The 576716-nt window shown below is 35.6% G+C and overlaps 3 protein-coding genes and 2 pseudogenes across 5 annotated transcripts; 3 read left to right on the top strand and 2 right to left on the bottom strand.

Moving 5' to 3' along the window:
* The first annotated feature begins 38239 nt into the window (after window positions 1–38239).
* Window positions 38240–62060, top strand: LOC149802538 (uncharacterized; annotated as a pseudogene).
* Window positions 62060–62612, bottom strand: LOC149802537 (uncharacterized; annotated as a pseudogene).
* A 69790-nt stretch (window positions 62613–132402) lies between these two features.
* LOC149802536 (cGMP-dependent protein kinase 1-like) lies at window positions 132403–380599 on the top strand. Of its 2 annotated transcripts, XR_016420045.1 has the most exons (19): window positions 132403–133128; window positions 176403–177071; window positions 221758–221924; window positions 232341–232454; window positions 239023–239128; window positions 252482–252545; window positions 262746–262823; window positions 265395–265489; window positions 267445–267513; window positions 282745–282822; window positions 285146–285284; window positions 315047–315186; window positions 318550–318781; window positions 321189–321352; window positions 348580–348765; window positions 350022–350088; window positions 361800–361939; window positions 366744–378824; window positions 379029–380599. XR_016420045.1 is itself a non-coding variant. In XM_089951780.1 (18 exons), the coding sequence occupies exons 2-17, from the start codon at window positions 176533–176535 to the stop codon at window positions 361893–361895; spliced, it is 2334 nt and encodes a 777-aa protein (XP_089807906.1). In that variant the 5' UTR covers window positions 132403–133128; window positions 176403–176532; the 3' UTR covers window positions 361896–361939; window positions 366744–380599. The 2 variants fall into 2 exon arrangements, 1 of the variants encoding a protein (XP_089807906.1); XM_089951780.1 differs by having other exon boundaries at window positions 366744–380599.
* Window positions 380600–397442: 16843 nt separating this feature from the next.
* LOC149802535 (chromosome transmission fidelity protein 18 homolog) lies at window positions 397443–519375 on the top strand. 2 transcript variants are annotated; one of them, XM_089951778.1, is made up of 24 exons: window positions 397443–397599; window positions 415222–415509; window positions 421517–421702; window positions 422252–422376; window positions 425562–425645; window positions 427344–427396; window positions 428112–428280; window positions 431035–431205; window positions 431554–431651; window positions 444718–444841; window positions 447444–447562; window positions 449759–449852; window positions 456860–456958; window positions 460149–460276; window positions 471273–471344; window positions 480793–480904; window positions 483406–483576; window positions 493680–493829; window positions 500824–500954; window positions 502652–502736; window positions 509733–509788; window positions 512628–512730; window positions 517535–517601; window positions 518195–519375. In XM_089951778.1, exons 1-24 carry the CDS (start codon window positions 397539–397541, stop codon window positions 518299–518301), a joined length of 2853 nt encoding a protein of 950 aa, XP_089807904.1. In that variant the 5' UTR covers window positions 397443–397538; the 3' UTR covers window positions 518302–519375. The 2 variants fall into 2 exon arrangements, with proteins under 2 accessions (XP_089807904.1, XP_089807903.1); XM_089951777.1 differs by having other exon boundaries at window positions 422249–422376.
* Window positions 519376–520410: 1035 nt separating this feature from the next.
* LOC149802534 (protein pelota-like) lies at window positions 520411–574717 on the bottom strand. Its single transcript, XM_089951779.1, has 12 exons — window positions 574552–574717; window positions 569257–569349; window positions 564232–564382; window positions 561224–561314; window positions 556622–556785; window positions 552154–552214; window positions 544523–544563; window positions 533602–533722; window positions 528830–528950; window positions 526014–526085; window positions 524944–525050; window positions 520411–520676 (listed from the first exon to the last, which is right to left on the bottom strand). Exons 1-12 carry the CDS (start codon window positions 574590–574592, stop codon window positions 520597–520599), a joined length of 1143 nt encoding a protein of 380 aa, XP_089807905.1. The 5' UTR covers window positions 574593–574717; the 3' UTR covers window positions 520411–520596.
* Between the last annotated feature and the right edge of the window lie 1999 nt (window positions 574718–576716).

Raw genomic sequence — 576716 nt, 5'->3', positions numbered from 1 at the left:
GATTTTGGGAGAAGGTACTTTGTGAGCAGCAGCCACTGCCACTAAATTGGAAGGTCCTGCCACTGGGGAAGTTCTTTTGGGGGTCATCAACGGAGAAGTTCTTGGTGTGATCAACGTCTCCAAGTACTCTTCAGTTCTGGGTGTCATTAACGGAGAAGTGGACAAACGTGAAGCTGCCGGAGAGGCAGTCACCGCCGTGGCAGGTCGTGGTTTGCGAGTGTAAGGTTGCGTCCTGGCCGAAGTGCCTCTCTTGCGACTAGTTTTCTGTGGACTTTTCTTTTTCTGGGGGCTTCTTTTCTTTTTCCGGGGTGGTGGTGTCTGGTCAGAGGAGGGTCCTGCCACTGGAGAAGTTCTCCTTGGGGACCTGGTCTTTTTCTTCTTGGGGCTTCGTTGGACTTTTGTCTTGGGTATAACTTTGGGGGCATTAGGATCCCATCTTAAGAGTGAGCGAATGATGACCCCTCCTAGAGTACCGCTCCCTCCAGGTTTCAAAATGATTTGTTTTTTGGTTTGAGTGTCGATGCGGGGATCGACCAGTTGGACCAAAGCTACTTTGTTTCGATCGAAAAAGCCTTTGGTTTGATGAGGAATCTGAATGATTCCTTGGAGTAATTGACGTGCCGTCACCGTGAACCATCGTAAGACTTCTTTGAGACTAGCTTCTAAGACACGAGCTCGTGTTTGTGGATCTTTTTCTCGACTGATGCCATACAAGGCACGAATCAATTTGACGGGAAGATGCGACTGAAGGGACGTCATGTTCGCACTGAGAGTGAGACAGACGAAAAAGGGTCTGAGGTTTTTATAGATTTTTTTATGGGGAGTGAAATGAAGTCGAGGACGGAGACGTGTACAGGACAGGCCCTCCGTCTTGGCACCAGTGGTGAAACAAGTGGGTACGAAATCGCAAATCCTCGGGGGTCGTAGGTTTCAAATCGACGAGTAAATGGGCGTGTGGAGCTTGAGTGGCATCGTCGTACGCCTGAGTCAGCCAAGGCGTTCCTAACTGTTTGGCTAAGACTTGCACTTGCGATTTATCTCGAGGGCTTTTAAACAAGACCACGTAATGCGCATTGAGACTGATGGTGCGATGGGCTTTACTTTGTTGAAACAAATTTTGGGTGATGTAAACGACACTGGCATTACGGTGATGCCCTTTGCGCGTGAACCACAGTTTAATTTCTTCTTCGTCTTCTCCTAACATGTCGTCGAAAATGACCAAATGGGTTAGACGGGAGTCAGAGACGATGCCATCGTCTTCTTTAGGAATGCCTTCCACAAACACGATGGAATCGCCTTGACTTTCTCGCAAGAGGCTGTACGCCGATTGCCACTCTTTGTAACACCACACGATTCGTTGAGGGGGTCGATCGATCAAATGATGTTTATGTTCGATCAAACGTTTGACGAATTCGGTTTTGCCTGAACCGCTAGGTCCAGCAATGAGCATGTTAAAGGGATGGCGAAGATACAAAGCCTCCCAACTGGCACGATCTAAGTGTTCGTCGATGACTTTGACAGTAGAGGAAGAGGGAGCAGAGACAGCAGAGGTAGCCATGGTGTGAGAAATGTCACTTGTGACACGAAAAACAAACAAGACAAGAGTTTATATACTTTTTCAGAACACGTTTATTGAATGTTTCAAACATGAATACGAAAGACAAAAATACATAAAAGCCAAAGGCTTAAGTACAAGAATAAAAGGCACATGATAACCATGAACGTGGAATAAACACAAGTGTCTGTACAACATGTTTTGGGTAAAGTTCTAACCAGTTCTATAGTAGGGGGTAAGGTCACACAAGTGTCCTCCCGAAAGGGTCTTTCAGGCCTGTCCACGACAGTCCTGTCCTGGGTGACGGGTTCTTCTGGCACCGTCACTAACACAGGTTGAAAAGTACCTTTCTTCCTTGAATAACTCTCGTGCATACTGGGCCACCTCTTGTGTCCAAGCCTCAAAACCCTGGTCTCGGTGATGTCCAACATTTGACTCCTAACCAATCTGGTTTCTTCTTCGTCAACGACATGGTAAGTTACTTCAATGAACAATGAACTATCGATCTTGCCTAGGGTTCCTTTTTATATACAGACCAATACCGACGTGACCGTACGGTAAGGTGAAGTGATTGGGAAGTCGCACTCGCTTCTGGTATACAATTTGATAGACTTTTTCCAAGGGTCGACTGACGATGTGGTGAGTGGGTAAACGTACAATCTTGTTCGGTTGATAGGTGGTCACTTTAAAGTTTCCATCCTCTCCGGATTGCAAGGCTTCTTTCAATACCCCAAAGTTGACCACTCGACTGGTACGATGATTCAGAGTCAGTCCTTTCACTTTGCACGTCGTGTGCACTTCTCCTTGTTTGTCCCGGTATTCGTAGCCGTAATTTTTGGGACCACCACTGACGAAACTTAGAATCTTGTCGTCGGGATGCTCGTCTGTCCAGGCTCCTAAACGGTCTCCTTCGATGTCAGGGTGCTGTTGAATCGGGTGATGGATGTAAATGCAACTGTCCGTGTCAAAGTACAGGACGCGTTCTTCTAACAGTTCTAAAGCTTCGTACAATTTTAAGCGAACATGGGCTGTCACGTAAGCCGCAATGATGACGTTTCCAAAAGGGTCGTCTTGTACAAAGTCCAGATCTTCTTCGTAATTGACCAAGATCAAATCCTCTCGAACGACGTCCACGTGTTTCATGTATTTGGTTTTGTCGTGAATCATCTGGAAGTAGCGGGAAGGTTCTGTCAAATATTCCGTCTTGGGTAAACACGGTCGTTGTGCCATTTTACCCCACAAGCAATTTAACATCACTTTGGCAAACGATCGCCTGCCTTCGTTTTTTTTCGATGTGGTCTAAAGAGATGCCTTCTTGTGCATAGTATTTCTCTTTGAATTGTATTTGGTCTTCGGGAGTGTGACACCAGGAAGGATAGCCGCTGGCTTCTTGTTTCAGTTTCAAAAAGGCATCCACGTAGTCGGCGAAAATGCCTTTCTGAGTAGGGTCACCCTTGTGGTACTGTTGTGTCTTGGGAAAGTGGCAAATTTTGTACACTTCTAACAGTTGGTATCCCATGTCCAGAGCTTTGAACAATTCCACGCTGACCCAGGTTCCCGTCAAGGCACGTTCTTCCTGGCTGTGATGGCAAGGTTGGTCCTGGTTGCACGTTTCGGCACAAGTACGGCACAAGGGAAACATCAGTTTGCCTTGACAATGGTGAGGTAAGACGGGATGGTATAGGTTCGTGGGAGGCAAAACTTTACACTTGATCAAGCCTTCGTATTGTCGAATGTTTTTCAGGTCGATGTGTTCCGTGAACAATTGCGGGTGCCCTACAGGAAAGCGACAATATTTGCACACGTAGGGATACATCGAACACACGTCCAAGTATTTGATTTCTTCTCCTTTCTCTTCGTCGGCTTGGTACAGCAAACAGGTGGCATTGGTCCTTCCTCCGTACAAACTATCCCTCTTGTTTAGGGGGTCCATGAACTGGTAACTTTCCACGAGGCGTTTAAACTCGGGATCGGTTTTCAAACGGTGATCGTACTCGTGTTCCCACATTTCCACCACTTGGTATCCTTGCTGTTCTAACTTTAGGCGTCGCTGACAAGTGTCCTGGTACAAGTCTTCCATGGTTCGTTGCAAAAACTGATTTTTAGTGTCACGGTCAGGGTAACAGACCGGACATCCGTGAAATAAGCAACCGTTAAACTCGTACACGATCTTGGGGTTTTCTAAGTCCCAGCCATCGACCGAATACGTTCCGATGGTCTTTTCGCCTCCTCCGTTGCGGGCATGCTGAATCCATTTGTCTTCCTTGTCGCACAAGTAATGTAACCAACGTAGGGCTTTGACTGAGTATTGACGCTTGACATAGTGGGTCGTTTGAGGGCTGATGACAGCCACGGTGTTTTCAGGCATGAATCGTTGGCGGTACACTAAGGAACACGCTTTGGCAATGGTGCAAGCTTCTTTCAAAGGATCGACCCCTCCGTGTTCCATGAACAGTTCTCGAAATTTTCCACAGCAACGTCGTAAAATGTCCACGTCGGAACGACAATACTTTAACATTTCTTCCTGAAAGTCGAAGGGGTCAGAGGCATGAGCCTGGTACCAAGCGTAGAAAGCTTCTCGTTGTTCGGTACGCATGTTGTCGGGGTCGTAATAGTGAGCCTCAGGTAAATGGGGTAGAATGGCATGTTGATTGGCTTCCGTATTGAAAAAGTGTGGAAAGTACCCTTTAGCCATTTCTGTCATTCCAAACGTTTTAGGCATTCGACTCAAAGGCATGGCCAAGTAACTCATCGAATCTTTAAACTGTACTTGTCCCACTTGCATGAAAATGATTTTGGCTCCGTTCAAAGTGACTTTAGGACGTTCGGTGCCTTGTTCCGTATAGTATCTGAGAAGAAACTGTCCATCGTATCCGGAGAAATTGTGAGCCATCACCGTGGCATGACGATGACAATCTCCGTAACGTTCGATGTCCTCTTGGTTCCACGTCTTGTCGATGGGGTCTAAGACCCATCGGGCAAAATCGGCTAACGTGTTTGGTCCCCGAAAGATTTTTTCACGCCCTCCAGGAATCTTGCTGCAGTGAGGGCAATGACTGAAGATAGGTTCTTGAATGCACTTCTCGCACGCTCGATGAGCCACGCAGAAATTAGGAATGTGAATGCCGGTCTCTTGCATGCATTCGAAATCGAAAAAGATGAAATTATCTTTCTTCTTGTGACCGTCCTCTTTCTCTGGTGGGGGTTGGTATTTTTGCACGTAGCATTGGTGTTCCAAGTCCACGATGCGGTGACAAATGTGACATTTTTTTTTCCTGAACATACGTGTGCCTTGGTACTATTGGTACGTATGCCTTGTCCACACGTAGGGCACAATCTCAGGAGTTGACAAGCACATTTCTGCTGTGAACCTTGCGTCTTCAGATGTTGTTGGTAACAGGTAGGACTGACAAACGTGCGCAAACAAGTCGAACAAGGCACTGGTCCTTCGCTCAGACAGGGTGGAGAGGCCAAACATCCTGGGCATTTCATTCCACAATGCTTGTGTTGCTCTCGATTGTTATAACCATAGTCACATTTCTCACAATAATAACCGTATCCCAGGAATCCAGTGATACTGGTAATGGTATCGAAATGGTCATCGTGATGATAGACATGAATGTATTTTCCGTCCTTAAAATCTTGGCCTCGAAACAACAGAGTTCCACGCATTTCTTGAGGGTGCACTTTCAAGATGTAGCGTGGAGCTAGGGCATCTTGCAATTTTTGCATCTCAGGAATGCCACAGGGTGTGTCTTTGGACAGTCCGGCTTGTTGTAACAGGAGTTCTGCTTCATTTCGTTGTTTGGCTTGGTCGGATTGTTGAATAGTTTTCCAGGTTCGTTTCCATTCTACCGTGTCATTCTTGTTGGCATAGGTTCGTCCCACCACGATGGCACGGGCTAAACACATCTGGTCTTGAGGGTTGTTAATTCGGTCGAGACTCTTTCTGGTGTTGCGAAGGTCGTCCACCAATAACATCTCTTTGCATCCAGTTCCTTGAGGAGGAGAGACGTGGGCCATTTTCAGTGTGGCTTTACCATCGGTGATGTCAAACTGGTCATTAGATTGTTGCACCTGTTGTATCTTGTCCATGACTTTGGAAGGGGTCAGTTCTGCGGGTCTGCTAAACTCGATCCAAACAGGGGATTTCAAACCGTCGTGATCTATGGATAGTGTCAAGCGATCGTCTTCTTTGGCTTGACATTGTCGCTTGAGTGCGGTGAGCAAAGAATCCCACATCTCGGTGATAAACCCTTCTGCTTTCTCCAAGGGTACGTCGGCCTTGAAATCTTTAAACTTCACTGTGTAGGTGTAAGCCGTGGTTCTAAATTTTCTAGAGGAGCGCTTTTCCGTCTCTCGAATGGAATAGTACTTTTCAGGGTTGACTAAGGGTGGTGAACTTGGTTTAGAAGGTTCGGATTCTGGTTCACTCATGTCCTCTTCAAAATCACTGGCATGAATTTGTGCCAAGATTTCAGCCCTGGTACGAGGCGATAGATCACGTTTCTGCCTCTTACTTTCTTCTTCTTCTTCTTTCTTCTCGAATGAATGCGATCGTTTCATCTTGAGTGCAAAACGTCAAATGACTCAAGTTTAAACACCATAGACTAATTTATAGTCTTGGCAAACCAGCGTATATAAAAAGGGTGTGTGTCTTGTCCTTTCACTATTCATTTCACTCTCAAGCCGAGCACAACGATGGAAGAGATTACCCAGATGGAACGTTTCGTCAGAGCTTTGCGAGGGGTCATTAGAAAATTCTCTTCAGACCAGCCGACGGACTACTCTCCTTCCTTTCCAGATAAAAGTCAAGATACTTGCTATATCTGTCAGAAGAAAGGGCATTGGTCTTCAGAGTGTCCAGACCGTCAAAAAAGAAAAAAACAGGGGCTAAAAAAGACAAAAGTCAAGATACCTGTTATTATTGTCAAGAAAAAGGACATTGGTCTCCAGATTGCCCAAGAAAGAAACAAGAGGAGTCAGAAGAAAAGAAGGATTCTTCAGAAGAAGAGAGGGATTCTTCGGAAGAAGAGAGGGATTCTTCGAAAGAAGAGAGGGATTCTTCAGAGGAAGAAGAGGAAGAAAGAAGACAATTCTATTTAAAAGAGGCAAAGAAACAGGAGAAGAAAAGAAGAAGGGAAGAAAATGAGGAAAAAACGGTGAAGAAATTCAAAAAACAGAGAGACTAAATAAGGAGAAAGAAGAAGTGTACGAACTTTTTAAAGTGTTCTGTGGTGAATTGTGAATTGGATTGTAAAAAATGGATAAAAGAATACATGAATGATACAAGGTAAGTGTCTTTGAGTTTTGATTTTAAAATAAGAAGCTAAACTCAAGCACTCATACACAGACACGTACTATAAGGGTAAAATGGGTGGCGTTTATTTTTGAGTTATTGGCAAATTGAAATTGTATTTCTTTTCGAGAAATGTGGGTGGCCCTGAAAAGGGCCTTTTTTTCTTTATGGTGTAGGAGTGAGTTTATCCAAACAACTTTAACTGCCTTAAGCCTTTGCCACGGCCAAGGCCTACTTCTGATGATTGGGTTGAAATCACTAAGGGTGGTAGGACAGGCTTAGTCACAGGGTTGGCGTGTTTAGCTCGGGAAGGTCGTATTCTCTTCGGTCGTGATAAAGAAGTCTGATACATTTGTTTCAGACTTCTTAACTCCGCTAAAATGTCCAACAGTACCGTAGCCGTTTGATTTTCACCCTCTTGTTTCTTTGCTACTACTTCTTCTTGCTGTTGTTGCTGTTGTTTTTTTTCTTACCTCTTCTTGTTGCTGTTGCTGTTGCTGTAGGAGAAAAGCTTGTTCCGCTTCCTTTTGTCGTTGCATAAATTTCTCCAATTCTTCTTTCTGTCTCTGTCTAAAATTCTCCACTTGCGGTAATGAAGAAGGTAACGAAGGTTCCGGAACAAATTCTTGCGAGGTAAGAAAATCCACAAAATCCCAATGTACCTCTTCTGAAAGTAAGTCCGGGTTCCCTTGGGCAGTCTCCCCTGCTGGTGCACCCCAATGGATCGTTTTCTGAGTTTCCGTCATGTTGAATCACTGTCGCATAGATTGACTGCACACAAGCGCTAACGAATCTATATAGACCACGTGACGTCACAGACTGCTCTCTTCGGATTGGATGCGAGCTGACTGGATTTTGTAACGCGTGTTCGGATTGGTGAATGAATTCAATCCGTTTCAATCCTTCCTGTACCTATAAATAAGCGCAGTTCACTGCATTGATTCACCTATTCTCGTCGCTTCAAGATGTGGACCACAGTTGAGTCATCCACCCTTGTGTCTTCCATGATGTTTAGGACGGACATGCTCATGTATGTCAGGTCCAAGTGGACTGTTGTTGATAGGACAGATACTAGTCAATGGATGAGGAGAGTTTACATAGAAAGACAAGGATGTCTCAAGAGGGTACTTGTGTATGGACCGGCAGTTAGAAGGAGTTTAAGAAGAAGAAGAAGAAGATGTGACAGATGCCATCTATGTTAATATTAATATTAACATAAACCCAAAGGCCCTTTTCAGGGCCAGCCATATTTCTCGAAAAGAGATAGCCTTTCCATTGCCTACCCTTTTTTTAAAAAAATTTTAAAAAAAAAAAAAATCCCATGTTCAATTTCCCTTGACGCTATAAAGTCCCACCCTGTTTAAATTCCTTTGACGCTAAACCGTCCCACGATTTTTCTCCATGTTAATTTCCCTTGACGCTAATCTGACCCACGATTTTTCTCCATGTTAAATTTCCCTTGACGCTAATCTGACCCAGGGGTCTCTGTAATGCTAATTCCCATTGACGCTAATCTATCCCCATTTACTACTTCTATGATCGAATCGACTACATTCAGGAAATATAAATGTACTGTTTTTGTTTCTTTTTCTTTTGTAGTGCTTCTATTCCCACTCCTTCGTTTCCGCTTCAACACTGTAAAAACTGTGATAGGTGTTGAATCTGATCACGATTTCTACAACAGAGTTGTCTGTTTAACAGGTACACCAGTTCCTAGCACGAACTGCTTGACATGTTTTCATCATGTCGACCAGCTAACCTGTGTCGCTGATTTAAACTGCGCGTCGAACGCTAAAAATAATATCTGCATCGCAGGTTAAAGTGAAAGAACTGATTTGAGTGCGTTTGGAACAGAGAATCAGCTTTCAAGGAAAACAATCCTAAACACTTCAAGATCAGTGGACTATAGATTATTATGTAGTATTAGTTCTTGGATTGTATCTCTAGAACACTTCAAAGTTTTAAAAAGTGTGCCCATTACTAATTTTGTTTAATTTATGTTTCTCTTTTCAATAATCTGATTCTAATTTGTTTGTGAGACCTTCTCCGGCTTTTCTCTATAAATATGAAGCTCTTAAGAAATGATTTTTAAACTGAATAGTCTTAATTTCAAAAGTATTAAAAAAAACTTCGACAAACATAACATTTTTGCTAAGATGCAATTGGAAGGATTTATGCAATAATTGTGTATTTCAGGAAGCTATGTCAGATTTTCTCTAAATAGTCGTCAAGGACGAAACACTCTAATGTCGCAATTACACTGACTTTCTGCCAATGTTTATTTTATGTGATAACTCTGTATATTATTGTATATTGACACCATCCAAACTTTATATCAATGGTTTTTATTAAATGGGATCATATTAATTTAGCTCCAGCATCTCCAATCTTCATTTATATTAATCTCGATTGATCAGTTTGATTGATGATTTTAAATTCTATATATAATAAACATGTTTGTCAACAAAATGCATACACTCTGGAATTTGTAGAAGATCCACATATTGTTGTATTACAGAGTTCCATACAGAAACTAGACCATCTAAGACCATACTGCTATAGGGCTTTTCTTTGCTGAAACTATTCTAATGATCTGGAATTTGGAAAAGTCCTGGTTTATTGAGGGCTCTAGTATAAAGCTTACAAATGCCTTTGATACCCAAACACTTCTTATATAGGAAGATTTATCTCATGTTAAGAATGAATATAACAGTATTATCTCCATGCCACCCATTTGTTACTTCCTTATTGCGAAAGAAATCTAAATAACGCACGTTTGAGATTTGTGTCTGCACTTGGTCACTGCAAACATGAAAGGTAAATAGGTTTCGTCAGTTATTTTGCTCAGTGTATTGACTAAGTATTTCGGCTGGCACCGTATCAATGAAATTTTTGCATTTTGTTTCACTTACTGATTTCTATGTACCCTTAATTAAAAAAATAAAAATATTCTGGAGCACAATAATAGTTTGCTTTGACTGATAAAATCGCTCGTTGTGCTCGAAATTGTTCGCATTGACGCTAGCGCCATATTTCTAGCGGTGCCTTCGATAGGCTTAACCGTTGTTTTTAGGACGACCAATTTTAATTCGTGACAAAGATTGCTTATAAGTAACACGTTTTGGACAATTATTATATAAATTATTTGACATAGGATACCGGGGACTCAATGATACCTATCTCTTAAGATTATAAAGAATAATTCATGTTATTTATAATGATAAAACATGGAATTATAAATTATGCATTTGTTAAATCTGAACTATTGAAAATAACATTAACTCATTAGCCTACTATAACAATAATTACTAAAATATGAGTATATCTTATTTTAAACGTTATTATTATTATTATTATTATTAGATCGAATAAGTGTTGATAGATATGGTTAATCCCGAAGCCTTAATTCATAGAGATCAGATCGATTTAATATAACATATTTTTTAAAAGAACATTATTATGTGACATGGAAAAGTATTGGGCGTTATTAAAATCATGCTATTAGCGCTAAATGTACTAAACTCTGTAAAGAAGATAACTAAAATCCAGTATTTATTTATTTATTTATTTATTTATATATCTATTTATTTATCTATTTATTTATTTATTTATTGCGGGGCGGGTACTGAGAATGATGATTCAATTGCAGCTTACATACCAGTTATTGAGTGCAATGGTGATTTTCCACTCAGACTGAGAAATAGTCCTACCAACCTTTAAATGGCGTTGAAAAAGTACAATAGAAGAATATAACAAGTTAATGGTAGACAGGTGCATCTAACCTTTGTTTAGGTTAGTAAAGATATTCCAGCATAGGCTTACGAAATGTGCAGGATGAGAATTTTATTACGTTTAGGATGGATTCGAGGTGGAAAACTTTCAAAAGAAAAATTCGTTTGATTTTTTTAATTAGCTTGATGTTTGTTGTATGACAGGCTTTTCTGAAATGTGGCCAGAAACTGTTAATATTAACGCTCATAAAAACTTTGATATGGTAAGAACAAATCAGATAAGCTAGAAGAAATTCAGGTGGGATTTTGTTGTTTGTTCGTGAATTTCTCTTCAAGCATTTTTATATATTCAGAGAAACGGTTATTTTAAAAAATTTGCATGGCTAGTTATATCATCTAAGTGAAGCATGCCTTGATGGAACTTAATATTTGGACTTACCTGCAGGTCAACTGAAACGCATCTGTTCAATTTGGAATAAAATATTTTTGCAGTTGCAGAAAATGATATAATCATGTAATTTTAATGATTCTACTTAGCGGACCGTATCAAATATGTTACAGTTATAAAAATTCCTCGAGAATTTAATTCTATGCAAGACGAAGACGTGCTTGCTGGGGCTAGTCAAGACGTAATGAAGATCAATCAGTACCTATAAATCATTTATATGTATGTCAGATGAATGAGTTAATGATCGATCACATAAAAGTTTAGGACATGTACATGGTATTTGAGACTCAATAATAAATTATGTTTAACTGACACATGTGAGTTTTAAAAAATCCCAAACATATATAGTCTTTTGAGGTAAACATTTGAATAGGACATATGCACATGCCCGATGTATTTTATCTTGTTTATATGGATACATAGAACTGAAATTCGGAAGTAATACTAGAGGTAGATTGATAGATCAAAAGAAAGGATCATCTTTCAATCAAATTGCAAAGATTTGTTATATTTGGATGAGATTTTAAATGATACTAATTGTAACAAACTTAATAAATGCGTTGAAAACAATTATTAGTATTTATCATGATTCAGCAATGAAAACAGGTAATAAAAGGCAAACATCAGCCATGACGTTTCCAAGAAAACGTTCTATCGGTCCTAGTTTGGCAGAAATTGTACAGCCGTTAAAGGCATAGCTATGACATTTCCAAGAAAACATTCTATCGGTCTTAGTTTGAAAGAGATTGTACAGCCGCTAAAGGTATAGCTTTAAAATATCTGAGACAGTTCATAATGCAAGGCACAAAGTATTCGCTTGAAAATTATAAATTATATAGAAATATGTTGAAATTTCTTACAAGAAGCAAGAGAAAGAACTATAAGTAGAACAAAAGAATAGTCTTTTATCTTCATTATACTCTAAAACAATTTTTATACTTTTTTTGGCTTTTAAAGAGTCTCGTTATTTATGCGCATGTCAGGATCACACGTGCAGCTTGGCATGAATATTTGTCAGAATTATTAATTTTTCCTATTCTTTTTACCAGTTGTAAGAATATGAAAATATTCAAATAGATAATAAAACTTTAGATAGAACAATTTCTGAAGAGAAGTTGCATCATGTACTAGGTAAAATCAAGTAAGCAAAGATGGGGGAGTATGTGCTTTATCCAGCGATTTCTTTACGTGTACAGGCAATTTAATTGCACCAGTCTTAATATTATTATTAAATAAACTAATCGATACTGGATATTATCCAGAAAACTGGTCAACAGGTATCCTTACACCAATAATGAAGAAAGGCGATGTAAATGAATCTTTAAATTAAAAAGTTATAGTATATTACCTGTACAAAGGCAAGTCTTCACATTGATTCTAATTAATAGGATAAACAAGTGAGTGGAAGAAATGAATCACTTGTTGAAAACCATGCTAGTAGTGAAGGGGGGCACCCTACGGACAATGGGAATTAGCATTACAGGGACCCCTGGGTCACTCTACGGACAAGGGAAATTTAACATGGAGAAAAATCGTGGGTCACTCTACGGACAAGGGGAATTTAACATGGGAATAAATCGTGGGTCACTCTACGGACAAGGGGAATTTAACATGGCAATAAATCGTGGGTCACTCTACGGACAAGGGGAATTTAACATGGGATTTTTTTTTTTAAAAAATTTTTTTTAAAAAAAGGGGTAGGCAATTCAAAGACTATCTCTTTTCGAGAAATATGGCTGGCCCTGAAAAGGGCCTTTGGGTTTTATGTTAATGTATTCATTAACATAAATGGCACCGCATTGGTCTTCTTCTTGTTCTTAGGCTACGTCTCACTGTTGGTCCGTACATCAGCACTCTTTTCAGGCATCCTTGTCTTTCGACGTAGATCCTACGTATCCACAGGCTGGTGTTGGTCCTGTGGACAACGGTCCACTTCGATCGGACATACATGAGCAAGTCTGTCCGAAACATCATGGAAGACACAAGGGTGGATGACTCAACTGTAGTCCACATCTTGAAGCGACGAGAACAGGTGAATCAATGCAGTCAACGGCGCTTATTTATAGGCGGAGGAAGGATTGAAACGGATTGAGTTCATTTACCAATCCTAACACGCGTTACAGAATTCAGTCAGCTCGCATCCAATCCGAAGAGACCAGTCTGTGACGTCACGTAGTCTATTTAGATTCGCTAGCGCTTGTGTGCAGTCAATCTATGCGACAGTGATTCAACATGACGGAAACTCAGAAAACGATCCATTGGGGTGCACCAGCAGGGGAGACTGCCCAAGGGAACTCGGACTTACTTTCAGAAGAGGTGAATTGGGATTTTGTGGATTTTCTTTCCTCGCAAGAATTTGTTCCGGAACCTTCGTTACCTTCTTCATTACCGCAAGTGGAGAATTTTAGACAGAGACAGAAAGAAGAATTGGAGAAATTTATACAACGACAAAAGGAAGCGGAACAGGCTTTTCTCCTACAGCAACAGCAACAAGAAGAAGAGGTAAGAAAAAAACAACAGCAACAACAGCAAGAAGAAGTAGCAGCAAAGAAACAAGAGGGTGAAAATCAAACGGCTACGGTACTGTTGGACATTTTAGCGGAGTTAAGAAGTCTGAAACAAATGTATCAGACTTCTTTATCACGACCGAAGAGAATACGACCTTCCCGAGCCAAACATGTCAACCCTGTGACTAAGCCTACCTTACCACCCTTAGTGATTTCAACCCAATCATTATCATCATCAACATTACGCAGTCCAGAAGTAGGCCTTGGCCGTGGCAAAGGCTTAAGGCAGTTAAAATTGATTGCTTAAACTCACCCCTGCACCATGAAGAAAAAAGGCCCTTTTCAGGGCCACCCACATTTCTCGAAAAGAAATACAATTTCAATTTGCCAATAACTCAAAAAAACTCACCCATGTTACCCTTTTAGTACGTGTCTGTGTATGAGTGCGTGAGTGTAGCTTCTTATTTTAAAATCACAACTCAAAGACACTTACCTTATATCATTCATTTATTCTTTTCTCCATTTTTTACAATCCAATTCACAATTTATAACACAACACTTTAATGAAAAGTTCATTAATTTCTTCTTTTCTCCTTGTTTAGTCTCTCTGTTTTTTGAATTTCTTCACCGTCACACTCTTTTCCTCTTCTTCTTCTTCCTCCTCGCTTTCTTCCCTTCTTCTTTTTTTCTCCTGTTTCTTCACCTGTCTTCTTTCTTCCTCAGAAGAATCCCTCTCTTCCTCTGAAGAATTCCTCTTTTCTTCTGACTCCTCTTGTTTCTTTTTTGGGCAATCTGGAGACCAATGTCCTTTTTCTTTACAATAATAACAGGTATCTTGACTTTTGTCTTTTTTATCCCCTGTTTTTTTTCTTTTTTGACGGTCTGGACACTCTGAAGACCAATGCCCTTTCTTCTGACAGATATAGCAAGTATCTTGACTTTTATCTCTAAAGGAAGGAGAGTAGTCCGTAGGCTGGTCTGAAGAGAATTTTCTAATGACCCCTCGCAAAGCTCTGACGAAACGTTCCATCTGGTCAGTCTCTTCCATCGTTGTGCTTGGTTTGAGAGTGAAATGAATAGTGAAAGGACAAGACACACACCCTTTTATATACGCTGGTTTGCTATGACTATAAAGTAGTTTATGGTGTTTGAACTTGAGTCATTTGACTTTTTGCTTTCAAGATGAAACGATCCCATTCATTCGAGAAGAAAGAAGAAGAAGAAAGTAAGAGGCAGAAACGTGATCTATCGCCTCGTACCAGGGCTGAAATCTTGGCACAAATTCATGCCAGTGATTTTGAAGAGGACATGAGTGAACCAGAATCAGAACCCTCTAAACCAAGTTCACCACCCTTAGTCAACCCTGAAAAGTACTATTCCATTCGAGAGACGGAAAAGCGCTCCTCTAGAAAATTTAGAACCACGGCTTACAAATACACGGTGAAGTTTAAAGATTTCAAGGCTGAAGTGCCGTTAGAGAAAGCAGAAGGGTTCATCACCGAGGTGTGGGATTCTTTGCTCACTTCACTCAAGCAGCAATGTCAACCCAAAGAAGACGATCGCTTGAGACTTTCCATACAACACGACGGTTTGAAATCCCCTGTTTGGATCGAGTTTAGCACCCCTGCAGAATTGACTGCTTCCAAAGTCATGGACAAGATTCAACACGTACAACAATCTAACGATCAGTTTGACATCACCGATGGTAAAGCCACACTGGACATGACCCACGTCTCTCCTCCTCAAGGGACAGGACGCAAAAAGATGTTATTGGTGGACGACCTTCGCAACACCAAAACGAGTCTCGTCCGAATTCACAACCCTCATGACCAGATGTGTTTAGCCCGTGCCATCGTGGTGGGACGAACCTATGCCAACAAGAACGACACGGTAGAATGGAAAAGAACCTGGGACACTATTCAACGTTCCGACCGAGCCAAACAACGAAACGAAGCAGAACTCCTGTTACAACAAGCCGGACTGCCCAAAGACACACCCTGTGGCATTCCTGAGATGCAAAAATTGCAAGATGCCCTAGCTCCACGCTACACCTTGAAAGTGCAACCTCAAGAAGTGCGCGGACCTCTGTTGTTTCGAGGCCAAGACTTTAAGGACGGAAAATACATTCACCTTTATCATCACGATGACCATTTCGATACCATTACCAGTATCACTGGATTCCTGAGATATGTTTATTATTGTGAGAAATGTGACCATGGTTATAATAATCGAGAGCAACACAAACATTGTGGATGGAAATGCTCAGGATGTTTGGCCTCTCCACCCTGTCTGAGCGAAGAACCAGTGCCTTGTTCCACTTGTCTGCGCACGTTTGTCAGCCCTAAATGTTACCAACAACATTTGAAGACGCAAGGTTCACAGCAGAAATGTGCTTGTCAACTGCTGAGATTGTGCTCTACGTGTGAACAAGTCATACGTACCAATAATACCAAGGCACACGTATGTTCAGGAAAGAAAAAATGTCACATTTGTCACCACATCGTGGACTTGGAACACCAATGTTACGTGCAAAAATACCAACCCCCACCAGAGAAAGAGGACGGTCACAAGAAGAAAGGCAATTTCATCTTTTTCGATTTCGAATGCATGCAAGAGACTGGCATTCACATTCCTAATTTCTGCGTGTCTCATCGAGCGTGCGAGAAGTGCATTCAAGAACCTATCTTCAGTCATTGCCCTCACTGCAGCAAGATTCCTGGAGGGCGTGAAAAAATCTTTCGGGGACCAAACACGTTAGCCGATTTTGCCCAATGGGTCTTAGACCCCGTCGACAAGACGTGGAGCCAAGAGGACATCGAACGTTACGGAGATTGTCATCGTCATGCCACGGTGATGGCTCACAATTTCTCCGGATACGATGGACAGTTTCTTTTGAGGTACTATACGGAACAAGGCACCGAACGTCCTAAAGTGACTTTGAACGGGGCCAAAATCATTTTCATGCAAGTGGGACAAGTACAGTTTAAAGATTCGATGAGCTATTTGGCCATGCCTTTGAGTCGAATGCCTAAAACGTTTGGAATGACAGAAATGGCTAAAGGGTACTTTCCACACTTTTTCAATACGGAAGCCAATCAACATGCCGTTCTACCCCATTTACCTGAGGCTCACTATTACGACCCCGACAACATGCGTACCGAACAACGAGAAGCTTTCTACGCTTGGTACCAGGCTCACGCCTCGGACCCTTTCGACTTTCAGGAAGAAATGCTGAAGTATTGTCGTTCCGACGTGGACATTTTACGGCGTTGCTGTGGAAAATTTCGAGAACTGTTCATGGAACACGGAGGGGTCGATCCTTTGAAAGAAGCTTGCACCATTGCCAAAGCGTGTTCCTTAGTGTATCGACAACGATTCATGCCTGAAAAGACCGTGGCTGTCATCAGTCCTCAAACGACCCACTTTGTCAAACGTCAATACTCGGTCAAAGCCCTACGTTGGTTACATTACTTGTGCGACAAGGAAGACAAGTGGATTCAGCATGCCCGCAACGGAGGGGGTGAAAAGACCATCGGAACGTATTCGGTCGATGGCTGGGACTTAGAAAACCCCAAGATCGTGTACGAGTTTAACGGTTGCTTATTTCACGGATGTCCCGTCTGTTACCCTGACCGTGGCACTAAAAATCAGTTTTTGCAACGAACCATGGAAGACTTGTACCAGGACACTTGTCAGCGACGCCTAAAGTTAGAACAGCAAGGATACCAAGTGGTGGAAATGTGGGAACACGAGTACGATCACCGTATGAAAACCGATCCCAAGTTTAAACGTGCCGTGGAAAGTTACCAGTTCGTGGACCCGCTGAATCCGAGGGATAGTTTGTACGGAGGAAGGACCAATGCCACCTGTTTGCTGTACCAAGCCGACGAAGAGAAAGGAGAAGAAATCAAATACTTGGACGTGTGTTCGCTGTATCCCTACGTGTGCAAATATTGTCGCTTTCCGTAGGGCACCCGCAATTGCTGACGGAACACATCGACCTGAAAAACATTCGACAATACGAAGGCTTGATCAAGTGCAAAGTTTTGCCTCCCACGAACCTATACCATCCCGTCTTACCTCACCATTGTCAAGGCAAACTGATGTTTCCCTTGTGCCGTACTTGTGCCGAAACGTGCAACCAAGACCAGCCTTGTCAGCACAGCCAGGAAGAACGGGCCTTGACGGGAACCTGGGTCAGCGTGGAATTGTTCAAAGCTCTGGACATGGGATACCAACTGTTAGAAGTGTACGAAATTTGCCACTTTCCCAAGACACAACAGTATCGCAAGGGTGACCCTACTCAGAAAGGCATTTTCGCCGACTACGTGGATGCCTTTTGAAACTGAAGCAAGAAGCTAGCGGCTATCCTTCCTGGTGTCACACTCCCCAAGACCAAATAAAATTCAAAGAGAAATATTACGAACAAGAAGGCATCACTTTAGACCACATCGAGAAAAACGAAGGCAGGCGATCGTTTGCCAAAGTGATGTTAAATTGCTTGTGGGGTAAAATGGCACAACGGCCGTGTTTACCCAAGACGGAATATTTGACAGAACCTTCCCGCTACTTCCAGATGATTCACGACAAAACCAAATACATGAAACACGTGGACGTCGTTCGAGAGAATTTGATCTTGGTCAATTACGAAGAAGATCTGGACTTTGTACAAGACGACCCTTTTGGAAATGTCATCATTGCGGCTTACGTGACAGCCCATGCTCGCTTAAAATTGTACGAAGCTTTAGAACTGTTAGAAGAACGCGTCCTGTACTTTGACACGGACAGTTGCATCTACATCCATCACCCGATTCAACATCACCCTAGCATCGAAGGAGACCGTTTAGGAGCCTGGACAGACGAGCATCCCGACGACAAGATTCTAAGTTTTGTCAGTGGCGGTCCCAAAAATTACGGCTACGAATACCGTGACAAACAAGGAGAAGTGCACACGACGTGCAAAGTGAAAGGACTGACTCTGAATTATCGTACCAGTCGAGTGGTCAACTTTGGGGTAATGAAAGAAGCCTTGCAATCGGGAGAGGATGGAAACTTTAAAGTGACCACCTATCAACCTAACAAGATTGTACGTTTACCCACTCACCACATCGTCAGTCGACCCTTGGAAAAAGTCTATCAAATTGTATACCAGAAGCGAGTTCGACTTCCCAATCATTTCACCTTACCGTATGGACACGTTGGTATAAAACATTGGTTGTAAGAGGATAGCCACCACCCACCAGAAAGATGACTTCGCCACAGCAAGAATCGAGTGAGAAACCCGATGAGAACTCCAAGTTCAAACCCTACCATTTTCCAGTCTTCTTACCTGACTATTGTGATTGTGCCCGTCGATTGGACACGTTTCAGAAATGGCCTACGGATAGGGAAGGATTACCTTCTTCGCATGTTTTAGCTAGAACAGGATTTGTCTACTTGGGACCTGAGTCAGGATTGGGATACGAGGTACAGTGTTTCGCTTGCGGACTGAAGTTACGAATGGATCTATGTATCTATAAAGATTCAGCTATTCTGGAGCATACTCGATGGTCTCCGAATTGCCCTTACCTTTCTATGGCCTTTCCATCCATCACACTACGGTACAATGTTGACGGTACCTTAGAGACGGTACCTTCCAGAACAGGACATAAAAAACGTAAAAAAGGAAAGATGTACAAGTTGGAGACTGCATTGAGACTAGTATAAAAAAGGGCTATGGTCAAGATCGATAGTTCATTGTGACTACCAAGACCGAGCGAACAAGATGAATACTTTGAAAAAGACATCGTTCCAGTTTGGGGATTGTAAAAAAGTTGTATCTTCCTCTAGTGTGACTAATACTGGATGGATAAGACCCATGCATTGCGACGGAAAATGTCCGGAAGGAAACTGCGATTGTCCATGTGGTTACCATTGTAATTGCGTAACGGAGTTTGCAGACGAGTGCGATTGTGAGCCTTGCGATGGGACCGATGCTGCACGTTGTGACCTGAGTGATGCCGTAAAGCATCATGGGAACTTTGTTTTCACTGCCCCTGTCATGGAAAGTGATGCTGTGCGTGTCAAACCTGAGGGATGCGAAAGCGATGCCGCTCGTCCTCTTAGACATTTTACCGGGTTTAAAGGGGAATGTTCACCTTCACGTCTACCCCCCTACGGATGTCATCCAGCCCTGAGCAAACTCCTGTTCATGTCACCCAACCCTTATCGAAACGAACCTGTGAAAGACGAATATTCGTTTCCTGTGCGTTTGTCGGAATACTGCGACTTTGAAAATCGTCTTCAATCGTTCAAAGGAAAATGGCCAAAGTATCTGGGAGGACCGACCCCCGAAGAATTAGCCAGAGCCGGATTTTTCTACTTGGGCGAAGGAGATAAAGTCAAGTGCTTCAGTTGCGGTGTGTCACTTCACCACTGGGAACCGCAAGATTCGGCCTACGTTGAACATGCTCGATGGTCACCGAATTGTCATTACTTACCCTTAGTGGGACCGAGACATTGAAGAAACTTTTTACCATAATCATCTGTTCATGGATACTTTACAAGAGAACATTCGTGCTTTGCCTGTGGAGTTGAGAGAACGCATTTATCGAGAACTGGTCAAAATACAAGTGAAACGTAAAGAACAATTGCATCCGATACGTCACCGGTGTTTGAACCACTGGTACCTTCAGGCTATACAAGGACTGATTCAATTGAAAGTGTTCCATTGGACAGACATTGATCAACGACCTCCTGGTTATAAAAAGGAATGGTTTGGTATTGACGATTCTATCTACTACATTGTAAACGTACTGCATCGAATTCCAGAGGAAGAGTTAACGAATTACCAACATCTTTCACGCAATGTCAACTTGGTGAAAGAGGAAACTTCTGAACGAATTGTAATGTGTAGATTAGTGACTCAACGATTTAAATTCGACACTGAAGTGAAACCATGTTTGTGCAAAGAGTACATTTCTTGTGTCAGACCAAAGAGGATTTAGTATGACCTATTCATGGATACTTTACAAGAGAACATTCGTGCTTTGCCTGTGGAGTTGAGAGAAAGGATTTACCGAGAGCTGGTCAAAATACAAGTGAAACGTAAAGAACAATTGCATCCGATACGTCACCAGATCTTTAACCACTGGTACTTGAATGGTATAAAAGAACTGATTCGTCAGAAATTCTTTCAATGGTCAGACATTGTTCAAAACTTTGAGGTCGCTAATGATCGACATGTTCATGATTATGGTTACTTCGAGATTCACCTAGTGCAATGCATTGAGGAAGACAAGTTAAAGGATTACCAACATATTTTACGTGGAATCTACTTAGAGGAAGAGGAAACACCTAAACGAACTCTGACGTTTCGGTTACAGTATGCAAGATTTAGATTCCCTACTGGAGAACGAAGATCTCTGGCTAGAAAGTACGTCTATTGCATCCGAAAAAAAGAGAATATAAAAAGAGGCTGCCATGCCACGGTTTATGTCACATGTCATCCAACAGATTCCGTGGAAGGAACTCAATGACCATATTCAAACCGTGGATCATTACCATCAATTATTACAAGAACTTTATCCATTCAATTTTGGACGACAAGTGGTGTGTGTCTTAGTGACTTGTTTTCTGGGATTTCGTTTACCAGCCGATTCTTTGTGGACTCTTTACGATCAGTACTTACCACCTCCATGGCCTTAAATGGTCACGAAAAACTCCTTTTGTTCAAAGCCTTGCGTTTTCATCTGGATACTTCTCGACCTCAACAGGAAAAAAAGATTCGTCAACTTTTAGCGACCCAAGACGTGTATGACGATGTGTGTGTAGCTTGTGACTTACACCCTCATTGGACAGATGTTCGTGATTGGAAAAAGGGGGGTTTTGAGGTTTGGACCCAAGAAGTGGCTCAGTATGCACAAGAGTTGTTCAAGGAAAAAAGTTACTTTTCAACCCGTGTTAGTGACGGTGCCAGAAGAACCCGTCACCGAGAACAACCACTCGCTTCAGGACAGAACTGTCATGGACATGCCTGAAAGGTCATTCCGGGAGGACACTTGTGTGACAATACCTCATGTAGAAACTGTAAGAACATTACACACTGTCCCTAGGACATCTTGGTTAACCAAAACATGTTGTACAGACACTTGTTTATATTTCACTTTGATCGCTTTGCTGTGTTTTATATTCCTGTACATCACTATTTGGGTTGTATTTATTTTTGTCTTTCGTATTCATGTTTGAAAAAAAAAAACATTCAATAAACGTGTTCTGAAAAAGTATATAAACTCTTGTCTTGTTTGTTTTTCGTGTCACAAGTGACATTTCTCATACCATGGCTACCTCTGCTGTCTCTGCTCCCTCTTCCTCCACTGTCAAAGTCATCGACGAACACTTAGATCGTGCCAGTTGGGAGGCTTTGTATCTTCGCCATCCCTTTAACATGCTCATTGCTGGACCTAGCGGTTCTGGCAAAACCGAATTCGTCAAACGTTTGATCGAACATAAACATCATTTGATCGATCGACCCCCTCAACGGATCGTGTGGTGTTACAAAGAGTGGCAATCGGCGTACAACCTCTTGCGAGAAAGTCAAGGCGATTCCATCGTGTTTGTGGAAGGCATTCCTAAAGAAGACGATGGCATCGTCTCTGACTCCCGTCTAACCCATTTGGTCATTTTCGACGACATGTTAGGAGAAGACGAAGAAGAAATTAAATTGTGGTTCACGCGCAAAGGGCATCACCGTAATGCCAGTGTCGTTTACATCACCCAAAATTTGTTTCAACAAAGTAAAGCCCATCGCACCATCAGTCTCAATGCGCATTACGTGGTCTTGTTTAAAAGCCCTCGAGATAAATCGCAAGTGCAAGTCTTAGCCAAACAGTTAGGAACGCCTTGGCTGACTCAGGCGTACGACGATGCCACTCAAACTCCACACGCCTATTTACTCGTCGATTTGAAACCTACGACCCCCGAGGATTTGCGATTTCGTACCCACTTGTTTCACCACTGGTGCCAAGACGGAGGGCCTGTCCTGTACACGTCTCCGTCCTCGACTTCATTTCACTCCTCCCATGAAAAAAATCTATAAAAACCTCAGACCCTTTTTCGTCTGTCTCACACAGTGTGAACATGACGTCCCTTCAGTCGCATCTTCCCGTCAAATTGATTCGTGCCTTGTATGGCATCAGCCGAGAAAAAGATCCACAAACACGAGCTCGTGTCTTAGAAGCTAGTCTCAAAGAAGTCTTACGATGGTTCACGGTGACGGCACGTCAATTACTCCAAGGAATCATTCAGATTCCTCATCAAACCCAACGCTTTTTCGATAGAAACAAAGTCGCTTTGGTCCAACTGGCAATCCCCGCATCGACACTCAAACCAAAAAACAAATCATTTTGAAACCTGGAGGGAGCGGTACTCTAGGAGGGGTCATCATTCGCTCACTCTTAAGATGGGATCCTAATGCCCCCAAAGTTATCCCCAAGACAAAAGTTCAACGAAGCCCCAAGAAGAAAAAGAAAAAGACCAAGTCCCCAAGAAGAACTTCTCCAGTGGCAGGACCCTCCTCTTACCAGACACCACCACCATCACCCCGGAAAAAGAAAAGAAGCCCCCAGAAAAAGAAACAGAGAAAAAGTCCCCAGAAAAAGAAAAGTCCACAGAAGAAGAAGAAAACTAGTCGCAAGAGAGGCACTTCGGCCAGGACGCAACCTTACACTCGCAAGCCACGACCTGCCACAGCGTCTCCGGCAGCCTCACGTTTGTCCACTTCTCCGTTGATGTCACCAGGAACTGAAGAGTACTTGGAGACGTTGATTACACCAAGAACTTCTCCGTTGATGACCCCCAAAAGAACTTCCCCAGTGGCAGGACCTTCCAATTTAGCGGCAGTGGCTGCTGCTCACAAAGTACCTTCTCCCAAAATCAAAGTCCAAGAAAGATCGGGCATGTTACAAAGTTTACTGGATTTGTCCAAACAAGAACTGGCTCGATTTAGTCCGTTACGTACCCCTGCACGACGTGTCATGCCTGTCCTCAAACTGATAAAACGTAAAGACAATCAGTGGCGACGCGTTCCAGTATAAAAAGACCTGTGACCAAGTCGGGGTATCAGTGAACTTGTAAAAGATGTCACCTCCAAAAAGCCACAAAAGAAAGAGACAAAGGCAGACGCGTCATCCGACAAAGCGCTTAGCCAAGCATCGACGTTACCCTAAAAAAAGACACAGTCGTTCCAAGAAAAAGAGGCGCCAACAAAGGGGAGGATTCCTTGGCGATTTTCGGAAAAACATTGTTACCTTTATGACAAAGCGATAGTCCCAAAAAAAAGATAAAAGGGTGTGCGTTAAGTCATCGACGTTAGTGTCTGTTCGGTGAATGTCCCGGAACCCACAAGCAAAAAAATGTCACCCTCCAGAAAACCCCAAGGAAAAAAAAGGAAAGGACTGCCACCACGTTTAGCCAAACATGGGGACATGTTATCTGTCCTGTCCAAAGCTTCTCCACCCCTACGAAAAAAACTCATTCAAACAGCCTCCAAAGAGGTCATCGATACCGTGTGCGAATGTTGTTTGAACGTTTTGAAAGGCACGATCCCTTTGTCCAAACACCAGAAACAATGCTTAGGCAAACATCGTCACGTTCTTCGGAAAATGGTTCAAAAGAAAATTCCCATTCGTCAAAAAAAGAAGATGTTGGTCCAACGTGGAGGCATTTTACCTCTCTTGTTAGGCCCCATACTGAAAGGAGTCTTGGGAACCATGTTGGGAGGACTGATGGGAGCAAGATAAAAAGGCTTCGAAAGTCCCAAGATCTCAGAATTGACCCCTGACAACCCCATGGAAGGACGAAAACTAGCTTTAGTGCCTTACAAACGATGGATGGAATACCATCGGTGGCAAGAACAACGCACCCCGCATTTACCTCCCAATCCCAATTTGAGCGAGATGTCCCAGTTACAACACGAATTGCAGTCCTTGATGGATCGTCAAGATTTGTCCGAAACAGAAAAATCGCAAAAGTATGGTCAACTCTTGCAAAGACTGCAACTCTTTCACCAGAAAGCTTTAGACGAAACAGCTTTACCCACTCTAAAAGATTTTAAGACCTTGATGAAAAGTCCAGCACCATCATTACCACCACCACCACCACCACTACTGTCATCCCCAACCGTCACCAGAGATGCTACCCCACAAAGACCTGAGGAAGAAGAGACGCGCGAAGTGTTTCAAACACCGTCAGCAGCTCCCATTTCGAGTAAGATTGCAGGATCCTTGTTGACCCCCTCCCCCACACCCCAACGAGAAGAAATGAAAGCTTGGGTTAAAAAGATGATGTCCACGCCTTCTTCGACAGAAGTGAAAAAGAAAGAAGGGAAACCAGAAGTGAAAAAAGAAAAGAAAACCAAAGCCATTCCATTGCCACCTCCACCACTACCTTCGACTTCTACTCCCGTAGCCCATCGGACACGTAAATCCGTTTCCAAACCACCCTTTCGACCCACCCAAAGTAGCATCACCGAAGAGTGGGTGACTTATTAACACACCAACACAAAATAAAAAATGGAAAAAGTCTTAGCCAGCATTTACTACGATCCCTCGCATCCTGCAGGTTACGCAGGAGTTCAAAAATTGTATCGTGCTGCCAAAACGCGACTGAAAAGTCTCCGTTTACCTCAAGTGCAACGATGGTTACAAGAACAAGCTACCTACACTTTGCACAAACCCATTCGACGCAAGTTTGCCAGAAGTCGCACCCGAGTGGAAGGCATCGATCATCAATGGCAAGCCGATTTAGCCGATGTCTCTCATTTGGCCAGCTACAATCGTGGTTACAAATATTTGTTTTGTGTCATCGACGTCTTTTCCAAATTTGCCTGGGTCGTGCCCTTGACTTCCAAATCCAGCAGCGAGTTAGTGCGAGCCCTGCAACGGGTGTTGAAACAAAGCGGTCGTCGCCCTCTTCGATGGCAAACGGACAAAGGCACCGAATTTCTGAACCAAGCTTTCCAAAAAGAATTAAAGAAACGTGACATTCATTTTTTTACCACCGAGAATCCCGAAACCAAAGCCAGCATCGTGGAACGTTTTCAACGCACTTTGAAAGAACGCATGTGGAAATATTTTACGCATCACCACACTCTGAAGTACATCGACATCTTACCGCACCTGGTGCAAGCGTACAACCAATCTTACCATCGAAGCATCGGACGTGCCCCGCAAGACGTGACTCCCGACAACGAAGTGCTGGTGTTTGAGCGCCTGTTCGGTACGTCCCCGACGAGGGCTGTCCCCAAGAAAAGTGGAGAGTTGACCGTAGGAGATTGGGTGCGCATTGGCAAAACCAAACGCACTTTCGACAAAGGTTACTTACCTAACTGGACGACCGAATTGTTTCGCGTCACTGGACGAGTACATGGCCGTCATCCTGCCGTCTATAAATTGGAAGACATGAACGGAGAAGTACTCAAAGGAACGTTTTATTTGCCCGAGTTACAACGTGTCACCAAAAAAGAAGACGACGTGTACGACATCGAAAGCATTCTCGAACGCAGAACCCGTAAAGTGGGCAAACGACGTGTCAAAGAAGTCAAAGTACGTTGGAAAGGATATCCACCCAGTTTCGATTCTTGGATCGACGCTTCGCAAGTCATCGACTATAAAAAGAAGAAGTGACCATCATGCCCTTTCACACAGCAACAGACGCAGCTACGTCGACCAGTCCTTCTTCCCCTAGTTCTTCTGTGCAAGATTTACAAAAACAACCCTTGTGGGTGTGGTGTGGAGAACGTGTGCCTAAAACGCAAATCGTCTTTTTCTGCCAAATCTTCGTGGTGTATTGTGTCATCGGGGCAGCCATCGCCAATTTGAGTTTGCAACAAGGAGACAAACAATTGTGGACCATTTTATTGAGCAGTTGCATCGGTTACCTGCTTCCCAATCCCTCCCTGAAATTCTCCTCGAACGGGAACGTTGTGTCCAGTGCCAGTGCCAGTCACCACTCCAACATCCACAACCAAAACCCCATTTTGGGCGGAGACACGCCTCTGACATCCACTAACCCTTCGGACAGCCACAGAACTCTGGAATTATGAGTCACCAAAACCAATTTTACTTAACCTTACCCAGTGACAGTTCCATGGAGGTGTTTCCCAACAACACGTTGTGCTGTTACACGGCCAAATTACCTCAGGCCATCCCCTTAGATCACGAAGCCCATTGGGAAGTGGCTTTGGTAGAAATGATTCACCCAACCCAAGTCCTCAATGTCATTGACGATCAATGTAAATTTACGGTGGAAGTTTATGACGAACCATTGCAAAAGTGGATGAATGAGAATAACAAATATCCCCATAAAACAAAAAACAAAGTCAATCCAAATTGGATGGACTATGAGTTGTTCATTCCCTCAGGCTATTATTTTAGTGGTCAACATTTGGTCAGCGCCATAGTCTCCAAGTTTAATGGCGTGTTTGGGGAAGCTTTTAAGACTTTCAAGTCCAAAGCTGTCACCCTGGAATACCACAAAACAGCTCGTCGCTTCCTGATGAAATTTCCTGATGAAAAAATCATAGGTTTCTATTTTAATGATGAATTGTTTGACATGTTGGGTGGTGACGTAAAGATGAGGAAGAAAATAGAACTAACACTAAAACAAAAAACTGTCATTTACGACAACGATACTTTTGTCAAGTATTTTCGTACCCCGGTAGAACTGAACCAAGGACTGAATTTGATCTTTGTGTATTCCGATGTGGTGGAATACAACGTGGTGGGACACACCTCCGTGCCGTTACTGCGTGTCATTCCTTTCAAAGTGGATTCTGCCACAATCGCTGACGAGGAAGGTGGAAACACTTACCACGTCCACCGCGAATTTGTCCATCCTCACTATTTGCCCGTCAGCAAGTCGTATTTGGACACGGTCAACATTACTATAAAAGGAGATTTGGGACAAGATATTCCATTCACCAAAGGAAAAGTCACGGTGAAACTCCATTTTCGAAAACGGTTCTCTCACGAATCGTAAGTAAGTCAGTCATGTATCCAGTGTACCGAGGGGTTGCTCGACAGCGAGGACACGGTTTAGGAGACATGTTAAAATCGGCCTTTCGTTCGGTGGCTCCAGTCTTGAAACCGATGGTGACACGAGGATTGCACGCCTTGAAAGATGCGGCACTGACACAAGGCAAAGAATTTCTCCAAAATGTCATCATCGACAAACAAAACCCTAAAGAAGCCTTCATGAGGGCTGGCAAAAATGTCTTGCTGCAAACGGGCAAAGACATTTTAGGCCGACGAGACACACCTATAAATGCCCTGCACGCTACCGAGTCAGGCATTCAGCAAGGACAAGGCAGAAAGAGACGACGAAGAAGAAAACACCCTTTCACCAGACTTCAAGCGAGAAAGGCCAAAAAAAGAAGAACCGTTCGAGACTTAGACGTTTTCGATTATTGAGACACAGCAACAACAAAAAATGATGCACCGAGAGTCTTGCGCCTGTTCCAAGACGGAACTGGATCTGTTTGCCATGCCCCCCACCATGATGACGATGCAAGAATCCCAATGGGTGGAATTTCATCCCGTCTCCTCATTGACAGCCTCAGCTCCCATCGAGTTTGAAATCAAAGGACAGCCCGAAGATTACATCGATCTGAATAGCAGTTACTTGTACTTGAAAGTCCAAGTTCTAGATAAGGAGGATGGTCAAGTAGAAGACACTGAGATTATAGCTCCCGTCAACAATTTCATGCATTCCTTGTTCAGCTCAGTGGACTTGTACTTGAACAACAAACTGGTCAGCAGCAGCATGGATACTTACCCTTACCGTGCCTACCTGGAAAATCTCTTGACATACGGACCTGATGCCAAGACAAGTCATCTCAATGCCTGTGTGCTGTGGGTAGATGACGAAGCGGACAAGTTTAAGATAGCTGACGCAGGTGACAATGACGGCTTTGTGGCAAGACGAAACAGAATCACAGGCAAAAAGAGTTTAGAACTGATGGATCGTTTGCATTTGGACATGTGGTTGCAAGAGAAATATTTGCTGAACGGGGTCAATGTGCGCCTAAGACTGAATCGCAGCAGTGCCGCTTTCCATTTGTTGGCTAATGAAGCTGCTACTAAGGATGGCAATCCTAAAAGCACAATCCTACAAGCCAGACTCTACGTACGGCGCGTGGAAGTGTTACCTAAAGTGGGAAATGACATCAGTCAGACGTTGAGCAGAACGACTGCCAAGTATCCCATACGACGTGTGGAAGTGAAAACGTTCACCATTTCAGCTGGACTGCAATCCATAACCGAAGATCATCTGTTCCAAGGACAGTTACCGAAACGTTTAATCCTTGGTATGGTCGAGAATAGAGCCTTCAACGGAACCTTCGATCAAAATCCTTTCAACTTTCAACACTTTTTAGTGAAGAAAGTCGAAGTCAGTCGCGATGGCAAGACCTTGTGTACCCGACCTTTCGAACCTGACTTTAATCCAACAAAGATGAATTACTTGAGATCGTACTTGTCCCTGTACGAAGCCACCGGTCAGTTAGGAACCAACACCAGTCACGGCATTGAGTATGACGATTATGCAGGAGGCTATGCTTTGTGGGCTTTCGATTTCACTCCAGACCAAGGCAGCGACGAGGGACATTTCCACCCTATAAAATCTGGCCAGATTCGTGTGGAACTTCAGTTTGCAAAGCAACTGGACCATACAGTGAACGTCATCCTGTATGCAGAATTCGATAATACCATAGAAATCAACAGTTTGAGAGAAGTCATTCTAGATTATTAGAAAGCCATGGAAGACTGTTATCCCTCTTTACCTAGTGGAGAAACTTTGGAGATGGAATGTAAGGAGACCGTGGAAGGAGAAGAATCTCAAGACAAAGACGAAGAAGTTTTGATGAAGTCGAGATGGCCAGAACAAGAAGCCCATTTAGTCTCCTGTTTTGCCAAACACTTGGTGGACAAAATGACGGAATTGATCAAGAAAAATTGCTATGGATGTCAAAACGATCATCCCAGTCAAATTCAACACGATAAATGCCTGATGTTGAGTCAAGAAGAAAAATTGGACGAGTATCTGGACGAAGCTTGGAGTCTCATCTCGAACAAAGACGTGTTGCACCAGTGGTATAAAGACTTGCGTGAACATTCTTGTCCACCATTAACCACTCAAGAGATCCATCGTATCGAAGCTCTCCTGAATCAGAGTGAGGAAACAGAACGAATAACCGTTTATTCGTCAGACATTTTCAAGCAAAAAGTCAGGATCGAATTGACGACTTATTATTACCTGTAAAGAAAACAAACACAAAACAATGGATACCTGGGAACTTTATTACCTTTTGAACCACAGTTCTTATACAGCTTCTTGGAATCCCGTCGTCTGTGCTAAAGATGAACTCCCTCATCGCAAACCTAAAGACCATCAAGCTTACGTGATCAACACGGACGACAGTCATCTCCCAGGAACCCACTGGGTAGCCGTCTACTTTCCTCAAGAAGGATGTGTGGAATATTTTGATTCGTACGGATTGCCCCCTTTGGAAGACGATATCATCGACTTTATGAGAAGAAATGCTCAAACCACCCGATTCAATAACGTGAAATTACAAGGCACAGATTCCTTGGTGTGTGGACAGTACTGTGTGTATTTTCTGCATCATCGCAGCCTGGGCTATTCCTTAGAACATTTAGTGACTCATTTTGATCCTCGTTCTTCTGCTAGAAACGATGTGAAAGTAGATCGATGGTTTTGTGACCATTATGCTTATCTTTTGTCTCAAGCTAGGAAACGTAGTGTCCATCAATGGCCTAATGATTTCCAACAGTGGAAATCACAATTTCATTCACAACGTTGTCAGCCTTGTTTAAAGTAGATTGTATTTGAAGAAAAGAATGTTAGTGATTTGAAAAAAAATGTTTGATGTTATTATGTTGAATTATTGTTAAAAATGTTGTTGTTTAGTGTTAAGTGATTTTTTGAATAAAAAATGTTGTGTTTTGAAAAAAAATGCCTTTGTGGTTTGTTTAGCTATAAGAATGTTGGATTGATGCTCTTTCATTTCTTACTATCCCTCTCATGAACGTTGCGGCTCGAAAACCGTGTGGGGGATGTTTTCCTTCACGTCCGCGCTTTCACTTTAAGAACCGGGGTTGTTTCCAGTCTAGCCATCCATTGTCGACTCATCCTCCTAAGAAGATGTGCTCCAAACTAGCTAAGCTCAACGAAGCCTACGTGAATTTGCATAGGGTCAGACACAGTCTGATACCGAAGCCAGAAGAAATAGAGAATGTGAGAATGTTAAAAATCACTGAAGACCTGATAGAAGAGCTCTTCAGAGAAGAAATGAACAGGGAGAAAGAAGAATGGACAGAGAAGTACAGACTTCAAAAACAGCAGCAACAGCAGCAACAACAACAGCAACAGCAGCAACCTGAAGCTGACAGAGGCTTTGTCGATTGTCGTATCGACACCAAAGAATTCTTCTTCTCTTTCCGAAGAAGCAGACCTATCGCCAGAAAGTCTATCCTCAGAGGACATCGCATTCTTAGAAACTAAAAAGAATGCCATAACAAAACAAAAAACAGCCCTTTTCAGGGCTACCCAATACTCTAGAAAAGAAATAACGATCGATTTGCCAATGTGTAAAGGTAGAGTAGTGTGAAAATAAACACTAACTCTTTATAAAAATTTTGAGGGTATGTGTTAGTGTGATTGTGTTTATAAGTGATAAAGTAGGTTGGTGTGGATAGTAGATTAAAATGATGTTTGTTTTTTGGGCTGTTTGGGGTTAGATTGGATTGTTTTGTGTATGTGGATAGTCTATTGAAGTGATTTATAAAAAAATTTATAATAGTGATGGGTAGCATAAAAAAGTGAGCGAGTGTTTCTTTTAGGTCCGCGCGTTGTTGTTGTTTTTTAGGTCATGATCTAGGTAAGATAAATTTTATGTTTTTAGGGGGATGTTTTCCTTCACGTACGCGCTTTCAGTATAAATTGAAACTCGTTGGGCAGTCCAGCTACCCTTGTTGATTGATCAACACAGCCAGAAGAATGACTAGCAGAATAGTGAAACTGTTAGAACTCCAGATGCACCTGGAATATGCCAGGCGGATAGTAAACGAACTATCAGCGGAGGCTATAGTAGAAGAAGCAAGAATAAAGAAGGAAGAAGAGGAGAGAAGACAGAGGGAAGAAGAGGAAAAGAAAAGAGAAGAGAGGATGTCATTTAATATTCCTGAAACAGAGGATTGGGGTGCTGAAGCGAACCATCCTCCCTCTGCGCTCCCCAAAAGAAAGGTGAAAGAAGACTGGGGAAGAAGATGCGTGTGCGGCGCAAGGCCAGGAAGGTGCAACCATTAGATAGGTGCATCTGGAGTTTAAAAAAAACAGCCCTTTTCAGGGCTACCCAATACTCTAGAAAAGAAATAACTATTAATTTGCCAATGTGCGTAGGTAGAGTAGTGTGAAAATAAACACTAACTCTTTATTAATAGTATAAGTGTATGTGTTTGTGTGTTAGTAAGAGCTCAGGTAAGTTTGTGTGAATAGTAGATTATGGGTTTCTTAGCAAATGTGGAGAGTATAGTTAGGGTTATATTATATGAAATGAGAAAGTAGGGGGATGTTTTCCTTCACGTCCGCGCGTTGTTGGGTCATGATCTAGGTAAGATCCATTTTATGTTTTTAGGGGGATGTTTTCCTTCACGTTCGCGCTTTTCGTATAAGAACCCACAGTATTAGTTGTTCAAACCATTCTGCAAAGAATAAAAAGAAGATGGCATCAAACCACCTTAACAAAATGGAAAAATTGCAAAACGTGATGGACAATTTAGGAATGTTTGAGCAAATGTTGGTTAACCTAAACGAGGATCACTACTCATATAGTCCCCATAGAGTGAAGATGGAGATAAACAATTTACGAAAAATGAAGGTAATCATTAGTGATCTGTTGAAAGAAATAAAGGAGGAAAAGGAGGATGAAGAGGAAAGGATAAGGATGAGAGAATGGAATGAAAAAATTGAAAAAGAAGAGGAAAATGAGAAGAGGAAGAAAGAAGAGGAGGAAGAGAAGAAAGAAGAGAAGGAGAAAAAAAAGAAGAGAAAGAGTGTTGGAGATAAAATAAGAAGTTGGTGGAGGAAAAGGAGAAATTAGAAGAAGAAAACCCAAAGGCCCTTTTCAGGGCCAGCCATATTTCTCGAAAAGAGATAGTCTTTGAATTGCCTACCCCTTTTTTTAAAAAAAATTTTTTAAAAAAAAAAATCCCATGTTAAATTCCCCTTGTCCGTAGAGTGACCCACGATTTATTGCCATGTTAAATTCCCCTTGTCCGTAGAGTGACCCACGATTTATTCCCATGTTAAATTCCCCTTGTCCGTAGAGTGACCCACGATTTTTCTCCATGTTAAATTTCCCTTGTCCGTAGAGTGACCCAGGGGTCCCTGTAATGCTAATTCCCATTGTCCGTAGGGTGCCCCCCTTCACTACTCATGCTGGTTTTATAATCAGTTATTTAACAGTAGAAACTATGTCTACATTATCTACTTTAATCGGTAAATGTATCAAAAACATACGGGTGGATTTCATGCAGTATTTATATTTTGTAAGAAAGTCTTCGTATGGTGGAGAGGAATTAACTTTACCGTCTGCAATGTGGTGGAAATAGTAGTGGACGAATGTTTAGAATCATAAAAAACATGTGTTAAATCCACACCAGTTGTCACCTATGCGTGTGATTGAACTGTGGTTGTACGCAAAAGTAGTGTTTTTAGCATTTTTTGTTTTCCATACTCTTGAACGACCAGTAACCCATCGTAGCAGAAGGAAACGTTAGGGTTTTCTATAAAAACATTATAATTACTTTCTGTTGTTTGCATACTATTTAACTGTCATTACTGACACTGCTTCTAAGTTGCATAAGATTCTGAATAGACTGTGTCAAAAGATTCTCAATAGACTGTACCAAAAGATTCTTAACAGACTGTTCCAAACAGATTATCAATAGACTGTACCAAAAACATTCTCAATAGACTGTACCAACAGATTCTTAACAGACTGTTCCAAACAGATTGTCAACAGACTGTACCTAAAAGATTCTCAATAGACTGTACTAAAAAGATTCTCGATAGATTGTAATAAAAAGATTCTCAATAGACTGTTCCAAAATATTCTTAACAGACTCTTCCAAAAGGATTCTTAATAGACTGTACCAAAAGGATTCTCAAAAGACTGTACCAAAAAGATCCTCAATAAACTGTTCCAAAAGATTCTCAACAGACTGTACCAAAAAGATTATCAATAGACTGTACCAAAAAGATTCTCAATAGACAGTACCAAAACATTCTCAAGACTGTACCAAAAAGATTCTCAATAGACTGTACCAAAAAGATTCCCAATATACTGTACCAAAACCAATCTCAATAGACTGTACCAAATACATCCTCAATATACTGTACCAAAATATTCTCAATAGATAGTACCAAATAGATTCTCAATAGACTGCAATAAAAAGTTCTCAATAGACTGTTCCAAAACGAATCTCAATAGACTGTACCAAAACATTCTCAAGACTGTACCAAAAAGATTCTCAATAGACTGTACCAAAAAGATTCTCAATAGACTGTACCAAATGATTCTTAGCAGACTGTACCAAAAAGATTTTCTGTAGACTAAAATAAAAAGATTCTCAATAGACTGTTCCACAAGATTCTTAACAGACTGTTCCAAACAGATTATCAATAGACTGTACCAAAAACATTCTCAATAGACTCTGCCAAAAAGATGCGCAATAGACTGTACCAAAAGATTCTTAATAGATTGTTTCAAAAAGATTCTCAATAGACTGTACCAAAAAGATTCTCAATAGGCTGTACCAAAAGGATTCTCTATAGACCGCAATAAAATGATTCTCAATAGACTGTTCCAAAAGAGTCTTAACAGATTGTTCCAAAAAGACTCTCAATAAACTGTACCAAAATGATTCTCAATAGACTGTACCAAAAAGATTCTCTATAGACTGCAACAAAAAGATTCTTAATAGACTGTTCCAAAAGATTCTTAACAGATTGTTCCAAAAAGACTCTCAATGGTACCAAAAAGATCCTCAATAGACTGTACCAAAAGATTATCAAGACTGTACCAAAAAGATTCTAAATAGACTGTTCCAAAAGGATTCTAAATAGACTGTTCCAAAAAGATCCTCCATAGACTGTAAAAAAAGGATTCTCAATAGACCGTACCAAAAGATTCTCAATAGACTGTACCTAAAAGATTCTCAATAGACTGTACCAAAAACATTTTCTATAGTCTGCAATAAAAAGATTCTCAATATACTGTACCAAAAGATTCTTAACAAACTGTACCAAAACGATTCTCAATAGATTGAAATAAAAGGAATTTTCCCAGACTGTACCAAAAGATTCTCAATACTGTACCTAAAAGATTCTAAATAGAATATACCAAAAGATTCTTAACAGACTGTCCTAAAAAGATTCTCTATAGACTGCAATGAAAAGATTTTCAATAGACTGTTCCAAACGATTCTTAACAGATTGTATCAAAAAGATTCTCAATAGACTGTACCAAAAACATTCTCAATAGACTATACCAAAAACGTTCTCAATAGACTGTACCAGAAAGATTATCTACAGACTGCAATAAAAAGATTCTCAATATACTGTACCAAAGGGATTGTCAATAGACTGTACCAAAAGATTCTTAACAGACTGTGTACCAAAAGGATTCTCTATAGACTGCAATAAAAATATTCTAAATAGACTGTTCCAAAAGATTCTTAATAGACTGTTCCAAACAGATCCTCAATAGACTGTACGAAAACATTCTCAATAGACTGTACCAAAATATTCTCAAGACGGTACCCAAACGATTTTCAATAGACTGTCCCAAAAAGATTCTCAATGGACTGTACCAAAATATTCTTAACAGACTGAACCAAAAAGGTTTTCTGTAAACTGCAATAAAAAGATTCTCAATAGACTGTTCCAAACGATTCTTAACAGACTGTTCCAAAAAGATTCTCAATAGACTATACCAAAAACAAAATTCAATAGACTGTACCAAAAACATTCTCAACAGACTGTAACAAAAATATTTTCAATAGATTGCAATAAAAGGATTTTCAACAAATTGTTCCAAATAGAATCTTAATAGACTGTACCAAAAACATTCTCAATAGACTGTACCAAAAACATTCGCAATAGACTGTACCAAAAAGATTCTCAATAGATTGTACCAAAAATTCTCACGACTGTACCAAAAGATTCTCAATAGACTGTACCAAAAGATTCTCAATAGACTGTACTAAAAGATTCTTAACAGACTGTACCAAGAGGTTTTTCTGTAGACTAAAATAAAAAGATTCTCAATAGACTGTTCCACAAGATTCTAAACAGACTGTTCCAAAAAGATTATCAATAGACTGTAGCAGAACATTCCCAATAGACTGTACGAAAAAGATTCTATATAGACTGCAAAAAAAGATTCTCAATAGACTGTTCCAAATGATTCTTAACAGTCTGTTCCAAAATGATTCTCAATAGACTGTACCAAAAAGATTCTCATAGACTGTACCAAGAGATTCTTAACAGACTGTCCCAAAAAGATTCTCAGTAGACTGTACCAAAACGATTCTGAATAGACTGTACAAAAAAGGTTCTCAAAAGGCTGTACCAAAAACATGTTTAATATAGTGTACCAAAAAGATTCTCAATAGACTGTACCAAGACAATTCTGAATAGACTGTACAAAAAGATTCTCAAAAGACTGTACCAGAAAGATTCTCAATAGACTGTACCATAAGATTTTCAAGACTGCACCAATCCTGTTTACAGTGAAAATTAAAAGTGATTATGCAAAAGCAAACACAATTGATTGTATTCAATTGTGGGACTATCTCAAAAGTTGTCACAAGTGTTATTATTAACCCTAAGGGGCCAAGATTGAATTCTTTTACAAATATCTACAATGCATATTTGGTTCAAAATTGCATGGCACATATGTCAATAAGTGTCTATACAATCATTGAAGGTTATGCATACTTTCAAAGCAAAGACTTCCAAAGTGATAAAATCCATGTAACAGCATTACTTCGCATGTTTTATTTAAAGGTATCTCCATTTTAACAATGAATCGTATGTTTGGGTTGTCACAATGACAGCGATATTCAAAAAAATGGTTTGTCTTTTTGCACATGCATTCTACGTATATCTAAGTCTGCTGCAAATGCATTCGTATCCAAATGAGTTAGGAAAGAATTAGTATGCAAAATATAAGACACAAATTTATTTTGAAATGTTGGCTTAGATCCCTCGAATAAACAGAATATAGATTTCCTGAACAATTTTGCAGTCTATAGTTAAGATCCAGATAAAATTGTGATTGCTAGGCTAGCAATGCTAGAAAGTTGTTAATTTTTTTAAGGTATATATGGGTTTGGCAATTTTTTGTATGAGAATGGAACTCACTTGTCAAACTATATGGAAACGTACTTTTCGTATATAATTACTATGCGCAGAGAGGGTAATTTGCACATCAGAGGAAACACAGGACGATGTGAAAATACTTTTTTCATAAATAAAGATTGTGTCAAATTTGTAAAGTTAATATTGAAAATAAATTTCACCACATAACTGCTTGGCTGATGTTAAAAGAATTAAACAGTATATATCTTAATTCTTTTACAAAAACACAACATTAGAAAAAGATTGACGATTGTTAGTAGATAAATTCTGACAATAATGTATCTCTCTTTATTATAAAATCTTAATGGTTAGAAAAACTCTTCTATCTTTAACTCCGGTTACACAAACTTGAGATATCTTAATACATGTATCACATAAGTTCTGTTTTGCTGCTTGTAGGTTTAGAGTTTTTTAAAATTTGTATAGAGAATTAATTTCGTGTGCGCCATATTGGATTACAACTCGGTGTGTATAGCAACAATACTACTACGTTTTTTTCACGTTGTAAGTTTGGATCAGCAACAATGGTAAACTTTTGTGCCGTGTTTGGGTGTGGAAATCGTGCTGACCATGAGAAGACATGCCAAACGTTAGACTTCCCACCGTACGGCAGAAACATGGCGAACAGACACGACAGTTGTTGGAGGAAAGACAGCGCACGTGGCTTTCAAATATTGGACGTTTGCACATAAGATCAGCAATTTCCTGTCCGCACGTATATGTTTTGTGAGTGGTAACTTCAAATAAACGTTGGAAACTTATTATTCATATAGTAATATATAAAAATTGCGGTTCAACTATCACCACCCACCCAACCCTAAACCCCTTCGATTTGCTTTGTTCTCTTAATCAAATTGATAGGAAATTGAAACTAGCATAATTACTAGATTATGGCTAAAAATTCTCATATCTCAGTCTTGGCTGTTGAATATATGTTTACAAAATATATCACTCTTCTTTGGTAGAATATGTATGTATATATGTATATGTAGGTATACAGCCTTGCATGTAATTAATTGTGTGTGCATTTGTATTTTTATTGTCTATAGTTTGTAAATGACAAGCCACTGTTTCTCAAAACGTAAATGCAAACCGTCACTAAATCAAATTTGTCCATGACTGCCAGCAGCATCTTGATAAATTTTAATGATGAATGTTAACCATTTGTGTCATATTACAAATGGGATGTGATTATAGAATAAAGTCAATGAGATTGCAATGTGTTATTTTCTACTGACATACAACAGAGTATTGGATCTGATCAACAAACGGAAGAGACTTGATGCTACTGAAACTCTTGTATCACTCAAGGACATGTTGGCTGATGACCAAACAATTGAGACAGAAGAATCTGCGGATCACAGCACAAGAGAGACCCAAAGCGATATAAAGGGTCACAATATGGAGGCAATTCAACAAGAGTTGAGAAGATTGACTGTGAAAAACATGGAACTGAAGTCAGAAATAGCCGGCCTTAGGATAACTGCAGAGAGGATGACAAAGGAGGGAGAGTATGAAAAAGTCAACTATCTGACTGGTCGTCCCACACACCTGTTAATGCATGTATTTTCGTTTATTTCTTCATACATGACAAAGACTCATTTATCATCCTTGACAAAGTTTCAACAACTGATGCTAACGTTAATGAAACTAAGACCCTTTAAATTTCTTGGTATAATATTCCAGTGTCTACAGCCAATAGTGTTGAGAATATTTTTTAATATCATTCTATCTCTCAGTCTCGTATATCAATCTCTCTCTTTCTCATAAATGCAATGATCGAAACAAATCGCTATCAAGCACACAAGCATGTACCATTAGAAATATATCATTATATCTCTCTGTCTCCTATATCATTCTCTCTCTCTCACACATAAATGCAATGATCGTAACAAATTGCTATCAAACACACAAGCATGTACCATTATTAATATATCATTCTATCCCTCTGTCTCGTATATAATTATCTCACTCTCATAAATGAAATGCTCGTAACAAATCGTTATCAAACACACAAGCATGTATCATTAGAAATATATAAATCCTTCTCTCTGTCTCGTATAACATTCTCTCTCTCTCTCTCTCATAAATGCAATAATCGTAAAACAATAAGGAAAGATCAGAACACGAGACTTGTTTGCATTATGGTTCTTGTATAGATACATTACAATAAATATCATATACCTATGCATGTACCGTTAGAAACCTCTCTCTCTCTCTCGTATATCATGATTTCTCTCATCAATCTGGAAATGGTGATCTATTCCATAAACAACACTTCCGAATCATTTAAGTTTGATTTCCCTGCTCTTGCTACAGGAATTCGTGTATTCAGAGCAATACCATTTTCCTTTTGGCTTTGATGCAATACCCACACATTCAAAATAAAACCACTGAAAATTGGCAATGTTGGTCAACACAGGCAACGATTTGTCCATATTCCGCCTTCTGGCAGTAGCACAATATATGATCTGATGGCAGGTCAACTGCGTTGTTTGGTACTGGTGTTGAAACTTTGCTATTCTGCAGTGGCAAGGTAAGTAGGCTCTGACGGCTTGTCTATTGTATTGTTGGTCCAGATGTTGCCCCTTTGCTATTTTGTAGCGGCAGGCGTGTGCAATATCTGGCCAATAATTCTGTAGGAACTAACTCTGAGCAAATGCAATGCTTTTGGAAGTGTATCTTCCAAAAACGCATGACATTTCTCAATCATCTCAATATGAATTGATTTTCTTGTCTAGACTATAAAGTCTGCATGATTCGTATCACATAAAAATAATATAGCAATGAACCTGGTAAAAATATTCATGTCCTCTGTAACGAGTTAGCCCACTGTTGCAATATCTCATAAGACATAATTTATCAAGGTCAGTTTTACTCAGGTTGAAGTCTCTCAATGTATACCTACACTTTATCTCCATGATCCAATTCTGCATCAGTCGCGTGATGTGATGCCTTTAGGAGATGCGCCAATCTCTGGGTGAGTCATCTGAAGGACAAGACAAGAAGAGTGAAGTTTGTATGACTATTCATCATAGCTTTTGGCTCATTTGTTAACCCCCAACTGGTTTGAATGGATTTACATTTTCTCAAGTCAGGATAATATACGTCTTTTTCATCAGGTAAGCTGCTGGCTGTGTTGAGTTTGTATGACAAACTGCCTTGAATTTTGAAGCAGTTATTCTACCAAATTCTGTGTTTCTGCCAGAGTCGACTTATAAATTGCCCTCGCGTTGCCTGCTCCAATGCTTCTACCTGGGCTCTGGGAACCTCAGTTTTTAATAAATTGCACTGTTTCATAATTTCACATAAAGGAAGCTGATAGAGTTCTTCGTCAAATATATCTGTCAGCAGTTTGGGATAGACATGTGTGCCTCTTTTGGTATAAAGTTGTCACTAAGGGATTGAACTATACTCCTAATGACTGGCTTCACCTGTCCCTTGTTGCTCTCATGCAAGATGTTTATCAACTCTGTCTCTCTGAAAGGGGGTACTTCCTTACCTTATCGTACTCGGGAAGGAATTGTTCGTGTTCCAGTGTCTATTGCCTAATCCAGATGTTTCCTCTTCTGTGCTGACGAGAAGTCGATCTCTGCAACATTTCTGTAATTTATTTCTTTTAGCGGTGTAGGGAATAACCAGTAGGCTGGAGCATATGTTACAGTTTTATGTTCAGGCAGTTTCAGTGTTGCTTCTACCGCAAACATAAGCGATGGCACATAAGAGCACACTTCATCCCAACCTGCCATACAGTCACAGTGTGCAGTGTAGATGGTCCCAATCTTCTCTGCAATAATCCACGGTTGGGTTAATTTTGCTTTATTTTTTTGAGTGGAGTTGATTTTTCACATTCAACATGAATTCAAAATTAAGTGGGATATTTGCTTGCATGGAATAAATAAAGGATACTTTTCATACAGTGGGTGAAAAGAATGTGTTCTCGCAAGTGGCAAATCCACAAGTGAAAATACTAGTTTTTTTAATCCACAAGGTTTTTAACTGAAATCTGAAATTCTGGAGTGTATTTTAAATATGTATGCAACTGGTTACATCTGAATCCATGTTTCTGATAAATCAGCATGACAAATGGCACATAGACTACATATTTAACTGATTCATTTATTTTTGTAGGTGATGTTATTATCTGCATTAATGACAAATGGCACATAGACTACATATTTAATTGATTCATTTATTTTGTAGGTGATGTTATTATCTGCATTAATGACAAATGGCACATAGACTACATATTTAATTGATTCATTTATTTTGTAGGTGATGTTATTATCTGCATTAATGACAAATGGCACATAGACTACATATTTAATTGATTCATTTATTTTGTAGGTGATGTTATTATCTGCATTAATGACAAATGGCACATAGACTACATATTTAACTGATTCATTTATTTTGTAGGTGATGTTATTATCTGCATTAATGACAAATGGCACATAGACTACATATTTAATTGATTCATTTATTTTTGTAGGTGATGTTATTATCTGCATTAATGACAAATGGCACATAGACTACATATTTAATTGATTCATTTATTTTGTAGGTGATGTTATTATCTGCATTAATGACAAATGGCACATAGACTACATATTTAACTGATTCATTTATTTTGTAGGTGATGTTATTATCTGCATTAATGACAAATGGCACATAGACTACATATTTAATTGATTCATTTATTTTGTAGGTGATGTTATTATCTGCATTAATGACAAATGGCACATAGACTACATATTTAATTGATTCATTTATTTTGTAGGTGATGTTATTATCTGCATTAATGACAAATGGCACATAGACTACATATTTAACTGATTCATTTATTTTGTAGGTGAATGTTATTATCTGCATTATCTGTTATTCTCATGTACATGCCCGTGAGTTTCTTTATATACTGAAATGTCAACATGCGAGGACGTGGGGGGGGGGGGAGCAGAGAGAAAGAAAGTTGACGGATAGTGAAAAGATCAGACAGAAGGAGTGGTGGAAAAGAGAGAGAGAGAGAGAGAGAGAGAGAGATGACGATGATAATGATGATGTATATTAAATTTTCCCGAACAATATGATATCTATTTTTGCACGCACACATCCACTTCTTTAACACACCAAGAAGTAAACTGATTGTATACATCAAGATGTTTCCATACTTTAATTTCCTCTAAGGTATTGGACCCCATAGCATTTATCAGATGATTTACTGTATATGAGTACTGAATGCGTGAGAATAAGACCTGCTCCGTACTCCACTATGACTTTGGTATTTGATAGGGTTTCTAAATCATCTATCAGTCTGCATTTACTTATATATCTCTGCTTAGATGTACTGCCTAACGTGCCGATATATCTTTGATTTTCTTTGATTTTCACTGTCTTCGAGATTGTTGTATACTCCACATCCGCATAACAACTACAAGTGTGTCCAAATCCGTTTGTAATCCAATATGGCGGCGCGCTAATGCATGCATATGAAATTCTGACTCCACTAAATACGGAATATATATATATATATATATATATATATATATATATATATATATATACAGCGAAACAATAGAAGAATACAATGCTATCTCTGTTCATTACAATAAACGTTCAGCATCGGCATCAATATAATCAATATATACAGGAAATTATTTTAATGACTAGCGCTTATAAGCGCAAGAAGAACACTGGGGTCATTTTAGTGAGATTTAAAAACTACAGAGTATCAACAAACTCGGTTCTTTAAATTGTTAAAGTAAACTGTACGCTGTGAGTTTCTAATTAGTTCAGACATAGTTCATTTTCGGACAACAGTAAAACAACAAATTTCATATGATACACAAGCTTTGATCTACGTAGTGTATTGTTTGAACTGAAGAACGCAGTGTTGGTGAAATCGAAAGAACTGGATGGAGGCGCTTTTTAAAGCATACGACTGAAAGCTCAAATAAAACATCTGCCAGGCCATTTTAGTGTAAACTTCAATAATATATTGAGAGTGATTATCATTAAACACATCTGCTGGTTACAAGCAGATAGAAGAGAAAGAGAAAACTTTATGTTAACTTTTTTAGGAACTTAAACTAATTTTTAAATTCCACAAAGGGAGATAACCTCGAGTGTTGTGATGTGAACATTTATATACCTTATTTGTTTAAAACCCTTATGGGGTTTTTAGTTTTTATTTCCGGTATGAAACACTGTGGCGGACTATTTATATGGATTCAAGCACATCTATCCCTCTATCCATCAATTTATTCGTTTTTCTTTCTTTTCCCAGAAACTGTTTTGATTTATGCTGCAACGTAAACATGCCCGATTCTTGCTTCTCCAAAACGTTGATATTTTGTCCTAATCGAAAACACGCCCATTTCTATAAAGGAGACGAGAGCTTACATTGGACAGACGAATATACGGCTGTTTACACTCATCACTGGATGACGCTTTGTAATCGGCTGGCAATCTTGACTCAGAACTTCAATGAAAGTACTGTTTACTTTCAACTGTCGAAACTGTATATCAACACCGGATAATTTAGACACTACTGAGAAGGAAATAAAAGAGTTTGGAGATTGTGTGTTGATATAATTTGATTTCATATATTGGTCAAATAAAAAGCTGATAAGCAGCCATTCAAAATCAAATCTAATTGTTAGCATGTTCTTGTACAGCGGGGCCTTCCAAATAGAATTTCGGATGTTAGAAACAAAAATCTAATTGACGTTTTTAGTCAGATTGCATTCAGAGCTTTTAGCATTGTAGAATGTATCTAGATACAACTCTTTAATAATAAAAAGATACACAAGGGACATGTTACGTCGTCATGTACCGAGATCAATATATTTCATTAGCATAGATAAAACAGAATCATCTGAAATATCATCAGCCTTTATCAAAACTAATTAACCTAGATATATCCTTGCAAGTCGTACGTGGAAGTCATACGTGGACTGAAATAGTTACGTAAAGGCGGGGGATTTTGGGAACAAAATGTAAATCGACTAATTGATTTCGAATAATTAGAAACCATCGTATTTTCTCTCTAAATTTCACAAACTTGTTGTTGAAATGTGGAATTTAGGAAGGAAATTTCCGCCAAGTAAGCTTATTGTTGAAGAGAGAATGAACGCATTGCCGAACGTTAATATGTTTTCATGTAAACTCTCTGGATTATTTGCAGTTTTCCTATGTTAAAGGGACAAACTATTTTATGGTAAAGTTGTTTAAATCTAAACCTCTTAAAGTCTATATTCCGGTTAGAGCAGATAACATATATTCGTAACATGTATATCGCAGATTGGCTGCTTATCGAAAGACCAACTAATGATCACACAATTATTATATTCGAATATAGCATCATTGTATTGGACTAATGCGATATTTTCAATGATTTTTTTAAATATCATGCAGCTATTCAAGTAAAACAACAATTTGCCTACGGCTAGTATTGTCCAGTGCAAGTATGGGTATGTAGGAAGTATAGAATTAAACTAGAAAAGGATTCGATTTATTAGAAAGAAAACAAATTCTTCAATATAGGACCCTTGGCATATGATCGATAATACCATGCCCTCCTTTTTCTGTTACTGTTTTTGTTTTCATTAGTACAGTTATTCGAGTGATTCTAAGATCTTTTTAAGATCCAGTATGAGCCACTGGAGACATTTGGCTACGTGTGTTATAAGCCGGGAGTAACACGTCAGCACATATAAACTAATCGAGGCTAAGCAATAATAATATTTCGATTATAGAAATTTATCAGTAAAATACTTTTATTTGTATTTTGTTTGTTAATATCTGGTAAATGAAAAACATCTGCATTATTTGTATTTTAAAAATTTCAAATTGAAAAATGTCTAAATGCAATTTTAGTTCATTAGCTACGATCAAAATAAATAATTTATTCAGTAGTTCAATCCAAATAAATAATGTATTCAGTAGGTCACATAGGTTGCAACTGTTTGTTTATATCCAAAGTTATCTTTTAAACCAATGGTCTCAAACTAAAACCAGCCGCATGACGACGATTCGCAGCACACCTACATATGTCATTATTAAGCAAACATCTAGTAAAATATAAAACATTTAAACATATCCATTATACGTGATTATAGTGATTATACGCTTTACTTATATTTTACTGTAAAGTTTACACGAATTTAAAATTAACAATAATCAGTACTTGGAAATATACGTGTTCAATGTAAGTCATTTTTGACCAATCAGCTGGCAACATTTTGCCTCAACCGGCACATCAATGTTTGTTTTGATATCCTGACATAACGCTAATCTCAGTGTTGTTGCCAACTGATCAACAGTGAGATTTGACCTTAAGATTGTCTTGTTTATTTTCATGGAGAAAAGTGGTACTAAGTCTAGCAACTCTTCTGTTATGTTTACATTGACATCCACACATCTTATACACACTGCATTGTATCAGAAACATCTGTACTCTCATCAAGCGCTTCAAATTCGTGTGACTTATGAATCAAAAGTTTATTCACATTACTCGCTAGCTCAGTAATTCTGTTTGCAACAGTAGTAGCGGACAAGTTTATGCCTTGAAATGGGTTCTTTTTATCAGGACATAAAATTTCATTCGCTTTAACAAGATAATCTTTAACAAAAAGACATTCTGTAAAATGCTTTGATGATTTAGCAATCATTTCACTTATTAGGAAACTTGTCTTTATTGCATCGTCACTTTACATGTTAATGTTCGAAAAGAAATTTCCTCTCTCTTTCTCCAGTGATAACATCATACGTCTCACGGTGCATCGTTACGTAATGGCGACGAATATCATACTCTTTTAGCACAGCTATTGTTTGAAGACAAATTAAACATTGAACTTTACCTTTGGCCTCTGTGACAAAGTACATATTCTTTCACAAAGTACATAAACTCTTTTTTCTTCCAGGAGCTTTCTTTTCTTAGACGTTGAAGCCATTTTCGAAGGGCATAATAATAAAATATTGATCATTACATCCTCACACTAAACATCTTTGTTAAAAGTGACATCTGGGAAAGAAAAATAACTTATAATTATGTACCTTCAGGATGTTCGGTCAGCATCAAGTAACTGTTACAATATAAAGTTGCATCATCAAAATGTGGTGTATTTATAGCTATTGATGCAAGAGTTCGATACTATATGTTGTGATTCTTCTTAATGCCTTCTCATTCGTCCGTTATTGTCTCTTATTACAATTTGTGACGCCAATAACTTTGCCAGCCGCAGGATAAAGCTTGGCGTTCCGCATGCAGCCCACGGGCCGCGTGTTTGAGACTTCTGTTTTAAACAATGCAAAAATGGTGTTTTCTCGTATCCGATTTGGGAATCAGTTTTCAAACTGCCTCGTATCCCATTCTTAAATAAAGAAGAAAAAAAATAATGACAATGTTATTGAGTAAGGAACGATAGAGCTCTGTTTATGGCATCATGCTATTTCTCTTTATGACATCATGCTATTTCTGTTTATGACATCATGCTATTTATGTTTATGACATCATGCTATTTCTGTTTATGACATGCTAATCATCTTTTTTTAAAAACCCACTCGTGTTAGAAAGAAATATCTCTCACAAGTCTATACCACCTATACTTAATCTTATGGGATAAAGAAAAATTCGTATCGTTACTCGTAAGAAAATATAGTTTCTTGTTACCATACGATCCAATGCATACCGTATCAACTCAGGGCAATATACCATGTCTTAAATGTGTTATTTGAGGTTTCTCAGCATCAAGTTTATATATTTATTGGAATGTCTTTTCATATTCTATTGGAAAATGAAACCTAATACAGGACATCCAGGTAAGGCCAGACAAAACTCCCTATATCCATAAAATAAGAGATAGCTGATGATTATTTTTACAGTAATTTGTAAAAGAGATTGCTATTTTTACCCATCCCGTCCTTTCCAGTTCTTGATGATTAATGGTTTTGAGTTTCTGCTTAATAGTATGCATATAATAGTTTACAAGGACGCAATAACTATATATATATATGTACTCATGAACCCGCACATGCTTATGAGAATAAACTACGCAAAGGAATTGAATTATACATTACCTCTGAAAATGCGGATTGCTCTACGTGCTTAATGTAATGACTTGTACAAGGGATATCTGCATAATGCGTAAATATGATAGCATGTTGATATACATATTCCTGTCTATGGCATATAAATCACTTTACTTTGCTCCTTGTTCATCAAAATTACACTGAAGATTATTGCATAAATTCCTCGAGAAATGCTTAATGGCAATTTCACTGATAACGTACATTGACATTTGTAGACGCGATCATTCAGCAGGGTGATCCTGTTTAGTATGGTTTTTGTAGCGAGCTATAATGTAACGGGGAACGCGCCTACTGTTGGGAAGAAGTTGTACTACAAATAAAAACAGGCGACAATGTTGTTATTCATAAGAACGCTTGGGAAAACACCGGCAGGAAAAATACGACATACAAATCCAATAAGTTGGCGTTAACTAAGTAACTTCGTATATAACTTATGCATGGTATGTAGTGTCTTATATTTCAATTCGCACATAATACCTATTTTTGCCATTAAAATATCTTCCTTCATACATGCAACTGATAGCAGTAATAGGCTGTCAAGTCAGATTTGTTTCAATTACATTTTGCGTTATGATAAAATATAATTTTGAAGAAATGTCATTTGTACAAGTCAAAATTTTTAAAAAAGCAGTGTAATTATGGTCAATATTAACCATTTATTGATGTACATTGAACATTAGTCAAATAAAAATGAAAAATGAAGATATTGTATACATTATATTTTGTCCAGATAGGTTTTACCTTATTACAAGGCTGTAAAGGCAGATCACTGATACAAAATCAGGATGTTTGAAGCGAAATTTCACATTGGTCTCTGAGCGAAGAGGTATAGGTAAGTTCCATTGTATACATACATACATACATACATACATACATAGACACACAAGAATTCGCGCTTCGAATCTCGGTGCAGGCTATTCTAGCAATAGAGAGCAATAGACAGGAATGAATCCGTGCCATATCTTTCTCTTAGTACTCTAGATAGATCCAGAATACTATAATGGAGTACAATTTATTCGGAGTTTGTTTTCTTCTTTTAGCAAGGGTTGGTAGATATGTTGCTGCCATACCATACAAGACTTTCTAAACTTCTAAAGGCATGGTTCGAAGTCGCTTCCAATTAAGACACCATTAGAGTTATTGCCCTCCTCGTAGATGAAACGACAATTTCATTACTGTACTTTATAAGCTCAAGCGCATTTTGCTTCTTATAAATATGCCCTGATAACGGATGGTTTTTCTATTTAAAAAGAACAAAAGAAGGAAATAAAACAAATGCTCAATTTAGAGTTAGACAGCTATATTTTGTGTCCGTCAATAAAGAAAGCGGTAGCAAACAAAACCCAAACTCCCCATTCAGCTAGCAGTAGTCTATCATATAGATGTAGTACAGCCCGAATCATGTGTTTCGGGGTAAGAGTGATTTGTAGAAAATTTAAACTGGATTTATTGGAAGGTATGCTATGTCTAATGCCTCCAGCAAAGAGAGACACATGTTTGAAAGATGTAAAATTATTACGGTCAACCGTCTGGGTCTATTTTCCAAGTCAGATGGTAAATCAAAATGCGCTGTGGACTAAATTCCACTTTATATAGTCAATACATCCAATTCTGATCAGCTCAGGTTATTGCCTCAAATGCCTAATATAATTACAATTCACTGGTACGGATAGAGATGTGCCTGTCTGTAATAGTTCATCTGACAGTATTTGGCTTGCGAACGAAATTTGGCTATCGTATAGATGCAGTTGAAATAACAGAGTTAGTCGATGACCAGCAACATTGGTCACGCACTATACACGGCTTTCTATTTAATTTATGGAAAGAAAAAGATAACGTGACTATCTTCCGCACTCGATGAAAAAGTATATTTAAAGTTTTCAACAGCAAACAGCGATGAAGAAATGACAGCTCATCATTCCCTAACAGGAACAAGAGCTTCAAATCATTTTGTGGGGGAAAATGTTATGTATGACAGCAAAATTATCAATTTTACAATTATGAGTTGATAAATTATGTTAATAGTAATTGCTATTTATGATTAATAAATACAAGAATATAAATGTAATGAAGACGAACACTGTTTCAGCGGTTTGAAACGCATTATTTACATCAAAAGAGATCCCATCAGATCATTGTAAGGATTATTAATTACATCAAAAGAGATTATTGTAGGAAGAATGCATGTTTTCGTGGAAAGCTTATACTTAGGAAATTGTATTAAAATGTATCGTTAGCTATTACACAGTAAAATACCTTGCTGAATATGCGTCTGCGAGTTCCGAACGTACCACAATGAAATATTAATATAAATAGCATCGAGTGTTCAATTTTTGAATCTACGTCTGCATATTAAAATCACTCCATAAGCTTCGTTCTCTTAACATTGGATAACAAAGTCCATAAAAGTTGCCTCACACAAGATATTGTACATGGGAATTAAGTTCTACTCTGAGAAAACGAAGCAACATAATCAAGCTGTGTCTTCTTTTACCTTTTCCAGATGTTTGATTCGCGTTGTTCCATTGACTCAATACAAGATAGACGGTATCTTTAATCTCTTTTTACACTCTAGTCCTAACCATAGATGGACAGGATTATGTAAATAAAAGAGATCAAAGCCACCGACTATTCAGGATATGAGAGAGAGAGAACAAAAACAATGCAACAAGAACAACAGGAACAGCAATAATAATAATGGAATAATTTTCTCCTCTGCAATTTTGAGTACTTGAGCGCCGAGGCTCTTACTAATCTCAGTCATTTTTCTTATGTCAATGTCACATGATAATATTTGATCAATGAATTGTGTATATCAATACCATACTTATCGCCATGAATTCAGGCCACTGTATTACCCTTATCCATATGTGTTGGTCTTGTTCATTGTAACAATGCTAATAACAATATTAATAATAATAACAGTAATAATAATAACTTTGATGGGAACAATAACTTTGATGGAAACAATAACTTTGATGGCAATAATAACTTTGATGGCAACAATAACTTTGATGGCAACAAGAACTGTAAGACTAATAGTTTATTAATGATATGCATTTCATTTCCTATTTCAAATTTAAGCAAACAAAAATTTGTCTTTTCATGCGTTATTTGCAAGAAACACGATTTACTGATTTTTTTTTATATAGAAGTCTTCATTTATGAAAAGGTAAAATTATAAATCCATACTTCTGTATCTATGCCATGCGAAACTGATTTATAAGTAATAAAGGATGATGAAGTACACATTGATTGTCTACCAATTCCCTTTGACGCTTTATCTACTTTTAATAAAAATGGCTGTATACATCTCAGTTTCGAATTGCTTTAGGAAAAGTTCAGAAAATTTGCAGAGTTCACTGGTTGCGTTTGAAACTTATACATAATATATTTTAATAAACACAAAATAATATTATATTTTTTAAAATTTGGCTTAGCTCTAGAATTATATTGAAATTTCAGTATCGTACTTGTTGCAATTCTTACAGTTTATTTTACTACAGGCATACAGACGGTTTAAGAGTTTCTTGATCTCCCTAGGACATTGTCAATAATTTCATTTTTGTTTTCAGGAGGGATTTGCTACACATATTGGATTTAAAATCTAATTCAGAAATTTTTTTATTATATATTTTATTTACTTTAATTACAAATAAAAAAAATTATTCATCTTTTTAATTCGTCATAATTATCACTGTACTTTGCCGACGATCTGGAAGTACATGAATTATTTGTCACTTAAAGTATCATCAAGTATTATGTCTCCCCTTCTTTGTTTTAGAAGCACTAAGATATGTATATATATCTTCAAAACAGTAAATATTTTAATAATTGTATTTCGTTTCGCTTACTACTCAACGTGTTTAACCAATCTCCAGACATTCTGGCTTTTAGTGCTTTGTGACAAAACAAATCTCTGCTACACCAAAATTAATGCATTATCGTTCACAGTAATATCTTATGATGAGTGATAATTTCCAGTAATTTCTAATTTTACCACACGTCTGCACAAATAACACATTGGTGTGCACATCGAATCTCCTTGCCGATAAACTCATTGTCAGTAGGGTAGCTATTGAGTCATTCTGTATAATACATGCTCCTGGGCCTTATAAAACGATTATAGCCATGTAACTATTGATTCACCAAAATTAAAATAACCAAGTACTCTAAGAATCATGGCCTTAGAATCAGTACTGAAAGCTTTTACGAAATCAGTAGATAATATTAGTCGGAGTATAATTAACGTTGTTGTATTGAGAAGAGCACAAATATGCCTATGCTTTTTCCGACATTTCTACCTGATATAAGACCTTCTGGATCAAGATGATGGAGATGAAAAACAATTTGTCTCAATATTTTATCAAAGAAGTAAGGATTCGGTCTTCCAAAACTGGTAAAGCGATATTTACCATTCAAATAAATTTGAACTGGAAAAGATAGAAATCATGTGGATTGATTTATCATATTTATCGAGGATGTTATTCGATAAATTCAGTAGCTCAGCTCACACACACGCTGAAAGTAGAAGTAGGCAGAACAGGTTCGAAATAAATAATAGTTACTGTGACTTATGCCGGAAAAATAATATTTCGTTTTAGTTTGTCCAGCCTGATCATTTAAGAAAGAAACACTGTAATGAAGTTTGGTTTCTATATCCGTCAATATATTTTTTTCTTCTCCCGCATAAGTTATAACAATATATTAATTAATCAGAAATCTTTCTTATTATATCAATTCAGTATTTCCCCTATGGCAATATATGATAACTCATACGAATGGTGAATTATACACCTAGTGGAAGTGGTACAATTCTACAGTCTTAAACTAATAAGAAGAAAAGGCGAAAACCACTAAGTTTAGTAAAAATTAATGAATAATGTATTTCCCAAGTATACAAAAAAGAAAATATTAAATTAACTTACAGTACCGTTAATTATATCACAAGTCCGAAGTTATAGAGCGTTCCGAATGAATTCCAGTGACGTTCTGAATGAGTTCCAAGCTTTCATTTTCTGATATACCAAGAGCATAGAATGTGTCGATGTGCTAACTGTCTTGATGTATCAGAATGATATGGTCTAGAATGTATTTAAATGAATTTACAATAATCCAAAAATAGTGACTTGGTACAAAAGAATCAACAAGTACTTTGTAATTTCAGTGAATAAAATTTAAATAAATAAATTATCTCAAATAATAACTGACACAACTAAAATACTGATTCCACTACAGATGTTAAGATTGGAATGAATAATTCTAATGTAAACAACTTTATTTAAAACCAAGACACAATATGAGGAACAGAATGAGGGTCAAAAGTTCATTTCCAGAACATTCAAAGTTGAAAACAAGATCAGGTCATTTACTTCAATTTTAGTAAAGAACATGACAAACATTACTTAGACGAGGGATTCCCAATGGGGTTACCAAACAATGTCAATTTGTTGACGTTTCAAATCAAACGGGAACGTTTTTAGTCACACGGTCGCCATATTTGCACTGGCTAGTCCATCAAGCATCAGATGTTATGTAGTTCACCGTCTTTGATAGTCCAATAACTCCATACATTTTGGAGTTACACGACTTTGAGTTTCACACTACTTGGTCTCCTTGGGAAATGTGGACGCATGCGTGACGAAAAACATTGCGCAGCGGCAGTCTTAATGGACCTGTCCATGCCATCATATTGCCCGCCACAGATGCTTTTAACTTGAAAGAGGGATGATTATTAAGCAAGGGAAATGCCTGTAATCTAGTTTTGAACCTACCTGTTAAATCGAAAATAAGAAAACCTCATAAGCTTTCACAGGGACCCGTTCAAAATAATAAAGGGAATTCTCAGGGATCCGTTCTTGGACTTTTGTTATTTAATATCTTCATAAGTGATATACTTCAGTTCGTAAGACAGGCAACACTATAAGACAGTACAGATGATCGACTACAGGTATTAAAGCACAATGGTAGATATTTGACTTTAAATGGAGCATTAGTTATATTTCGTTCTTTCATTCGTACTAACTTTAAATACTGTCCTGTTGCAAGGCATTCTGGTAACAAGCAGACTACTCCTAGAAAAAGTATAGTTTTGAAATCTACGTTTCATCTACGAGGACGGAAATAACTCCTATGATGTCTGGCTTGCAAGTAAGGAATTTCCTACGATCCATTTATAGCGACTTCTTACCCTGGGTTTAGAAGTTTCAAAAACCATGTATGGCACGAGGCCAACATATCTCTCAACCTTTTTTTTTAAAGTAAGAACTTTTATTACTGAAATTTAAAACCCAAGCCACACACAGGTGGATTATTAGCATATCACAGTTAGTACAATTTTATAAAGTGACATCAAAAACATATGGTGAAACACGTGACCTAACTGGTCAAGGTTTACAATCAGGGGATGATGATAAAATTTTCGGAGAAAATGAGAGAATATTTAGAGACATTAATTGTATCATTATGGTGATGTTTAAAGTAACATAAAATTACGTGATTTAATTAATTTGGTATTATTATTATTATTATTATGTTCTTTAGCTCACTGTTACCGTAATTTCATATCTGTTTCAGTGTTCAATACATGCATTACCATCCGTCTTATGTAATGTTCTTATGATACTACTGCGAGAAGAATTTTGATTCCAGCTTATAGATTCGTGACACTTTATGTGTCTTCTCCCAAAGATGCTTTTATGCAAACATGTTATCAATGTCATGCGTAAGAATATGAATGGCCAAAGAGTTGAATCTTACTTCATACCTTAGCAAATTAAAAGAATGCGAATCCCTCCGCAGAAATGACACAAATTTGGATTCTACGATTCATACTGTATATTATTAATACGAATATTTCCTTGACATTGTTATCTTATCGTATTATCTACTGCCCTCTCCTTCAAATATTGTTGCAAGCATTAGTGAAATTAATGAAAGTACAAAATAGTCTCAGGTCGCAAGTTTTTTAAATGTCAGTACGAGAATGAAGACACAATATATGATCTGTTGTTGATCAGCCTGGCCTGACTCCATATAGCTTTCCTTTACAAAAAATACCCTCGTGAAAATGTTAAAACGTATGAAACTTTCTTCAAATGCATACCTAAACAGAAGCTTATAACCCATTTCCCGTTATTTTTTGGTTTAATTATTAATTCATATCAAGCAACCCGAATCAGACCAGCGTCAAATATTATATTATATTAAAACCAAGACACATGGAAGGACACAAGCATTTCAGACCAGTATCAAATATTATATTGTATTAAAACCATGACACATGGAAGGGAACAAGGATTTCAGACCAGAGTCAAATATTATATTATAGTAAAACCATGACACATGGAAGGGCACAAGCATTTCAGATGTACATTTGAGTTGTGTTACTCTTAAGAGTCAATTATACTATATAGAATCAGATAATTACATCTGAATTATCGCAAAAAACGTTTGCAATATCTCCATCCCCGAATTGTGTAATGAATGTGTAAGGAATAGATGATCCTATGGATGTATGCTATTACTTGCGTGGTATTGTGGCATAATTTGATTGGCCGCTGGTATACCTGGCTGGGGTTATAGATGTTTCCAGAGTAGTAATTAGTTTCTTGTTTCTTTTTTGCATTTTAGTCAGTATAGCTGTGAATGATCCATATTTTTATCAGTTCCAGTACGCTTCTTCAATATTCAGTCTTTTTGAAATTCTTATTCTTTTCGTTGAAATGCAACAAACGGACAGTAACAATTTGACGTTATGCTAAAACGAATTCTGATGAATTTAACTGATATCGGGTGTCAAACGTACGGAAAGATTAAATATAAAAGCGTTTTGGCTCTTATTATTGTCATTTAAATCCTAAATTCTTTTTACCTTGCTATTTTTGATGCAGAAGAATAATTTCAACAAATCTGGCTGGAAAATGTTGGACGAAATATTTAATGTCTGATCCCCTCTCTAGCCACTAGACATATGCTTGTATATAAAATTTACCGGTTCACACTAGTCATTGGATGATCAAACAGGGGTAATACTGCAATTGATATCGAGTAATTAATTATTATTCTTAATACTAGGCATGATTAAAGCGTGCCTCATAATAAACCAACCATAAACATTCTTCAAATCCTCCCCACCGTAATCCAGCAAATCAACCATATCGAACAGTTTATGGTTGAATAACAAATTTAAGTCATTATGGCCTGACATAGCAAAACAAAAATCAGTTTAGTGTTTTAGTCCTATACAACGGCTTCTTCAGCGCAGAATAAATACAAGATTTAGAAATAAATATCTATGTTGAGAACTTGATTTTTGTCTGCAAATCATTAAACAAATCTCTTTGATGTTAGACCCAACTTTGCTACATTACCAAATTAAACAGTCTTGTTATTCAAATGTCACGTGCCTACATGTGCATGAATGATATAATGGTACAGAGTTTATCTGTCTGGACGAGTTTATTCCGACAGAAATTGCTTTGCTTATGACATATGGATGCCATAAGGATCCTTCTTATTGATAATTTCATTGTTATCTTATATTTTTTCAATATAAGAAGTGACAGTCAATCACTTGCTAACAATAACAAAAACTTGAGATTTTGTACGGCAAAATGTTCTGCAACTAGCAAAACTATTGTCGAGTTCCTATTTTTATGCACTTGTTATGTGTAGCTAAAATTATTACCAGTTGAGTTATAAAATATTTTCCTTGCACTCCTGTAAATTTGATAGTGTTTTTGCCAAGCTCTGGCATGACTGTGCGCTGTGTTTTTTCACTTATACAGTAAATGTTATGGCTGTTGGGCAGTTCTTGAATCTTATATATATTGATATGCGTGGATATTTTTACCGTGATGATTGCTGTTTCGGTTAAGTAGTCGGGCAAGATTCTTTATCCATACGTAGTGCGATATCGATTCCATTTCTTCTTTTCACTCAGCAACAACGAACAAATCTGAGTTTGTCCAGTTGTACATGAAGAGATAGTGCCAAGGGATAGATATCTTTTTTGTAAGTGAACACATTAACAACGATATTTTGGTTAAGTGTTTCAGATTTCTTCAGTGTGGCATTAGTAACCTGAACAGGAAATTCAGTATCATGGAAAATTAGTTCACCCAGAAGTTGTTAGTATTTTCATGGCATATTTGGTGATCACTAGATATGTTGCTGGCAAAAATTGCCCAATCAAAACATCTGTTGTTAAAGTTTTCACATTTATAACCGAACTTGGCTAGACCTAGTCTGGTGTTGTTATTTAACTGGATCCACGAAACAAGTGATATTGTGACAGATGGGCCTCGATCAGAGAACATCTTTAGAGAGTCCACCCCAATCCTGCATCTTTCAGAAACATGTCAGCCACAACAAGCGCAAATGAGTCAGGCAAATGTCGCACCTACCCAATAATGTTAAACCTCTAGTGAATTTCATCCACATTTTGTGTTTAATGAGAGCGTCTAAAATTTTACTTATCTATTTACGCTGTCTCTTTTTTTCATTCACAGTGTAGTGCCCTTAGAAAACACATTGAGTTCGGATGCCATTTCTATACTTATGGACCCAATGCATTTCCTCAATTAGCCTGCTCTTGAACCTATTCCTCAATGACCTCATCCAAAACGTCACTCGGTTCAGACGAGTTATTATGTTTCTTTTGAGGGTGTACTGTTTCATGCACAATAATCCGCAGATTCATTTTAGTTTTATTTCACTCAGACATATGATCAAGTTTGTTTAGTTCGTTTTCAAAGATGGCTGCCGAATTCACAAACTTATCAATGTACTATGAATTTGTTTCGGAAAATGTGTACATCTGTTGTGCTTTTTTAATTAAATCGTATGATGCATTCAAACGATACGGCGATCTCAGTTTATTTGTCACGCATTTGACATTCTAATTACTTGATAGGTTAACGCCATTATTACAGACTTCAATTAATTCCTTTAGCATGTTTGGGGAGTCAATAACTTGGTCACCACTCAACATTTACATATTATGAACGGTAACAAATATTTCTTCAATACTATACTTTTCTTTATGTCAATTACAGAATCCATGTGTAGAATTGTTCTGGACAACATTAAAAGTGATCAACATGCAGTCACATATATGTCATGGGAGAAGAGTCGACGATGGGTGCTGGTGGCCCCAAGAGGCTCGTTGGTGCATAAAGTCCACATTCATACTACTACTTTTACGTGTATAGAAGTATTATCTTGCTTCATGTATATTTTGTGTTATTCATCAGACTTCATTTGTGTAATTTGTTATCTTATGTATGTTAGATTGATAGTTAAAAGGAAGCTTTAGTGTATAAATCTTTCTTTCTTTTATGAGGGGAAGTCTTATGTATATTTAATTTGCACGTTTTGCTAGGTTTTTTAAATTCATTATATGCTATGGATAATTGTAGTTTACACTTGGCCTTGTCCAAAATCAAGCTAAAGCCACTGATGCTGTTTTAGTTTGTAAACAAATGATACAAAAGCTAATGTTTGTATAAGAGTTGGGTTAGATATTAGGACTACTATCAATAGCAGTAAACATTTATTTAGGTCGAGGTATAGGACATTGGTATTTCCCATAAAAATACCTAGCCTAACTGATGTTTACGAAATCCTTATTATAATTTTAGTAACAAATTTTATCATGCAAACATCTCAGAGTGTTCTAGAATGGACAATTCCTTTAAGTCATAAAATGTCTAGAAAATACTAATTGTGACTTAGGTCAGGTATAGGGATTTTTAATCTTCTTTAACTCAGTCTTTTCTTGTGGCTATAGATATGAAAGGTTTATTGTCCAGATTCCTTAACATGACCGAATTTTGAACAAATGTCATTAAATTTAGGTTTTACGTCATAATTTGAATGGTCACTGAGCAGGATAGGAACAACTAAATTGACTAAATGATTGACAAGGGTATCTCTATCAGCATACTCTTAAACATTTTTACATAGTTGGTGACGGAGTTAGTTCGGTTTCCACCTCCCAGAAGTTTGGATATAATTTAAATCACTTTCATTTTAACTCTGTAAGGATTATAATAGTTATCATGAACTGGATTTTGAAGTACTGGCAAGAAAGACAGAAGAACTTTATCACCAGATTGCAAAGTTCGTACCTTTATTGTTTTGTCATGACTTAAATTGAGTTTTGAATGAGTAGACAAGAGATTATACTTTTCTACCTCACAATCAGAACATAATCAAAAGGATTAATATCCTAATCCTCTGTTAAAAGAAGTACATTCTTTAACAAATTTAATAGTCCATGGGCAATATGTCAAAAATGTAGTTCTAAGGAACCAAGACAAGCAATTTGCACAAATAAAACATGAATTACAATAATTGGAAACATCATTTTTAATTTCCGGCCAATAAAAATGACGTCAGATCTTGTGGTACGTCTTGCTGAATCCGAAATGACGAGCTAATTAAGTTTCGTAGGCTAAACTAAGAATATCCCGTCTATGCTACTTAGGATAAACAATTTGATAGTTAACTGACCATTCCTCACCAGCGTGTACCTCAGGTGGTCTACATAAGAACCCCATTGTTCCGAAATTATCAGGTTGGTACCTCTGCAGAATCAACTTCGCTAATAGCCTTCTGAAACAGGCGATATATGAATAGTTTTCCTGTTCGATGACAATGATTTGTTTGTCATCCTGATTAGAAATGAGAGAATGAGTGCTTAAAAGAGGACCACTTTGATAAATACCATTTAATCGATCAGTACTAGGAACAAAAGTGACCTCACTTAATTAAAAGCCTGACCAGCAAATGTGTCAGTTAAAGGAATAATATCCTGATCAGAATCATTCTCAGGAGCTATATTTGCCATAGCTCTATTAACTGCACAAGCAATAGGATCAGTTTATTTATCCAAACAATTCTCGTCTGTTACACGTAGATTAGCCAAAACCTAATCTCCAGACTAGTCATTACCTAGCAATAAATGAACACCCTCAAAAGGGCAAAGAAATCACACCGCCGATCGTCACTGGCCCTGAAACTAAGTATGGTGTTAAGTTAACATTATGGAGTGGAATCTGAATAAGGTCGCACTCTACTCCCAAACAAGAACACTAACGGAAGACTTCTCAAACAAAGGTAGAGAACCTGATAATAAAGGACTCTGAGAAGCTCCTGTGTCTCCTCATATTTAATAAGAATAGTATTGACCGAATCACCAAAAAGCGATATAGAACATATCGACAGGAATGGTTATAAGTATCCATAATAAAATCATACTTTGTTTCGTTTGATCCAACAATTGTATTTTTTCCCTAGTACATGACCGTTACCTTCACCTCCGAGAAACAAGAACAGCTCTGTCTTTTTATCACTACCAATTATCATTCCACGCGTATGTGGCCTATGAGAATACGACAACTGCTAGAATACTGTAAGCCGACGTCACTAACTTCTAGAGGTAACAATCTCATCTCAGGCCAATAGTTATAATCTTATCAAAGAGAGACATTCGGAGTAATGTGACATCATTTGGGTACATAAATGTAACTTTGATGTGCAGGCTTCAATGACAAAAGGTGTGAAAGAGACAAAATAGCATATTATTCTGAAGTATGCAAAATCTCCGCTTGCACGAATAGCAATAGCACAAAGCTTATGATATTGTAAGCATTATTACAGCAACAATTTGGCAACATTTTGGAGAGTATTGCCATTATAGGCAGCAAATAAGGTTTGTATCTATGCAATAGCCACGTTCAATAAGGGTTGTTATCTCCCCTGATTTATTACCTCCCCTTGCCTGCTCTTCATAAATAAAGATAAAATTGACCTGTTCACAAAATTTTGGGGAGCAAAAATGGCAGACGCAAAACCTGATGTATCTGAGAGAAAAATCTATACAGTTCGTAGTTCTTACAGACAGTATTGATGTGTATGCAACAATTACAGAGGGAAATGTGTTAACAATAAAATAATTGCATTACATTGGTTTCCAAATGATAAAACGCTGAAAACCGCATGGTTGAAACGCATTCGGATTGTGAGTCCCAAATTTGTGTTCTCAGAAAAGAACGATCATTTGTGTTCAACCCACTTTAAGGATGGAATGTACGAAAGAAAATCGGCGCAGAACAACTTGCCTTCGCTTTTTATTCTGCAAGATGGCAGATTGAAGCAATTTGAAACAGCTTGGGTAAGAAAATTAAACTCAAAATATTTTCATGGCTTGCCCACAAAATTTCCCGGGTGTTATGTGTTTAATTTGTATTGTTTGTTGGCTTTTATCCATGATTATATGTTATTCTATGCTTATTTTAGAACTGTTATGACCATTTGGGATTTAATTGACAATACTGTAAGTTCTTTTTTATATTTTCACTTTGTATTCTAGGGAAATAAATTGTTTGTTGAAGTTTACAAAACTTGTTGGTTTTCGCTTATTTATTATAAGACCATAGAGTCGTAACACCGGGTACTTTATTTAAACTGTTGGAAGTTAGAAAACTTAACATAAAAGTATTGCTAATAAAAATAAAAAAACGTTATAAGATTATTTGCAAATAAAAATAATGCATGTGTCAACCATATTTTTTTTTCTTTGCTATTGGGCCTGGGACTTTTCGGCAAATTAATCCTGTATACCTTCTTGATGGAAACAATTTTACATACCAAAAAGATAACATCTTTGAGCAATTTTTTAATAGAACAATTTTTCTTCTTTCAGATCTATGAGCAACAACAGCAAGTCGAAATTCAACCAGAAGTGGAAGAATCAACATCAGATGAAGAGGAGAATTTTAACACACCATTTTCATCAAGGTGCAACAGTGAAAGTCTGTCTTTTATGTTTAATGACTACGAGGGACGTATTGATGATAGTACAATAAGTTCACGTTTTAATAAAGAAACACAAACTGTAAATATTGGAGTAAGTTGTATGACACAAACTGAAATGACTTTTAAAATACAAAAACCTAAAATATCAAGGACAATCCGTACACAAACTGACATCTTGGTGACCACAAACGAAGTTGGCGTGCAAGTTATTAGGCCAGATTTGACCATTGAAGATATTAAAAGCAATGAAATGTGTATGTTTTATACAGGGCTACCAAATGTAGACACATTCAATCTATTATTCAACGAATTATATGATGCTGAGGTAAGAACTCACCGTAGTGGCAATGGCGAAAATCAAGGACGGCCAAGATCATTAAGATTAGTTGATGAATTTTTTCTTGTGTTGATTTGACTAAGACTTGGATTACTGCTGGAAGATTTAGCCAGAAGATTTCGTGTGTCCAAATCTACTGCCAACAACATTACAAGTCGATGGATTTCTTATCTTTCTATAAAACTATCAAGCCTAACACATTGGCCAACGCAGTCTACAGTATTGTCAACAATGCCAGGGAAATTCAGATGTAAAGATCCTAACTGCAGACTTATTATTGATGGTACAGAATTTTATACCGAAACGCCACAGTCATTAGGTCATAAATCGTTAATGTGTTCACATTGCAAGTCGCATATGACATGGAAGGCATTGCTGGGAATCAGTCCATCAGGAATGATAACATTTGTGTCCGACTTATGGTCAGGAAGCATCAATGATAAACAATTAGTTACTAAATCAGGACTTCTCGACTTGTGCCAGTTTTGTGATGCTATTATGGCTGATAATGGCTTTCTGATATCTGACCTTACAAGTCCAAGGGGCATTCATCTTATAATTCCACCATTAAAAAATAAAATATTTAACCGCCGTCAAGTTGAGGAAACAAGGAGAATTGCCAGTCTCAGGATTGATGTGGAAAGGGCAATAGAAAGAGTAAAAAACTTTCGTATTCTTCAAGGAATTATGCCAATTACTCTTTCAAAACAAGCTTTAAAAATTTTAAAAATATGTGTTGGACTGTCAAATCTTCTACCACCACTAGTCCATGATGGTGATGAGAACTGAACTTTAGACAGGCATGCCCAAGCTTCTTAATCAATTTTCTTCTTAGAATCGTTTGGCAACGATGGAATTACTTTGGCCTTCACATAGCAATGCGAGCACTCCTGCGAAATTTTGTGATATGCAACTGAGTGCATATGTCTGTCTTCTTAAAACAACTTTAGCCTTCAACTGCTTCTTGGCATTCATTATTTTACAATCAACTGTTCTTGAACTGTTCAATACAAGATAATTGCACAAATCTTCTGTTCTGAACAATGGCAAATGAGTCAAATCACTATCCCATAAGCCGTTTAAAGTCCATGGTTCCGGAATCTTTTCTCCGAGAGGCGTACAAAATATTTCTGCATGACGTTTCTTGTCATTCTTATTGTCGTCTATGTGTATTTCATGTAGCGTACGCGTGCCTAAATTGACAAGTCCTTGAGCACGCTTGACCAATTCAGATTTATTCCCTGACACGTGTGCACCTCTATCTCTTAAATAAACCTTCAATTCACGAACTGATAGCTTGTCAAAAGAGCACGGGTCAGCGATACCTTTGTTAGACGTCATTTCATCTGATGTTTTGCTCACCGGAAGTATATTTAACAAATAGCGATAACTCGCGCAAGGGAGTTAACAACCCTTCTTAAACGGGACTATAGAGGGACTACGGTAATGGAACGGTTTTAGAAAGAGATATTTTGCTTTATTAAATCCGGGACAAATAAATAAAAAAAATAATGATATTCATACATATTGTCATTTTAATCACAATGATTGCATCTTCTTTACTCAAACGTTATATTATTCTAACAACTAGTTTCAACGGTGAGTATCTGATTAAAGTTCAAAACATAAAGTTTACCATTTATCAGTGGTAAATACAGATTCCTAAATAACAGTAATCAGTATTTTTCCAGGTAATCTTTTAAACATAGGTGAAATGTTAATTTGGGGGATAGAGTTACCGATGATTGCCTGTCATGAATGTAAAGCTTTTTAAAGTTTCTGTAATCATGTGTTTTGTTCCTTTCGGGCTATTGGTAAATTTTTAATACAGGAGGTCTGGTCTCCCAACAGTTATCAGAGCATTCTTTATGATATTCATCCATTTATAAACATTAGCGTTAGCATTTGACTCGTAAAACAGCGTTTACCTTTGACAAAAGAAGTCCCAAATCTAATCATTCAGGTCTCCTAACTAGTTATGAATCAAGAATGTAGGTGGGAATACTTTTCCTCAGCTTTCGATTTGTCTTAAAGATTCTATAAGCAAAATTTTAATAAAAATCCGATGCTTTCTAAACCCCTAACATCATACCCATATAGTTTAAAAGGGTAATATAGTATCATCGAAAAGATGTAATTGCAGGTCTATGGGAAAATTGAAGTCTCTGATCCATCGGTAAAGCAGATACATGGCTTTTGTAGCTTGATCAACATTGATCAGCAACTAAGCTGTTCCAGTCTGCAGTCACCATCTCACAGCTTTGTCCACAACGTGTTATTTATAAGCCATCTGTATTACCTCGTAAAACTGGTCCTGGAGACATTGTTGTTGTTGTTGTAGGGTTTAACGCCATTTTTTCAGCACACGATAGGCTATACATGGCGGCCAGTATTAATTATGGAGGAAGAACCCCGGTAATCCCCAGAAAGAGCCACCAACCCTCGAGAAGCTACTGGCAAGCTTTCTCACATACCCACATTGGCCGAATCCCAGACTCGAACCCACGCAGACAGAGGTGAGATGGCAGTGATCCGTAACCGAGAGCGCTTTAGACCACTCGGCCACTCGGGACCCTGTCCTGGAGACAAGGCTTAAGCCTATCGTAAGTACCACGAGAAAGATGGCGCTACCGTCAAGTAGCGAACAGTTCAGAACAAACCTATCGATTTTATTGGTCGAATTGATACTTAGCTAACAAGGAAGAGGGGGGGTATGATTTTTGTATCCATTTTTATTTGAACAAGGGGTGAGGGTAGTTTTGTACATCTTAGATTACATAGTGGGTGCTTCAAACTGTTCAGGACCAACATTCAAACGAAAGCACCTTAATCGTTAAGAGGCGGATTAAGCGTCTTTAAAGCCCCGTGCACCAACCAGCATTTGGTCAGGAAACTTTGACAGTCCATTAGAAGCAAATTATGAGTACCATCTCACCTTAAATCTCTAGAACCACGTAACCTACGGAGCAGGTTATAATTAGAAAATTATACTTATTATTCAGAGTAAGTTTCATAGAGTATTTCATTATAGTCGGGTGGAAAATAAATGAAATTATATTTCTTTTCAAGGTACAAAAATTGATGTAGACATTCTTTTCATAAATAATATTTTATAGTTTCAGTTGGTATCGCCAAATTGGGATATAAACTGCATATCTCTTGAGCTTTTAGTATCTACATATTTAACTTTTTGAGTCACTCCGGTTGAGTGAGCACGGATATCATCAGTGGAAGAATAAAAACGGTAACATTTACACTTTACACAAATTCAGATATTCCCATATTTACTGCAACAATAGAGAGGTATTGAATGAACATACATACATACATACATACATACATACTTTCTGTAAATTTTATTCATGACCGAAAATTGTATTGATTATATGTTGTAAAGATATCAGATACCTAATTTTTGTACTCAGGTATAAAATTCTATTTTAAAATATTACGAGTGTAAATTGCGTATGATCTATAAGTAGATATGTATTCTCAGGTTTCTAATGAAGACACCTGTTGACAACTTTGGGGTCATTTCTAATTGGCAGGAGCGTTAATGTCAAGTTGGTTCTTAGAAGATGCATTAGAGACTACAGGCACATCAACATATTCAATACTGGAATTTATTTGAAACACAACTGAATTCAACTGGGACCTCATAGATTGGACTATTCGGGATTTAATTCCCAACACTGTACGTTCTTTGTAACTTTCACTTTGTATATCAGAGAAGCAAATCATTTGTTGAATTTTACAAGTCTCGATGGTTTTCGATCTTTTCTGATGTTTGGTTTAATATAAATAATATTATCATACAGGTCAGAGAATTTTTAATTCGAACTCTACAGAGATTCTAACCCAGGTTCTCGGGTAAACGGCACCCATCGTCTTGCCTGCATACACGAGCCCATATTCCCTCACGACTAAGCACACATCATCAAAAACGATGAAACTCAATCGTTGTTATATGCAGGCAAGGCGATGAGTGCCATTTACCCGCGGATCTGGTTTCGAATCTCTATAGAGTACGAATAAAAAAAAATCTCTAACCTGTATGATAGTATTTTTGTATTATTTCTGCCTACTATTATCAAGCATTCTTATATATAATCCAGGGATAGCACTTTCCGTTCTGTTTGGTGTATATTTATAATTCTCTCTCTCTCTCTCTCTCTCTCTCTCTCTCTCTATAGAGAGAGAGAGAGAGAGACGGAGACAGACAGAGACAGAGAGAGAGAGAGAGAGAGAGAAGAAGAAGAAAAAGAAGAAGAAGCAAGGTGTAGCTATTGACTGATAAATTACAAAAACTTCCAGTCCTGATACTTTTTAATTTGATGAAACTAAACATGTGTTACATTTATAATAAGCGAATCGCTTTCGTACAAGATGAGGCACAAACAAAAGGCGTCTGTTGTGAGCGGCTTAAACATTAAAACGTGTTAATAATAGAACCCTACAACTCGAATAAACTACTTAAAAGTCCTCTTGCATATTTATAATATGTGCTGTTCAAATATAATGCAACATTCATTTAGCCTTCTTGTACATTTCTAATACGTGATGTTCAAATATAATGCAACATTCATTTAGCCTGCTCTGTTTCAAATGTTCGGAACCATGCTTATTCTTTTCCTTGAAAGCTGATTCCTGTTACAAATACACTAAAAGCGCTTGATCTACTTTACTTTGGGGTGCAGAGATTATTTTTAGCGTTCCACTCGCAGTTTAAATCAGCGGCGCAGGTTGTCGTGTCGGCGTGATCAAAACACGTCAAGCAGTTCGTGCTAGGAGCTGGTGTACCTGTTGAACAAACAACTCTGTTGTAGAAATCGTGATCAGATTCAACACCCACCACAGTCTTTTTAGTCAGGGAGCGAAGGAGTGGAAATAGAAGCACTGTAAATGTACAGAGAAAAAATATTAATGTTTCTAATACCATATGTGTAAACGTAATATCACCTGCCTGTTTATTTGAATATCATAGCCATGGTATGAAGAGAGAGCTTGCTATACGAAAGGTGGATTTGGTCAAACTTTAGATTTTTGGCAATTATATGTTAGACCTGACACAATAACCTTAATGCGACCTCTTTTTTTAAGTACCTCGGTATGAAAATTTAGTTCTACACAGTGCCGGATTACCAAATAGGTAGAGTAAGCACCGGCCTAGGGGCCCCGCGACAACGAATTAAAATAATATTGATAAAACGTATTAGGAGACAATTTGCGAGGGAAGCCCCAATATTTCGACTGCCTAAGGACCTAAGAGCATCCACAGGGTTTAATCCGGCACTGGTTCTACGTGATAACCAAGCGTGCACTAATATCATTGTGAGAAATGAACCTTGAAGCTCAATTCTGACATCAGTGGCAGAAAACAGAGATGTTAGTTCCTACTTTCTGCTTAAGCTTTCCCACTTCTCTTCTGTTTATGCCAGTGTGAGGTTTTGGCCCTCCCTTCTGAGAATTCGAGGTACAAGTGTGCTTTTACATTTATATGAAGTGTATGTAATACCTCGTTCCCAGTAGGATATGTGGTCTTCCGATTTGCCCTAATAGGCTTTAGTAGTTTGCATTAGGCAAGGCACTGTAGACTAGGTACCGAGACAATATGTAACTTTCGAGTGATAAAGTCAGTCATGATTAAGATTTATGGGTACTGAAATCTTTGTCGAAACAGAATTGTATTCTCTTAGTAAAATAGTACTGTGGTCATAACGGCAAGTATATACATATGTGTGCTATGACGAAATGCCATGAATCCAAAGGATGTATTAAATAAACACGTGACAATAATTTCAACTTTTCTGATTAGTTACAGTTAGGTTCTCGGCGTTTGATCAATAACACGAGTGACATGAGTAACAGTTTACCTATTCGTATGCATGCGAAATACTGCAGGTACTCTTTTATCGATCATTTCTGAGAACGAAATACAAACTAAAATTCAACGTCAAAAAGCTAAGAAACCCGCAAAGTGTACTGATTCATAAGTTAAAAGAAGAAACAGAGTGTTACTGAATTAACCCCATATCATATACACTTAAATTCTCGGTTACATGGATGTTCCGCAAGAATCATATGGAAGTATGGAGTTTGAGCTTCAGGGTGAGTTTCGCGTTTGACATGGTTTGAGAATATGGAACAAGGAAAATATTGACACAGATGTTGTAAAGGAATCGTAATAATATTAGGGCTTTGAGCTTCATCCCTTGTTTCGAGAATGCCTGACATCTAAAAGAGCAAATAGCTCAATGTACTTTTATATCAAGAATTCTGAAGGTGGCAGCTAATGTAATACCTGCATAAAGCTACACAGGTGTATATGTATCAAATGAAGTTTAGAATAATAATTGATTTAAAGATGCTAACATATTATTATTCACTGTATCACTGGACTCTTCCATATAATGTTAGATTATATATTATACTATAGTACAAGTCACACAGGTCATGTATGCATTCGTCGCCGATTATTTCAATAATTGGTGTCATTTTATAGAATTTGATTCTACGTACCTTTAAGTGACAAGTTTTCTCTTCATCTGGATAATAATACATCCACATTTCTTTGAAAGGTCATTATTTACACGCCCCGAAACGTGCTTACCGCAAAATAAATGTTAAAGTACGTTGGACCTAATGAACCTAAAGGCGTGATCCAGTACAATCCGGATTGAATGTCGCGAGCTGTGATGTCACAATGAAAACTACGCATATTGATAAACAAATTCGTACTACCCTTGATTGTGACGATTCCACTCGACTCGCTCTTTTTTTTTACTCAAGTCTAGTACATGGCCGGCATTGTAAAAGTTCAAAGCGATAGACAATTAAGATGCAGAACATTCAATAATCAGGATTTAATAGACTTTGGTTAAAGATAATTAGTGTTAAATTTTAAACGAATAATTTATATTTAATTCAAAATGGGTAAATGCTCATACATGACCCATGTGACTTGTACTATAGCATAAGCTCATGAAATGACAGAAGCTATAGTCAATTGGAATTTGGAATGTATATCAAGAATTCTGAAGGGGGCGGGTAATGTAATACCTGCAAAAGCTACACAAATGAAGTTTAGAATAATATTTTTATTCATTGTATCACTAGACTCTTCCATATAATTTTAGATTAAATAATATACTAGCATGAGTTCATGAAAGTTCAAAAGGTGGTTACAAAGACTTTGTAATAGAAACTTTTTTCTGAAATACGATGCAATAATTTTCAATTATTTTGCAATCAGTTGGCGACAACTACAGAAACGTAATTACTTTCTGCTATTGCTGCATCCCTTTGGCGATACTCATGGACAAAGCAGTTAATACTACATTGACAACCTTGCAGTTGATTCCCACCGAATGTGATTAAAGGGTGTTTTAATACTGCGCATAAAAGATTGAGAAAGGGACCCAGAAACGTGTTACAATTCATCGGGAAAAATGCCCCAAATCTAAGTGAATATAGTTGACTTGCCAAATATAGTTTATTGCTATTGTATTACATCTGGTCGTTCGTTGTTTGGGCAATCAATTATGTATTTATTTGATTAACCACAAATTGAAAGAAATTAATAACACACTTTTTAGTTTTTCTCTCTGATAACCATTCGTTTTGCTTCGTTTGCGAAGTACACATGATAAACAGTTTTCATGACAATTTAATTAGCGAGCCATTACCAGGACAAGATAAATGCAAACATTGATGCTCGCACAATTTAATCAATTGATTTCATTTCATAGTCACCTGGTACTTCGAAAGACAATTCCTCCATTCCCTTAATTTTTCCTTTCTACAGTTTCTTACCAGCCGGATCATGTAGGTTATTAAGATCTAGGTACGTAGTAAATGACCTTGACTTTAACCTTTCATAATCTCCATAAATGTTTATCCCTCAGATTTTTAAGCTACATATTTTTTAACTGTTTCAGCTCTTCTTTTGACTGTGTCATGAATCGAAGTTATTTGCAAGTTTTTACTTTTTATTTCTCTTCCTTTTTCCTTAAAACTAGCAACTTTAGCTTATGTCTTCCGATAACTCTTGTATCTAAACAACGTAAAATTTATAACTGAAATAAATTGCCTCCATGATTTGAATTTGTCATGACTCATATTTACCTGCTTGACACAAAACAAGTTACAAGCAAGCCTATGATGTATACAACTGGTCTCAGTACTGCCTACAGTCTAACCTATGCAGTGGAAATTTGTCCCGTCTCATGAAAAATTATTTATCCTAATGACGTATACAGCTGTCTCACTCTTTTCCCACTGCCCATGTTGGTGACAAAGAATTGTTCCATGTGCTTCCATTTTCAAACATTCATCGTTCTCAGCTATGACAGTTATAAATCTCGTTCGTAGTTGAATGACAATGACAAGAAAACGAGAACATTAATTTAGAGTTTAGTTTTTATATTGCTCAACAAGGAGGGTGTGTTTTGTCGACAAATCAGACAAAATAATAACCCAATACCACGATAACATTAAAATCCTCTGTAACTTTACTACCTGATATCTTTAAGTTTAGTCTAACGCAAATTAATTTTTCAATCGGAAACTATTTGGAAGATCTCGAATATAAATAACACTTATGTATATATGATTTGCATTGTTTGTTAGGTTTTTAAATTTTTTATAACATTGTTTGTAGGACTTGACCTTGTCCAAAATCTAGATCATTTTCTACTTGATCTGAATCATTGACTTCTTTTAACTCTGTAAACAACTAATACATAGCTAAAACAATCTCTATTTGTATGGGATAACTATTACGATTGTGACTTTTGCATGAGCCAAGGACATTGTGTTTACTATATTCTTTATTATAATTTCGTCTTCTAGTACATATTGGGATCCTTCAGGTGATATATGTTTAGAAATGCTAATTGTGACCTGCGGTCAAGGAGAGAATTATACAATCTTGTTTTTCCAGAAAATATTCATTCGTGCTTTAATATCTTAGCAGAAACAATTGTATTATTGTTGTGTCCTGTACTTCATTTGGGCTGGAATTTATTTATTCAATTTATTAATTAACTGAAAACACAAAGTGTTCTTCAAAACTAGCATTTTTGGAAATGGAAACTTGAATTTATACTGAATTTTCATACATGGATATATCTTGGATTGTATTGCGATCCAACAAAAAAAAAAGGTTGGCACATCACCGTTACACGGGCCACCACAGGCAAATCAACAGTTCCAGCGCTGGATTTAATTTGGATTTCTACTAAAGACTATTCAGAACTTTGATCATTAGGACTTGTGTCTGTAATGCTAATTATAATTCGCAATACGATTAAATATCCTTGTTACATTTTCACTTTATATTTTAGGGAAATATATTATTTGTTGCATTTATGAAACTTCTTGCGTCTCACTCTTTTCTATTACTTGTTTTAACACCATACAGTCGTTATACAATTCATCAGTAATATCTCACGTGACTATTCGCACAGCAATAGAGTGTCTATTATTGATAAGTCGGTTAATATTTTGTTGCGGTTATGCCATGTAGTCTATTTTTTATTCTTATTATATTTTTAAGATATAACTTTAGTGATAAGCGAAATCTATATAGACTTAATCTTGATAAACTCATCCATGTTCTCCTACGGTACGTCAGACGTTTTCATACCGTACGCGATTTCAAATCCCTCATAAAATGTCATAAAGTCCTTTCTGGAAGTATTAAAGTTTCACAAACAACGGGTCTGATGTTATACCTGAAGTATATATACATCACTGAAGTTAAATAGCAAGTGATTATTTTGCAAATTAAAAGAAAACGTACAAATTAGGAGTAGGAAACTGCCGCCATTTCCGCCTGAACCGGAGTTGGTCACTAACGCTTCTGCAATGAACAGTAGAGTAGCCGTCAAGCAGCTAACAATGACAGCGACAGCCATTAGAGAGAGTCCCTGATACTTCATAATAAACTGATCTGCTGTGGGTGAAAAAGAAAAAAGAAACAAAATAAAAATATAAAGTATAGTGAAACAGACGGAGAGAGACAGAATACAAGTTTGAATTTTTAAAGGAATTCTTTAAATGCTGGGGTATTTCTGTTTAAGAGTAGATTGATTGAGAGTCGATTCATTTCACGCAGATAATATTATTTGAACAGAATGTATTTCAGCTATGGCATACATCTTTGAAGATTTTCTAGACAAATTTTAATATTTAATACTGAATATCACTGATGGCTACAGCAGGATCTATTGTGATTTACGGGTCATAATTTCCATTACATTCCACGTTAAACATTGAATGCTACATTTTAAAATGGATCCTACCCTTATTTATTACCTACCTGAAAGAAGCTTATGGCGCAATGTGAAAACATAAACATCGTACTTTGTCTATGAAGTTTCGCAAAGAAACATACAAATGATAACAAGAAGGTTTGCAGAAGAGAATCGGACTATGTTGTTCCGTACATTAAAAGGCTCTTTTCCCTGGATTATTAGTCAGTAACATTGAATAATTATTTTCGAATTACAGCTACGATTTTTATTATTCATGTTTTAAACCGTACATAAGTATCAAGTGATTCCTATAAAAAAATATTTTTAACACTGGACAGCTTCTGTTACGTGTCATCTACAACTGTTTCAGCTATAAATGTTACCTTGAACAACAAGTCCTGATATTGCTACTACTACTACTACTACTATTACTACTGCTACTACTACTACTACAACTTTCACCAGTAACGATAATCCTGATGATGATAACCACCACCACCACCACAACAATATCGGTAATAATTTGTGATAATTTTAAATGTGATTAAAAAAAAGTCAATACTCACACAGGAATTGTGACTGAGAATTTCCACAAAGTGAATGTATGCTTAATCTTTGTTATACAGAAACATCCAGATAACAGCAAATTTATATAAGAGCGCGATGTGCCATTTGATTGGACTTTAGTTACTTCCGTCGTCATCTATTGGTCTAAGACGAACAGAAACAGCCATAAAGTTCGACACTAGTTCCTCTTGGACAAATATTAAATTCCCATTTATGAGCCATAAATTCTATATCAGACAATTCTTCCCTATTCAACAAATATTAAATCACTGTTTATAAGGTGAAGTTCATACGGTGGAGTTAAAACCTGTCAAACTGATCTGATTGATCAAGGTTAAACGCGTTCACTAGAATGCATACATTACAGATATATATATATATATATATATATATATATATATATATATATATATATATATATATATATATATATATATATATATATATATATATATGGCTCGAATGGAACATGTTGCATTTATATATGTTAAAAATTACTTTTGTATTGTACTACTTACATTCGTGTACGGGGATGACTGTGAATGGTCCTATTTGTGCTCAGTACATATTGATTTCTTCAATTAGCAATAGACAGACAGACAGACAGAGAGAACCTCTTAAGTTTGCTTTGCCTCATTGTAAATTTTCCATTTAATTTCAACATACATTCCATAAAATATATCAATTGTATCATTAAAATCTGGCATTTCCTTTGCCTCCCATGGTTCATTATGTCTAATATTAAGTCCAGACAGTTATGTTTGCAATATGATATATTAACGTGTTATTTTATTAAATATATGTTAGAAGTACAGTTCGGATGTTCTCTAGGACATAACGCTATTGTATTTTGTTTTAGTAACCCCATATGCGATCATGGATGTAGAATACGCTATATGCGCTCTCGGCATGTCGTTGGAGATGACGAATGATGACTCGGTGGTTATCCAACAGAACTCGTTCAAATCGTGATATCGGATCCTCTGTAGCAATTACTTCGGTAATAATAGACTGTGCTGCTATGCTGTAAAACATCAAACGTCATAACACCATTTTCCTATATCATATGATATGTGGCTGATTCCAAGCGTAATTTTGTGTCCAAACCAATTAAAGAAACACCATTTTGGCATTATTTCGAAGGCTTTTGTAAATATAAACAATCCGTTGCAAGCGACGTGCCATATTGAACAATTACTAACTTGTGAAGTAGATTATACAGTTTATAATTACTAATCTCACATTATGTTCTCATTAGCTATCCTTTCAAGTAATGTGATCTTGAGAAAGTTAATTATTTGGCATTGATTTTCGTAGATGGGAAGAAAAAAAATCTTGAACTGATGCAGATGAACTTTCCCCTGTGCGATACAAAATGAAACAAAAGTTATAAATATCGTACTCATAAATTGATCTACTCAACAAGTTGTTATATGACAAAAAGCACAGTTTAGTTTAAATGATAACGTAGAACACTTGATTTATATACAACGAATCCTCAATTTACTCAACGGTTGAATGTGGACCATAATACGATCCTTCGCTTATAATGACTATATAATAAAAACAGTGCTAGGTTCCAAGGTGGGTGGGGGATCATTCATGGAGAGTTGCTCCCAAAGGGTCCGAAAGGGTACTCTTTCATATACTGAAGGATGCATTTCTTAATAATAGACCGAGTAATTTAATACTCAATCTCCACTTTGCTTAAAAGGATTTTGGCTGCTATGTTTTTGCTGAGTTCTGCGTTCGGTCGTGAAATGTATGTGTTGGCGGGCTTGTAGTCTATTTCTGTAAGATACGCTACACTTTAATATAAATTGTTACTCAATTTCGGTTCGTTATTGACACTAATCAATGCCTGATTTCTCCATCGTTTCAGAAATGATTGATTGTGTGATGACAGTTACTCAAACAAGTTTATTACAATCAGTAATCAAGAAATTTTCTTAAAAATGTGTACCATTTGTCTTTAAATGTAGTAGTGACACAGAATATCGAATAGAAATAGGGCATTTAAGTTTAGTCACCGAAAATTTCAATCATGTTGAAAACTAATTATAATTTACTGTCGGAAGCCAGATTGAATCTTTGGATTTGATTTTCATGCATTATTGACGGCACCGTTTAATTATTTATATAAATGTATGTTAACGTATATGGTCAAAAGTCTTCACACATTATTAAGATCTAATCATTTTGCTGGGGAGAGGGGTGGGGACAAGCAGAAGAAAAAAAATAACCCTAATTATGGAGATATATCTCTGAAAATCATACATAAATGCATATAAACTTCCTAAAGTGGAAAAAAAAATCATTCCAAATGATATATCACCACCCTGGCAATAAAATGCTCTCTCTCTCTCTCTCTCTCTCTCTCTCTCTCTCTCTATATATATATATATATATATATATATATATATATATATATATATATATATATATATATAGAACAATTTTCTTATTTCATTTTTTATTCTTTCTATAATTGTCGCCATCTATCATGACGTGGAACAAGGTTAGTGATAGGATACACTTTTCAAGAAAGGTGATATTTGCTTCATGAGATATTTGGTAAATTTAGATGAGAGATATTAATAATGCTTTCTATTCCATTTTGCTCGTCCAATCCGAGAAATCTGTACCATGTTTTACAGACAGTATGTTTCATGCGAACTGTGATAGGGTCTGTTCAGACAGTCAGACAGTCTTCCATTTGTGCTTCTTAAACTTTCAATAAATCTTTGATTAAATATGTATTTATTCGTCACTGAATAGTGCTAGTTTTTCGGGAAGGCTGCGGAGGAGACGATGTGTGGAAACCTCTATTTGCCCACAAGACCTGAAAATATACTTAAGTATAATTTCAATAGCTCAAGCTCGGAGAATGGTTGCCCTCGATAATTTGACCGCCTTTCGATCATGTGTGACTGTCTGGTCTACCTGCTAACCTCCAGGAATTTGAACATAACATTTTTAGTAGCATGTGAATTTAGCGATTTATTATCCAACAGAGGAAGCGCTCCAGACGAAGATGTGTAATCACTGTCTATAGTGGGAGTGGTTACAGTATGCCTTCTGCAAAAAGAAATTAAAATGTTCCATAAACATGCCTAATCTGTATCACATGCCAGTCCGACCTTGTCTGACCTATTATACCAAAGTTCCTTAATCAATGATTATCCAGTCCCAGACATGGTCCAATTACAAACATTATAATAAGTTTCAAGTTAGAATAAGTCGAAATGATTGCTTGACAAATGTATGATGTGTGGGGAGGAAGAGTCTGTGAGCATTGAGGACTCACGGTACTAATTCAATTCCAATAGTAAACATATGGAAACACTATCATATTCAACTTATTATTGCGTACTCCTAAGTCAAGCCTGTAAAAATACTAAAATTGCGTCAGTAGAATTTTGTCTATACTTTTTTTCAAATTACATATAGGATAAGCTCTCAAAAGATATTTTTACTTAACTTTTAATTTTCATTATTAACCAATTATGGACCACCAAACCCGTAAATACTCTATTATTTGTTCACCCATTTCTAGACTGGTTCACGGTTTTTCCGTATAATTAGTACCGTGTGTCCTATAACAAGATTTACATTTTTTAGAAAAAGTTGTATTTTACTCATTGATATTGGAGCATAATTGTAAGAAAGAATTGGCCATGCTTGTGCATGGATAATAGTGCAATAGCATTTTATGCGATACCTATGTCTATAGCTAAATTGCATCCGCATCACATGTTGCTGTGTTGTATTGTACTTATTAATGGCTTATTCTTGCTATTAAAATAATTGTTTTCTGCCTTTGTATCTTCATGTCATCTCGCTATGGCATGCATGCTACACAAAAGAAACACAAGCATGCTGACATCAACAAGTATGACATCACAGGGTATCAAATTACGTGACACATTGTATTTTCATCTCTCACTGGCTATAAGACAAGTTTTAAATGTTTTAAATTTCAAAATTGCATTTCTTTTCTTGCTGACTCTCACAGAAATAAGATGCAGTGCATCCCTATTCATATCAATCAAACAAAACAAATAAGTGTGCCACATGGCAGGTCAAAATAATAAGATGCCATTGCCCTTTTGTGACTAAAACAAATACACACACCCATGAAGCATCAAGAGATGCTGAGATTCCAAACTTGTTTAAACTATCATCACATGTGATTCATCACCCCCAAATCTTAATAAAAAGGTATAAAAGCCAAAGAAAAGTTCCATAAGCTTTATTGTACTGAAGAATTAAATAACATAAGGACAACAAGAGACAAATTTGAAAAGGCTATCCAAAGTTCCTATAATGCTGACATTGATGTTGAAGACAGAAAGCCAATGTACAAACTGCTGCGGCTCAAGCTAAGAAGTAAGCTGGAAGTGGAGAAATATGTGGAAAACTTTGCGATGCCAAGACAAGTCCGTGTTTCTATGCAATATTCAGACACTGATAAAACTTATCACTTCATAAACTGCTTATTAAATTTAAGTAATAGAATTGAACTGCACATTAAAGTTGTCTAATACATAAATCTATACCTACATTTACCCAAAACTCATAAAAAGTTAAGAAAAAGTCTCAAAATCATTAATGTGGCTACTTTCCACTATAAACAGTGTTAAATTAGTTACTTTTTAATATAAAGCTGAATAAAATGCATAAATTATTGAAAAAAAGAGAAACAAAGCAAACGTTGCAATCACCTAATTACAGTCAAAGGGGAGGGAATACACCTTGATTTGGCAAACCAAGTTGCAAGCTCTAATTTACAGCTAAATGATTCCTTACTATTACTTGATAGTAAGTGCAGAACAATGTTGGCTTTATAAATAGCTTTTGTTTCAAATATGAAACCATATTTCTGACATGAAGCTTGTTTTCATCTATTCACAGCAAAAGATCTGGTGAACAAAACACATATCGCTTAGTGCACACAGAAAAAATGCTGAGATTTTGAATAATGTGTTCCGAGAGCACCAGTTCAAACACCCTGACTATAAAGGTTTTCTAACATGGGACTTGGTACATGAACAGAAAAGAGGTCTGGTGCGGTGGGAGAGAGCAATATGTTCACCATGCAGTTATACATCAAGAATATTTCAAATGTATGAAGAAAAGCCGAAGAGAGGTTGGGGAAGAAAAACTGCCTGTGTAAATAATGCAATACAGATAGGACTTTTGCAGACTTCTATTGGGAATGAAGGGTTGAAAACTATTCTTTTAAGTGAAAATGTCCCTCCCTGCTCCCTCAACAAAAGGGATGCAGAAAAGTTCCAATACTATTTGCCAAAAAATTGAATGTACCAATATGAGAAACATGATGAACATAGAAAAGGTGTCAAGGAGTTTATATCTATGATAGGAAATAAGACAGATATAATTGATTTTCAGTGTGACTCGACATATAATAATGCAATTTACGGTTGAGACAGTTTTGTGCACAGTCATAGATTTTTACAATGTTCTCTGGTTTGATCTACTGAATGTGTATCTAAAGTTAAATGATCAGTATTGATACATAAGTGATTGTGACATAAGTGGCGTACATTTAAAATCTCTCCCCCCCCCCCTTTTGGGGAATTGTTGCATGTGTTAAATGGTATTTAACCATATAGGCCAATCTGTGGGCAGCATCATATGAAATTCTGCCATCAAGCCATACTATGCTCTTTTCCTCATGGTCTGAGTTGTCTACTGCCACTGTCCAGTGTATAAAACCATTCCCATCTGTCCTTTGTATAGATTTTTTCTCCAAAATCACATGCAAACCATGAAACAAGACTCCATTATGATCATCATATGCAAAAACCACCATAATGATACTCTGGATGCACATGGTAACCATGGAAACAACAAGCTCCTATTATGGTATAGGTCCATATAGGACTCACGGTACTAATTCAACTCCAATAGTAAACATGTGGAAACACTATTATATTCAAAATTCAATAACTTAAAATGTATGGGTGCTGATGGTGAGACCTATAATTTTCCATGTACAACTAACCTTGGTGCAAGCTTATGTGTGGAGAACACCATATGAGCCGCGGAATTTTGTTTATCTACTTGTGCATAAAACACATGTTATTGATTCTGCACCAAATGAATCAGGTGCTACTTTCGTTATTGAGTACTCCTAAGTCAAGCCTGTAAAAATACTAAAATTGCATCAGTAGAATTTTGTCTATATTTTTTTTAAATTACATATAGGATAAGCTCTCAAAAGATATTTTTAATAAAATTTTAATTTTCATTATTAACCAATTATGGACCACCAAACCCGTAAATACTCTATTATTTGTTCACCCATAAATAGACTGGTTTACAGTTATTCCGTATAATTAGTACCATGTGTCCTTAAATAACATTAACATCTGGTGTGCTAAATCTTTTGGAACCAATGTTTAATATTACGGCAGAAAGAGGATTCCATACTGTAGATGAACACCAATGAAGGTGTGAGATTAATATTCCGCCATTTTTAAGGCGGATGGACTCGGTTTTCTTTCCGTAGAGGTTAATGAAATAATGAATATAGCATCGGTCTGCATTCATGTTTAATATGAAAGTGGAAATCATGTCACTTAATCTCGCGCGTATTGCAGGACACATTTTGAAAGTAACTCGGCATCTCACGAACTTTCTGCCACCCTTATTGCCTCCAGAATAGTACAAATAATCTCTATTAAGTTTTTGATGATTGTGGTGACAACTTAAATAGAAACAAGAATACAGTTTGTATTTGAAACATTTTTATATTGATACTGTTTTCAGTAAAATATTATTTTGCAATCCAGACAATGTAATGTGTTAAAAAATTTCAATTAAAGTTCATATATAGATGCATTTACAACCTTTGACCATACGAAAATTAGCAATAAACGTTTTCATATCAGTTCTAGTGGCAATGAGTAATGCATATATATTATGGTGTTTGTAACCAGTAGCCTGTACGTTTGAGTTGTGTTAAGTCATACCTAACATGCTTGACTTGAAATTAATAGAGTAAAGTTTATTGAATATAAAATGCTTTTCGCAATACTCTCTGGGTTTTGCACTTTATTGCCTTCCCAAAATTCGAAGCTGTTTGTTTAACGTCATGAAGATTATACCGTTGGATTGTTTCTTGGTTCTTAGCTCTATCTGTTTAATCACATCTGGTTCAATTTTGTCACTTTCTATATAATTTGCAACAGTTTTTACCATTTCATCACATTCAGTATCAACTTCGTCTGATACAGCATTACAATGTTTGCCCAGAATTTTAGTAAATCATATTCAAGGGATGAACCTATATGTATAAGTTTGAATTTTGACACACATTATATAACACTTAATTTGCATACATTTTAAATATTCTCAACTGTTTGTTTAATATTTTCCCCCAGCAGTCCAAAATGTCACTTGTCATGAGATGTGTAAATTATATTCATCAAGGTTAGTATCAAATAAGAACCCAGAAGATGGAAGCCATTCCTGCAAATTGTTATATAAATTATGGAGAAAATGAATGTCAACAAATATATCCAGATGATCTAACTCTAGGGTCATATTGTGCTATCATCCATGTTTCTAGGGTCATATTGTGTTATCATCCATGTTTCTAGGGTCATATTGTGTTATCATTCCTGTTTCTAGGGTCATATTGTGTTATCATCCATGTTTCTAGGGTCATATTGTGCTATCATCCATGTTTCTAGGGTCATATTGTGCTATCATCCATGTTTCTAGGGTCATATTGTGCTATCATGCATGTTTCTAGGGTCATATTGTGCTATCATCCATGTTTCTAGGGTCATATTGTGTTATCATCCATGTTTCTAGGGTCATATTGTGCTATCATCCATGTTTCTAGGGTCATATTGTGTTATCATCCATGTTTCTAGGGTCATATTGTGCTATCATCCATGTTTCTAGGGTCATATTGTGCTATCATACATGTTTCTTCATATTGTGTTATCATCCCTGTTTCTAGGGTCATATTGTACTATCATCCCTGTTTCTAGGGTGATATTGTGTTATCATCCCTGTTTCTAGGGTCATATTGTGCTATCATCCATGTTTCTAGGGTCATATTGTGTTATCATCCATGTTTCTAGGGTCATATTGTGCTATCATCCATGTTTCTAGGGTCATATTGTGCTATCATGCATGTTTCTAGGGTCATATTGTGCTATCATGCATGTTTCTAGGGTCATATTGTGCTATCATCCATGTTTCTAGGGTCATATTGTGTTATCATCCATGTTTCTAGGGTCATATTGTGCTATCATCCATGTTTCTAGGGTCATATTGTGTTATCATCCATGTTTCTAGGGTCATATTGTGCTATCATCCATGTTTCTAGGGTCATATTGTGCTATCATACATGTTTCTTCATATTGTGTTATCATCCCTGTTTCTAGGGTCATATTGTACTATCATCCCTGTTTCTAGGGTGATATTGTGTTATCATCCCTGTTTCTAGGGTCATATTGTGCTATCATCCCTGTTTCTAGGGTGATATTGTGTTATCATCCATGTTTCTAGGGTCATATTGTGCTATCATCCATGTTTCTAGGGTCATATTGTGCTATCATCCATGTTTCTAGGGTCATATTGTGTTATCATCCATGTTTCTTCATATTGTGCTATCATCCATGTTTCTAGGGTCATATTGTGCTATCATCCATGTTTCTAGGGTCATATTGTGATATCATCCATGTTTCTAGGGTCATATTGTGTTATCATCCATGTTTCTAGGGTATATTATGCTATCATCCATGTTTCTAGGGTCATGTTGTGTTATCATCCCTGTTTCTAGGGTCATATTGTGTTATCATTCCTGTTTCTAGGTTCATATTGTGCTATCATCCATGTTTCTAGGGTCATATTGTGCTATCATCCATGTTTCTAGGGTGATATTGTGTTATCATCCATGTTTCTAGGGTCATATTATGCTATCATCCATGTTTCTAGGGTCATATTGTGCTATCATCCATGTTTCTTTGGTCATATTATGCTATCATCCATGTTTCTAGGGTCATATTGTGCTATCATCCATGTTTCTAGGGTCATATTGTGTTATCATCCCTGTTTCTAGGGTCATATTGTGTTATCATCCCTGTTTCTAGGGTGATATTGTGTTATTATCCATGTTTCTAGGGTCATATTGTGCTATCATCCATGTTTCAGCATTTATTTTGCCATCATGATTCTTTTTAATGGTTTGATCAGGAAGAGAGCTTGGCTGACACATTTGATTTACGTGGAACTATCCAAGTGTTTATTTTTGATGTACATGATTCCTGTCTAAGACCCTTTTTCGTTTAAAACCTCGTCACAGACCTCCTAAAGGATTAAACTTTCTCTCTCCTCTTGTCCCAGTACCATAAATATGTATTTAAGAAGTTTTCAATTCAAAGATACATTGTTGTAAATATCAAAATTGTGCAGATATATTTCATTATTCTATAGTTTCAGTTTTTAAGATGAAAAGGATGCTGGGGAGGACTTCATAAGAAGCCAACTACCAACATTAATATTATATGTATATATGTATATAGCATGGGGAAAATTAATACTTGTACACGTTAATTTCTTGTTTAAATATGATATTCGAAACTGAGACATGAGTTTATGATGAATACTTGCATTCCTAAACACAGGGGAGGAGGAGGATGTCATCTTGCATTCCTAAACACAGGGGAGGAGGAGGATGTCATCTTGCATTCCTAAACACAGGGGAGGAGGAGGATGTCATCTTGCATTCCTAAACACAGGGGAGGAGGAGGATGTCATCTTGCATTCCTAAACACAGGGGAGGAGGAGGATGTCATCTTGCAAACACCAAAGCAACTTACTGTCATATGAATGAATTACCCAAGTTTGTCATGTTCTCTATAGTATGTTCACACGGAATGAAATGTATCATTTAACTGATTATTTGAAATAAAAATCAGCCTGAAATCATTGGCATCAAAGACTACTATAAACTTATATTTTTTCGTTGATACAGTCACTCTTGCACATACACAAATAAGGGGACTATTCCTTGAAACTTTGATGTCAATGACCTGCACTTTAGCGACAATTGCATACATGTTGTGTTTTTTTTAAATTGTTTCTTTCATCACTAATGGGCCAAACGATGTTTTATTTCTCTACTAAATGGTCATAAATCTCATGGAAATTAGTTTCTGGTAATTTGTTTAAGTCTACAGTCCATCCAGCCTTTTCGGAAAGACACAAAAGATCGTGAAATGCTTGATCATTTGGCAACCGTATGTTATCGTCATACCTAGAGCATAGTCTTCATAATAAAGATAATAATACTCTGTCTGTTTGAAACGAAAATATTTTGTGGAGGAGAGCAGCAGTAAAATTGCAAACTTTTATCACTTACATGACTTATAAAAATAATTGTCTAGGACGATATTTTTGAAAAACTTATTGTCGTAGACCTCCAACCAGAGAATAAAAAGATTATTTACAGTTGCATATAATGCAGATATGATATTACCTAAAACAAATGTATCAAGTGTATGTTTAACGTAATAACTATTCGCCAAGAATCTTGTATTTTTCCAAACGAAATAGCTACAATCGTTTCTTGGGAAGTCGAGAATTTTTACTAAATTGTCCCACCAAGTAACTATCTGAAGAATTATTCATAATAAACTGTTGAATCGTCCATGAATTATATATTTTAATGATATGAACCTTGTCAAATATAATTTCAGAAAAGTATCACAAGGTGTGTAAATGGATTTTTGTTGTTATGCAGATAAGAGCAAATGTGATTTTCAATTTCCATTATCACCGATTATGTATAATATCTGCTTATCTATCAATCAGCGCCTTTGACTGTCCTGCTTGTATTTTCTTTCCATAAATCTCCAGGATTTACAAAAACATAATAGCAATATTTGTCAACACATGAAAAATTTCATAATTTATTTTAAGTATTAAACAAATTTTGTTCTTTTATGAAATCGAATGAAAGATATTTAAAGTCGACAGAAAGGTGCTTTAAATCAAATGAAAGGTGATTAAAGTCGACAGAAAGGTGCTTTAAGTCAAATGAAAGGTGATTAAAGTCGACAGAGATGTGCTTTAAGTCAAATGAAAGGTGCTTTAAGTCAAAAGAAAGGTGATTAAAGTCGACAGAGAGGTGCTTTAAGTCAAAAGAAACGTGCTTTAAGTCAAATGAAAGGTTATTAAAGGCGACAGAAAGATGATTTAAGTCAATGAAAGGTGATTAAAGTCGACAAAAAGGTGTTTAAGTCATACGAAAGGTGATTAAAGTCGGCAGAAAGATGCTGTAATTGAAATCAAAGGTACTTGAAGTCAAACGAAAGGTGATTAAAGTCGACAGACATGCGCTTTAAGTCAATGAAAGGTGATTAAAGTCGACAGAAAGGTGATTTAAGTCATATGAAAGGTGATTAAAGTCGACAGAAGGGTAATTTAGGTCAAATGAAAGGTGATTAAAGTCGACAGAAAGGTGATTAAAGTCGACAGAAAGGTGCTTTAAGTCAACTGAAGGGTGATTAAAGTCGACGGAAAGGTGATTTAAGTCAAATGAAAGGTGCTTTCAGTCGACGGAAAGGTGATTAATGTCGACAGAAAGGTGCTTTAAGTCAAATGAAAGGTGATTAAAGTCGACAGAAAGGTGATTTAAGTCATATAAAAGGTGATTAAAGTCGACAGAAAGGTAATTTAAGTCAAATGAAAGGTGCATTAAGTCGACAGAAAGGTGATTTAAGTCATATGAAAGGTGATTAAAGTCGACAGAAAGGTAATTTAGGTCAAATGAAAGATGATTAAAGTCGACAGAATGGTGCTTTAAGTCAAATGAAAGGTGCTTTAAGTCGACGGAAAGGTGGTTAAAGTCGACAGAAAGGTGCTTTAAGTCAAAGAAAGGTGATTAAAGTCGACAGAAAGGTGATTTAAGTCATATGAAAGGTGATTAAAGTCGACAGAAAGGTAATTTAAGTCAAATGAAAGATGAGTAAAGTCGACAGAAATGTGCTTTAAGTCAAATGAAAGGTGCTTTAAGTCAAAAGAAAGGTGATTAAAGTCGACAGAAAGGTGCTTTAAGTCAAAAGAAATGTGCTTTAAGTCAAATGAAAGGTTATTAAAGGCGACAGAAAGATGGTTTAAGTCAATGAAAGGTGATTAAAGTCGACAAAAAGGTGTTTAAGTCATACTAAAGGTGATTAAAGTCGACAGAAAGATGCTGTAAGTGAAATCAAAGGTACTTGAAGTCAAACGAAAGGTGATTAAAGTCGACAGACATGCGCTTTAAGTCAATGAAAGGTGATTAAAGTCGACAGAAAGGTGATTTAAGTCAATGAAAGGTGATTAAAGTCGACAGAAAAGTGCTTTAAGTCAAATGAAAGGTGATTAAAGTCGACAGAAAGGTAATTTAAGTCAAACGAAAGGTGCATTAAGTCGACAGAAAGGTGATTAAAGTCGACAGAAAGGTGCTTTAAGTCAATGAAAGGTGATTAAAGTCGACAGAAAGGTGTTTAAGTCAATGAAAGGTGGTTAAAGTCGACAGAAAGGTGCTTTAAGTCAAATGAAAGATGATTAAAGTCAAACCAAAGTTGATTCAAGTCGGGTGAAAGGTGCTTTGAGTTAAATGAAAGATGATTAGTGTCGAATGGAAGGTGATACATGTCGAATAATAGGTACTTTAAGTCAAGTGAAAAATGATTCAAGCCGAGTGAAGGAAAATGTTTTCGTGTCGAATTGAAACGCGATTAATAAACTAAAAGTTAATAAACAATTGTCGTTATTTCATATGCATTTAGTTGGATACATAATTATGTGAAAAGTTTATATATAATCAACTTTTCTGAGCATCGTTTTTAGGGAATCCATATTGATTTATATTCTTGACAGTCGTCTTTATTTTTTGCTAAGGGCTTATTTAAATGGATAGTGCAAACAAAACCAAGAAGCTTTTAATTTTGTAAGTAATAATGAAAACTGCTATTGCATACACCAACTTTAAAGAAAGGCACAGCACGCAACTGTAATTCAAGTTGTTTAAACGATTATTTAGTTGTATGTTTCATTTCTGATGACTTAAGTTGCATCAATTCTTGCATAATACAAGTGTCTCACTTGTAACTCATGTCACATAAGTCTCACATGGGATCAATAATGAGCAACCCAATATACTTGTTAAAATGGCATTTCTGTAACAACAAATGCAAACGTTACATACGGCAATGTTTGGTGTGACTTCCCTTAGAAAACGTTACCCTACAATAGACAACTGTACTTCAAAATGAAACAAACATTTTTTTTAAAAAATGTTTTGTGATCAAGGAGAAATGTGTCCAGGAATATATGGTAGTATGATGGGAAATAATGGTATAACTCAAAACGAATTGCTAGTGATAACTCGATGCTGTTGTTAATATGAGGGAGAGAGACAGAGTTAAACTGACCCCTGATACAATGCATCAATGAATAACGTACCTGTAACAAAAACAGTGCATTGGTATCCACTCGGAATAATATTGGTTTTTCCTGTACTGGTTAATTTAATGAAACAAAAGCAACTCCAAATGTGACCTAAATCTCTTCAGGTATAATCCAAGACCGATGGGTCAAATAACACTGACAATAATCCTGAAGCACACTTTCAAAATTTACCTGACACCATGACCGTAACCTTAAACAAGGTCAGTCACAACGACCTACTTAAACGGATTTTTAAATCTTTATAATTGTTTGAAGATTTTATAATTACATCAATTTCCATTGATGATTTGTGCTATTTTTCAATATATCAATATTCATTGTGATTCTTTACCTACATGACATTCTATTCTCTTTAATGCAGCTACTTTCTTTTACTGATAAATGAGAATCGACCTGGTACACTTGCGTCTTCACAGCATTCAACGTAGCGAGTATTTACTGCGTGGTGATCGGGTTTTATTCATATAATCAACAACGTGTTCAATATTCAGCAAAATGTCGAAATACTGTTCTGAATAAATTCTAATTTCTATTACGGCCAAAGGATTAATATGCATCTTATGCTTTTTTATGAATTTTTAATTCGTACGCTGCGGAGATTCGAAACCAGGTACGCGGATAAACGGCACCCATCGCCTTGCCTTGGGTTGAATCTCCATAGAGAACGAATTAAAAATTCTCTAACCTGTATGATAGTATTATTTGTATTAAATATTAATTATGCCTGCTATTATCAAGCATTTTCCTACAGAATCCAGGGATAGCACTTTCAGTTTTGTCTGGTGTATATTTTTAATTCTCTATAATTAATCATATATACCTTGATTTCTTTCATAGGAATCCAGAATGACTGTGTAGATAGATGAGAATTAATTACTAGGTCGTCATGCGAGTGTGTCTGCTACACACGAGTGCATATGACACCGATTAAGTAACATCATTTTTTGGTGTTGTGTGCTTAGACGTGAGGTAATATAGGTCCATGTGTGCAGGCAAGGCGATGTGTACCGTTTACCCGGGGACCTGGTTTCAAATCTCCGTAGAGTACGAATGTAAAATTTTTCTAACCGGTATGAAATCATTTTTTGTATTAAATATTAATTCTGCCTACTACTATCAAGCATTTTCCTATATAATCCAGGGATAGCACTTTCCGTTCTGTCTGGTGTATATTTATAATTCTCTATGTATGTATGTATGTATGTATGTATGTATGTATGTATGTATGTATGTATGTATGTATGTATGTATGTATGTATAAATGAAAATTGAAGCATGAATTAAAAAAGAATAAATTCAGCAAAGAATTACACGCTTACATCAATGAATATACTGTTTGCAATTTGAGACGATGCGTTTGTGCCCTCCCGAGCCCTCGCTTACCATCAGATGATTCTCTCTGAATTTTCTCTGGTTCCGGGTCTCTCGAATTTCTAGACCCCTGTCCCTTGGAGAATTTATGACGGGAGAGCACTTCATACTCACCCGGAATGAAGAAGTTCTTGTTTCGGTAGGAAAAAAAACGTATTGCCTAAAACATCGTTGTATGATACTTAAACCATGAAATTGTTTCTGGGGATCACACACCCTCGTTTAGCATAGCCAATTAGGATTACTTTCTCTAACCGCAACGTTTTTAACAATCTCAATGAAGTCAGAATAATTCTCTTTAGACCGCTTTTATTAATAATCATTTTGTAAAATATCATTTTTTAACACCTGTTTCAAATGGGCCTATATTTCCAAACATTTGGGTTCTGGTTTGTCTTATGTTAGTCATTCTCTCTACATGACCTTACGTTAAAATATGTCTAACTGTAATCGAACAAATATTAATTAAAATTCAATTATGCCTCCCAAACAAGAGAGGTTAACCATTACAAACTGTCAAGTTACTGGTAGCCGGCCCATGCGTCAGTTTAATGATCACATGTCATGCTAAACACGTCAATATAACTGCGTATAATATCTACCAACTTTTGCAGCTTTACACAGTATTACCAGTGAGGAAAACCGGGAAAACTCTTTCTCTTTAAATATTCAACCTTTTGCAAAGTATGAGACTGCAGAGCGCCACCTTATTCCTTAGCTTCAAAATATAAGGGGATTCTTGCTATTATTAATATTACTCTTTCTCGATCTGTATAATGACCGATTCATAGTGATATGAATGCATTACAAGATGCATTTTCTTCCAAAGTTTGGTAACTCATTGTTTACTTGTTTTGGATATCAATTTTCTTCTTTTCCTTTTTCAATATTTATCATTAATTATCATTACAATTAATTGTGCTGTTAATTGTTCTTCTGCCGCTTGTCATCTTTGAGCAATTTGTTCCACAGTATTTATATGGTGAATAGCTTATCTAATGTTGTGAAAACTTGTAGCCCGACCCCTCTTGTGTGCTTAAGCAAATACAATATTTTTAAAGCTTACTAATAATAAATCCTATTTTTAACAAACATACAAAACAGTACCATCTAACTTAACGTCTTTCTCATCTTATGCGCAGCCTATACAACTTATTTACAGCTCCTATTTTGGAGGACATGATCGTACCCCATTATTGCCCTTAAAACGGACCACTTAAGACATTGCTGGCGTTCCACAGAGCTTTTTATTTTATACTATCAAATTTTCCTGCTTGAAAAGTTTAGTTGATGTTTTAGTCAAAACGAAATTAAATAGGATATGCATACTTTACGTTCATTACAGTCAGCAATATGAGATATAGACGCTGTGTTCACGAAGGTCAGCAATATGAGATATAGACGCTGTGTTCACGAAGGTCTGCAGTTTGGAGATATAGTCTTTGTGTTGATTACCGTCTGCATTAGGAAATATTGACTTGATGTTGATGATTGTCTCTATGAGGAGATGTAGATTTTGTGTCCATTGACGTATGCTTTAGGAGATATTCGCTTCGTTGCACTTTTCAGTACGTTTATCTTCATAACTTATATGTAAGTAAATGTAACATTACGTTATTCTTTTAAGTAATTTTATTTTTGTGTTGTAAAATCCTGCTGTTGTTTTCGTTAAAATGTCTGATAATTGTTTTGATTTTTACCATACTAAATTTGGTTGTAAAATGGATACTGCGTTTTCATCTCTTTAATGCAGTTATTTTTCTTTGCAACTACTCTTTATAATCGAAATTAACGAAGACAATTGTGCTTCAATTAAAACCATTGATATTGTTTAATTACAACAATTTGTAATCACACTTTCAACTGAACAATGTGGTAACACAGGGGAAATTATCTAGTTTGGACGAGTAGCAGCGAGAAATAGTGTTCTCTCCCTTATACAAGTTTCCATGCTTATAGGACGCAGTACTACTGATATTGAAAAAGTGTAACTATCGTAGAAAATTTGCACACAATTGACTTCTGCTCTTTCCCTTTTCCAGTCGTTGTGTTTCTTTACTGGCATATGTTTTTCATTTGTAAGATGTTCATAGGTGATGACTTATTGTGTACGTAAACATATGGATACTGATGCCGTCCTTTTTCATTTATAATACATCATGAGCGCATTGGGAAATAAAAAAATATGTATTACCATCTCGTTTATGGGGCTATGAACACCAAGATCATACTTGTAAATGTCAAAATCTCTACCATTACTGTGTGTAGTATGTTACTTCACAACAAATTCTGCATTGAAGATGCACTGAGAACACCCCGAGCACACTTGTATACTTAAAATTGTACGATCTTCTTCAATGAACTATAAATATTCACCATGATAAATATTTATATCGACTGAGCACAGAAGGAAAGCATTTAAGAAGGGAAAGCTAACTGGAGCGAAAACCAAATATCGTCGCTTTGTATATTAATAAGAAGTAACTGGTCCAGTGTTATTAAGTATTACGGCTTATTTCAAATCGAGTAGTTTGCTTCATGAGTCTGGGTTTCCGAGAAATATATTTTAGATAAAAATGGAACACCACCCCAGTATTTAAAGAAAACAAAGAAATACCATCACCGCGATGAAGAAATAGCCTATCAAAACAATAATAGATAGAAACATTAAAGCCAAGCAAATGCGACACGGGATCCAGTGCAGATGAATTATGTAGGAAGGAATTAAATTAATAGCTAACATACAAGAAGCCCGATACACGATCCGTAAAAAACGGAGTTCGATTTAGAAGCAAAGAAAAAGATCTGCAGTAGAAAATCTGGACTTTCCCAGGCGTACGTCTGATATAAGTATCTTCAGGAATATAATCCTGCAACATTTTGCAGCAAAAGTTGTAGACAGCATGGATATATATATATATATATATATATATATATATATATATATATATATATATATATATATATATATATATATATATACACATTCATACCATTTCCGCGAAATTAACTCCAGGTATTTTCGTTATGATTCTTTCGCACTCTATATATGCATGTATGCGTCAGCCCTATTATTGTTTTGTTTGAAGACGGATAAATGTGGGTTTTATACATAATTATGTTTTTATTGGTGGATGAATTATTCATGTATTATTTTCGATTTATTTCACTGAAAACTATTCTGCGTAACTGCTGGATGAACACATGTAACAATTTTTACTATTGTTTGAATTTGTTTCGTGTTGAAATTATAGTAAAAAGAAAAGACACATGCTCAAGATTATGTACAAATGGCGCAAGGGTGAAAGTGGCCAAGTGCTGTAAAGCATTCGACTTTATAGTTCACGGAAATTTCTTCTGTTTGTGTCGGTTCGAGCCTCAGGCTCGGCCAGCGTGGGTATGTGAGAAAGCATGCCAGTAACTTCCCGCGGTTTGTTGATTCTTCCCTGGATTTGTGCGGGGTATTCCCCCACCAGATATACTGGTCGCCGTATATTGCCTATCATGTGGTAAAAATAGCGATGAACCCAAAAGAACAACAACAATTTATAAATAAATAGCCTTTAATTGTATGACATAACACAATTGATATTGTCCTCAGTATTGCTTCTTGAATAGTCTGTGAGTGTATTGAATTTTTATCTTATTGGTGGATGAATTATTGATGTATTATTTTCGAATTATTTGACTGAAAACTATTCTGCATAACTGCAGGATTTACACATGTAACAATTTTTAATAGTGTTTGAATTTGTTTCGTGTTGAAATTATAGTAAAAAGAAAAGACACATGCTCAGGATTATATATAAATGGCGCAAGGGTGTAGGTGGCCAAGTGCTCCAAAGCATTCGACTTTATAGTTCACGGAAATCTCTCCTCTGTTTGTGTGGGTTCGAGGCTCAGGCTCGACCAGCGTGGGTATGTGAGAAAGCATGCCAGTTACTTCCCGCAGGTTGTTGATTCTTCCCTGGATTTGTGCGGTGTATTCCTCCACCAGATATACTGCACCGTATATTGCCTATCATCTGTTAAAAATAGCGATGAACCCAAAAGAACAACAACAATTTATAAATAAATAGCCTTTAATTGTATGACATAACACAATTGATATTGTCCTCAGTATTGCTTCTTGAATAGTCTGTGAATTTTTATCTTCTTGGACAGGAATCATTACCTTCAACCTTAAAACATGTACAGCTTTGTGAATTTTCTATTACTGGCCATGTAGGTTGTCTATACTTTTTTTAAAAACACTTTCATCTTTTCCATTTATGGTCAGAAAGCGAAAATGGCTTCATAGTTACATAAACGGTTGCTTATTGCAAAAGGTAACATAGCAAAGATGAGGAGTATGTCTTAACGACTCAAATTATTTAGACGAAAAATAAATAGTAACTTTAAGGCTGTTTTATTTCGAGGACTGGAGGATCAAATGCGCCTAAAGTTTGAGGATATTATGACTTAATTGACCCTTTCGATTAAATGTATATATAGTAAGCATGATTCTACCTTTAATCACATGTAATTTACTTATGACTATAAGATTCAAATTTTAACATATATTAATATATGCTCATGCTCAGGAAGCACCGAGTAATACTATCGACGCAAAACATTTGGGGCAATATGTCATTACAGGAACACTGAAAGCTTTTCGAACATTTAGGGGTGTATTTAGACGTTGTGACCAGATGACTTCATGACCTCCTTGACTGCAGCAAGCAAAGAAAGCAAAGAAAATAGAAAGCAGCTACTGACCAAAGTTTTCTACATCGGACCAAATCTACCATATTGATAAATTAACCGGATTATGGATTGCGCAACGAAAACATGGCGATGAATGTAATGAAAAACTAGAAACATCATTGTATGACACTGTACAAGACTTATGTAAGCCACTGACTTTAAATGAGTCACCGGTGAGAGAAGACAGCGAAACTTCCAGCAAATACATCAAAGACATTTAAAAAGGCCAGCGAGGAGAGTGAAGACTCACAGTGTTAGCAATCACCGGCAAGGACAAATGAATTAGCAAGATACCCTTATGTTTTTAGAGGAAAATCACGACGTTTTCTTTGACGATTTCAACAGTAAAAGCCTATGGAAAAATTATATGAAAGCTCTCATTGGAAAAGGGATAACAGAACCAAAATGAGCTCAGAGTAAAATGGTTTATTGACGCTCTGTTACCAAAACACCATGGAGAAAATAGATGAGTATTTTTATTAAGAATACAATTCGTGTGTTGATAGAAACTTAAATAGCATTTGGACGCAATCGATGCAAAAGCGCATGACTTGAAAAACGTGAACTTTGCAACAGAACATGTCACTGTGAATATTGTAAATCACACTTGTTCGCGCTACGTGTTGGTCCGGGTGGTCGGCAATGTCTTAAATGTGGTACTATAGTTAAGTCACGTAATCAGCTTCGCTGACCAAGCGGACCTGTCGCCGAGTATTATTGCAGGCGGCGGCTACGATTTGCTAATGCGCTATGAGACAACTTCCCCAGATGAACTACTGCTGGTTCCAACGGCAGCGCCAGCTTTGAATCAACTCAACCAATCCCTTCAAGAAAATGGAAGAAGGACACAGAGATTTACAAGAAAGGCATGTATACTTGCGCTATTAGAACTTTCACCGGATGAGCCACATCCGACTGTGAGACCGCTTTGTGCATCTGTAGAACAGCTTCCTATTAGGATTCCTTCACGGCCTGGCAGGTCCAAATCGCAAATGTGGTTACTGATGAGGACAATTCTGCCACGATATGAAAAGCTGTCAGGCTGCCGTGCAAGCTGGAAATGTTCATGTTCCAGAATTTATATTACACAGGCGTTGTGGTGATTTACGAGATTATTGGCAATTATTTCAATATGAGCCATAGACAGGCATGAGATATGTAAAGCATCTCTCAGACAAGTTCTGGGAATTATATCAACATTACAGCACTCGGACACCTTCGGCTTCAAGGTGAATATTGTTCTCTGTACGTACTTCAGTATGCCGCTTCCACGGAAAGTAATGTGTTTAAAATCTCACGCATGTGGTTTTGGAGTGATGCCTTTATAATCTTGAACTGTTAAGACACGTAGGCCATCAATTATGAAATCCACAAAGCTTTTTCAACGATTCTCCAGAACGTTGAAAATACACCAGCGCAGGTTTCGGATCGACTCTTACCAGATGTACGGAAGTTCGTCTTCATAATTCAAGCTTTATTTCAGCACCGTAGTGTAATCCACTCAGAGCAGAAATAAATTTGAAGAAATGATGACAATCGTTGCTTTGCATGGGCAGTCTTTTCCGAACTACATCCTACGAGCAATCATATATATATACGCTTCTACAAAACAAGCAGTAAATGTTTGACAACAGAGATATCACTGTTAATTTGTTCACATCGAAACAGCGGCCTTTGGCTCATTCGAATATCTAATAATACGCGCTCAGATAAAAGTTGACTTATTATTAGCAGTATGGACGGCCAAGTAATGCGGTATAATTATGTGAAGATAAAAGCAAGCATAAAACGATAAAATATCCATGTCAGTAATGCATGCGTTTATTTTGCACCCAGAAACTGTTTGGCCACCATGACATTTACTGCGGTGGTGTCAGCGTGAAACCGCAGTGTACGATCTAATCAGAAAATGACAATAATTTTTTCAAAAACTGACCGCGGTGCAACGACAAATGAAATTCCAATATGCTATTTACGCGGATATTGAATGTCTGAATGTTTCAATAAATGACCAAGAAGATATGCGGTTTCTGGGACAATGTTGTACCCTGGCATGAACTCATTTAATTGAGGTGTTTGTTAATTGAGGTGTTTGTTAAATTGCTTGAAGCTTCAGCGAAGTGAACTTGACAACAATTGTCCTCGCTCGCAAATATGATAATGACCCATGACAACATTCGCGAGTCTTTCCCAGCGATTCACTATTATATCTATGAAAGTTGTTTGCTCCACCAATGGAAGTGAACCTTCTCAAGTGCATGATCACTGCCATTTCACTGACGCGTACAAACTAGCCGCACACAGTGTATTCGATCTACAACTACGAATATACCCTGGCTAAACAAGAATTCCGATTTCCACCAACGACTACACACATGTGACCAACGTACGGACCGCGTTTGGATGTCAAAATCCCGGTGACTACCTCGATCTGTATATGCGACGGACTTGCTGCTACTCACGAACGATTTTAAGATTTGTCTTGATACCACCATTCGTGTGTATCAACACAACCACGCGCACTACTTGTCACCAGGATTATCTTGCTGTTCACTTCTGTCCAAACCCGCATCGAGTTGAACTGTTGACTGACAATGAACAATGTTTTGTAATCGATCTTGGTTTCCTCTGCGAGATTTCTACGACACTTCACCGTTTTGATCGCATGAAAAGTATGTGTCTTTACACGAACAACCTGCATGAAATGGAGATGACGCAACCGATGCCCGTAAATGAGTTTCAGTGCATCGATTCCGCGGATGGAAACATGCACAAACAAATTCGCGAGTATGAGTAAAAACGACCTCAGATTCTTCTTCCAACTCGACTTGAAATACTCAAACGAGCTTCACCACGCCCACAATGACTATCCACTAGCCCATAAGGATTTTCGTATCAAAGCAAAGTGATTGTCACCGTACAAGTGTACACTCGTGGAAGATTCCGGGCATAAGTTCACGGAATTCAGCAAGCTGAATCTGGGCTGCAAGAAACTTACATTTTTATATAATGCATCTGCGGTGTGCCACGAATCCATCGGTTTCAGCTATTTTAACAACATGCATGGGTGTCTCTTTCGTTTGAAAGAGATATGGATCTGCTATCTGCCGACACAAACTAATGAATTTGAAAATGACTTCTTTAAGCTAATGAATAATGCAATGTTCTTGAAAATACATTCAATGATGGACTCGTTGATTTACACAACAAGAAATCCAGGCTTAAGTTGACGAAACCTACTTAAGCTGGTTCAACCGTGTTGGATCTGTACAAGTTGTACATCCGCATTACGTTGAAAACACAAAGATGCTATACACAGATAAAGATTCATTGCTTATAAACATCACCACCAACGATGTCTATGCGGATATGGATGCAACCTGAATCGCGTGCGTGTTGGACACAAGCGAGTACCCAATGAACCGTCCGCTATGTAGCAATGTCGACAAGAAGTTATTTGTCAAGGACAAGTGTGCGAGCGAGTCCAATGAACTATACGTGGAACTGCGATCCAGAATATGCTTGGACCGCAGAACGGTCTCGCCGGCAAGAATATTAAGAAGGCAGTAACGTCATGAACAGTAGTATATGATGACCAGTTGCTCGTTCCTGCTTTTTTATCAATGTGCTTTACCTCAAAGTGACGCGCTAGCGACCAAAAGCAGATATATGAGAGCAGTGGACTTTGTCCAAATAGTGCAATCCAAGCCTTCAGTCTTCCTTTGACACTCCATCTGGCAATTCTTTTTCCGAGTGTAGGACTAATCGGTTACCAGTGATGGATGAGAACGGCCTATACCTTTTTGCGTGCATAGATATCACTTGATGTTTTATACGCGAAATCATGTCAGTAACATGCAGCACAGACGTGTTTTGGAGGTTCTTCTCATGCCTTCCGTCGCTTATCGCTTATTGGAGTTCAGTCGTACACCAATCCGTGTTTCGTGCCCGTAATAATTATGGCTGAGCGTCGGAGGAATCTATGTATTTTTTGACAAGGACATTTATTCCATAGTATCCATGATTGCTTTTAAAATATCCAGCAGCGATATCACCGCCGAGATTATTTTAGATTCTGTGTGCGAGTCAGGTTTGCGCCCACCAGTGGAATTCGGTGTTTCCACAAGTCTAGACTTCTTTGCTCCACGTCACGAAACCCGTTCAACCGATTACGGCTCTATAATTGTTAGAACCCGAATTAGATTTGAGGCATATGTTTTTATGCAGAAGCACACACAATGATCATAAGTGAAAACTCTGAAATTTTTTTTCGTCATTTACTGATGTTCGTCGGTGAAGCATCAAGCACCCCAAAACGGCGACATGTTTCCGAATTCTGATCATCGGCCCTGTCGTACTCGGGAATGACCCTCAAGTGTGAAGCAATTTAACGGCTAAGTTAAACATATACAGTGACGAAACCTGCAGCGATGCCATAGCAGAAGTTGTTGACCGACACCGAAAGCTGCCCACGAACAATGGAACTTGATTTGCGAGGTACCTTAGAACGAGTCAGAGATTTGTTGCATTCAAGGCAATCCGCGTCTGAGGTCCACATAGCATTCTTTGAACAAACGATCGTACCTCTGATTAAACTAAGAAAAGTAATTGCAGTTGCGACTGCAGATTCACGCCACAATAAAGATGATGGAAACAAATAGGATGCTATCCTGAATGTCAAGACGGCCATATGGGCCTAGGATGTCAAGAAAGCTGCGAAAAAACAATAGAGGCATTGAACTCCTACCAGAAAAAATTAACGAAGGCCTAAATAAAACCATATCCAACATTATAACTGGTGCTGAAGGAGATGAAGAGGCAACTGTGAATTTTCTAGAAGAACCACCACCAGGGTACAAATAATAGTTCCCAACAGAACCTCGTGAGTTTACACGCCAGATGATCTTTAAATATCCCTTAAAGTTTGTCCTAGTAAAGCTTACCTGCGAAGAATTGGAAAAAGGTATGTTGAAGCACGAATATCCCTGTGGGATGCGCACGAATTACGACCACAAGAAATAGTCTAAATGGGCTTTCGGAAGTCTGTTGGATTTTCTTTTCTCTTTTTGGGGTGGGGGTGATCTATGTTTCCGGAGTTTATAAAGATTGTCAACATAAACAGAAAATTAGATGCAAAAGCGACTAATCCATACTATGCTGGAAAGTAATACTCGAGGCCATATTTCACGAGGATGATGAAGTCATCTGAAAAGAATATTATTCTCCTCCAGTATATCTAGGTCCCGGAAAGGATCCATAGGAACCACCAAAACGTGGAAAAGGTCTTAGTGCAACATCTGGTAGAACATTTGGTTAAGGAAGCAACAGGTCATTGAAGCCGTGAGCAGGTTGGAAACACTCGCTGGTTCGGTTAGCGCCGGCAGCAACCCGCCTTTTTCTTTTCGAAAACGGAAACAACCCTGAAAAGCAGTTGAATGTCCAACTGGAGAATCTGACATTAAATTGTTAAACAATAAGACCCAACCGACGATTTCGTTGTTGGCCAGCAAAGATTATACAAATTTCAAACATGTGCAAGTGCCCACACTGAGATCTGTCATCTTGAATGAATATCCGAAGTACATGGTTGACGTCAGATTGCTGTCGCTTAGAACGATTCTCGGTTGGCCTAAATATATTTCCAAGATTTTTGAAATGGTATACAATATCGAACCAGATTTGTGTGAGGATTAGCTCGACTGGATTGGATTTGTCGACAGTGGTATCATTTCGTTGTTAAATATTGTGCAATATCTCGTCGATGGAAAAAAAAATTAAGCATGTGTGGACAACTCAAAAGCTGCTACTAGAAATCTTGTACTAGCAAGATACATCGATGATTATGCTAAATAGGATGACCCAACTATGATATCTGTCACACGAAGTATAACCTTCATCGATATACACAGGCTGTTTTTACGTACCAAAACCTGCCGGCATGTCTGCTAGACCTGGTGGTGGCTATGAACATCATTGTTTCAACGATCGATTTCGGCAATGTCAATATGTTTTGTGTTCGATTAATCTGGATTATATATTTGGATGTTACAGATAGGTCCACAACGTTTCCTCAGAGCTAAACACAGTCTTGTTGCATCGTAATGGCAACAACAACGATGGAATTTCGCATGGCGATCGTGTTGCTGGTTGTAAAATTGAGTTGACAAAATCACTAATGTGGACACCTGTGCTAACCACATCACTGACCACAGAATCGCGTTTGTTATCGTTCATATAGTCTGGAGGCATGTCAACGCTGTCGTTTCTCGGGCTCACTACAGTTTCGATTCGAATCACCATTCAGGTGCAGTTTGCATGGCAAGGAATCTGTGCACATGGAGTTTCAAAATATAAATGGACTGGAAGAAGTGCAAGCACGTTGGGTAATTATATTTGACCAGTTAAGATTGTAAGCAGTTTCTCTGTAGTTGAATAGCCATCCTAAACCCGGTAAATGAATTTTGTTTGACTTCGAAGACAATTAAGTCGCACGTGCATATCACAATCCCTGGTCGCATATGGATCAGCATCTAAACATCGAATAAAGGTCAACAGACTTCCCACAAAAGCTTCACAACATTGTATCCTACTTATTAGTTTCAACGAGACACCCGGAGCTGTTCAAGCAGTCCGTAGTCGACATGCAGTTTATTGCACGATTACACTCGCCTGGTGTCAGTTGCAAATGTAATGCTCTAATCCTGTTCAGTAAAACGAACTTGTTAGATAGCACAGGTGGCCGAATGAAGGTCAATAACGCGCCTGTGCAAAATCCGTAGTGGGTTTCTCAACCTTGTAGCTGTTGTAATTGAACAGCACTTTTAAAATAATATCATGTATCACGTTAAGGTTGGTCTTGGACAGCTTGCGAAAATTAAAAGTTCGTTAAAACAAAACATTATTGAGGGGTCGCATTATGGATTATTCAGGGGAAGTAAACTTGAAATGTCCTCTTGTAGCTTACACAAACTCAACATAAGTACGAAAGCCAAGCAAAAGAACACTTTGGTAAGATTAAAGTTATCGAAGATATAGGTGGCAAAAATGGCAAAGAGCGGTTGAATATTTCCATTTCTCTAGGCTATTCCAAAGATGTTGATGGCTTTAGTTCGAACAGTTGCAAAAAAGTAGCTTGGTTGGGGGTGTAGGATAAACTTTGGGGATCGTTTTGAAAAAGGCGGTATGAGGCCACATGGCGTCACGAGGCTGCATAAGAAATAAATAAGGTCTTCGCTTATCCGCACGTATGAACCAAAGCTCCCGAGCAGAAAAGATCTTTACTTGTGGCTCAACCGTTTCCGCTGTATCTTTATGCGGGATGAACTTGCAGCAATGTTTCCCTAGACTTGGGAAACGGGCATCGTTAACCTGGATTCAACCTAGAATTCATCGGATCACATACAAATCAATGCCTTGTCATCTTTTATATTTTGTCTTGTACGGGATTAAAACGACATTGTAGTTGCTGATTACTTACATAGACGTTACTGGGTTGCCAATGCTGTACGACTACCCAAGTTTTATTCAACGCTTCCTTTCCAAATTGGAACAGATGGCTTAATATATGTACATCTTGTCGTTAAAACACTACATACACTCGAGGAAAGCAAAGCTAGTTTACCGACTTTGCGTGGTCGTGTTGATTTTGTCTTGTTACTTAAAAACTACTCTTTAAAGTGTTTACGAAATGCCTGTTGACATTTACGGATGCTCCAGCGGAGCAACCCGAAGGGCGCCGACGTCGATTTAACTAGGTTTCCAACCAAAGCTGATTTGATAGAGTTGATAACTTGGTTGTTGTTGGCGCCAACCCAATGAGTATGTGATTTTTCAAGATATAAATGGAAAATGACAAACATCCGACATGGAAAACAAGGACGCTTTTTGGAAGCTGCAAGGCGCCATGGCAAAACCCTGGCAAGCATTATTAATAATTGGGGAATCTGAGACGGTTGCGTGTCAACTGTTTTTATCAAAGACTACATGGATGTTGCCAATACTGAGAAAAAGCTATAGGTGGATGCGAATACTGCCAATGTGTCCTTACCACCACGCATAGTAACTTTATGGAGACTAATTAAAGGAATATTAATCAGTGAAATAAAGGAACAAAATGACCTCTTAACTTTAGCAACTGTTCGACATGTCTTCGGTAATTTTGAAAATGGTTTTGAAAGACCTAAACCTCACATCTTAAACGTGTGCAAGTCCGTATCATACGTATCTATCTTAACCGGAACTAATGGTGAGTAGGGTAGGATGATGAAAGGCAAGTGGTTTGCTGTATCAACATCATTAATCGTACGTGATGATATTCAGTTCGAAGGACTTAGCTCCTCTCCGGAAAGTTACTTAACCGTTTGGGGCCTAGAGTGGTTGAGTTGTCTAAAGCGCTTACCGTTTCGGATCATTGCCATCTTACCTCTGTCTGCGTGGGTTCGAGTCTAGCTGCCATGCATAGCCTATCTTGTGCTGACAAATGGCGTTAAACCCTACAACAACAACAACAACAACTTCACCGTTTTTTGGCGTTGTGCTTCCGATTTATAATTACATATAAGTAATGAGTTAAGAACAGCAACGCAATAACGAAGTTGCAGATTTTGCAGACGAGTTGATTAGTCAGCTGATAGGGGATTCCAACATCGATGGCAATTTTGTGGGGCTTGTCGATCAATATCTGCTTGAGAACAGGACCTTCATATGCGCTCAGTTATAAGATTGCCAGGGGCTAAATAAAAATCGAATGTTGGAACCACCCTGGTGTACCAATACCAACCTGAAGCCAGTTTGGCATCATAGGTTGCAGAATAGGTCAGGTCACATAATACACCATGAGGCGTAAACTGGGCCAGAGACTGTTTCTACAACGACGAAGTGGAATTCACCAACATACCTAACTCAGTATAAATACAAGCTAAGAAAAATGATTGGTTGGAAGTGCGTGTGCCTGTGTGTGTTGCTGCCAAACAAGGCCTGCCTATATGTTTAATCTCCACGATAAGATTAATAATAAAATAACTATGATGGACCATCAAAGCTACCGACGTGAGAAAAATAATTGAAGCGGAACATGACTGCGAGATGAAATCACCGGAAAACTCTTATTCGCAAATACGTGTGTGTGTGTGTGTGTGTGTGTGTGTTATCGTGGATTCTAATTTAGACTCGCCGCGTTAACAACTGTAAGACTTGGTGTTGTTGGACAGCTATCACAAGTACACCAATCGAGTTGCGGTTGAGCCATATCGATTTTAACCGGTGTGACTGGCGGCACCCCAAAAATTTCATTACGGTTACATAACTGAATACTTGTATATTCGGAAATTCACACAGCCGCACAAAGTAGTCTCAGCACATGTGCCATGCTGTACTCGGTAACCATTGGAGACAAAATGAATACCGTGGCGGAGTTTGAACCAGTGCTGGTCGAAATTTGAAAACCATACACGACGCCTAGCACAAATACGAAGCCGGGGCGCTTGCGCCTCACATCATGTAACTGAAGAGGTTTCGGGTAGGGAAAACAGTCATTGGTCAGTCGGTCTCAAAGTCCCGTTAACGCACTACTACCTGTCATGAATCTGAATCATTTCTTAGTCTGGTAACAGGTTAATACATCATTATTAACATGTAGCTCATTTCCATCTTTATATGTAATATTTCTCCTCAACGTACTTCAACAAACCCTTTTTTTCTTTGTTATTTCACGTAAAAGTCATCTCGTTGCTGTTTCTTAGGCCTTATTGCCTTTACCAGCACAAATCATATCGTCCATGGCTGATGTACACCCATGCAACGTGGCTTACTTACATTTAACGTTGTATATTGAAACACGAGTCAAATAAACATTCGTCAATGCCATTGCCCAAAGATTTTGCGTTAATGTCAAAATCATTTAAAACCAATGCACTATCCCACTTCGTTTGCCAATAAAAGTTACCTTTATTTCTAACGGCAGGCTAATGGTGATATTACAGGGTCAGTTTGGTTGACAAAATATGTACTATAAATGTGCTTCTCAAGCCCTGATAATCTTGCAGTGCACTGTGAAAATCATTTGCATAACAATAGGGAATAGATGGCATAAGTGCAAAACGCATTTTCTAGTAATTTCTTTATTATTCGTTAAATTTCCATTATTCGTCTTTTTAAAGAAATATGAAAGCAAACGACGTTTAAAAAAACGTATTTACAACATACCAATATGAGAATGTTTTGTCACGTGACCAGTCAGTACAAAACACGATATTTTTAAAATATTTACAAAAAGAATATACAAGTGCAACAAGAATATGTGTTTTCTTTATTACTTGATCAATTGGAATATATTTTTGTTAAGAAAGACAAGATAAAATTACACTGAAGTAAACTGGGCATAATTGTTCAAAATATGTTTGCCATACGACTTGAAACTGTTAAAAGCGGCAGTTCGATGACTTCCACAACAGACGATTAAAAAATCCCACATAAGTTCCTTATAACTTGATTTTAACACGAGTCCATCTTGGAGTAATAACGCTGTCCATCACATGGTTACTGGGTTGTTATCAATTTCCTTTCTACTGAATGAGTTCTCGACCTTTCCTCCCCTTTTCTTTTCGTTAGGTTTGGGATGTTTTCAAAGACGTAGATGGAATTACTACAGTTATTATTATTATTATTATTATTATATCCCCTCTTTAATGGCAACGTGAATCCTAGAGATATTATCCTATTGTGAAAATACATGCTGTAAATACATTAGTCGATGTGTTTTGTCATTATCTTTCATTTAATAAAAGAGTTATTGAACTTTATAAAGAAAATACGAATTCTTTTAGCACATATTTCTTGTTTTCGCAAGTCACTTGACATACGGCAGTACTTTAGTACTACCGGTTCGTTTTTACACTCTCATTTTATCCATTTATTAAACTCTGCTCACTTTTTGGTATGTTGTGCATACACTGGGAAATTGCATTTACAACCTTGTCGTGTCTTTCAATCATCTGCCGCTCAGTGAATCTTTGGTAACATATTCAGTCAAAAATCACTTGGAGCTAGATGATGAAGTCTGTCATACCGCCTGATTTATGCGAGGCACGTTGACATGTAGCTGATGTACATATGCGCAGACGGAGGGTCCGTTTGTGTTCCACAAATTTTGGCAACACTTCGATGATATAAAAATGTCCAGACACGTCCAAAATCGATCACATCTAACACAACGACCGGGTCAATTGCATGGAAAAGAGTGTATAAATATTCATGACGATCCGCGTAGCAAGAGCGATATGTGGTCTCTGCTGGTTTTCTCCAATTCAAACGTATTATTTTACCTTGAATTTGGTTCCAAAAGGAATTTCATGTTTCATCATCTGTGACACGTTTCGCTTAAATGTCTCTCGTAAATTGTTATATTTGGCGAGTAGCTGTTTTGCATGTCGGTAGTCATAAAATGCTACTCATCTTGCATAAACCTTTCTGAGCTTCAAATGAGTCTTGAATATATTAATAACAGCTGACTAATTTATGTCCCCGATAACAAACATATCTTCAGCTATATATCTTCACAGAAGTCACTTTTCGCTCACCAAATGCAGACAACAGTCTTCAGAATATGAATCATCTTCTACGGATTCGCAAAAATCTTTAAAGCAATAAAACCACCTCAGAATTGTAGGATATGACTGAGAACAGAATCCACAAACTTTATCTCAGTCGGTTTTAATACCATTCGAAGAGTACCGTAAGTGTGCCTGGATTTGACAACGTGCACTTTGCACGGTAGCAGAAGTGTTCTCCTTGTCTGGACATTTTTAGTCCTGTTGTTTAGCTGTATTACATCACATGCATAGATCTGCACGTGTAGCTGCATATCATTTTATTGAACATTATTTTGCCTATCTATCTGCATTAAATATATTGACAAGTTCAAAGAAACAAAAACATAATGAAATATTCTTTACTGTTTCAAAAACTCCCAATAAAATACTCACTGTTTATATGATGGCTTTAAAAAGTATTCTCTAGGTGAACAGTTAAATTCATATTCTCGAAAAGTTTGACTTTTTCGGTACCTCAGCTGAGTTTATCAAGTACACAAATATTTAGTGTTACGTATTTGATTAATGCATGTGAAATAAACTGATCTTATCTCTTACTGGGGCATATGGTTACCATTCAACATGAGATTGTTCGATAAACAAAAACTCACATTGACACCTTTAGCTACTGGCTGCTTATATACTTATCGAGATAAATGCAAGAGTCAATATTGATTTCAAACATCGGCATTGCTTTGAAACCTACAAGCGATACAATGTTTTCTTGACATGATTGCTATGCTCCTTTTTCGATGCATAAATAATGAACGTCGACTGGTAAACAGTCTTAAATCTATATGTTCGTTTCAAATTACACAGCGAAACTTCCCCTAACCATGAGAAAAACGTATGCAGCACTTCCGTCATTCTCACATAAATTATCTTCATTTTTAAATATTCTCAGCTAAGTTTTAAACTTTATGAATACCAAAGATGGGGCCCCGGATTGCCGAATGGTCTAAGGTCCCGGGTTTCCGAGTGGTCTAAATCATTAGCCTTTACCACCCCGGATTGCCGATTGGTCTAAAGAGTTAGACTTTACCACCCCGGATTGCCGAGTGGTTATAAGAGTTACCCTTTACCAGTTACTGCCATCTCTGACCACGTGGTTTCCAGTCTCGGGATCGACCAATGTAGGTATGTCAGAAAACCTGCCGTTAGCTTCCCATGGGTCGGTGGTTCTTACGGGGTTTTCCACGACTTTCCCCCACAGGTTATTCTTGCCGCCATGTGTAGCCTGTCGTGCTGAATAATGGCGTTAAACCCACTGCATGAATTCTAAAGACAGGATTATGATTTCAGGTGGGCAGCATCTGTATAGGTTAGAAGTTCCGACTCGCTCATTGTCGTATTTCCATCGATGTAATCTTGTTACATCCGATTAGCATCCGTTTGTGCCTGAGGTAGAAGGTTTAAGCCGACAGCAGCACGACAATGAATCTAGCTATCAAAACAGTCAAGCACATATATAATTAACCTCCACAATCAAGAAGAAAATAAGCTAGATAAGTGAATCCTTATAGACCCCAATCGTGCCTTATAGGCCATTAGATAACATGTTCTTACCAATTGTACGATACGCTGAGCGTTTAGCGACGCGTCAACACAATAGTGGATATGTTTTACATGATGCGATCTTTAGACTCAGGTGTTGGTGTAATGTACTTCTTGAGCTGGAAGAAATTGGGGAACAAGAAAGACACTCACATTAATTGAGCTATGATGAACGTGATGGAACCGAGATCGTACCAAGGACCGTACAGGTACAAAGCTCGCCTGCTACCACTGTGTCAAATAACTTAAACTAAATATCAGTATGCTCTCTCTCTCTCTCTCTCTCTCTGATTATATTTGACTCTATTTCACTTTCGCATTAAAACGGATATGTGTAATCCACCCAACACGAGTCTAAAAGCTTAAAGGCTTATTGTCTTTTACACCGTGCCATGGTTTATGAATATGTAGTTATTTCCATTAATCACACGCAGTGACTTCAAGCAAGATGAATATTGAAGGCGATATTAAAAGAGTGTTAGATTTTTAGAGCTTTGTTGATGAATCGATAAATGTTTCTAGTCCAGGATCATAAGTCCCATGGAGACAACCTACATTCAATAAATTCCATTTATTCTCAAAACCAAATATGTACTTATTTGTCTCTCTGCCTGAGGCATCACTGGCGTGTTATTGACGGAATCGCCGCTATTTGTATGGTTGGGTTATAAAGAATCTTACCTGACACTATCTTGACAGGTAATGAAAAATCTCACTTATTGTAGGGGACGTTTCAAAACCTTTCTTCAACGTTCTTCCACTGCAGATTTGCGTACATGTACTTCTTTTAATATACGGAACAATATCTAACAGACAATTCTGACAATTTATTTTCACTTGATTTCGCCTAATTGTTTTATTTTTTTCTAATTCATATAGCCAGCTGTAAATGGGCCCTGGTGTCTCCGCTGGAAATTAACTTACGTTAGGTGGATTGTCACGGTAGAGTTTTATGCTCTTTGCGACTACTGTGGAATTTGTCCGGTCATAACGTTCCACCTGAAATCTTTGATGTTTATGGAAGAGTGAGATGTATAAATAAAACCATGGGGTTTGACCCTGGTTTTTGCTTTGGGGGGGGGGGGATATTTTTAGTTTGCCTCCTTGGGGAATTTTGGCAGATTCTTTTTACCTTTGCCACTTCTGCTACTCAGCTTTTGCTCCACATATAGCCATATTGTGCTTATGTGCCGTTACTATACATATATATCTGCTCAACACAAATGATGGATCGCCATCACCGCCCATCTATCAGTCGCATGTTAACAGAACTGTAATACATAATGGCCTGTTGACTTTTGTTATCCATGGCTAGGTACAAAAAGTGTTACGTAATTGGAGCAACACAAATTGCTATGCCACTGAGTAAGCGAAACTCTCTCTGATTTGGCGATCTACCAGTTCAAGTCGGTTCAAATTTTAATCTTCAGCCCGAATAGAAAGTTCAGAAATACTTGGATGGCAACCTTAGTATTTACATGTTGACAACCCTAAAAATCGGAAAACACCCCCACCCCCAAACAACCCTAAACAAGTATCAATTAGGGATGTGTACAGGTTGTATCCTTTCCTTTCAAGGACTTGACTCTTAGTAACAAGCAATATGCTGAAGAATCCATAGCGAAATATTTATTAATTTTCTATGGCAATAGTTATGATTTTTTTCATAAAAATCTACTTAGCTTTACTTATTTGATATAATTTCTTAGTTTTATATCAACTGACTGACAACAATCAAAATCATAAAAAAAAACTTATTCATTATTTCTACTAAATATAAACAAGTCTTTCTTACATTAAACGATGTTTAAAGGTGAGAATTATTGATCACTCTGCGCTGGTATCGAATATTATTTTAAATTACTTCAAGAGATTTCAAAAAAGGCAAAATCAACAGAGTAAATAAGAAATTGGGGGATAAAATATGCATTTTCTTAGAGGCGAAATAAAGAAGTTTTCATTTTAAAATAATAGAGAGAAAGACATTAGAGACATAAAAAGAAAAACATCCCACTCATTGTATACGTTGTTTTTGTAAGATGCGCAATTAACTGTTTCTTCTTTGTCACACATACGATTTTAAGATCAATGTTTGAGATTAATTTGGCATTTGTTTGTTTCTCTCAGCCTGGCGGACAGCTTCACGTGTTCGGAATATGGATCACAAGAGAGGAGAAGTTCATGAAGTCGACAGGAAGTTACTTATTGTCCAATGTTAATGTTTGAAAGGAAAATTAACTGAATGAGATAAAAATCATTTTATTAATTGTGTTAGGTTCATTTAAAGTGTGTGCTTATCTTTTGTCCATGATTAAAGGTAGTACTTTAAGTCAATGGTCATTTGTAAACATTTTCAGATAACTAACTTTTGTCCATGATTTTAAGTTGCAAATAAAATGTTAACATAGAGTCTTGAGTTCAGAATATCCTAGAAACAATTAGATGGAATTTTCTAATTAGACTTGACTTACAGCTATGGAATTCCACAACATTCAGTTGTGTTTTAGATCAAGTGAAGTATGCATAAATAGAGGTTTTCTATTTAAACAAAAGTATTAATTCATGTTATGAGCTCAGTCTGTGGATCATTTTCAGTTGTGTTCATATGTAATTTGAGAAAAATCATTTATTAAAATTATTCATTGGAATCACAAAATGCTCACTGACTTCGGGACTGACACATTATTTCGAAATATTTTTGTGAATTCATTCAAATACATTCTGGACTGCACCATTGGTACATCAGGACATTCAATACTATTCTAATTCGTAATACTGTAAGCGTTTATTAAATACATTTTATAACTTAGAAAATAAACGACTTGTTGATTTAACATACATTGTTGGGTTCACTTTCTTTATGTTTCTTTTTTTAAGTCCCAGAGTCGTTAAAATGTGAAACGTGTACCGTTAGCACTTTGTAAGGGATTATTTATCGACACTTTTCAGCAATCCTTGTGTCATTTGATTTATTTATTTTATAATTGTATCATCACATAATTATCATATGATTAATTTTATTTCCGCTGTAAATTTTATTCGCAATATTCGCGAGGAATCCTGGAGAAATAGTTTGCTGCGTGAGTAATCTTACTGACCATTTTGTCGTGGAAATAAGTTTAGACCAGGATAAAATAATTTCATTTACAATGGAAATTGTTTCTTTCCTTTACATATAAATTCATTATCGTGGAGTTTCTTTGACCCACTTCACAAATGAGTATCTGTTTCATCTAAACAAATTGTAATATGTAAAGAGCCCATTGAGGGGAAAGACGTCACGCGCTCACCATTATATCCTACACCATCGTTGTCACTCAGAGATTGCCCCTCTCGAACAGCTCCTCTACCAAATGACAATGCAATAAACCTAATTGATAAAACATTACGAGATTTCATGTGATTTAATTAGATAGATTGAACACTACAAAAAGATTAGAAAGAATTGCACATAAGGTTGTTTTTTAAGATAGTAGAGGCAATGATAGAAACAGTTTCGGCAGGTATGAATGTTTGTTTGGCTTGGCTGAGTTTAGCTAAAATGGTTACAAGCATTGCCATTCCTTATGATTTTGTTTGTGTATGGACACCACTTTAGGCATATCACGCAAAGTATTTTGTTCGTGTATGAACACCAATTTAGGCATATCACGCAAAGTTGTGAATGAAAAATTGATCTGCAGCAAAGAATTAAAATATAATGAAATAGTCGCCTCTGCTAATATAAAGTTAAACAGTATTGATGATTGCGGACATAAAGCTATACATGACAAATAATTATTATCAAGTTATTATCAAGTACAAAAGATGCAAAGAAAGCTAAAACTTCAATGAGTATAAAGCAAAGAAACGTTTGAGACTGCTACCCCGTTAAATATAGACAAAGAGAATTGAAACAACCTGTAGCGGTGCCGGTGGGTGTTGTTGATTGGCGGGTTGTACCTTCTCACAAGGTGTCCGCTTTATTCGGTTCTCGTTATCTATGAGATGATCGCCCTCGGTGCTTTTGCCCTGAATCGAGTAAATATTAATATGAAGTGTGAAACTTATAGATGGAATAAAAAAAGATCTGAGCAGATATATAGAACAGAATGATAAGAGCCCCCGTACATGAAAAAAAAAAACAACCATTTAATCAATTACATAAACAACTGTGATAATACATTACATTAGGGAGATACACTTCTTTTTAAATAAATCTTTCACCGATTTTCAAACAAATATATTTATTTTAAAAAAGCAGATTTGTTTTAAATTATAGAACTGGCATCAACGAATTACATGAGATTGACGCAATTACCTTGTGCTTTCAAGCTTTGTTCACTTCTACCGCCAAATTGTGTCGGTCTACTTTCCAGACATCCAGACCCTTTGATAAATGTTTTACGAGAGAAATTCTTCAAAATTCAATCTCGGAGTTCCTTAAATTTTCATTCTTGCAGGAAAGATGCAGACTGACTAGATTTTTTCGATGAGGGCAATTTAACCCCAAGAAATTTCGTGTGGAAACCACGCCCCTTATTTAGCGTAACCATTCTGGACAAAATATATTTACCGCCTTTTATAAATAGACGCCAAAATTCTGGTCAGCCTGACTTCTATATTTCCAAACAAATGATCCTAGAAAATTTCCACTTCTGACACTTTGATACAAAGATTGAAGTTAACCTTTTCCTAACAATCTGTCTGGCTGTTAAATAAACGAAGGCTTAAAAAAGAATCACTTCCTCTCCCGACCCAGTCGTTAAAAATCAATGCAGTATAGCGATTTAACAAGCACCTGTCCCCATAAATCTATTTCATTGTTCTCTGGCACAAATGAATATGCTCTTCATAGATCGACATAAATTTGCATCCTTACACAAACCTTTTGCGGGAGATGTAAAATGTAAAGAGAAAGAGCTTCATTTGAAACTTGCAAGACAGGATACCCGCTGAAAAGAAAACTTTAAGAAAGGTGTGTTTAAATGATCCCAATCGAGATGGGTATGCGTACACTTTATGGAAGATAAGCAACATCATATGGAACAGATATATTACAATCGACAGACTCCCTCACACAGAAATAGGCTGTTCCCAAATAAATGGATGAAAGAAATGATGTTATCGAATATTTTAATTTTGCTGCGTATTTTTTAAATTTTTTGGATGAACTCAGAAACAATATATTCTATTAAAACAACGACAAAAATGAAATATCGGACTGTTTTAAACTCTGCTGGTACTTACAACCACGAAATGTACATGAATATATATATATATATATATATATATATATATATATATATATATATATATATATATATATATATATATATATATATATATATATATATATATATATATATATATATAACAATTCCTGCAAATAGTGACAAAAGTATAGATTTATAGTATATTTGAAAGACAACTTAAACGTTAAAATGACTCCAGGCAATAATTTCACAATATATATATATATATATATATATATAACCACATGCTAAATTGCTCTGATTCAATAGAGGGAGACTAGTACAATTATTTATTTTAATCTGATGCATTTGTGTAGATTGCTGAAAATAAACAATTTATGCACTTTCTTCGGTCAAATTAATACCACCAAAAGTTACTCTAATGACTATTATTCATGTTTTATTGAGTCTTTGCCTGTTAGAATTTTATATAGCGGAGACTTTGTCTTATAAAAATTAATTAACACTACAATCATTTAGAAAAGAATGAACATCGGCATACATCGTGGATGTAGACAAGTTATAGACGGCATTCCCGTAATATATGCTATTCAAGTAAAGTCAAGAACAAAATGACGACAAAGATATCCCAGAGACACTAATTAAGTGAAATTTCCACTAGATTTGCCGTTCGGTTTACCTTTATGTTTTGGGGAGGGGACAGAACCAGCTACAGCATCAATAGGTTTACAAAAAGATATATGCAGTTAATACTTAAACAAACAAAAGGAATATTGTGGTAAGTGTTAATTGACACAAAAAGAAACCAAAACAAACGAAATAAAAGAGACATTTAAAACTGGATTGAACATGAACACCAATATTCAAAGCATCGTATCGGGTGATCAAATGAATGAAATACGAGAGCAAATTGATTATAGGACAGAGACATTTAGCACACACACACAAAATAAACCTGGAGGTGTATGGCTATATAATTTTCTAATCCATCCGACTCCGAATCATCTAGATGATTTTAATTTAGGGGTGAGATTAATTCATGTAATTTAGGTTTGAAATCAAATGTTTTTTAGGTGCAAAATTAATTGTTGTACTTTTGGTGTGAACTTAATTGATGTAATCTAGGTGTGAAATTAATTTATGTAATTTAGGTGTGAAATTATATGTTTTAATTTTGGCTTAAAATTAAATTCAGTAGTTACAATGCCTCTGGAGATCTTATTCTTCAAACATTAATGAAAGGATTGTTTGACGATCTTTAGCCTGAAATACACACAGAAATTAGCTGTATTTTATAGATCCCCATATGCTCCATCGCGTTTTGCCTAATAGAGAAAAATATAGTAGATACTGCAAAGCTCTATGCCATTCAAATCAGGTCACAAATCTTGTGCACAAATTTTATCAGTTTCTATACTGAATGTTTTAGATTTTGGGGAGTTAGTAATTCAGTTCTCTATAGTATCAGAAGCAGACAACGATGTGCTGCTGTATAATTAGACTTACAAAATAAAAATCGCAAGCTAAGCTTTATTTACAGTGTCATAGAAATGCTTGCATAGTATTTTAAAGAGGAACAACCATCGTTAATTGGATACGGACGCAAAGAAAGTCCAAATACATCAGAATGTACAAAATTTGTCAGTAGCAACATAATTTGCTACTCTTAAATAATAACGGAAGTGCTATGCAAATGCTTCTCCCTTCGCAAAGCAAACATATTACTAATCATCACTTGCTAGAAAATACGGTGGCAGCATCGGGAGTAATTTTTGGAGAACAGTAACTAAAACTAAATCTTGCGTGTAAGTTCACATCATTTGATCTTAATGGAAATGATGAAGAGAGAAAGAGACATAACAAATACAGAGAATTACAAAGAAAAACGGATGTGTTCAATAAAAACTGAGCACAGATATTGAGTTACTTGAATAAAAGATTTAGAAAACGGGTTGGATTGCACAGACTTAAACAGCCTGGATGTTGCCTTGCTTCTCTGTGCATCTACTTGACACGACATAGCTGCTCACTCCCAAGACCTGGAAAATCCTAGACAACGTAAACTGCATTGTTTATACCAAACTTCTACTACGATGACACATTCATTGCAAATGCGATAGATGTGTCTTTATTGCTTAAACGTGTTTTTATAAAGAAAGACTCCTGTGTTTCTTTTCAATAAATTCAGTGGATGCAATCGTTATTCAATCAAACAAACACTAAAAATGTCGACGTAGATTAAATAAACAACCCCTCACATGAATGAAAATAGACCGCAATGAGTTAATCAATTCATCATATCAATGTATCACATTAAATCTGAACAAAATTTAACGAAACTAATTTTAAATTGAATCTAGGATATATTGATTATACCAGGTAGTTCCTTTGTTTAGCTTAATATACAGGTGCATGGCGATAGTGTAGTAAACAATTCAGGTAAAATTCATGTCAGTGAGATGACCACATTCTGTGGAAGAGACGATATTTTCACGCTGAGTGAATACATCCTTGGAATGAATACAAAAATGCATAATTACCTGATTCAATTAAAAATATAAGGTTGAACAAGGTTGAGTGGGTGACAAATTTAGGCTGTTACCATCGAGAGAGGGCAAATAACAGCAAATACTCTGTTCAGTTTGCTGTGTGCGGAATAAGTTCATAAATATATTTTGATTTTGTATCCAAAAGTCTCGGGAGGTCGTAACCAAAACTGCGAGCCTGAAAACGTTTGTTAGGTTTATAATTGTGCAATCGATAAATTAAAGGTGCAGAACTTGAACTGCTTTCTTTTAAAACTACATCCCTTGAAAGCCAATACAAGTTTTAAAAAATCTCAGATTTAATTCTTCTTGAATGAGTTTAACAAATTGTTTGATACCGTGTAAGAAACTGGAGAGTGTAGAACGGTTTTCATATGTATATCTGAAACCTTATCCTTCTGAAGACACAAAGTATTTATTTGATAGCATCGAAACTGAAACAAATTAGCAAGGTCAGTGTTAAAATTGGCTGCACTGGCAGTCCTTACGTCTGGCATGTTTAGGAAGTCGCACGATACAGTATTGCATGAACGAGAACATAAAATAACTAATATTCAGTAAAGAACCCACCAGCAAATCAACTGTAAAAAAAATAGAACCTTAGAATATGTATATTTATTTTGTGTCTTAGGCGCACATAAAATTCAAAACAGCCGCCTAAAATGAAACATGTTTAAAATTCGAAGACATTTGATGAACGAAATGCCTGATTTGCAACATTGTTTCACAATGAATAAGCAGCATATCTTTTATCTACGGACAAATGTACGTGAAGGACCCCCCCCCCCCGCACACCCGCCAACGGAATAATATGTGAAATGCTTAACTGTAAAAAAGACCGTTTACTCAGCATCTGTATGGGACTGAATACAGCTTGTTCGTTTTTATCGCTATCGTCTTGTGAACATTTACAAAAGCCATATCTGACAATAGAAAGCGGTTTTTCAAGCATGACCAGTAATCCTGATGATAAATTAGATAAGTGGTTAGCTTTGCTGGTTGATGTGTATCAATGAAGTTATTTACGAATAATATGTGTTGGAATTTGCAGCTCTGTGATTCAAGCCTTTAAAGAAAACACACGTGCTGGGGTTGTCTTTTATATCGTCGAGAAAAACCGGTGTAAACTAAAACAAAGCTGTTATTCAAGATGATGTAAAATTAGAAATTGTCGATTCTTTAAAATATGACAAAGAAACAAACTTTTAATGAGAATCTAATTTTCTTTTCAATACAAGGTGCAAACGTGTACAATACAGATGCATACGTGGTGGATACAAGGTGCATACGTGTTCAAGGTGCATACGTGTCCGTAAGATAATGGGTTCGCTATGGTAACCATACATATTCTATTTTATTTCCCTCTGTCTGAGTATTTCAATAGGCATGATATAGTTTGCTTCCTAATCAAGTAATTCACACACACCTTTTCGGATATATTAAATTCCTTTTTCAAATCATAATATCCTATATTTCCGTCAAACTTTGTGTATTCAAAGACTGAATACGCCTAAAAGTGTATTTATTATTGTTACGACTCTACGGTCTTAAACTATTAACAGAAAAAAGGAAAACCAATATGTTTAGTACAATTAACAAGTAGTTTATTTTTCCTCTAAAGAATAAAGTGAAAATTTAAGAGGATCTTACAGTTTTGTGATTTAAATCATAAATAATTCTAAGTGTTACATCTCAAGTTCAATGTATTAGTATTCCAAATGAAGACCAAGAGTAAATGAGCTGATGTACTATAGTCGATAATATACGTTTATGTACGAATATGTTGGATTTACGACAGTGTCATAGTCCAGAATGTCTTTGAGTGAATTCACAATAATTCCAGGGTGATGTTTTAGTCCAAATTGTCAATTATGACTTTGTAATTCAGATGAATAATTTAAAGAAATGACTCCTTTCAAATTATATCTGAACACATCAGTAAATGATTCCACAGACTTAACTTAAAACTTACCTCATCCTATGTATATTAATTTCACTTGACCCTAAGACACAATGAAATGTCCACGATTTATTTTTTATAAATGGAAAATCGCATCACATTGTGAATAAGTTCGCTTTTAGAACATTCAAAGATCGTAAATAATGCTGGGCCTTGAAGTCAGATCGAAGTAAACATCTTCAAAATGCGAATTTCAGGAAAACTAGACCTCTACTATCAACCACGAGCAAAGGTCAAGCACACAATATAAATTAAATATACATCAAACCTCCCCTTATAAAGAAACATATACATTTATACAAACAAAGCATTCTTGTACGTATTAGTCAAATATACATATGATACTATAATATTTAAAATTACAATGAAAGATTCTTATGAATGACACAAGACATATAAACAAGAAATCAATCAGATTATGTTTTCCCTTGATGTTCTTAATGGCAGTTTTATATTTCGGCAGCATCAAGCCTTAGTTCAACAGTTTCTGTTTGGTTTTTATTTTGTTAATGAAAGTAACGGGGTTGTGATTGCTGAATACAATAATCGGGGAAGGCTCTGCTCTAATATTCACTATATAGTGTTGCAAATGTTATGTATATTTAATTTAATTTATATCTGATTTAATTGTTTGTAAGTTTTAAAATCAAATCTTTTTATTTTTTAAATTTCATTATATGTCAAAATAATGTAGTTCTGTTTACTAGGAACTCGATACTTTTTCCAGAAAATAGTTTGATCTGGACTGTTAATTTTTGTAAACATATAAAGCTGACATAGTTCCCGACCCTTATTCACAATTAGTAACAGTCACATCAACAAGAATTTTTTTTAATTTATTTTTATTGTTGGAATAATACGGTTGAGAGTGAGGCTTTGTTCCATGCATGACCCCGGATTTGTAAACAGATTTAGGGAAGTAAACAACTTTTTATTTTATTCTTCGAGTAAAATGATTGGTTCTTGTCAGGGCCATGCTGAGATTACGTGATGTAAACATGATCACGTGACCCTTATCCGGGCATCTGTTTTGCGCAATATTCAAGTTTTAAACCGTCGATTAGAGAAATAATATCAGTCGGGCTTCTAAACACCTAGACGTAAAGGTGCTTCTTTTGCTGTGTCATTTTGGGAATTGCATTTGAATGTTTATTCGAATTATTTGGATTCTAAAAGGATTATGTCGTTTCTCTGGAAATATGTTAAGTGCTCATATAGAATTCTTGAACAAAGACATTTCTTAAAAATTTTATTTGGTTTTCCAAAACCGGAGGACTATTTCTTGTGTTTCTACAAGAAACTGTAGACAACAACATTGAACAGTTCTTATTTTTCATTCTTTAGAGTATTTTTCCAGGGAAATAAATAATTTGTTAAATATTTCAAAGCTTGTTATTTTCACTCTTTCTTGTGTTACTGTTTATTCGAGCCTTAACACGTAACATAAGACAAAGTCAATATCAAAGCCAAACATTCCTTCTCGATTGTAGGATAATTTATCTGGTGCTTGCTTAGATTTGTTTTTGGAAAATAGTACACTTCTGATTGACACTGTGTTTATCTGCTTCAATTCAATAGACATTTTAAATCGACTGAAACTGGAACTGAATGGAATGGTGCACTTTCAATAATGGTCTTTAATTTATCAAAAGCCTCTTGACATTTGTCAGACCAATGAAACTTGTATTTTTATTACTCAAAATTGTTTTTAATGGCTCAGCAATTATGGCGAAATTTGAGCAAAACTTCTGATAATAACCAGCTATCTCCAAAACTCGGATTAGTTGCTTTTTATTAACATTCATTGAGAACTCAGAGATTACCTTGACCATAACTTTTACAGGTTCAACTTGACCTTGTCCCACAATGTGTCCTAAAATATAACACAAGCACGGCAAAACTCACTTTCACTTAAATTAATTTTCAAATTTGCATGACTGACTCTGGTCAGGAATTTTTGTACGGTTTCCAAATTATATATCCTTGTATTGTTGTCGACGGCGTTATCGGTGTTTGTGTTACAGTTATCTCTACCAGATGTTATTATGTTCATTAAATGCTGCATTGTTGCTGGAGGATTATTTGTATCAGACGATATCGCATTATATTGTTAAAGTAAATCTGGATTTGCAATGACAAAACCAACTCTGTCCTTACTCGTGAATAAGGCCAAGTGCACAATATAAATTAGGTATGCGTACTATTATTCGTGTTTTTAATTATTTAAATACTTTATTAGAAAGTATATTTTGTTTTAACCAATTTATACATGAGCTCCTTCTGAATTGTTGATATCTACCCATGTGCAAGACTGAATATTAAATCCTGTTAAAATCCATTTTGTCCTTTTTCTGAGTTTCTCTCCAAATTTGGAGTGTAATATATCAAGTAAACGTTCAATGACGTTGTCCATTTCAAATATGATCAATACAAATAGAAACCTTTTTCCGTAGCACGAAAAGCCCTATCCTCAACTTTGTCACCTTCCTGGGTAAGCCGCTTAATACGTATGATCATTAAATCTACTTGAGCTTTCAAATAGTCAAGCTGTTGCTTTCTGGAAAGACGATATCCTGAAATATCAATGTCATTGAAAAATCCATCCAAATCTTTATTGATGCCACCACAAGATCTATAATCGCTTAAATTTATGTTACACACATTTCTTAGTCTTTAGTGCTGATTCTGTTTAAACTTTGCTTATAGCACACGTCACACAGGTTATGTATGCATTCAACATGGCCTATGTCAGTAATGGGTATGCTTTTTTAGAATTTGATTATACAAGGTCATTATTTAGACGCCCCGAAAAGTACATAAGGCAAAACCAATGTTAAAGTACGTAGACTAAATTCATCTAAATGTGTGATCCAGTACAATCTGGATTAAATATCGCGTGCTGTAACGTCACAATGAAAGCTACGTATAGTGATAAACAAATTCGTACTACCCTATATTGTGTTCTTTCTTGACCCAAGTTTACTAAATGGCCCCCATTGTAAAAGACCGTAGAGACTGATAATTTTCGTCTAGAAGTTGCTTGATGACAGTTAAGGTGTAGAGAATTCAATAATGAGGATTGAATAGACTTTGGTTAAAGAATATTGGTATTACATTTTAAAAGAACAGTTTATATTTAATTTAAAATGACTAAATGCACATACACGACCCATGTGACTTATAATTTAGTCATAAGCACACATTTTTTCTCGTTTGCACACGTATGAATGATGTTATAATTTTTTCTCTCTTTGTTTCATTTCGATTAATTTATTATAAGGTCTTCATTTTGATTTAGTTAAATGAAAATATTTAATAGTTATTTCGTATTTTATTAAATATAAATATGTCAGTATATAGTAAACGATTTTGTAATTTGTTAAACTAAGGATATTTCGATACATCAAAATAATTTTCCATATGCATATGTTCTTGAAATCTAACCTTTAACCTTTAATACAAAGTGCCCACTTCGTTGTTCGTAAATTTGGCCCTGAGTACATTAATATCGGAACTGTACTACTTACTGACCAGGGTCAAGTTTGGTTCTAATTACAAATCTTTATCTATTGTCGTGACATTGTGCTCCATAAATTATGAGAATCAGTTATTTTCAATTTTAGGTTGCGGTCGCTTCATGCTTTCCCAAGGTAATCTTAGCTCATATTTATCTGTTTTATCTTTACTTCTTGATTTATTTATCGCTTAGTTATTATACCATTTTGTCACACATGAACACCGCACAATACCAGTTGTTCCCAAAGTCTTTCTGACTTCTTAAGTTCTTTCATGCGTTCAAGTATAGTAACACGTTTTTGCATTGTATATCCACAATTTTCAACTTTTTCCAAATCGTGGATGTGATATTTTAGTTTTGATTGCAATGTGTATTGCTACTTTTTGTGGTGACATACTTCACACATCAATGTTGTTCTCGCTTAATTGGAGAAATGAAATCTCTCTCGCACTAACTGAATCGCATGCCATTCACTTTGAAATTAAACGTTATACGTCTATACCACAAATATGGACCAGTGGGCTGGGTGTTCGATGTTCTGTCCAGATAACCACGGGACAGTTGTTCTGGTGTACTTCCAGACAAACAAAACTAAAGTTATTTCGTGTGCTGATGTGCCACGGAACATTAGTATATCATTAATTCAATCACATGAATTGAATTATAGTATACAGTTCAGTCAACTGTACTGCCTCTCTGTCTCTGTCTCTCTCTCTCTCTCTCTCTCTCTCTCTCTCTGCCAAACTATCATCTGTCAAAAATGTAAAATGATAATGACATTTATTTTAAGATAAAGCTGATAAGAGAACAGCAAGAGTTAGTTGAAAAGAGTTGCTGGACATCTTTACTGTAACTGTGAAATGGATTTTTAAAAAACACTTGCTGAAAAACATACATACATACATACATACATACATACATACATACATACATACATACATCACAAAATACCACGTAATTGCTCAGTGTGAGAAAAGGAAAGAAGATTCAAACTAATAATATGGATATGTAAGAGAGAGAGAGAGACAGATACCAAAGGAATCACATCCTGTATTTAGATAGGAATTTCGATAAAAAATTTATAATTAAAATAACAGATTACACTGGACAACAAATTTTTACAAAAGTCATGTTACTGAAATAAAATTAGTCAATTCTTATCAATTTTTATGTGCTGAACACGAATATGACAGTCAAATTGCAAAATTGGCTCTAGTTTTTTTGTAATCTGCAAGAAATTAATGTTTACATAACGAAATGCATTCCAATAGTAAAAGGTCAACTGTAATAGCCTACCTATAAAAAATCAAGTCATTGACTACATCTTAGATTTCTTTCGCCTGTCTCTTGTACAGCTGTTCGGGAGCATCTCTGAGGAGTGTCCAGCAGTAGTCAGCCAGCATTGTAGTGGACCATTTTCCCTGGTATCTTTGTTCCATTGTTGCGATATCTTGATGAAAACGTTCGCCGTGTTCATCACTAACAATACCACAGTTGCTAGGAAAGAAATCCAAATGGGAATGAAGGAAGTGAATCTTTAGAGACATATTGCAGCCAAGTTTATTATACTTCATCAACATGTCTTCTACTAGTTCCTTATAGTTTTCTGCCCTAACATTTCCGAGGAAGTTTGTAGAAATTAGGCGAAAAGCATTCCATGCTTGTTTCACGTCACCTTCCAGCAAGTTGTTGAACCGGTCATCTTTGAAAAGCTCTCGAATCTGAGGACCCACAAAAACTCCCTCTTTAATCTTTGCTTCGCTGAGTCGAGGGAATTTTTCATGCAGGTATCGGAATGCTGGCAAAGTCCGGTCAATGGCTTTCACGAAGTTCTTCATCAAACCTAGTTTGATGTGAAGGGGTGGTAGCAAGATTTTCTGAGCCTCAACCAGAGCTGGGTGTTGGATATTCTTCTCTCCAATGGCTACATTCTGCCTGTGAGTCCATTCCTTCCTCATGTAGTGCATTTCCCTTGCTCGGCTATCCCACTCGCATAAGAAACACATGTATTTTGTATATCCTTGCTGCAGTCCCATTAAAAGGGCAACTACCTTCAAATCACCACAGAGGTGCCAGCTGTACTTGTTTTACTCAATGGAATTCAGTAGCTGCCTTAAGTTATCGTATGTCTCTTTCATGTGGACAGCATACGCTACTGGAATAGATGGAAGAATGTTTCCATTGTGCAAAAGCACAGCCTTGAGACTCAGTTTCTAAGAGTCCACAAATAGTCTCCATTCTTGTGGGTCATGAGTGATTTTTAAAGCATTCATGAGGCCCTCAATATCGGAACAGAATATCAGATTACTTTCCTTTCTGAAGAAAGGCTCCAATTGCTGGTGGCGCTTTCGATATGCAGTAATTGTGACATCTTCTTCTAGAAGATTCCATTGTTGGAGTCTTGATCCTAGCAATTCTGCCTTGTTCTTTGATAAGTCCAAATCACGAATCAGGTCATTTAGTTCTTCCTGTGTTATTCTGTGTGGGGTTGATGATGCACCACAGTGAAAATCTGGATCACTGCATGCTGATGGACCAGGAGAAGAACAGGTCGACTCACCTTTGTCTTCGTCAGATGAATCAAGAGAATATTCTGCTGGAGGTTCTGGAATAGGAAGTCCCTCACCATGTGGAACTGGTCTCAATGCAGACGGAATGTTTGGGTAGACTATTCTCGACTTCTTTCGCTTCGTTATTCCGCCGGAAAGAGGAGGAACCAAGCAGAAGTAACAGTCATTTAGGTGGTTGCTTGGCTCTCTCCACAGCATTGGGACTGCAAACGGCATTGATGACCTTTTGCAATTCAACCACTGTGAAAGCTGTGTTGTACATGTAGCACAGCATATATGCGGAGCCCAAGGCTTGTCTTGGTCACCAACCTTGCATCCGAAGTAAAGATGATATGCCTTCTTCACTTGAGAATTGATACTTTTCTTCTGGTTGGCAAATGTCACTTCCCCACAAATATAGCAAAAATTGTCCGCGGTATTAACACACTTTCGAGGCATTACTGTTCTTTATTGTACGTAAATGGATAAAATAATAAGTTTTATGTAACAGTAGCTTGAACTGTCTCGCACAACGTCTAAAATATTTTAAATGCTGAACCTATCTGATTGGGCTTTATATAGTACACTGCTTACGTCAGCTTCAGCAGCCGCCTGGCATTAGTATAATAGGCCTACACATGTATAGTACACTGCTGACGTCAACTTACTTCAGCAGCCGCATGGCATTAGTATTGCATTGCATCAGAAAATGATGCAATCAACTGTGGATGATGTGAGCATGATGGTATTATGCAATGTTACATCATTATTCCGGATGTTGCTGCAGTCCTACTGGAGAAATTTACACAGTGAAACATAGAAAATGAGGTATATGAATATCTTCAAAACGAGAGCCAATACAAATTTTTCACGGTTATATTCGTGTTCGGCACACCAAAATACTACAGATTAGGGCCTTTTCAAGTCAGTAATGATTTCACTGTTGACCAGTGTTATATAACGAAAACAATGATGGCCTGTGGCCAAGTAATAACAATCAAAAATAACAAATACAGGCCACCATTAAAATCAATAAAACCATAATAAAAAAATTGAAATTCAAAATTATATGACTATTTTGAGTCAACCACGAACTCCTTTGATATCTCTAAAAATGAATTAATTCTAACTTAATTAACTATACTTCTTTATTCAAATGAAACTCGTGCCCGGTGTGGAAGGGAGGAGGGGATAAGAGGGGGAATGGGAGGGGGAGCTTTGGTTTGCTACCCATTAGGGGTGTGCCATTGTCAGTGCACGGGCCAGAGCCCTCACCCCATCCCTCAGCTCGAAGCCCACGTTAACCACTTTGAGCACAACAAAAACATTCAAATAGCTCTGTAATATATCAAAATTTAAATGTACTGAATAAAGATAAGGTGTGCTTGGGGAGATTGAACGATGGAATGGGAGGCGGGGTGGGAGGGGAGCTTCGGTTTGCTAACCATTAGGGGTGTGTCACCGCCAGTGTGCGGGCTGGAGCCCCCGCCTCACCCCTCAACCCGGATCTACATGAAACTTTTCTAAGCACGGAAATATAAATTTTTTATCATTTGTAAAAACAAGTAATGTTTAATTTAAACTTTGGAATTTTTAATAATTATAAGAAATTAATCTATGGGACAGGGAATCTACGCGGAGGAAAGTACGAGGCAATAACATAATGGGGCTGTGCCACGTGGCGCTACGCGAAGTGGACAGGCCCATGAAATAGTCCTGGAAAAACACCTCATGTAGAACACTAGCAAACAATACACAAGCACAGGGAAATAGGATATTGAAATCTAGCACATTTCTATATCCCTTATATCAACCATACAGCTTCCTTACTGTATAGTTCCCTTTTAAACCATTTTTGACATTTGTTTAGTTATTAGTTTAAATAATAAAGAGGAGGCCAAACTCGAGTCGGGAGAAATACAATTAAATAAAGAAAGTGTGGACCTACACTCGAGTACAGCCTACCTCATTCAAAAATCCAATTAATGCGATGAACGACACAAACAGTCACGCATATAAAACAATAGTTTTTTTATAACTCATATAGAACACCGTTTATTCGCCAAAATTCAAAATGTTATAATTAAAATTAAATATCTAAATCATATAAAGATTATCCAATGGATGAGGGATATCCATATAGAAATATTTACAAAGACAACTGGGATAATTGACATTTCTTGCTGTCCCTACACAAAAACTATATAGCACACACACAAAATAGCATATATACACATAGCAAACGCGAGACTTAGGAGACATCTGGCAAAGTTCACAAAAAAACTAAGGGGAGGGAATTGGAGAAAGGTAAAAGAAACCTGGCTCGGATGAACAAATCTATAGATAACACTAGGGATAATTATAAATACCCCATCAAAAATTTAATTTAAATAAATTTTTGATCAAATTCTTTTATAAAAATAAACAAACAACACACTTTTGGGGGAACACTTACACATAAAACACTCTGTCTGGTGCCCCAAAAAGAAAAAAAGAGTAAAACTTATGAAATTCTAAGGAAAGACAATGCTTCGTAAATGTCAGTAAGTTGTTTGCTCAATTATTGCACAATATTACGGCATTGTAATTGTAATTATTTGTAGTATGTATAATTAATTACTTACCTTTGTAGTGTTTAGTTTACATGCTTATTTGAGAAATGAGTTTGAGTATTATGTAAAGAATTATGTAGATTGTTAGCTTGTGGTCAGAAATAATTTGTCATTCGCTGATAGATTACTTCATAGTAAACTAATGCACTTATTCATGTGATATGTTAGAATTTACACATATTTGAATTGTGAATTTGGACAATGATTGAAGCGTGTAAGATTAGTTAATATGGATGTATGGATATATCAGAGCATGGATATTTTGAATATTTGTGTACTTTGCATGAGTTTTAATGTAAAGAAATGCGTCTGATTGTTGTGATATTGTTTAGTATAATGGGATTAGGCATATGTACGGCTGTAACGCAATTTATTGATGTAAGTATGAGAGGTAATTGATACCGTGCTTTTATAACGACGTTGTTTTACCATACAAGAACGTATGAGTATTTCGATGTGAATGAATGCTTGACCGAAGAAATTTAATAGCCATTATCTGATGATAGGCTGGGTATAGTGTGAGATGAGAGGGCTAAGGAAAATATTGTGCCGTCCTTGTGTTTTCACAGGAAGTTTTTTGGGTGACAGAACTTCCGGTTCATTTGAGTCCCTAGTCTCCAAGAGGGGAGACAGAAGTAAGACTAGCAAAGCAGTCAGAGTCGACAAGTCTAGTCAGTATAGAGTCGAGGAGGAGGAGGAATTAGGAGGAAGTCGGGAGTAAGAGGAGAAGGAATTGGGGGAATAGGAGAGAAGAATACACAGATGAGTAAAATACAAGGACAGGTGGAAAGCTATCTCATACTACTAATCAAATGATGCAATAGGCTATCACAAGGTCGAGCGGAAGGAGAGTACTTGGGAAATTTTAATCATTTGATTATTCAATTGTCATTAAATTGTTATTCGTTGAATTTAACTTTTTGTATATTCAATAATTTAACCGTCGGCATTGCTGACCGGGGGCTCGGAGCTTTACATCTATCTTACACTAATTTAACTTCCAACCAAAATCGAGCCTGGGTGGGACTTCTATAATATTTAAATACAATATTGGAAGCACCCCACCCACACCGACCACAGTGATGGCATATCAAGGACACACGGTACTAATGGTATGGAAAAATGGGAACCAGCCCCTGGAAATGGGTGAACATAAAATAGAGTATATATGGGTTAGGCTGACCAGGATTGGTTAATAATGTAAGTTATGTTGTAGGAAAAAGAATCTTTTGAGAGCTTATCCTAGTTGTAAGTATAAAAAGAGACATTTTTGTTTCGATGGAATTACTGTTATTTAACAGTCTTGAGTTTGGACCACTCATTACTAAAATTAGCGCCTGACTTTTTGGTGCGGAATTGAAAGCACATGTTTCAAACACATGCCGGTCCAGAAAATGCCACGGCTCATATCATTTCCTCTACACAGAAGCTGACATCCAGGTTTCATCTGTACTGATAAATATAGGTTTGATCATGAGCACTCAAAAATTTTAAGTTACTGATTTTTTAATATCATTGTGTTTGCATAGGTTTACTATGGGAACTGAATTAGTACCGTGAGTCCTCAACCTGTCATGCCAGTCCTGTACACCATGAACTTGATTTTGGACAAAGTTATTAAGAAAAGCCAAATTAAACACACACACACACACACACACATACATACATACCTGGATGGACAGATACAAATTAACTTGGAGATTGTATCAGAACTTGATTTCAATAATATCGCAAAATAATTTTTCATGTGTAATTTCAAGTTCTTTCAACTCAAATGATTGGTTAACTCTTGATCCCTTTTCTACTTTAACATTTCCATTACAAAACAAGATACAAACATAGGTAAATATGACCAATTAATACCATACAAATTCGTAATAATTATGAATTTCAATATAACCTTTTGGCTGTCATGGCTTTTGCTATCTGAGACCCTAAGAGGCGTTGATATACACCCTTACCTTTGCCAATGTGAAACAAAACGGTTTCTCTGTCGCCATGAAATTTTCACCCTTACCTTTGCTAATGTAGGGCAAAACGGTTTCTCTGTCGCCACGAATGATTCGTAGTGAGATAACTCAAACACTGTCAATGAAAAGTGGAACAAAAATCGATTAAATATTTTCATAAATACTTTGATGAAATATAACTTTGCATTTCATTGACAATATAATTACAGATGTTCCAGTGGCAATTTTGTGAGTTTCGGAGACACATTTGGTTTGGATACTGGATTCATATGTGCATATCGCAAAACTCTGTAATAAATACCAAGGAATCGTCTGAATTCACTCTATGACAACGAAAACATCATTATCATCCAGGGAATAATCAGCTAAAATGGTCGAATTTCAGAAATTGAATCTTACATACTAGTATATCTATATTATAGTAGATGATCATCATCCATGAAGACCCCCCCCCCCCAAAAAAAAAAAATAAATATCTCCTCTCTCTCTCTCTCTCTCTCTGATAAGGTTACACAAGAGAGACTTACCCATTCGTCACGTTACAAGTTACAATGTCTAATTAACATGCGGTATTATGAAAATACTAATCCCTTAAAACTGACCTATCTCTTAATCTGAACAAATTTTCAGGATTAGATGTGGCTAGACTATTATCTAGGTAAATATTCTACAAGCTTACGATATGATAACAATCTGCGAGAAATCCCTACTTTTAAGCACTGGTAATGATAGCCCCTTTCTCCATCAGATAAACATATCATAAGACCTATGACATGCATATTGACTATTCTGTTGGATTCAAAAATGATTTGGCCAAAGGTGAAAAACCATTACAGATTAAGTACCATTTTTATTGAGAAGTCAGAACCTTTGTTGTCCAGTCACAAGTCTGTAGAAGCAACGAGATACAATATTAGTGTGTTTCCAAAAATTGTTTTCTTATGTCAACTTTTGATCGTTGCATTGATAAAGGAAAAGTTTAAATGGTGCTAATAAAGTGTTTATTATGTAATCAATGCATCTAGGGATTGGCTGGCCACAGACAATTGTTCTCAAGTGTTGGGCTGGTATCGACAAGTTTAATTAAAAAAGAGCCGTATTCGATTATCGGTATTCGATGAGTTGCAATCAAACGTCTAAACCTGATGTTGAGTCACCAATGTGAGAAAAAGACAGAATTATTTTTCTTGTCAATTAAATCTTCTAAGTCGAATGACATGAGTGTTTTGCAAACCGAATTTTGTCTGTTCTTTCCAGACGAAAAAGGACAGAGACTGGCAGGTAACCAGATCTAAAGATTTTTATTTTCTTATTATCCGAGGTCACCATATACCCACCGCTCTCACCTTAAAAGCTATAAAATTTCCAAGACTGATGCCATTATTGCAATATTATGTCGCCATTGTTTGGAATCAGCTAACGCATGCGCAGCAAGGTGTTTGTCACCACTGAACAAGAGGCCTTGGTTGACAACACGCGTCGAACTTAAAACCAGTAATGCTAATTAGATAGGGGATCCAATGCACTCGATAGCTCATTTCAAGACCAAATTTCCTTTAACAAAAGTCAGTCTGATGTGGCATCCGTGGATATCAAAATATAAATAAATAAATACAACATGCTGTTGCACATTGATCATAAATAGAACCCAGTGGAATGGATGTACAGGCATTGCATAAATTATAATCGAAATGGACTCGCCATAAGGTAGTTCAGAAATTGGCCATGGTCGGTTGATAAATAATCACAAAAACCCCAAATATGTGTCGTCACCTAGAATCGAAACTGGAATACTAATATGGAATACTAATAATGTAATGGTGTAGATCAGGTATGTGGACTCTGTTTGACACAAACTCTCATATGAAGAAGCGGCACCAATTTAAGATATATCTTTTTAATTATTTGTCCTTATATTTACATTTGTAACTTTATAATATACATGGAAACACTGTCAATCACAAGGTCTATTCAAAATGTGGTCATTTGTTTCATCGTTCTATTTTTAATGCTCAAATATAATCATTTGTTCCTGAAACAGCGTTGACAGTGCATCGTGATTTTTGGTATTAAAACATTTTCTTCAAAACGAAAGAAAGAAAGAAGTAGTTATGGTAGCTCAGTTTTTAGCGTGCCATACTCGTGACCAAAATGAGTACGATTTCAATTCTATAGTCGGATGAGCCCAGATCAATCCGGATCTGCTACTTCGGCGTTTTCTCGGGCAAAGCAGTTTACTCCAATTGCCTCAACACCAAATAACATGCATGCGTTGCTGTGCAGTAAATCACCAAAAAAACACCAACTAACATTCATGTGTTTCTGTGCAGTAAATCACCAAAAAACACCAAATAACATTCATATGATGCTGTGCAATAAATCACCAAACAACACCAAATAACAGCCATGTGTTTCTGTGCAATAAATCACCAAACAACACCAAATAGCATTCGTGTGTTTCTGTGCGGTAAATCAGCAAACAACACCAAATAGCACTCATGTGTTGCTGTGCAGTAAATCACCAAACAACACCAAATAACATTCATGTGTTGCTGTGCAGGGAATCACCAAACAACATCAAACCAAAACATATAACAAGACAGACAACGTATTGTCAATTACTAGCTGCACGTTATGAGGAATTTCCTGGCAGATAATGGTAGCAAATATACATTGTAGACATGCATTCTGAAGGATATTATTTTCTCATAATGGCAAGAATTACTGTGCATGTTCAGCTGCCTCTATGACAAGTATAATCGCAAATAATAGAAACCAAGTAAGACATTCGAATTGAAATGGAGGTAAATCCTTTGAAACAATTGCAGAATGAAAGATTTCGTAGAGTTTATTCAACAATCGTGTCAATAAGCTCGTACTATACTTGATGCATCTAAAATGTACAGCCCACCTAGTACTGTACTTTTTACATCTAAAATGTACAGCCCAGCTAGTACTGTACTTGATACATCTAAAATGTACAGCCCAGCTAGTACTGTACTTGATGCATCTAAAATGTACGGCCCATCTAGTACTGTACTTGATACATCTAAAATGTACAGCCCAGCTAGTACTGTACTTGATGCATCTAAACTGTACAGCCCAGATAGTACGGTACTTGATACATCTAAAATGTACAGCCCAGCTAGTACTGTACTTGATACATCTAAAATGTACAGCCCATATCGTTAAACAGAACAGAAGTCCATAACGTGGACGCAACAGAAGAGCTGTTTGATTCTTGTTTAAATCACTTTCAATGCTATTTTGGCTCTAACATATCGAGGAAACGGGAGCTAAGTGATTTTTCCAGGGACATGCTGAGTTATTATAAAATCGGATAACCTTGGATTACAAGCCCGATGCTCTACCAACATGGCTCCGTTAAAACGTCATTGTTAGTTCTTCTATCTTAGAAGTATCAGAACGCCTCCAGGAATAAAGATAAATTACGCGCTTGTCGAAGAAGATGGAGTGATGATCATAAACGATATTGAAAGTAATTCTAAATTATCATTCATGAGTAATTGCAGTCCATTTCCTTTAAGTTAAACTACGCATTTCGTGTTATTTTCAGTACGTCAGCGAATTCTTTGAGCAAAATTTGCTCTGGTCCAGCTTAGTTTTGAATGTTTACTGAACCAACATTTTTCAAAATGCAATTTAAAATCTGTTTTTGTCTGTTTACATGTTCAAAAGAATATAGCGCCTTAAATGTGAAAACATACCTTAGAGCTGAAGAAAAATAGTATCCTTGTTCTATACTATATAACTTTCTTGGAAATCATAATACCAAATTTAAAGCAGTATGCATGAAGGATTTTAATTTTTCGTACTACTGAAGATCGCCTCTTTTGTCAGTTAGGACTATTTGTTTCTATGTGTATTTTCAAAACTCACATGACAACATCTTTAGTGAGATTGTGGTTTTGACTGTTTTTACAAAATTTTATTTTGACTAGTTGACTCTTTCTTCATGCCAGTACTGCGAGGCAAACAACAATGTATCTAAAATAATGAAAATAAAATTCACAATTAAATTAAATACACAGGAAGAAGAATAAAGAGCACTACGATAAATAGGAGAAGAAAAAGGAAAAGAAGAAGACTTAATAGGGGGAAATAAAGATGAAAAATAAATAAAGCGCTCTGTAAGGGAACAAAAAAGAATCAACGAAAATCTCTGTGTTTCCTATATATAAATTTGGCTTCGCATTCGAACGAATTCGATATTAATGACAGAATAATAAGTAAAACCGATTAAAAGTTTGGCGGTGGTGGTAGGAAGAACAGTCCTAATAGAAAGAAATAAAATTCTGTATTTTGGTAGCTGAGAAAACAATAAAAGCGTTAACTTTCAAAGTGAAATACACTTGAACAAAAGAGGATTGTTTATTTGTTTGACCCTCGATATATCTTCCTCATACTAATGCAGTTGGATCTCATATTGGTTAAGACAGTATTAAATTTTCTATAGGATTGGGTGTTTTTGAAATACATCCATGGGCACAATTGGTGGCTGTCAAAAAGAAGGGAATGCCAACTTCTATAAGCACTCGAAATGAAAGATAAAGTCAATTGTTCTAGTCCCGATGCCGTATCAGTTATATAATGTCTGACCCTTTGAAACCATTGCAAACTTCATCTACCTCAGAAGGAATTTCTAACAAATGAGGCGAGGTCATACATTTCACACAATTCGCAGTTCTATCCAATGATTTTGAAATAGATCCTAGTTCTGCTGAAAGGCTTCTTTTTGTGTGTTCATCTCGAAGAGAGAAGTCTGTTTCAACTGACTAGTGCAACAAAAGTAATAACAGTTTCTAGAAAAAAGTGTGTTGATGTACATTTTACAGATTTCTCAGAGTTCATGGAGAGTTAGATAACTTGTGGCTTTAAAGTGCTATTCTTCATCTGTCACTGCCCGCCCTGGGGTCAGCGAGAGAGTAAGAGTAAATTTATTTAAATTTTGATGTCCTCACTGGACTGTCAGTTTTACTTGTATTAAGGTTAGATAGAATCCTTAAATTTACTTTTTATGATGAGCTGATAAATGACTCTCATATATTAGATCATGCTGCAAGATGAAGCAGCACATATAAAGTGAAAGTTCCCTTAATGTCTTGGCATTGACAACCTTCATTAGCTTGTGCCAAAAATCCCTAACATAAGCCAGCTTTGCTTTTGTATTAAGGAGTCCAAGCTTCGAAGATAGTAGAAGGGGAAGGAACAAGCTTAGCTTCCTGTTTTAAAATATGCTTTATACCCACTATACGTCCAAATTCGTGGTCTTTACGAACGCGCTTATAAACTCATTCTCTTTCATCCTGGAGTTTTTTCTTTGCCTTAGCAAACCTCTTCTCATTCCATTAAGATTTTTAAAAAAAAATTACTAATTCTTTTAAGTAATGGATTAAATAATTTCGCATAGCTCTTGTCAGCTTAAATGTAATATAAACAACTGTTCTGTAGAACAATTTCAGCTGAAGTTGTTCCAAGAGTCCCGGATTCAACAATCATTGATATTTCTGGTTGATCAACATTCAGTCTCTGAAGTGGCTCCAGAAGTAAGCTGTTGAGTTCAGTATATTCCCGCATCGTTGTTCGCTCCGGACCCTCCTAGCCAACCTGGAACATAACTCGCTTTTGTAGTATGGGCCTTGTTCACATGGTCACTCTTATATGGCCAGATGGAGTCTTTTTGCCAGTTCATTTCAGCTGCTGTTTTTCAGTTGAATTGTCTTTATAAAACATTATATATGAACTCTTCTCAGCAAAATCTTTCTGCAGTTCAAATATGACAGAGGGCCCCGGAGGACCGAGTGGTCTAAAGCGCTGGCCTTTATCAATCACTGCCATAACACCTTTTTGTCGCGTGGGTTTGAGTTTCGGGTGCGACAAATGTGGGTGAGTGAGAAAGCTTGCCAGTAGCTTCGGGTGGATCGGTGGCTCTTACCGGGCTTTTCTCCACCATTTATACTGACCGCCATGTATCGTGTGCTGAATATGGCCTTAAACCTACAGCAACAACAACAACAGATTATTTATTCTTATTTGTTGACCGTACCCCTATCATGCTTTCGGCTGATGTAGTAATTGTTTAAATTTGGTTTAAATTTGTACATTAAATGCTAATCTCTTTGATGAACATAAGTAGGAGCGTAACTATTTCCATACAAGAACGGATTTGCATTTTGTTTCCACGCCAATCACACGTCAGTTTCTAAAATAGCATCAAAAACCTCCCTCACGCTTTGTAGGAGCTAAATCAAGGACAACTTGGAAAAGCGGATACGTCAGGGTTGTAATAATCACTTTCCGTTTTAACAGCTGCTTATCACATTGCTTCACTATTCTGACCTCTATCTGATTAACTTTATAATAAGATATTACCGGCACCTATACATGTTTGTGTTCTGCAGGGATTCCCACCAGAAACATTTTTCTCACCTATCAAAATAAGCGTGAGATATCCTGTTATTTAGGGTTATTGTTAAAAACGATATGTTCGAAATGACGCTGTAATTTGGTGGTAAATCGGAAGGCCAACGGAACAAGACTCACCTTCGCTGTCTGTCAGATCTCCCTTATTCCAAAGAGATCTTGACTTTAATCTTATTATGTGAAAATGTGAAAGCTCTGGAAAGAGGGTAATAAGTCATTCTTTGCATTGTGGTACTTCTTTCTTCGATTACATCAGCTTGAATAAAGGGCTTTATCCACATGTATGCATATGTACTGCTGTCCTTAAGCATATTACAGTGTTTCATATTTGTGTACCAGCGTGATCAAAATCAGATCTCCACTGTCCTAGGTTAAGATTTGACAGCGACCGCTTAAGGGTCATGCTCCTGTGACATTTGAATTTGTCAGTGGAAATGCAGCTTTCAAAAATCTTTAAGTGAATCAAATCGTTCGGAACACATTGATCCACTTCAGCCACACTGCTTTGTCTCCCAAACGCACAGATATGTCTTCATCTGATTGGCTGAAAAAAATAGCGATTATGATAATAGCATGGGCCACCAAAACATGACCCCCTAAGCGATCACTATCAGTGCTTCACCTAGGACAGTGGACACCTGATTTTAATCAGATTGATTTCCGTACAAGAAAAAAATATGCAGAATCCATTAGAACCCCTAATTCATATACACAAAATATAACTTGGTACAAGCATTTTCAGATTCATTTGGTTTGACAGATTCTTGCGAACATGTAAAAAATAAACCTGCCTCTTAAAATTTATTTCTGTGATAACCAATTTAATTTTCAAACAAATACCTGAGGTAATCTGTCTAGACTATTAAATCACAGGTATGATCAATCCGACTTCTAATAAAACAAAGTCGATAGAAATAGGTACTGGAAAGTGAAAAGAAACATTATAGACATTGAACTATGGACACATGGATACATTGATAGACAGATCGACAGGTAGATCTACCAGTCAGAATTTTCTGGTTACAGAATTTTTTATGTTTTTTTTTTTTCATTTTTTATTTTGGTGTGAAATCTAATAATGAATAAGATTTGAATACAAGCTGGTGGAACATTAATCCGGAACATAGTTGTTCGGAACACAGCCTGCTTTAACTGACTGGAGTGTTCCAATATGAGATGTGACAGTTTGATACGGCCCCTCACCTAGCATGACAGGCAGCAAAGCTAGCGGCTTACGATGTGAACCAATTGGTATTGCATTCATCTCGGCAAATCAGTGCTGGCGATTTATGATTCCAAATAATTTCTCGCATGGAAAGCATATTCGTGGATAAAGCTTGTGTTGAGATTGTTGACATTGGAATACGGTATCATACAATTTTAGTAGAACTAAAGCAGCGTCTCTAAGCTGACGTGTATCACGACTAGGATTTAAACTGCGAAAGGATTTTGGTCGTTGTAAATTTGTCTCAAGTAATAAAGGTAAGGTTTTATTACCTTAAATTACTAGTCTACAAGTACCATCACAAAATCAAGCGAACGGGTTTTATTTATAAAGGTGAAATTGTGACCCGCAAGGTCGATTGGGCCAATCATTCAGACTGTTATCTATATTATTTGAACAGGGGGATTTTGGTAATAAGTCAGAATGAGTTTGATAAAGGGGCATACGGTGTCACATATCAGTCTATTTATATCTGTTTTATTAATCATATCTTTAGACTAATGAAGTTAAATTCTAGTGCATACATAAAGATGATTTATACAAAAGCTGATAGTTTAAAGCGAATGGTTGGGGTGGGGATCTTAAATGTGTTTATCGATATTTACAGTGTATGCCATGCTTTTTAAGTGCAGATAAATGTATAGGTATTAAATAGGGTATCATATATATATATATATATATATATATATATATATATATATATATATATATATATATATATATATATAAGGAGGGACCTGTTTCAGATGTTTCGAAATGAAATTCCATCTGACGCGGGGGGTGGGGTGGATGACGACTAACCTGCTGATATATTATTACACAGACTTACAATAGATAAACAGTCTAACAGAGCAATAGGAAGGCAAGTTTTAAACTGCTTCCATGTTTCAACCATAAGCAAACAGCTTGATGACCGAACGGCTGTGTGCTATATAAGAACTTTATGTAAATGGAGGTTTTCTCTTAGATGACCAACTTGGTTTTGTTCTTAATATATCTTAATATATGGCTTTTATAAAATTCGGCTCCAGTCTGTTGAGTCTACTCTAGCGCCATCGATAAACCCGGACGCAACCGAGTTTTTACTTGTTCAGCGACTTGCTTGAAGAAGAAACCGTTGGTCACATGGTCATTCCGAGAAACTTTTTTAATCCATTACACGCTGTCCCTCCTTGTGCTCATTACTGGACACATTGCCTGCCTGTTGTTCGATATAGTCGAGTTTAGGCATTTACAGTGAATTAAATCCGTCATCCCATATTCTCTCTCGTTCCCACCTTCCCCTCTCTCTATCATTAGCGAGTTTTCGAGTGTACACAGTTTATCTTATGTTTGTATCTTGTGAAGAAACCACAGGCATTCCCACTGCAATGTATATATGCTTATCTAGAGTGGCACTCGACATGGTCCGGATATCTACGGTGAGGCAATATTAACCAATCCAATTGCATGCTACAAGTTTATCTCGTACAATATCGATGATTGATGCTATCTTTTAAACACCGGTTTGTTGCTGTTAAGTATGCTCTCTCTCTCTCTCTCTCTCTCTCTCGTGGATGCTAAGGCTAATAGGAAGATTTCTATCTCGCGATCTGATTACAACGTTGTCTCTCCTTGTGACACTCATTAACAATAAAAATTCCGTTCTTGCAACCATCCTCCTGTCCGTCGGTCCATCCAACCATCTATCAGAGCACTAAATTTTTTCACCAGCAGTTTCTGATTTCGTGCTATGTTCAGTAATGTCAAAAAATAAAAGTGGCTGGAAAAGCTGGTTGGTCAGTCCATATATATTCAATTTATGCAGAGCATGTGCATACCTACCTACCTCCCTACTTAACTACCTACATACAGATATACATGCATACATACATACGTATGCACGTACATATATATATTTATACAAACATATATGCATGTATATGCATACATACATACATACATACATACATACGTGTTAGAAGTAAACTATTTTTAAAGCCCTAATACTGGCCTGGAATTCGTTATTTAACGATGCAGTTTATGTTCTTGCCTTTTTTTCTTGAAACAGAAAGCTATATACGTAAAGGCATCTTGCAATCTTGCATATAAAATCCGTTCCAGGCTCACATTTTACTCAGTTTTTCGACTTTCGGGCATTTTGAGATTATTTACTGGTCTCGATTAAAATATTACATTTTAAAAGTTCAGAATTTTTTATAGAACATTTTGGAGTGTTTCAAATCTTAGGGATATCGCGATACCCGTCATCAGTTGGTTCGTGCGTCCGTTTGTCTGTTACCCTTATCTCCGCACAAACTACATAGTTACTATTAGAAGATGATGTTATCACAAAAGAAGTAGAGTCTGAAAGAAAACAGCACTGTTTTCAGAGTATAAAATACATAACTAAAAGAGAGTGGATGGCTAACGATCTTATTTATTTTGTTGAAACTTGTAAGCAATGAACTATTGTCTTTCTTCTTAATATTTCGACTTGCTTTCTTAACCCAATGTCCTCAATGTCTCGTAAATTTCTTTTACTGAAATCTTCAGACAAAAAGGGACACTATTTTAAACATCAGCTCGTTTTGTCGTCTCTCCTGTTCAGGTCTATTTAAAACTTGAAAGTCAAATCGATCTGAATTGATAGTTCAGGTTATATGTTGCAGCCAGTTTAATAAAGATACTATACATTTCAAATACAATTGCATACAGCAGGCAACTCCTATATAATTTATAACTCCGCAAAAAGTCTAACTATATTAAAGACACGGAATGCATTCCAGTATTAGAGCATAAGTAAATAGATTATTCGAATAAAAATGAATTTTATACTGCATACATGTTTTTAATCATACGTATACTCCAATAATGCCTGTTCTGATCCCATGTTGGTATACTTGATATCAACGATGAATAACGGACCTAAAACCATGAATTGTTTTTTGAATATAGCATTATTCTTAATATTAGGCCTACTTACAGAATACTCCGTTACTTAGTCTGACTGTCCTTTTTAGTCCGACCGTCCTTTTCAATCCGGCTGCCCTTTTTAGTCCGACTGTCCTTTTTAGTCTGCTTGTCCTTTTTAGTCCGACTGTCCTTTTCAGACCGGCTGTCCTTTTTAGTCCGACTCTCCATTTCAGTCTGGCTGTCCTTTTCAGTTCGGCTGTCCTTTTTAGTCCGACTGTCTTTAGTCCGACTGTCCTTTTCAGTTCGGCTGTCCTTTTTGTCCGAATGTCCTTTTTTGTTCGACTGTCCTTTTCAGTCCGGCTGTCCTTTTTTGTTCGACTGTCCATTTTAGAAATGCTTCATCAGTGGTAAAGTATGTAACATTGGAGTGTGTGAAATGGAAATTAATAAGTTACTTTTAATATGCTGTATTTTTAAGTCAGAATTGTTCTTCCATACACTAAACGAAATTTCAAGTAAATATGGAATCGTGATAGAATGGAAGTAAAAATATGAAATAGTAATGAATGACAATTATTGGATGTACTCCATAATGCATTGTATTCCATTATGGCAGCCGAGATAAGTATCCTGTAGACCAAAATGAGTAACCTGGGAAAATAGTATATCTGTGTCATCCAAGGGGGCGGGTGATACCTTGGGAAATATGCCCGTATTCTTTTATGCCTCAATTTTATTGTTCTGCAAAGTAAAGATTTTTTTTTTTAAATGTAGATGTAAAATTAAATGTGGAATATATACTTTTTTAAAGAATCACACGTACCTATTGAAATAAAGCATACCAAGGACGTTTGAAAATATTTCAACTGGTTATTAGTAACTTAATAGACCTGTGTAAATTTTAGCGTATTCTTTTACCTATGTTATTGGCCAGATGTATGCTAGATTCTCTATATTGCACAGTATCCTGTTCGTACGAGTGCTTTATAAACCTGGTTGATTTACAGTTGACGGAAAATTCAAAATGGCTGCGCGCGTTCCACCAGCCCGGGGTGATTTTGTAACCAACTCTTTTCTGACAGCGATGAATAATATAATACATGTGCAAATTGCCCAAGGGTATGGAATGAAAACATGTTTCCACTGAGCTTACTTATAACGTCTATACTAGTACATCACTGAGTTACTGTCAACATCTTCATTTTTTAAATATAACACAAACACCACGTGAATGTACATACATTCTATGACTAGGAAATATTCAATAAATAATCACTTGAACTATTCACACAAATCTAAAAGGAGCTGTTGAAGTAAATTTTGAAGAAGAAAAGAAAACTTTAAACATTATATAATTTTTATTGATGAGTCATTTTAAATATATTTTCATTTTGAACGTAGAAAACTATTTGAAGTATTGAGTCATGTGTCAATTATTAATGACTTCCGTTTCCGACTAGTTTTAAGGCGAATATTGTGTTCAATGACTACTAAACTATATTGAATTGCATAGGCATTTATTTTAGTATTTACGCAAGAAGAAAGAAAAAACATGTTGTTTTGGGTTTAACGCCATTTTTGAGCGCATGATTGACTATACATGGCGGCCAATATAGCTGGTAAGGGAGAACTAGGAAAAACCACAGAGAGAACCACTAACCCACGGGAAGCTACTGACAAGCTTTCTCACAATCCCGAGGTTCGAACCCACGGGTATAGAAAGTGAGATGGCGAACGCTTTAGACCATTCTGCTACTTAATGCCCGTCAAAAATGAAGTACATCGCGCTAAAAATGGTACAGTACATTCTTCCAGATGAAACGTTTTTATGAAGTAAAACATTTTAATTGGGACCGCTCCGGTGGCTTAGTGGTTAAAGCGTCCGTCTCGGATTCGGACTTACAAAAATGGTACTAACAGTTGCCTCGCTAGGTGCTCAGCATAAAGAGGTTGGTGTTAGGACTGGTCGGCCTGGTGTCGGGATAATATGACTGGGTGGGACATTATGCTACATGTCTGCGGCATGATGCCCCAGTGCTAGACATCACTATAAACTGCCACACAGCAGACATCGTAGCGATATGACGAAATTGAAAAGCTAAGACAGGAAAGCTAAGAAACGTTATTATTAAAAAGTAAAATGAATGGAATCTTATACTACATCGGGGTACCGCGAGAAGTTCTGTACCGCGATATACCGCGATATTTCCGAACGTACAGCGATATGTATCATGGAATACTCAGTTATACTGGGGACAAACAATTCTATGTTGAGGGACTGGGACCTGGCACAGTTTTGTTTATTTTCCGTCTGTCAATAGCTGGAGAAATATCTTTTACTGATTCAAAGGAAAATGATACCATATTATTTTCATTATACCATTTTTGAAATAGAATTAAATATCTTGAGATAAAAGAAAAGAAAACATTACAGATTAAAAGTAAATCACAGCTTCCCCCCCACACACACACACAAATTAAAATGGTTACACCTTATACAAAATGAATTTGCTATGTGTATGTTAATTTTTGTAGAAGTTGTAATCTGAAAATTCTACTAAAGTGGGATGATTAAGGTCACACTATAGCTAATACTATGAAAGACGTCGTGGTGACCTTAGAGAGCCTATTGATAGAAAAAGAAGTTTTTATACTGAAGCCTACAATTTACTAGCTACACAATTGATATGATAGACAAGGAAGCTTTTAGTCGGATGCCAACACCCGGGAAATATAGTTGTCAGGGTGGACAAGTACAAATACTACACACTGACTCAACAAAGGATAATATATGTTAGATAAAGTTCAGACAAAATACAACTGTGCTCCTGAAAATTGTAGGATGCTTCGCAGTCTCACAGAGGGAATCATGTGTTTAACACATTAGTAAAAAAACTTTTTAAAAAAACAAGTGACAGAAGTTTTCTGAGTTTTTATTTTAATCTGATTTTTTTTTCTCCAGACGTTGAACTTGGTCCGAATGTCTGTCACAAAATTCCATTTTGCGACCGCGTTGGCATAGGTGACAGTAATATTCACCATAAATTTATGACTGATATAGCTGTTTTGTAAAAAGAAAAGATAAGTTTTTAATTATTTTGTCACGAATAATAAAAACACCCTGTTCATGTCATTCAAATCTTGAAATTTGAGGTTATGGTAGCAAACATTAATCTGAGTTTCTTTTATGCGAGAACATCATAAAATAATAGCAAGTGTTTCAACTGGTCTTTTGGTATATTTGATTCTGAAGTAAACTAAGTGTACATTCTGTAGAAACCGAATAAATTTTAAATAACAAAGAATTATGCACATGGCTATTTCTATCGTATATGTACTGTACATTTTAAGAAAATAAATAATTTTAGATAACGTATAAATATTTTAATGATCATCAGCTGCAGCCAATGTAGAGGATTGCTTGACTGGACGGCATCGTATGATTGGACGGCATCGCATGATTGGACGGTATCATATGATTGGACGGCATCGCATGATTGGACGGTTTCATATGATTGGACGGCATCGCATAATTGGACGGTATCGTATGATTTGACGGTATCGCATAATTGGGCGGTATCGTATGATTGGACGGCATCGCATAATTGGACGGTATCGTATGATTTGACGGTATCGCATGATTGGACGGTATCGCATACGATTGTTCATCAAAAATCGTTTTTCGCCTGCAAAAGCAAATCCTATGCAGATTTTTTTTTTTAAAAAAAACAAAATTTAACGTTTTTTTAAGGACCAATGCAGAACTTAACCTGGTGTGTAACTCTCGACACCTTCGTCATTGTCACTTGATTTCGACGACGAGTCGGAGGCGGATATTTAATGTTAAACGGTACTTTCAACACATTATTGGCAATATCTTGCCGAGGAAACGGAAAGTTATTCATTTTACCACACTAAAGCAGCCGACTAGAGTGGCCTGGGCATGTAGTGAACCCCTCTGATCCTCGATTACGAGTCCAAAACTGTTACAAAAAAAAAACTAAAAACTACCACGGCTCCCAAAGAATATATTGATAAAAATCACGCGCGCGCGCGCGCGCGCACACACACACACACACACACTCACACATTGTAATCTCGCCTTGACGTATCCAATCACGTGTTTTTAGCAATGCCCTCATACATGGATCATCTGTAATTCGTTTCCATGCTGCTTGTTTTGAGAACAGTATTTATGTTAAAGTGTGTCAAAACTTAAATTGATGATTCAGAAGAAAATTACTTATTCGTGCTAATTAGCGTCTCAAAAAAATTTGATGTAGCGAAATGCTTTGAAATGCTTTTTAAACTTTTTTCAATACCATATCGAGACTGCAGTATTTGCACATTATCACAATGAATAGATTTCTTTGAAATAGAAGGGAAATAAATGTCTTGTAAGACATTGTCAGGAGATTTCTCGTAAGCATCGAAAGAAACCTATATATCGCGTTAGCTTGCCCTGTACGTGAACTGATGGTATGTCGTTGCGTCAATCATGTGTCATGCGTCGACCATCCTAGCTCCGTCGTACATTCTGTCAATCACACGTCATGCGTCGACTATCCTAGTTCCGCCAATTAATTTTGTCAATCACGCGTCATGCGTCGACTATCCTGGTTCCACCATACACTTTTGTCAATCATGCGTCATACGTCGACCATACTAGTTCCGTCATATACTTCTGTTGATGACTGACTTTAAACATCTGATGAACTGTTTGACCAGTTTTGATCAAACTCGACATTGAATATTTCAACATAAAGGTCTCACAATCGTTCGCTTATTATTACTATTACTTAATGTTAGGACTGGTCCGTCTGGTGTCAGGATAAAGTAAATTAGAATTCCATAACATTATATTGCGTCTTAGGTCATGTGAAATTTGAACATATAGTGGTCATGATAAATAAATGATTCATTCCTCTTTTACGATCGGCCAGTGGAATCATGTACAGTTGTGTTCATATATAATTTGAGGGCTATTATGTATTTAAATTATTCATTACAAAGTGCCCATTGACATTTGCACTAACACATGCCTTAGAAATTGTAGTGAGCACATTAAAGACTTTGTACATCAGGACAATCAAGGCTACTAGTACTTCAGAACATTCAAGACTATTGGAATTCTATTCTTTTGGGCTTGTGATAGGAACTTTAGGATTTTTTTTGATTTAATTCACAATATTGTTCATCTTAAATGTCCACTTTGTAACTTGGAAGAATTTTCTTTGTTGAATTTGACTTATGTTGTTGGTTTCGCTTCTTTCTGTTGCATAGTTTAAGACCATAGAGTCGTAACAGATTGGATGCTGTTTCGGAATCTGAATTTCTTTAAAACAGTTAAGAAATATAAAAATTGGCTTTAAAATTTAAATTGTCATTTCTCCGAATACACATTGACTCTGGAAAAGATTTTAATTTAACATACTTGCGAAATCGCTAGTGAAAACAGCAAGCGTTGACAGTGTCAGATAAGGAGGTGAACGCTGTTTCAGATCTGACCCAGGGAGGGAAAGAGACTATGAAAATGGATGACTGGCTTGAGCTTGCCAAATATTATAATCTTTCTCTTTCTGAAGCGAATGCATCTTTAACAGCGCAAGAAATAAAGAATATTTTGATTTAGTAGTTGGTGTGAAATGAATTTTGGACGACAGTCGATATTGCTTGGGTTTCATTCGTCATTCTGTCCCTCATTTTGATAGGGAAAAAAGGAATTACGGTTTTAAAAAGCCAGATGGAATTGGAATGATCAAATCTTCATTTTCAGAAGAAAAAAAAAAGGCAAGGCAAATTCAGAAAGAGAAAGATGATAGGGAAAGGCAAATTCAGAGAGAGAGAGAGAGAAATACGAATTCAGAGATAGGAAGAGGAAAAGTAATGCAGATAGAGACAGTGAGAGAAAGAAAAGGATGGAAGTGCAATTCAGTCACAAATAATTTTAAAGAAAAAGTAGTAGATGAATACTTTCCTCACTCAGAAAATAGCGGAAACCTTCAAATGGCCAGGAGAGCTTTTAACTTTGTTATTACAAAGTGTACGTATTGTCAGAGCTCGTGATATTTACGTTTCACAGTCGGTACAACAGAGTGATGATTATGGTGTTGTTAGGGAATAAACCCTGAAGGGGTATGAGTTGGCACCTGAGGCATATCGAAATTGGTTTGGTTATTCTAGGAAACAAACTGGACAATCCCATGTTGAATTTGCAAGAGGAAAAAACCCAACTATTTGATTGTTGTTGTTGTTGTTGTGGGGTTTAACGCCATTTTTCAGTACGATAGGCTATACATGGCGGCCAGTATTAATGGTGGAGGAAGAACCCGGAAAACCCCGGAAAGAACCACCGACCCACGAGAAGCTACTGGCAAGCTTTCTCACATGCCCACATTGGCTGAATCTTAGACTCGAACCGCCGCAGACGGAGGTGAGATGGCAGTGATCCGTAACGAAGAGCGCTTTAGACCACTCGGCCACTCGGGGCCCCCCAACTATTTGATATATGGCATTTAGTGAAAGCGATTGATATAGGTTACGATGATTTTACATAGCTCGTATTCATTGAACAGTTCTAGAATTGCATTTAATACTGTTGTCTAGACTTACTTTAATTAACAAAATGTCGAAACTTTGGAAAATGCTGCTTGCACAGCTGATCACTATTCCTTGACTCAGCACGTTTCATTTGTCAGTAAGTCCTCCTCTCAGTAGTCTTTTGTATTTCAACAAACAATTAAACTCATTCTCATACAAGTGCTTTCAAATTCAGAATCTAAGACAAATCGGAAATCCTGATCTAGTTCAATGTGCACTTTTTGTAAAAGAAATGGCACGTCATTTCCGATTGCTACAGGTTGAAAACTAAGCAACGGAATAAGGCATAACTATTCCAAATGCTCTCATTTCAAAGAGTTCAAAGTCACGTTCTTGTATTGAAAGCATACATCGTTTAAGTCAAATATACCCCCACTTTGGCTCTTTTTTAAATAATTATTAACCATTCATGTCGAAAGGTTCTATATCACATTTTGGTGATTCTATGAAGCCTATTCCTTTTAAAATATTAAGGGACACAGGAGCTTCTCATAGTCTTTTATTATCAGGTATTTTGTTTTCCTTTGTCTGAGAGGTCTTCCTTTACTAAACGTTTTCTTATTCAGGAAGTAGAGCGTGACTTTATTAATGTTCCTCTTCACTGTGTTAATTTGACATCAATTTTCGTCTCAGGACGTTTGTAGCATTGACATCCTTGCATATAGAGTGGATTTATTTATTACTTGGCAATGACTTAGCTGTAGATAAGGTTGTGGCTAATCCGCTTGCAACTGGCAGGCCTTGTTTTGGATTAAAACGTTGATACACTTGAGAGTGAAATCACTGAAATGTATCCAGCTTGTGCAGTTACCAGATTTATGGCAAATAAAGCTTCTGAGAAATTATTCCTCAAACAGACACATAATATCCTTTTTTTCGCTACTCGTTAGCTTTACTTTAATCAGGGTAACAAAAACAATCGCCCGTTGTCGAAGAAGTACAAGATCGTGAGATTTCCTGTTTGTTTCAAAGAGCTGTTAGTGACACTGAAAATACACAAGCCCCAATTTGTTATATTGTGATAAAATGGGGATTTATGAAACTCCCTTGGCCTGAACTTTAGGAGTCAGTAAGACTTATCACAAGATCCTGAATCATTTTTACTGGGCGAAACTTAAAAGTGAAGTTTTTAAACATTGTAGATCTTGTCACACTTATGAAATTGTATGAAATCCAGTCAGAGGATACCAGGTTCATCTGCATCCCGTTCCTGCATTTGACGAACCATTTAGCAAAATAATTGTAGACTGTGTCGGTCCTTTACCTAAGACCAAGGCGGGCAACAAATACTTGTTGACTATAATGTGTGCGTCCATCACATTTCCAGAGGCAATTCCTTTGAGAAACATTAAAAGCTAAAACCATCGTAAAAAAAGCTTTGATAAAGTCTTTTTTATAATTTGTTGCCGTCTCAAATCTGTCTAGTCTGATCAAGGGTAACGTTTTAGACTATGATTTTCCAAAAAGTTATGAATAAATTAGGCATTCAGCAGTTCAAATCTTTCGCCTATCACCTTGAAAATCAACGGGCCTCGGACAGATTCCATCAAACTTGAAAGAAAATGATTCTTCATATAGCTTTGGTATAGGAAAGGACTGGGATGAACGTGTTCATTTACTGTTATTTGCTATGAGGGAAATCAGTCAAGAATTATTGGGTTTTAGTCCTTTTGACTAGTTTTTGGACATACTGTCCCCGAACCATTGAATATTTTAAAAGCGAAATTTCTTTCAAGTGAAGATTCCAAAATTATTTTTGGCTATGTCTCTGATTTCTAAGATAAGTTGTCAAAAGCTTGTGAAGTATCAAGAAATAGTCAAAACTGAAACTAATGTGTGACAGAAAAAAAGACGTTTTCAGCTTTGTGATAAGAGTTCTGGCTCACTTTTTATACTTCAAAATCATCTTTTTCAGAATGTTATGGCCCTTATACAATCAAACAGAAAGTAAGTTATCATTATCACTCATGGGAAGAGGAAACAAACAACTTTGTCATATAAATATGTGAAAAAAGTATTTTGGTTGGGAGCGTCCAGGTAATTATTCAGTCAATTTAGTTGTACCTATCCCATACAGTAAGGATTTAAGCGATAAAATGCCAGCTGACTATATTAACTTTGCTTGAATCAGTCTTCGGAATTCAGAAATATTAGAGAATCTGGACTAGAAGCTTTCACATCCAAAACCATGGGAAAGGAGCAAATTAAACCAGCTATTATGGGAATATGGGCACTTGATTCAGGATGTTCCAACACGGACAAATATAATATATCATGTGGTTCAGATTGTAGATTCGACGACTGTAAAACAGCACCCTTACAGGGTGAATTCTTTTAAGCAAGTAGGAATGTTTGAAAAAAGAAATTAATTATCTACTGGAGAATTGTTTCATATAACCAAGTAAAAGTAACTGGATTTCACCATATAATCTTGTGATTAAACCAGATAATACATTTTGAATGTGTATCGATTGTAGAAAAGTTAATAGTGTCACCAAACTGAATTACGTCGAAAAAATTGGAAATGCAAAATAAGTCGCTAAGTTTGATCTTTTAAAAGGATTCTGCCACATTTCAATCACGGAAAGAGCAAACTAATTTTCGGATTTGCAGCACTAGAGGGACTTTATCAATATAAATTGATGACGTTTTGTATGAAAAATTATCCGTCAACATTCCAGTTTTATATAAACACGATATCGTGTGGTCTACATAATTGTGACACATTGATGATGTAATCGTCTGCAACGATGCCTTGTAAAGGTCATTTGAAAAGTATTCGTCAATTCTGTGACCCACTCAGTGATGAAAATATGGCGGGTAACTAAGGTAAAACTGAGTTTGTGACACATTTTAGGACATATTGTGGGACACATATTGAACATGCAGAAGTTAATATCAGTGCTATCTCTGAATTCCCAGCGCATTTGTAGTAAAAAACAACAGATGTGATTTTTGGTTTGATTCAATATGATTGGACATTCTACTAGAATTTTTCATAATTACCGAATCTCTGACAAATCTGATGAGTAAGTGTCATTGGTCTGTCACGTGTCATGAATCTTTTGACACAGTAAATGTCATACTTAAAGGTGCACCAGATCTTTCAACTCCAAATGACAATTAATTATTTAAAATGCCTGTTGATGCAAGTAATGTAGGGTTTATTGATTGAAGACGATATAACGGTGTGGATCATTTAGTATGATATTTGTCTTAAAAAAAACAAACACTAACCAAACACCAGAGAAATTATTCTACAATCGAGACGGAATGTTTGGCTTTGATATTGACTTTTCAACATTTTAGATTTAGTTACATTCCTGCTCGGAGTATTGTGTTCATTGATCACAATCCTCTTTCTTTCTTTAGCAGAAGGCAAAAATCAAAGACTATAGAGGTGAAGTTTGATGTCGCAGGAATATAACATTGACATTAGGTGAATCATGGGAAAAGATAATGTGATTGCAGATGCAATGTCACGTGTATGGAGGTGTTGTTTTTATTTTATTTGTTTTTGTGTAGTTCATAAAGCATATTCATTTGTAATTTTAATTGTCATAGTATCTTATGTTTATTCGACAAATATGTATAAAAAAGGAAAGTTGTATTTTATAAATCTTTCTTTGACATTATGAAGAGAGGTGAATATTTCCTTTATATTGTGTGCTTGACCGTTTTGTTCGTCATTGAGAGGTGTCGATGGAGTATTTGCATATCTGACTTCTGTCTTGATTGTAACTAATAAATAATATGTTTACTAAAATTTTAATCCAAGGCCTAACCTTGTTTATGTGTTCGTGGAATTTTGCATAGGACTAAAAGTGTGTGTGTGTGTGTGTGTGTGTGTGTGTGTGTGTGTGTGTGCCTTGAAGAATAAATAATTCATTGTCTTAAAATCTTTTATGGAATCATTTACAGTTGTGTTCAGATATGAATTTTGAGGAATTGTTGAATTAAATTATTCAACGGAGTTACAAATTGTTCATTGGCATTGGGATAAACACATTACTCTAGGATTATTGTGAACAAATTCAAGATTATTGGTACACCAAGACTATTGAATTTCATTCGGAACATTTATTTGAACTTGTGATAGTACCTGTACGATTGTTTTAATAGTATTTCATAATACAGTAAGTGTTCTTAAGTATTCACTTTGTAACTCTGAGAAATAAATTGTTTGTTGACTTTACTTTAGTGTTTGCACACCTTCCTATTTGTTTGTACCCCTTATCGAATTTAAAAACGGAAAGCATCAAGGACATAAATGAATATAAAACTTATTTCATTCACTGATTTATGATTTTTAACCTGACTGACGCCAAGTGGTCCCTGATATTGTCGCCTTATTGGCGTTTCAAAGCAAACGGAAGCTTCCGATATAAACAAGCATACAGACTACTCAATGTCCCTTTCTGATTTCATGAACAGTCCATTTCAGTAAATACTGTGTCGTCTGCGTCCAATATTTGCAATGTTTAGGTTTAATATTTCTAAAACAAATTGAACAAATAAAATGGAGGAAATCTTGCATACCCGGGCTCAAAGAGATGTAACTCCAGAATTTATTGAACTTTTGAAATCTGACTGGCCGATTTACTAACGAACGTCCGTCGGATCCGAAACGCCAACAAGTTGACGATGTTCGGGACCACCTGGCGACAATCAGGTTAGAACTTATAAATGAAAGACTGAATTGACTATAATTTGAATATACTGCCCCGATCGTTTTTTATCCCCCCCCCCCGATTTTAGAAAAAAAGAAAAGAAAAATGTTACAAAAGATGAACAGAACTTACTCAGTTCATTTATTGATTTATAATTTCAAACCTGATTATGCCCAGGGGGGTCCATAATACAGCTATCGCCTGGGCGTTTCACTCCAAATGGAAGTTTTCAGTGTAAATGACGACCATGCTCGCCAGTCATTTACAGTTCCTGGACATGTCCATTTCCAGTTCCTGGACAAGTCCATTTTCAAAGAAGGGATGTATGTACAACTACACATGTATGTACATAGATGGAAAATACTACGTCGTCTGCTTCTGATATTTACAAAGTCGAATCGAGCAAAGGAATAGACTGACAACTACAAATTTACCTTTCACCTGGATTTAACAAGCGGTGTAATTTCTCTTTTCATGCGTACAAAGAAATATAACTCTAAACTCTCAACATTATGGTAATTTACGAATTATCTGGCAGTTACCGAATATGATGAACTACGTCACGGTGTTGTCGGAGGAAAAGAGACTAGCCCATAGTGTAAGCAATATGGCTCCGTCTTAGTATGGAAAGTCCGATAAGCTTGAAAGGCGCAGAGGAAGCTAGTATTATGGCTAGTCTGGTCACAGGTTAGAAGTTATAAACCAGGGAATAAATTGGCTAAGATCTGTGCGCTTTCATTCACATTAAAGTCTTCCATTATTGAAATCGGTAGAGGGTACAAACAAACATGGAGGTAATATCAGACTAAAGTGTTGTCCATTTTTTTTAAATATCATTTGAGCCTTTTGCTTTTAAAATCGGGAGTGGGGTGTACAAACAAACGGGATGGTGTGTGAATACTATAAACTTCTTTGCTTCGCTTCTTTCTATTATATAGTTTAGGAACTAGTGTCGTAACAATTATATATTGGCATAAACGTCAAGTTCAAATATCTGGTGACAGCAGCGACTGTAAATTTTATTGTGCTGTATTTGCGCTTGATAAGCTGTTTTGTGCATTGTGCAATCACGGTAATGGCAAGGAGTTGTGGTTGCTAAGTATATGATGTTATTTATTGAAGTTTCAACCCCTGCGTGCATTTTGTTTAAAAACCTGAGATATATATATATATATATATATATATATATATATATATATATATATATATATATATATATATATATATATATATTACATGATTTTGGTAAGTCACAGCTTAAAATGCCCATAGTTTATTAACTTATTTGATCACCTCCAATTGTGATTCATTTGCACCCCAGGGGCAAGATTAGAGAATTGCACATCTGCCATGATATGGATTTGTTTCCATAAGAATTAACACTTCACTGTCAACAAGTTTTGTCGAGCACTGTTATCTATGGGTGGTAATGACTAGTACATGAAATAGAGACAGGAATGTAAAGTTACTGTATTATATGATTGGTTATTTTTTGGGTCCTGAAAGGCAGACACTATTAAAATTACCACGATTTCACAAAACGCTTCTGTACCCCGATCCCCTCCCCATTCCCCACCTGTCATGACATGCATCAATTTCTATATCAGCGCAATGACAAAAATTAAATGGTGCAAAACACTTTTGTACCCTGACCCTTTTCCCATTCCCACCTGCCTTGATGTACATCGATTTCTATATCAGCACGATGACAAAAATACTAAATGGAGATATCAACTAACTTACGGGTCAGAATTTCTGGTAGGTGGAAAAATTCGGATTATTTGAATCCCACCTTATTCAAATCTTTGAATATTTAATTTCTAACATATTTTAAATAAAGCTTCTTAAGTCTGGAAATAAATTGCCACATGCATTATGGTGCCCGATATCTTCCAAATCAAAAATTAGTGATATTTCCAGACTGCATTAATTGTTGCAGTTAATGAAACTACAGGTTATTACAGAGTAAATCTCTTTAGATGCACAATGCCTACTTTTCATTTGTTACTACAAGGGATGACGTCAAGGGTAGAATCACGCATATGGATGTAATTTGCGTACCTTTTAGACTTTCTAAGTACCTACGTGATATTTTTTTTTAGTTATGCTCTCTCTCTCTCTCGTCTGAAAAAATTAAATGTTTGGTCTCTGTCGACTTAAACGAGAGTTGACAAAAACCAATATAAGTTTATGTTATGTTGACCTTTTGGAGTATCAATCCACCAATGTTCAGCAGCCGACCAGAGAAGAAATTCCTGTATGTTTTGAATGACATATTTGCACTGTCAGAAGCTTGAAGGATGTGATTTACATTTTTATTCTTCATGTTCAATATCAACATTTACAGTCATCTAATCTGGAGGCAAATGTTGGTTACTACTTCGGTTCGAACAAGTCAATGTTTTTAATTGTCTCTATACCAGGTTTAGGCTATTATAAACTTTAATTCGACCAATCTGATTAAAATGAGATCTCTTTTGTTATATATGAAGATCTGACAGCAACCGCTTCGGGGTCATGCTCTGGTAACCTATGTTATTACCATAATCGCTAATTTTATCAACCAGTAAGATGAAGTCTAATATTTTCGCGGTTGGAGACAGAACACTGTGGATGAAGAGCATGAATGTGTACCGAACTGGTTGATATACTTCCAGACTTTGAAAGCTACATTTTCAATGGATAATTCAAAGGTCACCAGAATTTGACCCTTAAACGGTTGTCGTCAAATCTTCAAGTCGGACAGCGGAGATCTGATTTTAATCAGAGTGACATTTCGACGTGTCAGTCAGCGCTGTTTAGAAGCTTCTTATATCAGTACTTATATCCAGCTGGAAGGCTAAAAACTGATTTTGCTCAGATTTGAGATATATCTTACGAAATCTCATAATTTTACGTGCGTAATAAGTCTGCAAAATGTTCTAACTTGCATACACTACAATAAATTACCGGATGTAAATAGAGGTGAGACTGCCCGTTATTAAATTTACAGAAGTCCGTAAGTTTGTCAGACCTATCAACGCTAGCGCGCTTTACGTCAAACTTTCTGTTTCAAATTCATTTACAAACATGTATACCGTCCTTTCACAACCATATATTGGACTGTCCGCAAAACCTGATCGTAGTTTCACGGTGCTAGAGTGAAATCAACAACTCTCCGGTAGGAAAAATGTTTAGGAATGTTTTTCCCGATTCAGGTTTCCAGATCTCCAGTTGGCAAAGTTTTAAAAAATCGTTAAAGCAAATGCCCTAACTGGCACTGTCACACGTTACGTGACAACGTATATTGACTAAATAGTCTAAGTGTCCGTGATCTGAACTAACTCAAATTCTTCTTAAATTGTGTTAACATGTGTTTTTATAAACCATACAATTGCCTGTCTTTATTGGAGCACTTCGTTGTCAAGCCCTTCAATTAAGGACGTAAATAGTTGTTGCAAGCATACAGATTACCTCTGTTATTTCTGCCATACAGAAATATGCCTCCGATATATTTCGGTGTATTCGTTTACAGAAGAAAACAAACTGCATTTTTTTCGTAGGATATTTTTTCGCACAGAAAAAGGAACAGGCTTTTATAGTGATTGGATTAACCGTGTGATCGACCGAGAAGTTGCTAATGAAAAATTGGTTCAGTGCATTTGCAACCTCTCTCTCTCTCAGTCATTGTTTCGTTACGTAAATAGCCGAGGTGATCTGAATAGCAGCTATCCGCATGCAATCGAGATAAGATCCGTATGATTAATGCACAAGTTGCGAATGTATTGCAAGTTGTCAAGCTCTTCAAATTCGGAAGTAAATAGTTCTTGCAAGCAGTTCGTAATCCCATTTGCCTAAATGGAAATTATCGGTTTATTATTTAAAAAATAACAAAATTTGGAACTTTTGGACGAGTCCACATATGCAACGTGCTACGATCCTCTCCCTGACGGAAGAAATGAACTTTGCGGGAAAGCATAAACAAATGTATTAAGGTCTCACTGGACAGTTTATCTGGTGAATTTTCATCCGACAATGACCTATTGCAGAAAAAGGAGAATAATGTTACACTGAAGATACAAATAAAAACAAACTAATGATTTATGTAGAAAGCACGCATGTGAGATTTTGACTCTGGCAATATGGTTAATTCCTGATACAACTGGTGGCTTTTATACTGAACCATCACTGGCACCAACTCCTAAATTTTACATTCATTTTTGACAGTAAAGAGCTATTTTTAATATTCTTCTGTGACAAGGCAGCTAAAAGAATCAGTATGTGCCTCATGCATGAATACAGTTCACTAGTACTATAACAAATTTGCATACTTTTCATCACCCCATAACCATCTCGATTTTTAGATATTTATGTCTCTAGCAGACGTACCTAAATACGTAGCATAGTCGGCTGTTCATTTGCAGCCCAAGTTAGGCCTTTGATCTCCAGTGCAAATCTAACTGTGACAGGCCGTCACCATACAAGCCAACCCATTTTCAAGCCTAACTCAAAGTAAATCTAAACCACATTACAGATCTAGCTTCTGTGTGAATTTATAAATACTAGGCTTATGGTAATTAGGTTCATGCCTTCTACCTTAAAAATTAGAGAGGTGTCAAAATACGAAACTATCAAGTGAGACCTAATGCGTGCATGCACCGAGACAGTTCTACAGAAGTCTCTGTGTAGGGTATAACGAAAGGTCAGCACATTCCTGGTAATACAGTGCTGATTAAAATTAGATCTAAATATATAACGGGAATATTTTTAAAAGTTAAGAAATAAATGCATTCAGAGCAAACGTGAATATTAAGTCTTTAAAAATAAAAGACAAAGAAGTTATATATATATTTAAGGTTTTCAAAGAACACCAGCATAGACTTGGCTATACAGTGCCAAAAAGGGTAAAATCCATAAAATAGTAAGCACAGTTATAGGTTTTACTGGATACAGACTAGAAGAGCTTATTGGATAGCCTGCTGACGTCCAATCTTTAGTACTAGTCTGTTATTGCTACTCCTCCTAAAGTACTAGGAGAAAAATTGACATAAAATTGTATACACACATTCATTCCAATATCTAGTTGTTTCTAAGTGAAAATGGTGATGCCCAGACATATAGTATGACTACCTGAGCGGACATCTTGAATATCGTATCATAGCTACTTCTCTTAAATGGGATTTTCAAAAAAGGATTTCTTATAATGTCTAGTTGATCCAGAACGAAAACAGTACCGATCTATTATGTGCCATATGGCCGCCAAGACAGCTACCCTGAAAATCTTATTTTCGCTACTCCTTCTGAACAGAAAGTGATTCAGGCATGGAGTTTTCACTAGTAGACTTCTTATAATGTATAGTTGGTATTGGATAAAAATGGTTCCACTCCTAAATCCAGTTTTGTTATTTTTATGCTTTTGTTTATGTTATCTAGTTGGTTGTAAATAGAAATGGCTCCGATCTTAAATCCAACATGGCTACCATTGCAGCCATCTTGTAAATCTTGTTACTGATTGTTCTACTGAACGGAAAGTTATACCAGGAAGGGGCATTCACATAAAGACTTCCTAACGTGTCTAGTTGGTCTTAAAATTTTAAAAAAATCTGATCTCGTATATTTTATGGCAACCTCAACCGACATCTTCAAAGTATTCGCTAATCATCCTTGATGCAAATCAAATCAACAGAAGAAATCTTATGATGTCTATTTTAGTCTTGATTAAAAATGGCGACGTTCTGCCATTCAATATGGCCACAACAGCAGCCATTTTGAAAATATTGTTAGTGCTTTCGTCCTAACTGGAAAGCCATCTCGACACAGTACTTTCGTCAGAAGACTAATTATTATATCTGGTGTATCCTGAGGAGAAAAAAAAAATGTGCCCATCTGACACCAAACATAGCTGCAACAATGAACCGATTGAAAATCTTGTCTTTAATTTTGCTGAATGAATGGACATACCATCAAATGGATTTTCTCATCTAATGGCGTCAAGTTTGTCCTTATGAAAACGGTACAGATCTTGCATTCATCATGGCTGCTACAGTGACTGATTTAAAAATCTTACCGCACAAGAATATCATGGATACTTTCAACTCTCGTCAGTTAAAAAGAAGAAACGGTATTATCTTAAGTTCCTGGAAATTCTTTTTAGGCAGCAGAGCATCATCCTTTCGAGGGACACTTGTTTTTGCTATGTTGTTTTATAAAGACTTTCTCATGTGAAGCATTATCACGTGACATACTACAGAGTAAAGAGACTGCCTCCATAACTAGCCACTTGCTATATGTTGGAGGTCACATCAGGCCTACTCTGTATCCATGATCTCGCAGGGAGAAAAGGTCAACAAGCAGATATAATGAACACGAAGCTGACTGAAGCCAAGCTTTAAAAAAATGCAGAAGAACATTATACAGTAAATACATCTAATGGACTTACTTTCAACTGCCTAATTCAACCGACCGACGTTGTCACGTGATAAATCAACACACTTCCTCCCTCATTTGCCATTGTTATGTTGCAATCCAAGAAAATTATAGTGCATTATCAAAAGTTTTAATTATATTTGTGATTTCTTCCAGCGGCCGTCACCGTGGAAGATAATGAAAAATTAAATTTGTACAATTAAACTTAGTTTACATAAAAGCGCCGCTGGTGGCTGATGTCGTAACAGTAAACTGACTGATTTTCATCATTATGTTTTGTTTTATGTTGATAAAAAAAATATTGATATTTTCGGGAGACTAAAATAGATGACTTACGGGAGAGGAAGAAGTATTAAGTATTAACGACAGATGTACGCAGTGGCGTCACTAGGGAAATGCGGGGGATACGGACCGTACCGGGTGACTGTTATAAATTTATGGAATTTTTGTGCAGGAATGACGTCGGGGGGGGGGGACACATGAGTTACCGCACTAGGTGACCCCAGCGCTAGTGACGTCACTGGGTGTACGTTCAAGAAAGTATGTTGATAATCACCATTATCAAATACAAAAAGGATCATGTCTGTCCATGGGGACAGGCCTTAGGGCATTAATGTCAACCACACATCCAGAGTTTTAAATTTTTGGAACATGTTTATTAGAGATTTTTCTTTAAGTCCAGTTCATCGAATTTCAAATCATCCACTGGTGGAGACAGTGAGTGAAAAGGCATAGCTGAACCAGTGGAGGAAGTTGCAGATAACTATTGTCACTTCAACTTTCTGGTGTGCAGCTATAATACAGTTGAAGCTACAAAAATGACAGTTTTGTACAGCGTTTGACAAGGTGACAGTCCCTATCTGCGAGAGGCAAGGATTCATAGAAAACTCAGAAATCCATTGAATTTATCGATGCTCTATTCGGAAAAGACGCATTGAGATATTCTGAATACGATCATATAAATTGAAGGAGTCGAAAGTGTAAAACACCGCGAAAATAGCATTTTCATGAGAATGATGTCCCCTTGTTTTGCCGTAATGTTGTCAGGAAATTAAATGACTGCATCATATATTTTGTAATTTTGGTGAAACAAAGCTCATTTGAATTTGCAAATATGAAATTTCATTTTTTTAAATCTTTATTATATTAAAACTGCGTTTCTTCTCACCGACCCAACATCCGAAACGTCTAACATTGTGTAATGCATTCTTTGAGAGTAAAAACAAGCTTTTGCAACTGTTGCTTGGCCAGTTTTGCTTGAAATAATTAGGTCATAAACGAAAATTGTATGGGAAACAAATCCACCAGAAACCGCACAGATAAATCACGATTTATGAAACTTCATTCACTCATGCTGCAGTTATTATATGGACTCAGATCACAATTAATTTTCCTATAGAGCCTCTACATTTGTTTATCAATAACTTTCCACTTCAGTAAAAAAAAAAAAATATGTTAATCTACAATACCTTCAAAGATGACTTCACGACGAAGTTCTTGTCATAGGTTCGCTGGCATTTCTTTGAGAGGCTGGTCTGTAAACAAAGATTTCACTTCACCAAGGCCTTATTACTTAATGTACAATGTCGCCGAAATGATCACAGAGAACCACACCATAAGCTCATATTCTAAACAATAAACAATTGCCTTGAAATCCATACCAGGAATGCCTAAATCTCACCCTTGTATCACCACCAAAAGGAGTCTCTAAAAATAAACTGGGACCATATTCATGGGTACTGAACCGGAACTAATAATTGTGATCTGATTCATATCAGGCCATATTATTTATTTCCAATTTTAGCCAAACGTTTATATTTGCATGTCACACCTATTTCCACTTTATACAAGAAACTTTTTTTTAATTTCCTCGCAAATAAGACATGTGACAGCTGTTAGAAAGTGTGTAGTGCTGGTGTTCCACAGGGTGCAAGTTGTGGCCCAAGTGCTCTTGAGAAACCAAAACTAAATTTGCTATATCTTCCTTAAGTATAAACATTTTTGAAAGAGATAAACACTAAATTGTAATACAAGATGAGGCCTGTATAAAAATATCTCTGAAATACAAAAACTTTGATAAATTAAATTTTAATATAAATTTAAATAAACATTTATATTTAGAAAACTAAATTTTAATTTAAAAAAATTTCATACACGTTTTAAAATTCAAAGTGAGAAATTTTAGGGAAAAAAATTGGCTAATGAATGGCATTTAAGTAAATGTTAGTTTGGGTTTGTACAACATATAATATTTTTTTCAGATGTAGCGAAGCAAGATAGTTCACATTGATTTTTTGCTGCACATTGCATTATGCCTGTTCAAATGCATATAGGTGTACACACTAGAAACAATGACAGGTGCTATGTTCCGCGTTTATTGTGTCAGGTAGTCAGCATAAATAATGGCACATCAAATTTAAAGTTTTGATGGACCAATACCAAGTTTATAGCAAATATGCATTCCATTTCAATGTCGATAACCACAAAGGGCGACATTGTTCTAGGAAAAGACAGTTCCATGAAGGATCAGCCTTACTGAATAATGGTGTTGATCTCTTTCATGAAGACCTAAGTCATGTTTTTGAGGTGCTATATATAAGTGGTAATATAAACCAATGTTGGTCACTTACGGCAGGTACATTGTATATGGTCTTATGAAACATTGCAACTGACTACTGGAGATTTTCCAAATAATTAACCTCTTCCACCATGTTCCATATATCAGGCTAGACCGGAAAAGATATATAACATGTTTCACTTAATCTTAGAAAACAGTCCCATGTAGGTAAATGAAGTCAAAATGTGTTAGATACTGCGATTTCAGAATGATATGAAGGGTGCAAGCACTGGAAAAATATTAAACTTGACACAGTGACACTCAGAAATGTAAAGCAACGAGCATGTATCAAAGTGATTAAAAAAAATTAAATTATGAAGTTTCAAGAAGTATATTTAGCCATTTACAGGCTAAATAACTAATTAGGTAAACTAGGTATCATTAAGTTTAACACACTGTGGGGACGGTGTGCTTTGATCATTGGTGCAAACATTAGTACATACCAGTATACAGGAAAGTTAAGTGACTAAATGAAGGGATTGCTATAAGTAGTCGTATTCATGATGACGTAACAAGTTTTGATTTTGCAAGTGAATATTGGCAAATGTGTGCCTCACTAATCAACTATAGGTTTCAGTAATCCTATATCATTAGCTAAATGTGAAAATTTTGATTCCTAAAACTTGTAAACAAGGAAGGACATTTTCATATGTGGACATGTACCATTTACTTATTTGGATCAAATGTGTAAACATAATTCCAATGATCCGTTTGAACATGTTAAGTGCATTTTAATAGTGTCGGTTAACAATTATTAAGTTGAATGATTCATTGGAATTTGATGTCAGCCGATGCAACAATACCGCACTCTGTCAAAGTACTAAATTGCAATAGCAAATAAAACTGTCTTATGTATTTTAAATAAAGGTCTCAATTTGACATTCAGAGCTACTTCTCTGACAAAATTTGACAAATATCAATCATTGCAAGTTGTAAATTGTGTAGAAATACATACATGCTGACAATATTTAGTATCATTCCCAAAAAATACAGTATATATGTGCAGTTTTGGAACAAGAAAAAATTAAATTTAAAAAAAATTAATATTTTAAAATAAAAGTTAATTCCTAATATTAATTTTTTTCTTCTATTTTTAAGTCAGTATCACAAAATTAAAATTTCATGTGAATATCATTAATAATAAACATTTTATACCAATTTAAACTGTAATCGGTACATAACAAAACATGACTCAGATCACAATTAATTTTCCTATATAGTCTCTACGTTTGTTTGTCAGTACTGAACTTGTCACTGTGTCCAGATTAATACAGATCATATGTTAATCTACAATGCTTTCAAAGACGACTTCACTGAGAAGTTCTTGTCATAGGTTCACTGGCATTTCTTTGAGAAGCTGGACTGTAAACGAAGACATTTTCAGTGAAACACAGATTTCACTTCCGGACCATCACGAAGGCCTTTTTACTCACCGTGCACTGTCGACGAAACACACACAGACAACCACACACAGACAAACACACACAGACAACCACACCATAAGCTCATATTCTGAAGAATAAACAATTGCCTTGAAATCCATACCAAGAATGCCTAAATCTATCTCTTGTATCACCACCAAAGGGAGACAGGAAAAAATGCTCTAAAAATAAACTGGGACTACATTAGTGGGTACTGAACCAGAACTAATAATTGTCATCTGATTGTGATAAGCCCTGAAGTTGTTATAACAACAGCTTTCAAAAATGGCGACGTCTGTCACTGAATTAAGCATCACCTGATGAATGTTCAGCTGATTCTGGTGCGGGAATAGAGGTAGAAACTTGTCTAACCAGGACTGAAAGACTAATTTAGAAAGATCAGAAGCAGCATGCATTGTGCGCAATAAAGTAGGTTCCAATTTCATTTTGTATTGTAGACCAGATTCTTATATTGGTCACTTTTAGGACAAACAATCCTCCTGTCAGTTGGATCTATCCTAGAATTAACATCAGAATCCAGTTCTTTTGTAGAGATTCTGGTTATATGGTGCATGGAGAAATATACTGTCAATTTCTGTAGATTTTTTAGGTGTTTATTTAGGTAGCCTTCCATTCGACTGATTGCTTATATTTTGATGACCCCCGCCCCCAGTTGCATGTGTTGTGTTGGGGGTATTGGTTTGTATTATACTTTGTATTCTACGTTCTATTTTGCATTTAGTTAATTTTGTAATGATATTACATGTAAATTTAATTTTTATGCTATTTCATGTATAAAAAAAGAACCTTGGTCGGTACTTCATTGTGGAAAGGTTCGTACCACCACTGATAAAGGTATGCCATTGTAACATATTTTTCACCCTCAAGTGGATACGCTGTGGTTTTGCAGTTGCCTTCATTTCTTGGACACTGTTGCATGAACAGTGATGATTTAAAGTTGTAGTAGTAGTCACTTGAACCTATTTTTCAAGCTACACTTAAAGTAATGTTTCTGCAGGTATGCTTATCTCTTTGGTACTTTTGACACTTAAAGTAATGTTTCTGCAGGTATGCTTATCTCTTTGGTACTTTTGTGCAAACTGAAATTAAATTGTTGTCTTCGTGTTTAGGAATTCCCCTCATTACCACGAAAAGAAGGCTACAGTGATCTGTTTCTTAAAACGCAACGATTACGTTTATCGAACACAGTCGCATGGACAGTCATGAGCCTTTAAGAGTACATTCATTTCCAGTGATACTAGTCTTCACTTACAAATCAATAGGTCAATTGTATATTGTTACAAACTCCAGTGATTATATCCAGATTTTGTTTTAAGTGGTTACACTGTCCTCATTTTCCGTCGTGCAGGTTTGTCATCTGAGAAAATATCCATGTTTGTTGAGAATACGTGTATTTCTGATCCTGTATGCATTTACTTTTATGGTCGTAAATGTGTATGCACGAATTTGTGTTCGCGTTTACGAGTGCTTATGGTTATTTAATTGTATTCCATAAAAGCCAACAGTTACAAGATATTCATTAGTGCCGTTGGCAGACCCTCATGAAGAAATCAGTTCATTTTGTCATTACTTTCGTGCATTGTATAACGTGTTTGTATCGCTAAACAGTAATTCATTTTTGACGACTATTTTTGACGACTTTTTAGAAAGATCCACATTTTCAAATTCATGAGTTATGTCCTTTTTTAAAGATTTCTCTGGCGTTTCATCTAGACTTTTTTGCACCAAGAACGAATGAAAGCAATATATTTTCAATCATTTCTCAGAATTACAAACGAAAAAAACACTGCAGAGCCTTCTTATAATCAGACATCGAATTACCACACAAAAAGACAAGCCTTAAAATATAATTTAGGTTCACAGTTTTTTTTTTAACACGTATATTTCGAACTTGTTTTCTTTATTTATGAAATACAATAAAACTATATATTAATTATACATCAAAGGTTTATCAATGCCTAGTTTACGAATTTCATGGACTCTTTCAGATTTATTAGGTTGATAGTTAATCTGATGATATTATTACATGTCTTGCTTGAATATTCGGTCAACCACGGACCACTGTCGATTGTTTTTACTTTTTGCTTTAACCCAAAATCGGGTCATCTTCAAAGATAAGCAAATTGTAATAATAAACCGATAAGATTTTACACACCATCGATTCTAATTAACCGTAACATTACTTTCTGTAACGCCATGAATACACTACCTTGTTACAGCAGGGACAGTGCGTGCATACCTTACAGTCAGTTTCGGAAAATACATTGCAAAAGTCGTCTGCAAGATCGTTGAGACGGTCCATATGCAGTTCCTGTTCATATAGGTTAAATTAAGGACAATATGTCCCAGTGTACGCTTCAAACATCAGCGCCGGTTTCAAATCTATCCGGTGGCTACTGCGGATATTGACCTTTGCATTACTTCTCGTGCAACCGAAATGAAACAGGAACATTGTACAAATGGCCTAGCCACAGCTGATACAAATTTCCATTGACTGAAATTAGTTTGATCGTTCCTGTCGTTACTAAAAATAGAAACGTGATACCTGTTGTTAGACGTCACAGAGGGTGACCTATCAGTTTAACCTTGAATGTAATGTAGACCAGTATATAAACACCAATTTGATTGTCTAAGAGACTGAAAACATAAATTTTGTCTGCAATATAAAAATAGGAATACAATAATGGGGCATGCATGTCGGGATATTGATTGAAGAACAGAGTAGTAGTATGCTAATAGGGGTTCTGTATAATTATTCCCCATGTAGGTCACAGCCTTCAACATACACCCCATGAGTTTGCCCTCATATAACACGCACATATCCACGTGTGAATGTTAACCACAGATGTTCATGCTTATTACTGAATTTGTTTCTACATAGTATGTTGCCTATATACAGTAGAACAAATTATTTGACCAATTGGGAAAACAAAATAGTTTGCACGAGAATTTCCGGTGGTTCGATCGCAGGTTGCTGGACACAAAAATCAATTTTGCAAGTGGGCGAAAAGGATGCATACCATATGGAGAGGTGTCGCCAGTTGGAATTTCAAAATTATATATATATATATATATATATATATATATATATATATATATATATATATATATATATATATATATATATATATATATATATATATATATAGATAGATAGATAGATAGATAGATAGATAGATAGATATACAGTAATACCTCGTGCATTCGCGCTTCTGGATTCGCGAATTCACGGATTCGCGAAATTTTCATTGGTACCCTCTATGTACATGTTTTCTTTATTTTATTGAATTGTACCTTCGTTATATGACTTCTGTGACATATGAAGTTTACCTAGTTTACCTTCTTGACAGTGACAAAGAAAACGTCAGTCATTAAGTTTACAGTTCCATTCGTTACTTGGTTTTACCTTACTGTGAGTGCAAAAGAAAACAGCAGCCAATGAATTAGTATGAGGGTAATATTAGTATACATGTACCGTACTGTAAATGCACTAGTGTGGCAAATACCCATTAGGCGATACTGTACTCTAGTTTTACGTCAACCATTTATTTCTCTTTTTAAGGGTAATGTATTAAGCTAACTTTTAAATGAAATTAAAGTGCTTTGGGAGCATGATTTGGGTCATATTTAGGGTTTAAACCCTAGAAATAAGCACTTATTAGCATTTTTAGTGACTCGTACCAAACATTCGCGATTCCTCCTGATCCGCGACTGGTTCTGGAACCTAACCTCGCGAATGTTCGAGGTATTACTGTGTGTATATATATATATATATATATATATATATATATATATATATATATATATATATATATATATATATATATATATATATATGTGTGTGTGTGTGTGTGTGTGTGTGATGTAAACTTGGAAGCCAGTTTCGTCTTTATTATTATATCAAACAACTTTGTGTACAGATTTTTCCTGCTAAGGACTAAATTGCTTCCATAGCATCCAGAGGTACGATCTTTTTCGATCGATTTAACCCAGACTTAGGTAAGGGTGTAAAAACCATCTCTTTCACATGAGTGGTAATTGTTGAAAGCACAAGGGGGACATTAATATTAGTGACATATGGCTACAGAATACTTCTTTTCCCTCTTCACAACCCTCCACCCATCCCAGTATGGAGCCATTCGTCTTCAAACTTTCGTAAATCAACCAAAAGTCAAAGTATTTATAAGTATGTATCAGCCAAAATTTCCGCCAGAGGAAGGATGGGGTGCGGAGGGAGGGGGGGTAGGGGATGATAGAGAAGTATGAAATTATAGGCGTATAATATATTTATTGACTCTATTAAATAAAATGAAGTCAAAAAGCAAAAATAGGTTCATAATTATTGTTCCTGTTGCTGGCAATGAATCTATTGATGTCTTATGATTGTTTAATCAGCATCTTCAGGGAGAAATCGGTCTACTTTTTGCATTGTGCTTAATTGGTATTATATGTTTTCTCTACTGCTGCCAGCTAATTACCACTAACGTAAAAATCGTTTTAGCACCTCTATGGAGGTCAGTTTACGTTCTTGACTTCCTGTTGTTTTCTACTAATAAATGCTGGATTTTCTTTATGTTTCTTTATGTTTCAACTGATCTGATCGTAATGAGAATAATACAAGTTGTTTGTTTCTAGGTGTCGTAAGTGACATTTTCCAAAGACATTGAATAACCTGGAGTCAGTCATTTGCATTTTTAGCGCACAAAAAACGAATTCATTAAATATGCTAATGACTTCGAAGAATGCAGTAAATTTAAACTACTGTACCTGAATTCAATTCGGTTCGGAACCGCCATGTTGTTACCGAAACTAGGAATACATGATCAGATAGATGTATTAGCAGCCAAACTGTCTTGTCAGTAGGGGTTGAGCTTTGACTTAAGTATTGGGTAATATCAAATAATGCTCTTGAAAGAAATGCACTCATATAGAGAATATTGTATACATGCATCATCTCACATTTTGCACATATCGGTGTATTTCCAAGCACGAGACAGTGAATTATGGTGCGGTGGACAATTTAGCCAAACCTGACATGGGATGCAATCGACATCGGCTGGGAGTTTAAGGCTCGTACGAGTTGTTTCCCATGGTTTAATGTTGTGTTTTTTTTTTTCTTTGCAAACAAATCTCTCTCTCTCTCTCTCTCACACACACACACACACACACACACACACACACACATATATATATATATATATATATATATATATATATATATATATATATATATATATATATATATTAACTTGCTTACCTCCTACCGCAGAACAACTCGATAACTGTCTGCGTTCATTGCTTGACAAACATGCCCCAGCTACCAAGTGCAGAGTATCAATTCAAAAGTGTTCTCCATGGTTTAGCAGTGTTAGGGACCAGCTTCGCACTGCTAAAAGAGACCGCCGTAAAGCTGAGAGGTTCTGGCTTTCAACCAGACTCACTATTCATAAGCAAATATATGAAGTCGCTAAGAAGAATGTCACAAATATAGTCCATGCAGCGAAATCAGCCTACTACACTACTAAGATCATGGAAAGTTCCAGCTGCAAAGAGCACTTAGAGATTACTAACAAGCTAATGTCAAGGAACAAATCAACACCACTTCCAGCTACCTTCTCTCCGGTCGACCTTCCTGACATGTTTGCAAATTTCTTCCGTGACAAAGTACAAAACAATTAGAGATAAGCTTGACAACACAATTTCAATTGACTCGTCGTCACCATACAGTTGGGATACAGAATTTGAGCGGCAACCATTAGCAGCATTTGAACCTGTCTCTATGGAATTCGTACGTACAGTCGTGATGAAGAGTGTACCAAAGTCATGTGAACTTGATCCAATTCCAACATCACTGCTGCTTGAGTGCTTAGATCCAGTATTGCCTTTGCTAACTGATGTTATTAATACCTCTCTCTCATCCGGGGAATTCCCATCATTTTTCAAAACTGCCATTGTAAAGCCTTTGCTGAAAAAAACCAACACTAGACCATAACGATTTAAAGAACTACCGCCTAGTTTCTAATCTCCCATTCATATCAAAAATCTTAGAAAAGGTTGTTCTATCCCAGCTTGTATCTCATCTAAATTCAAACAGTCTTTCTAGCAATGTACAATCTGCATATCGCCCTTGCCACAGTACTGAAACTACTCTTCTAAAAGTAGTTAATGACATTCTCTCTGCGTTGGATAGCGGAAAGATTACAGTCCTCGCCCTCCTTGATTTGCCTGCAGCATTTGACACAATAGACCATGATATATTACTTCACCGTCTCCGGCATGTGTTTGGCATTCATGATACAGCCTTACTGTGGTTCAAGTCCTACTTGGTCAACAGGACACAAACTGTATCTGCAAATGGAATACCCTCCAGCCCAGTTGATCTATGTTGTGGTGTTCCACAGGGGTGTGTTGTTGGACCTGTTCTCTTCATTCTGTACACTCAGTCGCTCTCAAGTGTCATAGATCATCATCCATTGTCTCACCAATTGTACGCTGATGACACCCAAATATACAAATCTAGCCATCCAACTAAAGTTGATGCTACCATCCAAGGTGTAGAGAGGTGCATTACTGATGTGAAATCATGGATGACATGTAACAAGCTGCAGATGAATGATGATAAAACTGAGGCCATTCTGATCACAACACAAAGACTTTCTCATTCACATCCTTTACGTCAAACAGTAAATATCAGCAACACCAACATTAAATTCACACAATCAATACGAAACCTAGGTGTTACTCTGGACAGTACTCTCACATTGCACCAACATGTCATGAACATATGCAAGGCTGCATATCTTGAGCTGAGACGCATCAGCTCCATTCGCAGATAGCTTTCAGTTGATGCCACTAAAACACTTGTGTGTTCATTAGTACTTTCAAGACTAGACTATTGTAACTCAATTCTGTCTGGTTCATCTCAATATCTACTCCAGAAACTTCAAAAGTTCAAAACACAGCTGCTCGGATAGTACCACGATCAGAGCACACCTCCCCGCTGCTCTGTACCCTACACTGGCTATCCATTCGATCCAGGATCAAACACAAAAGTTGTTCTCTGTGCTGCGTTTCACTGTCGGACTCTAGTCCAACAAACCTATCCGATCTCATCTATGTGTACACACCATCAAGATACTTATGCTCCTCTTCTGACAATCGTATACTCATTATTCCCACGATGAAAACAAAGTCATATGGACAGCGTTCTTTTGCATACCAGGGCCCAGCAACGTGGAATGAATTGCCCACTGAACTTAGACACAAAGACACAGAGATCACATTCAAGAGGGCTCTCAAAACTCACTTATTTCGACTGCAAGAACAAACTTAAAGACCTAATAATGTTTCCTACCTGAAATATTCTCAGCATGTTTTTTATTTTTTAATGTTTTTCTAATTTCATGGTGTTTTTGTAATAATATTATTACATGTTTTTTTATCTTATAGGTGTTGTCTAATGTTGTAAAGCGCTTAGAGTTTCTACAGATTAGGCGCTATACAAAGTCCTCATTATTATTATTGTTATTATTATTATTATTATTATTATTATTATTATTATTATTATATACGTTGTCATAATATATGCAACATTAAGAAAATGTGTCTAGTCTGATGAGAATGTTACATCCTTAAAAGTCTTCATAATGAATATCACACATCAATACAGCAGACGATCCGATAGAATAATGGTGTGTACAATATTTATATCACACATTGATACAATAGACGATTGTAAAGACTGACGGTGTGTACAATATTCATATCACATATTAATACAGTAGATGACCGTGAAGGCTGACAGTGTGTACAATATTCTTTTCACACATCAGTAGAGTAGATGATCGCAAAGACTGACGGTGTGTAAAATAGTCATATCACACATCAATACAGAACGATCGTGAAGAATGACAGTGTGTAAGATATTCATATCACACATTAATACAGTAGACGATCGTGAAGACTGACAGTGTGTACCAATATTCATATCACACATCAGTACAGTAGAGGATCGTGAAGACTGACAGTGTATAAAATATTCATATCACACATCACTAAAGTAGATGACCCTGAGGTCAGACAGTGTGTAAAATATTTCATATCACACATCAATACAGTAGATGACCTTGAAGACTGACGGTGTCTAAAATATGCCTGCATGAGATAAGCATAAAAAAGAGCCACTCAAGATAGAGATTCCTCTGTCATGGAAATCGTTTTATTATCTAGATGTCAGTATCCCATTCCTCTGTCATGGAAATCGTTTCATTATCCTCCTCTGTCATGAAAATCGTTTTATTATTTGGCTGTCAATATCCCATTCCTCTGTCATGAAAATCGTTCTATTATCTAGATGTCAATATCCCATTCCTCTGTCATGGAAATCGTTTTATTATCCTCCTCTATCATGGAAATCGTTTCATTATCCTCCTCTGTCATGGAAATCGTTTTATTATCTGGCTGTCAATATCCCATTTCTGTGTCATGGAAATCGTTTTATTATCTTCCTCTGTCATAGAAATAGTTTTATTATCTGGCTGTCAATATCCCATTCCTCTGTCATGGAAATCGTTTTATTATCCTCCTCTGTCATGGAAATCGTTTTATTATCTAGCTGTCAATATCCCATTCCTCTATCATGGAAATCGTTTTATTATCCTCCTCTGTCATGGGAATCATTTTATTATCTAGCAATCAATATCCCATTCCTCTGTTATGGAAATCGTTTTATTATCTGGCTGTCAATATCCCATTCATCTGTCATGGAAATCGTTTTATTATCTTCCTCTGTCATGGAAACTGTTTTATTATCTGGCTGTCAATATCTCATTCCTCTGTCATGGAAATCGTTTCATTATCTGGCTGTCACTATCCCATTCCTCTGTCTTTGAAATAGTTTATTATCTAGTTGTCACTATCCCATTCCTCTGTCTTGGAAATCGCTTTATTAAATGGCTGTCACTATCCCATTCATCTGTCATGGAAATCGTTTTATTATCTGGATGTCACTGTCCCATTCATCTGTCATGGAAATCGTTTTATTATCCTCCTCTGTCATGGAAATCGTTTTATTATCTAGCTGTCACTATCCCATTCCTCTGTCATGGAAATCGTTTTATTATCCTCCTCTATCATGGAAATCGTTTTATTATCTAGCTGTCACTATCCCGTTCCTCTGTCATTGAAATCGTTTTATTATCTGGCTGTCACTATTCCATTCTTCTGTCATGGAAATCGTTGTATTATCCTCCTCTGTCATGGAAATCGTTTTATTATCTGGCTGTCACTATCCCGTTCATCCGTCGTGGAAATCGTTCTATTATCTGGCTGTCACTATCACATTCATCCGTCATGGAAATCATTTTATTATCTGGCTGTCACTATCCCATTCATCCGTCGTGGAAATCGTTTTATTATCTGGCTGTCACTATCCCATTCATCCGTCGTGGAAATCGTTTTATTATCTAACTGTCACTATCCCATTCCTCTGTCGTCTATTAAGTTAGTAAGCGTGAGGACCATGATTTACTTATTATCAACAGCAGAAGATATAAATGATGTTTGTTCCAAAGATATTATCTATTGTATTAAATCAATAAAAAGCCCACCTATTATTCAGAAAAACTGAGAAGATACTGTGCTGTAACAAATTAATTATTTCTTCAGTTTTCTAAAGAATAAGGAAAGTAATCTCATTGCCATTATTTTGTTCCAGTCTGAAAATAGATCAGGGGTAAAAATTAAAACAGTTATGTGCTTAAAATCGGTGATTTTTTTATGACATGGGCATCTCGGTCTTTGTTTTTAGACACACTTTTCAGACTTCAGAATTGGTGTGTAAGCTAACATTAAAGATTTATTTAAATCAATTTGCATTTTTTTTTTTTTTTTTTTTGCATTATGGGACAGATGGGTTGTGGCTGCATTTTTCCTGTTCAATGAATTTTCAGAAATAGGGACAACAAAATTAAGCGAAAGTATGTGCTACGATTAGAGCGTCATTGTTTGCTTACTTCTGTTCTGGTGTAAACGGTTTAGTTTGGTGTTTGTTTTCTTCTGTTCTGATGTAACTGTTTACTCTAGAGTTGTAATGTAACTGTTTACTTCAGTGTTGTTTACTTCTGTTCTGGTGTTACTGTTTACTCTAGTGTTTATTTACTTCTATTTTGATGTAACCAATTCGTGTAGTTTGTTTACTTTTGTTTCGATGTTACTATTTACTCTATAGTTCTGATGTAATTGTTTACTCTATGAATTATAAAATTCTATTGTGAATTAACTGTTTAATCCAGAATTCTGATGATTTCTGATGATCCAAACGTTCATAACCAATCAACAAAATGTGAATAATATTTTTCAAATAGGAGACATGCTGCTAAACAAGATATGTTAGCCGACCGCCATTTTCAGTGTCATACTAAGGGTAAATGGCGCCCAGGGCGACGATGAAATCCCAGAGGGTTTCTGGCGCCTCAAGACCTCTGGCACCCAGGGCAGCCGCCCCGTTCCCACCCCAACCCCCGTTTGGACGCTACTAGGCATTGTTATTTTCTGTTAGTTGATGATTATGAAATAAAAGAGTTTGGAACTAGGAGTAAAAATTTATGAAATATCGTGTTTTACGTAGTTTCATCATAGAAATTCGTCGCATATTACAAAAAATGCAGTACTTTGTTTTTGCCAAGAGCGCAGAGGAGGATAAAATAATATTTCTAATAAAAAGGAATTTTCTCATCTCACAGTACTGAACCCATATCCATTAATATCCTTTTTTTCACTACTTGGAACTATTTTGGAATATTTTTGTTAATAATTTAACCCTACGGGTTAAGAGCCATGTTTCTAGTGTAGGTTATGTCATGCCCAGAGACGTACCAAGGCAACCGACCTGCCCTGGAAAGGATTCAAACTCGCGCCCTTTTGGTCAGGAATCCGAGATACTAACCACTGAACCAAATTGCCTACCTATGAATCCGAACAAACGAATCGCTTCGAAAAATCAAAACCATTGTCGTTCGGATACCAAGATGTCCGAAAGAATATAAATTCTCTGTAGTTTGAATCTTTAAGTGCGCAGTTCAACAACAGTGTCAGCCTTTACCCACGGGTTATCAGGGTCATAGTCCTCCTTAAGGTAATCTCTGCTACCATATCATGTCTAGGGTGGAGAGAAAATAAGCCGTAGCGAGGATGATCTGCTATTCTTAAAAAAAGATTTAACTTCCATCACCACCCACTCCCATCACCAAAACCACCAAAGCGTAAACTGCGCACGCAATCTGATTAAAACCGTATCGTCGATATAACGGAGATCTGAAGACACCGATAAAAGACTGATAAAGTGATGTTTGGTGACCTATGAATGTCCCTGTCCACTTATCTTTAATGGCATATCAGATGAATTGTTGCATTTAGTGTTTGGGTGTGTTTCCTTGAATGACACTACTCAGTTTCAGAAACAGGAAAGCAGTCATTTGTTTGATGACTCAAAAGGTTAAGATAGCATGACCTTGTATCTGAGCCATCGGATTTCCTTACTGTATACAAGACAGCACGTGCAATTCCGTTATTTAAGGAAGGCAAACAAAAATAATTTAATCTGACAAACCAGGTAATACTGGCCTGGTCATGTAAAATTCGACCCATTGACCATATATTCACAGCACTCTAATGTTACACCTGATGCCACCCTACCCCTACCCTACCCCCAAACCCCATTGATGACAGGGGGCATAGCAACAAGAGATTTTCGTTTTTCCACTAGTCCGTAAACAGCGTGGCAGCATAATTTTAGTTTCCTTTCGTTTATTTTTTTCCCTCAAACATATATGTGCCTTATCCATGAGTAGAGGCAGAAGCCCATCTTTTGGGGGCTACTAGGTACAGTGTTGAGATCACTGAAACAGATGTGTAATTGTCGTGTTTACTTGACCTAAACTGTATAAAATTTCACTGTTAAGCTGCTCTTGGATAAGGGTAGCTCCCTATACATTCTGTGGTCGAGTGATGAAAGGACAAATGAATCAACATACTAATTAAGAGGGGGGGGGGGCTTGGAGGGGCGCTCGATAAGTCCAGTTTCATGGATTCAGTTCACATAAAAATATATACGTATTCTAAATTGGGCAGAGGAACGTCCCTATTCATTCTCGGACCCAGACATCTGATGTTGAGGTGTTAGAGCTACATTGCCAGTTTGGATTCCACAAGCTAAGTCAACTTTGCTGAAATTTCTCGCACCCAATTTTTAGAAACTTCGTGGCTGCTTTACACTTCGGTCGGGACGGGGTTTCAGCCATTCTTCTTTAATGATGGTATCAATATTTCTAAGTTGTAAACGTATAGGCAAGAATTTCCCAAGATATCCTTTGATCAATAATTTCGACCAGGGACAGCTTTCAAACCTAACCCATGTTTATGTTACCACAAAGTCCTGTGAATATGGTTCAATATGGTCACTGTACCTTTTATCGTTGGCTAAGTGCTCGTCTGAGAAATATCTTCCGACACCGATTCCCCATTATCATGAAATTGGCTCAGATCTATTAAATCATAAGTGGAGACTCAAATACCAATATCATATACCCTACTTTTCTTGTAGATAATACAAATGGAGATTGGAAATCAAAATGTTTCATATGTTAGTTGCCTCCCCTTTCAAACCATTTTGAGATCCACCATGCAAAACAGAATAAACCGAAAATTAGACATGGACTCGGACAAGAACAAATGAAGCTAGATATGGACATTTGAGCCCTATGAAAACATACTATTGGCTCGACTACAATGAAAAAGTTGTCAAGCGAGAGACTGGCTGGGATTTACATTTTCAAAAATTCCTTGCTTACAAATGTATAAAATAAATAAATTTAAGACAGCTTAAACTGATCATGAGTGGGACAACATTTCGAGTAGTAATTATTATGGGGAGGTAACTCTTACGTTTAAACAACTTTCAAATAACACGGTTGTGATTCCTTTTTCCCGTCTTAAAAGTAAGCAAACAAAAAACTAGTGCAGTTTATATAAAACATGACAGACTCGTAATCGTTTCCAGATCTGAGAAAAAGTTTCGGATAGCTGGGAACAATGTCAAAACGACGATGCATAGTTGTATGCAAGATGCCAATAAAAGTCATCAGAAACGCCAGATCCCGAATACCGGCTATACTCAATGTTAAGACAAGTCCAACTGCAAATTGGACAGCCCCCGCTCTTCCGGTGCACTAATTGTCTGTGCACTTTGTTAGGAGCAAACAGTAGAACGACCAACATAGACCCTGATGCTGACCCTCATCCGCCGGCACATTATGCGGCAGTAGATCAGCGTACATGTTGTTTGCAGTTGGACCCGTCATATAAGAGTATATACGGTACTTTCTGCGTATGCAGACTGTATGCTAGACGAAAATCATATTCCATGCATATTCTAACAACTTTCTATTTATCATTTGTACCTTAATCTTTTATTTTATATCTTTACCATACTTTTAACACCTTTGCTTTTCTTTATTTTGTTATACTATATGTTTATTTGAAAGGCTTTAACTTCCTAAAGTATTTTGTGGTTTTGGGGGCAATTTTTGTTTTTACACTTTTAGAACGTAACTTTTACTCAGGAGTATATGGCCATTATTGTGTTGACGTGCCGTTAAACCCTACGCATACATATATAATAATTATTGTTGTGCTTACGGTCATTGGAAAGCACTGGTAGGCTCCATTCTCATTTTCCACTGTCATCGCCAAGCATTATACATTGACAACTATTTTGAGAGAGAGAGAGAGTAACCAGATACATTATATTCATGGAATATGGTATGCATACATTGATGTTGACATGTTTTATACTATTAATATTACTTATTAAAGATTGATTAATTGGTTGATTGATTTATTGATTGCTTGATTAGTTGGTCGATTGGTTGATTGATTTCCAGCATTGCTGTGTGCATATATTTATCAATGCAGCTGACACATAAAGCACTGAATAGCATCCTTATTTTTTATTTTATGTAAAAGGGAACAATAGTTTACAAATTGTAACCTCCAAACTTAAAGAACCTATTATGCTGTATTACATTTGAAATATGGTTTTTGTTGTTGTTGTTGTGTGGTTTAACGCTATTTCTCGGCGCAAGATAGGCTATACATAGCGGCCAGTATAACTGGTGGAGGAAGAACCTGGGGAAATCAGGAAGGAGCCATTGACCCACGGGCAGCTACAGGAAAGCTTTCTCACACATTGGCCGAGCTCGAGATTCTAACCCGAACGCTGACAAAATTTAATTTGGCAGTGATCGGTAAAGGCGAGCGCTTTGGACCGTTCGGCCACCGGTGTCCAATGAAATAAAGAACAAAGGACATATGTGTTGTTTATCTTGATACAACAATAATAGTAATCAACATTTGTTCTGGTAAAGCATATAGGTGATTTTTCTATTCGGTAATACTTCCCCCATCTTCACCATTACTCTCTACACCTCATACCCTTTTTCATTGTTCCGTTGCATACCTTATACCATCTCAGATACAAGATGATATATCGATGTGGTACATATAATAAATGATTTTTTTAAAAAAATCTGAGATGCCCATTTCAAACTACACGAGAACTTGACACATTTTAATACTTACGCATGCACAAATCATGAACGGGCAGAACCATTTTACAGTTAATGATCCCCTCTTTCTTTCTAGAACGGAGGCAAAACTATAAATAAAAAAAATCTGAGAATTAAGGGACTAAATAAAATTATTAATAAGCAAACCTTAAGAGAAGACCTTAAGCCAGTGTCTATGAAAACAATAAATCTGTTCCATGCTTCGTACATATGCTGGACTTGTGTACGTGATGCATTCAAAATGATAATTACGGAACGTTTTTTTTTAAAGATAATAAATCAAAACGTTCCTTGTGGCATGCATAACGTGAAGTTGATGGCAATATACTGATTTATCTGAAGATAATCGAATGTCAGTCATTCACGGGTCATTTGTGGGTTGTTGTTGGCGGTGGTGGTGGTGGTTTTCTTTATAATACAATAAATTAATTTATTATCGATGACACACAGCACATTACGTTCTTTTATCTGAAGATGTCCTTGTGTTGGCAACATGTTTGGGTTAGGATAATGGAAGGGTCTGCTCCCGATGCTGTTATTTGTATTTTAGCAGGGTAATAATCAAGGTGAAATAAATTATACAATGGATCGTGTTGTTGATTGGTTTTTAATGGCACTGTCATCACCTTTTTGGCAACATCAGTGAGGAAATAGAGGCTAAGTGTTTTTTCCCAAATACACATAGGCAGCCGCCCTGAGGATAATAGACTCCTGACGCACGAATTACGAGACTGGCGCTTAATCAATTGAGTTACCGGAGCTTGCTTTAGGGTGCAGGGTCCAGTTTTTATGTACAAATTTAATGCCGCAATCAGCGACCTAGTATAAAAAAATCATAAAAAATCAAATACACACGTGAGGTCAAAAAGGTCCATATTTTTAGAGACCTATATTAAAACAAAGCATAAGAATAGTATTCACTTGACCAGAGAAGTCAATGGCAGTTTATAGCAAAAGAGGTTTATGCACCCCAACCCCTATTTTATACATACATTTTTCACATCCAAATGCCATTTTTGACAGCATGTGGTGCTCACAGTGCAAACGCAAGCCCTTTCCCTGGATGAAAATTTTGAAAAACATTGTCTACTAAATAGTTTGATGCAATTCAGAATAGTTGTCATCCAAGCCGTTTTTGAGATACTCTGCTTGCCTTGAACCCATGTGTCTACTGCTATGGGAGGCTAGCTCTTCTTCCTAGCCAACTATTGGTATTTCACTATCAACATACTGCAGAGCAACTATGGAAGGCGTAAATGCCTGACATCAGTTTCAAGAACAACACAAGCCCAAAACACATAGTTCACAAATATATCCATATCTATAAATAGTAAACAATAATAGCTGAAAAAGTCACACCATAGCCTTAAGTTAAGAAATTTGCCAGGGGCCAATTTACGAAACTGGACCCTGCCACCTTAAAATAACGTGTGTTGAGGGCGGGGGTAAGAGAGAAAAAGGAATAAAGAGTTGGAAAAACAGAAGAACTGATAGAAAGCTTTGAGTTAACCATTTAGCAAACTAAGTAATAAATAACTTAATTAACAACGTACATGAGTGAGGATGCATGCATTTTTGTATTCAGATATAATCATCTGATAGTCCATGCTGTCTGATTAAAATCCAGATTTCCTGCATGACGGGTTTCTTACAGACGCCAATACAAGGCCATGTTCTCCTCAATTACAATTTTCACGTACACAAAATGAAAAACGTCATTCGGAACATATCATTTCTAACAGTAACTCTCCCAAACTCGAAATGCAACACTTTGTTTGATAGATTACTAATAATAAGTGAATGTGGACATCTAAAGGTCGGCAGCACATGAACCTTTATCAGTGTCGGTAAGATCTCTATAGTACACGTATATATTGATTGTATATATTGATTTTAGTCTGATTGATTCATGACGACCTATCACTCTGTCACTTTTAGTCATTCTCATGTTGTTGTGTCTTGTTTGTTTGTTTTTTTCGGGGAGGGGACTACTGCAGGTATGTCGAAGATTTTTGTTTCTGATTTTATTTATGCTCACACACACACACACGCGCGCGCCCACACACACACACACGCACACACACACACACACACACACACACACACACATATATATATATATATATATATATATATATATATATATATATATATATATATATATATATATATATATATATATGCCGACAGAAAATATACATTATGATACTAAAACGGGTGTAAAGGAAAATACACAGTTTTAAAACTCGAACTCGTTTAAAGAATATTTCAATCGAATTGCCCCTTTGTACGAATCCCTGAGTCTTTGGGTGGAATCATATCTTGTTATTGTTTCAAGTATATCCACTTGATAATGCATATGTACCAAGTCCGAACCCTTACGCATATCTCGTTATAAATGTTGGAACTCCTTTCATGTGAATGATTTCCAGTCTTTGTCCCTTTGTAAACTTAATAATCATGTAAGAATATTAATAATTCAAGACACATGAATACTAACGGAAACAAAAATGATTTAAACCAAGCTGTGATCTAGAGTAAACTCTATAAATCACCCCATGCGTTTGGGCGGCTTTGAAGTTGTAAATACGATAAATTTTTTGTTGGATTCGCCTAAATACACGCAATAAAGAGTAAAACTATTTTGATCTGTTAAGTTATTTAGGGCATTGACTATTAATCAACTAATAATGAAGGTATTTTGAAACAAACTCAGCCAGTTTTTTTTTTTTGTAACCAAAGAAACCATTAAATTTGCGAGAATAGATGTTTACTGCGAACATCTTTCCTTTTATTGACACATCTATACATGTTTTCGTTTTTTCTTTTCGCCTCTTTTTCTTCTTTCTATTTTTTTTATCCCCATTTTCTTGCGTTGTTTATTTTGTTATTTTCGTTTGTTTTTTTTCTTCACTTTTTTGACAATTTTTCGTACCGCTCCGGTGGCCTAGTAATTAGAGCGTCCGCCTCGGATGCGGGAGGTCGTGGGTTCGATCACCGGCCGAGTCATACCAGATACTTACAAAAATGATACTAACAGCTGCCTTCCATGGCGCTCAGCATTAGGAGGTTAGTGTTAGGCCTGGTGTCAGGATAATGTGACTGGGTGGGACATCATGCTAAATGTCTGCGACATGATGCCCCAGTGCTAGACAACACTATAAACTGTCACACTGCAAACATCGTAGCGATATGACTAAAAAGTTGCTAAAGCTACGTTAAAAAAAAATCCAATCACACACATAATTTTTCGTTAAAATATCTAGTTAAATTATCACCGTTATCTTACATCGCTTGGTGTGTTCATTATACATGTATCTTAGCAAAGGATGCACTTTCAATAGCTGAAATAGCCGCTCCGGTGACCTAGTGGTGAGAGCGTCCGCCTCCGATGCGGGAGGTCGTGGGTTCGATCCTAGGCCGAGTCATATCAAAGACTTATAAAAATGGTACTGACATCTTCCTCGCTTGGTGCTCAGCATTAAGAGGTTAGTGTTAGGACTGGTCGGCCTGGTGTCAGGATAATGTGACTGGGTGGGACATCATTCTACAAGTCTGTGGGATGATGCACCAGTGCTAGACATCATTATAAACTGCCACACTGCATACATCGTAGCGATATGACTGAAAGATTGTTAAAGCTACATTAAAAATCCAAATTACACACACACACACACACACACACACACACTGCAATAATTTTTAGTTCGATTCCATTGCTAACACTGATAAACATGTAATATTTGCAATAAAGTTGTTGAAGCGAAACATCACGAAGAGGAAAGTACTGGTAGCCCAACATGCGCTTTGCTGTCATCTTTTCACCCTGAATTCAGTTTGACCTATGTTAACGTCGCACAATGATAGATGACATAACAATATGTTTCTTTTTGCTGTTAAATCTGCATGAGGGATCCGGGGGGATCTCAATTACCTGTCAGCCCAAGGAGAATAATAAAAATAATAATAATAATAATAATAATAATGATAACCATCTTCATAAAAAAGAAGAAAAAATTAATTAATTTTATAACATAAATTTAAATTTACCTCGATTGACGTATTGGAGGAAGAGGTTATACAGAGAGAGAGAGAGAGAGAGGGTTATACAAAATGACCTTTTTGTACGCGCGAAATCGATCGATAATTGTATTAGCTAATCTAGCTTATTGGAATGAATATTTATCAAAACATCATTTAGACTCTAAACATACACATTCTGCTACATTATCGCTTTGTGTCTAATAATGCAATATTGTTTTCATTCTCTTTTCCCAGGTCACTTACGTTCAAACGTAAATACAGCCAGTAAAACATAGTGGTTGCCTAGCAACCTTTTCCACCTGACAAAACGCGATTGTGATGACCAATCGTTGGTGAATTTAACTCTGACGTCAACTCACGAGCCATGCCTCCACCAGATAGCCCACCTTGCCACACAGCGCGGCCACTATTGACTAAAGCACGGAGCAGTCCGTTACATGCCGTTACAAGCGGCCGAGTCGGCTTAAGTTCTGCCCCCTTACCGCAGGCAGGGTCCCCGAATAATATGGGGAACGGTGCCAGTGCCTCGAAAATTATCATAGATGGAGAAACGTTCGATTTAGTAAAAATTAAACAGATAATTCCAGAATTAAGGAGGGAATTAAAGCAGAAAGATGCTAAAATTCAGCATTATGAGCAAAACTTATTGGAAAAGTCCAAATTACTGGAGGAAAAGTCAGCAGAAGTTAATCGTTTGAAAGAAGAAGTACATAAATTAAAATCTGTTTTACAACTTAAAGTTCATAAAGATGGAAAACCAGACATTCTTGCCACCATCCAGGAGGATGTTACCATGGCTGGACAGGAGAGCAGGAGCAAGAAACAGGGAGTTTCAGGTGAAAGTCTTGCATCTCATGGAGGTTCCCTTACTATCGAACTTACACACTTTGAAAAGGATTTCCGGTGAGTACAATTTATTATTGTTATATAATGATGTACAAGATTAATGATCGTATTGCATGATATGGCAGGCTTTTGCTACATGATCATATATACTGCAGTACACCTTATGAACTTTGTAATGGCCTGATATCAATATTTACAATTGGTGACACATCCTTACGATAACAGTCAATAGTCTAGTGGGTTACTGTTATTAGACTTCCCTCTTTGCCTCCATTGATTGAGGGTTTATTGACTGCTGCTTTGTATTAGTATATAGCATTTAACGAGCATGTTGTTTATTTTCACTAATTTAGTGTATTTATTTTTGCCATGTGCATCGGCTTCCTTTGATACGACTTACCTATTGCCGTTCTGATTGAGTTTGCATTAAAGCTACATGTCATGTACGAACCTTCTGTCGTTAGCAAACTGCACGTATACATTTTACATAAGGAGATAGTTATTTGATTCTAATTACACATACCTCTCCTCGCCCTGAAAACACCTGGGCTACTGTTATACAGACCTCATGCCAACGTATATACGTAACCCCGCCTCCAATAACAGGCTTTAGTATTATCATTCATTTATAACAGGAAACAAATATTTAATCAAATCATAAGTTGACACATATTGAGAACATTTGTTTGGGGATACTTATAATTTCAATACAGTATATGGAAATTCAGTCTTTGTATATATTGTGTTTAACTGTTTCTAAATAAACATCAGTGTTTTTAAATGTTAACTTTGCTTACAGTCAGGTATTTTGATACAACAGACCCTGTATTCCTACATTTAAAATAATGGTTCATTTTCTTTTCTAGAATCTTCGTGGCGGATATAGTTTTGATTTTGGTAAATGCTAATTCCTCAAAATTAAATAAAATCAGTTTCTTAAATTACCTCCCCAATATTTTAAGGATTACAGTTTCTACCTTTATTTCTTAAATTGTCTTGTATGGAGTGTTAGCATTGTTACCTCTTTGTTGTACTGCATATTCTATTATTTAGAATTATTTTTTATCTTCATGCTATTTTGTATTTCTTTACAATTATACTCTTAGAATTTACTTTTTAATCGGCACAATATAATCAGTACTTTGTAATCTGAACCATATAATAAGTACTGTGCTGATGTGTCCTTAAACACATGGATACTTAAATGTGCATAATAATTCCTTTCTTACGTATATTTCAATATCAAGCTGTATATAGGTTAAAACACGAATTAAATTATTTTATTCGTGAGCAGGTATACTCTGGTAATAAAGAAGGGATTCCGACAGTTGAAATTTTGTCCCGTCAAGACATGATGAATGTGAAGAAGTAATGTCATTCTTGAACGTTTTGCTCTAGGGAATACGCGTGTCACATGATGCAATGATTGTCGAATTTTAATGATAATTTCCTATTACTGTAAACATTTGCAAGCTCAAAGCAATTAATTATTATCGTAATAAAGTGGGCAGCCATTATTGGTAAATTTTAACATAGAACATTTGCAAGAAATTAATGTTATCACTGGCTGCAAGCGTTTGATCTGAGAGAAATCGATACAGAAATGATGCATGATCTAATTGAGTAATTTACATATCAGATGCGTGTGCATGTTATGGTTTACCTAAGCACACACAGACACAGACACACACACACACACACACACACACACACACACAAGCCCCCGCCATAAAATGGAATTATGAACAATTTATATAATTCGACATCTGTCCATTTCAAAGGGATTCTTGTTTCCAACAATCACCCCCTCCCCCTTCCAATTTTTAGCGTTTACCAATGTGATCAGAGTCTTTTTTTATGTTGGGTCTGCTTCGCAACCTTGGCTATTTTGAAACAGGTTCCGTTTTGAAGGGGCGCCAGGCCATTCAGTGACCTGGCCTGCATCTTTGCTAGCCAAGGTTTTGATGTGTTAACCCTATCTAAACCTTGGCGGATCGATGAGATATTTGAATGCTTTGTCAGCGACATCTATTGGAATTCATGAATTGTCTCACGTAGTATGTAATGCCAACTAACCAGTAACGTGTAACAGTGGTGCATTGTTCCTTTGAACATCGGCCGAAAATAGTGGAGAAAACTGACTTCAGAAGGATACTTTGTAAGTTTAACATCGAAAGTATGGCTACATACAAGAGAGAAGCCATTGCATGTGTATTGGAGGGAAAGAATATATCTGTACAAATACGGACCGGTAATGGAAAATTGCTTATATATCAGTCCATTCCAGTTGTGTGCTCCCCTTGTATCCATCATATATGAACAGTCCTCAAATTTGAACAACTAGATTTTGATTGGATGCAGCGACTTGTCACCGCATCCAATGAAACGCACATACCCAAAGTACTGAATTATTTGATTGATACGCCAAGGTGTATATAGAGTAGGCACATCGGAACATTGGCTAGCGAAGGTGCCTGGCCTGCAGATGTTTATTTATTTTTTTTGGGAGCTTGAGATAGGCGATCAACTAGCTGCAAAAAGACATTAGTTTTGTAACACATATTGATATGCCCGCCATAACGTGGAACGTATAATAATATTGTAACACTTGTCCATCCGTTTGTTCCGAATTTCGTTTCCTCACAATAATTCGAGCTCTCAACCAGCTGCCGTTACCACAGTTTTCAAATAGCTTGCATTGGGGTAAGGAAGAAGCCCATCGATTTTGGAGTCAAAAGGTCTAAGTGGGTCTAACAAGAAATTAATGGTTTCTGCACGGTAAGTTTAATTCAAGACCGCTTCCTTTGACCTAAGGTCATTATCATAAAGGCCCACTGGTTAGTAGTCAACCATGCCCCAATAGTGCCTACAAAGAGGATTACTGAACAGGGGATTACCGTTCACAGTACTCCTGTTTAATTGGCTGAGGTCAGACTCGTGTCTAGTTGTATAACCACCCATCCGCAGTTTTAACATTGTCCTTAAACGACACTGAACAATTCTGTACCCTCAACATTGTTTCTTGACCGAGCATAGTTTACATAGTCCCAAGACCTTACCTGGATCTGAAAGGACACATGGCCGTTATTACTTTGCCGGTTCTGATGTATTGCATTTCATCCCACATTGTACGGAAGATATATGTTTAGTTATTTAATTGAACAGACAGACAAACAAACCAAATAGATAGATGGCGCTATTTCAATATGTCTTAATTCATACGCTTATTTTAGTGTAATATGAAGCGATAATAACATTAATGAAATAAACGGTGTTAAAAGATTAAGTAGTTTGTGACTTACGGCAAAATGATAATATTTTTAATTATGTATATTGCGTTAATATATGTCTATCTAGTCTCAAAATGTACATGTCCTTTTCTAAGATCGATTCATGTTCCCAGTATTTGTTGCCAAAAGCTACTTTTTTTTACCTATTTGCTATTTAACGAAGTAATCTATACTGGCTACTGCTCTTTTGTCCATTGCGGAGACGTGTTGTGATTACCAGCAAAATCGAGGGTATTATGGTAATTTTAGCTGCTGCTTGAATTTTATGTGGCCTGAACGTAGTTTCTTACGATTAGCTACATTATAATGAAGGGACCTTCTCCTAATAAGATGAAGATTTGTTTATACTTGACCTTTGCGATTTTCAAAACGCTAAGCATTTCCTATGCATTAATGGGTAAACACCTTGTTGTACCATGGTTTTGAAACTAATCTGGTTCACAGCTCTGTTGAAATCTTAAAGAACATTCTTTGCCAAACCATATTATGTGTTGTTGGTTGGTAGTCATCGGTAGAATAAACAACGTGCAGTCTGATTTACAAGTGCATTTTGTAATGGCAGATCAGGGTATTAACGGCATACAGTTGGGTACCTTAAACTCGGGTATGTATGGTTGATTCTTTAAGTTCTTCTTTAAGTTCGTGGCGTGTAGAAACCATACAGTTTTTAAAATATTTTTTCAAGTATTGAATTCACAATAGTTTGTACACAGTAATGTCTGGGACTTGTTTGGATATGACGGGTAATTTATTTTTCACTTTGTCGAATGTTTGATAACATACGGGAGTATTTGGATGACTACATGTAGTTGTTATGATCATACTTAGATAAGATAATAGACACATGTGATTTGATTGGATATAATGGACGTAAATACATTCACGTTATTGATTACCTGTATCTGGATAGACCCTAATTTTATAGGACTCAGAACAAAGGCTGTAGCTAACCTTGTAACCCTCATCACAGTTTCTTATTATTAAAAGTACAGACAGTAATAATAATGAGGTACACACACATACTAATAAGAATGAGGTATACATACTAATATGAATGAGGTACACATACTAATATGAATAATGTACACATTCTAATAACAATGAGGTACATACACTTACAACAATGAGGAACATACACTAATAATAATGAGGTACAGGTACACACACTAATAACAATTTATCTTCTCGTATAATTTATAATTAGGGAATAATCCCCAGGAAATATGATTAGAGACGTTTATAATCGATATAACATTATAGAGAACTAGTTTAGGAAATGTAAGTGGCAGTTCTAGTAGGGTGATGTCCCACCACCTTTTTCAGTTAAGTACTCCACCTTTCTGTATTAAAAGGAAAGCTGGCTATTCTAAGCAAAATACCATATTCCCATTCTCATAATCAAAGATCACCTAAAGTGCAGGACAAAGATTTGTATTACCTCAGATCAACCATTTAATCATGACATCTAGAAATTCATCTCACTTCTCCTCATAGGAATTGTTTAAGGAAGAGTGGGTAGAAAAGAGCACCTTTGATCACAAGGTCACTTTTAAACGAAACAAATGTTGCCGTATTGCAAAAGTAGACGAAAAGCCTTTGCAAGTCAAGATATAAGGATAATGGTTATTTCACTTTCCTTACAGTCTCAATCTGATTAAACCAGATCTTGACTGTCCTATGTGAAGATCTGATTTTAATCACAAAACATTCAGTCTCAGCACATTTGGCTTCAGGTCGATGTTTCCCTTTTCCCAAGGACCCCAACACAACAGCCGCTGTCAGCTGAAGGGGTTTTAAACGTGCTGATATCAAAATAATAATTCTGTACTCAACACATTCACGCGACTAAAATTTCACACTTGTATGGTACTTCATGTTACGTACTACGAAACATTGCCCCAGACATAAATGCACATAACTGTTCCACTATGAAATTACTAAACATTTATACGTCAGAATATCGCAGGAATTCCTAATAGCAAGAAACCTGACAAGGGCTGTTTTATTAAACTAATCCATGCTACCATCAAGTTCTGAATAGTTAGTATAAATAACACATGTACCTAATAATTGGCTTAATTATTTTGTTTTGAGAAATATAATAGCACCACCTGTTCCCCGTTATCAAGCAAGTAATACAAAATATAAATGTAGATGTATATAGAGAAATAGTTTATATCTGGCTTGCGATAATAATAATAATAATAATAATAATAATAATAATAATGGAAACAATAATATAAGGAAGGCTCTATTCTATGATATAAACAAGAAATAAATACAGTAACAAATTAGAATCCCTGGCGAGAAATATTGTATATTGTTTTGATAGCATTTGGTATGATATTGCAAAGCCAAATTAATTTTTTTTAATCAGAATAAAACCAGTCCCCAAATGCAACACACCTATCACCTGCTAATGATCAATACTATGAGGTTTCATTACTTCCCCTTTAGGCTTTTCATATAATAATCATCGTGTGATGATACTTCATTATCTGTGGATCGTTTCTAACGACAATGAGCCAGATATTTTTTTTTAATGGATCAATATTTATTTAACCTCGTGGCATTTGCAACAGCATCAGTTAGACTTATTTCTTTCCCACAATTTTGCTTCCAGCAGACGCAACACTTTTTTGAAATTTTTGTTATCTAATTTTTCTTAATAGTAAGCGTATGTAACCTATGGTCAGCATTTATAAAACAATTGAAGTGCTTTGGAATAGAATGCTAAAATTAGTAGGTTTGCGTGGTTTTGAAGCATTTGTGTTGAAATTAGAATTATTTCATACCATTTTAATTCCACTAAAATGTTAGACTTTGCCGATTTGAAGATATATATATATATATATATATATATATATATATATATATATATATATATATATATATATATATATATATATATATATATATATATTGCTTGGTTGGCTTTAATAAGACATCAACAATGTATCCACAGAGACACAAAGCATTGATTGGTTGGCTTTAACGACACAATAGCAATGTATCCACAAAGAAACGAAGGATTGATTAATTGGTTTTAATAACACATTAGCAATGAATCCACAAAGAAACGAAGGATGGATTCTTTAGTTTTAATAACACAATAGGAAAGTATCCACAAAGAAACAAAGGATTGATTGTTTGGTTGCAATAACACCGTAGCAGCATATCCACAAATAAGCGAGGTATTGGTTGTTAATTTTAAAAACATATTTGCAGTGTATCCACAAAGAAACAAAGGATTGATTGTTTGGTTGCAATAACACCGTAGCAGCATATCCACAAATAAACGAGGTATTGGTTGTTAATTTTAAAAACATATTTGCAGTGTATCCACAAAGAAACAAAGGATTGATTAGTTGGTTTTAATAACACAATAGCAATGTATCCACAAAGGAATGAAGGATCAATTTATTATTTTAATAACACATTAGCAATGTATTCACAAAGGAATGAAGGATCAATTTATTATTTTAATAACACAATAGCAATGTATTCACAAAGGAATGAAGGATCAATTTATTATTTTAATAACACAATAGCAATGTATTCACAAAGGAATGAAGGATCAATTTATTATTTTAATAACACAATAGCAATGTATTCACAAAGGAATGAAGGATCAATTTATTATTTTAATAACACATTAGCAGTGTATTCACAAAGGAATGAAGGATCAATTTATTATTTTAATAACACAATAGCAATGTATTCACAAAGGAATGAAGGATCAATTTATTATTTTAATAACACATTAGCAATGTATTCACAAAGGAATGAAGGATCAATTTATTATTTTAATAACACAATAGCAATGTATTCACAAAGGAATGAAGGATCAATTTATTATTTTAATAACACAATAGCAATGTATTCACAAAGGTATGAAGGATCAATTTATTATTTTAATAACACATTAGCAATGTATTCACAAAGGAATGAAGGATCAATTTATTATTTTAATAACACAATAGCAATGTATTCACAAAGGAATGAAGGATCAATTTATTATTTTAATAATACATTAGCAATGTATTTACAAAGAAACGACTGATTGGTTGGTTGGTTGTAATAAGATATTAGCATATTATGTATCCACACAAAAAACAATGAATTGACTGTTTGGTTTTAATAACACAATAGCAGTGTATCCACAAAGGAATGAAGGAATGATTGGTTGGTTTTAATAACACATTAGCAATGTATCCACAAATAAACGAAGGATTGGTTGTTTAGTTTTAATAACACACTAGCAATATATCTTCAAAAAAAAGAAGGATTGTTTTGTTAGTTTTAATAACACGATAGCAAGGTATCCACAACGCTATGAAGGATTGATTTCGTGATTTTAATAGTGCAGTAGCAATATATCCACAAAGAAACGAATGCTTTATTCTCTGGTTGTAAGAACACATTAGCAAAGTATCCACAAAATAAGGAATGATTGATAGATTGGTTAACGTTTAACAACACATTAGCACGTGAAAGACTGCTTAGTACTGATCAATGGGAGTAAAGTTTCCTCAACAGTTATACAACACTACAACCTTTACGCAATGACCATTTCTGATGTCATATTGCATGATCTCGATCTCTCAAACAAATGTAAAAAGTCATGAAAAAGTTGCGAAACAAAGTTTCATCTTTTCAAGTATGATTGCCAAAAACATGGTATACATTGCAGGTCATATATCACACTGTTGCCAAAGAGCCCTTCTTCATTCCTCTGGGTAAACTTGTTTTGGGATTTTTCTCAATAGATCTAATGCTTTTATAAAATTCTCATTTGCCTCAATTTTTTGTACATAATTAACCATATGAAGCATTGTAAGTTTTGCAATATATCAAGGGCATAATCCCATTTAATGCAATGCCTTCCATCGAAGCACTCGATTTTCATACATATAAATGCACCCACCCACCTGAATAACTGTAATGACATTGACCCAGTTTTACTCATAGCTTCTGATCTATGTTCTCCATGGTACCAATGATTTCGAAAGAAGAGCGTACACGGGTGGATCTACGATTTTTCCAAGACGGTGGTTGTTTCTTGTGTTCAAAATGGGCACAGTTCTATTGTTTTACTTGAAATAAATTTACTATAGAAAAGGGTCCTAAATCCGTACATGCGTGTTGAACCTTATCTGGACATAAATAATACAAGTACAAAAGGTAATGTGTATGCAAAAGAGAAGTCATCTTTGAAACATGAATAAAAATAGTGTTTGGTTTTGTTGTGGTTTTCAACTGTTTTTTTAAATATATTTATCAACGGCACATCAGTACATAACAGTATATATATATATATATATATATATATATATATATATATATATATATATATATATATATATATATATATATATATATTGTCGTGGTCTCTTCAACCGAGACCGTCATAATCACATTTTTTTCCTATATAATAGTTCTCGAAACTGTATGTGGGTAGTTGGTTAGAAATGTTTCAAAATGGGGATACTTTTTGAAATTGTTACTTCGCTACCAAGGGTTTTGTACCAAGGCGAAGCCATAGATTCCCTAGGCCTTTCCTCGCTCTCCTTACACATACTCGACCAAAGCCATATCGGTACTTGAGAGAGAGAGTGTCTGTCTGCCTGCCTCTCTCTCCCTTCTCGCTTGTCTTGTCGCAGGTAGGCTAGCTCTCGCTCGCACCTAACTAGCTACGAGAGAGAGAGAGAGAGAGAAGTCGAGCTCTCGGTCGCACCTAGCTAGCTACCATAGAGAGTGTCTGTCTGCCTCTCTCTCTCTCTTCTCGCTTGTCCTATGACAAAGGTAGCCTAGCGAGGTCCCTGCTACCTAGCCACCAGAGAGGGACCGCCTCTCTCTCTCTCTCTCTCTCCACTTTCAACCGAGACCATGATTATCACATTTTTTCTATATAATAGTGGTCGAAACTATATGTGGGTAGTTGGTCAGGAATGTACATTCCTAACCTCACACACACTCTACCCAAGCCATATCGATACTAGAGAGAGAGAGAGGGTCCGCCTGCCCCCTCTCTCTCTCTCTCCTTTCTCTCTCTCTCTCTCTCTTTCTCTCTCTCTCTCTCTCTCTCCCCCCCCCCCAAGCACTCCTGGCTAGATCGGCATTGCATGCTGGCTGGAACGACCCCTATCCACGACGAGGGGTTGATCGTCCCGAAGCTACCAGGCGATCGGTCGCTACAAGGGAAGAACCAGCTATCGTACTATTGTCTCTAATGCAATGTATTGGACTCGAAAGTCACTTCTTCTATATTATAGTGCTCAAAACTATATGTGGGTAGTTGGTTAGAAATGTTTCAAAAAGGGGATACTTTTTGAAATCGTTACATTTTTTTCTATATAATAGTGCTCGAAACTATATGTGGGTGGTTGGTTAGAAATGTTTCAAAAGGGGGATACTTTGCCCAAAGACGCACTATGACAGCTGCAGAGTTCGAAGTTAGATCCTTCTGATCGCGAGTCCTATATGCCACAATGGACACATCGATAAAATGCTCAACGTCAGGCAAATTTTCAGTGGAGCAATACTCTATACCTACTGTGAAGTGTAATTCTGACTTCAACTTTTGTCATTAAGAATTTATTGGATCCACTTAATAACATATCTTAGTATTTAGTTAGAAAAGAAGAAGAAAACAAACACAGACATTACTATTCAATACCAAATCTAACTGTTGAAATATTTTTATAGGAGTATTATAATTCACCCTATCGGCTGTTGTTATGGACAGAGGGCAGCACTCGCGAAGAGTGCATTTGTGTTATATGTGGCACTTTGCAGATATACTTGTGTTTACAGTTCGTGCCAGCTATCCTTACTCTTAAGTGATTTTTCAGCCTAAGAAAAAAACTAACGAACTTTCAGTATTATATATAAAATTTTTAGTATATATAGTGTCCTAAGAACTTCAAATACTGGCTGAACCAGCTCAAGTAATCAATTAGATGCACAAATAAATGTCGGGATTTTTTATTTTTTATTTTTTATTTTTTTTTTACCCCAGGGGACAAAGTGCTAGGCTTGGCAACGAAAAACGGAAAAGGAAAAACAGGGACGGTCGGCAGAATCATGCATTTTTTTTTGGGGGGGGGGCATTAAATACTGTATTTAGTTTAACTGTAATTATGTATTTTTCTTGCAAATTGACACCGGCCGATCTAAAAGAGTTCCCTGCTCTTGCTTGTTTTTATTTCCATAGTATTGCCTTCGTTTACCGCATTACCGCCATCTTTAACAATTGTTCTCTTCGTATGTTTTCGTGTTTCTTTTCGTCATATAATTTATTTAAATGTATTACTAATGATATATAAGTTGATATGTTCCCAAAGCAACGGAAAAGTGGTCCAGAGCTACCAGTCATGGCCCATTTTTGGCTAGTAGGATGGTTTTTCAGCAGGTAAAGTTTCCCCACCCCACCCAACCACCGCTTCTCCACGAGGGATCGGGGATGTAGAATAGGTCAGGTGAGCTCCATCCCAACCCCCGCATGCTGTAGGAGGCGAGTAATGGATGCAACCTTTTTGCTCTGGGATGCGTAATGTAACAATTTTCCAGCTGAGAAGACCTTGGACCTTTAAAAAAACGCGCTTGATATTGAAAGAAATTGATTTTGCATTTTAAGGATTGTATCCATTTTTGCGTTTATCTTTATTTTATATGCTATTTTGGGGACAACTAAACTTTTTGGGTACTGTATGACCAGGATTGTGATGATGTAACATTAAACAATCAGCATACATTGCCGAACTTGTGTGGGGTTTTTTTTCCCCCTTCATATTGCTCTATTTACAAGGCGTTCATTCTGACTAAGGTAGTGTCTGTCTTTAGATAACATTTGTTTGCATATTCTTTGTAAGAATAAACACAGATATCAACAAAAGTGATCTGTACTTTCATTGACAAAGTAGCTTGCCATATGGACTTGAAAATGTTTGAACCTGTACCCTTGTAACGTAATCACAATATTTAAAATGGACTTGAAAATGTTATGATCTGTACCGTTTTAATCACACTGTTAAAAATGGACTTGAAAATGTTTGGATCGGTACGCTTGTAATCACACTTTTTAAAATGGACTTAAGGGGTTGTCACACTTTTTAAAATGGACTTGAAAATGTTTGAACCTGTACCTTTGTAATCATACTTTTTAAAACCGGACTTGAAAAGTTTTGAATATGTACCCTTGTAATCACACTGTTAAAAATGGACTTGAAAATGTCTGGACCTGTACCCATGTAATCACACTTTTTAAAATGGACTTGAAAATGTTTGGACCTGTACCCATATAATCACACTTTTTAAAATGGACTTGAAGGGGTTATCACACTTTTTATAATGGACTTGCAAATGTTTGGGCATGTACCCTTGTAATAACACTTTTTAAAACGGACTTGAAAATGTTTGGACCTGTACCCTTGTAATCACACTTTTTAAAATGGACTTGAAGGGGTCATCACACTTTTTAAATGGACTTGCAAATGTTTGGAATTGTATCCTTGTAATCACACCTTATAAAATGGACTTGAAAATGTTTGGACCTGTATCCTTGTAATCACTCTTTTTAAAATGGACTTGAAGAGGTTATCACATTTTTTAAAATGGACTTGCAAATATTTGGACCTGTATCCTTGTAATCACACTTTTTAAAAAATTTCAAAAACAAGCTGGCATACCTTGTATATAAAGTATATACTAGTGTACGGATCATTGTATTGGGGCCCCGAATGGTCTAAAGCGCTCTCCGTTACGGATCACTGCCATCTCACCTCTGTCTGCGTAGGTTCGAGTCTCGGATTCAGCCAATGTGGATATGTGAGAAAGCTTGCCAGTAACTTCTCGAGGGTCTGTGGTTCTTTCCGGGGATTTCCCGGGTTCTTCCTCCACCAATAATACTGGCCGCCATGTATAGCCTATCGTGTGCTAAAAAATGGCGTTAAACCCTACAACAACAACAACAACGGATCATTGTATCAGTAATCTGTTCAAGTGGGAAAATCAGAGACCTCTTTTCAAATTAACACCATCGGATGTCATATTAAATTGCAAATACAGATATTTCTGTTAAAAATGTAACATTTGTCTGGCATTTTTTTAAATTATGGATTCAACTTTAATTAAACATTGTAGGTATGTTATTATGAGATATTCTGTCAGCGTTGTTTTTTGGTGACCTGCAATCGCTTGGTCCCTTAGCAACAAATATAAAACTTACTTTTGATACTTTCACCATAGCGAATGAGCCAGTTTATGTGAAACCGTGTTTCCTATAGATGCTCTTCCAAAGTTGTTTTTATGGCATTTCCATCATCTATTTCATTTCCATATAAACCAGTGGAAGATATATTTCTGAAACTAAAAAACGTAAGTCAGTTCTGGTCAAGCTTTGTATGAATGTTCATTCGGATATGCTCTGTTAAAGTTGTAGTTTTTTATGGCTTTCCTTAGCGATTCATTCGATTCCTTAAGGACCCGGTATTGAATATATTTTTGACACCTCCTGTGGGTTCGAGTCTCGGACTCAACCAGTATGTGTATGTGAGAAAGCATGCCAGTAGCTTCCGTGGGTCAGTGGTTCTTACCGGGGTTTTCCCGGGTCTTCCTCAACCAGTTATAGTGGCTACCATGGATAGTCTATCATGCGCTGAAAAACAACAACAAACCGCTCAGTCAGTTTTGGTCAACGTTTTCAGGAATGCTTGTTAATACATGTTCCACTAAAGCTGTGTTTTTGTAGTTTACCTAGCAACCGTCTAAATTCCAGATGGAAAATGTATGGCCTCTCAATCTCTTAGTCCGACTTGTTTAAAATAGTAAATTTGGCTGATTGATATAGGAAAATTGCCAGCTTCCCCCCACCCACGTTACAGCTGTCACAGACCTTGCTGAAATTTGTCTATCACGAAGGGAAGGGTCAAGTGAAAGAGAATTTAGATGATTTTGGATTTCAGGGTTAAAGATCATACAAACTTTGCGGGCTCCTGTTTATGCAGATAATGGGTCTGTGGAGTTATTTTAACTCGAAAATTTAGCAAGAATATCCAGGGCTAGGTTGACCCTCTTGAGCTACTGAGAAGTGTTAACAGTTACATTCATCCCTGTGAGTACAGTATTCATTGGTATTGAGAGATGGACCTATTTTATTGACAGTAACTCAAAAGAAGTGCCAGATTTATACCACCCACTTCTTCTAAGTAAAACATCTGCGTGCATGTGGTAGACCTGTTTCTGCTATTAATGCAGCTACATCTTTCGTATGTATACTACTGTGACTTCAGTTTTTGTGGGTACCAGTTTTCGTGTGTTTCCTTGTCCTATAAGCACGAACATCATGACATCATTCCATTTTTCAGTCCAAAGTTCAGCTATTTATGAAAATTTTGCCCGTTTAGCTGTATTGTCAAATTTGTTACATTTATCGAACCCTGGCTTTATGGGAAATATTTTAACATAGTAAAAGTGTATGATCATTACGTTTATGTACTCTGTCATAGTCGCACGTTGAACAATTATTAGTAAATTGTGTATTTTAAAAAATTCAAAGTTTAAATTCAGGTAGTTTAGTTATTTATGTTATACGCGTGGAATTCTAGTTGGAACAGCATGTAAAACAGATTAAATGTACTCAAAGGTAAAGATTAGCGTGACATTCTGACAAAATCTTGGTCATTGCTGCTGACTTGCTTCGACATGACCGTCAACTGGTGCATGCCGTTCATACTGCTTGTGAAATTCAGAGTGGGTAAATCTGGAGCATGAAGCCCATTAAAAACCGTAAAGTGCAATGGCGCCTTTTAGAACAGTGAACAGATTTCGACAAAGGATAGCGGCAGAAAACAATTGAAAAGAACCACGAGTAAGAATTCCTAAAGGAATCGGGTTCCTTCATCATGACAAATTTCTAATACCATAAAATGCAGTGTTTTACTTCAAAGGTACATGCGAGTGGGGAATTTTTATTTATAACGAACTTAATGTTTGTAATGGACATTTCATATCGACCAATAATATTCGTTAGACATCTTTTACATTAAAAAAATCACAAATATAAATTTAGATTATCCAGTCACTATGTGGTCATACCCGTGGATTATCCAGTCTATATATGGTCATACCCGTGGATTTGTACTCGATCTGAATTGTTTCCAACGAGTTTCAAATCTAATGCGAAAATGCCAGTTTTCAGATTATTTTGTGAATTGTGGAATTTCTTTTCACAGTGTGGTTGTTCTATGCATTAAGTTAAAATGTGTTCATTGAGAGAAGGAAGGGAAATCTGTGTGCTGTTTGACTTTAAAAAAATTGAAATCACATCCTGTTAAGTTTTATATGTTTAAATTAATGGATATTTATGTTTTTTTATGGAGTTTGTTGAGCTTTCACAAATTGTTGTGGCCAGCCTTAAGCTAAATAGGAAGTTGAATGGATTACACTGCGTACATGTCACAGGAAGCGTGGGCATTAGGGTAAGGCCAAAAGAATAAACGATGTGGCTATGGTTACCCGTTCTACTCATTGAAATAGACCAAATCCAGTAGTTTTTATCATTTATTTACCCGTTAGACTCATTGAAATAGTCCCAGTCCAATAGCTTTTATCATTTGGTTATCCGTGCTACTCATTCAAATAGCCCCAATCCAATAGCTTTTATCATTTAGTTACCTGTTCTCTGATTGAAATAGTCCCAATTCAGTAGCTTTTATCATTTAGTTACTCGTTCTACTCATTGATATAGTCCCAATCCAATAGCTTTTATCAGTTGGTTACCCGTTCTACTCATTCAAGTGGTCCCAATCCAATAGCTTTTATCATTTAGGGAAAGAAAAAAATAAAAATAAAAGTACCAGTCGTCTTCAATTTTTCACTTCCAAACCGGCAACTGTAGATTGGAAGCTGCGACATCAACTAATAAGAGCTGGAATAAATGAAAAAGTAATAGCAAAAAGCAAACATAGTATCCACCTTCCAACCCTATTTTATGTCATACCGCTAGCAAAAACACAAATACATATTTTGACTAAAATAATTTATCTACAGAATACAGGTGGCTCTTTTGAAGACTCGAAAGAAAGCAACTGTGCTGCTATGGCTACTGCTATAATTAAGTAACTAATTGGAATCTTTTGTTTCCTTTGCTTTTAAGCTACAGATTAGAAATATTGTATTTACGATATGGATGTTCCCGCCAACACCATGCAATTGAAGAACAGCTTTAAGTCAAACCGGGCCATAACTGCATACAGTTTGGCTAGAAAATGTTTAAAATTTAATTTTATAGATTTTCTTAATGTGATTTATGAGATCCTTTTATAGTTATTGAGGGGAAATGAAATTCCAGATGAGAGAATATTTTTAAGTTTTTGAAGGGATATATATATATATATATATATATATATATATATATATATATATATATATATATATATATATATATATATAATTTAACATACATTCTAAGGATATTTTTATCTTTATCATTTATTGTATATGCCTTTTTAATGTTATTTATCTTGTAGTACTGCATGTATAAGTCGATTTGGGAGACTTTCTATTCATCTGAAGGGGGTGGGGGCAATGCTTTATTTTTACATTTATGGAACCCAACTTTTAATGGGCATTATAGCCACTAGCATGCTGACGTAACGCTAAGCTGAGTGCACATGTACTTAAAATTCGGACGGATGTGATGTGAAGTGATGCTGTGACACATGACACAAAAGGACTACAGACTTGCGTAAACACGACAGCCTCCCCCCCCAAAAAAAATAATAATAATAATAATAATAATAATAATAATAATAATAATCATAATACTGCTACTAATAATAATAGTATGATGCTGATGAAAATGTTGATGATGAAGCAGTCGAGATGGGAGTAGACAGTTAGACAAGACGAGTTGAGACTGACCGAGTTGGGAGTAGATGATTGGGATGCACACATAATAACCTCGATTTTTTTGTTGTTGTTTTTTTTTTTTTTTTTGTCAGGGAAAACGCTATATTACAGATATTAGCATGCTGTGGCGTATTATCATTTGATATGGCAAATATTATGCAATCAATACTCACCTGACGTTCATTAAGTAATTGATAGTATATATTTAGTTGTACAATAACTCATTTTTTTAAAAAAAAAATCAACTGTAGTAATTTCAAGCAGCGATAAATATTCTACATTCGTTTTGCTAAAGTCTCCCAATAAATATTGGTAGTTAGGGTCTCTGTTGAATATTTACACAAAGATTACCACATGCAAGTTTGTTTTCATTCACAATTCATTTGTAACTGTAGTGACTTACTTGTCAAGGATCAGTAAGTACTAACATGAACTAGCATATAACGACTGTTAAATGATGTCAAGATCTTAAATTTAGTATGATAGACAGGTCGCTAATACTTAGCGCTACTTTGTAAAATGTTTTGTTGATATCTGTACCTATCAGTCTGTTATGATTTTAAATTGTTAACTGCACTGGGCATGCATTCGAAGAGCTTGTTGCCCGTCGTCGTAGTCCGTTCCGTAAGCACAAGTTTGTTGTCGGTACTCCTCTTAAACATTTTGGAAGATTGTAATTAAACTTTACACACTCATTTCTCCCAAGGTCAGGTTAACTGCAAATGATACTAGCACCAATCTTACATCTAATACGGCCGCCACGATGGACATATTGAAAATCTTGTTATCGCTGCTTCTCCTGAATGGATGACCAAAAGACTTCGTATGATGTCTAGTTGGGTACGAATAACAACGATTCCGATCAGGCATCCAATATGACTGCTATGGCAGCCATTTTGAAAATGTTCTTAATGCTACTCGTCTTGAACGGAGAGTCATATTTATATCCGGGGTTTTTTTTCTGTGTTTTTCTAACTCTCAGTAAAACGTATGCCAATCTGACACGGAGTATGGCGACCACCTTGAACATTTTTTATTGCTATTACTGCTGAATGGATGGCCATGTCAACATGGGGTTTTGACCAAAAGACTTCTTATGGGGTTTGGACCAAAAGATTCATTATGATATCTTTTTGGTCTTGAATAACAATGGTGCCTATTTGACATCAAGTATGGCCGTTAAGACAGCCCTATTGAAAAACTTGGTATAGCAACTCCTGCAGGGAAGGTCATATTGATACTGAATTTCTACTATAGGACTGTATATGTTGTCTAATTGTTCCTCAGCGAAACTGGTGCCGCTTGGGCATATAATATGGCCGTCAGAGACCATCTTGAAAATCTTGTTAGCGCTGATACTCCTCCTGGATGGACCGTCATATCGATATGATACTTTCACATTTATGATGTATTGTTGGACTTAAATGAAAATGATGCCGATGTTACATCCATTATCATGAAACATAGTTATCGCTCAAAAATATCAGAGATGGGTTAAAAATTCAGCAGTTCAAAAAGAAGAAATGGTATTACCATCGCTTCCTGGAAGTTGTTTTCGGCTAGCAAAGCGTCAGACCATCTGAGGGCTATAGGCAGAGTACATACAAAATTGTAGGCTATTCGTGGTTAGGGTAAAGCAATCAGGAACGAGAAGGGGTGGGGTTACGAGGATAAAAACAGGCTACCTTACCGAGATATTTACTGTTCGTTCATTAGGGGTAGAAAAGGAAAATGACTTAAATATTTTATTCAAGATTAAAATATTATGTAAAACTTAAGAGTACGTTAGAGATTTGGGGAAAAATTCTGTTTTGATTTGGATGAGAATAAAGTGGGTTTTAGAGTAACCTCATTGGGGAGGTCCCTTGTCAACTAAAAACATCACATCATTTCTTAAGGCACCACTATGAATGCCAAGGGTTAGCAAACTTTGCAGAAAAAGGGGGTTGGAGGATTGAACATTTCCCTTTTGGAAAATTTCAATACAGTTCTGATTCATATAAAATATTTCTGTACCCGAAATTTCCAGAGTACTCTGTGTGTGTGTGTGTGTGTGTGTGTGTGTGTGTGTGTGTGTGTGTGATTAGTGCATTACATAACGGAAAACAGGGCAGTGATATATCCAAGAGTTTGTATTTTTAAATGTATCAGTATCGCCAACCTGGTTCAGCTGATATATTTTTTTACCAGGCTAACAGTTAATATCAGTCCGTTATTCTTTATATGTAAGCAGGAACATAGACTAATTGCCTCTAGGGACTCCATCATTTCTGTCTGTATGATCAGGACACTTTGCTTTACTGAGAGATTGACTGTGGTCTAATATTGACTAACTGCAGCAAGGTCTGTTCTTCATTCAAAACATGCAGTAACAAAAATTCCCATTAAGGATTGTATTTATTCTTTGTTTCTATGTCTTGATTTTCTTAGCAGTTAGTCACATATTTTGTATATAGCATACTTATAATAAGCTCTCTTTCTACCCCACCCTACTGCTTGCTAACAAGCCCACATCCCACCCACCCCAACCCAATGCTTGATGATAAGCCCACTTTAACACCCCATCCCTCAGCACTTGACGGTGAGGCCACCGTTTCACCCAGCCCTAATGTTTGATGATGAGCCTGCCTCACCCCATCCCAATGCTTGATAATAAGCCCACTTTAAAACCCCATCCCCAATGTTTGGATGATAAGCCCACCTTCACACCCTTTTCCAATGTTTGATGATAAGCCATGCCACCCCATCCACAAGGCCCACCTTCTCACCCAACTCTATTGCTTGATCAGTCCACCTTCACCCCATCCCCAATGTATTTTGGATAAGGCCAACTTCACACCCCCACCTCCAATGTTTGATGATATGCCCACCTTCTCGCCTAACCCCAATGTTTGATGATAAACCACCCTACCCCATCCCTAATGGTTGATGACAAACCACTCTACCCCATCCCTCATGCTTGATGATAAACCACTCTACCCCATCCCTAATGCTTGATGATAAACCACCCTAACCCATCCCTAATGCTTGATGATAAACCACCCTACTCCATCCATAATGCTTGATGATAAGTAGAACTTCACACTCAACCCAACGTTTGATGACAAATCCACCTTCCCACCCATCCTGCAGTGCTTGTTGATACCCACCCCACCCCAATACTTGATGATAAGCTTATTTGGGAGAGATATTGTGTACTATTTTTCCAGTGGTTCTGGCAATGGTGATGGTGGCACCCAAATTTTTCTATTAAATGTTTAAATGTCATCTAACATAAGCGTGTAATCAGGAAAATCAGTTGTATGTGCTTATCATTTCTCGTAATTGTTGTTTTTGATTATGTTAGCCACATTTAGACCATTACAAGATAGATAGATATAAAAGATAGATTACAGTGACTAAATTGCGGGGCCACTGACAGGGTAGGACAACTAGGACTAAATTCTGGAGGCCCATGATGATAATAGTAATAATAATAATAATGAGGACTTTGTAAAGTGCCTAATCTTTAGAAGCTCTAAGCGCTTTACAACATTATACAACACCTATAAGATAAAAAACATGTAATGATATAATTACAAAAACAAACACCATGAAATTAGAAAACATTAATAAACATGCTGAGAATATTTAAGGTAGGAAACATTATTAGGTCTTTAAGTTTGTTCTTGCAGTCGAAATAAGTGAGTTTTGAGAGCACTCTTGAATGTGATCACTGTGTCTTTGTGTCCAAGTTAAGTGGGCAATTCATTCCACGTTGCTGGGCCCTGGTATGCAAAAGAACACTGTCCATATGACTTTGTTTTCATACTTGGAATAATGAGTATACGATTGTCAGAAGAGGAGCGTAAGTATCTTGCTGGTGTGTACACATGGGTGAGGTCAGATAGGTATGTTGGACTAGAGTCCGACAGTGAAACATAGCACAGAGAACAAATTTTGGATCGAATGGATAGCCAGTGTAGGGTACAGAGCAGCGGGGAGGTGTGCTCTGATCGTGGTACTCTAAGTACCCAATCAAGGGCCCATCCCTGAAGAGAAGAAATTTTTTGGGTAATTCATTGGGCCTACTGGGGAAATTTTCATCAGGGGTCTGTGGTCCTGCTAAATGGATTGACATAAATGTACCAATAGTTATAGATTTCATTCTGAATCTGTAAACTTATTTCAACCATTATAGAAAAGATGTGCTTACTTTTGGCTTGAAAGTTTTACTTCCTTTGGAACAATTATATGTCCTTTAATATTTATGATTAAAGTTTTTTTGCAAGAAGTGTGAGAATTTATGGTTTCAGATGGAATGAATATTTTGGAATTTGAATTTTAATAGTTAGATTCAGATTGCAAAAATTAATCAAGTTTAAATTATTTTGAAAATTGCTGCTTTTGTGGTAGTCATTATTGGAATAAATTCAGTCCATTCTTTGTTGATGTCATGAAGAAGAATGATTATGGCATACCAAATTGTTAAAAATCAGACCCTTTGAGACATGTTGCAAGTGCCAGGAAATTTAACTTAGACCATTGGGAAATTAAGTAAGAATGCAGATCAAAATGTCCCATTTTTCAATTATGCAATAAAATGATCCTTTGACATTTATTCCTCAATTTAATACTTTTATGGCCTGAAAAAGACCATTAGTTTAGGTATAATAGGGTCAGAAAAGTAAAATTTGGGAACTCTAATAATTTCTTATATAGTTTGATGTATACCTTTTCATCCTGTAAATAAGGTAGTAATTAGCCTGTAGAGGTCCAGTTATACAGGTAATGCCTTGGTATTGACATTTCTTGGAGAATGGTCAATGGTCAGAGGCATGCGCCTTTGCAGACCACAAAATAGCCTTGTAATAAATCTACCTCTGTTTTGTTTTTACAAACATCTGAAATTGTTTTGCAATTTTTCTGTGATCAACAGTAATAGTTAATCTGCAGAAAAGCGGAATGAAATTTTTAAATACCTTTGATATATCCTTTTGCTCTTTTTACAAGCAAGGTGAGGTCAGTGGGAGAAAAAAAAATGTGGAAAATGAGATCCATCCATGTAATGACAGTACTGGTAAATAAAAAAACAAAGCTTAGTTGTCATAAAAGAAGCCATCAAGGAAGTTTGTCACACTTCACAAGATATTATTTAGGTGTTTACTGAAATGTATCCATTATCTGTCAGTTAAAAACAAAATGGCACCATCACCAACAAAAATAATTGAAAAGATTGCACTGAGTTATTAAATAAGCCCTAGAATGTGTATGTATCAGAGAGAGAGAGAGAGAGAGAGAGAGAGACCTAATGAAAAAGACAGATTATTTTGTGGATTTTAATGTCACTTTTGACATATTATTCATAATATTATTCCTAGGAAAAGGGAGCTAATTACCTTTCCCAAGGATATAGTGAAGCAACCAAATTGTGCTGACCTGGGCTGGTATGAAACCTAAGATCTGTGGATTATGAATTTAATGCTTTTCCAGCTGAGAGAGAGTCACGCTTAGATGTATGCTTAGTTCAGGCCAACAAAGTGTTTTTTCAATATGCAGTTTGGTTTTTAGCAGATTTTTTAATTCATCTATATTTTTAATTCCTGGTGTTTCACAAATTTTAAATGAATATATGTATTGGGTTTAAGAGCACACCATCACATTTGTGGTTATAAAGTGCCATGTAAGTTTATGCATCCCAGAAAATAGCATGTAAAACAAAATACAAAAAGGGTACAGTCTTTAAAATACAGTCAGACTTGTTATGTACACTGCACCATTTTAAAGCATTCAATACATTATCTATTAGCATATCATAACCACATGCATCCCAGGGTGATATCATAATCATATGCATCCCAAGGTGATATCATAACCATATGCATCCCAGGGTGATATCATAACCATATGCATGCCAGGGTGATATCATAACCATATGCATACCAGGGTGATATCATAACCATATGCATGCCAGGGTGATATCATAGCCACATGCATCCCAGGGTGATATCATAATCATATGCATGCCAAGGTGATATCATAACCATATGTATCCCAGGGTGATATCATAACCATATGCATCCCTTGGTGATATCATAACCACATGCATGCCAAGGTGATATCATAACCATATGCATCCCTGGGTGATATCATACTCATATGCATCCCAGGGTGATATCATAACCATATGCATCCCTGGGTGATATCATAATCATATGCATCCTAAGGGTGATATCATAGCCACATGCATCCCAGGGTGATATCATAACCACATGCATGCCAAGGTGATATCATACTCATATGCATCCCAGGGTGATATCATAATCATATGCATCCCAGGGTGATATCATAACCATATGCATGCCAGGGTGATATCATAACCATATGCATCCCAGGGTGATATCATAACCATATGCATCCCAGGTTATATCATATGCATCCCAGGTTATATCATAATCACATGCATCCCAGGTTATATCATAATCATATGCATCCCAGGGTGATATTGTAACCACATGCATCCCAAGGTGATATCATAACCATATGCATCCCAGGTTATATCATAATCACATGCATCCCAGGTTATATCATAATCATATGCATCCCAGGGTGATATCATAACCACATGCATCCCAGGGTGATATCATAACCATACGCATCCCAGGTTATATCATAATCATATGCTTCCCAGGGTGATGTCATAACCACATGCATCCCAGGGTGATATCATAATCACATGCATCCCAGGGTGATATTATAATCATATGCATCCCAGGGTGATATCATAACCACATGGATCCCGGGGTGATATCATAACCATATGCATCCCAGGGTGATATCATTACCAGAGGCAGCCTAGGGCAATATCATGACCACAAGCATCCAGTAATGGTTGCCTCCAATAATGGTCTCATGCAGGAGGGCGCATCAAGCCTGCTATTTTACATCCTCGGGCTTTTATGGAGTGGATGGGATGGGAGAGGAGGGGTATATTTTAGATGTTCAAATAGGAAATACCCTATTTAGCTGGGTTTTTTTTAAACAATAATCTATTATTCCCAAACTATTTCCAACTGCATTTAATTTAATTAAAATAGTCACACTTACAGAACATTTTCTGATGGAAACTCATAGTGCAGAGACAAATAAAACCATTGACAATTCTCAATGAGGTCATACGTCATTTTTCAAAAATTCATCCTAAACTATAAAATGTCAAATTCTGAGCCAAAAATGTGAAATTCTTCAGTTGTACATAATTAATCATAATGGAATATTTTTCTGCCCATTCATACATACAAGAAAGTGCTATATATTGATCTGTCAGTCTGTCTGTTCAAGGACAACAAATTAAAGTCGGAATATGTAAGTTATGGCATAAATTACAAAGTTGAATATTTAATCATAGTAATTCTTTCTACATGTTGATGTATATAAAAATATATTCACTTAAGATATATATATATATATATATGTGTGTGTGTGTGTGTGTGTGTATATATATATATATATATATATTGGATGTTAAGTAATCATTATATAATTAACTACAAACAACAAAGATCCTGCTCTGCCATAGCATAATGTGCTCACCGATCAGAGTCTATATTGTTTGTTCTACTGATTATTCCTAACAAACTGCACAGATCAAGGTCTACCAGTGCATTATGCGATGGCAGTTCTGGGTCTGTGAATTTCGCAATTGGACTTATAAGCATGAACTGGTATATATAAGGTAAGTGAATGGAAATATGGATTTGAATGGAGAATCTGCTGTTCAAACTGGTTTTGTAATTTAAGGAAATATTCTTTAAATTCTTGGCTTTTGTGTCAATATTAGAAGTTGTAGCTAATAGATAATTCAATATATAATTAAAATTTAATTGTCACGAAGGTTAGGCCTCAGTGACAGACTGCATTAACTCCCTTTTCTCTTCCAGTAATGTCAAACCAGCACAGCTCTGGGTGATAATGGTTGGTGTTTAGAGATTTTTCTATGATTATACATTACTCATATAGCATTGTGTTATTGTATACACTACATTTTTTCATATCCTGAGTAGAACTCAAATTTCTCTGTGTGTTGTAGCTGTGTGGGGTGGGTGATAGCTACATTGGGGAATTTACTGGTAGGGCCAACAAACAAACAGTTATGTTTTTCTTTAATGGTTTCTTTTGCAAGTACCAAATTCAAATTCAAAAACTCTCCCTAACCATTTCTGCCTCTGTTTATATATCAACTTAGTGGACTTAACAGGAGACATCCTGATATCATATTTCTATAACTGGCTTGATTGTTTCTGGTACACAGATCTGTTTCCTACATTAAACTAAACATTTGATACCTCACTCTTCCTCAGAATATAACTATTAAATAAATTTTGTTTATGTGTAAGGGTTGGCAAAGATTGTCAGAGTTCAAGTATACAATATCTATTTCTTTAAAATCTATATATAAGATACTCTTGCTAATTAGAAAAACTTAATCTACTATCTTGTCTCTAATATCATCAGCATTTTCAAAATCTAAAACTAATTGTAAGTCCTGTAAATAATCATTTAATTAATTTGCATAAACACAAATGCCTGCTTACACTTACATAGACCATAGAGCTAGACCTGTTAAACCAAATGGTTAATGTCCATAAGGCCAATGGGGTGAGTGTGCTGTAAAGATTCTGCCTGTATTGTTTTGGAAGATGTGGGTTCTATTCAACATGACTATGTACATGTACAAAATTAGAAAATTAGGAAACAATTAAATCATATAAAAAGTCCCTACTACCGGTACATGTGCCTCACAACCTTTTTCTTATATTTTTCTACTGGTTGAGATTTGACATCTCTGAGGGATCACTGTATTCTCCCCCACTCTATTACTTTATATAGAGAATTTTAGTTGTGAACTAGTCTACATAAATGAGCAAAATAATGTAGTTTCAAAATATACTTCATTAAGAATCTTAAGACATGTATTTTTCCATTACAATGTAGAGGTTTTTAAATATTCAAGACTGAGGCTTACTGGTTCTCATTACCATCATCATAGTTTTGACTGTATGGCACATGCACAAAAAGGGGGATATTGTTTTGACTGTATGGGCATATGCACAAAAAGGGGGACATTGTTTTGACTGTATGGGCATATGCACAAAAAGGGGGACATTGTTTTGACTGTATGGGCATATGCACAAAAAGGGGGACATTGTTTTGACTGTATGGGTGCATGCACAAAAAGAGGGACATAGTTTTGACTGTATGGGCACATGCACAAAAAGAGGGACATTGTTTTGACTACATGGGCACATGCACAAAAAGGGGGACATTGTTTTGACTGTGTGGACACATGCACAAAAAGGGGGACATTGTTTAGACTGTATGGATACATTCACAAAAAGGGGACATTGTTTTGATTGTATGGGCACATGCAAAAAAAAGAGGGATCACTCTAATACTTAAATGAAGAGGAAAGGTCACCCATCTGACATAACAAGACCTTGGGAACACTTGTCATCAATTTTGGTATATTTACACATAAAGAACAATTAACACCAGACCTGCAGCCAGTATTCTGTATTTATAAAAGAAAAGTCCAATACAAATTATTATGTTTTTAATTTCAAGAAAGTATATTAGGCAACTTAGCTTACTTAGCCCACTTCTGAGAGACATTGGTAATGGAACATATCAGAACTATTTTTACCAAGCTTTAAGGAAAATGATTATTATTATTTCCACACCAGTCATCCAGGCAGTGAGAAAGGAGTTAATTTGTAGTATCAGGTTATTTGGATTAAAGGAGTACACCTGCTTCTGATGGTACTGACTAACTTTCATTTAGTTGTCTTTGTCCTTGATATGTACACCTGCTTCTGATGGTACAGACTACCTTTCATTTAGTTGTCTTTGTCCTTGACATGTACACCTGCTTCTGATGGTACTGACTACTTTTCATTTAGTTCTCTTTGTCGTTGACATGTACACCTGCTTCTGATGGTACTGACTACCTTTCATTTAGATCTCTTTGTCCTTGACATGTACACCTGCTTCTGATGGTACTGACTACTTTTCATTAGTTCTCTTTGTCCTTGACATGTACACCTGCTTCTGATGGTACTGACTACCTTTCATTTAGATCTCTTTGTCCTTGACATGTACACCTGCTTCTGATGGTACTGACTACCTTTCTTTGTCCTTGACATGTACACCTACTTCTGATGGTACTAACTACCTTTCTTTGTCCTTGACATGTACACCTGCTTCTGATGGTACTGACTACCTTTCATTTAGTTCTCTTTGTCCTTGACATGTACACCTGCTTCTGATGGTACTGACTACCTTTCATTTAGATCTCTTTGTCCTTGACATGTACACCTGCTTCTGATGGTACTGACTACCTTTCATTTAGATCTCTTTGTCCTTGACATGTACACCTGTTTCTGATGGTACTGACTACTTTTCATTTAGTTCTCTTTGTCCTTGACATGTACACCTGCTTCTGATGGTACTGACTACCTTTCATTTAGATCTCTTTGTCCTTGACATGTACACCTGCTTCTGATGGTACTGACTACTTTTCATTTAGTTCTTTTTGTCCTTGACATGTACACCTACTTCTGATGGTACTGACTACCTTTCATTTAGATCTCTTTGTCCCTGACATGGGGTTCAATGAGTTGCAGTGATGTAACTTGACATGTTCACCTAATGCATATTATGCAATTTAACAAGTCACATGACAGGTTATTTATGTGGATAGAGTAATGAAACAAAGAGAAAGGCCACAGAAAACATCCATAGATTGTAGATTGAATGGCAGCTTAAAAATGTCCTAATGTTGTACATGAATGTGTTCTTCAGAAAAGGCAGATAGAATGGCAATAAAACAACAGATCAAAAGCTGGATTTGGAAGAAAATCAAGACCGAATTAGAGTATTATAAAACATTTTTGGGTGAAAAATCTCACTTAAACATCAAAAACTTGCATGTTTTGGATGAAATAAATGGCTGTTGATAGGATGGAAATAGCACGTGTATTTAAGCTCTGTGTCAGGAATTTTAGATTAAAGTTCCCAGTTATTTTTGTTTCACATTTAAATGGAACCAGATTAAAGGACAATCTTGTTCATTGTGGTATGCTGACACATTTTCATAATAATTCTTTCATGATGAAAAGATGCAGATGAAGTGTGACCTCGTTTGCTAAAATAAGGAGGTTGGCTATCATATTAATTTTTTTTAAACAGACAGGAAAACTTACATAAATATCAATGATCAGACTATTATATTTCAGAATTTCAAATCATACATTGACACAAGTTGTGTATTGACAGTGGATTCTCTACTTTATGTCAAACTTAAAACAGGACATACTTAAGGAACTACTTTTTCCACAGCAGCAGACATTTTGCAATTTAACTGTCCTAATTTGAAGAAAAAAGTAATGACATTTGCCAAATTTGCTTTAAGGTCCAATTTCACATAGCATATCACCCATTTACTTGGTATTGTAATAATATAACGTTATTTTATTCTGTAAATAGTGCAAATTTAATTTAAAAATATTAAATATATCCAGTTACGTTGTAGTTCTAAAGTATGATCTCATCAATATGCACGGTAAAGTTTACCAGTGTTATGCACTCGTACAGTTATAAGCAATATTGGTTAAGGTCTGCATTTGCAGATTATTCACTTGTTTTTTAAGGACACTTCCAACATATTATTACCTAATATCTCATGCAGAGGAAATGGAAACGAAGTGTCTTTCCCAAGGACACCAAAGCATTATGACTGTATGGTCTTAAACTAAGTTAAGTAACAGAAAAGAATTTGACAAAATAATTTATTTCCCTTAAGAACAAATTGAAAATTTAAAAAGAACTTACAGTAATGTGAAATAAATCCCAAATAATCCTAGAAGATTTATCACAAGTCCAGATGTATAAAATTCCAACTGAATTCCAGTTAAGTTCCAATACTGAATGTGTTGATGTGTCTATATTCTTGATTATGTTAATGTACCAATGGCCTGGATTGTGATTATGTGCTAAAAACCTCTTGATGTATCACAATAATATAATCCAAAATTATTCTTGTCTGAAATTACTATTATTCCAAATAAATATTCCAGTCCAAGAACATTATAGATGAGCACTTTGTATTCCAGTAATTTGAATAAATAATTCCACCCAAATTAATACTGAATAAAACCATAAGATTCATTCTGCCACAGAATAAGTAATTTCTCAAGTAAACAAGACCATAAAAAAAAACTAGGGCATAAACGTGGATCTAGGATGATGGTCACAAGTTCATCCTAGATTGTTAACAAGACAAAATCTATTACTAAAATTATAATAAAGAACATGATAAACATGAGGAACAACATGTTTATCCATGGGTAATACCAAGACCAGACACAAATAAACATGATTATCCATGGAGAATACCAAAACCCAGACACAAATAAACATGTTTATCCATGGGTAATACAAAGACCCAGACACAAATAAACATGATTATCTATGGGGAATACCAAAACCCAGACACAAATAAACATGTTCATCCATGGGGAATACCAAGACCCAGACACAAATAAACATGTTCATCCATAGGGAATACCAAGACCCAGACACAAATAAACATGTTTATCCATGGGGAATACCAAGACCCAGACACAAATAAACATGTTTATCCATGGGGAATACCAAGACCCAGACACAAATAAACATGATTATCCATGGGGAATACCAAGACCCAGACACAAATAAACATGTTTATCCATGGGGAATACCAAGACCCAGACACAAATAAACATCTTTATCTATGAGGAAAACCAAGACCCAAACACAAATAAACATGCTTGCATTAATGATGACCTGAATACATCAAAGGAAAAAATATTAGCTATGTTTTCTGTTGTTTAGAAAATAAATGTTACTGGTAAGGTAAACAATGAATTTGATTTTGGACAAGGTCAAGTCCAAAATACAATTATACATAACATATTATCATGGAGAAGAAACTAACAAATACAAATTAAATATACATGACAAACGCAGTAGATGCAGGCTAACCTGAGCAGATATCAAGCCTGTGATTCCAATGCTTTTCCAAGCTGAGCTACCATGGGCTCAGACTCAAGGCTATTTGAACTTATAAATAGAACAATGTAGATGCAGAATACTAGCACAGTATGCTATGGCAGATCTATGTCTATGCTTGTTACAGTTGGATGTTGATTGCACGTGAGCAAATGCAATATATAAAATTAAAATTGGTTAGGTTCAGTATTTTATGGTACAGAATCACAAGTTATTTAGTTCAGAGTCAATTGGTAGACAGTTCCCATGGACACATCATGGTAGCTGATCCAGGTTGATCTGGATTAGAATCTACATTCTTTTAGTTATGAGTCAGGGGTACTAGCCACTGCAATTCCATTTAAAACTCAGAAAGGACACAAAACAATCTGAATAGAAAGAGAAATGGGTGGCTCAGTGGTTAGGTTGCTGGACTCAATGATGGAACTTGGAAGGGTTTGAATCCTACTATTGGATTGGTCTGGGTCAGCTACCATGTGTGTCCATTAGCAAGTCATGTTACTTCAATAGCCTCTGCACTGAATAACCTTCATGTGATGTTGTGCAACAAATTACTAAACCAAACCAAAAATGCAGCAAGGCATAGTTGTTAGTTTTCCTCAACACATCAGTCTAAGTCCCTTATTGTTAGTTTTCCTCAACACATCAGTCTAAGTCCCTTATTTGTGTCATTTGCTTTTTGCTTATTCAAGGCTTTAGTCTGTGTGATAGGTGATCAATCGTTTTTTTTATTGCTATTTCCTATTTAGGTTTTTACTTGCATTAAAATGTAATACAAGGAAACAGTTCAATGGGAAATTCAATAAAAAGAGATTGATCACCTGTCACAAAGACAAATGTGATTTAGCATTAAGCATGGTGTGAAATGTCTAGTTAATATGTTACTGTACCTTTAAATTCTATTCAACCTGTTCGATAATGATATCATCTGGGAGTTGTCTTGGATTTCATTACTGCTCAGCTGACATTTTCTTCAGAGATTATTCCTCATGACAGTCATTATCTCACATGGAATTATGGCTGTAGTGCATCTGTGTATTAATTAATATTACAACCAGTATTGTGCAGACATGCTGCTAAACCCATCTCACACATACATACCAGGTACTACTTATATACATGGATGTAGGTAGATGTAGCAGTAATATTTTCATTATTGGAAGTATATTATTTAGCACACATACATGCCAGGTACTACTTACATACATGGATGTTGGAAGATGTAGTAGTAATATTTTCATTATTGGAAGTATATTATTTAGCACACATACATGCCAGGTACTACTTACATACATGGATGTTGGAAGATGTAGTAGTAATATTTTCATTATTGGAAGTATATTATTTAGCACACATACATGCCAGGTACTACTTACATACATGGATGTTGGAAGATGTAGTAGTAATATTTTCATTATTGGAAGTATATTATTTAGCACACATACATGCCAGGTACTACTTACATACATGGATGTTGGAAGATGTAGTAGTAATATTTTCATTATTGGAAGTATATTATTTAGCACACATACATGCCAGGTACTACTTACATACATGGATGTTGGAAGATGTAGTAGTAATATTTTCATTATTGGAAGTATATTATTTAGCACACATACATGCCAGGTACTACTTACATACATGGATGTTGGAAGATGTAGTAGTAATATTTTCATTATTGGAAGTATATTATTTAGCACACATACATGCCAGGTAATACTTACATACATGGATGTTGGAAGATGTAGTAGTAATATTTTCATTATTGGAAGTATATTATATAGCACACATACATACCAGGTAATACTTACATACATGGATGTTGGAAGATGTAGTAGTAATATTTTCATTATTGGAAGTATATTATTTAGCACACATACATGCCAGGTACTACTTACATACATGGATGTTGGAAGATGTAGTAGTAATATTTTCATTATTGGAAGTATATTATATAGCACACATACATACCAGGTAATACTTACATACATGGATGTTGGAAGATGTAGTAGTAATATTTTCATTATTGGAAGTATATTATTTAGCACACATACATGCCAGGTAATACTTACATACATGGATGTTGGAAGATGTAGTAGTAATGTTTTCATTATTGGAAGTATATTATATAGCACACATACATGCCAGGTATTACTTACATACATGGATGTTGGAAGATGTAGTAGTAATGTTTTCATTATTGGAAGTATATTATTTAGCACACATACATGCCAGGTACTACTTACATACATGGATGTTGGAAGATGTAGTAGTAATGTTTTCATTATTGGAAGTATATTATATAGCACACATACATACCAGGTAATACTTACATACATGGATGTTGGAAGATGTAGTAGTAATGTTTTCATTATTGGAAGTATATTATTTAGCACACATACATGCCAGGTACTACTTACATACATGGATGTTGGAAGATGTAGTAGTAATGTTTTCATTATTGGAAGTATATTATATAGCACACATACATGCCAGGTACTACTTACATACATGGATGTTGGAAGATGTAGTAGTAATATTTTCATTGTTGGAAGTATATTATATAGCACACATACATACCAGGTAATACTTACATACATGGATGTTGGAAGATGTAGTAGTAATGTTTTCATTATTGGAAGTATATTATATAGCACACATACACGACAGGTATTGCTTACATACATGGATGTAGGTAGATGTAGTAGTAATATTTTCATTGTTGGAAGTGCATTACATGATCATTTCTTTTATTAAAATACATCAAGGATGATACATTGAAATGGGTATCATTGTACCCATTTATGGATTCCAGATAAAGACTTTGACTGCTTTTAAATTGTTTTGTGCATGTACACAGACAGACAGACATATTGTCACATGTTTATGACACTTTGTTTAGATATGCATCTCAGAAACAACCATGGCAAATACTGAAAATTTATGATTTCTCAAAAAATTGGCACAAGTAGAAGTGCACATGTATATATGTGATCTAAATAACATGCATATGACCTAAATAACATACAATGACCTAAATATCATACATATGACCTAAATAACATCCATATGACCTAAATTGTATAATATGACCTAGCATACATATGAATGACCTAAATAGCATCCATATGACCTAAATAGTATCATATGACCTAAATAGCATGCATATGACCTGAATAGCTTGCATATGACTTGTATAACATAGATTAGACCTAAATAGAATGCATATGACCTAAAAAGTATGCATATGACCTGAATAGCTTGCATATGACGTAAATAACATACATATGACCTAAACAGAATGCATATGACCTAAAAAGCATCCCTATCTGAATAGCTTGCATATGACCTAAGTTAAAAGCATATGTATGACCTAAATAGCATGCATATGACCTAAAAAGCATCCATATGACCTGAATAGCTTGCATATGACCAAAGTAGCATACATATGACCTAAATAGCATAATTTGACTTGAACAGTATGCATATAACCTAAATAGCATACATATGACCTAAATAGCATCCTTATGACCTAAATAGTATAAAATGATTTAAATATCATGCATATGACCTAATTAGTATGTATATGACCTAATTAGTATGCATATGACCTTAATAGCATGCATATGATCTAAATAGCATGAATAGGACCTAACTATTACCAAAATTACTTTTGGTCAAGACCGTTCAAATGTGAGTGCTCTGTTTGCCAAAATACTATCTATTCAGATTGAGTGTGATATTGTCTGCATGTGTTTATCAAAGACCCTTGCCAAACATTTGTCACAGATTGTGTGTGATATTGTCTGCATGTGTTTATCAAAGACCCTTGCCAAACATTTGTCACAGATTGAGTGTGATATTGTCTGCATGTGTTTATCAAAGACCAGTGGCGTCACTCGGGTTGGTGTCACCCAGTGCAGTAGCTCATGGTGTCACCCCCATGGTCCTCCTTCCGTAACAGACCATACAGAATCCTTAGTAATGTCATTTTGGTGTCACCCCTTCTGATGGTGTCACCCGGTGCAGTCCGCACCCCCCGCATCCCCCTAGCGATGCCACTGCTGTGCCTGCTAGTCATGTATTTAACTATGATTGGTTATCCGCTTATGAAATCCGACGAGACCGAGCAGTGTGTGCTCTGTAAAATTTGCAGTTTTTCATTTTGGTGTCACCCCTCTGAGATGGTGTCACCCGGTGCGGTCTGCACCCCCCGCATCCCCCTAGTGACGCCACTGTCAAAGACCCTTGCCAAACATTTGTCGCAGATTCTGCCAGTTAAATAATGAGCTTTGAGTGAAATAAATATTTGAAACAGTTTATGATGAAGTAATTAGTATTTAATTTAGATACAATCACAGGTTGTTAGGAACTTTCATTTTCTGAAATGTGCTATATTCTTGTAAAACCCTGTTGCAAGGCAAAGCTCATTTGAAGGCCCTACATTTCTTCATTTATTAGTACAGTGTGTGTGTGTGTGATTTGGATTTTTAATGTAGCTTTAATAAATTTTCAGTCATTTCATTATGATGTCTGCAGTGTGGCAGTTTATAGTGATGTCTTGCACTGGGGCATCATGCTGCAGACATATGGCATCATGTCCCACCCAGTCACATTATCCTGACACCAGGCCAACCAGTCCTAACACTAACCTGTTAATGCTGACCACCAAGTGAGGCAGCGGTTAGTACAATTTTTATTAGTCTTTGGTGTGACTCAGCAGGGGTTCAAACTTGTGACCTCCCTCATCCAAGGCAGATGCTCTAACCACTTTGGCCACCAGAGCGCTTGCATAGTTGGTTGTACATTAAGTCTGATTTGACAGTTAGCACTGACTATTTTAATATTATGCCTGTGTATCAAAGTCAGAAATGACTATGTATTTCAGTGAGTCATGTAAGTTTCAGTGATCCCACCTGTGGATTTTTCTGCAAAATGCAGAAAGTTTCTCGCTTTTGTGGAATTGTAATATAAATGCCATTTTTACAGATTTCTGAGATAATATGTTTCATAATTTATCAGGAGTATACTTTTCTCCAGCACTAGGACCCTAAATGACTTAAATTTATTGCTCTGTTGAATTGAAAAACATAATCTAAATTTACTTAAAAATGCAACCCAAAAATTGGAATAATTTATGCAAAAAATTGTCTAATGTATATTCCAATGGACTATTGACCTAACCAATCACTCAGTTAAAATGAAAATTTACCCCATCACATTTTCCATCTACTTGATTGGGTTGGTCAAGCACTCTGTCCAAAGTCCATTGGGTTATCTGTGTGTATGAGCTATATAAAATAAAAGATTTGACACCTTGGTAAATTAAGCCTATATTGTCAAATTTTCTCTACATAATTCAAAGTCCACGCTTAATAACAATTTCTTTTTCCATTCAGGATCAGAATGCCGATTTCAGAGATAAATTTGCAGATTAAACTACACCAAAATTAGTACTAATGATACCTTTTGTTTTACCTGAGACATAGTAACTTTATGTTGGAAAGTGTGACATAGACAAACTGTGTTAAAAAGTAACAAAAATTTGAGTGGAGCAGTTCCTAGTAATTTTTTAATCTTATTGCAGAAATACCCTTTTTTTTTCTTATAAAAAGATGTGGCTAAGTTCATCAGTAGATACAATGCTATCTGTTTTCCCAAGAAGTCACCTGTACAATAGGTGTGTAACATTCCCCTCTTATAAAGACAGTTAATTGGGTTTGGCTGCATTATCCAGAGGATGACCTCCCTCGATATTATAGCCTGGCAGGAGTGAAAGAAGAATGGAATTTCAACAGAGAACTAAGCGAGAATACTGGGAAGAAACAAAACAATACAAGCCCCCTTTGACAAGAAAATAACAAATTTAATCAGAACAAATTAAAACGGTAATTCAAATTCAAGTTAGATTATATAAATAGAATTTAACAGGTGTGTCCAGTTTGGATTTATTACATCATCATAACAAGAGGTGAAAGAGCACAATATCCATGATTGATTTCATCATCTTCATTCTTTATCAACGTCTCCTAGTTCATCCTTCCAAACTCTAGGTTCTGCCCCTTCATGAACTTCCTGGTCCTTTTACTCTGACCTTGTCCTTCTTTCTTTCTTTTCCTGTGCTCCTGTCTTCAGACTGTCTCATCCTTCTCTCAGAAAGCTGTTCCTTAAAGGACAAATTTACCCCATAATACTGTATACTTTATGTTCAGAGGCACATAACTACAATTCACTTAATCGTTATTCAGAGCCTGTGGCTATCCACACACTGCGTAAATTCTGACTTAGTACGGTAGGACATTGACCTCGCTTTCCAGCAGCAAGTCTTAAATTACCACGTGACTAGTGAGTATTACCAAATCAATTTACATATGCTACTACATGTTCGATCACTATTGCATGAAATTCAAAAGAAATGTAACTCATGGCATTCCTTAACTACATGATTATCCAAACATTACAAAATCAGAAATAATTAGGTAATTATCGTTAACTCATGATGATCTGCACCGTCCCAAAAACAAAGGAAGTTATTTCATATAACCATATGAAATCCTACACATATGAACATTTGGATCACATGCAATAAATTCTACCAATGAATGAATAACTGTATAATTAAAAGATAAATTGCATAACGATTCTATCATCAACACTTCCAATAAAATTGAATAAAATATATCGCATAATAACTCTGGCATCAACATATTTTCAAGAAATTGAATAAAGCAAGTTGCATAACAACTCTAACATCAACACATTTCCATGAATTGAATAAACGATACATAGTATAGAAACCTAGTCATAGCAAATACATTTGCATAAACAAGCAATAAAATAATAGAATATTATGTGAAACTAAAATTGTGTACCTCGTCGCTGTTTTCCTTTCTTTTTTCTTTCCTTCAGGACTTGTGCATCCTAGCACTAAACATGCCTTTCCTTTTACATGATGACCACTGGTCCCTTTCTTGTTTCACGAGGAAAGCACTAACCTTAGGCTTCCACGGAGTCGAGACAAAGTTTCCACTTTTAGAAAATTCCCAGACTAAAGAATTTACACTAGGGTCATCACTTTAAAGTCAGATTGCTCTAAAGTGTACGCCCTAATTTATTCTACCCAATCGTAGGCAAGGGTCCCTGATCTTTCCCAAAGAAATAATTTCTTTCATCAGATCTAGACAGCACATAATCTGTGTACAACAGTGCATGACAATTTTCCCTTTGAAAATATGATAAGTGGACATAGGTTCCTACCAAGCAGTTAGGGTCAGTAGCTCAAATGCTTACTTCTAAAGACCATTTTAAGATACCCCGGTCAATTTCACTGGGTTGGAAATATTGTTCCTTTGAAGTTTACACTGACATGGGGGGAGATGAATGATGAAAGTTCGAAGTGACCTTTCACAAAGACTTTCCTGGCTTAACTGTGATAAGACTTTAATTGCACAATGCATTCCACTTGAAAATTTTCTGTTCTTCAAAATTCGACACTTCACAAGGTGCATTCTCTATTTTTGCAAAGTCTTCTGTACAATAGTCACATTCTCTATTTCCCAAGAAACTCTTCTGTACAATAGTCACATTTTATGTTTTCCAAGACACTCTCCTGTACAATAGTCACATTCTATTTTCCAAGAAACTCTCCTGTACAATAGTCACATTCTCTGTTTTCCAAGAAAGTCATCTGTACAATAGTCACATTCTCTGTTTTTCAAGAAAGTCACCTGTACAATAGTCATATTCTTTTTTCCAAGAAACTCCCCTATACAATAGTCACATTCTGTTTTCCAAGAAACTCTTCTGTACAATAGTCACATTCTGTTTTCCAAGAAAGTCACCTGTACGATAGTCACATTCTGTTTTCCAAGAAGCTGTCCTGTACGATAGTCACATTCTGTTTTCCAAGAAACTCTTCTGTACAATAGTCACATTCTGTTTTCCAAGAATGTCACCTGTACAGTAGTCACAATCTGTTTTCCAAGAAGCTCTCCTGTATGATAGTCACATTCTGTTTTCCAAGAAACTCTTCTGTACAATAGTCACATTCTCTGTTTTCCAAGAAAGTCACCTGTTCAATAGGTGCAATCTCTTTCTTCCCACATAATCCTGACACTCGGCTGACCAGTCCTAAAACTGACCTCTTAATTCTGCGCGCCTAGCAAGACAGCTGTTAGTACCATTTTTGTTAGTCTTTGGTATGACTTGGCAGGGGTTCATACCCACAACCTCCCACTTCCGAGGCAGACACTCTAACCACTAGGCCACCAGAGTGGTCAACTTGCATCTGAGAAAAGAAAGACACTATTCATTAGGGGGGTCAAATGTTGAGGTTGTAAGGAGTGAAAAAAAAGGAACATTTATTTCAACAAAACTTAGTTCTGTACCATATGCTTTGACTTAATTTTGTAGCTGGCTTGCATTTGAGACATTAGGAAGACTACTACTGAATTTAGTGGTTACAAGGTAAAGGTCAAGGTTGGGTTGTAAGAAGGATGACCACAAAATAGCTAAAGCCATATGATACAAACTATGACCAAGCTCTGGGATTGGTTTGTATTTGAGATAGGAAAGAGACCTATTGATGTTAGGCTCAATAGATCAAATGTGAGGGTCAGAGATATACTTAAATAATAAAAATGGATTCTGCAGAAAACTTGGGTTCTGTTTCGTTTACCTTTACCAAACATTATGGATGGCTTGAACTTGAGAAAAAGGAATACAGCTATGGATGAGGCAGAGCATCTGATTTACCATTGCAAAACAAACATCACCTAGCAACAAGACATTATACACATGTTAAATGGATACTGTCTTTTAGTTATTGAGTATCTGACCACATAAAGAGAGCTTTTATATAAAATAAGTATAATAATACTATTAGCACCACATCAATGGTGTTCAGTGTACCACTTAGGGTGCTCTTCGTATTTCAGGATTGAACGATATATACTCGCTTATATGTCAAGTCAAACTGCAAACAACAAAGATTGTGATCTGCCGTAGCATAATGTTCCTGGAGATCAGTCTATTTTGTGTGTTTTACTGATTGTTCCTAACAAATTGCACAGAACCAAATCTGCTGATGCATTATGTGTTATCAGATCTGGGTCTGTGCAATTTGCAGTTGGACTCGTTTTATAATTGAGTACTTGTGTATACCGTATTGTAATTGCAGGTACTATGTATTACACTTTGAAGAAATGAGTTTGAAAGAAAAAGAGAATACTTATTGGGTGCATATTTTGGTATTTCTAAAAATACAAGTCATAAATACATGTATTACTCAGAAAATCTGTTGTAGCATAAAGACAAGCCAAGCCTAAAGAGACCTTCTCAGTACCTTAGTAAGGCAGTTGCTAGTTTTCAGTACCTTAGTAAGGCAGTTGCTAGTTTTCAGTACCTTAGTGAGGCAGTTGCTAGCTTTCAGTACATTAAACCAATTATTCTTAAGGTGTAAGAAAATGTACCAAGCACTGGTAAAAATTAAAGTTTTAACAACTGTTATGTTTTCTTGTTTTAACTTGCACTTTAATGTTACTGTTGTGATTGGTTCAAGGCACTTTTTCACTTTTTGTGAAATTTCTTGTTAAACTCTTGTTTGAAGCATTTCCCTCCCATGATTAGGATTGCTTTCAAGCTATCAGCTGATATATGTTACAAATGAAAGCATCTAATAATTTGCATTTGAATGAGCAATAACAAGTGCTGCTTTCATGATGCTGGACAACAATTTGTATTTCTACTGGCCAGTTTCATCCTTGAGTTTACTAATAAGATCCCATTGCATGTCAATTCTTTCAGTGTTTAAGATCTCAGAATTAAATTTGTCCACTTGGTAATTTAAAAACTCTGCTTCCAGGTTGTCTTGCCAGTTGGTTTCCTTGGGTTTCATACATATAAATCTCCTTGGAAAGTATATATCACACTGCTGAAATCAATCATCATTCTTTAGGAAACATCAGCCCTGGACTGTGCTTTAGAAGTTTATTATTTAAGGGTAGCCTCTTAACAATGTAAATTCACATTTGCAACAGTCGCTTACATCATTATAGACTTGATAAGGCAACTTTCATAAAGCTCATTTACTGCAATGTATTTTCTTGTTTCTAACTGTACCATATCATCAGACTTGTCTGATGCATTTCAGTCATTATTAATCAGTGTCAGTAAGATGCTTGGTTTGTGACATTTCTGTAGCATTTATGACCAGCAATTGCTTGAATTATTCAAGCATATTTTCTGTATGTTAGTGGATCATAGGCTCTTCCAGTTGCAGGATTAGGTTATGTTTGTTCAATAATAGAATGATGTGGTCTAGAAATAAGCAGTAAAGCTGCAGCCTTCTTGACTGCAGAGCATTAGACACTCAGTCTTTTTCCTCTTTGTAACTGAATCTCCTAACACATCAACCTCTGGAGGTTTTTATCGTTTTCGCTTGAAATTCGAGTAGGAAACACATTTCGAAAGCTATTCCTGAATACATCCTAATACATCAACTTCCAGGTGATTATCCAATAATGTAATGCCTAGTTGTGTTAGAAACATCATTTTTCATTGGCTATTTCGCTTGCGCAGAAGGGTAAAAGTTGGAGTTCTTTTTTTTCTTTTTTCTTTTTGCTTAAGGACATTATTTTCAAATCAAGACCACACATTATTCCAAACTCCAATCTTATCCTACTTTTTGCAATGGTTCATCTGTCTGTTTGCAGTTCATACCAGTCTGCCTTAGATCTGAGACCAAAAAGTCTAAAATCCTAACACAAAATCGGATAACGATCACGGGCGCGTTTTGGGTGGAAAATAATCGGGTCCAAAAAATGAGTTTTTTCCCTCTATATTTTTAGTTCAACTAGAACTTCCAGATTATTTGGTATCATTGTAGAGCTACATCTGCCTGCCTTTCTATAATACCACCCACTTTAGTGTATCTTACATGACCTTGACACTACCGAGCTCAGCATTAGGCTACTACCTCCTGCCACATAAACTCATCACCAGGGGTTAATGTGTTAAGGTCAATCTTGTTATCTAGACTTAGTCTTCTGAACTGGTTTCAGGGATTTAGCTCTCTCAAAGGCTACTTCCTCGGTTTTGTTTTCTCAGTCTTGTCTGCTGTGACAGACTAGGGGGTAGTGTTAATGCGAGTCTTAAATTTATCACAGTACAGTGTTTTATTGCATGTACTTGGACTGTATTAATTTTGTTTCCTTCTTTGTGACTGGACACATCAGGAACATTTTCATTTTGTACTAGACTTACTACTTTAGGTTTCAGCCTTTCTTGCTTCTTGGTCTTTTTCTCAAAATATACTTGTAAAGGTTCCCATTGTTCCAGCAGTCTTGTGCCATCACCAAAAGACAACTATCTTGTTATACAATGCTTCAATATTTTATTTCTCTTCTTTTCCACACTGACTCTGAATACCCTTTAGCTGCATTTGTGTATTCACACTTTTATCCAAATCATATGACATGTCCACTTACAAGTTATCAAAACTCACACTGTTAACAAAATAATTTGACATATCTGCTGGCAAGTCATCAATGCTCACAGGCAGTTTATCAGCCCCTTTTGATTCAATGCTAAATGTATCAAATGGTATGAGCATAGACTTAAGTATGCTGCTGGATTCACCCAAGTTATAAGTGCAAAAACATCTTGATTGCAACCTGTCATCACTGAAGCATTGTCTGATTCAAATGCAATACACTTATTCTAGTGTACCTTTCTCTTTTTCAAATCTTCATCTAAAACTGTGAAAATAGTTTCCCTTGTAAAGGCTCTGTTGCATGCTGGGACTGAAAAAAAAGCTTAAGTTACAACTCTGTGTTATCAAAATATCCTACAATAACTGAGTACAGCTTCTTAGAATCATTGCTACCATCATTTGCTATGCAGAAGGGTTGGGTGAAATATTGATCACAATGTCTTCTGAATTGACTTACAGCATTGCAATATAATGTAGTTTTTGTTCAACTACACTGATAACTATTTGCTATTGTGAGACTGGGAATGGTTTAGAAATGTGGTCTGATGAGACAATTATAAGACCATGCTATTGTGAGACTGGGAATCATTTAGTTGTTTGGTCTGATGAAGCAATTGTAAGATCGTGTAATTAACAGCCTGGGAATGGTTTAGGTGTGTGGTCCAATAAGGCAATTATAAGATCATGATATTGTGTGAAAGGGAATCATTTAGTTGTTTGGTCTGATGAAGCAATTGTAAGATTGTGTTCTTAATGGCCTGGGAATGGTTTAGGTGTGTGGTCCAATAAGGCAATTATAAGATCATGTTATTGTGAGACTGGGAATCATTTAGTTGTTTGGTCTGATGAAGCAATTGTAAGATCGTGTTATTAACAGCCTGGGAATGGTTTAGGTGTGTGGTCCAATAAGGCAATTATAAGATCATGTTATTGTGTGACAGGGAACCATTTAGTTGTTTGTTTCTGAGGAAGCAATTGTAAGATCGTGTTATTATTAGACAAGTGCAAGTTTCTAAGTTCATACTATTGTCAGAGTGGGAATGGTTTAGACATGTGGTCTGACAAGGCAATTGTAAGATCATGCTACTGTGAGACTAGGTATGGTTTAAATGTGTGGTCTGATGAGGCATTTATAAAATCTTACTGTTGTCAGACTGAGAATGGTTTAGACACGTGGTCCAATGATGCAATTGTAAGATCATGCTATTGTCAGACTGGAAATGGTTTAGACATATGCTCCAATGATGCAATTGTAAGATCATGCCATTGTCAGACTGGAAATGGTTTAGACATATGGTCCAATGATGCAATTATAAGATCATGCTATTGTCAGACTGGAAATGGTTTAGACATATGGTCAGATGAGGCAAATGTAAGATCATGCTATTGTCAGTCTGGGATTGGTTTAGATGTGTGGTTCAATAAGGCAATTGTAAGATTATGCTATTTTCAGACCAGTAAAGGTTTAGATACATGGTCCAATAACTTAAAAGGCAATTGTAAGATCATGCTCACCTGAAATGTTTGTAAAATAGACTTGGGCCCTAATGACCTCCAGTTCAGCTGTATCGCTACAGGTTCAAATCCCATAGAGGTCAATGATTTAGAGGTACATTTTGATGCAACATCATTTTTATGTGTTTCGGAATTCACTTTTTGGCAAACAAAATCTTGCCTGCCATAGGCAATGCTCAAGTCAAGACAACATAGTTTACAAGAAATGTAATTGTAATCTTTCCTGCTCTCTTCTAGACATGACCAAGGATGTATCATTATTTTAACATTTTTATGCAGATTGTTTCAGCTTTTTTCATGAACATCATAGGTAGATTAAAGTGTCTGTAGTACCCTGTATAGTTTGACTGGTTCCCTGACATACTCTTCTGAGTCAAATAAGAAAACCTGAGTCTGAACACTAAGTCTAATATGAAAAGCTGGATCTGGACTAACCATACCAAGCCAATGTCCAGAATTAACAACAGTGATTGTACTTTTGTATTTTTGGGGGCTGCTATTCTGTCAGTAATTGTAGGGTTGTTTCAGTGAGACTTGTGGTAAAATGCTAACCATATACAAGTGTAACCCGTTATAGTTTCTTGTCATGTAATCTTTTTATTTAGAGGTTGATGTTTCCATAGCCCATTGCATGAATGAACCCTTCTGATACAAATTTCTCTCCACAATGACTTTCCTTTTGGGGCTTCAAATGCTGTATCTGCTTATGCATAATGTTTGTTTTTTTTATTTTGTGGCAGCATGTTGATAATTAGAATTAGGGCTATTAGCATAGGTTTTATCACTAAGGGCCCCATTCTCACAATGTTCTCTGTATGACTTTAAACAGAAGAACTTTGGTTGTGAAATGAAAGGAGAAGATGGATGTTCAGGGTCAATGACCTTTCTTTAAATGATGATGTGGAATGCATGAAATCGTACTCCTGAGGGTCTCTTCAATATGAGCAACATATCTGTATCCATTATTCTATCCAAATAGATTACGAAAGACATGACCCATAAAATGCAGATCTAGGTTTGTGAAACAATGTTTATATCTTGTCAACTGAGCATGTGTTCCAATGGTTTTTGAACTATACTGATTTCTAGAGTTATGTACCACAAAATATTTTGTAGCAAGGTATAATGCAATATTTTTTAACATATAGCAATATATACCTTGGTATACTAAAATTGTTTTAACATATAGCAATATATACCTTGGTATACTAAAATTGTTTTAACATACAGCAATATGTACTTTGGTATACTAAAATTGTTTTCACATACAGCAGTATGTACCTTGGTATACTAAAATTGTTTTCACATACAGCAGTATGTACCTTGGTATACTAAAATTGTTTTAACATAAAGCAATATGTACCTTGAAATACTAAAATTGTTTTAACATACAGCAATATGTACCTTGAAATACTAAAATTGTTTTAGGGACCAGCTATTTAATCTTTAATAGGGCAGGGGTCTGACACTTTCATAGGACAGGGGTCTGACACTTTAATAGGGCAGAGGTCTGGCACTTTAATAGGGCAGGGGTCTGACACCTTAATAAGGCAGGGGTCTGACACTTTAATAGGGCACGGATCTGACACTTTAATAAGGCAGGGGTCTGACACTTTAATAGGGCAGAGGTCTGGCACTTTAATAGGGCACGGATCTGACACTTTAATAGGGCACGGATCTGACACTTTAATAGGGCAGGGGTCTGACACTTTAATAGGGCAGGGGTCTGACACTTTAATAAGGCAGAGGTCTGACACTTTAATAGAGCAGGGGTCTGGCACTTTAATAGGGCAAGGGTCTGACACTTTTTAACAATGTTTTTCTGTTGATCAATAGCAGGATTTTATATCTTGCTCTGATATATAGTGAAATAACACCATATTTTATCCACTGTAATTTGAAGGGAAACTAACTATCTTGAGATACAAGAAAATAAAATATCGCAGCTCAGAAGAAAATATTGCTTGCCACCACTGAAAATTAAAAGGCCAGATACGTACTGTTCATGAATGCACTCTGTTGAAGTTAATATTTGTACAAGTTGCCATCAAAATACAGTAACTAAACTCAGATGATTAAGTTTATGCTATTGCTGACACCTTGTAAGAGATATTGCACTGGCATTAGAGAGTTCATTGACAAAAAATAAGAAGTGTTGATGCTGAAGCATACAGTTTACTAGCTACATTATTGATATAATAGATATAATGTAAATAATTATTAAGGTATCAGAACCCTGGCTTGTGAAGATGGCGACATTCCAAGATTCCAAGAGCTCTTACATCAAGGCCCTAAATTGTATTTGGATCTCAAACTTTTTACTATCATTATGCATTACTATGTTACACATAAAACAGAGTTTTATTTTTTATTTCAGCTTTTAATGGTTTAAATATAACCTTCCTTTTTGACCCATTATCTTATATCTGTTGGCCATTTTCTCTTTCAGATCCAAGCAGCTGATCAAGGATGCAGTTTTAGATAATGACTTCCTTAAGAACTTGGAGTCTACTCAAATACGTGAGGTTGTTGAATGCATGTATGAGAAACCAGTCAAAGCAGGGCATTACATCATCAGGGAAGGAGATGCTGGGCAAGATCTCTACGTTGCAGCAGGTGAGACAATAATTGCACACACTTGCAAAGGGGAATAGCTCTTGAGCTTTGGTAGTAGTCAGAGCTCTGTATGATTTTTGAAAATTAAAGTCCAAGGTTACATTTTATCAAACTTTGAGTCAATATATTGAACACTCGACAAATGTTTAACAAGAGCCCCTTGTAGGGACTGATGCTCTACTGGCTGAAAAGAATTCATAAGATTCCATATTTAAACCATCTGTGATTTCATGAGAAACTCTAGCAAACTAAATTTGGCAACAAAACTTTTATTACCTGTTCAAGTTAACATGTTCACAAAACCAATGCAGTACAGAATTCTTTGTCATGGCTTTTGACCTTGAACCTGATACCATGGATAGAATGTCATTGAACTTGTTATCGCAAACAATATTAAGATATTCACATATGCTAAATTTAGTTGATGTATAATTATTATTTAAAAAGGTATTTTTCAACAGGCAGTGATTCAAGGTGTTCTAATGATATATTTGATTTTGCTAAAATCCATGCATTCTTCTTGGTTTTAATATATTTACAAGCCAGTATAGCTAAAATGTCATGTCAAGGCTTGTGACCTTGAAATCAGTGTCTAAGTGCTGACAGTCACTTATTTATTAGAATGCAACAGTCTTGTCAAACTTCATTTGTTTACACAATTATGCAAAGGTCATTGGGTGCATAAGCCTAACAGAGTACAAAAATGCAAGCATTGACCTTTGATTTGACTTCAAGGGCAATTCAGTCTGAGTATCAAACTCTTGCACAAGAGTGTGGATATGCTACAGGACATATCTACAGGACTATTTTCACACAGAGCCAAATACATATTGCCAGGACAGGTCTACATGACTATTTTCACACTAAGCCAAATACATACTGCCAGGTCAGATCTACAGGACTATTTTCACACTGAGCCAAATACATACTGCCAGGTCAGATCTACAGGACTATTTTCACACTGAGCCAAATACATATTGCCAGGACAGATCTACAGGACTATTTTCACACAGAGCCAAATGCATATTGCCAGGACAGATTTACAGGACTATTTTCACATAGAGCCAAATACATATTGCCAGGACAGATTTACAGGACTATTTTCACACAGAGCCAAATACATATTGCCAGGACAGATCTACACTATTTTCACAAAGAGCCAAATACTTATTGCCAGGACAGATTTACACTATTTGCACACAGAGCCAAACACATATTACCAGGACAGATCTACACTGTTTTCACACAGAGCCAAATACATATTCCCAGGACAGATCTACACTATTTGCACACAGAGCCAAACACATATTGCCTGGACAGATCTACATGTTTATTTTCACAGAGCCAAATATATATTGCCAGGTCAGATCTACACTGTTTTCACACAGAGCCAAATACATTTTGCCAGGACAGATTTACAGGACTATTTTCACAGAGCCAAATACATATTCCCATGACAGATCTACACTGTTTTCACAGAGAGCCAAATACATATTGCCAGAACAGATCTACACTATTTTCACACAGAACCAAACACATATTGCCAGGATTAATTGAGTGAAACTCCACATTAGTTCTACCAGATGTGCCAAAGAGTAGCAATAACATGATTTAAGAGATTGCCAATGGTACCACTTTGGGGTAGCAATAGCATGATTTAAGAGATTGCCAATGGTACCACTTTGGGGTAGCAATAGCATGATTTAAGAGATTGCCAATGGTACCACTTTGGGGTAGCAATAGCATGATTTAAGAGATTGCCAATGGTACCACTTTAGAGTCATTTTCATTCTGATTCAGTTCATATTGCTATTGTGTTTTATGAAGACCCTCATACCAGTCTGATTCTTCTTTAGACATATAGAGCTTTTCAGGATGATTTTTAAGGCAGTCATTTTTGGCAGTTAGATCAGCATCATTTTGATACAAGGAAGAGAATTAAAAACACAGTATTATGGTATTTCCATCTGCAATCTGTTTAGGAAAAGTTGCTGTAACAAGATATTTCACATTCATTTTTTGGCCACATTGGCATAATTTATTTTTTGACTTACTACCATATTGTTAGAAGTTGTTTAGTGAAAATTCATGTCTATAAGACCATACCTTCAAGAGGAGAAATGATAAGAAGACTTTCAACATGGCTGCCATGGCCATCATGTTGGAGGTCTGATCAGCACTAGATATCATAAGATCTCTTTTAGTGAAAGCCTAATGTATGCTTGGTCATCTGTTCAAGACAAGCATCTACAAGAACAGTTTCAAGATGCTACCAGGTGTCAGGTCCTTTTTCTTTTCAGACCAATTAGATTTTTTTAGAAATCATTATGCCAAAATTGTCTGTTGTGGTGGCCACATTGGATGTCCATGGACACCATTTTAATTTAGGACCAACTGGAAAATAGGGTGGATATTTAGGTTGAGTTTTACAGCAATATCTCTAGTAATTTAGAAGGGGTAGTGATAACGAATGTGTGCTAGCAGATGGATGTTGAACAGATGACAAAAAACAGGCCATCACATTAGTATGTGACCAGTAGAGCTAACAAATTAAGTCCAGGACAAGAAACTAGGTATTTTGGAATCAGAGTCCTCACCATATAGTGTTATACAATGGCCAAGTCCCATGTTTGTGCTGATGCATGAGATTTTCCAAGTGACTCCTGGTTACAGATGTAGAACTTTTGATGTGCTTGCCAATAGTTTGATTTCAGTCTCATGGGTTCTGTGTAATCAAGATTGATGGAGATATGATGAACCTGTTGCAGAAATTGACTAAAGAGCATCAGCTAGGAACATTGCTCATTGGTGGAGATATGATCAGACAAGCACAAGGGAAGTCTCTGGTTTAATCAGTGTCCCATTGTGTAAATAAAGATGCAAGATACACAATATGGGTGTGGCCCATTCAGTGTACAGTATGAGACCACTTATGAATCAGCCAAGCAGGATTTTATGTGCATCTACTTGTAAGAAAAAAAAAAAACATGCTGTAGTTACTGAGATGTGAAGGGGCCATTTTACACACCCCTGTCTCCCTATAATGATCATGATATGGGAATTTGTTAAAGTCAGAGGACAAAGGTAGTTTGGGGTGGGAATATATCACCTGGGCTTGCTGAAGGTACAATATTTTGACACTTCGACTTGTGTCCCCTTCCTGTTACCCTTGGGGGCTTGTCTGCCTCAGATTTTGACACTTCGACTTGTGTCCCCTTCCTGTTACCCTTGGGGGCTTGTCTGACTCAGATTTTGGAAAGTCTTGATTGCCAGCTGCATTTTTTATTTTTGGAGAGACTTATTTGCAAGGATCATTCTCATGCATACTGATTTTTGGAGAGACTCGGCAGCTGCTTAAAGATTTTTGAGGGTCATGGTTGCCAACTGCATCCCTAGGCACACTGATTTTTTGTAGTCCTGGTTGGCAGCTACATCCAATGCATACATATATTTTGAGAGTCTTGGTTGCCAGCTGCATGTCTATGCAGAAATTCTGAGTCCGGGTTGCCAGCTGCATCCCTATGCATACTGAATTTTGCCAGCCACATTCAATGCGTACAGATTTTCTGAGAGTCCAGCTGCATCCTCATGCATTCTGAAGTTTGGAAATGTCTAGTTGTCAGCTGCATCCTTATGCATACTGGTTTTTGGACTCCTGGTTGTCAGCTGCATTTTCATGCATACTGCTTTTTCTTGCATCACATTGAAACACTTTGTAATAGCACATTTGGAACAGTTTGTAATAGCACATTTGGAATGCTTTGTGATAGTTCATTTGGAACACATTGTAATGGGTACATTTTGATCATGGTCTGGAAAAGGGTAGAAAATGAATTTGGCTTGTTCAGGATAATTCATGAATAGAAATACTTGATCATAGTTCTGTAAGAAAAGGTGAGGCAAATGTTGACAGAATCTGCATTCCAAGTTTTAGAACTCTACTGTTAATTTTTTAAAACATTTTGAACAAAATTCTTGCATTCATGCTTAAGTACAAAAATATGAACTTTTGTAACAATTCTGCAAATCATAATAAGCTAGAATTATAAAAAAAAAATTTCTTCAAACAAGTTCCTTCTTTGTCTAATAAATTTCAGTGACATGTTTATATTTTAAGTAAATACCTGTTAGTGGTGTTTTGTGTTGGAAAGATTCTAGTCTATATGTCTTGATATCAGTCATTTAAAAACTGAAGACCACAGCCTTAGGAATGTTGTGCACTGTTTATAATCCAGTGTAACAAAGACCTTTGGGCCTTATATGTAGGGGACAAAAGGGCTTTCTGTGTAGGGGACAAAAGGGCCAATATAATGCAGCCTTACTCAGCCAATGTCTTGATTATACATGCTGCCATGTCTAAATGAAGAGAACATTCAACAAAAACTGTGACATGGGTATGTATAACAGGGCCAGTGTGCCCTTCTGCATGTCCTAAAAGGCAGCTATAATGAGGGCAACCTGTTGGGTTGAATCCTGAGTAGGTGGAAAAGAGATTCCTAGTAAATGAACAGATGGGTGATTGAGTTGTAACTGTTTCAGTACAACATGTTACTTTGGCCTCAATTTCATTTTGGGTGGTAGGGTGGACCCTAGTGTGAACTATTGGCTGCTGACACTAAGTCCGTAGAACTAATATCTCTACATTCTATTTTGAATTTATGCTAACCCAGTACACACAGATTATCAAAGCCTTTGGGTTCTTCTTTTGTTTACTATTTCACAGTCCTGCATACATGGTCCAAGAAGACATTGATTCACAGATCAATCTAGAAAAGATTTTTCAATCTTTGTTTGTGTATAGCACCAGTGTAGCCCAATCAATTTGTACGCTGCATTATCACACCTGTATTAGTTCCCCTCACTGGGCTTCTTGGCAGATGGAGTGTATGACTGATTAAATCTTGTGCAACTGGACATGGCACCCCCAAAAATGACACCCCCCAAAAAACGACACTCCCAGAAAATGACACCCCCAAAAATCAATCACAACAGAATTTATAAGACTCAAAAATAACTCCATGGACTCAGAATTTGGGTTATGATGAAGTCCATGGATTCTGATTGCATCGCTAGACAAGGGCTGTTTTGAATTTCATGGACTTTAAATCAGTAACAATGGCTGTTGTAAAGTCTATGGATTCAGACTCTGGTTCAATTGACAAGGACTGTCATGAACTCCATGGACTCTCAACTCAGCATGATGAAGTAGAAATATATTAGAATCATACTCCCCAAAGAGTGACATGATGAAGAGAATTCATGCAATTTGAAATGAAAATGACAATTAACACATTTGCCTTCAGTTCACCAACCTTATCATCATCAATAAAGGCTTCATATTAATGTAGAAGATCATGTAATCAACCCACCTGGATGCTTTAAATGTCAAAGTTTCCATTACCAAAATGAATCATGCAGGAGAAATGCCATTTGCACTGGCTGCAATTAGGAAGGTCAACACTAATCCTAATTGTTGTGCATTCCATAACGATGACACTGCTTACATTGATTCTAATTGTTGTGCAAAATGTAACGATGATACTGCTTGCATTAATTCTAGATGTCATGCAGACAGTAAGGATGATCACTGCTTACACTAATCCTAATTGCTGTGTAGGCTGTAAGGATGGCACTGCTTATACTAATCTTAACTGTTGTGCAGACAGTAAGGATGGCACTGCTTACACTAATCCTAATTGTTGTGCAGACAGTAAGGATGACACTTTTTACACTAATTCTAATTGTTGTGCAGGCTGTAGTGATGACACTGCTCATAAAAATCCAAAAAGCAAGTTCATTATTTCAAATCCTCCAAGGCTTTGTCCTTCCTGAAAACTCAGTAGAATTGTTGAGACAAGTTCTCCAGCTGTCATCACAAGAGTATCTTATGGTGATGTGGCATGTATTGTTGAGTTCAGACCCATAAATTGTACAGCTAGCCATTATGTTATTATTATCATGTGCAGGACATGCTCAGCCATTTAATAACGCCATCATTGGCATGATGCAGAGCCTGCAGTTCATCGGGGAACTTTATCAGTGGACAGTTGTTCATAATGTGTGACATGGTCTGAAGAACTCCACAGCAACAGGAAGAGTTAGTGGCCTGGCTCATTATAACATGGTTCTTCATGACATATGCATGGTAATGAATTCCATTTCATTATAACATGGTTCCTCATGAGGCATGTATGGTAATAAATTTAATTTCATTAGGTGGTAGACTTCATTATAAGACAGTCTCACTATAAGGTGGTATACTCTGACTCCTATGGACAGCATTATAATGAGGGAGTAGCGTAGTTGTATGATGAAAACGACATGCTGACTATGTCAAACCAGTTTTAATAGTCTATGTAGTATTACCTAATAACTCACCCAGAACCCGATAAGATTTATTAGAAGGCCTATTTGACTTTCAACAAAATAGACATGGAGCTTGATAGTTTGTTCATGGGCAGAAAACAATACCGGTTACCATGTATACTCACTTATTAGTCAAGTTAACCTACAAACAACAAAAGATCCTGATCTGCCATAGCATAATGTGCCTGCAGATCAGGATCTATGTTGTTTATTCTACTGATTACTCCTAACAAACTGCACAGACCAAAATCTGCAGAATCTGCATTATGTAATGGCAAATCTGGATCTGTGCAGTTTACAGTTGGACTTTTCTTATAAGTGCATATATATGGTAGTATCTTTATGCAGTTCATAAATTCAAATTTAGCAGCTGAGCTGATGAAAACCTAATTTTTTTACAGCTTTGATAAAAATAAGATTTTTGTATTTGTCACTTTGTCTGCTTTTTAAAAGTTGTGTTTATAGATTAGTCTTCATAAAGGATCTCGCTAATATTTCTTCATTGTTTTAGAAAAAATTAGTTTATTTAGATATAGAATAACTAATAGATAATGGCTGCACTTGGCATATATTTATACATGTACCTTAGAGTGCCATAAAGTAGATTGGTGATATTATTACATACCCATTTAATCTTACATGCTTGACATGGCATTCGATACAGCTTTTCCGTCTGTATTTCTGTAGCACACACCCAGAGTTGAACTACATAGGTGCCTTCTTTTATATCCGCTTGTAGATATTTTTAGACTCATTGAGTCGATCTTTTATAAATCCCAGTTCATTTTGAATTTTGTTCATTCAGTAAAGCAAACAATATTTACAGAACATACAAATTGGGGTATGTAACCAATACAAAACCACATTCATGTTTTATTCTGAGGAAAGAACTCATTTAATATAGCATAAAAATGCATCTTGGTCTGACAACCTCGATATATCCCTATATGAGATTCATTCTTTCCACCATCATGGTCTGACACCCTCAGTGTATCCCTATATCAGATTCATTCTTTCCACCATCTTGGTCTGACAGCCTCAGTGTATCCCTATATCAGACTCATTCTTTCCACCATCTTTGTCTAATGGCCTCGATGTATCCCTATATCAGATTCATTCTTTCCACCATCTTTGTCTGATGGCCTCGATGTATCCCTATATTAGACTCATTCCTTCCACCATCTTTGTCTAATGGCCTCGATGTATCCCAATATCAGACTCATACTTTCCACCATCGTTGTCTGATAGCCTCGATGTATCCCTATATCAGACTTATTCTTTCCACCTTCTCAGAACAAAACATGTATGCAGTTTTGTATATTTATGAAGGTAAAAACTGAATTAAGTCTTAATTTTGTTATTATTATTATTATTATTATTATTATCAGTTATATTATTATTGTTATTATTATTATTATTAATATTGTATTCTTTTCTAAAAACTAATGGCATATGTGTTGAAAAATAGCAGCAGCATAAGCAGCAAAAGCTACTTTATAGTTTGAAGACAAGACTTGATTGTTTTGATAAACTGTCTGCAAAGATTCTATTCCAAATATACCAGTATAGTTCTAAAATAGAACTAACTTTAAATTACATGTTAGCCATTTGCGTTTTTACAAAGCAAATGACCTTGAAAATGTACATACATCATGTTCTAAATATAGTATTGGTATTACAAAATACACTCAGCCATTTAATAACACCATCATCGGCATGATGCAGAGCCTGCAGTCTATCGGGGAACTTTATCAGTGGACAGTTGTTCACAATGTGTGACATGGTCTGAAGAACTCCACAGCAACAGGAAGAGTTAGTTGCCTGGCTCAAGGTTGACTGCACAACGACCCTGTCCTGTTCAAAAGTGGTTCAGTGTGGTCCACAGATGACATAAAAGGTTTAAGCCAGGAGGGCTGACAGATGACTTAGCTATGAGAGGGTGGTTTACAACATCTGTTGAAGACCACTCATCACTCCATGCTGAAATAGCTGTCATATCCTCCAGCAACAAACCTAACCAGATTGGGCATCTCAGAGTCAAGTGGACTGCTGTGTGTCAAATGATGTCCATGTACAGTGGAAGTTTCTCACTGGCATAGACCTTAGCCAACACTTTTGTGGTTGCTTCCTGGTGATGCAGATGTGGAGGAGGAATGTTGCTGAGTACCAGAACCCATGGTAAAGGAATAGGACGTAGTGTTCCAGAGATTATGCACATTGTTGTGTTGAGATGGACATCAGTTAACTTAGTTTGGGATGATCAAGCCCCGATATGAGCACAATACTCATCTGTCAAATAACAGAGGGTCAGTGATGATGTCTTGAGTGTCTGAGCTCTAACACTCCAGGCTCAGCCAGCCAGTTTGCATAGTAGGTTTTTCAAGTGCAAAGTTTTGTTGTAGTTTTCTTCAGGTGGCTGTAGAATGTCAGTGATCTTTCCAGAGTCACATCAAAGTATGTTGGTGTCGGGTTGTGTTTTATTTGCTGCCCATTACAGAGGCTGCAGATCTCATGCATTTTGCATGTGCTTTGTTAAGATGGAAGATGTTGGAGACTGTCTTTGTTGTGCTTGACTGTAGATGCCATTTCTTGAAGAAGTCCATCATATCCTCCAGGTCCTTGTTCAGTACGCCCTCAAGCTTGGTAAATGAGCAACTTTGGGTCCCAAGAGCAATGTTGTCTGCATACATGAACTTGCAAGCCTGTTAGATGTAAGTCATTGATATAGATATTGAACAAACTTGGTGAAAGAACAGACCCTTGTGTGAGTCCATTAGTCTGACGCCTCCACAAGCTGCAGCTCTCTCTGATGTGCACTCTGAAGTTCCTGTTGTGAAGGAACAGTTCAGTAGCCTCAACTATCCATTGTGACAATACTCTGGAAATTTTCAATGGCAGCCCTGCATGCCAGACCGTGTCATATGCTGCTGTTAGATCCAGAAAAAGAACTCCAATTTTCAGGTTCCTCTGAAACCTGTTTTCAAAAAATTTAGTCAGGGCAAGGACTTGATCACATGTGCTACAGCCATTCCTGAAGCCCACCTGCTCAACAATTATGATATTCTCAAGTCAGGACCAATTCTTTGGACAATCGGGTGCTCCAGCACCTTAAAACAGACTGAAAGCAAGGAGATCGGCTGATAACTTGCTGCATTGTAGCACAGCCGAATTTGGAGTTAGGTTTTGATGAAATATATTTCAAGGTCAAAGCTTCCAATAGTGTATCATCCTGCTACCTGGCCTGCCACATGAGTCTCCTGCAGACAGATTATATCAACATTATGACGGTGGGTTATAGTGCAGATGATGGTTCATTTGGCTGCTGAGAGACCCTTGACATTAAGTTGTAAAACTTGTAGGTCTGGTCTGATGGTTTGAAAGTCAGCGGACATTGGAATGTTGGGGGCTGCTCTTGGTAGTGTCATGTAACTGGGATTCATTGCTGATTCATTTTGCAAGTTGGATCAACTGTTTCCAAAGCCTCAGGTGGAGTCTTGGCTCACTACAGATGGGGAGCACGACATGAATGCAGATCCATATACCTCACAGATATATATCAGTAGCTCCTGACAAAACAAAACACATCATCAATCATCATTAACACAAGCAAACTCTGGACAGATTAAAAATCTCAAGGAACTGAACTATTAAACTTCAAACAGAGTGACCAACAAGAAATCCAACACTACTAATGAAAATAACCAGTGTGATCTGTCCCATAAAAAGAACTGCTGTCCTCACTGGTCATGCTAGCTCTAAATTAAAGAAAGAGGAACGGACATAATTTGACTTCTTTACAACATTAGTCTTTAAATAGCCCATCCATGTATTCATTTCACAATTCACTGAAATCATACAACTTATTTAAAAAATTACAAAAATCATAAAGTAGAAGCATTTTAATGTAACAGTGTACTTATTATAATATTAGATTAGTTGTGTGATTTTGCTTGAATGAATCCATTCACCAGAATTCCTATAAAAATGTTCACATGCTAATTAGGCTATTGTATGAAATTTTTATTCATATTTATATGTTTGCTTTTTTAGATGGAGAGTTTGAGGTTCTCAAAGATGGTACAACACTTGGCAAGATGGCAGCTGGAAGAGTCTTTGGAGAGCTTGCAATTTTGTACAACTGTACCAGGACAGCTTCAGTTAGAGGTAAGCTTGCAATTTTGTTAGGACAGCTTTAGTTAGAGGTAAGTTTGCAATTTGTACAACTGTACTAGGACAGCTTCAGTTAGAAGTAAGCTTGCAGTTTTGTTAGGACAACTTTAGAGGTAAGCTTGCAATTTTGTTCAGCTGTGCTAGGACAGCTTTAGTTAGAGGTAAGCTTGCAATTTTATGCAACTGTACTCAGACAGCCTTAGTTAGATGTAAGCTGGTAGAAATTAAATGCTGCTTGCAAATGACCAGCTTCTAGGGATCATATATTCTCATTAACATAGCATATGTTCATTAAGACAGTGGTTCACATCCCTTTTTGGCCACGACCCTAAAAATATTTTTTCTGAGCCTCATAAGCCCATTTCCACAGTATGGTGATGTGTAATTACCACTTTGGAGCCTACTGCTTGATCAACCCTGGTCAGCTATCAAGGTGTGTAATTACCACTTTGGAGCTTGATCAACCCTGGTCAGCTATCACGGTGTGTAATTACCACTTTGGAGCTTGATCAACTCTGGTCAGCTATCATGGTGTGTAATTACCACTTTGGAGCTTGATCAACCCTGGTCAGCTATCATGGTGTGTAATTACCACTTTGGAGCTTGATCAACCCAGGTCAGCTATCATGGTGTGTAATTACCACTTTGGAGCTTGATCAACCCTCGTCAGCTGTCATGGTGTGTAATTACCACTTTGGAGCTTGATCAACCCTGGTCAGCTGTCATGGTGTGTCACTGGGAACTTGGCTCCAATTGCCTCAGCACTGAATAACCTACTTATATTGCTGCCCTTTAGAGCACCAAACCAAACTAGATAGGTCATGGTGCTGTGCTATGTTTAGATCCTATTTATGACTTCATAATGAGCTGTGCACTAATTTGACAAAACTGGACAAACATAAATGAGAGGTTTTAATGTATTACCACTCAGTTGCAGAAATATTAGGTTTACAGAGGCATGCATGGTAATGAAATCCATTTCATTATAATATGGTTCCTCATGACATATGTATGGTAATGAATTCCATTTCGTTATAATATGGTTCCTCATGACATATGCATGGCAATGAATTTCATTTCATTATAACATGGTTCCTTATGACATATGTATGGTAATGAATTCCATTTCATTATAACATGGTTCTTCATGACATATGTATGGTAATGAATTCCATTTCGTTATAATATGGTTCCTCATGACATGTGCATGGCAATGAATTCCATTTCATTATAACATGGTTCTTCATGACATATGCATGGCAATGAATTTCATTTCATTATAACATGGTTCCTCATGACATATGCATGGTAATGAATTTCATTTCATTATAACATGGTTCCTCATGACATATGCATGGTAATGAATTCCATTTCATTATAACATGGTTCTTCATGACATATGTATGGTAATGAATTCCATTTCGTTATAATATGGTTCCTCATGACATGTGCATGGCAATGAATTCCATTTCATTATAACATGGTTCTTCATGACATATGCATGGTAATGAATTCCATTTCATTATAACATGGTTCCTCATGAGGCATGTATGGTAATAAATTTAATTTCATTAGGTGGTAGACTTCATTATAAGACAGTCTCACTATAAGGTGGTATACTCTGACTCCTGTGGACAGCATTATAATGAGGGAGTAGCATAGCTGTATGGTGAAAACAACATGCTGACTCTATATCAAACCAGTTTTAATAGTCCATGTAGTATTACCTAATGACTCACCCAGAACCCGATAAGATTTATTAGAAGGCCTATTTGACTTTCAACAAAATAGACATGGAGCTTGATAGTTTGTTCATGGGCAGAAAACAATACCGTTACCGTGTATACTCACTTATTAGTCAAGTTAACCTACAAACAACAAAAGATCCTGATCTGCCATAGCATAATGTGCCTGCAGATCAGGATCTATGTTGTTTATTCTACTGATTACTCCTAACAAACTGCATAGACCAAAATCTGCAGAATCTGCATTATGTAATGGTAAATCTGGGTCTGTGCAGTTTACAGTTGGACTTTTCTTATAAGTGCGTATATATGGTAGTATCTTTATGCAGTTCATAAATTCAAATTTAGCAGCTGAGCTGATGAAAACCTAATTTTTTTACAGCTTTGATAAAAATAAGATTTTTGTATTTGTCACTTTGTCTGCTTTTTAAAAATTGTATTGTATTTATAGATTAGTCTTCATAAAGGATCTCGCTAATATTTCTTCACTGTTTCAGAAAAAATTAGTTTATTTAGATATAGAATAACTAATAGATAATGGCTGCACTTGGCATATATTTATACACATACCTTAGAGTGCCATAATGTAGATTGGTGATATTATTACATACCCATTTAATCTTACATGCTTGAAATGGCATTTGATACAGCTTTTCCGTCTGTATTTCTGTAGCACACACCCAGAGTTGAACTACATAGGTGCCTTCTTTTATATCCGCTTGTAGATGTTTTTAGACTCATTGAGTCGATCTTTATAAATCCCAGTTCATTTTAAATTTTGTTCATTCAGTAAAGCAAACAGTATTTACAGAACATACAAATTGGGGTATGTAACCAATACAAAACCACATTCATGTTTTATTCTGAGGAAAGAACTCATTTAATATAGCATAAAAATGCATCTTGGTCTGACAGCCTCGATGTATCCCTATATGAGACTCATTCTTTCCACCATCTTGGTCTGATGGCCTCGATGTATCCCTATATCAGACTCATTCTTTCCACCATCTTGGTCTGACACCCTTGATGTATCCCTTTATCAGATTCATTCTTTCCACCATCTTTGTCTGACGGCCTCAGTGTATCCCTATATCATACTCATTCTTTCCACCATCTTTGTCTAATGGTCTCGATGTATCCCTATATCAGATTCATTCTTTCCACCATCTTTGTCTGATGGCCTCGATGTATCCCTATATTAGACTCATTCTTTCCACCATCTTTGTCTAATGGCCTCGATATATCCCTATATCAGACTCATTCTTTCTACCATCTTTGTCTAATGGCCTCGATGTATCCCAATATCAGACTCATACTTTCCACCATCTTTGTCTGATAACCTTGATGTATCCCTTTATCAGACTCATTCTTTCCACCTTCTCAGAACAAAACATGTATGCAGTTTTGTCTATTTATGAAGGTAAAAACTGAATTAAGTCTTAATTTTGTTATTATTATTATTATTATTATTATCATTTATATTATTATTGTTATTATTATTATTAATATTGTATTCTTTTCTAAAAACTAATGGCATATGTGTTGAAAAATAGCAGCAGCATAAGCAGCAAAGCTTCTTTATAGTTTGAAGACAAGACTTGATTGTTTTGATAAACTGTCTGCAAAGATTCTTTTCCAAATATACTGGTATAGTTCTAAAATAGAACTAACTTTAAATTAAGTGTTAGCCATTTGCGTTTTTACAAAGCAAATGACCTTGAAAATGTACATACATCATGTTCTAAATATAGCATTGGTATTACAAAATACACTCCAAATGTTTTTATTTAAAATAAGTTAGGTCCAAGGCAATGCAAGCAGAAAGATACAGTAGAATTCCTAAGTACTGTTCCAAATTATTAAATTCAGCTGATGATAGATTCCCAAAACAAAGCTATAACCTAAAGTTGACATTGGGTGAACACTATAATTGTTGAGTTAAAAAAAAAGTTAAGAATCCACTGTTTTCATACTGAATGGGATAAGTTTGGGTTAATCAATAAGTGGGTAATGAGAACCTATTTTTGGTTACATTTATAAAACAGTGTAAAGATATTTTCTGCAAGAACTAAACTGAGAGTTCAATTCAGTTGATAGATCATGATTCTATAAGAAGAGCAGAAATGATTTCAGTTGTCAATACTATGTAGATTGTTGGAACTCACTGCACACTGTTCGCTTACTGTGTATGTTCAGAAATGAAACCTTTCCTATAGTGGTAAATATAGGTACTGTTAGGTTTAAATTCATCCCCTATGTTGAAAGACTGTGCTGTGCCTTTTTGTGCAGATAGAAATGGGAAGTCTGAGAATGGCCTATGTACCTTATGTATCCTCATGTAGATTATAACAAAATGACTAATTCCCTAATCCATGAGTATTGGTGAAAATCTCATTTCTTTTTCTAGTTGATCTAGATCTTGCTACAGTGGTCCCCCTCTAATAAGGCCACCCCTTATACAGCAGGAAAGTGGCCTTCTTAAAGGTGTCACCTTTTTAGATAAAAATCACACAGTGTGTGTAATAATTAGATATAAAGTATTAAAGGCACACTATTTTTTTATTTAATATTTTCTTGCAAAAATCAGGCATATTATGCAATCAGTGTGATTAAACTTGTATTAATGGTATATGTGTTTAAAATAATTATAAACAATCATCAATCATGGTGCAACCACCTTGTCAATAAAATCAGGGTACAAAATTCTGCCTGTAACTATCATTGTCTGTCCATTCCATTTTCTCACTGCCATAGAATGTATAAATGACAATATTTATTTGAATCTTTATGACATCAAATGTCTTTGCAGTGATTAATGGATTCTGAGTCCCTGCTTGCATTTTGTTGAACTGCTTTCACTTTTCCTTCTAAACTGAGAATGTTGTATGATGTTTTGTACTTTTAGAAACAACTTATGTCCTCAATGGTAATTTGTAGTTATTACCAGCAATGCTTGGTGTTTACAAGAAAGTGAGAGAGCATCCACAGTCACTAACACACTGGTTTTACTTCATGGCAACCCAATGTCTAGCTGACTTTAAGCTAAAAAATATTTTTCTTCTTAGTGATTAGATTTTGTCATCTTCATGAGTATTGGTGGTGATAATGGACAGTAATTATCGAAGCGACAAGTCTAACACCTAAGGAACACACAGCATGAGTGGTAATCAGACTGATTATGTCGTTGTGACAATTAACGTTAGGTCCTTTATTGATTTTGTTGATTAAGTTAGATATTTTTATCAGGGTGTAGGAACAAATGTCAATATGTTGAATTTAGAAATAAAGAAATATTCATGAGTTTTGTCACTGCAAACCCTATTATGTGGCTGCTTGTCAGGAATTGTGACATTAATATTCTGGCCACCGGCCATGTTGGAGGGGTGGCAGTCCTAGTAGGTACTCTGAATCCAAACTCATCGATGCTAAGGGATTCGAACTAGTATGTAAAGTTGGTGGCTGCTGGTTAGGAGGGCTGATCAAGAATGGACCCACTGTATGAAAGATGTTTATTATGGTATGACATGAAAGTGGGCTTTACCTTGATCTGTTTTTAACATGAACTTTAAGAAATGTGGTATGTCTTAGGAGAGTATCAGTACTGTTTTGGGACTCTTGCTTTAAATTTATACCATCTGCAGCATGGAAGTTGATGAATCTTTTAGGCTGTCATTAGAGATTTGCTTTGTATTGAATTTGTGAGAAAAGATGTTTCAGAAGTCATGTTATGTTTTGCATTAACTAAATGTGTTATTGTAAATCTCATTCTTGGAAAATTGTTTTTATTTGACCAAACATTTTTCTGTTATTACCATAACTTTATGGAGGTTTTTAAAAAGCATAAATGGTGAAGACCATTTAAGACAAGACTCCTCAAAATAGAACAAAACTCTTGCAATTTACCATTACACATTTTTTATTAGACATTTCTTAGAGCAACTTTATTTTTCCTGCACAATTACAAAACTTGCTACAGTGATGCCTGACCATAATACTGTTCAAGGAAATGACAGAAGTTTAGTGTTATAGGTGAGGTTTCTTTACACTGGGGTACATTATGCATATTGTTACTATTACATTATATAATTGGACCTTGGACAATACCTGCATTATACTGAGACAACTTATGTTGCGGTACATTATACAAGTTATTATTATTATTATTATTATTATTATTATTATTATTATTATTACAAGATGTAATGGGATCTATGACCATACCTTCCTTATAAAAGAGAGTCTGTTATATTGAGAGACCTTATACTGGGGTACACTTATACATATTATTATTACCAGGTGTATTGGGATCTATGACCATACCTTCCTAATAAAGGGAGTGTTTTATATTGAGAGACTTCATTCTGGGTACATTATACATGTTTTTATTGTGTAATGTAATGAGATCTATGACAATATCTGACATATAAGGAGAGTGTGTTATAGTGAGAGACTTGATACTGGGGTATATTATACACTTTTTTATTATTACATAATGTAATGTAATCCATTAACATATCTGACTTAAAAATGAGTGTTATGCAAGATTCCTGATAGAGGGCAAGCATGACCAATTATGAGATAGTAAAATTATATGCACCATGTACTTCATTACAAGGTACTTTCATTATAAGGCAGTAGAGTCTTTGGCACCCATGGATGGCATTATAACAAGAAAAGACTTTCTGAGAACATCAGTGTTCTTGCCACTACATTTTATATACATAATGTATATCTCACATGATAAAACCAGGGCACCAGCTGAATTAATTATCAAAATATAATAATCTTTGAAATGATTTCTTTACCTTCTATTCTAGCTGTGACAGATGTACGTGTATGGGTGCTAGACCGACGAGTCTTTCAAACTATAATGATGAAGACAGGATTACAACGACAGGAAGAAAATATGAAATTCCTAAAGAGGTATAAAAAAAAAATATTTATGCATACTAAACATTTTTTATTTTATTTTTTTGGTTTGCATTAAAAAGATAGATGTTCACCAGAGGACAGGATTACAACAACAGGAAAAAAATATGAAATTCCTAAAGATGTAAAAAAAAATTAATATTTTTGCATACAAAATATTGGGGTGGTGGGGTTGCTTGCATTAAAAGGATAAATGTTGACCAGAGCTTCTCAAACATTATTTTCTCTGCATCCAGAATATTTTGTTCTTACACATGTACAGGACTCCCTGATTATAACACAGTATGTATAATTTCTTGCATATAAATGAAGTAAGTTATACATCTAATTTTAGTATCACACAAGAAATAGGATTCAGGTCCATACCCACCATACAACAGGAAATGTGTTATAATGAAGTATATCATAGTGGGGGAATGCTGTAATAATGCTGTTTATACTTGCTTATAAGATGAGTCCAACTGCGAATTGCATAGAACCTGATCTGCTTATTGCACTGTCAGATCTGGGTCTGTGTATAGTTTGTTAGGAGTAATCAGTAGAATAAAACAACAAAGACCCTGATCTGCAGGCTCATTATGCTATGGCAAATTTGGATCTCTGTTGTTTGCAGTTTGACTTGACTTATAAATTAGTACATATGGTACGTGTCCAAATATGAATAGTATTCACTACAATGTATTGGTAGATCAAGGTGTATGTTGATTGCTTTATCTGTGATGTCAAGTCAGGAGTACCGACCCTGATCTACTAATGCATCATGGTATGGCAGATCTGAGTCGAGTCTTTTCACAGTTGGATAAATACAGTATCAAGGATGGAGAAAAATGTTCTGATAGTATAGAGAACAAAACTATTTTATTTTGTCAGCAAGGAGAGGCCAGACTATTTTTTAGGAACCAGAACTCCCAGCCCGCCATCTCCGAGCTCCTTCCATAGATTAAATAACCTGTGCTGAATTTCATTTTCTAGTTAGAGACATATTTATGTCTCATTCATCAAGTTAAATTCAGAATTTGCTATGACAGGATTTGAATTTAAAGCATACTTGTTTGTACTACCCATCTGAATTTGATCTCCATGAGTCTCTACAATCCAAACTCAGGATTGCACTAATTAGCTTGCAGTGTCTGAAGATTAGACTGTGCCTTAGACTGTCTCATCTTCTCATCAAATTCAATACTTCTGTCTACAGCAGCAGATATATTTTACTACAGGAAGGAAATCCCTGCAGACACTTCTTTGTGTAACTTGGCAGATATTGGAGAATATATTTCCCATAAAATCTTCACTAATAACAATATAATTTCTGGAATACTAGCTCAGTATTATTATACAGATGTGGATTATACAGATGTGGATTTCATAAGAAATGTCTATCATTATAATAATGATAGTAATAGTGCCAATAGTAATAACGAATTGATGGCAATATAGCATTTGATGATAATGAAGATGATGAGGATGAAGATGATAATGATGATGGCAATGCAGCTGCAATAATAAATATGATATGACATATATATGACATAAATTATCATATATGATGATGATAATGATTTAACTGATGGTGTAGTTTTAGACTTGAAGAATACAATAAATAATAACTAAGTATATTAACCAGTCTGGTACTTTAGTCTGCTCTATTTTGCATTCCATATATTGTCATTAATAAATAAATCATGTTCAGAAATCTACCATGGTGTCATTGGATTTGCACACATAGGGGAACTGTCAAATATTCTTGCAAGGCAATGTATATTTAGCTGTTTAAACAACTCTCCTCTTGGCCCACAAAACCAATTATTTTCAAAGTAAACCTCCATTCAACATCCTCTAGCTTCAAGAAGCCATCTTTGGCATTGTCCAATAGTTGTTGTGTTTGTTTGATTGAGTGAGTCCAGGAGACAAAAATCCTATTCATGAGAACTCTGAGGACTGGGAATTAGGCCGTTGCCTAAAATGTATAAATCTAGAAGGCTCAGTTTAGGTTCATATTTGTGCACCTCCATCCTGCCCGGGAGAGTTATCCTCCCTAGATGGGAGGTGTCTCCTGCCCATCCTATCAATCACTGAAATCTCATATGTACATAAAATTGTAACTAAAATTTTTTTTCCATTTCTTTTTGCACCTTCCTTTCAGTGTAGTAAGTTTACAGAGCTACTGCCTGTGATAACATGAATGTGAATTGACAAGACAATTTAGTCAGGCAACATAAAATTATGAACATCTCTTTAATTTTGTGAGTAGGGTTGGTTGGCGCCAGTGTCTGAAGTTTATTGAAATGGATTATACTGTGCATGATAAAAATGTAGTGGTTCTGAAAGGAATAAAGACATGAATTGATTATATCTGGATTGTTGATGCTTGTCCTTTGAGTTCAAAGATAACCATGACATCCCTAACTGGTTTGATTTCTGTGAGTATGTGAGTGGCTGATTAGATCAATTTGTGCTCTTAACTGTCTGAGGCACTCTTGACAGGAGATGCTGCTTGGGTTTGATTGATCAATAAAGGACATGCTGAAAACTGAGAACTTGTCCACTGCTTATGTTTAGCCATTTACTGTGATGGTAGGTTATATATAAGCTTTCCTGGTTCAGGTTGGTGCATCACCTCTGTCTTCTTGATACTGATGGTGGGATCAAAATTATCACAAGCTGAAGAGTAGTGGTCCATAAAATGTTGTGTGGTTTGCAAATAGGATATTACAAAGTCATTTCCTAAAATTTTGTCTTCACTTGTAGCCCTCTCAGTTGAAGAGCTTGACATCAGTCTGGTATCTGATGTAAATCCCAGTATCATAGTCATGTAAGTCATCAGTAAACATGGCAGAGAACATCATACTGAAGAGGGTTGGGGTTGACATGCAGTCTTGCTTGACTCCATTGGTGATTGGGAATGGTTCAAATGATTTGCTGTCACCCATGACATGAGCAAGCCTGCCACTTGGGATTGGCATTGAAGTTCTCTGGGCAACCAAAATTTGTCATGATCTTTCATAGGCCTTCATGGCCAACTCTGCCAAAGGCTTTATCATTTCAGTGAATGTTGTTATCAGGTTGGAGTTCTGTTCTTGGCATTTTTTGAGAGTTAATGAGCTGCAAACACCATGTGTGTGGTCCCACATCCCTTCCTGAAGCCACACTGACTCTCTGGCCGAAGCACTTGATCAATGTGATGCACAAGATGATTCAGCAGAATTCTGGCAAGGACGTTATCAACTATTGAGAGCAAGGAGATGTACTGATGGTTGTCACTGTATTTTATGTTGCCTTTTCTGCCTGTGCAGTTGGGCAATGATCATTGTATTCCTGGAGAATAGTTCCTTGAGTCCACACTGACTAGAAGAGTTCAGTCAGTTTCTGCGCATGTGTGAGCCTCTGGATTTTGTAGACTTCTGCTGGTATAATATCTATTCCAGGTGCTTTACCATTTGACAACAGGTCAATTGCTTTTACAGTTTCAGTCAGCATTGAAGGATCTGCAAGTAATTTTTCCACTTGGGGCAGTCAATCATTACTGATAAATGACAGTTGACTGAGGGTGTTGTTGAAGTATTCTACCCATCTTTGTTTTCTCTGTTAGGGAGCAGCATGGTGTTGTCAGCAATCAGTAATTGAGATGTTCTTGATGACTGTGGCCCCTAGATTTGTCTTAAAGCATCATAGAGTTGCTTCATTTCATTCCTGTCTGCATAGGACTGATATCTCATCTGCCTTATTGCTCATCCATGAATCTCGCAACTTTCTGAGTTTGCATGGTACAGTCCTCTAGATGTTGTTGAGAGTTGCTGTTTTGGACGTTGAAGGCTGCCTTCTTAGAAGATGAGTTGCTGTCTTCTAAATAGGCCTTCTACTACTGATTTTTCTCATTCAAATGTATCATTCCCAATTTTGATGTTTATGGAACTCAGGGTTTTGGATGCAATTGAGTACACTGAGTTTCTGAAGGATACTCAGTTTTCCTCAACATTTTTAGAGTTTATATTAATTGTATCCAATTGGCTGCATGGTTCTTTGGCAAATGCCTGTTTCACATTCTCCTGTTTCAATTTGCTGACATTAAGGTTTTGGGGCAATTTTTTACCTTGTGGTCATATACAAGGCTGAATCCACATGTTGAACTTGGAGACTATGAACCTGTGGTGAGTTCAGCATTCAGCACTTATCATGGCCTTTGTCACTCAGACATCATATTGTGTTTCTTCTGACAATGACGTAGTCAGTAAGATACCAGTGCTTGGAGCATGGGTGCATCCAAGATGTCTTGGTACAGTTTGGCAGGCAGAAGACTGCTGCTGATATTTCCTCAAAAGGAGAAGTCTATTGTTGTTTCATTTGCCAAAGCCATTTCTGCCAATGACACCTGACCATGTCTAGTGATCATTCACACCCTTTGAGAGCTTGCAAGCTCGCTAACTACTGGCAGCTTTGATTTGATAGCATACCCAACACCAGCTTCATGCTGCTCTTCTTTACTTCAGCTGCTCATGAATTTGGTGAGTACTCTACCAGATAGAGCTGCTCTTCTCTCTTGTAGATCTGTGATGTACTATCCATTAGTGTGCATATGCTCCAGGCACTGATGGTGTTACATCACCTTTGTCTTATTTCTAGGTTTTTAACCACTTAGGTGAGATCCCAATCAGCCAGGTATGATGCACATGGCTAAGATGAAGCAGACCATGTTTAGGTACCTTTTCTGACCCCTTCATCATGTTGTGGAAATATTCATTATTCTCATTGAAAATCCTCTCACTCCAGACCAAATTCTGCAAATCTCCAAGTGTGTCATAATCTAACTTCTCTGTTCCATCACATGTATGAAGGTTAGAGACCAAGATGCTATCACATACTTTTTTTTAGCATACCTCACCATAAAGCCAAGTGATTGTATGGAAGTGTCCTGCATCTGGTGTGCATTGTGTTGCTTATCATTCATTATCCATCAACAATTGTATTTTTCAATTTCTTTTTAAATGCCGATAGACCGAATTCAACCATACTTGGCAGGGAGCTTCACTTAAATTATGCAAATGATACCAACCTAAATCAAGTATGGCCACTGCTGCTAAAAACAGAAAAGCCTCTAAACAACTTTGCTAGAAGTCACTTAACAGAACACAGTCAATTTTAACAGAAACAATCTGGCAAAAAGACATTTAAAATGTATTGAGATTGATCTGATCTGGAATCAAATATGGCTGCAATTACAAAAAATAGAATGTTTTAAATGATTTGTTTTCAGAAGCAGAATAAGACCAAATTTGATGGAAAGTATCCTGAAATAAAAGACTTTTAGCTTTATACAAATAACTCCATTTCATCATCGAATATCATGGCTGCTATTAACAACATTCAGAAAACTTTTTCTAAAAATAACTGCTGTACAGAATTTGACCAAATTTGGCAAAAATATCCAAGGATAAAAGCCTTTCATTTGTGTTGAAAAGATGCTGATGTACTATCAAAATGTTTGTTTATTGTCAAAAATGAAAGTTAGGGGCATTGTAATGATTTATAAAGTGAGACAGTTCCATCCTTTATAGTATGAATTATGTATGGTGAGTGAGATCCCTATCAATATGTAACTTTGTAATTTGTGAAAAAGCCACTAAAACATGCTGTAGATGACACCCTGTTCATGCAGAAAACTAGTACTCCTATTTCTTAAATTCTTTTGAAATTTTGACCACTTTATTAATGACACCAGTCAAGAAAGGACAAACTGGTGTGAGTATCTTTCATAGATGAGTTCTTGGATTTAGTGTACCCATTTCAGTCCCAATTTGTTCCAGTACAGCAGACATTGATAATGGTGATATCAGGCAAATGTAAAAGATCTGATTTATGGATTAAATTGCATGGCTTCATATGCTTGGAATAAGTTGATTAAATGGGTTCCTGATATTCTGTCAGCTCTTGTGTCATTAAGTATAGTTCTAGCAGCCTTCTCAAGTACACTGGACTTCCTTCTCAATAAACTTTAAGTCTCACTATTACTTGACCAACACAAAGCTTACAAATTGAATTACTAGCTAGTATCACACAGCTTGTATTGATTCACACTTTAAGTCAATGGCTGCTTCACTTGCCTCCAAATTTAATTTGCAATTATTACTGTTCAGGTCTCATTCATAAATGAACATTTCCATTTTCATTTTGTGCAAGGAACTGCCTCAGGCAACACTATGAGTATGCACTGTGTTAACGTCTACCCCTTTTTATACAATTTTACCTCCCCCCCCAAAAAAAAAAAGATCCCCCTGATTTTGTAACCTGAAGCATTTTCTAGACACCTACCTGTTTGGCATGCACTGATTGACAGTCCAGTTTTGGATGCTTGTAGTTTCATAATGTACTAATTTTGTTGCTTGTTAAGTTTCAAAAGAGTTTTCTTTTTTAAACTGGTGAGTTCAAAAATACCCCCTAGTATTAACATAAGAGGGCAAAGGCCTGCTTTCCATATGTATTCACTTATAAGATGAGTCTAACTGCAAACTGCACACTCCAAGATCTGCTGTCGCATAATGCACCAGCAGATCTGGGTCAGTGCAGTTTGTTAGGAGTAATCAGTAGAGCAAACAACATAGACCTTAACTGCAGGCACATTATGTTACTGCAGATCAGGATATTTGTTGTTTGCAATCTGAATTCCATCCTTCTGTCTGGCACACAAACTCATTGGTACAACCAGTCCCACAGTTTTGATTGATTGCCACGAAAGTTGGCAAATATTACAGTCATCACCCAAAGATGTACATACTGACTAATGATATGCTTCTGCAGATTTGTTAAGAGTTAATGTCTTAACTGATTTACAACTAAATGCAGTATATGACAAAATTTTGTGAATGCAATTAGTCTAAAAAAAGACCCCCTATTTCTAATCAACAGGGTAAACATCCACTTATATAAGGGGTAGTATAACCCTGCCTGACTCCTGAATGCAGTGTATGACAAAATATGGTGAATGCAACTTGTCCTACGGTATTTAATAACTGTGAAACTTATTGAATATTATGGCCCCCATTTAAAGATAACCGTCTTGATTGATATATTACAGTGGTCATGTGATTTTCTTAACAGGTATTGTTCTTTTCTACTCATACTATATGACAGTTTAAGAAATCGGAGGCTAATAAAATCTGTATTGATCTCTGAGGAATTGACACTGCTATTCATCACACTACTGCCATTCATGAAATGGCAGAAGAAGTTTAACCCCAAACACAGTCAGGATGCAAGATCTGTACATTTTACAGTACTAGTGGAACCAAATCTGAAGTGTATACACATGCCAACTTGTTTCTCATTGAGATGGATCAGATCAGACTGATTTAAAAATTTCTTGGACTTTTAGAACATGGGGATTATGATGAGAAATCATGTTGGTTGATTGCTGATCCCACTATACCCAGCATAACATCTTAATGCTCAGTGTTTGCAGATTGGTTTCCAAGAATTCCAGAGTTTGTAGATTTTGTATCAAATTTTGAGTTTGTGTGGTTAACTTACACTCACATTTGTAAAATAAACATATTGATATCCTGAGGTTTACACTCTTTCCACCATTAATCCACAAAACTGTGAACAGAAAATGGGTGGTATTAATCTACTTAAAGTCAAGAACCACATGAATGAATATGTTCCTGGAAATGGGTGGTATTAATCTACTTAAAGTCAAGAACCACATGAATGAATATGTTCCTGGAAATGGGTGGTATTAATCTACTTAAAGTCAAGAACCACATGAAAGAATATATTCCAGGAAATGGGTGGTATTAATCTACTTAAAGTCAAGAACCACATGAATGAATATGTTCCTGGAAATGGGTGGTATTAATCTACGTAAAGTCAAGAACCACATGAATGAATATATTCCTGAAAATGGGTGGTATTAATGTGTGTAAAGTCAAGAACCACATGAATGAATATGTTCCTGAAAATGGGTGGTATTAATCTACTTTAAGTCAAGAACCACATGAATGAATATATTCCAGGAAATGGGTGGTATTAATCTACTTAAAGTCAAGAACCACATGAATGAATATGTTCCTGGAAATGGGTGGTATTAATCTACTTAAAGTCAAGAACCACATGAATGAATATGTTCCTGGAAATGGGTGGTATTAATCTACTTAAAGTCAAGAACCACATGAATGAATATGTTCCTGAAAATGGGTGGTATTAATCTACTTAAAGTCAAGAACCACATGAATGAATATATTCCAGGAAATGGGTGGTATTAATGTGTGTAAAGTCAAGAACCACATGAATGAATATGTTCCTGGAAATGGGTGGTATTAATCTACTTAAAGTCAAGAACCACATGAATGAATATGTTCCTGAAAATGGGTGGTATTAATCTACTTAAAGTCAAGAACCACATGAATGAATATGTTCCTGAAAATGGGTGGTATTAATCTACTTAAAGTCAAGAACCACATGAATGAATATGTTCCTGGAAATGGGTGGTATTAATCTACTTAAAGTCAAGAACCACATGAATGAATATGTTCCTGAAAATGGGTGGTATTAATCTACTTAAAGTCAAGAACCACATGAATGAATATGTTCCTGGAAATGGGTGGTATTAATCTACTTAAAGTCAAGAACTACATGAATAAATATGTTCCTGGAAATGGGTGGTATTAATGTGTGTAAAGTCAAGAACCACATGAATGAATATGTTCCTGAAAATGGGTGGTATTATTGTGTGTAAAGTCAAGAACCACATGAATGAATATGTTCGTGGAAATGGGTGGTATTAATGTGTGTAAAGTCAAGAACCATATGAATGAATATGTTCCTGGAAATGGGTGGTATTAATCTACTTAAAGTCAAGAACCACATGAATGAATATGTTCCTGGAAATGGGTGGTATTAATCTACTTAAAGTCAAGAACCACATGAATGAATATATTCCAGGAAATGGGTGGTATTAATCTACTTAAAGTCAAGAACCACATGAATGAATATGTTCCTGGAAATGGGTGGTATTAATCTACGTAAAGTCAAGAACCACATGAATGAATATATTCCTGAAAATGGGTGGTATTAATGTGTGTAAAGTCAAGAACCACATGAATGAATATGTTCCTGAAAATGGGTGGTATTAATCTACTTTAAGTCAAGAACCACATGAATGAATATATTCCAGGAAATGGGTGGTATTAATCTACTTAAAGTCAAGAACCACATGAATGAATATGTTCCTGGAAATGGGTGGTATTAATCTACTTAAAGTCAAGAACCACATGAATGAATATGTTCCTGAAAATGGGTGGTATTAATCTACTTAAAGTCAAGAACCACATGAATGAATATGTTCCTGAAAATGGGTGGTATTAATCTACTTAAAGTCAAGAACCACATGAATGAATATATTCCAGGAAATGGGTGGTATTAATGTGTGTAAAGTCAAGAACCACATGAATGAATATGTTCCTGGAAATGGGTGGTATTAATCTACTTAAAGTCAAGAACCACACGAATGAATATGTTCTTGAAAATGGGTGGTATTAATGTACATAAAGTAAAAAACCACATGAATGAATATATTCCTGAAAATGGGTGGTATTAATCTACTTAAAGTCAAGAACCACATGAATGAATATGTTCCTGAAAATGGGTGGTATTAATCTACTTAAAGTCAAGAACCACATGAATGAATATGTTCCTGGAAATGGGTGGTATTAATCTACTTAAAGTCAAGAACTACATGAATAAATATGTTCCTGGAAATGGGTGGTATTAATGTGTGTAAAGTCAAGAACCACACGAATGAATATGTTCTTGAAAATGGGTGGTATTAATGTACATAAAGTAAAAAACCACATGAATGAATATATTCCTGAAAATGGGTGGTATTAATCTACTTAAAGTCAAGAACCACATGAATGAATATGTTCCTGAAAATGGGTGGTATTAATCTACTTAAAGTCAAGAACCACATGAATGAATATGTTCCTGGAAATGGGTGGTATTAATCTACTTAAAGTCAAGAACTACATGAATAAATATGTTCCTGGAAATGGGTGGTATTAATGTGTGTAAAGTCAAGAACCACATGAATGAATATGTTCCTGAAAATGGGTGGTATTATTGTGTGTAAAGTCAAGAACCACATGAATGAATATGTTCGTGGAAATGGGTGGTATTAATGTGTGTAAAGTCAAGAACCACATGAATGAATATGTTCCTGGAAATGGGTGGTATTAATCTACTTAAAGTCAAGAACCACATGAATGAATATGTTCCTGGAAATGGGTGGTATTAATGTACATAAAGTCAAGAACCACATGAATGAATATGTTCCTGAAAATGGGTGGTATTAATGTGTGTAAAGTCAAGAACCACATGAATGAATATGTTCGTGGAAATGGGTGGTATTAATGTGTGTAAAGTCAAGAACCACATGAATGAATATGTTCCTGGAAATGGGTGGTATTAATGTACATAAAGTCAAGAACCACATGAATGAATATATTCCTGAAAATGGGTGGTATTAATCTACTTAAAGTCAAGAACCACATGAATGAATATGTTCCTGAAAATGGGTGGTATTAATCTACTTAAAGTCAAGAACCACATGAATGAATATGTTCCTGAAAATGGGTGGTATTAATCTACTTAAAGTCAAGAACCACATGAATGAATATGTTCCTGAAAATGGGTGGTATTAATCTACTTAAAGTCAAGAACCACATGAATGAATATATTCCAGGAAATGGGTGGTATTAATGTGTGTAAAGTCAAGAACCACATGAATGAATATGTTCCTGGAAATGGGTGGTATTAATCTACTTAAAGTCAAGAACTACATGAATGAATATGTTCCTGAAAATGGGTGGTATTAATCTACTTAAAGTCAAGAACCACACGAATGAATATGTTCTTGAAAATGGGTGGTATTAATGTACATAAAGTCAAAAACCACATGAATGAATATATTCCTGAAAATGGGTGGTATTAATCTACTTAAAGTCAAGAACCACATGAATGAATATGTTCCTGAAAATGGGTGGTATTAATCTACTTAAAGTCAAGAACCACATGAATGAATATGTTCCTGGAAATGGGTGGTATTAATCTACTTAAAGTCAAGAACTACATGAATAAATATGTTCCTGGAAATGGGTGGTATTAATGTGTGTAAAGTCAAGAACCACATGAATGAATATGTTCCTGAAAATGGGTGGTATTATTGTGTGTAAAGTCAAGAACCACATGAATGAATATGTTCGTGGAAATGGGTGGTATTAATGTGTGTAAAGTCAAGAACCACATGAATGAATATGTTCCTGGAAATGGGTGGTATTAATCTACTTAAAGTCAAGAACCACATGAATGAATATGTTCCTGGAAATGGGTGGTATTAATGTACATAAAGTCAAGAACCACATGAATGAATATGTTCCTGAAAATGGGTGGTATTAATGTGTGTAAAGTCAAGAACCACATGAATGAATATGTTCGTGGAAATGGGTGGTATTAATGTGTGTAAAGTCAAGAACCACATGAATGAATATGTTCCTGGAAATGGGTGGTATTAATGTACATAAAGTCAAGAACCACATGAATGAATATATTCCTGAAAATGGGTGGTATTAATCTACTTAAAGTCAAGAACCACATGAATGAATATGTTCCTGGAAATGGGTGGTATTAATGTACATAAAGTCAAAAACCACATGAATGAATATGTTCCTGGAAATGGGTGGTATTAATGTACATAAAGTCAAAAACCACATGAATGAATATATTCCTGAAAATGGGTGGTATTAATCTACTTAAAGTCAAGAACCACATGAATGAATATGTTCCTGAAAATGGGTGGTATTAATCTACTTAAAGTCAAGAACCACATGAATGAATATGTTCCTGAAAATGGGTGGTATTAATGTGTGTAAAGTCAAGAACCACATGAATGAATATGTTTCTGGAAATGGGTGGTATTAATGTACATAAAGTCAAAAACCACATGAATGAATATGTTCCTGAAAATGGGTGGTATTAATGTACATAAAGTCAAAAACCACATGAATGAATATATTCCTGAAAATGGGTGGTATTAATCTACTTAAAGTCAAGAACCACATGAATGAATATGTTCCTGAAAATGGGTGGTATTAATCTACTTAAAGTCAAGAACCACATGAATGAATATGTTCTGAAAATGGGTGGTATTAATGTGTGTAAAGTCAAGAACCACATGAATGAATATGTTCCTGGAAATGGGTGGTATTAATGTACATAAAGTCAAAAACCACATGAATGAATATGTTCCTGGAAATGGGTGGTATTAATGTACATAAAGTCAAGAACCACATGAATGAATATATTCCTGAAAATGGGTGGTATTAATCTACTTAAAGTCAAGAACCACATGAATGAATATGTTCCTGAAAATGGGTGGTATTTTTGTGTGTAAAGTCAAGAACCACATGAATGAATATGTTCCTGGAAATGGGTGGTATTAATGTACATAAAGTCAAAAACCACATGAATGAATATGTTCCTGGAAATGGGTGGTATTAATGTACATAAAGTCAAAAACCACATGAATGAATATATTCCTGAAAATGGGTGGTATTAATCTACTTAAAGTCAAGAACCACATGAATGAATATGTTCCTGAAAATGGGTGGTATTAATCTACTTAAAGTCAAGAACCACATGAATGAATATGTTCCTGAAAATGGGTGGTATTAATGTGTGTAAAGTCAAGAACCACATGAATGAATATGTTTCTGGAAATGGGTGGTATTAATGTACATAAAGTCAAAAACCACATGAATGAATATGTTCCTGAAAATGGGTGGTATTAATGTACATAAAGTCAAAAACCACATGAATGAATATGTTCCTGAAAATGGGTGGTATTAATCTACTTAAAGTCAAGAACCACATGAATGAATATGTTCCTGAAAATGGGTGGTATTAATGTACATAAAGTCAAGAACCACATGAATGAATATGTTCCTGGAAATGGGTGGTATTAATGTACATAAAGTCAAAAACCACATGAATGAATATGTTCCTGAAAATGGGTGGTATTAATGTACATAAAGTCAAAAACCACATGAATGAATATATTCCTGAAAATGGGTGGTATTAATCTACTTAAAGTCAAGAACCACATGAATGAATATGTTCCTGGAAATGGGTGGTATTAATGTACATAAAGTCAAGAACCACATGAATGAATATGTTCCTGGAAATGGGTGGTATTAATGTACATAAAGTCAAAAACCACATGAATGAATATGTTCTTATTCTTAACTCTTAATATTGTAGGGATAATGAAACCTAACTTGAAATCTCTTTCTCTCATTGCAGTGTGCCTTTATTGAAGTCTCTTCCACCAGAAAAGTTGTCTAAATTAGCTGATGTACTGGACCTGGTAAGTATATACTGTTCAACTTTCTAATAAATACAGTAATGCACTTTAATATAAACTAAAGATGGAAGCAATGACAAATATTTTTTTATTTTTTTTTTTCATTTCCCTCCAATTCAATAGCAACCCCAATCCCCATCTCAAAGACTACACTAAGATTCTGAAACCTTCATTATCATGTACTCAGACTACTAAAACAAGATATTCCTCTTTTGTTGGGGTAGAAAAGTCCCAATTATTGATCAAAATGTGATCTTTGACTCCCATGACCACCACTCTTCTCTCCTGGGCATTGGATCCAGAATCTGAAACCCTTGTCATCATTGTGCAAAATATGATCATCCTTCTTTGTTTAGTGTAGGTGATGTTAAGACTATCGGAAAAACTGATTGATGGATAGATGGATGGATGTAGGAAAATGGATGGATGGACATACATGACCAATCACAAATATATCAGCAAAGTGTGACTGTAATTAATTTTAATATAAAGGCCCATTTTTGTGTATGATACAAGACAGTCGATGCTAATGTTTTTGTCTGTGACACAGGACTCGCCTTACTATATAGCGTTTACATCCATAATACAGTACTGTCCATGCTAGTATTTTGTCTATGATACAAAATAATCCAATGATACAGGACTGCCAGTGCTAGTGTTTTTATTCTTTGATAGAAGGCTGCCCAAGCTAGTGCTTTTATATATAATACAAGACTGTCTATGGTAGTGTTGTCATTTATGATATAAGACTGTCATACCTGCCATTTTCCCAGACAGTGTTGGGGGCTTCTGAGACTCAAAAAGTGTTTTGAGGTCCCAAAGGGGGTCAGTGCCTGTGACCAACAAAGGCGATGTCATCCAGTTGAGAATCAGCTCATTTGGAAATTCACATCTGAAAATAACTTGTCTGTCTTGTTCAAAGCATTTAATGCACTTACAAGGAAAAAAATAGCTGGTAGACTTAGAATTGTTGAATATCATCACTATACACATATGTGCAAACACTCACATAATCACAACCACATTGACATTAAATAAAAATTTACACCAAGTTTCTGTCCATTAAATCCTTTGGATAGCAAATATGGGCTCAGTTAGATGCAGTCTTTGCTACTCTCTGTAGATCAGTAGGGGGTTTGAAGGTAGTGCAGATGTCATTAGTGTTTATACTACATAACTACACTAACTAGAGATTGGTTGGTACTGCCTGCCATTGCCAAGTAGTGTCATAGAATAGAGCCTGCCATTGTCAAGTGGTGTTATAGAGTTGAGCCTGCCATTGGCAAGTAGTGTCATTTAATAGAACCTGCCATTGGCAAGTATTGTCATAGAATAGAGCTTGACATTGTCAGTGAAATAAATGTATAGCTTTTTTATGACAATAAACCACCCACAATAGCATACGTTTGCTTCTAAAACTAAATTTATTTTCCTGTAAGTTTCCAATGTATGTGGTTCATTAAAATGAAAGATACCGAGGAGGAAGAACTTCATACACACATACACGGTTATTATTTTTGTATGGATCTTATCAAAGCATGAAGTGATAGTCAAACTGAGCATAAAATCACCCATGTGGGTGGAATTTAAAGCATACTTACAACACAAGTGAAGGGGGCATAACTGTCATTATTGTCCGTAAGGAATGTTTTCTTTTTTTAAAAGATCAATGTGATTTTTTTTAAACTTATGGCCAAGTCACCTTATAGTATGGTCTTTTGTCCATTGTGCATTGTCTGCCACAAAATTGTATCTTCTCCTCATGTAAGTCCCTCTCAGGTTTTGTATAAATGATGCTGATCTACCATAAGATATGGCTGCATTCTAATACCAGGAAAAAAAACTTTAAACAACTCTTGAGAATTAGACCAGATTTTTTGCAGAAAGGATCCTGGCATGAAGCAAATCTGCCATCAAATATGGCTACTATTCCTAGAAGTGGAAACAAGTTTAAACTACTTTTTCACAAAATCCACTGAACAAAATTGTGCCCAATTTGACAGAATGCATCCTGGCATGAGAGCTTTTAAGATTTATACAGTTGATTCCAATCCATCATCAAATGTTGCCACCATTACTACAGTTTAAAATAAAAAGTTAAAATGACTTCTAACTTAACATTTGTGCAAATGATGCTGATTCATCATCAGCTATGACCACCATTACTCACAATAAATAAAATCTTTGAATGACTTGTTGGAGTCAAGCCATAATTATATTAGAATTGATACTATATGACCAGGGTCATACAAAGGTCAATTTAATTGTATTATGGTTCCTCTTGGAAGTTTGCACTTACGTTTTAAATGACAGAATTTCTTTGTTATTGCAATGCTGGAAGAAGCTTCAGTGTCTTTGGAACACATTCCTAACTTTCTTTATCCTTTTACAGTAATCTGTCAATATAACACTATCCATGGGTGCTAAATAATATGATCTTTTAGTGTCATGCTATTATAGTGAAGTACATGACAAATATAATTTAGAACTGAAATGAGATCCATAACTATACTTGCTTAATAACATGAACTGTGTGGTGAGGGACTGCTGTATTTTGAAAATAAAAGTAATTTGAAGCATAATGAAAATATTTCTTTTCAGTCCATAAATTTGTCTTTCTCTCAATCATGGAATTTTGGTATAAAGAATTTAGTCAAACCTGTTTTAAAGGGTCACCATTATTAAACCAATCACTTATCTTCTATAGCTATACTTTGAAGGTTCCTTACACCAGATCACTGAAGAAATAAACCCCTGTTAAGCAAGCATATATCTTCAGAGGCTTATTTGACTTTTCCCAGTTAAGGTACTGGTTACTGTAACATGATATGTACTTGCTTGCACCACATACCATTAGGACACAATGACTGTAACATGATTTATACATTATTGTGCTACATAAAATTAAGACACAGTGACTGTAACATGATGTACACATTATTGTGCCTTATAACATTAGGACACAGTGACTGTAACATGATGTACCGGTACATTATTGTAACATTAGGACACAGACTGTAACATAATGTATGCTGTATTGTACCATGTAACATTATAGCACCATAACTGTAACATGATAGGTGTCACGTTTACCCCGACCCAGAGTAGCCCCAGTTTGAAACATGTATAATCAAGGTAATTCTGACAAGCCATTGTTTGATGTTAAACATTGCTGAAGGCTAGCACTAATCCCTTACGTAAGATTGCCGTCGCTAGAAGTGGATAGCCAGACCTAGGAGCTGCGAGGCCGCCAGATAGTCAATTATCACCTAGTTGTGGAAACGTTTGTCCAGATCAAAAGAAGTTGTCTGAAGAAGTGGGAGTGTCTTAACTTATTTTCCCTGCAGACAGACAGCCAGGTTGAACTGGCCGCTAAGACGATTGGACAGGGTCACAGCGCCACCCAATCAGAATTGAGATAGGGGAGAAACCCTGATTTGGCTAGAATGATATCTCCGCATCTTTCGGCAAGAATTAGTTCGCTAGAAAGATTGCCCAGAGGAGGATAGCGTAACTCCGAACAGCCATTCGTTATTGGTGGGAATATCTTAGAACAGGAAATTCTAAGTACAGACAGCTTCAAATAAGGAAGCTTTGAGGGACAGACCAGTTACAGTTTGGTCCCGTAGTCTCAGAGAGACAGAGGAAAGGAGAAGAAAGAAGAGAAGTCAGGAGAAGTTGAAGTCTAGGAGGAAAAGGGGATAGAAGGGAGGAAGAGGAAATTGGGAGCGAAATTGGAGGAGGAGATAGTCGAGAGGGAAACGGAGTCGAAGGAGGTGTTGGAGGAACGGAAGGAAGGAAGGAATTAGCAGGAAAGAAAGAGATGAGTAGACACAAGGACAGGGGGAAAATCGAACTCACACTATAAATCACGGGATGAATTAGGCTGTCACTTGGTTGAGGGAAAGACGGGTGATTGAGAGTTTATCGTTTTAAATTATCAAGTTTATTAAATTGTTATTAATTGAAATTCATCTTCATGTTCTGTATAATTTAGCCATTGGCATTGCTGACTGGGGGCTTAGAGCTGTAAATCTACCTTGTCACTAATTTAACTTTCTAACCCCATGATCCTGGGTGGAACTTTCATAATAATTTAATTCATATATATTGGAAGAACCCCACCCCAATGCATGCAACCGTCACAATATATACTGTATCATACCATGCACATTAAGATACTAGTGACTGTAACATGGTGTATAATTTATTGTGCCATGTAACTATGGTTTACAGTGACTGTAACATGATATATGCTTTATTGTACTATGTAACATTAGGATACAGTGACTATAACATTAAGTATTCTTTAGTGTAACAATAGGACACAGACTGTAACATGGTGTACACTGTATGGTACTATGTAACATTAGGATACAGTGACTGTAACGTGAGGTATACTTTATTGTGCCATGTAACATTAGGACATAGTGACTGTAACAAGATGTATATGTTATGGTGCTATATAACAATGGGACACAGTTATAGTAACGTGACATATACTGTACTGTACCATGAAACATTAAGACACTAGTGACTGAAAACATGATGTATACTTTAATGTACCATATAAGATTAGGACACTAACTGTAATATTATGTACACATGATTGTGCTATGTAACATTAAGATTGTAATGACTGAAACATGATTTCTGCTTTTGGTGTATTAAGACACAGTGACTGTAACATGATGCACTCTCAGGTCTGGATCATAGCTTTGAGAGACCCACTTAAAATAGGAGTGCCCTTATAGATTATCAAATACACCCTGAAAGCGGTCCTGAAACTGACCTTTATATCTGTATAATTATTGTAGCTGTATTAGGCTATGTAATAGACAGTTTAGATCCATATATGGTTTATGTAATTTTATCCACAGCACACATGGGGACCCATGACTATTTTTCCACAACCTTGTTTTCATATTGTTTCTGTTAGGGGTATAGTGGGGGGGGGGTTGTTACATAGGTAGGTTTTTGAAGTTGTTGTGTATGCAGTGAGAAAGAAACAATATACCTTGTCTAATTGAAAAAATTATTTTTATTAATTGTCATTTAGCATGCACTTTAGGATGGGCAGGCTTCTTCATGTAGTCCTAAGTGTCTCTTTGTTTGATGTTGATAGATGGGAAGTGTGAGGAGAAAAATTGTGCATCTACATGTAAATACAGTACTTCAATTGCTAATGTAAATCCATGGGCTGAAGATTGCTGTGTGAATTGCTTGACTCAGAATATTGATAAATCTGTCAGTGGATGAATACAAAGCATCCATCATTCATAAAAGAGCAGAACATGCCATATATACTGAAGTAAACGTCAAATCCAGTTGCATATATAATTGACCTTGATGTGTTGGCACATAAATATGCCTGTAAATCAGGCTCTGCATTGTTGTACTGACTTATACTAACAAACTTCATAGAGCCAGATTGGTTGGCACATTATTCATTGGTATATCAGGGTCCATATATTTTGTTTTACTGATTTGTGTTAACAGAGTGCATGGACATTTTGTTGGCACATTATGCCATGGTAAATCAGCATTCATGCTGTTTCAATCAAACTTACATGTGTTAACAGAGTGCATGGACATTTTGTTGGCACATTATGCCATGGTAAATCAGCATTCATGCTGTTTCAATCAAACTTACATGTGCTAACAGAGTGCATGGACATTTTGTTGGCACATTATGCCATGGTAAATCAGCATTCATGCTGTTTCAATCAAACTTACATGTGTTATATATGTACTGGCATACTTCAGTAGAAGTTTGATTCTGAAAGCCATTAAGGTGCAACTAGAATTAAATTCAACTTTCCATGTCTCAAAAAGAATCCTCCATGAATTAAAATCTTTCGTTTTCATTTTATTGATTGTTGCAGGTATTATGATTGTGCAGTTTTCACTAACCATTCAGTAGGCATACAATATTTAAGTATGCAGTTTCTCTAACCATTCAGTAGGCATACAATATTTAAGTACAGTCAGATTATTTTCATTTTCCTGAAAAGTCTTTTGTTTTTATCCGTGAGGGAATTTTGAGGATTTCCTGAAATTACAGGGATTTCTCAACTCTTTTTTTCAAGGCTAAAATGCATAGTGGCACTAGATTTCTCCAAACAACACTGCAAGTACAGTACCTTGAGTTTGATTGATTCATCTTGAATTAATGTCACATTTGTCCGTTCAGCCAGTGCAACTTTTCCTTGAGTCAGAATTCAATACTGTACTAGCTATATGATGCACAGGAATAAAGTTAGAACTGGGATAAATCTATATATTCATAAATTGCTTTAAAATTTAAACAAGGTAGAAATCCTAACATTTCACCAGTGTACACCTAGATCTTCCATCACAGCTGTTAAGTTATAATTTTGTTCTTGGTGTAGCACACTTAGTGTTTGCAGTTTTAAATTTTGATCTTGTCTGTTAATGTCTCTCACAGTCTTAAACAATAAAAACACATTTTTTAATTTTTAGCAGAAACTCCTGTCAGGGGATATTTAATTTCTCAGTTATTGATGACTGAAACCAGGATAAAGACAAAGGACACTCAGTCATAAGACAGATCACTTTCATAAAAAATTGAATGTCAAAATTATTTTATTGGTAGAGCTAAGCCTGTGTCACACAAACCCACTATTTGAGTGATTGCATTTGCATGCTAACAGAAACAGTTTCATTATATGAAATTGTCGAAAAGACACTGGATTTCTTGGTTCTTTTTGACTGCTTTTAATACCTCTTAACCAAATCATACTTTTTGATTTTTAGCATCCATTATTTGACAAGACCATTCACAAGCTGTATGTATGAGGTTATGTGAGAATGACCATAGAGATTAACAATTAACAGAAATTAATAGAGATTAACAATTCTGATGAACGTATGGGCTAGCTATTCATATGAATAATTAATTTGCAAAAACATAATTTTATGATTCGTTAAACAATTATGGACAGTATTCTTGTTTGAGGTATAAATAAGAACCATTATTGTTTATATCTTGATATTTTCTCCAGTGAGAAATGAATTCTTATTAGAGATAAAGAGAGAACCATAGAGAGGAACCACTACTATTTGTACTTAGATAATTTTATCTAGTGAGATAGTCAATTCTCATTAAAGGCATAGAGAGGAACCATTACTGCTCATATCTTGATAATTTTATCTTGTGAGAAAAATAAATTCTTGTGAAAGACAAAATGAGGAACCCTTATTGTTTATAATTAGTAGATAATTTTATCTAATGAGAAAATCTGTCACGTTGAGATATAACCCAACCTTATAATTCATTCTTACAAATACTGGTTGATTTGAGCTGGCTTGAAGCATATGACTCCTCCATGAATGGCATGTGCTTCGGATTGATACATTCTTGTTAGGGACATGTCACAATAATGGTAGGTTACTCTGTTAAAATGATTGGGAGACAGGATGCAGTTTCATGTATGTATAACAATGCATGGCACTAAAGGAATAATCTCAGGCATCAGCACTAAATAAAAACTCAGTCTTGGGAGGGCTAATTTTAAGGGTGATATTTTAATTTGGTCTGGTTTGGTGTTTTGCAGCACATCAACACAAGTAGGTTATTTAGTGCCAAGGCAGTAGAGTAAAGTTTATTGCCCAAGGACACATGGTAACTGACTTGGACTGATCTGTTAGTAGGATTCAAACCTGCACCCATCCAGTCACAAGTCCAGCATACTAGTCACAGAGCCACTGTGTCTACTGATTGCCTCTTACATGATGAAAGAGGACACATTGGGCCTATTCTGCATCCACAAGCCCCCCCCCCCCCCCCCCACCAGGTTGGGTAATGATTGTGTAGGAATTACAGTCAGCATGCTTTAGAAGCCTCCTGGTGATTGTTAAAGATTATATAAGAAGACAACATGCTTTTCAAGCCCCTTGGTGATGGTTAAAGATTATATAAGAAGACAGCATGCTTTACAAGCCTCCTGGTGATTGTTAAAGATTATGTAAGAATACAGCATGCTTTACAAGCCCCCTGTTGATGGTTACAGATCATGTAAGAATACAGCATTCTTTACAAGCCTCCTGGTGATTATTAAAGATTATGTAAGAAGACAGCATGCTTTACAAGCCTCCTGGTGATTATTAAAGATTATTTAAGAATACAGCATGCTTTACAAGCCTCCAGGTGATTGTTAAAGATTATGTAAGAATACAGCATGATTTACTAGCCTCTTGGTGATTGTTAAAGATTATGTAAGAAGACAGCATGCTTTACAAGCCTCCTGGTGATTGCTAAAGATTATGTAAGAAGACAGCATGCTTTACAAGCCTCCTGGTGATTGTTAAAGATTATGTAAGAAGACATCATGCTTTACAAGAATCCTGGTGATTGTTAAAGATTATGTTAGAAGACAGCATGCTTTACAAGCCTCCTGGTGATTGTTAAAGGTTATGTAAGAATACAGCATGCTTTACAAGCCTCTTGGTGATTGTTAAAGATTATGTAAGAAGACAGCATGCTTTACAAGGCTCCTGGTGATTGTTAAAGATTATGTAATGACGACAGCATGCTTTCCGAGCCCCCTGGGGATGGTTAAAGATTATGTAAGAATACAGCATGCTTTACAAGCCTCCTGGTGATTGTTAAAGATTATGTAAGAAGACAGCATGCTTTACAACCCTCCTGGGGATGGTTTAAGATTATGTAAGAACACAGCATGCTTTACAAGCCCCCTGGGGTAGGTTTAAGATTATGTAAAAACACAGATTGCTTTACAAGCCTCCTGGGGTTGGTTAATGTAAGAATAGCCATCAGCTTGCTTTGCCGCTAGGTTCAGTGAGTCTTCTGTCATGTTCTAGCATATGAATATTGAACTCCACAAACCATATATAATTCCAAACATAAATTTTAATACATGAAGTAATTAAATAATCAAAATGAAAGCTTCGTAGTTTATGCAAGCAAACCTGTACATGGGCAAATCTGCACATCATTTCATCTAAACAATTATTGCAATCTGTTTAAAAAAAATCATAAAAATTTAACCCAACAGAAATGGATTAAAATAATTTAAAAAATATGAAATCATGAAAGATTGTGCAAAATCATAAATGATTCAAAATAAAAATGTTTGCAATAATTCAGTAATGTGGAAAGTTTTTCAAATATAGTGGTCTTAAAAACGCATAATTATTAAAATAAGAAAACATGGATGATACATTTCTGCAAGGAATAATTACAATGATACCAGTGAACCCTATAAGTCAGAAAAAGGTTGGTTTATAATATTATTTTCAACACCTTGCTGACTATATCAGACCAAGAAAATGTTAGCTGAGTCAAGGCCTTTCCCTGGGACATGTTGAGGCAGCCAATGTCACCTGGAGTCATCAAACTGACCACCAAGTTGGATAAAGTCAGATGCTCTGCTGACTGAGTTTTTGTGATACAGTAACAAATTAAGTATAAAGATGTGATGTTTTGATGATAAAGTTTATAAAAAAATTTATTTTGTATGCATTTATCACTTATCTAGACAAATATGTGCCTCCCTAATGGGTCTAGATCAGGGATCTCAAACATGTGGCCTGTGGGCTGCATGTGGCCTACTAAGCCGTATCCTGTGGCCTGCAAAATGATTGGTGTCATAAGGTGTCATGAGATATAACAAAGGTGGTGTGGTCCTTGGGTCATTGCAAATACCTTCATGCAGCCCTCAGGGTGGTTTGAGTTTGAGACCACTGGTACTGTTAATCAAAGTTTTGCTGAAATTTTGCAGTTTGATCTCCAAGTTTGTTTTTATGCTTTTTAAATAAACTCAATGAATCCAACCATCTTAAATTAAAATTTTGGAAAAAAAATGAGCATACATTCAGAACATAAGCACTATTCAAAAGAAATCAACAGAAAAATTATTTCAAAAATGTATTATTCTAAATCATTTTAAATTACTTTCAAATTGCTGATAGAATCAGTATAAATCCTCTGCTGACCAGTGATATCCACAAACCATTCATCAGATAATTTGCACTATCGACTTTAAGTCAACCATGGGGCTGTTGGTGTGTAGGACTATTGAATATTGTGTGACTTTTCAATGTCATAGCCATGGCCATTAGATCATGAATGATCAAGGGAAATAACTCTCCTGTTCAAGAGATACACAAATTGTTTGCAAGCAGTAACATAGACTTTAAAATATGTTTCTTTACTTTCAGGACTTTTACCATGAAGGAGATTATATTATCAGGGAAGGAAGCACAGGTGATGCATTCTTCATCATCAACCAAGGGGAGGTATGTCCTCAATATGAGATTATTTAGAATGAATGGAGGCCAATTTTTATTAGGTATAAATGATATAGTAAACTTAAATTATATTCATACCAATAATTTATCATTTTTCCATTAATAATGCTTAATAAACTCTCATTGATTATAAAACCCTTATTTTAAAAACAATTCTTGATATAACATGGTCATACCAAAGACCTTATTTCAAATAAAATAATCTTCTTCAATGTAATATTCACAAGCATAACAATTTTACAAGCCTATTTGATTCAAGTTTTTCATTACTGAAACTTGTTGCTACAAATTGTTGTCTTTTCTAATTATCCTTGACTGTATTCGATGAGTGCAGCTGTTGTTTTTCTTATGAGCAGCTATTTCAGCACAAAAATCAAAGGTGCCAAAATCATCAGGTCATCAGTCAGAGAGCCTTGATTAACATACACATAAAACCAGAATAATTATGCATTAGTTAAACCTCCATTTGATCTTAAGCAACCCATAAATGTGTCTAGAACTTAAATAAAAACTAACAATCAAAACTTTCAGATGTACAAAGCATTCATTATTCAGTCATCAGATAAAAACCAAAATGTCATTTTAGGGTTGCTCACTTGCATACAAATAATGTCCATTGACCATTAAGGTCTGACTCCATTTAAAAAAAATTATATATGTAGATTGTAAGTACATGTGGCTACTGCACTTAAAAGACCACCTGTAATATAGTCTTGCATGAATCTCTGTGGTACAAAGATCACCCCAGTGCAACATGTATGCAGTCAACTACAACCCCCTCTCCCCTACCCAACCAGCTGTTCTTGACATAGCTGGTGGATCAAGACCCATATTTAAACCAGGTTTCCCTCCCAATCAATAACAGTTAAAGAAGACAGCCTCAATGAGGAGGCAAAAGTCACAGTGCAACTAACATTTCCTATTCAGTCAAACTGTCTTGGAAAAGGATCTAAAGAAAAGGCCTGGAAATAAAATAATCTTGAAGAAAATTTAATGATATGGTAGAATCCCAGGTGAATTAAAATGTACAGATTTGACATGGCTTGGAAGATAAAATACAATGATATGACTATATTTTGAACTGGACAATTAGTAATAAAATTATTTTTTTGTTGATAATGCCATTATTCTATTAATGTTGATGTTTATATTTCAAAATGTAAGCTTTCATACTTTGTTTTATGATTTGGAAGATGGATTTGACATAAATACAGTAAAAGAAGTCTCTTAATTCAACTTTAGAAGTGCGAAATAATTAATGCAAACATTTGAAAAAAATGAAAACAAGGACTTGAAAGATCCTTAAATTTGGTGCCAAGATTTGTATATGAACCATAGTATCAAAAGTAAGGTGGTACATCTTTGAATGACCATCTTAAGATGTAAACATACATCATAACTACTCTGTATTCAGTAAAGAACACAAAGTTTTGTGGATAATTTTTGTGATGATGATGCACAAGATTAATTGACCAATTTGAAATCATGCTTACAATGATATTGACAAAAATATTTTGGTGAGATTTAACTTTCTTGTTGTTTTCTTCTTTTTAATCCTCCCCTGACACCCCCATGCCACTTCACTTGCACATGTACACAGTCACTTCTTTTTAATCCTCCCCTGTCACCCCATGCCACTTCACATGCACATGTACACAGTCACTTCTTTTTAATCCTCCCCTGCCAACCCCATGCTACTTCACATGCACATGTACACAGTCATTTCTTTTTAATCCTCCCCTGCCAACCCCATGCCACTTCACATGCACATGTACACAGTCACTTCTTTTTAATCCTCCCCTGCCAACCCCATGCCACTTCACATGCACACATACACAGTCACTTCTTTTTAATCCTCCCCTGCCAACCCCATGCCACTTCACATGCACATGTACACAGTCACTTCTTTTTAATCCTCCCCTGCCAACCCCATGCCACTTCACATGCACATGTACACAATCACTTCTTTTTAATCCTTCCCTGCCAACCCCATGCCACTTCACATGCACACGTACACAGTCACTTCTTTTTAATCCTCCCCTGCCAACCCCATGCCACTTCACATGCACACGTACACAGTCACTTCTTTTTAATCCTCCCCTGCCAACCCCATGCCACTTCACATGCACACGTACACAGTCACTTCTTTTTAATCCTCCCCTGCCAACCCCATGCCACTTCACATGCACATGTACACAGTCACTTCTTTTTAATCCTCCCCTGCCAACCCCATGCCACTTCACATGCACATGTACACAGTCACTTCTTTTTAATCCTCCCCTGCCAACCCCATGCCACTTCACATGCACATGTACACAGTCACTTCTTTTTAATCCTCCCCTGCCAACCCCATGCCACTTCACATGCACACATACACAGTCATTTCTTTCTCAGCTCATTATGTTATGCAGTCAGAGTTTACCCATCCCAATTATTGTATTATAGTGAGGGACCAAATTACAGACAATACATTTTTGTGGTACAGCTTTAGTAATTCCCAGTTTTGGCAAGGAGAGGTAATTTTCATGGTTAAAATTGTGACATGTGTTTCCTTTGAAGGTGAAAGTAACACAGAAAATATCTGGTTTTGATGAACCTCAGGAAGTTAGAAAACTAAAGAGGGGAGACTACTTTGGTGAAAAAGCATTACTCAGGTATGGTGTTTGAAAAAGCAAAACTCAGGTATGATGTTTCATATAAAATAGGATTTAAAAAACATTGAAAGTTGTTTTAGTTAAAATACATACATTTGGTAAAACTCAGTATTTGTTTGTTGTTTTATGGAACGAAATATTCTATCCTCAAATAGTGTTGTGATATATTTTTGTTTTGGACTTTTTTTTAGGCTAACTCAATCACTTCTGTATTTATACATTAAGGTGGCTTGATAGGCATGAAAATTGAATGCTACCCAGATAGTATTGATTTAATAACAAATCATGTAGATGTACAAATAATGTGAACTAGTTCTTAAAAACCAATTTTTTTTTTTACAATGACGTGATTTTGTCATTTTTGTCCTCCATTAAAATTAAGTAATGCAGGTTACTAATATTCAATTATGCAATTATCACAACAAAAATAAAATAAATTAGGCATGCCTTACATATTACATCAAAATTTAATTTTAGAAACATCCTTTCAATTTTTGTTATATCTGACAAACTTTTAAAAAGAAAGTAAATTTGAGATGTTTAATATTAGGATTTAAATCATTAGAAATATAAATTTTGCTGAAATCTAACTTATCAAGTTAAAACTTGGTATATGAGTGGGAAATGGAAAAGAAAAGATTTTACAGTTCTTAAATATTAGAGCTTATAATTTGTTGTGGCACTAGATGTTACAATATTTAAGTTTAAGTAATAGAGATAATTTATTGTGGCACTTGAGTTTTATTATTCACCAGCTACAATCTGCTTTTGCCAAAAACATTTTGAGGCCATGTTGTTTAGTTGTGATTCAGTACATCAGACCAATTTATCTGTACAAATTAGGCCCTGATTGATGTTCAGCAGTTCAAAACAGACTTGACAACTGACAGCTGTCTTTATTGAAAAATGTTAACTTTCAAAATTGTGTCAGTTTTAGAACATTTGAGATCATTTTATAACTGTGACAAAGCTAAGAATTATAAGTTATCAGACATGATGACCACTCAAACCTTGGAAACTCTGTTTAAGATGCATTAAAATATTCAAATAAATATTGGATTTGCACATATTTTATCAGAAATCACACAAAAATTAAACTAAATGCACTCAACTGTACATTATAGTTTCAAGCCCTATCTCTATCTCTTCATTGAATCCCTCCATATTCATTTTTCTAGAAGAGACACTTCACTAACAAAGATTTAAAGAGGAAAAATGACTTGATATAATTAGGCCCTTATTTGTCAATTTTCCATCTGTTACAAATCAAGGTTTGAAAGTTTTTTGATATGATTAGCACTAAGATTTTGTGTATTGAAAAGTCTTGTATTATTTTGGTTTTTAAAGTCAGTTCTAATCTTACCATATTACCTCACACTCTCACACCTTTAATATTTTAGATAATATAATAAAAGTCAATTCTATTGAATTAACAAGACATTTGAGATAGTGAGAAATATCTTTTTGTATTATCATTTTAATAATGTTTGACCAAAGTGCCCTCTGTTGGTAGCGGTGATCAGCATAGCAGTTTACCAGACTTTTATAGATCTTTATAGAGACATGCTGTAGTCTGTTTGAATGAGATCAGTGAGATCTAGAGATATGCTAGAGTCTGTTTGAATGAGATCTAGAGATATACTAGAGTCTGTTTGAATGAGATCAATGAGATCTAGAGATATGCTAGAGTCTGTTTGAATGAGATCAATGAGATCTGGAGATATGCTAGAGTCTGGTTGAATGAGATCAGTGAGATCTAGACATATGCTAGAGTCTGTTTGAATGAGATCAATGAGATCTAGACATATGCTAGAGTCTGTTTGAATGAGATCAGTTTGACCACAGATTTCAGTCTGCACTCTTTGAAGCTTGGTAAGCATTATATACCAATGAATGTGTATATGTTTCAAAAGCTTTTTGCATTTACATTTTTTCATTCTTAATTTCCTTTTCAGTGAAGATCGCCGGACAGCAAATGTGATTGCTCTTGCACCTGGTGTGGAATGTTTGACACTTGACAGGAAGTAAGTACAACTTTAAAATAAAGCATGCTGATGTTGTGAACATATTTTTTGTCAAATCTTGTGAAGAGATGAATTCTTAGCTTTTCAACTTGCTTCAAATATTTTCAGATGTAGACAAATTAAAGATGTCATTGAATAGGTTCACTTTAATTAACACAAAGTGGTAATAATGTATGAAAAGAAAAGAAAAGAGTTACCTTTTGAATCCAAAAAGAAATGTTCTGGTGATTTCATAAATATATTTTCATTCAAAGTTTATATTGCTGCATTGGTAAGCAAAAGAAAGACGTTTAACAGTGCACTTTCTGAAAGGAATGAATGTGCATTGTTTAGTTTTTGTCTTTAAGAATTCATCATAATAGATGCTTGTAATTTCAGTTATGTTGGGTAATACCTTAAAGAGACGTTATGACTTTTGACATTGTCTTAGATAGGTGAGTTGGAATTATTTCATAGTTTGCAGATGGTGTGGTAATAATAATAATAATAATAATGCTAAATCATAATAAGGTCTATAGACAGTCAAAAATAATAAAACACAGGTGGACATAACATTTTCTATAGTTGCTTATGTTTACAAGGGGTATAGTTTATTTGCTTAAAATGGACACAATTCTCTGCTTTTAGTGTTGAAAAGGGTCATTCTCTTACTGAAAGAAAAGGGATGGGTCAATCGACCTCCATCTCCACCCCTTAAACTGTCAGTTCATGTCTTTCTGGTCTTGTGGTATCTGAGGCTGAGGAATTGTGGATGCATGCAATTTCTCTGTGATCCTTAACTCATAGGTCATGGTGACAATGCCCTGTAATTTGATTTTGTTTCAATCTGTTGTTACAGTAAATTCTCCTATAATTGATTGATCTCACTCAGTTTTGGAAACTATCATACATAAATCTTTAATTTTTGCCACTCAGTAATTTCCTTTGAATTTCATTGGACTCTCAAACAGTATAGCAATCAAATGGAAGCATTTTGTTCACAGCCCTGCTTTTGTTTCCATAGTAATGCAGGGAAATCATCAACTGTAGGAAGTTCATTGACAGTTCATAGAATAGCAGTAAATCACATTCTAGTTATGAGTAACAGAAATCAATAATGAATGAAAGAGAGAATTTGAACTGGTTTTGTAATTCATTCCATATGCATGATTAATACAGTTCCCAATATTTTTCTGAAAAATCACAAACATGTGCTTATACAAATTGTAACCATAACAAAAAACAGCAATTGGTGAAAAGAATGCATGGATTTGAATAGGTTTTAATTTTCAATTAGTGGTGTAAAAGCAAAGGATTATCTTTTGCAGAATTTAGATTGTTTAACCTACTCATTACCATTTCTAGTCCATTATTATATCTTGAAGATTGGAAGAAAAATGTTCAAGTTATAAAGACTGGTCATTTCCAATCTTATTTTAAGACGACTAGCTACCAGTAGTAAAGTCACTCAGTGTGCTGTATGTAGAAAACTACCTCCTGGTGGTAGGTAACTCGCTCCATTAACATTGTATACAGAAAACTTTCATCTTGTAGTAGTACATGTAAATCACTCTATTAGACCCACATAAAGAAAACTACCTGACCGCAGTAGGTAACACACTGGGTTAGACAAATAAATAGAAAACATCCCAACAGTACATGTAGTAGGTAACACACTAGGTTGGACAGATGTACAGAAAACTAATTAACAGTACATGTAGTAGATAACACACTAGGTTGGACAGATGTACAGAAAACTACCTAACAGTACATGTGGTAAGTAACACACTGTGTAAGAAATATAAAAAGAAAAAAAGCCTGTGTACTGGTAGGTAGAAGGTATCTCACTTGGTTGGACAAACTTTTGTGTCTGGGTGGGACATCTAGATACATGTCTGCAGCATGATGCCCCAGTGCTAGACATCACTATAAAACTGTCACGCTGCAGAGATCATAGTGATATGACTGAATTTTTTTAAACTTATGTTAAAAATTCAAATCTTACACACACACACACACACACACACACACACACACACACACACACAAAGAATGTGCTTATTCTCTAAATAGAATGTTAAGTTTAAGTATTCTTCACATAAATGTATGATTTTTTTTCCCCTTACATCAATACTAAAATCAGAAAATAAATCAGAATAAAAAATAGACCAGAATAATAAAATTGTTGGCAAATAATTTCAATCCCAAGAATGATCACTGAATGATGTAGCTCCATTCCCACCAAAGAAACTTGCATGAGTAAAGACCTGGCATTACTGTACCATATTTACAAACATTAATTACCATAATTAAATTTAAAGAAGGAATGAAAATACATACCATGACGCATATGTGCCCTCAAAAAATAATTCAAAATAAATATGTTTTATAGTAAACAATGTTAAATGCCTTGCAAGCTGACAATAGGGAAGTAAGGTGGGCATTAAAACGATGGGAAAATAATATGGTAGCTTGCAACTGCATATTTAGGTATCATTAGTTGCATCAAAAAAGGGCATCATTTATGCCAATCAGTTGCTGGTGCTTGCATAAAATACACTGTAGAATGTGGTTTCTTTGAAACTTAAGACTAACCTTTAGCTATTGTGCAGTTTGGCCACAACTGACCAAAATATGAAAAGAGTGCATATCCTGGAGGAAAGTAAGGCACCTCACAGGGAGAAATGGTGCATCCTTTGAGAATTTCTTGTGTATTGGACCCAGAAACTTGGTCAGTATTTAGTGAAAACAAGGCTTAAAAATGTTGTGAAAACCTCCAAATATTTGGTTCCAATCTCCATTTTTTTTATATAGCTTCGCATCTTGGCTTTTGAAAAGTTGACAGATATGTGACTGTTCAGCAGTCAGTAGTCCAATGGAGTTTCTGTTATATGATTGGATTAGCTGTCAGTCCATTGGAGTCCCTGTTATGTGATTGGATTAGTTGGCAGTCCATTTGAGTTTTCATTACATGATTGGATTAGTTTGCAGTCCATTGGAGTCTCAGTTACATGGCTGGATTAGTTGTCAGTCCATTGGAGTCTCTGTTATATGATTTGATTTGTTGGCAGTCCATTGGAGTCTCTGTTATGTGATTGGATTGGTTGGCAGTCCATTGGAGTCTCTGTTATGAGATTGGATTGGTTGGTAGTCCATTGGAGTCTGTTATATGATTCAGTTGGATGGTAGTCCATTTGAATATCTATCTTATGATTAGATTAGTCATCAGTTTCATTCTTGCACTGATAAAAACGAGTAGGTATCATATTAGGTCATGGGGTTTTGTGTTTGATTTTAAATGAACTTCGCATAATTTCATCATTTGTAATTTGCGTACATTTATTTAAGTCATCAGCCTGTAATCTAATTCACACACAGGCTTGTTCAATAAAAGTTTAAAGTACTCATACCAGTTTTGGGGGGAGATATATATATATATATATATATATATATATATATATATATATATATATATATTTTACTTCTTTTTGAGAATAATGCATTTCCCATTTCAAAATACATATATGCCGAAATTATAAGGGTTTTTTCCATGCTTGAGTTAATTTGTTCATTCCCTAGTATGATCTTTTCTTGAGTGCGATTATTGATTTAAAAGCTGTTTTATACTCTCTATACAACTTAAGGTCAGCTTCAGTATTTGAGAATCTAAAGCATCTTGACCAGTAGAGTTTATTTTGTTTCACCTTATCGCATTGAATTATCAAAAACTATTCAGTAGTTTTTATTATGTTTCACCTTATCGCATTGAATTATCAAAAACTATTCAGTAGTTTTTATTATGTTTCACCTTATCGCATTGAATTATCAAAAACTATTCAGTAGTTTTTATTATGTTTCACCTTATCGCATTGAATTATCAAAAACTATTCAGTAGTTTTTATTATGTTTCACCTTATCGCATTGAATTATCAAAAACTATTCAGTAGTTTTTATTATGTTTCACCTTATCGCATTGAATTATCAAAAACTATTCAGTAGTTTTTATTATGTTTCACCTTATCGCATTGAATTATCAAAAACTATTCAGTAGTTTTTATTATGTTTCACCTTATTGCATTGAATTATCAAAAACTATTCAGTAGTTTTTATTATGTTTCACCTTATTGCATTGAATTATCAAAAACTATTCAGTAGTTTTTATTATGTTTCACCTTATTGCATTGAATTATCAAAAACTATTCAGTAGTTTTTATTATGTTGCACCTTATTGTATTGAATTATCAAAAACTATTCAGTAGTTTTTATTATGTTTCACCTTATCACATTGAATTATCAAAAACTATTCAGTAGTTTTTATTATGTTTCACCATATCGCATTGAATTATCAAAAACTATTCAGTAATTTTTATTATGTTTCACCATATCGCATTGAATTATCAAAAACTATTCAGTAGTTTTTATTATGTTTCACCATATCGCATTGAATTATCAAAAACTATTCAGTAGTTTTTATTATGTTTCACCATATTGCATTGAATTATCAAAAACTATTCAGTAGTTTTTATTATGTTTCACCATATCGCATTGAATTATCAAAAACTGTTCAGTAGTTTTTATTATGTTTCACCATATCGCATTGAATTATCAAAAACTGTTCAGTAGTTTTTATTATGTTTCACCATATCGCATTGAATTATCAAAAACTATTCAGTAGTTTTTATTATGTTTCACAATATCGCATTGAATTATCAAAAACTATTCAGCTGCTTTAGTGTAGAGGATGAATTTAAAATGTATGATATAGCAATAAAACCAGTTGCTTGCTATGGGTCAGAAATTTAGGGAAATGGATTTAGTATAGATGTTGAAATTGTGTAATACAAGTTTTGCAAACAGTATTTAGGTGTTCCTAAATCTACCAATAATGTGATTGTGTTAGGGGAGAGCAGAAGATACCTACTTTGTACCTCGTATTTTTATGTTGTGTTAAATACTGGTTGAAGGTCGTAAGAATGCCTTCAACTCAATACCCATACCAATGTTATTTAATGTTGAAAAGATTAGATGAAACTAACAATGTCACCTGGGCTACCAAAGATAAATACATGTCATTTCATTTTGGTTTTGGGTATGTTTGGCAAACAATTTTTCGCACTATTTTTGCAAAGTATGACGGATTTAACACTACAAAACTGGAAAAGTGATATTAACAACTCACATAAATGTAGGTATTATAGCATGTATAAAACCAAATTAGGACCGGAAAAATACCTCTTATGTGGATTATCATATTTTCTTACGAAATTAATTGCTAAATTTAGATGCTCAGTGCATACGCTGAAAATAAAGACAGGTAGGCATAACAGGATTATGAGAAATAATAGGTATTGTAAACTATGCTGAAAAAATAATGTTTATTGTTAGAAGATGAATTCCATTTTGTTTGTGTTTGTCCATCTTACGACCATAAAAGAAAGAAGTACTTCAATGAAGTTTATTATCTCTTTCCATCTGTGGACAAGTTTGTATCCCTAATGAGTCATATCAAATATATTAATTATAAGAAATCTTTATTACTACATCAATTTGGTTTTTTCTTAGACAATCTTTGATGACTCAAACAAATGGTGAATAATATACTTAGAGGTAGTAACATCTTTGTAAAATAATGGACCAATTATTGAAAATTATCTATCTATACTTGTGAAGAACACCATATTTAACTTCTTTAACCATGGCACACACTTTATTTACTTGTATTGTATTTTGTAATATGAGCAGGTGGTATTTTGGTGTTCCACAGGGTTCTGTTCTTGGGACCATTCTCTTCTTTCTATACACTCAGCCTCTCAAGTGTCATAGGTCATCATCTGGTATCTCACCAGTTGTATGTTGATGACACCCAAATATACAAATCTATCCACTCAACTGAAGTTGATGTTAACAACTAAAAGATAGAGAGGTGCATTTTGATGTGAAACCATGGATGACATGTAACATGCTGCAGATGAATGATGAGATGATAAAACCAAAGCCATTCTGGTCACCACACAAAGACTTTCTCATTCCTATCCTCTACCTGACACAATAAGTATCAGCAACACAAACATTAAGTTCACACAATCCGTTTGAAACCTAGGTGTCACTCTTTACAGTATTCTGTCATTACCTAACATGTCACAAATGTATGCAAGGCTGCATGTATAGAACTGGGACATATCATTTCCATTCTCAATTTTCTTTCAGTTGATGCCAGTATAATACCAGGTTGTTTCCTAGTGCTTTCTAAACTGGAATATTGTAATTCTCTTCTATCTGGTTCATCTTAATATCTTCAACAGAAACTTCAAAAAGTTAATAACACAGTTGCTTGGATCATCCTTACAGTACTAAGAAATGAGTACTCCTTCCCTGCTCCACTGGTTACCTGTTTACTCCAGAATCAGGCATAAAAGCTACTCTGCTACATTTTGTTGACAATAATAATAATAATAATAATAATAATGAGGACATAGTATGATGATTATTCTTTAGAAGCTCTAAATGCTATATACAATATTAGATAACACATAAAAACATGTACAATGACACAGTTACAAAAACAAACACCAAAATACCTATCTGACCTTGCCCATGTGAACACCCCTTTTAGATTTGTTTGTAATTTCTTGGTGTGTGTTTTTGTAATTGTGTCATTGTACATGTTTTTATGTGTTAATTAATACTGTATAGCATTTAGAGCTTCTAAAGAATAATTACCATACTATGTCCTCATTATTATTGTTATTATTATTATTATTATCGTTATTATTATTATTATTATTATTATTATTATAAGTCTGTCATTATGGCAGATGCCAGTAATTGTCATTGAGTAGGTGGATACCTTGGGTACTGGTACATTATGTGCAATTCAGTAGTAGTCTACAACTTCTGGCAACACTTTTGGACGTACAACAATGTCCATTGACAATGGCAAAGCCTAGCACAGGTACCTGGATGACTCGACATTTTGCATCAAATAATAAATAATACATATAAAACTACTTTGTGCAATGTGTAGTCAGTTTATTTTTGTCCAATCCACACTTTTTATTTTCACTTGAGTTGGGTTTAAAATAGTAATTACAGGTGTCATGACCATGACAATGTATTCAAGCATCTCCATTGCAACCCATCAGCCATATGTGGGACCCATCTTGCATAATTCTCTGTGATTCAAATGATTCCTTAAAAACAGGTGACAAATTAATATCCATGATAATATAAATATCTTCCACTGTACATCAAGCATCTTCATCAATTGCCCTCTTTACAGCAGCCACTTCCTGTTTACCAATCACAGACAGCCTTCTTCCAGAATGTGGGTCATATTCCATGGATTTGTGACCATCTTTAAAAGAATTTAGGATATGACAATGACAGAGAATTAAACTTTCTTTCAGTTGTCCTTGTTATTAGTCTGGAAATATCTTAAGATTTTTAAAGTATGCCCTTTGCCCAGTAGCAGAATTGTTTTTCCTCTTTCAACATTTTTATGTTGCTGTTATTTATCTATATCACATCACACACATACATCTGCAGGTATCCAGCATGCTGCAGATCATTGCATAGAATGTTATTTTGTGTATTAATTGGGATCAAATTTATGAAGAGGTTCAAAGAAAAATGTTATTTCAAAATATTCAGAACTTTTCAGACCTTATATGATCTAATAATAGAATAAATGATTGTTGGATACATTATTTATTGGACTAATTAGATTATTGTCATGAAGCACAATCACACCATTAAATATTAAATAAACATACACTTCATATTGTTCAAAACATAGACATTTGCACAAAATCTATTTTATCAGAGAAAAACAGCTTATTTACAATAGGAGATTGTTTAGTCAATTACATACTGAAATCATCCATACTAACTAAATTGAAGATTGGGCTATAGGAAGTGTGTCAATGATTGAAGTGATTAATATAGTTCTGTAGTTCAGCTTTCACATAGAAATCAATAAGAACTTTGGACTAAATGCCTGCTATAAATCAGAACTTATTTATGTTATGATGTTGTCCATCAGTTTTTTAGTCTCTTTTTACATCTGACCATCTGTCAGTTACCAAGTTGGTTTCAAAATGTACACTGACTTGGTATCCAACATCGACAGTTACCAGTTTTGTGGATGTCTTGCTTTTTGGATAAGGAAGAACCATATTGATTTCAGAAGGTCAAGGTCAGTGTGAAATGGTTTTCACAGAGTAAATTGAGGTCTACTGTTACCAAACATTGTAATTGGCTTGCAGTTGGGTTAGGACTAACCCCATTTATTTGAGGATCAAAAGGTCAAAAGTCAAGGTCACTGTGACTGAAAGAAGAAAATGGTTTCTGTGCAATAGCTTTAGTCCTGCATTTTACTGACTTTGTGGATGGTTTGCATTTGGAGTGGGAAAATCTTAGTGATATTGGAGTGAAAGCTTAAAGGTCAAGGTCAGTGTTAAAAAAATGGTTTTAATACAATTGTTTTTATAACATATTTGTACTAAACTTTGTTGAGAATTTGCATTACGGGTAAGGAAGAAGCCAAATGTTTTGGAGATTAAAAGGTCAAAGGTTACAGTTACTGTGACTGAGAAAAGAGAACTGGATTCAGTATTAAAATATTGGTTCATCATCACAGACCTGAACCAAGCTTTGTGCACAGCTTGCATGTAGGGTAAATAAGAAGCTAGTCTGGTTGGGGGTCAAATGGTCAAAGGTCAGATTCGCTGTGACTAAAAGAAGACATATGGTTACTGCACACAAATTTTGTTTATCTACATAGAAGGCAGACATCCTTTAATCCATGTATTTGCCAAATGTGTAGAGCAGATCAAATGTTTTCAATGGCACATACTCTTGAGATCTGGACATCAGCCATGGGATATTTTCAAATATCATTATGTTAGATTGTCTTTGATTTTTTTACCCATTCAACTGCCAAATAAGCACTTAATTCAAAGGATCTTAGGTCTAGTTTACAAATTGTTTTTACAAATTGTTTCTTTGTTGGACTATTAACTTGTCACTGATCAAGCTTAATTCAAAGGTGAATAGGTCTAGATTACACAGTCTTTGTCAGATAATAAACAGAGATATAAATTATTAAGCTTGCTTGATTATTATGTTTTTCTTAATTATTTAAGCACTTAACATCAATAATATACAAGACTTAAAGAGGTCTGAAAGCTTGTCTGCTGGATATGTCAAAACTCCAATAATTGAATAATTGCCTTTTGGTCACAGTATCAGCACATCTTACCTTTACAAAAAAAATATGCCAAGCCTTGACCTGAATTAAGAGAAAAAGTTAATTGCAACAACAAAGTTTTATTATTGTGTTTGAAGTCTCACTTGGAGACCTAATCCAATAAAACCTCTTTATCTAACTTTACTTGTAATGTGTGCCAGTTAGGTGTTATGTATTTTGAAGTTCGTTAGCTTGTTGTCAGTTTAAATTTTAGAAACAGTAGATTAGAATAAAAGACTTATGTGTTCTTTTTAAGTGTATGAATGGTGTTAAGTATTCTATTTAAGCATATGAATGGTACTTAGTGTTCTGTTTAAGTGCATGAATGGTGTTTAGTGTTCTGTTTAAGTGTGTAAATGGTGCTAAGTGTTATGTTTAAGTGTTTGAATGGTGCTATGTGTTCTTTTTAAGTGTATGAATGGTGCTATGTGTTCTTTTTAAATGTATGTATGGTAGTATGTGTTCTTATTAAGTGCATGAATGGTGTTAAGTGTACTATTTAAATTTATAAATGGTGCTAAACATTCTGTTTAAGTGTATGAATGGTGCTAAGTGTTATGTTTAAATATTTGCATGGTGCTAAGTGTTGTGTTGTTTAAATGTATGAATGGTGCTAAGTGTTGTGTTTAAATGTATGCATGGTGCTAAGTGTTATGTTTGAATGTATGAATGGTACTACGTGTTGTGTTTAAATGTATGAATGGTGCAGTGTTATGTTTAAATGTATGCACAGTCTTAAGTGTTGTGTTTAAATGTATGAATGGTGCTAAGTGTTGTGTTTAAATGTATGAATGGTGCAAAGTGTTATGTTTAAATGTATGCATGATGCTAAGTGTTGTGTTGTTTAAATGTATGAATGGTGCTAAGTGTTGTGTTTGAATGTATGAATGGTGCTAAGTGTTATGTTTAAATGTATGCATGGTTTTAAGTGTTGTGTTTAAATGTATGCATGGTGCTAAGTGTTGTGTTTAAGCATATGTATGATGCTTAGTGTTATGTTTGAATGTATGAATGGTGCTAAGTGTTGTGTTTAAATGTAGGAATGGTGCTAAGTATTATGTTTAAATGTATGAATGGTGCTAAGTGTTGTGTTGTTTAAATGTATGAATGGTGCTAAGTGTTGTGTTTAAATGTATGAATGGTGCTAAGTGTTGTGTTTAAATGTATGCATGGTGCTAAGTGTTATGTGTGAATGTATGAATGGTGCAAAGTGTTGTGTTTAAATATATGAATGATGCAAAGTGTTATGTTTAAATGTATGCACAGTCTTAAGTGTTGTGTTTAAATGTATGAATGGTGCTAAGTGTTGTGTTTAAATGTATGAATGGTGCAAAGTGTTATGTTTAAATATTTGCATGGTGCTAAGTGTTGTGTTGTTTAAATGTATGAATGGTGCTAAGTGTTGTGTTTAAATATATGCATGGTGCTAAGTGTTATGTTTGAATGTATGAATGGTGCTAAGTGTTGTGTTTAAATGTATGAATGGTACAAAGTGTTATGTTTAAATGTATGCACAGTCTTAAGTATTGTGTTTAAATATATGAATGGTGCTAAGTGTTGTGTTTAAATGTATGAATGGTGCAAAGTGTTATGTTTAAATGTATGCACAGTCTTAAGTGTTGTGTTTAAATGTATGAATGGTGCTAAGTGTTGTGTTTAAATGTATGAATGGTGCAAAGTGTTATGTTTAAATGTATGCATGATGCTAAGTGTTGTGTTGTTTAAATGTATGAATGGTGCTAAGTGTTGTGTTTAAATGTATGCATGGTGCTAAGTGTTATGTTTGAATGTATGAATGGTACTAAGTGTTGTGTTTAAATATATGAATGGTGCTAAGTGTTGTGTTTAAATGTATGAACGGTGCTAAGTATTCTTTTTAAGCATATGAATGGTGCTAAGTGTTGTGTTTAAATGTATGAATGGTGCTAAGTGTTGTGTTTAAGCTTATGAATGGTGCTAAGTGATATGTTTGAATGTATGAATGGTGCTAAGTGTTGTGTTTAAATGTAGGAATGGTGCTAAGTGTTGTGTTTAAATGTATGAATGGTGCTAAGTGTTATGTTTGAATGTATGAACGGTGCTAAGTGTTGTGTTTAAATGTAGGAATGGTGCTAAGTGTTGTGTTTAAATGTATGAATGGTGCTAAGTGTTATGTTTGAATGTATGAACGGTGCTAAGTGTTGTGTTTAAATGTAGGAATGGTGCTAAGTGTTGTGTTTAAATGTATGAATGGTGCTAAGTGTTCTGTTCAAATGTATAAATGGTGCTAAGTATTTTTTTAAAAGTGTGTTAATGGTGCTTAGTGTTCTTTTTAGGTGAGATGGCAATGATCCATAATGGTAAATGCTTTAGACCACTTGGCCATTCAGGACCCGTCTGTTTAAGTGTATGAATGGTACTAAGTGTTCTGTTTAAATGTATGAATGGTGTTAAGTGTTATATTTAAATGTAGGAATAGTGCTAAGTGTTATGTTTATTACTTGGATATTCTTTAGAATGGAAACAGTCTTGTAGGAAATGCAGGAAAGTCAGAACAGTTAGCCATACATGTTGTTTAATTATGTGAACTGTCTGACGACCTTGGAAAGAGGGTAAAGGGAATGAGAAGAGTGACCAAGGTAAAATGAGGCACCCAAGGGGTCCGCAGCCCACAGGGTGGATACCATCAGGATAGATAATAGAGGCCATCACTGAAAGAAATATAATTCTTCCTAATAAACCCTCTAATACTCTCCACTGTCTACAACAATCAGCAATACTCCTTATATGAAATCCATGTAATAATGCAATATTTAGGTCTCTTTGTTTACCAATTCTTTTGCCCAGCTAGATGTAAATAGACTGGACTTTACAATGGACAACTGGGAAATTGATAAGTGAAAATCATGTAGGCATCCAGGGAGATTGACTCCATCATTACACTTCTGCATGAAATGTGATGGATGAGGGACATCTTTTGAATACCAGACATAGCTGGAAGAGTTTATTTGACAATCCAGACAATGAATGAGGCTGCAGCTGCTACTGAAAGACAGTGACAAAATAATCCACTTGAACTCATCCTAATTTGACCATACAGCTTTAAAACCCACATGTGTCATGCTTGTAGGATGTACTTTATTCAAAAGAAACATTTTTGAACAACCGTGAATCATGTACAATCTACAAAAGGTTGGTGATTTAATATGATTGAAAGCAAGAAGTTTTTCTGAAACTGCAGTTCCTTATGATAAAACTTATCAGGTTCTATTAACTAATCATCAAATTCGGTGCCAAACATCAATATCAATTGCTTTATCTTACTTTGTATTGGATACCAACTTTGATTGTCTTGTCATAATTTGTATAGGACATCAATATTGATTACTTTGCTGTTATTATTGGACAATAACATTTATTGTCTTGTCATAATTTGTAATGTACACCAATATTGATTACTTTGTCTTAAGTTTATTGGACACCAATATTGATTGCCTTGTCATAATTTGTGTTCGACATCAATATTAATTACCTTGTCATAAGTTGTATTGGACACCACTGTTAATTGCCTTGTCATGATTTGTAATGGACACCAGTATTGATTAGTTTGTCATAATTTGTTGCGGATACCAGTATTGATTACTTTGTCATAATTAGTGTTGGACACTAAAATTTATTTTAGAGACTTCTAAAGGTTCTTTCAGCTGTAACCTATTTTCTAAAATCTATATAGCCCATTAAACACAGCAAACTGCTGTTATAGGGCTAATCCCCTTCTCTTCCCATTTTTTCCATTATCTTTTCATGTTTTAGCAGTTTCTCAATACAACAGAACCTGTCTTGAAGGACCACCCCTTGTGCCAAAATGTTGTGGTCTCAAAAGACAGATGGTCTCTTATAACAGGTCACAGTGCTGTATAATCAATAAATGTGTGCATTAAGAAAAAGATTATCTCATATAGAAGTGGTTTTTCAAGACAGGTTTTACTGTATAAGCCCAAATCACTCATTTTTTAAAAATAAATCAATTTTGCCATTTTGACAATAACTGGATAGGCTTGCCAGTAGCAACTACATAAATAAGGATGTATTAGGTGCAGCACAGCACAACACAGTGCGTGTACCTATTCTGTACAGTTTTTTTCTCAGTCAAGTAAACAAATTTCAATGTTAAAAATGATTTCTCTACTTACTTTATGGCAGTTGTTTCAACAGTCTTTTCTTTCATAGCCAAAGGTACTTGATTATGGATAATCCATATTGAATATTGTCAGCATCCATGTCAGAATTAGTCATGTTGCAGGGATAAAATTAAAAACCAGTACAAACATTAAAACAATTCAAAGATAAAAGAAAAAAAATCATGTAAGAAAAAAAATGATGAAATTAAACTTCAAAATTAAAACACCTACTTTTTGTCTCAGGAGTCAGAACAGCTATCTGTTTAACATACATGTATGTAGAGCTAAACCAATATGAAGAAATGGCACATGCAACATGGTTTAAACACTGGTCAAATCAGAGGGTGGGTCTAACAGGGAGCCATATGAAGAAATGGCACACATAGCATGGTTCAAACATTGGTCAAATCAAAGGGTGGGTCTAACAGGGAGCCATATGAAGAAATGGCACACATAGCATGGTTCAGACATTGGTCAAATCAAAGGGTGGGTCTAATGGGGAGCCATATGAAGAAATGGCACACATAGCATGGTTCAGACATTGGTCAAATCAAAGGGTGAGTCTAACAGGGAGCCATATGAAGAAATGGCACACATAGCATGGTTCAGACATTGGTCAAATCAAAGGGTGGGTCTAATGTGAAGCCATATGCAGTCAATGTCTCTACTGTAGTGCAAACTAAACCCTGAACAGCTAAGCTGGGAATGAATGTAAGTCAGTTTTATTGATATAGTAGATTCTGAAAGAGTACTTTTGGTACATCTTGAATGTTTCATGAAAGATTTTATGTGGGTGAAGTGGGGGAATTCAATAATCGGGAAAAATAACAAAGTACTTATCAAAGATTAGAATAAATGCATGAATGATGACCCTTTTTTATGAGTGTGGTTCATTCAAGATTTTAGAGTCTTGTAAGTTTAACATTAGGGATTTAAAGAATTCACAGAATCTTTTTTTTTGGACAAAGCAGTGTCATGTAGTTGTCACTTTTTTGACTTATTTGTATATATTCAAAACAAATTTGTCTGCTATTTTTAAAATAATAATGTTGATTGTTTGCATCAAGTTACCAAGTTTAATCAACATTTTCAAAGCTGATAAGTTGGAGAAAGGAATGATCTTGATAAATCATTAAACATAAAGATGACCGGTACATTTATTACAAGACAAGGCATTGTATAATTTTATCAGTTTAAAATGGGGATTCAGCTTAGATATTTTGCTTTCATTTCCTTTCATAGGTATCACTTTTCACAGCTTTACAATGAAGGACTTTTTTTTCAAAATTGAAGTTTGTTGATTATGGAAGGGGACCTATTGTCTGCATAGATGGAGCATTGTTTGTTGGTCTTTAAATTTGTGATCTATGAAACCTACAAAATTCATGAAAATGAGTACTCCAAAAATAAAAATGATAATAGTCTCTTTATCATCTTGTTTGCACCATAGAAACTCTTTTATGTAAATCTCATTCATGTAGATTTTAGTTTATCCAACCCATTTGTCCCCCAAGCACTGTAAATCATTTGTTGGGTTGCCATGCTGGTAGAAATAATGAATTGAAACCACAGCAATGTTCCATCTGGAAATGAAAAAGAATCCCTTCCAATAATTCACAGATTTAAGCACTGACAAAAATGTTTGGTTTTTTTTCTCAGTAAAGCCATGACAATTAATAAATTAATACAAAGTGACCTAATCGTATTCGTCATGACTATCATTTATCTCAGTCTTTCCTATATCCACAGGGCCATGGGTAATATGATTTCTGTACTGCATGTTGGTATTCTGATGCACAGCTATCAATATGGATCTAATAATTTTCGCTTGCTTTTTTATTGTAGTTCCTTCAATGCTCTGATTGGCAACTTGAATGAGTTGAAAGAAAAGGACTATGGTGATGAAGCCAGAGGAGCACAGAGGTAATCATCATTTTGCTTTCTGTTGATTTTAAGTGCACTTTTAGCACATCATTGACTTTATACATGCCAAGGAAATGGGAGCTAAATGCATTTCCCAAGAACACACCAAGGTAGCTGATCCGGGCTGGCATGGATGGGTATCAAGCCCATAATCCTTGGATTTCAAGTCCACCACTCTACCAGCTGAGCTACCTTGGCTCCCCACACTGGGGCAAGAAACTAAGTGAACTACAGAGTTCTAGATAGCAATGTAATTGCTCATGTAATTAAATTTTATAATTAATTTTTTTAATTCATTAAAAGTAAACAAGCTATTGTAATCTGAGGTATTTAGCTAAATGTTGTCAGGATGTTGCATTCTATTATTATAAATTTTGTGATCAGGCCCCTACATCATAAACCTTTACTGATATGGAAATATTACTTCAAAATATTTTGAAATATCCGAGTGCTGTATTTGTCAATTCTGAATAAGATTCTTGGTCTGCTATAACATTTATTATTGAGTGAAGTTTTATGATGAAGCCTCTGTACCCTTTTGTTGCATGGCATCAGTGTTTCTTTGGAAATGCTAATAAATGCCATAGAATAGGTAATGCAGTAATAAGACATATTATACTTAGGAATGAAGGCCTAATATGCATTATGGGTGAGTGGGTATGTGGGGACTCACTATGTAAATTTGTAAAAAGGGTACCTAATAATTGGAGATAACTTTCTAAAATAAAACTTGTTCAGAGTTTTGAAAATGTGTTGATCATTTGATGTGTGGCTGACATGGAAATCATGTTTTATCCATCATCACCATAGTGATAATACATTTGATGACATAACTCTTCCCATAGGTCCCTGTAAAGGTCATGACCCTTCCCATAACATGGCTCTTCCCATGGCTCCAGGTAAAATTCATCTTTTCTCTACCAATCCTGCAAAAGAAATGAGGGGGGAAATAATCGTATTTGCTTCTTTACCTATGAGTTCACACAGTTGGAGATTTTAAAGGTGAACCATTACCTCTATGGAGTGCTTGACCCTTGCTAAGTTTTTTATCATGAGGACTCTTGTTAACATGGTGTAATTTATTTTTTATTATTAGGACTCTTTTGTGTACATAGTGTAGTTTATTATTTTTTATTAGGACTCTTTTGTGTCCATAGTGTAGTTTTTTTTATTAGGACTCTTTTGTGTATATAGTGTAGTTTTATTTTTAGGGCTCTTTTGTGTACATAATGTAGTATATTTTTTATTATTAGGACTCTTGTGTACATAGTGTTGTTTATTTTTTATTTTGAGGACTCTTGTATACATAGTGTAGATCTTTTTATGGTGAGGATTCTTTTGTATAAATACTGTTGTTTATTTTTTATTGTGAGGACTCTTGTATACATAGTGTAGATCTTTTTATGGTGAGGACTCATGTATAAATACTGTAGTTTATTTTTTTATTGTGAGGACTCTTGTATACATAGTGTAGATCTTTTTATGGTGAGAATTCTTTTGTTTACATACTGTAGGGTTATTTTTAATTGTGAGGACTCTTGTGTACATAGTCTAGTTCTTTTTTATGTATATATACTTTAGGTTCCTTTTCTTCATAAGGACTCATGTAGGTTTTTATTCTTGTGTACATACTGTATTCTACATGAGTACATGTAGTTTCTATATAAAGATTCTTTCAGACTGGGAATTGTTAGAGTGTATGAATAATAGTGTAAATTACCAAAAATGTTAAAGAGCATATTTTTTAGCTAATTGATTTATAAAACCATTTTAAGGAAATATTTTCACAAATTTGATTTTCTCTACAGACAGTACCTTACTAACTGTAGAAGCATATAATTATTATAGCTTTGGTATCAGTACAGTATTCACAACTGTATTTTTGTTCAAAAATATAATCACAGAATGAAGCTAATTCTCCTGCAAATTTGTATGCATTATTAAACATTTGAATAAATGTAATTTAGAAAATGTTACTACTGCTTATTTCATTTTTTTAAATATTTTTTGTATATATAATTGCAAGTACCTGACAGATGCTGTAGACTGTTTGAAGATGGATCCCTATCCTACTGTTTCAATTAAAAGAAACTAAAAGTACATCTTTTTCAAGAGTAATTTGGTTTAATTGGGAATTCTGGCGTGATTTTGAAATATTGGTGTCTGGGGTGTGAGTCTGTTTTTTTTTACCCTGAGGATCTCTTTAAAAAATTCTCTGGAAATAGCGTTTAATATTTGAATGATTTTAAAATGTTTAAGTGTATACATTTGTGGATTTTTTGCAGTACTTATAAAAGAATCTTTTTCTCTTATAATAATGCAGGTCTAGTACAGGAACACCAACAGATGGTACCATATCTCCCAGCAGAGAAAGGGCAGAAGCTGAGTTTTCATTTGTGCGTCTTGAGGATCTTGAGATTGTGGCCACACTTGGAATGGGTGGATTTGGTCGTGTGGAGCTGGTAAGTGTGCAACTGATAAGAGTGGATTTGGTCATGTGTAGCTGGTAAGTGTGCAACTACTAAGAATGGATTTGGTCATGTGGAGCTGGTAAGTGTGCAACTGATAAGAATGGATTTGGTCATGTGGAGCTGGTAAGTGTCCAACTGATAAGAATGGATTTGGTCATGTGGAACTGGTGAGTGTGCAACTGATAAGAATGGATTTGGTTGTTGGAGCTGGTAAGTGTGCAACTGATAAGAATGGATTTGGTAGTTGGAGCTGGTAAGTGTGCATCTGATAAGAATGGATTTGGTTGTTGGAGCTGGTAAGTTGCAAGAATTACTCAAGTATGGTGCAACCTCTCTTAACCCAGCAGTACAAAGATGGAAAAATATTACTTGTTGTAGACATGCATCTTGTAAAGGGGTGGGATTCAGATACATAGGAAGGCAATAATAGGACTACTTGAAGAAACATCATGGCATAAGATGGAGTTTGTTATAAATATCTTTAAAGTTTCTAATTCATTACAGACAGAGAACTGCAGTACCACAGTTGGCAGTGCATAACTGATAACCCAAGGGCTATAGGTTTAACACACACCCAGACCTTTGTGTGTCCTTAGGAAAGGCACTTAGCCCCCATTTAGTTAACATGATTTAGCAAACATGCTGTTGAAGGGAGGTTACATGTATTGCGGATTGACTGGTAATATACCTTTCTGCCTGAGCATTTGATATAAAATCCAAATTTTGTCTTTTGACATATTCCCCAGTAATTAGTACAAAATTTTGTCTTTTGACATATTCCCCAGTAATTAGTACAAAATTTTGTCTTTTGACATATTCCCCAGTAATTAGTATATAATTTTGTTTGCAACACATTCCCTAATTATTAATACAGAATTTTGTCTTTTGACATATTCCTGAGTAATTAGTACAGAATTTTGTCTTTGACATATTCCCCAGTAATTAGTACAGAATTTTGTCTTGTGACACATTCCCCCAAAATTAGTACAGAATTTTGTCTTTGACATATTCTCCAATAATTAGTACAGAAGTTTGTCTTTTGACACATTCCCCAGTAATTAGTACAGAATCGAAGTATATACAGCTACAGGAAATATTGTTGGAATATGTCATCACCATTTGAGTTGATATGTAGTGAGAGTCAACCCAGAATGCTTCAGCAAGCAGTCCATGTGTATATGGTTCAATAAAATCTCACAGTGCCAGTGATAGTGCTGATCAACAATTCATATTTATTTGCATGTTACAGTTTGACTGACAGGTGATATGTTGGTTTAATCAGCTTGTACATCATCTTCTCAGTTTTCATTTTGATAGATTCACCATATTTTTTCAGAGAGGCATGTAATATTGCCAATATCCTTTGGTCCTTTACATCCCAAATTTTGTTTTTGAGGAGTAACTTTTGAAGCACTTAATGGACTTTTAATCTAGTCTTTCAGAAAGACCAAAGTTGAGTTCCCATGGAGCAGCAGGGGGGGCGAATCGGACATTTTGTCCAAACGTCATTTGGCTTAATTAATACCTTCTGCACTCAGCAGATCCGGTGTCGTCAGCGCCCGGTAAAAAAAAACGACGTCGTCGTCGGGGGGATCGTCCAATCGTCATTTGGTTTAATTAATACCTTCTGCGCGATGATCCCAGCGTCGTCAGCGTCCGGTAAAAAAGCGCGACGACCACGTCGATGTCATCGCCCCCCCTGCTGCTAAGTGGCTATTTACAATGATCTTACAAACAGAGTGATCACTAACTCCTCCTCTTGTAGATCAATTAGGTTATTTGACTGATCGGTAAGTCTGAAATTAATTCTTGTTAAAAACCGATTATGGCATCGCATATAGACCAGATTAATTGGACTCTCAACGATTAAAAATCCCGGAGGGGCTGTTGGTGAAAATGAATAAAGGATATACCCCTGTTGAGCCTGATTTGATTGCTTGGTATTCACCTGGTAACTCCCTTCGATAACATCACACACTAGATTGATTGCTATCACAGACGTAATATTTACGTTGTATGGAGCAATATGCCTACCATCCTCTCCATTATCGTGTCTGAGGATAGTTGATGGGGCGAGAAAATCATTAAGAGATTTTCTTAGTTCTGGTGCGTTGTATCCTGGAAACTTGAAATCGGGTAAATCGGCTTCTGTGATATTATACTCGGTTAGGAATTTTTGTTTATTATCATCGCTGTTAGCAGATGTTGTCTTAACGATTCGTTCATTAATATATTCCATGTCTGATATAAGTTGATTTAACACCTCAACGTGTTTTCGTGCTTTTGTTTTCCGTAGCTGTTCTAGTTGTGATCGGTAATTACGATTAATCTCGGCAAACGCACCAGTGATATCATTTAAACTAACTGTGACCATGGCGGACGATTCAGGAGTTTCCTTATACGGAAAATACCATGCAATGGTATTCCTGTCTTGAAATATAAACCTGCTGGGTAATAACGTGTTTTTTATAATAGACAAATCATCTCGATAACTGGGATTAATTTCATGATACGATTGCGCATTCGTGTGCAAGTCCGCGGGGATTTCATGAGGTGGATTCTTAGGCCATCCTAGTATGGTTCTTATTGAACTGTTATAAATATCAACCATATACCCCGGTGTGCTTATTTCAATCGTCGACGATAACGTCGGTTCATGAACCGTAATAGCGATTTTTGATTCTTTTCCTGTGATCGATTTTATCCTGCATTGAAATTCTTTATTGATTTGTTCTATTTGTTATGACCCAGTTGGTATTGTAACCTCCTTCCAGTCTGGGGTTCCATCGGGTTTATTTGTCCATGCAAAAACCAGCGAGTTATTAGGTTGTTGTCTGTTAAATGCGTCCGCTCGGATATTAGGCCAACTGTGATATACTCGCAATTTTGTCAGTGCTATTTCCTTTACTGGAACCGATGATGGGAAGTTCACACTGAATTTGGGTTTCGTTGACGTTATCGATATCATACTTGTTTGTACCGGAGTGGTGTTCTCCGCGATCCGTTGAAGTAATTGAAACCCTTCGGGGTTCAGCGACATTATTATTATTCGCTGTTTTTAGTGTTTAATTTCAACACCGAATATTAACAACCTGCTTGTTTTCAGGAGAATGTTTTAAGCCCATTGAAGTGGTTTCAGCGACGTGGTTTCCGGCTTCCAGTTGAAAATTTTTGATTTTTGACATCGCGGAGCCATACAACTGGACCATCGTGGAGAATTCAACATCGGATATGAACGAATTATCAATCGACAACGAGATCAACCCGGATAATTTCGAGTACGTGTCGGATACTATTTGATGTTTTACTGTATACTCGTTGAGTTTTTTTTGAGAACACGATGATATCTTTCTAGTGATTGCGTTGGCGACTCCAGCAATTGTTGTCGCCGCGGAGATAGCGATTGGAACAGCGATCGGGGCTATCATGGTCACCGTGGATAAAATGACACCGGTACCAGCTACTATACCGGACACCGAGTACACGGCGGTTATTTTACGACGGTATTTTTTTATTTTTGCGCGGTATTGTTCGGAAAGCATTTTCAAGTTCGCGGAGAATTCTTTTGCGGTATCGAATCGATATTGATGTGACGTCGGTGATACCTCTGATTCAATTACCCTGGTGGTCATTTTATTTTAAAAGAGCTAGTGTTTTCAATTACCTACTTAAATTGTCGCCACGAATTCCACATACCATGTAATGTTTGTCCTAAATAGACCGCTATCAACGGCTCTAATTATAAACCGTTCAGTTGTGTCCTTGTCAACGATTGTTGATATTGTATTGTTAAACCCGGATGAAGTCGACGATGATATACTGAACTGCATCGCTGAAATCAATGTCAATCGATAAATGCCCTTAACAGTTGCGGTGATATTTACTGTATTATTCGTAGGAGTCCAATCGAATGATCCATGCTGAATTGTGTATACTGTGTTGATGGCGTTCTCATGAGGGATTTTTATTTTTTCGAGTTGCTCTGTCATTCGCGGTAGTTTGTCTTTAATCGCTGCAACATCAGTTTTGATCGTTCCTATTTCCCGTGTATTCTCGGTCATACTTTTTTTGTTCGCTGCAACATCAAGTTTGATTGTTCCTATTTCATATGCATGCCCGTCTATACTTTTTTTGTTCGCTGCAACATCAGTTTTGATTATTCCTATTCCCCGCCAATACGCGTCTACATTTTTTTTGTTCGCTTCAACATCAGTTTTGATCGTTCCTATTTCCTGTGTATGCCCGTCTATACCTTTTTTGTTCGCTGCAATATTAGTAATGAGTGTACTTATTTCCCCTGTATGCGCGTCTACATTTTTTTTGTTCGCTTCAACATCAGTTTTGAGCGTTACTATTTCCCCTGTATGCGCGTCTATATCATTCTTGATCGCTGCAACATCAGTTTTGAGTGTTCCTATTTCCCGTGTATTCTCGGTTATACTTTTTTTGTTCGCTGCAACATCAGTTTTGATTGTTTTTATTTCCCCTGTATTCGCGTCTATATTCCCCTTGTTCGCTTCAACATCAGTTTTGATCGTTCTTATTTCCCCTGTATGCGCGTCTATATTCCCCTTGTTCGCTTCAACATCAGTTTTGATCGTTCTTATTTCCCCTGTATGCGCGTCTATATTCCCCTTGTTCGCTTCAACATCAGTTTTGATCGTTCTTATTTCCCCTGTATGCGCATCTATATTCCCCTTGTTCGCTTCAACATCAGTTTTGATCGTTCTTATTTCCTGTCCATACGCAGTGATATCATTTATAGTTGTTGTAATCTCATCCAGCTTGGTATTTTTTTTACCAAAGAATTTATCAAAGTTGTCATCGATCCTGTTAACATTTTTTCGTAACGTGTAAAACTGGCCCGACAGCGTTGTAAACTCCGAAATAGTAGTTTTTAACCTGCAAGATTTGGTTCGGTTACTGTCGGGGTCCCAAAAAAACTAGCGGTAGTGAGTTGCATACCTGTGACAGATTTTTCCACCTCGGTGACAGATTTTTTCACCCGCACGTCAAGTTCGGTCACCGATCTATCTAACCTTATAAAACCGTCTTGGATTAATGTTACCCTATTCGTTATTGTCGATAGATGTTCACCCGGTTTGAGTCGTCCGTCGCTGGTATACAGCGCGATAGCGTTCTCGGCGGCATCACGCTGTCGTATTAAAACGTCATCCAGCGACACATTACTGGATTTTAATTTACCATGGCGGTCCTGAAATACAACTATTTCGCCCGGGTCAACACTGGTTAGGTTTAACGTTTCAGCGATTTCATCCTCGATTAGTTTTTTTATGTCATCGGTGGCGGGCGTTTCCGTGGATTCTTTCAGCGCCGAAACCGGTCGCCCCCAAATATCAATCATCGTTATTGTAAAAAAAAACGGTGTTTTTAATTAACCCGCCGGGCCTCTACGACCCCACTAGTGTATTCGTTTACAACCACATGAGGTGGTTTCCGCGATGATGAAATCGCCACGAGTACGTTCAATACCTCACGGCCACATATCGGTGGATCACTTAATTGCTGTGTTGGCAGCGTGGAATAAAAAACCGGGGCTGAACACGCCCGGATATACCGCATGAACTCGTTCGGCGGGGCTAACCTGTATGAATCAAAATAGACGATTGCACGCGGATCAATCGCGTATGCAACCCAATGAGTTCCCGCTCCGGAGGATTTATCGAGGTTAATTATGCCGGTTTCAATATTCCTTGGTGCCGCCGGTAATTGATCCCTCATAAAAACACCTCTGAAGTTTTTTATCGCTAACGCGTTGGCGGCATCTATTAAATCAAAATTGGATAACGGAACCATAGACTCTTGCGTTAATAAACGGTTCCCGGTAGTCTTAGACCCTTTCCCGAATACCATGAATACGGGGTTCCCGGTAGTCTTAGACCCTTTCCGGCCACGGATCGTCCTTGTTTCTTTTTTTTATAGCCTCTTCCGGTTGCCTTCTTCAATGCCATCCCCGCCGCGGTACCAACGGCTCCCAACGCCGCCGCCTTAGCCACTGCTGGTGCGGCCGCGGCAATCAACGCTGGAATCGCAGCTAACAGCGGAAATATCCCACCGGTCTTTTCCATGTTTTTAATCGCTGCGGCCGAAAAATCTATTTGAATACCCTTTTTATTCTTCATTGCATCATTGAAATGTTTTATTTGACGCGCCGTCAACGATATTTTATGATTACCACCTGCCATCTGTGACGGCTTTAGCGTTATTGTGGTCCCGCATTGTTTAGCCGACTTTGATCGTAATTTCTTGACTTGACCATCAGTTAGTGTAACGCCGACAACACTATACGACATTTTATTGTAAACGCGTTTGTGTTTTTAATTACATGTTTTCCACTGGCGCATCAACGATTCTCATTCGTCCACCAACACCTTCTAGCAGCATTGATTTATCGCTGAGAATGACAGCAACCGCTCTATAATTGGCACCACCCGGGGCTATACGAGCTCGGAAGTGTATATCAACGACGGATTGTCTCGTTAAATCAAGATGTTCCAACGAAAAGTAATAAATCGGATACAGGTTTTTAAAATCAAGTTGTGATATTTGCAAACCAGTGTCGACGTTTTGATCACAACCCATATATGACAGCAATCGATGGTACACACGTGCGACATGGTTGTCGCCGTAATTAAGCTGTATATCCTCGGATGGTTCCTGTTGTCCGTTTATTCTCAGCGAAACATCCCTGACTCCTAATTGATCAAATATCATATGGCTGCGTTCTTGATTACCCAATCGATCCCTATTCTGTAGCGCTATGAATATATGACGCGGGGCTGAAACGCCTTGTTTTGATGCCAAGTGCCATGTAAATGTATCAGCAACATTATCCTCTTTAGCATCAGTTGTTACCGCTAGCCAACTTAACAATGATTTCCCTCCCTGTTCCATAAATGATAACAATCGTGCTTCCGTGGTAACTGATGGAGTCAACACCGGCATCCACAATGCCATTTTAGTTAAAACGACTTTACCGTTATCGACGCCAGCAGCACGCCATATTGCATTGTTATCATCGCCCCTTCGTGCTAGCACAATTGTATGCTTAGCCCCATAGATAACTTTTCTGACATTTCTACAAAATCCGAATATGTGATGGAGTGGAATCGCGCATGAAAACTGTCGGCGTGGTCTTTGCAACATCCCTACTCGTGTTGAAAATCCTAGATTGTAATTATCGTTAATACTTTTTATAACAGTGAAATCAGCGCCCGGTTTTGCTCTGCGATCTGGATTGGCTGCTTCGGCCTGGTCAACTGCGGTATTTTCTTTCGTCAGCACGTTAATGTGCTGAAGATGATCAGCGTTATTAGTGGTATCCTTTGCGAACATCATAGATGGGCCCGCCGATCTTGTATAATCATCCGAGTATCTTGCTAACCCAATTATCGTTGTTGCAACATCAACCTCGCGTTCTATTGATTCAATTTCTCGCCCGTCAATAAGATATCTGGCGCTCTCAAATAACGCCATGATACCGTTGTTGACAAAACCAACTCGAACACGAGGGTCATCTGCGTACGGTGTATTAGCGGCAACATTTGTCACGAGTTCTCCCTCAATTTCGATAAACGCTTCACACGGCAAAAAGTATTTACTGGTATCTTGGACTTGAAGTTCAATTCGCGATCGTAGGTCGGCTTGTGGTGGTTGATAGGAATAAAATTGATAATCACGGACAGAATCATCCCTGCACACTGGGGCGTCCATATCAAACGCGGGATCAGCGGTTCGCGCAAACATTTTATTATTTATCATGTTGATGTTTTCAATTGCAATTTATCAACGTCGCTTTCGTCGTAAATTCTTTGAATTTTGTTTAAGACCACTTCCCGCTATCGCGTTCATGAGCGCGTTGGTTGCCACATCGGCGGATGACTGAGCCGCCAACGACTCTAGTTTTTTTTCCACCGCGTTATTTATTACTTTACTGACATTTGCAGGCATCACTGTTGTTGATGGCAGCAGCGGCGGTTTCTGTTTTTTTCTTCTCACCAACGACATTAGTTTGTCCTTTGCTGCAGAAAACGCCTTTCCGGCAACATCTCCAATAGCACTAATACCCCTATCACGAATAACATCAATAGCCTTCATTCCTAATTGTTTGGCTAACGGCGCTACTTTTGGAGCCATTCTTGTAAATAACCCCACAATGGTGCTACCGAGACCATCTCCATAGTACGCGCGGTAAACAGGCAATCGCGAGTTTACCACGTAAACGAGTACTGGTTTATCATGGTTGTAGTGTATGATCATCTTTATTATAAAAACACCAGTTTTCCAATTAATCATCCATGAGCTCGTCTATGAGCGTTCGATATACATTAATGTCCATGATACCGCCTGCAAATAACCGCCTGCAAATATCAACGGCCTCATTGATTATTTCCGGAGAGTTATTTCCGGCTCGTTTTCCTCCGATTAGTACTTCCAGCCGTGATATATCACTGAGAACACTACCAGGACAAGCGTTTTCAACCACACCGCTGTATCCTTTTCCTTTTTTTGGTTTTATATTTTTTACTTTCTCTGTGTCCATTTTTACCTGATAAAGCCGTTTGATATACTCGTTCTGCAACAAATCGTACTGAGGCCCTACAAATGTCGAAATATTTTCCTGCCGCATTTATAGAGTGAAATGTTTTTTCCTCGTGCGTTATTGTATCAAACGATTTGACACCCCTTGCTTGCTTTGAGCATTTACCAGTTTGGCCTTTTTTACTATTTTCACTCTGAGAGATAGCTTGCAGGTTAATAAGAGAATTATTTTGAGGGCATCCATCAATATGATCAATAACGAGACCGTCCTCGATTGGTCCGTTAAACGCTTCATATACCACCCTATGAACAAGATAAATTTTCCCCCCGGCACCAAACACCAAATACCTGTGATTATTTACGGTACCAACCGGCTTCTTCAGTCTGCGGTTTCGAACAATGCCGTCGCGAGATGCCTCGTAATTAGCGAGCACAGGGTGAGGTCTGAACTCTTGGTCCATTTGTATAATAATACTACTTGTCTAATTCATTATTTGGTTTAATTATAAACCTTTCAATGTAGTCTTGAGGAGTTTTGATGATTTTGTCCTTGACGGAGTCAGCGGTGGGGTCAATGACAACATTTTTTATTCGTTTGTCATAATAGCGTTTTAGTTCCCTGTATCGCTTTCCGCCACAATTGATACACAACTGCGATTTCCCTCTTAAACCGACATGGCAAACCAAGCACGGGAGGGGGCCAAGAGAACCATTACGAACGCTTTGTAAATGATACCCGCAGAATTCACCTCTACATGATTTATTGCACGGGGTTGTCGACCCAGTCATCAACCATTTGCAGTGATTCATTATACTATATTCTTTTATTTAAATACTTGTTTTAATTATATGGAGGAGGAGTTCAAGAAATTAGCAGCAATTAAGCCCTGGAAAAATGTTAGGTTTAATCTCGATAGAGCCCTCAAGGACACACCAAAAGCGTTAATAAACGATAGAACCCTGTTAAATAAAATCCGTGATTGTATCAATGAATTCAAGCATGATGGTGCATCTCATAGTTGGTCAACATTTCGAATTGATGGCGTTGTTGATGCTACCATGAACGACAACCGCGCAGCAACGATAATATCACAACTTGACGGTAAAAAGTATTTCTTCAGAGTAAAATTCATTGTCCGGGTGGAATCAGGTAATTGGATCATACGTGATAAATTTGAACCAGTTCTCAGCGACAAGAAAACAGTTATTGTTAGCCGCGACTCCAAGCCGGGGTTGTTAACCGGAATTGACAGACCATACTATGAACGGGCGTATCCTGAAACAGCAGTTGTTTATGGAATATACCCGTTAAATAAGAAACCTGATATCGGAAAACTAGCGCCGATGAAACAGTCAACGGGGGTAAATTGTGTAGCAGAACGAATAATAGAGCATTTTACAAATGCATGTCGAGGAAATAAACTGACTGATTTACGACGTAGCAAAATCAACCAGTGGGAGGAGACAGTGCGCGAGCGAGGAGCGACCATCAGCGACATAGCGAGATTAGAAACGTCGTTGAGATTTCCAATAACCGTTACAACGATAACCGGTGAAGTATTACACGAATCAAAGTACAAATCAAAGGGAGCCCCAATTAAAATTATTGATCATAACGAACACGCGTGGATGCCTGCGATCACAGTATTTCCACGGGATAGAACAGTAAAGTATATCCCGGGGGAATTCCTGGGAGAGGGCGGTTTTCTCGCGGAGAGGAAACTATTTGATGCTATTGCTTGTTTGTGTAAAAACGACCCTGTATCAGTGTGGTTACTTCGCAGCGCTGAAAACGATGCGGATACCTTTGATCAGTTTGTAAGACCAAACGGTGAATTATATCGCACTGAAGCGTTTCACAACAAGATGAAAAAAACCGCCATGGAATTTGAAGAGCATGATGAACAACTGCTAACAAATTGTTTTACGATTCCATCGGTTGCGGCTCATGTTGCAGCAAGGAAAAATGCGTGGAGTCCAACACGCAAGGAATTTCTACCGGATGTACAATCCAGTTGTTTGGAATACTATCACGGTGGACTATGGAACACTGGATACAACCGCGACGCTATGATTTCCGTTGATATGGTTGCCTGTTATCCAGCGAGTTTTCTCGGGTATGGATCCGCCGCTGAGTACTTTAAACGATTTGGACACCCCAGACATGAAATGACTCGTGTTGCTATTAATGGACCACTGCCTGATTTTGATTTAACCAGATTCGCTCGCATAGTATCATTTGAATTCGCGGCAGGACTTCATCGCTGTTGTTATATTTGGATTGGTAGACACATGGCTGAAAAGAAGTGGTTGCCAATAGCGCTGCTATGGGATATGATTGATTGTAAAATGCTAGTTTCGTTGATTGTCAGTGACGCGATTATATCATACCGGGCGCAGACTGAAGTCTGGTTACCAGAACCGGAGCGTCTAGATAGCATAATTGACGAGTCCAGAAAACACATTGATGCCGACGAGGAATATATCATCGAATGGTCCAGGAGGATATTCAACCAACGAAACAGAGAGGCAAAAGATCTCGGTAGAAGAATAATTGGTAAGTTCACACAAGGTGGAAAAAACTGCGATTACAAACGATATTGCTCACGGCTGATTATAGATGACGCAGAATATGATTTCGTAATCAAGGACGCAGTGGCGAAAAATAAATACGTGAACTGTAAAACAGCTTTCTTGTCCAATGGAACAAGGTTGGGTACAGTTGTTACTTACAGCGATGGAGACAGCCCGGCATATCCACATTTGAGGGCATCTATGCTGGGTTACGCCGCTATCAATTTATTCTCGATGATAAATAGATTTCCCGACACCGCGGTTAGAGTTGCGATTGATTCATTTTATATTGACGTAAAGTATAAGGAAAACATAGCTGAGTTTACTAGTCCGGACGAGAGTTGGGGTACATGGAGAATTAAAAATGAAATACGACGCGATTATTCCCCGTCAGCAGATGTCACCGTTGAGAACAATTACTTACACGGTGATAAATTGTCAGAATGGTCTAATGCACCACCGTGTTCTGATCCAATTTGTAGACATAAAATAGTTTATTTAAGCGGCTGTGGCGGGTCAGGAAAGACGACTCGGGCAATTGAATTATTTCGAACGCGGGCAAGTATAATCGTGCTTACACTGACCCATAGACTAGCGCGAGAGATAAAACAACGAAATGTTGACGCCGTTACTTATCACAGCTTTTTTCGATACAGCGGCGGTGAGTGGACTCCTGATCGAATGGGGGAAAAATTTATTCCTGAGGTTATCATCTGGGATGAGATATGTACTGTTTCCTTAGATGTTTTACAAATGTTTCTTGAGTGGTTGCTGCGCGCGAATACAGCAGTGATAATGTGCGGGGATCATGGTCAACCACCACCATTTGTCGGCGAGGGCCCACATGATTGGTTAAAGGGTTTTGTGGACTATTATGAAGAAACCGATACTGATTACCGAGCACTTGATGAACAACTGCGCGAGGTTAAAAAATTAATCAGATTACAGCCGGATAGAATTCAATGTGAAATAATCCGCGAGGTGATTCCGGAAACGCCGTTAAATGAATTCTGGGAAACATGGAGACCAAACGATTTGATTGTAGCGAGTAGAAAGATAGTCAGAGACACACTTCAGCAAAAGTTGTTTACGTTGCATAAGGAAAAGTTTCCAACGCGCCCAGTGCCGTTATGCTATAGACCCGCGGACACACGGCGGCAGAACATTGAAGTTGAAATCCCGGGCCCGACAGCGTCAGGGACAAAAAAACAAATTCTTGTGCTGAATGATATCGTGCTCGTTGATATCAGCGTCGTCGAGGACGCGCTACGTGCTGATAAATCCCCGTGGACGCTAGGATACGCAACGACAATACATTCCTCGCAGGGACTAACCATCACGGATACAATTGTTTGGATAGTTGATAATTGCATCGAATGGTCAAATCTAGTCTATCTTGCAGTGTCCCGAGTACGGAGGATAAATCAACTTCGAAGAATTGTTATTGACGGAGTCACTGACGGAGTCACCGACGGGGTCATCGATGCAAGCGTCATTGATAGAAAACTCTCGGGTTACCGCCAACAGGATAAAAAAAAACAGCGGCGTTTTGATATTGATGCCGAATTAATAATTGCGTTACAACAACAACAGAATAATCACTGCGCGAGTTGTAATTGTGTAATGCGCTGGCGTTATTCGGATAAAGACGCTCGCCAATTTATCTTGGACAGGATCGATAACAGTCTCGGTCATGTTAAAAACAATGTGAGGTTGACCTGTCTTGAGTGCAATAGACGCAACGGCGCTAGTTAAGACCACGCGGGGGCAATTGAGTATCGTCAGGTATCACTTGTAGTTGCTCGCGTGTAAACCCCCGCTGCGGGGCAGTTGAATCCAGTCTATAGATCGGTGGTCTATCAGTTGATCGTGTTATCGTTGATATGTTATGTGTGGTAACACTCCAAATAGGATCAGTAGCTCTTTTTTTACCGCCTTCAAGCTCTCCTGGTTCATACAGATATCTCACGGTGACATCGCCGAGAATCGGCTTGGAAACGCTATCTATTTTTGATCTTCCGGGTATATACTTTTTTTTAATCGCGTCGCTGGGCTTCATGTTGATTGCTCGGGTAATCTCGTTATTTAACGCTGCAATTACGCCTGGCAACCTTTTGACCCATTCATGAGATCGTTTTTCTTGGATGAATTCCTTCGCGTATTGATATCCAAATAACCGTTCAGCAAGAGTCCGATTGAATTGTTCAACAATTGCCTGATCACGATGTAGCACAGTATGACCTCGTCGTATCGCGATGCTATGATGTTTCAGCGTTGATAAAACAGCGCCGCGAAATTCACTACCGGGATCAACTTGTAATAGATTTGGCCAGCGCAGAGGACCTCTTCGATAAATCCGCTCAAACGCATCGGCTACTTCAGTTGCTGACTTTGTTTTTAACGGCTCTGCTTGTTTGTATCGACTCGCAACATCAACTACGGTTAGCGCGTATTTGTAACCGTTGTCATGTGGCAGAAATAGTATATCAGCCTGATGAACTTCATTAGGTATGCTGACATCAAAGCGCGAGAAGTTGATTTGTTTAGGCGGTGGTAGATAGATTTGCCATATAGCCTGTTTGGATAACCAATTAGCCGCAACGGCCCTCGTTACTTTTGCAGCGCTTGCAAGCTTACCAATTGCGGCCTTCCCCTTCCAGTATCCTCTCGGAGAATAATAGATGGATTCCATGTTGTTATTATAAATGCTAGCGTTTTCAATTACCAGCGCGAGAAGCTCCACTTCCAATCATTAATTTACCTTTCATAGCCGATTTTACCAACCATGAGGCCAATTTTTCTTTGACGGATTTATCAGGAATAGCATTTAACACGTGAATTAATTTTACATCCGCGATATGACGCTGTTGCAGATCGCTACTTTTGTAGTAAGCAACATCATGAGCATGACACGCCTTATCGATAGCGTTTATTGGATACTCACCGGGTTTGGGCTGATTTTGATCATCGAGTCTGATATCTAATCGTGTTCCGGGGCCACAGTAGCTATATCCTGGGAGGTGCTTTTCTCCTGGATACTTTGCCCACGGTGTTCCGGGGAGTTTTGATAACTTGGCTGCAATATCACCTCCTCGCTTTTTTTTAAAACATCCCCAGGTTTAATAGAAATAAATCTAAACTTCTTTATACCGCATTGTACACACTTACCAGTAAGTGCTGATCTGTTATTTCTTGTTGTAACGGTTGTCATATCATTTGTGCCAGTACGCACTCTACACTTCACACAATATAGATCCATAATTTATGTATAGAGATATGAATATAATTGATTTTTCGGCGACTAAAACAAGAGAACCAGTTAAGCATGTTGCAGCGTTACCAAACTCGATCCGGATGATTATCATCGGACCATCTGGATCCGGCAAGACGCAATTGTTACTCAATTTAATAATGAGATGGATGAAGTGGGATAAGTTGTATTTGGTTGCTCCTAGCGTGGATGATCAACGATGCTACGAGGTGTTGAAAGATTTCAACGAGAATGCATCAGCGATCGCTGAAAAAAATGTTATTGAGTTTATTACAGATATCAATGATGCACCAGGCATCGATGATATTGATGGCGACGTTAACAATCTAGTCGTGTACGATGATGTTATGTTAGACAATCAAAAAAACCCAGCTAGGATATTTTCCAGAGGCAGGCATAAAAACACTGATGTGATATATGTCACTCAACGATACACTCAGATTCCAAAAGTAATCAGAGACAACTGCAATATTCTTGCTGTATTCAACGGCGTTGATACACACACGCTACGAAATATTTGGCAGACATGGTGCGGCAGTGACATGGACTTTAATGTTTTTCGAAACTTTTTTAGTCATGCTCAGTCGACCCCACATGGATTTGTAACGATAAATTTACATGATCCTCGGACACAATATCATATCGGACTTGACCAAATATTCGGTTAAATTGTAAATAATTTTCATTGTAAATAACCACTTAGCAGCAGGGGGGGCGATGACATCGACGCGGTCGTCACGCTTTTTTACCGGACGCTGACAACGCTGGGATCGTCGCGCAGAAGGTATTAATTAAACCAAATGACGATTGGACGATCCCCCCGACGACGACGTCGTTTTTTTTTACCGGGTGCTGACGACACCGGATCCGCTGAGTGCAGAAGGTATTAATTAAGCCAAATGACGTTTGGACAAAATGTCCGATTCGCCCCCCCTGCTGCTCATGGTGACAGTCCTATGACAGCCTATTGCTTTAGACATTTGCACTCGGATCATTACGTTTTTTTTTAATGCTGTTTAACAGCTTCTGAAGCACTTCACAGTTGAAATTGCATTAAATCATGTGTGACTTGTTTCTAAAGAGACCCAAGTTTCACCTTGGAGCATCAAAATTTGAGTTATTGCCCCAGTATGGCTTAGAAGTTACTCAATTAACTCAGAATAGCATTGACATCTGGTCAACATAAAATGAACTGCTCTGTGGAATTTTCCATTCTGGGTCATGCTCTCATTTTTACTTTAGAGTTCACTCATTACTACCAGCTTTTATTACAATAAATACCCATGTTTCTTAATTATATTTCTTTTCAAATTGATAAATCAATAATTAAATGACAAATTGTGTATTTGCATCAGTTTAGTTTCTTTTGTGATTAATTCAACCTCAAAATCAATGAAATCTTTCTTGTCATAGATGTGTTTATAACCTCAGAAATGTTACACTATTTGGCCATCAAAGAATTTGCATTGCAATACAGCTGCTTACCACAAAGCTTGAATGCTTTCATAGACAGATATTTCATCTTAAAATGGATATTCATTTGCCATCTTGCAATTTTGTTCATCTTTAGCAACTTTGGCCTTTGCTAGTACATGTACTGATAATAATGATATGGACAAACATCCACTAAAGTAACTTGTAGGCATATTTTTTTAATGAATAATGGGGGACATAGGCAAACAAAATGTGGGGGAAAAGATCCTGCACTGAGCATGCATCACAGAATAATGATGTCATAGTTCATACTAAATGAAAATTGTACTGATCTGACACCCAATATGACCACCAAGACAGCCATTTTGAAAATCATGTTACTGCTACTCCTTTAACTGAGAAGTCATATCAAGATGGGATTTCACTGATGACTAATTACGATATATATAATCTGTCCTTAAGGAAAATGGGAGCCAGTCTGACTTCAGATATTGCTGCCAGTGAACATATTCTCCTTAATGAATGATCATATCAATACAAGGATTTCACCAAAAGTCTTCTAATGGCGTCTAGTTTGTTGTAAATAAATTGTATGCCAGTCTTACCTTCAGTGTAGTTGCCGCATTGGCTAATTTGAAAATCTTATCAGGAATATCAGAGATGCTTGTTTCACTCAGCAATTAAAAACATGAAATGATCTTTTCTAGAATTCCTGGAAATTCTTTTTGGACAGTAGAGGATCAGTCTCACCAAGGAATTCTTATTTGTTTATATATGACTTATAAGTTGACCTAAAATCTTGAACAAGGAGTTCTTCCATTTTTACCAGATTTGTAATTTCATCTCCTCTTTTTTCAAAGGGTAATGTTTTAAACATAAAACCTTTTTTCTTTCTTCTTTTGTCTTTATGGCCTTGTCTTCAAATATTCAGGGTTAAGGATGAACTATGTAATGAATACTGCAGACATACCCATTCTGAGTCATATAAATATAACAGAGTATTAACTTGAGATATACCACAGCAGAGAAAATAAAGCAATCTTATCAGTCATTTGTTCAGAAAGGGTTTATTAAACATCAAACCCTTTCTTCTTTCTTCAAACTAAATGTGTATATATGTATATATATATATATATATATATATATATATATATATATATATATATATATATATATATATATGGCAAGGAAGATTAAGACTATGTTCATGTACAATGGACAGAACATTGTTATGTACACCAAGATCTGCCATTGCTTGTGGTAGCAAATCAGGGTCCATACTATTACTTTAAAATATTAGTAGAATGAACAGTGATAGTCCCATATAATGTAATATGCCATTACAGTTGAGCAGATGGGAAATCTGAGCTTTTTGCAGTTAGATACTTGTCAAATGGTAAGCCTGTACTCTCCAAAGAAGCCCATCCATACCATATTATGGAAACTATCTATTCAAGATATCTTTGAATTTAACCCACCCTAACATTTTTTAGAATTTTATTAGGCTGACTCCTAGATTTGTCATGGGAAAAATAAAGTAAATTGGGTGATGATATTTGCAGTTTTATGTCTGCTTAATGGCAACCAAGAGGTTTATCTGAACTAAATTCCATCATTAATATTTAATCAAACAATTTATCATCTTGTTTGTTGGCATAATTTCATTTAAGGATTGTAAGACAGGATTAAGGATGTTAAAATAATGTTACCATGGTATCCTGTGAATTTTTATTTTCACAGAGAACATGGGTAAATATTTCACTCTGAGATAAACTGATTCCTTATTTTTTAAATCATGAATTGGATGCTGGTACAAGTGGTTACAATGGAAAGGTACAAATAATGAGTTACCGAATTTGTGCTAATTTGATTCCTGTTATAATCCTCTAATTTATTGATCCAAGAGAAGAGATCCATATACAAGGACAGGAAAGATTCTCTTCTCCTTAAAATATGCCATATTTGGGGAAACAATGGAAACAAAATAAATTCACATATTTCTTTTAAGTTTGTCAAGCAGTCAAAAAATATTAAATATTGAAAATGATATTTACCTTGCTATTTTAGACAAAATATCCCAATGTAATCTTAATGTATTATTTTGTATAATTATCATTTCACTGACACTTAATCTGTCATATCTCCCTGCAAATTCTAGTTCATAAAATAAACCCGATGTGCAGACTTAATCTGTCAGATCCCCCAGAATGCTCTAGTACATAAAATAAACCCAATGCACAGAGACTTTATCTGTTAGATCCCTCAGCATGCTCTAGTACATAAAATAAACATGATGCACAGAAACTTAATCTGTCAGATCCCCCAGAATGCTCTGGTACATAAAATAAGCCCAATGCACAGAGACTAAATCTGTCAGATCCCCCAGAATGCTCCAGTACATAAAATAAACCTAATGCACAGAGACTTCATCTGTCAGATCCCCAGAATGCTCTGGTACATAAAATAAACCCAATGCACAGAGACTTCATCTGTCAGATATACCAGAATGCTCTAGTACATTAAATAAACCCGATGCACAGAGACTTCATCTGTCAGATCCCCCAGAATGCTCTGGTAAATAAAATAAACCCAATGCACAGAGACTTCATCTGTCAGATCCCCCAGAATGCTCTAGTACATAAAATAAACCCAATGCACAGAGACTTCATCTGTCAGATTCCCCAGAATGCTCTGGTACATAAAATAAACCCAGTGCACAGAGACTTCATCTGTCAGATCCCCCAGAATGCTCTGGTACATAAAATAAACCCAATGCACAGAGACTTTATGTCAGATCCCCCAGCATGCACTGGTACATTTAAAAACACATTGCTGTCAGACTTAATCTGTCAGATCCCCCAGCAAGCTCTGGTACATAAAAAGTCTGATGCACCCTCACATATATTGTAACAGGCCACTAATGGAGACAGGTGCTGCAGTAGCATGATTGTTAGCAAGCTGAACTTACGTTCAAAAGGGTCCAGATTTGAATCCTACCATAAGGATCAACCCAGGCTGACCATAGTGTTTCCTTGCGCTATGCCTTGGCCCCAAGTATCCTAACTGTGTTGCTGAACTACAGACATTAAACCAGACCATAATCTTTTATAGAGAACACTTCACAACAGTATTTAATAAACAATATATGGGACTTTTTGTTCAGAGAATTCATAAGGATATATGAGACCTTTTTGTTCAGAGATTTCATAATGATATATAAGACCTTTTTGTTCAGAGATTTCATAAGGATATATGAGACCTTTTTGTTCAGAGATTTCATAAGGATATATGAGACCTTTTTACTCAGAAGTTTTGTTGATATCTCAGACCTTTTTACTCAGAAGTTTTATTGATATCTCAGACCTTTTTCTCAGGCCTGGTATAGCAGCTCTTCTGGCTAAGAAATATATTGATTGATGTCATGTCAGAAAACTCAGATGAGCCTCCAGGGAGACAATATGTATGGATAGATTTGATATTGGAATATAATCACAAAATACATATCTAATTTTGAAAGCTCAGAAAATCAGTTTTTCAGAGAAATCATGAATCTGACAGACAGTCTCTTTGTATTGAGACATAACATTTGTGGCTATGTCTGATAAAAATGCCATTTGTGACCAGAACATTATTTGCTGGGTAGTGGTAGCAGTATTTAGAATGATTGCAAAACTTAAATTGCTAATAATCAAGTAAAATATATAGAAATGCCAAAAACAAAGAGAAAACCTTGACATTTCTTATCCAGAATATCACATAGACCAGGCCTGAGAAAAAAATCTGAGATATAAAAAAAAGTGATAAGCTTGTCCAAATATTTGGTTTTATCTAACAGTTATACTCAGCCATATATGTAATTGAAAAGTAATAATTCATCTCAGAACTCCAGACTTTTGACAATTCTTGCTATAAAAGGATAATGTTGATTTTGGCTATATAGCTATAATGGCAGAGAAACAACAATAGGCCTTTTCACTTTTAGCATGTGTGATTTCGTCTAGCTCTTTGTTGATTATATTTGGGATAGTCAACAATAAGAATTTGGGAACTGCCTGTCTTATTTATTGATGCATTTTCCTTCCCGATGTTTGGTGGATTAATTCTTTAATGATGTGTTATGATTGCATTGTCTTAAACTAAGTGAAAGAAAATAGTTAAAACCAACAAGTTTTGTAAAATTAAACAAATAATTTGTTTCACTAGAATACAAAGTGGGAATTTAAAAAGAACTTGCAGTATTGTGAATTAAATCCCAAATAGTCATAAAAGTTTTGTCACAAGCCCAATTGTATAATTTAATTCCAGTGGTATTCCAAATAAGTTCCAATATTGGATGCATTGATGTACCTATAGTCTCAAACATGGTAATGTGCCAGTAGCCTGAATTGTGATGATTTGCTAAGTCTTTTGATGTATCACAATAAAATAATCCAAAAATACTCTTGTCTGAATTTGATATAATTCTAAATTCTAAAATCCAGTCCAAGAATATTATTGATGAGCACTTTGTATTATAGTAAATAAAAAATTGAATAAATAAATCCACCCCATTGAAAAACTGAAGACAGCAATAAGACTGATTCTGCTTCTTGATGTTAAGGCAAGAATGAATAATTTCTAAAGCAAACAAAATTTTATTTAAAACTAAGACACAAAAATAGAACCAGGATGAGGTCAAACGTTCATTTCCAGAATATTCTAAGTTGTTAACAAGATAAGTTCTGTTACTAAAATTGTAAATTGTAAATTATTATTACATCTCTCTTTTTGTAACATAATCTAATATTGTTCTGTTCAGATGTGTAAACAATAAATTGTGCTCCCTAGTTCAGTTTTGTATGAACATCTTTGATCAAACACTTTAATATAAAGCATCTTTTAAAACATTTTTTGTACCTTAAAAGAAATGTAAATTTAAAACTGTTGTAAGCAAAATTTTTTCATATATAAAGAGTCAAGCATCAAATCTATTTTGACTACTCAGAAAATCATATTAATGTCTGTTGTCATCTTTTATATAAACTTCATTATAAGTAACTTAAAATTTGATATAAAGAAATGATTTGTTTATATCAAAAGCCATTTTTACTTCATCTAATCAAAAGGTCAGGTAACTTTTGGCATTAACCCTTAAAGGTATTATGCAATGTCCATTGTGCATCCATCAACAGATGCTATTTTAAACTTCTCAAAAGCCAATGGTCCAATTTTGACCAACTTTGGCACAACATCCTGGCATGAAGAGATTTCAGTTTCTGCCAGTGATGCTGATCCACTATCAAATATGGATTCCTTTACTAAAAAGTGCAAGACCCTTTAAACAACTTCTTTCCTTAAATCACTAAAAAAATTGATCAAATTGATCAAATTTGACAAAAAGCATCCTGGTAGGTGTGATTTCTTCCCTAAATTCACCAATTAGAATTTTACCAAACTTGACAAAAAGCATCCATGCTTAAAGACCTTTCAGATTTGTCAAAAATGATGCTGTTCATTCTTCAGATGTAGCCATCATTACTAAAAAATTGTTTTAAATGAGTTTTCAAAAACAGAATTGACCAAATTTGATAGAGAGGAGTCTGGCATAGAAGGTTTCAGTTTTATACAAATGATGACTGGAATACAAATAGGTCTTGTAATTGTTGTTTACTGTCAATCAATAGAGGGAGGAAATTAGTAAATAGTTAATCATGTTCCAACTGACCTGTTTTATTTTTAAGTCAGAAATATGCATTTTAGTTGGGGTTTTTAAAGACCAATAGACAATGTGGCTACTAAGCACTCCAAACCTTTCTCCCAGTCTGCATGTTAAATGAATCTATGAATTTTGCTTCACAAGCTTATACATGTCAGTTAAACAGGTGAGTGATTGAGGCCCACTTGGGCATCTTGTTATAATAAATTTTTCATATAAAAAGTTAAAATTAAAAAATAAATTTGATCTAATTTTAAATCAGAACACAAAGAGCTTTTTGTTATGACATTGTCTGTCTATTATCTTTTCTATTTCCACATAGTGACTTTTGTTTTACACCATCTTTATAGATGACTTGCACATATGGCAAGACATAACTATTGATTTGGAGTCTTAAAGTTTAAAGATCAAGGCCACTGTCACTATAAGAAGAGAAATGGTTTCCACACAACAGCACAGACTTGAAGCAAACTTTGTGGATGGCTTGCAGATGCAGTAATATTGAAGCCAATTGATTTTGGAGTAAAAAAGTCAAAGATTGGATTCACTGTATCTGACAAAAAAACAGTTTATGCAAAACAACATTATTTCTACACTCATGTACCTATGTTAGTGTCTGGTTTGCACTTTGGAAAGGTCCATTGATTTTGGTCAAATGGTCAAAAGTCAAGGTCACTAAGACTGGAATTTAAAAAATGGTTTATGCACAAAAAATTAAACTTTTGAACATATCCTGTCACCAAAATTTGTAGGTAACTTACATAAATGAAAAAAATGAGGCATATTAATTTTGGGTTGAGAATGTTCAGCATCATGGTCACAGTGGCTGAAAGAAGAAAATGGCTTTTGCATTATGACCTTAGTTCTAGACAACATACCATGGCAAAAGTTTGTAGATTATTTGCACTTAAGTTAAAAAAGAGGCCAACTAAAATTTTAGGGTCAAGAGGTCAATGATCATAGTCGGTAAGAAAGAATATATATATTTTGGGGTCTAAAGATCAGAGATTAAAGTGATGGTAAGTCAAATGAGAAGATCATGGTTTCTGCTTTTAGTTCAAGACAAGTAAAGGTCAAAATAACTTAGTGGGCCTGTTGGTCATTCATCTCAAGTGTCATCCATGTACCTTCGTAGAATATTATTAGATACAGGGTAGGTATGTAATTCACAGTGCACTATTTTTGAATAAAATTTTTATTTATTATATTGACATTTTTAAGCATATATTTAAAAAAAATCACATTTGTATAGAAAGAATTACATAATAAATAGTGACATGGTACCCTATGTGCCATGTAAGTATTTCAGTTACACTATATCTTCCATGACAGGACCATGGGGCCAGCCCATGTTTCTAAAATAAATAGGGTTTGGGCTTAATTTAATATTAAAGATATTTCTTGTACATATTTGCCTTTTTTACAAATTAGTTATGAGCTTATCATCAATAAATAATCATAAATTATGTACTGATGTTTTGAAATTAAACAAAATACTGTGAAATTTGATTATTGAGGAAATCAAAGCAAAAGGACAATTATGTCTTCCTTTGACTCATATCCTAATATAGAGTCTGTCTGAGATTCCTCCTACATACATACATTCATCCAGATATATTTCTTCCATCCAAGTTCTGTATTGAATATCATTAAGATTCAATGACTAGCATATGGCCATGCCTTTGATGACCATATTTTAGTGGCTTGTGTCTAAATATGAAGCATATTTTGTTTGATGTTCATTTATTCTAGATGCTTTATATACCACATACACTTACATAGAAGTGGAGTCCAACTGCATCATGTACTTCCAATCTGGGTCTTTGCAGTTTGTTTTTAGTAATTAGTGCAACCAATAACAAAAATCCTTCTCTGTCAGCACTTCATGGCAGATGGAAAATCGGGGTCTATGTTGTTTATAGTTGCAATTGACTTATAAGCAAGTATATTTGGTAGACTGTTGCCAGCTTGGTTATAAATGCCATGGAACACCTATTATCCAATTTGTTTTAAAAAAGATAAAAAAGGATTAAAAACTTGAATACTGGTCTAGTTATCAAATAAATATGCAGGTTGTCAGTATGTTCAGGCATTCATTATTTTAATATGAAATGTGCATCAGTTACAATTCATTGTTACCATACTTTATGATTATTACAGTGCAATTTCTTGTCCCAGTGTAGTATATTTACAGTAATACTGCCTGTGGTGACATGACTGTGAACTGGATTAAGAAGGACATGACAGTGTGTTTTGCTAATTTCATCCTTTGATCCTGTTGGCATGGTTGGCTGGCTTCATTGTTTGAAGTTTGTCCAGATGGATCATACTATCTGTGAGCAAAGATGATCCTGAAAGGATTAAAGGTGTTATTGATTAAAGTTGGGTTACTAAAAAACTTAATCAACATAAAAAAATAAATATTAACAATAACACTAATGTGTTTCTCTTCACAATATTTTAGTGATTAAAACTACAGATGTGGATTAGAGTCTATATTATGTATGATGAAAAATAATTTGGACAGGATTAAAGATGTAAGTTGATAATGGTTGGATTACTTAAGAGCTCAAGTGGCATACAACTGGGTCAGTCTAAGCATGTCCATGTCAAAACACCAAATTCAAAGCAAGTAAAATATTATATTAAATCCAAGGATGGTTGGAAAATGGAAGTTCAGTGGTTGCAGTCAAGTTCAAAGGGAAATAAATATATAATCGGATCTTCCGTAAAGCTGATTTTAAAGTCCATTATTGCGGCAGGAATGATTTCACTCATCATGCAGAACCCTGTTCTCATAAAATCAACAAGAAATAACTATAAACTTAAATCTATGTTCACAGAATCTGCATTAAATGTGAATAGATGTGCCACGATACTAGTTGAACATAATATTTTATGTGTGACCATCTGCATAACATATCTAGCGATCATGACACCCCTTTGGATGACCACATTGCAAAGCTGATATAAACAGCACGACCTTGATTTAATTCTTTGTGAACATGAATGCCATTGTAATCTGTAATGTCTGAGATGAATGGGATCATTGTATCAGTTTATAACACTACTAAATGTGATAATTATTTTCTGGATTTGATATGCAGTCTGCTCTTTCTGTAAAGCTGATTTTAACATTTGATATGTTGGCAAGAATAACATGACATGTCATGTAGAAACCCCATCTTGTAAAACCATGTTAACCATGACAAACTAATATGCCATCACTGAAATCCATTTTCACTGAGTTTGCATCAAGTGTGAATAAAGCTACTTATGTGAAGACACTATATTTGTCAGCTTTATGCTGAACATGGGGGCCCCGAGTGGCCGAGTGGTCTAAAGCGCTCACCGTTATGGATCACTGCCATCTCACCTCTGTCTATGTGGGAAAGAGTCTAGGATTCGGCCAGTGTGGGTATGTGAGAAAGCTTACCAGTAGCTTCTCGTGGGTCGGTGGTTCTTCTCAGGTTCTTCCTCCACCATTAATACTGGTTGCCATGCATAGCCTATCATTTGCTGAAAAATGGCGTTAAACCCCACAACAACAACGACAACAACAGCTGAACATTATCTCCCATTTCTGGTAAAAGATAAGTTTTCAGATCTAGTCAAAATAATGTTCCATGACTGATAAATCATGCAAATGTGCAAAATCTACTTACATAGTGACCATTTTATTGTTCATAAGAGATTATAATTTTAATTTGATTATGATAATAATAATAATAATAATGATAATAATAATAATAATAATAATAATAATAATAATAATAACAATGATAATAATTTTTTATATAAACTGCACTTTCATCTGCAGAATGTAACCAGTTACCACAATTTCTAGGCAAAATATGCATACAACACTACTATGAATGACTGCATTGCAAAAACTGATATAAACAGCACTGCCTTTAATCCTTTGTAAACAGGAATGTAAACCAGGCTAAAGTACATATCACTAACTGCCATTGTAATCCATAATGTCTGGGACATCGAATGGGGTCTATGTCTACACCTATAATACTAGTAAGTGGTAATCATTTTCTGGATTTGAGTGGTGTCATTTTTAAAGAATGGTGATAGTAATGATAATGATGACAATAAGGGTGTCTGCAAATTAGACCTATAGTTACAAGGGGTGTGATGATATAATGTATGTGTTTGTACTTCATGTGAAGAATCTTACTGTCATTAAAATCCATACAGTACCAATCTTGAGCAATTCAGGCAGGCAGTCAGCAATCTGAATCGACCAATGTAAGCTTCTTGGTGGACTGTAGAAATGTACTGAAAATTGCCACACCCCTCTGCAGCCACTAAGGAAAATTCAGGCTGACTCCAAAGGAAACCTGGATCCAGCAACAGTACATCATCTCCTAAGTGTCAAGATCAACATTGATGAGGACTGCAACAATATAATCCAACAATGATCTCCTAAGAAATGCTAAAAATGCTCTTAGTACATAAAAGAAGAGAATGAATGGCAGCTATTTACTGTGAAAGGGCTAATTTGAGAAGAGCATTGCATATTTTAATATTTTAAAAAACTTTGTGTTTTTTTTCTCAGTAGTTGTAATTTTTGTCCATTTGCATGCTAAAAATTGGTTGATGACAATCCTCTCTCTTTTGAGGTCAAAACTACTCACCAAGTTTTTAAAAAATTTCCTAATGTGTCTAGACCTGGCTCATCTTTTCTGTCACATGTATGGGTACACTGAGGAGTTTTATGGTGAGAGACCACTTATATTCTTTATGTCTGTATTAATGGCACATATCCAATTATCCAGTATTTTTTTAGTCACTGCAAACAGTTTACTGGTTTTCAGAGACAGGAATGATGATTGACAATTAGGCATTTTAATACAGAATAGATAGCACAAACTGTATACTTAGGGGATCAATTATTCATTAGTAGGAAATAAATATTCATTGGTGGGAGATAAACTATTCATTAGTGGAGACATCAAGTATTCATTAGTGATGAGTTGAAGTATTCATTATTGTGCAAAGTATTGTACAGAAAGGGGTTCAGATAAGAAGATACAATGTTTCACAGGGAATGGTCATTGTGAATATATTGAATCAATAACAAAAATTGCTGATCCCATCTAGAGGTTCACTGTTCATTGATATGGACTGTTTTGTAATGTACAGTATACGTAACAAAAATTGTGCTGTGTTCAACAGATTATATCTTAACTGACAGAGAATAGCAAATTTATTGGTGTCTTTAGTAGATCAATGTTTTATGGATTGGAAGTGGTCATGAACAGAAGTGTTTGGAATAGATAGTTAAACAAATGAGTGATATCAGTAGGGGATGAAATGTCCTTGACAGGAACTATACTGTGAGAGTCGTTGACATTCATCAGCTTGAGAGGACATAATTGGTTGTACTGATATCAACACTAAGACAGTTCAAGAGTTAGATCTGCATTTCATTCATATAGACAGATATTTTTAAAGATAATGTTGAAATGAATTAATAACAGTTCATGATATTTAATGAAGATTGTTATTTTAAAACAACACAAATTTAACATGACAGGATGCATGATCATGGACGAGGAAAACAGTGCAAATAACATTCAACGATATGATTCAGCATGAACATGGCCATGCAAATCACGACTGATTTATAATTTCTGGAAAACAAAATTATTTGTTTATTGGCATTTTATATTATTCTTAGAAAGGATGTTTGTTGACAAAGATTGGTAAAATTTAGTTTAAAAAAACAAGAATACTTATTGACTGGGAATAGACCTAATACTTGAGAGACCCAGATGAAAAAATAATTTGGCCTGGCACTATTTCTTAAACTGAAACTCATGTGCAGGCTTATAAAAGAGTGGTATGTGATATTAGGATTATTTAATTTGATTTGACTTTAGCAGAGAAAAAAAAATACAAGTCCTTGAACCCTGAGTTAAGCTTAAGCTACATGGACATAAAGTAGCAAAAAAAGCATTGGAGTATATTAAATTTTACTGAATCGTGAGGAAAATTAGCAACTGTATAATTTTTTATTTTTACTGTTTTTTTTAACTAAAAATTTGTTTTCTGGTCCTGATAAAATGAGATTACAACAGTTGGATTAATACATTTGATTAGCAGCAATTTCATTGTAAACTACCAGAGAAACGTATAACTTTATCACCATGTTGCAGCCACTAGTAATCTGGACAATCTGTTAGTGCCAATTGATTGGGATTACCATTTTAAATCAGATTAACATGGTCATGTTAATACCAATACATTTTAGTCACTGGCTATTGTAGTACCATATAGATCCAAGAAAATGTATATGGGAAAAATTATGTCATGCAGTCACATGTAAATAGTTATGCAATGTACTGTATTTCTCCTATGATAAGACCAGGTGACCAATCTAGTAAATTTATCAAAAGGTACAAAGCTGTGCTAATAATAAGACAGTGTATTCTAGTATATAAAAAAACTCTTCTTTGCTATGCTGCATGTAATTATGATCCATAACTAACAACAATGTTCAGTGCCAAATAGCTGTATAATGGGAAAGATCAAAACGTTTTCCCTGTCTAGTAAGTCTATGTTTGTTGGTGAAGATGACACTTGGGGGATGCCCATGGAGAAAGAAACTAAGATGGTAATGGCGTTAATGTACCTGAAATATTTCATTGTCACAAAATGGTAATTATGTGTTACAAACCTATAATCATCATACATTTGGTAGATCTAATCTCTAGTTAATCTTTAAAAAATGCACATCCTTCTTTTCATAAATATAGCAGTCACTAAACATCCATTAATTTCTATGCCTTAGAAAATACATGCAAGAAATCATGTTCACCCCACACAAACTTTTTTCAGGTGGACTTAAGATGGATTTCAGGTATATACTTTTAAGTATTTTTTGCCTATCCTTGGAACTGTTTTAAATCCTTTCATGTAAAAGAATTTTGGCATTTTTCAAGTTGACATGAAGTCAGTTCGAGGTGAAATTTTAGGCAATACATGTATATGCAAATTAGTCATCCAAAAATTCTGCTAAAATAAAAAAATATCCATCTTTAATCTCCATCCCATCTGCCAAATTAAGTATCATGTCAAGTCTGGATGATAGCATCACTGGAATCTTTCTGAGATCACCCCTGTGGAAATTACATGTATGGCCACATTGTATCACAGAGATGCTAAATTATAGATTGACAAAAATAATCTTACTCTATTTTTAGAAGAAAGAGCTGATTATATTCATTATTTTATTGAAAAATCATTATCTTGAGGTAAAAGAAAAGAAAATGAAAGGGTTACAGGTACCTTATTCAAATGGGTGTAAAAGAATTTACTTCCTGTCTTTTGATGGAATAATTCAAGCAAGTTGTATTGGAGAGCTACAATCAGTTTCTTATGCAAATGGTAAATAAAATGCTGTCACTTTATATCTTGTGATGGAATAATTCAAGCAGATTGTAGTGGTGAGTGACAATTACTAATCTTAATGTACAAATTAATAAGTTTAAGACTTGCTTATCCATTATGTAAGTGTTTTTTTTTGCCACTAGGATTAACTTTTGAATAATTGGCATGCTAGAGCAGCAGCAGACCTGGCACATTTAATTTGTGCTGGGGTGCAAAATCATGTTTCTTATAGATTATTACCCAAATCATTAGCATTTAGTGGCTGTATAAAGTAGTGGCTAATTTAATAGACTATGACCCAATGCAACAGCCTATAGTGGCTGAATAAAGTAGTGTCTATTTTAATATCTTCTTATCCAATAAAATAGCAAGTAGTGGCTGAATAAAGAAGTGGTTAATTTAATAAGAGTCAGTGGCAAAAATGCAGCAATTGGTTTAAGCAAAGCCCAACTTGAATAAAATTATCCAACAAATTGTCAAGTTAAATGATTGTTAGAAAATTGACATTTATTTCTTCATTTGAAATTTGTTTTGTTGGGACCCTCGGTGTGACCATGTTATATCTAAATCATATTATAATGAGGGACATTTCATTGAAAGAGTTTTGTGAGATTGGTTTGGTCTTATCATCATGCACAGGTCTTTCATAATTTTATGGACTAGTTTGGGCTTATCATGCATAGACCTTCACCAGATAAGTATGGTAGATATTCAATGTTACTTCTTGGTTTTCTTTGGCTTTAATAAAATTGTTCTCATTTCCTTGAAAATTAAATTGGGTTGACAATTAATTTTGATATGTATTTCCAGGTACAGCTGTCTGCTGACAGAAGCAAAACATTTGCCTTGAAGTGCCTGAAGAAGAAGCATATTGTCGATACACGACAGCAAGAACACATATTCTCAGAAAAAAAGATCATGATGGAGTGTCGATCAGTCTTCATAACAAGGTACAAGACCAATTCTCTTTTTTTGAAGGACTGTGGTGGCTCTGTGGTCAGAATGCTTGGCTCACAATCAATGAGTTTTAGGTTAAAGTCCTACCCAGACCAGGGCAAGAAACCTTACTCCCTTTGCTTTATCCCAAAAGGTTAATGTAGCTTATCCAAGGACATGCCACAGTAGCTTATCCAAGCTGATCTGATGATGGGAATAGAACATGCACCCGTCTGGTAATCCAGCACCTTGACTACTGATCCATGACAGCTCCTGGAAGACTTTGATTGCTAGAGTGGTTAGTTGGAATCGGATATGGCACACCACTTAGCCTCATTATTCTTGTCTGATGTTTAATAAACTAATAATAATATAAGATAAAAGATAAAAGATCTATTTTAAAAGAAAACAGCTGATACCATCTGAATATCATCTCACTGTGTGGCATATCTCGTGCTCAAATTTGTAAATAAGGAAAATTAAAAGATAAGTTATTTATCTTTACTTTTGTTTACTCAAATTTCTCAGTTTAAAATGTAAACCTGATATAGATTAATTTTGAACCTAAAATAGAGCATGTGCCTGCCATGAATTTTGAGTACAGGATATTTTTTTAAAAAGATACCAGCAAATCTATTACATATGGATGGGATAAACTATATAATTATCACTGATATTCATGTTACTTATCACTGATATAGATGTTACTTGTTACTGATATTCATGTTACTTATCACTGATATCGATGTTACTTATCACTGATATTCATATTTTTTATCACTGATGTCCATGTTACTTATCACTGATATTCATGTTATTTATCACTGATATTCATGTTACTTATCACTGATATTCATGTTATTTATCACTGATGTCCGTGTTACTTTTCACTGATATTCATGTTACTTATCACTGATATTCATGTTACTTATCACTGATATTCATGTTACTTATCACTGATATTCATTTTACTTAAGACATTCTCTCTATAATTGGTATACTCTTTGGCTTCCATGGACAGTGTTATAATGAAGGAGCACTTTTAGTTATTTGTGTTGTTAACATCTAGGACCCACTTTAATGTGAAAAGAAATGGTACACACTTTTTCCTGTGAGAGATACCATACATGTCTTTTGCACCAGGCCAGCTGGCCATTGTTTAGGGTAAAACAGTTCTCTTTTGACGTTGGTCATGTCCAGAATTGAGATTTAAAAAGTGATTGCATTTAAATCCAGCTTCTTTGCTTCACATTTTATATAAAGTTCTAAGCAAGTAACAAATAATTGTGTGGAGCATAATTTGCAACTTGTTTTGCCTGAAAGACATAGAACTTTTTCAGACCTGATATATGCTTTCATTGCCCCCCCCCCCTTTAAAAAAAAAAGAAAGTTGTGACATAGTATTGCTGTTTCCTTCATCTGTCCATCACACTTTTTGTATGCACTATAACTTTGAAGTTGTTTGGGATTAAGAAAGAAATTTGGTATACTTATAGGTCATCATTAAAAGGTATCATTAGAAGATACTTCACTGAGACTGCTCCAGTGGCCTAAGTGGTTAGAGCAGGGGTGTCCAAACTTTTTGCAAAGAGGGCCAGATTTGATAAAGTGAAGATGCCCAGGGGCCAATAGTTCCTTCTGATGTTTTTTTTAACCACAAAAGTTACATGCAAATATACACTGTTATAGAACAATAAATAAATAAAAAACAAATAAACAATAAATAAATAAAACAATTTTCATTGTCACAATTATCTTTATTTTTCAAATGGCACTGTAACTAAATATAAGCCACTCAGGCAGACATGAACAACTCTAAAAACAAAATTCTGCCTTTCATTCATATCTGGAGAGTCACATAACATTGAACTGTACGTACTACCTTAAATTTCCATGAGTTAGATAAATATCTTTGCCTCATTTTCATTTTAAACAGGAGTTATAACTAATGCAAAGTTTTCTGTTATCATTAAAGTTTAAAACAAGTGAATTTTGCTTTTGTTTTTTAAAAGATCTTTCAGAAAATAATAGTTTGTGCCACATATACAGGTACATAACATCAACAGTTATAACCAAATCTTATTCAAGAGTTTAATAAAATAAGTGCCATAAGTCCAAGTGCATAAGTGTGCATCAGTCACCATGGCAGAAATGAGCAGAGAAGGGTTCGCGTGCTAGCGGGCCATAAAAAATACATTATATGACCAAAGCTGCAGGCCATATGAAATCTTACTGCGGGCCGTGATTGGCTCGCAGGCTGGACTTTGGACACCCCTGGGTTAGAGCAACTGCCTCTGATGAGATAGGTCACAGGATTTTAACCCTGGCTAAGTAATACCAAAGAATTATAAATAAATAGTACTAGTAGCTGCCTCACTTGGCAGCTTTAAGAGTATAGTGTTAGGGCTGGTCACCCTGGTGTTAGGTGACTAGGTGGGACATAATGCTACATGCCTGAGGCATGATCCCCAGTGCTAGACATCACTGTAGACTGCCACACTGCAGATATCATAGCAATATGACAGATTGTTAAACTATGTTAAAAATCCAAAAATCACAAGCACACACATATACGTTATTGAGTGTCATATTTGTAAGGTCAAGGTCATGTCTCCATATTTTACATTTTTGACCACCCTTTCTCCTTATCCATGGTTTTAAGAGATGAAACTTGGTATACTTATTCATCTTTACTAGAAACAAGTATTGGGTATAATCTTCAAGGTCAAGGTTACAGCATATTATTTTGTAATCTTTCTATCCTTTCCAGTCTATAAATGTAGAGGAATTTGAGATGACAGGATGATGACCTTCCAATGACCTTCAAATGTCCATTTGAAGGTGACAAAATGAGCTGAAAATGCTTGCTTTATAATTTGCCTATAACAATTAAGCACAGGAAGTTAATTTATATAATTGCTGTGCAAATGTTTCAGTATGTTATGAGCTGACAGAAGCAAAACATTTCCCAACCAGCCATTTGTTTGTCTCAGATTTATTGAACTCTGATCTTCATTCTGGTCTTATGATATTTGTAAGGATGTGAAGTTTATTTATATATGGCTTAGCAAAATTAGCAACTTATTCTAGAGTGACAGATAAAACTATTTCATAACCTGGGATATGGTTTGTCTTTGATTTTTTAAATATATTTTCTGATAAATCCATCTGCAATCTGCACAGACCCATATTTGCCATCACATAATGCACCAGCAGATCTGTGTCTGTGCAGTTTATTAGGAGTAATCAGTAGAGCAAACAACACAGACCTGAACTGCTGGTGTGTTATGCAATGGCTGTCAAGTTTTTTTATTTGCAGTTGAACTCAACATATAAGCAAGTATATATGGTAACTGACCTCACTTGTTTTCCTTCAGGCTATTTAAAACCTTCAAGGACAGAAAGTTTGTGTATATGCTGATGGAAGTGTGTCTTGGTGGGGAACTTTGGACAATTTTGAGAGACAGAGGAAGTTTTGATGAGCAGATAACAAGATTCTGCTTAGCCTGTGTTCTAGAAGCATTCCAATATTTACATTCCAAGGGAATCATATACAGAGACTTGAAGCCAGAAAACCTACTGCTGGATAGTCAGGGATTTATTAAATTGGTAACACACTTTTTGATAAATTGTAATTGTGCACATTTTTTATATCACAAATTTAGTATAAAAGCTTGTGCATGACATAAAATATTGAGAAATTAATGATTGATGCTGCATCAAATTCTTTGATGTGAAAATATTTGATTCAGTTGCTCATTAGATTTGTGAAAATTTTGTGTTCTGAAAATGTCACGAAAAATGGTATTTCTTCACTGAATGCATACATATGTTCATGATACATGCGTTACATTACTGCACATCTTTCTAATTATGTGTTTGCTTTAATCAGAAATAATTATATTGTATGTAAGAGACTTACATGTGTTTTGTTGGTTTAGCCAAATATTGACACAGGCCATAAAACAGTAGTGTTGATTTTAATGAAGTTTGTTTTGCCAGGGTATTAATACAATTCATATCACATTTGTGCTGGTATTTACAAAGTGGTTTGCCAGGGTATTAATACATTTCAGATCACAGTTGTGCTGGTATTTACAAAGTGGTTTGCCAGGGTATTAATACAATTCATATCACAGTTGTGCTGGTATTTACAAAGTGGTTTGCCAGGGTATTAATACATTTCAGATCACAGTTGTGCTGGTATTTACAAAGTGGTTTGCCAGGGTATTAATACATTTCAGATCACAGTTGTGCTGGTATTTACAAAGTGGTTTGCCAGGGTATTAATACATTTCAGATCACAGTTGTGCTGGTATTTACAAAGTGGTTTGCCAGGGTATTAATATATTTCATATCACAGTTGTGCTGGTATTTACAAAGTGGTTTGCCAGGGTATTAATATATTTCATATCACAGTTGTGCTGGTATTTACAAAGTGGTTTGCCAGGGTATTAATACATTTCAGATCACAGTTGTGCTGGTATTTACAAAGTGGTTTGCCAGGGTATTAATACATTTCATATCACAGTTGTGCTGGTATTTACAAAGTGGTTTGCCAGGGTATTGATACATTTCAGATCACAGTTGTGCTGATATTTACAAAGTGGTTTGCCAGGGTATTAATACAATTCATATCACAGTTGTGCTGGTATTTACAAAGTGGTTTGCCAGGGTATTGATACATTTCAGATCACAGTTGTGCTGATATTTACAAAGTGGTTTGCTAGGGTATTAATACAATTCATATCACAGTTGTGCTGGTGTTTTGTATAACTCTACTTTTGTAACTCTTGGTAAATGATTTGTATCTAAAGTTTTTTACTTTATTCATGACTGTAAATTATCATAATTTCTGATTATCTTAAGTCAGATTTTGCCTACATGACTAACATCTGTTATTAAGAGTGTAAATATTACATAGGATCAATAAATAGATGCTTATGTATGTGGTGTCAATTACTAATAATAGTTTTAATGACAACTTTGAGTTAATTTCTCATTGGCTAATGGGGTTTGGATGGTTCTGGAAGAATTTCAGTTAATTCTGTTTGGTTGGGCTAGGTCACACGAGTGGGTAAATTTGCGATAAATTGAGTAGTATGATATGTCACGTGGGATTTGTTGTGAAATGTAGTTGTAATAGAAGGTGTATATAAGGAGAAAACTAACCAATCAGATTCATTCCTATTTTTGAGTCATTCTCATTTCTTGTGTTCTTGTTTTAAGTCTGCAGATGTGTTTTATGTTGTACATGTACTTAGATATTATTCAAGAGTGAAAATATATTCAGTGTAAATAGAAAGTTATCATTTTTTTTACTATAATATTCTTCTGGAACAGTTGTGAATTATTCAAATGAGAGTTCTGGATAATGACTTTTAGATTCTTTGCAGGGCAGTACATATCCAGTTTTGAAATGTATAGGGAATTTTTCATTCTTTTGGACTTTCATAATACTTTATTAGGATATTTTTTGATTTGCTTTATAATACTGTAAGTTCCTCTCACATTTTAATTTTTAATTTTGATAATTAAATTATTTGTAAAGTTTTAAAAAACGTTTTGGTTTGCTTATTTCTTTTGCTTAGTTTATGAGCATAGATTTGTATTAGCTGGTATTTATGAAATGGTTTAGCCAGGGTCCTGATATAATTCTTATTACATTGTGATGGTATGGATTAAGTGGTTTAGACCTGGTACTGATACAGTCTATATTACAAATGTTCATATAATAATGAAGTGGTTTCACTTTAGCACTAATACAGTCCATATTCCAAAGATATGAAGATACATATATAACTATCATATTCTTAATTGGTGTACCAGTCTTAAGACTATGTGTACATGTGTGGATATTTGTGTGCAAGTAACTAGCTACACCAAATAGTCAGAGAATTACTCCTATCAGCTATTCAACTAAAAATAGCAAAGTGGTTCTGTTATATGGTTATCTATTCAAAAATCTTGCATGAAGAAGAATATATTTAACATGCTTTTTCTAAATCTGTTCCAGGTTGACTTTGGTTTTGCCAAGAAAATAGGATTTGGTCGTAAGACCTGGACTTTCTGTGGTACTCCTGAATATGTGGCTCCAGAGGTCATTCTGAACAAAGGCCATGACTTTGCCGCAGACTACTGGTCATTGGGCATCCTCATGTTTGAGTTGCTCACAGGAAGGTAGGAATTTGCACTTCCATGTACCTAGTGTGTTAGTGTTGTCCCAAGTAAGTTTTCAGAGGGTGCTGCAACCTGCCTTCCATCCTGGGTGGTGCCCTCCCTTCTTCTAGGTGCAGCTTGCCCTGTTTTGGAACTGCATGTCTTAAATCTCACAAGGTGTTTATACTCGGCATATTGTAATATTTTACCTATGCATTTTGGACACCAACTTACAATCATTTGTTCCTATTTTTCACGTGAAGCGCATATATTATTTTTAATGTAGATAGGAGTACATGAAAATGCCCACTGTTGTATAGAGTGTGCCCCCATAAGAGACTTCACCAGTACCTTGCCCTGACAGGCAATCATCAGCACCCTGCCCTGATAGGCAATCATCAGCACCCTACCCAGATTAAGTAGTACATGGTTGTTTGCTTGGTTGTTTATTTTTATGTCAATTTCCATTTGGTTGTATCATGCCAAGGAAATGGGAGCTAAGTGCCTTTATCAAGGGCCCATTGACACAGCCAACCCAGGCTGACTTTGAAAGGTATTGAACTTCTGCCCCTTGGATTTTATGTCTGACATTCTCTAAACTGAGCTAATGTAATTCCCTAGTGATCTGGAGTCAACAGTATATTTTATAGTGATCTGGAGTCAACAGTATATTTTATAGTGATGTGGAGTCAACAGTATATTTTATAGTGATCTGGAGTCAACAGTATATTTTATAGTGATCTGGAGTCAACAGTATATTTTATAGTGATCTGGAGTCAACAGGGCATAGTTTTGTTCATTTTTTTTAGAAAACTCCATGTGCATAATTGGATAGGCTGTGGTAGGTGTAATTCTATCAACATAAGGATTGATTATTTTTATTAATGGTAAACCGTAAAAGAAATATGTCAGGGTGAAAAATAAAGGTCTTATATAAACATTATTAATGTAATGTTTCTGTTACATGTCTTGACATACTTTCATTATATGACCTAAGGTTTGTCAGTTTTGTTGTTAAAGTGTTTCTGGAGATGAAAACAAGTTCTGTTTATTTTATCCAACTGGCACATCCATATTTAATGTTTTAGTGAATACTTTGATAAGGTTGTGCAACTTGTCCAGATTTTGAAATGGTTGCACCTGTCTTGGGCAATTTGTGTTTGTGTTATCGAGTGGCATATCATGATTTTAATTTGCTGTAACAGTTTGACTAGGCAATAACAATGACCACTTTTTCATTTTCTTTGCATATATAATAGCATTTACCAAGTGTGAAGTCATACAAGATACTGCTGGCATAGTATATATATAGTTGATTGTGCAGTCAGACAAGATGCTGCTGGCATAGTATGTGCATAGTTGCATGTGAAGTCAGACAAGATGCTGCTGGCATAGGTATATGTACAGTTGCATGTGAAGTCAGACAAGATGCTGCTGGCATAGGTATATGTACAGTTGCATGTGAAGTCAGACAAGATGCTGCTGGCATAGTATGTGTATAATTGCATGTGAAGTCAGACAAGATGCTACTGGCAGAGTATGTGTATAGTTGCATGTGAAGTCAGACAAGATGCTGCTGGCATAGGTATATGTACAGTTGCTTGTGAAGTCAGACAAGATGCTGCTGGCATAGGTATATGTACTGTTGCATGTGAAGTCAGACAAGATGCTGCTGGCATAGGTATATGTACAGTTGCACGTGAAGTCAGACAAGATGCTGCTGGCATAGTATGTGTATAATTGCATGTGAAGTCAGACAAGATGCTACTGGCAGAGTATGTGTATAGTTGCATGTGAAGTCAGACAAGATGCTGCTGGCATAGGTATATGTACAGTTGCATGTGAAGTCAGACAAGATGCTGCTGGCATAGGTATATGTACTATTGCATGTTAAGTCAGACAAGATGCTGCTGGCATAAGTATATGTACAGTTGCATGTGAAGTCAGACAAGATGCTGCTGTCATAGGTATATGTACAGTTGCATGTGAAGTCAGACAAGATGCTGCTGGCATAGTATGTGTATAATTGCATGTGAAGTCAGACAAGATGCTACTGGCAGAGTATGTGTATAGTTGCATGTGAAGTCAGACAAGATGCTGCTGGCATAGGTATATGTACAGTTGCATGTGAAGTCAGACAAGATGCTGCTGGCATAGGTATATGTACTGTTGCATGTTAAGTCAGACAAGATGCTGCTGGCATAAGTATATGTACAGTTGCATGTGAAGTCAGACAAGATGCTGCTGTCATAGGTATATGTACAGTTGCATGTGAAGTCAGACAAGATGCTGCTGGCATAGGTATATGTACAGTTGCATGTGAAGTCAGACAAGATGCTGCTGGCATAGGTATAGGTACAGTTGCATGTGAAGTCAGACAAGATGCTGCTGGCATAGGTATAGGTACAGTTGCATGTGAAGTCAGACAAGATGCTGCTGGCATAGTATATATATAGTTGATTGTGCAGTCAGACAAGATGCTGCTGGCAGAGCATGTGTATAGTTGCTTGTGAAGTCAGACAAGATGCTGCTGGCATAGGTATATGTACTGTTGCATGTGAAGTCAGACAAGATGCTGCTGGCATAGGTATATGTACAGTTGCATGTGAAGTCAGACAAAATGCTGCTGGCATAAGTATCTGTACAGTTGCTTGTGAAATCAAGCAAGATATGGCTGGCATGGTTGTATTTCCCAGTTTCTGCTATAATAATGTTACCAAGGAAAGTCATGTGCCTGCAAATGTATGCCTGACATAAACAGTTCTCAGACTAAGCTGCATCTCCAAATAATTTCATATTTTTTAGTACAAAAAACAAGATTGGGACACATGTTGCAAGAGGACATTGGCATTTCTTTTTTTTCCCACTCATGAGCCGGTGGATGAATCTCAACGAGTGCATGTAGGAGATATTTCACTTCATTTGAATATTTGTCTACATTTTGACACGAATCACACACACACACACACACAAACAAACACACACACACACACACACTTCTGGCCGTGAAACTGTTGATTTGAGAGGTCATTATTTAATCCTCTGTTTTGTCTGAATGGCAATATGTCAGAATTTCTTGCCTTTACATTGTTGTTATTCATGGATTTTATTGGGAACAGTAATGATTATTTGTAGTTGGTTTAATGAAAGGTCTGAGGTCAAGTTCATAAGGAGAGAAAACTTGTTATTCAACTCATTAAACATTCTCAATAAACACAGGTTATTTAACAAAGAGTACTTTAAGGAATTAAATTAAAATGACCCTTATATTTGCAATGGAGATGGATCAGACCAGTTATGTCAGACCATACCTGAACTTTATGACTATCCACAACAATGAACTGTTTGACTTGCTTACTTTTATGGCACAGTGTCCATACTCTTTTCTAAATATAGTTTGTATTACTATTACTAGTAGAAAATTATAAAGCCTTAATAAAATTTGTAGCAGATTATAAAGCCATTATCTTTACAGGTCAGTTTTATATATCGAGAGAGGCAGCTAAAATTTACTAATGATTAGACCTTACAGTGCTTATCTCCTGTAGATTGTGTCACTAACAATAATACTTGAAACAAAAGTAAAAAATGCTTTTAAAATGAAATCCCCACAATAATTCCTGAAATAATGTTTCAAATGTTAATATAAATTCTCTAGTAATACCTAAAGGAAATAAAATTTGGAACATTATTAACAATATTTATTGCATTCTGTCCTTAATAACAAAATGACCAAAAACATAAATATATCTGACATTATGGTCTTTCTTTCTTACATAATTTGTATCACTTCCAACCATCCAAGCTATTAGCATTGTCAGTTCTTTGATTACGTTAACAATATTTGCTTGAAACAAGTGAACAATGGATATATTTCATAGAGTGGGTGAAAATATTTAAGTTTTTCACCCATGAGATGAGATATATCCCTTATTCACTGATTGCAAGCAAATTTTCTTTTTATTTTATGCTAAAACATGTTGGCTAGCATGATGTCTTCTATAACAGATTGAAGTAGCAGATTTCTTACTGGATCATGCTATGTTCTGCTGTGTTTAGTGATTATTCACAGAGAAAATACATGTATTTATAAAATAAATCATGCCTTGTTGGACTTGAACTCAAGACACCTTTTACAGGAATCTGCCATATTTACTACCTGTCCAGATAAGCATCTAAGAATAACTTCAATTATGATGGTTATCTTTTTTTATCAATGTGGCAGTAGATTATTTATTATATTTCACTCCAGTGAATTATCACAATTATTTTACTTGGAAAACCCAGTAATTGATGACCTATCATAAAATAAATAAATATATTTTGTCTTGGTGATCATTTATCTTATCAGTTATTTATCCAAACAAAACTCTGTCTCCTGAGGCTTTGGATAATCATCATTTCCATCTGTAATCTTTGAACTGCATTTGCTATGAACCTTTATGCAGAAGTTACATTTTAAAAATAATTCTTATTAATCAATATGTAATGGGTGTTAATTAATATGTAAAGGGTGTTAATTAACATATAAAGGGTTAATTAATATTAATTGATATTGGAACAGTATTATTTACTATGTAAAGGGTGTTAATTAATATGTAAAATGTGTCAAATGATATGTAAATAGTGTTAATTACTGTGTAAATGGTATTTTGTTTTTAGATATGTATAAACAGTAATAGGGTCATTTTATCTAAACACTGTTATGGGGTTTGGTTTATCTATAAGCGTATCTATCATTATGTGATAGAAATGCTGAAATTACTGAGGCATATAGGACAAGTCTGAAATAATTCAGTGCTCTATTTTACAAAAGATGAGCTTGAACCCTTTCCAGTTTTTTAATCTTTCGGGTTTGGTAAAGATCAATACATTGTACTGATATTTAGCAAGCTTCAATTCAGTTTTATTCATATTGTAATATATAAATGTATGTATGTATGTATGTATGTATGTATGTATGTATGTATGTGTGTGTGTGTGTGTGTGTATATATATATATATATATATATATATATATATATATATATATATATATATATATATGTATGTGTGTGTGTGTGTGTGTGTGTGTGTGTGTGTGTGTGTGTGTGTGTGTGTACTGTGTGTCTATGTATGTAAGTATCTTCTATCCCTTTAACCTTCATCTCATTTATCTTTCTAGAGGAAGATATCAAAGGACTCTTGTGACGTACTTAAATGGTCTTATCAGAATGTGATAGTTCAGTATCAAAATATACACTAAGACTAAAAGATGCACTTTGTTAAATAAACATCAGGAGGTAAATGAGTGCATAGCATTACAGGGTTATCAAAGAAGGAAGATATGGAATAAGATTTGGCAGCTTATAGATCGAATACAATTGATATAAGTCTAATATGAATGATAAATAAGTTTTGTGTATAGGACAAAGTTGTATACATGCTATCATATACACTGTATTCATGTAGAAAGTATAGTCCATTAGTCCAGAGAGACATGGTGGCTTAGTTGGCAGAGCATTTGGACTTAAAAAAAAAGAATGCAGGTTCGATAGCTTCCCAGGCCAGCCCAGTTTGGATGCAAGGTGTGTCCTTGGGAGAGACACTCACCATGATATGACCATTAAAATGATAAAAGTGTCTTTAAAACCAACAAAAGAAGACCAAAAGCTCATTAGTCTAAAAGCTGTTTTGGATTGGTGGTTTGAGTGCCATACTTAAAATTTAATTGTACAGATAAGAGACTTACACTTGGATCATCTCAGGTCAGCTGCCATGTTACATTATTCCATTTGTCTCCATTAATCTAATACAAATTGCTTCTAACCGAAATGTCGGATCATCACCATACATTTATTAATGTTTGAGAATCAAATTTACATTTATTCCCAAATTTAAAAAATAAAAAATTGGAGACAATGCATGGATTTATTAGCCACTTTAATGGAGGCCAGACTAGTGAGATTTAAGAGCTTAATGTTGTTTTAGTTTAGTGTATTGTGATGTAAAACTGTTAGTTGCCAAATCACACATCAAATAATACCCAAAGGATGTTACGTAAGCTGTGTGATTGGTAACTGACATGTCATACCTTGATATAATCAGAGAAAACAACATTAAACTCCTGTAATTGAAATTTCTATTGATTGTATTCAATGCTTTTTCTTAGTTTGCTTGTATTTAATACTTTCTATCTTTTCTTTGATGTTCATTTAGCATATGGGATTTGGGGTTTTCTGGTATATAGCAATATATAGAATAGGGGTTTTCCAGCATAGGTGTCATAACCACATCAACATCAAACATGTACTTCAACAAATGGTAGCCAATCTAAACTTTTGTACACTCATAGCATGGTCTTTATATTTTATCTAAATGTAACCACTCCAGTGGCCTAGTGGTTAGAAAATCGACCTCAGATGTAGGAGGTCGTGGGTTGGATCCCTGGCCAAGTATTACCAAAGACTTAGAAAATGGTACTGACAACTGCCTCGCTTGGCGCTCAGCATTAAGAGGTTATTTTTTATTCCCACTACATTCATGATGTAAACAAGCATTTAAATTTATGTACAGCTGCAACTCTTTAAAAAAACAGCTGTCACATACACATGAGTTACTTCCTTTATGGACCACTCTGATGGCCTAGTGGTTAGAGTGTCCACCTTAGATGCGGGAGGTATGGGTTCGATCCCTGACCAAGTCATACCAAAGACTTACAAAAATGGTACTCACAGCTGCCTTGCTTGGTGCTCAGCATTAAGAGTTAGGACTGGTTGTCCTGGTGTCAGGATAATGTGACTGGGTGGGACACCATGCTACATGTCTGCTGTATGATGCCCCAGTGCTAGACATAACTATAAACTGCCACACTGCAGACATCATAGTGATATGACTTAAAAATTGTTAAAGCTACATTAAAAATCCAAATCACACACACACACACACACATTTGTCAGTAATGAGCTGTTATTTAATCCATGTAACGATTCCATTATATTTTGTTTGTGAAATTTTGTTTTAAAAACCTACCCCTCTCCCCAATCAGATATGTGACACTTAGTGCAGAAAATAAATAGACACATAGAAGGACTTATAGAAATAGGAACAGATGGTTGATATGTAATGATCTTAGTGTAAAAGTTATTTCACACAAGAAATCATAACAGCAAGCCAAATTACTGTGTTTAATAAAAATTACAGCACAATGAAATATAAGTTAAAATGTCAAACACTTGAATGACATTCATTCACTTACTCTTTTTGTCACTTGAATACAACTACTTGACTACAATTTCTAAATCTGTGTATAATTATTAACTGAAAATTTCCATTAGGTTTATGATAAAAACAGAAGTGATATCTGTTTTATATTGATATCATCATTCTTTTGGATTGGATATACTCTAACTACAGTGTGGTTGGCTACATGGGGAATTAGAGATAGAGCTTCTCTCTAAATGTTTAATTACTACCTTTCACTAAACCAATTCCCTGATAACCAGTGGGCACCACTGTGATGAATCAAGTAGCAGAATTCCCAGAAGACATCCTAATATATTTCCATAACATCTTGAGTGCTTCTGATATATTGCTTTTAGGTTTACACTTCTAGTTTGAAATCTGAACCAGTCCTTATTCCAAATGAATGGTACTGTTTCAATAAACATTTCTCAAATTTTCTTGCTTGTCCTTTTGGTGTTATGTTAAAGAGGAAAATCACCAAACCAGAAGTCAATTGTACACTTTTTATACATTTCCTGCTGTTCCCCAGTGTTGTCTTAACTCTTTATGATGGGAGTTCTGACTGGTTTGATCCCTGGCATGGGCTCTTTGGATTTCATTAGATCTTCTTGGGACGGCTCTCTCAACCCATCTGGTGCTTTTTGATGGGTTACTATGACTTCTATGTTTTTACTCAGAAAGAGAGTGCTGCTCTTGAAATCTGCTTGATTCCCATAAAGGTTGTTTACTAGTTAATGATCCCCCAAAGAATTTTCTTTTTCCCTAGTCCTATTCAAAACTAAATTTAAATCATTTGCAGTATTCCAAAACAAGTATTAGAGAATAAATTTGTGCCTGTAGTTTTCCCAAACATTCGGTACTAAAATCCAAAATGTGTCCAATCATGTTGAAAGTAAATCCAGATTACATAGCGTATTTATAAGGCCAGGACTATAGGGTTATTTAGCAGTGGCCCTCTTGTGATGCCACAATTCACAACCTCATATCAAAAATAAAATGTAGCTCCAGATTCAGACAAACAGATAAATCTACAACCCAAAGACCATTAGAGAAAATTAATAATGCAAATTAACTTTAATCAGTATAATGAAACAAGTAATTAATCTGGCTGATAGCTTTGTAAATACTTTTCTTGCTGCCTAACATCCTATATGTACAGTTGTTCTGACACATTATTTTACATCTCTTTAACACTGTTTATAAACCTATTCTTGTGATTTAATCCACTATAATCCTTATGTACACAAACTGTTATTTTAAGATCCATTTTAGAATTATTATATATTTTCTGATTTTATTGTTTTATTGCTCTTTGAATAATTTTAAAATTTGACTTCTTTTTCATTGTTAACAATAATAATACATAATTATAGACAATAGTAATCCTTTTCTACTAAATTCAGCTAATGCTAATGGAAAATAAAACAGCATGTGTAGAACTGTTGGTTATCAAACAGCCCTGTTATGAAATGATGTATGCACACTGCTGCCTCTTCCCCCTCCCCCCTTTAATTTCAGTCAACATATTATCTTTAATCTTCTTCTATAAAGTACATGGTAAAATAGGGTATGTGAAGTCATTTTATGTCCAGGGGATTGCATCATTTCCATAACATAATGATAACTAAATGATGACATAGCTGGTACTCTAATACAACAAAAACATTTTTACTGTCAGTTAATAATAATAATAATAATAATAATAATGATAATATTTATTATTATTATTATTATTATTATTATTATCCTTGTATATCTTTGCAGGGTGAAACAATGCATAAAGATTGAAAGAGTCAGTGTAATTTCCATAACAGCATTGTTTCAGAACAATTATTTAAAAGACCCTCTGGAAAACACACAAAAGTTGTCACTTAGATAAAGATGAAAACAACAATAAGGTTTAATGAACATTGTATTAATGAAATGGCCAATGGTGCAATGTCTTGTGAGTAAATGACATCACAGAGTATTTATATCTTGCTAAAAGTCCCTAGTGGATATACACCAAGATATTGTAGCTACAGGGTGGTAGGGGTTACAAGAGGAATTAGAGGTAGGGCAAACATAAAAGCTTCTGTCCACATGATTAATTGCTACCATTCACTAAACCAATCCAATGATAATCTATCATGCTTTCTTCAACAAATCCTGCCAGTAGACATTACAGTAGACGTCCTGATATAATACTTTTCACTTCATTGTTTCTAATATTGAAATCTATGTTGAACTAAAATCTTTAATTTCTCCATTATGATTTATCTATATGATTTGTTTACTTGTAGGTACCTAATACATCTATGAAAAATTAGAATTAAATCATAGCAGTTGTTCCAGCAACAGATAGTTAACATAGGGCACTTAACTTGAAAAGCCTGAATTTACTTAACTTCTTGGGGCATTTAAATTTTTTAGCTGCAATTAAACAAGAAGATGCAGTTAGTGAAATGAGATGGGGAGTGTGTGATGAAACCTTAATTGTAATTTGTGAGAGTGCTTGTTGGGGAACTTGTGCAGATGAAGGGAAAATTGCTTGGTGGTACTGATTGGGTCAATAGGGGTCATTTGAACATTACAGAGGCCTGGGATGGTAGGTGTTACCATATATACTCACTTATAAGTTGAGTCCAACTGTATACTGCAGATAATGTGCTGGCAGATCTGGATCTATGCAGTTTGTTAGGCGTAATCAGTGGATCAAACAACATGACCCAGATGTGCAGGCGCATTATGCAATGGCTGATTAGGATCTTTGTTCTTCGCAGGCCGACTTATAAGCAAGTACATAGGGTAACTAATTGGATTTTCTATTCCACAAGTATCATAGTGGACAGAGAGTTATTACCAGACCTGGGTGTGACAGTGTGATCTTGCATCAGGCCCTGGTTGATGTATGACTATGTAATAATAGGTTTGTGTTTAGTTGATTTTGATAAAGCAAGCTTAGTAATTAATTTACACAATCAACATATCCTAGCCTGTAAGAGTATTGACTGAACAACCATATTCAAATTGAAGGTATTGACTAATAGCATCCCTGGCATTTTTTAGTTTTTGCAATTGTTGACCTTGAATGTTGCTTTGGCATAAAGTACAGATAGCTTCTGGGCCATAATTTAGGCTTGACTGTGAGTACAGCTAACTTCTGGGCCATAATGTAGGCTTAACTGTGAGTACAGCTAACTTCTGGGCCATAACGTAGGCTTGACTGTGAGTACAGCTAACTTCTGGGTCATAATGTAGGCTTGACTGAGTACAGCTAACTTCTGGGCCATAATGTAGGCTTGACTGTGAGTACAGCTAACTTCTGGGCCATAATGTATTCTTGACTGTGAGTACAGCTAACTTCTGGGTCATAATACAGGCTTGACTGTGAGTACAGCTAACTTCTGGGCCATAATGTAGGCTTGACTGTGAGTACAGCTAACTTCTGGGCCATAATGTAGGCTTGACTGTGAGTACAGCTAACTTCTGGGCCATAATGTTGGCTTGACTGTGAGTACAGCTAACTTCTGGGCCATAATGTAGGCTTGACTGTGAGTACAGCTAACTTCTGGGCCATAATGTAGGCTTGACTGTGAGTACAGCTAACTTCTGGGCCATAATGTAGGCTTGACTGTGAGTACAGCTAACTTCTGGGCCATAATGTTGGCTTGACTGTGAGTACAGCTAACTTCTGGGCCATAATGTAGGCTTGACTGTGAGTACAGCTAACTTCTGGGCCATAATGTAGGCTTGACTGTGAGTACAGCTAACTTCTGGGCCATAATGTAGGCTTGACTGTCTTTAGATATACTGCTAGGTTCTTCACTGTGCTGAAATTCATATGGTTTTGAGCTTGGCAGTAATTCCTTATTTATATATTCTGAGTTAAATATTTAGATTTTTGTGGAAAATCATTTATTTATGTTTCCTTTCACATACATGTACTTTTTATATAACAGATTTATTTTATTTTTATATTGTCGATTTTATATTTGTTTCTACCTATGCATACAACTTTAAACATTGCTTGTAAAGCAGCTTTGGCAAATAAAGAAGGAATGCATTTGGATAACATGTAAAGAGCATATTCATTATCTGTGCTCAATCAATATTACTTAAGCCTAGAACAAAAGATAAATGTACAACCCAACAGACTGATTTTTATTTTATTTGAATGAATGAATGAATGAATGAAGGAAGGAAGGAAGGAAGGAAGGAAGGAAGGAAGGAAGGAAGGAAGGAATCCACCAGTAAAAGAACTGTATCCCCATTTAGTGTTTTTCTTGGTTGTTTCTGTTAGTTATTTAGTTTTGCCTGTCATCCCTGCTTGGGTATAGGCTGCCCACAAAAGATTGCCAGAGGCTTCTGTCCTGTGCCATCCCTTCAAGCTGACTCCAGGTGTGACCCATCTTAGTGATGTCCGCCTCAAGGTCGCGTCGCCAGGTGTGCCTTGAGGGTTCCATTTCAATGCCTGTCTGGTAATGTTGGTTGGCGGCTTATGTAAGGTGTGTCCTATCCAACCCCACCTTCTCTTCTTGATCTCATCCTCTGCTGGAAGCTGGGAGGTTCTCTGCCACAGGTTGGTGTTGCTGATGGTGTCTGGCCAGCGGATCGGAAGAATTCTTCTTAGGCAGCTGTTGATGAAGGTCTGAACTCTCTTTACGGTCGACTTGGTGGTTCTCCAGGTCTCTGCTCCATACAGTAGGACTGACTTCACATTGGAGTTGAACAGTCTGATCTTGGTAGTTAAGGAAATTTCATTGGAGCTCCAGATGTTCTTGACCTGTATGAAAGCTGCTTTCGCCTTTCCGATCCTTGCCTTGACATCTGCATCTGTGCCACCCTGCTGGTTGATAATGCTGCCCAGGTATGTGAAGGGGTTGTTTCTGAGCACTGCTGAAATACAAAGATCTACATGAGATTTAAGGCAATTTTGTGTATTGTCTTCCTGCTGTTCAACTGGGAATCAAACTGGTGTTGGTTTATTTAAAATGCTTGATATCTCTGCTTGTGATATTTCATTCATCAGATATTGATGGATCAATGTTTTCAGCATCTTTGTGCAGGAAATCTATTTGATCTGTCCTGTTTAGTTCTGCCATTTTTGACACAGCAAATGGATACTGAATACCAGCAACCACTGACCATGACAAAGCATATTTGCAACATCTTTATCCAGATTACACAATAATAAAATGATTTTTTAAAAAGAAAAATATGTAAATATTTGTTTTCTTAGTCTTTCACAATCAGTTCATTCAAATTTTAGAAACCCCAAAAAATGGTGGCATTTTTCTTTTGTTTTTGGCACAGTGTATCTGCCTTCACTTATAGTGTTGGTGTTTTGTTTTGCATGTGACATTATTTATAGAAGTACCAAAGATAGGTTTATAAATGTAGCCCAGATCAGATTATACAGAAATAAATGCATTTATACAGAAATGAGGTCACCTTGATCACACAGTTACAGTCTGATTAATGGAAATCCTTACTACCATTACCAAATAATGCCATTGCAATTAAAATGCTATCTCTCTCTCAATCATTAATGAAGGCACTGGGTATGCAAAAGTCTTGATTATTCTAAGTGGCACATGACTAATGTTTTGAAGTACATAATTGGGCTCATTCAAGGTAAACAACTTGTATAAAATGCATTTGTGGAGTCCAATAAGTCACTCTAAAAAAATGTATGTAACATTATATGTCCCAGATTTTCAATATCTGAACAAAATCGATAGCCAGATTTTCAAACTTTAATTTCTACTAAAACAGAAATTTGTTAGATAAAACAAAGAAATTTGTTAGATAAAACAAATTACCCTCACTGACAACATTTTGATTTTCAAATTGCTTTTTTAATTGATTTTCAATTCAAGATTGACTTTACAAATTGGTGAAATTATGCTTCAGATTACGTTTGTCTTCATGCTTCTATCAACTGTCAGAGTGCTGTTTTCCATTGTAGAATTCATAGTCCAATTCTGAACAAACTTAATCTCATTCCTGAAAGATTGATTGTTTGTTGGGATTACAGAATGTTTAAACTTGACAAATCAGTCTGGCAGAAATAACTTTGCCAACAGGCTCAATTCTGCCAAAAATTGGCAATTTTTCATACTTAACAGTTAAACTTTATCAGTATAAAACACAAGAAATTCTCTGTTAAACAGATTGTGACCATATTTGACCATATTATTTAAATATCATGGCCCTCTAGGCTTCCCAAAAAAATTAATGAACTGTGAGTCCTTTATGTAAACCCGTGATTATTTGCCAAGAGGATTTTTAAAAAATTCCATTGCCACTTTGACTGATCAAACAAAGTGAGAATTTAAACAGCTTCATTAGACAGAAAAATAAATTTAATTGTAGAAACTGTGCAATTTAGAAAAAAGAGAAAAATAATTTTGATCTTATTTATTTTTATTTTGTATGATGAATTTATGAAATAAAGACAATTGTCTTTTTTTTTCTTTGCTTCTTTGCTTATTTTAATGCTCTATAGCTTTACATTAATTTTTGGTATCGTATTTACTTGCCTGTAAGTCAAGTCGAATTGCCAGGAACATAGACCTTGATCTACCTTTGCATAATGTGCTGGCAGATCAGGATCTTTGCTGTTCTTCTACTGATCACTCCTAACAAACTACATAGATCAGATCTGCTGGCACATTATGCAAAGGTAGACGTGGGGCTCTGCAGTTGTAGTTAGCATATATGGTAGTTTCATTTTTTTCAGCGCAAATATTGAACATAACTGAACAAATAAACATGTCAGTCATGTGAGATTTATGAAATTGTATACAGTTATCTTAACAATTATTAAATAAATAATAATAAATAAATAAAGACACTGACCCTCAAGATGTTATATATGTTGAATTGGTGTTCTTTGCTCTATATTAACAGATTTTTAATTACCATTTTAAATCAGATGATTGCGGGAAATGAACAATAAAGATATGCCATGTAGATTCCAGGCAATGCAAGGGACATTACTCTGATATGACAGTAATAATGGGGAAAAAATTATGATGGCATATACTTGTCCTAATGTTAGGGTCTTGATGTATATGCAGCACAAACTGTAAGTCAGTTTGAAAATTGGATGCTATTTCAAAGGCTCTCATTTTGTAACCTGTACCTTCCAACAACAGAAACTTATGTGAGAGAATGAAAAGTATGCATATGTAACCACTTGTGATGGGGGGGGGGGGGGGAGCTCCAAGATTGTCATTGAGAATGGGCACACCAACGTGAGCATGAAATTACATGTTGACCAGAGACTGTTTTAACGAAACCAAGTGTTACAACAAAAAGTAATATATCATGTACAACAAAGTTTTTAAGTCAACACCTGTCAATTGTAAAAGCCACAAGAAAACAACTGTAACATTCTTCATATTTTGACTCTTATTTGCTACCATAGATTCGATCTCTTGCTTCTTGACAGATATGGTAATCATGTGATCTGATTCTTGCATAAAATCATTATACATCGTCAGATGTCAGACTGGTTAACTGATTTGTTGCAGTGATATCGATTTTAAGAAGGTATAGATTTTATTTGAGAACATGGGGTATGGCCATGTTTTGAAAAAGTGAAATTCATGGGTGCATTTTCAAAAAAGTATACTCACCAGCAGTTCTGATATTTTCCCCAAATAAAACTGGTGATTCTGAAACTGTAACTAAACTCTTGTCATTGGGTGTATATAAAGATAGGTGGTGGTATGCAGAAAATTACCAGAAACCTAGAGCACCATACCATGACACCAAAGATCCTGCAATATCATACGCAGCTACCATACAGTAAGTTCTGTTGAGAGAGTCTGGGGCAAAAAAAACAGGCAGAGTTTTCTGCAAAAGAATTTGACCCTCTTGCTTTTTTTAAATATTTAACCCAATAAACTTTGAGTCACAAAATTAGGAGACAAACTCAGGACACTTGTCTCATTTATTTGCATCTATTTACCTGACAATTACTACTATGATGCCATGGTTGGGATTTCTTAAATGTCTTTCATAAATTATAAGATTAGATTCACTTGTATAACCTTTTTTGATATTTTTTGTGGCACTGATTTGTCTTGGATTAACAAGATTAAACCATGAGTTTGCATTCTCATTAGACATTTTATTGTCTTGGGTTTTGTTTTATATTTATGAGAATTTAGGAGGTGTATCAACACCCTCTGCCAGACTAGACTGGGTTGGCTTCTTTGCTGTCCACTAGAGTATCAGTCTGGCTTGTCCACTGTGGTATGTGCTGACAGTCACTGCCAGACTAGACTGGATTGGCTTCTTTGCTGTCCACTAGAGTATCAGTCTGGCTTGTCCACTGTGGTATGTGCTGACAGTCACTGCCAGACTAGACTGGGTTGGCTTCTTTGCTGTCCACTAGAGTATCAGTCTGGCTTGTCCACTGTGGTATGTGCTGACAGTCACTGCCAGACTAGACTGGGTTGGCTTCTTTGCAGTCCACTAGAGTATCAGTCTGGCTTGTCCACTGTGGTATGTGCTGACAGTCACTGCCAGACTAGACTGGGTTGGCTTCTTTGCTGTCCACTAGAGTATCAGTCTGGCTTGTCCACTGTGGTATGTGCTGACAGTCACTGCCAGACTAGACTGGGTTGGCTTCTTTGCAGTCCACTAGAGTATCAGTCTGGCTTGTCCACTGTGGTATGTGCTGACAGTCACTGCCAGACTAGACTGGGTTGGCTTCTTTGCAGTCCACTAGAGTATCAGTCTGGCTTGTCCACTGTGGTATGTGCTGACAGTCACTGCCAGACTAGACTGGGTTGGCTTCTTTGCAGTCCACTAGAGTATCAGTCTGGCTTGTCCACTGTGGTATGTGCTGACAGTCACTGCCAGACTAGACTGGGTTGGCTTCTTTGCTGTCCACTAGAGTATCAGTCTGGCTTGTCCACTGTGGTATGTGCTGACAGTCACTGCCAGACTAGACTGGGTTGGCTTCTTTTTGCAGTCCACTAGAGTATCAGTCTGGCTTGTCCACTGTGGTATGTGCAGACAATCACTGCCAGACTAGACTGGGTTGGCTTCTTTGCTGTCCACTAGAGTATCAATCTGGCTTGTCCACTGTGGTAGGTGCAGACAATCACTGCCAGACTAGACTGGGTTGGCTTCTTTGCTGTCCACTACAGTATCAATCTGGCTTGTCCACTGTGGTAGGTGCAGACAATCACTGCCAGACTAGACTGGGTTGGCTTCTTTGCTGTCCACTACAGTATCAATCTGGCTTGTCCACTGTGGTAGGTGCAGACAATCACTGCCAGACTTGATTGGGTTGGCTACTGTAGTGTGTGCTGCCCACAAGACCAGACTGGATTGACCAATGTGGTGCATGCTGACACCCACTGCCAGACTAGACTACACACAACAAGATCAGACTGGATTAGCCACTGTGGTGAGTTGCTGACACCCACAACAAGATCAGACTGGATTGGCCACTGTAGTGTGTTGCTGACACCCACAACAAGATCAGACTGGATTAGCCACTGTGGTGTGTTGTTGACACCCACAACAAGATCAGACTGGATTGGCCACTGTGGTGTGTTGCTGACACCCACAACAAGATCAGACTGGATTGGCCACTGTAGTGTGTTGCTGACACCCACAACAAGATCAGACTGGATTAGCCACTGTGGTGTGTTGCTGACACCCACAACAAGATCAGACTGGATTGGCCACTGTAGTGTGTTGCTGACACCCACAACAAGATCAGACTGGATTGGCCACTGTGGTGTATGGTGACATGTTCTCTAGGGTCACTTCTAATGATTTATATAAAACCATGTAGAACATGATCTGATGGTGCATTATGTAATTGCAGATCAAGATGTATGTGTTCATGTGCAATATACAGTACCCCATCACTATTAGGCAGGAGCTGCAGTAGCTTGCCTGGTAGTGTATAGTGTTGTGGGTTCAATACCCTTCCAGGTAGTCCAGGTTGGCTACCTCAGTGTGTTCTTGAGAAAGTTTTTTAGCTCCCATGATAAAGTCAGTAATGTGTTAAAAGTGCAGTAAAACCCAACAAAACAAATCACTATTAAGCATAGTGTTATATAAAATGGTCTCTAATATAAAATACTCCCTGATGTAACATAGTCTCTGATATAGCATGGTCTATGATATAACACAGTCACTGATACAACATGGTCTGATATAACACAGTCACTGCCATAACATTGTCCCTGATATAGCATGGTCTATGATATAACACAGTCACTGTTATAGCATGGTCTATGATATAATAACATCACTAATATAACATGGTCTGATATAACAAAGTCCCTGATACAACATGGTCTCTGGATTACCACTATCATGTCATGATATAACACATGTATATATTATAGATCCCATTATACTAATTGAATTCTATTATTCCATGTAAAGTACTCTAGTATAATGCCACTTTGCCTATGGTGCTTATACTTTTTACCTCGGTGAAATGTCACCTGCAGTGATTATCAGTTTCTAAAAATAGCCATTTGGGCAAGGCAAACTGGCATAATGGTGTTCAGTGATCTTTTCCATGTTTTTGTTCTTATTGAAAAACATGTCCCAGGTGCTAAATTTGTTCATCTGAACATAGATGTGCACTCCAATATTTATTTACAGTTGTGGTTAAGCCTGCAGACTGTATAAATCATATAATCAAATTTGATGACTATTTCTAGAACAGTATTATACACAAATTGCTTGCATTTCATCACTGATATATACCCTGAATATTTTGAGATGAAAATTCCAAGGGAACTGCTCCCCCCCCCAATTAAATAATGTCGATGGATGTTTCTTATATGTGATTTATGTTTTAACATTTAAATAGAGAGGGATGTATGTAGGAAAGCAACTATTTCTTTTATGCTGCATAGCGCATACAATTACATTCTGCTTAGTTGATATGATGTAATGCATGTATAATCTAGAAATGTTGCATATATATTCCATATATTGAAGAAGAAAAAAGTATAAATGTGTGGGGTGGGGTGGGGGTATCATGCATTGGTGAATTTATTACTGTTTTCCGATTCTGATGTGTTAATCAGTAACAAAGTTAACAAAAGAGGAGAGAAAATTTACATGTTTATTTCAATGTCAGTTTTACAAAGAAAAATCATATATTTGAATGCATTATGTTCATGAGAGTTATGGTGTTGAAAAGAGAGAGCAGCACTGGTTGATTATATTTATACTATGTGGATAATACAGTTCCTTAATTAAAAGATTTATCCAATTACATTTTGTCAGGAAGTATAATTGTATACATGTATTGATGGAAACAGCAATTCAAAAACTGCTGTTCCTAATGATGACAGCCACTCTTAAAATGATACACATTTTAGACACAAAATTAACTGAAAAGGAAACAAAGTCGATATAAATGAATATTATTGGTTTGAACACATTCATTTGGGACACACACACACACACACACACACACATTCCTTTAATGTGTACATACAAGAGTTTTACTCAATGTAGATTTGATATTTTGTCCATGTGTTCTTGTTTAATCAGTCCGTTGTCCAAATATGTGTACTTGTTTCACATTATGTGTCCTTTTTGTCCATGAATGTGTACTTGTTTCACATCTTCTGTCCATTTTGTCCATAAATAAGTACTTGTTTCACATGATCTGTCCATTTTGTCCATAAATAAGTACTTGTTTCACATCATCTGTCCATTTTGTCCATAAATAAGTACTTATTTCACATCATCTGTCCTTTCAATCTGCAGACCTACAGCTGCAGTAGCCTGCCTAATTACATTGAAGTCCTTCAGACTAAGCTAGATCATGTGGACTATGCATTGAAGTCCTTCAGGCTAAGCTAGAAAATGTGGACTATGTACTGAAGTCCTTCAGAATAAGCTATGCACTGAAGTCCTTCAGACTAAGCTAGATCATGTGGACTATGCACTGAAGTCCTTCAGACTAAGCTAGATAATGTGGACTATGCATTGAAGTCTTTCAGACTAAGCTAGATCCTGTGGACTATGCATTGAAGTCCTTCAGGCTAAGCTAGATAATGTAGACTATGCATTGAAGTCCTTCAGACTAAGCTAGATCATGTGGACTATGCATTGAAGTCTTTCAGACTAAGCTAGATCATGTGGACTATGCATTGAAGTCCTTCAGATTAAGCTAGATCATGTGGACTATGCATTGAAGTACTTCAGGCTAAGCTAGATAATGTGGACTATGCATTGAAGTCCTTCAGACTAAGCTAGATAATGTGGACTATGCATTAAAGTCCTTCAGGCTAAGCTAGATAATGTGGACTATGTACTGAAGTCCTTCAGGCTAAGCTAGATAATGTGGACTATGCATTGAAGTCCTTCAGACTAAGCTAGATCATGTGGACTATGCATTGAAGTCCTTCAGGCTAAGCTAGATCATGTGGACTATGCATTGAAGTCCTTCAGGCTAAGCTAGATAATGTAGACTATGCATTGAAGTCCTTTAGGCTAAGCTAGATAATGTGGACTATGCATTGAAGTCTTTCAGACTAAGCTAGATCATGTGGACTATGCATTGAAGTCCTTCAGACTAAGCTAGATCATGTGGACTATGCATTGAAGTCTTTCAGACTGAGCTAGATAATGTGGACTATGCATTGAAGTCCTTCAGGCTAAGCTAGATAATGTGGACTGCATTGAAGTCCTTCAGGCTAAGCTAGATAATGTGGACTATGCATTAAAGTCCCTCAGGCTAAGCTAGATGATGTGGACTATGTACTGAAGTCCTTCAGGCTAAGCTAGATAATGTGGACTATGCATTGAAGTCCTTCAGACTAAGCTAGATAATGTGGACTATGCACTGAAGTCCTTCAGACTAAGCTAGATAATGTGGACTATGCATTGAAGTCCTTCAGGCTAAGCTAGATCATGTGGACTATGCACTGAAGTCCTTCAGACTAAGCTAGATAATGTGGACTATGCATTGAAGTCCTTCAGGCTAAGCTAGATCATGTGGACTATGCACTGAAGTCCTTCAGACTAAGCTAGATAATGTGGACTATGCATTGAAGTCCTTCAGGCTAAGCTAGATAATGTGGACTATGCATTGAAGTCCTTCAGGCTAAGCTAGATAATGTGGACTATGCATTGAAGTCTTTCAGACTAAGCTAGATCATGTGGACTATGCATTGAAGTCCTTCAGACTAAGCTAGATCATGTGGACTATGCATTGAAGTCTTTCAGACTGAGCTAGATAATGTGGACTATGCATTGAAGTCCTTCAGGCTAAGCTAGATAATGTGGACTGCATTGAAGTCCTTCAGGCTAAGCTAGATAATGTGGACTATGCATTGAAGTCTTTCAGACTGAGCTAGATCATGTGGACTATGCATTGAAGTCCTTCAGGCTAAGCTAGATCATGTGGACTATGCACTGAAGTCCTTCAGACTAAGCTAGATAATGTGGACTATGCATTGAAGTCCTTCAGACTAAGCTACTAAGCTAGATAATGTGGACTATGCATTGAAGTCCTTCAGGCTAAGCTAGATAATGTTGACTATGCACTGAAGTCCTTCAGGCTAAGCTAGATCATGTGGACTATGCATTGAAGTCTTTCAGACTAAGCTAGATCATGTGGACTACACATTGAAGTCTTTCAGACTAAGCTAGATCATGTGGACTATGCATTGCTTTCTAAACAGTCTCATGTATCATTCTGGACAATATTCTATACTACAATTGGACCAAGCTAAATGGAATTTATAACATGGTGTAAGTTATCAAGAGAGAGAGAGAGAGAGAGAATATGCTCATGAATGATGTGGAGTGTTGAGTTTCAAAAGTTTAGGAATACTTTTATTTTACCTTACTATGCCCCTGTCACCTAATCAAGCCATTCTACTGGAAAATCAGTGCAATGTCTTTTGGACTTGTAGTAAAGATCTGTTTCAGAATTGTTTTCTTTATTTTTTCATTTGACATTATTGGAGAAATGTTACTCTATAAAGATGGAACTAAATTATGAAGTTGCACTTTATTTGATGTAACTACAACACAGATGATGTCAATAAAGGTCATTCCTGCTAATAAAACAAAATTTCTGCTGTAAAATATGAACTTTAAAGTGTGATGCAACGATTTTAGCATTAATAATTATTAGGTTGAAGTCATCATCAGGATTGCTGTGTTACTGCAAGAGGTGGCCATTGTTCAGCAAGGTCTCAGTGTAACATCCTTCATTAAAACATGATTCCGCTTTTAAGGCAGATATGGATCCCTTTTCTTTAAAATTCAGGTGTCGTAGGTTTCTGTTTCCATTTATCTTGGAATCTGACACAAAACAGCAAATGTTTTTATTATAAATGTATATTGCATCATTTATGAATAATTTCATTAAAATTTGATCAAACTAAACAGAAAATATTCTACCATAAGAGCTTTTCAGGTTTATGCAAATGATGATGATCCTTTATCAAATATGGCTTCTGTTACTTAAAATATACTAACTTTTAAACAAAGTCTTCACAGAAAAAATCTATAGAATTTGAACTGGGCATGTAAAAAAAGAGTAACTTTCAGTGACCCGACAATTATTAAACTGTTACACAGTACATGTACTATGATTGATTTTGGGTTTTTTTTGCATGTGCATATTTTCTGATTTCTCCAACATGAAATTAAATAAAGGTAAGTATAGACTTCATAACTTGCAGGCCGGTCGAGTTTACCAGGGAGACTATGCTGAACTATAATGTACAGTACTTACACAGAGCAAAGCATGCATAGTGTCACTTAAATCCAAACTTATTCCCAAACATATTATGTGCAGATTTTGCTTTATTCATTGTTTCAACCAAATTGCATTCTTCCAGATAACATTTCAGCTAACCCTTAATAGCTGTTTCATTTATGTTGAATCACGCGCTCATGAGTTACTCATCTTCAATGATATAAGTGATCCTACAAATTGAAGTTATATTTTTTAAAAAGGTACGCACGTTTAATTGTACAAGGCACATAACCATCATAATCTACATGTTCATGAAGAGTGGTAATAATAAAGGATAAAATTCTCATATAGATCAACTAAGATCAACAGCATTAATTTTAGTTTTATGTTTTAGAAGAATAAACATCATAACTTTCCATACAATGGAAAGCTTGATGTTTTGGCATCTCCTATGTTGATAGTCAGTGAATTTCTTTGGTTATGCGACAGAAGTACAGGCCAGTTAATCATTAAAACCCTGAAACTGGCTTGTGATAAGAGGGAATTTTGACTGGTACCTATACAAGTACATTGATGTGTAATTGCCTTTTATTCTTTAAAATTAGCACGATTACCATAGTTTTGTAAAATGGGGTCAAAGGCATACCTATGAACTTTTCAAAAGCCAAGTAGGGAGACTGAATACAAAAAATAGAGATTGGGACCTAAAATCAGGAGGTTTTTCATGGCATTTTTAAAGCCTTGTTTTCACTAAATTGATCTTCCTGGTCCAATATGTGTGAAATTCACCATGTTGTTAGACCTAAGTGATAATTTGCTAATCTGTTGTCTAACGTAGCCATGTTGTTAGACCTAAGTGATAATTATGCTGACCTGTTGTCTAATACAGCCATATTGTTAGACCTAAGTGATAAGTATGTTGCCTAACATAGCCATGTTGTTAGACCTAAGTGATAAGTATGTTGCCTAACATAGCCATGTTGTTAGACCTAAGTGATAAGTATGTTGTCTAACATAGCCATGATGCCAGCAGTCTTGAAAATCTTATTGCTACTCCTTCAGAATGAATGGTTTTGTTGACATGGTGATTTTCACCAAATCACTTCATGCAATACATATGTGGTCTTAACCCTTTTCTAAATGCAAGCATATTAGGACACCTTTACCACATTCTCATTGAAGTGTTATTGGATGCCTCCATCTGATTTGCATTGCACAAGCATGTTTTAACATTGTCCACATGGAAACATGTTTTAACACTTTTCACATGGAAACAGGTTTCAACAACTACCTTGAAATTTTTTTGTCATTGTTATTTCCAGAACAGATGGACACATTAAAATGGGCTTTCTCCTAAACATTTCTTACAATTTGTAGTCTGTCTTAAATGAAAATGATGCTGATTAATCCAATATGTCTTACAATTTGTAGTCTGTCTTAAATGAAAATGATGCTGATTAATCCAGTATGTCTTACAATTTGTAGTCTGTCTTAAATGAAAATGATGCTGAATCTTACAATTTGTAGTCTGTCTTAAATGAAAATGATGCTGATTAATCCAATATGTCTTACAATTTGTAGTCTGTCTTAAATGAAAATGATGCTGAGTCTTACAATTTGTAGTCTGTCTTAAATGAAAATGATGCTGATTAATCCAATATGTCTTACAATTTGTAGTCTGTCTTAAATGAAAATGATGCTGATTAATCCAATATGTCTTACAATTTGTAGTCTGTCTTAAATGAAAATGATGCTGAGTCTTGCAATTTGTAGTCTGTCTTAAATGAAAATGATGCTGAGTCTTACAATTTGTAGTCTGTCTTAAATGAAAATGATGCTGATTAATCCAATATGTCTTACAATTTGTAGTCTGTCTTAAATGAAAATGATGCTGATTAATCCAATATGTCTTACAATTTGTAGTCTGTCTTAAATGAAAATGATGCTGATTAATCCAATATGTCTTACAATTTGTAGTCTGTCTTAAATGAAAATGATGCTGATTAATCCAATATGTCTTACAATTTGTAGTCTGTCTTAAATGAAAATGATGCTGATTAATCCAATATGTCTTACAGTTTGTAGTCTGTCTTAAATGAAAATGATGCTGAGTCTTACAATTTGTAGTCTGTCTTAAATGAAAATAATGCTGAGTAATCCAATATGTCTTACAATTTGTAGTCTGTCTTAAATGAAAATGATGCTGAGTCTTACAATTTGTAGTCTGTCTTAAATGAAAATGATGCTGATTAATCCAATATGTCTTACAATTTGTAGTCTGTCTTAAATGAAAATGATGCTGAGTCTTACAATTTGTAGTCTGTCTTAAATGAAAATGATGCTGAGTCTTACAATTTGTAGTCTGTCTTAAATGAAAATGATGCTGATTAATCCAATATGTCTTACAATTTGTAGTCTGTCTTAAATGAAAATGATGCTGAGTCTTACAATTTGTAGTCTGTCTTAAATGAAAATGATGCTGATTAATCCAATATGTCTTACAATTTGTAGTCTGTCTTAAATGAAAATGATGCTGATTAATCCAATATGTCTTACAATTTGTAGTCTGTCTTAAATGAAAATGATGCTGATTAATCCAATATGTCTTACAATTTGTAGTCTGTCTTAAATAAAAATGATGCTGATTAATCCAATATGTCCATATCCAGGTCATTAAGAAATGACCATATGGGTTGTAACTCAGTATATGATGTACATGTCATAGGGGGCGCTCACCAGTAATTATGTACTTTTGAGAGAGTGACGTATGTAAAGTAAAGTTGTTTGCATTTAAAACATGCACTGTGGAGAGAATGTTGGCATACCTCTATGCTACATTAATTTAATGTGGATGATATTTCTTTGGAGATTGTACTTCTGGAAATTGTACATGATTTAAGCACACTGCTAACTAAATTGACTGCTCCCTTGTGCTAAAAATCAGCCTGAATTAGTCTATAGTACACTATCCAGAGCAGCTATTAAAATAGGGAAAATGAATTTTGCCAGACTAGACAATACCAGCTTCTGAAAGTGCAATGAATGAATTACCAAATATATAAAATGTAAAAAAAAGTTATCAGTTCTTTTTTATACAATTTACCTCTAAAGTTCAGGAAGTGAAAATGACCAAGTGGAACTAGCACTTTTTTGAAAGGTGCAGATCTGGAGTAAGGCCATGCTGTATACTCTATAACCATATTACACCCATCAATCATACACCAAGGTCTTTTTTTTAAACAGCCAGTATAACCAGTGAGGAAATCTGGTGAAATTCTTTTTCTTTAAAATTCTAACCCTATGCAAAATACGAAACATTAGAGCACTACCATGGCAATAACCACAAGGGAAGTAACTCAGCATGATGTTTAAGTCAACTAATAACCATAAGGGACGTAACTCAATATGATATGTATGTCATAGCAATAAACCATAAAGGAAGTATGTGTGTGTGTGTGATTTGGATTTTTAACGTAGTTTTAACAATTTTTCAGTCAATTCACTATGATGTCTGCAGTGTGGCAGTTTATAGTGATGTCGAGCACTGGGGCATCATGCTGCAGACATGTAGCATGATGTCCCACCCAGTCATATTATCCTGACACCAGGCTAACCAGTCCTAACACTAACCTTAATGCTGAGCGCCAAGCGAGGCAGCTGTTAGTACCATTTTTGTAAGTCTTTGATATGACTTGGCCAGGGATCGAACCCATACCTCACGCATTTGAGGCAGACACTCTAACCACTAGGCCATCGGAGTGGTCCATAAAGGAAGTAACTCATGTGTATGTGATAGCTATTTTTTAAAGAGTTGCAGCTGTACATAAATTTAAATGCTTGTTTACATCATGAATGTAGTGGGAATAAAAATAAGGAATTGACATGTGATTTTATTTCACCAGGGCTGCTTCAAAACTTGCAAACTCCAGTTTGAGTGAAACAATGAGACAACATAAATCAATATTACAAGGAAGCATCCATAACTGGTTCATCTTTGGATGAATGCACATTCACAAATCAAAGGAAACAGTTTCAGGGAGTTTTTAATTGTAAAAGGCAATTAATAGCTAATGAGACTATTCTTAAACTGAAGATATTTTTATTAATGGGTCATTGTTGGTTTCTGCATGAAGTATTTGGTAAGACTCTTAATTATAGGAAGGTGCATGTTCTTTTAGGCTACAAGACAGGAATTTATTAATAAAATAATACACTAGCAATCATGATTAAAATGCAGGATTTTCCTAGGAAATTCAAGATTTTTCACATGTATGTGTTTGGTCCTCCATCCTAATTATAGGGTTGCTAAGGTGGTATAGCATTGGAGGAGTAAGCCAAGGGTTGCAGATTCAGTACCCACTTACACCAACCTGGGTTGGCTGCCTTTATGTGTCCTTGGGGCAGGCACTTTACTCTCATATCCTCAGATGATATATCCATTATTGTGTTTAAGCTGCCATTAAAACCAACAACCAAAAACCCACTTCTTAGTGATATGCTTAGTCAATTATAATTACACTTTCCTTTCTGCATCTTAGCTTTTCTAACATCTCCTTGATTTGAAAGATATTTTATGTTTTATTGTTTCCAAAATTAATGGTTGTTTTTCATGGTGTTGATGAACAGGACAATTCAGTTTATCGAATATAATGAAATTATTTGTATATAATTACCCCCCCCCCAATTATGTGTTTCCTATTGCACTGGTTGTAAAATTAGGATAGGTAGGTATGTTTTTAAAATTATATATATTATAATGACTAGTATGTATAATGTACTAAGTGCTTCAAAATACTGAGCAAAAACAGCACATTCAGGTGCACAGATCAATTTTGGGCAATATTTTTTGTTACCATAGAAGGAAAAGGTGCTAGGGTTGTCAACGAAAAACAAAGATGACCAACTGGAAACACAAATATTTCTGGGGGAGCCTGATATGATGAAATCCAGACAATTACGTTATCTACTGTGAAATCATTCTTTCTTTAATTTGTAATTGTTTAGTTTTTCGTTGGTGACTTCAGCCCACTAAATGATTTGTTCTCTCTGAATAATAGAGAGACAGAGAGAGCTAAAGTGCACACAAGATTTCTAATGTTTTACACAAAAAAAAACAAAATTTAGGATATTATAGCCACCATTTGACATTATCGGATCTGAAAACTCAGTACATTTATACTTGAATTTATGTCATTAATTCATGAATTAAATCCCCACAAGATAGCAAGACCACAAAAATAAATAATTTTACAGTAAATTAAAACTATAAAGAAAAATGTGTGTAGAAATTTTAATTATGAATATAATGTTTCTATTGCAGTCCACCTTTCTCAGGGTCTGACCCAATGCGGACGTACAATATCATACTCAAAGGCATTGATGTGATAGAGTTTCCAAAGAAAATCAGTAGGAATGCTCACATATTGATAAAGAAGTTGTGTCGAGACAACCCCTCAGAAAGACTTGGCTATGGCAAGAATGGCATTGTGGATATTAAGAAGAACAAGTAAGTTTATTTGCAATAATAATAATAATAATAGATAAATTAAGAAGAAGACAAGTTTGAAAAGGGTGTCTCAATTGGAACGTTATATTTCGCAAGATGCCCATCACTAATTGTGCTTATGCAGCAGTTTCTTTGCTATGCTGTTTTTATGAACTTTGCTGAATTGGTAATAGGACAGTATTGGTAGTTTCTAATGTAATATTTCATCACATATATTAATCAACAGAGTAACTAAGTAATGGAAATTCAAACAGATTCTGATTTTTGCCTGTATTGTTGAGATTCTTTCTAAAGTTCTATACTGTGCAGTTCTTTTTTTTGACAAAGTAACTCTTGACATCTCACAGATGCTACAGCCAAATTGTTTGTTCAATATTGTTTTGGTTTTTGGAGATTTTATGATCACCTTAAAAACTATTTGCATGTGACTGAATGATCAGTAGTGTACTAATGAGGAGACAGACAGGGCAGTTGCCCCAGGTGCCAGAGGACTTGGAAAACCAAAACCCCTGATAAAAAGCAGGAAAAGCTACCAAATGGCATTAAATTGCTGGGAAATTGCTTCCAGCCAGGGCTCGGCCCCAGAGCCTGTTGGGGGAGCTCAAAACACTCCCCCAAGCCTCCTAGATGTGGGGGGGATGGTGGCACTAGCCCCTTCCCAAGAACTTTTTCCTGACTTCAGTCTTTCAGGCCTCATTTTCTGGCCCTTTGGGTCAACATCGTTGCCCTGGCTGCCATTCACTCTCACTGCACACCATGTGTAAGGTGATTAATGTTGGAATTTTTTACTGTATATGTATGCTGTTGTTTAAAAAATTAACTAGCACAAATATTTAGCATATTGGTGAGGAAGGTATTTTTGCTCCAGTATCTTGTGTTAAAAAGATATAAACAATTATTAAGAATGAGTCATTCACAAAATGTGTATATCCATAACATGCTAAATTCACTTTATCTGTGAAAATATAGTCGTGCTGGATGTAATGACCTTTACTGTATAGTCTCATTTCTCTTATCTGACTGCCTTATATTAAAAGTATTTCAAATGTTATATTATGATACATAAAATATTTAATATGTTAAAAATGTATAAATGTCTACATTAAAGACATATATTCATATTAAACATCTCATATATGCTTATATTAAAAATGTATAAGTTTATATTAAATATACTGTCAATTTAAAAATATATACTATGTTTATATTAAAGATATATAACATACATATACAAAAGACAATTCATTTATTTCAAGATGGTTCCAAGGTTTTGACTGGGAAGGACTTCTCACCAAGAACATGGTTCCTCCCATTCAACCTAAGGTAAGAAAAAAACATACTTTCAAACTCAGCTTTAAGTTACGTAGAATGCCCTGCACAGTATATGTTTTCTTTCTTAACTTTAATAGATATCATGTAACCATAGCAACTTTAATCTGGATATAACATAATATTTATTAAAAAAAGACTAGGCAAAGATATTGTTGCTATGTCACTAGGTATGTACTTGAAAAGTTTATTTTGTTTTATGGATCATGTACCACACTGCAAAGTTCAAACATTTGGCAGGCTATAAGAGAAGGTATGAAACCCAAAGGTCAAGTTGAGGGCTCAGAATCATTTCAAAGTGTTATCAGATAAGACAGAACTAAAAAACTTTTTATAATTATTATTCTTACAAAACAAATTATCATTTTACCATCTAGCCGGTAATTGCTTTGGACATAAAAATTGGTGATTTTATCACAAAAAAACATGTTTACATTTTAGGCAAGTACTATGTTAGCCATTTTTGCACAATAACATTAACTCAACATCACAGACCTGGACCAAACACTAAAGATGTGTTGCAATTAGGGTACAGAAGAATCCTATCGATTTTGCACTCAAAAGGTAAAAGTTCAGGGCCACTAAATGAAAGAAAGAAAAATGGTTTCTGAACAATAAGTCAGATTTTCCACAATTGACAGTTGCCATACTTTGTGGATGGCTTGCATTGGTTTAAGGAAGAATAATCATTTTCGGGGTGAAAAGGTCAAAGGTTATTGTTACTGCAACTGAAAGAACATTGTTTTTTACAAAAACATTTCAAATATTGACCCGTATCTTCATCAAGGTTTATGGTTGACTTACATGTTTAGTAGGAAAGAAGCCTCTTGATTTGTGGGTCAAAAAGTCAAAGGTCAAGGTCATCACAGCTAAAAGAAACATTGGTTTTAAAGAATAATGTTTATTCCAAAGTAAGTTCCTTATACATGCTTTGTGGATGGCTTGCACTTAAGGTAATAAAAGAAACTATATTCTCTGGGCTTAATATTAAAAGTGAATGTCTTAGTGTGTCTAATATGAAAAGCATATTTTCTGCACATTTTGTTTGCTTCAAGATTGTATACCTTGTCCAAAGACTGAGGTCATTATGGTGCCTTGGACAGTAAACTCTCAAGTCAACCTAACAGTACTAGTGCCTGCATAGAGAACTATTAAACATGACTGGTGTATATGGTGCCATTCAGAGTATTCTTGTTTTCTCTGTGTTTTCTATGGCACACCAGTCAGAACCTTTCTGGAAGAAATACCATTTTAAATACTGTACCAAACTAGAAGCCTACATTTTCTATCGACATATAACATTATATTTGGCCTTGATTTTCACAGAAGAAATTTTTCCAGACAGAAAAACATTCAATGACAAATAGCAACAAGTCTAGATTGTATGGCACATGTGATACATTCAGGGGACTGCTAGTTTGTCAGATTATGATTGCTTTACATAACTAATGATTTTGCTGTTTTGAGAAAGGAAGGCTCCAAGTCTAGATTACTATGATAAATTTTAAACCAAGAAAAACTTCACTTTGATAAGATCTCAAGAAGATCTTGTCCTCAAAACCTTCACTTTGATAAGATCTCATAAAGATCTTGTCCTCAAAACCTTCACTTCAGTATGATCTCAGTAAGATCTTGTCCTCAAAACCTTCACATCAATATGATCTCAAGAAGATCTTGTCCTCAAAACCTTCACTTTGATAAGATCTCATAAAGATCTTGTCCTCAAAACCTTCACTTCAGTATGATCTCAGTAAGATCTTGTCCTCAAAACCTTCACATCAATATGATCTCAAGAAGATCTTGTCCTCAAAACCTTCACTTTGATAAGATCTCATAAAGATCTTGTCCTCAAAACCTTCACTTCAGTATGATCTCAGTAAGATTTTGTCCTCAAAACCTTCACTTCAATATCATCTCAAGATCTTGTCCTCAAGACTTCACCTCAATATGATCTCAAGAAGATCTTGTCCTCAAAACTATTCTCATACTGAATACTGTAGATTGGCCTTTGTGTTCCATGAAATGTCTTAAACAAAATTAATGAAATTTAGTATATTTGATGCAAATTAAAGAATTGAGAATTTTTAAATTGTTAGCCTGTAGTTTGTATAATTTGTTACGGTAAAAACATTAACTAAATTTTCTTGAATTAGTTTTCTTACTTACAGTAGATTACTCTTGGTCATCCTGCTTCTTGCTGTTTGTACATAGCCTGTTGAATCACACCATTTTGATCCTTGTCTCACTTCCCCTTAGAGTGCTTTTCATTTAAACCGAGGTACAGTGCTCTTATGTCTCATCCTCAGGCACTATAGTTAAATATGTCTTCATGGGGGAAATAGTTTACCCAGTTACCCAAAATAAGTACTGTAAATAAAATAAAAAATTCAAAATAAAGTGTTTGCATTTATTTTAAATAGTGCATATCTCAGTTCATTCAATATTTTATACATGCTAACACAACCGATTTTGGGTGTAGAAGTGAACATTAAGAGCACTGAACCCATTTCAGAGTACTTGCTGTTTTGTATTTCTAAATTTAAACTTCAATGTCTTGTCTGTGACTGGTGTCACATAGATTTCACTTTTCTGCCAGTAGCAGTGACAACTGTAATCATGGTATTGGCATCAACAGTAGTATGTCACTATGTTAAAGAACATGAAAGTCTTATATTGCCAACATCAGTTACTTTATTTAGCTGTAACTTTCATACACCATTATGATATATCCACAGTTTGTACCCTGATACACTGGGAGTCCCTGTCTTACTAGCATATATAGAATCATGATACTATTCACAGGTGAGACACCTCATTCCACAGAATGATTGTTTTACTTCAGTGTGCAAAATATTTTATCACGTTGTATAAAGTACTCGTTAATGGTAAAGGCTGTTGTGTGAAGGTGAAGACAACAAGAAACTATTGGCATCTACTTGCTCTTGCACACACAGTCTCCAGGAATCACAGCACAAGTACAGAGCGAGCAGGTTTTAAGAAATTATGAGCAATCCAAACAAATGATTCCTTTGACTTTTGTATTGGAATCATCTTCCTTTGCAAGAATAAAACAACATACAGTATTATATTGATAGAGCTGTCAGTATTACCTGCTATTTAAAAAGATGATGTGCACGATGGAATATGAACCACTTTGCTATCGATGCCCTTTCAATGAGTGTACCATTCCTGGAAAAAGGGATGAGCTAGACAGAGATTGAATCACTTTGTTATCAAGACCATTGTACTGATTGTACCATTCCTGGAACAGGGATGAGCATGACAAAATGTGAACCACTTTGCTACCAAGGCCCTTTTAACAAGTGTACCATTCCTGGAACAGGGATGAGCTAGATATAGTTTGAATCACTTTGCTATCAAGACCATGGTACTGACTGTATCATTCCTGGAACAGGGATGAGCACAATGGAGTGTGAACCACTTTGCTACCAAGGCCCTTTTAACAAGTGTATCATTCCTGGAACAGGGATGAGCTAGACAGAGTATGAATCACTTTGCTATGAAGACCATTGTACTGACTGTATCATTCCTGGAACAGGGATGAGCTAGATAGAGTACAAATCACTTTGCTATCAAGACCATGGTACTGACTGTATCATTCCTGGAACAGGGATGAGCACAATGGAGTGTGAACCACTTTGCTACCAAGGCCCTTTAAATGAGTGTACCATTCCTGGAACAGGGATAAGCAAGACAGAGTTTGAATCACTTTTCTATCAAGACCCTTATGTCATTCCTGGAGAAGAAACCCTTGCTAGAAATAGGTGCTTGTGCTTGTTAAAAAAAATTTATGATGAAAACACTCATTGTTCTTGACTTTCTGCCAGCAAAAACACTCTTTTTTCTTTATTGTATTTCACAATTTTTTTAATGTCAAATGAACAGTCACTACTGTTAGAAAATAAATTGGAAGTTGCATGACAGCTCTGTGCAAAAAATTATGCCCATTACAGAAGAAAGATTCCTGTAAGGATACTGTTTCTTACACTCTTGTATGAAAAGTTCAACATTTAACTCCTTTCATGAATATCATGTTATCCCAAAAATATACCCCTTTTTAATGCCAGATTTAGATTATTGATGCATACCAATTTCTCGCAAGTGTACTAATTCCCATGGTACAAAAATGTGTAATTTCAAAAGCAAAATTGAAATTATTATTTTTATCTCTTATGCTAGGGCCTAAATCTAATAAACTGGAAGGTAAGAAATGGATGAAATTTATTACAGCGTAAGCCGCTAGAAAAACCCCGCATCAGCAAAAGCATTTAATGTACTGCTCAGCTACCCCAGCAAGATTTGTCTCATATATATATATCTATATATATATATATATATATATATATATATATATATATATATATATATATATATATATATATATATCCAATGGATGTACCCACCCTGCAGATCCCACTTCAAAAACTTTTCTGATGAATACATCCTTTTGCAATAGAGAACAAGTCTTGGAATTCTTAGGTGCACTCATGCCATAAAAGACTTTGTGTGATGGGGAATTCTGGTGGTCAGTCTTTTATAATAAAATAGTCCACATGTTATACCCAGTCTTTATTCAGAAATAGGATTTATTGATATTAGTGTAATCAAGGCACCATTATGCCTTCACTGCAGTTGACTGAGATCTGACTGTTTTCTGCTCAAACGTTAATATCATTTTAAGACTGTGAATTGTGAACAAAGAACCAACTCCTAAAATATTTACATTCAGTTTTGCTAACTTGCTGAATTACTAATTTTCATATTTAGACATCTTGATTGAATTTTCATACGGTCTGAACAACTTTTGAGTTATGGACATATTTAGACTTAAAATTGGCTGTCAAGCATGCCACAGTTATGCATTTGCAATGTACATATTGAATTTGATGTATTTATTAAGGACCAATATTGAGATGTGGGAACCCTATAATCACCATTTCTATCTTTCTGTCCATCTGTCAATCCATTCACATTTTTTTGTAACCAGCAAAGCTTTACAACTTTTACACATCCTTGGATGCTATTGTCTTGAATTATTGCACATGATTGTAACAACTGGGCATCTTTATTGTTATTGTCACACATTGAAATTGGAATCAACCATATGAAAAGTAAAATTCAGGAAAAACATGTATCTCAAAGGTTTGACCTTTTGCATAATCAATTTACAGCATTTTGAAGCCGAGTTCATTATCTTAAAAGTTTTACAATATGTTAGTATGATTTCAAACAATGACATTCCATCATTAGCTGAAATTGCAAGGGAGACAATCTGTACCTATACCTGATTTCCTTGCTGCTTATTCCTTCTGCAGCTGCCTAAAACCCTGACTGGCACATGTCTTTTTCAGTGTGTTTGATCCATCAACAATTGTAATGCATGTTCAATCTGTCCTGAAATATAAAAATGCAAAGGACAAAAATTGAGAAGAGAAATCTGTACAGTCATAAGGTCAAATGAGTTTATGGTATGGCTATGCACCCATTTTTCATCCATACTAGTTACACTTGTGAGTGACCCCATTTCCTTCATTTTCTCATATTTCTAGACTTTGCCATCAGTTTTGGTTCAGTAATAGTAAATTATTTGGATTCTGCTTACTTAATATTTGTACAGTCTCTGTCATTTTTCTTCTATTTTTCCCACCAAAAATATTTTATTAACTAACACTAATTTGGCATTATTTTTGTAAGGCCACCATTATCCTTCAAGTCACACCAATTTTTTTTATAGCAGTCATTTTTTATGTGAATATTGTTTCTTAGACCATGACGTACCTTATAGTTTTATCACATCAATTCCATTTTGAACAAAGTTATGGTCCTTGTTAATGTATTTAATATCTTTTCAAGGTATGTTACAGGTATTAATGAAAGAGTTGGAAGAGTCATGACCTTTGAATGCCAACCTTCTCCTAACTTGGGTTTTCAAAAACAAGTTATTCTGTTTAAGTCAATACAGAGTGAGTTGTAGTGAGTGGTGCACTTTACAATTCCCCCATTCCTAACAGATCTGGCTTTTTTCATATGTTTTGACATAGGATTGGCAATGCCAATACTCTCTAGCTAGTTATCACTATGGAGAAAAAAAATTTGGTTAAAAATTTCCTCAGACTTAGCAAATAAGTTAAAATTACCATGATCTCAGACAGGGTTGTGTCATAAATGAGATCCATGAACATTTAAGAGTTATCTTGCATCTGATTGGCTTGGACTACAACCTCTACTTCTCATACTGTTGATAAAAAACCTGGTACCAGTATATAGGTTTGTACCATCAAGATCAGTGGTTCTTTCTGGGGTTTTCCTGGGTTCTTCCTCCAACATTTATACTGACCGCCATGTATAGCCTATCTTGTACTGAAAAATGGCATTAAACCCTATAACAACAACAACAGCCATCAAGATCTTAGGTGATTTCAGTTATGAGTGAAATCTATCTGTAGTAATTATGCTTTTATATGTGGACACAATGTTTTTTTATCTGCTTGTTATAGAAAAATCAATGGGATGTAAAGACTGGGAGATAGTTTTTATCTGGCTGCTTTCTTAAAATGCCACACACGACTGCATAGTGAAATGGTCTCCTTTTAAGTTATGTAAACCAGGTGAACTAGTATATCAGACCCACCTGGGCCTCATGTTTACCTTTTGTTTTAAGTATGATAGCAGTTAAACAGGGTGTTTAATTTGTCAACATGCATATCGGTGGTGTTTAGCATTATAGTGCCTTGTGAGTTGAAAATACAAACAAGGCTGAGGGCACTCAATATTCAACCAGTTGAGTTTAGTATGGCACAGTAACAAAAGTTGGGGGGAAGTGCCTTGCCAAGGTTACACTACAGTAGCCAACCAGACTGATCCAATGGTAGGATTTGAACCTGCACCCTTTGGTCTCAAATACAGCATGCTTACTAGTGAGCCACCCCAGTTCCCAACAATTAACAGGAGTGCCTGATTGACATTCATCGAGGACTATTATTAAGTCAGCGTTGCATGTTTGCATTATACTGGTATTTACAATTTTCGTATTGTAAGTATTGTACAGTTGTTTGGATGTGAACAAAACAATCTGCCCCCACTTGTTGATGAATCAAACAATCACATTATGCCAGCCATGCTGCTGTCACCTGTAAACAGAGCTGAAGGCAAATCTTGGTGGGGTAGCTTTGGTTGGTATTGTTGTTTGTTTAAAGTTATAAGCCTAGTAATGAAACAATTTTTTTGTGTGGAGCTAGTAAGAATATTTTAGATGCATTACAAGATTTGGCACAAATTGCTTCTCAGAGTTTCGCCTTAATTTATGATTGATTATTTTGCTCTTTTGTTTATATGTATCTGTTATCAGAAAAACACAAGCATCCGCACTTACAATGGAAAAGAGAGCTAATTTTTCTTTCTGGAGTTGTTTCATTCTCCAGGAACTTCTTGGATAAAACTTGTTTTACACCTGATTTCATTTATCTTTGTGGCTACCTGGTAATTTTGTTTTGCTGAATATTTTTGTTGGTACTTTTTAAATATATGCCTGTATCAGAAATAGAATTGATTGCAAAATGTTATGCTTAATATATCAAATTGCTGATTATAGCAATGAAAACAAAAGTTAATACCACCCAAATAAAAAGTAAATTCACTTTAACTGAAATTTTCAATTGTATTTTGAACAATTGATTGGTTTGTATTTAGGAATTATGTTTTATGTATCTTTTGAATATTCTGTTTACTTAATATTTCAGAAAATGGGTGGAAATTTCAATTTTCACAGCAATTCTAGGAAATTTTAAAGAAATGAGAGATATTCACAATCATTTTATTTCCATGTCTGTTTAGAAATGTTTAACCAAACGAGATGTCAGTGTATTTTTTGTCCATCTTTTTACATTCTCTAATTATTTCAACAGAAGCATTGGTAGTCATATTGCATGGAATGTTTCTTTAATCCCAAAAAATTCCAGTCATAAAAGGTTAAGTTCACAGTTTGGCAGCTACTGATACATTTATTGGCAGGAAAACCATAAACTATACCATATGGTCTTGACATTATTTTAGGAAATTTTTTTGGTAGCAATGAAACCATTTTTTATTTGGCTACCACCTAAATGTTTGATGCTAAGTGATGCATTCATGCCATTTTGACTCTGCCTTTTGTGGAAATGAATTAAACATGTATTAGGAAAGGGTATTGACCACAAAAAGCAGTGAATTCACAGTACATGAGTTTATTATTGGAGTATCTCATGGTAAATTGCTCCATTCTGTTAAAGCAAGAGTCCTGGTAGTCTCTGTACATCTAGACTAGATCTGCATTTGAAGATATTGGTCAAGGGAAAATACGGTAAAATCTGCATCCCTTGTGAATTACTGATATAAAATAGATACCCTTTCATCCCATTCTTTGAGCAAGTATCAAAAATTACTTTAGACTGAAATACAACTTAATTGATATTACACTGGTGGCTTGTATAACCTTGAAAATCTTGAAGTTTGATGAATTTCACTGAAAAATCCTTAAATTAAATTTTTTTTAAAAATCCTTCCAAATTCTGGAATTTGTTGAGAAACTTGTTGAAAAACATTTTTCTGAGGGAATACAAAATATTAAACTGAATAAAATATGTATCATTTCTTAAATTCTAAAAAGTTTTAAATTACAAACTTTAAAAAAAAATTATGGAAAAAATCGGTGGATCAAATGAAACACAGCACAGGTGGTTACTACGTCCCATTGCTGTAATGGTATGCTAATATTTTATGCAGTTTTATCTTCTTCATTTGTATCTAATTATTCAGTGATAAGTTAATAATTATATGGAGAAAATTTCCTTTCCACAAGAAAAATATACTTCTTCAAAACATTTAAAGTCCCTGAAAGCTCATTGAAATGCCCTTAAAACAAACTCTCCAGGATTGTATGAACCATGATACCATAACATTAATCGTGCCTAATATGAATTTTACTGTTGTTCACATGGAAGACATGAATTGTCATGCTTTTGTTTTCATTATTAAATCTAAGTTACCGTAGTCAACATTTACAGCTGCCTCTAGCACTCCAGAATTTGGGATACCCTTTTTCATTTCACCTTGTTTTCTCCCCAGGCCCAGGTTGGCTTTCCACTGCATAGTGATGAAAGCCAGTGTGGGCTTAGTGACCTATACTAGTCATATAAAAGGAGGGCTGCAGTAAATGGGTGTATCCTTTCAGTCACAGTACTTTAATTTTTAATTAATTTCATTCAACAGCTGTTAAATATTTAAATGCAATAAGGTTCTATAGTTTTCAAACATCTGTAAATTATAATATTATTTTCAGTTATAATCTTTACTGGGCATGCACATGCTGTATGGTCACATGATCTCATCACTATTGTGTTTCTTTAACCAAAATGACATTTTATAATGAAAAATACCAAATCATTGCGTTGCATCATGATGGTACAAAATGCAAAAATATTATGTCTGAATGTACTTAAAATAATTTCACTTTACTCATTTTCAGTTTTATTGAATAAAATCAAGGATTTTCATAATGTGATAAACAGATTTTTAAATTAGTGCATATTTCAATTGAACTTTACGAAATTAATTAAATTATTTCAGTCATTTATATGCTCACCATTATTCAAGAGGTAGAACTTGAAGAAGAAAACAAATGAATTGGTTTTATTTTGAAGAGCAATCATTTAAAATTCTGTATTTCTTTCAGTACATTTGTACTAATGAACTGTCTATACTAGCTATTAAGTCTGGTCCAACTGCAAACTACCAAATCCGCCATTGCATGATGTACCTTTTGACCTATTGACCTGGGTCCATCAAATCCACCATTGCATGATGTACCTTTTGACCTATTGACCTGGGTCCATCACATCTGCCATTGCATGATGTACCTTTTGACCTATTGACCTGGGTCCATCAAATCCGCCATTGCATGATGTACCTTTTGACCTATTGACCTGGGTCCATCACATCTGCCATTGCATGATGTACCTTTTGACCTATTGACCTGGGTCCATCAAATCTGCCATTGCATGATGTACCTTTTGACCTATTGACCTGGGTCCATCAAATCTGCCATTGCATGATGTACCTTTTGACCTATTGACCTGGGTCCATCAAATCTGCCATTGCATGATGTACCTTTTTACCTGGGTCCATCAAATCTGCCATTGCATGATGTACTTTTTGACCTATTGACCTGGGTCCATCAAATCTGCCATTGCATGATGTACCTTTTTACCTGGGTCCATCAAATCTGCCATTGCATGATGTACCTTTTGACCTGGGTCCATCAAATCTGCCATTGCATGATGTACCTTTTTACCTGGGTCCATCAAATCTGCCATTGCATGATGTACCTTTTTACCTGGGTCCATGTAGTTTGTTAGCAGTTATAAGTAGAACAAACAAAATAGACCCTGATTTGTCAGAATATCATGGACAACAGATCATTGTCTATGTTATTTGCAGCTAGACGTGTTATATAAGTGAGCATAGATGGTAGTTCAATTTATAATAAAAAGGAGTCCATTTTTGTGCTGCATGATTATGAGTTGAGTTTGTTTGCTAGAATCTGATGATCATTATTGTAACTTCATTATTTACTGATATACAATGTGATATGGAAATATGATGTTGACAACATTGTATATGAGATGTGCTTGCTTACTTGCCTGATTTTGATAATTCATTGACATATATGCTGTGTATTATACATTATATGCCAGAAGCTAGTTTGCTACTGTATTACTCTCTTATAAGACAAGAACAACTGCAAACTGCACAGACCCAGGTCTGACATTGCATAATGTGCTGGCAGATCTGGGTCTGTGCAGTTTATTACAAGTAATAAGTAGAACAAACAACATATACCCTGATCTACAGAAGCATTATGCTATGGCAGATCAGGATCTTGATTGTTTGCAGTTTGATTTGACTTATAAGTGAGTATATATGGTAGGTGTTTGTCACTAATCTCAGTATTTGTTACAGTATTTAAAATGAAATCGGTAAGCATTGGAATAAAATGACTTGTTGAAGTATTTTTTGCTTTTTCTACCATCACTCTGTGGGAAATGCTGTTATAATTATATTTTTGGGGGTCTGAACTGTTAGCCTCCTGGATTTGTTCCCCTTGTTTTGAGAAAAACGTTAGATTAATGTCAGCATGGAGGGGTAGATCAAGAAGATATTGACGGGGTGGGAAAGAGTTGGCAAGGACTCAAGAACAAGAGAAGCACAGCTTTCACAGCGGGGTTGGGTCTAACACGGAATGATGGGAGGATCAATAATAAATAAATTAAATTAATATATACATTTAAGAAATGTACTACATGTTTTGTAGAAATACCTGTGCATGGTTGATAAGAGCCAGATGAATTCCTGTTTGATATGATAATATGTGGCAGTATGCGTACTTGCTCAAGTATTAGAGTTTAATTTTAATTCCATTTATTTAGATGCTATGTTGTTCAGTTCTTCCATAATCATTGGATAATTATACATGTATGCAGAACAGGTCTTAATTACCTTTATTAATGCATTGCAATAAAACTATATTGTTCATACTGCTAATTGGACCACATGTGGATAACATCCTAAAACATAATTTTTTGTGCTTTTGAGATGTGTATTCCCTCTCTGATTATTATTGAAATTAATTAATGGATTTTGTGTTTCAGGTGAAAGGACCTTCTGATTGCACTAATTTTGACCACTATCCCAAGACTTTGGACATTCCTCCAGATGAGACCTCTGGATGGGATGCTGACTTCTGATCCTTGGGCACATCTCTTATTGTCATACATCTGTGATATTTTAGGTATTAGATCACACTGCAAGTAAATAATGTCTGTAGCTTTGGGGATTTTTCTTTTGGTATCTTTTAGATATCTTTTAAGGCCAAAATAAGGTCCCAAACAAATTAAATTGGCCTATATTCCAAAATAAAGTCTCAAACAAATTAAATGGGCCTAAATTCTAAAATAAAGTCCCAAACAAATTAAATGGGCCTATATTCCAAAATAAGATCCCAAACAAATGTAAATGGACCTAAATTCCAAAATTAAAAGTGTTAAAAGTATGCAGAATTCTGAATTTTAACAATTTACTCTTTAATTTTTTAATCTAAATTAATCAGATATTCCACAAATGATGTCCAAGGTCCTATTCCCAATCACATGAAAAATGGTTGCATTTATAGTTCATCTAGCCTAAAGGCAAAGTTACCTTGTCATATGGTCCATCATCCATAGTAGGTTGTTCATAATCCTGCATCTGTCATGTGTCATCCATTTATTAATGGTCCTTCATCCATTAAATGCCATTCATCATGCTACATCTGTCATGTGTCATCCATATTTAATTAGTCCTTCACCCATTGTATGCCATTCATCATGCTACATCTCTCATGTGTCATCCATTTATAATTAGTCATTCATTCACTATATGCCATTCATAATGCTATATCTGTCATGTGTCATCCATATTTAATTAGTCCTTCACCCATTGTATGCCATTCATCATGCTACATCTCTCATATGTCATCCATTTATAATTAGTCATTCATCCACTATATGCCATTCATAATGCTACATCTGTCACGTGTCATCCATTTATAATTGGCCCTTCATTGTATGACATTTATCATGCTATATATGTCATGTGTCATCCATTTATAATTAGTCCTTCATTCATTATATGCTATTCATCATGAAACATCTGTTGTGTGTGATCTGTTTATAATTAGTTCTTCATCCACAATATGCCATTCATCATGCTACATCTGTCATGTGTCATCCATTTATAATTGGCCCTTCATTATATGACACTTATCATGCTACATCTGTCATGTGTCATCCATTTATAAATGATCCTTCATACATTGTATGCCATTCAGCATGCTACATCTGTCATGTGTCATCCATTTATAATTAGTCCTTCATTCATTGTATTCTATTCATCATGAAACATCTGTCGTGTGTGATCCATTTATAATTGCTTTTTTAAATCTTCTTCTCAGAATAAGCTGCATCAGTTTCCACAGGATTTTACAGAGAGCATTCAGGCATCAAAGCCTTTCAGATTTGTTCTGTCATGCAGTACAGCATCCACTACTTAAAATATAAAAATGTTTTAGCAACTTCTTAAAAGCAGCTTGACAGAATTTACCAAATCTGAGAAAGCATCCTGGCTGGATGGTCTTGACAGCTTGTTCAAATCCACCATGAAATATGAATGCCATTTCCATATTTTTGGTGTGTACAAAATGCACTAAAGTAAATTGTGCTCCCTGATTTTTAACCCGGCATAATGTGAAAAACTTAGCTAAGCCATATGTCATGCATATAATATCCAAAATTTCAAAATCTTTATGATTTCAGCCTATTGCTGTCATGAAACAACATTTGTCAATTTAGGTAGTGTAGTGCACTGGTCATTATTTTGTTTCATGACTTTCGATTGGTTTACAGTGAAACAGCGCCTAACTGTTTCTCCATTCTTTTCTATTGGAGCTTAATACATTTATTCCACTGTGCTGGTTAGCTTGTCTCTCTCACTGTTGGGGTTTCTTAAAACTTTGACTGTATTCATTCAGATTCAAGACTGAACACAAGAATCTATGTGAAAGTTCAGGTTCACTATTTATACTTATTTGGACTATCATAACACCTCAGAGATATATCTTGGTGTTTAAACTAGAATTTGTCTAGACGATGCATCATGATTATATTTAGCACATCCAAGATTTAGCTGGTACAGATTATATTTCAAGACACCACACTTATCAATGAAGCATGATTACTGTGTACTCACAAAGAAGTATCAAATATTGTTATTTGAAATGAGAAATTAAAACAAAATAAAAACCAAGTTTATTTTGCAAAAAAAAGTAAAATAATTGCAAATTTACACATAAAATACATTGCAATTATGCATAGAACATGAAAGCTTTTCTCTACCAAATATCTTAAGCACCAGAGACAATGAAGCAGAGATCAATGTACTGTCACAAAGAAGTATCAAATACTGTAGCTTAAGAAGACAAATAAAACAAGCAGTCGATTTGTTTTTAAAAGAAATACAAATAAATTGCAGATTTAATACATTACCTTATTCTTTATTTTTTCTGTATGTGTAAATGCTACCATACTGTGATATTTTTCACAGCTGGAAAGCATTCATGACAGAGTTATCAGTCTCATGGGTGTATTTCTAGCTGAGTCACTGAACAGAAACTATATAGCAGTGTCAAATGAATAGAGTTTATTAACATAAAATCAAAGAACAGGTCTATCAAAGATTGTAATGTAAGCATTATTTCCTACAAATGGCTAGTAAGCAATATAGTTACAATTCAATGAATTAAATTTTCACAAGAAGAGAATGTGATATGTGTAGCATGAGCTTCTGTGCCTTGATCCTTTTGTTAAATTGACTTGGAAAAAAAATATTTTTGTTTTTCGGGTTCTTCTGTGAAATGCACTTCCTCTTTGAAGATAAGGAGGGTATATGATGTACATAATAAACATTCCAAAAAAACAGTACTAAAATTGAAACACCCTTTAAATGCTTTTCTCCAATACTGGTCAACAGAATTTGACCAAATTTTACCAAAAAAACATGGTTTAGATGGCTTTCATTTTTCTCCAGATTATACACATCCACCATTGGACAAGGGCAACATTACAAGGAACAGAATACCTATAAATGATGTCTTCTCGACATCTGCTCAACAAAATTTAACCAAGTTTGACAGGAAGTATCCTGGCTCAGATGTCTTCCATCTTTAGTCAAATGATTTTGAACTACCATCAATCAGACATGGCTGCCATTGCTAAAAATAGATGACCACTCAGTTGAATCAAACCAAATTTTACAGGAAACATCGTGGTTTAAAGTTATATCAAATTTCTGCATATGATACTGATCTACCTTCAAATATAGTATTGTTACTAAATATATAAAAAATGTAGATGACTTCTCAGAACTAACTGCACAACAAAATTTAACAATAAACACTGGTATTAAGGTCTTTAAAACTTTTGTAACTGATCTAGATTCAACATAAAAAATGACTATCATTACTAAATTACTAAAAATACAAAAAGTTTCTGATGACTTGTTCTCAAAAGCCATGCAACATAATTTTTGACAGAAAGCATCTTGGCATGAAGTGCTTAATGGATGTAATAAGTTATGTCTGCATTGGATTGAGTCTCAGTTCTGCTAATGGGGGTATGTGAGAAAGCTTGCTAGTAGCTTACTTCAGGTCAGTGATTCATCCTGGGTTATTCCTCCACCAAATATACATGGCGTATAGCCTATCATGTGCTGAAAAATGTTGTTAAACCCACAAAACAAAAGCTAATCATAAGTTCTACATTTCAGATAGAAAAAGAAGGAACTATCATACTTTTGGTTCTTACTGATTTGCTACATAGAAAATTGGTTCTTACTGACTTGCTATGTAGAAAATTGGTTCTTACTGATTTGCTATGTAGAAAATTCTAATGTTTAATACACTATAACCCAAGAAATGTACTAAATTCAAGTGTAGGACATTACAGCTAAACACAAGTTTGACATAGACTAACAGATATGTTGAATATTCCAAAATATTTTAAACAAAAACTTGTTTTATTTAAAAGAACTTTATTCTTGTTTAACTTATAAGATTATCATGCTTAACTCCCTTGAATATATGTCATATATACATGTACTAGCACTAACTTACAAGTTTGACCCAACTGCAAACTGTACAGACCCAGATCTGCTGTCTCATAACACTCCTGTAGATCTGGTCTATGTAGTTTGTTAGGACTAATCAGTAGAACAAATAACATAGACCTTGATCTGCCAGCATATCTGGATCTATGTTGTTTGCAAATGGACCTGGCTTTTAAGCAAGTGAATATGACATCTGATAGGCCTGAAGGTCAGTTAAATATTAAACTTCATTTTTAGACATTTATATTGATGTGTTTAGATGACCACAAATATATGTATATGTTGAATTATGTCTGCAGATAATCCTGAAACAATGTACCATGTGGGTCACTGCAGTTTCACATAAAAATGGTTACTTGAACATGCATTTATTATGCAAACATGTTTACATTGAGAGTATGCAGTGGATAAAATTTTGTGTATAAACAAATACTAAATAGAGTGTCTTGAAAGTGAGTTATCTGTTGCTTATTCCGAAATGCCTTGCTATCATTTATTGCATGTACTCACTTATGATTGGAATCCAAGTAACATAGGTCCTCATCTTCCATCATATAATATGCCAGTAGATCAGGGTCTGTGTTCTACTGATTACACAGCTCTGCCAGCACATTATGTGACAGCAGATCTGGTCTATACACTTTGCAGCAGGACTCAACTTATTACTGAGTATATATGGTAATATTTGTGTGTTAACACTATGATAATATCCTGGCATGAAATTTCCTGTCTTCTTACAATACACTCTTGCTGAATGGTGCAAAAATCAGTTTCCAAATAATTCTTAATTTACTTTGAAGTTTTTTTTATATTGCTTTCTCACAAATATCCCCACTTGAATGTTTAATATAATACATTATATCAATGATTCACTTTTTTTTTCTCCTTTATTGAAGGTTTCTCACTGGCAGAGAGTCATCGAAACACATTAGAACAGGTTCATTGTTGATAAATGGAAATGTTCCAATCAGCCCCAAAATCATCAGTCTTTGTGCTGTGTGCTGTCTATTAACCTTGATGGATGATACAACTTGCTTGGGGCTGTTACTGAACTTTTCAAAGAGCTGTTTCACCAATGGAAGCCTTGACTGACAAATACGGACAGAAAATATTACCACAATAATTAGGAATATGTTATCATTATGCCATCTTACAAAAATTGTCATTTTAACTGAATTACACATGGGAAATTTAATTCTTTTACACCAAAAATTAAAGTCTGTTAATTGAGTAATTGGGAATTTGAAGTAGCTGAACATGCCCTTGTATGGTAGCTTATAAGTTGGGTCAACTGCAGACAACATAGACCCTGATCTGCCATCACATAACGCACCCACACATCAGGGTCTGTGTTGTTTGTTCTACTGAGTAGTTCAAAGAAATTGCATAGACCCAGATCTGCCTGCACATTATGGGATGGTAGATCTGGATCAGTGAAGTTTGCAATTGGATCTGACTTGGGAGTATAATTGGTACACAATTTTGCATACTTAACAAAATGGCACAGTGTATAACGATATTTAATGAAAGATTTATTTTGGCAGATCGTATTATACATCAATTTATGGAGATAATCAGAAGAAAGAAATGTCCTAATTAGTATTTCCAATTTGTTTTATATATTTCTTGCATATGAACTTGGGTTCAAGAAAATAAAGGTTCTCTGAATATCTTTAATAAAGATAATTAGATGTAGCTCAGCTGACCTTGAATTTATAGGACTATCAAGTCCAATACTTAGTGTTGACCTTGAATTCATGGGACTGTCAAGTCCAATACTTAGTGTTGGCCTTGAATTCATGGGACTATCAAGTCCAAGACTTAGTGTTGGCCTTGAATTCATAGGACTGTCAAGTCCAATACTTAGTGTTGACCTTGAATTCATGGGACTATCAAGTCCAATACTTAGTGTTGACCTTGAATTCATGGGACTATCAAGTCCAATACTTAGTGTTGGCCTTGAATTCATAGGACTATCAAGTCCAATACTTAGTGTTGGCCTTGAATTCATTGGACTATCAAGTCCAATACTTAGTGTTGGCCTTGAATTCATAGGACTATCAAGTCCAAGACTTAGTGTTGGCCTTGAATTCATAGGACCATCAAGTCCAAGACTTAGTGTTGGCCTTGAATTCATAGGACTATCAAATCCAATACTTAGTGTTGGCCTTGAATTCATAGGACTATCAAGTCCAAGACTTAGTGTTGGCCTTGAATTCATAGGACTATCAAATCCAATACTTAGTGTTGGCCTTGAATTTATAGGACTGTACAGTGCAAGACTTAGTGTTGGATTTTAGAATCAACTGTCCCTAAACTAGCCATGATATTTACATTAAAATTTCAAACATTTATACTGCCTTCTATAAAACATTTCTGCATATGCTCAATATTTTACAATTAGTGCAGAATTTCATTCAAAAACATTGAGTCTAGGTTTTATAAAGAAAAGGTTATATCAGTTGCAGCCCTAGTTTATCCTCATTTATGCATAGTTTAGAAAATAGGTTAGTAATATGAAAATTTTATTCTGATTTATTGCTGTTTTATTGTAGACTGTACCAAAGTTTTTTTATAATGTACATCTATAAGGGCCCCTACATCGAGATGTGGGAACCCTAGAGTAATTACCGTTTCCAGCCACCATGCTGTCTTGTCTGTCCCTCTGTCTATTTCAATCACTCTTCTTTTAATAAGCATATTTCTGATAATATGTGCCATTTTGATGTGTAGCATTCTATGACATCATTTACATGTGCCATTTTGATGTGTAGTATTCTATGACATCATTTACATGTGCCATTTTGATGTGTAGCATTCTATGACATCATTTACATGTGCCATTTTGATGTGTAGCATTCTATGACATCATTTACATGTGCCATTTTGATGTGTAGTATTCTATGACATCATTTACATGTGCCATTTTGATGTGTAGCATTCTATGACATCATTTACATGTGCCATTTTGATGTGTAGCATTCTATGACATCATTTACATGTGCCATTTTGATGTGTAGGATTCTATGACATCATTTACATGTGCCATTCTGATGTGTAGTATTCTATGACATCATTTACATGTGCCATTTTGATGTGTAGTATTCTATGACATCATTTACATGTGCCATTTTGATGTGTAGCATTCTATGACATCATTTACATGTGCCATTTTGATGTGTAGCATTCTATGACATCATTTACATGTGCTATTTTTGTGTAGTATTCTATGACATCATTTACATGTGCCATTTTGATGTGTAGCATTCTATGACATCATTTACATGTGTCATTTTGATGTGTAGTATTCTATGACATCATTTACATGTGCCATTTTGATGTGTAGCATTCTATGACATCATTTACATGTGCCATTTTGATGTGTAGTATTCTATGACATCATTTACATGTGCCATTTTGATGTGTAGCATTCCATGACATCATTTACATGTGCCATTTTGATGTGTAGTATTCTATGACATCATTTACATGTGCCATTTTGATGTGTAGTATTCTATGACATCATTTACAGTGCCATTTTGATGTGTAGCATTCTATGACATCATTTACATGTGCCATTTTGATGTGTAGTATTCTATGACATCATTTACATGTGCCATTTTGATGTGTAGTATTCTATGACATCATTTACATGTGCCATTTTGATGTGTAGTATTCTATGACATCATTTACATGTGCCATTCTGCTGTGTAGTATTCTATGACATCATTTACACGAGTTACAGTACTGACTGCCATTAATCCTAACTCTGATTTCCACAGCATGAATTGACTAAGCTTTGTAACTTTTCAACCAGATTTGGCATATAGCTTTATATTGATGAGACCTTGAGTTATTTTGATATCCTTCATTCCACAGGATTTGGTCATCCCCCTGACTTTGGTTTCCACAGTATAACTTTTCTGAGCTTTCTTTTAAATTTCTGCCAAATTTGGCATGCACTTTTATATTGATAAAACTAAGTTTACTTTTTAAAAGAGCCACATTATAATATAGAAGAATAATGGCCCATGCTTGCACATATTTCCAAATTGTCTTTCCCACAACATAACATAAGAATACAGAATTTCAGCCAAAGTTACCATACACCTATGTATTAATAAGACTGTGAATGAGTTGGATTTCCCAGAATTCCTATTATCCTTTATAATTGGTATGGACCCAAAATGCACATTTTCTCCAAACTTTGGACTTTTTGCACAAATTCTGTTTAAAGACATACCAAACAGACTGTAGACCATGGGTCCCACTGTGATGCACCCTTTCCTACTAGTTCTAGTCATATATTATACTTTTTATTTAGCATTGTTTTCACTACATACGTTTGTTGGTAGCTGTTTTAGTAGATTGGCCAGGACAGGCATAAGCAAACTTTCCTACACAATTCAGGGTATGGTCATTGCATTGAAATAAATATTTCATTGCTTTTGTTAACTAAATATATATCATAAATGCAGACTTTCATACCTGTGTTTACCTGTAGAAGGTTACATGCAGCATTAAAATTAACTTCTTAGAGAATAAATGTTACAGACTGTATATATTCACTTATAAGTCAAGTCCAGTTACACAGTGCACACACCCAGATCTGCAGCTGCATAATGCACCATCAGATCTGGGTCTGTGTAGCTTGTTAGATGTAAACCGTGGAACAATCAACATCAACCCTGATCTGCATTATGAGATGGAGATCAGGGTCTATCTTGTTTTGCAGCTGGAATCAACTTACAAGCAAGTACATATGGTACCCAAAATGAATGCCAAATAAAAATAACTTTACTAAAATTGCAAGGAGTCATGGCCTGTGACAAAATTTATATTTACATAAACTCAGTTCCTATGGCAACTTGTTTTGAATGAGAGTCTTCACAAATTATTAAATAACAGGAAAAATGCTTGTCAGAATGTTCATCTTTGTATGTGGTAATTAGAATGTGCTATAATGTTTTTCATTCTAGTTGTTGTAGTTTACACAACTGACTTTTATAAAGCATTTTTAAATATCATGCACAATACTTATCAATAAATGTACTTTTTATACTATTGATGTACACTATTACTGTAAAAGATCGTGTTGCACTTTAGTTTTGTGTTTATTCATAAGTGTGAAAAGATGCACACATTGTATTTTTCAGTCTTTTCTGGTTTATGTAACATTTTTTCCATATATTTTAGGGTTGCAATTACTTCTGGTCAGTGTTTGTTAATTGAGTCTGGAAAATCATAGGGTTTACAAGAGTTAAAATCAAAAGATTATAATTGTTTGTTTGATGTTTTATGGCACATCAACACAGGAAGGTTATCATTTGCCAATGCAAGTGGCATTAAATGCCTTGCCCAGTGACTCACCATAGCAACTGGCCCAAGCTGATTTATTGGGAGGTTTGAATATGTGGTCATTTGGCGTTAGTTTGGCATGCAAACCATAGAGCCACTGCAGTCCCCCCCCCCCCAAAAAAAAAAAAGTACAGGGGAACCAAGTTGCAAAATCCTTGGATTTTGTGAATTTATTTATATAATAAAGTACTTCTCTAAAGCATATGAGTTTTGTAACCTACATGCTCCTTCCAGTTTTTATATGCCTGCTATGAGGCAGAGCATATTTTCTTATGATGTCTGTCCATCTGTCCACTATCAAAATGGTTTCCATGTTATAAGTTTAGTATCCACTATATACAGTTATTGAACTTTATGAATAGCTTTCTCATGGCATAAGGAAGAATCCTATCTATTTCTGGGTGCAAAGATCAAAGGTCATGGTCTCTCTGACAGAAAGAACAATTGTTTGAACACAATAGCTGGAGTTTTCCATCATCTGTAGTTACCATATGGCTTTCACTTGGTATAAGGAGGAAACCTATTGAATTTGGAGTTTATAGGTCAATGGTCACTGTGATTGAAAGAATAACAAAATGGTTTCCTCACAGTAATATTAGTTATATGTAATATATGTCAACCAGACCTTGTGGATGGCTTGCACTTGGGGTAAGGAAGAATGTTTTTATTTTGGAGTCAAAAGGTCAAAGGTTAAAGTCAATGACTGAAAGAAGAAAAGTTGGTCAATTTTTGGGGTAAAATAAAATAATATTCAAGGTCACTCTGAAAGTAAAAACAATCGTTTCCTTGCAAAATGTTCAGTTATCTGCAAAGATTATCAAACACTTGGGTATAATGTGACGTTCATGGGACTCTGGTTTACTAAGTGGTCCCTCGCTATACAGCTCCTTGGTATATTGCTGCCATCTTATAATGAGGAGTTATCATGAATCCCATTAAAATATTTTAATTTTCTTTTATCTTTGCGACTTGAAATATTTCACTTCATTTTAGTTTCTAGCCAAAGAAATTCAATTATAATGTGATTTCTCATAATTAAATACAGTAAAAACTGTTATGAGTGACCACCTGTCATTTCTGAACACAATTGTAATGCATGGATCGATTTGTTATATAAATGCTCTGATTTGAGCAACCACCTGCTGAATATGACCAGCAACCATGATGTCTTGGCAAAATATGTATTTCAACACTGCTATGAACGACCACATCGCAAAAAAAGAGATTGACACCACTAACCTTGACGTAATCCTTTGTAAACACAAGAGCTCAGGATATATGTAGTATGCAAACAAAGTGCACATTAAATAACACTACAGTTGAACAACCATATAGAGAGATAAACACCACTAACCATCATTTAATCCTTTGTAACATTGACTGCATAAATAGTAAAGATTATTCTAATAAGGTATTTTAAAAACAAAAATTGGCTAGCTACCAGTTTTGTGAAATTTACAAGTCCAGCATATGGTGTCATTTGTAAACTGCAGTAAACCAGACTAAAGCACAAGTCACTAACTGCCATTTTAGTGCTGAAGTCATGTGAATAGCCAGTAAGATTACCGGTAACCATTTTTTAATCAAAGGGAGTAATGATGGACATATGCATCAATTTAGAGTTTTGTATTTTTTCTTTATGTGAAAACCCACACATTGCCAGCAGTCCTAATGTCCCAGTGAGAAATCTTTTGAAAGGGCTTCAGTGTAGGGTTGAGTACATCGTTTTTCTTTCCAGTTAATCGGTAATGCCTGAGGGGAGGGTAAATGAGCTCTTTGTCTTTAATACTAGTAAGTGAGAATAATTTCCGGAATCTTTTTTTAAATTATTTTGTTACAGTGTTTCACCAATCCACCATCTGTTTACCTGGGTGCAGATGGTCGCAAACTTTGTTTATCAAGCTATAACACTGGTGATTTAAACTTCATCTCAAAATAATTGTATTGTTTCTTGATGAGTTAATTATGTCTTTTGGTTTCATTCATTGGTACATAATATATATTATTAAACATTTCCCCAAAACCTGATCAAAACCAAAATAAATCTAGTCGTTATTACGTCAACACTAATAACAATGGCAGAACCTCCGATGAAAAAAAAAGAGAAAAATTCTAACACTGGAAGAAAGAACATATTCACATGATGTTCAAATGTAAATTTTATTCACATTGTTTGAAATGTATATCTTTATTATATAAAGTCATTTTGAGATGAATGCATTCAATATTTAACAAGATTTATGAATGAAGGATATGATACATGTACAGTGAGTATGGGTATTTTTTCTTCTCCAACAATGCTATTGATCCTGGAAACCAGTCCATTTTCACACACCTCTTATGAGAGACCACCTCTCTTGAGAGACCACTTTTGGTTGGCAGAAGGGGCAGTCTCTCATAACAGGTTTTACTGTACCATATTTTTGTGTTTGTATGCACTATCATGACACAAGCTTGTTAGAACATACCTCAGTATTAAATTCGTTCACTTATATTTCATGGGTCACTTTCATGGGTCACTTTTATGGCTGTTTTGAAAAATGTTAAAGAGTATTTCTGTACTTCTTCCCCAAAATCAGTACAAAAAGAAGACATATTGCTGATTTCTAGGACTTTCTTATAAACAGGTTACGTTATTATAAATAATAGTATTTTATTACAGTGTTCTCTGAATTAAGTACCATATTTATTTGCTTATAAGTCAAATTCAGGTGCAAACTGCACAGACCCCAGCTCTGTCATCACATAGTGTGTCAGCTGATCTGGGTCTATACAGTTTATGTTATTGGCATTTGGACTTGACTTGTATGCATGTATAAATGGCAAAGTTGTGCTTCTTCCTTTGGAATATGAACACAAAATGGTCATATGACTTGCAATATCCTCAGCTGGCAGTGGTTTGTGCTCTTAACATGAATTTTAATGCTTGCATGATAATATTGTGAAAAACTCTTAATATGACGTGGAAAGTGTTGTACTGCATCTACTGTTACTTAATTTATTCTTCATAGAAATCTGTTTATAAACTCTAAATTCTTTGTGAGCTACTGCTGTTCAGAGTGTGTAAAACTTTGTCTATTTCCTGAAGTTCATTCATGGTTCATGTACCTGAAATAACAGCAATGTGTTGTAAGAATTGAATGTAACATTTGGCCAAGGTATAGAAATCGATCCTTTATTGCATCTCTTTATTATTATTTGCATCTGTAATATATTTCATTGCATTCAAACGTATATTGACTGCAATGAAATTCTCATAAATAATCATGACACTAATTATCAAAATAAAAAATGATGCAATTTTTTAATGTTTTAAAAGCAATTTCAATAAAATTTTCATATTTAAAGATATGCAGAATTTTTTAAATTTTTTTTTCCAAGCTATATCAAAACAAAGATCTTTCATAATGTATACTTTTCCATTGGATTTATTTTTTTCTATAAGAAGTGCACATTAAAGTAACCAAGATTCTACATTGGCTTTCTTTTCTTCTGAAATCCCTGTCATGGATTTTCCTACTAATATAAAGGTAAAGAAAACCAACAGTTGAAAAGCAGCTCTGGCTTCAATAGCTAACACTCACTACAGGGTCACAAACTTAAGGCAAATATTGCATTACTTAAATTAGATATTTTCACAGCGATTTCTTCAGTTTAAAGTGTCATCCATAATTAAATCTTATTTCATCAACTATTTATTAATGGGCACTTACTATCAACTGTCAATGAATGCTAGTGACTCAGTTGATGAAATAAAAATCCCAAACTAAGCAAGTGAGGTCTTGAGAAACATGGTGCATAAATCAAAGATAGGCACAAAGTCAGGATGGTCAATGATATTTAATGCTTTATTAATATTCCAAATATTTTCTCTTACTGATGCTGACAACTTTAATAAATACAATTTAGAGAGCAAGTAAGGAATAAAAGGAAATGTTTCACTGCACCCGCCACTGCCATTATATGAACTTGAATTCCTTCAACAACTCCATTTTTGTGAGCTATACATGAATACATGTACATCTATCAGTAATACAGATCAATACCAATGAATAAAATGTAAGAACCAGGATTGACTAAGACTAAGACTGTGGTTCACATTGAGGTAAAACTGAGGACAATATTTGTTATGATATGATGCTTTTCATGTTGAAATGCAGAATTTAATATTTTAGTTTTACTTTAGAAAAGTAGAGGACATACACTGAGTAAACCTCTTTCTAATCTCTTTGCAACAAATTCTTCAAAAAAACAGATGAAATAGTCAGCCATCAGCCTTCTGGCTTTGTTTCTCTCTACATTATGCAGTCAGATTATAATTTTTGTTTTAAAATCATGACACACTATTGTTTCAAGATTATTGATATTGGTTCTGGTTATCATGCAGCCCTTTCACTTCTGATATGCAGGTGTTCTACAAATAGTAAAGAGACTTCAAAATTGCATTTCTTGTTAAAACTGTACCCTTCGTTGCATTACAGCAGTTTTTCAGCCTCAGTAAATTCCTTAATAATAATAATAATAATAATAATAATAATAATGCTTTATTTATAGAGGATGACTCATTAGTTAAGGAGTTTTCTCCCTTGAGGCCCTCTTAAGGAGAGTATAACAATGCACATTATATGAAGATAGCAATAATGTAGTTCTCACATGCTTTACATATTTTTTAATGTTTTTTTTTCATAAAGGGGTAAGTGTAATACATTATGTGTGTAAAATAGTGTGTGTTTATGTATGCGGACTTCATTAGATAACTAACTTGAGTTTAAATAAAATCAGAACTTTTTGGGGTAAAATATTTGTCAGAATATTGTATTATTGTTTAGATATTTAGTGAGAATGAATGCAGAAGTAACATTGGTTACTTTTTTGTTGTTTCTTTCGTTGCTTATTGTTTGTTTATTTCTGTTTATCCCACTGAAGTGGAAGTTTGCCATGTGCATGTTGATCTGTCTGCAAACCAGTCCATGCCCTAAATGAACCCAAGTCTTCAGGGGTAGTCTTTATATGCAAGCCATGGTCAGTTGCTTAGTATATTATGTTGCAGATATTTTATGGATTCTCTTAGTGTTCTGTTACTTCACTTGATATGGCTATGCATCCATTGTCTGTCTGTGTGTCTATCATCTGTCTGTCAGCATTTAATTTTTTTTACTCTGGTGGCCATGTTTCTGAACCAATTTTTTATCAAACGTAGAATATACATTTATATCATTAGGATCTCAGATGAGTCAAAATATGAGTGAAAGCTATGCATATTAATTAGGTTCATCCTGTATCTGATTGGCTTAGCTTGATACAACTCATTTTTAGCAGATTTGTAATCTACGCTTGTATCATCAGTATCTCAGACAAATTCAGTAATTAGTGAGGTCTATATACATTAGTGAAGTGGTCTTGTATTTGATTTGCTAAGCTTGTGATGGCTATTTCTAATCAGATTTTTTTAAAATCAGACTTGGTAATTATCTTGACATCATCAAAATATCAGCTTAGTTTTATTATGAGCAAGATCTTTGAGGTGATCTTGCTTCTGATTGGCTAAGCTTCTTGCTGTTCAAGTGACAGTGTATCTGATCTGATTTGAATCACACTTCATGTAAATATGCTAATATTATCAAGCTGTTCATGATGAGGAGGAGTCATATTTTGAGTGAGATTTATGCATATTTATGAGGTTGTCTTGCTTCTGATTGGCTGCATTGTTAGCACTCTAGAGATGATTTTTGATTGGATTTGGATCAAACTTGGTAAATAGGCCTGTAATATTAAGATCTCTGTTGAGGATGATGATGAGTAAGATCATAAATACTAATGAGGTTATCTTGCATTTGATTGGCTGAGCTTGTCAACACTCAAGCAACAACATTATCAAATTCTGATCAAACTTGTCAGATAATCTTATATTATCAAGATGTTGAATGAGTTTGCTTTTTTATGAGATAATCTTGTTTCTGATTGACTGAGCTTCATGCCACTCTAAAGACTGAAATTTAGAGTTTGCTTCAGTTTGGTAAACAGTCTGAAATCATTGTCTTTGACTGTTATAGAACAAATGTAATTTGTGCCACTAACCCATTACCTCATTGTGTTTATTTCTGTGTAGGCTGTTGATATACATGTGCCCAAGTCACACAAGGCAGTTTCCTATAAATGAAACACCGGTTACCGAATTGACTCTGTGTGCATAGGCCTGCATGTATAATTTATAACAGTGTAATACATGTTAAGTTTAACATAAATTTTAACCATTTACCCCAGTACCATTTTTGTACATATCTGTTATCTATGATAGGTTTACACGTACTATCTAATCTTTATTGTTGTATTATTATTTTACATCAAATAATTTGTTATACGCTTAAAAATCTGGGTAGAACTCATTTACCTCCAAGTCATTGTTGCTGTGTGACCAACTGCAGCTTTCTCAGCTTCAGAATCTACTGGTTTATTGTCTGTGTCTCTATCACTAAATCTTCCAAATTTGATAAATTGTCAAAAACCATTATTGCCTAAGTAAATATCAGAGCCTGTATGTGACTTACTGAAACAGTGAAAGTCATAATTCTAATCATCCAGCCTCAAGAAAGTGCTGAACGAAATCTGCAGCCTCCATTTTGGAGAGTGGAGAATCTGACCCAATTACTTTAAATAGAAGCCACATGACGTGACATTATTGTCATTTACCTTGATGCTTGTAGTTTCTTATAAGGGGTTTTCCAAGAAGGCGGCACTATAAAAATCAGGTCAATATGGCTGATGTTTGCTGTAGGTATCAAAACATGCTTCCATGTGAATGATGAACAGGCATCCAAACATTTGCATGTGAATCGGATTGGAGCGTCCAATAGCAATTTCATAAGAATGGGATAGAAGCATCCAATAAGTGTTTATATGAGGTCAAGATGATCAGATTGGCTGATCTTTTTACCAGTCTAGATCTATTTACCAGTCTAGATCTAGCCTCTATTTTTGCTCCAGTTTCGATACAGTTTGGTAAATTAGTTTAATATTATCATCTAAATCTTGGACGAGTTCAGTTGTGGGCAAGTGACTATGCATATTATTCATGCATTTATCTTTGAAAATATTTTTTATCAGGCTATAGCAAGAAAGGTAAAATCAACATGATATCAAGTTTGCATAGTTAGGCTATGTTCTTCCAATGCTACATAGGGCTGCTTAGTGAAGTAATTGATGGTAAGCTATGCTAGCCAGGTGTGCACTCTCATGCCTCTTTTTATTTATATTACCATCTTTGTATACAAAGGTTAGAATCTATTTTACCATCTTCATAGAAAACTTAGAGTTACAATCTATATTACCAACTTTGTTTGAAAAGGTTACAATCTATATTACCAACTTTGTATGAAAAGGTTAGAATATGCATTAACAACTTTGTATGAAAAGGTTAGAATCATAATTACCAACTTTGTATATAAAAGGTTACAATCTAAATTACCAACATTGTATGAAAAGGTTAGAATATGGATTACCAACTTTGTATGAAAAGGTTACAATCTATATTACCAACTTTGTATGAAAAGGTTAGAATATGCATTACCAACTTTGTATGAAAAGGTTAGAATCAATATTACCAACTTTGTATATAAAAGGTTACAATCTAAATTACCAACTTTGTATGAAAAGGTTAGAATATGGATTACCAACTTTGTATGAAAAGGTTAGAATCAATATTACCAACTTTATATAAAAAGGTTAGAATATGGATTACCAACTTTGTATGAAAAGGTTAGAATATGGATTACCAACTTTGTATGAAAAGGTTAGAATCAATATTACCAACTTTGTATGAAAAGGTTAGAATATGCATTACCAACGTTTTATGAAAAGGTTAGAATCCTTTTCATTACCAGTATATGTTTTCATACACGTCAGGAATTGGACCTGGGATCTCTGATGCTTATTTTTTTTTTAAATGCTTCATTAGAGTTTTTCAAAACTTATTGCTTGATTATTATACAGAAGGATCTTTTTTGTGGGTTTGGTGTATAACAGATTTAGCAAACTTAAGCAATGATGTTCAGCATTAGTAATTGTTACAGTTTGGTATGTAAGCACTTTCAGAAATAACAAGATTTTTCTCCCATTATTTTTTGTGGAAGTAAAATCCTTGCATATTAGAATTCAAAGTCTTAGATAACCATGCATACTCATCTATAATTTGGGTCCAACTGTAAAAAAAACATGACCCTGATCTGCTGTTACATAATGCACTTGTAGACTGGGTCATCTGATTCCTCCCAACAAACTGCACAAACCCAGATCTGCTTTCACATCATGTGATGGGAAATCTGGGTCTCTTTAGTTTGCATTTTGGACCCGACTTATAAGCAAGTGTAAATAGTATGTTCTTTCTTTTCAGAACTGTTTTACAACAGGGTGCACACTGTATGAACTTAAAGTTATATTAAAAAGCACTTTAAGTTCCCTCTTTCTAGACTACTGTACTGAAAATGGTTTAAGTGACAGCTTTCTGGACTACTGTACTAAAAATGGTTGAAGTGCCATCTTTCTGGAATACTGTACAGAAAATGGTGTAAGTGACAGCTTTTTGGACTACTGTACTGAAAATGGTTTATATGACAGCTTTCTGGACTGCTGTACTGAAAATGGTTTATATGACAGCTTTCTGGACTACTGTACTAAAAATGGTGTAAGTGACAGTTTTCTAGACTACTGTACTGAAAATGGTTTATGTGACAGCTTTCTGGACTACTGTACTGAAAATGGTTTATGTGGCAGCTTTCTGGACTACTGTACTGAAAATGGTTTATGTGACAGCTTTCTGGACTACTGTACTGAAAATGGTTGAAATGCCATCTTTCTGGAATTCTGTACAGAAAATGGTTTAAATGACAGCTTTTTAGACTATTGTACTGAAAATGGTTTAAGTGCCACCTTTCTGGACTACTGTACTAAATGTTCAAATGCAACAATCATATTATTAACTACCTATATGGATTAAATTCTTTTTCCTGTTTGTGTAATCTCTTGTTGCGTTATGTTTGTATATTTTATGTTTTGAGTAAACTATTTTAATATTTTTGTGAAATCATTATTATACAGTTAGTATAATTCACAGTCTGTATGTATAGGAAAGGTCTAGCGTATGGGTACTGAACAAAATTAATCTGTAATTTTCATTTGTCGGACATAAATGGTGTGGCAGAGTATTTCATATTTCAACTTATTAATGAGGGCAATACGAGTTGATGAGAATTATTTGTTAGTTATTTGCGTGGGTGAATTGTTAAAGTTATATATTTTTATAAAATGTAAGCAAGATTCTTTTTGTTTGCATTTCTTCATATCTATATCAAGGAATAATCAAGTTATTATTATCAAATAAATAAAAAAAATCACTATTTGGTTGTGTGTGTTGTTCTTCTAGTTCACTTGTAAGCACAAATACAGTAAAAAATGACCATGGTGCCTAACATAAGACATGTTCATACCTACCTACCTATCGACCTACTACTTACCTACCTACCTACCTGCCTATTTACCTATGTTCAGTTGGTGCTCTGCAGTTTTGTATTTTGCATAGGGTTAGAATTCTAAAGAAAAGAATTTCCTTGGCTTTCCTTACTCATGGTTATACTGGCTTTTTAAAGAAGACATTGTATATCTTAGATATAGTTTGAAGAACCTTTAATTCCCTTTATTTTGGTGTATGATTGATGGGTGTAATATGGGTTATAGAGTATACTGCTTCGCCTTACTCAAGATGTGCACCTTTCAAAAAAGTGCTAGTTCCACTTGGTCATTTTCACTTCCTAAACTTCAAAGGTAAATTGTATAAAAAAAAGAGCTGATAACTTATTTTTACATTTTATATATTTGGTAATTCATTCATTGCACTTTCAGAAGCTGGTATTGTCTAGTCTGGCAAAATTCATTTTCCCTATTTTAATAGCTGCTACAGATAGTGTACTTTAGACTAATTCAGGCTGATTTATTTTAGCACAAGGGAGCAGTCATTTTAGTTAGCAGTGTGTTTAAATCATGTACAATTTCCAAAAGTACAATATCCAAAGAAATATCATCCACATTACATTAATGTAGCATAGAGGTATGCCAACATTTTTTCCATTGTGCATGTTTTAAATGCATACAACTTCACCTTACATATGTCACTCTCTGAAAATTACATAATAACTCGTGAGTGCCCCCTTAACAAACTCAATTTTCAGAATGATGAACACATTAAGGTACCAGTCTCAGTCAGAATGATCATCTATGTCTTTTCTGGGTCTTCTTTATAATTCTGTTGGAACTAATTTACTGGTTGCTTTATATTTGTTTCAAATCAATACCACACATTTAAATGGAGGGGTAGTCCACTAAGATTGGTCATCAAATGAGACATTTGTTAGAAGGAATGCTTTATTTTATGTAATTTGTGTGGGTATAGAGGGGAGGTGGTGTCCAGAAAATGATATTCATATTTTATTTTTGTAAGGGACCATTCAGTATTTTGCTTCAGAAATTACACATGCAGATTATATCTCACAGTAGTTACAAAATTAGTGAAGTTCTTTCACTATATTAGGGAGGCAAAAATTGAATTTGGAAAGTTTTAATTCATCTTTAAGTTCGTACTGCTGATTTTAAAACTGAATGTCTTAATAAAACACTAATGTGTGTAGTTGGAAGCTATTTAACAGTAACAGCTCAATGTTTAATGGCACATTGACTAATAGTGTTAAATCATTATGTTATGAAATAACTCATACTTTTAAAATAGTTAAGACTATTAAACATACTATCTTATCTCTTCCCCCATAATGGGGTCATGCATTTATGCTGACTTTGCCATAAAGTTTAGTTTTATCCCTAGATCAGTCCCATAAAAATATATTTGAGATATATCAGTGGGGTGCTAACTCAGAATAATAAATCTAAATTTTGCATCCTAAATAACAAAATAACAAATAAATTTGATGGGCATATATATATATATATATATATATATATATATATATATATATATATATATATATATATATATATATATATATGCACTTCTTTGGACATTTAATATCAAGCCTGGTGTTTCCCTGCCTACTTTTGTCAACCACATTTCTTTGAGAAATTTTATCATCAAATCAACAGAATCCCAGAGTAATCTTATTGTTCATTTGTTTGCCATTTTATGAATTGGATTTCAGGCAAATTCAGTTTGCATCTTTATAATGATAAGATTTCAAACATGTTTTCTCTTCAGTATTGGTATTCTGTATCATGATTTAGAGAAATTATGGCTCTTGGTTGATCATATTCTTAATTCACACTATCTCAACCTTTTGATCTGGGGATATATCATTAAGAAACTTACACAACTATTTCTATGACATACTCTCTCAAGCTTTTGACCTTGAGATTAAGGTCACATTTGTACAACAATACATGTACTTTAATAATCAGCTTGAAATGTAGACTCTGGCCTTCTTGTGTTGGCTACTATGACTCTATAGTACATAAACTGTGATCTTTTGACCCCCAAAATCAATGGGTTTCTTTCTTATCCAATGTGAAAGTTATTCACACATGTTGGTAAAGCTACCTTGGTGAAAGTTAACATTTTTCCACGGAAGACATTTTTCTTGTTTTAGTTGATGAGCTTGAAGTCCAAATTAATAGGCTTCTTACTTACCACAAGTGCAATCTATCCACAAAGTTTTACCAGGTCTGTAATGTAAAAATAATGTTATTTTGGAGAAATAGATTTGTTTTCTTAAGTTACCATGAACTTGAACTTTGACCTTTTGACCCTAAAATCAATACATTTATTTTTATTCCAAGTGCAAGCCATCCAGAAAGTTTGGTGCAGGTCTGTGATGTGAAACTAATGCTCTTGTATATAGAGATCATTTTTATTCTTTCAGTGACAATGATATTGAACTTTGACATTTTGACCCCAAAATTGATATGTTTCTTCCTTACCACAGTTATAAGCCATCCAAAATGCTTGGTCTAGGTATATGATGTAGAACTGAAGTTAGTTTGCAGAACCCAGTTTTCACTTATTAGTCACAGTATCCTTGACTTTTGACATTTTTAACCCTAAAATCAATAAACTTCTTCCTTATCCCAAATTCAAGCTATCATCCATGTTTGATGAAAGTATGTGCTACAGAACTGATGTTATCATGCTGGAAAGGAAAAGTTATTAAACAGCCAGACAAATATGATCATGGCATATTATGTTCAGCTAAACAGCAGTCATATATAATTAGAATAGAATAAAATAACAACAAATTATATAAATAAGACCATAAGGAGAAAAAATTTAAATATATTCAATATTGAGTATGGGTTAATTTATGTATCTGTTTGTTCTTGCTTTTGCCTTTGTACATTCTGGTACTACCACAAGCTTAGTCCTCATTCCTAAGGTATGTTCATCAAGGATTAAGCCTTTGTCCTCATCCCTAAGGTATGTTCATCAAGGATCATTCCTTTGTCCTCTTCTCTAAGGTATGTTCATCAAGGATTATGCTTTAGTACTCATCTCTAAGGTATGTTCATCAAGGATCATGCCTTTGTACTCATCCCTAAGGTATGTTCATCAAGGATTAAGCCTTAGTACTCATCTCTAAGGTAATTTCATCAAGGAGTATGCCTTTGTCTTCATCTCTAAGTTATGTTCATCAAGGATTAAGCCTTAGTACTCATCTCTAAGGTATGTTCATCAAGGAGTATGCCTTTGTCCTCACCCCTAAGGTATGTTCATCAAAGGTTATGTCTTAGTCCTCATCTTTACATCTTTAAGGTATGTTCGTCAAGGATTATGCCTTTGTCCTCATCCCTAATGTAGGTACATGAAAGATTAAGCCTTTGTCCTCATCTCTAAGGTATGTTTATGAATGATTACGCCTTAGTACTCATCTCTAAGGTATGTTCATCAAGGAGTATGCCTTTGTCCTCATCCCTAAGGTATGTTCATCAAGGATTAAGCCTTTGTCCTCATCCCTAAGGTATGTTCATCAAGGATTATGCCTTTGTCCTCTTCTCTAAGGTATGTTCATCAAGGATTATGCCTTAGTACTCATCACTAAGGTATGTTCATCAAGGATTATGCCTTTGTCCTCATCTCTAAGGTATGTTCATCAAGGATTAAGCCTTAGTACTCATCTCTAAAGTATGTTCATCAAGGATTAAGCCTTAGTACTCATCTCTAAGTTATGTTCATCAAATAATATGCCTTAGTCCTCATCCTTAAGGTATGTTCATCAAGGAGTATGCCTTTGTCCTCATCCCTAAGGTATGTTCATCAAGGATTAAGCCTTAATACTCATCTCTAAGGTATGTTCATCAAGTAGTATGCCTTTGTCTTCATCTCTAAGGTATGTTCATCAAGGATTAAGCCTTTGTCCTCTTCTCTAAGGTATGTTCATCAAGGAGTATGCCTTGGTGCTCATCCCTAAGGTATGTTCATCAAGGATCATGCCTTAGTACTCATCTCTAAGGTATGTTCATCAAGGATTATGCCTTTGTCCTCATCCCTAACGTATGTTCATCAAGGATTATGCCTTTGTACTCATCTCTAAGGTATGTTCATCAAGGATTATGCCTTTGTCCTCATCCCTAAGGTATGTTCATCAAGGATTAAGCCTTTGTCCTCATCCCTAAGGTATGTTCATCAAGGATTACGCCTTAGTTCTCATCTCTGAGGTATGTTCATCAAGGAGTATGCCTTTGTCCTCTTTTCTAAGGTATGTTCATCAAGCATTATGCTTTATTTCTCATCGATTCTAAGGTATGTTCATCAAGGATTATGCCTTAGTCCTCATCCCTAAGATATGTTCATCAAGGATTATGCCTTAGTCCTCATCCCTAAGATATGTTCATCAAGGATTATGCCTTTGTCCTCTTCTCTAAGGTATGTTCATCAAGGATTATGCTTTAGTACTCATCTCTAAGGTATGTTCACCAAGGATCATGCCTTTGTCCTCATCCCTAAGGTATGTTCATCAAGGATTAAGCCTTAGTACTCATCTCTAAGGTAATTTCATCAAGGAGTATGCCTTTGTCTTCATCTCTAAGGTATGTTCATCAAGGATTAAGCCTTAGTACTCATCTCTAAGGTATGTTCATCAAGGAGTATGCCTTTGTCCTCATCCCTAAGGTATGTTCATCAAGGATTAAGCCTTAGTACTCATCCCTAAGGTATGTTCATCAAGGAGTATGCCTTTGTCCTCATCCCTAAGGTATGTTCATCAAGGGTTATGTCTTAGTCCTCATCTTTACATCTTTAAGGTATGTTCGTCAAGGATTATGCCTTTGTCCTCATCCCTAATGTAGGTACATGAAAGATTAAGCCTTTGTCCTCATCTCTAAGGTATGTTTATCAATGATTAAGCTAAGGTTTGTACAGATCAATAGTATTAGGAGGATAATGTATGCATACATTGATTTAAAATGTTCCCATTACACTCTACAACCTTTGACATATGCATAGATTGATTTAAAATTGTCCCATTACAATCTGGGGACATGATTTTATATGTGGGTAATACAGACACTCGACACAGCATGGAAGATTGTGAATTATGGACATCAATACAATATTGCATATGATACAAATGAAGAAGATATTCCGTTTCTAATGGGGGGTTTTCTCCAGAGATTGCAAGACTGCATGTGTTAATTTGAGTAAATTTTAATGTATATTATGGTCCTTACAATGTATATTGACATAATTAATGCATTTTTGTTAGCAGAAGCTATAACTGGATTCTTTCAGATTTATGATTTTCTTCAATGCAATATCATATGCCTATATTCTGATAATTTTGTGGACCTAATATTAATTATAATAAAGAAAATTATAACATAACAAAAATTTTAGCATTATCTCTGTTGAGAGATCAGTCTCATTCCTGATGTCACAGCGAACAAACATATTTTTTTTAGCTCTGATATTATTGCAAATTTTATTGAAGTTACTTCGCAAATGGATACAGTTCTGTTATCGAATATTACACCATGTTGCCGAGAGAGAATTGGGTAAGGTTTTTGTGACGATTGTTTCAATATCCTTTAAATATATTCAGAATTACATAGAATGACACACTGTAATATGTAAACTAACGTTTATTTTAGTGACGTCATTTCCATAACATCAATTTTGAAAACTATCTCTCAGTTTGCTTGATTTGTTTACTGTGTAAAACCGGCTTGGTGTATAATTTTAAAAGTTCTACTGGGTGCGGCCACCACCATCACCAATTAACAAAGAATAAAGGAACAGGAAAACAAGAGCAAAGAAATAATACCAAGAAGAGGAAACGATTAGCAAACCACCAAGTCGTGAACAAAGGAATTGCACAGAACAAAGGAACTCTCAAACAAAGAAAAAAAAAGGAACGCGATAGGAACACGTAACAGAAAACAAAGGAACAAAGGAGAGACTTCTAGCGGAGGAGCAGACTGGGTTAGGACAAAAACAAAAGATAAGTCATCATTCAATGCTATACGCAATTTAAGTAGAAGAATGCAAACTAGGTCCAAACAAATGGCTCTATTCAATCCAAACACGCAAACACACAAGCCACCAAACAACCCTATCAATAAATCAGTAAAAATATTGGATGTATCACAACTCCAAACAGCACCAATAAAGCATGTAAAACAAGCAAGATTAACGCAAGTCGTACCAACCACAGCAAACTCCAATTCAACCAACATCACAATGGGACCCCAAATTCTGGTCACAAACACAGACCAAACAAACCACAAACCAGCAGACATAACTAACACACCCCACCCCACCCCACCAACAGAAACTACTAGAAATACAAAACTACACTCCAGGGAACAATATAAATACAATGCCAATACTATCGCCAATCCTCTTCAAGGAAGCAGAAAAACCACACACAAATGAAGATATAGACACCACTATTCCAAACCTAACAAATGAATTTGACAGTAACCGACATACCTTAAACTCCCCACAATTAGACCACATAACCATAACCAGCACCCCAAAATTCACCAAAAATGAAATAACCAATTCTAGAAACATGCAAACAAACCAACAACAGGAAATCAAGCAAACAACAAGAAATCAAAACATTAGGAAAGAAACTATACACTCAAGCCAAACTCCTGGACCATCTGGGATAATAACAGCAAGGGAACCACCAACCTATGGGAACAAATCCAATGAATTAGACACTACCAAACTACCCAGCAGCATCACTAATATGGCAACCCAAAGACTCCAAACAACCCAAAACACATACCTAGGTAATGGCAAAGGCCCGCTAAAATCCCAAAACAACCCAAAAAAAACCACAAGTAAGGTTAACTCAAAACAGGAAATAAAACAACAACATAACCCCCAAAACAAAATTTACAATTATCATTCCATCGAACACACCATATACATAAGCAGCAGGTGCAACAGAATTACTAGTCTAAGTACCAATAGTATTATGACAGCACTGGCCAAAATTCACACTGGACAATTCAAACTGATAAGACCAAGGTGAAACTACCTGATTGTCCAATGCAGCACAATTCAACAGGTGGAAAAATTCATCCAAATTGAAACTATAGGCCCAATAAAGATCAAAGTAGAGAGACACCATAGCACTCAGAGGAAAACTCGAGTCACTTCGAACTCCAAACACGGTGAAACCACAACTAATCTGGCTGAACCCACTAAAACCACTATCTTTAAAAAAGTAATAGCACTAAACGGATACAACAAGGGCATAAGCAACAAACTCCTACTTTATAAACTCACAGCAAATGGAACACAGACCACCAATGTCTCTCGTCTTAAAAATCACAAGGGACAAGGAACAAACAAAGCAGTTATAGAGGCTACCGAGTCAATACCCTCAATAATAAAACTAGGACAGTCAGGAGTGTACCATAAGCTGGAAAACTACATAAATAGGCCAAGATTTTGCACCAAATGCCTGCACTGGGGACACTATGCTCTCAGATGTAGATTCAAACCAAGATGAAAGTACTGCAGAGGTCCACACAAAGGAGAATGCCACACAACTAAACAAAAATGTGCTAACTGTAAAGAAAACCATTATCCTAGATCAGCAGAATGCAGATTTGCAATAAAAGAGAAACAAATAGTGGACTTAATGAATGAAAAACACCTCACCTACCATTCTGCCCAAAACATTATCTGTAAAAACAACCCCAACACACCAAAATCTACCTCTGAAACAATCAATGAGCACCAAAACTCTCCACGCAGAATCAGAAGGGAAAACATTGTACCACAAAACATACCCTCGAATCAGGAAACAAAAGAACCAAAAAATACAACCCTCATTGTAACAAACCATGACCACCCTGATAACACTCCAGATACAAACAAAACTGTCACCCCAAACATCCCCAAACCTAACACACACCCCAACACAGAATTAATACAGGAAGTAATGAACCTAACAACAGGAACCCTAATGTAAGATCTCAGTAGCATAATGAGAACCCTCAAAACCATTTTCACCATACTAGCTGATTGGACCACAAGACTAACAGATAAAGACAACGTCAAAAATGAATAGTAAAAAAAATAATAAAATCACCATCTGGCAATGGAACTGCAGAGGAATCTTTAAAAACCTATCAGAACTGCAGAACAAACTGAATAATACGGCCGTAAAACCAGACATAATCTGCCTACAGGAAACCCACATAACACAAGAACACAAATGCCTGCCCAAACTAAAAGGCTATACCCAGGGAATCTTTAAAAACAGACCCATGGGGCAGAAAGGGGGTGGACTAGCAATTTTTTTGATAGATACACTAATCTACTATGAAATAATAGAAGTACCCCCTAACCTAAACATCAATAATAGCATCGAAATAATGTCAGTAATGATAAATATAGGAACCACAAACATTTAAATAATAAATGCATATGATCCAGGGGGTACCTTCTGCCCTACCAACCTAATCTCACTAAAGGCAATCACTAATAACAACAACAACAATCTAATTATCTGTGGCGACTTCAATGCACACAGTGAATTATGGGGAGGTAAAAAGAAATATCAAAGAGGGAAAATGGTTGAAAAATGGATAACTGAGAACAATCTGGTCATCTTAAATGATGGGTCGAACACTAGATTAAACCCTGAGGATGGCACTCTCTCAGCCATAGACCTAACCATCACTACCCCAAAATTGGCTCAAATCACAAATTGGTGGGTGGATCAAGAAGATACGTTAGGAAGTGACCATTTCCCCATCACAATCAATATTCAAACAAAAACTCAACACATTCCAAATGAAACCCCACCTAAATGGAGGTACCAACAGGCAGACTGGGACTAATTCCAATTATTACTAGCTAGAGTAAATCCAGATAACTTAGAAAGCCCAAGTATTGACATGTATTATGATAACATAACAGACACAATTATAGAAGTAGCTAACCGATGCATCCCAAAGACAACTAATATCCAAAATAAAAACCCTGTACCATGGTGGATTAAACAGTGCACTATAGCACATAAAGACAAAAAAAGGGCCTTAAATAAATATAAACGCACCAAAAATTCTATCTACTTCCAGCAATATAAAGATAAAGAAAAAGCACTTAAAAACAAACTATTAAAACTGCTAAAATTAATCTATGGCAAAACCTTTTGCTCTAAACTGAGTCTAAAATCAAACTCAAAACAAATATGGGACAAGATAAAAGCCATAAAAGGGAAAGCAACTACCTCAGCCCCAAAAATTAAAAATGCCATAACAAATAAAGATAAGGCAGACCTCCTAGCGAAGCATTTTTCGAACATGAGTAGCAACAATAATCACACCAGAAACTTTCAAGAACACAAAAAACTAATGGAGGGAACCCAACTTCAAATGTTTCAAGACCAAGGAACAAAAGAATCTCACCTAAATAGCGACATCACAGTACATGAATGGGAGATAGCCCTACAATCCAAAAACGAAACATCCCCTGGTAAGGATCAGTTAGGTTACATTATCTACAAAAAACTACCTATCAATATAACAATAGCCATAATCAAACTCTTTAATAGGATATGGGATAAAGGCCAACTACCCACCAAATGGAAACAGGCCATAGTAATACCAATCCCCAAGCTAGGTAAAGATCCCAACAACATAAATTCGTACCGACCCATCTCCCTTACAAACAATAGTAACAAAATAATGGAGACAATAATCGCAAATAGGTTAATTTAACACCACCTAGAAACCAATAACCTATTCTCCATAAATCAATGTGGCTTTCGGAACAAACGGTCCACCACTGACCAACTTCTCAGATTGGAAACAAACATCAAACTCGCTTTTAACACACATAGGAAAACCGACTGCAACCTCATAGCGGTTTTTCTAGACCTAGAAAATGTGTTCAACCTAGTATGGACAAATGGACTAATGGCCAAATTAAACCAATTTGGAATAACTGGACACTTGTTCAACTGGATTGGCGATTTTCTCACAGGCTGGAAAATTACCACAAGAATAGGCAACACCCAATCAGAAGAATTTTCACTTGAAAATGGAACACCGCAAGGCAGTGTAATAAGTCCCTTACTATTTAACCTAATGGTAAACGACCTTGACCTCAATGCAGTCTCCGCAAAAATAAACTTGTCACAATTTGCAGATGATGGTGGCATATGGAGGAATGGAAATCCTGCCAATCACACAGTAGTTAAAGAAATCCAGCAGAGCCTAGACAACATAGGGAGATGGGTGGGCAAATGGGGTTTCAAAATATCTCATGAAAAAACTGTGGCAATCATATTCACCCCCAAACGAAATAACAACCTAGTCTATCCAAACTTCTATATACAAAATCAATTAATCAAATACGTAAGAGTAGTAAAATTCCTAGGAATGTTCTTTGACAACCACCTCACATGGAAACAGCACATTGACCAACTCACCCAGAATTGTAACAAAGATCTCAATTTACTCAGGAACATCACAGGGACTGACTGGGGATCCAACCAGGAAACCCTCCTCACGATATATAAAAGCCTAATTAGATCAAAAATGGATTACGGTTGCCAAGCATATAACTCGGCTAAGCAACCTGTACTACAAAAACTTGACACTATCCAGACAAAAGATATACTATTATGCACAGGAACACTCCCCTCAACGTCATTAGAAGAACTACAAACACTAACAGGAGAACTACCCTTAAAATTATGTAGGCAAGAACTGCTTCTCCGATACTACATTCGATTAGATACCCACCCAGACAACCATCCCACCAAAATAGCTATAAATAAGTGTAAAGTTGTCTTCAAACCCAAAATCATACCCACCACACCAAGTGGCAAAGTAATCCTTGAACTAAGAGAAAAGATTACCTCTACTAAAAAAACAGGTAATAAACAATACAGACCAGAACAAATCACAATGGTTACAAAAACCACCATGGATTAACACTGAAGCTACCAAATTAGGCAATAAAGAAGGACAAGAAAACTTACTAAAACCTGTACTGGTAAAAGAAATCAACCAAAAATACCCGGACTATGTTAAAATATATACCGATGGATCAAAAACAAACAACCGACCAAGAACAGCAGCAGCAATAGTCATCCCTGAATTCAATATATGAACGGGATCTGGATTACCTGACTAATGCTCCATTTACACCACTGAATTCTGGGCTATACTTGAATCACTACAATGGATCAAAGACAACCAAATACCTAAAGCAGTCATTATAAGTGATTCCCTAAGCGTTATCAAATCGATCCAAAATCGCAATACACACTCTAGGGAACAATTCCTCGATAGAGCATGCCAATTAATCGACGATATCACCACAGCACATCAATTAGTCGAGCTCATGTGGATACTGTTGCACATTGGAATCTCTGGCAACAAAACAGCAGACAAAGTTGCACAAACCAAACTAGGAGATCAAAACTCTATCAAGCTTAACTATAGCTCTACAGAAGCACTAAGCTTTGCACAAACATATATAGACCAAACATGCCAAGATTTTTGGAACTCCTCCACAAAAGGTAAAAAGCACCATGAAACCCCAAAAACCATAGATAGGAACATACAGCTACCTAAGGGTACCTATTTAGAACAGAAAACCATAAACAGGATAATAACTGGAAAAACTAAACTAGCAAGCAGTTTTGGAAGGTTTATAGGACCCAAACCAGCAACCATTAACTGCTTTAACTGCCACACCACCGAAGATCTACACCACGTATTCAATATATGCCCAAAATATCAACCCGCTCGGAAAATATTTATCAAAAACCAAAAAGAGATTGGATCACCATACACATACCCAGAGTTACTTATGGACTCTAATAAAAATAAACAATCAGCATATAAAAATATAAATCAATTCATAGACTCAGCAGGACTTAGGAACAAAATATAATTACTATCCCCACAAAACCAAAAGACCCAGTAACTAGCTAAATAAATTTAGAAGCCACCACATAAAAACCCATAACATATCATTCAGTTTTATAAAAGTATTAATAAATAATTCACTTACGAAGCACCTATAAAAAACTAAGGAAACCGCAAAATCGGATGTCCTAGATGTCCTTAATGAACTGAGTAATCAGCTAGGACTCCAGTCCTAGATGTCCTTAATGAACCGTGTAATTGGCTAGGACTTTGGTCTCTTGCTAAATAAAGTATAAATAACATTCAATCTCTAAAAACATTAATTAATAAATGACTTAAAGAGGCAATATCTAAAAACTTATAAATAACATAACGTAGGAAACACACCCTAAACACCTCGACTAGTAATACCATAATAACCTTGAAAAGCTCTCTTCATACATGATTTCTACTAAGAACCTCTATAAACAGCATAGAACATTCCCCTCCCCTTTTAGAACATTTTGAAGAAGAAGAAAAAAAATTGAAAAAAAAAAATCGCAAGAAACACAAGGCAAATGCAACAAGAAACCAGCGATGTAAAGCAAGCAGGACCATTCCCGAGCTCTCCTTTCCACTAATGACAGTCAACCATTCAACTGTAAGGGACCTTTATGGACCCACAGATTGAGGCCAAACTATCAGGGTTCCTTGAATCCATAAAAGCCTGGGGGAGGTGGCACCATTCCCTTCCCCAGGAACAACTAGCAGGCTGTGGTGCAGTCAGAAAAAAGTGGCACATGCACAATTGTGCGCATGCCACTATAATTAAACTCAACAACAGCAATGTTGAGGGATTAAATATATTTTAATAATCTTTGCTTAAAGAACTGTATGTTAATTTTTCTTTTTCCTTGTGGTCATAATGTGGCATTTCATTTTACATAAATTACTAATGCTGAATTTATTGATGCTGCTCTAATTAAACATCATGTTATCACCATCAGTTTAATACATACTTGTTTGATCAGTAACTAATTGAATTTGCAAATAATGTTGTTGTTGTGGGGTTTAACGCCATTTTGCAGCACACGATAGGCTATGCATGGCAGCCAGTATTAATGGTGGAGGAAGAACCCGGGAAAACCCCAGGAAGAACCACCGACCCACGAGAAGCTACTGGCAAGCTTTCTCACATACCCACACTGGCCGAATCCTAGACTTGAACCCACACAGACAGAGGTGAGATGGCAGTGATCCGTAACGGAGAGTGCTTTAGACCACTCGGCCACTCGGGGCCCCACGCAAATAATAATAGTGAGATCATCTTACAATCAGTTTGTAAAGCCTATGTCGCTAATGCCACTATCATTCAAAATGATATTATCACTATCTTTTTGATTTGCTTGATCAATACTCCAATAATAGTAATAATAGTAATAATAATAATAATAATGACTTTATTTATAGTAATAATAATAATAATAATGACTTTATTTAAAGATGGTAACACAATTAGCTAAGAACTAACCTACCTTGAGGCCCTCACACAAAGGAATTTATTTTAGATGCATCTCTGAAGCCACTGGATATAATTAGTTTTATCGCAAACAATAAAAGAAAGATTACCTGGCCACCAATGTTCCAAACTCGTTTCTTCAATGCCACTGTAATTAAAGCACTTTTGTTGTCATTTTTTAACCTATTGAATTTAATACCATCCTAGAGCACTATATAATACTAATTCTAAATAACTTTCTTATATTTGGTTAAATGGAAATGTTATTATATAATATATGTGGTAATATAATCAAATCTCTATTAAGAAATCAAGCTTTAATGGATTTAATATTAGTTTTAAATTTAATATTTATGTTCATTATTAGTTGCTATATTTTCAAAGGTAACTAGAATGAACATAATATAAATTGGTTTGCTGGTTAGAGATTTTACTTGCAAGATAAAAAATTTAATGATAACAGCAAAGTATGTTTTTATATTGTATTACTCATCAATGACTTTTCAGAATATTAATCTGGTAAATACAATATAAAGAAAACATGATTTTCATGAAAAGTCAGTAAAATAATGGGTCAATTTATATACATTGATTGATAGTGCTGTAAGTCAGCCATACAGGCCTGATTTATGAAAAATTTCAAAATGTGTTTCAACGAAATAAATTTAAAAATAACTTGATGTTTTGAAAAAAGAAATTGTAATTATAATTGCTCATATCTATTTTATTCTAATTTCATCTAGATATTTCCGATGAAATATCCTATGCAAATTTATTTAGTGGAACATCAACCTTTAAATTCTCTTACTATTTTTGTGAAAACTTAAATAAATATTATATGTATGTTTCATTGTTTTTCTTAGAATATTTCTCACAGTCTGAATCAGTCTAGCATTTGGTCCAAATCAACCTGTAATTTGGTCTGAATCCAGCTATCGTCAGTATCAACACTAGTTAAAATCAACAGTTTTCATTGATTTTGTAAAAGGATATAGTCTGAGTTTTACAGTGATTTATCCTGCTTATGTCAATTAACTTATAAGTGATTAGCCATATACAGGGTATTGGGATTTTATTTCTGTATTGGCATCATGAATCAGGGATCAGGGTCAAAATGGACCGGTACCAAAAAGGCCCACCCCAAAAACGGACTAATGCTTAAAATACCTGGCCCAAAAAGGCACGACCCAAAAAGGCCCTTTTATTTATCAATTACCAATTACTAGTATCATTTCTACTGAAAGTAACTAATACTTAAATATAAAATCCTTGTTTTACTGTGCAATTATCTATAAATAATGTGCAGTAGAGAATCATTGTGCATTATGTCACAATCTTACCTGACTGATCATGAAATTAATTGCGACACGTTACTATTTTTTCTATGTAAAATAAACAAAGAAGAAAATAATGCAATTTACTGAAAGTGAGAAAGTTAAAAGAAGGCAAATAATAATTGTATAAAAAAACATTGGAAGTAAAGCGAATCAGTAATATCTTTCTTATAACATATCAAGACTGAATACGAGATAATGGCACCCATATGTGGTTTGTGCATGCCAACTTTGTCATGGTAATGTCTTAATTAAGTAATGATGATTTCATTAATGATGGATGAATATTTTCTTTTGCGAAGACTATTGACTCTTCTTGTTTTACATACATTCAATATCATTAATACATATGTATACGTATTTTATTTTTTTGGATTATAATGTATACTTTAAATAGACATTTGCTATAATCTGTGTCTTGTAGGCACCATGATTGCGTTGTGGTTGCAATGAAAGTCAATTCAAAAGTGAAAGAGAATCAAGAAGTTATTATTTTTTTTTAAATAACAACAAAATATTATGGTGGGATAGTAAGACAGAAATAAGAAAGGATATCATGTCTAGCTAGTATAAGCAACAAAAGACAAACAAACACTAATGCCATTTCAGATTAAAAAATTTGTTAATAATAACAATAATTATTGCTAATACATGAATATTAAAATCAATCTAATAAGAAATACTACAACAATATTGCACATAATGGCTGTCAGATAAATTAAACAGCAAAATATAGTAAATAATTCTACAACAGCAGCAACAAATAATCACCAAACTATAAAACATGCATACATAGATATTCACATTTCAACAAAAATCTTACAACACAGCAAAATTGCACACAGTGGCTGTTAAATTGAATTCATAATTTCAAAGCCTTTGTTTTCCTAGTGTAGATCACAACACGTAAAAAGCTGGGTAGAAAATAATGTTGAAACACGGTGTTACAAGTCGAGATCAAATATGTGTCTATCAGAAAGTCTCATAAGAACAGATGATTCTATTGGACATTTAAAAAAGAAAACAATCACATACACTATCATAAACACATGCTTAAAGAAAAGTTCAATTATGGAACAGTACGTGTGACACAAAGTTCAAACTTTTGATTTAATACAACATATAGAGCCAAATTTTGATTTAAATTTACTGCAATATTGTATCGACAACTGTTACAGAAATGATGGCACAACTGAACATTTGTAAGAATATTAAACAAAAGCAATTGAGCATCTCTCCATTGTGGGTCCAAAACTATAATGTAAGATATGTGAATATTGTACATTCATACATTGTCTCTTTGTTAAACAAAATGGCAATGATTTCATTATATAAGTGCATAATCCACGGCCAGTAGCTTCAAAAGCTTTAGATAAAGTCACAGTAATTTTTGAAAAAATACATAAATTAGTCATGTTGAAGATATTGAAAATATCAGACAATGTAGAATAAGGAAAGTTCACTAAAAGATATATATAATAGAAAAAAGTATAAATGCTGATGAATAAAATGTTATGAGTGAAGAGAAGAAAGAGGCACATACACCTGAAGTTTCAGATAATCGCCTGGGTATAGTTCAGTCAGGAGTGTCTCAGTAATCGCTAAAAAAACTGTTAAAATCGTATGACACATCAAGCTCTGTTGAGACAGGAGTCATGGGAAAGAGTTGTAACTGTAGAGACTTGTATTCGTGTCTTAACTGTGATTATCAAAGTTTCCTAACATATTAAATAAATCTAAGATAGAAAACAAGTAAAGGAAGTGTGAAAAGTACAATGCGATCGCGATTCTTTCCTGATATCGGTACTATAATCGGTGTAATCCGGGCAGTTCCTTCTTTCTCTTCTTCTTCTTATTATTATCATTACTTCTTCTTAATCAATCTTTTAAACAGTCCTTTTTAACCCGGGTCTTTTACGTCCAGGTCCTTTCTGACCCGTTACCGGCCTTTTTAACCCGGGTCTTTTCCGTACCGGTCTTTCTAAGAGTAAATTCCCTTGACAGGATTTAACGCGGGAAATGCGATGTTGTATAATTTTTAAAGACATTTTTGCATTATTCCATAGACTCGATTGCTATGTCTAATTTATCTCCTAACTGGAATCATGGATGACGAATTTGAATTACAGTATGCAGACGAAATAGATGCACTGGGAGATTTTGAACGTAAGGAAACTGATCAGTGAAGTTACGTGTAGGGTACTGGCTACTGCAGTTAGTTTCCTCTTATTTCCCCACTAGTCCTACAGGCTACAATGTAAAACCTCGACCCTGACATTATTGTTTTTGACGCCAAGACATACATATCAGAGTCGAGGTCTTACATTGTAGGACTAAATCTCCTGCCGCAGTTTTGATATTTGGATGTATTGTGGTCAGTTAATTGCCTGTCGAAAAGCACAGGGGCTCGTATCGTTGTTTACAATTGACCTGTCATAATAAAAATAATAATAATAATGAGGACTTTGTATAGCGCCTAATCTTTAGAAGCTCTAAGCGCTTTACAATATTAGACAACACCTATAGATAAAAAACATAATGATATGATTACAAAAACAAACACCAATGAAATTAGAAGACATAAAATAACATGCTGAGAATATTTAAGGTAGGAAACATTATTAGGTCTTTAAGTTAGTTCTAGAAGTCGAAATAAATGAGTTTTGAGAGCACTCTTGAATGAGATCACTGTGTCTTTGTGTCTAAGTTCAGTGGGCAATTCATTCCACGTTGCTGGGCCCTGGTATGCAAAAGAACGCTGTCCATATGACTTTGTTTTCATAGTGGAAATAATGAGTATATGATTGTCAGAAGAGGAGCATAATTATCTTGCTGGTGTGTAGACATGGGTGAGGTCGGCTAGGTATGTTGGACTAGAGTCCGACAGTGAAACGTAGCACAGAGAACAAATTTTGTGTGTTTGATTCTGGATTGAATGGATAGCCAGTGTAGGATACAGAGCGGTGGGGAGTTGTGCTCTGATCATACATGTACTATATAATAACTACAAGGGAGGACACTTGTCTCCTTGCTTGTGCGACCTATTTAAGAATAAACGGCGATATTTCAAGCTATGCATTGTGTAGCTTAATAAACTTGGTACTGATATTTAGCTCAGGCATTATACTGTGTATCCCTATCAGAAGTTTGACTTAATATCATACCTTTAAGAATGTCAAATCATTTTCCCATGCAGCTGCTCGACATGGCCGTGAGATACCGCTGAATGGAATACTATCCTCATTGGTTAAAAGAAAATGACGTCCTGTATTTAGTTATAACTTATTTTCAGTTGGCCAATGTGAAGGTAGTATTCCATTCAGCACATTGTTCTTGCATATTAACTGGGCGTGATCAGAGCCATGTCAAGTGGTAGTGTGGAAAAATGTGGTAGCTTGAAATATTGTGTGTTCCAATGTCGGTTAACATCAGAATGAATAGACAAAGTTACAGGAATATCTCGCACACTTGACAGCCTATATCAAAAGTCTTCCACTAATTTATGTGTAATTAATATACTTACTGTGCTGTCTTTCCGTTGACATACATTTTAATTTGTTGCAATGCAACAGTAGTTCAGGTATACCAAAGTATGTTTAAGTAGGTTCAGTTGGCGGATATGTTTCTTGAACGAAACAAAACATTGCTTATAGTTCCAATAGGCAGGATATCTTTTTATTCATTTCATTAAAGAATAATATTATAAAATTTAAGCAACGCTACTTCCAGTCATATTTGCATTAGGGATAGCCAATGATTATTGAAATGTTTTACAAATGAAAACATACTTTGGACCATGCAGACTTTTACAAATGAAAACATACTTTGCACCGTGCAGATTTAAACAAGGTAGAATAAGTTCTCAATATGAGTTTAATGTTGACAAAACAATAATCTGAAGGGAAAAAATAATAGTGACAAAATTACCTCAGATTACCCACATGACCCCGTTCTGACATAGGACTCTGTCATAATATAAAAGACTTGCATGATGTTGAAAAAAGCAATAATCTGAAGGGGAAATAAATTGTTGTGACAAAATTACATCAGATTCATGGCTTGACCAGTTATGACATAGGACCCTGTTTATCATGCAATTAAAGAATCTGATAAAATCAGTTTAATATAGATTTTTGTTTTCATTTATTAAGTTATTGTCATTCCTTTCAGTTATTTAAGTAAGAGTTTTAAGACATGCATCATCCCTTCTCCTTTATATTATAGTTTATACATTAATCCCTGTTAGTTTGTACCCCCTCTACCAATTACAATGATAAAAATCTTCAATGTGATTAAAAAAATACACTGAACTTCATTCATTGATTTATAATTTCTAACCTGACTGTGACCAGAATGCACGTTTTATGCCTAATGGAATTTCCATGCTAATAGGGCATCAGATTGCATACACTGTGGGCAAATTTGTTTTTCTCAGACAACAGTGACATAGTTCATCCTACTTGGTAACTGTCAGATAATTCCATAAATCATGTTGAAAGTTGGGAGTTATATCCCTTTGTACAGATGTACATAGAAATTACACTGCTTGTTAAATCCACATGATGGGCACATTTGTAGTTGTCATTCTATGCTTGACTCAACATTATGAGTATTGGAAGCAGGTGATGTAGTATACCACTCCCTCGATAACTTGCAAACCCGCTTATAAAGCAGGGTCAGGCGTGGATCCCATTTTTTAAATCAGAAAATACCCCAAAAATTGATCCGTATTTGTTGAACTTGAAGAAAATTGCGATCAAAATTGGTAACCGAAACTTTGATGTATCGCTTGTTTTATTGTTGAAAATGGTAGATAGTACCTGGAAATTTTAATCAACACTATGAAATATCAAATTTAAAAATAGGTCATACAATTCTTTATATTTTCTTTCCAAACGACATTCACAGTACACCGCAATTAACGATATGTAAAGAAATTTCGATCAATGAAAATATCATGTATGCCGAGTGGAGGCAGTACTTTAACCCTTTACCTCATGCAAGCGTCCTTGGATGCCTCTACTCCATTCGCATGGAAGCGCCTTTTGGCACTTCTACTCCATTCGCATGGAAGCGCCTTTTTACGCCTGATGTAAACATCATCCATTTTAAGCTGGTTTTTGTTGCGCCACCTTCGGGGAAAACCCCCTATTAGATACTACATTTATTTCTGCGAATGACAATTATGTCAGATCACGTGGTCACTGTTAATGATCTGGTCGATATCTGCTATTTAAAGTAACTGGGTCGTAATCTCCACTCTCCAGAATGGAGGTCGCGGATTTCATTCAGTACTTACGACGTTTTCATGATTAGAATCACAATTATGAAAGATTCAGTAACTTTGGTAAAGGCTCTGATATTGATGTATCGTATGTCAGGTGAACTCACTTAATTTGATCAATCGAACACTTATAAATGTTATTGTATATGTAACATAAACTACCTTAAATTAACCGACTCTTTCATAGCTGTGATCAAAGATAACAAGGCAGTCAAGCAAAATGAATACTTTGCAAAATAAAGAACTTGATTTCACAGATATGGACCATAGTGGGCAAGCGATTTTCAGAGAATTTCTGAACTGGCACTTAGAGATATCCTCAAGGATGATAAGAAGTTTCATTATTACTTCCAATGAAATCACGACATCAATATTATACTAATTGAACAATACAGAAATTGACTTTCAACGTAGACGAGTGCCTCATGAAATAAATGTCGCTTGGTTTTGAAAGAAAGGAATCTTGTTTGGTGGTGTGTCAACAGTTAGACTAGTTCCCTTCTCTGTGGACTCACGATTTGGCAGGATAATATTAAACACCAATACGGGAACCAGGCTCATGAAGAAAACAAAAAGCAGTGACATAATACACAGATTTTTTTGCATACACATGATGGTTGTTGAAACCAGTTGGAATGATCTTTTATATGTTGGACATTTTGAAAATAAATGTTATTTAAACAGAATGACAAACAACTTCATTAGAAAAAGTGCGTTATTAAAAGTTATTGTCGACGTGATTGTAAAATGAGGATTTAGTCAATAAATAGCCCAGTTCCTAATGCCGCTCCCCCCCCCCACAACAGGTTTCTCGATGTCAGAGCGATTTTGTTCAATTTTTGAAGGTCCCTCGGTAACTCGCACCTTGCATATAGTGCTGTCTATGTTTGTGAACCCCTTTGTGCATGAGTTATTGGGGGAGAGATGTAGTTATCTTCTATGTACATACATGTGTAGTTGTGCATCCACCCTATTGCTGAAAAATGGACTTGTCCAGGAACTGGCAAAGACCACTGAGCAAGGTCATTTTTACACTGAAAACTTCTATTTCGTATGAAACATGCAGACGATAACGGTGTTAGGGCGACCTTGTCATAATCAGGTTTGAAATTATAAATTAATTAATGAACCAAGTTCTGTGCATCTCTTTTATCTCATTTGTGCTTTTCGTTTTTTAAATTGGTAGCAGGGTACAAATAAATGGGGAGGTATATTCAGACTATAGGCCTAGCAACAGGTGATGAATTTTTAAGAATTTTAGAATAATTAAAACATGAAATGTTTTTTGCATAATTCAGATATGCTGAATTGAAAAATGAACTCATCTTCATGATATCATTTCAGACAAATTCAAAGGAAGCAATCAAACATAATCACTGTCCACCATGTTTAATTTTGATCTTTTTGCAGAATCTTGACCAAGTATTATTTCAAGCTGAAGTTTGCATATTTCTTAGATATGGTTATATGGAAATGTTGGGTGAACATTCAGAAATAATGTGTGTGTGAATTGGATTTTTAACGTAGCGTTAAAAAAAATTCAGTCATATCGCTACGATGTCTGCAGTGTGGCAGTTTATAGTGATGTCTAGCACTGAGGCATCATGCCGCAGACATGTAGAATGATGTCCCACCCTGTCACATTATCCTGACACCAGGCTGACCAGTCCTAACACTAATCTCTTAATACCGAGTGCCAAGCGAGTCGGCTGTTAGTACCATTTTTTGTAAGTCTTTGGTATGATGCGACCGGGGATCGAACCCATGACCTCCCACATTGGAGGCAGATGCTCTAACCATTAGACCACCGGAGCGATCATTCAGAAATAAGAATAAATAGACTTTTCCTATGTTCCAGTTACTTTTGACGCCTTTCTTTGCCTTTTTGTCAAATGCCATCCCCCACCCTGATCATGTTTGTTTGAAATACTATATTCTGGAGTCATAGACATTTTGAAATTATATGTTGCTTTTACAGTGTAATGTTTTATGCATAATTTTTGTTTGCAGCTTTCAAACTTCATCTTTATATCTTTTCAAATCAATTCACGACGTGCATTTAGACAGATACATCATCTGCCATTTTAATATTGGTCTTTTTTTGCAAAATGTTGACCTCATGATGGTTATTTCAAACTGAAATTTGCATATTTTCTACATATGGTATTATAGAATTGTTCGAGAACACTCGGTTTTAATATTTTAAAAAAATGACTTTGGGTACTTATGCTATTTTTAGTGCTGCCCTATCATTTATGCATGAAATAACATAATGACAAGTCATACACAAGTTGAAATCATGTCTTACTCTTAAAACTAATAGTGCATAGTCATTACAATGTTCTTGTACATATATATATATGTTGATCTGAAATCACAATTTAGTACACAACAATTGCCACTTTAGAATTTAGTTATAATAAAATAATTGCAACAACAGTGCAGTAATGTAAGATATTTCTTGTGTAATAAAGATACCATTATGACAGTTTTGTGGAAGGTCTGATACTAAATCATTTATAGGTAGATTGAACAGAATAGGGTTTAATACATAGCCTTGCATGGTGCCAATATTACAGGTGAATAATTCTTTACATTACACAGATATTGATCAAGTGATGTTTCAAAGCTTATTCTATCTCCACATTAAAACTACTAATATTAAAATTTCTTATTTGTCAATATTATTTAATATTTTCAAGTAATTGATGTAGTATTTAGAGAAGTACAGCTGCTTGTCAGTGTATGGTAGTACAAGAGTAAAGTACCATAACGTCATTAGTCACTTTGCATAGTGATAACCAGTAGTAGAGACTACTTTTAGTAGCAAATGTAATGAAGCACCAATTTTCATGAGGAGGTTTTCTAATTGATGTACCTTGTTTGAAGTATTGTCGAGTTCCCTGTAACTGATCATATGTATTATCAACTTGTCCCGTTTGTTTATTCTTGAATATACTATCATATATTTTATGTTCCGACTGATTTGCCTTTTATCATATCTGTCCATTTGAGCACAGTTAAGTACCTAATTTACTAGCTAATAAGTTGATGTCGAGTACAAATCAGATTTGCTACTTGTGTAAATTTTCTGTCCTTCATCATATACAAGTTGATGTTCAGTGTAAAATGAGGTCAGATCAATACATTGTCTTCGTTGTTTTTACTATTATGGTGTCATGAATATTAATGGTATCACTATATGCTATTCCAGAATAACAGAAACTAAGAGATTGATCACTGGCTCTAACATGCTTTTCCGATGGCTTTGCTTTGAAGAGAAAGATAGGGAGAGAGGTTTCAGTACAGTTGTAATCTGCATTGGTCAATTACCTGACAACTGTGATCTTTCTCATAGACGGGCAATATGATATTCCATTAACAGTTATAGGTTACTGCATTTGTATGGGAAAGTATGAATGAGTGTTTCAGATGGAAATACTGCATGACCTTGGGAGTGCAGTATATCCATCAGAAAAAACGAGTTCATATTTTCCCATATAAATGCAGTAACCTTTTCATTATATGCTCATTTTCTATTCTACCTATGGCTTAATTATGTAAACAAAAATACACTACACTAAACAAAGTAACTGAATGTATGCCGTATTCCAAACTAAATACACAAGCACAGATTCATTATTACGCAACAACTTTATTAATGCGCACATAACTCCACTCAGATAAATTTTAACTTAGTTGCGTCCTAGACATAACTTTCGAAAGAAAATGGTATTTTGGTGTACTTAAAATTGAAATTTGGAGTCATATTGTGAAAGAATGCTCATTGCAACAACTTTTCCATTTAATCTGGAATGAATAGATTTTGGTATTTTTGTCATTTCTGCGAAATTTTGTGATTATGGACTGGATTTGCCTGTGCCAATTCTACATGAAGTACATCGGATTTCAGGGGCGACGTAGCAGTGTGTTGACATCTGCAAGTGTGTTTCTGTTCTATCATTGAATGTTTGAAATCATAATGTGGGAAAATATGAAGTCTTTCAATTGCAATTGTCAAAAAGATGCTATCGAATATAAGGTTTATTTCATTTTTACTGCAGTAAGAAGGATGTAATTGCACTTGGAATATAGTCGAAATTACAGTACAATTTTGAAATGTGTAATGGAATATAGTCGAAATTACAGTACAATTTTGAAATGTGTAATCAAGTTTGAGAACCCATGACATAGCCCATATAATTCAGATTTGCAGCATGAAGAAAGTACATTTTGAGGAATTTCAAGGTGTAAAACTGAGTATATTTTTTGCCATTCTTATTACCAGCTAAAGAAGACATTTAATGCCTTGTCACTTGCATGTTATTTGTAGGTACCCAGCAATTTTATGAAATCTAATTAAGTATGCTACAGCTTGGTCAGGTCATTCCAGCTGACATGTTTGAGGGCAAGATTCAGCAGACTTGATCAAATCAGTGAGACTGTCAATACGGAAATGAGGCTACCCATAGGGTATTGTGAATAGGGTGCGTATTTTGTAAGTTTCTCAACCAGTGACACCTTTTGTTCTTGCTGATAGAAGTATCAGAGCAATTCAAAGTAACATCTAGCATGAGCAAAATCGGACCAAATGCTGCTTAACTACATGAAGTGTATATGAACTTGCTTATAAACGATAATCTTATTTTGTTGGGAATGGAAAGACTGTTGTACTTGCAAAGAAAATAACACAGCATGTTAAATGGTCATTCATGGGAGTTAACTTAAATATGGTCTGCTGGATATAAATATTGTGAATATTTTAATTATATATCTTTGAAACTAAAGTAGTATGGTATATACAGACCTGCCAACCCTACTGAAAAAATCAGGAGAATCCCAATTTTTGGACATCGCTCCCGATTTCCTGATTTGTAAGAAATAATCCCAATTTATCAACTCCTTGAAGAAACATCTGTATTTTTTTTAGAAAAACATCATTTTCCGTTTCCCTGTTTATGTTTTTTGTGTGTCTGGTATGTTTCTTAGTACTTTACCATAGCCGGCTTGATTTCCAGTTTTCATCCGCCAATGCAAGGAAATTGTCTCACAGTGTGGTTTTCTTTATCCAACCCCATCAGCAAATCTCAGCATCATAATGGATACATTTCTTAGCAAGAAGTTTGCTTTCATTCGTCCATCGACTCGTGGGACCTATCATGCATTCTGTTACTGAAAATTGGCTCTTTGAATTGTAGATTTGGTAAAGCTGAAACTCTTTGCAGATCATCAGTGTTGATTCCTTCCATTCGGTTGGAGAAAATAGCTAGGTCTTTAAACAATACTACAGATTGCTTAGAAACATTAGCAATGCTTGCATGAGTAAGTAAGTCATCCTTTAGTGGGTTGCCTCCAGGGAAAAAAAGGATGGATCTGGTCATCTGTTGTTTCCAACCCTTGGAAGATTAATGCTATCAATACTTTCAATACTGCATAGCAACAGCAATGCTGAGAGAGCCTTCTTACTGGTCAGAAAAAACAGAACTAGCCAAAGAGCCAGCCTGTCAGCATCAACCCTCAACCCTGGAATCTATTCTTGTTAGCAAATTTGACACCCAAGGACAAATAAATGATGGACTTTTGCAGAAATGCAAATCTGCAACATACAATGGACTGAAATAACAAAAGTAGACATCTTTATCATGATATATACACCTTACTCTTGTACCTCCTGATTTTATACTCTGCCTCCTGATTATTAATGGTAATTTGGGGGCAAAATCCTGATTTTGATTATTTTCAATGTTGCCAGGTCTGTATATATTTTTATAGTTTCCATTTACAGTTTATTACTGTTTTGTCTCTGATAGAAGTTTCAGCTAAACGAGCAGTATGGTACAAGAGATCATGTAATAGGGTTGAATTTTTTCTCATATCGGAGCATGTTTTATTTTGATTATGAGGTGCAAAAAGAAAAAGGCGATGGAATACATTTCTGTCTATTCTAATCAACAAATAATCAGATTTAAACAACACTATTACTAGTGCATGCTGATTTAGCACAATTCCATCAGATGCATGTGAGTTTAATACTGTTGATGATGTATATATTTTAAAATCTTCCTCAATGTTGGGTTTTAAACTTATATATTTTTTCATACACGATCTCTTCCCCAAAATATATTTTATTTTAACACATATTTCTTATTTTGAAAAAGATTTTTTTTACTTACTAAAATTTTATTTGACATACGATACGGCGATTTGAATGACAAACTCTAATCCATACGTGTTGATTTGGAGTACAAGATGAATCCTGGTCAAATAGTTTTAACTTATAGACCAGCAAATATAGTATGACCAAGTGACGTCACTACGTGAATTGATAAAAAGTTCATATTTATATCAAAATCGTTTAAATCAAAGTTTGTTTTGCTTAATATTAATATCAGGATGTACATCAGTATATATTCTGAAAGCATGTTAATATTTGTGTTGTTTGGTTTTGGGGTTTCTAGTTTCTGGAATCTAGTTGATTCCGGGCATACCTATAAAAGACAGAAGAACATTCCCTCTTCTTCATCCGGTTTTTATGGCTTTTCTTCCAGATATCACAATTTAGGACAAACATTTAAACAGCATCTGTTTAAGCCCCTCCAGAAGGAGAGTATTGATGTTCGCAAGGCCATTCAACTTCCTCTGGTAGAGAGATGACAGAAAGTTCTTGTGTCCCTAACAGCGTTCACACTTCAGGTAGTGGGTTGCTCCTTCCTTTTGGGGAGGTAGAGCACTGCAATAGCAGGTTGCTCCCTCCCTTGAAGGAGGTTGAGCACCATGACAGTTGGTTGCAACCTCTGTTTAGGGAGGTTGAGCACTACATTATTGGATTGCTACCTCCAGTCAGGGAGGTTGAGCACCGCAATACATATTGTTCCTCTGGCAACGTGTTGGCCCCTTCCGTATGGGAGACAACACATCACACCCATGATGAAGATGAGGTCTTCTCCATCTGTCACTCATCGACCTCACAGGACAGGGACAGGGCCATAGCCAGGACTGTGCTTCCCCCTCCACCATCCCACCCTGTGCAGGATTTACAATCCATACACAGGATTGAGGCTAGGGATGGGGACCATTTTGGTATCCCCCCTACCTAATTATACCTATGAACCCTTATGGGATGTGGGGCCTTCCACCTCAGGGACCTTGCCCCCATGGACTACTGGACCTTGCCATACCAATCAAAGGGATGCTGTGGCTTGTGTCCCACCATTACCTCATGTAGTTGTTTCCTTTCGGACGGCTACAGGTGTAGGTAGACGTACTCGTCTCCCCTCCACACCTCCTGATCAACCAGGGACTGTGACACATAGGACTCCTATGCCCCCTCCATCAATGGACATAGTGATGTCCAGCCACTCTCCAACTCAGAGTATCATTGACTGTGAAGATGACAATGCTTTCTCCATCCTCATTGATAATGAGTTTGAGGCAGAAACTGTGGCAATGACACCTTTTCTCAGGCCCACTTTCTCATCTCAGGTGGATGAGGAAGAAGAGAAGGTCTGGTCCTTTGATGAGGCAGTAAATGAGGTTAACCCCACTCCACCCACCCGACTTGTGCCCTAAACCATCCAGCACACAGTTCAAAAAGATCCTTTCCAGTTTGGAAAAAAATCTCTGGGGTACCACCTCAACCAGACCTATTGTCCCACATTCATCTATGATTGAGGAAGTATCAGGGAGGTTTTCATAAGGCCAAAATATTGCTCGACAACATAGAGGGTGGTCTGTTCCTCTCTCTGCATTGAGACCTCTTATCTCTTCTTCAAGCTACTGGGTACATTCCCCAAAGTGACCTGTTAAGCCTCCTCTTTTGGACGCTGATGTGGCCAAAGTCGGTATTTTTTCAGGATCTTGGACATGCTTTCCCATCAAAACAATTGATGCCATGGAACAGAAAACCTGGTTACTTGTAACAATATGTGTCCTCTCCAGTTCCTCGTTCTGGCAAGGTGGAAACCTCAGAGATTCTGTTTCAACTCTGATCCCTCTAGGATCAGTTTTTCACCACCATTTACTTTGGATGAATCCAGACAGATTCCTGATTGGGGTTCCCATGGATGCACCTAAATCCCATTCCTATCTGTTCGCAGGTGTGTCAGATTCGGGCTGAGGGGCCCATTTAAAGTTGGAGGACATTATTCTTTACGGTTCCTGGACTCAAGCTGAATTGTCTCTCCACGTCAACAACCTAAAAATGAAAGCAGACTAAGCCATCCTCACAAAATGGTCTCTTCACCACTCAGTAACAGAGTCCCTATTTTCCCTTTGGAGAAGACCTCTGGTGGACCTATGTGCAAACAAGCTCAACAACAAACTTCACTTTTACGTGTCTCCTGTCAGAAAGCATTCAGCTTCCTGTGGGATCACCTATTCATATATGCCTTCCCACCTTTCCGACTGCTGCCACAAGTTCCGATCTTCCACTGCTCAGATCTGCCCCATTGTGGCCCCAACGACCATGGTTCTCCTGGACCTCTTGATAGCTTGACCCAGGTCTCTACCACACAGGACAGACCTCCTGTCACAACACCAGGGATCCCGTATCCACAACAACCCAGACATTCTCCACCTTAATACCTGGCTCATCTCAAACGATCACTCCTCCAGTTGCATCATTCAAACCAGGAGAGCTTCTACCATCAAAGTTTATGATGCCGGGTGGAGAATCTTTTGTGATTGGTGCAGTAGGAAACATGTTGATCCTATCAGTCCTTCTGTAATGTCCATTGCTGAATACACTTAAATTCTCACAGGTCACAGGCATCAGTTCAGATCCACACCTTGCCAGTCTAATGAAGTTTTTTGAGCTTCAGAGACCTGTCTCTCATTCCATAGCGATTTCTAGTCTCAGTAAAATATGCACAGGGGATATTCAAGATAGACATTTATGCCCTGTGCATGCTGTTCACTTCTATCTTAATGTCTCCAGAGTGAAAAGAAATTGTAGGAAATATCTCTTTCTCCCTATTAAGGGCTCTGTAGACATTTCAACTGCCACTATATCCTGGTGGATTGTCATGACAATCAAACGAGTCTATCGAGACCTAACCTTTATGAAACTTAAAGCCCATGAGGTTGCTACCTCATGGGCCTACTTTAATCATTCCTCTCTAGAGGATATTATGAAAGCAGCTTTTTGGCACTCCCATAATACCTTTTCCTACTTTTACCTCCAGTCATTAGCACAACAGATAGCAGACATTTTTTCTCTGGGTCCCATTGTTATGGCACAGTATGTTACTCAGAGAGACACAAACATTCTATAGAAGTGGACCTCTTTTTCTATGGTGAGTTCATTTAATTTCTCTGTTTTTGATCAGTTTGACATCAGCCTACCCACCTTACTGACAAATTCAGCTAAGCAACAGCGACAGGATAAGTAATTGCTGCTATAAACACATTAACCCCCTGGAGGTTTTTGTCATTTTCGTCTGAAATTCGACTAGGAAACGCATTTTGAAAGCTATTTCTGAATACATCCTAATACATCAACTTCCAGGTGATTTTCCAATAACCTAATGCCTATTTGTGTTAGAAACATTGTTTTTCTTTGGCTATTTGGCTCGTGCATGAGCAGAACGGTTATATTATTTTTTTTTTGTTGCTGAACGGTACATCTACCTTCTGCGCATGACCTGCAACAGAGTGGTGTGCAAAAGGTTAGAGGGTCATATTGGCTTTTTTTCCACTCTGAGAGGATGTATTCACATCATACAGACAATATATTTTCGGCATGAAAATAGATTAGCTAAGCTAAGCAATAGTGACAGATAAGTATTGCATAATTAAAATTAGTTTTGCCCCCCCCACTACATTTTGAATTGCTGATGCATGCGTAGAAATCAGTATCAGCCGATGATTGTAAATAGTGAAAATGTGGCAGAGTCACAATGCTGAAAATCTGAATATTAAGAGAGAATGTGTTTTTTCAGATGTCTGTGTTACTTCTTAAGAGAATAGCTGGATTTGTGTGTGCGTGTTTGTGTATATAGGTTCATAACATTTGTAAATATTTGATATTTTAAAATTAATCATTTTAAGCTTCTGCATTGCATGATATTATGTTTTATTATGGACATCATGTTCCATCATACCATGTTTGTGCTTCCACAGTGATAACATTTGCCATGAAAATCTCATTTTCTATTGCAGTAGACACATTATTTTCATTGGACATTGTTTATTGCAAAATTTGCATAATTTGCATTGTTTCTTGAAAACGGGTTTGGAGATAAATGAGAAACATTTAAGGTAACTTTCATTGGTAGGGAAATTGCTTTATGTTATTTGCAATTTATGTTATTTGCAATTTGCTTCATGCATATGTCATCCTACTCAACATTTGCATTAATAGTCTTGTGACTACCCAAATCTCGCAGCTTACATGTCCATGATATTTTTATTGATATCACATGATTTCCATGTTGTTCTTGGAATAAATATCTTCAAAAATTGTGTCCTTTTTTCTTTTTTTTATACAAACTGTTCATGACTTTAATTTAGTGTTTTTGTATTTTTTTAAGCAACAAAATTGGAAAGGTATCTGTTTTGTTGAAATCACATATTTGTTTTCTTGCACCTATTCATTCTTTATATAGCGCCAGGTCTGTTTTTCCAACCTGAACCTTTTTGCAAAATGCCTCTTTTTGTTTCTCGCTTACGTCAACATTTGTCCAAATTACAGCCAAAAGTGAAATGGGAAACTGGTACTGTATTACTGCTTCATATTTGAAAGGTACTATAGTATGCTACTGACTGGTGTTACAACTCTAAGGTTTTAAACTAAGTAACAAAAAAGATCTAAAACCCACAAGTTTTGTAAAATTCAAACAATAATTTATTTCCCTAGAATACAAAGTGAAAAATTCAGTATCATGAATTAAATCCCAAATAGTCATAAACGTTTTATCACAAGTCCAAATGTATGAAGTTCAAACTGAATTCCAGTGGTATTCTAATTAAATTCCAATATTGAATGTGTTGATATGCCTGTAGTCTTGAATGTGGTAATGTGCCAATGGCCTGAAGTGTGATGGTGTACTAAGTGCTTTGATGTATCACAATAACATAATCCAGAAACGTTCTTGTCAGAATTCAGCATAATTTCAGATTAATGTTTCTGTCCAAAAATATTATTGATGAGCACTTTATATTTCCAGTGAATAATAATTTAAAGAAATGATTCCACCCAAATGAAAAACAGCTTAACATGTCAATAAGACTGATTCTGCTTTAAGATGTTAAGGCAAGAATGAGTAAATTCTCAAGTAAACAACATTATATAAAAGGTTAAGACAAAAAAAATAGAACCAGGATTAGGGTCAAAAGTTCATTTCTATAACATTATAAGTTGTCAACAAGATAATGTCAGTTACTAAAATTATAATCAAGAACATGGCAAACATCTGGTACATCAGTTTTTTTATGGGAAATTCCAGTGTCCTAGCCTCATATTAAGATTAAAATAAACATGTTTACCTCCATTGATAATGATCCTAATATTAGAAATATTGCATATGTATTATGTTGTTTCCAAAATCAATGTCCCTAGTCAGGTACACGGGGTACTTGATTTTGGACAAGGTTAGTACAAAATACAAATGTATATAACAGATAATCATTAAGAAAGGCCAGCAAATAATACAAATTCAATATACATAACTCTGGTTATAGCATTCATGTTAAAAGGTACAATAATTTAACTTTTGAAAAGTTCATAACTGGTTAATACGCTGATCCTACCATCAGTAACTTAAATCACCTATAGTCGCTAATTAATCAACAGTATTACTATTGGTAAGATTTTAAATTTTTGCATATAACTAACTATGCATTTGATTTCTTTTAAAATCTTTACTGTCGCATATATCCGTTGCTAAGGAAAGATGAAAAAAGAAGAAAGTACAGAGAAAAATCATGACAGGTATTTTACCCCTGCAACTTTTTTGGTTGAGTACCTATAAAACATGATTTTAAAACAATTTAATCTTGACTCATAATTTTACAGTAATAATATTTCAATGTCTTGGGGAAAATGCTACCTCTCTCTCTCCAATAGGGTTGTTGTTTAGTCTGTATCCTGCTGGTCAATGTAGTATACATAAATAATTTACAATTGGTTTGATTCATTGCCATGTTCAGATAGCTGAAGGTTGCCAACAGAAACAAATATCACATTTTCAACAACTTCCCACCTGTTCAGCTAACCAGTGGAATTGCATACTACTGGGTCATAGGTCTTCTGGATGTAAAGGTCAAAGGTAAAAGATACTATTTCCAAATGTTAGTGTGTTGACCAAGTAATTTTGTACGGCTTATTAATTGAAGCTTTTGCCTCGTGGGGCAAGCATTATGGGATGTGATTACTTAATCAGATTGACAAACATTCACATGTCATGCATTAAAATTCTCCATTCTATCATAATTTTTCTAAAACTCCGTCTTTTGAAAATCTTGGGAATAAATGTTAACATTGATATGCAATTAACATTGGTCTTGTAACAAAGATAGCAGTCAAGTAGGGTTTTAATTGCCCTCAAAATAAGCAGCCTGACAGGATAAAAACAAAGGTGACTTTTCAAGGCATACATCAGATTTTGTAGACAATAATTCAACTTTTGAAAACTTTGTAATTTTTTTTTTTTTTTTTTTTTTTTGATCTTCAGGTGCTTGTACTGATCTTGTTTGTATAATTTTCAGAATAAATAGTAAGTCGCCCCCCCCCCCCCCCCCCCCCCGATAATACTTGTAACAAGTAGTTGGTTGGAACGGTGTGCATTATACACAGGAATGTATCAGGGTTGACACTTTATTTTCAGGCAAGTTTTACCTATCACAGGATGCCGTTTCAGCCACAGTATACTAGTTGTACTACCATACATGCCAAAGCTACAAGAAAAATGAACAGAATGCAAAACATTGAGAAATTTTAAAAAACACATTTTCACAAGAACATTTTAATGGTAAATACACCCTTTTAAGATGGGAATTTCATAAGTTTCTGGAACATTTTCAGGAAAACTTTTGTTTTTAAAAAGAAGCGGGGGAAGAATGGGGCATTTATATTATTGGTTGTACTTGTTTGGTCCAATATGACAATTTACATTGCAGTATGGACATTTTTTATTAGGACATCATGTCTTTTGGTGGTGGTAGGAATTTACTTAGAACTAGATTAAATATTCTTGCTTTACAATTGTTGGATAAATTTATATTGCTGACATGTTATCATTAAAGAATAAAAATAATCAGTTCACTGTACAGAATGGAAGTTGTCAACTTGCTCTTTTTATCTGTATTTAAATAAAGTAAATATCTGTCCATTGTTTCATTGATTAATTTTATTGTCCTTACAAACAGCTTGTTTAATGATACATGTAATTTAAGAAGAAAATATACGCTAAATTTGCTCATTTTTATTGTTATATTACAAATATTGTTCTGACATCGTGACTGTCGGTTAATGCTCCTTATCAGTAAAAATTACCCTTTTGGTAAGAAGTACCCTTACTGTCCACCTACCTCTCTGAAGCAAATGTCTGGATGCATCACTGGTTCCACTGAAAATGACTGGAGTATGGCGAGAACAACCAAGATAAGAAACGTTTACGAATTAATTCACATAATATGCCTTCATTGTAGCAATGACTTCCTCCTGAACAAAAAATGTGCTTATATGTAGTGGTCACTGTTGGTATACTTCAGTGGTCACTTTAATTGGTGGGAAGCCATCATTTTTGTTTAGGAAACACCTGGCTGCTGACCACAGAAAACAGATGACCATTCTATATACAATGTTTATATAGGAAATCTCCAAGAGAAAAATTTGAATTTCTGTTGAGACCAGGTGACCACTGTAAAATGTTAATATAATATCCATAAAATAATATCGATATAACTTCATTAATAAATTTACTGCAGTAGTTTAAAGGAATGGAGTTGTGATGATATAATAAGGAAGTAATAAACAAATAAATAATAAAAAGGACCTCTTGAAAATTCAGTGGGTCCCATAAACTTGACCTAGGGAGGCCCTATGGGCCCCATAATCTCCACCAAAGAAGACCGTAAGGGCCACTTATTGGAAGCTGTTGAAAGCACTGCAGTAGCACATGACCAATCAAGGGTACCTGTAGTCGATTCTGTAGGGTAATGCTAATTTCTTGCCAAATATTAACCATTGCCACAATTTGACATTTCAAAGGTATATTGAATTCATAGGTACTTTCCGTTTATGAAAAAATAGAGGAAGGAAGGATGCACAATTTTTGAAGCTTATATAAAAGGAATCTATTTTAGCCATTTTTAGGCTCTTTGAGAAATAATATATTTTACATTTTTAATACAGCAGCAGATATTTTAAAACAGCTATTGCGAAAGAGGGACCAGCAGAATGATATTGATTAGACTGTATCATGTAGCAGGTGCCTGTTCAGTTCTTGCATCATATTGCATATTACAAAGAAACGTTCATTTGTTATTTTTTTAATATTTTTTAGCTCCAGAAGAAATTATTTTAAAGCCCAAGAGGTCCTTAAATTTTACCACACCAAACCATAAGTCAGAGACAGATAAAGATGATGAGCTTGAGGGTTTAGTTCCTCTAAAAAGCCCACAGGAGCGCCTAAATGGTTCTACCCATGATAGAAAAAGTGATGCTGGCATCACAGGGACATCTGTTTTTGGAAAGAGACGAGATAAGAAACGTGCAAGAGATGAAGAGTTTGCTATTGCCTTGGAGGATAGTGAAATGGAGTTTGTGGAAGATGAACTTCTACCTGAAACAGGTATTACATTTAACATTATGATCTATATTTCTCTTTTAAAGTCGAGCAGCCTGGTTCAACCAGGGGGTGGGGGAATTGCATTTTGGTGCAAACTTTACTTGGAATGAACAGTAGGGGCTTGATGATTCACTGATGTATCAAGAAAAGAGATCTACCTTATAAAAATTACATTTTAATCTTCAATGGCTTCTTCATTCTATAAATGTGTATTGTTATTTATTGTGTCATGTCGTTGCTATACATATAAATATGTGGCACAGGTTAATCATTTCAACTCTAATTAATAGGAAAGTGTAAGTTACATCTCCTTGCACTGCCAGCCTTCAGGTCAGAGTATTTTAGACTCTGCTTTATAGAAACTGGTTGAAGGTCATGTAGGAAGTTATCTATAATAATAATAATAATAATGACCTTATTTAAAGAGGATAACACATTTAGCTAAAAACTAATCTACCTTGAGGCCCTCATACAAAGGAATTTATTTATTTAAGCTGCATCTCTGAAGCCACTGGATATATTGGGTTTGGAAGAAGGAAATAGAGTGGGCATTTCTAATCTCAGCTGGAATACTATTCCAGAGCAGAGTTCCAGAGTATTGGAAACTTTTTTTAAATAACTCCTTATTTGGTTTGGGAATTTTATACTGTTTGGTAGACATGGATCGCAGGTGGGGAGTATTACCAGGTAGCCTATACTGGAATAGTGATTGTAAATATTCAGGAGCACTATTCTGAGATATCCTGTACATTAATTTGGCTTTTCTCAAACAGATTCGGTCTTTAATAGGTAATATTTTTAACCTACCAGCTAAACTTTCCTTGCTTTCTTTCTGGATTGATATTAGCCCAAATGCTCTTTTTTGAAGATGTGCCAGCTTTGCTATGTTTTTATCATTTGAATTACCCCATACTGTACTACAGTAGTCCAAATAGGGTTGTATGTAACTGTTATAAAATAGTTTCCTGTGCCTTTCAGGGAGAAAATGTCTTATCCTACTGAGAAGCCATAAACTTGAATTGACTTTTTTACTGGTATGTTTGATATGTTCAGTCCATGATAGGTTATTATCTACCAGAACACCAAGTAGCCTATCATTACAGACTATTTGCAGATTTGTATCCTTCCATGTCAGACATAGTTCATCACTATCAAGATTTGTCCTTCTTTGCCGTGTTGAGATAAGTAATATTTTAGTTTTACCAGTATTTACCACCATGCCATTACATGTGCACCAGTTTTCCAGTTTGTTTAGTGCATTCTGTAAAGAAATTTCGAGCTCATGCTTTGTGTTTTGGATGTCTGACAATGTTGTGTCATCTGCATAGAGATCTGTAGATGATATTGAGTCTCTTAGTAAAAGTGGTAGGTCATTAATAAATAAAATGAATAGTAGTGGACCTAGAATTGAGCCTTGTGGTACTCCATATCTAACTGTTTCAGGTTCAGACAGAACATTATTTATGTAAACATGTTGTGTTCTCTCATTTAAGTATGAAGTAAACCATCTAATTGTTCTTTCATCACACTGGTAGATTTTCAGTTTCTTCAAAAGGATTTCATGATCCACCATGTCAAAAGCTTTCCTGAAATCTACAAATACAGTTCCTATTATTCTACCTTGGTCAAGTGCTTGAAGCCATTTATCAGTTAGGGAGATCAAGGCAGTCTCACAGGAATGGTTCTGTCTAAAGCCTGATTGATTAGGGTGTAACTGCAAGTGTTTGGTTAAATATGACATGAATGAGTCATGGACATGTTTTTCAATCAATTTTGACAAGTTTGGTAGTATTGAGAGTAGTCGGTAGTTATCAGCATCATCCTTAGAACCAGATTTGTGAATAGGAGTTACTTTTGCAGTTTTCCATATTTTGGGGACAGATGAGGTTGCAATACTTAAATTAATTATGAATGTTATGCTATCTACAATAGCAAAGGCAGAAGATTTAATGAGTCGTGGACCAATCTGATCAAGTCCTGTAGCTTTCTTGGTATCAAGTTCACTGAGACATTTTTTAACAAAGTTTTTTGACACTGGTGGGATAGAGAAACATACCTCCTTTGAGATTTTACTGCTGCAGAACTTTTTCAGTTCATTAAAGTTGTTTTCTATCACTGGCTCTTTTAACTTTGTGGTAATGTTGATGAAAAAATCATTGAAAACATTTGCAATGTCAGTTTCATCAGTGACTATGGTGTCATTTACCAGAAGTGAGTGAATTTTATTTGTCTGTTTTTTGTGCGTTCCTCCAGTGAGTTCATTGAAGACTTTCCAAATGGAGTTTGTGTTGCTCTTTTTGTTTTCAAGCAAATGATTGATAATAAGTTTTTTTAGCTTTTTTGATCATACTTGTTATTTTATTTCTCCATACTTTATATTGTGCATGGTTTTCCATAGCCTTGAATTTGTCTCGTGTTTTCATAGCATCTAGGATTTCAGTAGTAAGCCAATTAGGTTGAATATCAGTCTTTACTCGATGTACTTTCAGTGGTGCATGCTTAGATACTACATCCATAAATAAGTCAGTCCACACCCTCATGGCTTCATCTATGTCATCCAAATTTTGGATCATACTCCATGGAACTTTATATAGGTCATTGAGAAATTGTTCTTCATTAAAAGTTTTGAACGATCTGTAAGTGATCGTTTTATGTGTATTTTTCTTATTTTTCTTGCATTTAACCTTTCTTGTCAAAAAAGTAGGATAGTGGTCACTAAGACCAACATTTGGTACATTAACACAAGCCACATTGTCTGGTAGGTTAGTATAAATGTGATCAATAAGAGTGCTTGATTTTTCTGTTACCCTTGTAGGCTCATTTACCAGCTGGTCTAGGCCTAATGATTCAATAAATTCCATCCAGTTGTTCCTTATTTGAGTATTGAGAAGGTCCTTATTTATATCTCCGAGTATATATGTTTCTTTCTCCTGTGCTAGAACATTTTCTATTTGTTTCAAAAAGTTATCATTCCAAAATGCTTTGGAGGAAGGTGGTCTATAAATGAAACCAGCTAGGAAAGATTCTGCATTATTTTGAAAAATTTCCACCCAGATACTCTCAATTTCATGTGACTCCAAGTCAAGTCGCCTTTTTACATTTACATCTTCCCTAATGTATACAACAAGACCCCCCCCCCCCCCCCCCGCTGTCTCTCTGTCCCTACGAAATGGTTTATTGTAGCCTTGACAGTGATATAGATCATCATTGTGGTTAGCATTTAATTTGGTTTCAGTGAGTCCTAAAACATGTATATTATTTTCCTTGGAAGACAACATTAACTTAATCTGGTCTATCTTTCCCACTATACCTTGTACATTTAAGTGACCTAAAACCTTTTGTATTTAGTTTCATATCAATTACATGTATGTCATCATGCAATGGGGTACTCACTGAGATTGTCTCCATACTGCTTTTATCATTCTGACATCCTATTTCTATATTTAAATGTTCATATATATTAGCATCTTCAAAGTCACATACAAACCCTGAAAATCCATTTACATTTGCATCTACAATAGTGTCCATTGAATAGTTAGAGTCAAGAGTCCCACTGGGTACATTTAGTTTTTTTGTAAATGAAGCGTTGGCATTCTCCTCTTTGCCAGCTTCCTAATATGTATACATTGATGGACAAAGTCTTTGTTTGTGTCCATATTTATGGCACCTAAAACACTCGATCTGTTTGCCATGATGGCATACCTGTGTCTATGAAGATTAGGGTAAAATAAATAACAATTTTTATATTTAGTCTCTCTGCTTTTCAGAAACTGGTTGAAGGTCATGTAAGAAGTTATCTGTGAGGATTAGGATAAAATAAATAATGATTTGTATATTTAATCTCTGATTTACAGAAACTGGTTGAAGGTGATGTAGGAAGTTATCTATGAGGATTAGGATAAAATAAATAACAATTTTTATAGTTAGTCTCTCTGCTTTACAGAAACTGGTTGAAGGTCATGTAGGAAGTTATCTATGAGGATTAGGATAAAATAAATAACAATTTGTATATTTAGTCTCTCTGCTTTACAGAAACTGGTTGAAGGTCATGTAGGAAGTTATCTGAAGATTAGGATAAAATAAATAACAATGTGTATATTTAGTCTCTCCGCTTTACAGAAACTGGTTGAAGGTCATGTAGGAAGTTATCTACGACGATTAGGATAAAATAAATAACAATTTGTATATTTAGTCTCTGCTTTACAGAAACTTGTTGAAGGTCATGTAAGAAGTTATCTATGAGGATTAGGATAAAATAAATAATGATTTGTATATTTAGTCTCTCTGCTTTACAGAAACTTGTTGAAGGTCATGTAGAAAGTTATCTATGAGGATTAGGATAAAATAAATAACAATTTGTATATTTAGTCTCTGATTTACAGAAACTGGTTGAAGGTCATTTAGGAAGTTATCTATGAGGATTAGGTTAAAATAAATAATGATTTGTATATTTAGTCTCTGATTTACAGAAACTGGTTGAAGGTCATGTAGAAAGTTATCTATGAGGATTAGGTTAAAATAAATAACACTACTTTTTCTGAACGAATGATTATATCTTTTTGATCCGAAATTAATAGGGTACTGATTTGTTATCTAATATGTGGCCATATTAAAAATTGGTTATAATTACTCATAAAGGGAGTGACATTTTGAGTTTTCGTTGGAAGAGTTCTTATGCTATCTACTTGGTCGTAAACTAAAATGACTTTCTCTCATTTTGGCCACCATAATTTCTATCTTGAAAATTTTATCTTTACTTCCAAACAAATGGATATATCAGCATGCAGATTTTGCTGATAAACTTTGTATGATAGGTAGTTGGTCCTGATTAAAAATGATGCCAGTTGTCCATTAAATATGGCTGCCACGATGACTGTTGTGAAAAACTTGTTCTCACTACTCCATCCGAATGGATGATTGTCATGACATGGGATTTTGAACCAAAGACTTCTAGTGATGCGTGCTTTCTCCTAAATGAAATTGGTGCCCTTCAATTTATCCACCACTGGAGCTGATTTGAAAATCTTATTGCTGAAGAATATTAGAAATGGTTTCAGCACTCAGCAATTAAAAGGAAGAAATGGTCTTGTCTTGAACTCCAGGAAATTCACCCATTAGAGCATCAGTCCCTCCAAGGGATTTGTGTATTTGCCTAAAGTGTCTGAAATTTTTCGTGAATTTAAATCACTTTAAACTTAAAAGCTCCATATTAGAATAAGGATTGACATGTATATTTAGTAAATGCTGGTGTAACATCAGTGTTGTAATATTGTACTATCTGATCTACCAAAAGTATCACAGTGCATTTACGGACCCAGGGTACCACCTTATAAAGGGAAAGAGGGAGAGTGTACTCAGTATAAGCATGCGCCTTATCACTAATCTAAGGTGTACAAAATTTCCAAAATAATTACATAACTCTTCAGCTTTATGTCCAAAACTAACAGCCTATGGAACCCTTAACATAGCTGGGGTCAAACTGCATATGAAGTTAGTTAAATTAGTTTATTTTTCCCCTTGATTTGTGGATTTTAAGTGAATGCAAATGAGCAATTCCTTGCATCCCATATGAAATAGACCAAATCAGTTCAATAATACTGTAAATAAAGTATAGATTGGCTTTGCCTTAAGGTATATTCTTACTGTATGTATTTGCATACAAGTCGAGTCCAACTGCAAACTTCACACAGATTTGCTGGTGAATTATGTGACTGCATTTAAGCATCTTTGCAGTTTGAGTCAACTCGTGTATATATATATATATATATATATATATATATATATATATTACATTTTAAGATACTGTATCATTACTGACAATTGTTTACAAACACCTTATTAATCACATTGTGTTTTGAATTTGTTCAATAACTAATTCTTTTTGCTTTTCAAAGCCTACACATTATGTAAATTTAATTTTATGTTTGTGTACAACAGTAACATGGTTGGCATCTCTTTAATTTTATGCTAGTGTGCAACAGTAACATGATCGGCATTTCTTTACTTACAGTACCAGCAAGCAAGAAAGCGAAACTTGGTGCAAGCATTTCTGCAAGTAAATCCAAGTCTTCAGATGATTTTGATGATGACATTCCATCAGCTACACCAGAAGTCATGAAGAAGATAGTAAATGCTCGGCAAAAAAGAAATACACGACATGGGCAGCCAGATAACATACCTGGTACTCTGTTAGCAGGTATGATAACTGATACACCACTTGAGGTAAATCTGCAAATTCCAGTTGTTAATTTGGTTGGTCAGTTAGCGTGGACCTGCATCCAATGGCTGTACACCTTTCTTATTTTTGACTACCTGTCAAAAAAAAATTAGATCTCAAAAGTGATGTATGTAGCATTATCAATGTACCTAATCACATGAATGTACCCCAGGCACACAGCATAATCAAAATACCTAATCACATGAATGTACCCCAGACATGCAGCATTATCAGTGTACCTAGTCACATGAATGTGCCCCAGACATGCAGCATTATCAATGTACCTAACCACATGAATGTACCCCAGACATGCAGGTATTATATACTCCAAAAGTCACTCTTTTAAACTCTCAAATTTTTCAAAGGTTATTTGTGTCCTAAGGAGCTAAGTTGTATGAAACTATTAACTGGAATGGTTATATTGCACTAACATATATGAAATTATATTGTACTGACATGTATGAAATTATACTGTACTGTAAGTAAACACTTAATTACATTGTTGATTTGTTCATTTGGCATCAGTAGACTACGACTTTGAAAGGAAACGGGTACACCGAAGAGTTCCCTCTGGAGATTTTATAGCTGTAACAGGATATGAGGGTGAGAGAGTCTACATGAAGTTGAAGGATGAAACAACTCTTGAAAAAGAAGTGAGTATAGGAGTTTGATAGAATTTGTGTAAATAAATGTATTTTACTGATTCACTTCATTATTTGTAATCTAATTTAATCATATTCTTCCCATATCTTAGTGGCAGTACTTCCTTTTGGTGGGTATATGGGATCAAGAGTTATATAGGGGGGAAAAGTTTGATTATATTGGTGTTTTTTTTCATCACTTATCTTGTCATAACTCCTTAATCTTCACTTCATACTGGAATATAATAACAAAAGACAGTTGAACCTCAGACCTGCTGACTGTTACAGTTTTGCTGTCTGACAAAAATGACCCATAAAATACAGACTTACGGAATAAAAGCAAAAACTGCGGAAAAATGATTGTTGATGAAAAATCTGTATAATTGGTTCATTCATGTTTGATCTGTATCCGGGTTTCATATTAGAATTAGTGGAATTAGTCATGGAACCAGACTACTTTACAGCAGTACCTCAGACACTTTAAACTGCACATATTTTTCATGCCAAGCGTCTGCATCATAAAACTGTTGATTATTAAATTTTTTGTAGATGTTGTCCAGCAACCGATGCATGTTGAAGACAAAATGAAAAATAAGCCTCATAAAAAGTGTTCATAATCAGTACAGAAGAATAAAAAGGAATAATCAGATTATTCTGAATAAAAGCAGGAAGGGACAGTTACGTTTATTGGACATCACATGTCGGTTTGTGTACGTCTCGTGGCGAGAGATATGAATACGAGTAAAAATGTCCATAATTACCCAGAAAGATCTTACATCATGCCCATGTTTTTTTGTCATGATTTTTTTAATTTGGCAAATATTATAACAAGTGATACCCAGAAATGTGCCTCATGTGGAATTAACATTCTTGCTTGATAAATTGTTTTGCCTGTCATATTATCTGTCTGTCTTCCCTACCATGCACCTTATCAGATGCACTTTTATTTGATAGGCTTAAAGATTAATTACTATTTAACTATAAAATACAAGTTATATCAAATATTTTTAAAGGTTTTATACTCTCAGCAAATGAAGTTTGGAGTGTGTACTGGATTCAACTTGTATGACCAACCATCTGTTACACTTTTGTTTAGTTAATATCTTATGAACCCATTGAGGTATCTTCATAGAACATTGTATGCTTTTGTATCATAACTAGACTCTGTGTTGTAAATTTAAGCATTGTCCCCAATTTTATTGCAAATTGTGCCTGTCAATCCAAAGACCTGCCACACCTTTTAATTTGACCATAAGTCTTACAGAAATGACTGTTAAATTAAGGACTGGCTGAATAATAACCAAAATTACGTAAATAAGCTCATCGAGGTCAAATCTGGAAACTGCCCTTTTCATGTTTGATCCAGATCTGGGTTTCATTTTAAATTGAGTGGAGTTGGTCAGAGTACCAGTCTAACATCACAATAGTACCCCACACACTTTAAATTGCTCATATTTTTCATGTAAAATGCATACATGATCAAGCTGGTGCATATAACATTGTTTAGAAATGGCATCGAACAAACAACACTTTAAAGCTAAAAGGAATGAAGCCTCTTAAAAGTTTTAAACATTCAGCATAGCATTATAATAAAGAATGTTTGGATGCTTGGGAATAAAGCAGGAAAGGCAACAGTTTTGTTTATTGGACATATTGTTTTGGATTTGAGTATGTTTTATGGCAGAGAGATGAGAGATTGCATGGCCACTTGAAATTTATAAAATAAAATAAAAACCAACAAACCTAAATAAGACATCAAGTTGAGAGATCTTGTAAGAAGCATTTTAGATCCTTGGGTTTTGGAACTGCAGTTTCAGAACTGTACTGGAGGTAACGAAGGCCAATGTGTACTTGAGAAACTTTTTTGGAAGTGTCTATGTCACCATGTGCTGAAGTTTTCAAAGAATCTTCACAGCTGCTGTGTACCCATGTTGACAAGGACTATAAGCACTGTGACTAGTGAATACATCAAGTCTCAAATACTCTGAATGATCTTGCATCAGGGGTTCATTACAAATTAAAATTGGTTAATAGATAGATGGGTGAGGGGTGCAGACAGGTAATGACATTCTTTTAGGTTTGGATCCCCTAATCCTTCATCTATTACCCAATCCTCTTAGATGCTTTTGAAATGAATGCCCATGAAATGAAGGCATGTAGCAATGAACTGGTCTTAAATGCATGTTTCCACGTTGACATTAGCAGTACATTGTTAGGCATATTTAATTTGAATTGTGTGTTAAATTTTTTTTGTTCATGATTACAGATTGTGAGGGCCTGCCTGAATAGTGACATTTATTTTGTAAACAACATACTACATAGCAAATATTTGTCTATTATTGTAGGTTATGTATTAAGATAGTTATCAATTGTTAACATGTTTACTTCAGTCTGAATTCTAGATACAGCCTTGATTCAGACCTTAGAGGGTTCCAGAAATGAATTTTATTTACAGTTTGAATAATTTCCTTTAAGATGACAGTATTTTCAGAAAATAGAAATTGCATCATAGGTCAAGTGGTACGATATGTAAAGTTGTTTACATTGGAAATTATCAATTTCTATCATCCTAAGTGGAATCAGTCTTATTGATGTGCAGTTTTATTTGAGAGGATTTATTTAAATTATCTAATGAAACTGCACGGTGCTTAATATTTTTCAGTAAATCACTACTTTGGAATTATTGTGAATCCATTCAAGAACATTTTGGATTTTATCATCTTGATACATCAAGACTGTTGGGACATTAGCACATTCAATACTCCTGGCACATCAGCACATTTGGTATTGGAATTCATATGTAACAATGCATGAATTCATTCATAACTCATTACTTTTGGACTTGTGATAGAACTTTTAGGACTGTTTAGGATTTACTTCACAATACTGTATGTTCTTTTTATATTTTCATTTTGTATTCTAGGGAGAAAAAATTATTTGTTGAATTTTACAAAACATGTTGCTGTTCGTACTTTTCTGTGACTTTTTTAAGACTGTATAGTCATAACAACATGATATTTTGCTATAACTTCCTGAAAAGAGGTCTGATACTAGGAAAAATTTTGACTCCCTTACTGATGTCTTGCTAGTGTTTGCAGGTTCTGCCTTTGTCAGATTACAGTTGAGGAGTCGTGACTTTTGATGGATGAGGGGTAGCCTAATGCATAAGCATTACTGACATACATTTTTGTTTACAGTATCTGTCACTGAAGAAATCAATGAAGAGTTCTCAGCTTCTGGCAGTTCCATTTGAAGAATTAAGACAGCAGGTGGAAGATGAGGTAATCAGGACTATATTTTTTGGATGATATCAGGGAATAGAATATAAAATAAGAACATTTAAATCACAGGGGGTGAGCTTATCATTTGATACGGCCCTGAATTAATAGGAAATAATATATGAAAGGACTGAGGAGAAACAGAAGTAGGAAAGGTAAGATAGTTGAACCCAAAAGTGCTGAAAATTGTTTTGTTTCAACACAACCTGCTGACCTTCTTTGAACCAGCTGCACATACCATCACAGCCGTCCAGCAGCCATTGTGTCACAACACTCAAAGTCTTGATCCTTTTCAATTTGGTTATGGCAGGGCTGGTTTTTCTTTCTAATTGGCAGGTTCTACACACGCAGGGTGATAATGCAGCATCATTGTTGCATTGTGACATGCTGTATTCTAATGTGGAAAGCTTACAAGACAAGGATAATGAGGCAGGGAAGAACTTCGAATAGCTGCCAGATTGCAATCTGACTTTGTAACTGACTGGGTTTGTGTTCAAGTTGACAGTTGACGAAAATTACCAAATCTTGTCTTCCTTGCGACTTACCTTATAAGTAGCAAATTGTGCATATAAATTGAAGGCCTGTATTGATGACAGATAGCAAGATGAACACACTTTGTTTAGAATTCCTTCTGTGTAATTGAAGATTGCATAAATTATTGTAGTTATTATTGTTCTCATAGGATCTGATATGCCCCATGATGATTTCAGCACAAGAAATATAATTTATATGAGTTCAGCATTCATACATTGAGACGAAATGTTTTCATTTAGGACATCATCATTTGGCTGGCAAGCAACATTCACCAGCTTCTTTCTGTGTAATATAGCATGCAAATGTGAGGCTTGTAATGAAATCAAATTATTTATTTTAACTTTAATTTACATTTAAATAATACATATTGATAGATATGTAGATGAGAATAGTTTTAGAATGCAGATATAGTTAGAAGAAATCTCCTGAGTTTATTTATTAACAGTTTGCACCTATTTTAAATTGTTGACATGCATCAGAGCTCTTTGATAAGCCAATTGTTCATGATTAAAATGTAACCAATAAGTTACAGTGTGAATACGTGTTCCTTATTTGCCAAAACGTGCTTTAAATCGCAAATATTCACATCATGTCAGTGTAAGAAAATATGAGGCTGACCTTGACATTGACTATAAGATAGAAATATGGTTAGTATGTGATAGAAGCATGCAGTACATATAAACACTAAATAAAGGTGCTGATATATTTACTTTGGCTTGATTGCTGGTTATAAAACCGACAGAACATTGCATTATGAATAGAAATGCAACTTCTTTTTCCCCATCTTTCTCAGTTTTATTAACTTCCCTGTAGGCATGTATCTTGGAAACTTGAGGTTGCTGAAGCCAGATTCAAACTTGTCTTGGAAGGTAGGCAAGTGCATTTGTAAATCACAGATTAAGGTATCCTTTTGTTAAAGGGATGTTTTCCTGTTATTACCTATATTTTTTTCATGTCTTTGTGAAATTTGATCATGATGTTCTATGCATCATTCCACCCCTCCCTTTGGTAATATCAAGATGGCCTACTGGTTTCAGAGTTGGGTTGATCGTCGTAGCTAATTGTTGAAGTGTACCATAAGACATGTTAGCTTAGATGTCAGATATTACAAGAACGATACCATGACGGATATAACAAAAAGAAAATTCTCTTCTTTTGTAATTACAGAGACAGCAGCAACTAATTGCTGAATCAGAGAGAGTGACGTCTGAAGTTCATAGGTATGGCAGACTGTATTTAAATAAGTATGGACAAAATTTCATTATTCCATACATTTTCTGTTAACACTATTGGAAGCAGACAGCATTAAAAGGACTCCTTTTGTGAGATTATTAACTGTCTTCCATTTCTAAGTTCAATTTGTCATCTCACGAAGGCAGTGATTGGGCTTTAATTCCTGAGACGTAGTATGGTTACATAATTTAACCTATGTGGTATACACAAAGTAGGTCGGTGATTTACTTTCCATGGTTTGTTCAGCATAGCTTAAAAATACTAATTCTTGGTCTAGAAGATGCAGCTTGTAAGCTACTAACATCTCAAAATTGGCTATGAGGTGTATCGGTGAATCTATAATTGATGGAGGCAAGTAATAATATTTTAGAGGAACCAGTTCATGAATGTTACATATTTCTTGATTTTCAGAAAAGGCCAATTTGCAAAAAACCTCAATTACTTTGTTTCCTTACTCATTCAATTTCATCCACTTGGTAAATTCTCTTTGGATACTTTCAGAAGTTCAGCTTGTGTCAGTATTAGGATATTTGCTTGAAAAGAAAGGTTGGATATATTTATTTGTTGTTAAACAGATAATGCCTTTATTAAATAATGTGGGTGTAAACAAGATAAGTGAAGTTCATTTTTTAGGAGAAAAAGCTTATTTTCTCAAGTTATGAAGAAGGAACAGTAGAGTTATGGTCGTATTTCTTTTGTCAGACAATTGGATACAGGCTTGGATTTTGTGGAGGGAGATGAAAGGGAGATGGAAACTGAAGGTCTCAAAGGGACAGGACCCCCTGCATCAGCAGATGACTATGAGGAGCAGAGATCCCTCTGGGTGGAGAAATATACCCCAAGGAGATACACTGATTTGCTCAGTGAAGAGGTAATTCACAGAAATGTTTTTAATTTGTGTACAAATTTTGACAATTTAGTCTACATGCTTTTGAGGTGCTAACAGTTATTTTAAAAAAATCATCAATGGCAGTAGAGCATAGTTATTCATTTTAATATAAAGTACATATCTGTATTGTTCCCTGCAGATGATTTGTCACTGGTGTCTGCTGGTGTAGTGTACAGGTACAATCAGTTACATATGAGACTATATGTATTAACACCAGAACTTGCAGATATGCATAATTTAGGTTTCACTTCAGGGATGAGCAATTTTGCAAAGGTTTAGCAAATTTATAAAGAGGGTGTTTGTTGGTTTTTATACACTGGTAATCAAAGTTATTAAAAAGGAATGTTAGGGAAAGTGTAAATAACCTAGATTAAAATTCTGAATGATAGTGGCTTGATTTGGATTTGAGAGTACAAAGATTTGACCTTGCTTCTGATATTTATCTGTCAGTAAATTGCTAGCTCTACATGCCCATTTTCAGATTTCGCCTTTTCATTTTACAATTTTAGCTGATATGTATTGTGCTTTGCACATTTTGGTGAGCTAACTTGTCTTTCCTTGTGTCCTGCCAATAATCTACTGGATTTGTCTGCAGTTTAGGGATATGTATGTGTGTGTGTGTATATATATATATATATATATATATATATATATATATATATATATATATATTACAAGATGAAATTGTTCGATCTTCATTGGTCATGAGCCAAGAAAAAAACTGCAGTCAAGAATCTTTGAACTCCTGTTTTCTTATTTTTATTGTATTCCCTGTCATGGTCAAGATTAGTTTTTTTGCCCATTTTGTTGACATTTCAAAAGGTTTTTAAGTTTGGTCTTTGATTTATATTTAAAAAAAGATCCATCGTTTGGAAAATTCATCATAGTCATAGCTGCACATCATAATTTCAAGGAGTCCAGTGATTGGTTCAAAACAATAGATTCTTTAGAGAAGCCTTATCCTCCAGCCAGTGAAATTCGCTCTGATATAACCATCAAAATATACCGTCTTAACTAGTACTATCTGATTCAGTTGGTTTTATCCATTGAAGCTATGGCTTTTATCAGTCTTAATTTATTTCTGCATACACTGAGTGAATATACAACACACCTGTATGGTACTCGCTGATAAGTATGAATGGCTTTTTTAAGTAAACATCACTCAGACAAAATGGGAACTACTGCCTACAATTTACTTATTCACGGAAAGGTAACCCTGCAAAGGTTGCTCATCAATAAAAACAAATTTCCGACTCTGACAATATGGACAATGGATTTCTGCACCCCTGAGAATAGAACACCATAACACGCTGACCTAATGATTTACTGTATTCCTACCCCTGGTTGAGTCAGGAGGTGGGACCATAGGGTTAATATATTAGACACCTTATCTATTTTATTATTCTTGCCCTTGGTTAAGTCTGGAGGTGGGATCATAGGATCCTTATATTAGACACCATGGTGACAGTTATGTTGTCTCTTTTGTTTTAAATAACTTTTGTCATGTCACTAGGTCTTAAAATAAGTAACAAAAAGGAAATGAAGCCAAGGATTTCAGTAAAATTCAACAAATAATTTATTTCTCTAAGTTACAAAGTGAATATTTGAAGTTAAAAAGGATGAGTAAATATTAGGTAAACAAACTGTCTGTATATCTCTTTATCTTAATAAGGTAAACTGTTATTCATCTCTTTATGCTTATTAGGTAAACAGACTGTTTAATAGTACTTTATGTTAATTAGGTAAATGGACTGTTTAATAGTACTTTATGTTAATTAGGTAAACAGACTGTTTAATAGTACTTTATGTTAATTAGGTAAATGGACTGTTTAATAGTACTTTATGTTAATTAGGTAAACGGACTGTTTAATAGTACTTTATGTTAATTAGGTGTATCACTATGGTTGAGACATGACTGTATCTTCTACCACGTTTAAAAAAATGTACATTTTCATTACAGCATAGAATGATCTTGTTCAGTAAGTGTTTATTAACAAAAACATGATTCTTAGGCATTTCTCAGGTGTTGGTCAGACTGAATTCAAATATAGGGTGAAGTGGTGGGTAAATAAGGAACAGTGAGCATAGATAAGTCATAATTTTGAATGTTTAAAACAATACTGTACAGCAGCATTTTATTTAACATTTTGAGCCATTTAATTTATATATAAAATCAATTATATACGACTATTTTTCCAGAAGACAGTAACCTTGAAAATAGGTTACATAGAAAAAACAAATATCACTCATCCTTTCATGCTTGTATTAGATGAACTGTGAATTATTCTTGTTTACCAGCAACCAGTCAGTATACCTCCATATTGTGACTACCTCCATACAGCAACCAGTCAGTATACCTCCATAGAGATATAATTTGCTTGTGACTACAAAATACATGGAATTTCACTCACATCAAGCTTCATGTGTCAGAGTTTAACTATTCCATGTTGTTTTATGAAAAGATGACATATTTTTATTGTACTAAGTATTCAGTGACCAAAATGGGGGTCGAAGGCCATGAGTTTGAGAAAAGCGAAGTTTACTTTGTTTTCTCTATGTATTTAGGTGATATGAAAGATAATTGGGCAACTGTTTCACCTGAATTGTTCTCTAGCTTGGATCTTGAACAACTACTGGTCAGGCAGTTATGATATATACATATTGATTAACTTTTCATTAATATGAAAAAGAAACGTGCAATTTTTATGTATTAAAACTAATTTACGACTCCTTCAGAACATCAACCGTGCCCTTCTTCATTGGTTGAGGTTGTGGGACTATGTGGTCTTCGGTAAGGAGATCAGCTTGAAGACCAAAGAAAAGAAGGCAGTCAAAGAAAACAAGAAGAAAAAATTCCAACCCCAGATCCTGGAAGAACTTGATAAATTAAAGAGACCATTACAGAAGGTTATATATTTTATTGTTCAATGCCTCATGTTTATTTTTTTTGTGTGGAAATCTTTATTTTCCTATTTTTTACATTTCTTTTTATTTAAATTTTCAGAACCTTACTTTCTATCACCAGAATTATGCTAATTTTCTTCAGTTTAATTTTTTATATTTTATTACAGTCTGCAACATGACATCATTGATTGATAATAATGATATTCAGCTTCTGATGTTGTCTGTCACACTTTGTTCTATCAATCTTTGGAACTTTAGGACATTATGATGAAAATTCAGTACATTTTACTATTGATAGATGTGTTATATCATAAGGAGAGTGTTGAATTTGTGTTTTGACTCTACTTTCAGATTGCCATGCTGTCTGGCCCACCTGGGTTGGGTAAGACAACTCTAGCTCACATTGTGGCTGCACATGCAGGTTATAATGTGGTGGAAATGAATGCAAGGTAAATAGACTGAACTTTTACAGACCTGCCAACCCTTATGATTTTGCCATAAGTCTTATGAAAATTACCCTTAAAATACGGGCTTAAGCATACTATCAAAAACTATGGAAAATTGATTGTTGCCAAAAAATCTTGATAATTGGTTCATCCGTGTTTTATTTGGATCCGGGTTTCATCTTAGAATTAGCGAAATTAGTCAGGGAACCAGACTAACTTTACAGATGCACCCCAGACGCTTTAAACTGCACCTGTTTGTTCATGGAAGCATTTGCCTGATCAAACTGTTGATTATAGAATTTTTAAAAATGGTGTCCAGAAAGCGATGCATGTTTAAGACAAAAGGGAAAATAAGCTTCTAGAAAAGTGTTAATAATCAACACAGAAGAATAAAAAGGAGTATTCCGATTCTTGTGAATAAAAGCTGGAAAGGACACAATTACGTTTATTGGACATCACGTGCCAATTTGAATATGACTTGTGGCAGGAGATATGATTGCCGTTGTCATGTGAAATAGAAAAGAATTTCCAAGAATTATGTCAAGTTGACAAACATTTCAGTTGAACATAATATTTATCGTCGATGCATCAAACTTTTAATTACGTTTTCCAGCTTTACAATAGCAGTTATTGATATTTTGTTACACTTTACTGAAAACTGGTCAATCTTGCAGAAAAAAAATAAACTGCCTTACTGAGATGGACTCGTCAGGGTTGGCAGGTCTGCTTTTAACTTGCTTTTACTACCAATGTTTGTTTCCAGGGTTCCCATGCTACCGGAAAATCGGGAAAAAGTCATGAGAAATGATTTTTTCGCGACCATTAAAAGTCCTTGAATTTTGAAAATACAGTCGAACCCACTTATCTCGACCTCGGTTAACTCGCCAACCCTATTAAGTCGACGTTTTTGAAGTGGAACCGCCAAATTCTCTCTTTGTCTTAGCATTTTCTCATCAGTTATGTCGATTCTTTTATGTCGCCGAACCCTAATATCTCGAGCACAAAAGAAGGCCAAATTTGCCACTTAACGTTGGTTATCTCGATCCCCATGACCAATCGCTTTGTTTGTATCGACAACCCCATCTTAGCAGTGCATTGTTACATCATAATCTGCTTATGCTGACATCTGGGCCGAGTACTGTATGCTGTGACAGTCAATCATGCTACCGTACTATACCTACAACTGGCAGACTTCTGAAGACGCGTATAGAACAGATAAAAGTTACGGTTACAGAGACTTAAACTCCTCAAGAAGAAATAGCAAACAAAAATAAACAAGTTTTGCATAATTAAAAATAATTATTTATTTCTCAAAATACAGGGGTGAAAGAATCCCTATATTGGGTGTTAACTTATGCTACAGTAATATATACGGTCCAATATTGCCAGGTGTTGACTCTTGTAAGTTTCTTTCGTGGGAATGGAGATCCTATTTTGCAAGAACACGGTCTTTTGATAGTAACCGCGTGTACGATACCTTTCAGAGCTGTGTCAGAGTGAAATGACTCGCGAATTTAAGTTTGACACTGGTTAGCTTTTTGTAAAAACAAACTACACCCTGCACGTTTTTTGTGATTTTGTGAGTGATCTTTGTGTTTACAATGTTGGAGAATATAATAAAGGTTTGTATCTAGAATCGACGGTGGTTTGTATTGTATACTGGTAAATCTCTGCTGTTAGTTGGTGCACATATGCCTTTTGTTGTTAGCAAACATGTATATACATTTTTATAGCATGCCGATCGCTTCATCAAACAAATCGCGGCAACGCTGTTGTGTAAAAAAACCTCCAAAAACACGTGCATGTACATTCTCATTTATTAACGCACATCATGTACATAAAGAAATTTCAAGCACATGTTAATATATTGCCGCCATATTGGTTTTCGTTTATCTCGATCATCGGTTATCTCGACGCTTTTTGGCAAACCCCTAGGCCGGCGACATAACCGGGTTCAACTGTATTGATGAAAATCAGGAAAAACCCAGGAATTTTCTGCCAACACTATATGCCCAAAACAATTATGTAATTGAGTTTTAACTGAACTGACCCTGAGTTAAATTTATTGAGTTCTGACCAGAATAGATGGTTTGGGTGCTTACCCTAAACAAATTTGTTGAGTTAATCCAAATGTTCAGTGTATTAGATTTGTCTAGTAGATTTTTTCCACAGATGGCTTGAATATCCATATTCTTTTTTTCCTTACAAGGAAGGTATGAAAACCAGTCTAGCTTCAGAAGAGGCCAATATGGTGGCGGCAAAGCATAGACCTGTGTCATTTCTTTTAATACAAAGGTCACTTTATATCGATGACAGTTTATACAGCAGTGACTTTATACTGAGGTATGTTCCAACAACGATGTTTTTTGTCTAATGGCACTTTTCAGTACACAAGAGGCAGGGGTGCAGAAATCCATTGTCAGTATTGTCCAGGTCAGAATTTATTCTTACGGACTATCAACTTTTACAGTTGTGACTGTAACATGTAAGGGCAGTAAATCCTTTGATTTGAATTAATGTTTCTCAACAGCCAGTAATTAAAACGTAGTGAACTGAATTAAGTAGCAGTAGTAGAACAACAGAACCCATCCCATTTATGGACATCCTTGATAAAATATATTGAGGGGTGAGTTTATACTGAATGACTGTGGTGAGGTACCAATGAATCACATTATGTAACACAAGGATTAGGTAGGTCTACATTGATTGCAGGGTCAGCAATGTAGAATAGGTCTGATTCACTCCGGCATCTCATTAAAAGTGACATTGGTTAGCATGTTGGACTCGTGGGTGAAAGGGTACAGGTTTGAATCCAACCATTGAATCTGTCTTGGCAAGGCACTTTAACCCAGTTGTGTTGGCATTAAGAAAAACCTTAGTGCTGTGCTGTAAAACACCAAACATTATCACACTACTGTGTTATTTGTGCTAATATACCCATAGCCTGCTGTAAAACACCAAACATTATCACACTACTGTGTTATTTATCCTAATACACCCATAGCATAATTTTTATATAGGTAACACTTATTTTCATTAATATACCCATATCATAATTTTCTTATATGTATCATGGGTAATAAAAACCCATGAGATCATAAATTACATCCCGTATGGTAATTTACTAATATAAATTTCAGGTATAGGATTATGAAAAAGGTATTATTTTGAACTCAAAGGTGAAGCGTTTAGGATTCACATTCTAGTACAGCTTAGTATTGTTATTCTTACCTTGTCATATGCATTGTGATACGCATTCTACTTTCCAATGAAAACCATTACAGTCCATCATTGGATTAATCCAAAAGTTGAATAAATAAATAATAGACAAAGACACTCTTCTGGCTTGTGAGTGTAAAAATATTATGGGTATGGGAGTGTAGAATATGACAAATATGAGACTCTAGAATATGACACGTTTGGGAGTGTAGAATATACCAGGTGTGGAAGTGTAGAATATGATAGGTGTGGTAGTGTAGAATATGACAGGTATGGGAGTATAGAATATGACAGACATGGGAGTGTAGAATATGATAGGTGTGGTGGTATAAAATATGTATGGGAGTGTAGAATATGACAGGTACAGGAGTGTAGAATATGACAGGTATGGGAGTGTAGAATATGACAGGCATGGGAGTGTAAAATATGACAGGTGTAGGAATGTAGAATATGACAGGTTTGAGAGTGTAGAATATGACAGGTGTGGGAGTGTAGAATATGACAGGTGTGGGAGAGTAGAATATGATGGGTATGCCCTCCTGCATGTGATAAGAGGTGAGGCGTAATCATTACACCTTTTTTTTACCAAATTACATTTTATGCTTGCTTATGGATTATGCTTTACTTGGTACATTAAATAATAAAAATAAACCAGTAAGAGTTGTTTTTGTCATTTTTATTATCATCTCTTTAATTCCACTCATGTAAATTTGAGAATATTTTCAACAAGATGACTGCTACATAAGAATGCAGTAAGAGTACTTTCCTTGTTTGCTAATTTTAACAACTGTATATCACCTTTTTCCAAGGAAACAGATGGGTTTCTTTAAAGTTAACTTTCCCTCACAGATTCATTAAATTGGTTAGCTGGTTAGGTAGTGGACCAGTCTGTACGTTTTAAGAAAATTGTGCCAGATGTTGAGTGAAATGCTTTATGGTGTGAGTTGTGAATGTTATATGATGAAAAATGTGAGAGCAGATGGATCTTTTCACATTTTAAAACATGTCAGGTCAGTAAAAAGGACAAATCAACGCCACTTTACAAACGTTAAAAGAATATTATGAGAATAATGTAATAAAGAACTTTGAGAACATGATCACACTTAGGGCAGAATTCCAGTTCCTCATCATTAAGTGATAATTACACAGGTTAACTACTTGAAGCAAGCGTTGAATATAAATAGTTTTTCAGTAATTTTGTGTTTGCATTCTGGTTCTAATCCATTTGGATTTATCCCTTTATGCCAAGAATTTTGTGTTTGAATTCTGGTTCTAATCCATATGGATTTATCCCTTTATGCCAAGAATTTTTACTGCAGGACCAGGTTAGTAGCAAAAATAAAAGAATCTTCTCATGAATACTGTTGTTTTGGCATGTAATATATAGATTTCACTTTTTATGCCAACATTACGCTTTTGTGCCACTTATAATAACAATAGTTACACTTATACCTCTCAGAGGGTGGGCATGTATTCAGCTTAATGGTAAGCATGCAAGACTGTTGTACAGAAGGGTGCAGGATTGAATCCTACCATTGGATCAGCCATGTTTGGTTACTGTGGTGCATCCTGTGGTACATGTGTTACTGTGCTGTAAGATTCTAAACTAAACCATATAATGGAGACTGATGTAAAAAAACAAAAATATGCAAGTACATCAGAAATGTACTGGTACATGAGACAAGGATTAATAAATATTGACATAACACTCTACAATTCAGTTGAATTATTCACTGGTAATAATCCTAAACATTTGGATGGAAAACAATCATCTGCTGATGATAATCCTTAACATTCATAGGAATACAGAACTATTCATTATCATGATTACCAGGCATATATTATCAAAATACTGTCAGTCGTACAAGTAGGAAATCAATAAAAACAGCCGGCTAGACAAGTAGGCAAGCATTAATTCTTTAGCAAAACAAGTTAACAAGCAGTAATCCAGTCAGATGGACAAGTAGATGAGCAGTTATTAAGTAAGCTAGACAAGTAGGCAAGCAGTAATTAAGTCAAACAAGTATGCATGCAGTAATTCAGTGAGCTATACAAGTAGGCAAGCAGTAACTAAGTTGTTTGCAGTAATTCAGTGAGCTTTACATTGAGTAGGCAAGCAGTAACTAAGTCCTTTGCAGTAATTCAGTTAGCTATACAAGTAGGTAAGCAGTAACTAAGTCAAACAAGTAAGCATGCAGTAATTCAGTGAGCTAGACAAGTAGGCAAGCAGTAACTAAGTTGTTTGCAGTAATTCAGTTAGCTATACAAGTAGGCAAGCAGTAACTAAGTCAAACAAGTATGTATACGGTAATTCAGTGAGCTATACAAGTAGGCAAGCAGTAACTAAGCCAAACAAGTATGCATGCAGTAATTCAGTTAGCTATACAAGTAGGCAAGCAGTAACTAAGCCAAACAAGTATGTATACAGTAATTCAGTTAGCTATACAAGTAGGCAAGCAGTAACTAAGCCAAACAAGTATGCATGCAGTAATTCAGTTAGCTATACAAGTAGGCAAGCAGTAACTAAGCCAAACAAGTATGCATGCAGTAATTCAGTGAGCTAGACAAGTAGGCAGTTAATCAGTAAGCCAAACAAGTATGCAAGCAGTAATTTAGTAAGCTAGACAATTAGGCAAGCGATATTTCAGTAATAATAATAATAATGCTTTATTTATAGAGGGTGACTCATTAGTCAAGGATTATTCTCCCTTGAGGCCCTCTTAAGGAGAGTATAACAATGCACATTATATGAAGATAGCAATAATTACTGTTTATTTTAACATGTTTAGTATTAAAATACTAAATTACATTATCTATTAGAAACACATACATGCTCATGATATCTCTTCTTAAATACTCTAATATTTTCAGCAGAATTTACATGTAGTGGAAGCTTTTTCCACAGAACTGTACCATAGTTTTGGAAGTTCTTTTTACATTGCTTTGTTCTTGGTTTTGGTGCTAGGGTTCCATGTGATATTGATCTCAACTGGTATTGTGCTCAAAAAGGCCTGAATAAGTCCTGAAGATACTCTGGTGCAGTTCCATGTAGACATTTATATAAAAGAACTGCCTTGTGAAAATCTATCCTGTCATATATTGTGAACCATTTGAGTTCTGTAAATAATGCTTTTGAGGGATGATTAATAGATGCATCTAAAGTTATGCATGCTGCTCCTTTCTGAAGTTTATAAATCCTGTCTAGCTCAGATTTAGCACGGTTTCCCCATACATTTGAACAATAATCCATAGTTGGAAGAATATGTGACTTGTATAGATTGCGAGTTTCCATAGGTAAATATTTCGTGATTCTGCTGAGAGGGCAATTTTGGATGACAGTCTTTTACAAAGCTTATCAATATGGTCATTCCATAATAAATTATTATCTATGGACACACCTACAGGACTCACGGTACTAATTCAGTTCCCATAGTAAACCTATGCAAACACCATGATATTAAAAAATTCAGTAACTAAAATTTTTGAGTACTCATGATCAAACCTATATTTATTAGTACAGATGAAACCTGGATGTCAGCTTCTGTGTAGAGGAAAGGATATTAGCCACAGCATTTTCTGGACCTGCATGTATTTGAAACATGTGCTTTCAATTCCGCACCAGAGTCAGGTGCTAATGTTAGTAATGAGTGTTCCAAACTCAAGACTGTTAAAGGGCGGAAATTCCATTAATAAAACAATGTCTCTATTTTTTTTTACTTACAACTAGGATAAGCTCTCAAAAGATTCTTTTTCTTAAAACATAACTTACATTATTAACCAATCCTAGTCAGCCAAACCCATATACACTCTATTTTATGTTCACCCATTTCCAGACTGGTTACCATTTTTCCATATCATTCATACCGTGTGTCCTATATCCACTCTTGATTTTCTTGACAGCCCTAGGAATAGTAGTTCAATACATAAGTAAGCAATGTGCAAAAAAATGGTACTAACAGCTGCCTTGCTTTGTGTTCAGCATTAAGAGGTTAGTGTTAGGACTGGTTGGCCTGGTGTCAGGATAATGTGACTGGGTGGGACATCATGCTACATGTCTGCAGCATGATGCCCCAGTGCTAGACATCACTATAAACTGCCACACTGCAGACAACATAGCGATATGACTGAAAAATTGTTAAAGCTACGTTAAAAATAAAAATCACATCACATCACATTTCACATAGTAAACCTATGCAAACACCATGATATTAAAAATTCAATAACTTAAATGTTCGGAGTGATAATGATCAAACCTATATTTATCAGTATAGATAAAAACCTGGATGTCAACTTCTGTGCTGAGGAAACGATATGAGCCACAGCATTTTCAGGATCTGCATGTGTTTGAAACATGTGCTTTTAATTCCACACCAAAGTCAGGTGCTAAGTTTAGTAATGAGTGTTTCAAACTCAAGATTGTTAAAGGACGGAAATTCCATCAATAAAACAATGTCTATATTTTTTTCACTTACAACTAGGATAAGCTCTCAAAAGATTCTTTTTCCTAAAACATAACTTACATTATTAACCAGTCCTGGCCAGCCAAACCCATATATACTCTATTTTATGTTCACCCATTTCCAGGTTGATTCCCATTTTTCCATATCTTTAGTACCGTGTCCCCTACAAGCTTTTCATGTTTGACATTTTCTAACAGATGATTATCTATTGCAAGAGATAGTTCTGGGTTCCCTGACTTGATCAGCTTTTGTGATGTCCCCAAAATCATACATTTTGTTTTACCTTCATTAATTACCATCCTATTTTGTTGTGCCCAGTTTTGGACTCTAATAAGGTCTGAGTTTAATCTCATTTGGATAACTTCATTATCAGAACTAGATGTATACAAGGTTGCATCATCTACAAACAAATCTGTATTTGTGGATTCATTATTTAATGGTAAATCATTGATATAGATAAGGAAGAGAAGAGGGCCTAAAACGGAGCCTTGAGGGACCCTTATCTAGACAAGTAGGCATGATGTAATTCATCATTTGAGTAATGAATAAATTATATGAGTATTTCCAAAGCTTTCTGTCAAAATGTGTAGAGAACATGAGATTGTATTTTCAAGTAAATCAAAAAGTTGTTTTAATTTGTCATATTGATCTGATAGTTAAATGAAAGTCACATAAGTCAATTAAGCTCATTTTAAAAGAAAACCCTGCTAGAGCGCTGTTGTTGATTATTGTAGATTTCTAAAGTTGATAGATTAGTGTTCCAGGTTAAAATACACATGCAACTAAACATGTCCATCTTGACCTTCATTCATCTGTTGCTTTCATGACTTGGCCCCAACCAGGCATGAGTAAAACAAAAACTGTTCAGATTCCACATTAAATTATGATATTTGGAAAAAGCACTTGGCAAAAAAACAGAAATCTTAAACCAGCCATTTTTATTTAAGAAAAAAAGCAAAACAGTGTCACTTAGAACAGTGATGTTCCTTCACTATGTATAGGGAAATTTCTGTATTGCTCTGCTTTCATAATATTACAACTTTGTCACAAATTTAAACATTTTAGTCATGCAAAAATGAATAAAATAATAGGAAATTAGATAATTGCAAAACTTAAACCTGGATATTTTACAAAATAATAAATGTGCAAACATTTAACAGTGTGCAATGTCAACAAATGAGGCACATTTAATCCTGTTATTAAGAACATTTAAGGGTCCTTGTTGTTTTCTCCCCATACAGATGCATGTCCTGTTTGTTTTATTTTAGCTTACCTGGTTGTAAGGCCAAACAAGCATGGTATGGCCATGTGTCCATCATGCAACGGGATTTGTCCTTCTGTCTGTCAACATTTGCTTGTTGCCACTCTAGAATCAATATTTCTGATTCAGATTCAATCAAATGTAGAATGTTGTTTTATATCATTAAATCTCGTACGAGTTCAGTAAATGTACAAGATCCATGCATATTAATGAGGTGATCTTGCATCAAATTGATTAACATTGTTACCTCTCTGGAAGTTGTATTTCTAATCCAATTTTGATAAACTAGGAATATACACCACTCTCTCGATAACTCGTGCCCTGATAACTAGCGAACCCATTTATAATGCAGGGTCAGGCATGGCTCTCATTTTTTAAACCAGAAAATACCCTAAAAATTGATCCCTATTTGTTGAACTTAAGAAAATCGTGATCAAAATTGGTAACGGAAACTTTGATATGTTGCTTGTTTTATCGTCGAAAACGGCAGATAGGACCCGGAAATTTGAATCAGCACTTTGAAATATCAAATTTAAAAATAGGTAATACAATTCTTTACATTTTCTTTCCAAACGACGTTCCTAGTACACCTCAGTTAATGATATGTAAGGAAATTTCAATCAATGAAAATGTCACTTACGCCAAGTGGAAACAGTACTTTAATAAATACAAATTAAATTAAAAAAATTCATTTAAATTTGTGTTCTAGCTCTATCTTTAACTTCCTTTTAAGTGTAATCGTCATAAATGCAATGTGTCCTCTTGTAATTAAATGTAAAATGAGTCAATCTACAGTAACAGCTATGTCTGCGATGTTTCTCTGAGAACCTAATTAAGTGCTGACCATGTTTTGATAACTGACTTCCAGAAGTATTTGTTGCATTGTTGCACTGAATTAAAAGCTGGCCTCTGTTGTATTCCTTGTTAATTATGTTTTTTGAATCAAATAAAGAAGGTGGAATAAAAGAAAAGTTAAAAGGCACGAAAATCCTACAAACTTAAAATCTAGCAGCTCTGGTCATATGGCAGGTGAACTCACTTCATTTGCTCAAGCAAACACTTATAAATGTTATTGTGTATGTGACATAAACTTCTTAAATTAACCGACTCTTTCATAATGGTGATCAAAGATAATAAGGCAGCCAAGCAAAATGAATACTTTGTAAAATAAAGAGCTTGATTTTACAGATACGGACCATTGTGGGCAAGCAAGTTTCAGACAGTTCTTGAACTGGCACTTAGAGATATCCTCAAGGATGATAAGAGTTTCATTATTACTTCCAATGAAATCACGGCATCAATATTGTACTAATTGAACAATACAAAAATTTAGTTTCAATTTAAACTACTGTCTCACGAAATAAATGTCGCATATTTTTGAGGGAAAAAAAAGGAATCTTGTTTGGTGGTGTATCAACAGTTAGTCTAGTTCCCTGCTATTGGACTCCTGATTTGGCAGAATAATATTAAACACCACTACGTGAACCAGACTCATCAAGAAAACAAAAAGCACTGACGTAATACACAGATTTTTTCACGTACACATGATGGTTGTTGAAACCAGTTGGAACAATCTTTCAAATGTTGGGCATTTTGAAAATAAATGTTATTTAAACAAAACAACGAACAACTTCATTAGAAAAAGCACGTTGTTAAAGATTATTATTGACGTGATTGTAAAATGAGGATTCAGTCAATAAACAGCCCAGTTCCCTAATGCTGCTTCCCCCTCCCCCTGATTTTCTTGATGTCAAAGCGATTTGTTTTAATTTTTTGGAGGTCCCTCGGTAACTCGCGCCATGCTTATGGTGCGGTCTATGTTTGTGGACCCCATGGTGCGCAAGTCATCGAGGGAGAGGTGTATGCTTAGGGTCTAGAACGAGTTTGACCATGAATGAGATCCATACATACTAATGGGGTCCCAGGTGGCTTAGTGGTCTTAAGCTCATGCCTGTACCAATCAGCTTAAGATATTGGACTGACAGTCCTGGCCAAGAGATATGATTATTTATGTGGTGATCTCGCATGCAATGGATTTAATTTATTACCATTATGGATGCCATATTTTAAGTTTGGTTAAAAATTGTAATATTGGCTTACATCATCAACATATTAGGCAATTTCAAAAGTAAGCAGGATTGATGCATATCCATACATGCCAACCATTATCCTTTTGGCATAATCATTAGGCTTTTTTCACTAAACTGCACCTTACGTGTAAATCTATTCGGATTACATGTTTTCGGTATATCTCCCTCCCAAAAAAATTAATAATTTGTTTTCTCATTTGTATTAACATCCCATTAATCCCACAGACCGTACTGTAGAAAAGACAGCTTATGTGTAACTACGACATAAGAATACGCTTGTCCTCAGACTTGCATGTCCATATCTAACAGTAGTATGTTCTATTTATAGCAGCTACCATATTTCCAAGAAACAACTTTCAAACTTTTGACCTTGGTTTCTTTTTATAGCAGCTGTATGACTTAGTTAGGAGAGAACAGACTGGTTTTATAACTTTTAATCTTTGCTTGCAGACTCTTTGTTCTCATTCATATCTGGTACAGAACCAGTCTAGGTATTTGGAGCTAAAAGTTGAGTCAGATTTATTCTAGTCAATGCGTTTGTTAGAGCAAAAATGTTTTCAAATAATTTCACAGATGGATTAGGAAAAGACAAAAAAATCAATACGTGAATTACACAATACATTGTTCCATTCTATGACAGCTTCATGTCCCTTGCAGGCTGTGTGGAAAGGATTTTTATATTGGTCATGGTGGTAAAACAATCAAACCTTGAGTTAGCATGTTTTGCTGACTCCAATACTAAGGTAACTTCTTTCTTTTGCAGCAGAACTAAACTGTGGACACAAATTTTATAACTGCAGAAGCGTTATGTACCAAGTTTGCATAGAACACGAACTACCCATAGCAGTAGAAGACTAAATTGGTCCTTTGTTCAAATGGATGTTTCCTGATTCCCAAATTGCAGAAAATATGCATGTGCAAGAACAAAATCATCTAATACTGTTTGGTGTTTAACAGAAGATAATTCACTCAAAATTGCAAAAGCCATGAAAATTCGTCTGATTATTATTGCCACAGACAGGAGTAGTGATTATGATGACAAAAAGTCGTACCCAGTCTATGTAAAAGACTTTGAGAATGAAAAGAGCAAGTCAGAGTGCTCTTCTTTCATTACCAGAATTAACAATAGATTCCACTGGAGAAAACATTTTTTATTTGTTTGATAATGCTTTGAAGAAATATGACATAAGTTGGCAGAACTGTATGGGTTTTTCTGCTGATATTTCATCAGTGATGACTGGAATTCATAAATGAGTTACATTCTATATTTTGAAAAATGTCTCCATCATTGTACATATTAGGTTGTCTTTGTCATATGATGCACCATGCTGCAGGAAAGGCTGCTGATAAATTAGAAGAACTCCTGAAGTATAAAGTTGGCACTCTACCTGACAATGTACTTCATGCAGACAGAGTTGATTTTTTCGATCTTATTTCCCAGCTAAAAGACCCAATAACTGGAAGATATAAATTTCCTCTTCTTTGTCATGTTATGAAAGGGATATTGGTTCTTTACCATTCTAATGCAGACTGTGAGGAATTGTTCAGTATTGTTAACAAAACTAAAAATTAATTCAGATACAGGCTCAGTAATAACCCAGCACTTAGTGTTCTACAGGTGTGCAAAACATTTATAGTCTCGGCTGGTACAAAGTGTTTTGAAATGCAATATGAGAGTCTGTTGCTTTTTAAAGCTCAAAGTGTTATATTCAAAAACTTGAAGCAGTAATTTATGTTAAAAGTCCAGAGGGATAAATAAATCATTTTGCACATGTGCTCATTGAATTTTTATCATGTTATATGTGGATTGCTCTTTTTCTGCTTGGATTACTCCTTTTGTCCACTCGGATTACACTTTTTCCTCACCAAGGGTTTTACGTATGCATATCGTAGAGGTGATCGGTTGACCACTCTTGAAACTATATTTTTGATTAGTTCGGTTTATCATCAAGATCTTAATGACCTGGATGTTGAGAATGTAATCATGTAGCAAGGAATCAAACACAACAGATTGTCTGCTATATACTTCATTATTTTAGTGATGACCGCAGTGCTGATGTGTTCAAGAATAAGATTGAGGCTGCAACACAGATGAAAGCAGTGATGGGAGATGATCCAAAACCGAATTGTCTAATCATAGATGAGATAGATGGTGCTCCACAGGTAGGTTTTCCAGCATACAAAATAGACCTCATTTTCACCAAAACTCTCTTAATTCACAAATGATTTGGAAGTTACTGGTGGGTGTAAGTTTATATGTGATGTTTGTAAATTAGTGTTTGACAGACGTTTATTCTGAGTTTGATGTCGAAAGAGGTTACAATTTCTTGTGTAGTAACCATAATAATGATTGCAAGAAATGGCATTTTATGTTTCTCATGTAGCATGTTTCATTTAATATGTAGGTCAAAAGAAAAGTTTTTTCTCTTACAGACATCATTTTTGTGTCATCTGTTAATGACAAAGCTTGGGTATAACTTTTCAACAGACGGTGACGTAACAATGGCAGCTGCTATGTTTCACTCTTAAAATCTGATATATCTTCACCATCATGTGCCATATTTAACTGCATGATATTCTGATATATCTTCACCATCATGTGCCATATGTAACTGCATGATATTCTGATACATCTTCACCATCATGTGCCATATGTAACTGCATGATATTCTGATATATCATCACCATCATGTGCCATATTTAACTGCATGATATTCTGATACATCTTCACCATCATGTGCCATATGTAACTGCATGATATTCTGATATATCATCACCATCGTGTACCATATTTAACTGCATGATATTCTGATATATCTTCATCGTCGTGTGCCATATTTAACTGCATGATATTCTGATATATCTTCACCATCATGTGCCATATTTAACTGCATGATATTCTGATATATCTTCACCATCATGTGCCATATGTAACTGCATGATATTCTGATATATCTTCACCATCATGTGCCATATTTAACTGCATGATATTCTGATACATCTTCACCATCATGTGCCATATGTAACTGCATGATATTCTGATATATCATCACCATCGTGTACCATATTTAACTGCATGATATTCTGATATATCTTCCATCATGTGCCATATTTAACTGCATGATATTCTGATATATCTTCATCGTCGTGTGCCATATTTAACTGCATGATAATCTGATATATCTTCCATCATGTGCCATATGTAACTGCATGATATTCTGATATATCTTCATCATGTGCCATATTTAACTGCATGATAATCTGATATATCTTCCATCATGTGCCATATGTAACTGCATGATATTGCTCTATGTCTAATATTTGTAACATGATTTGTGAGGATTTCCTGTTTTTTCTGCTTTAGAACAAAGTCATAATGTCATAACTCTGCACAAGCGTAAGACATGATGTTCTGCAGTGGAAGTAAATTTTTATTTCTTATATATCTGTATGTGTCACAGACATGTAAACTGTAATTAGCCTTGGAATCTATTGCAAACTAGTACCTTATTAAATTGAAGAAAGACTTTGTAGTGTGTCTTTTAAATTGTACTTTCCATTCCATTCTTAATATATAGGTGATTTCAAGTTGGATTTAGACAGTAATTGTGCACATTGTTGTTACCCCTGTACTTTAGCTAGGGGATTTTATGATGTCTTCTGTCTGCCTGTTCATCCATCATGCTTCAGCAGGGGGATATTGTAATAACCTCTGTCTGCCTGTCCATTGATCATTATTAAGGAATGGGATATTGTGATTTCCTCTCTGCCTGCTTTAGAAGAGGGATATTGTGCCTGACCATCCATCATAATTAAGTATGGGGATATTGTGATGTCCTATGCCTGCTGTAGAAGTGGCATATTATGATATCCTCTATCTCTCTGACCATCCATCATAATTAAGAAATGGGATATTGTGATGTCCTCTGCCTGCTGTAGAAGGGTGATATTGTGATAACCTCTATCTCCCTGACCATCCATCATAATTAAGTATGGGGATATTGTGATGTGCTCTCTGCCTGCTGTAGAAGGGGGATATTGTGATAACCTCTATCTGCCTGACCATCCATCATAATTAAGTAAGGGGATATTGTGATGTCCTCTCTGCCTGTCCATCCATCATGCTTCAGCAAGAGATTTTATGATACCCTCAGTTTTCATATCCGTCCATTGTACTGTAGTAAGGGAATATTGTGATGTCCTCTCTCTGCTTGTCCATTGATTGTATTTTGTGATACCTTCTGTGTACCTATCCATCCATTATGCTTTAGCAGGGTCATTTTACGATACTCTCTGCCCATCCCTCTGTCATGCTTTAGGATGGGGATATTATGGTGCCCTCTGTTTGCCCATCCATCCATTGTGCTATAGTGAAGGGATATTATGATACCCTTTGCCCATACACCTTTCATTCCGTAATCACACCTACTCATAAAGTAATAAGAGAAAATTCACCAAGCATGGTACATTTGTTAGGCATGTTGTGTCCATTTGCAAGGGGGTCTAACCTACACTTGGGTTTCTGCATGGGGTCAGAGGTCAAATAAATTTTAAAGAATGCAGTTATGGTGACAACTTTGACAAGATATTTTTTAATACTAAACAATGTACATGCATTTGTATGAGGAAGTCACAACATGTGTGATGGATTGGGTTTCAACCACCTGTGTGTCTCATTCTGGAGAAGTGTTTGTAGTGGGCATAGACACTATAGATATCTGCCAATGTGAATCATGGTGTAGCTTGAGTTTTTTTCTTCTACCAGGCAGCAATCAATGTCCTGCTGAATTTTGTGAAGAAGACAGAGAATCCAGCACCAACAAAGAAGAACAAAAAGGATGGAGCTGTTTTGTTGAGACCTGTGATATGTATCTGCAATGATCAGTGAGTTGGCGCATTTCATAAAAAACTCCTCCCCTCCCTGGTCCCTATTCCTTGTACCACTTACCATACATTCAGGAACTGTGGGATAGTTTCAATTTCAGAATGTACTTGTAACAGTTAATACATAAAAAGCTTTTGCTTTTCCCCCATTTTAAAATTTTCTTCATTTATATAAATAATTTGTAATAGATCACAGCTGTTTATTTTGTTACAGAGGAGGAGGGGAAGAGAGACACTTTGTAGCAAAAGGCATTCTTTTGGCAATAAAAGGGGAGGTCACTGAAGGCAGATAGATGAATGGGATGCCCTCTATTTCTCCCTAGCTTGATCACTGGTGGTTTTATTTCATTTCCGTCACAAGTTTTGAGCCAAGGAAATAGCTTATTGAATAGAGTTACAGGAAGACATTTATGACAGTTCCATGTATTTCTCACTGATGGGGCTATCCATAAATTATTCATATAATTTAAAATTATGTTATAAATATATTTTTGAGTGGCCAAGTGGTCTAAAGCACTCATTGTTCCGGATCACTGCCATCTCACCGCTGTCTATGTGGGTTCGAGTCTCGGGCTCGGCTAACGCTGGTACGTGAGAAAGCTTGCCAGTAGCTTCTCGTGGGTCGGTGGTTCTTCCTGGGGTTTTCCAGGGTTCTTCCTCCATCAGTTATACTAGCCGCCATGTATAGCCTATCTTGTGCTGAAAAATGGCGTTAAACCCTACAACAAAAACAATAAATATATTTTTGAAAATTTTTATGCTATGAAACTAAAGATATTGAACTACTAATTATTGTACAGCCAGAGAACGAGTCAGCTATTGGGAAAATAAAACAGTACTAAATATTCTGAGATGCATCCATTGGCTAGTAAATGCATTTAAATTTTTTTCCATTATTAGTTTCAAAATCTTTAATCAGTATATAATGTTGTTTTTAGTTTTCTACTGATAAAATAGCATATGGAACTCTTTCTGTGAGGCTATAAATAGATGAAAACCATGGCTCTCTCTGTTTAACAGCACAACACTTCAAAAAATGCTATCAAACTTTTTTTGAAGGCTTAAAGGAATTTGATTGCATTTGACAGATCATCCTAACAGATTGCTATATATATATATTCAAAGTGCCACCAAAAAAAATTTGTTCACATTTTATAGAGCACCTTACCAGAGGGATATATATATACTTATTCAACGTACCAAATAGAATTTGATCACATGTAAAAGAGCATCCTAACAGATTGCTATATATATTCAATATGCCACATTTGACAGAGCACCTTGACAGAGTGCTATGTATAATGAAACTGTCAAATACTGTAATATTACAAATTTATGTGGGGGGGGGGGACCAATTAACTGGTTTTTGATGTTGCTTGAGCAAGAAATTTAAAGACCTAACCAAAAAATTAGCCACATATAATGATTCCCCCCCCCCATTTTTTGTGTTTTGTTCCTAAAGCTACTAGTATTTGATAAAGCCTTGTTAAAAATGCAAATCACACACACACACACACACAGAGTATTTGATAAATCAGTAATCTTGTAATAAAATATTAGGTTTTGCACTTGTTTATTTTATTTTATCTCTTTGAAAAAGAATTATCAATCATCTTACATCTGGTAGCTTTAATTTCCACTCATTGCTTTAACCCTTTACCTCATAGATCATAGTTACAAAGTGCAGCACACTATAAATAGAACACCTGTTACCTATTCGACTCTATATGCATAGGCCTGCCTGTTAACTGTTAAGCAATGTAGTGTATGTTACGTTTAACAGCAATTTTAACCATTTTACATTTTTGTTACACATCTATTATATGTGGAAAAATTTAAGAGTAAAGTCTGATTGTTATAGCTGTGTAATTAATTTTCACGGAAGAATTTTTTATGTGCTTTAAAATCATGAGAGAACTCATTCACCGTCAAGTCAGTGAGGCCACGTGACCAACTGTAGCTGCCACTTCCAATACTCGAAATTTACATGTTTTTCGTCTGCGCCTACATCACTAAGTCGCCTGAATTTGATAATTTATAATTTATAATTTATAAAAACTAATTGCTGCCTACATCAATATAAGAGCCTTTAACTAAGTTATTGAAGCTTTCATAGTTGTGATTCTAATCGTGAAAACTTTGTAAGTACTGAATGAAATCAGCGACCTCCATTCAGTGAATATTTCTTCCAAACAGATATGTGCCTGCTCTTCGACAGCTGAGACAGAATGCTGTGATTATGAACTTCCCTCCAACAGAGACCACTAAACTTGCAGCAAGACTTTACGAGGTATGTGTGGGAGTTGATCTTGTTGAAAGTTATCAGTATAAACCATTTTTACATGTTAATTTGCGTTAATGCAAATGTCACCGTAATTAAATGTATTTATACTACCAAACTTCTCAGGAGGCTTTTTTAAGTAATTACAGTAACACTTAAATAATAAAAACTTTAATCACTTGAATATCAGAAATACCTTTATCCCAGGTTTAAAAGCTTCAATTTTTTTAACATTCAGCACTCTCCAAAACTCAAACATCAATCATTTGAATACCATACATCAATTGAAGTAACAGGTCAATCCGTACCATAAAATTACCATTTCCCACAGATTTGGCCAGGGCGCATGAAGGCACAAATCTTGCAAAACATGCATGAATTCACACACTTTTAAAGTAATGATGCGTGTGTGTTTACAAGTTTTATGTAAATCCTCATCCTTAAAGTACATGCTTCAACATAAATTGTACTGCAGGTAGAAGTAGGTGTCATAACATATGACTTTTCAGGTAGGCAACTGTTTACCCATCTGGGTAGTTTGGCTTGACATGAATGTTTGTTAAACTAATTTAAATTGGTATGTTGGGCCCAGAAACAACATTACTGTAACCTAGAAAATGGTCTTCAGTTCGAAAAATCGCAACCAAGTCTGTTAGCAAATGAGATCTATCCATATTAATGAGGTGTTCGAGCCTCTGATAAACTGAACTTATTCTTTCTGATCCAGTCTTGAACAAACTTAGATATTCTTATATCATTAGACCTTGTTGCAATCTAAGTAACTCCTTTGGTAGAAGTCACATATCACATTTGACAGCATATGCTGTTTTTCAGCCTAGCTGGCTAAATAAGTTTGAGATGAATAATTTTAAAACTAAAATTGATTGGAATATTGGACCTTGGAGCAAGCATTCTGTCATGTATTTAGCAAAAAAGTTTCTTCTTTAAATGTGTTACCTGACCATAGCACCTTAGGAAAACTACTACTGCCTTGAAAATCCAGCCTTCCCAGGCTAGGCCTACTAGCTTACAAGCTAAAAGTTGCCTGTCCACGTATATGGTAATTAGAATGATCTCCCCTTGATACCTGGATACATATGGCTCTGATCATAACGGGTTGCCACTAGTTATCATAAATCGTAAGCCAAAAGATGGAAGGCCTATATATTCTACATTGTGCTAAGATCGAACTCAGATGCTATGTCACAGATCAGCTGTACCCGGCCGAGTCATTCCAAAGACTTACAAAAATGGTACTAACAGCTGCCTCGCTTGGCGCTCAGCATTAAGAGGTTAATGTTAGGACTGCTCAGCAATTAAACCAATAGACAGAATGTCTTTGTTTAGTTTGCCTACTCCACACCACAAGACACTCACATGGATCAGTCACAGGTCACTTGATGCATACATGCCAACCATTATGCTTTTGGCGTAATCATTACGCATTTTTTCACTAAATTACACCTTGCGCATAAACGTATATGGATTATGCAATTTCCTTATATCCACCTTTAAAAAAAAATTTGTTTTCTTGTTTTTAGTAACATCACATTAATCCCACAGACTGTATTCTAGAAAAGACAGCTTCTACCTAACTACGATATAAGAGTACACTTGTCCTTATATTTGCATGCACTTTCCTAACAGTATTATGTTTACTTATAGCAGCTATCCTATTTCCAAGAAACATGCTGGTTTTACTTTAAACTTTTAACCTTGGATTCTATTTATAGCAGCTGCATGACTTAGTGAGGAGAGAACAGACTGGTTTTCTAATTTTTAATCTTTACTCGCAGATTCTTTGTTCTAATTCATATTTGGTACAGAACCAATCTATAGGTATTTGAGGCTAAAAAGTCTAATTTATTTTAGTCATTGTGTGTGTTAGAGCAAAAATATATTCTTTTCAAATAATTTGATGGATTAGAAAAAGGCAAAAAAATAAACGAAACAATAATAGAATCCTCCAAAGACGAAGACATGAAGACATGAATGACTTAATACAGCGTTCCATTCGAGGGCAGCATCATGTCCATTGCAGGCTGTGTGGAAAGAATTCTAATATTTGAGCTAAAAGTCTTCAGAATTTCAGAATCAAAGTGTGAGATGGTTTTTAAAAAAAACTTAATAATCCAGTTACAAAGCTGTATTGCTTGTTTATGGAGAGCACCATTCCATTGTTTGATGCAGCAAATATTGTCTTACAGAAAGAAGAACCACACATTCATATTATGCACAAGATTCTTTCAAACCAGTTGCCAGATTTGCTAATAAGGTTTATTAAGGCAGAAATCATTTCATCAACCAAGCTTTTAACTGATATAGACTTTCATGACAGAGCAAACCAAAAAGATGATGAAGATCTTGTTATTGGTGCAGAAGCAAGAGAATTCATAGAACACAATTCTACTCTTGCTGTGAAGGTGTTCTATGATAATGTTAGAGATTATTGATTTATGCTATTTCCTGTGATTACATGCTCCAGAAATTCCCATATGGAGATGAAGTGCTTTTAAATGCTTCATTTGCTGATATAGAAAAGCTTTAAAAGTGTTAGATTCTTTGTCCAGAGGTATTCTTTCTATTGCCACCTTTGTCTACCTTGGATCATCTGGAAGGAGAATTCCTGAAGTATCAAGTTGGCATTCTACCTGACAATATACTTAATGCAGATAGAGTTGATGTGCAATGGTACCTTATTTCCCAGCTAAAAGACACAATCACTGGAAGATATAAATTTCCTCTTCTTTGTCAGGTTATGAAAGGAATATTGGTTCTTTACCATTCTAACGCTGACTGTGAGAGACTGTTCAGTATTGTTAACACAAAAAAACTGAATTCAGATCTAGGCTTAGTAACCCAACACTTAGTGCTCAACTGTTGTGCAAAACATCCATATGGTCTCAGCTGGTACAAAGTGTTTTGAAATGCAACATGATAATCTGTTGCTTTCTAAAGCTAAAAGTGCTACATATGAAAACTAGAAGCAGTAAAGTATGTTACAAGACCAGAGGGGCAAAGAAGTCATTGTTCATTGAAATTTTAGCATGTTATACGTGGATTATTCTTTTTCTGCTTGGATTACTCTTTTTGTTCACTTAGATTACACTTTTTCCTCATCAGGGGTTGGCATGTATGTTGATGCACCTGGTACCCAGTTTAGTACAAACCAGATATGTGATTGTTTGGAAGTAACTATCCCAGTCAGGATATCCTGCGAGCATGGTCGGCAGCCCCTTCAGACATTCTTCCTCAGCTTCTTATCAGATTGCACAGAAGGCATCTTGTTTAACTAGAAATGATGATGTATGCTCTCAAACTCTCTCATCCAGTGGTGGAAAGAATTATTCGATCAACAGTCCTCCACTTTGAATGTGTACAGGGGAAATGGAGAATTATTGCACAGTAGTGTGAGGGCAAATACACTGGACAGCTGAACAGATAAATACCTCTAATAACTAACTTTCTGGGGGCCCTGAATGGTCTAAAGCGCTTGCCGATATGGATCACTGCCATCTCACCTCTGTCTGCGTTGGTTCGAGTCTTGGGTTCAGCCTATGTGGTTATGTGAGAAAGAGAAAACTTGCCAGTAGCTTCTCGTGGGCCAGTGGTTCTTTCTGGGGTTTTCCAGGGTTCTTCCTCCACCATTAATACTGGCTGCCATGTATAGCCTATCATGTGCTGAAAAATGGCATTAAACCCCACAACAACAACTAACTTTCTGCTAAGGCTCTTCAATGAGAAACAGTTTGTGTCAATTACGATAACAGGCTACCTTTCCATGATCTTTGACATGTTGCATCATCATGGAAGAGAGGATATGAGACAAAACAAAAACCTAGTGGATTTTTTGGGGTCAAATTTCAATTTCACACAAACAAATGCACTGTCCCTGTTGCCCAAGTAGAATCTACTGTGGGTGGTCACCAGGCTGAATAAAACACCATATAAACCTCTCTCATCGTTGTCATTAGTTCACTCCTTGTATAAAACCTTCTTACTCGCACTGCAGGCAGAATCAACAAGATTCATGCCTTATCACTTGACCTGAACTACTTGCAGTTCCGAAAGGATCAGTCAGTGTCACTCATGATGGCCATGGCTTTCTTTGCAGTCTTTTACTCATTGGAACTCAAATGTTGTGGTAATTCCTATTTATTCTGGACACTTTGTCTCAAGGTCATCTACAGACTCAATGAGAGCCTTGAAGTGGTACCTGAAAAGATTCAAACCAGTGTGTCAGGTGAGATCCTGCCTCTTCTTACCTGTCAAGAAAGGCAAGGAAAAACATTTTAGTGCAGGCACTCTCATCCTAGATAAAATCAATTATCTATTCCGCATATCATGAATTAAGCTCTGATCAAATGAAGTTGCAATGCATTTTAGTCCATAAAGTTAGAGAAGTCATAACAAACATTGCATTCATGTAAAACTGTTCCATAGCTGACATTATACAAGTTTGGGGATTGAGGTTAGAGTCAACGTCTTCCAGCTTATATCTCCAAGATCTTTCATCCCCAATGACTCAGTTAGACCTGGTGGGGCTTATTGCTGCTGTGGAGCAGGCTACCTTCCTGGATTGTTTGTCAGCTTCCTAATGACATGGCTTCATGACTTTTGCTGGATTTGTGGGAGGGAACTTTTTCCCTTACAGAAGCCACCGCCCTGGCGTATGAAGTCTCTCCTACCCAGGATATCTATCTCAAAGCTGCCTCATATACCTTTTGGGGATCAGATATGACCTCATCAGGGTAAAGGGATATAACTCCCTCCACCTTTTATCTATTTTCCTAAGGTATTATGATTGGTAACATATTTGAAAATGAAAGCAATTTTTTTTTTCTAATAAAATATGTTGCTTCAATAATACTTTCCTGACCATGATACACATACACCCTCCTGGTCTTCCTGTTAGAGAGCATGCACTTCAGTCCAATAGTAAATGTAGTCATGGGATTTGAAATGAATCTCAATGTCAAAGGGGGATCAGTGACGTATGTTCGCAGGTAACTTTTAGATTATTAGCTCAGAAGTTCAGGCTGGAAGGACTGGAATTACAAGGTAATAGTAGTTCTAAGATATTGTGATTGGGTAAGTATTATTGAAGAACCATATTTTACTAGTAAAAAGTGGTTTTACAAATGCTGGTTAAACATGGGATAACTGAAAAACTTGAAAAGGCTGCTTCCCAAAATGATTCTTCTTTAGATGATGACTTCATTGAGGAAATAATGAGCAAATAGTGGCTAATGATAGTGATGATGACAAAGGTTTTGAAATAGATACAATAATTAGAGTTGGAAAAGTGTTTACAGAAATACTGTTAAAATGATATTGGGCTGGTAAATGATGTTGAAGATGAGTCCAACTTATATGTGTGCTGGGCAAAAACAGCATGTTAGTGAACGCCTATCTAGCAGTATTTCAGAAGTTAAACATAGAACTCCAGAATACCAAACCTATAAGACTATTTAGGGATATTCTTTGATTTCTTGCATTTTATTGTAGATCAAACAAATATTTATACAGTCAGATGGGCAGACTTGATTGACAACAGTTGTATGAGAAAATGGAAGCCTTCACACCTAACAAATTGAAACTGTGTGTTGGTTATGATCATGAGTTTAATGCATAAATCGGATATAAATTTTTATTGGGATTACATGACATCAGCACCATGCTTCAGCAAAAGTAAAAATGAGTAGGGATATATTTCTTACAATTCTAAGCAGGTAACACCTGAACAGGTAATCAACTCAACAACTTACCATATAAACTCGTGTACATGCAGTGAGAGACATGTATTAGAATAAATAACAAGAAAAATTGCCAAGTTTTGTGAGCATTTATTGCATACTTTATGGGGTGCAATCTTACCTATGATGTTCGTGAACTGTTGATTAACTGTTACATATTTGACACCTCTGAGTTGTACAACTTGGATATAAGATTGTAACAGACATACATTTGAGCAACTAAAAGAATCTTTTTTTTTTAGAAATATTTGAGATTTTTCAGGAAAAAAGAAGGAAAATATCCCATAATAGGCAGTGGTAATATGTAACTTTACCTGTATTTGCACCTGTATGCAAATATGATAAAGTCACATATGACTTGATGTTTATAGGGCTGAAAAAACAATTGTCCTTTAAACCAAAGCTAGAAAATTTCCTGTCAGACTTGAAGTTTTCATAATTTTAATAAATCATAGATTTCTAAATCAACTGGCTACAGGGCCTGATGCTTATAGTAATGTTCTGCCTTCAGCAATCATTTTTCATGTTGACTCTTCGTATCCCTCATGTACATGAATTAAAATACAGGCATTTTAATAGCAGAATGCAATTTTCATTTCATTTCTAAAAACAAATCAGCACTGAAGGATCTTGTACCACAAAACTATGGCACTCGAAGTGTTAAGATCTCTGACAAATAATGATCCATTTTCCTCTTGTCATTGCTAAATTTTAACACAAAAGCTAAGAACAAAAGACTTTTAAAAAAACAAAAAACGAAAAGTACTTTTTGTGGATATAACCTGTTAATTTTCCATTCTTTTATTAATTTTAACATTTAACGTTGTCACCAATGAATGGCTATCTGCATCTCTGTGTGTCATTAACCAGAAAAGGGTTCTTTATGATGGTTCACTTCACAGAAAATGTTTTGTGGATGAGATGGAAAAAACTCTGAATAGTGGTATAATGGAATTAAAATTCTGGTACCATACCACTCTGTGTTTTCTAGGTTTTAATTTTAAAAAAGTTTGTTTAAGCAGAAATTATACTGGTGATGTTATTGTTTATCATAAAGTTTAAATTATCTCCCTGTCATGAATCTGAAAGGCAACAAACACATTCTAGTTAGCAGTTATAGAATTGATGATTGGTTATGTTGATGAACAGCTTACATAGGTGTAAATTTTATCTACAGTTTATATATTTGTATTTATTTAGTTTGTTATATTTACTATATTTTCACTAAGAATGTCATTTACTGGTGACCTTTTATTTCAGGTTATCAGGCTGGAACAATTTAAAGCAGATATGAACACCTTGCTAGCTCTCTGTGAGAAGACAGATAATGATATCAGATCCTGTCTCAATACATTACAAGTAAGTTCTGTGCTTTCTTCACCAGTGTCTCTTGCTTATGAATAGTCTCACTATTCTAGCGGTAACTGAATCATCTTGATCAATAATAGGATATTGTTTTCAAGTTTTTGAAAGTCATTTTCAGCAGCTAAAGTCGACTGAAACCTTGGGTATCACCTTAATATATGCTCAAGGTTTCTACCCATGTAAGCTTGGATTTTGTATCTTGCATGAGTATTTCATCATAAAGTTTTCAGGCTTGATATTGCATTTAAAAAGCCATGTTGCTCATTAATGGTTCATGCAGATAAAGTTTTCTCACTAATCTGACATAAATCTGATTTGCTAACCTACATTCCTTATCTCAGTTTGGTTGTCTCACACATTTGTCGTGGTGTCCACATGATACGAACTACTTTGATGAAGGGAACAACACTTGTTATCTTATGCTGTGCATGACAGTTTTTTTTAAAAAGTGAAACATATACCAACACTTAAAAAGAATTTGTTTTAGAAACTACTATAGAATCACTAGTTTTCAGGAGGTATTAATTTTTGAGGATCTCACTGATGCCCAGAACCATGAATTTAAGATCTTTCAAACAATTAGCCACATATGATAAAGAATCTCCTTGACCTCCCACCCTATTTTTGTTTTACTGCATTTCATTCCTATCAATGATATTTCTGTAACAAAGTTATATTAGCTTTTACATGCATCTGTTTTATTTTCATCCTTTAAAAAAAATAATTATAAGCATTTTAGATTGTTTCAATACACGCATATCTATATGATATTCTGTAACTGTAATTTCCACTCACTGTCTTAAATTGATATTTTGTCAGATTATTAAGGATAGAGAGAAATAAGAAAAAGCATAAGGTGTTCAGAACCTGTTTTTTACTTCAGAAAATGAAAGAAAGAATAGGGACTGATACTATAACTGAAAATTAGATTTAATGCGGAGTCAGATTGATTCTTCATTCAAGTGAAACTGTTTTTAAAAAATTGTAGTTCTCATGAAACCACATCACATTTTTTACATGCATGCTTAATCCCAGTGAACAAAACAACTGCAAAATACTAAAAATGTTGCTCGAGGCACATTTTTTAATAAAACACTGTATATACACTAATTGCGTAGAATTAGAAGCTATTTCAAAAACATTGAAAAACATCAAATTTCATTTTGACCTTAGAAACCTAAAGAAACTTTAAAAATCTGAAGGAAAGCTAAATAATAATGTTAAAAAAAACAAAAATGTTTAAAAAAAATGATGAATGACTACCCCAACCATACCCCCAAAAAATCTTTTTTGCACAGTTTTTTGTTAGGCTAGCCTAGTGGTCAAGAAAGAGTGTGAATTATGCTGGGCAGTGCGCAAGATGACATTTTAGTGGAAATTTCTTAGCATCTGCAGCTATTTGGATATTTTAATTATTTATTCATTTTCACTTTATCTTCATTTGATTTACAAACTCAAAACATACTTGATCATATTTTTAATAAATGTTATACTCACGATAGAGATAATCTTTTTATCTGCTTTTTGTCTTGAACCTCAAAGATAAAATTTAAAACCTTAAGAAATCCAGCAAAAGAACCCCATCAAATTTCAAAATTTAATTTCACTTTTAAACTTGATTACAGCAGTATCAAAGCTAGTACATCAGTGATTTTCGAACAAAACTACAGTCAACATCGCATCATCACGTCAACTGGTACACACAAATGTTTGTTGGGTAAAAAATCCTGAAACTGTTGATTGAAAAAGTCCAGTATTCTGAAAGCCACAGATAATTAGGTCCAATCTTTTACACATTTTCATGTTGCCTGCAATTATTCATTCAGCATCAGTTAGTTTCATTGACCATGTTTAACTAAAGTCTTTAGGTTGTTGGTAATGACATGAGACAGGTTAAAACAAAAGAGTGATTACATTGTTTTATTTTTCAATCGAGAAGCATCTTTGCTCTGAACACATCAGATGTTGACACTGCTTGCTAATTGCATTGAGCAAGTGACAGCTGGTCACGTTTGGGTTACTTGTCAAGATGACATTTTCCAGTGTCTTGATTACATTATCCAGTGTCAAGATGACATTATTCAAACCAGTAAGGTAACTGATGGTGCAACTTTGCCAACAGCATTGTAAGGAAGCGATCATACACATGAACTTAACTGATTAGTAGCTTATTGTTTTGGCTGTGTCGGCTCCCTTTGATGTTGAGTGTCAGTGTTTGATTTGTACTTGTAATGGGTGTTAGTACATGTTTAACCACTGTGGATTGTTGTCTTCATAGTTTTGTTCTTTTATATTTTTTATTTGAGGATTTTGTTGAGGTTAATCCACAAAATAATATACCTACAAATATGCAAATTTTGACAGGGAAAACTTTGAATTTGTTAACTACAAAATAAGCAGTAGAAAACCATTCCAGATATCCTGGCATTAAATGTCATTGGCGACAAAAATTCTAACTCACTTGGCAAATACCTTAGTAGTAACAACCAGAAATGTGTTATGTCAAACCTGCTCTCTTCTAACTTTGCCAAACACCCTTGTTTGCCTGAGTTGAATCAAAAATGGACATGTAATCAGAAATTCACTACTTACCAATAAAAGTGGATCATTTATCCATTGCATTTTATTTCACAAGCAGATTAGTAATAGCATCACTTGCCATATTTCAAGGACAGCCTTGCAGTGTGGAAATAATTTAAAACTTCGACTGGGATTTTTGTCATTTTTGCAAAACCTAACATAAATTATATTGATACCAGTCACTGATTTGTCCCATTACTCCATAATCAGCATGATTCCTCGGAGTTTGCTCATATTCATAGCATGTAATTTAATTTACAAAATTATGTCTGCTTTTGTTTATTGTTTAGTGTATGCCTAAAGTTTCTAATTTGTCATCTTTATTGCCAAGTAGTGAGAAAAAGTCTAAACGAATGCCAGAATAGAGACTTGCTCAGTCACATTTTTTCTTTATAGTAGCTTGGATTTTTACATCCACAATTCTAATGTATAATAAATATTCTTATCACAATGAAATGTATCACTGAATAAAGAGGTTGAACTCCATGACAGTTTTCATGGATCAGTCTTGTAGTTGGGGTATTGATTGATTTGTCAATTGACATGACGATGTATTTATTCATTGATAGATAGGTTAAGTGATTGATCATTAGATTTATTGCAGTTTGTGCAGAGACGGTTCAAGGAGCTGAACTTGAAGACTATACAGAACTTGTCTGTGGGCCACAAGGACTCACAGAAGAGTTTGTTTTCTGTTTGGTATGAGATCTTTAGCCTGCCCAGGGTCAAAAGGTAAACTTACAGTTTTGTTGCTTTAAGTGAAAGTATAAAATTAATTATCAAATCGTATTTGGATCATGTGATTGTTTAGATTTGGAATGGTTGTTGTTGTAGGGTTTAAAGCCATTTTTCAGCACAAGCACATGGTGGCCAGTATTAATGGTGGAGGAGGAACCCGAGACAACCCTGGAAAGAACCACCAACCCATGAGAAGCTACAAGCAAGCTTTCTCACATACCTACATTAGCCGAACCTAAGACTCGAACCCAGGCAGACAGAGGTGACATGGCAGTGATCTGTAATGATGAGCACTTTAGACCACTCAGCCACTCTGGGCCCCTCTTGGAATGGTATATTTGGATCATGTGCTTGTTTAGAGTCTTGGAATGGTATATTTGGATCATGTGTTTCTTTAGAGTCTTGGAATGGTATTTTTGGATCATGTGCTTCTTTAGAGTCTGGGAATGGTATATTTGGATCATGTGTTTCTTTAGAGTCTTGGAATGATATATTTGGATCATGTGTTTCTTTAGAGTCTGGGAATGGTATATTTGGATATTGTGATTGTTTAGAGTCTGGGAATGGTATTTTTGGATCATGTGCTTGTTTAGAGTCTTGGAATGTTTTTTTTGGGGGGGTTCATATGCTTGTTTAGAGTCTTGGAATGGTATATTTGGATAGTGTGCCTGTTTGAGTCTTGGAATGGTATTTTGGATATTATGATTGCTTAGAGTCTGGGAATGGTAGATTTGTTTATTGTGCTTATTTAGAGTCTTATTTATAGTTGGATCTTGTGCTTTTAAGAGTCCTGGAATGGTTCTTTTTGGTTCATGTGCAGGTTTAGAGTCTTGGAATGGTATATTTGGATCATGTGCAGGTTTAGAGTCTTGGAATGGTATATTTGAATCATGTGCAGGTTTAGAGTCTTGGAATGGTATATTTGGATATTGTGATTGTTTAGAGTCTTGGAATGGTAAACAGTGTTGCATATGGTTGCAACCTAAGAATGGATACCACAGTACAGTTGCCTATACATTCAAACCTGTCTTAAAGGTCACCTTTATTCACCAACCACTTGTTGTAAACAGTCACATTTTGAAGTCCTCACAACAAAATTTAATTGAATCTTTATAAAGAAACTACTTTTTCTCCTTCCCAGTGGGAGCTCTTTGAGGATGATTTCTTGTGGAATGTTGGAGTATTTAACTTTTAAAAAGAAATTATATTCTGATTAGCCAAGCAATCCAGAATCACAGAAAAACTATAGGTTAGTGTGTATTTTCACAATCAAGTACAATGCCTGGTCACATTAACATTAGGAAACTATTCTTTCCATTCTCCGAATTTAGCCCTTTCTGAAAGACAAAAGGTCTTTCTGTCTATATAGCATATAGAAGGGAAATAACTCTTACAGATTAACTTTTCTTTATTCCATTTAGGTGGCCAGCTGTATATTGCAGATGTTACAAGTTTAAACTTGAACTTGCAAGTTTGGACAGTGCCTCTAAAGAATCCATGGAATTTATAATCAATTTTGACCATCTAACATATATTTTCTTTGGCATAGTAGGTCAAAAGGTTGATATATCTGATGTATTCAAATATTTGGTTTTACCAATGAATTTATACGTATTCATTTGCTTACCTACCATTAACATACATGTGATATTGAGCGATAACACAGACATAATTTTTCTCCGTTTTAAAGCGGAATTCCGCTTTTCTCCTGACTTGAATCCGATTTTTCTTGGTATAGTCTGCTTTTTTTTTATCATCTCCAATCCTGTTTTTAAAAAACGGTCTGTTCAGTCCCATTCCGCAATGACCCTTGTAATGTATTCATTCCGTATTTTAGCTAGCCCACTACTCTCGTAAAGAGTATTATGATTGGGAAAAAGTTTTAAATTCATCCAATGAATCTTCGTGTAATGGAAACTGATGTCAATGGAAAGAAGATGCGTGCTTGCAAAAAATGGCATCCCGAGTTGTTGAGAGACCATGACACGAGAAGTAGAGAAAGGTTTAAAAAACGTATGGAAATGGGAATGGCTGGAGCAAAAAGTTGATGGCAATTTAGTTGGTCAGTTTATAAAAAACTGAATGCCAGAGGACTGGCATTTTGTGACCTCTGCTCTACGGTACTTATGGTTGGAAGTGTTTGGAACAGCACCTACAAAAGAAGCCGCATATGGAAAAATTCATTACTATAAGAAGAAAGATTTCTTGCATGAGAGAACATATGTAGTTCTCTGTTAAAATATGTGCACTGCATGTCGCCAATACAAGAACCAGTTTGAAAGAAAAAAGGCTCTCACTGAGAAGGAAAAGAAATGATTGCACATTGAGTCAAAAAAGTCAATCAAAAAGGAAGGCTAAAGAAATCTTTGCCAAAGCTGCAAAAAGAGATCGACTGGCGTATCAATAGGTTGTGTCCATTGGAGAAAAAGACAAGTGAATGTATGGGATTATTTGTATATAGTTGATATACTTGGGTGTTTATTTTACAGCTTTGTTATGAAAAGAGAAAAGTATAATATATTTGCTGAAAAAATTGAGAAATTATTGTGACTTAAATTATGATGTGAACACTGACATGCACATGAAATAACTTAAGCACCAATAGTATTGGAGAACAAATTCATGTGACAGTAAATATTGTGAAATTATTAAAGTCAAGTTGAAACATTTTGTTAAGTTTGTTTGTTTTTAAAATGATTATTTTGTTATATTATGATCATTCAGCTAATGTGGGTATGTGAGAAAGCTTGCCAGTAGCTTCTCATGGGTCGGTGGTTCTTCCCGGGGTTTTCCTGGGTTCTTCCTCCACCATTAATACTGGCCGCCATGTATAGCCTATCGTGTGCTGAAAAATGGTGTTAAACCCCACAACAACAACAACAACAACAACATAAATTGCACTAGGAGCATTTTTTTATGATTGTAAAATGCAGTTTGGCCGGCGACCTTCAGCCCCCTTGACCCCCAGATCAGGGATGCTGCCCCTCGAGACCCCATTGGGGGAGGAACCCCAAATCCCCCCTTTAGAATTTTCAGCTATTTTTTCTGGAATACCAAAATCATGTCTGATAACACTCAAGTTTTCATCAGTGTAATTGTATTGCACTTTATTACACACATATGAGGTTGCCTTGGTAATGCTAGTTGGACATTTTGAACAATTTGTATATTCTTGAATTCTTCTCTGCATTTGTTTGTATTTTCTTCTGTCATTCAAGTGCAAGAAGTGCTTTGAAGTCATAGAGAGCAACCACAAGTCACACCTTGCCTGTGCAAAATGTTCTTCCTTACACCAAACTGCTCTGGTGGCTGAAATGTTTAGAGTATCACCTCAGATGCAGCAGGTCACAGGTTCAAACCATGGCCAAGTCATACCAAAGACATAAAAATGGTACTAGCAGCTGCCTTGCTTTGCACTCAGAATTAAGAGGTTAGTATTAGGACTGGATGGCCTGGTGTCAAGATAATGTGACTTGGTGGGACATGATGCTACGTGTCTGCAGCATGATGCCCCAGTGCTAGGTATCACGATAAACTGTCACACTGCAGACATCATAGCGATATGACTTAAATTGTTAAAGCTACTTTAAAAATCCAAACACACACACTTCCTTACACCCACGTAGCACATGTTCAGTGTGGGAAGAAGACATCTGGTCCTGCATCTTGCAAAGCCAATAGAAGGGTCATAAAAAAAAAGCAATCTCGGAACACAAGTAATAACAGTTTAGTTATGAGGGGGATATTGAGATGACATCTCCACCCTGGACAAAAGATACCTAAAACAGTGCCTATTTCAGTGATTATTTTGATGCCATGCCAAGCGATTCCACTCAAGCTGTATTGGAATCACATATGAATAATACAGTGAGCTCTATCGTCTAAAATTTCAACAAGTGAGTTTGATGAAACTGGAACCATTTTGAATCCAATGTGGCATCCTACTGGACATAAGTTTCGATCCCAATCAATTAATGTAACACTGAAGCCAGGTGTGCGAGATTACCTTCCTACTTTGCCAGCCATACCAGGCCACAAGTTATTTATCATTTGTTGCATGCCATCCTGGCTGTTGACGAACCAGTCCAGCCCTCTGGACAATCAATGTATGGTTTCAACAGTTACAAATCCTCCCAGGTGACAAGCTGGACAACACAGACTTGCCTGATTTCAATTCAACCATGAAATGGACAGAGTTTAGTTTTAAGGTGGTGTTCAAGGATATATACAAAATTTTGTTTACATTAAAACACCCCGCTCCACTGGCAGTTAGTAATATGTACCAGGTCTTGGTGAACAATGATGAACATATGAACACCTGTCCTCACAATCATCAAAAATTGCAGAAATTACCAGGAGTCTCAAATAACATTTACAACCATAGTAATTTTGAGAGGGCCGTCTTTCAGCGACTCATGTTATCACCACACTGGTAGAAATCACTTAATCATGTATGTGTATCAAGCCTAGACAAGAATATTGCTGTAGTTAGCATATCTGCTGCACTCGGCTATAAAGTGGATGGACAAATGTTTATTACATCTTTTTTGTTCAGGAAGTTCATGTCGACCACCTGCCTACTTCATCTCCTGTGATCTTTTACCAAGTTGAGAATACCAGAAGTGTTTGGGAATTGTTATACTATATTGTCAATGTACTTGACAGGGGTGTTCACCACATGATGGCGATCACCCTGATTTTGTCTTGTAAACTCAACATGATAAGAGGAAACACACTTCTACAATCTTCTCCCAAATCCAACCAAGTAGTGACCCATTGCTCCCACCCCTTTAGTTCCTCTTTTTGGAGATCATATTGAGGAGGTGAGAAAACAGGAAGCTGTTTCTTTAGCTCCACACATAAGTCCCTATTTCTGAGTATACCAGAGATTGGATGATTGTCAACAGAAAGACTTGTAGTAATTTGCAGAAACAAAGGCAACCTTTTTTTATAGTGAGGCAGTCATGTACCTCTAACTTCCACAAGTAGGCACTGAGGGGAAGAGGAGAGAAAACAATGTTTCTCCTCCATCAAACCGCCCATTAACCATCTGTGATTTACTGTTCCTCTTCCCTTCTGGTGACCCTCACATGGTCACCAGACTCCTTCTGTTCCACCTGACTTGGATCAATCTATTTCCAAAATTGATGCCACTTGTGCTGGCTGAAGAAACTCCCTGGCTGAAATGAATGTCCTTTTTCAACACATGAACAATACTGTTGATGTGTTTGGGAGGAAGACAAACTAGGTTGATATGAGTAAGAAACTCTATACCTACATTAAAAAATGTTGAGCCTGGACAAGATCTGTTATCTCTGCCATTTTCTAGTGACCCTATACTGCAAATAAGGTATAGAAGGTTGTTATTATCATGAACTGAATCTTAACTTACCATACATATATCATCCAGGTATACTGCAATCACTGTGGAGGAGGATGTTTTAAAGTAGGTTATGGTGCAGTCCAATGTCTTGAAGGCCAAATGGCTGTTATCAAGGCTGAATGGATGGGCACAAAATTAGTACACTACCCCTCACTAGCTAATGACATCTAATTGCCATCAGCCATGGTCCTCAACTGACTAACTCTTTTTTCCTCTTGGAAGACAAGAAGCTAGCCCCTGACACAATTAAGGGATACCATTCCATGATCTCAGACATGGAAGAGACAATACTGACTGTGACTTATTGTCCAATTTTGACATCCATTCCACACACACTCACTTTGTTCCCAAAATGGAACCTCTCCTGGGTCTTGATGTGGTTCAGCCCATCTAAGTTCGAAATCTTGTCTTCTGCCTTGCTGAAGCAGTTATCGTATAAGGCTTGCTTTCTGAAAGCATAGGCTTCAGCTTGCAGGATGAGTGAGCTGTGTGCACTGTCCTTTGACTGAACTACCTGTTGTTCCATTCTAATGGCTCAGTCGTACTAATGATGCAGCTTGATTTGGTTTCTAAAAACAGGTTACCATCAATAAGCAACCAACAAATAACTATCTTCTCTCTCTCTCCTCAATCAAACCATTGAGAGGGGCAAAACTTCAGAAACGGTAGACTTCCTTAAATGCCGTCAGAGTTGCACATATGTCGTGTGAGGCAGCCATGAAAGGCCTCTACTGGTTACAACAGGAAAGCATGACATGACCCACAAACACTGGCCGATTGGCTAAAGGAGGTTCTTCAGTCAGCACACTCTGAACTCTCACATTATCAGGTATGAATCATGAAGATTTTGGGTTACAAATTATGAGTGATTTTTATGAGCCTGGCCTTTAAATGAAATATGTCAATTTTAGAGAAAGGGGAGTCAGCAGGCTGGCATGCTCCATCTACATTCTTCATCTTCTGTTTATAGGGCCAACGGTAGCTGCCTAGACAGTTACCATGCCCCATTCATTTCAGTACAATCTTGAATACAGACATGACCATGTAACTTGTTTTGGATTTGCCTTAGAAGCTCTTGAATGTAAGGCAATATCCAGTTACAGGATCCCACAGGGATCACCCTCACACGTGTATAAATACATACTCTTCATTGGTGATAGCTTCATATTAGGAGAAGTTTATCCTTTCACTCATTATGCTGTTACAATAGAGACTGGATGCTTAAGCATTTCCTCCTGATCCTCTCCAAACTTTAATTAGAATAGGTAATGTATTTAATAGAGAACTTAATTTTTTTTTTATAAATTATGTTTCTCCAAAATTATTTATCTGATGACATTACTGTCAGCCCCTCCCACCCTTCCTCACAAATGTGAGCCCCTTTTATTGATTTGGATCAATATTAAACTGGCTACATCAAAGAGATGGATAGCCACTTAGCAGAAATAAGGGCAGTTAATCTGTAATAGACTGAAAGACAATTTTTGTCTTTTAGGACGGGCTGAATTCAAAGTTAGCAGATAGGAATTTTCTGTTGTTAATATATTGGGAAAGTATTTGCAGTGAAACATAAAACAATTTGTTTCATTCTCTAATCCTGGTTGTATATCAATCCTCAAATAGAAGATGATTTAAAAATTCATCAATTTTGCACGGATTGAAAATCATAGACTTATTTCATCAAATACACAATGAAGATCATAGACCCATTTCATCCAATACACAATGAAGATCATAGATCCATTTCATCCAATACACAATGAAGATCATAGACTTATTTCATCAAATACACAATGAAGATCATAGACCCATTTCATCCAATACACAATGAAGATGATAGACTCATTTCATCCAATACACAATGAAGATGATAGACCCATTTCATCCAATACACAATGAAGATGATAGACCCATTTCATCCAATACAAATGAAGATCATAGACCCATTTCATCCAATACACAATGAAGATCATAGACCCATTTTATCAAATACACAATGAAGATCATAGACTCATTTCATTCAATACACAATGAAGATCATAGACCCATTTCATCCAATACACAATGAAGATCATAGACCCATTTCATCCAATACACAATGAAGATGACAGACTCATTGCATCCAATACACAATGAAGATGATAGACTCATTTCATCCAATACACAGTGAAGATCATTGACTCATTTCATCCAATACACAATGAAGATCATAGACCCATTTCATAGAATACACAATGAAGATCATAGACCCATTTCATCCAATACACATCGAAGATCAGACTTATTTCATCCAATATACAATGAAGATCATAGACTTATTTCATCCAATACACAATGAAGATCATAGACTTATTTCATCCAATACACAATGAAGAGTTTATGTTGGTCAATGATTTTATTTTGTAAGTATGACAGAATTATTGGGATCATATTGGTTTTCAATGCGAGAAAACCCATGTGGTCAATTTTTATCAGGTCACAATCACAAAAGATTTTCCATTGATTGTATTTTTCATTATTTTATGAGACAGAAGTTGCAAATATGTCATTGTGTATCCAGTCTCTCCCATATTACTACGATTCATCTTGACAGGGAGATCGTAATGATGATACCATAATTTTGCATGACATTATTTTGATTTAGAGTTGATTTTAGAAAAGCTTACCTTAGACTACCTTAACACAGGTTTGATTGTAAAACACATAGGTTTAATTGCACATTATCCGTAATTAGGAAAACAGCACAGAAGAAATTACAAGATTTTTTTTTTCAAGCCCACATTTTAGGAAAGCAGGACATGGCAGTCACTTTTCTGTTGCTGGCATCAACATCATCATCATCATCATCATCATCTACTACTACTACTTGATGGATTTGTTTTGAATCATTATGAAAGAAAGACCATTCATTCTGCAACATGTTGGACTGCCCCATTGACCATGGGATCAGGGTCAAAATCGTAGAAAATTTGCATTACGTTTTTAGTGAGGTTTTTCCACATGCTTACATTTTCTAAACACTGGCCCCTTGACCTTCAAGGTCACAGTCATAGAAAATCTGCAGTAAGCTTTTGGTTAAAGTTTATATATGTATTGTTAATAGACAAGAAGAGTTTATGATTTGTTGTCTATCATCTCCTTTAAAGTACATGGAGGATTGCCATGAAAGTTTACACACACATTCATCTCTAGGTCTAGTTGGTCCTAAATGAAAATGGCACCACTTGGACATCCACTCTGGCCATCATAGTACCAGCTCAAAAACTGATTGGTACTCATTCTGAATGAATGGGCATTTTAATATGGGGTTTTCACCAAAGACTCATTATGATGTCTAGTTGGTCCTAAATATGGTGCTGATCTGACATCCACTATGACCTCCACTACAACAGCGTTGTGACGGGGTGAAAGCATTGAAGGGGTTCAAAGAAATTTGTAAGGCTTGTGACAAGATTTTGGTTATTTCCAGCATGGGTGGAAGTTCTCTCAAGTCTCATAAGTTTGTCTGCTGTCGGGTTACATTAATTTTATGGGACTGATGAAAATTGAGGCTTCTGGAACTTTTCCCCACTATCCTGAGTGAAAGGTTTACCCGTCATTGCAGTCTTCAGTAACTTTGCTTCCTTCAGGCGTTAATAGTAATTGTAAATCAGATGGACTTATAAAGGCATAAATATTATGGACTTTTTAATGCAGAAATATTATGGACTTTTAAAGACAGAAATATTATGGACTTGGAGAAATGTGACTGAATACAATTCATGCCATTCATCAGAAAATGCTGATACACTGTTCAAAGCAATTTTTCCAGATAGTGACGTAGCTGGGAATGTTTGTTTTTTATTCAGGGAAAAATACTCCTTGGAAAACTAGTAAAATTCCTGAAAATTCCTAAAAATGTTTTCAAGGCTGTATCAACCCTGTCTTGTTATTGCTACAACTCCTGATCGGATGGTCATAACAATGTGGGTTTTCACTGGAAGACATCTTATAAAATCTAGTTGGTCCTAAATGAAAATGGACCTGATCTCATATTCATCATGGCTGCCATCCCCGCTCCTTCAGACTGGAAAGTTGTACTGACATTGGTTATTACCAGAAGATTTTTTATGATGACTAGTTAGTTTTGTATAAAAATGGTTCCACTTGGACATCAATATGTCTTTCTCAGCAGCCATCTGGAAAATCTTGTTATTGCTACTCCTCTAGATTGTATGGTGTGTATGTGTGTGTGATTTGTATTTTTAACATAGCTTTAAAAAAAATTCAGTCATGTCGCTATAATGTCTGCAGTGTGGCAGTTTATAGTGATGTCTAGCACTGGGGCATCATGCTGCAGATATGTTGCATTTTGTCTTGCCAGTCAGATTATCCTGACACTAGGCCAACCAGTCCTAACACTAACGTCTTAATGCTGAGCACCAAGCAAGGCAGCTGTTAGTACCATTTTTGTAAGTCTTTGGTATGACTCGGCAGGGGATTGAACCCACGACCTCCCACATCCAAGGCAGACGCTCTAACCACTAGGTCACAAGAGTGGTTGTCCTGAATGTATGGTCATATTGACATTGACATTGGGTTTTCACTGAAAGGTTTTTATGATGTCTAGTTTGGCCTGAATGAACCTGGTGCAGACCTGACATCCAATATAGCCTCCATAGCAACCATATTAAATATATTGTTATAGCTACACCTTGAGAACAGAAGTCATATCAACATTGGGTTTCATGACAGATGCTTTGCATGATGTCTGGCTGGTACAAAATGCTAATGTGCTGAATTGACATCCATTATGGCCACCATGGCAGCCATCTTGAAAATCTTGTTATTGCTTTTCTCTCTAAAAGGAAAGTCTTGTGGACTTTCACCAGAATACTAATTGTGATATCTGGGTGGTCCTAAATGAAAATGATGGAGATCTGACCTCAGATATGGCTGCCACAAGAGAGATCTTCTCTCTCCTGGAATTTTCACCAATAGTCTTCTAATGGTGTCTAGTTTGTTCTAGATGGAAATGGTACTGATCTTGCATCCAATATAGCTACCACAGTGGCTGAGTGAAAATTTTATTGCTCAAGGACATCAGAGATGGTCTCAACACAAAGCATCTTAAGAAGAAGAAATAAATTCTCGGAAATTCTTTTCAGACAGGAGAGATTCAGCTTTTTAGAGGGACCTATGTTTTACAATTCTTTTATGCTATATTAAACTCCGACAAAATGAAGTATGTTGCTTATTTTTTAATTTTAAACTGTACCTAAGATACAATGCAGAGCAATTTTGTAAGCAGTATGAAAATGTCATTTTGCTCACTTATTGGTATTACCTCCTTAGGATAGCATTATTCTTGTAAAACAGTGCTACTTGCTTATTTGTGAACACAGTTACATTCAGAACTGTCATTCTTGACAATGGTTAGCCTTGATATCATATACATTATGTTCATCACAAAAATATAGCAAGCATAACATGTTCATGAACATCAGTTTGCTGACAAAACTTTTATGTTCCCAAACTTTGATCTATTTTATCTATGGATATTCCTCTCTTACCTTGAAAAGAATCTGTTGTTTAGCAGATTAATTACTGTTTTCTGTTGCTTTCCAGAAATCGTTTTTTGAGTGTCCGTGACATCAGTGATAGAGATTTGCAGGTGAACAACACGTCTCCCACAGCCAGGTCAGTTTACTTGATGCAGTCTCATTACACTCATGATAATTTAAAATTGTTCATTCAGATTTCATTCATCATGACTGTTGAACACAATACAGATGTTCCTTGTTTCAGCAGAAAAATTGGTTTGTCTTTTTTATCTTTATTATGCCTGATAGCAGAAGGGGCCATATTGCTTTTACTGTCTGTTCATATGTCTGTCCTGAATGTTTTAGTGAAGTATCACAAAAACTATTCATCTTAGAGTCATTCATGTGATTCAATTGTTAAGCTATTGCAGCAGTTTTTCAGTTGTATTTTTTAAAATTTTTTATTGCTTTCAACTTTTAAGTGTTTTTTTAAATACGAAAACCTGTTTTGAATGATTAAGCAACACCACGTGAGGTTGAACAATGGATTTGGTAGGCATATTTGTTATCATATGTAAACAACCTTATATAATTTTCAGTCCATTACAGTAGCTTTCAAAAGTTTTTAACTTTTTGGACTTGTACAAAAGATCTTATTTAGAATGGTTAGGAAAAACACTGGAGGTAAAGAAATGTTATTGGCTGTATGTTTGGATGCACACATAGATGACCTGTTTGGCTTTTTAGGCCATTACAGCAAATTTAACTGCCAGGCATAATAAACAACATGGTCTATACATATAACTGCCATGCATAATACACAAAATGGTGAAGACATTTAACTGCTATGCATAGCACACAACATGGTTTACACATTTAACTGATATGCATAATACACAACATGGTGTAGACATTTAACTGCCATGCATAATACACTACATGGTGTAGACATTTAACTGATGCATAATAGACAACATGGTATACACATTTAACTGCCATGAATAGCACACAACATGGTGTAGACATTTAACTGCCATGCATAATACACAACATGTACACATTTAACTGCCATGAATAGCACACAACATGGTGTAGACATTTAACTGCCATGCATAATACACAACATGGCGTACACATTTAACTGCCATGAATAGCACACAACATGGTGTAGACATTTAACTGCCATGCATAATACACAACATGGTGTAGACATTTAACTGCCATGCATAATACACAACATGGTGTAGACATTCAACTGCCATGCATAATGCACAACATGGTGAAGACATTTAACTGCCATGCATAATACACAACATGGTGTACACATTTAACTGCCATGAATAGCACACAACATGGTGTAGACATTTAACTGCCATGCATAATACACAACATGGTGTAGACATTCAACTGCCATGCATAATGCACAACATGGTGAAGACATTTAACTGCCATGCATAATACACAACATGGTGTACACATTTAACTGCCATGAATAGCACACAACATGGTGTAGACATTTAACTGCCATGCATAATACACAACATGGTGAAGACATTTAACTGCCATGCATAATACACAACATGGTGTAGACATTTAACTGCTATGCATAATGCACAACATGGTGTAGACATTTAACTGCCATGCATAATGCACAACATGGTGTAGACATTTAACTGCCATGCATAATACACAACATGGTTTAGACATTTAACTGCCATGCATAATACACAACATGGTGTAGACATTTAGCTGCCATGCATAATGCACAACATGGTGTAGACATTTAACTGCCATGCATAATGCACAACATGGTGTAGACATTTAACTGCCATGCATAATACACAACATGGTGTAGACATTTAACTGCCATGCATAATACACAACATGGTGTAGACATTTAACTGCCATGCATAATACACAACATGGTGTAGACATTTAGCTGCCATGCATAATACACAACATGGTGTAGACATTTAGCTGCCATGCATAATACACAACATGGTGTAGACATTTAACAGCCATGCATAATACACAACATGGTGTAGACATTTAACTGCCATGCATAATACACAACATGGTGTAGACATTTAACTGCCATGCATAATGCACAACATGGTGTAGACATTCAACTGCCATGCATAATGCACAACATGGTGTAGACATTTAACTGCCATGCATAATACACAACATGGTGTAGACATTTAACTGCCATGCATAATACACAACATGGTGTAGACATTTAACTGCCATGCATAATACACAACATGGTGTAGACATTTAACTGCCGTGCATAATACACAACATGGTGTAGACATTTAACTGCCATGCATAATGCACAACATGGTGTAGACATTTAACTGCCATGCATAATTCACAAAATGGTGAAGACATTTAACTGCCATGCATAGCACACAATATGGTGTACACGTTTAACTGCCATGCATAATACACAACATGGTGTAGACATATAACTGCCGTGCATAATACACAACATGGTGTAGACATTTAACTGCCATGCATAATTCACAAAATGGTGAAGACATTTAACTGCCATGCATAGCACACAATATGGTGTACACATTTAACTGCCATGCATAATACACAACATGGTGTAGACATTTAACTGCTATGCATAATACACAACATGGTGTAGACATTTAGCTGCCATGCATAATACACAACATGGTGTACACATTTAACTGCCATGCATAATACACAATATGGTGTAGACATTTAACTGCCATGCATAATACACAACATGGTGTACACATTTAACTGCCATGCATAATACACAACATGGTGTAGACATTTAACTGCCATGCATAATACACAACATGGTGTACACATTTAACTGCCATGCATAATACACAACATGGTGTAGACATTTAACTGCTATGCATAATACACAACATGGTGTAGACATTTAACTGCCATGCATAATACACAACATGGTGTAGACATTTAGCTGCCATGCATAATACACAACATGGTGTAGACATTTAACTGCCATGCGTAATACACAACATGGTGTACACATTTAACTGCCATGCATAATACACAACATGGTGTACACATTTAACTGCCATGCATAATGCACAACATGGTGTAGACATTTAACTGCCATGCATAATTCACAAAATGGTGAAGACATTTAACTGCCATGCATAGCACACAATATGGTGTACACATTTAACTGCCATGAATAGCACACAACATGGTGTAGACATTTAACTGCCATGCATAATACACAACATGGTGTAGACATTTAACTGCTATGCATAATACACAACATGGTGTAGACATTTAGCTGCCATGCATAATACACAAAATGGTGTAGACATTTAACTGCCATGCATAATACACAACATGGTGTAGACATTTAACTGCCATGCATAATACACAACATGTGTACACATTTAACTGCCATGCATAATACACAACATGGTGTAGACATTCAAGTGCCATGCATAATACACAACATGGTGTAGACATTTAACTGCCATGCATAATTCACAAAATGGTGAAGACATTTAACTGCCATGCATAGCACACAATATGGTGTACACATTTAACTGCCATGCATAATACACAACATGGTGTAGACATTTAACTGCCATGCATAATACACAACATGGTGAAGACATTTAACTGCCGTGCATAATACACAACATGGTGAAGACATTTAGGTGCCATACATAATATACAACATGGTGAAGTTATTTAACTGCAATGTGTAATACACAACATGGTGAAGACATTTCAGTGCCGTGCATAATACACAACATGGTGTAGACATACAAGTGCCATGTATAATACACAACATGGTGTAGACATTCAACTGCCATGCATAATACACAACATGGTGAAGACATTTAGGTGCCATACATAATATACAACATGGTGAAGTTATTTAACTGCAATGTGTAATACACAACATGGTGAAGACATTTCAGTGCCGTGCATAATACACAACATGGTGTAGACATACAAGTGCCATGTATAATACACAACATGGTGTAGACATATAAGTGCCATGCATAATACACAACATAGTGTAGGCACTGAGCTGCCATGTATAATACACAACATGGTGAAGACATTTAAGTACCATGTATAATACACAAAATGGTTTAGACATTTAAGTGCCATGCATAATACACAAAATGGTTTAGACATTTAAGTGCCATGCATAATACACAACATGTGGGCATTGAGCTGCCATGTATAATATACAAAATGGTTTAGACATTTAGTTGCTATATATAATACACAAGATGGTGAAGACATTTAGCTGTCATGTATAATACACAACATGGTGAAGACATTTACGTGCCATGTATAATACACAACATGGTGTAGATATTTAAGTGCTATGTATAATACACAACATGGTGAAGACATTTAATTGCCATGCATAATACACAACATGTAGTGGGCATTGGGCGTCCATGTATAATGCACAAAATGATGTATATATTTAAGTGACATGTATTATAAAGCACATGATGTAGTCAGTTATGTCCATGTATAATACACAACATGGTGTAGGCATTTTACTGCCATGCATAATACACAACATGGTGTAGGCATTTTACTGTCGTGCATAATACACAACATGGTGTAGGCATTTTACTGCCATGCATAATACACAACATGGTGTAGGCATTTTACTGCCATGCATAATACACAACATGGTGTAGGCATTTTACTGCCATGCATAATACACAACATGGTGTAGGCATTTTACTGCCATGCATAATACACAACATGGTGTAGGCATTTTACTGCCATGTATAATACACAACTTGAGACATCTAACTGCTATGCATAATACACAACATGTAGGCATTGAGCTGATATGTATAATACACAACATGGTGTACACATTTAATCACATATAATACACAAAATGGTTTAGACATTTAACTGCCATGCATAAAAAACAATATGGTGTAGACATTTAAGTGCTATGCATAATACACAACATGGTGTAGACATTCAACTGCTATGCAAAATACACAGCATGTAGGATTAAGCTTCCATTCATAATTCACAACATGGTGTAGACATTTAGCTCTCATGCATAATACACAACATCGAGTAGATATTTAGTTCTCATGCATAATACACAACATCGAGTAGCCATTTAGCTCTCGTGCATAATACACAACATCGAGTAGACATTTAGCTCTCATGCATAGTACACAACATCGAGTAGACATTTAGCTCTCATGCATAATACACAACATGGAGTAGACATTTAGTTCTCATGCATAATACACAACATCAAGTAGGCATTTAGCTCTCATGCATAATACACAACATGGAGTAGACATTTAGCTCTCATGCATAATAGACAACATGGAGTAGGCATTTAGCTCTCATGCATAATACACAACATGGAGTAGACATTTAGTTCTCATGCATAATACACAACATCAAGTAGGCATTTAGCTCATGCATAATACACAACATGGAGTAGACATTTAGCTCTCATGCATAATACACAACATTGAGTAGACATTTAGCTCTCATGCATAATACACAACATTGAGTAGACATTTAGCTCTCATACATAATACACAGCATCGAGTAGACATTTAGCTCTCATGCATAATACACAACATCGAGTAGACATTTAGCTCTCATGCATAATACACAACATCGAGTAGACATTTAGTTCTCATGCATAATACACAACGTGGTGTAGACATTTAGCTCTCATGCATAATACACAACATTGAGTAGGCATTTAGCTCTCATGCATAATACACAACATCAAGTAGATATTTAGCTCTCATGCATAATACACAACATCGAGTAGACATTTAGCTCTCATGCATAATACACAACATCGAGTAGACATTTAGTTCTCATGCATAATACACAACATGGAGTAGGCATTTAGCTCTCATGCATAATACACAAAATGGTGTAGACATTTAGCTCATGCATAATACACAACATCAAGTAGATATTTAGCTCTCATGCATAATACACAACATCGAGTAGACATTTAGCTCTCATGCATAATACACAACATGGAGTAGGCATTTATCTCTCATGCATAATACACAACATGGAGTAGACATTTAGCTCTCGTGCATAATACACAACATGGAGTAGACATTTAGCTCATGCATAATACACAACATCGAGTAGACATTTAGCTCTCATGCATAATACACAACATAGAGTAGACATTTAGCTCTTGTGCATAATACACAACATGGAGTAGGCATTTAGTTCTCATGCATAATACACAACATCGAGTAGACATTTAGCTCTCATGCATAATACACAACATCGAGTAGACATTTAGCTCTCATGCATAATACACAACATCGAGTAGACATTTAGTTCTCATGCATAATACACAACATGTAGTAGGCATTTAGCCTCATGCATAATACACAAAATGGTGTAGACATTTAGCTCATGCATAATACACAACATCAAGTAGATATTTAGCTCTCATGCATAATACACAACATCGAGTAGACATTTAGCTCTCATGCATAATACACAACATGGAGTAGGCATTTAGCTCTCATGCATAATACACAACATGGAGTAGACATTTAGCTCTCGTGCATAATACACAACATGGAGTAGACATTTAACTCGTGCATAATACACAACATCGAGTAGACATTTAGCTCTCATGCATAATACACAACATGGAGTAGACATTTAGCTCTCGTGCATAATACACAACATGGAGTAGGCATTTAGTTCTCATGCATAATACACAACATCGAGTAGATATTTAGCTCTCATGCATAATACACAACATGGAGTAGACATTTAGCTCTCGTGCATAATACACAACATCGAGTAGACATTTAGCTCTCATGCATAATACACAACATGGAGTAGACATTTAGTTCTCATGCATAATACACAACATGGAGTAGACATTTAGCTCTCATGCATAATACACAACATCGAGTAGACATTTAGCTCTCATGCATAATACACAACATGGAGTAGACATTTAGCTCTTGTGCATAATACACAACATGGAGTAGGCATTTAGTTCTCATGCATAATACACAACATTGAGTAGACATTTAGCTCTCATGCATAATACACAACATCGAGTAGACATTTAGTTCTCATGCATAATACACAACATGGAGTAGGCATTTAGCTCTCATGCATAATACACAACATGGAGTAGGCATTTAGCTCTCATGCATAATACACAACATGGAGTAGACATTTAGCTCTCATGCATAATACACAACATCGAGTAGACATTTAGCTCATGCATAATACACAACATCGAGTAGACATTTAGCTCTCATGCATAATACACAACATGGAGTAGACATTTAGCTCTCGTGCATAATACACAACATGGAGTAGGCATTTAGTTCTCATGCATAATACACATTGAGTAGATATTTAGCTCTCATGCATAATACACAACATCAAGTAGACATTTAGCTCTCGTGCATAATACACAACATCGAGTAGACATTTAGCTCTCATGCATAATACACAACATGGAGTAGACATTTAGTTCTCATGCATAATACACAACATCGAGTAGATATTTAGCTCTCATGCATAATACACAACATCGAGTAGACATTTAGCTCTCGTGCATAATACACAACATGGAGTAGACATTTAGCTCTCATGCATAATACACAACATGGAGTAGACATTTAGCTCTCATGCATAATACACAACATGGAGTAGGCATTTAGGTCTCATGCATAATACACAACATCGAGTAGACATTTAGCTCTCATGCATAATGCACAACATGGAGTAGACATTTAGCTCTCATGCATAATACACAACATCGAGTAGACATTTAGCTCTCATGCATAATACACAACATCGAGTAGACATTTAGCTCTCGTGCATAATACACAACATGGAGTAGGCATTTAGCTGTCATTGCATAATGCACAACATGGTGTACACATTTAGTGGCCATGCATTATACATGGTGTAGGCATTTAACTGCATGCATTATACACAACAAGGTTTAGGCATTTAGCTGCCATGCATAATACATAACATGGTATGGGCATTGAGTTGCCATGCATGATACACAACATGTTGACAGTTAGCATTCTTAGTGATGATTCTTGAAAAATGTAGGAGTATTTAACTCTATGATATTTGCATGGATAAGGTCCCAACCAAATTCACTTTAACATGTACTGATTGGTGTGAATTGTTTTCACTCATAATTGTTAATCAGTCCCAAAGTATATGTCACTACATTGAAAAGTTTGGCGAAAAGTTGCCTATCTCTGAAAACCCATAAAATAATTGAATGAGTTCTTAAAAATGTGTATCATTTCCATAGATTAAAGATCCTAGGATCATCAAGCACAAATTTAAAAGGGTATGTTGGTAATTTCAATTTTATAGTGTGACAAACATTGAAATCATATTGGTTTTCAACAACAGTCATAAATCACTGAAGATTTCCCAAGGTCACATATGCTGTAAATCAGTTCGAATTCATGGGTACCATTTTTTTTCACAAGCTAAACCATGAATTTAAACTGGCTTACAAGCAAATATTTTTAAGTTTGAACAAGACCTTACCTGATGGAACATTCCCACTGTCCTTTGATTGAATTAAGCTATAACCTGTGCAGAATGCCACTCATCAAAGTGGAAATTGAATTAATCCTCTGAGAATTTGTCGACATACAAATCGAGTGGTTCCATGTATGTGGCTGGCACAAAAGTATGATGCTGTCTAATCTGATTAAAATCAGATCTCCAGTGACTGTTTAGGGTTCATGTTTTTGTGACCTTTTAATTGGCCAATGGAAATGCAGTATTCAAAAATCAGAAAGTGCATCAAATTGTTTGTCACCCATTGATGCTCCTCAGCCACGCTGCTCAGTCTCCCAAACATGAAGATATAAGACTTATATGATTAGCTGATAAAAATAGCAGTTATGATAAAAACTTAAGTTGCCAGAACATGATCCCTAAGCAGTTGTTGCAAAATCTTCACGTAGTACAGTGATCTGATTCTTCTGTAAATGACCCAGTGGTCTCTCCCTATAGTGTGCTTGAAAAACTTCGAAGTGGAATATTACCTTCTGTTCACACAGAAAAATGAAAAAGGTGGTATTAAGCTTGTTTGATTTTAAATATGTGTAAAAGGACATCATGTTGGGATCTTTCATTCATAGCTCTGCATTTATGCTAATGTTAGTAATGAATAATTAACTTTCCTGATCAAATACTTCATGTCTGCAACATGACGCCCTAGTGCTAGACATCACTATAAACTGCCACACTGCAGACATCATAGCAATATGACTGAGAAGTTGTTAAAGCTATTTTAAAAATCCCAAACACACTTATTATTTAATAAGAGATATAGTCAAAATCTTGTCAATTCATGTCCAGTCTCTTCCAGAGTTAATAGTGTTGTAATATATCCAGGGAAAACGTGACATTATTATGAAGTCCCCTTATATATTCATTGTGTGAAAACAGCATTGTGAATATCAGCATACATGAGTCAGTTAGTTAAACTTGACTTTAAATACATATTAAATGTTTAATGTGAAACTAATGGCTTTTGGAATATGTAGTTCATTTATTCCTTTCAGATTCTGGAATATCCTATCAGTAGTCCAATCTGCTGGAGAGTATGAGAAAATGACTCAGGGTCTCTTTGAGAATTACTTGGAGTGCAGATTCAAGGATCCACACATGGAAGGGGTAAGAATCTGTCAAAGCCTAAGAAACCTTTTTATGGAAAATAAGTTATTAGATCATCATTTTTTACTTATCTTTATCAAATAGTCGTTCTCAGCTTTAGTGTTGTGTCTGTTAGCATCTGTACAAATAAAAAGACATAAGTACATTCTTACTGCTGGCAGACTGTTCTTTCTTCCTAGGCCCTAGGCAAAGTTATGGAATGGTGTTCAAGGTACTTACCAGATTTCGAGATGGCTGAGGCGCCTAATTTTGTACAGATATAATATGATAAATTCATTTCTTTTCATGCATGGTATTCTGATAAATTACATTTTAGTCAACTTATATTTGTGGATTGAGGAATGAACCCTAAAAGTTTTTATAGAATCATTGTTTGTTGGACCTTAAAATTAGGTGGTTTATAGCAACCACAAAGTCCACAAAATTGGTACTCAACAATAAAACTGAATTCACAGTACATTCCTGGTAAATCTTTGGTGTTTAGCATGTGACCATATTGGTTTTTTACACCCTGTAAAGATGCTGTTAGACCTAGAATTATGACATCTTTGTCACAAAAGTAGGTCACTAAGACTCATATCATTCGTAACTGTATGTGGTTAAATTTTCTGTTTGAAGTCCATTTCTCAGGCAGTACTCACTCTACAATTATGAAAATTAATGCTTGTAAGTGTCTCTATCAGTAAAACCTAAGAAAGTCACTATTACCTGTATTTAATGTTTTACTGGCTTTGATGAAGTTTTTGCATGTAGCTCACAATGACAAGTTTCTATTTGTATATTATATGCATCATATAATACCTACCTACAATCATAAAACTTAATACTGCTTCACTCTTAATACCCCCAAAAATCTGTATGGCCTATATTTCTTACTCCAATGACAATTTTAAGTTAATCTCTTAGGCACTGTTCAAGTTAGGCAGAAGTTGATTTGATGTTTCGAAGTTAGTGTTACATCCTTATTTTAATATTTTGAAAAATGTAAATTTGTTAAGTAGTTGTAATTTTTGTGTTTGCATGGTAAAATTGGGTCAGTAAAAATCCTCCCTCTTCTGAGGTCACTGTGAGCAGTATGTCAGTAATGTCCAGAGTCAGCAATGCTCTACTGGTTCCTAAATAGAGGACTATTAAATATGAGGTGGGTGTGCAATTTGCCGTTAACAGCATTTTTTTCATGATAGATAATGTTTTACAATGGCTGCTAGAGCTTAATAAAGGCGGCTAGTGATTACGTTCCAGTTTATAATTTTTAGAGTCTGGTTTTGGTTGGCTTTCATTTTACATGGGTATGCGTTGAGAGGACAGGAATAATCAAGGGTCTTGTTGAGTATTATTGTTCTTAAAATGGCCAGTTTGTCAAATGTTTTTTCATAATGTGGCTCCATTCAGCTCTATCAAATTTCTGTTGCCATATAGTTTTGTCATAACTTCAGTATATAGTAGACAATTATTGTTATGTATATTTTATTTGTATTTGTTAGTTTTTCTCCATGATTATATGATATGTATAATTGTATTTTGGACTTGACCTTGTTCAAAATCAAATTCATTGTTTACCTTACCAGTAACATCTAATTTTGTAAACAAATAATACATTTCTAATATTTTCCCTATCAGTGTGGGTTAACTATTGAGATCATTATCAATAAAAAATAAACATATTTATATAGGTCTAGTTCTAGGACATTGATATTCTCCATGGAATAACCATTTGTACCTGGTGTTTATTATAATTTTAGTAACAGATTTTATTTGTTTACAAGTTTGAATTCTCTAGAAATGAACTTTGGACCTACATCCTGGCTCTATTGTGTCTTAGATTTTTTATATATTCTTGTTTACTTGAAAAAATATATTCTTATTGTTGTGTTCAGTATTTCATATGGGTGGATTGATTTATTCAAAATATTATTCACTGGAAATACAAAGTGCTCATCTATAATATTCTTGGACAGAAACATTATTTTGAAATTATTGTAAATTCAGACAAGGACATCTTGGATTATATTATTGTGATTCATCAAACGACTGTAAGCACACCTCCACATCACAGTCTACTAAAAGCAGATCAATAAATCAACATATTCACTGTTGGATCTTATTTCGAACACTGCTGGAATTTCATTAGAACTTTATTCATATGGACTGGTGATAGAACGTTTTGGACTATTTTTAATTTAATTTGCATTACTGTACATTCTTTGTAAATTTTCACTTTGTATTCTAGGGAAATAAATTATTTGTTGAACTTTACAATCTTGGTGGTTTTCACTCTTTTCTGTTACTTAGACCCTAGAATAGTAATAATTGTTCTCTTGAATGAATTTGGCTTGTGAAGCAGTTATTTAAGACCTAACATATTTTTTATAATCATCAGAGTCATTGACTGAGATTATGAATTTCTTAAACTGATTCAAAAAATCCCTTGCGAGTAAGCTGTTTAGGTTCTTTACTTCAAGTAATATTATAAATAATTCCAGCATATGTTTGTTTTACAGGTTTGCCTGGCAAATGAATGGCTTTGTTTCACAGATGTAATTAATCAACACATCAACCATATGCAGGACTATCGACTGATGCCATACCTGCCCTATCTCTCTGTCATCTTCCACTATCTCTTTGCTGCCAGTGTTCCTCCCAAAGTGCAATATCCTCATGCACAGTTTGAGGTGAGAGAGAAGAAGTAGGGTCTATTCTAAAATCAAAAATATATTTTCCTATCTCTTCCTTTTTAAAATGGGTCTGGTCATTTGGCAACAAATAATTTCATAAATATGTTAAGACCTCACAAGTTGTCAGCTTCATTCATACGTGCAGTTTGTTTTGGGACGAGTGATATATTCAAAATCACTGGCATGAATGCAGTGTTAAGTTATATGCAAGTGTGTCAGTTCAATATTGAACACATCAGATTTATCAGAGGACACCAAATATGATAATTTGGTCTTCTTGGGACAGTGATAATGGCAGTATTTTAATAGGAATTCCACTTAACATCATAGCATATTCCTGACAACATGAATTAAATATGAATCCACCTCTTACATGGACGGGCCCCGAGTGGCCGAGTGGTCTAAAGCGCTCACCATTATGGATCACTACCATCTCACATCTGTCTGCTTGGGTTCAAGTCTCAGGTTCAGCCAATGTGGTTATGTGTAAAAGCTTGCCAGTAGCTTCTTGTGGGTTGGTGGTTCTTTGCGGGGTTTTCCTGGGTTCTTCCTCCACCATTAATACTGGCCGCCATGAATAGCCTATCTTGTGCTGAAAAATGGCATTAAACCCTACAACAGCAACAGCAAAAAATCTTACATTGAGGCAGAGACCAGTCAGTATACATTTTGTTTCCATGCTTGGCTGAGGGACAGAGACCACTCTATAACCCATTGGTTGCCAGGTGAGGCTGATGGAAAGAAACCATCCTATGTCTATTTGTTTCCAGTGTAACAGTCTAGGTACATGAGGCCACTTACTAATCAGTATAGCCGGTCCTGACCTTTTACTTTAGTGATATGTATGTGTGACTGTGAGACAGATAATCTGGGTTCAATTCCTGACTGGGATACTTAAAATTTGTATACACATCTGGCACATTTGGGGGCTTGCTTCGACTCTTTAGTTGGTGGCCAGGTTGAGAATGGGGTTAGAGTGTTCTTTGAGGTGAATCTGGTAGACATTCGTGGATGAATGTCAAGGTAATGGTGGGAAGAGTGTTGTATTCTGGGAATTTGAGGTCGTTTACTAAATAGGTTAGCTGTTCCAGACCATTTGTTGTATTGGTATTAATGCCTGACTGTGAGACAGATGATCTGGGTTCTGTTCTCAACCGTGACACTTAGAATTTGTCTCCCATCCTGTTACACCAAGATAGCTCAGGGATGGAGACCAGTCTATATTCATTTGTTTCTCCTTCAGATATGTTCCACAATCACATTAGCCTGCTACCTACAAATCCAGCTCTATTAAAAGACAAAAATAATCTTTTCCTGTCCATTTCCAATGGACAATGAGGAATAACTCTTTCCCATTACCTCCCCATGGCACTGCCAGGTTTCACTAGTTTTTAACTTTGCTGCTGTACTGATCACATCATACATTTCATCCTCTGATAATCTAAGCCATTATTGTGTTCTAATTGAACCATGCAATGTTCCTTTTGGATCTGCTGTTGCAGGTTGTACACATTCCTTTTCAATTGCTGCCAAATTTGAGTGATTTTGTCGCCTTAAGGGACTTTGTCCTTTTAAGATCATATCACACCACACTATTATTGACCTCTTACAAGTCATTGTGACTGACTTTTTTTGCTTGCTCTATTTATAATGGAGTTGGTTTTAGCAGGTTATTAATACCCAGCTTTGCTAATTTATGCTTTGGTTTTTACTTGTATAGTTTAAGTGGAATGGTCAACTGAAAACCTTTTTGTTCAAAGCATAGTCTGTAAGTTTTGAATGTGATAATGACTTCTTCAATTCCTTTGTTAGTAATGGGGGAATACATTTAAATTAGCTGATTAGTAACTTGATGAATTACTAGTTTATCCTTGCTTTCTTCTCTTGTGTCATTTCAGCAGAATGTTATTTAAATGCTCTATATGCAACTTAAGAGAATGGAAGTCTACTGTGACTCTTGTTTTGTTTATACTAAGTACACACCATCTATGATATGCATACAATCACTTTTGGCATAATCATTATGTTTTTTCACTGAATTGTGGATTATGCTTGATGTGTAACTATTACACTTTTCCAGTACATTAAAAATAAAATAAAGCAATAAAAGTTGTGTTCGTAATTTATACTATCATCTCTTTAGTTCCATTTATGTTTTTAAAAAAATTGAGATATCACTAAAAAGAAAGACTGATGCATAAGAATAACATAAGAGCTACTTTCCCAGTTTTCTGTGTATAGCAACTATATGACCAATTGCCCAAAGAACAGATGGGTTTCTTTAGTTTGAAACTTTGCTTCATAGATTCATTATATTGGTAATGATTATAGGTAGCAGACCAGTCTGTACTTTTAAAGAAAATAGTGCCAGATATTACACGAAATGGACTTGTACAGGTTCGTTTGTAGATAAAATTTCTTAGAGCAAATGGGTCTTTTTAAACTTCAAAACATGTCCAGTCTGAAAAAGGACAATTCAGTGCTACTTTAGAAATTTTTAAAGAAGAATATGAGTGATACAGTACAGCAATTGGATTGTGGGCAGAATTTGTTGACGATCATTCAGCAAAACATCTCTACTAGTTTAAGGTAGTCTTGAATGTAAATAGTTTTTCAGTTTATGTGAGTTGAATGTAAATAGTTTTTCAGTTCATTTTGTGCTTGTATTTTCTGGTTCTAATCAACATGGATATTGCCCATTTGTTTCAAAAATTTTGACCTGCAGATCCAGGTTAGTAGTAAATGTAAATGACATTTTTCATACATTGTACTCAGTTTAAGGCATTTATTATATTAACTATGATGTATTCTCATCATAGTAGGGTACTAATGTTAATAATAGTAATATATAGATCACACATTTTATGCTCAGATTATGCTTTTTTTTGCCATTTATATTAGAAAAATTATGCTTGTACATCTGTCGGGGTTGGCATATATGGATAGACAGCATCTGCAACATGTGCCCAGAAGTCTGGGTTATCATATAAGCTAGTTGGTCACGTACTAATATGCTAATCTGTTTGTTCTCTCCTCTTGTGTTGTTTCAGGAGAAATATTTACAAAACGCATGAAATGCATGTTCAGAGCAATAGTCCATTTGGCATTGAAGGGAAGGGAAGATGGAATGAGTTGAAGAAGACAACCTATGGTTTGCTGTTTACAGGACCGACTCATTGGGGAATATTCACCAAATTTAGGCAGCCCTGTTGGCATAAATCCCTCCATATGTCCAAGTATGGCCTTCAGGATTGTAAATCAAGGCACATGGGGTTCATACAGGATCAGTTAGGTCCACCTCCTTATATGCCGAGTTACCAGCCATCACTGTCTGTTCAGCATGGGAGACCTCTTGAGAAAACAGCCCAATGAGCAAGTTCATTGCTTGCATTTCTAACTTATTAAGGGAGTGTTTCTCAATTTTAGACAGCCCATTTGGTGTAATTCCTCCTGCATGTCTGAGCATGGTCTCTGGGCCCATAAGTCAGGATGCATGGAGTTTGTACTGGATCCACTGGATCCAATTCATAATAAAACTGTACCATTGCCATCCAGCCATTCCAACATGGGGGCCTCTTTGTTGACTTGGTCCAGCCAATTATGATTTGCATGGATCTTAGTGACAGGTCTGTCTGTCTAACAGTACCATTGGCAACATGCCCTCTCCATGATGGATATTTCAGTTAGAAATCTCTCTGTCCAGTCAGGCCTTTGGAGCTGCCGGTACTGGTCATAGCCAGACTTCTATACCACCAACTTCCAGGCTGACTGTTCACCTTGCAAAAACCTGCCAGAAGTACCAGACGTGTATGTTCACTGCTTGTCCAGAAGGGAGAGCAAGTGATGTTTTCATTGGGATAGAATTGAGTCTTCATACCACCTGTCCTCTCCAGAGCTGAAAGTAGACACAGACCCACTGTGTGTGACAGAACTCCTTCGTCATTTACATAATACTCAGATATGATCATAAAATGGACTGAAGTTTAGCTTTCAAGCTGCCATTGAGGACATTTATATGGTGTTCACTACTTCAGAATGCCCTCACCCTGTACCACTACTCTAAAGAATCAGTAGATCTCAACAAGGAGGAAGAGACTCCATCCTTCAGGTTCTTTCCCCTATCAGATGAACTTAAGGTAGCAGGCATCTTCAATACTTATCTCTTAGTACTTGACAAAAATACAGCAGCTGTACATATGTCTGCTGGTCTGGTTTATAAGGCAGACAGATATGCTTCATACCGATCAGACCAGGTTCAGGATGTCATTGTACCTTCTTCATTGTTGGATTTGGTCTCATTTGCATCTTTCAGACTCCCAGCAATAGCCTCGCTTGGGAGGCGATGGCCAGGATTGCTAGAGTTATTGACTAGGGCTGCTCACCATATCATGGCCAATTCTTGACTGCTTCAGCCAATTTACTTCTGATATGATGTGTAGCATATCTGTGATCCACATCTCTCACTGATTTTCATGCCCTTCCTTTCCTGATGAATCTGTTTGGGTCACTGTTGCTCTGGAGGAAGAATAAAGGAAGTTGGGAGGCAGGTTGCTCTGAAGTGCCCTTCCATCACCCCACTCAACCCAGTAGGGCATTTGGAACCATTCAGCACTTGTCATTGTGAAGGGATGTTAAGCAGCCTTAGGACAGGGGATCTTCTCAGTCTCATGCTCACTAATATGTCATGAACATATTCTCCATGATACAGTTTATCAGTTGAGAGTTCTCCTTTTGGCCTCAACATCGGCCCTTGGGATTATGTATTATGTCATCACCCTGTTCAACAGTCGACATCATCTACAACAGGGGTGCACAACCCACAGGCGTGATCCGTCCTGGGAACGTGTTCTGTCCAGCCCTCAGGTCAAATTATAACAATACAGAAATCTGGCCCGTAAACAGTAATTATATTAAAGAAATTAGAAATCCACTGGGCTACTAAAATAAAATTACATAAAACCTTCATGTCAAGCGGTAGTTTATTACAACATTTATTAACATTAATTTCATTTACCAAGTCGCTGTTATATAGAACATGTAGCATCGTGTTTGCAGCCCTCGAGTGATCTTAGAAAATGCAATCTGGCCCTTGGCCAAAAAGGTTGTGCACCCCTGTTCCACAAAGATGACTGTACCGGAAACATATGGTAAGTTATATTCTACTCCAAGGCAGGAATGATCTCTCTCTTTTAGATCATCTAGGCTTTCTAGTGAACCGGGAAAAGTCAGACCTCTGTCCATCCCAGAATTTTATACATCGTAATCAGAATCGTCAAGCTCGTTGAATCTGTTTGAAACAGGACTTGGATTTCAGAAAGAGAGTTTTGCAACGACCTAGTTTATTCAGTGCAGCAGTGGACTTGATCCAACTTGGCTGTCTTTTTTATGTGGATATTGCGAACACAAATGGTGCCCCTTTTCACTTAAAGGGGATCAAACAGACATGATCATGCCCGAGATTTGATCATTTCTGCATCAGTGGTTCAACCCAGGTTGGCTGACCCTGGGAATCCTGCTGGAGAAGTTGCAAGTGGAAATATCGGTGGGTACTGACGCCAGTGTGCAGGGTTGTGGTGCCCACCAGTTGCCGACCTTGACTGAGGTCAGCGACACATGGGAGCCAGGGGAATGGCCTCTTCACATCAACATCTTAGAAATGAAGGCTGTCATGGACACTTTTTAAACATAGATCGAGAACAGCAGCAATGAAATCATCTGTTCGTGCTATCAAGCACTACTTGAAACTCACAGACAAGTTGTGGCATGTGCAAATGCCTCTACCTTCTGGTGTGAGCCATAATGCAGTATATCACCCCTCAAGCCTTTGTTTTATGGCTGAAGTAGATTGTACGCTCAGTCTACTCTGACGTCTCACCAGATCAGAGTCGCCTCATGACGATGTCTGTTCAAAAGCTGCAAGGCTTGTGATCAAAAACAATATTTCAGTCCAAGATATAATAGAAGCTGCTGGCTGGCTTGTAGTGTCAACCTTCTCGAGTCTTCATCTCGGAGATTTTAGCATTGCAAAGACAAACCCTGATTCTGGTAGGTCTTGTGGTGGCAGAACTGATGGTGACCAGACCCATCTAAATCAATCAGTACAGTCTGTTAATTTTGCTGGATTCACCAGCGGAATTTTTTAAGAAAGATTTCAATCTCATCTTCTTAGTTGTAGATAAGGGTCACAGATCCAGTGATACCAGGCTGTGTTGCTTATGTAAGTAGGAGAACAGGTTATCAATCATATGGGGAATCCACCTATTCTTCCCTGGAAGGATACCCGACATAGAGGTTTGGATGCTTAGCATCCCCTCCTCCTGTTACTTATTCTAAAATGTAATGTGATTGGGTAATGTATTCAAATGAGAAAGCAAAGTTTTAAGTAAATTAATGTTTCTTCGAGAATACTTACCCAACCACATTATGAGAAAGAAAAGTTTTTAGTAAATTAATGTTTCTCCAAGAATACTTATTCAATCACATTACTTGAAAACCCACCCAACCACCCTGCCATGCAAGCATCCTCATTAGTATGTCTCTAAGATAAAAACAAGTGACGACCGATGTTGCCAAGGGAATGTAATGAGCAAGAGTTATTGCCCTTTATATTTTGGAAATAGACCGGAAGAGACCGTTTTGTCTTTTAGTAGGGCTGGATTTGTGAGGTAGCAGGCTAATATTTCTGACATAATTTGATTGGGTGAATATTCTGAGAGAAACATAATTTACTTAAAATTTGCTTTCCAGGACAGGATGAGGGACTTTATGAGATTGCCATGAACCAAATGAAAACAAGACAAAGTCAAAGTAGGCAGGGTTTCACAATGATGGAAATGGTTTTATAATTTATAATCTTTATTCACAGATTCTAATTCATATTTGGTACAGAACCAGTCTATGGGTATTTGCGCTAAAAGCCATAAAATTTATTCTAGTCGATATGTGTGTTAGAGCAAAAATGTTTTTCAAATAATTTCACAGATGGATTATAAAAACAGTTTCCAAAGATGAAAACTTGAATGACATAATACAGCATTCCATTCTAGGGCAGCATGATTCCCATTGCATGCAGCATGGAAAGAATTGTAATATTTGGTGCTAAAAGTCATCAAATGGATTCTGGTCTGTGTGTGTGTTAATGCAAAAATGTTTTTCAAATAATTTCGCAGATGGATCAGAAAGAAAAAAACCCCGATTCCTCCAAAGATTCAATGATGAATACATGAATGCCATAATATAGTGTTCCATTCTAAGGCAGCCTAATGCCCATTGCAGGCTGTGTGGAAAGGATTTTAATAGTGGTCATAGTGGTTAATTTGATATGGAAAAACACTTGAGAAAAAAAAACAAAACATAAAATTAGATCCTCTTACTAACTCAGTTGCAGACATGAATGTTATAACTGCAGAGGTGTTATCAGCCAAGTTTTTAATAGAATATGGACTATCCCTACCAGTAGCAAATAATGTTGTCTCTCAGTTCAGATGAATGTTTCCTGATTCCAAAATTACAGAAAATATGCATGTGCAAGAACAAAATCGTGAAATATTATTTGGCGTTACCTGAAAATACTTCACTTAAAGTAGAAGCCATGAAAATTTGTCCATTTTGTACTGCCACATATGGGAGTAGTGATTATGACCACAAAATGTCGTATTCAGTCTGATTATGACCACATAAAGTTGTATTCAGTGTGATTATGACCACATAAAGTTGTATTCAGCCTGATTATGACCACATAAAGTTGTATTCAGCCTGATTATGACCACATAAAGTTGTATTCAGTGTGATTATGACCACATAAAGTTGTATTAAGTGTGATTATGACCACATAAAGTTATATTCAGCCTGATTATGACCACATAAAGTTGTATTCAGTCTGATTATGACCCCAAAAATTGTATTCAGTCTGATTATGACCACAAAAAGTTGTATTCAGTCTGATTATGACCACATAAAGTTGTATTCAGCCTGATTATGACCACATAAAGTTGTATTCAGCCTGATTATGACCACATAAAGTTGTATTCAGTGTGATTATGACCACATAAAGTTGTATTCAGCCTGATTATGACCACATAAAGTTGTATTCAGCCTGATTATGACCACATAAAGTTGTATTCAGCCTGATTATGACCACATAAAGTTGTATTCAGTGTGATTATGACCACATAAAGTTGTATTAAGTGTGATTATGACCACATAAAGTTATATTCAGCCTGATTATGACCACATAAAGTTGTATTCAGTCTGATTATGACCCCAAAAATTGTATTCAGTCTGATTATGACCACAAAAAGTTGTATTCAGTCTGATTATGACCACATAAAGTTGTATTCAGCCTGATTATGGCCACAAAAAGTTGTATTCAGCCTGATTATGACCACGTAAAGTTGTATTCAGCCTGATTATGACCACATAAAGTTGTATTGAGTCTGATTATGACCACATAAAGTTGTATTCAGTCTGATTATGACCCCAAAAATTGTAATTAAATCTGATTATGACCACAAAAAGTTGTATTCAGTCTGATTATGACTACAAAAAGTTGTGTTCAGCCTGATTATGACCACAAAACATTGTATTCAGCCTGATTATGACCACATAAAGTTGTATTCAGCCTGATTATGACCCCAGAAATTGTATTCAGTCTGATTATGACCACATAAAGTTGTATTCAGCCTCATTATGACCACAAAAAGTTGTATTCTGTCTGATTATGACCACAAAAAGTTGTATTCAGTCTGATTATGACCACAAAAAGTTGTATTCAGTCGAATTATGACCACAAAATGTTGTATTCTGTCTGATTATGACCACAAAAGTTGTATTCAGCCTGATTATGACCACATTAAGTTGTATTCAGCCTGATTATGACCCCAAAAATTGTATTCAGTCTGATTATGACCACATAAAGTTGTATTCAGCCTGATTATGACCACAAAAAGCTGTATTCTGTCTGATTATGACCACAAAAAGTTGTATTCAGTCTGATTATAACCACAAAAAGTTGTATTCAGCCTGATTATGACCACATAAAGTTGTATTCAGCCTGATTATGACCCCAAAAATTGTATTCAGTCTGATTATGACCACATAAAGTTGTATTCAGCCTGATTATGACCACAAAAAGTTGTATTCAGTCTAATTATGACCACATAATGTTGTATTCTGTCTGATTATGACCACAAAAAGTTGTATTCAGCCTGATTATGACCCCAAAAATTGTATAAATTGGCTGCTCATAAATTATAAGGAGAATTCCTGAAGTATCAAATTGGCATTCTACTTGACTGTACTTCATGTAGACAAAGTTGATGTGCAATGGCACCCTATTTCCCAGCTAAAAGACCCAATAACTGGAAGATATATATTTCCTATTCTTTATCAGGTTATGAAGTTATATTGGTTCTTTACCATTCTAATGCAGATTGTGATAGATTGTTCAGTATTGTTAACAAAAGTAAAACTGCATTCAGATCCAGGCTCAGCAATCCAGTACTTAGCGCTCTACTGGTGTGCAAAACATTCATGGTCTCAGCTGGTACAAAATGTTTTGAAATGCAATATGAGAGTCTATTGCTTTTTAAAGCTAAAAGTGCTGCATATGGAAATTTGAAGCACTAATTGATGTTAAAAGACCAGAGGGATGAATAATTCATTTTGTATGCATGCGCATTGAATTTTTATCGTGTCATATGTGGATTACTCTTTTTCTACTCACATTACTCTTTTTAACCACTTGGATTACACTTTTTCCTCAACATGGGTTTGCATGTGTATGTGTGTATGTATGTATGTATGTGTATATATATATATATATATGTATGTATGTATGTATGTATGTAAGAAAATTGCTCACCATTCTGATAATTGAGACTGACTTAAGACATTTTTGGTTATCAATAACCACTGGCAGCTTTTGTAGAAGCTGTACCACTTGCTTAGAGTACCTCCAAAATTGATCACTGTTCACAAACTGCAGTCTGGAATTTTGATGTTTGCATTTCTAACACTCCTGTTCTCTTTTTCAATTTTTGTTTTCAAATTTCAAAATGCATGTTCCAGTAAACAACATATAATATATTTTGTGTTTTCAGGCCTTTACAAAGATGTCCAAGTGCCAAAATCTTATTAACACCATGATGTCCGACATGACCCCAATGGTTAGAAAGTTCCTAAACCAGTCGATCACTTTGCTGGAGATTCTCCCACCTCTTACAGATATTATACAGCCTTCATTCAGGCCTGTGAGTATGCGTAATAATTTCACCAGTATACATATAGATTTAAGACATTTGATTGGTCACTTTATAGTCAGACTTAAATTTCAGCCAACCAGATCAATGGGTTTTAGACTTAAACTAAAGTTTAGGCTTATGTAGGTGAAAACCAGGCCCATTCTATAATTCTCAGAATACTTTTCATCTATAAAATCCAGGGTCCTTTAGGGGACCATGAAAAGCCTTGAAAAATGAATTGTTCCCTCAGGGCCTTCAAAACACCTTGAAAATTTAAAATATTGTCTGGGTAACATGAAAAGTCTTGATTTTCATGAAACTAAAAGGAATTAATAAATAGTTTTCCTTTTACAGAATTAAATGAAAAGAAAAGGGGAAAAATCCAAGAAGACAACAATCTCTTGCTAAGTTTGTGATGGAATGGAAATTTTCCCACAACTGGCCACTGTGCAGTCATAAATTTTGAATTGTATCAGTGGTTTAAATTTGAATCATTCACTTTGACATGGCTGGCTGCTGATTCCAACTTCATTGGCTAGATGAAGAAAAATATAAAGTTGGGATTATGAGATCTTTCTCAGAGCTTTGCAAATTGCAAATTATGCCACAAGGATATTGATTTGCATGCAGTGGGAGAGAGTGCTTCTTGGTCACATACAGCTGAATGAAAAAAGCCCAAGCTCTTGTAATGGCGCTTAATACAGGCAAAACAGGAAGTCTTCATCATGAAATCATTTGTGAAGTTTTAAAATAGAAATTGTATATAGACTTAATTTGGGATTGAGTGGAAATAGAACAGATGATAATTGCAATGAACACAATTAATCTAAAAATATAGAATACAGCTAAGCTGAGAGAAATGTTAATATACCTAATACAAAATAGTTTAAAATAACCATACACTGTTTTTAAATATGCGATAATATAAAAAACAAATATCTTTACTTTTTTTATTTATGGGGATGAATGTTGAAGAAAGGAAGGTACTGGAAAAGACATTGAGAAAACGACATCTGCTGCTGATTACTATGCTTTGAAAGCAAAAGATCCATAGGAAAATTTCCTTTATCATGACATCAAAATAATTTGAGAAAACGTGAAAAGGACAAAATTGCTAAACTTGGAGCTCTTCAAAAACAGCTTGATAACAAGCTACAAGAACTGAAAAATTCACTCTAAAATATTTTGGACTTTGGAAATAGTGTAGTGTAGACAGAGTAAAATGAACTTTGTTCGGTGACTACATTATTCTAATGCACAGATAAAGGATGTTTAATATTAATGGGAAAGATATTAATGATCAAACTATTGACTTCATGTTTTATTTGTATTATTTTTTTTAAATACGTTTGCAAGAAATGTTTCTTCGTATGGAATAACAGTAAGTATTAACTTGTGTTTACATAGTTTCATTTATGTATCCTTTAAAATTAATGTAATAATGCACCTTGAAAAACACGATTTTGAACCTTGAAAAACCTTGAAAAGTTTGAAAGAAATTTGCTACTAACCCTGAAAATCAATACAGTCCTCTTCTGATAGCTGCTCATCTATGCTGGAAACATATTTACACCTTGTGTACGAGAAGATTGGACACAAGAGATCCTTTCATATTGCACATAAATCAGATATACAGTTTAGCAAACACAAGCTGAGTGGGCCTCAGGTGGCATGGTAATCAAAGGCACTAACCTTTACAGATCACTGACACCTTGCCTCTGTCGGCATAGATTCAAGTCTCAGGCCCAACCAATTTGCCAGTAGCTTCATGCGGGTTGGTGTTTCTTCCTGTGGTTTTCCCAGGTTCTTCCTCCACCATGTATAGCTTGTCAGCTTGCCTTTGTTATGGCACAGTAATGCGATGGACCTCATGACCAGAAAGATTGTCAGATAAAATTAAAAAATGATGATGATGACATAATTAAGATTTATGAACTTGCATCAGATCAAAACTCTAAATCAAAACCATATACTTAAATTTGACATAGCTCAAACATATTTCACCTTGGTATCTAATTAGCTGCTTTTATATTCAGCCAGAATTAGATAGTCCTTACAGGCTATTATACACCCCGAGTTAGATATTCCTTACAGGCTATTATACATCCAGAATTAGATATTCCTTACAGGCTATTATACACCCTGAGTTAGATATTCCTTACAGGCTATTATACACCCAGAATTAGATATTCCTTACAGGCTATTATACACCCAGAATTAGATATTCCTTACAGGCTGTTATACACCCAGAATTAGATAGGCCTTACAGGCTATTTTACACCCAGAATTAGATAGGCCTTACAGGCTATTATACACTCCGAGTTAGATATTCTGTACAGGCTATTATACACCCCGAGTTAGATATTCCTTACAGGCTATCTATTATACACCCAGAATTAGATATTCCTTACAGACTATTATATACCCAGAGTTAGGTAGTCCTTACAGGCTATTATACACCCAGAATTAGATATTCCTTACAGGCTATATTACACCCAGAGTTAGATATTCCTTATAAGCTATATTACACCCAGAATTAGATATTCCTTACAGGCTATCTATTATACACCCAGAATTAGATATTCCTTACAGACTATTATACACCCAGAGTTAGGTAGTCCTTACAGGCTATTATACACCCAGAATTAGATATTCCTTACAGGCTATATTACACCCAGAATTAGATATTCCTTACAGGCTATTATACACCCAGAATTAGATATTCCTTACAGGCTATTATACACCCAGAATTAGATATTCCTTACAGGCTATTATACACTCCGAGTTAGATATTTCTTACAGGCTATTATACATCCCAGTTAGATATTCCTTACAGGCTATCTATTATACACTCAGAATTAGATATTCCTTACAGGCTATTATACACCCCGAGTTAGATATTCCTTACAGGCTATTATACACCCCAAGTTAGATATTCCTTACAGGCTATCTATTATACACTCAGAATTAGATATTCCTTACAGGCTATCTATTATACACCCAGAATTAGATATTCCTTACAGACTATTATATACCCAGAGTTAGGTAGTCCTTACAAGCTATTATACACCCAGAATTAGATATTCCTTACAGGCTATATTACACCCAGAGTTAGATATTCCTTACAAGCTATATTACACCCAGAATTAGATAGTCCCTACAGGCTATTATACACCTAGAGTTAGATAGTCCTTACAGGCTGTTATACACCCAGAATTAGGTATTCCTTACAAGCTATATTACACCCAGAATTAGACATTCCTAACAGGCTATTATACACCGAGAATTAGATACGCCTTACAGGCTATTATACACCCAGAATTAGATAGGCCTTACAGGCCATTATACACCCAGAATTAGATAGGCCTTACAGGCTATTATACACCCAGAGTGAGATATTCCTTACAAGCTATATTACACCCAGAATTAGATATTCCTTACAGGCTATTATACACCCAGAATTAGATAGGCCTTACAGGCTATTATATACCCAGAGTTAGATATTCCTTACAGGCTATTATACACCCAGAATTAGATAGGCCTTACAGGCTATTATATACCCAGAGTTAGATATTCCTTACAGGCTATTATACACCCAGAATTAGATAGACCTTACAGGCTATTATACACCCAGTATTCCTTACAGGCTATTTTACACCCAGTATTCCTTACAGGCTATTATACACCCAGAATTAGATATTCCTTACAGGCTATTTTACACCCAGTATTCCTTACAGGCTATTATTCACCCAGAGTTAGATATTCCTTACAGGCTATTTTACACCCAGTATTCCTTACAGGCTATTATTCACCCAGAGTTAAATATTTCTTATAGGCTTTTATACACCCAGAGTTAGATATTCCTTACAGACTATTATACACCCAGAAATACCTATGTCTCAAATGCGACACTATTGTAAGTAGTCCATTAGCTAAGATATTCATTGACAGTACATGGGATTGCTGAAATTGATTCTGGTACGAAAGCCACCCTCTTAAGTCAGTCACTTAAGCTCTGCAGAAATGCCTCATTGAGCATGCATGTAACTATGACATGTGACCACAAATCCTTCCTGTGATCTGTTGGTGTCCATGTATTAATAAAAGACGGCCTATGATGATACCATCGGCTGTAATTTGTCACATGATACTAGTAACTGAAGTCAACCAGTGCATCATAGACTGTGTTCTCCAGTCACCAGTTAGAAAACAATGGTCACTTACACATTTATAGAATGTACCAACTGTTAAGCATATTAAAACAATTAATGCCAGTTAATTGTGAAATCACTTAGATTTAAGAATGAATTCAGTTCATGTTTAAGTAATGTAGATTTTTATGTGATCAGCAGAATGGAAGCTAGGTCCTACTGAGATTCCCAGTCTCATTCTTATCTGTGCTGGGGATGATCAAGATGGGCTCCTTTTCCCAGTTAGACCCTAAATATTGTATTTGGCTTCCCCTAAAGGTAAAAGAAAGTATCAAAATCATCTCTGGGTACATCTGATATTTTGGCAGCCACCATTTCCATTTAGATTGTCTTCACTTTCAAGAGAATATGTAGTCCCTTGACAAGAGGGACTTTTCTTTTTGTGAGATTAAAATCCATGAGTTTAGGATCATTGTTGCAAGTTGGGCCAACTTGAATCACTCTTTAGGATAATGTTATAAGAGCTGCCTTCTGTTGGCCACACGTTTTATCCATTTACCTTTGATCTTTGCACCAGGGTAAAGGCATTTAGTCATTGGGTCCAGTCATGACCAAGACATCTAACAGCTTATAGTAATGAACACTCCTGTTGTAAGGACCAGTGCAGTTGTTTTTCTTGTACCAGTTTTTGTTTGGAGTCATAATCCTCCTGATCAGTAAATTGAGCACTGTAATAGTAACAGGTAATGTATTACTGCTATTAAAAAAAAATATGGGTTGTTGTTGTTGTGGGGTTTAACGCCATTTTTCAGCATACGATAGGCTATGCATGGTGGCCCACCACCACCACCACCACTCTTCATTTTTCTACCATGCAAATTACTGTTTGCGTTGAATGTAGAAATTGCAGTTTTACTCATCTCAACCACAGTAGCTTGATGTGACAAAGGTAACCGATAACTTTCTGCTCTTAGTCTTAATAGAAATAGTTAACAAAAAAATTTGATAAATTGTCCAATGCACATAAAAAGTTGTTCAGATGAAGTGTACTAGTTAGTGTTCAGATGAAGTGTACTAGTTAGTTCATTTCAGAAAGATATGAGTGAAACCTTTGTGTGGTTGAGAGTTGTCTGCTTGGTTCTATTGTAGATATACAAAGATAGCAAAATACCAGCTTCATAGTTCTTAATATTCCATAAGTTTGATTAATGCAGGCTGTTGTGGTGGACTGCTCCAGTGGCCTAATGGTTAAAGTGTCTGCCTTGGATGTGGGAGGTCACGGGTTGAAACCCTGGCCGAGTCATATCAAAGACTTATAAAAGTGGTACTAAACGCTGCCTTGCTATTGAAAATCTGTTTAAATATAGCTCAGACTGGTCCCAGGTTTTGTCATTATATAAACATTAAATGAAAAAGATATGATAAGACAACGCCTGGTGGTTATTTTCCTGATAGTTAAAGTAATTGTGGATTTCAGTGGCAGTTTGAAGAGAGAAAGATCGGTTCTAAATGTTCACTAATTCCCCCCCAAAAACATTGAACTGATCGCACTATGTATGGTCTGGTACTAAAACGTTTGTAAAACTAATTACAAATTTAATGACATTTTGTGACAGTACTGGTAGGTAATATAGTTTAAACCTATTGTATATGTTATTTAAAAAAATGATGATGAAACATGGTTCTTACAATTTTTGATAAGATGACTCCCACTTGTTAGAGTTATTTCTGATGATGTTCAAGCAGTGCCACCAGTGACTAATATTTTGAATGGTTTTATAAGGGAATAAACCCAAAGAATATTTTATGTCTATTTTCAGTTTAATTAACCTAAATAACCAGGCCCTCCAGTTTTCTAAACACCTTATTAGTGAAAATTATAATCGTTTTAGAAAGTCAACAAATTGCTGGACATCTAGCAAGTTTTATTTTACAAGCCAGTATAAAGTAACACAATTCAAGTTGGTATGTAAGCACTACTGACCTTGAACTCTTTCTAGGTAAACAAGTTTACAACTTTAAATAATGGACAAAAGTTTAGCAGTCAATATGAATTAAATACACATAACACTTAACTTGTGCGATATAAAGTGTTTAAATATGAATGCAGGTTATTTTTGTTTTTCCTTTTCAAGTAAGCTAAACTGTTAACATTTATTTTGAATGAAGTGGTCAACATTTACAACATGCAAGTTATTCAAGTCACAGTTTTTTCAAATGAATGTTTCTCCATGATGACCTCATTTTGGATGTAGTCAGTTTGGCCTTCATACTTAGAATTAGAGAACAATTAATGGCAAATTTCTAAACCAGTCTAAGTGATCTGGCTCCATTACATATTTAGGGCAACCATTACCATATTTGTCAATGTTGTTTCAAGCATTTTTTAAAGAAAATAAGGTATGATAATTTGAATACATGTTCTATTGGGGATACATTCTTTTCTCAAAATCAAGATTGATATTGGAACTGGGTCATGTTGATGGATAAGTTTCATGTAGGCATTCTTTACTGATAAGCAAGCATATAATACAACCTGATTTGCCGACCGAGACTACTTCAGGCCAGGACTGACACACAGTTGTGACAATAAAGGTTAATGTCCAGATATTCATGTCGGCGAGAGTACTTAATTTGGCTGTCAGACACACCTGGAATATATTTTTTTAAAATTATTATTGCTGGAACACTTTCCAATGGATCTTGAAATGTTTGTTTCAAGCAACTGTGTAATCAACAAAAATTTATAAACCATGAATAAAATGATTGAATATTGAGAAAACCTCATATTGTGTGGTTTTGAAAAGTCACAGAGTAACTTGTTTTAACTATGATATATTGTACATTTACAGGTAAATACCCAGCTGTATAGTGCACGAGAAAAGGAAGACCTGGCGCAGCTAATCCGAATTATGATTGCCTATAATATGACGTATCACCAGGAGAAGACTGCAGATGGGCAGTATAATTACGTTTTGGACCCGTTAGTTCTCAGTTTTTAATTATCACATTATCAATCAGTTCCAAATGTGACTAGATCTGTGTATATTGCAAACACTACTGCAAAAAATCGACGGGGGCTGCATTCTGTTTTGAATGTATTAGATATTGTTCACACAGAATGCAGTTTATCAATACCAACTTTTCAACAAGTTGGACAAATGCTGGTATCAGCTTTGCATATCATTGACTTTTCCAATTTTTATTCACACTCCCCATAAGAGAATGTTATTTATTTCCACCTGTCTGTCTGTTCCTTTTTTGTGTCCTTACAATAACTTTGGTTTTCTACCATCTACCATTTTCAAACTTTGTGAATAGTATGCACTTGGATTAAGGAAGAAGCCTATTGATTTTGGGGGTCAAAAGGTAAATGATCAAGGTCATTGACTGAAGAAAAAAATGTCTGCATAGTAACTTTTAGTCTGACATAACAGACATGGACTAAGCTTTGTGCATAACTTGCACCTGAAGAAAGCCATTAGATTATGGGTCAGATGATCAGAGATCAAGGTAACTGGCTGAAAAATGAAAAATGATTTCTGCAAAAAAAATTCAGTTCTAAGTCGTGGACCTTCCCCAAAGTTTGTGGATGACTTTGAGTAAAAAAGAATCCTAATGATTTTGGTGTATAATGGTCATGGTCACTGTGACTGAAGAAAGAATTTTTGTTGTTGTTAATACCATTAGTTATAGAACATTTACCTGACCAAGATTTGTGGAGGACTTGTACATAAGGTGTGGAAGAAAATCTGTTGATGTTGGGATCAAAAAGGTAAAATGCCAAAGTCCTTGTCACTTCAATAAAAATAGGTTTTGATGAATAACATTTGTTTAAGAGTATTTTCTTTGACCAAACTTGCTCGTTGGCTTGCACTTGGTGTAAGAAAGAAACCTATAGATTTTGGGGTCAGAGGTCAAGGTGATGGTAAGTCTACCAAGAAAATAATGGAGGGTGGTGTCAGCAGCTTTAGAAAATTGGAGTAGTAGAATTGATTAACTGAGGAAATTATGGGAAATGTGCTGCTCTGTTCGGTTTCTTGATTATTCTCACACTATCCCAATTGTTTATACCCCCTACATTTAGGGAATTGGGGTATGTTTAATTACTAAAAAAATGCCAGGTTTCTGCTTGATCACAAGCAAAAGTGAATTAAAATGCTTTATTGCACTAAATTCAGATGTTTGTAGGATAGTAAGTCAGACCTACGAATGTGATGATTCATCATCACTGTGAATAACATGAGATGGTCCTAATAAGAAATGAAGATATGAACCAGGTAGTAAGAACTGCTTGGAACAATGGTTCAGCCAATTCATGCACACTTTAGAAGGTATAGTGGAGAATGGAAGTAGAGATGGTGTCTATTGATAGACGTCTGTCAGGATAAACAGGTCTGATACTACAACAGTAAATATTCAAATCCAAAATGCAATCTTTGTGCCAGGAAATGACAGAATTTCGTAAGCTTATTAGATTGATTAAATGCAACTGTTTAAGCCAGGATAGAGAAACCTAAAATGATTGAAAGTTCAGCATTCTTCACCTATCTTTACCTATTAATGGTCTGATTTTATGATGCCAGAATACAGCATTATAAATTATAACTAGATGCAGTATGAACAGCTGCCTAGACTTTTGTGGCCAGATCCAGTATTAAAAGATTGTCTGCATTACAGAAACATGGAGGAGGTCGTAAGGTTTCCAGGAATGAAGCAACATAGGCAGCTAACATATGCAACCAAACAGATGATTGCAAGGGAAGTAAGTACCGCCTGCTCTTTAATGGGAAACTTTTGTTGCTGTAATTAAACCTACATTTATTAATGGGTAGTATGTATAGGATTTTGTGTGTGTATGAATGTGTCCATCGGTCATTTAGTCCTTCTGTCCCTGTCCAGGGTACATGTCCTACACAGATTAACTAGTTAACATCAAACTTGCACTGTGACCCAGTTGGGTTGCTGAGACTTACTTTTCAGAGTTATAAAAAAAAAATTTGTTTAAAGATTGTTTCAGTGCTCAAATTCTAATTCTAAATTTTGGATTTATTCAAAGTTACTTACAAATTATGTCTATTCCTGTTGTCCAGACCTAGTGGTCTTGGATGCAGAAGATGATGGGTTCAACCCCCAGCCGAGTCATGTCAAAGACTTTTAAAAATGGTATTAACAGGTGCCTTGCTTTGTGCTCAGCATTAAGAGGTTAGTGTTAGGACTGGTTGGTCTGGTGTCAGGATGATGTGACTGGGTGGGACATCATGCTATATGTCTGTGGCATGATGCCCCAGTGCTAGACATCACTATAAACTGCCACACTGCAGACATCGTAGCGATATGACTGGAAAATTGTTAAAGCCACGTTAAAATCTATTGACATTAAACTTTAACTTTGTTGGCATAGTAGGATGAAGATATGCTCCACACATAAACTGGGTTGATGTGTCCTACTTTCAGGGACAAATGGTTCAAAATCATGTCCATGGTATAATGCCATCATTTTTTTTTTCTGTTGGAACCAACCTTACACTAAGTCTGTATCTTAGGATGGATACATAGCATAGATGAAGACTGGGCCACTATGATCTTCTTTTCAGGGTTAATTGTGTCCATCCTCTCTGCCCTGGACATAAACTTCTGTACTTTTACACCAAAACTAGATCACTGACCTACTTTGTATCGTAAAAAATGGTTACATTTATGGCTGAGTTCTGTTTTGAGCTCTCCATCAAGATTTGGGAGTCCTATAGTACCAGCCGATTTGGGAGTCCTATAGTACCAACTGATATGATTTGACAACAGGTCTTACTGAAATGACCCTTAAATTAAAACCATTTAAAGGTTGTGTAATCAAATTCTTCAAAGTAACACATGTAGCTGCAAAAATGACTAAGACCGTGTACATGAGCTGTGTGACTTGTACTATAAATTAGTTTCTCAGTTTCTACCCACTTTCCTTCTTTCCCAGATATTTGTATGACTGTTTCAATAGTGCATCCACCTATGTTGGTCATTACTTCCAACCATATCATGTATGAATATGTTAATTCTTACTGCTAGACACTTTTATATCAGTACCTTAATAAATGCCAATAGATATTATTTCCACTTGAGCAAAAACCACAACCAGATCGCAAAGTACAATTAAAATGTATCTAATGTTCAAAAGTATTTGATAATGAAATATTTGCAATAGGTTAGATGAAAGTAAAGAAACTGACATTTGGGTGTAATAGTTGATTCACATGTGTGAACATTCCAATCTAGCCATCCATGGGCATTGGCTAAACTGGCCTTTTTACACAGCTAACCTCTTTAGGTAGGATCACCTTTCAGATTTGGTTTTTGAACAAATACCATGCCCTATCTGACATTACTGCTACTATTATTATTGTTATTATTATAATTATTATTATTATTATTATTATTATTGTTGTTGTTGTTATTATTATTATTATTATTATTATTATTAATATCAACAGATTTAATTGAGTGAACTATTCAACACAATAATAAAATACCTGTATGTTTAAGATCACTGTGTCTTGCTCATTTTCATGCATATAGCCATCACTGTCAGTATGCTCCAATGACCTCTTATAGCAGGGAGAAACAATTATTGGGTTTGAAAACACCTGGCCACTGACCATAGAAAGCAGAGGACTGATATATACACAACATTTATTAGGAAGATTGCCTTGGAGGTGGTGGTGGTGTTCGAATGGCCACACAGTAGCTCCAAAATCAGTGAAAATACAGAGGGCTGTTCCATTGAAACATACCTGGGACCTAAGGAACGCACTTTTAAAGTGGTTTACTCACCTATAGATGCAATTTAGCAATTTTTTATCATTTTAATATGAACTGTTTGAAATCAAAGTACCCAGGCATCTATTTTTTAAAAACTGCCTTCCATGGGTACCATATATGTTTAAATGGAACAGCCCTGACATTAGGTTTCCACCAAAAGACTTTTAGTGATGTCTAGTTGGTTCTAAACAAAAATGGTGCTAATCCAACATCCATTATATCCATCACAATGGCCAATTGAAAATCTTGTTAACAATCTACAATATCAGAGATAGTTTTAACAGTCAGGAATCTTTTCAGAAATTGGAGTATCAGTCCCTTCGAGAGACTCTTGTTTATTGTTGTCTAGCTGCATTAATATTTTAAAATTGGCATTCACCTTCAAGCCCCAAGGCCACTGTGTATCATAAATTTCACCATTCTTCCAATCTAACTGAAGTTTGGAAGGAAGGAAATGATTTGTTAATAAAATCTATCTGAAGTTTGGAAGAAAGGAAATGATTTGTTAATAAAATCTATCTGATATAAAGCATTCAAGATGTTAGGTTTAAATGATGTATAAATATTCAATTTAGAATTCAGAGGTGCTACCCGTTAAATCAGTCAACAAAGTCACTCATAATTCTATTCTTTTTTTGTGAATTTCAAAAGTAGTTTTGTGATACATTCAACAAATTCCATTAATAAATAATCTAATAACAATAACATTTGCTCATGTTGCACAAACTGATTCGAGATCGAATGAAGAGTGACAGGCCTGCTTTTTTAAAGCAGATTTGATGGGGAAAAAAGTATGCATTAGATAAAAATATGACTGAGGAGAATATTGGTGATCAGCTAGGACCTTGGAATGCTTTGATGGGAGAACTTGGGCTGATAACAGTTCTGACATATCATGGTGTTAGCTTCTTATGTTTATAATGGTGATGTCATCAAATCTTGTGCTCCAGCTTTCGACAAAATCAGTTCACCCACAGATGTTGCCAATCAACACTGGATTAATTCATAAACATCTGAAAAATGTTAGGGTTTCGTAGCTTGTGGGAGACGTTACCTGGCTTGTAATGTGATGAAACTTCAATATTATTTGGTTTTAATGGATCTCAGCAATGTTCTTTATTCTGCTTACTATTTTTATTATGGACCCCAGCAATGTTTAGGACCAATATCCTTCAGGATTTAGTATTATTCAGATAATTTGGCAGATACACCTTTTTGCATGTAACTGGCTTTGGAGTGTTAAATGGGAATCTAACTTAAAAACACTCACAAGCAATGCTATCTTAGCAGTCACTCTTATGTCAGTTATAGGAATGAGGAATAACTGAAATCCATAGTTTCACAAATGCACACACACACACACATTCACACACATACTGGTGTTAGATGCTCAAATGCACATATCCAGTGCAGTACATCAGGTTGTATTAGTGATTTCTTAATTATGCACATATGTCCAGCAGTAGCAAACAACATCATGATGGCCAAAGGATGTTTACATAAATTGTTGGATATATTCAACAGAGACTTGTCAAGGAAACTGAATCCAGTAATGAGAAGAGGTAAGTGAAACAATTACAAATTGAGTAAGGTATGTCCTGCACACTGTCCATGGCTTACATGTAAGTGGCTGTCAGCTGTTAAGCTCAACGTGTAGATAGAAGAAAAGGTTGAGTTTTGATGAATGTTGCAACCTTATCAGTGGTGGTGTCAACAGTTTGGTTAAAGTTCTTAATTTGGATACAGTTCCTTATCTTTGTCAAGGATGATGTCAATAAAAATGGGATGATTCATTATGACTCAGAGACATTTCATTCTGTTGGTACATTGGATGACTCTAAAACGAAGACAATTCATTCTGTCAGTACATGAGATGACTCAGACAATTAATTCTGTCTGTACATGGAGAACTCAAACAGACAATTCATTGGATGACTTGAAACAAAGACAGGTCATTCTGTCAGTGCATGGAATGACCCAAAGACAATTCCTTCTGTCAGTACATGGGATGACTCAAACAGACAATTCATTTTGTCAGTACTTGTGATGATTCATTATGAAAGAAAGACACTTCATCCTGTCAATACATTGGATGACTCTTGTAACAAACATATCATTCTGTCAATACTTTGGATGGCTGAGTATGAAACATATAATTCATTCTGTCAGTACAAGGGATAACTAAAACACAATTCATTCTGTCAGTACATAGGATGAATCAAACAAAGACAATTCATTCTGTCAGTACATGGGATGACTCACGATGAATGAAAGACAGTTAATTCTATCAGTACATGGGATAACTCAGACAATTCATTCTGTCGGTATGTCGGATAACTCAGACAATTTATTCTGTCAGTACCAGGGATGATTCATTTTGAAAGAAAGACTTCATTCTGTCAATGCATTGGATGGCTCATTATGAAACAAAGACAATTCATTGTCAGTACATGGGATGATTCAAACAGACAATTAATTTTGTCAATACACAGGATTACTCAGAGACAATTCATTCTGTTTCAGAGAATTCCTGAATTGGTACTTAGATATATTCTCAAAGATGAAAAGAAGTTTTACTGTTACCTGCAGTGAAATCACAGCATCAGTATTGTACTAAATGAACAATACAAAAATTGATTTTTGATGTAGACATAGACAATTGTCTCATGAAATAAATGTCACTAGTTTTTTAAAAAGGAATCTTGCTTGGTGGTGTATCATTAGTTAGTCTGCTTCCCTGCTTCATACTACACTATTATATATGACTCCAGGAACCAGACTAATCAGCAAAACAAAAAGGAGTGACATAAATGTTTTCACGTTCACCTGATGGTTGTTGAAACCAGTTGGAATAATGTTCACGATCTTTCAGATGTTGGTCATTTTGAAAAGAAATGCAATGTATACAGAAAAACCACTTTATTGACAATTATTCTTGATGATATTAACCCTTTGCGTCCCATATAAAAATCTAACCCTCTTACCTGTGCGTCCCATATAAAAATCTAACCCTCTTACCTGTGCATCCCATATAAAAATCTAACCCTCTTACCTGTGCATCCCATATAAAAATCTAACCCTCTTACCTGTGCATCCCATATAAAAATCTAACCCTCTTACCTGTGCGTCCCATATAAAAATCTAACCCTCTTACCTGTGCGTCCCATATAAAAATCTAACCCTCTTACCTGTGTGTCCCATATAAAAATCTAACCCTCTTACCTGTGCATCCCATATAAAAATCTAACCCTCTTACCTGTGCATCCCATATAAAAATCTAACCCTCTTACCTGTGTGTCCCATATAAAAATCTAACCCTCTTACCTGTGCGTCCCATATAAAAATCTAACCCTCTTACCTGTGCATCCCATATAAAAATCTAACCCTCTTACCTGTGCGTCCCATATAAAAATCTAACCCTCTTACCTGTGCATCCCATATAAAAATCTAACCCTCTTACCTGTGCATCCCATATAAAAATCTAACCCTCTTACCTGTGCATCCCATATAAAAATCTAACCCTCTTACCTGTGCATCCCATATAAAAATCTAACCCTCTTACCTGTGCATCCCATATAAAAATCTAACCCTCTTACCTGTGCGTCCCATATAAAAATCTAACCCTCTTACCTGTGCGTCCCATATAAAAATCTAACCCTCTTACCTGTGCGTCCCATATAAAAATCTAACCCTCTTACCTGTGCCTCCCATATAAAAATCTAACCCTCTTACCTGTGCATCCCATATAAAAATCTAACCCTCTTACCTGTGCATCCCATATAAAAATGTAACCTTCTTACCTGTGCGTTCCATATGATGTTCACGATGTCATACTCTTCTCCACATAAAAAAACCCACATAAACCGTAAATCTGCGTCATCTTCAAAAAAATTTATTCTTGCATTCCTGGAATAGCCTCAAAATAACTTAATCATTTCCACCGAAAGTCTGCATTTGTTATTAATGCCAGATTACCATAAGTTATACGATTTGATTGAAACATTGCATATTGAAATGAATGAAAGAAATGAACAACACATTCTTAATTTTGCATTTATGGCAGATTTTGTGTTTTAAACACGTTAAAACTATATTATACATTACAATGTATGGAAGAAGACTTGCCATATTTGCCACGCATTCTATGAATGTGATTTTCCACATAAAGAACATGATGACACTGTGAATTTTTACTAGTAATGTAAACTTCCATATTATAATTGGAAATAATTACAATTCTGAGTAACTTACATATGTTTAAAAGGCCATAATATTTACATCGGATTGAGGTGATACAATCGGCCCATGACGCCATTTTTTATGCAGCTGTGGAAAAACCCTCTACGTATGATTGGTCTGTTAAATTTAGATTTATATGTTCTGATGTTAAGTAATACTTCATTAAAATCGAATGTTAGTAAAGATGATTTTTTTTTTTTTACCAGCGTTTGGTTACCTCACGGCAAATCAATGTTTAAATGGAACCTGTAACATATTCATAGTAGATACTGTGTAATGCGTAGAAATGCGTACATGGGGGGGCAAAGGTAAAAGCGTAGTTATGCGTAGATGGGGGCAAAGGTAAAGGTGTAGAAAAGCGTACCTGGGGAGTAAAGGGTTAAAAAAACAAAGATTCAGTCATTAAGCAGCCTAGTTACCACCCACCCCACGGTTTTCTCGATGTCTTGCAGATTTTTGATGAGGTAACTTGCAACCTCACTTAGAGTGTGGTCTGCGTTTTTGGACCTCATAGTGCACAAGTTATTATGGGAGACGTGTATCAGGAAGCAGATTACAGTATTTGACAGGTCCATGCAGACAGTCAGGTTTGCTGCATGGTGAGAATTCATTCATTTTTTAATTTACAGAACTAGTCATTTCAGGCTGTAAGAAAATCAAAATTTATCATAAGTTCTATCAATCTGCTAATGTACTAATATCTCTCCCACAGATTGAATTAGAAAAAATGAGGCGTGGCGAGGCATCTAGAAATCACCATAAAGAGAGGTAATTTATTTTATATATATATATATGTATGTATGTATGTATGTATGTATGTATGTATGTATGTATGTATGTATGTATGTATACACACGCACACATGCACGTACATGTGGCATCCATTATTTACTAACAAAGTGTCATTTTTGACATGACAACAAAAATTAATACATAAGACCATAAAAGCTGATAGCTATAAAAAATAAATTCACAGTACTCTGCATGCACTGACATGAGGAAACGTTATCTTGCATTCCTATATGTGAATGATCCTGTTTATCTCTGGAGATCACTAGTGGAGAATATCTATCAATCAGTCATTCATCATGACTGTTTCACATCACATAACTTCAGAATAGGATTTTGATTGGTGCATCACTATTTTGATTGGTTTGTATCATGTCATCATATTAATTAGGTCATGATTGTCTGGGTTTTTTTGTTGCTGTAATTTCTGTCTGCTCTTATTTTATCGCTGTAATTTTGGCTGTTTTCTAATCAGTATTATAACCTTATTTCCACATTTTTCAGACATTTAAATTTTAATGAATATTTGGTCTTTTTATACTTTATCTGTAGTGATTGGGTACTATTATAGTTACAACCTGCACCTTGGGTGAAATGTTCCTATTATACACTAGTATATATGAACAAATTACTCTGGTACCTTGTACATAGTACATTCAAAAAGTTGTTGTAATCTAGCGGAATAACAGTCTTACCATACTCATTTGACTCAAGTTGTTGTAATATAGCGGAATAACAGTCTTACCATACTCAATTGACTCAGATTGTTGTAATCTAGCGGAATAACAGTCTTACCATATTCATTTGACTCAAGTTGTTGTAATCTAGCAGAATAACAGTATTACCATACTCAATTGACTCAAATTGTTGTAATCTAGCGGAATAACAGTCTTACCATACTCATTTGACTCAAATTGTTCTCATGATGGATTAAGCAATTATATATTTTAAAAAAGATCTGAAATGCATTAGTAGATGGTTTCTGCTTTGTATTTGGAAATAGAGAAAGAGATAGATGAATAGAGGAAAGCAATGCAATGTTACAACTTAATACTGTACACGCTTGCTTACGAGTCCAAATGAAAACAACATAGACCCTGATCTACTGTTACGTAATTCACCAGCAGATCTGGGTTTGTGTTTTTTTCTATTTAATTACTGCTAATAAGCTGCATATACCCAAATCTACCAGCACATGGCAGATATGGGTCTATGCAATTTGCAGTTGTTTATAAGTGACTTTATATGGTATTTGGTGCAATTTGCAGTTGTTTATAAGTGACTATATATGGTATTTGGTGCAATTTGCAGTTGTTTATAAGTGACTTTATATGGTATTTGGTGCAATTTGCAGTTGTTTATAAGCGACTATATATGGTATGGCAGATATGGGTCTATGCAATTTGCAGCTGTTTATAAGCGACTATGTATGGTATGGCAGATATGGGTCTGTGCAATTTGCAGTTGTTTATAAGTGACTATATATGGTATTTGTTTGAATAGGAGACCCTTTTATGTCAGCATAACCTTGTTTAGATGTTTACAGACTGATCGCACATTTAAACAATATTGAAAATGGTAAATGGAAATATTGGTTCTACCATGATGTGGGCTTCTTTTAGGTTATCCCATTTATGGAGTTGAGTCTTGTGTATCAAAATATATGTCAGGACTGAGACTGATGTTTACAGTGAAATGCCATATATAACATAATCATTACATCTTATTGGCATATCCTTCAGGCCTGAGACTGATATCTACAATGAAATGACATATATAATGTAATCATTACATCTTATTGGCATATCCTTCAGGCCTGAGACTGATATCTACAATGAAATGACATATATAACATAATCATTACATCTTATTGGCATATCCTTCAGGCCTGAGACTGATATCTACAATGAAATAACATATATAACGTAATCATTACATCTTATTGGCATATCCTTCAGGCCTGAGACTGATATCTACAATGAAATGACATATATAACGTAATCATTACATCTTATTGGCATATCCTTCAGGCCTGAGACTGATATCTACAATGAAATGACATATATAATGTAATCATTACATCTTATTGGCATATCCTTCAGGCCTGAGACTGATATCTACAATGAAATGACATATATAATGTAATCATTACATCTTATTGGCATATCCTTCAGGCCTGAGACTGATATCTACAATGAAATGACATATATAACGTAATCATTACATCTTATTGGCATATCCTTCAGGCCTAAGACTGATATCTACAATGAAATGACATATATAATGTAATCATTACATCTTATTGGCATATCCTTCAGGCCTGAGACTGATATCTACAATGAAATGACATATATAACGTAATCATTACATCTTATTGGCATATCCTTCAGGCCTAAGACTGATATCTACAATGAAATGACATATATAACGTAATCATTACATCTTATTGGCATATCTTTCAGGCCTGAGACTAATATCTACAGTGAAATGCCATATCATACACATAGTCATTACATCTAATTGGCATAGTCTTAAGGCCCGAGACTGATATCTACAATGAATACACATAGTCATCACATCTTACTGGCATAGTCTTCAGGCCTGAGACTAATATCTACAGTGAAATGCCATATCATACACATAATCATTACATCTTATTGGCATATCCTTCAGGCCTGAGACTGATATCTACAATGAAATGACATATATATCGTAATCATTACATCTTATTGGCATATCCTTCAGGCCTGAGACTGATATCTACAGTGAAATGACATATCATACACATATTCTTTACATCATATTGACATTATTTTAGCAATGAGGAAAAGCCTGAAAGTGAAAACCCCAAGAAAGGCCTTCTGATTCCTAATCACAGGCAGAAGCTGCAGGCCAAGCCAATTATTAAGGAGGAAGACAAGGTAATGCATGCTAAATATGTTTTTTTTTTTTTTAAATAAATGTATTGGGAATATTCTCCATGAGCAGATTTGTGAGCTTTAAAATAATGATATTATTGTAATAATTTTAGGCTTTTTATTTTCCCCCTGAATCAATGATAAATGCCCATGGGTTCAAACTCGTTCAGATAAAAGTTTGCACACATCATAATGTTGTTATCATTCTAAGACCGAGTTGAAACAAAAAATTTGACAAAATATTTGTTTGCTGTATTCCAGTGGAGTTAGAATATTTATCCATATTAATAAATCTGTCTCATTTATAATTTCATTTCTCTTTTCTCTTTAAATCTTTTTTTCTTTTGGTCTGCTCTGGTGTTTATTGACACGCAACCCCTCCCCAACTAAGACACATTAAAAATACTGTCAACTCAGTCATCTAGATCAAATTAGCCTGCCTCAACAAAGTTGAAGTTGTTGTAATACACCCACCATCAGCATTCATGTCTACACAGACAAAAGCAATACCTGCTTTTTTGTATCGATTATGAGGTATTCCAATTGTGAGCTCCTCCATTTGGCCTTGCCTTCACCCCAAGAGTCTATTCCAGAGCAATGCAGATTGTAGCACTCCATTCAAGGTCTTTATGGAACACCATTCTCCAGTAATTTGACTGATGGTGCACGTCTTCCAAGATTCTCTTCTAAGTGACTTTCTCTGTATTGGTCAACAGTGACTCCTCCTGGTCTTATCCACAATCTAGGAATGTTAGATCTCCTCCAATCTCTGGACTTCTTATATGTAGGGATGAATTATTTCACCAGCCATGGCAGGGTTATTGTTTCTCCAGACAGGACTGACCAAATCCTGTCCTTTATAACAGGTCTTCTGGCCATCACCATGTCAGCTTACCTTTACCTGTCCTGGAAATTCAGAAAGTGGTTGGTGTCATGGTTTCTCTAGAGAAACTACTTGCACCCATTCCAGTTCCTGCTTCTGGCAATCTAGAGAATGCACAATTACTCACTATCAGTTTGCTCTCCCTGTGATCCGACGTTAAATCTGGTTTCACATCCCCAAATCCCACTGCTTTATGTACACCAATGTATCAGATTTGAGATGGGTTGCTCACCTGGTGCATGAGTGGGTAATTCTAAAGGGATTTTAGTCTTGTGCAGAAGCAACCATTCAGAGAAACAACTTGGAAATGTGGGTAGAAATCATAGCCCTACAGGCATCATATGGTTGCCTTGGGCATTCCCAAAACCCCTTATGAACTTTTTGGTGAAACTTCCTTCAAGAACCCTACCAATATTGACTGTCTTCCTGCTGTCCTTCGCATCAACAAGGTCAAAGAAGGAGCCCCCCCACCCAAATTTCTCTAGGTTGTGTCCCTTTCCTTTGAATGTGGACTCGGGTGGCTTCACAGATGAAGCTACTCATGGTCACAAGATATGTTCATCTGTTCATTATATCATCGGAATTGAGTTGGTTTTTAAAATTACGATTAAGCTACTTCATATATATTCCTGTCTGTTGAACATTTTACGTCCTTCCAAGGTTGTGTTCCCCATTTTTTAAAATGGACTCCACTGCATTCTCATGCTTACTAGTCAGATCAATGCTTGATCAAAACAGATATTTTTCTGTTCTGATTACCCCAACAAGATTTAGTGGGAATTTATCATTACAGACAGCTAACTTCAATGATTCCCATATAGTCAAACAAATGAGTTCAGAATACTTTGAGACCGGAATCTACTGCCTTCTCATGCTTCCCAGCTGGATTTTGTTAATTTACTTTAGATTATCTCACTGAGATGTAATGTTGATTTAACAAAATTGGTGGGGATGGTGCTTGCATGACAGATAAGAATGTTTGGAAAGCATTTAATATCACTTGTTTATATGCATACAAATAACCCATGCATTAGAATTGTTTGCAATGTACTGCTATCCTTACTGAAGGCAATCAGCTAAAATAGCTCAGATGCACAGCACAGCACAAGTAGACTTAGATTTGTAAGCAGAAAAATGATTTTCAAAATCACTCAACTCCAGACTTAGGAAAGTTATATTTTCAGAAAAATGTTTTCTCTCACTGTGGAAGCCCTGTTTTCATTAAATGTGATCTTCCAAATATTGAGATTTAAGGATCATTCATATGTTCTGTATTCAGGTATTTGTTACTTCATAGACTGCTGATAAGAATAAAATTCATCCCATTTTGATTCACCAGAAAATAACCCTTTCTATTTTGTGTAATATCTGATTTTTTTTTTTTTTCAAACTGTAAGAAATTCATTAGTATTCAATTGAAGAATAAAAGGACACCTTGAAAGTTATATGTAGAAGTTTCTATCTAACCTCATTTTTTAATCATCTATACCTGAAATCACATTCTTCTTATCATAAATGTCCATACCAGCAGTTGAAAATGATTGTTTTTAAAAGTATGCCTCTCAATAAAAGTTGGTGCAGGTATTATCTGCCACTGACATGTATGCAGAAGTAACATCTTGTTATAACAGGCTAACAGAGATTATAGTGTGTGAATTCATGATAGGTTGTGAAGCAACAAATAATCCTCTTAAATTTAAGAAATTGATTTGAATGCTATGCTTCTGTATGGTCATCAGTAGACTGAGAGGGACAAAAAAGACAAGTATGGCAAGAATTGTGAAAATATAGTGCATTCAGATGCAGGAGTTGCACATTTTCAATCTTTTATGTTATACAAATCACAGACCTGCTAACCCTTACAATTTTGCAGTAAGTCTTATGAAAATGACTCTTAAAATACAGACTTAAGGAATAAAAGCAAAAACTATGAAAATATGATTCTTTGCCAGTAAAGCTAGATAATTGGTTTATCCATGTTTGATTTGGATCTGGGTTTCATGTTAGAATTAGTGAGTTAGTGAGGGAACCAGACTGACTACAGCAGTACCTCAGATGCTTTAAACTGCACATATTGTTTCATGAAAAGCATCTGCATGATCAAACTCTTGATTATATAATTTTAAAAATGACATCCAACAAAAGGAATATTCAGATTCCTATGAATAAAAGCAGGAAGGGACATAATTACATTTATTTAAGTATGTTTCTTGGCAGGAGATGTGATTGCCATCATGTGAAATGGAAACAAATTCCAAAAATTACTTCAAGTTGAGAGATATTAACAAGCCATTGAGCTGCAAAGGGTTTGGAACTTTAGTTTGTGCAACTGTACCTGTGGTAAATAATGTCTACATGTACTTTACAAACATTTCAGTTAAAATTAATGTTTACCAACATGTTTTGAATACCGAACTTTTAAATATGTTTTCCAGCTTTACAGTAGCAGTTTATATTTTGTTACACCTTACTGAAAACTGGTCAAACTAACAGAAAAAATTAACTGCCTTACTGAGGCTGTCTCCTCAGGGTTGGCAGGTCTGAAAATCACAATGAGAAAATAAATGCACCATATCTTCTTTCCTGACATTTGCTGTTCACGCTCACATCTCTTCCATATGATTGCCAAAATGTCCAAGTCCTTTTTTTCCCATAATTTAGAAGGATTTGTATTGATCTGATTACTTGCAATATGCTTGGAAAAATAGAATGAGATGTTGGGCAAACTCGGAAAGCTCTTCACAAGACTTCCTGTTTGACACAATATAATATGGAGATAAGTTTTTGGCATCATTCTTCTTTTAGAAATTAAAAAAGACAATAACCCATTTTTTTTTTGTTTTTCAGACCTCTCAATAAACAGTGTATTTTATAGACAAATAGACTGATTATGCACAAAATTAGAGCTGTGTTCTGGTTACATTTTGATCAATGTAAACAAGGATATTTATAAAAGTTGCAGATGTTTCAGGCACATTTGAAATGATAGTTGTTGTTGTTATAGGTATTAACGCCATTTTTCAGCACACGATAGGCTATACATGGCGGCCAGTATTAATGGTGGAGGAAGAACCCGAGTATACCCCGGAAAGAACCACCGACCATCGAGAAGCTACTGGCAAGCTTTCTCACATACCCACATTGGCCGAATCCGAGACTCGAACCTACGCAGACAGAGGTGAGATGGCAGTGATCCGTAACGGAGAGCGCTTTAGACCACTCAGCCACTCGGGGCCCCCTTGAAATGATAGTACTTGATTATTGTAAGAATAGTACTTGATTATTGTAAGAAGTCACTTGAATAGAGCTATAGAATTAAATGTACCCTAAATTATTCACTAAGCTCTTCAAGACATTCAAAAGGTATGATTGATATATTGATGAATAAAACTGAATCTATTATCATATTTTTAAAATATTCACAAAATATTTTATTGAATTGTTTTAAAAAATGGAATTAGTTCCAGGTAGAAAATATCCAAATAGTACATTTTTACCTATAGCTCTGTTTTTTTTCACAAGTTGCAACCACATACTGCACAAAATGGATTGTTTTTGCTTTAAATGACACTTGTAACAGCAAAACCAAGCCTCGGTCAAGGGAGTTTATTTTACCAGACAAAACAAATGTTTAGTTGCAAATGATGTTCTTCAAAAAGCATGAAAAAAATTATGTGACCTCATTATTGATTCTGTTACTTTGTGAGTGCATGATCTGCCTAAATCCTGGTATTCCTTACAAGCATGAAAATGTGAAATCATAATTCTTGCAAAGCATTTTGAAACTGGGCCAAAAATTATGTGAAGTTAGCCTGACTAAATGTATGGAGCAGCAGATCATTGAAAGGTAATTTTACAAAAAAATTAAAATCATAATTAATAATAAGATAATTTTACTACAAAAATCATTGTCTTTAATTTCAGCCAGTGAGGGATTTCTTTGGAAGAGTTATTATAAAGACTTCCCAGGACATCAAAGAGATTTCAAAAGGTATTTGCTTAAGTTTATTACAGGTGTAATATATATATATATATATATATATATATATATATATATATATATATATGTATCTGTTCTCATCTCTGGTGATGGTCGGGCAAGAATACATTAGTAATAGACTTCATTTGCTTTATTAGGTAAAGAACATATTGCTATTTAAAACCTTTTAGTGATGTTGTATACAAATCTCTATTTTGTCCATGTGTTTGTATATCACATCAGTAGACTCCTACATAAAGTACTGAAAGCTTGTATAGTTATGTACTGTATATACTCGAGTACAAGATGAGACAAAAGATTCTGATTTGCTTAATGTGCCTGCAGATCAGGGTATGTGCAGTTTGCAGCTGGGCTGGACTTGTAAGCATGTATATACTTTGTATGTCATGGTCGGCACATAGTTTACTTCCCTAGTATCCATAAATGAAGAATATTACAAGGCATTTTTTATTATCTACATGTACTTTCAGTAGGCATTTCAGTACAGCAAAGAAATAAACAGTGGGGGGCTGGGTATCCACTGTCATTTATTATTAGCACTATTATTATTATTGTTGTTTATTTTTATTTCTTTTTCTTAACAGATTTGCCAGAGAATAGGAATGTACTTAAGACGGATATATGGTTCCATTTCAAAGAAGGATTTTCAAATGCTGTAAGAAGGAATGTCAAGGTTCAAGACTTCTTGTGATCTAAAATTGCTGCCCTTTTTTTTTATACCTGCAGTTTTGTTTTTTAAAAACACAATAAAAACAAACTTGTGATATGACTTTGATAGGATTTTGTTTAAAACTACTATCTCTGTGAGGTTGTTTTCCAATACTTGGCTCAGTACCTTCCTTTTATGATGACTGTAATTATAGATTATAGTGTTTGTACTGTTAAGGACAAAAGTACATTAGAACAAGCTTGCAAGAAAGGTCACAATCTCCAATAGTTCAAACACAATAATTTATTTTTTCTGTATCACATTTGTTAAATAATATGTTGTATTTAAATTGCTTTTCACAAAATTGAACTGAATACCCCCCCTCCTTATTTTCAAGGATTAAATGCACCAAAATGCAACATATAGGTGACATGATTTTACAGTTTTGTGTCGTGATAGACCTGGTGTGATGTCAGCTTACATTGCAACAAGCTTATGAAGTCATACATGTGCTTAACTGCTCCCTATAAGTGCTTAACATGTCCAATACATTCAAAATATCAAAAGGTTTTTATCCCTTTGCTGGCAAAATTCAGAGGGGATGTCCAGTTTGCCACCCTTACAATGTTCCATTATCCCTTCAGCATCTCACCCAGTTATGAAAATTGGATTTGGGTACATCTTGGGGAAAGTAGTTCAAATGTACCGTAACTATGTCACTGTGACCTTCTTTGTATGCTTGATAAACTTTTGTACTTTCATCTGGTATGTAGATACACCTTTACAAAAGTGAACCCTGCAAAAGAAAATGTAAATTCCACAAAATCTTCATGCTTGACTTTTGTATTTTCAGCCATTTGTTACAACTCCAACATCTTAGACCCTATTTCTCAAAAAGAGTAACTTGGCTTATATCAAAACTGGGTCAGTGTGATCCAATTTTCACACTAAAATGACTTTTAAATATTCAGCAGTTCACTTGCTACATCCTCAATTTCATCAACCCTATTTCACTTCCACTTATGAAAATTGGTATGTGGAAGCTTTTTAATGAGCAACTCAACCATAGCAACACCAGATCATTATATTCATACTTCAGTGACTTTAATTGTAGATATCTGGTTTGTTACGTTTTTGTCATCATATGCCCTACTCCACCAACACCATTCAAAATTGCAGTCTGGATGTGTATAAAGATGACACCTACTATTTTGACCAAAGACATAGTGACATCATTTTCACACTTCAGTGACATTTTTATTTTTATATAATGCAGACCTGTTTACCCAAACAGATTCTCCATATTTTGTACAGATGAAACCCCACAAATACTGATCATTTCCGCAAGACTACAGAGAACAAATTGACTAATAATTACATCTTAGCACTTCCTTCCAGTTCTGAATTTTCTTTTTGTTAAAAAAAGTTATTTGATCAATGTCAAAGAAATGCTTTTTCAATGGTTCCCATGCAAACTGATAAAATGTCAGCAGGCATCAAAGGGAAGCAATTAGCAGTTATTTTTAAATCTGGCAGACCATCATGATGTAAAAAGACATTTGGAAGAAGTAAATAAAGTCTAATGCTAGCTAGAAGCTTATAGAAGATTTATACAGATACTTGGCTGTTTATAAACTGTAAAAAGGAGTTCATTGTGTTCACTGTGGTATGTGCTAATCAAATTTTTCTGTCGTACATGGTGGTAGAAGTGACGTAAGAAGACATGTTGAAGGCAAATCACACAAGGAATGGGCCAAAATAAAAACCACAAATAAGTCTATTCTCATTCTGTAAAGCAGCATCAGACAGTGAAGAAATGCATTTATCTGAGTTGAAGAGATGATGTGTTAGCTTTTGGCCAAGTTAAACTTGCCAGGAAAAGTGCAGAGTTTAAAGAAAATGTTTCTGGATAGCAAAATCGCAGCAGGGAAGGTCAGGGTATTTAATATAGGTAGAGTGATACAGATTTTAGGAAAATGTTATTATTTTCTTGGTAAAAGAAATGGATAATTATGTATTTTGTCTAGTGTGCCTGTTTTTAAAAAATGTCAAAATTTGTGCTAAAATGGATTATTTGGGGGTCACATTCTATGGAATGATGGGGAGATAATCCACATGCTGAAATGCAATAAAGAATTGGATCAACATCTTACAATCAGCTCATCTTTATTGCCATGACAAAGAGCTAAATAATGATCATACAAGTAAGAAATAAATATCCTTTCTGGAGAATAAAACAAAAATTGTCACAGGTACAGAGATCCAACATGGCAAGAAGCAGGAAATGGGTTATTTTATATTATTAACAGCCAAGTCAGCTCTGTTTTCTTGCTTAGTCTAATCTTCATCTGAATCTTCATCCTCACAAGGCATGGGAAATCGCAGTATGGCAGCAACACCTGATAATTGGCCTAATTCTGTGGAAAGAAGATCATAAAAAGGCTCTAATCAAAACATAATATTAATGAAAAGAAACAAGTTGAATACTTTTTACAAATTAATACCAACTTTCTGTGTAGATATAAATTGTTTCGCTATTAAAGCAGGAAGTTTATCTGACCTATCTGTGTCTATAACAATTTGCACATACAAGATAATGCCCCAAATAAAATCCATATTAACAAGTCAGTCTTCAAGAAATTTTGGTAATTACAAATAAACATATTTTTTTCATTACCACAAAAGACTGCTCTTCAGAAGTTCACCTGTCCATGGATAGACATGTGGTCAGCATGTTAATAATCTGATTTTCATATTATATATGTAATAGTTGTGAAAAAAAAAAAAAGAAGAGGAGAAAATCTGAGAATATTTTCCATAGATAAGTGCACTCATAAAGTTTAATGATACACAAGCAAACGTCCAAGCTGTTAGCAATAAGTGCATAGCAAAGGGCTCCATTCACCAAGCTGTTAGGAATGGGTGCATAGCAAAGGACTACAGTGTGCTCCACACGGCCTTAAATAGGAACTCGTCTTGGGAATCCATAGTTGTTAGAAGCTGACTTTAACTCTTCCAAATGAAGACATTGAAATCCAACTCATTTAGGTACTTGTCAATTCAAGGAACTTCCAATATAAAGAGATGAAGTGAGTAGAAGAAATTCAATTAGATACTTGTAAATGCAAGCAACTTCCAATGTAAAGAGATGAAGTGAGTAGAAGAAATTCAATTAGATATTTGTAAATGCAAGCAACTTCCAATATAAAGAAATGAAGTGAGCAGAAGAAACTCGATTAGATACTTGTAAATGCAAGCAACTTCCAATGTAAAGAGATGAAGTTAAGTAGAAGAAATTATGTTCATATCATTATCCTAAAATCTAAAGGTAAAATCTTACCCCTAAAATCTTACCCGTAAAATCTAAAGGTAAAATCTTACCAGTTCTTGAGCTATGCTAATAGCTAGCAACATTCTAAATTTCCATGTGACACAAAGAATTTGATTAACAGGGGTCTTAACTGTGTTAGGTAAATCTACAAATTGTACTACAAGACATTTCTCATATCAAATTGCAATAAAATATGGATCTTGACCTAAGTAGATTATAAGCAACACAGGTCATAAGCTTAATCCAAAATGGAGTTGATGAGACAAAAGCTACAAGACATTTCTGGCAAAATGTTTCTTCAATAATACTTACTTGATCATAATACCGCAAGAGAACTATTTCCTAAAATATCCAGCCCTCCCAGAATAAAATGTTTTAGCTAAAAAGTTAAAACTTAACTGCTCAGCTAGGTGACAGTGATCTCTCTCATGTATACGTAAGTTATGACTGGAGGAGGAGGCATGCTATCCCTATGGATGCAACTGCAAGGAGGGTTCATATGTATTAGACAAGTATTATTTTGAAACATTTTACATTACCCGATCAAAATACCTTAAATGAGACCATTCAAAACTGTCTTATTCAGTCAGGTTAGAACTCATGATAGATCCACTCTGGGCACAAAGCCAATGCCTGACAGCAGATTGTAATTTCCATGATTCAACATTTCGGATATCATGTAACGGTGCTATCCGAGTCATGTCAAAGGGCCAAAGTAAGAAGTTAACAACTTGTTACATATACATTTCATTTGTATTGTTTGCTGGGATTTCTCCAGGATTATATATTATGTATATCTGATATACAGACTTGACCTTGTCCAAAATCAAGTTAATTGTGTAACTGACCAGTGGCATGTATTTTCTAAACAACAAAATACATAGCTAATATTCCTCTGAGTATAGATTAAATATTTAGATTTTTAATTGTAAACATGTTTAATTCAGTTTGAGTTAAATATATAGTCTTGATTTTGACATTAGAAACGTCCAGAAAGGAAATTATCCATTAAGCGACAGGTTATTTCCAGGAAATGGTAATTGCGACCTAGGTCAAGTAGAGGGGTATATAATCTTGTTTACATTAGGATTATTCATTTTTGCTGTAATATCTGAAGTAGAATCAGTATTTCTGTTGTGTTCAGTTTTTAGTTTGAGTGGATTAATTTAATTATTCAAACTATCAATTCACTGGAAGTGCTCAATAATTCAATGAACTGGAGCATTAATTTGGAATTATTGTGAATTCAGACAAGGACATTTTGGATTATATTACTTTGATACATCAAAAAGATTGTTAGAATTTCATCACACTCCAGGCACAGGCACATCAATATATTCAATATTGAAATGCCAATGGTATTCAGTTGGAACTTAATACATTTGGACTTCTGACTATTTGGGATTTAGTTCACAATACTACAACTTCTTTGCACATTTTCACTTTGTATTCATAGGAAATAAATTATTTGTTGAATTTAAAAAAACTTGTTGGTTTTTAGCTCTTTTCTTCTTTCTTAGTTTAAGACCACAGAGTCATTGATGCAATCAGCAGCTCAATGTGTTTGCACTTGCACCAGTATGTCAAATTTATCCTTTTCCCTTGTACACTTGAGGGTGTGTGTGTCACTAGCAAGTTTCTCCACCACTTAATAAGAGAATTGTTCTGTTTAATATTGATTGTAATGCAATGCTTATTGTTGTAGTTATTTGAGCAGATGAGGATATATATATATATATTTCCTGGGGATTTTGACCACTATATTGATGGGGTCACTGATCCACAATTTGTCCACTTGAGTGGAGCAAAATTGGGTTCAGGGTTCAATCCCATTCTCTTGCTTTCTGTATCACATTTGGATGGGGGCCGAGTGGTCTAAAGCGCTCTCCGTTACGGATCACTGCCATCTCACCTCTGTCTGCACCAGTTCAAGTCTCGGATTCAGCCTATGTGGGTATGTGAGAAAACTTGCCAGTAGCTTTTCATGGGTCAGTGGTTCTTTCCGGGGTTTTCCTGGGTTCTTCCTCCACCATTAATACTGGCCGCCATGTATAGCCTATCTTGTGCTGAAAAATGGAGTTAAACCATACAACAACAACAATCACATTTGGAAATGGGTGTGTTGGTGGTTAACATATGTGCCCAATCTGTCCCAATGTATGTAAAGAGTGTCAAATACAAGGCCTTCGGATCTGGGGCTGGTGAAACAGGTTGGGAGTTTTGCAATCCCTCGTCACCAAATAATCTGCCAGTGGCCAATCCCAGCATTCCCCCTTGCCTTCTGAGATAATTCACCATACTGTTGATGTCACACATAATAAGAATGTCCTTCCATGTACATTCTCCTTCCACCAATTGAATACTTTCCATATCGCTTTCATCTCCAGGATACTGAGACATAATAGACAATCCAAGTGAGCCATTATCCACCTGGTATGATGGAAGGAGAAGTGCATCCAAGCCTCTCGTGCTCACATCAGTATAAACTGTGAACTCAAAGGTTGTACTTGCAAGGGACCACCCATAATCCAAGTCAGGTCCTCCCATTCCTGAAATGGGACTTCATTCATTGTTTCTTTGTTCCTAGGAGAAAATTTCAGCTGCCGTAAGGACAAGAGTATCATAGCCAACTGTGATGTCTGCTATTGCATTGAGTAAAACAGACGGTGAAAGACTCTCAGGTTTGAGATACGGTTCTTTGTAAGAATAGAAGCTATCTAGCAAACCATGCAGGTACATATCGAGGGTGCCTAAATGTGTGAGCATAGCCAAGTGTGATCATACTGAATCTTTGTGTTTGAAGAAGGAAAGGAAATGAAAGTTGTAAATTTATAGGTGGAAACGACTCCGCCAACTTGCTTTAAGTTCAAAGACTTACAAATTACTTGTGTGTGAATTGCAAGGCCGCTCTGTTGAGAACATGCTACTCTGCACAAGCAGATGTAGCAACATTCACGACATTTTGATGGCAATCTCTGTATAGAAGGGAGATAACGTTAACTGTCACCTAGGTCAGCAGATAACTTTTAGATTAAAAGTTTTAGCTGGGAAGACTGGGCATGCAAGGGAGTGGTAGTAGTTCTCCTAAGTTATATGATTGGGTAACATATTTGAAAAGAAAAGTGTTACTCATGCAATGTCGGGTGAGATCAATGTTAAGGCCTATGGACAGAAAAACTGTTACCTCTGTTTGACCACCCTGTCACAGGAAATGATAACAGCTATTGTTGTAAAATGAAGTAATACAAACATCTCAGCACACCTTTTACAATGACACAAAAACTTTAAATTCTAAAAAAAATAAAACTCATTCTTTCTTATTGAAGAAAACAACTCCATACATTTTTACTTACGTTCTCCTGATACATGCAGACTGGAAAATATCTTAACATCACCTCCACTCTCTCTGACTTTATCAACAAGGTTGACATATCTTTTCCTCTGCTTAAAGTCTGATGACCTGGTAATGAAACAATTTTAAAATAGGTGTAAAATTTAACTGAAGGTAGGTAAACATGTGGCCTTGATGCTTCTGGAAAGAGTAAGGTCTTAAATATAAAAGTTCTAAATGAAATTACCATGGAACACAATCTTGCCATACATATTTTGTTTACCATGACAATGTGCCACATCCTGCTGCAGGCACAAGAGACTACCATTAAATTATCTTTTGTATTTAGTGTTTTCCGAGGTTTTATCAAGAGTCTGCAATGCCAAAATGGACACCAATTCTATGATTTATGGACTAGTAATCTTCTGAAACCTTGGCCTGAGGTTTACAAGATTGGACCTATTATAAAGGTGTCTTTGGTAAATTCTTGCCCAAAATTTGCAAAACTGAAAGTACCAACCCAAAGATAGGTCATCCTCGTTCAAAGATGTTCCTTTCAAGCACAGGAAACATTGGTCCCATCAAGTAACCACTTAAAACAGTTGGAAATGATCAGGATGTTAACCATGGTCAGCAGGTGACCATTTAATACACAAACTTTCAACAGGAAATAGTAGGAAATTTAAAAAGGACAATAAGACCAGCTGATAAATTGACAGTAAATAAAGTACAGCAGTTTGCATTGTGTTAACAAAGATAAACCCAATTCATGTAATGTAACGTCTACCTGAACAGAACAGCTCAACTAGTAACAAAAAAAAGTTATTTGAATGTAATATAACGTCTACCTGAACAGAACAGCTCAACTAGTAACAAAAAAAAGTTATTTGAATGTAATGTAACGTCTACCTGAACAGAACAGCTCAACTAGTAACAAAAAAAAGTTATTTGAATGTAATATAACGTCTACCTGAACAGAACAGCTCAACTAGTAACAAAAAAAAGTTATTTGAATGTAATATAACGTCTACCTGAACAGAACAGCTCAACTAGTAACAAAAAAAAGTTATTTGAATGTAATGTAACGTCTACCTGAACAGCTCATCTGAAACTAGTAAAGTTTCTACAGCCTGCTGGTCAGCTGCCTTCTCTATAGACTTGATTCTGGAGAAAAAAGAAAAAGGCAACATGAATTTTGGGCAAAGCAATAACACCTTACCATGTGTCTAAACATCTCACAATATATAACCTACATTACAATACACCTATGTCACCTGTCTACATGTCTTGTAATGTACAATATACCTGTGTTACCTGTCTATACATAACACAATGTACAGCCTATAGTACAATACACATGTGCCAAATATACCTGTACCATGTGTGTGTACGTATAACATGATGTACAATCAACAGTGCATACCTCTGCCATGTGTCTATATATAACAAATGTACAACTCATCATACAATATACCTGTGCCATGTGTCCATACATAAGACAAAGTACAACTCAGTGCAACGTACCTGTGTCATGTGTCTATACATAATATAATGTAGAACCCATAGTAAATATAGAGGACTAATCTCTTTTAATGATGTGTACTTTAACCTGATAAAAGAAAACTTTGTTAAATGAAAGCAACTTTTTATGGCTATTAAGTCTTAAGTAACTAATATACTCTTGCCATTCCCCCAAATCCTTTCATTACTGCTATACTCTTGCCATTCCCCAAATCCAGGGCCGGCGCCAGACCCAGCCAGGCTATCTGGCGCCCTAGGCAAGATTAGATTCTGGTGCCCCCCCCCCCCCCCCGAAAATATCAATTCAAAATTTATAAACAATAAAAAAAAATTTAAAAATGTGCCCCCTGAAATCAAAGCCCTAGGTGGCTGCCTAGTTTGCCTATATGGTAGTGCCGACCCTGCCCAAATCCTTTCATTACTAATATACTCTTGCCATTCCCCAAATCCTTTCATTACTGATATACTCTTGCCATTCCCCAAATCCTTTCATTCATATGTGATGTGTCTATAATTTAAAGTAGAGAAGGACATGGTTTTCATGTTTCTCATTAATTACAAACACTATAAAGGATTTTACATTTAAACTGAAAGAAATCATCAAAATGTGTTTCAATTTATTAACTCAACAATTTAACAGCTTAATCATGTAATGGCTGTTCCTAATTATGGAAGTTTGCACCTACAGAATAATGGTATGGTTTTATATTTGTAAATTGTGAAGGGAATAATTAATTCAGATCAGCTTTAGTTGATTGGAAGCTCTATCTAGATTACCATTTACACAGTCACATGCAAACCCCCCCCCCATTAATATGTGTGAATCAAATACATTATCAAACTCCTGCAAGATCTTAAATGCATCAGCCTACATTAAAAGTTTGATAAAAAATATGACATTCAGAGTAACAACAAGCTTAGCCAATGAGATGCAACATTTCCTTACTAACATGTATGGTTCTTGCTTATTACTGAATAATTCATCCAAGATCTTGAAGCACACATTCCAGGTTTGATCAAAACTGGATCAGGATAATGGCTTCCAGAGTGATAACAAGCGACATTCACATGCATGGCTCATGTGTACTAATAAACTCCATATCTTTATGATACTTAAAGTTTGTTCAAAATTGGATCCGAAATTGGGCCTTATGAGTGGTAACAAAGTTAGCCAATCAAATATAACATCACCTCATTAACATGCATAGATCTCACTCCTTATTAATACTTTGATGATATAAACCCATAAGTTTGGAATCGGAGCAGGAATAACGACTTCACAGTGGTAACAAGCTATTGTTGATAGGCTAACAGTGTATAACACATAACACACGAAGAACACATTGCCCTACCACAAGCTTGCTTGGCCTTAAACCCAGGAAACCTAAAACCCTTAAGTAGTCAATAAAGTAAGAAAAGTCTATTAATGTGAAATGAACAGTAGGTTATTGAGGTGATTAATATTCTTAATAAAAATACCCGTCAAATTTCATGTCTGTACACAAAATAGTGTCAAAGGAACTGAGCTAAAAAAGGTCATTGCTGGAGCCTTAAAAATAGGACACTGTGAAATAATTTTAACTCTGGTGAGTAGTATCCTCAAATATGAATATATCTTACATGTTTCATGGCCATGCATACAACAGTGTCAGAGACAACTGAGCTAAATGTTAAAAACTTACTTAATCCCTGGGGAAAGAAAAGTAGATACCAGGCACCTTCTTTTACCCATGTTGAGTACCCCTCTCCAAGACAAATATTTCTATAAAGATTCTTGGCTGCAAATACAATGGTGTCAAAGAATCTGAGCTAAGTGCCAACACTCACATAATAGCTGGATCATGTCAAGCAGGTGAATGTGACACAGTTTTGCTTGTGGTATTTTCTCCAAGAAGAAAAAAGTCAATCAAGGTTCACGTGTACATACAGTGGTTTCAATGAAACTGAGCTAGATGCATAAACTTAACATTATCTCCAGTTTTTAAAGTAAGTCAACGTGACCTAATTTTGCATGTGGTGAGCAGTACCCTCCAAGACGAATACACATATCAAATTTCATGACAATGCAAACAACAGTGTAAGAATGAGTTTAATGTTGATGCCTACAACAACATAGCTAGAAAAGTGATCCCTGTATCTCATCTATGCTCAGTATACAAGAGAAACAACAGATTCTTTGTCTGAGGGATAGACAGACTGACAAATGAGGATAACCCCTATGTATACAAGTCACACAACTCCATCTCCTATTGGCAGCAGGTGTATGAATTAAATTTTCAGTCACATATGAGTATCAAATAACATGTATTTGATCAAATTATGCCAACATATAAAAGATAATGAAACTTAATGTATGGTCCCTTGATCAATCCAATTCAACAACTCACCCATAGTATGCCCTGTCAGGATCATTCTGCAGCCACTGGAAGAACTCCTCTAAGACCTTTACTTCTCCTGTTGCTTTTGTGTCTGCTAGTTTTGAGGCAATGGCTGGGTCCTGAAGAACTTCTAGAAAAGCATGATATACATATTTACAATAAGTGAATCTGCAAATCTGACTGCATAACGATTTAATAAAGATTTTCCTAGATTTCATGAATAAAAAGCTTGTATCAGAGAATTCTTAGTTGTAAATAGTGGTTTAGCTGTATCACAACTTTAGTTGTACTAATAACATGTAAGCAAAAACAGTAAGAGGCATTTGTAGCGTACAGTTTGTTTCAAGGTTTATAGCACAGCAATGCGCATTGTGTGAAGGCAACTGAAGTAAAGTGCCTTGCCCAAGTAATACTGAAACCAGGCTGATCCAATAGCAGGATATGAACCCACTCCATTTATGTCACAAGTCCAACACACTAACCATAAAGTCACCTCCTCAAATCCTTAAATGGAAACTAATGTCCCTGCATGGCACAGGTCTGATAAATAATCTACAGCCATTGCCAATGCTATAAACTGGAAACAAATAGAGTGTTTGATAACAAAACTTGTGAAAATACTTTTTTAAAAATGTATTTTTTTAAGGAAAAGTCCCCCCACGAGCAAAGTCATGTGGACACCATAAATAACTCAAGTCTGACCAACCATGAGATGCTTCATTAATAATGGTTTAAGTAGTGTAAATCATGGCATGTTTGGTTTAGCTTTCATTTACACTAGAACAATGACAAGTTACTTGAAATGACCATGTCAGATCATTATGTATACACAATAGTGTGCCACTTAAGAGATGAATGAAAAGGGTATTGAGATAGTAGTACAGTATTAAGACGGCAGTGTACATTTTGTATAGTTAACATCATTTTTTTTTCTTGCTGAAAGAATTTTGATTTTATGAATTTCATGTTCAGAGAGACTCCTCATTGGCTCCCAATGTCATCTAACCAAACAATGCCACTTAAGTGACTTGCAAAGAAGAAATAAAGCCAAACATTGTCTGATTAAAGCCAAAACATTGTGTCCGATTAAAGCCAAACATTGTGTCTGATTAAAGCCAAACATTGTGTTTGATTAAAGCCAAAACAATGCATCCAAGCAACTCAGCCTGTTTTCACTGAGATGCGATTTAAATACACTAGTTATATAAGTATGCACCAGCAGTTTTTACCAAAATAGTTGCCTAGTTTAAAGTAAATTCTTTAAATCATTGATAAGTTTGTACCTAAAATCCAGACATCAATATTTTGCTAGTATCAACATCACTATAGCAGAGATGCTGTCAGGCCACAGGATTACAATTTTCTTGCACAAAAAAACATTAGTCACGCAACTTTTCAAAACCAATGGGGGAAAGGTCACACAAATTACTTATGGTTCGCACAATCTGTTGTGCCCATTGTGTGCTGTATTGTTTGTTTCATTTATTTTTAACTAACCAAAATTAACAAGAATGGTATGTATTGGTCATCCATTTTGGCATTGATCATAATCAAGCTATACTAAGGTAGATTTAGTGTTTGAATACAAGCATCTGTATGATTGAGATCTGCTACAGTTTTTCAAGAAACTGTCCAGGGGTTCCAACTTGTCTCCTTGAGGGGTATAACAAAAACTGATCCAGTGATCAGCCATAATAGAAATGTATTGAACTTAACAAGCAGGAAATTTTATGACTATCTAAGTGGAAAATAATCAATCTCTTTATGGAAAGATCATCTGCTACAGTAGACACTATAGAGCAAAAGGAAAGCTCTCATGTTCCCATGTGAACTGAAGGCACTGCAAAACCTGACAGCACAGAAATAGTTGGCAACTCATCCACAGCATATGGAAATGGAAGCTGAGAAACAGAAGAAAAGGAACCAAACTTCCATGATGCTTGGTTGTTTACCTACAACTGGTTAAGGAAAGAACCAAAAAGTAGGAAGGTTATGTGTTCTCTGTTGAGAATATAAAGATAATCCATTTAAGAACAAAAATGGTTACATTAGTTAACCTATTCTTTACAGGCTGCAACCTTGCTAAATCAAGTCTTACAACAAATGTTATGTTACAACAGAAATAACCTAGGGGACAAAATGATCGAGTTATGTTCAAATATCACAAAGAACATTTCCCAAATTTGTTTAAATTGGCCAAAATTGCAGTGGTTCTCCCATTACAAACAGCAGATTGTGAGAGGAGATTAAGTTCAAAAAACAAAATTCACGCTGCTCTTAACATAAAAATCTATGAATAAACTGATAACTATTCTGATACAAGGGGGGTATATAGACCATTTCCTGTTTTCTGGAACTTTGAAGAAATGGAGTGAAGTTGAGTGATAACATGACAAGGATATTTTTCATCACAGAAAACTAAATTAGGTATGCAGATACCTTATATATTTGTTGTCAAAGAATGAGACAGAGTCATTAAATGCTGGTTTTCAATTAGATGTTCTCACCCACCAGCTCCTTTCTGGCAATGTCCCCCCCACCATGCAAGGTAGGTGTTGGGGACCTCCCACACTCAAAAAAATTCCTGGCAGCATCTCTGCTATACAGTTTGTGCATACAATCCAGACATCACTGTAGAGCTTGTACCCACAATTCTGACATCACTACCTTGTATCTACAATCCTGACATCACTGTAGAGCTTGTATGCACAATCCTGACATCACTACCTTGTACCCACAATCCTGACATCACTACCTTGTATCTACAATCCTGACATCACTGTAGAGCTTGTACCCAAAATCCTTACATCACTACATTGTATCTACAATCCTGATATCACTGTAGAGCTTGTACCCACAATTCTGACATCACTACCTTGTATCTACAATCCTGACATCACTGTAGAGCTTGTATGCACAATCCTGACATCACTACCTTGTATCTACAATCCTGACATCACTGTAGAACTTGTACCCACAATCTTGACATCACTAGAGAGTTTGTGCATGTAATCCTGAAATCACTGTAGACCTTGTACCCACAATTCTGACATCACTTCCTTGTATCTACAATCCTGACATCACTGTAGAGCTTGTACCCACAATTCTGACATCACTACCTTGTATCTACAATCCTGACATCACTGTAGAGCTTGTATGCACAATCCTGACATCACTACCTGGTATCTACAATCCTGACATCACTGTAGAGCTTGTACCCACAATCTTGACATCACTAGAGTTTGTGCATGTAATCCTGACATCACTGTAGACCTTGTACCCACAATTCTGACATCACTTCCTTGTATCTACAATCCTAACAGCACTGTTGAGCTTGTACCCACAATCTTGACATCACTAGAGAGTTTGTGCATGCAATCCTGACATCACTGTAGACCTTGTACCCACAATTCTGACATCACTACCTTGTATCTACAATCCTGACATCACTGTAGAGCTTGTACCCATAATTCTTACATCACTACCTTGTATCTACAATCCTGACATCACTGTAGAGCTTGTACCCACAATCCTGACATCACTATAGAGTTTGTGCATACAGTCTTGATTTCCCTAAAGAGCTTGTATGTACAATCCAGATATCACTATAGATCTTTTATCTGAAATTGTATGTACAATCCAGATATCAATATAGATCTTTTATCTGAAATTGTATGTACAATCCAGATATCACTATTGAGCTTTTATCTGCATTTGAATGTACAATCCAGATATCAGTATAAATCTTTTATCTGCAATTGTATGTACAATCCAAATATCAGTATAGAACTTTCTTCTGCAATCTTGATATCACTACTGAGCTTGTACCTACAATCCTGATATCACTAGATGTTGATATCACTAAAGAGCTTGTATCTACAATACTGATATTAGTATAGAGCTTGTATCTACAATCCTGATATCACTATAGAGCAAACTGTTGTTGTTGTAGGGTTTAATGCCATTTTTCAGCACTAGATAGGCTATACATGGCGGCCAGTACAACTGGTGGAGGAAGAACCATGGAAAACAACGGGAAAAACCACAAACCCATGAGAAGCTACTGGCAAGCTTTCTCACATACCCACATTAACTGAGCCTGACTCAAACCCACACACAGGTGAGATGGCAGTGATCCAGAACAATGAGTGCTTTAGACCACTCGGCCACTTGGGGCCCCCTACAGATCTTGTATCTACAATGTTGATATCACAAAAGAGCTTGTATCTACCATCCTGATATCACTACAGTCCTACAATGTAAGACCTCGGTCTTGATATTTATGTTTTGGGCATTGCTCAACCGACATCGGAACACACTACACAAGGCCGTTATTTGGGCAGTAAGATGTAGCACTAAACATAAATAGCATGTGATACGTCTTATGTTGTAGGACCAGATATCACTATAGAATATGTACCTACAATGTCTGTAATTAATAAATACATTTTTTAACTGGTTGGTTTTATATTTCTACCATCATAAATGCAAATATTGTAATTGTATTTCAGCCCACTTCTTATTAAACTGACTCTTATATAATTGTTTGGAATAAACACCTTTATAAAAAATAATGTTGAAAGCTTTCAATCCATATTTGTTTTGCATTTTTATAGTAAAAAGCAATTTTGACTTCATAAGTAGCATCTACCCAACACTAGTCCCTCTGAATTATGGCTGCAACAACCTCTACAGACTTCATGTCTATTACAAAGATGTACTCTACTGGCCTAGAATGCACTAATTTTTAACTGTACTTTTTCAATCTTGTCCACACTTGCCTTTCAGAGAATGTTTGAATCCAGATGATGAGTGAACGAGAACAAACTTTGACTTGTTCTCCAGCAAGACCTTATAGTCCAGTTTGACAGCCTGGGCAAACATGTATTCATAAAACTGATCCTGAAATATAAATAATCTTGTATACCTCGTGTAATCTCTCCCCACCTGTTTTTTTACTGTATATACTTGCTTGCAAGTAAAGTCCAACTGCAAAATGTAGAGACCCAGATCTGCTGTTGCATACTGCACTGGCAGACCTTGATCTATGCAGTTTGTCAGGAGTAGTCAGTAGAAGAAAAGCTATGTAAACCCTGACCTGCTGGCAAATTATGTGATGGCAGATCAGGATCTATCTTGTATGCAGTTGGACAGTAAATGTTGAAAATTGTACAAACTGTTGTCTTAAATACATCCAAGAACTGAAATCACTCAAGACAGTTCTTTCTTGTTTAAAAATGTGAAAATAAAGATTTACAGAGCATAAAATGAACCAAGAAATTTTTAGACCTAGTGTTACTTCATTAGTGTTGTCAGCTGAATGTTACTCAATTGATAGATCTAACCTCCAAACACTTTTTTTTGCAAGGATTATGTGTGTGTGTGTGTGTATTTTGAATTCTTAATATAGCTTTAACAATTTTCAGTCATATCACTATGATATCTGCAGCGTGGCAGTTTATAGTAATGTCTACCACTGCAGACATGTAGCATGATGTCCCACCCAGTCACATTATCCTGACACCAGGCCGACCAGTCCCAATACTAACCTCTCAATGCTGAGCACCAAGTGAGGCAGCTGTTAGTACCATTTTTATAAGTCTTTGGTATGACTCGGCCGGGGATCAAACCCATGACATCTCGCATCTGAGACAGATGCTCTAACCACTAGGCCACCGGAGCAGATTAATTTATATAAAAAGTAATTTGAACCAAAGTCTGTTATTGATTGGGATCTTCTCCATTTGGTGAACAGGAACGACCCATCAATGTATTCCTTTAAGTTATCCTTGAACATGAATTTTTTTTTAAAAATCCAGATTATTACTGTCAATGTGATTAACACACATTTTATATTCAAGATGTTGACTAGACTGTTACCATCTGTCAAGGTGATCTGCACAGATTTTACATTCAGGATTTTGACTAGACTCTAGTTCATGAAATACTAATTCAGAAATCAATTATTTTTCAACAGCAATTGTTCAAAGCAATAAACCACACAACATCTTACAGACTGTACCAAATAATTTGTGATTATAAGTCATACAATAGGTACATTATCCCAAAACATGAACATATCTCCTCTCTCTTTGATAACCCCTTGCAATCGCATGAGACAAACACACACATCTTCATTATTTGATAATCCCTTGCAATCACACAAAGCAAAAAAAAAAAGGAAGAGATATTTAGACTGGTCCTATACTTCCTATAACAAAATTAAGGAATTTGATAAATGCTTAGAATCTTTTTTTTTTTAAATCTCAATACAATTTCCTGGTAAGAACTTTGGTGTACATGTTTTTGTATCCACATACGTCATAAGTTAAAATTTACTTACCCCTTCCCACCCAGTCAACACTAATTTTTGTTCATATTATGTCTATTAATAATGTACAAATACATTTTAGCATTCAAGACTTGGTAATTACTAGCTGACACTTTTACAATTTTGAATGTATTAAGTTCAAGTGTTTCAAATTTTGTAAAGATCTGTTTATTGTCGTTTATTCCTTATGTCTCTCAGATCACCAAAGTAAAGATTAAATGTTTGTGAGAGCTCCTAAGAAGCTTAAGATTGTTGCTCAAACCTTTATATCTCTTTTGTGATGTTTTATGTACTTTTCTATCATGTTGGAAAATAAAAAATATGTTTAAACCAAAACTGAGCCAACAGTCGTGGGTTCGATCCCTGGCCAAGTCATATCAAAGACTTACAAAAATGGTACTAACAGCTGCCTCACTTGGCGCTCAGCATTAAGAGGTTAGTGTTAGGACTGGTCGGCCTGGTGTCAGGATAATGTGGCTGGGTGGGACATCATTCTACATGTCTGCGGCATGATGCCCCAGTGCCAGACATCACTTTAAACTGCCACACTTTAGACATCATAACGATATGACTGAAAAATTGTTAAAGCTACGTTAAAAATCCAAATCACATACACACACACACAGCCAACAGAATCCATAATGAGATGCTTCAGATTCAATCTCAATGACAAAATAAGCATATGACAAGCTTGCTATGTATTTCATCCTAAATCATGAAATAGGAATGTTCTTTTAGACTAAATATTAACAATGTGGTCCACAGTACTATATGTACTCTCTTATAAGACGAGTCCAACTGCAAAACTGCGCAGACCAAGATTTGCCATTGTAAAATGGGCTGGCAGATATGGGTCTGTGCAGTCTGTTAGGAGTAATCAGTAGAAAAAACAACAAAAGACTCTGATCTGCAGGTGCATTATGCCATGGCAGATCAGGATCTTTGTTGTTTGCATTTTGACTGGACTTCACAAATATATATAGTAATATGACTTTGAAAGCCAGCATAAAAGTATTGTACATTATTATCTTTCATCATAAAATTTCCTTTATTCTGTTTTATGCTTTATTATAATGCTATGATGGAAATGATTTCTAAAAAGTCATTTAAATCTTAAATCAAAAGACTGGTTATCCAATATTTTTGATTGTGACGGTTTGCATCACATAGAAAATAAAACAGAATGTAGAAACTGGAATCTAGTTATGGAAGCTTGCAAGGCAATCTGCAAACCTTCATCAGAGCTCTTTGCAGAGCTTTCACACTACAATTAAACTGAGCTATAGTAAATCTTTTCAACTATTATAATTATTACTGTTTGGTTTCAATTAAAGCTAAATTATGTCTTTCTGAATATGAGAATTCTGCATTTTTGTTGATGTAATTAACTTTTTGGGTCAACAATATTATGGTCAATATTAGCTAATAATTGCATTTTTCCCTCATACCATATTTGCCAGCCTATATTTTTCCCTCATACCATATTTGCCAGCCTATAAGTCAATGCAGAGTGCAAGTCGAATCAGCAAATTTGGCAAATTTTCCATCCTTCATCCTTATATAAGTCAATGCCAAGTATAAGACGAGACCAGATCAACACCTCGGATTGTGTTTTTCACTTCGTTCCACAAAGCATCGCAAATTTTATCCTACATGTAACTCTGTAACCTTTCCAGTCAGGATCATTAAATGTATCTAAAAGTACCTAATTTATTTCACAAAAAGTATTTCAAACGTATTCTGTAGTTTTAGCTACATATAATGACACTGACCCGAAAATTGATTGAGTACAGACAGGATAAAATTTGTGATGCTGTGTGGAATCAAATTAAACTAACTTCCGGTTTCATAAATATAAAAAGTATCACTGTATGCTATTTCAGATTACCAGCAATAGGGAAATTGCATCATTAATACTAAAATGGATTTTTTTGAGGGGGAGAGATACAGACAGAAGGATAGATATGTATTTCATTGCATTTTTCTTTTTGCACCTTATGATCAAATCAAATATAGCCCAATATTATATTAGAGAGAGAGAGAGAGTTCAGCTCTTTGTAGATTTTTATTGTTCTTTTTTTAAACTTATTGCCCCCGTGTTGCTAAAGCTTTTGTCAAAGAGAGAAAACATAAATAAATGAACCAGAAAAATGTAAACTATTAAAATACATACCATACTCCTTCAGGGTTTAAATAGTTATATCCATATAGTCTCCACTAGGTTAAGTCTCAAGAATGACTATTTTGCATGCTGTCTAATTTTCTTTGCAAGTATAACAACCTCTCCATTCCCAACAAATAAGATTTTGTTTAAAGTGCATGTACTCATCCTGTACTTAGGCAGCAATTATTTTTGATCTTTGCTCATGCTAGATGTACTTTAAATTGCTGTCCGTTCAGTAGGCAAGTTAAAAAATGTCACTGGCTGAGAAATTTACAATAGTAACCACCTGGCATTTCCTTTAACTATATGGTATGGTATTCATAATAGCCATAGGTAACCTCATTGCCCTATTAGTAGCCTTGCTAATATGATCTGGTCTGCAGAATCTTAAAATACAGCTGTAGCATATTTAATTTGCCTGTAAATACCAGTACAAAACCATGTGGTTCTTGTAATAATGGAAGTGGATGCAAAAATTAGAAGGAATCGCTAACTAGTGGTATTAATTGATAATGGAATATGGTACTGCACAAGAAGAAAATTGTGATCGAATATGTCTTTGTCATGGTTATTCATCTTCTAACTTGTAAATTTTAATGCACAAATTGAATTTAAATAACATATATTATAAACAATGTACATTACTGGTGCATGTTGCTTTTACATCTGATCTATGTTAATTTTTCATACTGATGATCATGTAATTGTTTCAAATACTCACTGTTAGATCCTATATTTGTTCAAACATGATCTCTTCCCCAAAATGAAATATTATTTGCATGTTATTTTTCATACTCTTGGAGAATTATTTTCCATACAAAAAATATGATAAAGTGATATGGATGATATAATCCATATACATGTCAATTCGGAGTATAAGACGAAGCTAAGATTTTCTGGTCAAAAAGTATCATCTTATAGGCTGGCAAATACGGCAATTTCATTCATATGGTCATATCTTAGGAACACATGTTAATCAAACTACCATTTTTCTATTCATGAAATGAAAGTATGTAGATGCTAAGTTTAGTGCTACTAAAGTAGTGTATGATATTCTCCACGATGTTTTAGTTTAGTGCTACTAAAGTAGTGTTTGATAGTCTCCACGATGTTTTAGTTTAGTGCTACTAAAGTAGTGTTTGATAGTCTCCACGATGTTTTAATTTAGTGCTACTAAAGTAGTGTATGATATTCTCCACAATGTTTTAGTTTAGTGCTACTAAAGTAGTGTGTGATATTCTCCATGTTTTAGTTTAGTGCTACTAAAGAAGTGTATGATATTCTCCACAATGTTTTAGTTTAGTGCTACTAAAGTAGTGTTTGATATTCTCCACGATGTTTTAGTTTAGTGCTACTAAAGTAGTGTTTGATAGTCTCCACAATGTTTTAGTTTAGTGCTACTAAAGTAGTGTATGATATTCTCCACAATGTTTTAGTTTAGTGCTACTAAAGTAGTGTTTGATATTCTCCATGATGTTTTAGTTTAGTGCTACTAAAGTAGTGTGTGATATTCTCCATGTTTTAGTTTAGTGCTACGAAAGAAGTGTATGATATTCTCCACAATGTTTTAGTTTAGTGCTACTAAAGTAGTGTTTGATATTCTCCACGATGTTTTAGTTTAGTGCTACTAAAGTAGTGTTTGATAGTCTCCACAATGTTTTAGTTTAGTGCTACTAAAGTAGTGTATGATATTCTCCACAATGTTTTAGTTTAGTGCTACTAAAGTAGTATTTGATATTCTCCATGATGTTTTAGTTTAGTGCTACTAAAGTAGTGTATGATATTCTCCACAATGTTTTAGTTTAGTGCTACTAAAGTAGTGTTTGATAGTCTCCACAATGTTTTAGTTCAGTGCTACTAAAGCAGTGTTTGATATTCTCCATGATGTTTTAGTTTAGTGCTACTAAAGTAGTGTTTGATATTCTCCATGATGTTTTAGTTTAGTGCTACTAAAGCAGTATTTGATATTCTCCATGATGTTTTAGTTTAGTGCTACTAAAGTAGTGTTTGATATTCTCCATGATGTTTTAGTTTAGTGCTACTAAAGCAGTATTTGATATTCTCCATGATGTTTTAGTTTAGTGCTACTAAAGTAGTGTTTGATATTCTCCATGATGTTTTAGTTTAGTGCTACTAAAGCAGTGTTTGATAGTCTCCACAATGTTTTAGTTCAGTGCTACTAAAGCAGTGTTTGATATTCTCCATGATGTTTTAGTTTAGTGCTACTAAAGTAGTGTTTGATATTCTCCATGATGTTTTAGTTTAGTGCTACTAAAGTAGTGTTTGATATTCTCCATGATGTTTTAGTTTAGTGCTACTAAAGCAGTGTTTGATAGTCTCCACAATGTTTTAGTTCAGTGCTACTAAAGCAGTGTTTGATATTCTCCATGATGTTTTAGTTTAGTGCTACTAAAGCAGTGTTTGATATTCTCCATGATGTTTTAGTTTAGTGCTACTAAAGTAGTGTTTGATAGTCTCCACAATGTTTTAGTTCAGTGCTACTAAAGTAGTATTTGATATTCTCCATGATGTTTTAGTTTAGTGCTACTAAAGTAGTATTTGATATTCTCCATGATGTTTTAGTTTAGTGCTACTAAAGAAGTGTATGATATTCTCCACAATGTTTTAGTTCAGTGCTACTAAAGCAGTGTTTGATATTCTCCATGATGTTTTAGTTTAGTGCTACTAAAGCAGTATTTGATATTCTCCATGATGTTTTAGTTTAGTGCTACTAAAGCAGTGTTTGATAGTCTCCACAATGTTTTAGTTCAGTGCTACTAAAGCAGTGTTTGATATTCTCCATGATGTTTTAGTTTAGTGCTACTAAAGCAGTGTTTGATATTCTCCATGATGTTTTAGTTTAGTGCTACTGAAGTAGTGTTTGATATTCTCCATGATGTTTTAGTTTAGTGCTACTAAAGTAGTGTTTGATATTCTCCATGATGTTTTAGTTTAGTGCTACTAAAGTAGTGTTTGATATTCTCCATGATGTTTTAGTTTAGTGCTACTAAAGCAGTGTATGATAGTCTCCACAATGTTTTAGTTCAGTGCTACTAAAGCAGTGTTTGATATTCTCGATGATGTTTTAGTTTAGTGCTACTAAAGCAGTGTTTGATATTCTCCATGATGTTTTAGTTTAGTGCTACTAAAGTAGTGTTTGATATTCTCCATGATGTTTTAGTTTAGTGCTACTAAAGCAGTGTTTGATAGTCTCCACAATGTTTTAGTTCAGTGCTACTAAAGTAGTATTTGATATTCTCCATGATGTTTTAGTTTAGTGCTACTAAAGTAGTGTTTGATATTCTCCATGATGTTTTAGTTTAGTGCTACTAAAGCAGTGTTTGATAGTCTCCACAATGTTTTAGTTCAGTGCTACTAAAGCAGTGTTTGATATTCTCCATGATGTTTTAGTTTAGTGCTACTAAAGCAGTGTTTGATAGTCTCCACAATGTTTTAGTTCAGTGCTACTAAAGCAGTGTTTGATATTCTCCATGATGTTTTAGTTTAGTGCTACTAAAGTAGTGTTTGATATTCTCCATGATGTTTTAGTTTAGTGCTACTAAAGTAGTGTTTGATATTCTCCATGATGTTTTAGTTTAGTGCTACTAAAGCAGTGTTTGATAGTCTCCACAATGTTTTAGTTCAGTGCTACTAAAGCAGTGTTTGATATTCTCCATGATGTTTTAGTTTAGTGCTACTAAAGCAGTGTTTGATATTCTCCATGATGTTTTAGTTTAGTGCTACTAAAGTAGTGTTTGATATTCTCCATGATGTTTTAGTTTAGTGCTACTAAAGTAGTGTTTGATAGTCTCCACAATGTTTTAGTTTAGTGCTACTAAAGTAGTATTTGATATTCTCCATGATGTTTTAGTTTAGTGCTACTAAAGTAGTGTTTGATATTCTCCATGATGTTTTAGTTTAGTGCTACTAAAGTAGTGTTTGATATTCTCCATGATGTTTTAGTTTAGTGCTACTAAAGTAGTGTTTGATAGTCTCCACAATGTTTTAGTTCAGTGCTACTAAAGCAGTGTTTGATATTCTCCATGATGTTTTAGTTTAGTGCTACTAAAGCAGTGTTTGATATTCTCCATGATGTTTTAGTTTAGTGCTACTAAAGTAGTGTTTGATATTCTCCATGATGTTTTAGTTTAGTGCTACTAAAGAAGTGTATGATATTCTCCACAATGTTTTAGTTCAGTGCTACTAAAGCAGTGTTTGATATTCTCCATGATGTTTTAGTTTAGTGCTACGAAAGCAGTATTTGATATTCTCCATGATGTTTTAGTTTAGTGCTACTAAAGCAGTGTTTGATAGTCTCCACAATGTTTTAGTTCAGTGCTACTAAAGCAGTGTTTGATATTTTCCATGATGTTTTAGTTTAGTGCTACTAAAGCAGTGTTTGATATTCTCCATGACGTTTTAGTTTAGTGCTACTAAAGTAGTGTTTGATATTCTCCATGATGTTTTAGTTTAGTGCTACTAAAGTAGTGTTTGATATTCTCCATGATGTTTTAGTTTAGTGCTACTAAAGTAGTGTTTGATATTCTCCATGATGTTTTAGTTTAGTGCTACTAAAGCAGTGTATGATAGTCTCCACAATGTTTTAGTTCAGTGCTACTAAAGCAGTGTTTGATATTCTCCATGATGTTTTAGTTTAGTGCTACTAAAGCAGTGTTTGATATTCTCCATGATGTTTTAGTTTAGTGCTACTAAAGTAGTGTTTGATATTCTCCATGATGTTTTAGTTTAGTGCTACTAAAGCAGTGTTTGATAGTCTCCACAATGTTTTAGTTCAGTGCTACTAAAGTAGTATTTGATATTCTCCATGATGTTTTAGTTTAGTGCTACTAAAGTAGTGTTTGATATTCTCCATGATGTTTTAGTTTAGTGCTACTAAAGCAGTGGTTGATAGTCTCCACAATGTTTTAGTTCAGTGCTACTAAAGCAGTGTTTAATATTCTCCATGATGTTTTAGTTTAGTGCTACTAAAGTAGTGTTTGATAGTCTCCATGATGTTTTAGTTTAGTGCTACTAAAGTAGTGTTTGATATTCTCCATGATGTTTTAGTTTAGTGCTACTAAAGAAGTGTATGATATTCTCCACAATGTTTTAGTTCAGTGCTACTAAAGCAGTGTTTGATATTGTCCATGATGTTTTAGTTTAGTGCTACTAAAGCAGTATTTGATATTCTCCATGATGTTTTAGTTTAGTGCTACTAAAGCAGTGTTTGATAGTCTCCACAATGTTTTAGTTCAGTGCTACTAAAGCAGTGTTTGATATTCTCCATGATGTTTTAGTTTAGTGCTACTAAAGCAGTGTTTGATATTCTCCATGATGTTTTAGTTTAGTGCTACTAAAGTAGTGTTTGATATTCTCCATGATGTTTTAGTTTAGTGCTACTAAAGAAGTGTATGATATTCTCCACAATGTTTTAGTTCAGTGCTACTAAAGCAGTGTTTGATATTCTCCATGATGTTTTAGTTTAGTGCTACTAAAGAAGTGTATGATATTCTCCACAATGTTTTAGTTCAGTGCTACTAAAGCAGTGTTTGATATTCTCCATGATGTTTTAATTTAGTGCTACTAAAGAAGTGTATGATAGTCTCCACAATGTTTTAGTTTAGTGCTACTAAAGTAGTGTTTGATATTCTCCATGATGTTTTAGTTTAGTGCTACTAAAGTAGTGTGTGATATTCTCCATGTTTTAGTTTAGTGCTACTAAAGTAGTGTTTGATATTCTCCACGATGTTTTAGTTTAGTGCAACTAAAGTAGTGTTTGATAGTCTCCACGATGTTTTAGTTTAGTGCTACTAAAGAAGTGTATGATATTCTCCACAATGTTTTAGTTCAGTGCTACTAAAGCAGTGTATGATATTCTCCACGATGTTTTAGTTTAGTGCTACTAAAGAAGTGTATGATATTCTCCACAATGTTTTAGTTCAGTGCTACTAAAGCAGTGTTTGATATTCTCCACGATGTTTTAGTTTAGTGCTACTAAAGTAGTGTTTGATAGTCTCCACGATGTTTTAGTTTAGTGCTACTAAAGAAGTGTATGATATTCTCCACAATGTTTTAGTTCAGTGCTACTAAAGCAGTGTTTGATATTCTCCACGATGTTTTAGTTTAGTGCTACTAAAGAAGTGTATGATATTCTCCACAATGTTTTAGTTCAGTGCTACTAAAGCAGTGTTTGATATTCTCCACGATGTTTTAGTTTAGTGCTACTAAAGAAGTGTATGATATTCTCCACAATGTTTTAGTTCAGTGCTACTAAAGTAGTGTTTGATATTCTCCATGTTTTAGTTTAGTGCTACTAAAGAAGTGTATGATATTCTCCACAATGTTTTAGTTTAGTGCTACTAAAGTAGTGTTTGATAGTCTCCACGATGTTTTAGTTTAGTGCTACTAAAGTAGTGTATGATAGTCTCCACAATGTTTTAGTTTAGTGCTACTAAAGTAGTGTATGATATTCTCCACAATGTTTTAGTTTAGTGCTACTAAAGAAGTGTATGATATTCTCCACAATGTTTTAGTTTAGTGCTACTAAAGTAGTGTTTGATAGTCTCCACGATGTTTTAGTTTAGTGCTACTAAAGTAGTGTATGATAGTCTCCACAATGTTTTAGTTTAGTGCTACTAAAGTAGTGTATGATATTCTCCACAATGTTTTAGTTTAGTGCTACTAAAGTAGTGTTTGACAGTCTCCACGATGTTTTAGATGGCAATCAGTTGCCATTTTCAATGTCCTTCTTCTGAGACTTACCCATACATACTTTTCAACTGGAAACAAATTTTGAATGTTGCTATGAAGTGAACAAGAATTAACCAATATTTAAAAACTGCTGATTATCAATGAAAACCTTACAGAGACTATCAAATGCAAGTAACACTAAACTTGGCATCTACACACAAAAAAATTGTGATCAGAAAAATGTAAACTATTTGATTGTGTATTGTTTATTAAATTATTTTGGAAAATGCAGATAATAGCTAATCTGGAGCGTACAAAAGAAAATTTGTTCCCTTTATAACACACTGGGTAAAATTAACAAACAATGAAGGTGCTCATTATAAGCACATTTGGAGTCCAAGACTTGCATCTGATGGTTCAAGATGCACTGGAAGCAATTACTGACAATGCAACATCCTCAGCTTTCAGACCGATAAAGGTAAAATGATCATGCAATTCAATGACTTATAATTTTTACCTTAACAAATCCTGGACTAGCTACCAAGACACACTTGACCACTGGAAAGAAAGCAAGGAATCAAAATGTAATAAGTCATGAAAGTAATAATTCAATGATACCATACAACAAGAGCAAAACTGGGGTGGGTGGGGTAAAAATAATCATAATTATGTAAAACTTACCTGGTTCTATTATATTGCTGCCTTTTTTTTCAGAATGCTAATTAGTCCCCAATCCATGTTAAATATTCCTTCTCCAGTCAGTAATTGGAGGCCAGAACTTAAAGATCATGAGCCTAGACTAACTCCATAGTCATATCCAGCAAAAGGAATATCTTCCACTTTTTACTTGGACCAAGACTCCAGAACATCTGAGAAGACTGGAAGGAGGGAAATCTTTGCAGGAAAGTATTACATAATTGAAATGAGTGTTACTCCAATAAAAACTATATCTTAATAGCAGTAATGCACTGCTAATATTACATTGCTGAATTTACCAGTTAAGAAGAAGGGTGATAACTTCAACAAAAAAACTGGTAGAAGAATTGCACTTAGTCTTAGTGTAAGAGTGTTCTTTGTTGTAAGCTGGTAGATATGTTACATGGTTATAATTTGACCCCAAAAATTACCTGCTTTCACATTTGTGTGTCAAAGATCAATGGAGAAAGGATGCCAAAATAAAGTGAGATCACCAAAAGGTGGCTCTGATAACATCATCCAAAGATAAACGACTAAATTAGATCCAAGATCCAGAAATAACCCTAACCCTATCCTTATGGGCTTTAATTCTAATTAAAATTGATGGGCCTAATTAAAGCTTCCTCTCAGACAGGGACTGATAAATCTCTTTTATAGTGATAACAGTTCACTTAGAAATGGTGGCTGCCGAAATAACAGTGGAATCCTTAAGAAAGAAAGATAATTCCTCCATTTAGGGAAGCTAAATAAAACTGTGAAGCTCTAACTGGGCAAAGGAGCCTATCTTGATCATTCACAGTTTATATATATGACTGAGACTGGGGATCAAAAACATAACAGGAACTACTGAAGGTAGTTGATTCTTAGCCAGAAACAGAATGGCAAATATAAACCAAAACATAGTTACCATTGAACCATAAACAATCCTTTTTCAAAGACAAGACATGAATTTTACTACTTGTTGATGCCAAGGAGTGCAGGAAGACTGTCTTAAGGGTAGAATTCTTAAAGGAAGCTAAACTCAAAGATTCATAAGATGGTTTTTGATAGCATCCACAGAATATACAAAAGGTTCCATCTAGGCATTAATGAGTGAGATACTGGTCTCTGAAGCTCAAAATACCTAATGAGATCAGCAAGATGAGGATTCATCTCAATGGTAGATCATACAGAGCATTATACAGTCCTCTGCAATGCAACATTGCAACCCAGCTCAAAATCAGTCTTGGCAGATATACTGTTTTATGAGAAGAGTATGAAGGTGGAGAATCTGGAATGCTGTGTAAGATACCCCTTGTTCTGCTATAGCAGGTTCTTTCTTATGGTAATTTCCTGGAATTGTCTATCAACAAGGAGATGATTAAATCATGATCATTCAAAGCCATTGAGGAAATAAACTAAAATGTGAAGATCCTAACTCGGAGAAGAAACTGAGGAATTATCTTGAAAGGTCAGAAGTCTTAAGCATGCAAACAATCCTACTTAAGTCTGAAGGCATCCACCACCAAAGCCCTTTGATGCAGTACAGAAGAGACATACAGAGAATCCTTGTTGTCCAGATGTCAAAATACTTGAGAATGGGAACCTCAAATGAGCTGCTTTTGTCCCCATCAGCCTGGGAAAAGTTCTAGGAAAAGAGGTGAGGCTAAATGAATAAGCCAGAAATTTTAACTCCATCAAAACATGTTGGTATTCCCAGTGAGATGGGGAATGGGGATGTGAAGGAATGCATCCATTGGTGTTTATCTCCATTCTGAACTGTTCTTCCAAAAGAAATTTGTTAAGGATGGAAACATCAATTATGAGTCAAAATGTTACACATTTTTGGATACCAAACTATTCAGGAACAGAAACCAAGATGATGGTGATTTGACATGCTCTCTAATGTACCTTTCTACACAAATGTACACATCTTCCCTTAGAGGTACCAGTTGTCTGTGATGCCTGAGCAAGCCTCTGAAAATTGGGCTAGTGTGGCACCTATCTGGATGCTGGGAAACAGGATATACTACAAGTCCCTTGGGCGGACTACTTCACTCCAGGACAAATTAGAAGACTTCCTCCCTTGACCATCTACTCTAAACAGACATGATTTTGGTATTCCACGAAGCTGAAAATTTGAAAGGGGGATTTGGGGGGTCCTCCCCCAATGGGGTCTTGAGAGGCAGTGACCCCAATCCGGGGGTCCAGAAATGCATTTTACAATCATAAAAAACTGGTGCAACTTATGATCATTATATATAATAAAAAATTCATCTGAAAAACTAAAAACTTACCCAAAATTTTCAACTTGACTTGAATAAGTTCACAATATTCATTGTCACATGAATTTGTTCTCCAATACTATTGGTGCTTAAGTTATTTCATGTACATGTCAGTGTTCACATCGTAATTAAGTCACAACAATCACAATAATTTCTTAATTTTTGCAGCAAATATATTATACTTCTCTCTTTTCATAACAAATCTATAAAATAAACTACCAAATACATCAACTATATACAAATAATCCCATACATTCACTTCTCTTTTTGTCCAATGGACACAACCTGTTGATATGCTCTTTTTGCCGCTTTGGCAAAGATTTATTTAGTCTTCCTTTTTGTCTGACGTTTTTGCAATCGTTTCTTTTTCTTCTCAATGAGAGTCTTTTTCCTTTCAACCTGGTGCTTGTATTGGCGACATGCAGTGCACATATTCTGACAGAGCTACATCTGTTCTCTCATGCAAGAAATCTTTCTTTTTGTAGTAATTAACTGCACTTTTTCCAAATGCCTTCTGAGCTTCAATTTTTCCGTATGCAGCTTCTTTTGTAGGTGCTGTTCCAAACTCTTCCAACTGCGATTACCATAGAGCAGAGGTTACAAAATGCCAGTCATCTAGCGTTCAGTTTTCTTATAAACTGACCAACTAAATTTCTGTTGACTTTTCGCTCCAGCCATTCCCATTTCCATACATTTTTTAAACCATTATCTAAACTTCTCGTGGCATGGTCTCTCTCAACAACTCTGGATGCCATTTTTTGCAAGCATGCTTCTCCTTTCCATAGCCATCAGTTTCCATTACACAAAGATTAACTGAATGAATTTAAACTTTTGACTAATCAGAATACTCTTTACGAGAGTCGCGGGCTAACTAATATATATAACGAATACGTTACAAGGGTTGTTGCGGAATGGGACCGAACAAACTGTTTTTAAAAAGCAGATCTGAGATGATAAAAAAAATGGACTATATCAAGAAAAATCAAATTCAAGTCAGGAGAAAAGCGGAATTCTGCCTTAAAACAGAGAGAAATCATGTCTGTCTAAAGAAGGATGGGTAGGAGGGAACTTTAAACTGAGGCTGCATGTTTAGCTATTGATGTTGACAGGCAGGCCCATCAATTAATCAGGTTGGGATTTTTATTCAAGCCCAGAGTCATGACCAAGGACCGGTACTGATGATCCCTCAAGTCTTGTAATGCAAATGAGAAAATTAGACCCCAAACAGTGTCTCCACATTAAGTGGGACAGCCCTCAAATAGTTCTTGCTTTGATCCAGCAGCACCTCTGAAGTATTCAAGGTAGCATTTCCACCGATGCATAAAGCTCTGCAGAAAGCACCATGAACAAGCAAAATGCAAGCCCTGACATTTTAGTCACAGCCTCCAACAAACACATATAAAGTGAATGGAAAGAACAATTCATTCTTCAACAAACTGGAGGCAGCCAGAAGTAGATATGTGTATGAGGTTACTGTAAGCAGAGGAACTCTTTGGAACAAAACCTCTAAGGATCTAACGGAAAGATGAATCCAGATCCCTATCAATACCCTTACCTAGACAGCACCCAAATCCAACAGGTGTAGTTGGCATGGTTCCCATGCTTTTCTAAAGACAAATTTCCAGGGGTTTTCCAGGATGAAATTAATTTTTCAAAGTACATTTTTGATTATAAGACAAGCATTTTCTAAATCTAAAGATGTTTCTTTTTCAAGACTCTCCAAAACATCCAAGTCAGAAAAGATGATCATGTACAATACCACAAAAAGTATCACATGAAACAAGTTTGATTATATTCCTATAAATTGGCATGTAAAGTCATTTCAATGTACAGAATAAAAATTCTAACTTTATTTTGCTGACCTGCATTATGTTACTAAGTGGGAACAGAATAATAACATAAATTAGTTTGGTTTCTTTTCAAACCTTTAATTCTAAAGAATTCTATAGCACTATATATATATATATCCAGCTTATAGAAAGTAAACATTTCCTATTACAGTATATAAAAAAACAATAAATGCTAATAATTATACTCTTGTCTTGTAATGAAAAGAGCTTAACCCTGAATTTATCTGTGCCAATAAAATCCCAACAAGATTTTTCAAACAGCCTAATCTCCTTAAGGCGATCTAGTTAAAAATCCATCGTAAAAAAAATTCAAAAGGGTTGATTTAAATTTTGACAAAAAACCTTCAAAATTATTTACTGTTGTACAAACAAGACTGAATTTTCTGTAAAATCAACTTGTCTCCTTGTAATTCGTTAAACCAGTCCCCAAACCTGTATTGATACAGAGACTCATATAGTTTTTAATAAATAATACAAGGGATGACAATTTCTCATTTCAGCTCACAGATTCAACAATTTGGACTATAAATTTGGCTTAAAATGAACAGCAGTCCGTTTTCTGATCCAGGTTTCCTCCGAATATTCCCACGTCATTTGACATATTTGGACATTTGGATGTGGGGTAATTGCAACTTCATATCGAAAATTTGGAATTTGTTGCCGCCGTGCGGTAGTGACATATGGTAGTCACTTACCAGTGGGCCTATAAAATTTTAATGTATGTTATATCGACTTACACCTGTATGAAATCGATAGGAAAATGATTTCTTTTCTCAGAAATGTCAAGTATAATAATCATTATGTCTTTAATCCGCTGGCAGACTAGACAAAACTAAGGCATAGATGAAACCTGACCCTGTACTCACCATTTGCATTACTAGTCACGATTTCACATATCTCCAACAACGACATCACGAGTCCAATAGTCACATGATAACAACTCCTTTTTAATGTTGTACAGAAATTCAAATACATTAAATGAAAGTCGAAAACGTTTTGTAAAAACTAGCAATCTGGCCAATCTGATTTATCAAGCAGAGAGCACATGTCAACGTGGTAGTCACGTGATACAACAAAACTCAAGAAGTTGTTCTCAGAATACATAAATATGGAAAATTTTGTGTTCTTTCGATTTTGTATGTTTATTACAACCAGTATATGACTTTCATTTTAAAAAAAAATTTCTTTACAACATTTCAAAATGTTAGATTTGTGTACTCATGCAACTAGCAATGCAAAATCATGAGTACCAGGTCACATTTCATCAACGGCGTAGTTTTATCTTGTCCTTCAGCAGATTAAAGACATAATGATTACAATAGTCACAATTTCTGAGAAAATAGGTTGCTGTTGTTGTTGATAGGCTATACATGGCCGCCGGTATAACTGGTGGAGGAAGAACCCTGGAAAACACAGGGAAGAACCACTGGAGAAAATAGGTAATTTTCATATCGATTTCGTGCATGTATCACTTGATTTAACAACATTTAAAGTTTGCTAAGCCATCCGGTAAGTGGCTACACTTTGCCACCACCATGTTGGCATCCTATGATGCTAGACTGGTTTTCATGCCTTCCATGTAAGGAAAGATACGGATATCGAGCTGACTTTGAAAATAAAAGTCTACTAGACAAATGTAATCCACTGAGCGTTTGGATTTACTCAGCATATATGTTTATTGCAAGCACCCAAATGACCCATACTGCACCCTCCAAACGTTCTGTTAGAACTCGATAAATTTAACTCACAATCAGTTTAGTTATGACTCAATTACATGATTGTTTTGGACGACAAGTGCTAACGGAAAATTCCTGGGTTTTCCTGACTTTCTTCAATATTTGCAAAATTCAAAGACTTTTCACAGTCGGGGAAAAAAATTCATTTCTCCCAAGTTTTTCCCAGTAGTGTTGGAACCCTGGGTTCGTAAAGGCGCCAAGCAGCAGGGAAAACAAGCTGATAATTATGGGTAGAATCACACAGCCACAGCATGTCTGGCAGTCTCTTGACCCTGAGAAAATGTGGAACCATTCTTCCTTCCTCTAAAATGTGGCAACTTTCCATCAAATCCCAAGCTTTGTCTTCACATGGTCAACAAAGCAGACAACAGTTGATATGGGCACATTGAGTGCACGAGAAACAGTTGGGTGAGTAACCCATGGGGCCTACCCACACCTTGCACAATGATTATAACCCAAGACAGAAATAAACCACAAATACAAAATGATGTGGAACCAAAAATGAGTAGAGGATACATACCCTGACACCTGTCCCAAGAAAGGGTAAAAATTTACTATGGATAGCAATACAATAGTAGTTGGTATTGCATTAATGCCATTCAATTAATTTTATCTCTGTATACATTTTTCTCTTTAAGAATTCTTTTGTTTGTTAATATCTTGCATTTTTATCTAATAAAACAAACATACTACAAAACTGAAATAAAACGAAGTGGTACATTTGGACCTAATAAAGGAAGGACATAATTCTGTAAACTCCAATTCATAAAATGTTTCTATTGCAATCTGTAGATGTTAAATATTTAAGTATTCACTTTTATAACACTGTAACAAATTACACTGGTTATGGAAAACATATAATCTTGAGGCTTATAAATTTACTTAAATGACTTTGCAGACTATTTTTTCATTTTATAAATAGATTCATACACCTAAATATTTACGAAAATCAACAATTATTTCTTATTTGCCAACAAACTCTTAAACTGATATTACTAAACAAATTTTTACAAAATTACAACTGATGTAAAAACTCATGAACAATACTCTATGAAACACAGGGAAAATTTCATGGAAACCTACGGACAATGGTCCCAAGGACTTATAAACTAGTCCAGGGAACTTATAAAATAGTACAGTAGTCCCAACAGCCAAGATAGTTCAGCTGGTAGAGCATCCAGCTTGCAATGCAACGAGATGCAGCTTTATGAGAAATGACTATTTGTGCAACAAAAAAAATATTAGAAATTTTATAATCGAGAATGGACATTGTTGCCTTTTATCAGTTCATGGCCTCTGCAGAGAGGTCTCAAAAGACTAATCAAAGTTTTTGTTCACTCAAAAAGTACAGAATGGGAGGTAACTCCAACAAAGATGCCAGACAACATATTATCAGTGGGCTCTCAAACAACTTAGTCACAAGAAAATAGATCCTGATAAATATGAAGCAATATTTTAAAAAAAATAATGTAACTTCTCCAGGCAAACACACCTGAAGACACATTTCACACCTGCTTGCATAAGAAAAGAAAAAAATCTACAAAACCATTTTTTTAGAATTTTCCCAAGAAACTCAACTGCATCAGAGAAATGTGTACTCACCATCAAATTTGACATGCCTAAGTATGGCTTGAATTATCATATCATAGAACTTCTCTAAACCCTGAAAAAAAGAAAACAAAAAAGTCAGACATACATCCACATTCAACAACAGTAAATATCAACCTATTGTACAGCATGATTAATGAAAATCTTTATGACTGATAAAATCCCAAACATCCAGGACTATTCATTTTTGAAATCCATCAAGTACAATTTAGCAGGATGCCAGTCCAAGACAAGTGCTGATTTCCTATTTTAAAACAAGTCAGGCAAGCACTAATATTAATACTTTAATCACTTTATCTGGCTATTCATACCCACTTGGCATACTGAATTCTTGAATCTACATCTTTCCATTTCTTCACTCATAACCTGCAATACAACACATGTGGTCAAAATGTCCACTACAACTTAAATGTATACTGAGCTCAGCAATATAATTATCAGCTAATCAAAACATTTCAAAAAAACATATACTGTATGAATAATTAACAGTGTTTGAAATGCTTTTTATATTGTGTTTACTCAACCCAAATACTCAAGTGTGGATCAACCTTTGATTTCAATCCAGAGTGTCAATGCAATTAAATAATCAAATGGCGCTTTACTGTCATCAAAGTCGGTTTCCTTTATAAAATGAATAAATTATATTAATGATTCTTAAATATGTCTTGATTATACAAAGGATCAACTTCCATTTTCAATATCACATTTGAAATGAAGTGAATATGTTAATTAGGCAGAAAATTTGAATAAGGAACATTCAAATAGAGACAGAAATGTTCAGTCACATTGGAATGATGTTTATTTATGGCTTGAATCACTGAAGGCTTACACTCCACTAGGAAATGATATTTTTAATTAAATACGAATGAACTGATAAAAAAATAAATTGTTCTATTTATCACAGCCTACACCCCACCCCATTATGGACAAGTGAATGTAAAAACAATTATCAGCCCTGATTTGGATTATTATTTACGAGTATTACTAAATAATTCTGATACAAAATAAAATATTAAGTCTTTTTACATGTAGAATGGACTAAATACAATGAACTTTTGATGTAAAGAAGTTTATACATAATTATAGAATTTAAACCTTTGAATAGACAGTATCCAAATGGTGAATCCAGTGTTTCCTTTAACAGACATCTCATATCAGAATTGGCACTAATGAACAATCTTGTAATTGACAGACATTAAATTGTATGACGGCTAAAGACAATCTTGTAACTGACAGACATTAAATTGTATGAAGGCTAAAGACAATCTTGTAACTGACAGACATTAAATTGTATGACGGCTAAAGACAAAAAAGATGAATAGATAAAGCTATTAATGTCATACTTATGTTTGTACATGTGTTTAGGTACATGAGAAGTCCATCCAGTATCTTCTATGCCACACTTTTTACAAATTATCAAATAAATAACATCTGAATTTGCACAGTTAAAGATGATGATGCACATTGAACCAGTCCTTAATACAAGATATTCACACTTTCATAGACTAATTTAATAATCCTGCAATTAAATTTACTTTCAACATGCTGAATAATAAAGAAACATTTTTCGATGCAGTCATTCAAAATGATGTAACAATTCCACAACTAGTGTACATGTTAAAACTGCATTTGTTCATTAATATTTTGAACATTCATTACCATCCATTTAAGCCAAGTGATCTTGAAGGATTATTTCTGATAAAATGGTGTATTTAGACATTTGTTGACAGAATTACATGAAAATATTTTGAAAATAAGTTATCCAGCTTACATTAGTAATGCTGTATTCAAAAAGGTATATTATCATAAAGCCAGAGTCATTAAAATATAAAGTCAAGGAGAAGGATGAAAATATAATTCCTTTTATTGAGTATAGTCCCTGATAACCAATCAAGGTATATATTAGGATCTTTTGCAATTATCTTGTAAGCATTAAATCGCATCACAAAATTGGTCCTATGCCTGCTTACAAACAAACCAGAGATCATTATGATTTCCATGTTTGGTTTATCTACTAAATGTAATAAAGATGTTCTCACTGTTCTATTTTTAATGAAAATACTTATTGTCATAGCAGTAACACTAATGCAAAATTTAGGATGAGTCATGATACTAACTGTGCAACTTCAAATGTTATTTATTGATTTCTGAGAGTATATATAAACTTCATTAACTGATACATTTATAATATTTAATCAGTTCCACATACATCACTCCCTCAATAACTCGCGAACCTGCTTGTAATGCAGGGTCAGGCTTGAATCCCATTTTTTTTAAACAAGAAAATAATATTTTTTTAAATCCTTATTTCCTTTAACTTAAAGAAAATCGAGATCAAAATTGGTAACTGAAACGTTAATATATCTCTCGTTTTATAGTCACAAACAGTAGATAGGACCTCGAAATTTCAATTAATATTTTGAAATTATCAACTTTTAATAAGAAGTCATATAACTGGTAATATTTTCTTTCCAAACAACATTCTTAGTACACCGTAATTAAAGATATTCAAGGAAATTTTGATCAATGAAAATGTCATGCCTAGTGTAGGCAGTACATTAATACTTAAATACCAATTCAATAATTTCTGTATAGTGAAATTTGTGTTTTAATTCTATCTTTTAGTTCCTCTTAAATGTAATCGTCATAAATACAATGTGTATTTAAACATAAAATGTGTCAATCTACCATAACAGCAATGTCAGCAAGCATTTCTCTGAGAACCTAATTAAGTGCCAACCGTGTTTTGATAACTGACTTGCAGAAGTATTTGTTTTATCGTTGCACTGAATTAAAAGCTGGCCTCCTTTGTATTACCATGTTAATTATGTATTCTGAATCAAATAAAAGAGGTGGATTAAAAGAAAAGTTAAAAGGCACGCAAATCATAAAAACTTAAAATCTAGCGGCCCCGGTCGTATGTCAGGTGAACTCACTTCATTTGATCAATTGAACACTGTAAAAAATATTATTGTGTATGTAACATAAACTACCTTAAATTAACTGACTCATTCATAACTGTGATTAAAGATAGCAATGCAACCAAACTAAATGAATACTTAATAAAATAAAGAGCTTGGTTTCACAGATACAGACCATTGTGGGAAAGCGAGTTTTTAGAGAATTCTTGAACTGGCACTTAGAGATATCTTTAAGGATGATAAATAATTTAACTATTACTTCCAATGAAATCACAACATCAATATTGTACTTACTGAACAATAAGAACAAACTGAGTTTCGACATAGACGATTGTCTCACGAAATAAATGTTGATTGTTCTAAAAACAAGGATTCTTGTTTGGTGGTGTGTCAACAGTTAGTCTAGTTTCCTGTTACTCGGACTATCGATTTGGCAGGATATTATTAAATACCACTCTGGGAACCAGACTAATGAACAAAACAAAAAGCAGTGACATAATGCACAAATATTTTCGCGTACATGTGATGGTTGTGGAAACCAGTTGGAACAATCTTTCACATGTTGGACATCTTGAAAATAAATGTAATTTATACAGAATAATAAACAACTTCATTAGAAAAAAGTATCGTTCACAATTATTATCGATATGATTATCCCCTACCCCCCCGCGGTGGTTTTCTCGATATTTAAGCGGATATGCTCAATTTTTGGAGGTCCCTCACTAACTCGTGCCCTCGCTTATAGTGCGGTCTATGTTTGTGGACCCCATGAGCACAAGTTATCAAGGGAGAGATGTATCTAGATGAAAACAGAACTGTATTGATTTCTTATGTATGTTTCACAATACACTCATCAATAAAGATGTATATCTCAACCAGTCTGATGTATCTTTACTTTATGTATCTTTTATGAATCTTTACTTATGTATCTTTTCCGGTCATTTTTTCCATTCTATTTTGGCATCTAAGACATTGTAGAGAACTATAGCTAACATTGTCTTGTAAATCTCATGTCATGGCATCATTTTGTTCATAACACTAATTTCCTGCAGTTTAACATCATAAACAATTATTTCAGTTCAGCCTGAAAAAGCAGTAAAGTCAAACTAGTCAGTTATTTCACTTGTGGCGTTTTTTTTTAATTTTAAAACATTATCCAGAAATTTATCCAAATTCTTATGATAATGTAATATAATTAAGATGTGAGATATCAATGATAGACAAATTTAAAATCTTCAGAGGCTATTTCATTTGCAGCACTGAAATCAGTACCATAATTTCTCTCTTTTGGATTTAATTTTTTTTTGTTAATGTTATTCTATCGGATTATTTTTGTTTACATGGTTGCATCTATGTTCAAGGTATTTAAAAAAATATAAGATATAACTGATCTGGCAACATGAACATTTTGGAAGGTGAAATCAATAACTTTTGAATCAGAAAGATGGTCTATCGAAATTTTGTCTGAAGTAAATAAAAAAACTTGATAAGGAAGTTTACTTATGAAAGCTAACACAAAACAATCAGCTAAATAGCAACACCTTATCATGTTGTTGGCACATTCCTTTTCTTTTCCTTGGGATATTGGTCTCTATCTTGGCCCTGACAAGGGTCATGTTTGGCGTGATGAGACAGACATGGGCCAACCCCTCCTGCATCACCACTGCTGCTAAGTCCGCATGCTGTGTTGGGTCGCAGCACATTTCTTAAGTGACATAAAAATAAAATATTAGCATGCCAAATGATAAATGATAAATTCATATTAGACCCTTTTCACACAAATTACAAAAGCTCTTAGACCACAAAATAAACAATGATGCAAGATAATGAGGTGGATTCACAATTGTCATCGATGCAAGAGAATGATAATCTCTGTTGTACTAAACAACCAGTTGTCTATTCAAATCTAATATGCATGAGCTCTTAATAAAAACCAATCAATTACTGACATCTCTTGACTATAAATCAAGTCAATGAACAGAACTCACAAATGCAAGCAACAGTAAAGTAGATGACTTATTCCTGTATCTTAGCATGCGTATCGATCTAAGTAAACACGACTGAACCAAAGCATCAGAAGTTGAATTACACTCATAACACCAATGATGTGAATCCATTCATGATGTAAATATGTTTGCACTAATAATGTTGCAAAATAATGACTTGTTATGTCAACATTAACTATCCCATCAATACCATATGTAAATGACCAAATACAACTCCATATTGTTTACAGTAATGAAAACAGCAGGCATGCAGCAGTCACAAGAACCCAGAACACTAAATCTGGATCAAAATTAAGAAAAAAACTGTAGCCTTAAAAAAATAATTCAAACATAATCAATAAATTTTTAAGAGATAGTCACCTGACAAGCTGAAAGCAAAAACAGTTGTTTATAGTGTGACAGTTAGGCGGAATCTTAACCTGCATGTTACCGCGATGTCAGCAAGTATTACGTACTGAAAATGGCAAGAGACCAATAATCTCGTAAACACCTTATGTCATGTCAGTGGAGCAATTGGTTTCTAACAATTGTCAAAATAAATTCAGCTTAGTTGTTCAGTAGAATTATTGTATTATAACTTCTTGGGTTTTTAAAAATCTTTTAAATTTAATAATGTTCTCTACAAGAGGCCCTTGTCATCAGACACGAGAAAAAGCAGTCAGTATAAACATTTATATGGTGAGTTTTTTTATACACTCTCTTTCCCCTTAAAAATCAAAGACTATACAATTTAAATATATAACAGGGCATTAAACCTGAGAAACAAATATGCCTGTTTCTAGTTTCATGCTATAGAAAAATGGGTCAGACAGTTAAAACAAGTTTTCTATTTTTATTTTTTTAAATTTACAGTGGTGAAACCTGCAAACAAATGTTTAATCTGAGCCACAATGAGAAAGAAATCCTTGAGGATGAGACTCAGGAATACATCTTAAGTCCAAATCAGGAACTTATCCATGGAGTGATGACTAATGGATAACACTCAGCAACCTTACAAAACCTTACAAACCGGCAACAGAAAACTGAAGCTGGAAGTTTTTTGCGGGCTGAGCATAGTTGTCCTGTCGGTACAACATTCTAATGCTGATAGAGAGAGAACATGATCCAATTCTTTGCAAAACACAAAATGATTCATGGGGAAATCTGGCCCAGAGAACTACTGTGTGTGCGTGATTTGGATTTTTAACGTAGCTTTAATAATTTTTCAGTCATATCGCTATGATGTCTGCAGTGTGACAGTTTATAGTGATGTCTAACACTGGGGCATCATGCCGCAGACATGTAGCATGATGTCCCACCCAGTCACATTATCCTGACACCAGGCTGACTTGTCCTAACACTAACCTCTTAATGCTGAGTGCCAAGCAAGGCATCTGTTAGTACAATTTTTGTAAGTCTTTGGTATGACTCGGTCGTGGATTGAACCCATGACCTCCTGCATCCGAGTCAGATTCTCTAACCACTAGGCCACCAGAACAGTAGAGAACTACCAAGAAACTGTTAAGTGTGAAGCTTAATAATAACAGTCATCAGGGGTCGCCAAATGTTATCTTGTCAAGGAAATTAAAAATGCTATTGGATGTTTAAAAAAATCGTTGCATTAAGCCATCAGATAAACAATACTTTCTTTTTCACTGACTCAGAATATTCTGTCTTATATTATTTATTACTGTAACATCAAAATCTAAATCCAATTTATGTTCAAAATTTCAATTTTATTATGCTATGAACAGAACATATTTTATGGCAAAAAATGCACTTATTTTGTTTTCAATCCACTGAAGGTAAAATTTATGTCAATAAAAATCTACTGGTTTAGAAGCCAATCTACAGATCAAAATGTGTAAATCTACTGGTTTAGAATCCAATCTACAGATCATAATGTGTAAATCTACTGGTTTAGTAGCCAATCTACGGATCAAAATGTGTAAATCTACAGGTTTAGTAGCCAATCTACGGATCAAAATGTGTAAATCTACTGGTTTAAAATCCAATCTACAGATCATAATGTGTAAATCTACTGGTTTAGAAGCCAATCTACAGATCATAATGTGTAAATCTACAGGTTTAGTAGCCAATCTATGGATCAAAATGTGTAAATCTACTGGTTTAGTAGCCAATCTAGAGATCATAATCTGTAAAATCTACTGGTTTAGAAGCCAATCTACGGATCATAATGTGTAAATCTACTGGTTTAGTAGCCAATCTACGGATCATAATGTGTAAATCTACTGGTTTAGAAGCCAATCTACGGATCATAATGTGTAAATCTACTGGTTTAGAAGCCAATCTACAGATCATAATGTGTAAATCTACTGGTTTAGAAGCCAATCTACAGATCATAATGTGTAAATCTACTGGTTTAGAAGCCAATCTACAGATCATAATGTGTAAATCTACTGGTTTAGAATCCAATCTACACATCATAATGTGTAAATCTACTGGTTTAAAAGCCAATCTACGGATCATAATGTGTAAATCTACTGGTTTAAAATCCAATCTACAGATCATAATGTGTAAATCTACTGGTTTAGAAGCCAATCTACAGATCATAATGTGTAAATCTACAGGTTTAGTAGCCAATCTATGGATCAAAATGTGTAAATCTACTGGTTTAGTAGCCAATCTAGAGATCATAATCTGTAAAATCTACTGGTTTAGAAGCCAATCTACGGATCATAATGTGTAAATCTACTGGTTTAGAAGCCAATCTACAGATCATAATGTGTAAATCTACTGGTTTAGAAGCCAATCTACAGATCATAATGTGTAAATCTACTGGTTTAGAAGCCAATCTACAGATCATAATGTGTAAATCTACTGGTTTAGAATCCAATCTACACATCATAATGTGTAAATCTACTGGTTTAAAAGCCAATCTACGGATCATAATGTGTAAATCTACTGGTTTAGTAGCCAATCCACGTATCAAAATGTGTAAATCTACAGGTTTAGTAGCCAATCTACGGATCAAAATGTGTAAATCTACAGGTTTAGCAGCCAATCTATGGATCAAAATGTGTAAATCTACTGGTTTAAAATCCAATCTACGGATCATAATGTGTAAATCTACTGGTTTAGTAGCCAATCTATGGATCAAGATGTGTAAATCTACTGGTTTAGTAGCCAATCTACAGATCAAAATGTGTAAATCTACAGGTTTAGTAGCCAATCTATGGATCAAAATGTGTAAATCTACTGGTTTAGAATCCAATCTACACATCATAATGTGTAAATCTACTGGTTTAGTAGCCAATCTAGAGATCATAATCTGTAAAATCTACTGGTTTAGAAGCCAATCTACAGATCATAATCTGTAAAATCTACTGGTTCAGAAGCCAATCTATGGATCATAATGTGTAAATCTACTGGTTTATAAGCCAATCTACGGTTCATAATGTGTAAATCTACTGGTTTAGAAGCCAATCTACGGATCATAATGTGTAAATCTACTGGTTTAGAAGCCAATCTGCAGATCATAATGTGTAAATCTACTGGTTTAGAAGCCAGTCTACAGATCATAATGTGTAAATCTACTGGTTTAGAAGCCAATCTACAGATCATAATGTGTAAATCTACTGGTTTAGAAGCCAATCTACAGATCATAATGTGTAAATCTACTGGTTTAGAAGCCAATCTACAGATCACAATGTGTAAATCTACTGGTCTGAGACCCTGGGTTTGTCACATGTATGAAATATTCTTGTTTTTTGGAAAAAAATTAAGTGGGTTCTGGGAGTAGATTAAAGAGATATGATATATTCTGCTGTCACAAATGCTCCATTTATTTACAGTATGACATCTGCCCCAGGTTTACTAGGTAAAACTTTGTAAAAACTCAAATAATGCAAACAAATATGCAATTTAAATCATATTCCAAAAGCTGGAAGATGGTAATTAAAAATCTCATCTGACAGTGAACATTTTACAGCTGTTTTTTCCACATGTCATCTACTTGTGGGACTGTTGCTTTTCAACTGATATCTGATGACATTACATTTTCTAAATTCTTAACATCAGCATCTGCAATTATACTGCAGCGGTGTTTACCCTGAAAATATAGGGTAGTTCTTACAGATTGTACTGACTGTAATTCATGAATTAGCTCTTCTTAAAGAGGGCTGTGAAAATCTGTACCTATTCTGTCCAGTGCTATGCTGTCCCATTCATGTTTGCCCAAAGTAAACTTTCGGTTCAGCTCTAAGTCAAGAGTATGGTATGCCCCCATCTGCAATGCAAGACATTATGGTCAATTTCTGTACTATATCCAATTAAAGAAAATGGATAAAAAACAGTATCAAATTGCATTAAATCATATCATATATCATATTTTATGGCCCAACAACAAGCTTATACACAGGTTACAGAGTTTCTTCCATCAGTTAACAGATTTTGGTCTGTCAAGGTCATCCAGGTCAAATGAGAGCATACTTACACAGATATGATATGGTCACTGTGGAACTTTATTGAGACACAAGAAAAGATTATTTCCCATGGAACATCACTATATATTGAACAAGGAAGAGACTAAGTTTGAACATTCTTTCCATATTTTACCTACTATAGATTTCTCACATTTCACAATATTTCATGAATAATAAATTAAAATGAAATAAAATACCAATTTATATCTTTTTCTCATTTCATACTTACACATAAAAAAGCATAATTATTTTGAGAATCTGGTGCAAAGTGTATACAATATGTTAGGTAGCCTGTATTACACTCTTTGTCTGATTTTCATGCCATTTGTTTTACCCCCTCACAGCATAATGTGATGTCTATACCAAGAAATGCTGTAAGAACAAACTTGTCATGCAGGAACTATATGACTGTCCAACAATTAACACAGACTTCAACATAGCTATAATTTCATAGCCTCAACTTGATTTTTTGTGGTTGAGGCTATGAACTGATCCCATATCATGTAATGGAGCAAAAAAATTCATCACTAAAGTCAGAAAAACAGATAGTGTAGAAATCTACTACATAATTATAATCATGCTGTGAAAGAAGTTTGGCTTATTTTGAATTTATTAAGCCCTTACATGATAAAATAAACTGACACGGTTACACTAACCTCACCATGTCCCATTTTCTATGTAAGGATTCCAGACCATATTTGGATATTCTATGCTAAGTTATTATCAATCAAGTGGCAAATAATGGCTTCTTGGTGGAATTTCAAAGTTGCTGATAAACCATATTTACTTTTAATGCGCAGAATTTCTGACTCAAACTGCACCATATTTTTACTACGATTTGTTTACGTTTCCAGATAAGTCCTGAATGTCCTCATATGGCACACACACAAACAAAGTTGAGAACAGAAGTAATCATTATTTGAACTAATATGGTGGACAATCTAAACGAAAATATTGGATAAAAAAAGTAAACGAGATTTTACAACTATTCCTATAATGATTTGTGATACTTCCGGTATTAAATAAGAGGACTATTCAATTTATTGCATTATATGCAAGGAATATGTTCAAATTGTTTTTATTAGGCAAAAAAAATGCCATGTGTGAATCACACCCGGCTTGCTCCATTGACATGTATATGCTCATGTTAGTACCCAGTCCACAAGGTAGGAGTAAGGGTACTAATATTAGTACTAATTTCAACAGTACTTGGAAATATGGGTGAACAACTCAACTTGCACAACTTATCTCCAAACACGACAGTGTGTCACTTCATATGAATATAAATAAAAAGAAAGAGGGACTGATATGCTGACTGTTTATTCAGCAATTAATTAATTAGTAATAACAATGTGCTCCTGTGCTCCATTGATAAAATGAATAGTGAATAGTCCTTGTGACCAACAGAACAAAAAATGAATTGAAAACGTTTGCTTATTCATCAATTACTTTCACATTAATGTAAGTTTTCAGCATGGAACTGTGTCTAACAGTAGATAATACAGTGCTACTGTGTTCTATACATTATTTTCGATGTTTTCATGGATAAATAGTCAATAAATTATTCAAGAATATGTTTGCTTTGAAAGGTCGCAAACTACAACTGACATTTGCTTTATTATAATATGTGTCTCACACATTTCCAAATTTCATTTCACTGCATTAAGTATCAGTGAGTATTAATTATAAATGTGTGTGTGCTTCGGATTTGTAACATAGCTTTAAAAAAAATCAGTCATATTGCTACGATGTCTGCATTGTGACAGTTTACAGTGATGTCTAATACTGGGGCATTATGCCGCAGATATGTAGCATGATGCCACACCCAGTCACATTATCGTGACACCAGGCCGACCAGTCCTAACACTAACCTCTTAATGCTGAGCGCCATGCGAGGCAGCGGTTAGTACCATTTTTGTAAGTCTTTGGTATGACTCGGCCGGGGATCAAACCCATGACCTCCCACATCCGATGTGGTCACTGTAACCAATAGGCCACTGGAGCGGTTATATTGATATGTTGATATGACGACCTATACATGACAAGTAGTGATAACAATATTTTTAAGATGGCCACTGTTGTGACCATGTTGGCCATCAGATCAACATGTTGATATGACCATCTACTCTAGAAGAGAAGTGATATGATTTTTCAAGATGGCCACTGTGGTGCCTATATTGTCTGTACAAGCAACCCCACTTTTATTTGGGACCAACAAGACCATGGGATTAATGTATGTGTAAAGTTTCACGGAAATCCTCCAAGTAGTTTAGCATAAATAATAAACCTGTTATGGACATTGGACCACAGACCATGACCAGTAAAGCTAAAAATGAAGTCAAAGTAGTTATATGTCAGTACTTTTTAGGACTAATAGGGTGACTTGATATATTTCTATTTTCAGTTTAGCTCTGTGTGTGTATATGCATGTATGCAGGCTTCTTCAAGTACATTTTGGGACTTAACAGTTACAGTCCCAACCTCTAACAATTGCTTTTTAAAAAGTGGCAAGAGGTTTTTCTTACCAGGGCCAATAGTTATGAAACCATGACTTCAAACATTCTGTGCTCAAATGTTTTTTGACTTCAGGGCCAGGTATTGATTCTGAATGTTTAGGGATGTGACCATAATATATAAATTTCTAAATTCGTGTCAAGAGCTCAGCAGCTGCATATGCATCATGGGAATGTATTGGTGTACGTTGCTGGACAACTATCTCACCTTGACATACTGGTTCTCTTCAATGTTTCTGCCCTTGACCCTCAAAACACATCCCTGGGTGTCAAAGTCAATGGCCTCAACCTGGATGGTCAAAGTTGTCCTCACCTTGTTGACACTGACACTACCAGTGGCAGATTCATTCTGTACTTTCCTGTGCAAAAACGAGATCAAAGGATATAAACCATAATAAATAGGACTTTGAAAGTTGAGTTTATAACTCTTGCCCTTACAAAGTACAAATCAAAGCCCTAAATATACTGAGACCTTTTATTTTCTTTGCAACAATTCAGTGCATTATGCTTCAGAGATGAAATGGATACCAAATTTCCTATTCAAGTATTCACTGAATGTATCTGGATTAGATCGGAACAGTCAAAGTTAATAAAGGTCATAAAACCCTCCTCTCTTCATTGTCTACTTTGATATTTAGTGACTCACCTATTCTGTATCACTCTTCATTTAAACCACTGAACTACATCATCTAAATCGAATTAAATTAATTTTAGGAGCCTTAAATACATTTGGTCAGGATTTAAATTAAAAATCAAAATGAATGTAGGTGATATTTTCCATATTTCTCTTCAAACTTAGTACAACCTTTTAGTGATGAAGACAAAAAGTAAGAAAGGGTAGAAACTTAATTACCTGTTCATTTAATTGGACTAACTCTGAAGTTTCTCTTGGATTTGATTGTTTGTGATAAAACTTGCACAAACATGTGGCCAATTTAATTTCAATTGGACACGCAGATTGCAGGTCTCTGGAGTTTGTCATACATGCCAGACATGTCTGAAGAGACTGACGTTTTGTTGTACTATAAAATACCAAAAATCAGACAATGGCAATTTCTGCTAAGCCATAAAAAAAATATATTTAGACTTGATAAATAATAGTTTTATCTTAAATTCGTAATCTTTATTGACCTCATTTTATATTTATGGTACAGACTTGACCTCATTTTATATTTATGGTACAGACTTGACCTCATTTTATATTTATGGTATAGACTGCAATAAGTGTGAAATGGGCTTGCAGTATAATGTTACCTCTACCAAGGCAATTTAGTTGGGAACTAGTTCATTGACACAACCAAGTTTGGGATCACACCATTTTGTAGGCATGCATAAAAAGTGAATACCATCAAACACTTGACACTTTAAAAAGGGCATAGGAAAGAAAAATGAAAGAATCCTACACAAATTTATCCAGGAGGAATTGCTGAGCATCCTACCTCTACATTTATTATCCAGGAGGAATTGCTGAGCATCCTACCTCTACCTTTATTATCCAGGAGGAATTGCTGAGCATCCTACCTCTACCTTTATTATCCAGGAGGAATTGCTGAGCATCCTACCTCTACCTTTATTATCTAGGAGGAATTGCTGAGCATCCTACCTCTACCTTTATTATCTAGGAGGAATTGCTGAGCATCCTACCTCTACCAATATTATCCAGGAGGAGCATGTATGCTCCATTAACAGACGAAACTCTCCTAATGTCACTTAAGCACAATGGGAGAGCTTAGTTACACACATGCGAGGTGATCCCAAGGAGATTCTTCACTCAGTTGGTCTCACCATTAAAATTCGTCCAGGTGAATCTAGTGAAAGTTGACAATACCACCTGGTTATCAGTTTGTGCTATCATAAATGGGATGGTTACTGTCTGTGCAGCTACAACTGACAAAATGAGGTTCAGTTCTCTCCTCTATGAGACCATGTCCCACTGATAAAAGCTTGACAAATTGGTTAGGGAATGCAATCCAGTCTCAAATGGAAACATCATATCTGAATACAAGTCTCATGGAAATTGCATGTATCTCATGAGCTGAGACTTTCAATAGGAATACCTGTTCCTGAGAGATGCCATGAAAATGTTGACCCTGTTGAGGTCTCAATAAGCCATTGGACTTTGCCACCAGAAACAGTCTGGAAAAGTACTCTTGGGTGTATGGCTTTCATACAAACTCAACTGCCAACTTTATGAGTAACAGATTTATCTCCTTCTGTAGAAAGTCCATCTTCATGAGATTGCTTGGAGTTTCCATCTTGAAGGGGGATGTCAAAAATGGAAGAGGCCAGATCAACAAGATGATGAGGCCCTCTGATATGATTCGTGGAAAGAAAAGTTGTTTTCTTTCTCTCTCTCTGCCTGAAAAGATGACCACTCCTAACTAACCTGGCTACAGCTATTCTGTCATATTTAGTATCCCTTCTTCTGACACCTTGATAAAGGAACTTGCACTGACAGATGTGGAGTCTACTCTTGTGACTGCTGTTTTCTGCACGTCACCACTCTGATTACATGATAATGTTAACTAAATGGATAAAAGTTTTCATAAATTCTAAATCATTTCTACCTTTCTCTTTCTCTGTCTTAATACGTGTACATGCTTGCTTTTGCTCTTCCAACTATATCTGCATTCTAACTCTTCTATCGGTAATCCACATATCAATTTATGTGTATTATTTACACACATACACACACAGATATATATATATATATATATATATATATAAGTTTAACTATGGTTTTAAGATGCCAATAGAGATACAAAGGAAACAAAAGTTTCAATAAATATCACATGATTTCCTTAAAACATACCACATATTATCTTATTATTTTAATCAAGTTGGGATATTATGTCTGGGGCAACGTCAAATTTTACATGGGCCAATTTTCCAGTCAGCTTGCTGGGTTTTTTTCTTCCCTTATTTGAATTATGTCCAGTAAATATATCTGCATTTAACATTGGTTTTAAACACAGAAACTGTTCATGTAACTAATTTTAACTTATTGGAGTAACCAGATTACAGTATTGTAATTAAAACTTAGTAAACATGGTTATTCAACTAAGCTTTAAAGAATTATTATTTTGTTACTTCCTGAAAGTTCACTATAAAATTGACAGAGTAAAGGATCTCTAAACTGGTATGAAACATTCCCTGTTCAATATACATGAAAGCAAATGTAAAAGTGTATTCATACCATAATGTTTGTCCTAATTTCATTGTTGCCGATAAAACATTACCACAGCTGTTCGTAGACAACACACAGATGCATTAAAGTCTGAATAAACTATATTCTTCCTTCCAACCGAATTAACAAAGACAAGATGTAAGTGCATCTATTTTTAGAAAGAGGGTTTTTCTTGATATAACCACTCACTTTCTAGTTTTGTCAAAGGATTGTAAATTTATGGCTTTATCATTTGTCTATGTACTTGTAGTAACATCATGCATTGGTTAAATAGCAGTTGCTTCACTCCTTTTTTTTTACAAATTTACACAAAACTGAGTGATGTCAGAAAACAACCATAACCTGACAGTGCTTCTCAAATTTCACAACACAGAACTGTCCCATAAGACTTACACAATTGCATTTTGGGCTAAATCTTCTACAGTATAATATTTAGCCTTTGCTTCCTATGAATTGTATATTTCTTCAATTTACTTGCCCAATGACACAAAAATGGCATGGTACTTCATAGACACAGCGATGTCCACCATTATTACCACATGACTGGTTCACTTACGGTTTCAAACTGATTTTATAAATAAAATAACAAAAACACAACAGTTAAAATCTTCACATTTTTTACAAATATTTGTGCTTTTCACAAATTCTATACTTAAAACACAAATTGCTATTTACATATTGATGGTTAAGTTTTAAAACACAAGTTGGTATGTTTTCATCATCAAATGGGCAACGATAACTTGCTTGGGAAAGAGTGAATGGTCAGTCAGCTATTAAAACATGCCTATGAATGTGAAAGAGTTTGTCTGCACTACTGGTACCAACATCAGCTATCTGATGCATGCAATACATTTAAATTTGGACTACAACAGTCAAACTACCCAGTAAGGTGAGGGAACATCTCCAAAGTCATAAATTACTGTCACCCATAGCAGCCATATTTGAAGTAGGATCAGCACCATAGGACTAACTGTATATATATAAAAGCTGGTAAAAAATGTTATTACAACAGTCTTGGAGGCAATTAGATTAATTTACTGGTCAACCAAAAAACATCTGCCTGGCAAACAGATTTTCAAAGCTGGCTGCTCAGTGACAACCATGGATTTTCCTTTTCTTTTCTTCTATCCCTGACATCATATTTATTCTTCTGGTGAGAACCCCAGGTCAATGGCTTTCCATTTAGGTGGAATAGCTACAACAAAATCTGAAGATGGCTGCCATGGTAGCCATACTGAATGTCAGATCAGCACAGTGTTTATTTAGGACAGACTAGAAATCATCAGAAGTCTTTTATCAAAACCCCATGTTGATATGACCATCCATTCAGGATAAGTAGCAATAAACAATGTTTACAAGATGGTTGCTGTGGCAGCCATACTGAACATCTGAGCAGCACCATTTTCCATTAGAATTCATCTTAAGCCTTTAGTGAAAACACCACACTGATATGGCTTTCCTTTCTGGAAGCATAGCAATATTGTACATCAGACTGGCACCATTTTCGTTTTAGGACCAACTAGACAAATGAAGTCCATTCATTTAGAAGATGCCCATGGTGCAGGTCATACCGGATGTCTGTGCAAAGTTTCAACGCATTAACTGTCCCTCTAATACAGAAGAATTAGTATTAATAAACTTGTGCTCAAAGATCGCCAAACAACAGGCCATTCCATAATTTCTTCTGTTCTATGTACAGTTGAGCTACAAACATATTATGTTGATCCTGTGGATCACTGAAAATTTTTTTTATTTTATGCCCTGCATTACATTGCCATTCAAAATGCACATAAATCCTACTGAAAGATACCAGTAGTATAATAGTATATTGCTAGTATAAACACAAAACAACAAATTCAGCAGTTGTAAACTGAAGCTTTTTTGTCCACAACACTAATACATCTGCTCAAAGGAAAGGAAAATGAATTACATGTACACATTTAGATGTCTTATTGTTTTACTTAAAAAATCTTTCATGGAATGATTAACAAAATTAAACAAACAAATTCTGGTTAGAAAGGTAATTCATAAAAGCCCAAAACAAACCTTATTGTTGTGGATCGTAAAGTGTCACCTATGGTTATGAGATTATAGGCATGCCACATATCCTCTGCTTCTTCTGGAATAAGTGACACTGACCTGAAAAAAGAAATATTGTAAGAACACTGTACTATGATTACACTGAGTACAACTCTAAGTGACACCGACCTGAAAAAAGAAAAAGTGTAAGAACACTGTACCATGATTACACTGGGTACTCCTCTAAGTTCATCACTTATTCAAATCTTTTCAGTGCTTATTTAATAGCCTGTTCAAGATCACTGTTTTCCCCATGGCATTTTACTGTGGTGGTAAATGATTTGCAATGATTTAGAACCAGCAAATATGCTTTCATGTTTCCTACAATCCTTCATGTCTGTTATACATATTGCACCAAAACATCATCAACAAGTGTTCTATGCTTGATGAATCTGGCCTTCTCCCGGTGGCAGCAAATTCCGACTTTTCAATAGTCAGTTGGCTCTGACTCCACACCACAATATAAAATATCTACAACTCTGGTTCAGTTTCACTTATAAAGTAAACTTAACAGGTGTTTACATGCACTGCAAAAAATGTTTAATTTTAGTGGCTTGGTTTGTGTGAGAGTCTTCAACTTCAGCATGGCTTATATCACACAAATTGTGGTCATCCATATATAGAAAGCAGCAAAATCCAAACTTAGCTGGTCCCTCTGCAAGCAAAGGTGTGGTTTATTAATTTGTTTTAAATAAAAAAACTAGGTAAAAGCTTGGATAGTCATCTATGAAGTAGAAATAAGGGTGGTTTTATTTTTACTGCTTCACACACAGCAATTAGTCACACAAAACATCACCAGAAGGAAAGTCTGCTTTTCTTTGATGGATTTAAGTATTATTTCCACAGCAACATCACATGATGAACCTGGTTTCTAGTATCCCTCACTTGTTAAGCTACAGCAGCAAGCCAATACTATGTTTTAGTAATTTTATAACCATGAAAACTCCGCCTGTATGTTGTCTATTTTAACAGACTAGGGAGGCAGAATTATATCACATGTAAATATCATTACAAAACCTGAATCCTTCAAGGAGATTAAGTTGACTCTTCTGGGGCTCTGTTGCTGTTGTCAATCACTGATCAAAGTTTGCAGAATCACTGATCAAAGCTTGCAGGGATATAGAACAAAAATTTCATGAAAAAAATACCTCAGATTCTGAGAGACTTTGATGGTGAGACAGTAAACTTTCAAAACACATTTTACAGTTTGTTGGTCCACTAATACTGACATACTCATTGCTGGTACAGGGACAAATTTTACCAGTAAAAACTGACATATATTGGTGTATGGGAATCTCTGCATAGTGCTAACAACATCTAAACAACAGATTAATATCTGAGCTCTTTGACATTCGATCATAGAAGGAATTAAACCATGATAAACATGCTGATATGTGTCTAAAATGGAAAGGATTTTAAAAAATCATGGTCTTGACTCAAGAATTCATTCATGATAATTCATTTAAATAGTTTCGTATATTTATTTATTATGAACCCATGGTCTTAAACTAAGTAACAAAAAGAGCAAAACCCACCAAACAATTTATTTCCCTAGAACAGAGAATCCTTTGTCACAAAGTCCTACAATACTGGGTATGCCAAATGAATTTCAGGAGTGTTCTGAATGAATTCAGTTCTTGAATAGGTGTTCATATACCAATAGCCTGGAATCGTGTTAATGTGCTAGCAGTCTTGATGTATCACAATGATACATGTTTAGATAGGAATGAGTCATTCTAATGGGTGTGTGTGTGTGATTTGGATTTTTAACGTAACTTTAACAATTATTCAGCCATACTGCTATGATGTCTGCAGTGTGACAGTTTATAGTGATGTCTAGCACTGGGGCTTCATGCCGCAGACATGTAGAATGCTGTCCCATCCAGTCACATTATCGTGACACCAGGCTGACCAGTCCTAACACTAATCTCTTAATACTGAGCGCCAAGCGAGTCGGCTGTTAGTACCATTTTTTGTAAGTCTTTGGTATGATTTGGCTAGGGATCGAACCTACAACCTCCCACATCAGAGGCAGATGCTCTAACCACTAGGCCACCAGAGCGGTCGTCATTTTAATATAAACAACTGCAATATAAAAACCCAAAAACAATAACTTGACCAGAATAAGGGTCAAAAATTCATTTTCAGAACATTCTAAATTATGAACAAGATCAGGTCTATTACCAAAGCAAACATCAGTGCATCAGGAATCCCAAAGGGAAAACCAATGTCCTGAACTCAAATCCGAGTAAATATGTTTACAAATAATAATAATCTTAAAATATAATCAGCAATCGAAGACAAAAATTAGCTAGCTACTACGTTGCTCACAAAACAAAAGATATTAGTCAGGTAGACCCAAAATCCTACCCTCAATCATGGACAAAGGTCAGTCACAAAATACAAATTAATAGTCATAATACCTTTTTAAAAAAGCACAATGTTACAATTGTTTTCTTCAGACTGGAAAAGGTAATTTTCAATGATACAGAAGCTGAAGACGTTAAGAAAAAGACAATCACAGAGGGTGCCCATTTATCTTGTGACAATAACCATGAACGACTTTTGATTAAAAGACTTCAATTTAAATGTCAATGAAAATATATGGGGAAGAAAAGTAACAAAGGATATAATCTGTTTTGATTCAAAGACAAATGAGTTTTGACAATAAATCATGTTAAAACTTAGTGAAATTAAGAACTTTTACATTCAACTGATAGTAAATATTTTCATTTTTATGATAATAATGTGCTTTTTATAAAACATTTATTATGCTATGGTGTGCTTATACAGATGCTATAAACATTTGCTGGGGAGAAAAATGCAAATATATCATGATGACCTTGATTGAGAGACTATCCAACTTAAAAGACCATATTTTTAAAACAATTTTAGACAGTAAATCAATGTAAAAAAATGAATACAAGAAAATATTAATTTTCGATAAGGGCAATTCGTAATACTAAAAAACTTTATAGGGTGGGTGATGTACAGACAAATAGCACAGACAGTATTTCATAAGTGAAAAGTTATAAATTATTAACTAGCAAAAGCTGTAATTTAAATGTGCTGGTACATTTTGTTTTACGGAAATGGCATTTAAAAGATCTAAAAAAGAGCACTTTTATATTGCATTTTACATGCAATAGACCACAGCACTGAGATAGATGTGCACTAATGCACTGTAATTAAGCAGCATGAAAACTAATTAAACTATGCAACAAGCATTACTGATTACATTTATTATATTGCACCTTGCATACACTGCATGTGGCAAATATCACAATACTCTGATGTCTTTTTTCTAATCAATTCAAATTCTCACAAAAGAAATGGACCTGTTTTGAAGATTTGTTGGCCTACATTTCAGTTGACTGGAAAGTGATGAAAGCCGGGAATGCCGAAATCGGGTCAAGTTGAAATATTATTCTTTAACGAAATGAATAAAAATATATTATACCTATTAGGACTGTAAAGTAACATTTCGCTTCGTTCAAGAAACATATCCACCATATGAACCTACTTAAACATACTTCAGCATACCTCGACTACCGTCGCATTGCAACAAATTCAAATGTATGTCAACAGAACATGAAAATGTGTCCATTTGCTAGTGTCATATTTTCATTCCACCAGGATAAAGACAGCACAGTTGTTGTTGTTGTTGAGTTGAATTATAGTGGCTTGCGCACAATTGTGCATGTGCCACTTTTTTCTGACTGCACCGCAGCCTGCTAGTTGTTTTGGTGCGTTTATATTTATATAAGACCCTTTTTTTGTCTTTATGTGCTGTAGTGCACTGTTTAGTCCACCATGGTACAGGGTTTTTATTTTGGATATTAGTTGTCTTTGGAATGCATCGATTAGCTACCTCTATAACTGTGTCTGTTATGTTATCATAATACATGTCAATACTTGGGCTTTCTAAGTTATCTGGATTTACTCTAGCTAGTAATAACTGGAATTGGTCCCAGTCTGCCTGTTGGTACCTCCATTTAGGTGGGGTTTCGTTTGGAATGCGTTGAGTTTTTGTCTGAATATTTATTGTGATGGGGAAATGGTCACTTCCTAACGTATCTTCTTGATCCACCCACCAATTTGTGATTTGAGCCAATTTTGGGGTAGTGATGGTTAGGTCTATGGCTGAGAGTGCCATCCTCAGGGTTTAATCTAGTGTTCGACCCGTCATTTAAGATGACCAGATTGTTCTCAGTTATCCATTTTTCAACCATTTTCCCTCTTTGATCTTTCTTTTTACCTCCCCATAATTCTCTGTGTGCGTTGAAGTCGCCACAGATAGATTGCTGTTGTTGTTATTAATGATTGCCTTTAGTGAGATTAGGTTGGTAGGGCAGAAGGTACCCTCTGGGTCGTATGCATTTATTATTTGAATGTTTGTGGTTCCTATATTTATCATTACTGACATTATTTCAATGCTATTGTTGATGTTTAGTTTAGGGGGTACTTCTATTATTTCATAGTAGACTAGTGTATCTATCAAAAGAATTATGGGTCTGTTTTTAAAGATTCCAAGGGTATAGCCTTGTAGTCTGGGCAGGCGCTTGTGTTCTTGTGTTATGAGGGTTTCCTGTAGGCAGATTACGTCTGGTTTTACAGCACAGTAAGTATACTGTAAGTCATCGACATCAGAACACACTATACAAGGCTGTTATTTGGATAATAAGACATAGCACTTAAAAACAACATGTAAACTGTCTTACATTGTAGGACTAAAGTGTCAGTGATATTTCTTTTCAGTCCATACAGATTTTATATTGCTGAACAGTGCATCAAAGCCTGTGGCTAAAATAGTAAGGATTATTTTTATATTATACATTGTTCTTTAACACACACACTACTATGTTAGAGGACTCTTTAATTAATGGAAATGGGATTTCACCATTACCATAATTTGTAGCTATTTCTTCACGATCAGAGTAACTACTCCCATCCACCACTACTTAAATGTGCATTACCGTTAGCCAGCAAAACAAAGAAAAATGTATTTCAAGTTTGACTGAACCAATCCCAAAATGATTCTGGCAGAGGCTGACGCAAGCTTTAAGCTGAAGGGAACACATACAAAACAGATAATAGGAGTAATCTGTGGTAATTTTGTCACTCGGTATGATTTTTTTCAGTCAGCTTGTTGCTTTTCTAAAAATTAAACTTGCGACAGCCACCTTTGAATTCAGGTTGCTGACATATGATTGCCCGCTGCATTTGTCTCGATTAGGCAAATATACGATTTAAATAAATTACCCCGAATCATTTTTATCGATGTCTCGACTAACAAGCTTCATTTTGAGGTATTTTCAACAGTACAACACATCGTGAAAAAACTTATCCTGGAGAATACATTTTCAATAGAGTTCATTACGCAGCTTGTTCAACTTGTGATGCAAGAGTCATATCCGGGGAATGGTCCATGCACATTTCTGACTTGCTTAAGTTACGAATTCTCTGGTTGGGTAGAAATTACATACTTGACCAATCAAATTCAGGAGCACGAAATAAGGGGGCGCTCACCAGTTATTATATTCTTTCGAGAGAGTGACGTCTGTAAGGCGAAGTTGTTTGCATTTAAAACATGCACAATAGAGAGAATGTTGGCATACTTCTATGCTACATTAATGTAATGTGTATGATATTTCTTTGGATGATGTACCTTTGGAAATTGTACATGATTTAAACACAATGTTAACTAAAATGACTGCTCCCTTGTGGTAAAAATCAGCCTGAATTAGTCTAAAGTACACTATCCATAGCAGCTATTAAAATAGGGAAAATTAATTTTGCCAGACTAGACAATACTAGCTTCTGAAAGTGCATTGAATTAATGACCAAATATATCAAATTTAAAAAAGGTTATCGGCTCTTTTTTTTTATACAATTTACCTTTTAAGTTCAGGAAGTGAAAATGACCAAGTGAAGCTAGCACATTTTTGAAAGCTGCACATCTGGAGTAAGGCCAAGCTGTATACTCTATAACCCATATTACACCCATCAATCATGCACCAAAATGAAGAGAATTAAAGGTTCTTTGAACTATACATCAGATATACAACATCATCATCACAGCCAGTCAGGAAGCCGGGGAAATTCTTTTTCTGTAAAATTCTAAGCTTCCCTATGCAAAATACGAAACTGTAGAGCGCCACCTAAATGCAATATAGAACTAGGGACAAGACTAATTTCTTACACGAAGGTTTGTCGTTACTGACGGTTACGTGTCTTCAGTCGTCTGTGAACCCCACCCCGTTCCACGCCCATCTACACACAAAGAACAAAAGATAGGATGGTGTGTATGGTAGCTAGGAAATTAAAACGTGGCCAAAAGATAAAAAAGCAAACCGAATTAGTATGAACTAACAAATAGTTAAGAATATGAAAATACGTTTTATTTATATAAAATAAACATCTATGAAACAACATTGACAAAACGTAAAAAAGGAAACAAATCCTACATTGTTAGATTAACAGACAGCAGAACTTCCTCAATCTGATATAAAATTTTGCTTCATTGAGAAATATTGCAAAAACCTAATATGGCATTTTTTTTTTTTTTTTTACAAATTATTTTATTTAATTTATCATGATGAGCTTTGAATTTTGTTTGCATATGTAATTTGCGATTTTAAATTTAAAGAAAAATAATAATTATTGTTATAGTCGTTATCTTCGTCGCTACCACGATCACTGCCACCACTAACATCATCATCATAATCATAATCATCATCATCATCATCATCATCATCATCATCATCATGATGTGTAGTACCACAAATTGTATTGGAACCTCTAAAATATATAAGTTAAGCGGATTTTTAAAATGTCAGACGACTTTACATGATGACTCAAAAGGGTGCAGGCTGATTCGGAACTAGGTTTATCTGGAACATATTATGAGCTAATTTGGACCATGTAAAATATTATAAAGTTTAATCCTAAACGTGAGATTAAGAGTAGTTTAAGCATGCTGTTTCTCATTTTTCCAGGTGTTGTTAGCAGCCCAAAACTGAATTTAACGAAACAAAACACGGATTTTATGTGAGATAATGATGCAGCCCTGTATACAAAATTTTATTTATGTAAGAATCTTTATCTTACTATGCCAATTTAAAAAATACTTTTAAAGCAGCTCATTTACCTTTGTACTAAACTGAAATACCTGTAGATACGTTATTTTATTGAGAAATCATACAGTTTCTAACACTGATGATCGTGAAAACATTGCCTCTGCAGTAACATATGACAAAAAAATGAAAGTGGTGGAAAGACCATTATATCTTTTTGTAAGAATTATTTTACGTAAATTTACGAGATGAAAAACAGGAATTACTACTAAATTAAAACAGTTAAACGGTTTCCAGTATTTTAAATTGTTTTCTTTTTTTATTATAATATTTCACAAGGTTTGAATCAGC

This window comes from Sinohyriopsis cumingii, chromosome 3, assembly GCF_028554795.1.
Source record: "Sinohyriopsis cumingii isolate HCF-2022 chromosome 3, ASM2855479v2, whole genome shotgun sequence".
Lineage (NCBI taxonomy): Eukaryota > Metazoa > Mollusca > Bivalvia > Unionida > Unionidae > Sinohyriopsis > Sinohyriopsis cumingii.
This window is presented reverse-complemented; position numbering and strand designations above follow the sequence as displayed.

Excerpts from the sequence above, each read along its gene's own strand:
- LOC149802536 (XM_089951780.1), top strand. The coding sequence starts at position 176,533 with ATGCCTCCACCAGATAGCCCACCTTGCCACACAGCGCGGCCACTATTG. Across the intron at positions 321,353-348,579 it reads TTTGAGTTGCTCACAGGAAG|TCCACCTTTCTCAGGGTCTG; the intron begins GTAGGAATTTGC and ends TTTCTATTGCAG. Across the intron at positions 348,766-350,021 it reads GTGGATATTAAGAAGAACAA|ATGGTTCCAAGGTTTTGACT; the intron begins GTAAGTTTATTT and ends ATTTATTTCAAG.
- LOC149802535 (XM_089951777.1), top strand. The coding sequence starts at position 397,539 with ATGGATGACGAATTTGAATTACAGTATGCAGACGAAATAGATGCACTG. Across the intron at positions 421,703-422,248 it reads ACCTGGTACTCTGTTAGCAG|TAGACTACGACTTTGAAAGG; the intron begins GTATGATAACTG and ends ATTTGGCATCAG. Across the intron at positions 493,830-500,823 it reads TACAGCCTTCATTCAGGCCT|GTAAATACCCAGCTGTATAG; the intron begins GTGAGTATGCGT and ends GTACATTTACAG.
- LOC149802534 (XM_089951779.1), bottom strand. The coding sequence starts at position 574,592 with ATGAAGCTTGTTAGTCGAGACATCGATAAAAATGATTCGGG. Across the intron at positions 544,564-552,153 it reads TAGGCATGTCAAATTTGATG|TGGTCAAGTGTGTCTTGGTA; the intron begins GTGAGTACACAT and ends CTTTCTTTCCAG. Across the intron at positions 528,951-533,601 it reads ATTCAAACATTCTCTGAAAG|AAGTTCTTCAGGACCCAGCC; the intron begins GCAAGTGTGGAC and ends ATGCTTTTCTAG.